Source organism: Ranitomeya imitator, chromosome 10 (genome assembly GCF_032444005.1).
Source record: "Ranitomeya imitator isolate aRanImi1 chromosome 10, aRanImi1.pri, whole genome shotgun sequence".
Classification (NCBI taxonomy): domain Eukaryota; kingdom Metazoa; phylum Chordata; class Amphibia; order Anura; family Dendrobatidae; genus Ranitomeya; species Ranitomeya imitator.
In genome coordinates this window covers 113,492,707-114,020,206 of record NC_091291.1, presented here as the reverse complement: position 1 = coordinate 114,020,206, position 527,500 = coordinate 113,492,707, and the positions used below count along the sequence as shown (strand labels likewise).

The 527,500-nt window shown below is 43.9% G+C and overlaps 3 protein-coding genes, 1 long non-coding RNA gene and 1 pseudogene across 6 annotated transcripts; 2 read left to right on the top strand and 3 right to left on the bottom strand.

Annotated features, from left to right (window-relative positions):
* Positions 1–82,641: 82,641 nt before the first annotated feature.
* Positions 82,642–163,232, top strand: LOC138651399 (uncharacterized). Its single transcript, XR_011315477.1, has 3 exons — positions 82,642–82,745; positions 84,211–84,331; positions 162,595–163,232. It is a non-coding gene; the product is annotated as an uncharacterized lncRNA (long non-coding RNA).
* On the bottom strand, positions 104,047–450,194 carry MORN1 (MORN repeat containing 1). Its single transcript, XM_069741579.1, has 14 exons — positions 450,107–450,194; positions 435,844–435,915; positions 434,641–434,739; positions 432,882–432,992; positions 431,132–431,222; positions 423,150–423,237; positions 370,453–370,549; positions 347,603–347,713; positions 324,738–324,861; positions 323,973–324,142; positions 272,894–273,039; positions 264,166–264,248; positions 125,498–125,568; positions 104,047–104,277 (listed from the first exon to the last, which is right to left on the bottom strand). Exons 1-14 carry the CDS (start codon positions 450,177–450,179, stop codon positions 104,123–104,125), a joined length of 1,491 nt encoding a protein of 496 aa, XP_069597680.1. The 5' UTR covers positions 450,180–450,194; the 3' UTR covers positions 104,047–104,122.
* A 126-nt stretch (positions 450,195–450,320) lies between these two features.
* On the top strand, positions 450,321–474,289 carry RER1 (retention in endoplasmic reticulum sorting receptor 1). Of its 3 annotated transcripts, none has more exons than XM_069741582.1 (7): positions 450,321–450,345; positions 460,591–460,678; positions 470,148–470,252; positions 470,418–470,517; positions 471,011–471,089; positions 473,125–473,260; positions 473,735–474,289. In XM_069741582.1, the coding sequence occupies exons 2-7, from the start codon at positions 460,598–460,600 to the stop codon at positions 473,822–473,824; spliced, it is 591 nt and encodes a 196-aa protein (XP_069597683.1). In that variant the 5' UTR covers positions 450,321–450,345; positions 460,591–460,597; the 3' UTR covers positions 473,825–474,289. The 3 variants fall into 3 exon arrangements, with proteins under 3 accessions (XP_069597683.1, XP_069597681.1, XP_069597682.1); XM_069741580.1 differs by lacking the exon at positions 450,321–450,345 and adding an exon at positions 454,121–454,256; XM_069741581.1 differs by lacking the exon at positions 450,321–450,345 and adding an exon at positions 454,499–454,588.
* Positions 474,290–482,557: 8,268 nt separating this feature from the next.
* Positions 482,558–500,542, bottom strand: PEX10 (peroxisomal biogenesis factor 10). Its single transcript, XM_069741770.1, has 6 exons — positions 500,336–500,542; positions 495,446–495,526; positions 494,205–494,611; positions 492,487–492,662; positions 491,942–492,077; positions 482,558–485,365 (listed from the first exon to the last, which is right to left on the bottom strand). The coding sequence occupies exons 1-6, from the start codon at positions 500,445–500,447 to the stop codon at positions 485,297–485,299; spliced, it is 981 nt and encodes a 326-aa protein (XP_069597871.1). The 5' UTR covers positions 500,448–500,542; the 3' UTR covers positions 482,558–485,296.
* On the bottom strand, positions 496,071–497,181 carry LOC138650850 (actin-1-like; annotated as a pseudogene).
* Positions 500,543–527,500: the final 26,958 nt, after the last annotated feature.

Below are 527,500 nucleotides of genomic sequence, written 5' to 3'. Positions count from 1 at the left end.
CTCTACACCGCAGGGCAAAACCACTCTAACACCAAGAGGTTCTTGTCAACGATCATCATTTTCAAGAACCTCCTGCTGTTAGAGTGGAAGAGACTGCTCCCGTTACTTTGAGACCACTAAACTCTGTGCCTGCTAGTAGCAATTCCCCAAGCTGTGTACCACAATATTAAAGTGCAACTAGCAAGCTAATAGACTATTTCTGTTGTAACGTAACCACCAAGCTCAAAGCCTCTGTTGTGACACGTAACCATTACAAATTGTACATACCTATTTGTGAGCTCTGCTTCTAGCTGCATCTCTAGGAACTGTCAATATCTTTGTATTTATTTTATCATTTTCTTTGCTCGTGAAAGTCAATAATTTCTTCTTTTAACATTTTGGACCGCTTTCTTGACAACCCAAGAATATTAGTGAACTGGAGGCCGTTGTCCATGAGGAACGGGCCAAGATTCCTCAGTGGTGTCTGGCTATACATCATGGTTGTAGCAGGTCATAACAGCCAGAGGGGTTCTACTAAGTATTAAAAATGTTTGTCATGAAGGGGATAATGACTCTGAACCTGTAGTCAAGTACGGACTGGGGCTGAAATTCAGCCCTGGCATTTGAAATCACACAGGCCCATGTTGTACCCGTCCCCATGAACCAGATGGAATATATCACTAATATTACCCTGGATGGAGGACAGGAAGATTTTCTACAAGAAAAATATGTCTAATGATACCCGTGGCCTGCTAGGTAAGGGATGGAGTCAGCGACTTTGTGCTCCATCACAGCTCTTAAAGGGAACCTGTCACCCCTAAAATGGAAGTTGAGCTAAGCCCACCAGCATCAGGGGCTTATCTACAGCATTCTGTAATGCTGTAGATAAGCCCCCGATGTATCCTGAAAGATGAGAAAAAGAGGTTAGATTATACTCACCCAGGGGCAGTCCCACTGCGGTCCGGTCCGATGGGTGTCGCAGTCCGGTCTGGGGCCTCCCATCTTCTTACGATGGTGTCCTCTTCTTGTCTTCACGCTGCGGCTCCGGCGCAGGCGTACTTTGTCTGCCCTTTTGAGGGCAGAGCAAAGTACTGCAGTGCGCAGGCGCCGGGAAAGGTCAGAGAGGCCCAGCGCCTGCGCACTGCAGTACCTTGCTCTGCCCTCAACAGGGCAGACAAAGTACGCCAGAGCCGCAGCGTGAAGACAAGAAGAGGACGTCATCGTAAGAAGATGGGAGGCCCCAGACCGGACCGCGATGCCCATCGTACCGGGACCGCCCCAGGGTGAGTATAATCTAACCTCTTTTTCTCATCTTTCAGGATACATTGGGGGCTTATCTACAGCATTACAGAATGCTGTAGATAAGCCTCTGATGGCGGTGGGCTTAGCTCATCTTCCATTTTGGGGGTGACTGGTTCCCTTTAACAGTATGGATGTCTTGAGAACACCGTTTCTGTTAACAACGTAGCAGAGAAGGCGGCCCACAACCAGACAGGCCCTTCTGGCAGTTGCCAGAATTGCCAGATGGCCAGTCTGGCCCTGCCTGTAGTGCTCTGTAAAACTGGCATTTTGTGCTAAATTTGGAAAAAAACACTTGTTATATTAGTTCAGTAGGAAACAGTTTTTGTTTTATTGATTTATGACAAACTTTTGCTAACAAACCAAATTTGCAATGGAGGTGAATAATTTTGATTGCAACTGAAGCTAATGAACTATTTGGGCATGTTAGATGTACGTTGAGTGAATATTCTAGAAAATGGGTCAAACGTATGAACTTGGGAATGTTCTTTTTGTTTATCTTATTTCTTTTTATGCTAACTTTTTATTGACTCCTGAGTTGCAGAAATTCCCCATGCAAGCTCGATCTCTTACTCTGAAGTTATTCTCTACTCCCCCTCCTTATTAGATCCTTACAAGACGTATCTGCTGCTCCTATAAACCCTAGCTTTATTTGGCTTAACAGTGAGGAATTGCGGGGGCTGTGTTGACCAAATGGGGATAATAGACCTATAAAGCCACAAAACTGTTTTTCCAAAGGCAATTATCCCTATTTAATTTCATAACCACTTTTCAGAAAATTCCGATGGCTTTGCGGAGCATTTGACTGCCTTTCTCGCTTCCCTAGATTCAATTAGGATTTGTATTGTTGACATGAAGAGAACAAACGTAGTACAGAGTGATTACAAAGCAATACATTAAATAATATGCAAATATGTCATTTACAGGGTAGACGGACTCTATTCATCTAGATTTTCCCAGGAGGCCACATTCTCAGTCCATTACTGATTGAAAAGACTTGACAAATTAGGTGTCTTGATTAACATCTTTATGTCTCTCTCCTCTATTCTTCTTGCTATGCATCCTAATTTCTTAAATCAGTTTCTGGGTGGTAGTAGTGGCATAAAATAGGAATTATAAGCTGAAGAGGAATGCCGGTAGAGAAAGACGGTTTATTGTAACAAGTCATTATGTTCCAGAAATTAATAATCAGTGGTTGCGGATGTGGATAGACCCTTGTTAGACTGAATTACTATGGGCTAAATAGAGCAGCAATCAAATGAAGATTTTTTTTTTTAATTATTATTTGGTAAAATTGCAAAATTTCCTTCCCTTAATCTAGCCATTGTTTGCACCATAATTTGCTTATATAAAATTATTTGAACTAGTCCCAGGCTTTCAAAGTCGTATCGTTTAAAAAGGGTACTCTAGTTTGAAGAAATTACGCAGAGAATGTGATATCTTCTAGATTGGTGAGACCACGCCAAACGCCAGAATTTGGGCACTTTTATCTGATTTTATTATGGTGCAACAGTTCACATTCCCGACTCTTGCTTCATTCTTTCTCTATGGGACTGCTGGAGCACCATACTCAGCTTTCTGCAGGAGTCCCATAGAGAATGAATGGGGCACCAGTTGAACATGCCCACTGATAAAAATGACTTATTCTAGTGATTAGGATTTGGGTTGATGGATTAACAGGACTCCAGTCTATCTGGCAGGTCAGTAGTCTTAGTCAATGGACAGGAGGATCATGACTCTTTCCTTTTGGGGTCCCCAGCTCATTTTTTAAATATCCAGCCTGGAATGATGTCTGTCTTGCGGTGTGATGCACAGATGTCATTGCATCAACCCGGCTAATTAAAAGCTGCGCTGAGCATCCCAAAAAGGTTACAGAGTCACAGAGCTCCCGTCCAGCAGTCACAGAGCTAACGTCCAGCAATCACAGAGCTCCCGTCCAGCAGTCACACAGCTCCCATCAAGCAGTCACGTAGCCCCCGCCCAGCAGTCACACAGCTCCCGTCCAGCAGTCACAGAGCTCCCATCCAACGATCACAGATCACCGACTTGGCCGATGGACCAGAATCCCACAAATTGATCCACTACAACTGAACTAGTGACAAATGGGAGTGCCAATCTAGAAGTTGCCACCTATCCTGTGAATAAATCAATAAGTGATTACTACTTTGGAATACCCCTTCAACCTTTATTCAGTCAAGTGGGGTCCGTTGGGCCAAAGCAAGTTTGTTTTCATCATATTTCCACAAGTATGGAAGGTAGGTAATCATCTGTTTTGGTAGCCTCCTAGCTAGGGCGTCCCTCCCTCTTCAGTGTATTGTGAAATGCGGCGTTAACCACACGAGCCACAGCAAAGGGTTTGCGACTAATAGTGTATGTATTTTTAAAGTTAAAGGGTATACCCTTCTATGACATTTACTTAAAAAATGTGTGATAGATGCTGGTCCCACCTCTGCCACCTGTTCATTGAGAACGGGGCACTGTCAGGAATGGGGGAGGTGAACGTGTCTCTCCCCATTTTGCTTCCATGAGATTTCTGAAACTTGCCACACACATGGCCCATTAGAGGTTAAAATTTCTGGGGGTGAGGAGGCCTCCAATTTGGGGAAAAAAATTTGTCAGGCCAAATAATTTGTTATATAAAAAATAAGTTTAGAACCCCGTCAAATATTTGTACAGAATTATGTTCACAAGGGAAAAAAAAATTAGTTGGATATTTTCTTCTTGGCATCGGCTACGAGATTCTTGCTCCAAATATCACGGCTAAAAATGTAAAAATCCACACTGTTTAAGTAAATATTAAATTGATGGCTGGACAATGATGGATGATGTGGGCACAATTTCTGAATAATTTTTCCAAACATTCCCATTAAAACAATTGAATTCTCTAATTTCCCAATTCTCCTGCCAAGTTTGATGGGGACATCTGCATAACATGAGCTGAAATTGAGGATGTTTGGATAGATGAACAAGTGACCTGGAGGTAAAGAAAACATTTTGGGCTTTTGCTTTCTCGGAAATATTTTCGACACATTACATTACGAAAAGAAACTTTTGGTTGGACTCGCTTTGAAGCAGTCAAGGGAAAGATAACATTCACAATGTATTAGTTACATTTACAGCCAGTTAAAAATATGGTAAGTCCTACGAGATCTTCCCCCGGGAGGAGGAGAAATCGCTAGCACATGTCCATGTTCCGCCATACACTTGGCATGCCATTGGCTTGATGTGCGCATTGTCAAATGCTTTTGTACAACTGCTGTGATAAAAAAAAAGAATTGTGAGAACCCACAAGTCAAATTTATTTTTAATCGCCACTTAGAGACCCAAGGGTCACCTCTCCATAGAGAACTTAGCCTGATGCAATTAGGTGATTGTGTTACTTTCAAAGGTAAATCATTCGTTGGAACATGGAAAAGTATCACAGAGAGAGATTATTAAGTTAGGGAAGTGAATTTGCAATACTACAGAGAGCAGTCGAAGGCTTTTCTCATGGGTCAGAGTTACGCCGTCCTTTTCACTACCCCGTCTGCGTAATTTAACGTTTTAATGTAAATATGTCCAGGCAAAACGCAGAGGGATTTTTGCTACAACAACAATATTTTTCATGTCAGCTTTTCACATCTGCTCTTACTTTGGGTACAGGAATTCCCAATCCTGCACTTAATATGATACTTTCCACATTTTACCCCATTGCATTCGTATTTTAGTGCAGGCGGTGAAAGTATTCACACAACCTGTACCTGGGAACTTTGAATATTAAGGTTTTCAAGACATCTGTTTGGTTCATTTGCATTGTTAAAGGGGTTGTCCGGTGAAAAAAAGTGATCACCTATCCATGAGACCCGTAGAAGCGCCCACCAGGTGCGAAACGGCCGTCGTCAGGCTAGCCGCTCTCATTGTATAGCACCCCCGGCCGTGAAGATGTTTTACTGCATGTGAATAAATTTACTTGTCTCGGATGATCGGTGAGTGCTGCCTCTTTCTTCTTCGCAATCTATCCATGAGATAACTGATCGATGGCGGTCCGACAGCTGGAACCCAAACCGATTGGCTTACCGGGACATTTTGTATCCAAGACAGGGCACTTTGATCCCCATTAGAATATGGAACAGGGCCACCTCTTTATTCATTCTTTATGGGGCTGTCGGAATACAGCAGAACATAGTTTCGACAACCACCACATTGATAAAAAATGGAATATCGTTCAAGAATGTGCACTGCAGCTCCATTCTAACAAGTATAAAAGTTCCCATTCTGTCAATCAGTATGAGTCCCAGTGGTCGGACCCCCGAATCATCAACAAATTACCACCAATGCCGTGGATAGCTGATAACTTTTTTTCACCAGACAACCCCTTTTAAATAAAGTCATCCTAACCTCTGGATTTCGATGGGACAGTCAAATGACATTGAAGGCATTCTCCACTACTAGACAACCCCTTCTTAGATACTTGAGGTGCCCCAAATAAAATGTAAAAAAAATGTATACCACCTTTTGGACTAGCGCCACTCCTCCAATGCTGATACTGTGACTCCCACCAGTCATGTGATATTGTCACATTAAATGACTGCCTCAGTCTTTCACGATTTAGTCAGAGAGGATCAACAATATTGCAGGAGTGGTCTAGTCCAGGAGGTAGGTATATGCTTTTTTAATTTTACGTAGGCTTTTAAGGCCTTGTCCAGTAGAGGATAACACTTTCACTTAGACCTTCCAACTCTTCTGATAAATGATGTTGGTAAAAAAGAGGATCAAGCATGATCAATTTCTGCACCACATCCTTTGGCTCTCAGAGGAGATTATTAGCCGCCAAAAGGATCTAGCAAGGATCTCTTCTCCTTATACAGAATACATGCATATTTTATGGAACAAGCAGAATATGTGAATAGAGGGTCAGCGAAAGTAGCAGTAGAACAAATAAGCATTTGATGATTTTTATTGATGGTGTTTGTGTGTAATCACAGCATGAAACTGAAAAATTAGGGAAAAATTAAATTCCACTTTGTGGAAGTGGAGGTCAACTCCTTAAGATCTTACAGATCTGGTGATTGCCGATCAATAGATCTGGATGGATCTCCAAAACGGTTTCCTGCTTAGATGAGGGTGGGTGGGTGGACTTGAATCTTGGTGGTCATACTGGTCATATTTCTCTATATCACCCTATGATTTTCTAATGAAGTGTAATAATCATGCTGAAAAGTTGTTAAATGATGTTTTATGAATTAGTATTCAACGTGAAACTTTCTTGAAGCATACCTTACAATGTAGAGCGCATTCTGTGCCAAGGACTATCCAGATGAACCACAAAGGTTTCTACATTATTGACTTTACCGACTTCAATAATTTTTGAAAAAAATTGTCATTAATCAATGTATTTCATGAGCCAGGCCAATATCTTTTGAATTCCATTGTTTTGTGTGTGTTTCTGCTGAGCTTATATTAACATGCAAAGTGCCATAATATTTCTTGGGGTCTCAATGGGTTTCCTGACTACTGATGATATGTGACACCGACATTGTGCGAAAGTGAGCTGAGTGACTGGTGAATGGGTGGTGCATGTCATGAATGAAGGTTTGCTGATAGTTAAGGCCGAAGACAGAAAAATGAAGTGGGTGGTTGTTTGTGGAATAAGTGCACAGAAAACGATATTCACCTTCCTCAGGTAAAAAGCCAAAGACCCCGCTGAGATATTGGAGTTGATGGTTGTAACTAGTGATGAGCGAGTATACTCGTTGCTCGAGTTTTCCCGAGCACGCTTGGGTGACCTCCGAGTATTTGTTAGTGTTCGGAGATTAAGTTTTCATCGTCTCAGCTGAATGATTTGCAGCTATTAGCCAGGATAAGTACATGTGGGGGTTGCCTGGTTGCTAGGGAATCCTCACATGTAATCAAGCTGGCTAATAGCTGTAAATCATTCAGCTGCCATGATGAAAACTTAATCTCCGAACACTAACAAATACTCGGGAGGTCACCCAAGCGTGCTCAGGAAAACTCGAGCAACGAGTACACCGGCTCATCACTAGTTGTAACCCATCAAACAGCCATTATGTACTAAGTGTTATCAACTTTGTGACATGGAAGGGCACCTGACTTATGAAGAGGAGCTGAGATAGAGTAAAAGTCCAGCACCTGATGGACAGGCACTAAGGTAGGGATCCAGGGACAAAGAGAGGTAGGCAGTTGACCTGTCGGCACTGTCCCGATTTCAGGAAGAAATGGGTCTGTGAACCGACTGTTTAGAGTGTGGAAAACCATGAAGTGAGTGGAGTGGGTCATGATGTGAGTGTTGACTGTGATAGAGAAGATTACAGGTGATGGCACAAGTCAGCACACTGCCCATCACTGGGGAAGAGCCGGGTTTGTCTTCCAATAGTGGAGCGTTCCAGAAGTTGCCTGTTCCATCGTAACGTTACAAGTTACTCACTTCAATATTGGAAGACTTTGTAACTAAACCAATAGCTGTTTTTAAGAAGTTTCTGTTTATGTGTTTTGTTGAGGAGTCAGTTTCCCCTTGAGACTTTGGTGTGCTAGGAATTTGACTTCATCTCTTGCATCCTTAAGTGCATATATTTTGATGTGTTTAAACTTCTGCCGATAATTATAGCTGGCGCACAAGACCCTGATTTATCGCCACATCGGTAATCGGTAGTCACTGGATGGGAGCCCTGAGAAGCACCTCTTATGTGACGGCATTTTTGGCTCTTCTTTCAATTATTTTTTTTTTTTTTGCGGTGTGACGTGTTGTTGACTTTGCGCCAGACTGGTTAATGAATAGATGAGCCATCAGGTAAGAGGCAGTGTTCTAGGCTCCTATCCATTGACCACAGATTACCGACATTGCCAGTGGACTATGTTGTGTGAATCGATTTGCAACCAACAATGCAGATAATCTATGTAATTACCTTTTTAAACAATAGCGTTAATTGAAAGAAATCTAATGAGTGCAGCATTGTCATAAAAGAAAGGGTTAAGTGAGCTCATGATCTACAATCCGGAATGTAATTGACATGGAAGGGCAGCATATTTCAATTGGCTCTCAGCAAGGATGAAAAGTTGCAATGGAATTTGCCTTGTCAGAACTGATTAACATGCGTGTCCTAGAAAGCACATATGATTATGTCTACACCCAAACATATTCTGTTCAGGGCAGACCTCCACCAGGCGGATTTCATAATCTTGATCCCATTTCTCCGCCGGTGGAGAATGAACTGATGCTGCATTTTTTAGTCGCCAAAACCTTATATATGTTCCAAAATGAATGGACTATTACAGCAGGACTCAGGGATATGTTTGTTTAAAACCAGACATTTTCTTTGTAGGTTTCACATTGGCTCATTCTTAATTAAAATGCTGTTAAAATTCTGCCTAATTAGGGCTGCCTACTAGCATAGAGCCAGATGTTTGGCGTCTCGTATAAGCCAGTCCGCGTAAAGGATTAATTTATAACAGAAAATCAGTCAATAAAATAAGGGGGAATGAGTTTTTAAATAGCCTTTTATATCACTTTCCTTTACCAAATAAGTTGCAAGCAAGTTCACGGCCAGGAGCCCAAAGGATTTGTTCCAAGTGAGGCCTAGTGAACCATTAATAAAGCACAAGGGGGAAGTCAGCCATAGAAATTTGCCCATTAGACGGTTAGCCAAGTAGAAGGCTTGGTATTCAGCTTTGGATCCTTTTGTGGGTGTGAAGATGCAATTACATGGATGAGGATTAGGGAACAGCTACGATAAGTAAAACATAATGAGATACTTCAAAATGCAACCTTAAAAATAGACAAGTAAAGAATCTCGAAGAAAGGCGGCCTTTTTAAATATGAATGTTAGGCCCATAAATCAAATTTCTTTTCAAGTTAAAACCCTTTTAGGAAGAAGGACCTAAAACAAAATATAAAATGTGTGGAAAATATACAAAAGGGCTATGGTAAATACAAATCTCTTGTGTTCTCTCCTAAAGAGCAGAAAATAAAACAATATTTCTTTTTAATGTGGCTTATATCTGTTAGACCAAACAGGATTGTAGACAGCAACTAAATGATGCTCCAAAATATGTTAAAATTGTGACAGTATAAATACATTTTTAAATTAGAATTTTAAAGGGTTGTCCATTTTTGTTTCTCCTTTCTGTATGCCCTAATAATGCAAAATGGGGGCTGGTAAGGAAATCTGGGAAGTATCAAAAGATGCAGAGGTATGCATTCGCAGTTCTGGATATGTGGCCTATGACCCTTAACCGATGCCCCATTCAAGGATGACATAGTGACTGCCATGGATATTGCTGGAAAAGAATAAGATGAAATGAAGAGCAAGAAGAGAAACGAAAAGAGAAGAACAAGAGGAAGATAGGAGGAATGGGAGAAAGAAAAGATCAATGGAGGACGGGAACAAGATGTTGAGCAGAAGGACAGGAAGAGAAAAGAAGCATGAGGAAGAGAAGGTGATGAGGGGAAGAGAAAACAAGTGGGAAGAGGATACGAGGAATAGGAGAAAGAAAAGTGTAACCAGAGACAGGAACATGATGAAGAGCAGTAGGACATCAAGAGAAGAAGAGCATGAGGAAGAGACAAGAAATGGAAGGAAAAAAATAAACAAAAGAAGAATCGGGGACACAAACAAGATGAGGAGCAAAAGGACAGGAAGAGAAGAGCATGAAGAGAAAAAGAACAAGAACATAAATGGGGAAGAGGAATAGGAGAAAGAAAGAAAAGAGGAACTAGAGTTGGAACAAGATGTCGAATGGAAGGACAGGAAGAGAATAGCATTAAGAAAAAAGGAAAAGAAACACGAAGAAGAGAAAATGAACAATAGTAAGGGGAGAGGAAGAAGAGGACGTGGAGATGATCAAATGAAATGGAAATGAGAATAATAGGAATATAAGACAATAGGAAGGAGGGAACAAGAAAAGGAGAAGGAAAAATAATCACATAAGATGACATGCCATACTTAGTGACTGCTGTCACTTCTTCAGCATGCATTCTTTGCTTTGTCGCTTCTCATTCACATGCAATCCGTATGTCTGCTTTATAAGATCCAGATGTGGAATATGCATTTTGGATTGTTACAATAAACATCTTTTTCAGCATTACTATTTGGAGTGCTTAGTTCCTCTTATATTAGACTAGCGGTAGGTACTTTACTTAAGCACCCCGATTCTTGGTGAGTACTGTGCACAGATGTATCAAGAGGAGTTCCATGTTATATTACCTTCTGATATGTCTTGCTGTAATGAGAGACATTCATGACTCCCAAAAATGATGGGCCTGAGCTGTTCTGCAACGTGCCTGAACGTTTTGTTTTTTCACTCATAACTTTTACACAGTCATTTTAAATGAACACACAAATAAGCATTAATGAATAGAACTAAGCTAATCAATCTATTGAAAATTGGGTTTGAGTCGAATTTCCTTAAATTCGTGGTTTCTCTTTGAGATTCGATTTACTATTGGGCAAAAAAAAAAAAAAACTTGTCCGGCACCATTTCCCTCACTGCTAAAGCATCAGAGAATAGAGCAGAGTCATTTCCCATCTCCAGAGTCACTGAGCAAGTCTCTCATTACTGTTGAGTGTAGGTTCTCATGGTCAACAGGGTCCTCTACTTCTCTCCCATGTAGAGTGTAAGCTCTTATAGTCAGTAGTGTCCTCTCTTGTAGAGTGTAAGCTCTTATGGCCCAAGAGGGCCTCTCTCTCTCCTGTAGAGTGAAATCTTTTATGGTCAGTAGGGTCCTCAGTCGTAGAGTGTAAGCTCTTATTGTTCATGGGGGCCTCTCTTTCTCCTGTAGATTGTAAGCTTTTATTTTCAGTAGGGTCCTCTCTCATAGAGCGTAAGATTTTATGGTTCAAGGGGCCTCTCTCTATCCTGTAGATTGTAAGCTTTTATGGTCAGTAGGGTTCTCTCTCCTAGAGTGTAAGCCTTTATGGTTCACGGGGCCTCTCTCTATCCCGTTGATTGTAAGCTTTTATGGTCAGTAGGGTCCTCTCTCTCCTAGAGTGTAAGCTTTTATAGTCAGTGGTGTCTTCTCTCTCCTGTAGATTGTAATCTTTTATGGTTAGTAGAGTCCTCTTTCGTAGAGTGTAAGCACTTACTGTTAGCGGGGTATTCTCAGGTAGAGTTTAAGCTTTTATGGTCAGCAGGGTCCTTTTTCTCCTGTAGAGTGTAAGCTGATATGGTCAACAGAGTCCTTTCTCTCCCATATAGAGTGAAAGCTCTTGTAGGCAGTAGGGTCCTCTCTCGTAGAGTGTAAGCTCTTATGGTCAGCTGGGTTCTTTCTCTTTTAGAGTAAGGGTACCGTCACACTATACGATTTACCTACGATCACGACCAGCGATATGACCTGGCCGTGATCGTAGGTAAATCGTAGTGTGGTCACTGGGGAGCTGTCACACAGACAGCTCTCCAGCGACCAACGATGCCGAGGTACCCGGGTAACCAGGGTAAACATCGGGTTACTAAGCGCAGGACCGCGCTTAGTAACCCGATGTTTACCCTGGTTACCAGCGTAAAAAAACAAACAAACAGCACATACTTACATTCCGGTGTCCGTCAGGTCCCTTGCCGTCTGCTTCCCGCACTCACTGACTGCCGGCCGTAAAATGAAAGTGAAAGCACAGCACAGCGGTGACGTCACCGCTGTGCTCTGCTTTCACTTTACGGCCGGCAGTCACTGAGTGCGGGAAGCAGACGGCAAGGGACCTGACGGACACCGGAATGTAAGTATGTGCTGTTTGTTTTTTTTTAGTTTTACGCTTGTAACCAGGGTAAACATCGGGTTTCTAAGCGCGGCCCTGCGCTTAGGAACCCGATGTTTACCCTGGTTACAAGCGAACGCATCGCTAGATCGCATCGCTAGATCGGTGTCACACACACCGATCTAGCGATGCCAGCGGGAGATCCAGCGACGAAAGAAAGTTCTAAACGATCTGCTACGACGTACGATTCTCAGCAGGATCCCTGATCGCTGCTGCATGTCAGACACAGCGATATCGTAACGATATCGCTGGAACGTCACGAATCGTACAGTCGTAGCGATCGAAATGGCAGTGTGTGACGGTACCCTAAGCTTTTATGGTCAGTGGCATCCTCTCTCTCCCTCTCCCCTTCGTGCATTTTCTAAGCAATTACAAGCTTACCAGTAGTGAGATTCATGCAAATGATTCCACCACAAGTCAAATTTTGGGGAAAACTTGTAGAAGCTGTCAAATTTGAAAATTTCAAATGTATTTAATTTATCAAAGACTATTGGATAATAGAAAAAATTAACTATCTACTGGGTAATATTGGTAAGAAAAGATTCACTCTTTGACATACAATTGACATTCTGCTTTAATATTTCTAGTTACTGATCTCTACGAGATTGAACCGGAATGTTAGTCTTTAATGTCTCGTTGCATTTAGCCCTGGGGTCTTGCTAGCGTTTTCCAGTAACCTTTGCTCACTTATAAGTATATGGTCCGTAAATCACATACTGATAGTCATATCTGTCCAGGGGAAAGAGATCAATGAGCAATCTCTCAGTAAAGACCTAACAGAGAATCCCCGCTGTTTCAAATATATATATATTTATACTCCAACAGATATGCTGCAAATACACTTTGTGCAATCACAGAAAGAACGCTGAGCTGAAAATGTCTTAAAGAAAAAAAACACAGGAAAAATCCACACCCTGCAAAGCCATTAATTTCCATGGCAACCCGTTGTAGGTGCATATATTGCCAATCATTCTGAATTAGTTACAATAACCAACATAGTGTAGGAAGCGAGATCTAAATTCTCTTTAACGAGGAACGCGAAAATTGCCAAATTGCAGACTGAATGGAAAAAGTCTGCTTTCACGATGTTTTGGAAAACAATTTTTATAACATAAGTAAATTGACATTTTCCTCAACGTAGCACTATGCCCACATTACCTCATGTTCCTTGAGATGCAAACTGATTTTATGGGACTAAAATCATTTCAGATGTCAGATAACGTCTGCTTCTTGGCACTTCTCGAGATCTTTCAAAAGTTACAGCCAGTTTTAATTTATATACAAGTGGATTATTGCATGTCACTGGTGATATGTTGAATAATACATGTGCAGCTGGATCTTGAGGATTCTTCTTTTTCGTAGACTTCACACAGTTTGTATACACTCCAGTAATTCATTATGTGAGGGCCTGAAGAAGGCTCCACGACTATCCTCACAATAGGCGTTCATTGAGTGTTTGGTGAGAAAGTGTCCACTAAGGCACAGCGCCGTGCACATAGTTGTGGTCTTGCTTGTTCCATTTTTTTTTGGATCCCCGCAGATCAAATATTTCCGGTTTCTCCTAAGAAGGCTGTCCTAAAACAATAAAATTATAATTAGTCCATCTAAAATTAATCTTGAGGATTTGATGGACACATTCCACGAATAAACTAATGGCATGTTTTTAGAGCTCATTCATACGTCCAATTTTTCCATGTATGAGAAAAATGGACCCAGAGTACGTTCTTAACATCATCAGCTTTTCTCACGCGTGGTGAGAAAAAAAGTTTCTCCACTTCTGACAGTCCATAAAAATTGGTGTCATTCGAGTGACGTCCAATTTTTTCCCAGAACGATAGACTTTCATTGCCGATTTTGGTCCAACCCTCAGTTCAAAATAGGATGTCTGTGATATTTTCCACACATCTCTATCCAAGGAAAAAATTGGACATGTGAATGGCCTTATAGAATATCATAGGTACGAGTGCTCTCCGTGAAAACCACAGATCAAAGTCGTACAAGAAAATTGGACTTGTGGATGAACCCTTAATCAATTAAATGAATGCTATTTACAGTAAGCATCATGCATGTTATCATATAAAAGAGGACCTGCCATCAGATCAAGTCTCCGGATTTTGCCCTTATATATGGAGTATTCCATTATTTTCTTTTTTTAATTCGCCTTATTATACCAGAGATATGAGCTTTATATTTATTGTTTTTTTTGTCTTTTATCAAGGAGGTGTGTCTCATAGCGTGATTATGCAAAGCAGCTTTAAGACACTCCCCAGAGGAACCTGTAACATTTTGTAGTGCGGAAATCTTGTTGATTGAAAATCTTACATTTATCTTATATTCGGAGCAATCTTTTTATTTGAGCTTTAGACCATTCAATACAGCCCAACCTAATCCACTGAGAGTCAACTTGCATCTAAACTTTTGGCTTTTGCCTGTGTTGCATTGTCGCTACGGTCTCTGAGAGTTTAGCCTCTTCCTTAGCCATGCTCACCTAGATGTTTCTTGTTGGGTGGCAGTAGTCGCTTTGAATAGAAGTTCTGTACTGGGTTATTTTGGCTGCTTGGCCACCACTTTTCATAAAATTCTCTGTTAAACACCAGCAGCTTCAGGCATACAATGAATTCAAGTACATATCTGGCTACTCCTATCTGTCTGAGTCCCACCAGCCTACTTACTTGACATAGTTAGAAAAATAAGACAAATCCTGGGCCAAAGGGGCAGCCAATCTCGTGCCATCCACAGATCACTCTCTCACAATCTCCCAGGGCTGAAGTTTTACAAAGTCTACACTGTCTCAGATATGGCAAAACTTTACTAGTCTTGAAGACCTTCACGCTCGGTCAGCTCACCGCCTTTCCTCTGTGACAACATTCCACCCTTGCAGCCGCGAACCGTACTGCTCTGGCACTTGAGTTTCTGTCTCTAGCCTTGACATGGCATCTACTTTAGGGACACCATCCACAGCCCCCACTCGAGTTCATTGTCACCTGTTCCGGTAGACTTATGCTTTCACAACACTGTTGTACCTTCCGACAGACTAGTTTCATACTTTCAGTCCCAGTGCAGGTTCCTTTGGCCCCCATGCCGTCTTATTGCACATACCATCTGGCACCAAACATAGCCTTTTCATAGTCTCTCCTCCACCCTCTCCTCCTAACGACTCCTACTGGTGTTGGCATATCCTCCTGCTAGTTGACAAGCAGGAGACTATTATTCCCGAAGCCTTTCTACTCTTACCGGATAAGGTGGTGCCGACACAACAGCTGGGCATCAAGCAACAACACTATGATCTAACGAGTGTAAAAACACTCGGAGAAACCACATCACACAGCATCCAACATGAGGATATCAACATAAACTTGATATGCCAACAGTTTTGTATTTGTGGAAATGTAAAGATTCTACCTCTTCCAAGGGACCTTCCATATTCATTTTTTGGAAAATTTTATAATTCCTTTTGGCTGTTTTCTGCCCACTCTAACAAGTCAACAAATGTGTTGATGCAAAAAAAAAAAAATGTATGTGCTAACCTAAAGCTACATACCAGCTTGGTGAACCCAAGACGGTATATCTCCAAGGCACCGCCAGTAGAACATGTCGAGAATGGTGTATTGGCTGGAGGTGCGGACATCGCCTGCTCTGACTTTCACAAGATACCAGGGACCTCATAAGTCTATTAAACGGCCCGTTTGGAAATTGTTCTCAGCTATGTCAGACGTAGCACATATTAGCACCATGCTGTTGCTTTCACTTATAAATACTGTAAAAAATGCTCCTATAAACCACGAAACAAATGGGTTCTGTGCGCGATGATGAACGTGAAATATTCCCCATGCTATATTCGCTGCACGGTAGTTATGGTCTAGTAAAGAAAAGCATTTTAGCTGAAGTGTGTGGGGGGCTGGGGGGTTGAAGAAGTTATTATGGCCACCTTGCTCAATGCAGCCCGTTAAATTCATTAGGAAAAAGTTACACTTCGCTTCCAGCGTGGCTGAAGGCAAAAATCCCAAGGCACATATGTCCACCTATAAATCCCGAGCTTGGAAGGACTGCCAGAGGTGGAAATAACTCTGGAAGATTTTATTAACCTTGAAGAGTGAATAGAATTGAGATCGTGACTTTTCGCTTGAGCGTTGGTCATCCTGCCATGGAGGACTTCGTGGCTGCTTCTACCTGTAATGTTGCCTTTCTTCAACGATTCCAAATTTGCTCCTCGGCCCGGATTGTTGTTTATATCTCAATGGAGAAAAAAATGAATCAAGAATTATAGAGAAAGAATATATGTTAAAAAAAAAAAAAAAAAAATACCGCCTGTTTCAGTAGATCCAATGCTAAATATACCCCATGAGCTTTTCGCCTGATGTATAAGAGGCGCTGAGACAATTCGTCGCGGATTTGTGTGTAGAATCCCAACGTCAAATATTGAAGAAAGATAAGTGACAAATGTATGATCCCTACTGAACCCAAGAAAGGGGGTCCCACGTCCCCATGGGAATGGAGGGGGAGTGTGACCAATGTTCTTTTCAATGACCCCCATGGATGTACACTACCGAGAAGCGACTAGAGCGATGGCCGCACATGCGACCTACAGCTTTATTGACTCTGAGACCCCTTTCTTGTGATCAGCGTTGATCACAATGGTTGAACCACCAGCAAATGTTCATTAGATGATAAATTGTAGTGGGAGAACCACTTTAAAGGGAATCTGGGGGCAGTTTTTGTTTTTTTTTGCATGATGTAGGGACAGAGACACTGATTCCAGCGATGTTTCACTTACGAGACTGTGTTTCTGTTTCAATAAATCCAGTGTTTTATCAGCAGGAGATTAGCCTCCTAGTCCACACTGATTGGCCGCTTTCTGCGCACACAGCCAATCAGTGTTGTGGGTGGGGTTATACACAGCTCAGCATTCCGAGCTCTCCTAGATCTGCAGCAGAAACGAAATATGATTTTATCACAACTGCTGCACCAAATAAGCTAAGTAACATATCGCTGAAATCAGGGTCTCTGCCCCTACATCACGCTGCTGTCACATTACACAGCAAAAACCTGCATACAGATTGCCTTTACTACTCATACTGTAGATGGATTATTTGCATAGCATGCATATTCAAGTTTACTTATATTTACAGGGCTCTTGGTCAAAATAATTTAAAATTACTTCTAATATGAATTATGTTTTATTATCAGCTTCTTTTCTTAAAGGGGACATGTCACCAGAAATTACCTACTGTATGAATCAGATTTTTATATTGATTTTATTTTTTTAATTACTATGTATATATTTTTTTCCTATCACAATCTTTATATATTTTTTAAATGGAAATCTTAGTTTTCACACTGGCCCTTTTGAGCTCGTCTAGACTCATTATACCTGTCTTTTTAGGAAATTCACACGTACATTAGCAGCAATAGACTGTCTCCTATCCTATCTTTTGTATTAAAGCCTCTAATGAGCATGTGCAAATGTCATTATGAAGGGAGGGAGAGCAGGATCACCTGTGAAATTGCCTATTGTGATTGGTGGATACTGTGTTATCAGCTAGAGGTGTTACTTTTTTGAGTTTTTTTGGGGGTTTTTTAAAATGCAACCCTGTAATTAGTCGCTATTGTCTGGGTATGAACAGCAGCAGGATTTTTTGCACTTTATGCAGTGAATGTGAGTCAATGGGCAAAAAAGTGTCCATAGAATGAATCAGGAAGAACTTTCTACATAGACTTTCTATAGGAAAATAGTATTTTTTTTCTAGAAAGCTGTTTTTCTAGACCTCCGGCAATATGATTGTTCTGTCTAAACGGCCATTAAATCCACTGCCCTCTTATAATGATGAAATGACTCTGCTCATTATGTCTCAGTCAACACAAAGCTTCACTCTTTTGTAAAAACTGAAATATTTTTGCATTTTTTTATATGACTAATCACAGAAAAATAATAAAGACCGGAGCAAAAATATTAAAAATATGCTTACAGTACAACCCATGTGAAATAGTGATATTTTCTGAATATACAGGCAAAGAGAAAGATTTACATAGACGCTTTTGGCTTTAGTATCTTTTACCATCACCTTTTGGATTTTTCTTTGGGAGGTGCAGGTAAAAAGATGAATATATTTTCATACATTTTGAGTTTTTCTTGGAACAATTTTAATTTGCCTAAATTAAGCTGTACACACAGTGTTAGGATTTTTAGAGCAGAAACTGATTGGAAATTCTCCAAATCTAAAAACTCTTCAAAAACTTTGAGTTTCTGCTCAGAAAACTCAGCAAAAAGATTCCATATACAGTGGGGGAAATAGTATTTGACCCCTTGCTGATTTTGTTAGTTTGCCCACTGACAAAGACATGAACAGTCTATAATTTTAAGGGTATGTTAATTTTAACATTGAGAGATAGAATATCAAAAATAAAATCCAGAAAATCAAATTTTATAAATCTATTTGCATTTTGCAGTGAGAAATAAGTATTTGATCCCTCTGGCAAACAAGACTTAATACATGGTGGCTCAACCCTTGTTGGCAAGCATAGCAGTCAGATGTTTCTTGTGGTTGATGATGAGGTTTGCGCACATGTCAGGAGGGATTTTGGTCCACTCCTCTTTGCAGATCATCTCAAAATCATTCAGATTTTGAGGTTGTCGCTTGGCATCTCGGATCTTCAACTCTCTCCATAAGTTTTCTATTGGATTAAGGTCTGGAGACTGGCTAGGCCACTCCATGACCTTAATGTGCTTCTTTTTGAGCCACTTCCTTTGTTGCCTTGGCTGTATGTTTTTGGTCATTGTCTTGCTGGAAAACCCAGCCATGACCCATTTTTAATGTCCTGGCGGAGGCATGGAGGTTGTCACTCAGGATTTTGCAGTACATGCCACTATCAATTCTCCCATTGATGCAGTGAAGTAGTCCTGTGCCCTTAGCAGATAAACACGCCCAAAACTTAATGTTTCCACCTCCATGCTTGACAGTGGGGATGGTGTTCATTGGGTCATACAAAATGACCGTATGCACTACTGGTGAGGTGGTGCTAAGGTTAGGTTCCCACACCTTGAATAGTATAATAAAAAGAACCTAGCACTCAACTGGATGCTTTTAGTGCGAATTTTATTGTAGTAGTACCCAAACGTTTCGGTCCTGAATAACGGACCTTCATCAGTAGACTACATGTGACAAAAAATAAATATATAAAAATCAACCAAATATGAAAAAAAGAAGTGATAATACAAAACAAAGTATATACATGAAATGTCTGATAAGGAAACAGCATCTACATAAATAATAGGTCAATAGTATAAATAGGGCATGCGCCGAGGAGAGGCACACCGAATATCAAGGCACATTTAAATTCCACTCCGACATTTATAAGAGATAGCCCGAGAACACGAAAAGGGGGAAAGAACCGTACACACCGTACTAGTGTGTAGAATGTGAGACCATACGGTCACAGGGCACTAAAGAAGCAGCGTCTAAGAGAGTCAAGGGAAACCCATAAGAATATTACCAGGGTCTCAAGAGATAGATAAGGGAATGTAGGACATACCTTAGGTTAATGCCGGATATGTGTAACAAGTACTGTGAAAAAATAATATAATATACTATAATGTAATCGGCCGGTAGTATACCAGTGTTTGGGAGAAAGGTCCCAGGTGGCGGTGAGGTTATAATTACCCAGATAGTTACCCAAGTAGGCGGAAGGAGATATATGAAGCTGCCAGCAGACGCGGTGTCCACCGCTCGTCTGTTCTAGGAAGCGGAGAAGCCGCTGTTATGTGGGCGGGGGGCGGGACTAGGCACCGCTAAACGGCCAATCAGCGGCCGCGGGGCTAACCGGAAGTGATGTAGCGTGAAGTAGAGAGTGCGCCGGACGCCCGACCTAGACGCAATATCGTCATGGAAACACAGCGGTATACACAAGGGGGCCCGGAGAGAGCACATAACAAAGTACAAATCCGAAAAAACACATGCGTAGGGGGACAAAAGGGGAAGGTCCTAGAGAAGAGGGCTCCAGATAGTCACAGAGGGTAGTCAGGTACAGGAGTATCGTGGAACTGAAGTGCCTAAACGGAGATTCTGTGACCGGTGAGAAGTCTCCATGGTGATGGTGCTCCTATATAGCCAGGTGATAGACTTAGTCAAGGTGCGTATAGCAGACAATATCCAGTGTATACGGGTGGTAAGACAAGACCTCAATATAGACGACTCTAGGGGAGAAAGAGAAAGAGTCAATCAACAGGATACAGTATATATATATATACATATACTAGCGCATGGTACAATGTTATGAAATTAATAGTAATAATGCAGTCTGTAAAATCCTGTGGAAAAAACAGCAACAACCCGATAGAGCGTTATATAGACATACTATTGATCAGGGACAGGCTTAAAATGATGTGCTTATATCTGTATCAGAGAAAAGAGGCCAAGTCATAATCCCTGTTGAGTCCCAAGGGATGGAGAGTTTCTAACGTATGAATCCAGTACGCCTCCCTCCGTTTGAGACGGGCAACCCGATCACCACCACGACGAATGGGGGGAACGTGTTCAATGACTTGAAATTGTAACTGGGAGATATTATGGCCGCAATTATTGAAATGGAAAGGAATGGGTAGCAATAAATTCTTGCAACGGATCGTGGACTTGTGTTTAGACACACGGTCCCGTACAGCCTGCGTGGTCTCACCGATGTATAAGAGGCCACAAGGACATTTTATCAGGTATATAACCCAGGAAGAGGTACAGGTGAAATAACCTGGAATATTGTATTTTTTACCTGAGCGAGGGTGATGAAAGGAGGAGCCTTTCAGGACATTGTGGCATTGAGAGCAATTGAGGCAGGGAAATGTCCCTGTGCATGGGCCCTGTAGATAACTTTGGCGTAGAGATGGTGTACTGGGTCCCAAATCTGCCCGTACCAATGAGTCCTTCAGATTAGGTGGGCGCTTGAAGCACGGGAGGAATGGATTTTGGAACTCAACTACATTGGGGTATGCTCTGGACAGAAGATGCCAGTTCTGGCGTATAGATCTATGGAGAATGTATGCGAAGGGGTGATAAGAATGAACAAAAGGAATACGGTTAAGAGCTCTATTGTGACGCGGAGGTGACGGAGCAGCGGCTTTTTCTAAGATGGATGGCGGATAGCCCCGTTGGGCAAATTTCGAGGCCATTTCCTGCAGGCGGACTGGTCTGAGCTCTGTGTTAGATACAATCTTTTTAACCCGTTGAAATTGGGATTTGGGCACCGAGTTTTTAGTGGCTGGAGGGTGGAAGCTTGTGTAGTGTAACAAGCTGTTACGGTCGGTGCTTTTAGTGTATAAGTCGGTGGTGATAGAGCCATCAGATTGGAGTATGACCATGGTATCCAAAAAGTTAATTTGGGAGGTGTTATGCGACATGGTGAAAGAGATACCTGGCCAGGCCGTGTTGAGCCAGTCGAAGAAAGACGCGAGGGCTTCCAACGAGCCCCCCATATGCAGAAAATATCGTCAATATAACGTTTCCAGACGATAACGTTGTCACAGAAAAGAGGATGAGAATAGATCAAGCTTTCCTCGAAGTCGGCCATGTAGCAGTTAGCATATGGGGGTGCTACGTTGGAGCCCATCGCGGTGCCGCGGATTTGTAGATAGAAGTCATCCTGAAATAAAAAGTAGTTACGGGTAAGAATAATAGTAAGTAGATCAATACACAGATTAATTTGGTCTGGTGAAAAATCAGAACAGACGAGCGGTGGACACCGCGTCTGCTGGCAGCTTCATATATCTCCTTCCGCCTACTTGGGTAACTATCTGGGTAATTATAACCTCACCGCCACCTGGGACCTTTCTCCCAAACACTGGTATACTTCCGGCCGATTACATTATAGTATATTATATTGTTTTTTCACAGTACTTGTTACACATATCCGGCATTAACCTAAGGTATGTCCTACATTCCCTTATCTATCTCTTGAGACCCTGGTAATATTCTTATGGGTTTCCCTTGGCTCTCTTAGACGCTGCTTCTTTAGTGCCCTGTGACCGTATGGTCTCACATTCTACACACTAGTACGGTATGTACGGTTCTTTCCCCCTTTTCGTGTTCTCGGGCTATCTCTTATAAATGTCGGAGTGGAATTTAAATGTGCCTTGATATTCGGTGTGCCTCTCCTCGGCGCATGCCCTATTTATACTATTGACCTATTATTTATGTAGATGCTGTTTCCTTATCAGACATTTCATGTATATACTTTGTTTTGTATTATCACTTCTTTTTTTCATATTTGGTTGATTTTTATATATTTATTTTTTGTCACATGTAGTCTACTGATGAAGGTCCGTTATTCAGGACCGAAACGTTTGGGTACTACTACAATAAAATTCGCACTAAAAGCATCCAGTTGAGTGCTAGGTTCTTCATTGGGTCATAGGCAGCATCTCTCTTACTCCAAACACGGCGAGTTGAGTTAATGCCAAAGACCTCAATATTTGTCTCATCTGACCACAGCACCTTCTCCCAATCACTCACAGAATCATCCAGGTGTTCATTGGCAAACTTCAGACAGGCCTGCACATGTGCCTTCGTGAGGAGGTGGACCTTGCGGGCACTGCAGGATATTAAACCTTTACAGTGTAATGTTAGCAATGGTTTTCTTGGTGACTGTGGTCCCAGCTGTCTTGAGATCATTAACAAGTTCCCCCATGTAGTTTTAGGCTGATCTCTCACCTTCCTCATGATCAAGGACACCTCACGAGGTGAGATTTTGCTTGGTGCCCCAGATCGATGTCAATTGACAGTTATTTTATTTTTCTTCCATTTTCTTACTATTGCACCAACAGTTGTCTCTTTCTCACCCAACGTCTTACTTATGGTTTTGTAGCCCATTCCATGCTTTCTGCAGATCTATGATCTTGTCCCTGACATCCTTATAAAGCTCTTTGGTCTTGCCCATGTTGTAGAGGTTAGAGTCTGACTGATTGAGTCTGTGGACAGGAGTCTTTTATAAAGGTGACTATGTAAGACAGATGTCTTTAATGCAGGTAATGGGTTGATTAGGAGCGTCTAACTGGTCTCTAGGAGCCAGAACTCTTAATGGTTAGTAGGGGATCAAATACTTTGTTCTCAGTGCAAAATGCAAATAAATTAATCTAATTTATACAATGTGATTTTCTGGATTTTATTTTTGATATTCTATCTCTCAATGTTAAAATTAAGCTACTCTTAAAATTATAGACTGTTCATGTCTTTGTCAGTGGGCAAACTAACAAAACCAGCAAGGGATCAGATAATTATTTCCCTCACTGTACATATAGCCTTAAAGGGATCTGTTTGGGTCACAAAGTCTTCGAAATGGCTATGTACACATGGAGTCTTTTTGCTGAGTTTTTGGAGTAGCAACTCAAAGTTTTGAGGGGGTTTTACGTTTTTGAGATGGATTCGTAGTTTCCATTCAATTTCCGATCAGTTTCTGCTCCAAAAACTCCTTGAAAAACTCTTTGCGCACATAATCAGTGACTGCAAAATCTGATCAAGGAGGTGTAGACTCCTTCAACCTGTGGGTCTTTGGATACTGACCAAATCGTAAGGTTACTCTTATTGAAGCCTGTTTACCCCAAAGCAAAAGAAAATGTCAATTTTGGCCAAAAAGTATGTGTTCGTTTTTTTTTACTCACCCTCACCAGGTCCAGCACTTGAGTCTTCGACACGGCTACCTGCTATTGTTTGCAGCATTGACGGAACATCAACAGCCCTGCAGCCAATCAGTGATTTCCGCAGCTCTGCCGAGTTGATGGCACAAGCCGCTGAGCTCCGTAGTTGGCTGTAGCGCTCCCTACGTGATGTCAGCACTGCAGAGGCCGGAAGCAGCGGTGGAGACTCGGCACTGGATCCGGGGAGGGTGAGTGAAGACCAGGTTTGGAGAGGGGTTTTCCGAAACCGACAAACCTCTTCCATTTTCTTTCACCTTTTTTTTTTTTAATTAAAAGCAAATGTAAAATCATATTCTCATTTTCGGGTCCAATTTTATGGTTTATCAATTAAAGGCTTTTAAGGCGCTTAAGAATGAGCAGTAAAAATGTAACGGAAAGCATCAAACAGGGTCAGATGTCAAGTTCAATGCGACAATTCGCGAATCAAACAGAAACATAATGAAGGTAAGAAAATAGAGCAGAGAGAAAGACAGACACGGAAATCATATAACACATAATGAGCAGGGATTTAAGTGGGAGGAACAGCAAAACACCTGAATATTTAGCCTTGATCACAACGCACAATGCAATGTTCTATAGAAATAACTGAAGAGCATCATACAGCCGCTATTTCTATAGAACGAAAACAGTGTGTGAGATTTATTAATCCTACTGAATATTTAGACAGCGTAATCATAGATTAGGCAGTATGGAAATGGCCACATTTATCATAGTGGCTCATGGAGGATAAATTTGGTGCAACACTATCTAATTTACACCCTCTATTGGTTGGCTTCCACTAAGCCCTTTTGTGTGCCATTTTTTTCCAGCAATAAGATTTGCATTTTCTCATTTTAAGCCTCTATTGTTGCTCACCTATCCTGGGCTCCGCTTCCTTCCCCTGTGTCCACTGCCCTCTGTTGTGCTCCACATAAATTTTTTTTTCAAGTTATCCTATGTGGATCAATGATATAATCTCCCTAAGGCCACCTTCAGTATTTGGTCAGTATTTTACATCAGTATTTGTAAGCCAAAACCAGGTGAGGAAAAGTATACTAGAAACACGTCACCACTTCTGTATTTATCACCCACTGCTGGTTTTGACTTACAAATACTGATGTGAAATACTGACCAAATACTGAAGGTGGGAACCTGGCCCAATCCTGTTTACGGCCACAGTGACACACAAAGTCAGCCATACCTAAGGTCTTCCAATGCCTGCACATGAGGGAAGAGACAGCGAATCAGAAGAACTATACTACATTTATAATTGGGCGTATTTGCTAATATTATTATTACACCTACTACTTATTAGGATAGGATCTCGAAGATGGGATAACCCCTTCATCGGGGTCTAAAAATCTTTTTGACATTTGGGATTTTGGTGATTTTTGCAATCTTTGCCTTTTACAGGCTCTTTGTTTCTTTATGCCTTCTACTTTGATGTGGTCTGCGGTCCTAAATCAACTGAACGGGATCCAAAAAAAAAAGATAGTGAAAAGACTTGAAAACTCTCGGGACAAGCTCACTGACAAAGTCTCAGTGAACTCGTTCTACAGCCGGCAATAGACAGTGCTGCAAAATGGAAGTAATCAAAGGCAAACAGTGCAAAACGTTTAAGGAAACCAAAAAAAAATCTAAAATAATTTTTACACGTGTACGTGCCTTTTAAATGCAACTAAAAGTAAACGTTTTCTTCTTAAATTCTCCGAAATAGTTCAATTTACTCGATGATAAACAGCTAACGGAGGAACGGGAAGGACAAATCTAACGTTTAATGGTAAAAGCTGAAGTACTAATTAAGTGACTCAGAATGCAAATTAGCTCCAGTTTTGCGACGTTGCACTCAGTAAACAAGTCTCTAAAGATGATGCTTTAAGTACGGCAAAAATTAACCCCGTAATGCCATACGTACAGGAAAAAATATATATTTTTTTAATTTTTATTTATTTTTTTTTTTTTACATAAGCCAGTTACATGGCCTGCAGAACTCATTTTCTTGGATTTTTTTTTTTTTTTTTACAAGTTTAGTTGCCTGGAAACTGTGTGTTGTCTGGGTTCTACGCGTATGACTGACAATCCAAAGTAACAATCACACTGCAAATGACATTCCTCTGGGATCGCGAATGTGCCAAATCCCCGATTTCCTGCCTCATTCCCAGCCATTAAAATAATGAGATGACGTCTTCAAATACTCGGGCAGATATTAGCATTTCAGCTTTCCCATAGGCACACATACTGTGTGGAGCAAGTGACGAGTTAATGAAATTTCAGGTACTTGCCCATATGGAGTCTTTTTTTTCTTTTCTTTTCCCTAAAAGCATTAAACTTCTCCTAAATCATGAGAAAAATATATTTCTTTATTAAACCCATCTGTCTCCAAACTATGACACACAATACAATTTTTTTTACCCATTTTCTTCCCAATTATCCCAGTATATCTATGTGATGTAAGCCATACAGTTTTGGGTAATTATGAATCCTCATATTTCATTGCAAACTGTTCCTTGACATTCTTCGAAAACAAGCCTGTAACCACCTCCCGGGGAAGGAATGAGGTTCTTGACTATTTATGGATGAGATAAACACAATTTTGCAAGAAACTTTATATTGGGTTTTGGAAGTAAACAGTGATTTATATGAATGATAGGAAATTATGTTTCTTTGTATGAAAAATTTAGCTGCAAAGTATTAAACAGATTGCACTTTATCGAGAATGTTGAGGGTTCTGAACAACTTTTTAGGGATTTCACATTTTAGGGCTTAAAGGGGTCATTCACTACTCAGACAACCCCCTCCTGTATACGTATGTTTCCCCCCATAAAATAATAATGTTGAGGGAGGATCTAAAGTGATCCTTCATGGTTGACTCGGTGATTTTCAAATTGATCCAACTGAAAATGACCAGACGGAGACGTGTGTCTCTGTTTGGGGGTATCGAGCAGGTCTCTGGCCCCCGTTTATTGTGTATCACTTTTCATAATCATAGAAGTTATACTTCAACCAATCAGCATAAGAACACGCTCACAGTTCTTAACCTAGAAGATTGCAGGAACAGTCTGTACGTCAAAGTCTCGTAGAACAATACACCCTCAGTCTCATGTCCTGTCCAGGTTGAAACAATCAAGGTCTCATAAAAGCTGTGAACTTTACCTAGTAACCAAATTTATCTCAAAAGAGCAAGATGGAGTGGAAAAGCACAAAATGAAGCCTGCTTTAATTTTTCTTAGTTTAACACTTCACAATAACACTTATACTTACCTCCAGTGTCAGCACCATTCCAGCACTGGCTCTCCTAGTGATGGCGTGACATTATTATGTCACAAAATCCCTGTGGCCAATCAGCGATGACTTCACTTTGCTCTTCTAAGGGTGTAATTGACATCCTGGAGAAGTGGGAGCTGCAGCTGCTCACTGACTTCTTCCAGATGTCTGCATGTTGGGCGAGTGAACCCTACACTGATTGGCCACAGAGATAACATAATGATATCATCCAAGCCCTGGAGGAGCCAATGCCGGCCCCAGAGGTAAGTATGTGTTATTATTTTACTGGAGGGAAACCTAGAAATTGAGAAAGGGTTGTTTGAGTCATGGACAACCCCTCTAAAAGCTGTACTAGCAATATTACCTACTAGTACTAGATCCTTGGCTCCATTCATCCTTAATCCTTTGTCCATCAGCACAAAATTTAACCCATCATTCCTGCATTTGTTGTCCTTCCTTTGGTGGGTCTGCAAGTATACACAACCTTAAAAAGGTGAACAGTTTTTTCCTAATCCCATTCCAAATTAATCGTATAAAACCCTATTTGCACTATTGGTCTTCCATCCTTCTCACAAGGACGGATATATCACGTACGTGAAAAATGGACGTCTGAATAAGACCTTGTTGGGAGGTATGATGGTCAGTGTTATCTGAAGTATCTGAGATGGAGATACAATTCTGTGTCTCGGGGCAGGTTTGTGCACATATTTCTTCTACAGATCCTGTTCCCATGTTGAGTGTGGTGCAGGACAGAAAGAAAAAAAAGGCAAACAGCTAGAATTGATCCAAGGTCATGAGGAGAGGTTTTGTGGCGGCTCACCCAACCTACTTGGGTATCCTCTAGAACAGTGTTCCTTAAAGCCATTCCTCAAGAGCCACCAACAGGTCAAGTTTTTCAGGATTTCCTTAGCATTGCCCAGGTGATAATTCCATCACCTGCTCAAGCATTAATTCCATCACCTGTGCAACACCAAGGAAATCCTGAAAACATGATCTGTTGGTGGCTCTTGAGGAATGGAGTTGAGGAACACTGTCCTAGAAGGAAATAGATTAGATGTTTCGCTAAGTACCACAAGTTTTCATGGGAGCAGAGAATAAGCGAACACAAGTGACCTCTGGATATTTTGAGACAAGGAAATTTAAGGTTATGAAAAAGGGTGGCTTGGTTTGAGGTGCTCTGTCTGGCCACTGATGACGAGATATAAGCTGTGTGAATTGTTATCCTAGGTGGTGGTTAGCTTTGAAAGATCTGCTGAAAGAGTGGCTTTTATACATGGATACTACATTTCAACTGCCTAGTTTTTTGTTTTGGGTTTTTTTTTTGCATCTCGGGGTTGACACCTGTTGGCTGAACTCTAGTTTGGTAGATAGCTATTTCTCGTCAAAAGATTGCACTGTCGAGACGACATGTAACTGTCATATCGGTGGAGAGATGGGAGTATTCCATTCACAGTAGATGGTTGACTGACCCTGTGAAAATCTTCAGGTTCAGCCGACTTCCATCTAGGGTTTATAACCTGCTTAAAAATTTTCTCTTAAGGCTCCTTCAGGCATCCATATTTTGAGTACAAGTTCCATCCATGATTTTCATGGATAGCACTTGTAACCATGATATTCTATGGTGCCAGTGTGATGTAGGATTGTTTTCCTCAGAGCAAGTGATCATCGGAAAATATCAGGGACATATCCAAATTTTATACGAGGGTTGGATGAAAATCAGCAATGCAAGTCAATGGGTCTGTGAAAAATTCGCACTGCACTGCCACTCGGATTACAACCGAGTGCTATCTGCTTTCCATGGGCTATCGGGGTGGAGAAATTGTTTGTTTGTTACATAATTTCTCCACATACAAGAAAATCGGACCACACTCTGATCATAATAATCCGTTTTTGTCGTGGTAGGTCTGCATGATGACTTAACTGCACAAAACCAAAGCAAAATCTATAACAGGTCCTCTGCCACATACAATGGATTCCAACCCCATCCCTTTCTCCAAAAAAGAGAGCCTCTAGTTAATTTCTTCCTACATAATGGATAATCAATTGATTTAAATCGATAGGAATAATGATAAGCGATGTTTTTGATGGAGAAATGTAGCCAAAGCTTTGTACTTTCTACAGTTAGCTTGCGCGGTCATAATGTACAGAACAACGTACAAGGTCTACGTGCAATCGTTGTATTCCTGAAGTAATTGTAACAGTGCTATTTACTGACGATAAAAGATCAGATAGAAATATTCATTACATCATAGTTCTTATATCAGCTCAGTACCTTTGACAGCAGTGCGGTATTATATTTGCATCTCCACACTTTTCAGATGTTGATCAACTCTGACTTCAGACACAAATATTACAAATATTATGGTTCAGATGAGCTGATCATTGATGTGGCCAGAGCTCCTTTGTTGTTCATAAATTAAAATATATTGATTTATTAAACCTAAGTTTATATCTTGAAACCTGGTGCCCAAATATAAAGCAAGCTATAATATATATATATATATATATATATATATATATATATATATATTTATATATATATATATTTTTTTTTTTTTTTGAAGCTATGAATACCTTCATGAATAATTTCTGTTATTGTTCAATTGCTTCCTATATGCAAAATAAAATTACTTTCTAAAGAATCGTCGTTAAACCTTTTCTTCTGTTTTTGCTGCTGGAAAGTGTTAGTTCTTTATGTAGCTGAATACATTTTTTTAAAATGTTAGAAAATCTTTCAGAACTTTTGTTCTTGATGGCTCTGTTCCGTCGCTTCATTCTCTGTGTTAGAGATTGCAGGAGGGAGGAGATGGGGTATTTTTCAGAGATCAGCAGCAGAGAGGGGATAATGGCACATTGGAGGGCGTAAAAATGGTATAAACAAGCAGGAAAGCAAAAAGGAGAGAAATACAGTAATAGAGCTGTGCTGATTAGTGATAAGTGAACGTGCTCGGGTGCTAACCGATTGACATCGGCGTGCTCGAAAAATATGTTTGAGTCCCCGCGGCTGCATGTCTCATGGTTGTTAGACAGTAGCAACACATGCTGGGATTTCCTAAAATGCAGACAATCCCTGCACGTGTTGCTTCTGTCTAACAGCCACGAGACATGGAGCCGCGGGGACTTCAACATATTTTTCGAGCACGTCGAAGATATTCAGTTAGCGCCCGCACATGGGACACGAAACACCTAGTGCTGATATATGGAAGCAAGTAAATACAATGTAAACATACACAAAAACCTCGCATCCAGCCTGTATTACTTAGAAAGGCACTCCAACAAATGAAAAATTTGGAACTTGAAGCAGGCTGCAAAAAATTTGAAACTTAACTTGAAGCAGGCTGCAAATTGCGTATGAATAAAAAAGGAGTGGAGATTGCAGACTGAAATGTTTGCAATTTTCTTATAGAAAGGTCATTACGAACACATCCATGTCAAAGGTGATCGTAGCCTTTAAGGGCTAGATCCAGTCTAAATAATTTGTGATTTCTTCTAAACTCAATTCCATAGAATCACCTACGCGTGCACAGCCAAAATAATCATGTAAAATGTAATATATCCAGGATAGTACAAACTTTCAGTAAATTAGCACGTTGTACGATCTCACAATATCAAAGCTAATATCATTGGCGAGTGCTACTGTAGACTTCTTATGTATCTACCTAAACTTTTAATCCTAGACTTTAACCCTGCTGTTGTCTTCGATCAAAAATGACCGACCTTGAACTTCAATATTCTTTAAAATACTCAAGATGCGGCTCTGAAACCGGTGGCTGACCGACCCATCCTCATTTAAGTCAATCAATCACATGTTTCAGAACCGCATTTTGATCACCCCAAAAAATACCAAAGTTCAAAATCGGTCTCCCCAGACCGAGGACAACAGCAGGGTTTAATGGGTTTTCTGGTCTAGTCAACACCTCATGTGCCTTGTTGAAGTCATGGAGGAAGTTCTCCAGTCAATGGATGGGAGGTCCGGCTTAGAACTCGGCTTACTGAGATATATCAGATCTACAGCAAAATTAAGCCACAACTCCAGTAACTCAATGTGATGGTGTACTACAAGGTCATCTATTCATATGAATAGGCCTTATGTAATATTAGAAAGAAATGATCATCTGCTTCCGTGGCTTTTGCCAGCTGATTGCCGAAGATTAAAGCTCTTGCAGAAGACCGTAATGAATCGGACGGGTACTATCCATTGTTTTGACGTTCCCATGTTAGGCTAGTCCAAGGAAAAAAAATCCCTGCATGCCCGAGCTTTATCGGATTCAGATAGCACTCAGCCCTGCAAGTCAATGAGTCTGTGAAAAACAACCGACTGCATATTGGATAACACGAGTGCGGTCCAATTTCCAATGGAGAAGATGGAGACATTTTGTTTTTCCAACTTCTCCTTATCCGAGAAAATCGAAGCGCATAATTGATCCGATTTACTCGGATGGCCAAAAAGTCCGCTAAATCCACAGCGATCATATTTGGGATGACTAATAAGACGATGACCATAACTAATAATAACACCAAACTAGATTAATAGATCCATCAACAGCAGCTTGTTGGAGGTTTCCAGGTACCAATATTTCTGTTATGCACTATGGGGGGAAAAAATGCAGTAAGAAGTGGATGAATTACAATGGTTTTGTTGTTTGCTGATTTTTTTTTAAAAGGTGTTTTCGGCTACTTAGTTAGGTAGTTGTAGAATATATTGCAGAATATTTGTTCTATGGACTATTTACTATCCTGGAAGAAAAAAAACGCCGCAAAGCGATACAGATCTTACTTAGAGAATTGTTTAGCTAAAGACGGGACTTTCTGCATAAGACGGACTCGGCACATCTGTTGCAGCGCTTTCACGCCCGCTCATTGTAAACTGTTTAACTAAGTTTAATATTTAAGTACACTCCTGTCCTTACGACCAGATATTGCAGTTCTGAACATACAAACAAGGGCATATGGACAGTTTATCAAACTACATAAATTACTCATTTCCCCAGCCAAAAGAAATTAATTCAAGCCATTTTTCACTGTTTGGTTGAAGTATAAACACTTTATCTGCAGGAGACGTTTTCTGGGCATTCTTACCTTTTGGAACACATTATGTGGGAGTAGAGATATGAAACATTTGGCTGGGATAATAATAAAATAAAATAGGCACATTTTTCTTACTAGAAAAGAACTTTCCCCGCACCTTCACCAGAAATGCATTACAGGCCCCTCTGGTGGGATGGTATTTGCACATATATTTGATCTACTTGGTGAAAGCATACATAACTGTCACATTGTGACGGTCTTCGGGAAGGAAGGGGGGCCTCAAACTGTCCCTGGAACTGGAACCCTAACTAGCCCTGTCCTGGGGGTACTCTTAAAGGTGGAGAGGCCTGAGTCTCTGACCTTACTATGCTCCTGTTAAACCCTGATCTGTCCCCTACCCCGCCTTATGAGGCATGTGACAGAAATGTAGCATAAAAAGGACACACAAGACAAAAACGGGATAACCGAGAACCTGTATCACACAAAAGCACTAACCAACAATAGGGATGAGGATAGGGACAGGGAGGAATAAACTAAACAGCAAACCTCATAACATTTCTACAACCACTCTACTCCAAACACTTAGCTTTAGCACACAGCGCAGGAAGAGAAATCTTTCACCGGCAGGGACAAGAAGGTCTGATCAATTTATATATGAAGATCTAATGACTAGATCAGAAGTAGCTGAGATGGAGCTGCTTGTTTCTGACCAGCATACACAGGTTGTTAACCAAAAGAAACTAAATTAATATTCAACAGAAATCACACCATCTCTAAAGAAGACCTGCGATTCATTACCCAACATGACCGTCTAATTCCGGGTCTTCCAGGGGGACGTCACACCCTCGTGACAATAACACGCTTTATTTTTTTTAATATAAATTGACTAAAGAATCATCACGTATCATGATCAAAAGGATGTTCCACAGAAATATATATGTCAATATGTTTTTTATTTTTACTACAGAATAGTACTTCTAGACCACCCATATACTATAGGAATCCAGACAGTCCACGTTCTATTCTGCGGTGATGTTCTAAAATGTCACTGCATAGTAGAGCAGCTGTACAACATTGTGTATCTGCATGACTGGGAATGCCCCAAAGAGAAGACACAGATGGTTCTTTACTGTCAGTCTCTGCCTGTCACTGGTGTGTGAGAGGCTGCAGACAATCACACTGCCTCTGGCTGCATAAGGTCTCAGTGGTGGTTGGCCTTGCAGACTAGTGGCCACTTCCCCCGGCCTTAATGTTGTCACTTGGATTTGGACTCGTTTCCCTATGAGTTCCGTACAGTGATTGTACATATTATTGTAGCAACAAGACTCAAAATTGCTAGAAACTGGAAAAACTCCAAATGCCCCTCACTGCCCGAGGTCGTATCACTGATCAACGAAAATTGCCTATCAGAAAAAATAATCGCTACATCTAATAATAATATAGCTCAATTTCAGAAAAAATGGAACAATTGGTTATCTTTCCGTTTAAATACCGTTCTTAAATGACTTTGCAGATTTGCATATAGAGAATGTGATTGGATAGTTATTGTAATGTCACCATTTCCCCTATCCTCTTCCCTTCCCTAATCCCCATAACGTTGTGTTAATTATTAAGAATTTAATGTCAATAAGATGTAATGCTTGACACAATATGTAAATAAAAATTTATGTTTAAAAAAAAAATGTTGTCACTTGGATCTGGGTGCTTATAACTGCCAACTTTCTGTTGGGAGTTGTGGGTGTTTATTTGTATTTGCACTTCCCTGTTGAAGCTTGGAGCTGCAACAGTCGGCTAGCATCCTCTTTGAAGTTTGAAGGACAATGGCGTTTTTCTCTGAGTCGTCTCAAGCTACGTGTTCCCCTTGTTTTGTGTATCCTAGCTGTCTTTAGTGTTAGTGGGGTTCGACTAGCGTTCACCCCTTCCTTCCCTAAGCAGGGCTTACCACTAGGGTCTGACAGGAACTAGGTATCCTGCGCAGTGATAGGTGCGGAACCTATTTAGGGTCTCTTAGGGAAGACAGGGTGACGTTAGATCTGCCTAGGGGTCTCTATTTCCCACTTCCCTAGTGTTGGGCCCTCCTTCCCCTTATCCCTTTGTGTTGCGCTTAGGCTGTCCTACACTGTGCATGGCACTGCCTTCTTGATCACTGAATACACAGCACTGAATAAGTGCTGTGTATACAGAATAGGAAGCACTGGCAGCTTTTCTTCCTCCGGAACTCAGTGATCATACAGTGGGGCAAAAAAGTATTTAGTCAGTCAGCAATAGTGCAAGTTCCACCACTTAAAAAGATGAGAGGCGTCTGTAATTTACATCATAGGTAGACCTCAACTATGGGAGACAAACTGAGAAAAAAAAATCCAGAAAATCACATTGTCTGTTTTTTTAACATTTTATTTGCATATTATGGTGGAAAATAAGTATTTGGTCAGAAACAAAATTTCATCAATACTTTGTAATATATCCTTTGTTGGCAATGACAGAGGTCAAACGTTTTCTGTAAGTCTTCACAAGGTTGCCGCACACTGTTGTTGGTATGTTGGCCCATTCCTCCATGCAGATCTCCTCTAGAGCAGTGATGTTTTTGGCTTTTCGCTTGGCAACATGGACTTTCAACTCCCTCCAAAGGTTTTCTATAGGGTTGAGATCTGGAGACTGGCTAGGCCACTCCAGGACCTTGAAATGCTTCTTACGAAGCCACTCCTTCGTTGCCCTGGCGGTGTGCTTTCGATCATTGTCATGTTGAAAGACCCAGCCACGTTTCATCTTCAATGCCCTTGCTGATGGAAGGAGGTTTGGACTCAAAATCTCACGATACATGGCCCCATTCATTCTTTCATGTACCCGGATCAGTCGTCCTGGCCCCTTTGCAGAGAAACAGCCCCAAAGCATGATGTTTCCACCACCATGCTTTACAGCAGGTATGGTGTTTGATGGATGCAACTCAGTATTCTTTTTCCTCCAAACACGACAAGTTGTGTTTCTACCAAACAGTTCCAGTTTGGTTTCATCAGACCATAGGACATTCTCCCAAAACTCCTCTGGATCATCCAAATGCTCTCTAGCAAACTTCAGACGGGCCCGGACATGTACTGGCTTAAGCATTGGGACATGTCTGGCACTGCAGGATCTGAGTCCATGGTGGCGTAGTGTGTTACTTATGGTAGGCCTTGTTACATTGGTCCCAGCTCTCTGCAGTTCATTCACTAGGTCCCCCCGCGTGGTTCTGGGATTTTTGCTCACCGTTCTTGTGATAATTCTGACCCCACGGGGTGGGATTTTGCATGGAGCCCCAGATCGAGGGAGATTATCAGTGGTCTTGTATGTCTTCCATTTTCTAATTATTGCTCCCACTGTTGATTTCTTCACTCCAAGCTGGTTGGCTATTGCAGATTCAGTCTTCCCAGCCTGGTGCAGGGCTACAATTTTGTTTCTGGTGTCCTTTGACAGCTCTTTGGTCTTCACCATAGTGGAGTTTGGAGTCAGACTGTTTGAGGGTGTGCACAGGTGTCTTTTTATACTGATAACAAGTTTAAACAGGTGCCATTACTACAGGTAATGAGTGGAGGAAAGATGAGACTCTTAAAGAAGAAGTTACAGGTCTGTGAGAGCCAGAAATCTTGATTGTTTGTTTCTGACCAAATACTTATTTTCCACCATAATATGCAAATAAATTGTTAAAAAAACAGACAATGTGATTTTCTGGATTTTTTTTTCTCAGTTTGTCTCCCATAGTTGAGGTCTACCTATGATGTAAGTTACAGACGCCTCTCATCTTTTTAAGTGGTGGAACTTGCACTATTGCTGACTGACTAAATACTTTTTTGCCCCACTGTATAATCGTGCTGTTACGGAGCGGGAGCTGCTGGGATCCAGTCAGCTCTGCTACGCAGGAAGCTGAATTTCCCCTGTAACTGCGGCTAATATATCCACTCCAGTTACAGGGGAAATAAGATGTAAAAAAAGTATTTAAATGTTGAAATGTCTCTCAAAGGTCTTTATGACCTTTATGAGGGACTTTATGATCAGCTTATTGTCAAGGGATTCTTCTGAAGTCCCTGTGCACATTAGATGGCCGCTTTCTCTCCCAACGTTTCCATACACATGAACGCTCGCTCTTGTGTTCTCTATGAGAGCTGATGCCAGACATCTCTGATGGTGTCTTATCTCCGAGAGAACAAAAGGGTCAGCAGTCCGAAATAAGACGTCCGGGGTCCTTCTCTCCCCTGACAGCCATCTGTCTAGGGGTGCCATACACATTAATCAGTAGGGCGAACCCATTGATATTGGTAGACACAGCCAACTTTAGTCTAATGTATATGGATCCCCTATATAAAACCTCACTCAGAAATCCATTCTTCACTTACATGATCTGGAAAGAACAGATACTCGTTATAGGCCAGATTGCCAATTACATATCCATGATTTTCTGAGGACAGGCGACTGCAAAAAAAGATGATGTCCGTTTTTTGATCCAACAGATTGGTAAATGGGAATTTTTCAAAGTGGATTCTTCAGCCTGGTTAGTAGAGGACTCCCCATTTTGTAATGTTCCTATGTGACCATTGTAGGGGAAGAGTGATACTAATCCGGATCATTCCAAAGATCCACTCCTCGACTAATGGGGGGCCAATTCTGACTATTGGAGGGCAAACTTCTTCTCTCTTCAGAGTACCATTTTAAAATTTTAACGACCTTTTCCTCCGAGGTCTATACATGCTGATTTGTAACCATGCCCCTATAGCGGTTTTTTTTTTTACGATCCTTTAAACCCCATGTTCTGCCCTTAAAAACAAATCTATCCATTTCACCTTCCATGACATCTGCAAGTTTACGTACCAAGATATTAATAAAAGACGTTCTGCGGCATGAAAAAAACATTGTGTCCTTTTCTCCCATCCAATGTCGTGTCTATCCAACCATTCTAAAGCCAGATCCGTTTTACGACGTCTTACACAAAGGAGCCATTGTTTTTACCCAGAATCTCTCGCGGCAGAAAGTCACGGTGGTTTAGCACATTAAAAAATGGTGTCTATTATATATATTGGACTAATAAAACATATTACAATGTGTAGAGAACATGGCAGAACTTAAGAGGGAACGTAACGGGCGGTGTTATTTTTTTTTCTATTGAAGTGGATTTAGTTGAGGTTGTGTTTTTTTATGTTTTTTTTTTTTTGCCTTTTAATAATGCCATAACCTCGTGTCACTTCTCCAATACAAATGTGTTATGATTTCTGGGATATAAGTTGAACAATCCAAGCTTTTAAAAGAATCTGGAAATACAATTACCAAAAGCTCGGATCTGAATCTCACACCTCGGCCCTGGGAAAGAAACCGAAAAAAGCAGAACTGCGGTGCAAGAACTTGTTAAGCTCGGATAACCTTTTTTTTTTTTTTCCTCCAGAGAAAGACAAATCTCAGAAAATTTTTGGCTCAGTTTCTATAAGGAGGAGGAAAAATAAAAAAGGTGAACTGAAAAATCTGTTTACTTTTTTGGCTGTTCTCATAGTTGGAGAATTCCCCAACTGTGGAAAAGTTACACTCCAGCGGAGGAAATTATGGAGATTTTTTTTTTTTCGCACTTTTTTTTTCCTTAAGTCCAGATGTTTGCAAAATGGTGTTGAAAAGAGGAGGCCTCAACCCAAGCAGGATGAACAGATACAGATATATAACCCCCCATATGGTGGCATCTCGCCAAAAACCCCTCTCTCACATACGTGATACACCCACAGCAATGTAAACTCCTTTTCCTTAGCTGGACGGCGATATAAAGTTCATGACTGCTTTTGATTACCAGTTTCGCGTTATCTCATCTATGCCGTATCCCGCAGACCTCTTTCCTCTTCGACTTTTAGTCCTCAATGATCAACGTACAGGTCAGAGGACGGGTCATCACTCAGTCCAAATTCTCATCTCCATCTAGAAAAGAAAGCTGCGAAAAGTCAATTTCCCACTGTAGATGACCCAGCATATCATATATGGAAAGCCCACTTTGAGAACGTTGCAATGGAGCGCCCCCAAGGGATAGGGGTACTCGGTACCGGGGTCCTTCGGTTCTCAGAGGGATGTCAGGGTGGCTGACCCGGTCTGTGGCCCTCGGGACGTCCGTGTAAAAGAGGGGAAGGGTCTTTTAAGGGATAAGTTCGTGAAGCCACCTGTGATATTCGGTCACGGTGACCGACGCTGCTTAGGGGTCCGCTGGGGTGATGTTATGGCAGCTAGATGGTATACCTTCCCACAGGTGAAGTGAGTCCCCAGGGCTCCCCAGAGTGTAGATGGTGGATGGTGTGAGGCGCAGTGAAGAACGAGGACACAGGGTTGCAGTCTCTCTACCTTTTACTGAAGGCTTCAGCATACACAGTCCGGATCACCAGATCACAGGGCAGGCAGAGTCCGGCCGGTTTGGAGGCAAATCCAGAGTACCCTTATCCAGTTGGAAATCAGTAGCCTTCCTCTAGCACCTGGATGTTGTAGTCCCTTACTGCTGAGCCTCTCATAAGGTCCTCACAGATGTTGTAGATGTTATCTCTCTCTCTCTGTCCCCCAGATGGATAGGACAAACCTGTATGACCGGTGGCGTGAGGCTTTTTCCAGGGACTCTATCATGCCCCGACCTCTCGTGGGTGCCACCTTGCCTCCTGGGTGTAGGGGCGGATCAGTAACTTGCAATTAGCTGTCCTGCCGGTCTCTGGAGCAAGGCAAAAAGGACTGTTGCTCCCTCGGTGTTCTGGCTACCGGGATCCTGCGCCTTACATGGAGGCAGCCTGTGCAGTTCAGAACTCCTTCTGGTATCCACTCCTTTGCTATGACTTCTTCACCCTCTCTACAATACAGTTCTCTTTTTGCATCCTTTCTTAGGAACTGCCGCACTTAGGGCAGGCGGAGCTCCGTATCCTTCTGTCTAGGCCTCTGACAGGCTCCCACCCCTGTCAGGGACCAACTACCTGAGCGAAGCTCAGCCAGCAACTCCCTAACTTCCTCTCCAGGCAACCAGTTTTACCTAATTGTGAAGAGTGCCCTAATAAATAGGAGCATAGCTCCCCCTGGTGGACAGGAGTATGAAATGTGTTGTATGTTTGTGGTACCTGAATTCGGTTGTTCTTCTTTGCCTCCAAACGTAACATCGCTCTCCCCTAGAGGGAAATGACATTACTGCAACGACCAGGACCCTGGGGCGCTGCAGCAATGCCTGACTTCACCTGTAGAGGCACTGCAGGGAAATCGCCCACAGATTGCAGCTAGCATCATGGGTCCGTAACTTGTTGCAAATTTGAACTTTCAGCAGAATTGTTCATCACAGATTGTTGGTGCATTAAAAGGGTTGTCATGTCCAGGGCTATTTTTAATATGGGCCTGAAAACTAATGGACAGGTAGTTATTGTCTGCAGTGCTGACATCACATTGACAGAACTGCAGCCAATTAGAGAGCTCAGTGCTTGTAACACCCGCATTGATCTCAAAATCAGCACCTATCCTGTGAACTTGTAATGCTGTGAATATCCCTGTAAAGGAAATCCAACAGCAGTTCTTTTTTGCTATGCAATTCGAGAGCATCATGATGTAGGGGATGAGACCCTGATTCCAGCGATGTGTCATTTACTGGATTGTGTTGATGTTCCCATAAAATCAGTGTTTTATTAGCAGATTATCACTACAGGACTAGGTGTCTCGTGCCTCCTGGTCCAACCACGCTCCCACCACTGATTTGCAGCTTTCTGCCTATGCACAGTGTACACCGAAAGCTGCCAATCAGTGGTGTGGGTGGGGATATACAGGAATCAGGATTCAAAGCTCATGCTAGACCTACAGCAGAGAAAACTATGATTGTATCAAAATGACAGCATGCAAAGCAATAAGTGACACATGGCTGGAATCAGGGTCTCTGCCCCTACATCACGCTGCTGTCAGGTTACATGGCAAAAGAAACCCTTTAAAATCCAACAGAGATCTGTAGAAAACTTCTAAGCAATTTTCGAGTCAACAGACACTTTTTTTTTTTTCCATTCCATGTCTCCATCTGACCTTGTGCTTTCCAATTCCCTGTGTTTCATGTGAATATTCTCACCCGTTACTTTCCCAACCAGCTGTGAATATTCTACGGTTCTAACCCATGTCAGCCTAATAAACGTTAATTATCAAAGAAGAAGGCGTCTACGCTCAGTTGACTTTTTATTTGTCTATTAAATCGAAAATTCCAAATAAACACAATTTCTATATAGGATACATTAATTGGGTCTGGTTTAAAAAAAAAAAAAAAGTCTGTAATTGTTATTAGAAAGCCGGTTGGTAATGCTGAGCGCCAGAGGGTCATTTTGACACTTTTTTTTTTATTTTGCCTCTGCAATAAAACGTTCCCACGATGACGAGCTCCTTCGCCAGCGAAATCCTCCCATATGTGAAGTGGTTTCTACAGCTCTGGGCGTTTCCATTGTTCACTCTTGCGGTCAGCGAGGACTTTACATGGTCTGCAATTAATAGACCTGGAAAAAAAAACAAAAAACAACCTGATAAATAAAAACGAGAAGCTCGGCGCCCCCCACGGTACAAGCTTTTGTTCCTACATTGCTCGCGTTCATGATCCATTACATCTCTCCGAGTTCCAAATATTAATTAAAAGATGCTGTTTGCGATAATGAATTAATTTTTGTCAACCCGTTTCCAGCTTCTTTTTTTTTTTTTTTCAAAAATTTTTTTTAAAAAAAATTAATATTTAAAAGCACTTGCTACTGTTTATATTCAAGATCTCAGCCAAACTGATGTCTCACTGCAAAATGCTTGTAAACAATTCTGTTCTACATTAGTGAAATGAAAGCTTCTGGAGGGAAAATAATCCGGAGAAAACAGAGCTGGTTATGTAATGGGGCTTCCAAAAAAGGTTACTGACTCATTATAGATGGACAGAGCTGGAAGATTTACTATCATTGTATATATAGAAAAAAAAAGTGTAATAATGAGTCATTTATACGGACGGGCAATCGTGGATATTATCATCTAACTCATTATTAGAACACAACATACCCGCACTTCTTCACTTCCCAATTATGGGGTCAAACCTTATAATTAAAAGGGTATTCTCAAGTTTGGAAGTTATGCCCTATGTGGGCCATAGGGGATAACTTTCTAATTGTTGAGGAACCCCACCAGTCCCATGAATCGTGGCTTTGAAGATCACCGAGTAAACTAAGCGGTAGTCAATCATGTGCACGACTGTTTTTTATTTTTAATGGGACTTCCGGAGATGGTGAGCGCTGCACTCGCATTCCCATGAGAATGAATGGAGTGATGTGTGAATGATCAACCAGCATCAGCCTCATTCACACATGGGATCTGCAGATCCCTGTGTCTCGGGATCGGTGGAGGTCCCAGTGATGGATACCTCAGTGATCGGGATGATATCCCCTATTCTATGATTAGGGGACAACTTCACTTAATTGATAATATCCCTTTAAGGGACTGCTTCACTGTGTTCAGTCTTTAGAGCTCGTACGCACGACCAATTATGTTGGATGAGTACTATCCATAGTTTTCACCATGTGTCTATGATCGTCTCATGGGCTGTGCCAAACATTGGGTCAAAATCCGCAAAACAAGTCCATGAAAAACATCAGACCACACTCTGATGACTTCTGAGTGCGGTCCGATTATCACAGACCGACAGAATGGAGAGGGTGGAGAAACTTTTTTCTTTTCTCTCCACCTCCAAAAAATGCTTATGGCACCCTGAGCAAACTCTGATCAAACTCTGATGAGCGTCTGATCAAACTCTGACGAGCGTCTGATCAAACTTTTACGAGCGTCTCATCAAACTCTGACGAGCGTCTCATCAAACTCTGACGAGCGTCTCATCAAACTCTGATGAGCGTTTGATCAAACTCTGATCAGCGTCTGATCAAACTCTGAAGAGGGTCTGGTCAAACTCTGATCAGCGTCTGATCAAACTCTGATGAGCGTCTGATCAAACTCTGATGAGCGTCTGATCAAACTCTGATGAGCTTCTGATCAAACTCTGATCAGTGTCTGATCAAACTCTGATCAGCGTCTGATCAAACTCTGATGAACGTCTGATCAAACTCTGATGAGCATCTGATCAAACTCTGATGAGCATCTGATCAAACTCTGATGAGCATCTGATCAAACTCTGATGAGCATCTGATCAAACTCTGATCAGCGTCTGATCAAACTCTGATCAGCGTCTGATCAAACTCTGATGAGCGTTTGATCAAACTCTGATCAGCGTCTGATCAAACTCTGAAGAGGGTCTGATCAAACTCTGAAGAGGGTCTGATCAAACTCTGATCAGCGTCTGATCAAACTCTGATCAGCGTCTGATCAAACTCTGATGAGCGTCTGATCAAACTGATGAGCGTCTGATCAAACTCTGATGAGCGTTTGATCAAACTCTGATCAGCGTCTGATCAAACTCTGATCAGCGTCTGATCAAACTCTGATCAGCGTCTGATCAAACTCTGATCAGCGTCTGATCAAACTCTGATCAGCGTCTGATCAAACTCTGATCAGCGTCTGATCAAACTCTGAAGAGCGTCTGATCAAACTCTGAGCGTCTGATCAAACTCTGATGAGCGTCTGATCAAACTCTGATGAGCGTCTGATCAAACTCTGATGAGCGTCTGATCAAACTCTGATGAGCGTCTGATCAAACTCTGATCAGCGTCTGATCAGAGTGGGAGTGTTTTTCTCGAATGGAGAGAAAACAGTCGTCTGCGCCATACTTAGAGCTTGTGCCCAAGACCATATAAGTCAGACGAGTGATATCTATGGTTTCAATGGCTAGTACTCGTACCCATGTTATTCTATGGGGCTGTGCACATGTCCGATAATTTCCTTGGATATTTTAATTCATGCCCAAGATGACTCCTAGAATTGGATGGCACTCGCCCATTCAAGTCTAATGGTCCATAAAAAAAAAATCATGGAGGGACAGCATGGAGAAGGTGGAGAAACTTTTTTTCTTCTCTCCACCTTTGAGAAAGTCAGATCCCACTCTGATCAGAGTCTGATTAGCATAATTGGACCATTTTTCTCTGATGGAGCTAGGGTTGCGTGACCCTAGCTTTAAAGTTAGGCCCCAAAGTATTACAGGAGGTAGAAAGAGTGGTTGGACAGAAACATGAAATACTGTAAATCTGTCAATAGGCAAGTATGCCAGGGATTGGATCAATAATTTAAAGTCTATGTATACGTAATACCTTTGCACCGACTTTTTGGTTATTGTTGATTTGCTTCCCAATTGAAAAGGTAAGCAACTTTCTAAATCATCCTAATTTAAAAAAAATGTTCCACCACTTTTCTGCTATGGAGAAACTATAATTCCTTTATCTAGATGAGTACTCTGCCAAAATATTGCAAATCCATCAGAGTTCCTTCTCCTAACACCTCTCCAGCCTTTTTCTCAGTATTAGAGATGTGGATTTTTACACATAGGATTTTCACACAGTGGAAAGGGGAGTACGTATTTACAGTTTCAGGGAGGGGAGAGAAAGTAAGCTATAGGAAAGGAGGAAAACACATGAAGGAGAAATAAGTGTGGGTGTATGGTGTGCTGATATATGAGCTAGTGACATAGCAGCATCCGGGAAATACACAGTCCTCACATCCAGCCTATATTACTGAGAGAGCCACTCCCACAACAGAAAAATCTGAAACTTGGTTCAGATTGCAAACTGCATATCAGGGGATCTGAAAATGAATAAAGGAATGAAGATTTCTGACAAATGCATTTTTTCCATGTAAAAGGGGCTGATGGCTATGGTAAGAAGAATATTAGGGTCTCTATGCACATTATAGTCAGGCAAACCCTCAAATTCCTGCACGACTATAAGACCACCTGATGCATATGGGGGCTCTCATGGTGACGAGCAACAATAGGTCACAGGTTTGGGGCAGGTTGGGAGAGATTGCTCTTCAACTGCTGCTATTTGTTGTGTTTGACCATCCTTGGAGATTCTTGGGAAACGGAGTCACAGGGGCAATAAAATAAAGGATGCGGGGTGCGCATTGTGAAACTACCAGCTTTGGCCCCAACATTGGGTTGGTTGGCTTCGGGCTCCACCAGTCTGACTATTGCAGCTTGCGCTAGTGATGTCTTGCTTCTATACAGCTATTCTCTCAGAATTCTCTGCTTTTTTTGTGTTGACAGCTGTAACTTCAAAACTATACGAATCATTTACTGAAGTCCCCCAGATTCAGAAATGTAGAAAAATGCAGCCCTGGATTTATCAAAAGAAAGGAATCCTGCTGAAAGCTGTGGAGTCTGCCCTACATAAATCTCATGAGGTTTTTGATTTGCAAGGAGGGGGGAGTCTGAAGGGCAGACGTACCTGGTACTGTGCTTTACAGCTACAATGCACGGCAAAAAAAAGCTTCACCTTGCTGGGCCTATAATGCACAGACTTAGGGTCCATGCAAGATTATTGTGTTTGATCGTTCCCAGGATTGCTCGCTGTTGATAATCTTGCAGTGTAGACAAAGAAAAATGCTTGTTCGTCGGGTGAAATGATTTTTTTTATTTGCCCATAAGATCATCGTTCTTGACATCATATTGACCTTTGTGCTGCCGAGAACAATGGCAGCCTATGTGCCCTGAGCAATCTATTATGCATTGTTCAGTTTCAGTCCTTACAAGCTGTTTTCCTGTGTAAGCAGGCTATGAAAGAGAGCCAATGAGCAAACATGTGCAAGAGGGTGTGCCGCAAAATGAGATTCCCCACAGAATGCCAACTACTGCCCAAATGGAACTCTGCGGAACTAATAAGAGAGGAGAGTGTTTGAAGAAGAGCAAGTCTAGACGGAGTACCAGGTCACGTGACATTAGGCTACGTTCACATTTGCGTCGTTGGGCGCAGCGTCGGCGACGCGAAGCAACGCAACCAACAACGCAAATACACAATGCAGCGTTTTGCGACGCATGCGTTGTCATAGGATCGCAAAGAGCAGGAATTTCAGCGCAGGGAAACGCTACAAGTAGCATCCTCTGCGCCCTGTCTGTGCGTCAATATGACGCATGCGTCGTAAAACGCAATACAACGCATACCGGCGCATGTCCATGCGCCCCCCATGTTAAAGATAGGGGCGCATGACGCATGCGTCGGTATGCGTCGACGACGCTGCACCCAAAGACGCTAATGTGAACGTAGCCTTAGTGACACAGTTCCCCAATTTAAAAGACTGGAGTGACAAGGCAAGAAGAGAGTTGGCATGAACGATGAAAAGTAGCAGGATTTGACCTTGGAGGGATGCACTCAGGGGCCCAGATCAGCAGGCTGCTGTGTGCCCGTGAGTGAGATCCAGGCTGCTCCAGGCAAGATTCAAGGACCAGACCATGACTGGAGATGGTGCTACCATCCCCAAGAGATCAGACTGTCCTAGGGGTTTTCCACCTCCTATGTGGGAGCAGGCGATGGTGCAGGTGACAGAGGGGGCTGTCACCAATTTCTACATGTAGGGAGCTCCAGCACTACCCAAAGCCATGTCAATTACAGCCCAAGCACCTGGGAATCGGGCTCCAGGAAGCAGGTGGAGGCAGTCTCTCCAACCTCCCAAGATAGGAGAAGACGACGCAGACACCTGAAGAGGATTACTGTATTACACTCCTTATAATTTTTTCCTGGCTTTGCACTTTGTGCAAAGCCTTTATGAATGTAGGAGTACATCAACTACACTTTCAAAATATTTCCGTTCAAAATTTTTCTGGATTTTATTATTCATCCAAAAAGTACTATGTGCTTTGTGTTACATTACGGTAGCATCTAAAACAAACAAAAAAAATGAATGTTTTATTTTCAGTCCTTACTTAAAGTGGAGTAAAAGTGTGACACCATTGTTCTCATCAGCGATCTGGGAGTCAGAGATGCTTCCAGGGGTCTTCCACATTCAGTTCTCCTTCTATTCTGCACTTTTTCCATCCAACGCAACATTTTCACTGCCCCCCAGATCTCCTTGGATGTCTGCTGGAAAAATGCTCGGATTTCCCATTGACTCCCATTATACTTGTTACTCGAAACGAGCACCTGAGCACTAAGAATTGCTCGGTTCGAGTAACGAGTGCTCACTCATCCCTACCGGAGACCCCCGATGGGTCTTGGAATATAAAGGGGATTATTGTAGTGGCACCTTTATTTACCATATAATGTACTGGAAAACGGGGAAAAAATTCCAAGTGTGGCAAAATTGCAAAAAAGTGCAATTCTACAATTGTTTTTTTCAATAACCTGCCATTATTATTCTCCAGGTCATTACGAATTTGTAGCCACCAAACATGTCTAGGTTCTTTTTTATTTAAGTGGTGACAAAAGATCTAAACGTTGTTAAAAAAAATAAATAAATAAATTGCTTTGTTTTCAGACACCCCTAGCATCTTCATTCTTTGGGATCTGGGGTTGGGTGAGGGCTTATTTTTTACGTACAGAGATGATGTTTTTATTGATCCTATTCTGCAGTAGATACGATGTTTTAATCACCCGTTATTGCATTTGAATGCAATGTTGCGGCCACCAAAAAAACGTAATTCTGGGGTTTTGACCTTTTTTTTCACTACGCCGTTTAGTGATCAGATTAATTCTTTGTATATATTGATAGATCGGGCGATTCTGAACGTGGTGATACCAAATATGTGTATTTTCTTTTTTTATTTTTGTTTTACTTTTTTATTTTAAATGGAGGGAGATTTACATTTTTATTTTTTTTACTTTTTTTATATTTTTTAAAACTTTTTTTTTACTCTACACTTGCTACAATGGTGTCCATGGGAGACTAGAAGCTGCGATCATCCGATCACCTGTGCTTCAGCCCTGCTCTATGTAGCAGATATTCTCACTTGCTATGTGCGCCGACCACTCGGAGGCATTCATAGCGATCCAGCAAATACAACCACGGGGGTCTGCTGCAGACCCTGGGTTGTCATGCCATTGGCGACCCACAGTCATGTGACACGGTCGCCGATGGGGGGGATTAGTGATGCAATCATGTTATATGGGGCTGTGAGAGATTGACAGTGGCATTTAACAGGTTAAAAGCCGCGGGTGGATCTCGGCGCATGTCAGGAAGGGTCAGCAGGTTTTTGCTGTTTGATCTGAGAGAAGCATAATGTAGGGTCTGAGAGCCTGATTCTAGTGATATGTCACTTGCTCAACAGCTTGCTGTAGTATCAATACTTTTATCAGCAGGAGATTATCACTGCTGGACTAGGTATCACATGCCAGGTAGTCCAGCTAATCGGTGTAACCCCACCACTGATTAGAAGCTTTCTGCCTATGCACAGTGTACACAGGAAGCTGCCAATCAGTGTTGCGGGTGGGGTTATATACAGCTCAGCATTCTGAGCACTACTAGACCTGCAGCAGAGAAAGCAGGGATTCTATCAAAACATCCTTTTAGCCCTAAAAAGAAGACCAATACTATATTATTAGCCAAAAGAGCCCAAACATGTTGTGTTGTTTGGTTAAAGGAAAGCATCCAGAGTCAGGTATTTGCTATCTAATCTGAGAGCACCATCATGCAGAGGCTGAGACCCTGATTCCAGTGATGTGTCACTTGCTGGTCTGCATGCTGTCATGTGTTTTCTCTGCTTTAGATCTAGCAGAGCTCAGAATGCTGATCTGTATATAAAATGAGATTATCGCTACAGGACTAGGTGTCTCGTGCCTCTTGGTCCAACTATGCCCTAACTACTGATTGGCAGTTTTCCGCCTATGCACAGTGTACACAGAAAGTCACCAATCAGTGGTGTGGGCGGGGTTATACAGAGCTCAGCGTTCAGAGCACTGCTAGATCTACTGCAGAGAAAACTGTGATTATATCAAACTTACAACATGCAGCGTAGTATAGTAATACATCATTGGAATCAGTGTCTCAGCCCCTACATCATGCTGCTCTCGGATTACATAGCAAACGCCAGGTGATAGATTCAGGTGACTGTATCTATGGCAGGAAACTGTTACATCTGCCAATTCCAACACCCAATGTCCCAAATCAAACCAGATTTAAAAAGGATCCTGGAAGCTGTTACTTAACTGCAGCTGTAATGCCAAAGGTTGTCAGCGTCTGCCGTGCTCGCTGAGCGTTAGTTACAAGCAGACGAGGTGCATCTGGGATATATTATACTTATTTACTGGGAAAATTGCTTTCTCCCGTCTACATATACTGCTAATGTCTGCATTAACAATCTAAACATTGACCGTGCCAAAAAAGCCTGATTCCTCCTATAAGTCCCCTCCTGTAGATAATGCCTGAGGATACCCAAATTCAGGAATGGGTTTCCTATAAACATTGTAGTTTTGACCTTTTACGTCTGGATAATTTACACAATGGGTTTGATTTATATGATTTAGCTTGATTGCTTGCGCTAATCAGTCAGCAGGAAAATGATGCAGCGAACGTCGAAAGTTTGTGGAAATTACTGAACACGGTTGATTCCTTGGCTCTACAGTTTCTACTAAGCATATCCACAATCCTCGGACACTTTGTGGCTAAACACTTTCTTCGTCAATTATTTTCCTGAAAGTTCCTTAAAGGGAACCTCTCTTCCATAAAGACCAGATTTGTGGAGTATAAGACTAATAGTTGTCCTGCGGACAGATTCTCCCACCTGAGCTGTGGATCTATGCAGCTGCTCCAGAGTGACCATGGGCTTCTTGGCTTCTTCTCTAATTAGTGCTCTCCTTGCTTGGGATGCCCATTTAGGTGGACGGCCATGTCTTTGTAGGTTTGTGGATGTGCCATAGTCCTTCCACTTTTTGATCAGTGCTTCATATGATGTTCAGAACTTGGGGTATTTTTTATAACCTAACCCTGCTTTACTCTTTTCCACAACCTTATCCTTGACCTGTCTGATGTGTTCCTGACTTGTTCCTTTATCCCTGACCTGTCTGGTGTGTTCCTTTGTTTTCATGATGCTGTTTTGAGCCCTAATGTTCTCAATCAAACCTCTGAGGCCTTCACAGAACAGTTGTGGTTATACTGAGAATAAATTACACACCGGTGGACTCAATTTACTATGTGACTCCTGGAAACAATTGGTCACTCAGGATTTTTTTTAGGGGTATCAGACTACCGGGGGACTGACTAGAAATGTACGTCACAATTTTCAGCATTCTGTTTTTAATATAGTTGGAAAAACATGTATAATTTCCTTTACACAAATACCGTATTTTGCGGATTATAAGACGCACCGGTTTATAAGACGCAAACCAAATTTTGGGGAGGAAAATAGGAAAAAAGTTGTTGTTTTTTAATAAAGTGATGTGTTATAATCGGCTTTTGCAGTAGCTTACCTGGGAAACAGTGGTGGTGGAGCGGGGTCCCAGGGGGCAGGGTTGCTACTGGCTTCAGGCTGATAGCTCGGGGTGTTCAGCAGCAGCAGGAGTCAGGCCATGGCTGCAGGCCCCAGGCTGGTATGATATGGTGTGCAGTGGTGCCGGAGCTCCAATGACATTTTGTGAAAGCCCAGAACCCCACACCTTCCATACTTTCTAATGCGGTGGACTCCAGGAAAATGGCAGACGGAGGTGACTAATGCGCATTTGAGATGTTCTCGGGAGCTGAGATCTAAGCATCGAGATCTTAATTTGCTCATGTGCCACCTCTGGCGGCCAGTTTCCCGAAATCCACCACATAGAAGAGTATGGGAAGTGCGAGGCTCCAGGCTGTCCCAAAATGTCAGAGGAGCCCCACCACCACAGAACACCTCATCGTATCAGCCTGGGGCTACCAGCCATCGCCCGACTCCTGCCTCTGCCACCGCCAGAAGCTTCCAGCAACGACCCTAGGACCCGGCCCCACCGCAGCTATAATTTGGATTATAAGATGCATCCCCATTTTCGACTCAAATTTTTTTGGGGAAAAAAGTGCATCTTAAAATCCAAAAAATACGGGTAAATCCCTCGACACCTTTATATTTTCTATCTGTTGCTGCATTTTTAAGTAATTAGTGTGTTCATTTATATGCAAACGAGGCATTATGCGCTGTGGACGTGACCATTCCGAGGTGGTGACGCGACATTGTCCGATTGTCAGTTGCAGGTGTTACTATTTCAGCAGAGTGGATGGAATATTGATGAGCTGCAGCCAAAGAACAGCCTACACGTGACTCAACAATGTCATGTTACCTTTGGAAACAGCGACACCAACATCATGGGAACAGTGCCGTAGGTGGAGGTCAGTATACACTGTTATTATTTTTATTCAAGTCCTGAATTGATTAAGCTTTGGTTGTCAAATAGTGGACAACCCCTTTAAATCTAAAGGGGTTCCTAGGCTGATTAAACAGAATTCCGTAAGAAGATAGGAATGGTTTGGAAAGTGTCTTTTTCCTTAGACTGTGCGTTAGGACACTGATGATTGCCTTGACCACGAACACCCTCATCATTGGCTAACATTTCTAGGTCAAGGTCATCTTCTGTTATACTAAGAATAGAGGATTCTCTTTCTTCGCTCCTCACTACTTTCCGTTGTACATGAAAGGCGAGAAAAGAGCATCATGTCAGTTACAAGTGTTCAGCCTTATACCGTAAAAATCAGAATGACGGCTCAATCCCATACGTAAAGCTTTAAAATTAAAGGTCCATTACAGCAATGGTCTACCGAAAATACAACATCTCTAATTCCTGTATTGGTCCTCCAAAAGGAAATAGGTAGACCACCGTCCAAGAAAGATTATAGTTTAGCATTACTTACCTTAGAGAGTAACAAATTAGGGGACCTTTTTACTATGTACAGATGTTTATTTAATGGTCCTTTATCTTATGGTCCTTTCTGGCTACTACGGAAAGAGGCTTTATCATCACCATAGACCGTGATTCTTTACTGTAAAAGTAGTAAGACTATAAAATTGCTGTCTTAGCTGTAAATGTTTAAGATGAGTAATAACTCCAGGGATTTAGCGATTATGAATATGGAAGCAGGTAGACTGAGTGTGCATGACGGACGACGTGACGGCGCAGCTCATCTGTTTTAGGATGACCCTTGGTGTGCCCTACGCCAGAAATCTTACTCCTTTGAGGTTTTTATGTCATGGCGCCCACCACTTATCAGACACGGCTGAAATATTAAGAGGTGTGTGTTTGACTCCAAGACGTCCATCCACCAAGACCAGCGAGAAAATCACCGATCTTGATGAATTGGGGCCTTGGAAAACATTGTTTCCAACCAAAGCCTTGAGACCATCTGATGACCCAGTGATACAAGCTAACAGTGCTTACCACCGAGCCACCAAGCTATCCCATATCTGAATACTCCAGGGAAAGCTAAATTGGCAATCTGATAAATCGGAGCCTTGGAGAACATTGTTTCCAACCAAAGCCTTGAGACCATCTGATGACCCAGAGATATAAGCCAACAGTGCTAACTACTATGCCACCAAGCTAACCCATAGCTGTATACTCCAGGGATAGCTAAATTGTCAATCGTGATGAATCGGGACCTTGGAAAACATTGTTTATGACCAAAGCCTTGAGACCATCTGATGACCGAGAGATACAAGCCAACAGTGCTAACTACCATGCCACCAAGCTAACCCATAGCTGTATACTCCAGGGAAAACTAAATTGTCAATCGTGATGAATCGGAGCCTTGGAGAACATTGTTTCCAACCAAAGCCTTGATACCATCTGATGACCAAGAGATACAAGCCAACAGTGCTAACTATCATGCCACCATGCTAACCCATAGCTGTATACTCCAGGGAAAACTAAATTGACAATCTTGATGAATCGGGACCTTGGAAAACATTGTTTATGACCAAAGCCTTGAGACTATCTGATGATCGAGAGATACAAGCCAACAGTGCTAACCACCATGCCACCAAGCTAACCCATAGCTGTATACTCCAGGGAAAGCTAAATTGTCAATCGTGATGAATCGGAGCCTTGGAGAACATTGTTTCCAACCAAAGCCTTGAGACCATCTGATGACCGAGAGATACAAGCCAACAGTGCTAACTATCATGCCACCATGCTAACCCATAGCTGTATACTCCAGGGAAAGCTAAATTGTCAATCGTGATAAATCGGAGCCTTGGAGAACATTGTTTCCAACCAAAGCCTTGATACCATCTGATGACCGAGAGATACAAGCCAACAGTGCTAACTATCATGCCACCAAGCTAACCCATAGCTGTATACTCCAGGGAAAGCTAAATTGTACTTATACTCTACAACAAGTCTTTTCTTTGGGGGGTGGAGAAAATGATTTTGATGTTGGATAAAACCGATAGAATATGCACATACTTTGTGTTGTCAGGCACAATAACGAAAAGGGGCAAAATTTGTCCTTTTGGTTGTTCATTCCAACCAAGATACAATCTTCTGAAATAGAATACTGCCCCTAGTTGCAAATAAAAAAAATTATGATCACAGTATTTTATTTATTTATTTATTTTAATTTGCAAAAATTGACTAAGCAACAAAGCGAAAATATCATGACGTGTATTTCTTAGTTTATGAAAATAGATTTCAACACAAGGCACAGATTTTTTACATTATGTGGTTACCAGAGTTTATTTTTTTCCTAGGACTGTAATTTTATTGTGCCACCGAAAAGGTTAACAGAGACATTATATAACGGATATATTTTCATTTCTCCATTAGGACACAGTAACGTGTCACACAGTGAATTCTGGGTCGAGTTATGGGAAGGATTCTTTAATTCCTGGACTCTCCACTTCATTAGGAGCAAACATTTTCCATCTCCATCTGGACAATAAATTCTATTCAGAATAATGCAACCTGTATAAAATCCAGTTCTTCAACAATTTTATTTCCGAAGAGTCAAACATACCTTCCCAGCAAAAATACACTGTTACTTGCAAGAAATCTGCTGAGATTATCAAATACCAGATATTAAAAGAATAGAAAGAATTCTCTGTAAGAAACCAGATAATTCTTTTTGGACATTTCTGGTCTATCTACAGGATAGCTGTAAATCCACCACCAGAAGATCTACCTGTCTTGAGAGCGGAGCATTGTTGCATGATGTCGTTCGTGGATTCATGGCTTCGCATGCGCAATTCCCTCCATTCACGTTCCGTGGGCAATTTTCATTGCTGCCCTGAGCATACGCGGCCATCTCTGTTATGACCTGGTGGTTAGGAGCACCCGGAATGACCTGATAGTTAAACCTCATACAGGACGAGCTCTGGGATGTGGGAGCTCTGCTGACCGCAAGCCCTAATCCTATCACACACACTAAAAATAGCCATGGAGCGCTCCTGACCAGACCTAGGCGCCTCGTCACAGCCTAAGAGCTATCTAGCCCTAGAGATAGAAAATAAAGCCTACCTTGCCTCAGAGAAATTCCCCAAAGGTAAAGGAAGCCCCCCACATATATTGACTGTGAGTAAAGATGGAAGTCACAAACGCAGAGATGAAACAGGTTTCAGCAAAGGGAGGCCAGACTTACTAAATAGACAGAGGATAGGAAAGGTAACTTTGCGATCAGCACAAAAACCTACAAAAGACCACGCAGAGTGTGCAAAAAAGACCTCCGCACCGACTCACGATGCGGAGGGGCCACTCTGCATCCCAGAGCTTCCAGCTAGCAAGACAAAATCATGATAACCAGCTGGACAAGAAAACAGTGAACAAATAATGACTATCAGGAACTTAGCTTCTGCAGGAGAAGGCAGGTCACCAGAGAGATCCAGGAGCGAACTGAACCAATGCAAAAACATTGACAGCTGGCATGGAGTAACGATCTGAGAGGAGTTAAATAGAGCAGCCAACCAAAGGATAAACCACGTCACCTGTGTAAGGAACCTCATAAGCAGCAGCTTCACTCATAGCCACCAGAGGGAGCCCATAGACAGAACTCGCCGAAGTACCACTCACGACCACAGGAGGGAGTTCGACAACAGAATTCACAACACATCTCTCTGTTATGGAGAGCACCTGGCGGAACTCTATTATGGTAAATGGACGCACATCTGTCACAAATTTATGGAATATCTAGTGGATATACCCTTTAGAAGAGTTATTATCATCATGATAAATGGTTAAAATTGAAGAATGCTTGTAAAAACTTGTGCAGCACCCCAGGTGACCGGTTGCTGCAGTGATGTTGCTTTTCCTTCGGGGAAGGTAATGATGTCATGCTCAGAGGCAATGGAGTTCTCTTCACCAGGTCAAAAAGACAAAAACCTGACTGGCACATCCAGACTAGTGTGAATAGGTGCATACCAGGAGGAGGTACCTCCATATACAATATACAAAAAAGGTTGCACTCTCTCATGCTGTGGATGTGCCAATCATGTTTTTGTCTTTTGTATGTTTGCTTACTGACCAAGCACTCCGCCCTCCACCAGGTGGTGATTTTAATTGCAGCAGATCCCTAGCTTACCCATAAATGCAGGCATTGCTGACAGAGGTGTCCACATTCACCCAGGAATTCAGTCATCAGCCTTAGAGAGGCATTGACACAGGCCAGGGACCCATCAGACTGAGACCAGCTTGACGTTGGTTGATGGGCACATAATATTTGGCCAAATTTTATGCCAAGCATATCATATTTTTTCCTAATTCTCCAAAGCCATATTGCTATTCAAATTTCACATATTCCAAATTGTCATGCTTTAGCATGATAGAGTGCAACCTTTTTTGTATATTATACTCTTCACCTGGTAAGGCACACACATGCAACACATTCTGAATCCAGGCCAGGAGGGGGAGCTCAAGATCCGGATTCAGGGGAGCTTCTCTAGGCTTTATGTATCCTGACCTGGAGGAGGAGCTAGGGAGTTGGTCCTGGGAGACCAAGCAGAGCAGATGTCTAGGAGAGACGCAGTGCAGACAGAGAGGCCTGGCAGCCACGAGGGAGCGGCAGCTTCTGGAAGGAGGAAGACCTGACTGGTTGGATGTGGAGTAGCCGGAAGGGAAGGAGCACAGGAGAGGAACAGAGCTCAGAGGGGAACTGTGGTAGGGCACCCTCAGAGCTGAAGCGCAGAATCTGGGAACTGGGAGCCCGAGGCTATTGTGGGACTCTAGGACACAAAGCAGAACCAGAGGGCACAACACTACATGTTACCTGCCCGCACCACGCCTGAGACGCAGCAGCACCTGAGGAGCCCAGGGCATGTTAGAGTCCCTGTAAAAAGGCTCAAGCTGCCCGTTGTGCAGGTACCTCACCTTTAACAGCTCTAGTTGGAAAGGTTCATGGACCTCTACTAGAGAAGGGAACCCTCTATTGCCTCTGAGCCGGCCGGACTACCTTCACCCGTGCCTGGTACCCTGGACTGTGGCCATCAACCTACAGTAAACCAGGTAAAGACTTACAACTTGTCTCGTCTATTTATTTCCGGCTATACCATCTACGCCCTACACCATAGGACCCCTGGGGACCCAACTTCACCTGTGGGAAGTGAAACATCTGTGCTTCCGCAACATTCCCCAGGGGACCCCTTTAATGCATTGGTCCTACTACTGACCAAACTCCACAGGTGGTGTCACAACAAATTTTGAACATTTTCCCCTTTAACGTTGAGGCCCAGGACCACGGACCAGGTCGCAGCCACCGTGACATCCCCCTTGCGACCGGACCCGTTACCGAGTACCCCACTGCCCTGGAAGTGACTAACTTGCTGCCTAGTTTACCAGAGGTGGCTGGTCACCTAGGTGAGGAGAGCAGCGCTGACAAGCTCTTTGCTATAGAACTTGTGATCAGTGTTCTGAAACTGGCCGGATTACTAGATGCCGCCAGCTTCAATGCTCCTCCGATGTTCTGGAGGCAAAGTTACCTCTGCTGGAAGCAATGAAGGGCGCACAGTTTGGGCCAGCGATGCAACCATACTGCTGATATGCACTATCAATCTTCCCCCCGGTAAGTTGGGAGGCAGAGGAGCAGTGTGCTCCTGAGCGTCAATGTTGAAAACAAACATTAAAGGAAGAGTCAGACGGCCATTTATCTTGGATGAGGATTTGAAATGCAGTGTTGGGACTGGCCATCGGCTCTTCTAACCCAAACATGGCAGCATGTATTTCTATGCAGCTGATGCATTCGGGCCGGGAGAGCCGACGGCCAGTCCAAGATTTATGTTACGATCCTTGTCAAAGTTTTACGACCGTCTGACTCTTCCCTAAGGTCAATTCCTTTATTCCTTGTTTAACGATCTTGTAACGGTGTAGACCCTTCTGTACTGGGTGGTAAATTCTTGCACCAAAATAGTGGGTCTATTTTGACCTCTGCAATAGGACCCTCTCTTCTATGCATTGGATTCCACCAATGACTGCATCTGGAATTTGCCCAAACAAATTAATAGATATTCATGGCCTCCATTGATTTTAATAGTACAGAGCTGACATGAACCTTGAACACAACGCCCAAAGGAAACACATCAATGGTGTCCAATAGTTGAAGTGAAATTCCTTTTTGTACAAGTTGATCACATGTTAAGGGCACAGGAGGGCGTTAAACTAGAAGAAGAGGGGACGGGAAGAAAAACATTAGACTTGAACAAAGAAGACACAGGAAAACATACTCAGATGGGAGGTAAGAACATTTCTAAAACAATCCACAGCGAGAAGATTGGAACAAAACAAAATCCTCTAAACTGCATGCTCGCAAACGCCAGAAGCCTGACAAACAAGATGGAAGAACTGGAAGCAGAAATATCTTATCTTATCAGGTAACTTTGACATAGTGGGAATAACCGAGACATGGTTAGATGAAAGCTATGACTGGGCAGTTAACTTACAGGGTTACGGTCTGTTTAGAAAGGATCGTAAAAATCGGAGAGGAGGAGGGGTTTTTCTCTATGTAAAGTCTTGTCTAAAGTCCACTTTAAGGGAGGATATTAGCGAAGGAAATGAGGATGTCGAGTCCATATGGGTCGAAATTCATGGAGGGAAAAATGGTAACAAAATTCTCATTGGGGTCTGTTACAAACCCCCAAATATAACAGAAACCATGGAAAGTCTACTTCTAAAGCAGATAGATGAAGCTGCAACCCATAATGAGATCCTGGTTATGGGGGACTTTAACTACCCGGATATTAACTGGGAAACAGAAACCCGTGGAACCCATAAAGGCAACAGGTTTCTGCTAATAACCAAGAAAAATTATCTTTCACAATTGGTGCAGAATCCAACCAGAGGAGCAGCACTTTTAGACCTAATACTATCTAATAGACCTGACAGAATAACAAATCTGCAGGTGGTGGGGCATTTAGGAAATAGCGACCACAATATTGTGCAGTTTCACCTGTCTTTCACTAGGGGCACTTGTCAGGGAGTCACAAAAACATTGAACTTTAGGAAGGCAAAGTTTGACCAGCTTAGAGATGCCCTTAATCTGGTAGACTGGGACAATATCCTCAGAAATGAGAATACAGATAATAAATGGGAAATGTTTAAGAACATCCTAAATAGGCAGTGTAAGCGGTTTATACCTTGTGGGAATAAAAGGACTAGAAATAGGAAAAACCCAATGTGGCTAAACAAAGAAGTAAGACAGGCAATTAACAGTAAAAAGAAAGCATTTGCACTACTAAAGCAGGATGGCACCATTGAAGCTCTAAAAAACTATAGGGAGAAAAATACTTTATCTAAAAAACTAATTAAAGCTGCCAAAAAGGAAACAGAGAAGCACATTGCTAAGGAGAGTAAAACTAATCCCAAACTGTTCTTCAACTATATCAATAGTAAAAGAATAAAAACTGAAAATGTAGGCCCCTTAAAAAATAGTGAGGAAAGAATGGTTGTAGATGACGAGGAAAAAGCTAACATATTAAACACCTTCTTCTCCACGGTATTCACGGTGGAAAATGAAATGCTAGGTGAAATCCCAAGAAACAATGAAAACCCTATATTAAGGGTCACCAATCTAACCCAAGAAGAGGTGCGAAACCGGCTAAATAAGATTAAAATAGATAAATCTCCGGGTCCGGATGGCATACACCCACGAGTACTAAGAGAACTAAGTAATGTAATAGATAAACCATTATTTCTTATTTTTAGGGACTCTATAGCGACAGGGTCTGTTCTGCAGGACTGGCGCATAGCAAATGTGGTGCCAATATTCAAAAAGGGCTCTAAAAGTGAACCTGGAAATTATAGGCCAGTAAGTCTAACCTCTATTGTTGGTAAAATATTTGAAGGGTTTCTGAGGGATGTTATTCTGGATTATCTCAATGAGAATAACAGTTTAACTCCATATCAGCATGGGTTTATGAGAAATCGCTCCTGTCAAACCAATCTAATCAGTTTTTATGAAGAGGTAAGCTATAGGCTGGACCACGGTGAGTCATTGGACGTGGTATATCTCGATTTTTTTCCAAAGCGTTTGATACCGTGCCGCACAAGAGGTTGGTACACAAAATGAGAATGCTTGGTCTGGGGGAAAATGTGTGTAAATGGGTTAGTAACTGGCTTAGTGATAGAAAGCAGAGGGTGGTTATAAATGGTATAGTCTCTAACTGGGTCGCTGTGACCAGTGGGGTACCGCAGGGGTCAGTATTGGGACCTGTTCTCTTCAACATATTCATTAATGATCTGGTAGAAGGTTTACACAGTAAAATATCGATATTTGCAGATGATACAAAACTATGTAAAGCAGTTAATACAAGAGAAGATAGTATTCTGCTACAGATGGATCTGGATAAGTTGGAAACTTGGGCTGAAAGGTGGCAGATGAGGTTTAACAATGATAAATGTAAGGTTATACACATGGGAAGAAGGAATCAATATCACCATTACACACTGAATGGGAAACCACTGGGTAAATCTGACAGGGAGAAGGACTTGGGGATCCTAGTTAATGATAAACTTACCTGGAGCAGCCAGTGCCAGGCAGCAGCTGCCAAGGCAAACAGGATCATGGGGTGCATTAAAAGAGGTCTGGATACACATGATGAGAGCATTATACTGCCTCTGTACAAATCCCTAGTTAGACCGCACATGGAGTACTGTGTCCAGTTTTGGGCACCGGTGCTCAGGAAGGATATAATGGAACTAGAGAGAGTACAAAGGAGGGCAACAAAATTAATAAAGGGGATGGGAGAACTACAATACCCAGATAGATTAGCGAAATTAGGATTATTTAGTCTAGAAAAAAGACAACTGAGGGGCGATCTAATAACCATGTATAAGTATATAAGGGGACAATACAAATATCTCGCTGAGGATCTGTTTATACCAAGGAAGGTGACGGGCACAAGGGGGCATTCTTTGCGTCTGGAGGAGAGAAGGTTTTTCCACCAACATAGAAGAGGATTCTTTACTGTTAGGGCGGTGAGAATCTGGAATTGCTTGCCTGAGGAGGTGGTGATGGCGAACTCAGTCGAGGGGTTCAAGAGAGGCCTGGATGTCTTCCTGGAGCAGAACAATATTGTATCATACAATTATTAGGTTCTGTAGAAGGACGTAGTTCTGGGGATTTATTATGATGGAATATAGGCTGAACTGGATGGACAAATGTCTTTTTTCGGCCTTACTAACTATGTTACTATGTTACTATGTTGAATCACTGTTGACCCCTAGGATCCCACACTCCGAGGATCAGCTGTAATCCACAGAGGAAGCCAGCAGCAAGTGTTCACTTTCCCCTGCAGCGCCACCACAGGAATAATGAAGCATTGCTCAGTAACCATTGAAATCAATGAATTGCCCGTGCAACGCAAGTGCATGCCACGTCATTCCGAGCAGGAGACCCTTTATGTAGTTTATAAAGGTGACATATGCTGTAGTATTATGGACCACTGCTTAATTTTAAAAAAACTGATCATGACAAGAGTTGAACAAAAAGCTTCACAGGATCCTGGTCCAGGGGCCATGTTGATAGTCTATGTCCACCGGACCAGAGCCCTGGAAAATCTCCTCCTGCCTCATTTCTGATTAGTAGGTATGGCCGGAGATAATGTGTATGTTACTCGTTGCCCAACCCTACAAATCACAACAGGCATCGGTGATGCCTGCAGGTAGGAGGAGGTTCATAGGGCTCTGGTCCGGCAACCATAGACTACTGATGTGGCCATTGGACCAAAAGGAGTGAATCGTTTTGCTAATTTCTATCCTTGACTGATTTCTGATTTCTTGTATATTTGAAGGTTAGTTTTAGTCTGGCTATAAAGATATATGGAGGCATGTGTGCACATACCATAGTGCCAGGTCCACTGGGAATATGATGGAGTCAATGACGGGAGCACCTCAGTAGGAGATAAGAACCAATAAGGGCTTCCATCACCGTCCACAAGAATGGGGGAAGCATCATTTCCTGGCAAACTTCTTCTCTACCCTGGATAACAAGAGGGGGCTAAATAAGAGTCAAATTCTTCAGTCTTGAAATTAGGGCAATGGTGGCACCATGAACAGTAAAAACAGGGTTTATTCTCATAACCCAGTCAGAGGCCTCTCATACAGCCAAATCAGACCTCATTCTTTTCACTGAGGAGGGGCAAAACCCAGAAACGTGTCTGCAAATTGAGATTCTGGATTTCTTTTATGTTAAGTCATGTGACTCGTTAAAGGGTCGATAATGACTACGATTACCGTACTACTTCCAATAGGCGGCACAAGGGTTCAAATCCTCTTTCTCTCTGAAGAGACATTTGCATATTTTCATACCAGTGTATATCACTGTAAGTGACTGCCATGCATCTATATTGCAAAAACATCCACAGAATACTAATCATTTATAACAGAAGGTAATACCTATGGGAATTTTTTTTAATACAAAACATAATAAGGGCTTGTTCACACATTGCGCTTTTCCACCTCTTTTTCAAGGGTAAAAAAATGCTGCATTGTACAGTTGTACAGTACCAGTAAAATAATTTAGGCTTCTGAAATCTTCTGCACAGACAACTTATTTTTTTACTTGCAAATTTTAACCATCAAAGCATTTTTTTTCAAGTCTGCGGAGAGTCAATTCATTCTGGGTTTATGTGGCATTTTTCATGCAATAAAAAAAATTGTGAAAATGCATCAAAACATGAACACTAGTCACTATTCATGGACAGGTCATGAGGCAGAGAAGTCAGACGTTTCAGGATCAGTACCAAGAGAAAAGACAAAGGCGTAAGTCAGGTCACAGTCCGGGGTCAGAACACCAGAGATATAGCGGATCTAAGCAAGGGGGCAAAAACAAACAGGTGGTCAGAACATGGTCCAAAGGTCAGGCAGCAGTAGATCAGAACTCACAGTGCAGGAATCAGGCAAGCACGCACCAGAGAGTAGAAACTTTGACTGGCAGTGATCTAGGCCAGGCAGCTCACCTAAATATCAGAGCAATTACTAAGAACAGGGAACACCTGGAGAAATCTCTGCACCTCCCAGTCTCAGATAGGTCAGCTCAGCGTGCCCCAGCAAAGGACAGGATGACAGAGCTGTCCATCACTGAGTCCCAGACACACTGAGCGGAGGAATCGTGACATGCATTGGGATTTTTGGTACAGAAAATCTGCTGCAAACACTCAACGTGTGTGTAATGTGCTGCTGCAGTGCAGTATAGAGCAACCTCCACGAGGCGGTGCTGGTTAAGGAAAAGAGGTTGTACACACAGCGCAGCAACACTGAAAAACAACACAGGTGTCACAGGTAATGAAAGGGACGTCAGACAAGCCAAGGTCATGCACGGAGATAGCAGTGCGGTACAGAAGAGGCAAGCAGAGAATAGTCGGGGACAAGCAAGTAGTCAGAGCCTACCGGGAACGTGGTAACCAAAACGTGAGACATAAGACGGAGTCGGGGTACAAGCCAGAGGTCAGAATAAGTCATAAACGGGTGCAAGCAGACAGAGGCAAAAGGAAAACTAGTACAAGTTTACAGGTCAGGTGCTCAAACCGTGCAGCATGAACTATAGCTGACACTGGCCCACAGACTGCAGCGGACTTAAATAGCTCTGCCAGCTTCAAAGTGAGGCAGAGGGGATTAACTCCCACATGACCAGTCCAGAGATAAGACAGCTGAACATAAACTCAGAACTGGATAATGACAGTGTGTACATAGACCAAAGGTTTTGTGAATACAAGGTGCATTGTAGCCACAAGATATGAAAATAATGAACGGGAGCCGTTGTGTGATCTATCTTCAGTGAGCATTGTTTGATGATCTAAAGTGTTCAGCTATATTTCCAGCAGCTATTTAATATGTCACGCTGGGTGATCACATATCAAGGACGTGTGAGATTCTAAAGATCCCGTCTTAAATAATATCAGAAATGTTATATTTGATTGATTGGAGCATTAAAAGAAAAAAATAGAAAAATAACAGTAAAAAAAATTCATAAAATACGAACTTTGTAAACTTTTTAATGCCTTAAGTAATTTCTTGCTTCTGGAGACGTCTTGGTGGAATGATTAATGACTTGTGTCTCGGCTGTACAGAATCCCATCTGGAGAACAATGTTATCAGTCTAACAAGTTGTTACAATTAGCTGATTATTAATTTTACACCTCTAGGTTTTCTTAACTTTGAACTATGCTGTAGCTTAATTGGCACTATCCCTCTCTATACCTGCTGTGAGGGTAATGAAGGTGATAGAGGACACTTCAAGGACTGTGCTCGGAGGAAAGATTAAGGCGGTGTGATCTGCACAAGCTGTGGGGACTGGAGCGAAATATAAAGGTTAAGCATAGGCCCTGGTGGTCTAGGGAGGTCTAGATTTGTAAAAGGGAGACGTTGACAGCACTGCAGCCAATCAGCAAGCTGATTACCGTAAGTCACTCAGCTCCATTTTGGGTTGCAGCGCTATCAATGTGGCATCAGCTCTGCATAATATAATAACCCCCGTGAGAAGTAGCAGAGATTCAGTGTTGGACCCGGGGAGAGTGAGTAAGGATCAGTTTATTTTTTATAAACAATGGATTCTTTAGAACATTCAAGGTTCAACTTGTTAAAGTTTTATACTTTAATAGCAAAAAGTTCCATGCTTACAATAAGAAAAAGGTATAAAAATATGATAATAAAAAGACATACAACTTATGCAAAACAGTGTAAAAATAAACAGGAGAAAAACTTACAGAAATCACCTAACTGGTAGTTGCTTTCTGCTCCCTGAGGGAAGGAAGAATGTAGATTGGATCACATCAGCTTCTCAGGCTGCCCCCATCATGTGAACATAATTCTCTGTCTGCAGCCTAAATTTATAACTTTGGTCTGAGGTCAGGTTTCTAGACCGGCCTCCCAGGTTAATATCATAATTGCTGGCTTGTTGATTGGCCACGGCCGCTCTACTACTGAATATACATTATTTCCTCTTGAGACACTTGTGACCAGGTTCTCAGGGATAGATTACCTCAGGCCGCAATTTAGCATCTCCCCTCCAAGACCTCAGAGGTGTCAAGTGTTCTTTTGTTCTTGGCCTTAGCCAGACCTCCTGGTGGGATATGGAGACAGAATTTCTACTAGTCCCAAGGAAGTACCTATTAACACCTAGGTGCGACTTGCCTTCAGGACAGGTTTTTCCACCAACATAGAAAAGGATTCTTTACTGTTAGGGCAGTGAGAATCTGGAATTGCTTGCCTGAGGAGGTGGTGATGGCGAACTCAGTCGAGGGGTTCAAGAGAGGCCTGGATGTCTTCCTGGAGCAGAACAATATTCTATCATACAATTATTAGGTTCTGTAGAAGGACGTAGATCTGGGGATTTATTATGATGGAATATAGGCTGAACTGGATGGACAAATGTCTTTTTTCGGCCTTACTATGTTACTATGTTACATTATCACTAGTCACACATATAACCCTAGACATATGTCCCTACACACATATAGATATATATATATATACACACATATTTCACCACAGGGAGTATAAGTGTTTTTACGTTAATGGGGCCTAACATAAGGAATGAGAAGGGATTTTCCAAGTAGTGGACAACCCCTTTAAAGCTGACCATACACCTGAGAAAACGGATGGCCAATGGCTACGTCTCCTGACTGCCTGATACACTTAAGAACTCAGCATGTCCAAGCACTCGTGTGTTTTCAATGGGGGGAGAGGAGAAAAGTGCTGCAGGTACCTCTGGCAGGGGCTTCCCTTCTCTGGAAACAAAAGGATTGGCCGTTGAAATTCCATCTGCATGATCCTTCTTGACGGATGATGTTGGGAAATATTTAGGAGACCTCTACAGAGCATCCATCAGATGGATGACCACTTTTCCCAAAACCAGAAGGTTCTGCTAATTTTCAGTTGACGTCTATGGGTGTATGACGGCTTATTTGAATAGCAAGACACGCCCCTGAGGATCCAGGGATGTGAAAAAGTTAACTGAGACATCGCCGGTGGTCTAGAATGAATGGTGGCATCTACAGTAGTCATCGCACTAGTAGATGAATGAATGGTATTGATCCTGGTGGTGTAGGGTTTATAGATTTGGTGTCCAATGGGTTATTCACCTCTTCTCTCAGTTCCTTTACTGTCTCAAACAGTCAGATTCTGTAGTCATGTGTAAGAAATCCAGTTTTACTCCCGAGCGGTGTGTTTTTTTTTTTTTATATATATATATATTTCCTGTCTGCAAATTTCCCAGTCAATTAATGCAATTCCTGAGGGGTATAGAGTTTGTGGGAAACATTCTTTTTTTTTTTTAAATAATAGTAAAAAGTTAGTAAGCCGTCATCGAATCACAGAACAATTTTATTGCTTTGCTCCGGAAAACTGAGGAAGCATTGTATTTAGCGAACAATGGACAAAGTATAGCACCACTTTGGGGGATCAAATATCACCACTTTACACCCAAACTAAGCGTATAAACTAATAGTAATCCATTCTATTGCACCAAACAAGGTTGGATCGGACCATGAAAGCACCAGGCGAGGTTTTACAAAACCACAGGGGGGCTGCTATGCGGTCTATTCAAGAGGGTGCCCAGGTCTGGTCGGTCTCCTGGGTATCAAGACATAAGAACTCTCTCTACAGTAAAACTGCAAGTAGGTAAGGATTTGACCACCCATGGGAACAAATTAACTTCTTTAGCTTAAATGCAAGTATCAAGGGCTAAAGGTCATTTTTGCAGTCTTGCTTTATTGAAAATGTTGCCTTCTACAGCCTTTTGCCTATTGATGGCTGCAGAACGAGTTCACTGAGGATCCATCAGTGAGCTCATTCTGACGTCAGACCGGAAAGTTTCTAATTCCACTATCTCTCTTTGTTTATAAGCTCCTTTCGTCTGATTTATGACCACAGACTATAAAAAAAGTTGAATGGAAAAAAAGCCAGTTAAAAGCCAAACGGTGCAAAATAATGACACCCATTTGCAAAAATCTTTTTTTTTTAGAACAAAAGACATGCATTTATGTAGAAAAAAAAAATGACCCCAGTGGTGTACAATCCCTTTAAGAGAAAAAGAGCCTAATTCATTATTGAAGGTGGATGATGAACATGAATGTATGTGTTATAGGTAACGAAGCATACATAAAAAATGATAAATATATACATTAGTTTTAGGATGTAACTAAGTAGATGTTAAACATAAAGTGTAGTTGGATCAGTTTTGAGATGTCAGACCCTTTTTCGGCACCATCGATTGATAGAGATCCAATACTAAGACCCCCAATGATTGATCACAACAATAGGCAGAAACACCTGATCGCAAGCCGAGCACTATATGGACCTAGAGAAAGTCTATAGGTTCACAGATAGTTGCATCCATGCCCTGCTGAAGCCTATGGGGGGCACAAAAGATCCCTTTGTCCCATATGAGAAGACCAATAGTCTATAGTAAACTCTTTAAAGAGGTTGTCGACTATTTGGACAACCCCATCTCAATCCCAATATTTCCCCATTTAAATAATAACTTCCAATGCATGCCCGCTGTCATGCAATATCGGCGTCTCCTCTCCCGGGGGTTGTGTAACACAATAACTTAAGTGCTATTTCCTGCTCAGAGCACTTAACCCCTTATTTCAATATGAATTAAAACGCCGATTTCTCGGGAATGCAGCAACAGATAAAAGATATAAAGGCGTCAATGGATTTACCTTTTAAAGATCGACAGGCCCATATACGCGATTTGGGAGGGTTGATATTGCTAACAGATTCACTTTAAGTGACATGTATCCAAGTATGGCAGCATGCGGCATATCAACGGGCATGGCAATCGGAGGGTGACTACTCTGGACTGAATTACTCCTGTGGAGACCAGGATAGTCACCCAATATTCTAGGGATACTTGGGTGGAACATGCTAGTGACATATTATCCTGACTTCTCTCACCAACAAGCATTTATTCTGGGAAGATGACTCTTTGTCTTAGGGTCATCTGAGAGAATCGAGACGATTATGCTAACCACATCACCAATCAGAGTTTGATCAGAGTGTGATCCGATTTTCTTGGATGAGGAAAAGATGGAATAAAAGGTCTTTCATCTTCTCTCTGTCAGTCCATAAAAATAAGACTGCACTCTGATGTCATCGGAGTGCAGTCTGATTTTTTTTTTCCACAGACTTATTGACTTACATGGCCGAGTGTGATCTGATTTATGGATGAAAATTGTGCATGCTGCGATTTTTTTTCCTAAATGCAGTCCGAGGAAAACGTCAGACATGTGCCCGGCCCTATAAAATAACATTGGTCCGAGTGCAATACGTTTTTTTTTTCTTTTGGATTTCACTCCGTAAATACAATCGTCTGCACCTGCCCTTAAGAGAAGGTGTGAGCACGGGCTGTAAAGATGGCATCGCTCTAATAAAAGTGAGAAGGATTTTTGTGAAACACAGGTTAGTTGATGTAACGTGTAACGTGGATAATAATAACATTTCCAATATTATTCTATACATAACTGATTTTGGCATGAAAATCAGATTTCCCAGCACCGTGAAATTTGTTCTTCATGCTTATATCATTCATTTCTTCTTCATGGAGCAATAATGTTCTTTAAGACTCCGTGATCCTTTATAGAAAAAAGGAAAGACGAGGACGGGTTCTATGATTGTTCCTGGTGGTTACCATGAAAACAGGAAAACTATTGTATTCTAGTGATGAAATAGATCAGCCATGTGAAATCTTTGCTGTTAGACTGATACAAAATATTTATTGGGATAGGTTTCAATAGACATGGACCAGCTATGGAACATTTTCTAACAATGCCAACCATGGTTAGACTTAGAGTATGCAAAATAGCTAATAATTTGTGCAATGAAAAATGTACAATCCATTGGTCCAGGAAATTCTACTTATGCATGTGCTGTCTCCTTCTACATTAGGGGTGGGGAACCCTGGGCCCATGGGCCGTTTACAGTCTCTGATGTCCTTTTCTCTGGCATCGAACGGATTCCCGGGATCCACAGTGCTTGGACTGGCAGCCACATTTTGGTGTCCCCTATGTGATTTATGTAAGGCAGTCTCAGTGTCTCCAATGTGATGTAAATAGAGAAGTCTCAGTGTCTCCTATGTGATTTATGTACAGCAGTCTCAGTGTCTCCTATGTGATGTATATAGAGCAGTCTCAGTGTCTCCTATGTGATGTATATAGAGCAGTCTCAGTGTCTCCAATGTGATGTAAATAGAGAAGTCTCAGTGTCTCCTATGTGATTTATGTACAGCAGTCTCAGTGTCTCTTATGTGATATATAGAGCAGTCTCAGTGTCTCCTATGTGATGTATATAGAGCAGTCTCAGTGTCTCCAATGTGATGTAAATAGAGAAGTCTCAGTGTCTCCTATGTGATGTATATAGAGCAGTCTCAGTGTCTCCAATGTGATGTAAATAGAGAAGTCTCAGTGTCTCCTATGTGATGTATATAGAGCAGTCTCAGTGTCTCCTATGTGATGTATATAGAGCAGTCTCAGTGTCTCCAATGTGATGTAAATAGAGAAGTCTCAGTGTCTCCTATGTGATGTATATAGAGCAGTCTCAGTGTCTCCTATGTGATGTATATAGAGCAGTCTCAGTGTCTCCAATGTCATGTAAATAGAGAAGTCTCAATGTCTCCTATGTGATTTATGTATAGCAGTCTCAGTGTCTCCTATGTGATGTATATAGAGCAGTCTCAGAGTCTCCTATGTGATGTATATGGAGCAGTCTCAGTGTCTCCAATGTGATGTAAATAGAGAAGTCTCAGTGTCTCTTATGTGATTTATGTACAGCAGTCTCAGTGTCTCCTATGTGATGTATATAGAGCAGTCTCAGTGTCTCCTATGTGATGTATATAGAGCAGTCTCAGTGTCTCCAATGTGATGTAAATAGAGAAGTCTCAGTGTCTCCTATGTGATTTATGTACAGCAGTCTGTGTCTCCTATGTGATGTATATAGAGCAGTCTCAGTGTCTCCTATGTGATGTATATAGAGCAGTCTCAGTGTCTCCAATGTGATGTAAATAGAGAAGTCTCAGTGTCTCCTATGTGATGTATATAGAGCAGTCTCAGTGTCTCCTATGTGATGTATATAGAGCAGTCTCAGTGTCTCCAATGTGATGTAAATAGAGAAGTCTCAGTGTCTCCTATGTGATTTATGTACAGCAGTCTGTGTCTCCTATGTGATGTATATAGAGCAGTCTCAGTGTCTCCTATGTGATGTATATAGAGCAGTCTCAGTGTCTCCAATGTGATGTAAATAGAGAAGTCTCAGTGTCTCCTATGTGATTTATGTACAGCAGTCTCAGTGTCTCCTACGTGATGTATATAGAGCAGTCTCAGTGTCTCCAATGTGATGTAAATAGAGAAGTCTCAGTGTCTCCTATGTGATGTATATAGAGCAGTCTCAGTGTCTCCTATGTGATGTATATAGAGCAGTCTCAGTGTCTCCTATGTGATGTATATAGAGCAGTCTCAGTGTTTCCTATGTGATGTATATAGAGCAGTCTCAGTTTCTCCAATGTGATGTAAATAGAGCAGTCTCGGTGTGTCATATGTGATTTATGTACAGCAGTTTCAATGTCTCCTATGTGATGTATATAGAGCAGTCTCAATATCTCCTATGTGATGTATATAGAGCAGTCTCAATATCTCCTATGTAATGTATATAGAGCAGTCTGTGTCTCCAATGTGATGTAAATAGAGCAGTCTCAGTGTGTCCCACGTGATTTATGTACAGCAGTCTCAATGTCTCCTATGTGATGTATATAGAGCTGTCTCAATGTCTCGTATGTGATGTATATAGAGCAGTCTCAGTGTCTCCTATGTGATGTATATAGAGCAGTCTCAGTGTCTCCTATGTGATGTGTATACAGCAGTCTTAGCATCTCCTAGGTGATTTATATACAGCAGTCTCAGTGTCTCCTACGTGATGTATATAGAGCTGTCTCAGTGTCTTCTATGTGATGTGTATATGGCAGTCTCGGTGTACATGGAGTACTGCCCAGATCAAGAGATCTGTTTGACCATGAAGTACAAAGATGTTGGCCATCCTTTTGACCTTTATAAGCTAATGGAGCCAAATGAAAGCCTTTATTTTTTTTCTTTACCTTCACATGCTAATTAAGCAGAAGAAAGTCCTATCAAAGAACAGCATTGTGGACCCACTGCGCTGATGTCTTGGGTTCAAATCCCACCAAGGGCAACATCTGCAAGGAGTTTGTATGTTTGCATTGATTTCTCCTGGGTACTCTGGGTTTCTTCAATACTCCAAAGACTTACTGATAGTGATTTTAGGCTTTGAGGCCCAATGGGGTGGAGTGATGATGAAATCTGTAACTGTAAAACATTGTCGCATATGATGATCCTATATTGTATCATTGACGTAGAACTGCTATCCCCTAATTCACACCACAGATTCTCAGTGTGTCCTATGTGATGCGTCTTCATACTGCACAGCCCTAGGGTATTTGAGGCATCTGCTACCTGCTTGTAATAGTTTTTTGCCTGTCAGCGCTAACAAGCAGGAGGCAGAGGAAATAAACTGAAGATGCATCTCATAGGATACAGTGGTGATTATGCAGATGGCAATTATAACTATAGACAGCCAGTGTGATCTAGGACAGTTTATTAGACTGGAGCTAATCATTGTATAGACACTGCTAGTTCATAGAACTGCTAGGCTTTCTTTTTCCTAGGGCAAAGGTTAATTTTGCTGCTCTAGTATCCTGTTTCTAAATATGCTGGCCAAGCAAAACAAATTGCTCTCCATCTAATAATCATTTAGCACCCAGGTCATATGCAGGGGTCCTACAGAGAAACAAGGAAAGTGCTGCTTACAGGGGAGGGAATAACCTTCTATATACATAGGTTGAGTTTGTATTGAGCTCATAGTCAGACTAGAGATCAAATGATACATCTGTCAATGATGAACGGTTAAAAATTTTATGAAAGTTCCAAAAATATTTCCAGGGATGGTTTATTATGTGTGCAAAAAATTTCCTTTAAGATGTTTCTAAGATGGTCATGAGCCCAATTGGAATACTGATCTCCAAGCATTTGTCCGTTTCACCTTAGTTATCTGATCTTTCCTCCTTCAGGGCAAAAACTGCTGCGTTTTTGTCCAGTATTATGAAAAATGGTTCTAAGTTTCATCGCTTCTGGACTCCTCTGTCTAATACAACATTTCTGTTCTGTTTCTTCTATTATGTTTTGTTACAGAGTTTCACGTTTTCTTCCACAATCGACCCCTTCAGTAAAAACAGGTCTCTCTTTTTTTGCCTTTTTAAAATTGAAACTGGCTATTCCTCAAAAGCCGTCCAAGTTTTGGAACCCAACACTGAAAGCAATACTGCTTGGCACCGTTCACACATGGTCGACAAATTCCAATAATATCAGTCGCGAGGCTGTGGGAAAAGTCAAACGTTGCTCCGTTAAACTTCAAGGATCATTTTATGAGATCTCTGACGTTCCAATGAAATTCTATGGCTCTTACAGTAAATCTGGTAAAGTCACATAAGGAAAGTATTCAATGCGAGCTGTGCAAGGTCTGTCTTTGGAGAAAGATGTTTAAGATTGAATATTGCTATTACTATTTATAGGATTTTTTTTTTTTTTTCGAAAGACATGCTTTTTCCATGGCAACCCAATATCCATCTGGTGTATACTACACAATACAATGACACACGCGAAAGAATAACAGTGGTTTTCATTAAGTTTGCTCATTTATTGTGCAGGAAACGTCTCCTCGGAGTCTTATTTCTTCCGTCCACTTTTAATATGCATCTCGATATCCTAACCAATCAAAACCAAATGACCTCATCGTACTAAAGGCGGAAAATGTTATTTTTTTTTAAAGAATGGCTAAAATCGATGGAAAATTTTGGAAAGATTCGGCAAATTACATAACTGTAAAAAACGAACCTCCAGTGATATATGAAGGTCGGGGGAGAGGGGTTATAATTTTTCTCAAATAAACAACCACTGTAACATTATTATAGTAGGTGACTGTTGTAGGAGAAATTAATATGAAAAAAAAAAATAGTGGACATAAATTAGTGTCGAACTCATTTGCCCAAGTGGCCAATCCAAGTTAAAATTTTCCTGTAGGCTAAAAAATGAAATTGACAGATGGATTCGTCATTGAACTGGCATGTTTAAAGGGAACCTGTCACCCCGGTTTTTCAGTACGAGATAAAAATACTGTTAAATAGGGCCTGAGCTGTGCGTTACTAAAGTGTATTTTGTGTACCCCGATTCCACCCCTAAGCTGCCGAAATAACTTACCAAAGTCGCCGTTTTCGCCTGTCAATCAGGCTGGTCAGGTCAGATGGGCGTGGTGACATCCCTGGTTCTTCCCCCAGATCTTGCATATATTTCCGTTGGTGGCATAGTGGTTTGCGCATGCCCATCTTCTGAATCCACTGGGCAGGAGAAGAAAAAACGCGCGATCGGCGCTATTTCCCTGGTGATCTGTGGGGGCGGCCATCTTCCTGAGGCCACGCGTGCGCATATGGACTCCTCTGCTGCCCGGGGCTTCAGGAAAATGGCCGCCGTGATCTCCATCTGCGCACGCGCGGCATCCCGCGGCCATTTTCCTGAAGCCCCGGGCAGCAGAGGAGTCCATATGCGCACGCGCGGCCTCAGGAAGATGGCCGCCCCCACAGATCACCAGGGAAATAGCGCCAATCGCGCGTTTTTTCTTCTCCTGCCCAGTGGATTCAGAAGATGGGCATGCGCAAACCACTACGCCACCAATGGAAACATATGCAAGATCTGAGGGAAGAACCAGCGTTGTCACCACGCCCATCTGACCTGACCAGACTGATTGACAGGCGAAAACGGCGACTTTGGTAAGTTATTTCGGCAGCTTAGGGGTGGAATCGGGGTACACAAAATACACTATAGTAACGCACAGCTCAGGCCCTATTTAACAGTATTTTTATCTCGTACTGAAAAACCAGGGTGACAGGTTCCCTTTAAGGGATAAAAAAAATTGAAGACTGGCCAAACACACTAGACTTATGTCAGCCGAATCCACTAATATCGACGAGTTCGGCCAACGGTCTAATGTATATGGAGGCGCCAGCCAAATGATGGTTGGGGGAGATGTCCATTAGGCGAGTTCGATTTCGGACTGCCGTTCGCATTGTCTTCCGTAGATAACCGATGAACGAGTTAACTTGGTGGCTTTTTCATAGAGAACAGAAGAGTGCACGGACAAACGAACGTTCCTGTGTATGGAAGAGTCAGCCAAACGATCTTCCGGTTGATAGCCATCTAATGTCTATGGCCAGTCTTAGTCCTCGGGGTGGGTGAATTGTGGATAATCTGGCAACGCTCACTCATACAGAACCTACTCTTGAGCTTTGCCTTTCTGACTTTGACCCTGCTTTTTTCAAGAACAATGGTTTTTGGCCTAGACCATGTTCTCTCCATACATTTGTTCACTCCGATATTCTATCCAGAAGGCTATTTCACGATGGGACAACTAGGCCACACTTCGGGCCCATCCACATTTATTCTTGCACACAATAGAGGCAGCTTTGCCACCTTGGCTCTGACTCTCAAGGGCTCCGACTATGTCATCCCTCCCATGGGCTACGCCATCCAGTCTAGTCTAGGCCAGAACTGGATCACCAGGCCCTATCCAGGACCTAGAACTAAATCACATCCAGACCTCTTAGCAACCTGCACAAAAGGATATTCTTGACCCTAAAAGGACATTCCCCTATGTTTGTGTATAAAACCCTAAACCACTATTAGTTCCCATAATGGATCCCAGCAGATTCACAAAAGATAACAAGTCAGACACATACTGTGTGTGTGTATATATATATATATATATATCTATATATATATATATAGATATATATATATATCTATATATATCTATATATATATATATATATATATATATCTATATATATCTATATATATATATATATATACTGCTCAAAAAAATAAAGGGAACTCTTAAACAACAGAATATAACTCAAGTAAATCAAACTTGTGTGAAATCAAACTGTCCACTTAGGAAGCAACACGGTTTGACAATCAATTTCACATGCTGTGGTTCAAATGGAATAGACAACAGATGGAAATTATTGGCAATTATCAAGACACACTCAATAAAGGAATGGTTCTGCAGGTGGGGACCACAGACCACATCTCAGTACCAATGCTTGCTGGCTGATGTTTGGTCACTTTTGATTGTTGGTTGTGCTTTCACACTCGTGGTAGCCTGAGACAGACTCTAGAACCAACACAAGTGGCTCAGGTAGTGCAGCTCATCCAAGATGGCACATCAATGCAAGCTGTGGCAAGGCTTGCTGTGTCTGTCAGCGTAGTGTCCAGAGGCTGGAGGTGGTACCAGGAGACAGGCCAGTACACCAGGAGATGTGGAGGGGGCCGTAGGAGGGCAACAACCCATCAGCAGGACCGCTACCTCAGCCTTTGTGCAAGGAGGAACAGGAGGAGCACTGCTAGAGCCCTGCAAAATGACCTTCAGCAGGCTACAAATATGCATGTGTCTGCACAAATGGTTAGAAACCAACTCCATGAGGATGGTCTGAGTGCCCGGGGTTCAAAGATGGGGGTTGTGCTCCCAGCCCAACACTGTGCAGGACGCTTGGCATTTGTCACAGAACACCAGGATTGGCAAATTCGCCACTGGCGCCCTGTGCTCTTCACAGATGAAAGCAGGTTCACACTGAGCACCTGACAGATGTGACAGAGTCTTCAGACACCGTGGAGAGCGATCTGCTGCCTGCACCATCCTTCAGCATGACCAGTTTGGCAGTGGGTCAGTAATGGTGTGGGGTGGCATTTCTTTGGAAGGCCGCACAGTCCTCCATGTGCTCACCAGAGGTAGCCTGACTGCCATTAGGTACCGAGATGAGATCCTCAGACCCCTTGTGAGACCATATGCTGGTGCAGTTGGCCCTGGGTTACTCCTATGCAGGACAATGCCAGACCTCATGTGGCTGGAGTGTCAGCAGTTTCTGCAAGATGAAGGCATTGAAGCTATGGACTGGCCCGCCTGTTCCCCAGACCTGAATCTGATTGAACACATCTGGGACATCATGTCTCGCACCATCCACCAACGTCACGTTGCACCACAGACTGTCCAGGAGTTGGCAGATGCTTTAGTCCAGGTCTGGGAGGAGATCCCTCAGGAAGACCATCCACCGCCTCATCAGGAAAATGCCTAGGCGTTGTATAGTAGGGAGGTCATACAGGCACGTGGAGGCCACACACACTAGTTAGCATCATTTCTGTTGTGAATTCTGTTATCGAACTCTCTCCTGTGGTCATGAATGGTACTTCGGCGAGTTCTGTCCATGGACTCCCTCTGGTGGCTGTGAGTGGAGCTGCTGCTTCTGAGGTTCCTTCCACAGGTGACGTGGTTTATCCTTTGGTTGGCTGCTCTATTTAACTCCACTCAGATGTTACTCCATGCCAGCTGTCAATGTTCCTGCATTGGTTCAGTTCGCTCTTGGATCTTTCTGGTGACCTGTCTACTCCAGCAGAAGCTAAGTTCCTGCTAGTTATTATTTGTTCATTGTTTCCTTGTCCAGCTGGATATCATGATTTTGCCTTGCTAGCTGGAAGCTCTGGGATGCAGAGTGGCATCTCCGCACCGTTAGTCGGTGCGGAGGTCTTTTTGCACACTCTGCGTGGTCTTTTGTAGTTTTTTGTGCTGACCGCAAAGATACCTTTCCTATCCTCTGTCTGTTTAGTAAGTCTGGCCTCCCTTTGCTGAAACCTGTTTCATCTCTGCGTTTGTGACTTTCATCTTTACTCACAGTCAATATATGTGGGGGGCTGCCTTTTCCTTTGGGGAATTTCTCTGAGGCAAGGTAGGCTTTATTTTCTATCTCTAGGGCTAGCTAGCTCTTAGGCTGTGAAGAGGCGTCTAGGGAGTGTCAGGAACGCTCCACGGCTATTTCTAGTTGTTGTGATAGGATTAGGGGTTGCGGTCAGCAGAGCTCCCACATCCCAGAGCTTGTCCTGTGTGAGTTTAACTAGCAGGTCGTGCCGGGTGCTCTTAACCACCAGGTCCATAACACATTTCCTTGTCTTGAGGCATTTCCACTGAAGTTGGATCAGCCTGTAACTTCATTTTCCACTTTGATTTTGAGCATCAATCCAACTCCAGACCTCCATGGGATATTAGTTGTAATTTACATTGATCATTTTTAGGTTATATTGTTCTCAAAACATTCCACTATGCAATGAATAAAGATTTACAACTGGAATATTTCATTCAGTGATATATAAGATGTAGGATTTTAGTGTTCTCTTTATTTTTTTGAGCAGTATATATATATATATATATATATATATATATACAGTGGGGTAAAAAAGTATTTAGTCAGTCAGCAATAGTGCAAGTTCCACCACTTAAAAAGATGAGAGGCGTCTGTAATTTACATCATAGGTAGACCTCAACTATGGGAGACAAACTGAGAAAAAAAAATCCAGAAAATCACATTGTCTGTTTTTTTAACAATTTATTTGCATATTATGGTGGAAAATAAGTATTTGGTCAGAAACAAAATTTCATCTCAATACTTTGTAATATATCCTTTGTTGGCAATGACAGAGGTCAAACGTTTTCTGTAAGTCTTCACAAGGTTGCCACACACTGTTGTTGGTATGTTGGCCCATTCCTCCATGCAGATCTCCTCTAGAGCAGTGATGTTTTTGGCTTTTCACTTGGCAACACGGACTTTCAACTCCCTTCAAAGGTTTTCTATAGGGTTGAGATCTGGAGACTGGCTAGGCCACTCCAGGACCTTGAAATGCTTCTTACGAAGCCACTCCTTCGTTCCCCTGGCGGTGTGCTTTGGATCATTGTCATGTTGAAAGACCCAGCCACGTTTCATCTTCAATGCCCTTGCTGATGGAAGGAGGTTTTCACTCAAAATCTCACGATACATGGCCCCATTCATTCTTTCATGTACCCGGATCAGTCGTCCTGGCCCCTTTGCAGAGAAACAGCCCCAAAGCATGATGTTTCCACCACCATGCTTTACAGTAGGTATGGTGTTTGATGGTTGCAACTCAGTATTCTTTTTCCTCCAAACACGACAAGTTGTGCTTCTACCAAACAGTTCCAGTTTGGTTTCATCAGACCATAGGACATTCTCCCAAAACTCCTCTGGATCATCCAAATGCTCTCTAGCAAACTTCAGACGGGCCTGGACATGTACTGGCTTAAGCAGTGGGACACGTCTGGCACTGCAGGATCTGAGTCCATGGTGGCGTAGTGTGTTACTTATGGTAGGCCTTGTTACATTGGTCCCAGCTCTCTGCAGTTCATTCACTAGGTCCCCCCGCGTGGTTCTGGGATTTTTGCTCACCGTTCTTGTGATCATTCTGACCCCACGGGGTGGGATTTTGCGTGGAGCCCCAGATCGAGGGAGATTATCAGTGGTCTTGTATGTCTTCCATTTTCTAATTATTGCTCCCACTGTTGATTTCTTCACTCCAAGCTGGTTGGCTATTGCAGATTCAGTCTTCCCAGCCTGGTGCAGGGCTACAATTTTGTTTCTGGTGTCCTTTGACAGCTCTTTGGTCTTCACCATAGTGGAGTTTGGAGTCAGACTGTTTGAGGGTGTGCACAGGTGTCTTTTTATACTGATAACAAGTTTAAACAGGTGCCATTACTACAGGTAATGAGTGGAGGAAAGAGGAGACTCTCAAAGAAGAAGTTACAGGTCTGTGAGAGCCAGAAATCTTGATTGTTTGTTTCTGACCAAATACTTATTTTCCACCATAATATGCAAATAAATTGTTAAAAAAAACAGACAATGTGATTTTCTGGATTTTTTTTTCTCAGTTTGTCTCCCATAGTTGAGGTCTACCTATGATGTAAATTACAGACGCCTCTCATCTTTTTAAGTGGTGGAACTTGCACTATTGCTGACTGACTAAATACTTTTTTGCCCCACTGTATATATATATATATATATATATTTATACAGTTAGGGCCAGAAATATTTGGACAGTGACACAAGTTTTGTTATTTTAGCTGTTTACAAAAACATGTTCAGAAATACAATTATATATATAATATGGGCTGAAAGTGCACACTCCCAGCTGCAATATGATAGTTTCCACATCCAAATCGGAGAAAGGGTTTAGGAATCATAGCTCTGTAATGCATAGCGTCCTCTTTTTCAAGGGACCAAAAGTAATTGGACAATGGACTCTAAGGGCTGCAATTAACTCTGAAGGCGTCTCCCTCGTTAACCTGTAATCAATGAAGTAGTTAAAAGGTCAGGGGTGGATTCCAGGTGTGTGGTTTTGCATTTGGAAGCTGTTGCTGTGAGCAGACAACATGCGGTCAAAGGAACTCTCAATTGAGGTGAAGCAGAACATCCTGAGGCTGAAAAAAAAGAAAAAATCCATCAGAGAGATAGCAGACATGCTTGGAGTAGCAAAATCAACAGTTGTGTACATTCTGAGAAAAAAGGAATTGACTGGTGAGCTTGGGAACTCAAAAAGGCCTGGGCGTCCACGGATGACAACAGTGGTGGATGATCGCCGCATACTTAATTTGGTGAAGAAGAACCCGTTCACAACATCAACTGAAGTCCAGAACACTCTCAGTGAAGTAGGTGTATCTGTCTCTAAGTCAACAGTAAAGAGAAGACTCCATGACAGTAAATACAAAGGGTTCACATCTAGATGCAAACCATTCATCAATACCAAAAATAGACAGGCCAGAGTTAAATTTGCAGAAAAACACCTCAAGAAGCCAGCTCAGTTCTGGAAAAGTATTCTATGGACAGATGAGACAAAGATCAACCTGTACCAGAATGATGGGAAGAAAAAAGTTTGGAGAAGAAAGGGAACGGCACATGATCCAAGGCACACCACATCCTCTGTAAAACATGGTGGAGGCAACGTGATGGCATGGGCATGCATGGCTTTCAATGGCACTGGGTCACTTGTGTTTATTGATGACATAAGAGCAGACAAGAGTAGCCGGATGAATTCTGAAGTGTACCGGGATATACTTTCAGCCCAGATTCAGCCAAATGCTGCAAAGTTGATTGGACGGCGCTTCATAGTACAGATGGACAATGACCCCAAGCATACAGCCAAAGCTACCCAGGAGTTCATGAGTGCCAAAAAGTGGAACATTCTGCAATGGCCAAGTCAATCTCCAGATCTAAACCCAATTGAGCATGTATTTCACTTGCTCAAATCCAGACTTAAGACGGAAAGACCCACAAACAAGCAAGACCTGAAGGCTGCGGCTGTAAAGGCCTGGCAAAGCATTAAGAAGGAGGAAACCCAGCGTTTGGTGATGTCCATGGGTTCCAGACTTAAGGCAGTGATTGCCTCCAAAGGATTTGCAACAAAATATTGAAAATAAAAATATTTTGTTTGGGTTATGTTTATTTGTCCAATTACTTTTGACCTCCTAAAATGTGGAGTGTTTGTAAAGAAATGTGTACAATTCCTACATTTTCTATCAGATATTTTTGTTCAACCCTTCAAATTAAACGTTACAATCTGCACTTGAATTCTGTTGTAGAGGTTTCATTTCAAATCCAATGTGGTGGCATGCAGAGCCCAACTCGCGAAAATTGTGTCACTGTCCAAATATTTCTGGCCCTAACTGTATATAAGTGGGTGCAATAAGTATTGAACATGTGACCAATTTTTGAAGAAAATATATTTCTATAGGTGCTATTGACATGAATTTCTCGCCAGATGTCGGTAACAACCCATCCAATCCATCCAAGCAAATAAATCAAACCACAGATATCTATAAATTATGTATTACTTGCACCTGTTTTAACTCGTTCCCTGTATAAAAGACACCTGTCCACACACTCAATCACTCTCCAACCTCTCCACCATGGCCAAGACTAAAAGCTGTTTAAGGGCACCAAGGACAAAATTGTAGACCTGCACAAGGCTGGGATGGGCTACAGGACAATAGGCAAGCAGCTTGGTGAGAAGGCAACAACTGTTGTTGGCCCAATTATAAGAAAAAGGAAGAAACACAAGATGACTGTCAATCTTCCCCGGTCTAGGGCTCCATGCAAGATGTCATGGGGATACTGAGAAAGGTCAGGAATCAGCCAAGAACTACATGGGAGGACCTGGTCAATGACCTGAAGAGAGGTAGGATCACAGTTGCAGACATTACCGTTAGTAACACACTATGTTGTCATGGATTAAAATCCTGCACGGCACATAAGGTCCCCCGGCTCACACCAGCACATGTCCAGGCCCATTTGAAGTTCACCACTGACCATCCGGATGATCCAGAGGAGGCATGGCAGAAGGTCATGTGGTCCGATGAGACCAAAATTTTTTGGTGTCGACTCCACTCACCGTGTTTGGAGGAAGAAGAAGGATGAGTACAACCGCAAGAACACTGTCCCAACCGTGAAGCATCATACTGTGGGGGTGCTTTTCTATAAAGGGGACAGGACAACTGCACCATATTGACGGGAGGTTGGATGTGGTCATGTATTGCGCAATTTTGGCCAACAAACTCCATTGAAGATGGCTCATGGCTGGATCTTCCAGCATGACACTGACCAGAAACACACAGCCAGGGCAACTAAAGAGTCTAACCAGTCTCCAGACCTGAACCCAGTAGAAAATCTTTGGAGGGAGCTGAAACTCAATGTTGGTCAAGGACTACAGGAAACATCTGACCTCTGTAATTGCAAACAAAGGTTTCTGTACCAAATATTAAGATTTTAAGTTCTGTTTTTCTGTTGTATCAAATATTTATTTCATGCAATAAAATGCAAATGAATTTTGTAAGAATCATACAATGTGATTTTCTGGATTATTTTTTAAGATTCTGTCTCACAGGTGAAGTGCACCTACGATAAAAATACAGATCTCTCCATTCTTTGTAGGTGGTGAAACTCAGCAGTGTATCAAATATATCATTTCCCCACTGTATATAAAAATTGAAACTTTAAGAAGAAAAAAGTTGCGGAATGATGGAAATCACAGGTTACAGATCCGATGAAGTGATGACAAATTGGAAACAAAATGTTCAAAACATCTCGATTTATTCAGTCTGAAGTATGAGCAGAAATCCCCGCACTTACTGAGGAATATTCTGCTGCACTGAATGCACTTGGGCAAACCATCAAGATCCGCCGCTGGCAGCTCCTGTGTAATCACCAAGCAATGACATCCCAGATGTGCTCGATGGGAGGCAAGTTCGGAGACTCTGCAGGCCATGGTAGCACGTTTACGCCATGGAGTCTGCTCACTGGCGCATGGGCAACATGTGGCCTGGCATTGTTTAACACGCAACATTTTTATTCTGCAGGAGATAAGACACTGCCAGAGCCAACTGGCAGCAGCTTTCTCCTTTTCCCCCACTATTAAAACAGTTTTGAAAATGGTGAAGCAAATGGTGAAGCAAAAATGGAAATACTAGTAGTTTTCCAAACCTCATGTTAAAATGTGAAACTGTTTTAATCCCCCTCCATACTTGCAGCTCGGATGATACCTGGGTAAGAACCTACAACATTAGTTTTAGAAGAAATAACATCACACAGTTTAATCTCCATTAAAGCCATTCTAGCGCACTGGTATAGTATAATTATTTCCCATTTTCTCTGTTATTAGCAAGGACTAAATGATGGCAATTTTCATATATTTAAGTAAAGTGCATGTTTTTATTTCCAACTAACTCTTCACCTTGCTTTTGACACTTTTTATAACATATGTGATTCATGCAATGGTTCATTCACTTTGACAAACCCTTAAGATCTAATATAATCCATGGATATGGACGAGGGAAATAACTTCAGATCCATTATTAGGTTAAAGGCTACGTGCACCTTCACACAGGAATTTTCCTTTTGTTATTGTTTTTTATTTAATTGCTTTCTGGCTTCCGAAATTTAAAGTTATAAATATTCTACATTTAAAGAATCTTCAACTGTTTTCCTAATGCTCTTTTATCTAGCTGAGTGATCTAAAAAAATGTTATGAATTCATATTGAGGTTTCTGCTCCCGCTCCCTCCCTTCAGTGTTAGTGATAGCAGAATGGATGTACACAGATTTGTAGTGGAGAGGGGAGAAAGTATCTGGGAGGGCACAGAGAAAATCAGAAGGAGAGGGAAAGTACAGTATTGTACAGCTGTACTGATACATGGAAGCAAGTGAAGACAGCAGCACCCTGAATAGAAAAACAGACCTCACATCCAGCCTGTATTCCTGAGAGGGACGCTCTCTCAAGAGAAAAATCTGAAACCTACAAATCACATATGAAGGGTCTGAACGTGAATGATAAGATGATAATTGCAAATTGAAACATTGAGCATAGGAACATGATAAGGAGCACTGTTTATGACGAAGGATGCATCACCATACGAAGCAAGGCAGGAGGATGGCAATTGTGATGAGAGGATAGGTACCAGATCAAGACCAGCGACGCCCGTAGGACCGCACCGCACCATATGCGGGTATAATGAAGGTTTTTTTTGTGCTATGTATAGGGGATTGGCAAGATATATACAGCGTACTAGTATGCAAAAAAAAAAGGCCTTAAAGGTGATGACTGTACTTTATATTAGGAAAACTCGGTAACAGGTTCCCTTTAAATAATGGCATGTATAAAATTTATGAAGCACTAAGATCAAAATGTGCCCATCATATTGCCAAGTTTTGTCACCCAAGGGCCTATTATTTGCTCCCTATGTCAATAATCCAATGCCCTTTTGTCCAATTTCCCACTTGATTCCTGATGTGCAGTTCCTCAGGGGAGGAGCGTCCTGCAGGACCAGTCGCAGCGCCGGCGTAAACTGAACTGCAAGCTGTAAAATATAGAGCCGGTAGTGGCCAAAGCAACTTCTATAGGAATCCGGACACTCTGAGGCTGCAGGGGTGGCCACAAACCTAGTCAACAAGAAGTGTACAATGTAGAATTAAAAAAATCCCATTATTCTTGAGCGCAATTTTAATACGAGGTTCAAGCATTTTGCGATTTTAAACGAAGAACTAGATCCAACTCATTTCATTTTTTTTCCATCTCCACACAGGTATAGGATTTCTTCTATTTCTGCATTTTTTTTTTTTTATCTAAAATTTTATTGTCCAAAGCTGAATAGCAGAGGCGGGTCTGTGTGCTGTGCGCTCTCGCATAGTTTACTCGAACATTAGGTCAAAGTGGGTTAAACGTAATGTTGTGTGTTAGAAACAGCTGTGGTGGCTATGGCATCCGCAAAACATGTTTGCAGGCTCCATGCTGACAGGGGCCGGGATTGTCTTGCAGATAAGGCTATAATAAACGCCCATGTTGAAGAATGCATGATGGAATACTATCTGGCGGAAGATCTCTGTATCTCCTGCATGGACCAGGTGACGTCTTCCGCAGTTCTAGGTTTCCAATGTGCCGAGAGAACTTTTCAGACTTCTTTACTATACTTAGCAAGGAGCAGAAGGTTGATTGCATCTAAGAATGTTTGAGCGACCTTGAGAATGACCTCCTGACCCCCACGCTCTTCCCATCAGCCCACCTGTAGGTGGTTGGAGAAGGTGAGCTTCCATATCACTTTCCCGGCACTCTATGCACTGACCCCTTCTGTATTGTGCTTCATCTTGTAGAATTAGCTACAAATTTTGCTGACAGTGACCTTTCCTGATGACCTGACTGCTTCCTACTAAGCAATTCCCATTCATTGCACACAAGCAGATGGAAGTCATGTCTAGCTGCCGCTTCGTTGCCGCTTCCCTGTGTCTGGCTGATCCATATGAGAGATAGTGATGAGATGAGGATTAGGCAGTTCTATTAACGGGGATGGTATTTTAATTTTAGGTAAGGATTGACAGACGCATAAAGCTAATACGCACAAGAGCTAGAAGATGTCTTCCGTCTGCGGGCAACCTATGTCCTGGCTGCATTCGGACAGTAGCCACATGGGTGCCAAGATAATCTTTAAACCCAGGACTTGGTGTAACCCATCTCATGTACATAGATAAGCTGTGTTTCATGATCACCACTCACTTCCCATGTGGCACGGAGCGACTGTAAAGGGTTAATCAAATCCCAAATCCAGTCGAGGTTTCCACTCCGCACTTCTTGCTGCCGCTTCGCAGCATTTTCTTAGGCCAACAAGACGCCACCACTCAGTAACACACCGGCACTAGAGTTGGTCCCAATCGATTCACCCACCCGAGTCCGTCAGTTGTGTCAGCAATCTGTGGCCGCTGGATGGGAGCCCAGAGAACCTCCTCCTATCTGTGCCACCCGTGGCTCCATTTCTCATTAGCCAGCCTGGTAACATGTCATCGTCTTGTAGCGGGAGGCTAGGACAATGAAGATGTTGTGGCAAAAAAGGGGTTGTTAGGATATTATGTGAAGTTTTATAGTTTTATATACTAATATTATGTGTGTGATAAAATTCATGTTATGTGTTAGCCTTATGGCCGGTGATGTAAGTTCGATTCTCCTGTAGGCTATGCCTAAGGCCGTCCCTGGGAATGCGGCAGGTTTGTCCACTAGGGGAACTATACAGTAGATAGGGATACAGTTTGCACTACACTTGGGATTAGACACTTAATAGAGTTGGGATTAGCCCACAGTTTGGGAGGGGTTAGATGAGGTTTAATAGAAATTGTTTTCCGGGTTACAGCGAGTTAGTCAGAGTCCAGGACTCAGTCAAGCGCAAGTTCTGGGAAGAGTAAAGAACAAGGCCAAACACAGCAGAGTTAGCAAGTTCTAGTGCAGTGAAGGTGCAGCAGAGAAGAGCGGGTTCAGCCAGTGCAAGTTTCCTAGAAGAATGAGGGTACATCTCCAGCCACATCTGGATGCCGGGACAGACTTGGGCCTAAGGTCCAAAAGAGGTATACCTATGTCTCCCTGATGAGGAAGATGTCAGCCGGGTCGCAGAGTGAGGTGAAGATGGTGGGTCTCAGGACAGGACAGGGACAAGGACTGATGGAGAACAAAGCCAAGGGAACATCACTAAAAAGAGACTTTGTCTTAATCTGTATGTTGCAGACATGTAAATGAATTGCACAGTAAAGTTGGACCCTTTAACCTGGACCCAAGGTCTTCAGTCTTGTGTGTAGCCGGAACCGGTCCATGAACGAGGATGGTAACGAAAGCTCCCGATGAAAAAGTGAGTAAGGAACATACTCCACCACACCACACACTCCAACGAGACTCCTGTTTAGAAGAGGGGTTTCAGGACAACCACAGCTCAGTTCTGACCCAAAGAAAACTGGCCCTGTACCCCCTTTCAGTCACAGCATGACACGCGTGATGCCACACCAGGCAGGCTGATCCCTGTGTTGGTAATTGCCTACAGCGCCGATGTCAGGTCAACAGAGTTGCACCCAATAACTAAGCTCAGCGGCTCTGCCCGAGTTGACGGCCGAGGAACTCAGAGCTGCTCAGCCAACTAATTGAAATCAGGAGGACTGCTGATCTTTGAAGACATCAAATTCAAAAGATTAAGTAAATATATGGTTTTATCTCATGCATTTCAAAGTACAATACCCTTTTTCCTTAGGATAAACCATATAGGAACACATGGACAGGAAGGACAGCTTTTACATGTGTACATTTCAAATAAAAAGAGCAACTGATGGCACACGACAGGTCAAAGTTCACTGAAACGGCTGTTAGTAAGACATAGGTTAAAAATGGGGATAATTCAAGAACTTGTGCCTGTGATGGGGATCATCAAAGAACTTGTGCATGTGAAGGGGGTCATCCAAGAACTTGTGCATGTGATGGGGATCATCCAAGAACTTGTGCATGTGATGGGGATAATTCAAGAACTTGTGCATGTGATGGGAATCATCCAAGAACTTGTGCATGTGATGGGGATCATCCAAGAACTTGTGCATGTGATGGGGATCATCCAAGAACTTGTGCATGTGATGGGGATAATTCAAGAACTCGTACATGTGATGGGGATCATCCAAGAACTTGTAGATGTGACGGACATCATCCAAGAACTTGTACATGTGATGGGGATCATCCAAGAACTTGTAGATAAGATGGGGATCATCCAAGAACTTGTACATGTGATGGGGATAATTCAAGAACTTGTGCATGTAATGGGGATCATCCAAGAACTTGCGCATGTGATGGGGATAATTCAAGAACTTGTGCATGTGATGGGAATCATCCAAGAACTTGTGCATGTGATGGGGATCATCCAAGAACTTGTGCATGTGATGGGGATCATCCAACAAATTGTGCATGTGATGGGGATAATTCAAGAACTCGTACATGTGATGGGGATCATCCAAGAACTTGTAGATGTGACGGACATCATCCAAGAACTTGTACATGTGATGGGGATCATCCAAGAACTTGTAGATAAGATGGGGATCATCCAAGAACTTGTACATGTGATGGGGATCATCCAAGAACTTGTATATGTGATGGACATCATCCAAGAACTTGTACATGTGATGGGGATAATTCAAGAACTTGTGCATGTGATGGAGATCATCCAAGAACTTGTACATGTGATGGGGATAATTCAAGAACTTGTGCATGTGATGAGATCATTCAAGAACTTGTATATGTGATGGGCATCATTCAAGAACTTGTACATGTGATGGGGATCATCCAAGAACTTGTACATGTGATGGGGATCATCCACGAACTTGTACATGCGATGGGCATCATTCAAGAACTTGTACATGTGATGGGGATCATTCAAGAACTTGTACATGTGATGGGGATCATCCAAGAACTTGAACATGTGATGGGGATAATTCAAGAACTTGTGCATTTGATTAGATCATCCAAGCACTTGTATATGTGATGGGTATCCTCCACGAACTTGTGCACATAACAGGCATCATTCAAGAACTTGTACATGTAATGGGGATCATCCAAGAACTTGTACATGTGATGGCCATCATCCAAGAACTTGTACATGTGATGGGGATAATTCAAGAACTTGTGCATGAGATGAGATCATCAAGAACTTGTACATGTGATGGGGATCATCCAAGAACTTGTACATGTGATGGGGATGATCCAAGAACTTGTACATGTGATGGGTATCATCCAAGAACTTGTACATGTGATGAGATCATCCAAGAACTTGTATATGTGATGGGTATCATCCAAGAACTTGTACATGTGATGGGGATCATCCAAGAACTTGTGCATGTGATGGGGATCATCCAATAACTTGTACATGTGATGGGGATCATCCAAGAACTTGTATATGTGATGGGGATCATCCAAGAACTTGTAGATAAGATGGGGATAATTCAAGAACTTGTGCATGTGATGGGGATCATCCACAAACTTGTACATGTGATGGACATCATCCAAGAAATTGTACATGTGATGAGATCATTCAAGAACTTGTATATGTTATGGGCATCATCCAAGAATTTGTACATGTAATGGGGATCATCCAAGAACTTGTGCATGTGATGGGGATCATCCAATAACTTGTACATGTGATGGGGATCATCCAAGAACTTGTATATGTGATGGGGATCATCCAAGAACTTGTAGATAAGATGGGGATAATTCAAGAACTTGTGCATGTGATGGGGATCATCCACAAACTTGTACATGTGATTGACATCATCCAAGAACTTGTGCATGTGATGGGGATCATCCAAGAACTAGTGCATGTGATGGGGATAATTCAAGAACTTGTACATGTGATGGAGATCATCCAAGAACTTGTACATGTAATGGGGATCATCAAAGAACTTGTACATGTGATGGGGATCATCCAAGAACTTGTATATGTGATGGGGATCATCCAAGAACTTGTACATGTGATGGGGATCATCCAAGAACTTGTATATGTGATGGACATCATCCAAGAACTTGTACATGTGATGGGGATAATTCAAGAACTTGTGCATGTGATGGAGATCATCCAAGAACTTGTACATGTGATGGGGATAATTCAAGAACTTGTGCATGTGATGAGATCATTCAAGAACTTGTATATGTGATGGGCATCATTCAAGAACTTGTACATGTGATGGGGATCATCCAAGAACTTGTACATGTGATGGGGATCATCCACGAACTTGTACATGCGATGGGCATCATTCAAGAACTTGTACATGTGATGGGGATCATTCAAGAACTTGTACATGTGATGGGGATCATCCAAGAACTTGAACATGTGATGGGGATAATTCAAGAACTTGTGCATTTGATTAGATCATCCAAGCACTTGTATATGTGATGGGTATCCTCCACGAACTTGTGCACATAACAGGCATCATTCAAGAACTTGTACATGTAATGGGGATCATCCAAGAACTTGTACATGTGATGGCCATCATCCAAGAACTTGTACATGTGATGGGGATAATTCAAGAACTTGTGCATGAGATGAGATCATCAAGAACTTGTACATGTGATGGGGATCATCCAAGAACTTGTACATGTGATGGGGATGATCCAAGAACTTGTACATGTGATGGGTATCATCCAAGAACTTGTACATGTGATGAGATCATCCAAGAACTTGTATATGTGATGGGTATCATCCAAGAACTTGTACATGTGATGGGGATCATCCAAGAACTTGTGCATGTGATGGGGATCATCCAATAACTTGTACATGTGATGGGGATCATCCAAGAACTTGTATATGTGATGGGGATCATCCAAGAACTTGTAGATAAGATGGGGATAATTCAAGAACTTGTGCATGTGATGGGGATCATCCACAAACTTGTACATGTGATGGACATCATCCAAGAAATTGTACATGTGATGAGATCATTCAAGAACTTGTATATGTTATGGGCATCATCCAAGAACTTGTACATGTAATGGGGATCATCCAAGAACTTGTGCATGTGATGGGGATCATCCAATAACTTGTACATGTGATGGGGATCATCCAAGAACTTGTATATGTGATGGGGATCATCCAAGAACTTGTAGATAAGATGGGGATAATTCAAGAACTTGTGCATGTGATGGGGATCATCCACAAACTTGTACATGTGATTGACATCATCCAAGAACTTGTGCATGTGATGGGGATCATCCAAGAACTAGTGCATGTGATGGGGATAATTCAAGAACTTGTACACGTGATGGAGATCATCCAAGAACTTGTACATGTAATGGGGATCATCAAAGAACTTGTACATGTGATGGGGATCATCCAAGAACTTGTATATGTGATGGGGATCATCCAAGAACTTGTACATGTGATGGGGATCATCCAAGAACTTGTATATGTGATGGACATCATCCAAGAACTTGTACATGTGATGGGGATAATTCAAGAACTTGTGCATGTGATGGAGATCATCCAAGAACTTGTACATGTGATGGGGATAATTCAAGAACTTGTGCATGTGATGAGATCATTCAAGAACTTGTATATGTGATGGGCATCATTCAAGAACTTGTACATGTGATGGGGATCATCCAAGAACTTGTACATGTGATGGGGATCATCCACGAACTTGTACATGCGATGGGCATCATTCAAGAACTTGTACATGTGATGGGGATCATTCAAGAACTTGTACATGTGATGGGGATCATCCAAGAACTTGAACATGTGATGGGGATAATTCAAGAACTTGTGCATTTGATTAGATCATCCAAGCACTTGTATATGTGATGGGTATCCTCCACGAACTTGTGCACATAACAGGCATCATTCAAGAACTTGTACATGTAATGGGGATCATCCAAGAACTTGTACATGTGATGGCCATCATCCAAGAACTTGTACATGTGATGGGGATAATTCAAGAACTTGTGCATGAGATGAGATCATCAAGAACTTGTACATGTGATGGGGATCATCCAAGAACTTGTACATGTGATGGGGATGATCCAAGAACTTGTACATGTGATGGGTATCATCCAAGAACTTGTACATGTGATGAGATCATCCAAGAACTTGTATATGTGATGGGTATCATCCAAGAACTTGTACATGTGATGGAGATCATCCAAGAACTTGTGCATGTGATGGGGATCATCCAATAACTTGTACATGTGATGGTGATCATCCAAGAACTTGTATATGTGATGGGGATCATCCAAGAACTTGTAGATAAGATGGGGATAATTCAAGAACTTGTGCATGTGATGGGGATCATCCACAAACTTGTACATGTGATGGACATCATCCAAGAAATTGTACATGTGATGAGATCATTCAAGAACTTGTATATGTTATGGGCATCATCCAAGAACTTGTACATGTAATGGGGATCATCCAAGAACTTGTGCATGTGATGGGGATCATCCAATAACTTGTACATGTGATGGGGATCATCCAAGAACTTGTATATGTGATGTGGATCATCCAAGAACTTGTAGATAAGATGGGGATAATTCAAGAACTTGTGCATGTGATGGGGATCATCCACAAACTTGTACATGTGATTGACATCATCCAAGAACTTGTGCATGTGATGGGGATCATCCAAGAACTAGTGCATGTGATGGGGATAATTCAAGAACTTGTACATGTGATGGAGATCATCCAAGAACTTGTACATGTAATGGGGATCATCAAAGAACTTGTACATGTGATGGGGATCATCCAAGAACTTGTATATGTGATGGGGATCATCCAAGAACTTGTACATGTGATGGGGATCATCCAAGAACTTGTATATGTGATGGACATCATCCAAGAACTTGTACATGTGATGGGGATAATTCAAGAACTTGTGCATGTGATGGAGATCATCCAAGAACTTGTACATGTGATGGGGATAATTCAAGAACTTGTGCATGTGATGAGATCATTCAAGAACTTGTATATGTGATGGGCATCATTCAAGAACTTGTACATGTGATGGGGATCATCCAAGAACTTGTACATGTGATGGGGATCATCCACGAACTTGTACATGCGATGGGCATCATTCAAGAACTTGTACATGTGATGGGGATCATTCAAGAACTTGTACATGTGATGGGGATCATCCAAGAACTTGAACATGTGATGGGGATAATTCAAGAACTTGTGCATTTGATTAGATCATCCAAGCACTTGTATATGTGATGGGTATCCTCCACGAACTTGTGCACATAACAGGCATCATTCAAGAACTTGTACATGTAATGGGGATCATCCAAGAACTTGTACATGTGATGGCCATCATCCAAGAACTTGTACATGTGATGGGGATAATTCAAGAACTTGTGCATGAGATGAGATCATCAAGAACTTGTACATGTGATGGGGATCATCCAAGAACTTGTACATGTGATGGGGATGATCCAAGAACTTGTACATGTGATGGGTATCATCCAAGAACTTGTACATGTGATGAGATCATCCAAGAACTTGTATATGTGATGGGTATCATCCAAGAACTTGTACATGTGATGGAGATCATCCAAGAACTTGTGCATGTGATGGGGATCATCCAATAACTTGTACATGTGATGGGGATCATCCAAGAACTTGTATATGTGATGGGGATCATCCAAGAACTTGTAGATAAGATGGGGATAATTCAAGAACTTGTGCATGTGATGGGGATCATCCACAAACTTGTACATGTGATGGACATCATCCAAGAAATTGTACATGTGATGAGATCATTCAAGAACTTGTATATGTTATGGGCATCATCCAAGAACTTGTACATGTAATGGGGATCATCCAAGAACTTGTGCATGTGATGGGGATCATCCAATAACTTGTACATGTGATGGGGATCATCCAAGAACTTGTATATGTGATGTGGATCATCCAAGAACTTGTAGATAAGATGGGGATAATTCAAGAACTTGTGCATGTGATGGGGATCATCCACAAACTTGTACATGTGATTGACATCATCCAAGAACTTGTGCATGTGATGGGGATCATCCAAGAACTAGTGCATGTGATGGGGATAATTCAAGAACTTGTACATGTGATGGAGATCATCCAAGAACTTGTACATGTAATGGGGATCATCAAAGAACTTGTACATGTGATGGGGATCATCCAAGAACTTGTATATGTGATGGGGATCATCCAAGAACTTGTATATGTGATGGGTATCATCCAAGAACTTGTACATGTAATGGGGATCATCCAAGAACTTGTACATGTAATGGGGATCATCCAAGAACTTGTGCATGTGATGGCCATCATCCAAGAACTTGTACATGTGATGGGGATAATTCAAGAACTTGTGCATGAGATGAGATCATCCAAGAACTTGTACATGTGATGGCCATCATCCAAGAACTTGTACATGTGATGGGGATAATTCAAGAACTTGTGAATGAGATGAGATCATCCAAGAACTTGTACATGTGATGGGGATCATCCATGAACTTGTACATGTGATGGGGATCATCCAAGAACTTGTACATGTGATGGGTATCATTCAAGAACTTGTACATGTCATGGGGATCATCCAAGAACTTGTGCATGTGATCGGGATCATCCAAGAACTTGTGCATGTGATGGGGATCATCCAAGAAATTGTGCACATAACAGGCATCATTCAAGAACTTATACATGTGATGGGGATCATCCAAGAACTTGTACATGTGATGGGGATCATCCAAGAACTTGTACATGTGATGGACATCATCCAAGAACTTGTACATGTGATGGACATCATCCAAGAACTTGTACATGTGATGGACATCATCCAAGAACTTGTATATGTGATGAGATCATCCAAGAACTTGTATATGTGATGGGTATCATCCAAGAACTTGTACATGTGATGGGGATCATCCAAGAAATTGTGCACATAACAGGCATCATTCAAGAACTTGTACATGTGATGGGGATCATCCAAAAACTTGTACATGTGATGGGTATCATCCAAGAACTTGTACATGTGATGAGATCATCCAAGAACTTGTATATGTGATGGGTATCATCCAAGAACTTGTGCACATAACAGGCATCATTCAAGAACTTGTACATGTGATGGGGATCATCCAAGAACTTGTACATGTGATGGGGATCATCCAAGAACTTGTACATGTGATGGACATCATCCAAGAACTTGTATATGTGATGGGGATCATCCAAGAACTTGTAGATAAGATGGGGAAAATTCAAGAACTTGTGCATGTGATGGGGATCATCCACGAACTTGTACATGTGATGGACATCATCCAAGAACTTGTGCATGTGATGGGGATCATCCAAGAACTTGTGCATGTGATGGGGATAATTCAAGAACTTGTACATGTGATGGAGATCATCCAAGAACTTGTACATGTGATGGGGATCATCAAAGAACTTGTACATGTGATGGGGATCATCCAAGAACTTGTATATGTGATGGGTATCATCCAAGAACTTGTGCACATAACAGGCATCATCCAAGAACTTGTACATGTAATGGGGATCATCCAAGAACTTGTACATGTGATGGAGATCATCCAAGAACTTGTACATGTGATGGGGATCATCCAAGAACTTGTACATGTGATGGACATCATCCAAGAACTTGTATATGTGATGGGTATCATCCAAGAACTTGTGCATGTGATGAGATCATCCAAGAACTTGTATATGTGATGGGGATCATCCAAGAACTTGTAGATAAGATGGGGATAATCCAAGAACTTGTGCATGTGATGGGGATCATCCAAGAACTTGTACATGTGATGGACATCATCCAAAAACTTGTGCATGTGATGGGGATAATTCAAGAACTTGTACATGTGATGGGGATCATCAAAGAACTTGTACATGTGATGGGGATCATCCAAGAACTTGTACATGTGATGGACATCATCCAAGAACTTGTGCATGTGATGGGGATAATTCAAGAACTTGTACATGTGATGGAGATCATCCAAGAACTTGTACATGTGACGGGGATCATCAAAGAACTTGTACATGTGATGGGGATCATCCAAGAACTTGTATATGTGATGGGGATCATCCAAGAACTTGTATATGTGATGGGGATCACCCAAGATCTTGTGCATGTAACGGGCACAAGTTCTTGGATGATGAAAAGTACATTTTAGAGTTCAGTGGTTTTTACTGATACTGAGGAATAATATTTGAGTAGTCCATGCAAAAAAAATAATCTGCATATACCACAGAGGAAGCCAGGAACCTCACCAGACTCAATCCAGAACAGATGTTTTAATCAGAGTTCTCCTAATGGAATATCACTTAAAACCATTGTACGCATTTCCTTAGTCTAATGTTCTGGTGTTACATATGGTTACTCGGGTATTTAACGCTTTCAGTGGTCATCAATGACATCATCAGCTTGGTCTTAGCTTAGAGAACACTCGCGGTTCACATATTAGAAGGAACGTCGTACAGTCCAGCTGATTATTGGAAGGTATCTGATGAGCTGCAATGTTCCATGTAGTCTATAATAGGCATGGCCAGGTGATTTGTAATAAAACTCGCTGACTTCTACCGACGAGCATCTAGGCTCAATAATGTTCTTTTGATGCTATGATGAATGAAACAAGCAAAGAATTGGAACACTGGGGTTATTATTCCTCATGTATTTTTTATTTTTTTGTATTTCATCTGGGTCCAATCTGAAGATTTCAGCCAAACATCTGAAGCTTGCCATTAATGTAAGACTTTTTTTTTTTATACAAGATAAGTTTGATTGTCTTCCAAAAATCCTCATCTTGTTCTGTAATTTCCAACTCGTTGGATTGTTCAGTGCTTGACACAATTATGTGTTAATGCTAAATCACGATGATTAGGCATTTATAATTGTGTGATCGTTGGACTTCACACAAATCCGATATTAATTAATCCTGCAGCCAGTGTGTTTAGGAAAACTCTCTAAGACGTAAGGAAACTTTTGGGTGTTTCATGTTTTATCGCGGCCCCTTCTTCTGAAGCTAAAGGCTTCTTTGTTTCCTGCTTGCCCAAAAGTTTGACAGTTTGGGCCGGTGGCATGATCGCGCTGTGGGCCTTTACCTCTGCAGCACAGGGGGACTAAATCTGGCCAGATCCAATGATCCAGCCACGTTCAGGGCAGCGCTTGCAATCTGTATCGCAAACAGCACACTAAATGCCTAGAAAATTGGTCACCTTTGTAGGCAGCAGAGGTGGCCGGTAACCTAGACAATGAGCAGTATGCTATAGAATTCACACTTCCTCCGTCCTTGCGAATGAAGGGGATTTTTAAAGGGAATCCGTTAGCAGGTTTTGCTATGTAATCTGAGAGCAGCGCAATGTGTCATTTGGTGGTCTGCATTCTGTCATTTTGATACAATCATTGCTTTCTCCGCTATAGACCTAGCAGAGCTCTGAATGCTTAGCTCTGTATAACCCCGCCCACACCTCTGATTGGCAGCTTTCTGAGTATACTGTATATTGACAGAAATCTACCAATGAATGGTGGGGGGGGGGGGGGGGGGGGGTTGGTGTCTGGACCAGGAGGCACAAGACCCCTAATCCTGTAGTGATAATCTTCTGCTGATAAAACACTGATTTTATTGAAACAGCAACACCCAGCCTAGTAAGTGACACATTACTGGAATCAGGGTCTCAGCCCCTACATCAGATTCCCTTTAATAAGATGTACATTGCAAAATTGCTTGTTTTTGTAAGCACTTTGTGATTGTAACTATTTAAGAAGTTGAGGCAATCCTTTTAAAAGTATTGAATATCAAGAGTGAGCCAGATCCTCTGGACAGAAGCATTCAGCTCATGTGTGAGCAAGCGCAAAGTGATGCACGGACCAATATACTTTCTATTGAAGGGGTTATCGAAATGTATTTATTTTTTTTTTACTATGGGCCTAACAGCTAACAGGCAGGTAGTCGCCAACTACCTGCCTTACGTGCCCATCGTCGATCTCTGCCAGCACAAAGCTGTCACAGACCGTTCCCGCCAGCGAATCAGCGGCTTCTGTTAACGTCACATTGACAGAGCAGCTGCTTCTCTTCCACGCTGTTCTGTTGACGGGGCGTGACTGCTGATGTCACACTGATTGACAGCTGGCTCCCCACTTCCTAACTGCGGGGAGCAGGCTGTCTATCAGTAAGACATAGGCAATCATGTCATGTTGACAGCAGCCTGGAGGAAGAAGAGTATTGGTGACCAATCTGAGCTATTGCCAGGTAGAATAGGCAGGTAGTTGCCGCTGTTAGTGACTACCTGCCTGTTCTTTTTTTTTTTTTACCATGGGCCTAAAAACTAAGAAAAAAATAGTCCAATACAACCCCTTTGCAAGAGCTGAAAACTTCTGGTATGTGATTGAGCCATCGGTGAGCGTTTCAGGACCCAGAAAAAATCTGTATATAACAAATTTGACGCAAAGGAAAAATGTATCTTTGTACCATGTTAGTCAAAAATAGAAAAATATGAAAATCTCAGAGTCCTCGGTGGTCGATACCATCTTTTCAGTTAGCTATTAAAAGGTATCAACCACTAAGGACAGATGAAGTAAAGAAATGGATTTAAACATTTCCTTTTCCCCTGCTTGCAGTTATAAAATGTATCATTAGCATGTTTTCATTTTCTGGATCACCTTAAAGAAGCATTAGGATGAAAATTGTTATCCTCTTAATATATTGCAGCCATCATATTATACAGCACTTACAATTGCTCATTTTGCCTTTCTACCCAGTTAATTCTTCTCTTCTCCATTCGGTCTATGACATCATGTGATTAAAAACAGACTAGCTGCATCCTTCTAAGCTCTATGTAGAAACAGGAGGTCAATTTTATTTGCACAAGTCAAGAGTCACTGCAAAAGTCCCTGGCAGGGGGAAGCGGGAGCAGCTGGGTCAGGAGTTAAAGAGGGGACAGATTTATGCAGGCACAAGAGACTTCCTGTTTCTACATAGAGAGGAACTAACTGGGTAGAAAGGGAAAATGAGCAATTGTAAGTACACAGTGCTAGATATTATGACGACTGTAATATATTAAGAGGATAAGCAGTTTGATGGAAGGAGGAGGAGAATGAGGAGGAAGAGGACGAGAGCTTCTTTAAAAAAAACTAACACCTTAAATGGGCTGTCTGGTTGTTAGCGGGTCCTCTCCATTATAGGCCTGAGCAAATAGTGACATCTACAAATAGTTTGTAGCATATCCTAAATGCATCGGAATCTCCGTCAGCCGAGATTTTTCAAGAAAGAAAGATTTTGATTGGTCCAACTACTAAGGACCAATCAAAATCATTTTAGGATTATTTGCGCCTAACCTTGTCTGATATATTGTAACATTTTTGGACCATTATTAACCCTGCTGTTGTCTTCGGTCTGGGGACACCGATTTTGAACTTTGGTATTTTTTGGGGTGTTCAAGATGCGGTTCTGAAACTTGTGGTTGATTGACTTAAATGAGGATGGGTCGGTCGGCCACGGGTTTCAGAGCCGCATCTTGAATATTTTAAAGAATATTGAAGTTCAAGGTCGGTCATTTTTGACCGAAGACAACAGCAGGGTTAAGCATGTTGCATGGAATTGGTTCCTGCAGCAGCTTCCATAACTGGTCTGGATTAGCCTGGCCACCATCCAAGGCCTTGCTACATAAAATGGATCTGTATGCCCGCTCGCTGATTAACAGTGTTCCTTTGTGCTAAGACCACTAACTCCTGCCAACTTCAGCTCCACAGCAGAGGTGAGAAAGCGAATATAAATGGAGGTGGATGGATTCCTTGGGTTAAGATGAAGGATGGCCGTGTGCGCCCTTCACAAAAAAACAAAAGTGCCTTATGAACATCTGTTCCTTTTTTCCAGCGCTACTTCGTGGGTCTTTGTTGCAGCGGCCCTTTTTAGACCTTTGAACATTAGATGAGACTACGGTTTTAATGCCGCGCACACTCGGTAAACGCTCGCACTAAAATGTCCTTTTTTTTATGTGGATGCTTATTACGTTACTGGAATTTTGGAGTTTGCAATACACAATTCATTAGAAACACAGGCACAGGAAACTAGTAAATTGTGCAAAAAAAAATAAAAATGGTTATAGCCAAAGGGAAAATGCAAATAAAATATTACTTTTCGAACTAATGAAATGCACTTTTTTTCTACAGTTCAAAACCAGATTTTCACAGGGTCAGTTACTTAAAAGGAGGAAAGGATCAGCACATTTAGGATGGGCAGAATGTCTAATGTATTTGTTTGTATTCCACGAAAAGTATACATCGGCCCGTCCTTACCATGAACCCAGATGGGGCGACTGAGAGATTTAAAGAAACACCTGAATGAGATACTCTGTCACAATGTGTTTACGCCACAGGGTGAATGTGCGGACAATCAGTCGTTTTTGGTAGTGTGTTGCAATATTGGATTAAATTTGGCTCTTTGAATAATTAACCAAATGCTGGTGAAAGTAAGGGATCGTCCAGACTAGCGTATAATCAGTCTGTATTCAAAACGGGTAGAATAAGGACCGTACACTGACCAATGAAAGTCCATGTGGTAGTTTTTACATACGGACCAAGGGTCTTTGGGTAAAAAAAAAAAAAATCGCACTACTCCAATGTATATTGTGGACTAGACTCGCCCATTATAAGTCAATGGGTGTGCAAAAAATGGATCACAAGCGAGTATCCAGCCTTATGGCATCTGTTTGATGGATCCATTACATTTGTTAACATAGAAAACTGTATTTGGGCCACTTATTATTTATCAAATTGTTGATGTAAAAAAACAGATTCAATACAAGCTTGTCTAAACCCAGCCTTAAAGGAGGACACTAGAGTTGAGCGGCTTTTCCTTTTTTAGGATCGAGTCGGGTTTCGCTCAACCCTAGAGGACACTGTACAAGCTGCTTTTGAGCGATTGTATGCCAAAATAGTGTTCGTCTTGTAAATATTTCACAAGTTTAACAAACCAATATGCGTATGCTGTAGACTAATTTGGGTTGGACTCGCCTACCTCCAGTTGGGTTCCTCCAGATGACCCACGCTCTGACACAAAAATGGCTGACCGATAGCCATCAAAAGATAAAGGCCCCAATTAATCAAGGCTGGTGTTCTGCACACATGTGTACGCTTCATTAAGCCCCCAAAATGTCACGCAGGTGTGAAGGAGCTCTGATACATTTTGCATCTCGGCGTGGTTAACACGTGAAGATCTCCATTATGGAAACTCAGATCATACCTCCTGCGTGGATTGCCATAGACCGAGGGTGAATATGGTGAAAGAATCTGATATAAAGGTGTTCAGGTGCAATGTTTTTGGATATATACATTGGAACACAGAATACACCAAACAAGTTTATATGCGCAACTAGAGCATTGTGTGACATGTTTCTTTTTTTTAATATAGTTCTATACAGGGACTGAAAAATCCTGAATTTACACGCATTACATGGATGGTGTCTAAAGTTGTACATTTTTAAAGAAGTTCACCCTAACATGCTTGCGATGCAAATCTGCAAATATCCTTTTCAAAAGGAAGAGGACTTGATCTCCGGCGCCATCTTTTGGATTTAGCAATCCTGAAAGTCAATATCGACCCTTTAATGCAGGGGTCCCCAACTCCAGTCCTCAAGACCCACCAACATGTCATGTTTTCAGGATTTCCTTAGTCTTGCCCAGGTAATAATTGCATCACCTGTGCAATGCAAAGGAAATCCTGAAAACATGACCTGTTGGTGGGCCTTGAGGAATGGAGTTGGGGACCCCTGCTTTAATGAGCCTTGCCACATGACTTTGGATAAGAAGTAGTGATGAGCGAATATATGAATATATGAGCATGCTCGGGAAATCTCGAGTAACGAGTATATTCGCTCATCACTAATAAGAAGCCAAACCAGAAACTCCATTTGCAGACACGTGTTTCGATGTGTTGCCCCTCCTCAGTGCAAAGCAAGAGATCTCATTTGGCTGCATGAGAGGCTTCTGACTGGTGGTCTAAGGGGAAACATTTCTCCATGAGGAAACTACCACATCGTGATGAGACTTATGGGCCATGCAATGCTCCTCCGGAAATTTAAATTAGCAAATAGCCTCTTTAGAAGGAAGTGGACTTGATCTCTTTCAAGCCGAACCAGAAACTCAATTTGCAGATACGCATTTCGAAGTGTTTCTCCTATTCAGTACAAGGCTTGAGATCTGATTTGGAGAGATTTGCAGAAAGCTGCAGCGGTTGGCACCTGTGTTTCATCAGCAGAGATGTGTTGTGGTGGTCTGCTCACCGTTTGCACTCATTCTCTTCCTCTCCTGGAGCAGGGGCAGGTTTATGGGCCACGGAACCACAGCCAGCAGAGTTATTAAAAAGCACAAGTGACTGCTGCATGACTTGGGGCTCAGACTGCTCGCCTGATTTGCAAGGTGGTAAGATGGAAGACGGACGCCCATTAGCCGCAGGTGCCAAATCTGTGCTTTTGGCAGGGGACCAAGTGGAAGACAAAGCAAAGGGACTGAAGGCACTGTCAGCCAACCAATCTAAACCCACCTCTACTTGCACTGGCCTCACCATTCATCCATCGGTACTCGGGCCTCCGAAATTACACAGAACATCCCGTTGCCTGCTTGCACCAGGGGAAGGTGTTTCGTTTGGGGGCATAGCAAACACAGATCAGCCATGCCCCCTCTCTCCCTACAGCAGCTACATCACCACCACCAGCAACACGGCCACATCTCCTATTTGATGCTCTCCTCATTGATTTCAACCCAAACAATTGCATTACATGGCCTGCACACAGAGAGTGGCCAGCAGACCATTACACTGCCTGTTTTTGGAGTACCCCCCAAAAAAATAAATAATTTATAAAAACAACATTGGTTACCTCCTCCTACTCAGCCTCTTACACTTACACCACCACCTCCTACTCAACCTCCTCTTGGACCACCACCTCCTTCTCAACCTCCTGCTCCTCTTGGACCACCACCTCCTACTCAACCTCCTCTTGAACCACCACCTCCTACTCAACCTCCTGCTCCACTTGGACCTCCACCTCCTAGTTCAAGATTATAATTTTTTTTTATTTTTTTCATTCTATGTTATTTTAAGTCATTTTGCTATCCACACTTACCCCCATTTGGCTTCCTTATGCTGCCACCTAGCCCTTAACATGACTATTTACAGTCATTTTAAAGCACCGAAGTTCGGGATCCCATTGAATTCTATTGTGTTCAGGGTCAAGGTAATTCTCAAACCGAACTTTTCACTGCAGTTTCCTCGAGCCCAAACATCCACGGGTCCGCTCATCACTCCTACCAGGTTAAAATAGTAAAAAGAAAATCTAGACCAATGGGTGTTTGTCCGATGTACAGTCAGATCCCATAATCGTATTTTGCTTTTCAGTAGCAACAAAGTGGTTATAAGTGCTATAAACTCTTGTATGAGTGGAAGCAAAATACAAAATGTATAACGACACCAGACAAAAGAACAAGATGCTACATAGTATTTATATGTGCACATGTGCGTATGTGCACGTATGTATGTGGAAGTGTGTGTGTACATGTGTGTATTTTCACGTGCTGTGACTTATTTTCCTAGGTAGACACTAATTGTGCCTCACCCATTCTGTACCTATTCCTGTCACAGGCAGCTGCCAGCCAGTAAGGCTTATGACGCCACCATTCTGAAAAACGACAGCAACAACTGGTGGACACTTGTCACAGGCTACCATGAGAAGTAAACCCTACTGCATTCCCAGGAATGATCTGAGCTATGAAAAGCTCCATGTAAAGGCCATACCAGGTCAGGATCAGATGGAGCTTTCCTTCCCTGTATCTTTACGACAGTGGAAAACATGGAAAAGTTAGAAAACATACCCTGGAATATCCTGGAACTAGAAATAACCTGTATGAAATGAGTTTTCTCATCATCATAAATGGGCAAAACTGCAAAAAAAAGAAACGTTGCAATTTATTTCTTATCAAAAATCCTTGTTTTTAAGACTGGAAGGATTTTATTGCTTACTGCTTATTGACAAGGTTACCTGCCATGGCTGTAGTATATAAACATTGGCCTGTCTGCTAAGCAAGGAGAACAGTGCTTACAAGCTCTTTCCAAAAGAGCTTGTAAGGGCTGCTCCGACACTGGCTGGATCGGGCCAGCTTCATTGCTCTTGCGCTCATCCAATGCTGTAGAAGCAAAGTTGCCTCTGTTTGGCTTCGGAGGATGAAGAGTTTGGACCAGTGGTGTGGCGATGTCACTGCACCCCGCACCCCCCAACTATGGCAAGTCAGAAGCTGGAGGCCAGAGGAATGGCTAGCTTCTGAAACATGATCTGCAGACAACCCCTTTAAACATTCAGTATATTAAAAAGATGTGAAGGCATCAATAATTCTTTATGAAATGTAACATACATGTCCGATTAATATCAGGAGATGCAGCATGTTTTTACATAGGGGTGGAAATGTGTTGCTATAGAGAAAACACGGTTGCAAAATAATGAGGACAGAGGGAATAATCTACTTGTGAATATATTGCACGGAATCTCTGATTGATGATGTCTGCATATCTCGCCTTATCAGATCGATTCGTTCTGCTTTGTTAAATTCATGAGTTGTTTTGTTACAAGTAACAAAGTCTCTGCAAGTGTAAAAGATAATTCCTAGAGTAGATTGTGTGAAGATAATACAGGTTGGGATCTATGAGCGGGAACCCATAATGCCCGGCTTGAAGATGTGGTGGTACGTAATACACATAAATCCTATAAAAGAGTCATCCAACTAAAAAAAAAAAAAATTAAACCAGCTGCAAATATTCATTAAAAACCCAAGAAAATAAACTATCCTCGCCTCTTCCTTCCACTGCAGATCCAGGACTGAAGCTCCAGCTGTAAAAAAAAGAAACTATCCTCCCCCCTTCCTTCCCCTGCAGATTCAGAGCTGAAGCTCCAGCTGTAAAAAAAAGAAACTATCCTCGCCTCTTCCCTCCCTTGCAGATCCAGCGCTGAAGCTCCAGCTGTAAAAAAAAGAAACTATCCTTGTCTCTTCCTTCCACTGCAGATCCAGGGCTGAAGCTCCAGCTGTAAAAAAAAATAAACTATCCTCGCCCCTTCCTTCCCCTGCAGATCCTGGGCTGAAGCTCCAGCTGTAAAAAAAGAAACTATCCTCGCCTCTTCCTTCCCCTGCAGATCCTGGGCTGAAGCTCCAGCTGTAAAAAAAGAAACTATCCTCGCCTCTTCCTTCCCTTGCAGATCCAGGGCTGAAGCTCCAGCTGTAAAAAAAAAACTATCCTCACCTCTTCCTTCCCCTGCAGATCCAGAGCTGAAGCTCCAGCCGTAAAAAAAAAAAAAAAACTATCCTCGCCTCTTCTTTCCCCTGCAGATCCAGTGCTGAAGCTCCAGCTGTAAAAAAAAGAAACTATTCCTGCCTCTTCCTTCCCCTGCAGATCCAGTGCTAAGGCCATGTTCACACAGTGCGTTTTTTACCGCGGAACCGCGGCGGTTTTGCCGCTGCGGTTCCGCAGCTGTTTTCCATGCAGGGTACAGTACACTGTACCCTATGGAAAACAGGACACACTGTGCACATGGTCCGGAAATTGTAAAAAAAAAGCCGCGCTGAATAGCTCCCGGAAAAAAGAAGGAGCATGTCAATTCTTCTTCCTGAACCGCAGCGGTTCTGCACCCATAGACCTCCATTGTGAGGTCAAAATCGCAGTAAAACCCGCAGATCAAAAATATATCTGCGGGTTTTACTGCGATTTGATGTGCAGAACCGCTGCAGCAGGAAGTGCGGGGGAGCGGGCGGAAGTGCGTGGGCGGAGTGTGGCTGCCCCCCCGTGCTCCGATCCCGCCCCCCGTGCTCCGATGCCCCCCCCGTGCTCCGATGCCCCCCCCAGTGCTCCGATGCCCCCCCCGTGCCCTAATCTCCCCCCCTTATACTTACCCGGCGTCCCGGTGTCCGTCCGGCCGTCTTCTCCCTGGGCGCCGCCATCTTGCAAAATGGCGGGCGCATGCGCAGTGCGCCCGCCGAATCTGCCGGCCGGCAGATTCGCTCCAAAGTGCATTTTGATCACTGAGATAGGTTATATCTCAGTGATCAAAATAAAAAAATAGTAAATGACACCCCCCCCACTTTGTCACCCCCATTGGTAGGGACAATAAAAAAATTAAGAATTTTTTTTTTTTTTTTTCACTAAGGTTAGAATAGGGGTAGGGTTAGGGTTAGGGGTAGGGTTAGGGGTAGGGTTAGGGGTAGGGTTAGGGTATTTTCAGCCATTTTAGCCCTAAAAAGCTTCCTAGGAAACACACAGTAAAAAAAGGATAAAAAAACGCATCAAAAAACGCATCAAAAACGCATCAAAAAAGGACAAAAAAAGGACCTGCGTTTTCTGCCAAGAGCTGCAGTTTTTTAAAAAAAACTGTCCTGAAAAAAAAAGGATGGAAATCCTGAACGTGTGAACATACCCTAAAGCTCCAGCTATAAAAAAAGAAACTATCCTCGCCTTTTCCTTCCCCTGCAGATCCAGGGCTGAAGCTCCCTGGTCTTACCTAGCCTTTCTTCACCCACGATAAAGAATCGGTTTTGTGACCTTACTTTAAGTCCAGTAGAAATAGATGACTGAGCATGACACTTACCAACTTGATCTTTAATCATCTAGATCACTTTATTCAGTTCATAGATAAATAGTTGAGAAAAGATGTAGAGCAGAAAACCTACAGCCGTTTCGCTCGCCTGAGGCTTTATCAAGGTACTTATGGTATATTTAAAGATCCAGGGCAAAGCAAAGTGCTGACTTTCCTTTTCCAGCAAAAACCAGTGTCCACATCACAAGTTACTATACCCCCAAGATACACCGTTGCAAGTGAAAAGTGGCGGACCCTTCCCTAAGGGTCCACCCAACTCTGACAGCATGTAATAGGTGACCATAATCACGGCCCAGGGTCAACCTTTCATACTTACCTTGTTGTTTTGGGGTCATCTACATGTTATCTCAGTCTATAATTGGCATTTTGTCTAATATGGTAACTTTGCAACTTTCAAATTAGGTTTTATTAACTATAAAGTCAAAATAAATTCACAAAAAAATGTGTAAAATGTATTTATTAACAGATAATAAACTAATACATATGGAGAAAAAAAAAACACCTTAAAACACAACAGATTCAGTTCATAGTGGGAAGAAGTAATGTTTCGGATTTCCGGTTCATTTTTCCCTTGGACTTCTCAGGAACAATTCTTACCAGTTTAAAAGCGGTTGGGAGAGTTTGTCCCAGGAATGGTGGACTGGTAATGTCTTCTACCATCACAACATACTCCCCTAGAAAAAGAAGAACACAGAGTTGAGACTCGACTTATGGACGCCTCCTTACTGTATAATTAGACAATACTCATTGTTTCTATATAGTTTGTGGTCATTGTGTTTTCTCAAAGATCTCAGAATCCAGAAAAAATACTTGTCAGCTACTCAAGTATATGAAATCTGTTGAAGAATATATGGACATATTCTGAATGGAGCGTCTAAATCAGGTGTGATGTGGTAATCATGAAACATTATATGACACTATTGAATCAGAATTTGTAGTTCATGATCTAGATTTTGAGCTATGGTAAAGCCAAGTTTTGGACTGTTCTTTCAACAAGTCACTTTCTGTACCCAAGAAATGATAAGTCAGTGTTTTCCTCTAAAAATGAGGTGAAATATTATTTCTTAAAAACATGATAGAGCAACAGAAGTCCTGTTTTTTTAGTTCACTCTTATTCCCAAGTTCCTTGGACAAAAAGTGTTCACAGCACAGACCTTCTCAACGAGAAGTCCTCATAGGTGAAGATGCTACTTGAAAGTTTTTATCTCGCCTCGACTGCATGGTTAATTTTGGACACTGTTATATGAGTGACATTTTGTAATGGCGGAAGGTGAATATCAGTAGAACCTTCATGGCTGTTGCCCTCTGCGAGATAATGTCTTAATGACTCTTGATTCAGCCGTCGGTCCTCATGGTCACCGCTTTATCTTACACATCTCCAGTACTGTGAACCTTCATATAAGATCTACATACATCCCATGTAAATTATCTCAGCACTTTTAATACCCAAAATGTTGCCATCGAGAAACTACTGTTTCTCCTGTCCAATAAAAAGAACATGTTCCTTAACCTGCATTATTTGGTCATTTTGGACAGCGTTAGAATTGATTACTAGTATTACAATTCGGTCAGCCCCTTTATTACAGTTGGTGTGAATCAATTTACAAGACCTAGTCCATTGGCCATGGCAGTAATCCAAGGTCACTGGACTGTAGCCCCGAGAACTGACTCGTACCTGATGACATCCACGGTTCTTCTTTTGAATAGCCGGCCTGGCACAATGTCATTGGACAGGTGAACTGAGAATCGCCTTGTACCTGACGACATCCATGACTCTTCTTCTGATTAGCTGGCCTGTCGCAATGTCATTGGACTGTAGCCCTGAGAGCTGCCTCGCACCTGACGACATCCATTGATCTTCTTTTAATTAGCTGGCCTGGTGCAATGTCATTGGACAGGTGCCTTAAGAACGGCCTCTCACCTGATGACATCTCGGACTCTTCTTTTGATTAGCCTGCCAGATGTAATGTCATTGGAAGGCAAGCCCCAAGAACCGGCTCCTACCTTATGACATCCATGGCTCTTCTTTGGATTAGCCTGCCTGATGTAATGTCATTGGATGGCAAGTCCTAAGAACCGCCTCCTACCTGACGACATCCATAGCTCTTCTTTTGATTAGCTGGCCTGGCGCAATGTCATTGGACTGTAGCCCTGAGAGCTGCCTCGCACCTGATGACATCCATTGATCTTCTTTTAATTAGCTGGCCTGGTGCAATGTCATTGGACAGGTGCCTTAAGAACGGCCTCTCACCTGATGACATCTCGGACTCTTCTTTTGATTAGCCTGCCAGATGTAATGTCATTGGAAGGCAAGCCCCAAGAACCGGCTCCTACCTTATGACATCCATGGCTCTTCTTTGGATTAGCCTGTCTGATGTAATGTCATTGGATGGCAAGTCCTAAGAACCGCCTCCTACCTGACGACATCCATAGCTCTTCTTTTGATTAGCTGGCCTGGCGCAATGTCATTGGACTGTAGCCCTGAGAGCTGCCTCGCACCTGACGACATCCATGGCTCTTCTTTTGATTAGCCGGCCTGGCGAAATGTCATTGGACAGGTGCCTTAAGAACGGCTTCTTACCTGACGACATCTCTGACTCTTATTTTGATTAGCCTGTCTGATGTAATGACATTAGACGGCAAGCCCTAAGGACTGCCTCATACCTGATGACATCCATGGTTCTTCTTTTGATTAGCCTACCTGATGTAATGTCATTGGAAGGCAAGCCCTAAGAACCGCCTCCTACCTGACGACATCCATGGCTCTTCTTTTGATTAGTCTGCCTGATGTAATGTCATTGGAAGGCAAGCCCTAAGAACCGCCTCATACCTGATGACATCCATGGCTCTTCTTTTGATTAGCCTGCCTGATGTAATGTCATTGGAAGGCAAGCCCTAAGAACCGCCTCCTACCTGATGACATCCATGGCTCTTCTTTTGATTAGCCTGCCTGATGTAATGTCATTGGAAGGCAAGCCCTAAGAACCGCCTCCTACCTGACGACATCCATGGCTCTTCTTTTGATTAGTCTGCCTGATGTAATGTCATTGGAAGGCAAGCCCTAAGAACCGCCTCCTACCTGACATCCATGGCTCTTCTTTTGATTAGCTGGTCTAGCGCAATGTTACTGGACGGAAGCCCTGAGGACCTCCTCTTTCCTAACAGCATCTGTGGCTCTTCTGTTGATTTTCTTGCCTAGCACAATGTCATCGCAGCGGCATGACGCACATGTGACATCACACCAGGCTGACAAATCAAAAAAAGATCTGTGGATGCCAGGAAATTCTCAAGGCTCCCACAAATTACTGACGTAGCCGCTGAACCAACTGATTTGCACCAACTCTACCGTTAACGCTAATTAAAATTCCTATGTAGTATTCTATCCACATTGTTTACAACTTGTCGCCGACCTTTATCGATGGTGGCGGTTACCCACGTCAACTTTCTGTTCTCTTTAGTAAAATCGTACAGTCTTTCCAACATATTCGGGGGGAAATGACAGGCATTCTGCAGTGTAAAAGCATTTTGGCATTCAATGTACCATTCTTTTCATGTGGCAGATTTCATAAGCACTAAATTAGAATAAACAGCGAGGAAGGGGTGCGGCAGATCCAAACTCTATAATTGCCCCACTCTACAAGAGGAATACGTAATGAGAAGACAGATGTGCCTGATCTGCACGCCTAGTGCTAATCAAACACCTGTGATTAAAGACGCGGAAGAAGCCTCTCTATTAATGCTAATCAGCGGTAATCATACTATATCAAGAGCGGAGCAAACAGGGTCCGTTATTAGCATGGCGGAATCTCATGTGCACCCGGAATCTCTAGTGTTTATATTTTCCTTATTACCAAACAAAATGTTTTCAATTACCTAAATCAATTCACTCCGGCACGATGGGCGCCATCCTTACAGCGTCTTATGCGAATGCGAGCGCGTCTCCAAGGGAGGGGATCGCGGTTCACAACAGGAACTGGCACGTATTTATAGTCTGAATGCGTCTTTGCAAATAATTACGTGGGGATGAAGCATTAGGCTCTTAGTGGCGATTACGAGAACTGCGGCACGTATATAGAAAGGGTCTAAAAGTAGAGTTTATATATTAGGATTACGACCCGACTTCCTAATAATTTATTAACGGGGTGACCTCAGCAGCAGTTTCTTTTATACACAGTGATAATTTGCTGGGATGGGAGAGACATAATTCCCATTGCAGTAAATAAAGCCCAGTTGCCTCTAATATTACAGTTTTTCTTCTATACGTGTTTTATTTGCTATGAGACTGGGAGTAGTGTAGCGGAGTCTCCTCTGGCCCATAAGTCAACCGGTTAAGCGGCAAAAGTTATCGGCAAAGCAGAAAGTCACCATCTAACGTCTTAAAGGGGTTGTCCGCTGTACTAAACCCATTTTTAACCCGTTATGGAATTTATCCGCTAGAGAGGGCAACCTCGAAGCGTATCTCTAGCTCTACAATACAAATGCATTACATGGACAACCCCCCATTGGTTTAAGCAGGCACAATACAATTTAATAATTTTCCCATGGTGGAGCTGCAGGGGAATGCGATCAGAAAATTACCTACTGATGAAATCAGTTTTTTATGTTAAATTTATTTTCACAGAATTATTGGTAATTTTTTTTTATATAACATCATAATTAAAAAAGAAAAAAACAGTAAGGCTAGTTCAGACTCTTCCTGATTTTTTTTTTCAGGAATTTCACATGCACATTAGCAGCAATAGAGTTCTTCAGATCATATCTTTTGTATCCAAAGCATCTAATGAGTGTGTGCAAAGGTCATTATGAAGAGGGAAGCCTATTGTGATTGTTGGATCCTGTATTATCAGCTGTCATTTTAACCCTGTCTTTGATGATAAGGAGACTGCTGAAAATTCTTCTGTAGTGAACTGGAAGTATGAATCTAAAAGAGCCCGAGTGGTCAGTATAAAAATCTCTTTTATTTTTAGATACAGATTATTAAAAAAAAAAAAAAACATTAAAAGGGTTTTCCGGGACTTTAACATTGACTGTCTATCCTTAGGATAGGTAAACAATGTCTGATCGGTGGGGATGTGCCCTGGTGTCGATGGTGGCTGGAACTGCTCAGTTGTGGAGCTGAATAGCACAGCTCCGTCGACGAAATATTAGCCAAGGCCAGGTACTGCACACGCGCCCCCTATAGATTTGAATAGGTGCTGCAGCCACTATACAGTCGACGGAGCTTTGCAAGATCTGAGCATTTCCGGACAACAACGACGACACTGGGAACAGATGATCAAAGGGGGTATCGCACCCCCACTGGTCAGACATTGTTGACCTAGTCGAAGGGTAGGACATCAGTGTTAAAGTCCCAGAAGATCCCTTTAAAAAAAGATAACAAAAATTATTTTAAAAAACACATTTAGCTTGATTTAAACAATAGGCCATTTTCTGATTATATATTCCCTTTAATGTACAGTTTCCTTGCTGCACAAAGTTGACTACTAGGGTTTCCAGAAAAGGGAAAATGTGTCTCATCTTATTGTTTTGGGAAACCTAACAAATAAGAACTATGAAAAATGGACAACCCCTTTAAGCTGAGAACTATATATATATATATATATATATATATATATATATACACATTGATTGTCGACTTCCCGAACTTCTTAATATGCATTATACATTTCTATATAAAGAGAGCAAACTGCAGAAAGTCACGCGTATGTGTCACAGCCATCAACGTTGGGGTTTTTTTCGTGCCTTTTCGATTTTAAGATGTGTTCCAATGTGAAATCGTGCGCTGTAGGTCTAATATATATATATATTCACCAACAGTATGGAAATACGTGGCGGAGCCAAAGGTCATAAATAAACATATGTATTACATTTTCAATAAAACTGCTAACATATGATGTTCAATATGCTCTCTTAAATCACATTAGCCCTACATTACTAATAAGGCTAATAAGGTCCTCTGAGCCGTATGTATACATTTATTTGTGCCTCATTATTCGTCTTATGTAAACTTTTAATCCTAAGTGGCAAAAAAGTTGAACATTTTCTAGTTTATTGCTCTAAAATATAAAAAGGGGAAGCCCTGGCGCCTCTAGTGGGTATATCGGCCATGATGAATGGAGGGAGGCTTGACGCTGATTGAAGCCCGACTCTTTTCAGGGCACTGAATTACTTTTCTTTGTTAGTTTCCAGCTCACCTTTCATCTTTGTCGTCTATTGGGGGTCCGCCTGAGTTCTCGTATGCCTACCAGGAGACGGAAATGTTGGGAGTGTGGATGATACTAAAAAATTCCTTTAAAAAGGGAGTCTGTCATCTTCCCCCTCCCAAAAAAAAATATCTTTTAAACCAAGATATAGGGGACTTATCTCTTATAAAAATTATACCAGCATTGTACCTATTACTAGTATAGGACCTGAGAAGACACCCTTGGTATGGCTGAGAATTTGGTGCACCATTACACCCCTCATTTTTCAAGTCGGGGGCTTCTTATTCCCAGAGTGAGAGCTGCCTAAAGTTAGCTAGTATGGGTGTCCGTAAGCACTGACACTGCCTGTGCTCAGCTGCTGACATACACGGTGACCGAGGTGCTGAGCTTCTTTCAGGTTTTCCCTGTTCCAGGTGACTACCCTGCTTCTTAGCTGAGCTGTCAGTCCCAGACATAGCATCTGCTCAGCGGTTTGCCTTGTATTTCTTTGCTCTGTTTGTTGATCTAATACTGTCTGACCTTATTCTGACCATCCGTTTGCCTAGCCCCTTTGCTCCGATCCACTATCTTCCTGGTATTCTGACCTTGGACTGTGACCTAACTTTTCCCTTGAGTTTACTACTTGATCTGTTTGTATCTGACTTCGGAAAATCTGACAACCCTGCCTCATGGCTTGTCCATGAATATACAGCTCTGGCAAAAATTAAGAGACCACCACATCAACACCCTGTCATGAGCAACCCAATCTCCAGACCTGAACCCCATTGAAAACCTCTGGAATGTAACCAAGAGGATGATGGATAGTCACAAGCCATCAAACAAAGAAGAACTGCTTACATTTTTGCACCAAAAGCAGTGTGAAAGACTGGTGGAAAGCATGCCAAGACGCATGAAAGCTGTGATTAACAATCATGGTTATTCCACAAAATATTGATTTCTGAACTCTTCCTGAGTTAAAACATTAGTATTGTTGCTTCTAAATGATTATGAACTTGTTTTATTTGCATTATTTGAGGTCTGAAAGCACTGTTATGTTTTGTTCTTATTTTGACTATTTCTCATTTTTAGAAAAAAAAAATACAAAACTTATTGCTTGGAAATTCGGAGACGTTGTCAGAAGTTTATAGAATAAATTAACAATTTACAGTTTACTCAAAAATATAGCTATAAAGAGAAAAATCAGAGAAACTGAACATTTTGCAGTGGTCTCTTAATTTTTGCCAGAGCTGTATATATATATTGTGACAAATATACTGTGACAAAGTGACTGTAAAGTGCTGGCGGGGAGATACATTTCACTGAGGCTATTCGCTTCAGTGATTTAAAACCAAGAAGTTTCCTCCAGAACACTATATGTTGAGAGGGGTAAATGGCGATTTTAAGGGCTGGGCTTTTTGTAGAGAACCATAGACTGGGTGGGAGGCTGTCCACCTTATCTCCACCCCAGGGTGTGGTCTGGGGCTTAAATAGTCGGCCCCCAGAGGTATTCAGTGTTCAGTAGGGTTGGAGAGAGGAACTCCAGTGTTTTGTGTTTTGAGAAGGAAAAACCGAACCACTGATTATTATTCTGAGCGGGCGGATCACCGCAGATGCAGAGACTGCATTCCATTTTGTTTTGTTATTTCCTGTTTTGCCCGAAGGGCTGTGTATATCATAATAAACCGACGGAAGATTTAAAGAGATATCATCTCCTGAAGAAGTCTCATGTTGACTTTGAAACGCGTTGAGATTGTGAATAAACTACCAATTTTTATCTTCAACCTGCCTGGATTTCTAATTGCACAGCAGCGCAGAGGATATCCACGATTTTACCAGTTTTTATACTACGATTAGGTCACTATTTTGACCTGTGGATCTGCAGCAGCAAGAAGAAAGTTCGGGCCTTTCTGGGAATTGTAGGATACTATTGGCGATTTATCTCAAATTTCACCACGATAGCTGCCCCCTCTGACTGATCTTCTTAAGGGCTCAAAGACGTCAATGGCCAAGTGGTCCTCTGAAGCAGAGATGGCATTCCAGGAGTTGAAGCTCGCCTTATGCAAACCGTCGGTTTTGGTTAAACCTGACTTCGCAAAGGAGTTTGTGGTCCAGATGGACACCCCCGAGGTCGGCTTGGAAGCTATCTTGTCCCAGGTACTAGATGGGGATGAACATCCAGTCCTATACTGTAGTAGGAAACTCTCCTCCTGTGAAAAGAAGTATGCCATCGTAGAGAAAGATTGCTTGGCCATATAAGTAAGCATAATAAATAGAGATGGGTGAACCCGAACAGTAAAGTTCGGCGTCCGTACTGAACACCTACTTCTCGGGCACAGAAACTGAACACGGACTTCATCAGGAAGTCCATGTTACTGTTCGGGTTCAGCTGCTTGAACACCGATGCTAGCGGGAATCTCACCGAGGTCACAGCAGTTCAGCCCGGCTGGGAACACAGCCTCAGTGACCGGAGGTAACCTCGATAACGTCCTGCTTGCAGCAGCTCAGTCACCAGTAGTTTTCAGCCTGGATGGTTGCATTTTGGTACTGTCCAGGTTGAAATTAATTATCCCCCAGATATGGATTACTGTGTGGGACAGATAGGTGAGGGATATTGTTGTTTTTTATTTGTGCTTTCTTACAGAATACGGGGGCTTCGGTGGAATAGGCATTTGGTGAGTATAACTGTGTTTGTTATTTTTAAATAAAAAAGTAAAAGTGTGTTTTGTTTTATTTCTAATAAAGACTTTATTCTTGCTGTGTCTTTATTTACCATATAACTATAGGATTAGTAATGGATAGACGTCTTATAGATGCCTCTCCATTATTAAGCCGTGGGCTTGATGTCACTGGATAATTCAAAGGTGAAATGAACCCCACAAATATTAACCCCATTTGCCACCGCTACAGGGCAAGTGGGAAGAGTCAGGCGAAAGTGCCAGAATTGGCGCAACTAATTGATGTGCCTTTACTGGCAGCTGCGGGCTGCTATTTTTAGGCTGGGGGTGGCCAATATCCATGGCCCCTTACAAGCCTGAGAATACCAGCCCACAGCTGTCTGCTTTAATAAGGCTGGTTGTCAAAAATGGGGGGGGACTCTATGCTGTTTTTTTAAATTATTTATTTAAAACGGCATGGGGACCGCTCTATTGTTGATAACCAACCTTATTGAACTTGAGACCTGAGTGTTGCAGCCCCCAGCTGTGAGTTTTGCCTGGCTGGTGATCAAAAATACAGGGGAACCCTGCGCTGTAAATAATTATTTATTTACAGCGCAGGAGCCGGCTAATGAATACACCCATCAGCCGCTCCTGCTCTCGCTGTTATTAGTGGCAGCAGGTGTCGGATGATGGAAGGTGTAGTTCCATCCGCTGACACCAGTGATCGGAGGTAAATGTTATACCTCTGATCACAGTTGAGCACTCACGCTGTCTTTTGACTGTGTGGGAACCGTGGCTCTCTGACCAGCGGGGATGATTCCACCGCCGGTCAGAAGCGGTGTTTGCTGCGCTGTCATGCACATGACAGCGCAGCAAACAGTGGATGTTTGGGCCCCTATTCAAGTGAATGGGGCACGGGTTCGGGTACTGTTCTGGTACCCAAACCCGAACTTTGTGTAACTGTTTGGCTGAACCTGCCGGACCCTAACATCCAGGTGCCCGCCCATCTCTAATATTAAATAATTAATAAGTAACCTATCTATCAAAAAAATAAGGGAACAACACACTGTAAAAGAAATTGCAGGTGCAAAGCCTCCCAAACAGGAATTAGCCCAAGTGGCAACGTTTCGATTCATCTATTTATCCCTCTATCTATCTATCTATCTATCTATCTATCTATCTATCTATCTATCTATCTATCTGTCTTTCCCATAGACCTTCTATTGGGCATCTGTCCCTACTTTTGACCCTCTGCCCCTCTTTCTTTCTTAAAGTAACACTACAGCATTGTATTTTATTGGAAAACTGAAGTGGTGCTGCTAATGTAAAGTCCCTGCATCTAATATGATACTCACTATCCACCATGTTCAGCTCTTTCCGATGCCACTCTGGTCCCACGGCACCATCTTGTGTCTGCAACGTCGGGTCGAACGGAGGTCAAATGTAAGGGGCACAAGCTTACAATGCAAGTCTGCAAAAGCCAAAACAAGGCTCTCATAGACTTAAATTGAGTTGTGACCGCCAGCTCGCTCAGCAAACACTGGAGCGGTCCCGCAGGTCACAAACTGCTGGAATTCAAAGGTAACGGCGCCAATAAAAGATGAAGATAGCGGCAGGTGAGTATAAGGCTGGTTTCACACTTGCGTTTCAAAACGCATGCGTTTTAAAAAAAAAACGCATGGTGAAAAAACGCATGTAAACGCGTGCAAACGCTGCGTTTTTTGGCGCATGCGTTTTTGCATGTGGTGAAAAAAACGCTGCGTTTTGACGCGTTTACATGCCTTTTTTCCTGCGTTTGCGTTTTTTAAACGCATGCAGATAAATGTGTGACAGCTGCCAATCATCAAAATAAAGTAAAAACCCACTATAAACAGAAAGAGCTAGGGTTAGGGGTAGGGTTAGGGATCCTAATCCTAACCCTAATTCTAAAGGGATCCTAACCCTAACCCTAACTCTAACCCTAAAGGGATCCTAACCCTAACCCTACCCCTAACCCTAACCCTACCCTTAAAGGGATTAGGGTTAGGGGTAGGGTTAGGGTTAGGGGTAGGATCCCTTTATCAATTTTATGGTGTGGGGTGGTTTATCAGTGTGTTTTTTTTAAAACGCATGCGTTTTTAATGCATGCAAACGCATGCACAAAAAAACGCATGCGTTCCCATTGACTCCAATGTGTTTTTTGACCCAAAAAAACCGCATGAAAACGCATGCGTTTTTTTGTGTCCAAAAAACGCCTCTCAAAAATACTACAAGTTGCATTTTTGGAAATGAACACATGCAGTAAAAAAACGCATGCAATTGAAAACACGACCAAACGCGTACACAAAAAAACGCATGCGTTTTCAATGTTAAATATAGGGAAAAAAACGCATGCGTTTTTTTGTGCAAAAAACGCTGCAGACAAAAATGCAAGTGTGAAACCACCCTAAGACATTGGGCAGGGACCTTAGATTATTTGCACCACTCCAGTGCTGCAATTAAAAAAAAACTGGAGTGGGGCTTTAAATGATCTTCTTTTTAACCAGGGACATAGATTTCAGAAAGTGTCCGTATAGTTGGCGTCCATATATATTAGAACAGACCTTGAGTATGATTTCATGATGTGATGCAATGTACCCACCACATTACCCTTCCCCCAAACTATTTCACTATATTTCAGCATAATCCCCTCATTTATCACTTGCATGTATAGACGCCTTTGACATGGGATTTAGAAGAAAGCATCAATAAACCTTGTTTTGGGGGAAGCTGGTAGACAATGCAGCCTGGCACTGGTTGCTGCCATGCTGTTGCATACCCCACTTAGTATAAACATCTCCTGGCAAAGGGTGGAAGCTTTTCCCATGGATGGAATCCTGCGATACTCAATTTGGAATAATCAAGCATTCTTCATGAATGGTTCCACAGTGGGCACCAGCGGGGATCACAACAATGGGCATCCCACGGCAGTGGTCCCCACCCAGCTAGTAGGCACAGGCGGGAGAGAGGGTAGATAGAAAGATCGATTCACTATGTGATCTTCTATAGAAGATTCTAAAATGAGAAGAATTTCAGTCTTCGGTTGTCTCTACCGCAGCCCACACTTGTGACTTCTCAATAAACAGTGTCATATCTCCTTCTGAAGTTACGTCTTGAGTGGTTTTTTGAAAAGTGAACAAAAGGAGCCTGAAGTTATGGAAAAGAGGTTAAAAGAAAAGAACAATTCCAATTTAAAGGTTGACAATAGAAATGCAAATGAAGAAAGTTGCTTCAAAGTACTGGAACTAATTTAAGCATGTCATACATTAATTTTATATTAAAAAGACGCCAGCTTCACAATCCGCGGTCTGCTAATTTATCGAGAATCTGCTTCTGATAGATTAGGTTTATAGGTCAGCTGTGAGAATGGACGCTGAGGACCATTGGACCAAGATACACAGCAACACGTAATTGGAACATACCAGTCCTAAAAATATTTACAAACCATACAAATGAAAGTTATCCGACATCCTTTTTTTTTCACGATACTTTCTGTGTGAACAGTGGGAAAAACAAGTATTTGATACACTGCCAATTTTGCATGTTTTTCCCACCCACAAAAAATGGAGAGGTCTGTAATTTTATCGTAAGCACACTTCAACTGTGAGAGACGGAATCTAAAAATAAAAACCAGAGAATCACATTGTATGATTTTTACATAATTAAATTGCATTTTATTGTATGAAATACCGTATTTTTCGTATTATAAGATGCACTTTTCCCCCCCAAATTTTGAGATCTCATCTCACGAGATCTTGGTGCTGAGATCTCCATCTGCGCATGCGCCGCCCCTGGCACCCATTTTCCCGGAGTCCATCACATAGTAAACCATGTAAGTGCGGTGGCTCTGGGCTTTCACAAAATAACGGTGGAGCCCCCGCACCACCGAACACCCGCAGCGGTGCACATCCGAACACCCCCTCATCCCAGCCTGCAGCACCACTCCACTCTTGCCTCCTCCAGCAGCGACCCTGAGAAAAAGAGAACTTAATACTTGGTACAGAAACCTTTGTTTGCAATTACAGTGGTCAGAAGTTTCCTGTAGTTCTTGGCCAAGTTTGCACGCACTGCAGCAGGGATTTTGTCCCACTCCTCCATATAGATCTTCAGATATTTCAGGTTTCGGGGCTGTCACTGGGCAACATTTAGAGTTTCAGCTCCCTCCAAAGATTTTCTATTGGTTCAGGTCTGGAGACTGGCTAGGCCACTACAGGACCTTGAAATGCTTCTTATGGAGCCAGTACTTAGTTGCCCTGGCTGTGTATTTCAGTTCATTGTTGTGCTGGAAGACTCAGCCACGACCCATCTTCAATGTTCTTACTGAAAAGGAGTTTGTTAGCCAAAATCTTGCAACACATGACCCCATCAATACAGTTTGTCATCCTGTCAGCCAAAATCTTGCAACACATGACCCCATCAATACAGTTTGTCATCCTGTCTCCTTTTCAGAAAAGCACCCCCAAAGTATGAGGTTTCCCCCACCATGATTCATGGTTGGGACGGTATTATTTGGGTTGTACTCATCCTTCTTCCTCCAAACACAGCAAGTGAAGTTAATACTATAAAGTCCTATTTTGGTCGACTCTGACCACATGACCTTCTCCCATGCCCCCATTGACAAACTTCAAACGGGCCTGGTCATGTGCTGACGTGAGCAGGGGGATCTTGCGTGCCTTGCTGGATTTTAATCCATGACAGCATAGTATGATACTAACGGTGATGTTTGAGATTGCGGTCATAGCTCTCTTCAGGTCATTTACTAGGTCCTCCTGTGCAGTTCTGGGCAGATTCTTGGCCTTTCTCAGAATCATCCTTATCCCACGATGCGAGATCTTGCATGAGGTTCCAGGCTGAGAAAGATTGACAGTCATCTGGTATTTCTTCCATTTTCTAATTGTGCCAGCGGTTGTTGCCTTCTCACCAAGCTGCTTGCCTATTGTCCTGTAGCCCATCCCAGCATTTTGCAGGTCTACAATTTTGTCCCTAGTGTCCTTAGACAGATCTTTGGTCTATGCAAGTATTCCCCAACTCGGCCCTCAAGAGCCACCAACAGGTCATGTTTTCAGAATTTCCTTAGTATTACACAGGTGATACGACCCATAATTCCATCACCTGTGTAATACTAAGGAAACGCTGAAAACATGATCTGTTGGTGGCTCTTGATTGCTGGAGTTGGGGAACACTGGTCTAGACCATGGTGGAGAGGCTGGAGTGTGAGTATGTGGACAGGTGTCTTTTATACAGGTAACAAGGTCAAACAGGTGCAATTAATACAGGTAATAAGTGCAAAGTAGGAGGGCGTCGTAAAAAAAAAAATAATAGGTCTGAGAGACCCAGAATTCTTGCTGGTTGGTAGGTGATCAAATACTTATTTTGTGCAATGAAATGCAATTTAATTATTTAAAACTCAAACAATTTGATTTTCTGTGTTTGTTTTATTTTTAGATTCTGTCTCTCACAGTTGAAGTGTACCTACCATAAATATTACAGACCTCTCCATTCTTTGTAGGTGGGAAAACTTGCCAAATAGGCAGTGTTTCAGATACCTATTTTATCCCCTGTAGATCCCTTAGTTCCAATGAAGAGAAATGTTATAAGAGTTAACACAGTGCTACACACTTGTCCTGGATATCCTGGGTTCTGCTTCCTTCATCTCAGTCTGCTGCGCACTGTTGCGCTCCACAATGGGTTTTGCAGTTAGCCTGGCATAGCTCAATGACGTCATCCTTCTAATCCTATTTAAGGTCCATTAGGACACACACCTATGTTTTAGGATTGAGTCTCAAGATATGGTGTACCCCACCCTCTATGCCCACTGTGCTTTATTTGCTTCCATTCCTGCTCGGTTCCACTGCATGCATTCTGCTGCTCCCAGGATTCTTGAGTGTGTCAAGTCCTTGCTTCCTACATGCTTTCCTCCTTGCTGTACCAACACCCATATGCACACCCATACCTGAGGCTGAGAGGAACCAGCTCACTGAGTTAGCCCCGAAACACACAAGTACCTATATTCAGGAGTGCTCCACTCCACTGGCTCCAAGCTTAACCACTTGCGGGAGGGCCTGTGTGTACCTGAAGATTGAAAGATCACTGCTCCAAACTGCCTGCTTTCTGGGGCTGCTTGCAGAGGCGCTAGGGTTCTGAAGCTGGCTAGATCCAGCATCACAGGCCGCTTCGGAAAAGCAACTTGCAAGTTTGCGTTCCTTGCCTAGGAAACCGGCAACACTGGCAAAGAGAATGAGCAGTATACCACTGAAATAAAAATCCCTCTGTTCTTGAGAATGGAAAAGAATTTTAATAAGAGGGAAATTGCATACTTGTTGGTATTTACAAAAACTTTGCAATTTTACACAATTTAATGGTTCAGCAAATCAAGATATTTTGGAAAACTGTTACTTCCAGCACTGTGGGAACAGTTTGGAGAAGGCCCTTTTCTGTTCCCCATGAATGTGTCCAGTGCACAAGGTCCATACGGATATGGTTGGAGGAGTCTAGTGTCAAAGAACATGATCGGTCACACAGAGCCTGGACCTCCCTCAACCTCATCAACAACTGTCAGAGGAGCTAGAACGGAGACTGTGAGCGCGGCTTCTCCCCAACATCAGGGTCTGACCCTACAAATGCGCGCTTTTGGATGAAGGGGCAAAAATTCCCACAGACACCTCTATAATCTTGTAGATAGCCTTCCAGAATAGCTGCAAAAGGAACGACTCTGTATGAAAGCTTATGGACGTAGAATGGGAAACTATTCAAGGTGTAATGTGTACGTGTCCCAATACTTTTCTCCATATAGTGTGTCGCACGCATTCAGCAAAGCATTGCATTAGCTAAGCATCAAGTTATAGAAGTTATTCCATGGCAGTTAGTCAGAGCAGGAGTCAGGTACACTCTGCTCTCCCTTCTATCCATGTGCTTTATTCCTATCCTCCTATGTTCCCTTGCAATCCACATCTACCGCCCAATCCCCCCTCCATCACAAATCATATACATCAGCCCCTCTATACTTCCCTCTCACATGTACAGCTCCCATGCACATCTCACCTTCCTGAAAAACCTCAGTCCATCTTGCCAAAACACACTGCACAAAAAAACTCCAATTCCAAAAACTTCTTGCTTTTTATCTTCCTACTCCTACTGATTTCAGGGGACATCTCCCCCAACCCCGGTCCACCATCCCACAACCTCAACCCCTACCCTACCTCACATCAAAACCATTCTAACCTTACTAATACTACTTGCACTCCCTCATCTCCTTCTTTTAATTGTGCCCTTTGGAATCCACAGTCTGCATGTAACAAGCTTCCTTTCCTGCACAACTACTTTCTGAACAACTCTCTAAATCTATTGGCCCTCACTGGAACCTGGATCCAGGATTCTGACACGGTCTCCCCTGCTGCCATTTCCCATGGTGGCCTACAATTCTCCCATTCCCCGAGCCCCACAAACAGACCTGGTGGTGGAGTCGGCATACTCCTCTCCCCACAATGCACTTTCCAGGTCATCCCACCAACTCCATCACTCTCATTCCCTTCTTTTGAGGTCCACACCATCAGGCTCTTTCGTCCCCTCTCCCTCAGAGTAGCGGTCATATACCGGCCCCCAGGCTCAACCACCCACTTCCTGGACCATTTCGCTGCCTGGCTGCCGCACTTCATGTCCTCAGAACTCCCAACCCTTATCCTGGGAGATTTCAACATCCCCACAAACAGCCGCACTTCTACATCTGCATCCCAGCTTCTATCACCAAGCACTTCGCTCGGCCTCTCACAGCTCTCAAGCTCTGAGACACACAAGGACAGTAACACCCTTGACCTGGTCTTTGTCCGGCTGTGTTCAATCTCCTACCTAAATAACTCACCGCTTCCCCTCTCTGACCCCAACATTCTCTCCTTCATGCTCACAAATCCTCGTTCACCCCAGCACCCTCCTACCTACCATTCAGTCAGAAATCTACAAGCCATTAACCCTCATACACTTTCAGACTCCTTACACTCATCACTGTCCCCAATCTCCTCTTTTTCCTGTCCTGATGTGGCGGTACATCACTACAATGACACTCTTAGAAGCACCCTAGACCAAGTAGCTCCCTTCACCCTCAGAACCTCCAAACACAGAGTAAAACAGCCCTGGCTCAAATCACAAACCCGATTTCTCCAGCGATGCTCTAGGAGTGCTGAACGTTTATGGAGGAAAACTCGCACACCAGAAGACTTCATACACTTCAAAATTATGTTAAAAACCTATAACTCTGCCCTCCACCTCACCAAACAGACCTACTTCCCCACTCTTATCTCCTCAATATCCAACAACCCCAAGAAACTTTTTGACACTTTTCACTCCCTCCTTAGGCCAAAAGCTCAAGCCTCTATCACAGACATTTGTGCTGATGACCTGGCCTCCCACTTTATGGAGAAAATAGACCATATCCGTCAGGAAATCCGCTCCCAATCACCAAGTTCAGTGACTCCCATCCCTCCCTGCATCTCCCCTGGCTCACTCTCCGCATTTGATCCCATCACAGAAGAAGTCTCCAAGCTCCTCTCTTCTTCTCGTCCGACTACATGCTCTACCGACCCCATTCCCTCTGATCTCCAGTCTCTCTCTCCAGTCGTCACTACTCACATAACTACAATCTTTAATCTCTCACTCTCCTCAGGCAATTTCCCGTCCTCCTTCAAACACTATCATTACTCCGTTACTAAAGAAACCCACCCTTGACCCATCCTGCACAAACAACTACAGACCGGTCTCCAATCTCCCCTTCATCTCTAAACTCTTGAAGCGCCTAGTCTACTTCCGCCTTACCCGTTACCTGTCCACTCACTCCCTCCTAGACCGTTCACAGTCCGGTTTCCGCACCCTACACTCGACAGAAACTGCACTCATCAAAGTGACCAACGACCTTCTGACAGCAAAATGTAACGGTGACCACTCTCTGCTCACTCTTCTCGATCTTTCTGCAGCTTTCGACACTGTTGACCACCCTCTCTTACTCTCTAGGCTCCAGTCACTTGGCATTAAGGACACTGCTCTCTCCTGGTTCTCCTCCTATCTTTCTGACCGCTCCTTCAGTGTTCTGTTCTCTGGCTCCACTTCATCTCCTCTTCCTCTCACTGTTGGGGTACCTCAGGGCTCAGTCCTTGGCCCCCTTCTTTTCTCCCTCTACACGGCCCCAATTGGACAGACCATCAGCAGATTTGGCTTTCAGTACCATCTTTATGCCGACGACACACAGCTATACACGTCATCCCCTGACCTTACTCCTGCTGTACTACAGAACGCCACTGACTGTCTGTCCGCAGTCTCCGACATCATGTCTGCTCTCTATCTGAAACTCAACCTCTCCAAAACTGAACTTCTTCTGCTCCCACCATCTACTAACCTCCCTAAACCTGACGTTTCCCTCTCCGTGCGTGGCACCATAATAACACCCCGGCAGCAGGCGCGCTGTCTGGGTGTTATGTTTGACTCCGATCTCTCCTTCACCTCCCATATACAATCTCTTTCCCGCTCGTGCCGCTTACACCTAAAGAACATCTCTAGAATCCGCCCTTTTCTCACTATAGAAACAACAAAAACCCTCAATGTCGCCCTGATCCACTCCCGCCTGGACTACTGCAACGCTCTATTAATTGGCCTCCCCCTCACGCGACTTTCCCCTCTCCAGTCCATCCTTAATGCAGCAGCCAGGGTTGTCCATCTGGCTAATCATTACTCGGACGCGTCCGCTCTTCGCCAGTCGTTACACTGGCTGCCCATTCATTACAGGATACAATTCAAAGTACTTGTTCTCACCCACAAAGCTCTTCACAGTGCAGCACCCCCTTACATCTCCTCCCTCATTTCTGTCTATCGGCCTAACCGACCTCTGCACTCTGCAAATGACTTTCGACTAACCTCTGCGCTAATCCGTACCTCCCACTCCCGACTCCAAGACTTCTGCCGTGCTGCGCCAATCCTCTGGAATGCAAGATATTAGGACCATCCACAATTTGCATAGTTTTAGTCGCTCGCTCAAAACACATTTGTTCAGAGCGGCCTATCACGTTCACTAATCAAAGTCATTTTATGTTTGTGTGTAGCCCATTCACTATCCCCATCTATCCCCCACCCCCTGAAGATGGCTGGACCATCATTGTAAATACATCATTGTAAATACACACCTGTACTTTGCATCTCCCCCACCTCATTGTAGATTGTAAGCTCTCACGAGCAGGGTCGTCTTGTGTTGCTTTAATTATTGTATTGTTAACGTTGTTACTTATGACTGTTGTGTTTGAAGCTGTTAAACTGTAAAGCGCTGCGGAATATGTTGGCGCTATACAAATAAAGATTATTATTATCTAGGAGACATGTTATATATTACTGACAGCTACTTCATTATATAAAGACATAGACGGTTCTGTTAGTTACAACCAGGTGGGCAGTGGGTTTCCCCCTTGAAGAGCCTTTAATGCCAGATAGTAAATGAACTGTCGGTGGTGTGTAATGAGTGGTGGATGTGGGGAGAGCCGTGCCGGTGTTATCCTGGTAGTAATAAATATGGGAGATGCAGAACAAGAGACCTTTTGTGAAAAAGTGGGTATAATATGGGCCCCAAATTCATTTCTTCAATCGAAAACATGTTCTTCTCTTTACACATCTCATGTAAGGGGGGCGATCAACAATTCCATATTCATCATGTCAAGAAAGTTTTCTGCAATGCATGTTATTCATTTAGGGGAAGAGCGGATAGATGGCGGCATTCTTTATACGCAGCGATCGGACCCCCACCTCAGCTCTGTAACATGAGCGGAACTAGTATAAAGGTTATTGGTGGAGATGTGTTCTTTATTATGTATAACGCTGACTTATCCTTATGCTTATTCCTCCGTCCCATGTCACTGGGAATAGGAACAGGGCTGACGATCTACGTGATGGGACTTGATTTTTACAATCAATGGGAAATGCTATATAATGTGACTTCTATTGTGCTGGAGCAGACAGCTGCACGGATAACACACAATCCAATTTTATTTCCCAGGGAAATGATCTGCAGTCAGACTTTACACCGGCTTTACAGAACATAGGACGTGGTACTAAAACGCAGGTGGGGTACGCTGAAACTTTGGGATGCAGATTATTTCCCACTGAAATTAATTAGGTTACCTGAGATGACGCAGCCCCTAGAAGGAGCAAAAAGTATTTTACTTTTACCATATTGGAAGAAATGGATATGCTTTGCCTGACAATACACTGAAAAGATTGCGACAGTTAAGGCCCCCATACACGTTGGACAATAGGCCCCAATGCATTACACTAAAGACCCCCATACACATTAGACTAAAGACCCCCATACACATTAGACTAAACACCCCCATACACATTAGACTAAAGACCCCATACACATTAGACTAAAGACCCCCATACACATTAGACTAAAGACCCCCATACACATTAGACTAAAGACCCCCATACACATTACACTAAAGACCCCCATACACATTAGACTAAAGGCCCCTATACACATTAGACTAAAGACCCCCATACATATTAGACTAAAGACCCCCATACACATTAGACTAAAGACCCCCATACACATTAGACTAAAGACCCCCATACACATTACACTAAAGACCCCCATACACATTAGACTAAAGGCCCCTATACACATTAGACTAAAGACCCCCATACATATTAGACTAAAGACTCCCGTACACATTAGACTAAAGACCCCCATATACATTAGACTAAAGACCCCCGTACACATTAGACTAAAGACCCCCATATACATTAGACTAAAGACCCCCATACACATTACACTAAAGACCCCCATACACATTAGACTAAAGGCCCCCATACACATTAGACTAAAGACCACCATACACATTACACTAAAAACCCCTACACATTAGACTAAAGACCCCCATACACATTAGACTAAAGACCCCTATACACATTACACTAAAGACCACCATACACATTACACTAAAAACCCCTACACATTAGACTAAAGACCCTCATACACATTAGACTAAAGACCCCCATACAGATTAAACTAAAGACCCCCATACATATTAGACTAAAGACCCCCATACACATTAGACTAAAGACCCCCATACACATTAGACTAAAGACCCCCATACACATTACACTAACGGCCCCTATACACATTAGACTAAAGACCCCCATACACATTACACTAAAGACCCCCATACACATTAGACTGAAGACCCCCATACACATTAGACTGAAGACCCCCATACACATTAGACTAAAGACCCCCATACACATTACACTAAAAAACCCCATACACATTAGACTGAAGACCCCCATACACATTACACTAAAGACCCCCATACACATTACACTAAAGACCCCCATACACATTACACTAAAGACCCCCATACACATTAGACTGAAGACCCCCATACACATTAGACTAAATACCCCCATACACATTAGACTAAAGACCCCCATACACATTACACTAAAGACCCCCATACAAATTAGACTAAAGACCCCCATACACATTACACTAAAGACCCCCATACAGATTAGAATAAAGACCCCCATACACATTAGACTAAAGACCCCCATACACATTAGAATAAAGACCCCATACAGATTAGACTAAAGACCCCCATACACATTAGACTAAAGACCCCCATACACATTAGACTAAAGACCCCCATACACATTAGAATAAAGACCCCCATACACATTAGAATAAAGACCCCCATATACATTAGACTAAAGACCCCGACGGGGGTCTTCAGCATGCCCCCCGAGTGCCATTGTAACGCGTTGGCTGCCATTGCAATCAAACTCTATAAATTGTCTTCTTTGATCAACTAAGACATTCCACAATTTTGTGTAATTTTTTTTTTTACAATTTTGAACTCGCCCTTTCCCCTCCCACTTTCAGATAGACCACTGCCTTTTGCATAAAACAAATAATAATCATGGTGCATGACATGAACGACAGTTTTTCTGGCACATGTAGCTTAGTACTTCTCAGACAACGCCTTTGCCTCCAATGCTCCATATTTAAGTACCTGTTCTGGTGGTATTATCGCCGTCCACCGTCTCCCGTTTCGCCCTTCGCTCCTTACTCAGGGTCTCAGATCTGAAACATAGAGACACATTGTAGCACCTGAAGTTACCACGAAACATTTCTTAATATTTTTTTGATATTTTTTTTGCCCTAAATACCATTTCCATTCAATAAACACATTATATACAGGAGATTATTAATAATGAAACCTATTTATTGGAGGACGCTAAATGTCAATCAAGTAAGAGAAAAATACACACGAATTACTGGCGAGATCTAATTATAGACAATGGTTTGACATTAATTAACTTCCTTTTCCCCTGTGCACATCTTTGGCTACGTTCACATTAGCGTCATGCGACACAGCGTCGCCGACGCAACGCACGACGCATCGGAAACGCACGCAAAAACACACCTTTTTTGACACAAGCGTCGGACGGATGCGTCGTAAAACGCAGCGTTTTTGGTGCGTTTTTGTTGCGTTTTTACAAAAAACGCAGCGTTTTACGACGCATGCGTTGTCAAACACTGATTAGATCTTTACACACAATTTAGTGTCTAGACACTAGATAACACCACCAATGAATAGAAGAGGGTGGGTCTAGTGTCTAGACAATCGATAATGCCACCAATGGGTAAATGGGGGTGGGTATTAATGTAATAGTGGTGTATATACCCCGGCATAGATTATTTCCAACCATAGAGCATCAAGATGGATCGTTCCATGGAGAGTATCTACCTCAATTTTCAGCTGGAATTAGCCCTTGCTATTGCTTATGCTATTGCCTGTCATGAACAGAGGAAAAGAGACAAACTACGGAGAAGGAGTCGTCGGCGTTTTTGGCTACACCCTATAGTGGAAGTCCGAGAGAGTCGTGGAGCCTACCATTGTCTGTTTGGCGAATTAAATGAGAACCAGGACAAATACTTTGAATACACCAGGATGTCAAAAGACAGCTTCCGATATCTGCTGCGTCTGGTGGAAGGAACCATTTCCAGGCAGGACACGCAGCTCCGTAAATCGATTTCCCCTGAGGAACGTCTGCTGGTGACTCTACGGTACGTAATGGAATGTGAAGGATTTATATGTTCTTGCCATTTTTTTAAAGTAACGTGTTTTTATTTTGTGGGGTGGGGGGATTGTTATTAAAAATGCAAAATTCTTTCATAACAATTTTATTAATTATATTTATTTATTTTTCTTCTTGTCAGTTTCCTGGCTACCGGAGAGACCTTGAGATCACTGCATTTCCAGTTTCGTATTGGAGTCTCCACACTGTCTGGTATTATTGCCGACACTTGCCGCGCATTGTGGGACAACCTCCGGGAGGAATTTTTACCCATCCCTACAAGAGAAATATGGCTTGCCAACGCCCAAAAATTTGAACAAGTGTGTTCTTTCCCTAACTGTATTGGAGCCGTGGATGGGAAGCACGTTAGGATTACCAAGCCTTCAAGAAGTGGATCTCTTTTTTTTAATTATAAAAAATACTTTTCCACCGTGCTGATGGCAATTGCAGGTGCGGACTGCAGGTTTCTCGCTGTGGACATTGGAGCGTTTGGTCGTGCAAATGATTCACGGACATTTAAGGAGTCTGATATGGGCCGAAGATTGTACAATAACAATTTTAATTTCCCCCATCCACGACCTCTTCCCAACACCGACGGCCCGGCCCTGCCATTTGTTGTGGTTGTGGATGAGGCTTTTCAAATGAGTGGCAACCTACTTAAACCTTACTCAAGTCGGGGGTTGGACCGCACCAAAACTATATTTAATTATAGACTGTCCAGGGCCAGAAGAACTGTGGAGTGCGCCTTTGGCATCCTGGTCTCCAAATGGCGTATCTTAGGATCCGCTATAAATTTGAAAATTGAGACAGTGGATGAGGTGGTGAAGGCGTGTGTGGTTCTCCACAATTTTATTATTGATAAAGAGAGAGTCAACGTGGAACTCGATGAACCCATACAAAATCCATTGCCTGATTATCAAGCTCATCCTCTGCGGACAACTGTGGAGATTGCTCATATGAGGGACCAATTTGCTGCATACTTTGTTTCTGATGTTGGCCGTGTTTCATGGCAAGATCAAATGGTTTAATTCTTCGTGTTATTATGATGTCATGTAAACACTGTGGAGTCCATGTCATTTAACCATACTATGTATGGTGATTCTATGGTTATTGTTAAAATGTCCCCTGATTGTATAATGCATTGTGTTTTGAAATAAAGTTCTTGTGCCTTTCCGTTTTCACCAAACAAATCTCCCATACGTTTTTCCATAGTAATAGAATTGTAAAATCCAATTTTATTGAAAGTAATGTGTGTCACACAAAATTTGTGTGTTCCATAGTTTTGACGTATAATTACATAATCGGCTCCCACCTTGTCAACCATTTTTAATCCTGCAGACTATTTGCATATGGAACCAGGCTAGACAAGGAGGGAGACGATCATGTTTGCAAAACTCTACAGAGTTAACACTATTGTACTCAGGATGCTAGAATTCGTCCAGAGTCAAATAGTGGCGACACTGTGAACATTGCTTCCACCTCACCTGACCAATATTCTTAAGGTACATTAATAAAACTATTACCCAACGATACCGACCAGTGATACGACTGGACCGAGATCGTTGTTTAGTTGTCGCGTGGTTGCTGGAGAGCTGTCACACAGACAGCTCTCCAGCGACCAAAAAAGAGCAAGTCCCGTGTAATCTGGGTAATGTTTTGCCACACTCACGATGTTTACCATTGTAAATGTAATTTAAAAAAATACAAAAAACCCTTACACTCCGGTGTGTGAAACGTCCATCGCCGTCAACTTCCCGTACTGTGGCAGCCCTAAAGCACAGCACAGCGTTTATTATTAAGTCAACGGTGTGCTCAGCTTTACGGGCGGGAATCACAGTGTCAGTGCGGAAAGATGACGGCGAGGGACGTGGTAGACACCTTTTTATATTTGTGGGGTATTGTTCACTTTTTATTTGAGTGTTTAAAACAGTGCGCTATTAACCCAATATTCCCTTGTTTAAAACAAAGACATCGCTGGATCGGTCTAAAACTCGCCGATCCAACAATGACAGCGTCTGATCAGTTACCCAAAAAAAATTCCAAATCATTCGCTGACACCAAAAAACTCACAGCAGGGGCTCAATCGTTTTACGATTTCAGAAAAGATAACGTTGGTTACACACAAAAACCAACTTTATCTATACTGAAATTGTGGTGTGATGGTACATTGTAAACTTGACATATTGAGCAATGCTGTTTGTGTTTGTAACATCTGAGTACAATGAGCGACAGCCCTATAAAACAATGAAAACAAAAATAGATAAAATATTGTCAGACATTGCACATCAGGTGTTACAAAGACAAGATTTGTGTGTACGGCGCAAGGTGTGATTTGGTGCAAACTTTATTTGAGACAATAAAAACTAATTTTTTTTAAAAAAAATAACATTTATTTAGGGTACAAAAAAAAAGAAATTGGGAAATGTTATTAGGGGGTACCAACATCCGCAATTAAAGGGGATTGATATCCCACACTTTTTGGTGTTGAGGAGACCGAGGAGGAGGACGAGGGGGAGGAAGCAGCGTACTCGATCACACTAGACGGGATGCCGACATCAATCCAGGCAGTGGATGGTGGCGAGATTAGCAAAGCAGGAGGTGAGGGAGGAGGAGGGACGACCAGTGTCCTTGGCTGGCTACTCCGGCTCCGGGTAGACCCAGGCTGTGTAGATGGTGTACTCCTTGTAGACCCAGGCTGGGTACTGGGTGTACTCCGTGTAGACCCAGCCTGGGTACTTGGTGTGCTCCGGGTCGACCCAGGCTGTGTTCTGGTGGTACTTTTGGGAGCAGCCATAGCCAAGGTCGTAGTACTTGTCGTCGTCTTCTTCTTCTTTTTCCTCCTCTCTCCCTCTGGGTGTGGGTCGGCATCCCGTCTGTGTCCCCTTGAAGGCCTGTCAGGCTCTGAACTTTGGGGCTCTGTTCTGTGGTGGCGGTGGCGGTGGCCCTCGGCACGCGGAGCTCTGTGGTGGTGCTCTGCAGCAGGAGTCGGAGTCATGGCAGCCAGCGATGGTACTGCGGGCACATTTGTCGCCGACTGCATGACCCGAGCCTGCTGCAGAGCAGTGACATATACATTGTTGCAGCCCTGCATAACCGAAATCTGGAGTTCCGGCGTAAGATGTTCAACCATGCCGTTGTGAATGGCAGTAAAAAAATGTTTGGCCGGCCTCGAGAGATCCGTTTCGATGTTTTCAAGACGCCGTTCGATATTGGACATTTTATCGCACAGCGCCTTGAAACCATTCTGAAATACGGTGCTCAGATGTAAAAATTCGGGCATGACCGCCCTGTCCGAGGCCCGCTGACGCTGTCGGGAAGACCCGAAGGAAGGAGCGACAGAGGCCTCGGCCAGGGGAACATCTGATGGACCGGCTGCCGGTTCGCCAGATTGTGGTGGTGCAGACCTGCTCTCGCTGTGGGATGGCTGCGACTGTTCAGATGGCGCTTCACGAAGGACCGCTCCAGAGGGTCGGACAGTCTCGCGGGTGCTGCTGTGTGTTCTGTGAAAACATAAGGAAACCATTAGTATACTAAATATCACATTTCACATGCGTCATTAATTAACTTTACCACCAGGTATCCATTGCCGCCATTAATATTAACCTATTTTTAATATTGACACTGCATATGCACCATCAATATTAAAAAAAAAGGTATTTATTTAATTCACAATAGTCACCCATGGTTGTGGTTTGCAACGCCAGACAATTATGCTTACGTTGGAACTGCCATGACGTCACGGTCATGTGACCGAGACGTCATCACAGGTCCTGCGAGCTGAGCAACCATGGGAACATAACCTGCTTTGCAGTGGAATGTATGCCGTATCTATTATATTTTACTTTTTTGTGTATAAAAAATCGGGGATACACCTGGATAGCCACTAAACTACTACACTATTAACCCCTTAGCGACCGCCGATACGCCTTTTAACGGCGGCCGCTAAGGGTACTTAAACCACAGCGCCGTTAATTAATGGCGCTGTGGAAAAAGTCCATAGCGCCCCCCAGAGGCCGATTTTCTCCGGGGTCTCGGCTGCCGAGGGTAGCCGAGACCCCAGAGAACATGATTCGGGGGTTTTTTAACCCACCCCGCATTTGCGATCGCCGGTAATTAACCGTTTACCGGCGATCGCAAAAAAAAGAAAAGCGATCTCTTTTTAATTTCTCTGTCCTCCGATGTGATCGCACATCGGAGGACAGAGAAAAGGGGTCCCAGGTGGCCCCCCAATACTCACCTAGCTCCCCCGATGCTCCTCGTGTCTCCCGGTGGGCGCCGCCATCTTCAAAATGGCGGGCGCATGGGCAGTGCGCCCGCCGGCCGGCACCGGGAGAATCTTTGGGGTCTCGGCTGCCGGGGGTAGCCGAGACCCCAAAGAGCATGATCGGGGTCGGTATTACCGACCCCTATTTTGCGATCGCCGGTAATTAACTGTTTACCGGCGACCGCAAAAAAAAAAAAAAAGTAAAGTGTAATTCTCTGTCCTCTGATGTGATCGCACATCAGAGGACAGAGAAATAGGGGGATTCGGGGACCCTAGCATACTCACCTAGGTCCTGGATCCTCTTGCTGCTCCTCCTGGCCGCCGGCAGAAGAACATGGCGGACGCATGCCCAGTGCGCCCGCCATCTGTCTCCATCTGCCGGCCGGCAGGAGAACAGCAGTTGGGGCTAAAATTAGGGGTAGGGTTAGGGGTAGGGTTAGGGTTAGGGGTAGGGTTAGGGGTAGGGTTAGGGGTAGGGTTAGGGGTAGGGTTAGGGTTGGGGCTAAATTTAGGGTTAGGGTTGGGGCTAAACTTAGGGTTAGGCTTCTTTCACACTTACGTCGGTACGGGGCCGTCGCAATGCGTTGGCCCGACATACCGACGCACGTTGTGAAAATTGTGGACAACGTGGGCAGCATCTGTAGTTTTTCAACACATCCGCTGCCCAATCTATGTCCTGGGGAGGAGGGGGCGGAGTTACGGCCACGCATGCGCGGTCAGAAATGGCGGATGCGACGTACAAAAAAACGTTTCATTGAACGTTTTTTTGTGCCGACGCTCCGCCAAAACACAACTGATCCAGTGCACGACGGACGCGACGTGTGGCCATCCGTTACGATCCGTCGGCAATACAAGTCTATGGGCAAAAAACGCATCCTGCGGGCACATTTGCAGGATCCGTTTCTTGTCCAAAACGACGGATTGCGACGGAATGCCAAACGACGCAAGTGTGAAAGTAGCCCTAGGGCTAGGGTTAGGGTTGGGGCTAAAGTTAGGGCTAGGGTTGGGGCTAAAGTTAGGGTTAGAGCTGGGATTAGGGTTAGGGTTTGGATTAGGGTTGGTATTAGGGTTAGGGTTGGCATTAGGGTTACGCTTGGGATTAGGGTTAGGTTTGGGATTAGGGTTAAGGTTAGGGTTGTGATTAGGGGTGTATTGGGATTAGGGTTAGGTTTGAGGTTAGGGTTGAGATTAGGATTAGGGGTGTGTTGGATTTAGGGTTTTGATTAGGGTTATGGTTAGGGTTGACATTAGGGTTGTTTTGGGGTAAGGGTTGTGATTATGGTTAGGGTTAGTGATTAGGATTATGGATGAGGTTGGGATTAGGGTTAGGGGTGTGTTGGGGTTAGGGTTGGAGCTAGAATTGGGGGGTTTCCACTGTTTAGGTACATCAGGGGGTCTCCAAACACGACAGCCAATTTTGCGCTCAAAAAGTCAAATGGTACTCCCTCCCTTCTGAGCTCTGCCGTGCGCCCAAACAGTGGGTTACCCCCACATATGGGGCATCAGCGTACTCGGGATAAATTGGACAACAACTTCTGGGGTCCAATTTCTCTTGTTACCCTTGTGAAAATAAAAACTTGGGGGCTACAAAATCTTTTTTGTGAAAAAAAAAATATTTTTTATTTTCACGACTCTGCATTCTAAACTTCTGTGAAGCACTTGGGCATTCAAAGTTCTCACCACACATCTAGATAAGTTCCTTGGGGGGTCTAGTTTCCAAAATGGGGTCACTTGTGGGGGGTTACTACAGTTTAGGTACATCAGGGGCTCTGCAATCGCAACATAATGCCCACAGACCATTCTATCAAAGTCTGCATTCCAAAAAGGCGCTCCTTCCCTTCCGAGCTCTGCCGTGCGCCCAAACAGTGGTTTACCCCCACATATGGCGCATCAGCGTACTCGGGATAAATTGGACAACAACTATTGCAGTCCAATTTCTCCTGTTACCCTTGTGAAAATAAAAACTTGGGGGCTACAATATCTTTTTTGTGGAAAAAAAAATATTTTTTATTTTCACGACTCTGCATTCTAAACTTCTGTGAAGCACTTGGGCATTCAAAGTTCTCACCACACATCTAGATAAGTTCCTTGGGGGGTCTAGTTTCCAAAATGGGGTCACTTGTGGAGGGTTTCTACTGGTTAGGTACATCAGGGGCTCTGCAAACGCAACATAATACCCGCAGACCATTCTATCAAAGTCTGCATTCCAAAATGGCGCTCCTTCCTTCCGAGCTCTGCCGTGCGCTCAAACAGTGGTTTACCCCCACATATGGGGTACCAGCATACTCAGGACAAATTGGACAACAACTTTTGGGGTCCAATTTCTCTTGTTACCCTTGTGAAAATAAAAATTTGGTGGCTAAAAAATCTTTTTTGTGGAAAAAAAAAATATTTTTTATTTTCACGGCTCTGCATTATAAACTTCTGTGAAGCACTTGGGCATTCAAGGTTCTCACCACATATCTAGATAAGTTCCATGGGGGGTCTAGTTTCCAAAATGGTGTCACTTGTGGGGGGTTTCCACTGTTTAGGCACATCAGGGGCTCTCCAAACGCGACATGGCGTCCAATCTCAATTCCAGCCAATTCTACATTGAAAAAGTAAAACGGCACTCCTTCTCTTCCAAGCTCTGCGGTGCGCCCTAACAGTTGTTTACCCCCACATATTGGGTATCGACGTACTCAGGAGAAATTGCACAACAACTTTTGTGGTCTAATTTCTCCTGTTACCCTTGTGAAAATAAAAATTTGTGGGCAAAAAGATCATTTTTGTAGAAAAAATGCGATTTTTTTTTTTCACGGCTCTACGTTATAAACTTCTGTGAAGCACATGGGGGTTCAAAGTGCTCACCACACATCTAGATAAGTTCCATAAGGGGTCTAGTTTCCAAAATGGTGTCACTTGTGGGGGGTTTCCACTGTTTAGGCACATCAGGGGCTCTGCAAACGCGACATGGCGTCCAATCTCAATTCCAGCCAATTCAACATTGAAAAAGTAAAACGGCGCTCCTTCACTTCCAAGCTCTGCGGTGCGCCCAAACAGTGGTTTAGCCCCACATATGGGGTATCGACGTATTCAGGAGAAATCGCACAACAACTTTTGTGGTCTAATTTCTCCTGTTACCCTTGTGAAAATAAGAATTTGTGGGCGAAAAGATCATTTTTGTGTAAACAAAAGCAATTTTTTATTTTCACGGCTCTACGTTATAAACTTCTGTGAAGCACTTGGGGGTTCAAAGTGCTCACCACACATCTAGATAAGTTCCTTAAGGGGTCTAGTTTCCAAAATGGTGTCACTTGTGGGGGGTTTCCACTGTTTAGGCACATCAGGGGCTCTCTAAATGTGACATGGTGTCCGATCTCAATTCCAGCCAATTCTGCATTGAAAAAGTCAAACGGCGCTCCTTCACTTCTAAGTTCTGCGGTGCGCCCTAACAGTGGTTTACCCCCACATATGGGGTATTGGCGTATTCAGGAGAAATTGCATAACAAAATTTATGGTTACATTTCTGTTTTTACACTTGTGAAAATAAAAAAAATGGTTCTGAATTAAGATGTTTGCAAAAAAAAGTTAAATGTTCATTTTTTCCTTCCACATTGTTTCAGTTCCTGTGAAGCACGTAAAGGGTTAATAAACTTCTTGAATGTGGTTTTGAGAACCTTGAGGGGTGTAGTTTTTAGAATGGTGTCACACTTCATTATTTTCTATCATATAGACCCCACAAAATGACTTCAAATGTGATGTGGTCCCTAAAAAAAAATGGTGTTGTAAAAATGAGAAATTGCTGGTCAACTTTTAACCCTTATAACTCCCTAACAAAAAAAAATTTTGTTTCCAAAATTGTGCTGATGTAAAGTAGACATGTGGGAAATGTTATTTATTAACTATTTTTCGTGACATATCTCTCTGATTTAAGGGCATAAAAATACAAAGTTTGAAAATTGCAAAATTTTAAAAATTTTCGCCATATTTCCGTTTTTTTCATAAATAATCGCAAGTAATATCGAAGAAATGTTACCACTAACATGAAGTACAATATGTCACGAAAAAACAATCTCAGAATCAGCGGGATCCGTTGAAGCGTTCCAGAGTTATAACCTCATAAAGTGACAGTGGTCAGAATTGCAAAAATTGGCCTGGTCATTAAGTACCAAATTGGCTCTGTCACTAAGGGGTTAAATATTGGCTGGGCTTGGCCAATCTACTATTTTTCTGTGTTCTGTATACTTCAGATTTCAGGGAAATTGCTAGTAAGTCCAGCTCACCATTGTAGTAATCCCAGAAGGGAGCCGCTGTGTCAAGTGTGAGAAGACCAGAAATGAATAAAAAATTCGAGGTCAACGAGGCGTGAAAAGTAAAAACAAAATACTTTATTCACTTCAATCAGAAGCAGAGGATGAAACATCTGCACAATACAATAAAAACACTATCTACGCGTTTCAGGTCTGATGTTCCCTGTCACCTGAAACGCGTAGATAGTGTCTATGGTATTGTGCTGATGTTTCATCCTCTGCTTATGATTGAAGTGGATAAAAATATGTATTTTTTACTTTTCACACCTCGGTGAACTTGCCTTTTTTTCTTCATTTGTATACTTGGGACTTGCCAAAATAAATGGCTGGGCAATAAGCTACGTGGCTGGAATGTAGTATGTGAATATGCATGTTGTAAAAACTAGGTGTGTGCATAGGTACTATACTTACTCTCTGCTGTCAAGGACCGGTCGCAAAAACTGCAGTATACGGTTGTATTTGTACACAGAGGTCCTTGAAGCGGCAGCACCACTACGGGTCTGTCCCTCCTTTTTCAGGCCCCTCCGGAAGCGGTCCTTCATGGAGCGCCATCTGGTCTTCAATTGTTTAACTGTGTATAAATTGAAAAAATAAAAAAGGTTTTAGGTAATATATTGAAAACGATTACGCAACCGTGTGCAATACCAATAGAAGACATCACTGACGGTTGTGTAATCCTGGCATGATGGGTCACAGCAGCATTTTGGAAATACTTACGAAAACTAGTTTTGGCCTTTGGTGAAGCGCTGTCGAAGCCATCCCACAGCGATTGTGCCACCTCTATCCACAGACGCCGCAATATGCCCTGGTCCGCGTGCCGGGGGTCACGGCTGTCCCACAACGGGCCCCGTGCTTCAATGGATGCCACCATCATGTCAATATTGAGTGGTTCATCCAGGGCCCGTTGTGAAACCTAGAAAAATGGAAAATATTAATGTTTGAAAGATAAAAACAATGGTCCCTACCTCCTCCACCGCCACCTACCACACACAACACCACAACCTCCCACCACCCCCCATAACCGCAAAAACAAAAAAATTAAACAAAAAAAAAAAAAAAAAGGTTTGAAATAAATACTTACTCTCCGTCCTGCAGCCACAGCTTGGCCCCGTGGTCCCTGCTGCTGCTCCCTCTCTTCCTCCTGGTTCTCCTCCTCACTTGAAGAAGCCTGCAAAATAGTTTACCAAAAAGTTGAGTGACCCATCTACTAATGACAGCGAATATAAGCAATAGTAGATCATGTACTCACCGGACTCCTCAGCGGTGGGGTGTGACTCGAGTCGCTGCCGCTGGCCATAATGCAATTCTGAAATAAAGAACAAAATAACATTGATCCTATGCTCCTATGCACAATCCAGCAATATATATAAAAAAAAAAAACATTTAAACCACAAAGAACATTGCACTCCAACTGAACTAACGCTGAGCAAACAACACTGCCACATTGATTAAATTAAAGAAACAATGGCAGAGACAACCCAATGCCAGAGTACAAAAGCCTAAAGATAAGAAAACTAATCTACAACAGACCCTATGTAGTAATCCCAAAAGAGTGTTTTTTTTTTTTTAAAGTACAGTATGCATGGAGCAACACAAAAAACACAATAGATTTTTGAAAGTAAAAAATTAACAACCCCCAAAAATTAAGGGCAGTAACATTAATAACACACCATACTTTACAATCAAACCGACAGGGACGGAGACAATAAAAGGGCATACAACGCCATACATCGCAACCAGAAAACATACAACAATGTCTTTACACAACCACAGTGCTGAACATAATACACAACTTGCAATATAAATTATTACATTTAATAACAGGGCGCAGAATCATTCTATACCATAATTTACAATAAAACCGACAGGGACGGAGACAATAAAAGGGCCATACAACGCCATACATCGCAACCAGAAAACATACAACAATGTCTTTACACAACCACAGTGCTGAACATAATACACAACTTGCAATATAAATTATTACATTTAATAACAGGGCGCAGAATCATTCTATACCATAATTTACAATAAAACCGACAGGGACGGAGACAATAAAAGGGCCATACAACGCCATACATCGCAACCAGAAAACATACAACAATGTCTTTACACAACCACAGTGCTGAACATAATACACAACTTGCAATAAAAAATTAATAAATGTAATAAAAGGGCGCAGAATCATTCTATACACTACCATACTTTACAATAAATCCGACAGGGCCGGAGACTATTAAACGCCATCATATAACGCAAGAATAAAACATCACAACTGAATACAAAAAACACCACCAAACCAAAAAATGGAAACGAAAAATCTATCCTGTAACAATAATCTAGGCCGCAGACAATGAAACGCCATCCTATACCACGCCAGACATCACAACCAGACTAAAAATACCACAATATCTTTAACCACAGTGCAGAATATAATACACAACTTGCAAAAATAATTTAAAAAAACATGTAGAAAATGCACAGAATCATTCTATACTTACATCTCTGGACAGCGGATGAATAGTAGAATTCGTCTGGGGTTCTGGTGTGATGCCTCTAGATGTTCTGGAGATGTGCCTCTGGTGTCTTGCCTCAAGATGCTGCAGCAGAAGTGACAAACAATCCAACATTTTCTTTATATATGGGGGATGTTTTTCTCACTGTTTGCACTGTCTAGACACTGTCTAGACACTTTTTTGTTTTATTTTATCTAACGACGCATGCATCGCACAACGCACGCACGACGCACACCCGCGACGCAAGTGCGTTGTCAATAGGTTTCAATGGGAAATTGAACGCATTGACGACGCACGAGCGACGCAAGTGCGACGCGTGCGTTTTTTGGATGCTAGAAAAATGCAACAAGGTAGCGTCTCCGACGCCACCCAGGTGCGGTGAAACGACGCATGCGTCGTGCGTTTTACCGAAAACGCACGACAACGCAACGCATGCGTCCCCAATGATAAAGATAGGGGCGCATGAAGCATGCGTTGTTGTGCGTCGGCGACGCTAATGTGAACGTAGCCTTAGCATACCAAACTAAATCAGCGGCGACCTTGTAGCGCCTCGGGGCAGCGCACTCCTCCTCCACGGTAACTCAGTGCGCTAATCCCAGTCTCTGCTCCCTGCAGACCTTCAAGTATCGTATTAATAAAAAAGTGTCAATAATAACCTGGAAATGAACCCACATTTGTGCATCTGGGAACTGCCGTATTAGTAATTCTATGACGTCCCCCCATTACGTTAAGTCTGGGTCTGCCCTGTAAATGTATCAGTAGAGCGCAGACTTTTGCATCGGATCTCTGCACTATGTCTATGGGGCAGTAGGCATGGGCTGCAGCATGGCGGCTCGTGTCTGCTGACCGGGGTGGTCCGAATTCTAAAAAAACCTGTTAGTAATGTTATAAAATAATAAAATGATGCAACTTCATAGGTTCTAACCCAAATACAGGTAGGACTGCATCGGGAAAGGAAGCGGTGACGTCCCATTCTGCTGTCACTTGACCGCTCAGACCTTTGGTTGGCTGCAATAGTAAGGAGACTGGAATGGGATATCATTGTAGGTTCATTAGGTGATGTCTTGTGCCAATCATTACCGCTGCAGTCAATCACAGGCTTGAGCAGTCAACTGACCAAAGAACGGGAAGTTATCGCTTCCTTATCAGGGGAAGACCACCGGAGAATTAAGAGAATAGCACGATGTAGGGGTTGAGACCCTGATTCTAGTGATGTGTCACTTGCTTGGCTGTCTTTTTCGGTTTCAATCAAATCAGTGTTTTATCAGCAGGAGATTATCACTACAGGACCAGCTGTCTTATATTTCCCGGTCCGACCACACCCCCACCACTGATTAGGTATCTTTCTGTCAATATACAGTGTACACAGAAAGCTCAGCATTCTAAGCTCTGCTAGATCTGCAGCAGCGAAAACTGTGATTGTATCACAACTGCTGCACCCAGTAAACTAAGCGACACATCTCTGGAATTAGGTTCTCTGCCCCTGAATCATGCTGCTGTCAGATTCCCTTTGAAGCAGATGAGTAGGGTTAGTTTTATTATGTTATCAGGCTTTGTTTGCAACATCTTTATTGTGTACAACGACCGAGGAATGCTGATGGTTTTCTTTCTTTTAACTAATAAATCTAGTGGATAATGAGGGTGGAGATACTAGGTGACGGGCACTACAAAGATGGCAGATGTAATTAAAAGGAAAAATTGCCAAAAAAGTACCAGAAGAATAAAAAAAAAGAAAAATTAAATACACAACGCGTTTTGGCTGTATCCAGCCTTCTTCACGGTTCATAGTCAAATATAATGGACAAATTTATTTAAAAACACAATGCATTTCGGCTGTATCCAGCCTTCATCAGACATCACAGTCAAATCTAGTGGACACATTTATTTAAAAACACAATGCGTTTCGGCTATATTCAGCCTTCTTCAGGGTCACAGTCAAATATAGTGGACAAATTTATTTAAAAATACAATGCATTTCGGTTGTATCCAGCTTTCTCAGGATCACAGTCAAATCTAGTGGACACATTTATTTAAAAACACAACGCATTTCCGCTGTATCCAGCCTTCTCAGGATCACAGTCAAGTCTAGTGGACACATTTATTTAAAAACACAACGCGTTTCGGCTGTATCCAGCCTTCTTCAGGGATCTCAGTCAAATCTAGTGGACACATTTATTTAAAAACACAACGCATTTCCGCTGTATCCAGCCTTCTTCAGGGTCACAGTCAAATCTAGTGGACTAATTTATTTAAAAACATAACACGTTTCGGCTGTATCCAGCCTTCTCAGGATCACAGTCAAGTCTAGTGGACACAGTTATTTAAAAACACAACGCATTTCAGCTGTATCCAGCCTTCTTCAGGGATCACAGTCAAATCTAGTGGACAAATTTATTTAAAAACACAACGCATTTCAGCTGTATCCAGCCTTCTTCAGGGTCACAGTCAAATCTAGTGGACAAATTTATTTAAAAACACAACGCGTTTCGGCTGTATCCAGCCTTCTTCAGGGATCTCAGTCAAATCTAGTGGACAAATTTATTTAAAAACACAACGCGTTTCGGCTATATCCAGCCTTCTCAGGATCACAGTCAAATCTAGTGGACACTTATTTAAAAACACAACGCGTTTCGGCTGTATCCAGCCTTCTTCAGGGATCACAGTCAAATCTAGTGGACAAATTTATTTAAAAACACAACGCATTTCAGCTGTATCCAGCCTTCTTCAGGGATCACAGTCAAATCTAGTGGACAAATTTATTTAAAAGCACAACGCGTTTCGGCTGTATCCAGCCTTCTTCAGGGTCACAGTCAAATCTAGTGGACACATTTATTTAAAAGCACAACGCGTTTCGGCTGTATCCAGCCTTCTTCAGGGTCACAGTCAAATCTAGTGGACACATTTATTTAAAAACACAACGCGTTTCGCCTGTATCCAGCCTTCTTCAGGGTCACAGTCAAATCTAGTGGACAAATTTATTTAAAAACACAACGCGTTTCGGCTGTATCCAGCCTTCTTCAGGGATCACAGTCAAATCTAGTGGACAAACCCTTTCAAGACTAGAATTGTAAGGTAGATCTTGCTATTTCTTAAAGAAACAGCTCTCTCCAATGATATCTAATCTCACGGTAAGAAAATCGCTATTTATAAAGCGTAAACCCTTAAAAGAACAGTTTTTTTTTTTTTTGTGGATTCCTTTGTTTTGTTTTTATTTCTGTACTTTACCTTTTAATAGCCCGTGGCAACTTCAAACACAGGAATCCGCTGTATGTTCAACTGGTTCATTGGCATTTCAGACAGATTGTCAGTAGGAACGGTTTATCCCACCTCTACCTGACAAGGCTCATAGGGGTGCAGAATCCGAGTCATCGCATTGAAGTGTGTGAATTGTTTCGTTTTTCACATTCCTTCATTCACGAGCTGGAACATATGGCGCACAATTACAGCGTGCAATTCCGATCCACGGACACAAACCATGATTACACAATGCTGCCCATCACTGATCGGTGAACTCTCCTTATTCTCCGGGAGCCTCATTAATTTGGAGCCCGTCTCAGACAGATGTCAGTTTCAACAGCGGCGGTTTCACATATTTTTATAATGTCTCGCTGAAAGATCTTAGAACTTTTTCCATAGTAAATAACATTTTTGACCCAGATTCTGCAGCCCTTGCTCTTTGAGTGTTGATGTAACACAGTACGTGGAGTTCAGGGGACAGTTTTAGTTTCACCTCTGGATAACCCACGTGTCTATAGCAGGGAATCACTGAGATAACAATTCCTTAAATGCGATCTTGACTTTCTGATTCTAATCCGTCACAATATAGAAGAGAGGAACCTTTTATTCTGTAACTGGGGATTGTTATTTCAGCACACTTTGCGGAACTAAATAGTACAAGCAACTATGAGACATGTATTAATATTGCTGATTAGTAAAATGTATTGCTTTCTCCACTCATGAGCCACTTCTCTCCCCCACGACTCAGCATTCACTCTTTAAAAAAAAAAAAAAAAATCACTGAGGGATCAGATTACAGCTCCATATTGAATCCTATGAATAAGGGAAAAGGGAGGAGCAGAGTAAGGGTGTATAAATCGGACTGCAATGCTCGGACTGGCCAAGGCTCTCCTGACCCAATCATGACAACTTCACGTATTTTGATGCCTCTGTTATGCTCGGATGGGGAGCACTGTGGCCAGTCTGAGCACTGCAGTCTGACTGTGCCCTTCCAGAGACAAATAGATCATGCTGCTATTTTACAGCTGGATTCACAGTTACACTGCTCAGTACGGTGATCTAATATCCTTCATCCTGCTGCGTCTGAATATGTACCAGGTAGAAACCAAGAAGCAGAATTCTCTCATGTCTCTGTGGGTTGTGTATGGGGGACATCATAGCAGCTAGATTCCAGGCACTAGCTTGGCGACATCCCCTTGTGTCTAACTAGTCACATCCCTCATCAGTTTCTTTCTCTGGGTTCTCTCACAAGACTACCATACCCCAAGAATTCTATCAGACATCTCTTTTTTTCACGTACTAGTTTAATCAATTATTTTATTTAGATCATCAGATTTTCATCAAAGTGTCATTCAAGTTTCACCCGACTTTGGCACAAGTTTTATCAGTCTTACTTGGGTGAGAAAAAAAGCTTCTGCACCTTGTCCTATCTAACAGTCCGTGAAAATGGGACAGCACTCGGATGGCATCCGAGTGTTGTCAGATTTTTTACCAAATCCTGTAGACTTGCTTTGCCCATTTTGATACTACACGGATAGAGCTCGTACGGGAAAAACAGACGTATGAACCCTAAGGCTAAGTTTACATGAGAGTTGTCTGATTTTCACCTGTACAGTCCTCTATTTTTATACATCAGTAGTGAATATAATTTACAAGACCAATATTAATAACTTCCTATGTTATTAATTGCAATATATGAAGCCGTCACACTCTGGTCAGGAGACCCCCGGCGGCCCGCGCATCCGGGGTCTGATCTCGGCGTCTGAAATTAAGTCCTTTTTATACTATAATATGGAAGGGATCAGATGATCACATTTTTGTGACTACAAGAAATAGACTGAGATAAAGTGGTTTAATGACTCCCTTTAAGCACTGACCTATAACGTGAGAAAATTGCTGCATTTGAGCCCAAAAAGTAAATACTGACCAGAATCTGGTACTAGGGAGGCCCCAGCTTCTGGCAGCACAGTGAATCAATTCCAAGTCAATAACACTGTCTGGGTCATACATCATCCCTAAAATCCGGATCCGCACTAATCGATTCATAGGCAGAAAGAAATACAGATTATTCCCAGTGCTGGGCTGTTCTGTGACTAAAATACAGCTTCATCGCGCCGTAATGGAGCACAGATAAATCACGTCAGATATAGCACCAGGGTTGTTACTAATGACCACGAGCCACGAGACGGCACAGGGGAATGCACAAATCGAATCATTAAAGGGGCACTCATCCTAAAAGTATAAGCTGCTTATAAAGAAAATACAATGTAATGAATAAGCTGCTAATATCAGCAGCAGACATACAACAATTCGAGAGGTAGTGAGGCAGCATTTTGCCTTCCAACATCTCAAGTCGCAAGATGTTTTAAAGGGGTTATCTCATTTTTTTACAAACAGGATAAAATTGTAAAACCAAAGAACTTTGCAACTTATCTCCTGTGTGTTTTCAAGAATTTTTAATCTTATAGATTAATGCTCATTGCTTAGGTCTATCAGAGGTGGCTGGTTTTCTAGGCAAGAATCACGCACCTGCAAACTGTTTGTTATATAACTTTTCAAAAGCTGGATCTGATCTACTTCAGATGCAGCACAGGAAGCTGTCTCTGCTTTCAGCACGGGAGAGCACACAGTTTGGGCCAGCGGTTCAGCCATGTCGCTAGTCTGAACCATCAATCTTCTGAAGCCATGGACATACATATCATTGGTTCAACCTGTGCACCCGCACAGGCGGCTGAGGGGTAAGGGAGCGTATTTTGTTCTGTTCTCCAAAGCAGGTGGATTTGTGCATTATAATTAGCTATTGGTGTCACAGCTCTGATTCGAGGCTCGATCAGGTGACCTCGTGCTGCGTGGTTGGCTTCCATCTCTGCTGAGCCACAGCCTGTGTGGTCTCTGTCCAACTGCTGATAGTTCTCTAGGCTTTACCTTCCTTTCCTTGGTTTGCTTCTATTCAGGTGTTTCTCTGGTTTCTCAGGAGGTTCGAGAAAGCCATTAATCGATGGCCTTTTAGGGAGTCAGGTCAGAGGAGGTATTTTTTTAGTCGTACAGCTAGGGACTTTTATAGTCTGTACAGGGATCAGTTGGGTGTAGGTGCTGCATCTTCCTTTATTAGTCATTTCCTTCCTCCATTATTTAGTGAGAGTGTGCGAACATGTTCTTAACAATTGGGCTACAAAGGGCCCATATACCGTTATTGCACAGGGGTCCTTCTTCTGTCTGTGTCCACAAGTGTCAGGAGCACAACACTTTCTGGCAAGTAGGAAGTCTTTAATCTTTTTTCAGGAGAACACCGTTTCTCTGCTTAAACAACCCCTTTAAGCATTTCCCTGTTATGTCCCAAAAAATGGCGCCCTTTTATGTGAATTCATATAAGTCCACCTCTTTTGTGGGTTTAGGGGCGTGAAGGTCTCAATGCTTTTGCATGATTAACAAGACCGTACGATGGCCTATCAGTCTACATATAATTGTGTGACTATCACCTCAGATACATTTTTAACCATTCACATGTAAGGAGGTGGAAGTGTTGCCCATTTGTTCCCCTGGAAGACACGTGTATTTTTACAATATGTTTAGTGGTGTGCGTTATTAGTAATAGAGTTGTATTCTGCCCAGCCACAGGTAGTTACTAGGGACAGTTATGGTTAATGGTTGGGACTAGCCCAGAGTAGGAGGGGCTGAAGTTAAGGGATAAAGAGAGTTTCCTGTCAGAAGGGCAGATAGGGCCTAGACTGCAAAAGAAGTAGACCTACGGTTTTATTATTCAGCAGAGCTGCATGAAGTGGGTGTCCCTGAAGTGAAAGGAGACCGAGGCAACAGATAGTGTGATCCAGATTAGAGACAAGGAAAAGTGATAGAAGGAGTTTGTAATTCTCCAGAGACCAAATTTAGGGCAGAAAGCCTAGCAGAACAGTTCCTAGTTCGCAAGTGAAAGATACAGGAACAGATCTTAACAGGGAGTATGAGATGAAGAGAGAACCAAGAGTTGTAGTACCGAGGCGTGGGCAAGTAGAGGAACTAAATGATGGCTATAGGTAGCTCCCCTAAGAGGAACTACAGGTTGAAGTACAGGATTCTCACTGACTAGACAGTAGTGCTATTATTGGGGACAAAGAAAGCTTCCGAAGTACTGGGGACCGTTGTGGTGAAGGCAGAGGGATGAAATGAGGTAGGATTGAGTGAGTCCAGGAAGGAAAGAGAGAATGTGTATGAAGGTGTTCTATGACTTAAGAGAATCGTCCATGAAGTTATACGCCCGCTATCCTCTGTACGTACTTCTCACTTTATTGCTCAGTTAAAGTCAGTTTATGTTTGAGTGGTGGTCTCCCTCATTGAACTCTACAACATCTGGTCCTGGCCAGACGAATTCAATGGCATCATGTGGTCTGAAAGGGCATAGCACCACCACAGCTAAAGTCCAGACTCCGAGCCAGGACCTCCACTTTCATGTAGCGTGCCAGGGCGCGAAGCACGAGTACCTCACCCACGCCTACCACCCTGCGCCACGGTACACACACACCCTCTGTCCTGACTGTCACACGAGAATAGCCATATAATCCTTCTATGCCTGTCAAAATAATTCACTGTAAATGTGGGTGGAGAACTAATCAGCTATAACTATGTAAGCAAAAAATATCAACAAATTCATATTTCTAAGAAAGTCATAGATGAAAGACAAGCCACTGACAGGTAAACAGATTACGACTTAATCGTCCTGTGACAACGGCGCCCGATGAGTCTTTGAAACTCTTAGGCAACAAAGGGGAGCAGATAGATCTCGAAGTTGATGTTTTGGAAGCAGGAGACAAGGGGCAAGTGTAAAAATCGGAGCAGTAAACCAACCAAATGGTAGGTCTTGTGAGATGTTCCTAGTATTCAGCAATTAGCACCCACCAAACGTGGTCCCAAGAAGGAGGACAAATGAACAAGTGACAAGATCATGGGCGCCCAAGACTTAGTGATGGGCATGGGAAGTAAAGCTTAGTCTGTCTAGTCCAATCGCACAAAGAAGCTGCTGTAGCATAATTTATTGAAAAAAGTTAGTTTCTCTGTTAGAAAGGTGTAAGATCACACTTGTAGCTTACCGTGCATAGAGCTTCATGGCCAAACATCAGTCAGAGTGGCCACAACGCCCAGGTGACCTTCAAAACTAGACTATGGAGCAAAAGGAAGAAAAGGTCCTAATCTGTGGAATAGATTACCTGGTGTGTGTGGATCACTTACCTAGAGAATACATGGCACCGGGATGCAACATGGGAAAACTGATTATTGATTTATTAAATAAAACGATGGATCCAGTTTAAGTAAAACAAAAAATGTCCCCAGAGATGGATAAATGTTTAAGGTCATATAATAATTAGTGATGAGCGAACGTGCTGGGATAAGGTGTTATCTGAGCATGCTCCAGTGCTAGCTGAGTGTCGTTCGCGTGCTCGAATAATACACTGATCAAAAAAATAAATAAAAATAAAGGTAATACTAAAATCCCACATCCTAGATATCAATGCCTTCATCTTGCAGGAACTGCTGACACACTCCAGGCACATGAGGTCTGGCATTGTCCTGCATTAGGAGGAACCCAGGGCCAACCGCACCAGAATATGGTCTCACTAGGGGTCTGAGGATCTCATCTCGGTACCTCATGGCAGTCAGGCTACCTCTGACGAGCACATGGAGGGCTGTGCAGCGCTCCAAAGAAATGCCACCCCACACCATTACTGACCCACTGCCAAACCGATCATGCTGAAGGATGTTGCAGGCAGCAGATCGCTCTCCATGGCGTCTCCAAACTCTGTCATATCTGTCACATGTGGTCAGTGTGAACCTGCTTTCATCTGTGAAGAGCACAGGGCGCCAGTGGTGAATTTGCCAATCCTGGTGTTCTGTGGCAAATGCCAAGCGTCCTGCACGGTGTTGGGCTGTGAGCACAATCCCATCTGAGGATGTCAGGCACTGAGACCATCCACATGGAGTCGGTTTCTAACAGTTTGTGCAGACACATGCACATTTGTGGCCTGCTGGAGGTCATTTTGCAGGGCTCTGGCAGTGCTCCTCCTGTTCCTCCTTGCACAAAGGCTGATGTAGCGGTACTGCTGATGGGTTGTTACCCTCCTACGGCCCCCTCCACATCTCCTGGTGTACTGGCCTGTCTCCTGGTAGCGCCTTCAGCCTCTGGACACTACGCTGACAGACACAGCAAACCTTCTTGCCACAGCTCGCATTGATGTGCCATCCTGGATGAACTGCACTACCTGTGTGGGTTGTAGAGTCTGCCTCATGCTACCATGAGTGTGAAAGCACAACCAACATTCAAAAGTGACCAAAACATCAGCCAGAAAGCATTGGTACTGAGATGTGGTCTGTGGTCCCCACCTGCAGAACCACTCATTTATTGAGGGTGTCTTGATAATTGCCAATAATTTCCATCTGTTGTCTATTCCATTTGCACAACAGCATGAGAAATTGATTGTCAAACAGTGTTGCTTCCTAAGTGGGCAGTTTGATTTCACAGGAGTTTGATTTACATGGAGTTATATTCTGTTGTTTAAGTGCTCCCTTTTTTGGAGCAGTGTATGTTCGAGTCCCCACAGCTGTTCGACAGCAGTAACACAAGCGGTGATTGTCTAGCAAACAGGCAATCCCTGCATGTGTTCAGCTGTCAAACAGCCACGAGACATGCAGCCACGGGGACTCGAACATATTATTCGAGCACGCTGAAGACACTCAGTTAGGACCCGAGCATGGTCGGATAGCACCTTATCCGAACTCGTTAGTTCGCTCATCACTAATAATAATCTATGAAGCAAAGTTTTTAGCATCCTGTACAAAATTAATTTTGGACTGGAACACATATCTGCTTGTCTGGCAGATTAAGGATCGACAACCCCCTTCCTCCTCTAACGAGCAACGATGTATAATTTACATAAGATACTGTATAGTAGTTGCAGTAAAGAAATCTTTGCCGTTAAAAAGTCTCCAAGTCTTGATGTATCTTTTAATATAGAACATAAACATCCTGCGCCGCATTTGTTTTTCCGTTGTAAATGAAGAAAGTTTTCTTTCTATGTAAAAAAATGCCAGGTTTTAAATACGAGGGCCTGTAATAATAATAATAAGTTCCGCAGGGCGCGCAGTAAAAGGATATTAGAATTTACAAGCACCTCTCCTTCTAAATGAGTGAAATGAAAGAAAAGAGAGCGGGTTACGAAAAGGTCAACAAAATATCATATTTAATGTAGTCTACTGGATGAACACACTGAGTGCATTTACACCGGGGTTTTACCACTCTCCTTAAAAGCAAACCCATTTTCCAGCCTTCTGGAAATAATAGCAGTGGCCTTGAAAATCTATTGATTTTTTTCTTCTTAAAAATGGCTTTAAAAAAAAATAAATAAAATGCATCAATATTAAAATGAACAAATATGGAACAAAAGATTTACTGCCCGGCACAGATCGGGATCGGTGTCGTGTTTATTGGTATTAATGTATAGGGTTATAGATTAGAGGGGAAAAAAAAACGGTATATAAAAAAAAAAAAGTCACCAGCTGGAGGACGGCCATAGAATCGTCTCTGAAGATGCCATTAGGTAATATCAGTCCAGACGTGGCGAGAGCCATTGTTATAAATGATGGAGAGGTCCACCGACGCAGAGGATTCCTGCCGCTGCTCGATGGCAACCGACCACAAAGTGACCGCTGATTAACGAAAACTCTTATTAATTAGCACAAGGAGGCCATAGACAAAGATGATGAAGGCCTTTATGGCCAGTTGCCGAGGACCAGGCACGAGAATTTGAAGCAATTTTCTACATTTGCACAAAGTAGAGCTGAGTACACACAGCCTGCACTCCGTATGGAGTCTTATATGAAGTTCTATTTTTGGGGGGAGGATTTCTACAAAATCTAATAAAAACAAAAAAAAACTTTGGTGTATAACATCCAGCTCCTCACCCCTAGTGTATAACATCTGGCCCTTGTCCTCTGATGTATAACATCCAGACCCATATGGCCCCTGGTGCATAGCCCCTCGGCTCCAGTGTATAACATCCAGCCTCTCGCCCCCAGTGTACAATACCCGGCCCTCTCGCCCCTTGTGTATAACATTCTGCCCCTTGCTAGCCTACCCCCCCGTGAATAACATCCAGACCCATATGCCCCCAGATGTATAGCCCCTCGGCTCCGGTGTATAACATCTGGCCTCTCGCCCCCAGTGTATAATATCCGGCCCTCTCGCCCCCTGTGTATAACATCCAGCCCCTCACTAGCCTACCCCCCTGTGTATAATATCCGGCCCTCTCGCCCCCTGTGTATAACATCCTGCCCCTCGCTAGCCTACCCCCCCGTGTATAACATCCAGACCAATATGCCCCCAGATGTATAGCCCCTCGACCCCTGTGTATAACATCCGGCCTCTCGCCCCCTGTGTATAACATCCAGCCCCTCGCCAGCCTACCCCCCCTGTGTATAACATCCAGACCCATATGCCCCAGATGTATAGCCCCTCTGCCCCTGTGTATAACATCCGGCCTCTTGCCCCCAGTGTATAGTATCCAGCTCCATATCCCCCGATATATAACATCAGGCCCCCGCCATGGCATCTGTCTTTGCTAACATGTGACAGAATGGCTAGTGATGCAGAGTTCACTGATACCAGTGCGGTCCTGTAATAGGAGCCAACGGTGTCCGTTCAGGGAATTTATTCCCTCCTAAATATTCCTCCATCACCTGTGAGTGACATTACTGAGAAGTGGAGGCAACCGCTGCAACTCAGCCACGAAGTGGATACCCGGTAACATTATTGTGCAGGGGGCTGAGTGATGAGGAGCAGAGGGCAGAAAAGTCACTGACTCTGCTGACTCCATAACTGTAGAGTCCATACTTCCCCTTACATCACCAAGCACCATTGCCGAGCGTCGGATGGAGTGGTGTAAAGCCGCCACCACTGGGCTCTGGAGGAAATGTGTTCTGTACAGTGACGGATCACACTTCTCTATCAGACGTCTGGTGGATGAATCTGGATTTAGCAAATGCCAGGAGAAAGTTACTGGTCTGACTGCACTGTACCAGACGTAAAGTGTGGTGGAGTAGAATAATGCTATGGAGTTGTTTTCAGGGGTCGGCCTTGGGCCCTTTTTTCCAGTGAAGAAAAATCTTAATACTTCAGTATAGAAGATATTTTGGACAATTGTAGAATCCAACTTTGTGGGAATAGTTTGGAGAATGCTGTTCCCCATGACTGTGCCCGATGCACAAGGTCCGTACAGACATGGTTGGCAAGTTTGGTGTGGAAGAACGTAACGGACTGCACAGAGCTCTGAACTCAACTGAACACCTTTGGGATTAACTAGAATGAAGATTGTGAGAATGGTTTCAACCCAACCTCAGTATCCGACCCCACAATTGCTCTACTGTAGGAAGTCTTCCCTATTATAGGTGCACAGTGAGGACCAACTCGATATTAATGCCTACGGATGTACAGTAGCATGGAGTGCGATAAACGCTCCTTTAGGTGTCATATGTAGGCTTCCCAATACTTCGGTCAAAATAGTGTTTTTAAATTTTACATGTTGACATCCTTCCCAAAACACTAATGTACCCTCTGCAAGCTTAAAAAAAATCCCAAATTGCCATCGCAATATGTGTAAAGTGTATAAAGAATTCTGGGGCTTGATGGTAACATTAGATGCTCAGCTCCTCGCTGAAGTTTGCTTCTGTCACCTTTAATGTGAGTTCTGGCAGATTGCAGCCTTTTGAAGTTTAACACATTCCCAACACCTTATGTAAACGAGGTGAACACACACGTTCTCGCCCTCTTGGCACATTAACATGTATATGTTGCACACATACAGGTCCAAGAACAGTATTAACGCTCCCAGCGAGAACCATCAGCGCAGTATACTTCTGTATAGAATACTATTTCAGTGACGTATAGCAGTACATAGAATGCTTTCCTGTGCAGTATGGCGGTATATGAGATATTTTTTTCAGTATAGTATTTTGAATATTTTTTCAGTACAGTATAGCACTATATAAAGTACTTTTTCTAAAGCACTATAGTAGTATTTAGAGTACATGGTGGGCCCTGTATATGGATACACCTAAATAAAATGGGATTGGATGTTGATATCAACTTCCTGTTTGTGGCACATTAGTATATGGGAGGGGGAAACTTTTCAAGATGTGTGGTGACCATGGCGGCCATTTTGAAGTCAGCCATTTTGGATCCAACTTTATTTTTTCCAATGGGAAGAGGGTCATGTGACACATCAAACTTATTGATAATTTCACAAGAAAAACAATGGTGTGCTTGGTTTTAACGTAACTTTATTATTTCATGAGTTATTTACAGGTTTCTCTGTTTACAGCCATTGACATATCGCAGAGGTTAAAACGTGAGGAGCAGAGAGAATTTGTGTTGATGTCTGGTGAACGCAGCGCCCGGGTCATTGCAGCAGATTTCAATGCAAGACACCATTCCCATGTTATTTAGGTGTATCCATATAAATGGGCCCACCCAAAAAAGTTTGCCTCATCACTGAACATAATGTTCTGTGTAAACTGAGGGTCCTGTTCCAATTTTTGTTTTGCTCATTATGCAAATTCAGCGTGCCGATCTGGCAACAGTCAAACATCCCTTCGGCAGATATTAGCTACTCACAAATGGCACCCATACAAAATCCAGCTGCTGCAGCATCTCAACGAGGATGACCCAGATCGGCGCGCTGAATTTGCAGAATGGGCAAAACAAAAATTGGAACAGGACCCTCAGTTTACACAGAACATTATGTTCAGTGATGAGGCAAACTTTTTTGGGTGGGCGCATTTATATGGATACACCTAAATAACATGGGAATGGTGACAGTTTTCTTGCGTAGGGTGTCTTGCGCAGCAGCAAATTTTAGGCCATGCTCCTGACCACACCCATTTCACAACTAGTCACACCCATATCCACGCCCCAACGACATCCATTTAGCACTGCTGATCACACTGTTTCATAAACAATAATTATAAACATAAAAATATGGCCACACAGTGCTCCATACTGTATAATGGCCACACAGTGCTCCATACTGTATAATGGCCACACATGATGCTCCATACTGTATAATGACCACACAGTGCTCCATACTGTATAATGGCCCCACATGATGCTCAATACTGTATAAGGGCCACACAGTGCTCTATACTGTATAATGGACACACATGATGCGCTATACTGTATAATGGCCACACATGATGCTCAATACTGTATAAGGGCCACACAGTGCTCGATACTGTATAATGGCCTCACATGATGCTCCATACTGTATAAAGGCCACACATGATGCTGCATACAGTATAATGGCCCCACATGATGCTCCATACAGTATAATGGCCCCACATGATGCTGCGTACTTTATAATGGCCTCACATGATGCTCCATACTGTATAATGGCCACACACGATGCTGCGTACAGTATAATGGCTCCACATTATGCTCTATTCTGTATAATGGCCACACATGATGCTCCATACAGTATAATGGCCCCACATGATGCTGCATACTGTATAATGGCTTCACATGATGCTCCATACAGTATAATGGCCATACAGTTCTCCATATTGTATAATGGCCCCACATGATGCTGCATACTATATATTGGCCACACAGTGCTCCATAGTGTATAATGGCCCCACATGATGCTGTGTACTGTATAATGGCCACACATTTACCCCACCCAATCACTGCCCTAACATCCCCATCATTGCCTTCTCCTCCACCCCCATCATTGCCTTCATCATCACACACACACATACACACACCTATAGACACAAACACCTTTCACTGCGCTCCCTTGCAGCAGCCGGTAGCTTCCTCTCCTGCGGCGCTGAATGATGTCATCCAGCCTCGCCGCTGACTGCTCACATCGCTGCAGCTCCGGTATGCCACTGATAAAGATGCCTCTCCGCGTCTCCTGTGCCAGTCAGTGTCGGAGCAAGGAGCAATATCTGCTCCGATCCGACACAGCAAGCGATCGCGCTAGCAGTTTAAAGAAGCGGCGGTACATTTGGTCTGAGGCCATGCGGGAAAAGGAGGATCCCGGCCGGGACAGTGGGAAAGAGTCTCAAAATCGGGACTGTCCCGCTGGATCCGGGATGGTTGGGAGTTATGTAATAGTAGAGCACTTCTTCAGGCAGTATAGTAGTATTTAGGGTACTTTTCAGTGCAGTATAATAGAGTAATTTTACAGGACCGTATAGTAGTATAGAGTATGTTTTCACTACCGTATAGTAGTATAGAGTACGGTTTCAAGACAGTATAGTAGTATTTAGAGCACTTTTCAGTGTTGTATAGTAGTATAGAGTACAATCAATATTTCACAAGGTTTTTTTTTTATTTATTAACCAGCTAACGGTGCATTTATTTCTAGTCACCGACCTCTGCTTAGCAATTAACCCTTAAATTACCTTTTATGGTAAACTTTCCGTAATAACGGCATTAACCTATGCACTGCACCATGGTGTATACTCCACCGCATGCCCTTGGGTTATTAGTGTTAATCTCTGTCCACTGCAAATTAAGATGCATTTGCTTATCCAGCAAATTCATAATGACAGCTGAAAGAAAATACTAATTGGGCTTTGCAATATGTCTTATAATATTGGACAGATAATTGCAGGCTGATGCCTTTGAGCTGGGCAGACGGACTAAACTAAGAAGGAAATGGCTGTAAACCCAGTTGTCTTCCATGTTTCCATGCCAAGATCACATATAAATACAAGTGCATAGCTAGATGGATCGGGCAGAGCATGCCCCCCAGGGAGCATACCAACCTGCCACTCTGCCTTGGCCAATGTGTTAAAATACAGTGCTAGCTAGGGTAGCAAACTAAATACTTGTCCCAAGTGAAAAAGAGCCTAGATACCATTCATTTACATAGGTAGCAAATTAATAGAGCAGACCAGACTCCGCACAGCAGATTAGAAGCCATGAGCCATAATCCAGGCCACTAGAGTGTATTGTAAATGCAATATACAGTATCCCCTCGCTCTTAGACAAGACTCAAGTGGCTACTTTAATTACTTGGACTGGGAGCAATGGGACACACAATGGTTACATGAATAAGCATGACCTGATGTCTGAGCAGGATGCATAGTCCACGCTGCTAGAATACAAAGATGGTAAATGGGAGCATGTATATTTCATGCAGGGTCCATTAGTTAGATACAATATTCCATTTTTTAATGGAAGTGCCTAAATACAGTAGTATGTCAAAGTTTGGGCAACCCTGGTCAAAATAACTGTTATTATTAACAGTTATAAACAAGTTGAAGATGAAATGATCTCTAAAAGGGATAACGTTAAAGATGACACATTTACTTTGTATGTTAGGCCAAAAAATATATACGGTATATTGTCATTTTTTACAAAAGGGAAACAGGCCAATGCAAAAGTTTGGGTACTCTTGGAGATTTGGGTGCTCAGATAACTTTGACGAAGGTTTCAGACCTTAATTAGCCTATTAGGGTTATGGTTTGTTCACGATCATCGTTAGGAAAGGCCATATTTTCAAGCTTTATAAAAACCCAGCCTCCTCTAACCTTGTGACAAAAAACGAGCAGCCATGGGTTCTTCTAAGCAGCTGCCTAGCACTCTGAAAATGGTGGAGGCCCACAAAGCTGGAGAAGGCTATAAGAAGATAGCAAAGCGTTTTCAAGTTGCTCTTTCCTTCGTTCGAAATGTATTTAATAAAGGGCAGTTAACAGGAACAGTGGAGGTCAAGATAAGGTCTGGAAGACCAAGCGAAAATTCAGTGAGAGCTGCTTGTAGAGTTGCTAGAGAGGAAAATCAGAACCCCCACTTGACTGAAAAAGATCTTCAGTAAGATTTAGCAGACTCTGGAGTCATGGTACATTGTTCTACTATTCAGAGACAGCTCCACAAATATGGCCTTCATGGAAGAGCCATGAGAAGAAAACCTCTCCTACCATCCTCACCATAAAATTCAGAATGAGAAGTATACAAAAGAACATCTAAAAAAGCCTGATGTATTGTTGAAGAAAAAAAAAGTCCTGTGCACTGAGGAGGTTAAAATATAAATCTTTGACCACAATGATCAAAGATATGTGTGGCAAACAGAAGTGTGGCTTCAAAAAAAAGTTCATGAAATGTTCACAATGTGGCACACTAGCCATAAACATCAGATGGCTGTAGGCCGAATGCTCATTTAGCCAATATCTATCATTTCCTCCCCCTCCATAAACATGCATGCTCGGCCAAGAATTTATGTGTTCCGAATACAGAGAAGGAAATGTACCACTGACAGACACTTTTGACAAAAGCTTATCTTCCATGGGAACAAAAGGATGAGGCATTGAAAATCAATACGTCCAATCATTCTCCTCCTCGACATCGTGTTCCGAGAAAGAGACAAGGGACTCCAATATATTAGATGGTAGACCAGTCTTATCAAAATCAACTTCTTCAGCCAACCTTATTCTCATATGTATGGTCAGCTTTAGTTTGTGTGGTTGGAGGATGGCAGCACAAATATGACTAATAGGATCATCTTAAGAGTTCTATTAGTTCTTGAAGTGGAAAAGTACTATCAGGATCATAATATTGATCTAACGTATTCCATTGAAAAGAAGTTTGCAAATGGCCTCTTCATAAAGGAAGAGGACTGGATCTCTAGTGCACACCTATTGAAAGTAGTGATCCTAAAAATCAATATTGACCCTTGCAATATGAATAATGATAAAAACCAAACCAGAATAACAATTTGCAGACATGATGTTTCGGGCTGTTGCCAATCATCAGTGCAAAGCATGAGATCTGATTAGGCTAGGTGAGAGGCCTCTGATTAGGGTCTAAGGGGTAACGTTTCTCCTTGTGGAGAGTGACATGCTTGATATTCCAGTGTGAGGTGGTTTATAAGCCATGCAATGCTCCTCTGGGAAATTAAATATATAAGGGTCTGATAGAGAGAAAATGTGAGGGAATTTTTAGAACTTTCATTCGAAAAAAAAATATTTTCTTCATTTAGATTTCTATAAATATAGGTGGATCCATATGATAGACTTAAAAATCTGATGAGTTTCTGGCACGACAAGTGTCCTTAATCATAGGATTATTTGATCATGATGATCATTTGATCCTATGATGAAACGTGTCAGCTTTTTAAGTCTATCGTATGGATCCACCTATTTTATGGAAAGCTAAATGAAAAAAATAGTTTTTATTCAAATGGATGTGCTACAAATTCCCTTCCACTACCTCTCTACGTGATGGCTGTGCTCTGTCAGCTGGATTCGGCACCCTTCAAAGGATTCTTACAGTGCATCTATTCCATAGCAGGCGTGGTGGCCTTCAAACATTTTTTTCTTCTCCCAAATAAGGGTTGATGTTGACTTTTAGAGTTGCTACTTTCAATAGGTGACACTAGAGTTCTAGTCCTATTCCTTTCTGGAGAGGCAATTTGCATATTTAATTTCCCAGACAGGAATATATGCATAGGTGTTCAATGAGTGGAAAAGGCGGCCACGAGAGGTGGTGAGTTCTCCTTCAATGGGGGTTGGACCAGATGACCCAGGAGGTCCCTTCCAATTCTACCATTCTATGCTTATAAGTCTCCTTGCACTGGCATGCCAGGCATGTCACTCTCTACAAAGAGACACCTTGCCCCTTAGTTCCCAGTCAGAGTCCTTTCATACAGCCAAATCAGATCTCATACTTTGCATTGAGGAGGAGCAATACGCCAAAACATTGAGTCTGCAAATGTATATTCTGGTTTGGCTTTTATCCTAAGTCATGTGACAATGCTATTTAACGTGTCGATATTAAATTTTAGGAATGCTACTTCCAATAAGTGGCACTAGAGTTCTCATAGCATGTTAGAGCTGGAAGGGACCTCCAGGGTCATCTTCTCCAACCCCCAATCCAGGATTCACTAAACCATCTCAGACAGATGTCTGTCCAGCCTCTGTTTGAAGACTTCCATTGAATGAGAACTCACCACCTCTCGTGGCAGCCTGTTCCACTCATTGATCAACCTGTCTGTCAAAATGTTTTGTCTAATATCTAATCTGTATCTTCTTCCTTTCGGTTTCATTCCATTGCTTCTCGTGTTTCCATGTGCAAATGAGAATAAGGATGATCCCTCTACACTGTGACAGCCCTTCAGATTTGTAGACAGTCCTCTTTCTAGTCCTCTTACTCTCTAAAGAGGCAATTTGAATATTTCATCTCCCAGAGGAGCCTTGTGTGGCCTATAAGTCTCCTCACACTGCCAGAATGAGATATTTTACAGTCAATTACAGGATCATTCCATTTTCCAGACCGTCCAGTTGCGAGAGAATAGTAGACTTGACTCAAGTTTGTCTAAGCAGACGGTATTCAGGCTAAGTTCTAGAATATCTTTCAATGGTCTAGTAGCGTTGACCATATACGAGGGTCAACCAGGGCAATCCCTCGGTGACCTTCCATGGCTGGTCTGATAATTGGATGGCAGATTTGGCTTCAGATTTGAACCCTGTCTTCACCTCTATAACTTGTCGGCACATTATACGGCCTGATCGGCATGACAAAGGGTAACAAGAAATCAGGTTACGACACTGTGGACCAAGTGATAGTGACTTCATCTTCAATGAAACCAAACTGTCGTTAATCATAGTACTGTCACGTCAATTACATGGCCAAACTTTAAAAAAGAATTCCATCACTACAAGTCACTTCTGCTATGCTAAATCTCAGGGAAAAAACATCCATCAAAAATTCTACTACATGCAGTCACTATGTACAAAGCGTCCCGCGATGTTTATCCAATTAGCATATCACTAGACGCAGCTATTTAAAGGCATATTACCATCAAAACGGCAAATGCCCTTGTGCTTGGCCTTGAATGTGTGAGTTGCATCTCTTCTGAATATATAGTGTATATAGGGAGGGTATGTATGTCCTGAATGGAGGAGCAGATCATGTGGAAAATATATGCAAGAATCGAGTGATTTCACAGTTCCCTGTACAAAAAAGCCATTTACAACTAAATTAATGCTCTGAAAAAGATGCAAAACTGAGACAAAGGGAGACTGATTCAACAAAATACAATTCCCCGGAGACGGATGAAAAAAAGTAAAAAAAAAGAAAAAAGATAATATTTTGTATAAGAAACTCAAGTCACAATAAAGCAATTCAATAAAAATCCGTCCGTTAATGATCATGGGCTATCACACGTTGGATTTGGAATTTGATAATTTCATGAAAAAAAAATTGAAAGCAAAAAAAATTAAAAAAAATACATATAAAAAAAAAAAAACAACAACATACAAATGTTTCCATTTTAAATTAAAAAAAAAAAAAGGAAAAAGCCTGAGATATATCCCGAGAGTAACGTTAAAGATTCAGAAGTCAGAGCTGGGAGGAGAATGTAGATAAATAATTTAGCATTGAGAATAACTAAAAAAAAAAAATCTGTCAGTCTGCCAGCTTTAAGGGAAATAAAAGGGTTTACAAGGATCCTAAGAGTTTCGACAGAACCCCCCAGGGCTTTAGAAAATAAATCTAGAACAAGAAAAGAGTTCAAAAGTATTGTGCTCGAGTAGACTCCAAAGGCGCTGATTAAAACGCCAGAACAATGGCACCTACATTAGCGGCATACGATGGCGCTCCATCAGGGCTTCTTTTTAAATATGTATTGCTAATTTTGCTGGCATCTATATAAAAGAGCATTTGGTGATCTGAGATTTTCTTCTTTCATAGACAAATAATACTTTTACACTTGCACTCCGCTTTGTATTCTTCCGCCAAAGTACACTTTAAGGCAAATTATATATTTATGCATAGGGGCTGCGTGTAGCTATAGCTATAGCGCTTAGGTTTCATTGTGCGTATGGATTTAGATTATATTATTATAATTTTATGTTCCACCCAATAGAATACAGCAAAAAAAAAAAAGCTCTCGGCTAAGTGGGAACACTTAGGATTTCCAACAATCTTTGGAAAGAACAAGGTGACAATTACATGAATAGTCTCTCGAAGACGAGCGCTTTTCAGATGGAAGCCGCTGTGGTTCCTTATACCCTGATATTGCCAGAAGACGTCGCTGCCGCCTATAGAGCGACCACTACATGGAGAATGTAGCATTACATGCAGGTCATTCAGATTAATGGCTGATAGAGATTCACGCTGTCCTTTCCAGTTCTCTGTGGCAGCCAGACGGTCTTTGCCAAGTGGCATCCTTGGCACCTCAGGTGCTTACAGGGTACTGAAAAACGTATGACATGGCAAAATATTAGCCATAGTGGCTCAGGATGCTAGGCAAAGTGTACAAGTTATTATATATAAACTGTACTATAAATAAGTGGTTCCATGCAATGGACCGTAATACTGAAAATAAAGAGCACTTTACCTAAGCGCAATAAACCACTGGACCAGAGAGTTAGGATAGATTAGGTGTCCCCCCTCACCCCGACGTACGTTTTTGGAAGAAGCTAAGGGCGAAACGTACGTTGGGGTCAAGGCGGACGCCTAATCTATACTAACTCTCTGGTCTAGTGGTTTACTGCGCTCAGGCAAAGTTCTCTATATTTTCAGTAAAGTGTACAAGTTGCAGAAGTGAAGACCAGCTCTTAAAGAGGAGCGGATGCCAGAACAAGGCCATGCAAAGCAAATTAAAATTGCTTGTCTCCAATGGACTACATGGAAAGCCTAAGTATGCCAAAACGACAACCAAAGTTTGTAAGTGTCTCTCCATTCTGGCTCATACAGGGGGTCTCAATGAATAATTGTCAAAAGTCCTGATTTTGCCAGGATAGTGCCTCAAACGAGAGCACAAAAAGAATTTAGGCAAACCCAGTCCTTGAAAGGCTGTTCCAAGTTGTGGAACTTTAACAACTAAATTTATGACAACACAGAAGACCGCCACTTATGACACCTATGTTTCCTCACAGGGTATATGATTGGGGATTATTTTTGAGAGATACCCTCTTTATAGCTTAGATTCCACCATTCTCCACTAAAATGGAACTAGAGCATCTAGGATTACCCATCTGTAGAGAACTGCCCAAATTCCTTACTACACTGCGTGCCCCAACGCTGAGTCATCCACACGTCTTCTACTCAATGTAGGAAAGCCAGGTAGGACATGGTTAAATTCTAGCACTGGAGGTTCTGATTATGTTCACCTATATCTAGAGCCAGGCCCTGTGTTCATTTGGTGTTCGGTCAGCTAGGGAAGCTAAGCAGTCTGTGTGTTGGAGCAGGTGAGTGACTTCTCTGCGATATTGGAACTGGAGAGAAGCCAGTGTTGATTTACAGTTTGTGCCTGAGACAACTAATGCCCGTGGTGTGGTGTGAGTAGAACCGTGTTATTGTACTGTCCCTACCCTGACAAAAGGACTGTGTGGTTTATTATACGTTTTAGGCCGAAGAAAAGCTGTTATGTTTTATTTTCTTAAACTGGAGAACGCAATTTCATTTGTAGCGCGGAGAAACGCAATGAACCTTACCTTGATTTGCACCAAGACCTCAGCCTGTGCTAATTGCGTGCCTACTCCTGAGCGTGAATGCCTACATTGTATATATTCTTCTGTCTGCTTGACTAGCAAGGGATAAAAACTATCATCTCCTATTTATAAGCATCTAAAAAGATACCCCCCAGGTTAAACAAACCCGACCAACGGATGAATTCAGAAGCTATTCTAACTATTCGCACTGTATCATAAACACTAATTATATAATTATATCAATCTGGTGTCAACGATCAAAGATTTTAGAACACGGACAAGACACCGGCACATAGGAAGTCTCCGTCCTGTCTATGAGGTCCTCATGCCGAGAGTCTATAGTTCTCAAGAACTGAAGTCTGAAGAATTGACAAAGAACTGGAGGCCACAATGGACGTCCAATGGAGCGTTTCCATGTTTAAGTCAGTCCAAAGCTATGCGAAATATCCAGCCTGGAATGTCTACTCAAGGCATTGTCAGTCATTGGATGGATGTCTGGAGAAGGGGGTGGTATAGACACAGGATCATCTTGTATGTAACACTCACTTTTCTATAAAGCTTCTGCTGTGGTTTCACTATAAAGGTTTAGAGGAAACATGAAAAACGTCCCTTTGTGCAACAATGTAAAAAATTGTGTCTGAACGGTAATGGTTCTCATCCATGTCTCGTAAAAAAAATCACTAAATCTGTTTCTTCTATTATGCTCAATATAAAATGTGTGAAATGAAGATTTACTAGGGGCTGCTCAAAAGGCAGAGCACAATTACATCCTTCGCGGGAGGATAGATCACATTTAATAAGGTCTCGCTTTATTGCCAGGATACCCGGCTGCAACTGAATATATAAAAAATATATTTAGTGCACAAGTAGTTGTGTTACACTGTCTCTAAATAAATGTAGACCAAAATTAGTTTAATAGCTGTTTACTGTGTTTAAAAATACCTAAAAAAAACAATTTTCAAGAATTTTTGACTTTATGTATTGCCCTTAGGTGCAGTTGCTAATCTATGCTTTTGGGGAAGTCTTCCCCCTCTGGCAGCTGAAACTATACTCCTTTTTACTCTTCCTTCAGCCTGGTAACATGGAATCTAGAGTAGCGAAGATGGAGAGGGCATATGCACGGTTCAAACCTGGCTGTAAGGCTGGTTTCACATTTGCGTTTTTTGCCGCTGTGTTTTAGCGCAAAAAAAGCATGCGTTTTTTTTTCTATACTTATCATTAAAAACACATGCTTTTTTTGCATGCATTTTGCAGCGTTTTGACGACGCATGCGTAGTTTCTATGCTTGCGTTTTGTTGCGGAAATGCAACATGTAGTAATTTCTAGAGGCATTTTTTTGCGGCAAAAAAACATATTGCTGTCTATGTAAACGCATGCGTTTTTAAGCACATGCGTTTGCTTGCGTTTTTAAACGCATGCGTTTCAATAGAAAAAAACAAGAATACACACTGATAAGCCACCCCCCACCATAAAGGTGATAAAGGGATCCAAACCCTCACCCTAACCCTAGAGATCCTAACCCTAACCCTAGGGATCCTAACCCTAAGGATCCTAACCCTAACCCTAGGGATCCTAACCCTAACCCTAGGGATCCTAACCCTAACCCTAGGAATCCTAACCCTAACCCTAGGGATCCTAACCCTAACCCTAGGGATCCTAACCCTAACCCTAGCTATTTCTATTTATAGTGGGTTTTCTAGTTGATTTTGATGATTGTCAGCTGTCACACACTTCTCATCATGCGTTTCAAAAACGCAAACGCAGGAAAAAACGCATGTAAATGTGTCAAAACGCCGCGTTATTTTACCACATGCAAAAACGCATGCGTCTAAAAAACGCAGTTTGCACGCGTTTACATTCGTTTTTTTTCACCACCTGCATTTGCGTTTAAAACGCTGCGTTTTTAAACGCAAATGTGAAACTAGCCTAAGGCTTATTCTTTTTTATTTATACCAACATACATTTTGATTGCTTTTATTGCATCTTTTCGGGATGTGTATTGAATGATAAACCACAATTTTGAAGTTTTATTTTTTTTCACTTTACGTCGTTCACTAAAAAGGCTAAATAATTTTATATTTTGATAGACTCGACTTTTATGGACGCGGCGATACCAAACATGCTTGTTTTTTATTTTACAATTTCTTTATTTTTTAATGGAGATAAAAAGCGGGGATTTTAATTTTTGTATTTTATTTGTTTTTTTTTAATGTTTTCATATTTTTTATTTGATTTTTTAGTCTCCTGGCATTATAACCCATCGTCTCTCTGCGATCCGGTGAAAGGCAGCAGCATTTATACGGATAAATGGCAGAGATCGGAGAAAGCTCAGGTCCTTGCTGCTTTATAAGAAGATGATGAGTGTGGGACACAGCCGGCATCTGCTGGATATGGTGCGGGCTCGGGTCCTGAGCCTGCTTCAAACATGGAGACCCAACGGAGGACGTATTATTACACGCTATGTCAGGATGAGGTTAAAGATCTTTCCAGGACTGTGTTATTGAGGACCTATTAACGGTCATCAATATTATAGCAATGGGTCTGACACCTGGCACCCTCGATGATCCGCTGTTGTCAGCACCAGCAGTGGCCAGAAGTGAGAGTGTATGGAGCAGCTCTCTACACAGTCTAGTGGCCGTTCTAAGGTACTGCAGCTCAATTTCAATAAAAGTGAATGTCAACTGGGCTGCAGTACCCGAAAACGGCCACTAATAATAATAATCTTTATTTTTATATAGCGCTAACATATTCCGCAGCGCTTTACAGTTTGCACACATTATCATCGCTGTACCCGATGGGGCTCACAATCTACATTCCCTATCAGTATGTATTTGGAACGTGGGAGGAAACCGGAGAACCTGGAGGAAACCCACGCAAACACTGGGAGAACATACAAACTCCTTGCAGATGTTGTCCTTGGTGGGATTTGAACCCAGGACCCCAGTGCTGCAAGGCTGCCGTGCTATCCACTGAGCCACCCTGCTGTCCTTATTATTATTTTATTATTATTACTCAAGCTTCAGAAAGATCTACACCTAGGACCAAAACGTCACCACATGGGCTAATAAAGAGAACCTTTCAACTGCATTATGGAGTGCTGCTTCAACTTTTTTTGACGTTATTTATAAGGTTTGGTATGTGCCTATGAGGCATGTGCTATGATCTTGTTTTTAGATAATAGATAGATGATAGATAATATAGATGATAGGTAGATAATAAATAGATAGATGATAGATAATAGATAGATGATCAATAGATGATAGATAGATAATAGATAGATAAATAGATAAATATATATAGATAACAGATAGATAGATAGATAGATTAATAGATAGATAGATAATAGATAGATGATAGATAGATAGATATAGATAATAGATAGATAAATAGATAGATAATAGATAGATAGATAGATGATAGATAGAGATGGATAGATAGATAATAGATAGATAGATAATAGATAGATAGATAATAGATAGATAGATCGAGATGGATAGTTAATAGTGATGAGCAAATATACTCGTTACTCGAGATTTCCCAAGCACGCTCGGGGGTCCTCCGAGTATTTTTTAGTGCTCGGAGATTTAGTTTTCATCGCCGCAGCTGAATGATTTACATCTGTTAGCCAGCATAAGTACATGTGGGGGTTGCTTGGTTGCTAGGGAATCCCCACATGTACTTATGCTGGCTAACAGATGTAAATCATTCAGCTGCGGCGATGAAAACTAAATCTCCGAGCACTAAAAAATACTCGGAGGACCCTTGAGCGTGCTCGAGAAATCTCGAGTAACGAGTATATTCGCTCATCACTAATAGTTACTAGACATGAGAGATGGATGGATGGATTAGATAGATCGATAAAGAGATACACTATAGATAGATATGAGATAAATACTTTGCTATAGATATGAACTCATAGACAGACAGACATCCGACGGATGGACACACTGATGCACTGAGATCTCCAGCACCTCTGTCCTTGCGGAGCAGTAATCCTGTTCTTCCTGCCCTTGAAGACACCAGTGATATTGCCTGTGCTTCGCCTTTGTCAGTGCGGCCAATAACCTGTGCGCTGCTCACGCAGAGGAAGCGGCCTCTCGAGGTTTCGTCGTTCGGTTTATGCTTTGCATCAGTGACGGTTCCTTTGGGGGCTTTAATTGAAGTTATCACCTTAATTGCCAGTTTTCTGAAGGACGCGGCACACGCTGTGCGCCACATATGCACCTGACATTTATCTCCTGTGCAGGCATTCAGCATTCCATAAAATGTATTCTACAGTAATGAAGCTGGATACGGCTGCAGAAATCAAATATCAAACAACAGCTTGTGGTAGGGGGGTTTACAGCGTAAGGAACAAATGCACAAATTTCCATCTGCATCAAAACAGGACAACATGTTTCATTGGGTATAATGGCCATCAATGCGAGGTCAATGACACAGACAAGCACTTATTATTAAGGGGCGAAAGGAATATATAACAGCTGCCACTAGAGGGAGCTGACCGAAGACAGGCGTATACAGCGTTCATTAAAGTCAGATGTAAACTTTACAGAAGACCAATCATCAGGTCAAAAGTGGCCATTTTTTTTTTCTTATATTATTCTCGCTGCCTTTTAATCTGGCATATGGCTCCTGAGATATGGGCCTTTTAATTTATTGCTAATGTTTATAGTCTTGTTCAAAGGGGCATAGCTCAAAGAAAAATAATACAAAACAGGTTAAAGACACGCCCAAGAGGATCCTGTTAGCCGCACCCCCTATAAAGACCAAGAAATGAGCACAAAATAAAAAGTCCTGTATCTCTGGAACAACGTGGCCGATTTAAAAAAAAAAACAAAAAAAACAAAACACAAATGTATGCTCCCTTTGTCCCCTGACAGCATCTGTGTTGATTTGTTTGTGGGTCTCTGAAATACCACCTATGATCAGCTGGGTTCACCAAAATTGGAGGGTTCACCCAACTTGCAACTAATATGTATGGGGAGTGATAGTCATCCATCAATAGAAACCTTTTTATACTTGTCCACTACTTTGTCATTGATGACCTATCCTCAGGATAGGTTACCAATGACTGATTGGTCAGGGTCCGACATCTGGCACCCTCGTTGATCAGCTGTTCCCGGGGGCGGCAACGGCGGCCGCATGCTGGAAATGCTCAATTGTGGAGATGCACTATCTTCTGATAGGAGGTGGATGTGCCGTACCCTGCGGCCGCCATTACCAGAAGACGGAGCAGTTCCACCTGGTGGCAGGCGGCGAGTACAGCTGATTGGTTGGAGGTACCGGGTGTAGAACCCTGACTGATCAGACACTGATCACCCATCCTAAGGATAGGACATCAGTGATCGAGGTTGTCCACTACTTTATCGAAACCAAGAGAAACAGCAGCTCAGCATTACACCTAAAGGTTGAATGCATAGTTAAAAAAAATTGCTGGATTCCATAAATAAAAATCTCCAAAAGTTATCAGAAAAAATATAATACATATTTGGGAAAACAAGGTATAAGTATCTACGCTATTCAATTCAGTCCAAATATACAAATACAAAATATATCATTTAAAAACACCAACTGGTTCCAACTCGTACTAAGAGTAAAAAAAATGAAAAAATAAATAAAAGATAAGAGAAAAATGTCTATTTTTTTTAATTTTATAAAACCGTCTAAACTGAACAATAAACAAAGGGTACATAGATTATTCAGAAGCATTAGAAAAGATTTGACAAATAGTTTTACAGGACTTTGAACATTTGACAGTGTGTTATAACTCTACCCAACTTCCCCTCTCCCCCGGGGACACATCCACACCCTCATAGCACAAGATCAATCAAGCCCAACAGGAATTTTGCCGTCCAAGGAAAAACTGTTCAGTGTAATCCTCTTTATTCAGTATGGACTCGATCCAGTCCATCTTGAAGAGGTAGGCTACCTTCGTAGGAATTAAGCTCAAAGACGGAATATTATTTGGTGGCCATAAATGAAGAATACTTTTGTGGGTGGCTGCTGCCCAAATAAATAAAAGGCGACTCTGCTGAACAGGAAGCCTCCCCAACTGATCTTGTGGGAGAATATTAAATATGGCCGCCTCCAGAGAAAGAGAAATAGATATATCAAAGGTATTAGTGAGATCTTGGAAGAGTGTATCCCAAACGTCCGGTATTTTTGGACAGTCATCGAGACAATGAAAAATACCAGCTGGAGAACTTAAGCATTTAGGGCAGGGAACGTCACCTTAGGTGGACATTTTAGATTTAACCTCTGGGGAGATATATGCTCTATGGAATATGATGAGATTCATGGTTGTGTAGCTATCATACGGTAACACAGAGTTATACGTAAATGTGGTTTCAAGAGGTCTTTTACCAGTTGAGATACCCACCTCCCTGGGCCAGGTGAAGAGTCTGACCAGTGTACGGAAGGTTTCAGTGACTTGTATATAAAACTCAAAGAATAATTTCCCGCGTGGGCTTTAATGGAGAATAAGTTTAGAGGGTACACCCTAGCGCCGCCGGTATATCCCGCAGTACTGAGCCTACATAATGCCTAACTTGAGTAATAGTAAAGTTATCTCTCGCCAGGATTTGGTATTTAAAGACAGTGTCTTCCAAAGTAAGAGGGCATTGATTGTCCGCCAACATGTCACAAACCAGTCTACATCCATTATTCGCAAGCACACGATAGATGGGAGGTGGCCTGCCCTGTAGAAAGAGGGGATTGCCTCGGAAAGGAAGAAAGACCGAAATGTGGGGGTCAAGTTCACTAATTCGTCTAGAATGGCCCCATCCCAAGATTACTGACCACAGTAAGGGGTTATCCCTAACCTCCACTGGGACCTCAGAGCAGGGATACTAATCTCATCTATTGGAGTATTAGTGAAGCTGGTGAAGGCCTAGATCCAGTCCAGGGAGTGGGGGAAGACAGCCGCTATACTGTATACATGTAAATTAGGGAGGTTAAGGCCACGTAGGGATTCAGTTTGTTGCAGCTTAAAAATACTAATTCTAGAGCCCCAATTTGAGCCCCAAATAAATTGACGGAAGACTTTTATTAAAAGCATGTCATCAGTTTTAGATAATAGAATCGGCAGCGTCTGTAAGGGAAAAAGTATTTTAGGGAAATAGATCATTTTAATCAGATGGTCCTTGCCCGCAAAGGACAGTTTATGGGATTTCCCGGATTGTACTTCCTGTACAACCGCCGAAATGAGGGGTCGAACATTAAGTTTATAAATATCATGGAAGTTTGAGGGTAGGTAGGCCCCAAGATAACGCAGGGAGCCCCTCCTCCACTGAAAGGGAGCGGCCACCGTTTCTGAGCAACTTTGAAGATAGCCAAAGCATGAGATTTGTTGTAATTTATGCAAAACCCCGAAACTGCTCCAATCTCGTTAACCCCTTCATGACCTTGGGATTTTCCGTTTTTCCGTGTTCGTTTTTTGCTCCCCTTCTTCCCAGAGCCATAATTTTTTTATTTTTCCGTCAATATGGCCATGAGGGTTAATTTTTTGCGAAACAAGTACTTTTGAACGACATCATTGGTTTTAGCATGTCGTGTACTAGAAAACAGAAAAAAAAATTCCAAGTGCGGTGAAATTGCAAAAAAGTGCAATCCCACACTTGTTTTTTTGATTGGCTTTTTTACTAGGTTCACTAAATGCTAAAACTGACCTGCCATTATGATTCTCCAGGTCATTACGAGTTTATAGACACCTAACATGTCTAGGTTCTCTTTTATCTAAGTGGTAAAAAAAATTCCAAACTTTGCTAAAAAAAAAATTGCGCCATTTTCCGATTCCTGTAGCGTCTCCATTTTTCATGATCTGGGATCAGTTGAGGGCTTATTTTTTGCATTCCAAGCTGACGTTTTTAATTACAGCATTTTGGTGCAGATACGTTCTTTTGATCGCCCGTTATTGCATTTTAATGCAATGTCGCGGCGACCAAAAAAATGTAATTCTGGCATTTCGAATTTTTTTCTCACTACGCCATTTAGCAATCAGGTTAATGCTTTTTTTATTGATAGATCTGGCGATTCTGAACGCGGCGATACCAAATATGTGTAGGTTTGATTTTTTTCTTTATTGATTTATTTTGAATGGGGCGAAAGGGGGGTGATTTAAACTTTTATATCCTTTTTATTTTTTTCACATTTTTTTTCCTTTTCTTTTTTTTTTTTTTTTACTTTTGCCATGCTTCAGTAGGCATGGGAGGCTAGAAGCTGGCACAACTCGATCGGCTCTGCTACATAGCAGCGATCATCAGATAGCTGCTATGCAGCAGAAATGCAGATGTGCTATGAGCGCCGACCACAGGGGGGCGCTCACAGCAGGCCGGCATCAGTAATCATAGAGATCTCAAGGACCTCTATGGTTACCATTCTGATGCATTGTTGACCCCCGATCATGTGACGGGGGTCGGTGATGCGCTCATTTCCGGCCGCCCAGCTGGAAGCGCCGGTTAAATGCCACTGTCAGCATTTGACAGCGGCATTTAACTAGATAATAGCGGCGGGTGAATCCCGTCCGAGGTCAGAAAGAGGTTTAAGGCATCCATTATAGAAGGAATGGACTCCTTAGAGTTGGCTATCATGAGTAAAATATCATCGGCAAATGCCAATGTTTTAAGCGTATAGTGACTGATCCCAATACCCCCAAAGGAAGGGATCATCTCCAGGTATCTCAGCAAAGGGTCCAGGGCAATCTATATATATAATTGCCTAAGGGTTTTTCCGTCTGTCTTTCTGTCTGTCTGTCTTTCTGTTTGTCTGTCTGTCCAGGAAATCCTGCGTCTCTGATTGGTCGAGGCCACGACCAATCAGCGACGGGCACAGCGACGATGATGTCATAAAGGACGTAGACATCCCGCGTCTGATTGGTCGAGGCCGCCAGGCCTCGACCAATCAGCGACGGGCACAGTATCGACGTAGATGTCATAATGGTTGCCATGGCAACTATGATGTCATAAAGGTTGCGTCGACCAATCAGCGACGGGCACAGTCTGCCGCGAATTCTGGAATCATCATTGTCCATATACTACGTGGACATGCATATTCTAGAATACCCGATTCGTTAGAATCGGGTCACAATCTAGTATTAAATAACAGAGGTGACAGGGGACATCCATGCCTCATATACCCAAATACGAAAAAAGAGGTTGATTGAATACCATTAAGCCAAATCGAAGATTGGGTGTTGGTATAAATTGTCCTTACAAAGTTGAAAAGGTAAAGCCAAACAATCTATACTTAAGGATTCGAATGAGGTGAGACCAAGACACTCAATCGAAGGCTTTACCATCATCAAGGCTGACCAGTATATGCTGCTTGGCTTTAGCTTTGTAACTATGTGTAATGGCAGCCAATGCCGTCCTGATATTATAAGTGATAGACCGACCATGGACAAAACCCGCTTGAGATGAGGTGAGAATATCAGGAAGTATAAACTGAAGTCTCACAAGTTCATAAACTGTAAAATAAAATATGTCTCGGTTCAGAGGATATCGTTATTAGGCCGGGGTCACACTTGCGAGTGCAATGCGAGAAACTCGAGCATCAATACCTGGCACTACCGCCGACACGCGGGACCGGATCGTGTGGCTGCATAGAAATACATGCAGCCACACGCTCCGGCTCCGAGTGCTGGCGGCAGTGCCGGGTACTGATGCGAGTTTCTCACATTGCACTCGCAAGTGTGACCCCGGCCTTAGTCTCATGCTGCAGGGACCTTGTGGTATAAAGATGAGTTTAATGATATTTGTATCCATTATAGCACAAATATAGTAATATAAACAAATCAATCTTGTTAATCACGTCCTCCTGTTCTGAATATCTCAGGACTTAGAATTTTATAAGTATGAGTAGGTACATAATGTATGAAAGAAGCCAGATACAAGGTGGCACGGTGGGTAGCTGTCACAACTCTGTTGTTGGATGTCACCAAGACCAGAGGCTCCTTCCCTATCCCGAACGCTAGGGGCGCCCTAGCTTGCCCTGTTCCCCGAATTACTTCTGATGGTGAAGACACCGAGGCCGCATACCTTGCCTTAGCTCCTGAATCCGCCCTCAGTCTGTTCCCTTCCCCCACCCATAGAAGAGGGGAGCAGTAATGTACCATAATACACAAACCAGACTAACAAGGTAATACGAACAGGGGTAATGAAAAATACTAAAATACAAATATACTCACACAGACAACAGAGGAATGCATCGGAGAGTAGAGGATGGGGTTAAACCAAAGTTGGAGAAGAAAGGGAATTATCACACATCCAAAACCTAGTAACAGTCACAGATAATTCCACAAAACGCCTTCTCCTATAATAACCAACAACAACCTCCAGCCATGCAGCATAAGCTAACTCTGACAACGAGAGCCAGTCAGGTCCCAGTTTATATAGGGGATTGGAGTGGCTAACAGTGCACAGGTGAGACTGGAAAATGATTGTCCTTGGTAAGATTTGAACAAATAACCTGAGCAATGGAAACCTACAATGCTAACCTGTCGGAATAATGTTTATTATTGCATATATTACAACTACTATGTACTACTTGTTCATTGGTGCATGAGTCTCTGTCTCCAACAATAGTGTTATATTGTTAATAATACATTGTCTTATAAAAAAAAAAAAAAAAGAGTACTAGGACGTTCCCGCTCACTGTTCACACTGTGTGTAGCTGGAGCACATTCTGCTTTCACTTTACAAGGTGGTAGATGAGATGCTAAGATCCCGAGCTGTAAGAAATTCCAGTTGTAAGCTGCGTTATCTTTGTTCATGACTACATATATCTTCACTATTGAACAGTTGGACTGTACACAGATTAATACACTGCCAACATAACCACCCAGCCACCGTGCTGTCCAAGAGCTGTTTACTGGCTAAGTCCTGGCGTCATCGCTGCTCACTGTGCTGCTCAGAAGACAACCTTTGGCAAAATCATTGATATGACTCGCAGCACCTATGGGAAGATCATGAAAAACTAGAGCAGGTCCATTTGTAATATCTAAAGTACAACTGAGAGGTAGAATTACTCCGACCTCAATCAGAATAGAACTAAGGACCAAAGCATTGAAAGGTAAGGGCACTAACCACTAACCACTGAGCTACCACAGCATTTCCTGATGGCTAGGTCATCAATATGCCTATCAGTACCCACCGACAGGTCATGAAAAGGAAGAGCAGGTTTCATTTGAGGTCTCTGATTTCATTTTCTAAGATGTGTTTGAGAGGGGAAATCTCACTGACCTCAGTCAGAATTGAACTAAGGACCCAAGTGAAGTTGGCAATGGCGGTAACCACTGAGCTGCCTGAGAGTTTATTTCTGGCCAGATCATCAATAGGACTCTCAGCACCTATGGGACGGTCAGAAAAAACTAGAACAGATCCCATTACAATCAAAAATACACCTGAGTGGAGGAATTTCATTGTCCTCAGCGTTGAACCCAGGACACCAGCAGTGCTAACCACTGGGCCATCATGCTGCCTGAGCACTAAACTCTGGGTAAGTCATCAATATGACTCCGGCACCTATGGGAAGGTCAGGAAAAACAGACATAGCTGCCCAACACATCTAACCAATCTGTTCATTGATTTCAATTTCTAAAGTAAGGTGGAAATGAGAGCCTTAACACAGGAAGGCTCCCAGGAGCGCTCGACAGAGCAGATTAACTGCTGCACTACCCAAAAAAATTTACACACTTTAATTTGAAGGCGAAATGCTACTAATCAGTGCAGGAATAGGAGAAATCAGACGCTGCAGTCTACTGGCTCCTCTCTGTCGCGGTAAACCCGTGACACTAGCACTATAGCATTACAGCACTGAGGTCCTGGGTTTAAATCCCACCAAGGACAACATCTGCAAGGAGTTTGTATGTTCTCCCCGTGTTTGCGTGGGTTTTCATTGGATTCTCCAGTTTCATCTCTACATTCCCTATCAGGATGTCTTTGGAGTATGAGTGTGAGCCCCAATGGGGACAGTTCCGATAATGACTATAAAACACTGTAGAATTAATTCTAAGTGAGTAATGTAAATAAAATCAAATACTTCTCACCAGTCCCATGATACGGACTCTCAGGGGTGTGACTGTAGAGGATGAACGGGCCATAGTTGCACCCAGGCCCTGGAGTCTAGGTCCCTTTGAAGACCAATAGTATGAGAGGCCCTGTTGGAGATTTGCTAAGGGGCCGACGTGTCTTATTTTACTCCTCTTCTTGCAGTTATATGCAGGTATCCACAGGACGCAGATCCGCTCCAGAGTGTTGAAGACATTTAATTGCACGGCAAATGGACAAAAAACAATAATCTTTATGTTGTTTCTTTTTAAATATTTACATGCAAGTTATTGATTTCTGCTTCCGTTGTAAAATCCCAGTACAAGGAAAACGCTAGACTTGTGAAAAATCCTATTTTCTTAGGATGATAGGTTGCAAACGCTGTGCTTTATGGCCGAGCGGAAGCCAGGGCCCCAACATTTGTGGGGGGCCCATGTTCCACTTGAGTAAAGATACTTAGCCCCCCACTGGTGAAGTGACCATGTATACTGAATAGACCACAATAAAAAATGAGAACATTGCACTCACCTCTGAGCGCTCACCGCTCCTGCCGGATCCTATAGTTGGTTTAGAAGACTGCTAGTTGGGTGCACGGAAAGATGAAAGTCCTGGCCGATTCCCAGTGAAATGCAATAATTAAGGGCTTCTAATGGGCTCGAAGTGCACAAGCGATGCTATCATTCAGGGTTTTTCATAGATTGGAATCCATTTTTGAATCTTTGACCTAGTTTTCTGTGGTGCTGTTATAATACAAACTATTTTCTGTGAATACACTAAACAGAATTGGATTTTTAACATCTGGCCACTGAGAAAACTCATCATCAAAGGAGACAGTGCAGAGTTCAACCTCATCAAGTCACATACCACTCTCTTTGAGGAGAACTAATTTGCATAGTTTTTTTTTCCCCCCAGAGTGCTTGACTATTTACACCAAGAAAAATATAGTAACTGGTTGAACCACATCGGAGGTTTCTCATCCAGCCAACATGTCGCCTGGTCTGCACTGAGAAGGGTTAAGTACTGAAAACCAAAATCCACAGTAATTTTGCAAGGCCTGGGAAAAGCTCAGACATAGATTTAATGGGGTTATCCATGACTATTTAATTCGTTTATTAGAGACCTATGTACTAACAGACAGGTAGTTGCCAACAACCTGCCCGTTGTGCTCAGCGCCAATCTCAGAGCAGTCACAGACTGCTCCTGACGGAGATTCTGCGGATGCTGCTGACATCACGTCGACAGAGCCGTGGCTTCTCCTCCAATGTCATGCTGATTGACTGCCAGCTCCCGGCTGCCAAACTGCGGGGAGCCGGCTGTCAATGAGCATGACCTCAGCAGTCACGTGCCATCAACAGAGCAGCCCAGAAGAAGAGCTGCTCTGCTGACACTGAGCAGCTGAATCACTGTCAGGGGCGGTCCATGACAGCTCTGAGCTGGCACAGGGTAGAACAGACAGGTAGTTGCCTATTTTAGCAACTACCTACATGATAGTTTTTAGGCCCATAGTAAAAGAAAAAAATAGTCCTGGATAACCCCTTTGAGGTACTTAGCTTTAATAGGTGGCACTAGAGAGCCAACTTTAATTCTTTATGGGAGAGCTAATTTGCATACATTTTTCCCAGGTTGCATTGCCTCACCTATAAGACTTCCTAGACTCCATGAGAGTCTCCACAAGGTGAAACTGTACCCCCAGAGTCATGTACTTCTGGCAAAACTAAGGAAAGAAGAAAGGAGGTGTATCCTGTGTGATATCGCTACCTGTAGATGAGGATGGACTGGACATTTACTCGCTCACCTGGGCGGAATGTGTGCGGCACAACTCCGTGGAAAAGTAAACTTCATTCCAATTAACTCATACCTGATGGGTGGAGAACACAGTAAATGGAGAAGAAGACAGGGGTGCTGGAGCCATTGACGCTGCCCCTGCCAAATGTGATTCCAAGCTGTGAGAATAAAATCTTGTTTATTGGAGTAAAATTTACTCCTTCTTCAGGCGTGAAGAGTACATTTTACTCCGAAACGTGTTGCAAGAATAAACCAGTTTTTTATCCTCGCGACTTGGAATCACTTTCGACAGCGGCAGCGCCCGGGATCCACCGTGACCTCTCTTTCCCTTCATACCGCCGACAAAGTCGCACAAGTCTTATCCAAAGCAGGTTGCAGAGTGCAAAGGGGCTACAGAGCTCAGACCGCAATATTTAAAGGGTAGACCATACACAAGTAAGTGGGAAGTGTAAAGAGGAGGTCCGATATGGCTGACCCGTACACACCAGAAGTCAGAGACATGCTTGGGGCAAGAACAATTCCGCTGGTAAGAGTAGGTTTAGCTGAAGACATGAAGACATATTTCTATAATATAAGCTTAGATAATTTATGGCTTCATACTTTACCCCAAAAATAAACTCCAACCAAAATTACGACATTACTGAGTTATTTTCATCAGTTGGGAACTGGTTATTTATATAATCTATCCAACAAAGGAGATCCATCAGGCTGGAAAATTACCTGGCGTTCCATATAGTATTGTTTATGTCGGCCATATATCTGAAGCAATTGTAAATACACAGTAGTTCACTGACTGTGATGTCATATGGGAGCCTGGGAAAAAACCTATACATTCTTGTCTCGCCTAACGAAGGATGTTTATGAAAAACAGATTTACTGGTGTCAATAAGATTAAGGATTTTTTACCATTTACGAGATTAAATGAGCAGTTACGTGCCTGACAGCCTAATCCCAAATGTCAACTGCACCTACAACTTCAATTCCTCTTTTTGTTGTCAAAATTTAGAATTAAAGATTTTTAAAAAAAAATTGGCGTCAGTGATACTTAAAGGCATTGTATGGGTTCAAGAGTTCTTATCTATTAGTAAGAGTGGAAAGCGTCAAAATTCAAATTCAAAGTCCTCAAAATTCACAATAGAAATAGCAGATCGAATCCTTTTGATTGCAGCCGGGCATCAAAACAGACCTAATCCAAGACGGGTTGCCGTGGATGACTGGACCATCGTGTCACGCTGAGGCGTGCCAGGCCTTTTTGGGTTACCGTGACATGGTGGGATGGCTTTTACGTTTTTTAAATCAAAATTATGTTAACTAAGCATTAGTGATGAGCGAGTATACTCGTTACTCGAGATTTCCCGAGCATGCTCAGGTGGTCTCCAAGTATTTTGGCATGCTCGAAAATTTAGTATGTCGCCGCAGCTGCATGACAAACAGGCAATCCCCACATGTATTCAAGCTGTCCAACAGCCGCAAATCATGCAGATGTGATGCCATAAACTAATTCTCCGAGCACATCGAAATACTGGGAGACCACCAGAGCATGCTCAGAGAAACCCGAGTAACGAGTACACTCGCTCATCACTACTAAGCATTGTATGTTATATTCATGCACTATTGCTATTTATTTACTGCAGAGTATTTGCTAATTTTGTAATAACAGAATTGGTATTCTAATCTCCACGGCCACTACATAACCACACTGTCCAAGAAAATCACATTAGTCATCCATATTAGTTCAACACACGTCCTTGTATGTGGACCGACTGGTCTGCACCAAAGACAGAGACATGTTTGATTTTGAACCGAGTCATGCATCAATATTACCAATGCAAGTCTATGGGTCTGTGGAAAAATCAGATTGCACTCGGATGCCATCTTTATGGCCTCCAATATTCACATTTTTGTGTTAGGAGAAGCTTGAGAAACTTTTCATATGCAAAATAAAAATCAACTGATGAAACTCTGATGTTATGAATTGTCAGATGAACCAAATATTGATGAAAATCTGATCTGGAACACTAATAAAAATCTGTCTGCTTTTGTGCACAAGAAAAATCACTGACATCTGTATGAGCCCGTGTAGGTTAGATGAAAGCAGAGACATACTGTAATGACGGTGGGTGTGGATCCACTGCGCCACTGGCTAGGCTTACCCTGGATGGGTGGAAAAAAGTGACTACTTGGTCTTCACTAGAGCCTCTGATGGTGAGATTAGGCTTGGGCCACTAGGGTAGTCACCAGGTGCCATTCCAGGGCAGCTGACCAGCGGGTCAAAGGTAGAATATGACGCACCAAGGATTAAGACTGAGACATGGTCAGGCAATCCGAGATCAGGGCAGGAAGAACATGTTCAAAACATAAAGCCAGTTCAGGAGCAGAGAGATTAGCCAAAATGAGTAAACAGGCCATATCAGTAACACAAGAGTCAAAAGAGGAATGCACCTAGATAGGCAACTAGAGACAAACTGCAGCTAGAACCTAATCTCAGACAAGGTGTGGATGGAGGAGCTGCCTAACATATCCACTGCTGGCAGGACATAGGCCAAGGAAGCAAAACTCTGCAGGACACAGTGGCTTTAAATTATTGCAGAGTCTGGCCGCGCCTCCCTACAGCCGGGTACAGACTCTCAAGCAGCAGGAGAATGTAGCAATACTAAGGGTATTGCACAAGGCAGCTCAGCAAGGTGGTTTGACACTGGGGGGAACAGAGCAGTGCACGCAATGAGTAATAATAATAATAATAATTTTATTTATATAGCGCCAACATATTCCGCAGCGCTTTACAAATTATAGAGGGGACTTGTACAGACAATAAACATTACAGCATAACAGAAATACAGTTCAAAACAGATACCAGGAGGAGTGAGGGCCCTGCTCGCAAGCTTACAAACTATGGGGAAAAGGGGAGACACGAGAGGTGGATGGTAACAATTGCTTTAGTTATTCGGACCAGCTATAGTGTAAGGCTCAGGTGTTCATGTAAAGCTGCATGAACCAGTTACCTGCCTAAGTATGTAGCAGTACAGACACAGAGGGCTAATACTGCATAAAGTGTATGAGAACATGATGCGAGGAACCTTTTTTTTTTTTTTTTTATTATAAATAGGCCACACAGGGATCGTTAGGTTAATGCATTGAGGCGGTAGGCCAGTCTGAACAAATGAGTTTTTAGGGCACGCTTAAAACTGTGGGGATTGGGGATTAATCGTATTAACCTAGGTAGTGCATTCCAAAGAATCGGCGCAGCACGTGTAAAGTCTTGGAGACGGGAGTGGGAGGTTCTGATTATTGAGGATGCTAACCTGAGGTCATTAGCGGAGCGGAGGGCACGGGTAGGGTGGTAGACTGATACCAGGGAGGAGATGTAGGGTGGTGCTGAGCCATGGAGTGCTTACAAACCATGCGAGTGACAGAGCTGACACATGCAAAGTTTTCATTCTATCCTAGTCCATGTAAAACTAACCCCCCAAACATAAAGCATTCGGCGTTGGATGTTGTATTGCAGAGTTATTTTGGTCAAGAGTACAGAAATAATAACTGTAGCCCGATTCAAGGACTGGTTCTGGTATAAGGAATTGTAAAAATGCAAATTATACCATGATTTATTGACCAGACGGTAGAAAGTAGAAGGGGAAATAACAAGCACTTAAGCAACGCGCCGGCTGATTTATTTGTCTTGGAGGCTTAATTAAAAAAAGAGACAACAAGCAAGTTACATGGAAGTTTGGAATTGAGTAATAAAATTAGAGAAAATTTACATTTAGGTTAGAGTGTACGGCTGACTTGGCAGGAAATAAACAAGGTTTGGCAGGAACTATGAGGGTCCCAAGACAACACATTATATGTCCCCCTCATTTTTTCACTATGATGTGGCCCCATAATTCCAGAATCAAAGGTGGGTTGCAATGCTTCAACAGTGACAAGAAAACTCACTATAGCTGGATGTAGAAATATTCAGACCCAGGATTACATACAATCTCAATCACTTTTAGCCTCGTAATGCCGTCATGTGAAAGTCTCTTCTGTGACCTTTATTAGAAGCTTTCTTACCACACTGAAGATCTATACATATGCATCTACTATAGACAGGATTGTCAAGGAAGGCCAAGTGTATGCAAACAAATACTCAAAAAGGCACTTGCACAATCATCACTTTCTCGACAAATAAAGAAATAAAACAACTATTTCACCAGACGTCTCCGTAAACATGAAGGTTTGACTTGGCCAAGCATGCGTGTTTACAGTAATTCAATGAAAGAAGGAGACAAATTGCTTCTCGACACTTCTGCATCGGCTGTATTTCCACTCTCTTCACTATCTTAGGGTCTCCTCTACTACTGATCAGCACAAGTGACAGCAGAGTTCATTGGTTCAAGCAGAACCCCCGGTGTATAACATCTGGTCCCATTGCCCCCGGTATATAATATCCGACTCCTTGCCTTGGTATATAACATCTGGCCCCATAGCCCCCAGTATATACAGTTGTGCTCAAAAGTTTACATACCCCAGCAGAACTTTTGCTTTCTTGGCCTTCTCAGTCTCCTGACCTCAATATCATTGAGCCACTCTGGGGAGATCTCAAGCGCGCAGCTCATGCTAGACAGCCCAGGAATTTACAGGAACAGTGGGCTTTTTGCCAAGAAGAGTGGGCAGCTTTTACCATCTGAGAAAATAAAGAACCTCATCCACAACTACCACAAAAGACTTCAAGGTGTCAATGATGTAAGAGGGGGCAATACACGGTATTAAAAAATGGGGTATGTGAACTTTTGATCAGGGTTATTTGGATGTTTTGGGTTGTCATTATGGTTTAAAAAGAGAAAACACAGTAGTTTGTCAATAAATGGCTTCACCCAGCCACTAACCATGAGTGGAGAAAAAGTTTTTGTGTTATCATTCATATTCTCTGAAAAAAGGCCAAGAAAGCAAAAATTCTGCAGGGGTATGTAAACTTTTGAGCACAACTGTAACATCCGACCCCTTGCCCTGGAGTATTACATCCAGTTCTTGCCCCCCCGTGTATACGACCCGGCCCCTCGCCCCCATGTATAACCTCCGACATGCTGTCTGCCTTTACTAACTTGACAAATGGATGGTGATAAAAAGTAACAAGTCTATGCATGAAATTTTTTCCCCCCTTAAATATTTCCCCATCACCTGTGAGTGATATAATTGAGAAGTGGAAGGAGCCACAGCAACTCAGCCACGAAGTGGAGACCCTATAACGTTACAGAGTGGGGTTACCAAGTGCTGAGGACTAACGCTCTGCCGACTCCATAACTGCATAGTCCAGACTTCCTCTGGTAATAACATCAGCACAAACACTGTGCCTCTATCAGGAGATTCACGACATGGATGGGATTGGGATTGGTGAAGGTAGCAGATCATTTCCTACCTGACTGCATTTTGCCGATGTACAGTTTGGTGGTGGGGGGATAATGCAACGTGTTTATTTCAGGGGTCGGCCTCAGCCCCTTAGTTCCAGTGATGTGAAATTCTAATGCTTCAACAAAACACATTTTGGACAATTGTAGCTTCCAGCTTTCTGGGAACAGTTTGGGGAAGACCGTTTTCTGTTTCCCATGATCCATAAATACATGAAGGGGGAGTTTGATGGGAAGAACATGACCGGCCATACAATGCCTGGACCTCAACCCTATCCAACATCTTTAGGATGAATTAAAATGGAGATTATGAGCTCAGCGTCTCCACAATATCAGGGTCTAACCTCACAAATGATCTTCCGGATGAAAGAGCAAAAATTCCCACAGGTACCTCCAAAATTTTGTACGAAGCATTCCCGGAAGAGTGGAAGCAGAGGGGGGACCTCTTAGATAGATATCTGTTATATACAATCTGTTACTTATAAACTGTATACTGCAGTGTATTTTTCAGGGTTTGGCAACCTACATTTCCCCCCTGAGAAGCAGGGGAGAAATAAAGGACCTCGCTTCCTGCTTTATTTTTATACCATTTTTATTGTTCAATAATTTAACCAACTTTCAAATTCATGATGTGTCCAAAATGAATCACAGGAATATTAAAAGTGTGTAGATGCAGAACATAAAAGAGCAGTAAATTTATAAGAGCCGTTAAATGAAGGCAACAGTAAACAACGGGCTTTATATTGGAAGGCGAGGAAATGCTGTAACATCCTGCTTCCATCAAGGTTTTAATATATTATATGAGCCCGCTCATAATATTCCGGAGAACCGAGCAAGTTCAATATTTCCTGATATCAGAATGTAATTACTGTAATTTTACATCCTCCAAGCATGAATAAAAAAAATGTTAATAATTCCGCAGCCGCACATTAAAAAATACTCATCGGCCTTTTCTTAATCTGATTTTTGGTTTTCCCACCTCAGCACTATTATAGTCTAGGGTCTAAAAGATGATGTGCGTATCTGGAGATACAGATGGCACCAGCAAAAATAAGCGTTCGGATCGCCCGCTTCTATCAAGCTTTAGAAAATTATTCTTCAGCTATTTATTAATTACATTCTAGGAAAGTTGGGCGACGGCCAAGAAGGGCTGTGTTACTGCCGGGGCTGAGTTATAGAAAATAGGGCCACCCTATTTGACTGGTAAAGTGAATTACAATGATTATCTCATGACAAAGCAATGGGATCATATCAGACTAGAAGTGTTTGGTCCATTCTTAAAATTGATGTGTTGGAAGAAGATAAAATGGGCAAGGGTAAGGGTCTGAGAGGCAAGGACCAAATTGTAAAGGCCAGACGACTGGATCAGAGCTTCGCAAAAATGGCAGGTCTTTTGAAATGTTCCTATGGCCCTCTTCACACGTCCTTGTTTCCGGTATGTGTGGCATTAGTTTTTTTTCACGGATATCACATGTACCCATTATAAGCTACGGTGTAAACCATACGAAGAGATGTCCATTTTTTTCTGGCAAGGTGCTGAGTCTATGGGTCCATCAAAAATACATAAAGCACATGGATGGCATCCGTGTACCATTCATGTGCCGTACATGTTTAACACTGAAAAGTATAGGAGAAGTTTTATCATTTCATTCTTTCTTTATCCATACCAGAAAAACATGGATGGCACACTGATGTAAAACACTGATGACACCGTTACCGGTTTCTTACGAACGTGCGAAGGGGAATTGTATGCAATGGTAACAATCTACATACGGTGGTCCAAGAAAGGACAACCGGTGGAATCACCAACAGGGTCAGGGGCACTCAAGGCTCACTGATCCAAGTGTGGAGTGAAGGCAAATCTATATGGTCACAAAAAAAAAAAAAAAAAAAGTGCTGAAAAAATTCATTGTTGACTATGGTGGCAAATCCAAGTAAAAGAAGGTGGCTTCAGCAACCGATGATGAGCAACTTGCTTTATTATGGTATCATAAATACAGAAACAGAAGCAACATTTTTGACCACAAGTATAAGTCAAGATTGACAAAGACCCAGACGGGATACCGAAGCCACCTTCTTTTACTTGGGTTTTGTTTGGAAAAACGGGATTACCCCACATTTGGCCTTTGTGCATCTACATTGTGTTGAAGTTTGATGCTGTCTCAACAGCACTATTGTTATGATGGAAAAGCATCAGACGACACGGTGCGTTGCAGTTTGGTTTGCAGTGTCTAGTTAATCAGTCATGTGCAACCTAAAGGGATTCTCTGGTGAAAACAAGTTATTACCCCTCCATACGAGAAGTGGTAACTTATTCATCTGTGGGGGTCCGATCACTGGAACTTGCAGTGATCAGTAGAACAATCAATTTTTATCCCAGAGATGGCACTTCTCTCCATCCTGCGAAATAGAGAAGAAGCTTGGAAGATCCCATTAGGAGCCTCAAGAGAAGTCATAATTGTTGCCAACCAGTTTTGGTTGGAGCTACACAATGCAGACGACAATATATAAGATTCAGGAAGCTGTAATTGTCACTTTTGAGCATTGCTGATCATAAACATTTCTATGTGACCGGTCCGTATATTTGTAACAAGTCCAATCTCTCCAAGTTCTTGAGAATGGTACCAGAGATGCTACACAAGGTAATCTTACAGGTAGATGGGTTCTGAACCATGTGAACCCAATGACATTCGGATAACAGAATCTAATACTTGCTACATGTAAATACTGGTTGTGCGGCTTCTTGACATAATGATCTTGTCACATAATTATAAATTTAATTTGTAGTTCATTTCTTTTCTTAATTTAAGAGGAAACACTAAAAATGTGTTGAATGGAATGTGAAATAGTGTTTGTGTGTGTCAGTCAGCGCAACGTGAAATATCAAGTAGAGTAGGAAATCTATGTGCTGAGTGGAGACAGTCAGTGCTGTAAATTACAGTGGGGCAAAAAAGTATTTAGTCAGTCAGCAATAGTGCAAGTTCCACCACTTAAAAAGATGAGAGGCGTCTGTAATTTACATCATAGGTAGACCTCAACTATGGGAGACAAACTGAGAAAAAAAAATCCAGAAAATCACATTGTCTGTTTTTTTAACAATTTATTTGCATATTATGGTGGAAAATAAGTATTAAGTATGGTGGAAACAAAATTGTAGCCCTTCACCAGGCTGGGAAGACTAAATCTGCAATAGCCAACCAGCTTGGAGTGAAGAAATCAACAGTGGGAGCAATAATTAGAAAATGGAAGACATACAAGACCACTGATAATCTCCCTCGATCTGGGGCTCCACGCAAAATCCCACCCCGTGGGGTCAGAATGATCACAAGAACGGTGAGCAAAAATCCCAGAACCACGCGGGGGGACCTAGTGAATGAACTGCAGAGAGCTGGGACCAATGTAACAAGGCCTACCATAAGTAACACACTACGCCACCATGGACTCAGATCCTGCAGTGCCAGACGTGTCCCACTGCTTAAGCCAGTACATGTCCGGGCCCGTCTGAAGTTTGCTAGAGAGCATTTGGATGATCCAGAGGAGTTTTGGGAGAATGTCCTATGGTCTGATGAAACCAAACTGGAACTGTTTGGTAGAAACACAACTTGTCGTGTTTGGAGAAAAAAGAATACTGAGTTGCATCCATCAAACACCATACCTACTGTAAAGCATGGTGCTGGAAACATCATGCTTTGGGGCTGTTTCTCTGCAAAGGGGCCAGGACGACTGATCCGAGTACATGAAAGAATGAATGGGGCCATGTATCGTGAGATTTTGAGTGCAAACCTCCTTCCATCAGCAAGGGCATTGAAGATGAAACGTGGCTGGGTCTTTCAACATGACAATGATCCAAAGCACACCGCCAGGGCAACGAAGGAGTGGCTTCGTAAGAAGCATTTCAAGGTCCTGGAGTGGCCTAGCCAGTCTCCAGATCTCAACCCTATAGAAAACCTTTGGAGGGAGTTGAAAGTCCGTGTTGCCAAGCGAAAAGCCAAAAACATCACTGCTCTAGAGGAGATCTGCATGGAGGAATGGGCCAACATACCAACAACAGTGTGTGGCAACCTTGTGAAGACTTACAGAAAACGTTTGACCTCTGTCATTGCCAACAAAGGATATATTACAAAGTTTTGAGATGAAATTTTGTTTCTGACCAAATACTTATTTTCCACCATAATATGCAAATAAAATGTTAAAAAAACAGACAATGTGATTTTCTGGATTTTTTTTCCTCAGTTTGTCTCCCATAGTTGAGGTCTACCTATGATGTAAATTACAGACGCCTCTCATCTTTTTAAGTGGTGGAACTTGAACTATTGCTGACTGACTAAATACTTTTTTGCTCCACTGTATATCGTAATGTGATGTTACCTGAGTCAGAAGATCCTTGTCGAAAATTCATCTAGACGGGAATGTAAAACTGTCAGCAAAACAGAACTCAGCTGTAGGGGCCAAAGATGTCATTTGCTTATAAAGGGAACCAAGTTTGATTGAACGTGATGCTTTATGGGTGCAGCTGCTTCAGGTATATCAGAGAAGTGCGTAAATAGCAATTACCTTAGTATCAGAAATGCTCCCTCACTCTAGGACGGTTCCTGAAACACCAGCAGACTACAGGTTGTCATATACTTTACGTAGGACAACTATAGTATTGCCAGTGGACGTTACTTAAATTAAATGCGCTTCATATGTAATGCAGCTGTAATACAACTAGAGTCCATGATATGGCTCCATTGAAAATCCTATGCCCAGTTCCAGCAGAGAACCTATGTCCAGCTCCAGCAGAGATCCCATGTCCAGCTCCAGCAGGGAACCTATGTCCAGCTCCAGCAGGGAACCTATGTCCAGCTCCAGCAGAGAACCTATGTCCAGCTCCAGCAGAGATCCCATGTCCAGCTCCAGCAAAGATCCCATGTCCAGCTCCAGCAAAGATCCCATGTCCAGCTCCAGCAAAGATCCCATGTCCAGCTACAGCAAAGATCCCATGACCAGTTCCAGCAAAGATCCCATGTCCAGCTACAGCAAAGATCCCATGTCCAGCTCAGAGATCCCATGACCAGTTCCAGCAAAGATCCCATGTCCAGCTCTAGCAAAGATCCCATGTCCAGCTCCAGCAGAGATCCCATGTCCAGCTCAAGTAGAGATCCCATGTCCAGCTCCAGCAAACATCCCATGTCCAGCTCCAGCAAAGATCACATGTCCAGCTCAAACAGAGATCCCATGACCAGCTCCAGCAGAGAACTTATGTCCAGCTCCAGCAAAGATCCCATGTCCAGCTCTGAGATCCCATGTCCAGCTCCAGCAAAGGTCACATGTCCAGCTCAAACAGAGATCCCATGACCAGCTCCAGCAGAGAACATGTCCAGCTCCAGCAAAGATCCCATGTCCAGCTCTGAGATCCCATGACCAGCTCCAGCAAAGATCTCATGTCCAGCTCCAGCAAAAGATCCTATGTCCAGCTCCAGCAGAGATCCCATGTCCAGCTCAAGTAGAGATCCCATGTCCAGCTCCAGCAAACATCCCATGTCCAGCTCCAGCAAAGATCACATTTCCAGCTCAAACAGAGATCCCATGACCAGCTCCAGCAGAGAACTTATGTCCAGCTCCAGCAAAGATCCCATGTCCAGCTCTGAGATCCCATGTCCAGCTCCAGCAAAGATCCCATGTCCAGCTCCAGCAAAGATCCCATGTCCAGCTCCAGCAGAGATTCCATGTCCAGCTCAAGTAGAGATCCCATGTCCAGCTGCAGCAAAGATGCCATGTCCAGTTCCAGCAAAGATCCCATGTCCTGCTCCAGCAAAGATCCCATGTGCAGCTCAAGCAGATCCTATGTCCAGCTCCAGCAAAGTTCCAATGCCCAGCCTCAGCAGAGATTCCATGCTCAGCTGTAGCAAAGATCCCATACCCAGCTTCAGCACACATCACATACCCAGCTCCAGCAGAGATCCAGTGCCTAGATCTAGCAGAGATCACATGCCCAGCTGCAGTGCAAATCCAGTGCCAAGCTGCAGCAGAGTCCCATGTCTAGTTCTATGAGATCCCATGCCTAGCTGCTATCCTGTGTCCAGTTGAAACACATATCCTGTCCCCAGATCCAGCAGAGATCCCATGGGCAGCTTCAGTGCAAGTTCTACGTACAGCTCCAGCACAGATCTCATGCACAGCTCCAGCAGAGATACCATGTCTAGCTCCTGTACAGATCCTTGCCCTGTTCCAGCAAAGATACCACATCTAGCTAAAGTAAAGATCCCATGCCAACCCAAGCACAGAACTAATGTCCAGCTTTAGCTCAGATCCCATGAGGAGCTATAGCATAAAACCCATGATCAACTATAGCAATGCCTAGTTATAGGTCACAAATCTTATGCCCTACTATAGTTCACAAATGTTATGCACAGCTATAGCACAGATCCCATGTCCAGCATTAGCACTGACTTTGGGTCCAGCTATAGATCTCATGCCCAGCATTAGCACAGACCCTGAGGCCAGTTATAGATCCCATGCCCAGAATTAGCACAGACCCTGAACCCAGCTTTAGATGCCATGACCAGCATTAGCACAGGTCCTGAGCCCAGCTATAGATCCCATGGCCAGCATTAGCACACATCCTGAGCCCAGCTATAGATCTCGTGGACAGCATTAGCACACACCCTGAGCCCAGCTATAGATCCCATGCCCTGCATTAGCACAGACCCTGAGGCAAGTTACAGATCCCATGCCCAGCATTAGCACAGACCCTGAGGCCAGTTATTGATCCCATGCCCAGCATTAGCACAGACCCTGAACCCAGCTATAGATGCCATGACCAGCATTAGCACAGATCCTAAGCCCAGCTATAGATCCCATGGCAAGCATTAGCACAGACCCTGAGCCCAGCTTTAGATTTCATACCCAGCACTAGCACAGACCTTGAGCCCAGATATAGATCTCATAGCCAGCATTAGCACAGACCTTGAACCCAGGTATAGATCTTGTGGCCAGCATTAGCACACACGCTGAGCCCAGCTATAGATCCCATGCCCAGCATTAGCACAGACCCTGAGGCAAGTTACAGATCCCATGCCCAGCATTAGCACAGACCCTGAGGCCAGTTATTGATCCCATGCCCAGCATTAGCACAGACCCTGAACCCAGCTATAGATGCCATGACCAGCATTAGCACAGATCCTAAGCCCAGCTATAGATCCCATGGCAAGCATTAGCACAGACCCTAAGCCCAGCTTTATATCTCATACCCAGCACTAGCACAGACCTTGAGCCCAGCTATAGATCTCATAGCCAGCATTAGCACAGACCTTGAACCCAGCTATAGATCTCATGGCCAGCATTAGCACAGATCCTGAGCCCAGCTTTAGATCTCATACCCAGCATTAGCACAGACCCTGAACCCAGCTTTAGATCTCATAGAAAGCATTAGCACAGACCCTGAACCCAGCTATAGATCTCATGGACAGCATTGGCACAGACCTTGAACCCAGCTATAGATCTCATACCCAGCATTAGCACAGACCCTAAGCCCAGCTTTAGATCTCATACCCAGCATTAGCACAGACCCTGAACCCAGCTATAGATCTCATGGCCAGCATTAGCACACACCCTGAGCCCAGCTATAGATCTCAAGGCCAGTATTAGCACACACCCTGAGGCCAGCTATAGATCTCATGGCCAGCATTGGTACAGATCCTGATCCCAGCTATAGATCTCATGGCCAGCATTGGTACAGATCCTGAGCCCAGCTATAGATCTCATGGCCAGCATTGGTACAGATCCTGAGCCCAGCTATAGATCTCATGGCCAGCATTAGTACAGATCCTGAGCACAGCTATAGATCTCATGGCCAGCATTAGCACAGACCTTGAGCCCAGCTATAGATCTCATGGACGACGTTAGAACACACCCTGAGCTCAACTATAGATCTCATGGCAAGTATTATCATTATTTCTCAGCCCAGCTATAGCCCAGATCTCTGTGTCTTGCTTAGCTCTAGATTCCTGGCTCCTGTCTACTTCTAGCCCAGTAACTTGATGAAGATATAATTGGAGCAGTGTGAGCCACTGATGATATATAAAAGTATAAAGGGGTGTATTTGTGTCCAGTTTGCTGTAAATCCAACAGTAAGAAGATTGGTGCATGCTCCTCCGAACGTCATATGTACTGGGGCACTAATATCGTACAGACCTCACCAGATGGCGCTTCGTGAAGTCTCCACGCACACAGTTCTTCCCAATGGAGGCCTAGCTATGACTTGTAGACTGTGGATCACAGCTTGTGTGGATTACTATCTGACCTGGTGGATATCAGTCTGTGCATCTGTGGAGCGCTGTGGATCCCATATGGAAAAACCCTGCGGATTACAAATTGTCTAGACTATGGATTAGAACTAACCTCATTTGGTAGATTACAATTTGTATAACGCTGTGGATTACATCTTAATTACTATGACCTGACCCACTCCCCGGGGTACCGGATGTGAAATCGAAGTGTACGGCACAGTTAACCCCTTATAACACAACCGTTATATTCTAATATGTGGACAGATCCCACCGTCGCCTTCCAGCACCTTCTCCATCACTGTCGTGGAGGTGAAAGAAAAACAAAATGGTCTTATGAATTAGTAATCGGAGCTTTCGCCGGGTCCGCTTTTTCTTCCATTTGAATTTATCTAGTTTCCCACTGACGCCGATTTCTCGTCTATCACGTGGTGCACTTATAGACTCCCCTGCCAGTGAGAACATTACTTTTCTATACATGAGTGGAAAAATAAGTTGTTAAAAATACGAGGGAACAACAGTCATCTATCAGCTCTAATCCCGCTTAATGGAGGGAGGCTCAACTACTATTTTCTGATGAGGGGTTAACCCTCCTACTTCACTTAGAGGCAGCAGCGAGCATTATGGAGTCAAAGGAGCACATGGCAGCCAATCGGTTAATCACCGGCTTTGCTAAGACAGTCCTTGTGCCTTAGAAACTCCTCCATATGCTTCGCTCCATTTTATGACTTCTGCATTGCGTCAGAAGGGAAATATTCACACTGAACCACAGGGATTAAAGACTGAAGCTCCGGAGAAGTCAGCTCACATCCGTCGCATCCAGCTGTTTTCTATTCTAACCCTTCGCACCTGCTTTTATTTATTATATCTCCGGCAGACAAGTCACGGCTCATTCTTCTAATGGAAATCTTTAGATTCAGTGACCAGAGCTCGTCATTGTCGTCATCTCATTGGTCAACGTCAACTTCTAAAAGTGCCCGACTATTAGGAATATATTGCGGCACCGTTTGGAGTGTCTCGAAGAGACAAGTTCAGGCCATGGGAGTCCACGGGCCATCAGACAAAACCAGATGGTAAAGAGACGCAGAGTCAAAACAAGACACATGCTCTACATCCTTAACCACTTTACCCCCAAGGGTGGTTTGCACGTTAATGACCGGGCCAATTTTTACAATTCTGACCACTGTCCCTTTATGAGGTTATAACTCTGGAACGCTTCAACGGATCCCAGTGATTCTGACATAGTTTTCTCGTGACATACTGTACTTCATGACAATGGTAAAAATTCTTTGATAGTACCTGCGTTTATTTGTGAAAAAAACAGAAATTTGGCGAAAATTATAAAAATTTCGCAATTTTCCAACTTTGAATTTTTATGCAATTAAATCACAGAGATATGTCACAGAAAAAACTTAATAAGTAACATTTCCCACATGTCTACTTTACATCAGCACAATTTTGGAACCAAAATTTTTTTTTGTTAGGGAGTTATAAGGGTGAAATGTTGACCAGCAATTTCTCATTTCTACAACACCATTTTTTTTTAGGGACCACATCTCATTTGAAGTCATTTTGAGGGGTCTATATGATAGAAAATACCCAAGTGTGACACCATTCTAAAAACTACACCCCTCAAGGTGCTCAAAACCATATTCAAGAAGTTTATTAACCCTTCTGGTGCTTCACAGGAATTTTTTGAATGTTTAAATAAAAATGAACATTTAACTTTTTTTCACAAAAAATTTAATTCAGCTCCAATTTGTTTTATTTTACCAAGGGTAACAGGAGAAAATGGACCTCAAACATTGTTGTACAATTTGTCCTGAGTACGCCAATACCCCACATGTGGGGGTAAACCACTGTTTGGGCGCATGGCACAGCTCGGAAGCGAAGGAGCGCCATTTGACTTTTCAATGCAAAATTGACTGGAATTGAGATGGGACACCATGTTTCGTTTGGAGAGCCCCTGATGTGCCTAAACATTGAAACCCCCCACAAGTGACACCATTTTGGAAAGTAGACCCCCTAAGGAACTTATCTAGAGGTGTGGTGAGCACTTTGACCCACCAAGTGCTTCACAGAAGTTTATAATGTAGAACCATAAAAATAAAAAATCATATTTTTTCACAAAAATTATCTTTTCACCCCCAATTTTTTATTTTCCCAAGGGTAAGAGAAGAAATTGGACCCCAAAAGTTGTTGTACAATTTGTCCTGAGTACGCTGATACCCCATATGTGGGGGTTAACCACTGTTTGGGCGGATGGGAGAGCTCGGAAGGGAAGGAGCGCCGTTTGACTTTTCAATGCAAAATTGACAGGAATTGAGATGGGACGCCATGTTGCGTTTGGAGAGCCACTGATGTGCCTAAACATTGAAACCCCCCACAAGTGACACCATTTTGGAAAGTAGACCCCCTAAGGAACTTATCTAGAGGTGTGGTGAGCACTTTGACCCACCAAGTGCTTCACAGAAGTTTATAATGCAGAACCGTAAAAATAAAAAATCATATTTTTTCACAAAAATTATCTTTTCGCCCCCAATTTATTATTTTCCCAAGGGTAAGAGAAGAAATTGGACCCCAAAAGTTGTTGTACAATTTGTCCTGAGTACGCTGATACCCCATATGTGGGGGTAAACCACTGTTTGGGCAGATGGGAGAGCTCGGAAAGGAAGGAGCGCCGTTTGACTTTTCAATGCAAAATTGACAGGAATTGAGATGGGACGCCATGTTGCGTTTGGAGAGCCACTGGTGTGCCTAAACATTGAAACCCCCCACAAGTGACACCATTTTGGAAAGTAGACCCCCTAAGGAACTTATCTAGAGGTGTGGTGAGCACTTTGACCCACCAAGTGCTTCACAGAAGTTTATAATGCAGAGCCGTAAAAATAAAACAAACATTTTTTCACACAAAAATTATTATTTTTTAGCCCCCAGTTTTGTATTTTCCCGAGGGTAACAGGAGAAATCGGACCCCAAAAGTTGTTGTCATATTTGTCCTGAGTACGCTGATACCCCATATGTTGGGGTAAACCCCTGTTTGGGCACACGGGAGAGCTCGGAAGGGAAGAAGCACTGTTTTACCTTTTCAACGCAGAATTGGCTGGAATTGAGATCGGACGCCATGTCGTGTTTGGAGAGCCCCTGATGTGCCTAAACAGTGGAAACCCCCCAATTATAACTGAAACCCTAATCCAAACACACCCCTAACCCTGATCCCAACAGTAACCCTAACCACACCTCTAACCCTGACACACACCCTAACCCTAATCCCAACCCTATTCCCAACTGTAAATGTAATCTAAACAAAAACTGTAACTTTAGCCCCAACCCTAACCCTAACTTTAGCCCCTACCCAAACTGTAGCCCTAACCTTAGCCCTAACCCTAACCCTAGCCCTAACCCTAACCCTAGCCCTAACCCTAGCCCTAGCCCTAATGGGAAAATGGAAATAAATACATTTTTTTAATTTTTCCCTAACTAAGGGGGTGATGAAGGGGGGTTTGATTTACTTTTATAGTGTGTTTTTTAACGGATTTTCATGATTGGAGACAGATTTTCTCATTATTGAGATAGGAGGTGACAATTGGTGACTTTACAATTCTATGAAGGAGTGAGGAGCTAGAGGTTGAGGCAGATGTTCTGCTGAAACTTCCCCGTAGAACTTTGTAAGCTATCTCAGTAACGGTAAAATATGTATTCACTGAAGACGGATTTTACCTGGGATATGAGAATTTTGAGAATAAATGATCAGTCCAGGGGCAGAAAAAAAGCAGATTAATCTGATATGATATATTACAGAGCGTCTTAATGTCATGTCTGCTATTAATATATGGTCAAGAAATTAAACAACGGCTACTCTTTAAGGTTGGAAGGAGACACAAAAGTCCATGAAGGTCAACCTGTAACCTAACATGTTGATCCAGAGGAAGGCAAAAACCCCATGATACAGATACTAATAACCCCATATTAGGGGAAAACTTCACATCTCTGTACCAGAACCTCATCACTGCACCAGGAGAACAGAGACCGGTGTGGGCTAGCGTTGGAATGGCCACCAGAGAAAGGTGATGATGCAGTATTGCTTCTTTTCTTTTTAAACCCATGTTGAACCTTTTGTAAAAAATTTTAATTTACACCATTGAAGAAGACATGTTTTTAGAATATGATTGGTGGGAATCTGACCACTGAGACTCTTGCAAATCGCTTAGTGCTATGCTCCATCAATATTTAAAATTATGGGTCCAAAAGGACAATGTGGCTGTAAAATGAAGGCATATACTAGTGATATGACATCACTTTATAAGATTAAAATACTCCATTGGCAATAACCATTTGATAAAAGTGGGGTCTCCAGACAGACCCTTGACAAAGGGAAAAAAAGGATGAGGCACGTTGGACCAGAACATGCCCGATCCTTTGTTTTTGTGGAAAATAAGCCACTACCAGGAACTTCAGCCACCTTCAGATACTTGAGACTCATTTCCTATACCACTGAAATGCACATGTATGTAGAGTTGGTGCGAATTGATTGGCAGGACCTGGTCCAGTGGCCATGTCTGTAATCTGTGGACATTTGATGGGAGCCATGAAGACCACCTCCTACGTCCCAGAAACTGCAGCTCTTCTTTTAATTAGTCAGCCTGGAGATAAGGCAAGGTTGAAGCTAGGCTTTCTTTCATTGTTGTGTGGTTCAAGGTTGCAAGATAGCTGGTGACTGCCACTACTAGAAAAAAATCAAGCACTGATCCCGAAAGTTCCCAGAATTCGCAATGCTGCACCTATATCATACCATCTAAAGAACCAGAACCACATGACATCAACAGAAAAGTTCTCCGACACCTACAGAGAGTAAACCTTTATCGCACCTATGTCATACCATCTAAAGAACCAGAACCACATGACATCAACAGAAAAGTTCTCCGACACCTACAGAGAGTAAACCTTTATCGTACCTATGTTATACCATCTAAAGAGCCAGAATCACATGACATCAACAGAAAAGTTCTCCGACACCTACAGAGAGTAAACCTTTATCGTACCTATATATCATACCATCTAAAGAACCAAAACCACATCACATCAACAGAAAAGTTCTCCGACACCTACAGAGAGTAAACCTTTATCACACCTATGTCATACCATCTAAAGAGCCAGAATCACATGACATCAACAGAAAAGTTCTCCGACACCTACAGAGAGTAAACCTTTATCGTACCTATATATCATACCATCTAAAGAGCCAGAATCACATGACATCAACAGAAAAGTTCTCCGACACCTACAGAGAGTAAACCTTTATCGTACCTATGTCATACCATCTAAAGAACCAGAACTACATGACATCAATAGAAAAGTTCTCCGACACCTACAGAGAGTAAACCTTTATCACATCTATGTCATACCATCTAAAGAACCAGAACCACATGACATCAATAGAAAAGTTCTCCGACACCTACAGAGAGTAAACCTTTATCACATCTATGTCATACCATCTAAAGAACCAGAACCACATGACATCAACAGAAAAGTTCTCCGACATCTACAGAAAGTAAACCTTTATCACACCTATGTCATACCATCTAAAGAACCAGAACTACATGACATCAATAGAAAAGTTCTCCGACACCTACAGAGAGTAAACCTTTATCACATCTATGTCATACCATCTAAAGAACCAGAACCACATGACATCAACAGAAAAGTTCTCCGACATCTACAGAAAGTAAACCTTTATCACACCTATGTCATACCATCTAAAGAACCAGAACCTCATAACATCAACAGAAAAGTTCTCCGACCCCTACAGAGAGTAAACCTTTATCGCACCTATGTCATACCATCTAAAGAACCAGAACCACATGACATCAACAGAAAAGTTCTCCGACACCTACAGAAAGTAAACCTTTATCATTAGTTTATTGGCCATTGGTATTCATTAACTTTTTGAGCACCAGTATGATATACTATTGGCAATGCATGTCAGGGTAAAGCTCCGTTATGTCCGGGGTGCCATAGCTCATATGAAACATCAAACATTGTTTTTGCATTTTGTGTTGGGGGACCCCTGGAGCGATTGCACACATTTTTAACATTGTAGAGTTTGAAAGGCTGGTATCCTGTCCGTGAGAGAATTCCAATACTGAATTCCTCGTTATATGTTCTTTCTGAAGCCATTTATATTGTTCTTATGGGGCTGTGGTAACACACATTAATGCGTTTTGATATATTCCTCGTCAGAGCGGTGTATGAAGTAAACCAGCACAATGTGTTCTACGTCCAACTGTTTCACTCCAGTAGAGCACAACTGTGCTAGTGCTGACTACGTTTACTGTGAAACGTGTTTACTTTACGATATCATTCCCAATTTTTCTTTTTTTTTCAAAAATGTTGGTGACCTTTCAACAATTACACGTCATGATTCATTTTTGCTTGTGAAGGTTAGAAAATTACAGGACACTTCACCGATTTAATGAAGAGCTATCACCTGGTCAGAAGTAGCCAGTAGGGTTGAGCAACCTTTACTTTTTTAGGGTCGAGTCGGGCTTCGCGAAACCCGACTATCTCAAACGTCGAGTGAAATCGGCCGATTATGGCGAAAAGTCGGGGATCGACCGAAACACGAAACCCAATGCAATCCAATTCTCTCTCTCTCTGTCTCTCTCTCCGTCCCTGAACAGAAAAGCTGGTGTTACACATTGCAAATAGCTACAGCGCACAAGCGACAAGATGGCGATAGGCGTCCACGCCCCTAAGACCTATGTCATCACTCTGCCCACGCTCCTTCATTGGCTGAAAAAATGGCGCCAAACGTGTCATACGAAACGCGACTTTGGCGCGAAGATCGCCGACCACATGGCCGATCCCACACTAGGATCGGGTCGGGTTTCATGAAACCCGACTTTGCCAAAAGTCGGTGACTTTTGAATTTGTCCGATCCATTTCGCTCAAGCCTAGTAGCCAGGTTTTGTTCTTATTTAATTCCCACTTCTCCCCTGAGTATTCCATATTTTGTTTTTAGTAAATCCTTTAGGCGGACCTTTTTATTTAGTACTGACTTTTCTGGTCTCTACTAAGGGGGGCAAGACTCCCAATGCAATAATGCAGAGCAGCCTAAAGACACGCCCCAGAGGATCCTGTGAGTTGTACTTCCCTTGATAGAGACCTTTCTCCTCCATATTTAGCAAAACTGGAATTTTTACACATAGCAAAAACTCAGAGTTCAACTTTTATTTTATAAATTGGAAAATTAAAAGCGGCATTTAGATTGATTATTATGGACAAGAGCTTCCAGCACACAACAGGCCTACGTTTGCTCAATTGTAGTGTTTGTCAAATCCAACAAAATTATAATCAAGGCTCAAAAAGCCAGAGCCTCTGAAATAAGTGTGAATATAGCTTTAGTCAGATTAATAAATGAGGTCCTAATGCCCTGACCCCTAAATTTCATCCATAGCTCAGATATGGTCTGCTAATCGCTTCTCCAAGAGGAAGAAAGCAGTCTCCCTATAGCCAGTTATTAAAGTCAAAGTCCAATACTTCCATAAACCTTTGCTACAATTTCCCAGAGGAGCATGCACTGCAAATAAGTTTCCTCATTATGACATGCCAGGCCTGGCTTGTCACTCCCCATAAGGAGAAATGTTACCCCTTAGACTCCAGTCCAAAGCCTCTCACCTAGCCAAATCAGATCTCATACTTTACGCTGAGGAGGGGCAACTGCATGAAACACGTGTCTGCAAATAAAGATTCTGGTTTGGCTTGTTAAAGGGTCAACATAGACTTTTAGGTGGCACTAGAGTTTAAAGGTACCGTCACATTAAGCGACGCTGCAGCGATATAGGCAACGATGCCGATCGCTGCGTCGCTGTTTCGTCGTTGTGTGACAGCTCTCCAGCGACTAACGATGCCGAAGTCCCCTGGTAACCAGGGTAAACATCGGGTTACTAAGCGCAGGGCTGCGCTTAGTAACCCGATGTTTACCCTGGTTACCATTGTAAAAGTTAAAAAAACAAACACTACATACTTACATTCCGCTGTCTGTCCCTCGCCGTCAGCTTCCCTGCACTGTGTCAGCAATAGCCGGCCGTAAAGCAGAGCGGTGACGTCACCGCTGTGCTTTACGGCCGGCGCTCACAGTCAGTGCGGGAAGCTGAAGGCGGGGGACAGACACCGGAATGTAAGTATGTACTGTTTGTTTTTTTTAACTTTCACAATGGTAACCAGGGTAAACATCGGGTTACTAAGCGCGGCCCTGCGCTTAGTAACCCGATGTTTACCCTGGTTACCAGTGAAGACATCGCTGGATCGGCGTCACACACGCCGATTCAGCAATGTCAGCGGGTGATCAGCGACCAAATAAAGGTCCTGATCATTCCCCAGCGACCAACGATCTCCCAGCAGGGGCCTGATCGTTGGTCGCTGTCACACAACGATTTCGGTAATGATATCATTGCTATGTCACAAAAAGCAACGATATCGTTAACGAAATCGTTATGTGTGAAGGTACCTTTAGTCTGAAGAGGCAATTTGCATATGTAATTTTCCAGAGGAGCATGCATTGCATTTAAGTCTCCTCACTCTAATGTGCCAGGCCTGGCTTGTCACTCTTCATAAGGAGAAACATTACCCCTTATATCCCCTTAATGAACCTTGCCACATGACTTAGGATACTTTACATTGACTTATAGGGAAGCTACCTATAGTAGGCACTACTAGAGAACCAACTTTCTTCCTTTTGGGGGAGAGCTTATTTGCATACCTTTTTCCCAGGGTTCATTGGCCTACAATACACCCTGTGCCAGTGGATGGTCTCCACAAGAAGAAACTACGTCACCACCACCACGACCTAGGATATTGATTGAAATGCATAATGTGAAGCCGCTCCGTATCATAAAAAACAGCAATTTTCAGTAATACAGTATAAGTCATAATTTGATCATACAAAGCCTTTCTTCATAGTACAAAGTGTTATTGATCACTTGCCAGAAAGCTTCTTATGCTGCACTTCATTATAAAGCTGTTAAGGTTATACATTTGCCTCCTCGTTCACCTGCCACCAAATACTGTACGCTTTCAGCAAAAATAAAGAACACAAAAACCTAAAGAAAAGTGTAAATGAGGGAGCTGATAACATATTCCACAATTCAGCTCGTATTTTTTTTAACCAGCCATTGTTTAACTGAGTTTAATGTGACAGCCTTAAAAAAAAAAAACATACAATCAACTATGGAAAAAAAGTCTTCTGGAGAGACACCCACATCACTCCCGGTTCCATTAATCACCATCCCTGTATCCAAATCATTATACATCACTTTATTTTCTATCTATCAATTCCGCCATTGTTTTAATGCCTTCTATCCGGTTACTGAATTGTAATCTTACTCTTTCTATTATGGCTTTTTTTCCAATTTAAACTTTTCTTTTTTTTGAGGAGAGGCGGAGTGACCTGAAAGATGTTTTGTAAGCAACTTTTCAGGGCGGGGGAGTTTAGCGTAGATACCGACTCTGAGGACAAGAACCTCTTTTCAAGGGTTCCCAAATGTGTTTTCTTATCTGGAAGTAATTCCTGTTTTACGAGTCGTCTCGTGATTAGGACATTTTTTAGGGGGGTTCATTTATCTGAATCTAATTGGTCTCCGACACCCTAACAACACTCTAAACTTTGTGGCTGCCGTTATATAATGTGTCTTTAAACGCGTACGCCCGTCAGCCCCCTAATCAGGGAGGTAATTATTAAGCTATTTAAGCCCAGCTGCTTCTGATTGTGAAACTTGACTAGATGACATGAAAGGATCCTGCTTTGTTTAGCACTTTGTACTGGATGCTACTGCTCCGGGCGGGTTAAAAAAAAAAACCCTCAATGCCATGCCAATGAATATACGCACTTTGCAGGTGCAGTTTAGGATGGGGTGATATCACGTGCAGTGAGAAAAAAAACGGCTGATGGGGTCCCACCTTGGAAAATAATTTTCTCCGATCGCCAACAATTTTATCATACGTGAATGATCTTGAGGACAGCACAGGATAAGGCTATAGCTTTGAGTCGACAGTGTATCCCCCTATATCATAGAATTATAGTGATGCTTGATAAGGGTTGAGATTTGAATGTTTTCTTCGCTGCGCGGAATATTAGAGTATTACGATAAAATATTGAGCTCAATGTGGTTGGTATGCAATAAAAGTAGAGATCTGGCAATAGCTGAAAGAACTGTAAATGTGACATATGAGTGACAAGCTAAGAAGCGATTCCGGCAATCTCGCCAAGAAGTCAAGAATTGGGTCAAGAAGAGCTGTAAGTTGCATGTGTTCTGAAAGTGATTTAGGCGCCTGTGGTAGATCGGCTCACTCGGCTGTACATGGAGGTAGACACGGGAACACTACAGCTTTAGGAATGTCCTTGGTAATTTAAATGCAATATAAACCAAGGTGAAACACAAAGTAAACATGGCCCTCTGGGCAAAACAGCTAAACAAAATGGTAGCACTAGGCACAGTTCTTGTATTAGCGGTGATCAGCCCGCTCAGAGTTAGCAAAACCCATGGTTCAGGTATCAGCAAACCACAAACACTTCTCTGGAGTGTTCCTCTCCAGACACTGAACAAATACTTCCTCTAAAGGCCAGCTATTTAAGCCCCAGAACACATCCTGGGGTGGAGATAAGGTGGATATCCTCCCACCCAATCTATGGATGTCCATATAAAACTCAGCCCACTATACAAATTAGCTATAACCCCTCACCGCACTTAGTGTGCTGGAGGAACATTTCTGGGTTTTATATCACTGATGCCATTAAGCGCAGTGAAACATATCTTCTCTTCAGCACTTTACCAGTGACTGTCATAGCGCCCCATAAATACGCTGATCATTCGATTGGCAGCTATGTCTTCTGACTCCTCCATATACAGGAACGATCCAGTGTTTAGAAGAGCTGCTGCCAAACTCCTCAGGCAGCGGCTTATATCACAGCTGCATGATTTGCGGCTGCTAGACAGCTTGAATACATGTGGGGGTTGCCTGTTTGTTGCTGTACTGCCCCCCCTTCTGCATTGCCTATCTGGAGATGAGAGCTCAAAGGTGCCATAATCACACTTATGTCTGTTGTGCTCACAGCAACTTGTACTCTTTCTGTGAGCGCAGAGCAGGCTACTCCTGTGTGAGACATATAATGACCTTATCTGAAAGGTATTATTTAGTTATCAGTGACCTACTCCCAGCCCTTTCTAATTAGGAGGAGTTTAGACCAGAAGATAAGGACTGTCTGGCATTCTAAAAAAAAAAAACTTAAAAGGGGATATCCAGGACTTTGTAAAAAAAAAAAAAAAGAATGTGCCTAAACACTAACAGGCAGAGTACCTACCTGCCTGCTATGCCTGGCACAATTCTGCGCCAGCACAGAGCAGTCACAGACAATTTCTGCCGGCCATTCCGCTGCCTCTGCTGACACCACGTCGAAGGAGCAGCGACTTCTTTTCTGCCCTGCTCTGTCAACGGGGCATGACTTGCCGACGTCATGCTAATTTACAGCAAGCTCCACAAGTTAGGCAGCAAGGATCCATTTTTCAATAAGAATGACGTCAGCAGTTCCGCCCTGTCAACAGAGCAGAGCAAAAAAGAAGCCGCCTCTCTGTCGATGTGACATCAGCAGAGACAGATGATTCACTGTGAGGAGTAGTCTGTGTTTAGGAATAGTGGTGAGCGAATATACTCGTTACTCGAGATTTCTCGAGCACGCTTGGGGGTCCTCCGAGTATTTTTTAGTGCTTGGAGTTTTAGTTTTTAGCGAAGCAGATGAATGATTTACATCTGTTAGCCAGCATAAGTACATGTGGGGATTCCCTAGCAACCAGGCAACCCTCACATGTACTTATGCTGGCTAATAGATCTAAATCATTCAGCTGCGGCGCTAAAAACTAAAAATTCGCTCATTATTTTTTTCATTATTCTATTGGGATAATAGGGTTGCTAATACGCTTTCTTAGCATGTAGCACAAGAAAGGGAAGTGGAGCACTCTTCTGAAGATAAAAGATTTATAGCTTTACTGTCCATAAATGAAAAACCAGCTCACGCCAGCAAAAGATTCATCTGACATGTTTTGAACAAACAAAAACACATCAAATTAATCTTTTGCTGGTGTGAGCTGGATTTTAATTTGTGGACAATAAAGTTGGAAATCTTTTATCTTCAGAAGAGTGCTGAAGTCTCACACACTGAGAAACCTGCACTAAGCTATCGTGGGGGCGTGTTCTTCTTTCTCCAGTGTGCTGCTGCCTGCTTATGATTGGTCAGTACTATACAGGAAGAAGAAGTACACGCCCCCAGTGAAAACTCTCTGGTATCACGCACTTGGACTTTACAATTGTTAACTCGCTGATACCAAACACTTTAATTGCTAATATCTCAGCAATGGACAATACAAAAAAACAAATATTTTATTCCAATCTGCAGCCACTTTTACATCACGTGTCCAGTTCAACATGAACAATTTGGTGAAGGTTCCTCTTTAAGCTATCTGTGTCCATAGATGTAAGTCTATTAATGCCCAGTGCCCTATGTACAACCTGTACTGTAGGTATTTTCTAAGTTGGACTCATATTGGAATAAAAGGCAATTATTTTGAGTGGAAGCAAACTGTGACATTTATTTGCAACCAAGTACCACTAACCCCTCCATATAATGTTTGAGATACTAGGTATTATTAAATGTAAAATACCCCCCAAGTGTTCCTATATAAATACAGAGTGAGCAATGAAATGCGTGGTATAGAAATAATAGAATATAAAATAGTGTAAAATCAATGCATAATGGAAAGCAACAAACTTCCAAAGTGACCCAACAATAGCCAGACACACACAGTGCCCCCTGACCAAAGGCAGTGATTAGATTTTTATACAAAGCTGTGCAAAGCTGTGAGTAAAATGTCACAATGTAAAACTATACATCCCTTAGCAGCTATAAAAAGGTGTGGAAATCTTTAAGCAGGCTCAACATGACCTGCTAATAAGGAGCTGTAGTTTTACAGAACCAAAAACATTACATTTTATAAGAAGGTCAGCCGGCTTATGGCTCCCCGTAGGGAAAGTCATTCCATTGACTCCTTGCTAATGAGTACCCCACAAAAAGATTTTATGTCGACTCATTTTGCTTTTGGAAGGGCTTTGGGTGTGTCAATTGACATCTTATGTACAAGCCCTGTTATGGCAACTACATAATACACAGCATTCCTAACACAATGTGTAAGCAACAAAACTCTGCAAACTCCGGCAACAAGTGTCCCAGTAGATGATGCATCATGGCATGTGGTCTACCACGAGACAAAGAGGAGAACTACAATCTGCGGCACGCTTATCTCACATCGCGGTCATTTAGGACGTATTCCTGACATGCTTTTATCATCATAACACATTGATCCAAGATCTGTCCAGTTTCCATTACGCAAAACAGAATACAACTATTTGGACCAAAAAAAAAGGGAAAGGTCATTATTACGATTTATCACATGAGCAATTTTTGGACTGGACTTTCTTCATCCTAAGGGTCTGCAAAAAAGTTACGGACCGAGTCAGAATGTAAATAAAGTTTCTGCAAGAGTCGAATAGTGACGCTGACGTCCAGACTCACTTTTGGCTTGTCTACCGGAATATTTCACGCCATGGTTGAATGGAAAATACAACAGATGACAGATTGTATAGGGTGAAAACAAGGAATACTATAACCACGCAAAACGTGTGTGGTTACAGGTCCACTGCTAGTAAACAAAATCAGATAATAAAGATGTTTTTATTAATTTGGTACCTAAAATGGTTGTCTTACCACATCAGTTCTTTGCCCTACTAGAGAATATGGACGTCACAGACGGGTGGTTTCCACTTAAGTCCTGTTCTATGAGGCACCAAGGACAGCTGGTAATAGGATTTAAAACTGGAACATACAACACTAATGTTACACACCCTTCCTGGTTATCCCGGGATCGGCTTCCTTCACCTTGCTCTGTTGCCCTCTGTTGTGTTCCACGTCGGGTTTCTCGGTATGGTTAAAGTATGTATCCTCCCTGATCCTTTTAAAGGCCATTAGGAATCACACATGTGTCTCTGACATTTGATTATAGACTCTAGTTCTGGGTACTACACCTTTTGTGCACATTGTGCCAACCTTCTTCTATTTCTGCTGACTTCACTTCATCCATCCAGCTGCTCCAACGTCCTCACTTCTCACAAGCCATCTACACCAACGCCCGGGGTCCGTGTACCCACCTGGACCTGGGGCTTAGCGGGTCCACTACACAAGGTGAGCTGAACAAGTAACTTCTTGTGTAGCAAGCTCAGGCAACGTTTTATGCTTGATGGTTAGAACTCAAGGTTACACTGGGCACTTGAACGTTAGGGCACTTCTACACAAAAACATGTCATGCTCTGTAGACGCCAGTAAAGTTCTGGGTCAGGTTTTGACCAATATGGTCTTAGTACAAAAAAAAGGATACCATCCATTTAAGATCATGTTCACATTATGTTTTTGTGAAAGCTTAGCATATACACTGAAAAATTATTTCCTTTCCTTTTGGCTAACAGCCATGAGACATACAGCCGCAGGGACTCAAACATATTTTTCGAGCACGCTGAAGACACTTGGTTAGCCCCCGAGCATGGTCAGATATCACCAAATACGAGCAAGTTCACTCATCACTACTGGGCATGTTCAAACTCAATGCTCGATACTTCTTTCCTCCAATAAAGACTGAACGAACACTGGCAGAACTTGCAATGCACTTTAGATGTTTAGCCGATCCCTCAAATCGGTGGATTTACGTCTAGTCTGTATGGCAAGCAGCAGGATCGAGGAACTCGGTAAATATTTGATGTCTACAAACAATGCAGAAGTGGAAACATGAGAATCAGATGTTGGTTTGGGTTGTCCTGCTTACAAGAACAATGATATTCTTATTATTTAATACAAGCAAAGTAATTATAATAAATAATACGAGACTGTATAATAAGGATACTAGCAGAAAAGCTTGGCGGAAGGCAGGATATTTGGGGCAGATCACACAAGAACAACACGATCAAACAGATTGCTCGGTCAGATCGAAGCACAATGAGTAATGAGAATATGTGTAAAATTGTTTAGTCTCAGTGTGGAAGGCATGATTTATCTGCAGCAGGCACATCTATATGGTATAAATAAGGTTTTTTTTAGAATCTCCCTGAGGTCTTCCTATAAAAGAAAATTAAATATTAATTCCATGCAAGTGGAAAATGCCCCATGTATACTTAAATTTGGCTTTTTAACACTTAAGACCATATTCTATAGAGATGAAAGGTTTTCTCTTCAGACTGATTTGCAAAAATCAAACCATACCATTTTTATACATTGGCGCTCTAGAAAATTCTCATATTAACCCCAAAACAGCAATTCTGTGCCGTTAAAGCGGTGGTCCGGAATACAAATTAATTTTCATTCTAAATTCCGATCTATTTAATGCCATAATCTAAACTATTTTCGAATATATTTTAGCTAAAAATAAATGAAAAATTCCCTATCCTTCCCTAACTACAGTATCTAATTGTTTTTATTTTTGTACTTTTTTTTATGACACTTTGTGCGAGAATCCCAGTGCATGCTGGGATACTCAAATGAAGCATCATCAGGGGGCAGAAGCTGCGATCACTGCAGCAGCTCCCGCCCCCTCCCTGAAATGAAGCGTCATCAGTGACACTCATTTTAGAGGCCAGGCTAGACCCTCCATGAGCTAGTAACAGATGTTTGTTGGGAGGGCACTTGTCTCTGCATGCTGGGTATTCTTACAACGCACACTGACAGTGCGCTCTGATGCCGGCTTGTTAGTACAGATCTAGCTGGCGATAGAGTGCACTGTCATTGTGCATATTACACAGGGACTCGCCCAGCCCCTGAAACAAAGGTTTACTGATGATACTTCATTTCGGAGAGAGGGAAAGTTGGGTGTCAGTGAGAGCAGTCTATGCCCCCTGATGAGGCTTCGTTTGAGTATTCCGGCATGCACGGGGATTCTCAAAGCCTCAAGTTGGTGGGAAAAAAGAAAGCAGTTAGGGAAGAATAGGGAATTTTTAATTAAAGTATTTTGGAAAGTAGATTAGATTATGGAATTAAATAGACAGGGAATTAGGATAAAAAGGAATTTGTATTTCTGACCATCCTTGTTCTAACATATCCTTACTTTTTTCGGAGCTATGAATTTTTTGATGGAGAAAAAAAAAAAGAGGCAATAGACTCCCTTTCTGCCGGTCACTACTTTTCGAAATCCAGACGATTGACCTCTGCAAACAGTCACTGGATGTACAGGGCCACCGCAGTTGTGGACACCTTCATAGGAGTATGGTAAGTGGTAAGACATGTATGTTACACTGAGTGCCGGTAGAGTTGTAGAAAGTTGCAGTCAAATAAGGTAAATGATAACGGCAACACTCTGAGAATCTAAGGAAGGGATGTAATATACCTAATGAGCAATGAAAGTCCCTTATCGGGGAGTGTAATTTAAAGGGTATTCTCTTCATGATCTGGTTTCAACATGTCCTAAGAGGCGATAGGAGGACCCAACTGAGTTTCTTAATTTCCTTTGCTCTTTGTTGCCCCTGATTATTAATGAGGTTGGGGGCCAATTTTCACAACCAGGAGAATATTAATCAACATTGATTAATTAGAACATAATGAATGATCAGAATTAATAATGAGGAATGAGCTGAGACACAGAGGGAGGGGGTGTTATGTACAAATTGGCCTCCATGTAGTTGTAGGAACGTGCATGTTGCATGACACATAATACATCATTTACCCCAAAGTTCCACAAATTTCCTATTGAACTTATTTCGACAGGTTTGGAAGTACTGTGCCGCATTCTGAAAAACAGTTGTGCTTGGATGAACCTGTGTTGCAGTTTCCTGGAGTGAGTGGATTGGAGCAGTCAGCGTGCTGAGAAAAAGGCTAAAATCTCCTCTGTTCAGGCGATCAGGGGGATCTCTGAGTTTGAAGCCCAACCGTTTATACAACCCCTGGCAAAAAATTATGGAATCACCGGCCTCAGAGGATGTTCATTCAGCTGTTTAATTTTGTAGCAAAAAAGCAGATCACAGACATGGCACAAAACTAAAGTCATTTCAAATGGCAACTTTCTGGCTTTAAGAAACACTAAAACAAATCAAGAACAAACAATGTGGTAGTCAGTAATGGTTACTTTTTTAACCAAGCATAGGGGGGAAATTATGGAATCACTCAATTCTGAGGAAAAAACTATGGAATCATGAAAAACAAACAAAAAAACCTCCAACACATCACTAGTATTTTGTTGCACCATCTCTGGCTTTTATTACAGCTTGCAGTCTCTGAGGCCTGGACTTACTGAGGGTCACACAGGACTCGTCATCAATCTGGCTCCAACTTTCTCTGCTGTTGCCAGGTCAGCTTTGCAGGTTGGATTCTTGTCATGGACCATTTTCTTCAACTTCCACCAAAGATTATCAATTGGATTGAGATCCGGACTATTTGCAGGCCATAACACTGACCTTATGTGTCTTTTTTCAAGGAATGTTTGCATAATTTTTGCTCAATGGCAGGATGCATTATCATCTTGAAAAATGATTTCATCATCCCTAAACATCCTTTGAATTGATGGGACAAGAACATTGTCCAAAATATCAACATAAACTTGTGCATTTATTGAAGATGTAATGACAGCCATCTCCCCAGTGCCTTTACCTGACATGCAGGCCCATATCATCAATGACTGTGGAAATTTGCATGTTCTCTTCAGGCAGTCATCTTTATAAATCTCATTGGAACGGCACCAAACAAAAGTTCCAGCATCATATCCTTGCCCAATGCAGATTCGTGATTCATCACTGAATATGACTTTCATCCAGTCATCCACAGTCCACGATTGCTTTTCCTTAGCCCATTTTAACCTTGTTTTTTTCTGTTTAGGTGTTAGTGATGGCTTTCGTTTAGCTTTTCTGTATGCAAATCCCATTTCCTTTAGGCGGTTTCTTACAGTTCGGTCACAGACGTTGACTCCAGTTTCCACCCATTCGTTCCTCATTTGTTTTGTTATGCATTTCCTGTTTTGGAGACATATTGCTTTAAGCTTCCGGTCTTGACGCTTTGATGTCTTCCTTGGTCTACCAGTATGTTTGCCTTTAACAACCTTCCCATGTTGTTTGTATTTGGTCCAGATTTTAGACACAGCTGACTGTGAACAACCTACATCTTTAGCAACATTGTGTGATGATTTACCCTCTTTTAAGAGTTTGATAATCCTCTCCTTTGTTTCAATTGACATCTCTCTTGTTGGAGCCATGATTCATGTCAGTCCACTTGGTGCAACAGCTCTCCAAGGTGTGATCACTCCTTTTTAGATGCAGACTAACAAACAGATCTAATTTGATGCAGGTGTTATTTTTGGGTATGAAAATTTACAGGATGATTCCATAATTTTGTCCTCAGAATTGAGTGATTCCATAATTTTTCCCCTATGCTTAGTTAAAAAAGTAACCATTACTGACTACCACATTTTTTGTTCTTAATTTCTTTTAGTGTTTCTTAAAGCCAGAAAGTTGCCATTTGAAATTATTTTAGTTTTGTGCCATGTCTGTGATCTACCTTTTTTCTACAAAATAAAACAACTGAATGAACATCCTCCAAGGCCGGTGATTCCATAATTTTTGCCAGGAGTTGTAAAGCGGTAGCCTATTCTGACAAATTCTCATTTGAGGCAAGCTGCTCTAAAACAATATTTTATAATATTTCTTGACCTCCCCAAATATGTACATGTTGGGTTCAGCCAAGTGTTTATGCCATCAAGGGAGGAGTAAGCCACTACCAGACAAGCCATGAGAGAGTCCTGCCAGTCATGGTGAGCTGGGTGAGGAGAAGACACCGAGGACCTGCCTTGGACAATTCTTCCAAGAAACATAGTGTCTGGCCGGCTCATAAGATTTGTTTTCTCTGCTATGCTGTAACATTTCAGAGTAAAACATTCAAGGCTGCAATAATGCGGCAAAGGCCTAAGAAACTGCCTGTGGTTGGGACAGCATGAAACAGCATACACATTCCCTTTAAGAACACTTGCATGCTCAGACTATCAGAGCATGCATGCGTAGGAAGAGATTTTTTCGAAATAGCTGTTGGACAACAACTATCAAAAGTGTATGCAATTTAAGTCTTTGATCATACATGTGTAACAAGGTGGCACAGGGTGGTAGTCATGACCGAGTCCATTAAAGCAACAGTCCATCAGCACCCCGGCTCCTTGCACATGAAAAAAACAGAAAGACCCATCCCTGGAGCACAGTCAATTACCTCCAGCACACGGTTGTTCTCCACACAGGAACGGTGTCCTCTGGGTGCACCACACTTCGGTTCCAACAGTGGCAGAACTTTAATAACAATGAAAAAGAAGGAAAAAGAGATAATGGTTCCTGCGCTGTCCCTATCCAGAGATTCTGTCTCAACAGCTCCCATCCGGTTCCAGGGAGCAAAAAGTCCTTAACTGGGCACTCGCAGAGTCCGAGTGCCCGTTCCAGCTGCCCTGCAGTCCTTTAGCAGTCCTTTAGCAGCACATGTATTATGCTCCCATCAGAAGAGCACGACCTGCCATAGGCAAACCTACCCGCGCTCTGCTCAGGAGACAGGAACTTCCTGCCCCTTCGAGGCTGCAAGTCCAGCCCACCCAATTAACTCTTGCTATCCCTGACTCTAGCATACAGTTTACACAATATAAAAACAAAAGAACAATACACATAGCATTAATAACACAGCAATATATTACAGGACAATATAAGAACATACAGATAGACTATCCGGACACCACATGAGACAAGGGAGAGGGGGCAGATGAGGGTCCCCGCCACCTCCTTACACATGCACCAAAGTTTCTGCCTTTAATCCATGAAGAATATGGTAGATCTAATATTCAAAAGATCCTAATGGTTTTATGGACTTTGATTATTAATTGATAATATGATCTGTAAAATAGCAGCAGAATATGATATTCTGTTGGTCAGAGGCATCAGAAAATGTATTATTTTTTCTTTATCTCAGACGTTTCTGGTAGGTGAAAGAACCTCCTCTTAAACCTGTACCTATTAGAAGAATGGTGGTCAGCAAGGCAAGGAGGTTTGCAGCATTTACGTCCTAGCATGCTTAACAGACTGCAATTAGACTTTGCTTTCAACAGCCACCATGCCTATTAGAATACAGCCCAGGAACCCCCTATTGTCCCAATCTCCATTTGGCCCAATGGCAGGACATTCACCATTCAGACATTAATGCCATAACTTGTGGACTTAACAAAAATGTTTTTGATGATAAACTGTTTTAAAGAGGATTTGTGATCAGTGCACAATTATTGGTCTTATTTTATTCCCATTGCTCCACTGAGCTTTCCACTTTTAGTTTTTTTCAAATCCACCATACGGTTCCAGCGGTATGTGTTATGAAAGGCAATTCAGAATCACAATGGACATGGAGGTCAGAGCACATACAGTGAACTGACAATAACCCAAAATAATAGAACGAGCTATGAGACGTGGGAACTCTGCAGACCGCAATCCCTAAGCCTATCAAACCACACTAAAGGTAGCCGTGGAGCGCTCCTGACCAGAACCTAGGCGCCTCGTCACAGCCTGAGAAACTAGCTAATCCTGAAGATAGAAAAATAAGCCTACCTTGCCTCAGAGAAATTCCCCAAAGGAAAAGGCAGCCCCCCACATATAATGACTGTGAGTAAGATGAAAACACAAACATAGAGATGAAACAGATTAAGCAAAGTGAGGCCCGACTAGCTGAACAGAACGAGGATAGGGAAGATAACTTTGCGGTCAGCACAAAAACCTATAAAAAACCATGCAGAGGGGACCAAAAAGACCCTCCGCACCGACTAACGGTACGGAGGTGGTCCCTCTGCGTCTCAGAGCTTCCAGCAGGCGAGAAAAACCAATAAAGCAAGCTGGACAGAAAAATAGCAACAAAATAACATAAGCAAAACTTAGCTTTGCAGAGCAGCAGGCCACAGGAATGATCCAGGGAAAAAACAAGTCCCACACTGAAACATTGACAGGAAGCATAGATCAAAGCATCAGGTGGAGTTAAGTAGAGAAGAAGCTAATGAGCTCACCAGATCACCTGAGGGAGGAAACTCAGAAGCTGCAGTACCACTTTCCTCCACAAACGGAAGATCCCAGAGAGAATCAGCCGAAGTACCACTTGTGACCACAGGAGTGAACTCTGCCACAGAATTCACAACAGTACCCCCCCCTTGAGGAGGGGTCACCGAACCCTCACCAGAGCCCCCAGGCCGACCAGGATGAGCCACATGAAAGGCACGAAAAAAGATCGGGAGCATGGACATCAGAGGCAAAAACCCAGGAATTATCCTCCTGAGCATAACCCTTCCATTTAACCAGATACTGGAGTTTCCGTCTTGAAACACGAGAATCCAAAATCTTCTCCACAATATACTCCAATTCCCCCTCCACCAAAACCGGGGCAGGAGGCTCAACAGATGGAACCATAGGTGCCACGTATCTCCGCAACAATGACCTATGGAATACGTTATGTATGGAAAAAGAATCTGGAAGGGTCAGACGAAAAGACACAGGATTAAGAACCTCAGAAATCCTATACGGACCAATAAAACAAGGTTTAAACTTAGGAGAGGAAACCTTCATAGGAATATGACGAGAAGATAACCAAACCAGATCCCCAACACGAAGTCGGGGACCCACACGGCGTCTGCGATTAGCAAAAAGTTGAGCCTTCTCCTGGGACAAGGTCAAATTGTCCACTACCTGAGTCCAAATCTGCTGCAACCTGTCCACCACAGTATCCACACCAGGACAGTCCGAAGACTCAACCTGTCCAGAAGAGAAACGAGGATGGAACCCAGAATTGCAGAAAAACGGTGAAACCAAGGTAGCCGAGCTGACCCGATTATTAAGGGCGAACTCAGCCAAAGGCAAAAAGGACACCCAGTCATCCTGATCAGCAGAAACAAAGCACCTCAGATATGTTTCCAAGGTCTGATTGGTTCGCTCGGTCTGGCCATTAGTCTGAGGATGGAAAGCCAAGGAAAAAGACAAGTCAATGCCCATCCTACCACAAAAGGCTCGCCAAAACCTCGAAACAAACTGGGAACCTCTGTCAGAAACAATATTCTCTGGAATGCCATGCAAACGAACCACATGCTGGAAGAACAAAGGCACCAAATCAGAGGAGGAAGGCAATTTAGACAAGGGTACCAGATGGACCATCTTAGAAAAGCGATCACAGACCACCCAAATGACTGACATCTTTTGAGAAACGGGAAGGTCAGAAATAAAATCCATAGAGATATGTGTCCAAGGCCTCTTCGGGACCGGCAAGGGCAAAAGCAACCCACTGGCACGAGAACAGCAGGGCTTAGCCCGAGCACAAATCCCACAGGACTGCATAAAAGCACGCACATCCCGCGACAGAGAGGGCCACCAAAAGGATCTAGCCACTAACTCTCTGGTACCAAAGATTCCAGGATGACCAGCCAACACCGAACAATGAAGTTCAGAGATAACTCTATTCGTCCACCTATCAGGGACAAACAGTTTCTCCGCTGGGCAACAATCAGGTTTATTAGCCTGAAATTTTTGCAGCACCCGCCGCAAATCAGGGGAGATGGCAGACACAATTACTCCTTCCTTGAGGATACCCGCCGGCTCAGATAAACCCGGAGAGTCGGGTACAAAACTCCTAGACAGAGCATCCGCCTTCACATTTTTAGAGCCCGGAAGGTACGAAATCACAAAGTCAAATCTGGCAAAAAACAACGACCAACAAGCTTGTCTAGGATTCAAGCGCTTGGCAGACTCGAGATAAGTCAAGTTCTTATGATCAGTCAATACCACCACGCGATGCTTAGCTCCTTCAAGCCAATGACGCCACTCCTCGAATGCCCACTTCATGGCCAGCAACTCTCGGTTGCCCACATCATAATTACGCTCAGCAGGCGAAAACTTCCTGGAAAAGAAAGCGCATGGTTTCATCACTGAGCAACCAGAACCTCTCTGCGACAAAACAGCCCCTGCTCCAATCTCAGAAGCATCAACCTCGACCTGGAACGGAAGAGAAACATCTGGTTGACACAACACAGGGGCAGAAGAAAAACGACGCTTCAACTCTTGAAAAGCTTCCACAGCAGCAGAAGACCAATTGACCACATCAGCACCCTTCTTGGTCAAATCGGTCAATGGTTTAGCAATACTAGAAAAATTGCAGATGAAGCGACGATAAAAATTAGCAAAGCCCAGGAACTTTTGCAGACTTTTCTGAGATGTCGGCTGAGTCCAATCATGGATGGCTTGGACCTTAACAGGATCCATCTCGATAGTAGAAGGGGAAAAGATGAACCCCAAAAATGAAACCTTCTGCACACCAAAGAGACACTTTGATCCCTTCTCAAACAAAGAATTAGCACGCAGGACCTGAAAAACCGTTCTGACCTGCTTCACATGAGACTCCCAATCATCCGAGAAGATCAAAATGTCATCCAAGTACACAATCAGGAATTTATCCAGGTACTCTCGGAAGATGTCATGCATAAAGGACTGAAACACTGATGGAGCATTGGCAAGTCCGAACGGCATCACGAGATACTCAAAATGACCCTCGGGCGTATTAAATGCAGTTTTCCATTCATCACCTTGCTTAATTCGCACCAGATTATACGCACCACGAAGATCTATCTTTGTGAACCAACTAGCCCCCTTAATCCGAGCAAACAGATCAGATAACAATGGCAAGGGGTACTGAAATTTAACCGTGATCTTATTAAGAAGGCGGTAATCTATACAAGGTCTCAGCGAACCATCCTTCTTGGCTACAAAAAAGAACCCTGCTCCTAATGGCGACGATGACGGGCGAATATGCCCCTTCTCCAGGGATTCCTTCACATAACTGCGCATAGCGGTGTGCTCAGGCACGGACAAATTAAACAATCGACCTTTTGGGAATTTACTACCAGGAATGAAATTGATAGCACAATCACAATCCCTATGCGGAGGTAGGGTATTGGACTTGGGCTCATCAAATACATCCCGGTAATCAGACAAGAACTCTGGGACCTCAGAAGGAGTGGATGACGAAATTGACAGAAATGGAACATCACCATGTACCCCCTGACAACCCCAGCTGGACACCGACATGGATTTCCAATCTAATACTGGATTATGGGCTTGTAGCCATGGCAACCCCAACACGACCACATCATGCAGATTATGCAACACCAGAAAGCGAATACCCTCCTGATGTGCAGGAGCCATGCACATGGTCAGCTGGGTCCAGTATTGAGGCTTATTCTTGGCCAAAGGCGTAGCATCAATTCCTCTCAATGGAATAGGACACTGCAAGGGCTCCAAGAAAAACCCACAACGCTTAGCATATTCCAAGTCCATCAAATTCAGGGCAGCGCCTGAATCCACAAATGCCATGACAGAATATGATGACAAAGAGCAGATCAAGGTAACGGACAGAAGAAATTTTGACTGTACAGTACCAATGGTGGCAGACCTAGCGAACCGCTTAGTGCGCTTAGGACAATCAGAGATAGCATGAGTGGAATCACCACAGTAGAAACACAGACCATTCAGACGTCTATGTTCTTGCCGTTCAACTCTGGTCAAGGTCCTATCACACTGCATAGGCTCAGGTTTAAGCTCAGGTAATACCGCCAAATGGTGCACAGGTTTACGCTCACGCAAGCGTCGACCGATCTGAATGGCCAAAGACATAGACTCATTCAAACCAGCAGGCATAGGAAATCCCACCATGACATCCTTAAGGGCTTCAGAGAGACCCTTTCTGAATATTGCTGCCAGCGCAGATTCATTCCATTGAGTGAGAACGGACCACTTTCTAAATTTCTGACAATATATCTCTATCTCATCCTGAGCCTGACAAAGAGCCAGCAAATTTTTTTCTGCCTGATCCACTGAATTAGGCTCATCGTACAGCAACCCAAGCGCCAGGAAAAACGCATCGATATTACTCAATGCAGGATCTCCTGACGCAAGAGAAAACGCCCAGTCCTGAGGGTCGCCGCGCAAAAAAGAAATGACGATCCTAACCTGTTGAATTGGGTCACCAGAAGAGCGAGGTTTCAAAGCCAGAAATAGTTTACAATTATTTTTGAAACTCAGAAATTTAGTTCTATCTCCAAAAAACAAATCTGGAATAGGAATTCTCGGTTCAAGCAAAGAATTCTGGACCACAAAATCTTGAATATTTTGAACTCTTGCCGTGAGCTGATCCACACATGAAGAAAGACCTTTAATGTCCATTGCTACACCTGTGTCCTGAACCACCCAAATGTCTAGGGGAAAAAAAAGACAAAACACAGTGCAAAGAAAAAAAAAATGGTCTCAGAACTTCTTTTTTCCCTCTATTGAGAATCATTAGCACTTCTGGCTTCCTGTACTGTTATGAAAGGCAATTCAGAATCACAATGGACATGGAGGTCAGAGCACATACAGTGAACTGACAATAACCCAAAATAATAGAACGAGCTCTGAGACGTGGGAACTCTGCAGACCGCAATCCCTAAGCCTATCAAACCACACTAAAGGTAGCCGTGGAGCGCTCCTGACCAGAACCTAGGCGCCTCGTCACAGCCTGAGAAACTAGCTAATCCTGAAGATAGAAAAATAAGCCTACCTTGCCTCAGAGAAATTCCCCAAAGGAAAAGGCAGCCCCCCACATATAATGACTGTGAGTAAGATGAAAACACAAACATAGAGATGAAACAGATTAAGCAAAGTGAGGCCCGACTAGCTGAACAGAACGAGGATAGGGAAGATAACTTTGCGGTCAGCACAAAAACCTATAAAAAATCACGCAGAGGGGACCAAAAAGACCCTCCGCACCGACTAACGGTACGGAGGTGGTCCCTCTGCGTCTCAGAGCTTCCAGCAGGCGAGAAAAACCAATAAAGCAAGCTGGACAGAAAAATAGCAACAAAATAACATAAGCAAAACTTAGCTTTGCAGAGCAGCAGGCCACAGGAATGATCCAGGGAAAAAACAAGTCCCACACTGAAACATTGACAGGAAGCATAGATCAAAGCATCAGGTGGAGTTAAGTAGAGAAGAAGCTAATGAGCTCACCAGATCACCTGAGGGAGGAAACTCAGAAGCTGCAGTACCACTTTCCTCCACAAACGGAAGATCCCAGAGAGAATCAGCCGAAGTACCACTTGTGAGTCGTGACCACAGGAGTGAACTCTGCCACAGAATTCACAACAGGTATGTGCTTTTTATTTATTGATTATTTTTATGGCCTTTACTAAGGAGGTGTGGCTCACGGGATCCTATGGGGCGTGTCTTTAGGATCCTCTACATAATTACCGTATGAGCAACGCCCACTTTGTAAAAAATCAGAACTAAATAGAAAGGCTCACATCTCTGGAACCGTATGGCGGATTTGAAAAAATCAAAAAGTGAAATACTCAGGGGAGTAGAGGGAATAAATTAACATTAAAATCTGCACAATTTTGACCTAGACCTCTTTAAGTTCGGGACTTTATTGAGAACTTTCAATATGATCTAAATGATTACATAAAGATCAAGTTTCATCCATCCTGCAATATAGCAATTGACTCCAACTCCCATATGGCCATAGAGCTCAGTACATTTCCTCCATTGGAATAAACAATGTCTAGATGAGTCTGAAGGTCTGCTTGGGATTTTCCCCCATTGGATTTGATTACAGCTTGTCACATATTCTCGCTGCCTATAAATCCTCATAGTGATGAACAAACAAAGCAGTGCATTAAACGTGCAACCGACTGGCATTTGTCATGCATTACCAACCTTGCAATGAGTAATTACTAAGAAAGCTGTTTCTGTAGACAATGTGAATCCATTACTAGACATGCACCTTTATTTCCTACTGACGTTTGCCACTGAGCATCTTTTTTCATCATACCTTGCCAACCATAATTATTGAAATCCACTAAAAATCTAAAGAGACTAAAGCTATACGCACTCAGAGTTTTTGAGGAGGTGAAAAACAACTATTTTTCAAGCAGAAACCTCGGGAGACACTTGTTCTTTGATAAGTTTTGAAGAAGATTTCACTCTTCTGAAGCCCCTTTGAAGAGTTTTGGAAAAAAAAATTCCTGAAGGATTTTTTTGCAGCCTTTTGACAGGACAGCGCTTAGTTTGGAGCAGATTCTATCCGGAGCCGCTTTCAAAAGGTTTGTCCGGTTCAGACTGATTCGTCTGCAGTCACTCTGTGTTCTGCGGAGATTCTTTGGTTTCTGAGACAAGACCGTCTAGTTGCCTCAGCTGCTATCAGTGAAGCTATTAATGGTCGTCTGAAGAATGTTCTGCTGCGCTGAATGCACTTGGGCAAATCATTAAGATCTACTACTGGCAGCCCTGTGTAATTGCCGACCAACGATGTCCCAGATGTACTCGATGGGAGACAAGTCTGTAGAAGCTGCAGGCTATGGTAGCACATTTAGATCAAGCAGGCTGCTCACAGGAGCACAAGCAACATGTGGCCTGACATATTCATGTTGATAAATGGCTCCGGGTACACTTTGTAGAAATGGCCGTAACAATGTTCCACCACCTAATCAATGTATTGCTGAGCTGTTAGCATACCTGAATGAAGACTAGAAGGGTCTGGCTACGTTATGCTATGCCACCCTACACCAAAATCCTAAGAGTAGAATCAGTGTCACATTCCCTCGAGAATGCCTCCTTCATGACTTTGCCCACATGGTCTCCAGACCAATATCTGGCTATCATTGTGTCAAGACAAAAGTGAGACTCATCACTGAAGAGTATAGCCCTCCATTCCAGCTTCCATTACCTTCTTGTTCTACACCATGATAGCCTTTGAAAACCGTGATGTAGGGCAAGAGGAACACATTCTCGAGGGGATATCACACCAGTGCTACACCTGGAATTATGGTGTGGGATGGCATAATGTACAGTAGCCGGGACCCTCTAGTCTTCATTCCATCTACAGCTCACCAAAACATTGATTTGGTGGTGGAACCAGTGGATTAGCCATTTCTCCATATTGTCCAAGGATCCATTTGTCAACATGATAATGCCAAGCCTCATGTTGCTCGTGCTACTGTGAGCAGCCTGCGTGGCCTAAATGTGATACCATGGCCTACAGCGTCTCCAGACTTGTCTCCATTTGAGCACAACTGGGGCTTTATTGGTTGGCAATTGAACAAGGAGCTGTCATTAGCAGATATTGATGATTTGCCCAAGTGCATTCCGTGCGGCAAAACATTCCTCATAGACCATTAATAACCTCATTGGTAGCAGCCAAGGCTGTAAGTGTCAGAATTTCTGCTCTTGACACTCATCGAGAATAATTGAGAAATCGAGATGTTTTCAAAATGTTGTTTCCATTATTACCACCATTTGTTTATCAGTAACATATCTATACATCCTGTTATGTGCGTAATTCCTCGACTATTCCTTCTTGATGTTGCAATTTCAATGTTTAGAGGTGTATGAACGGGAAAGCTGTTTTACAATAGGAAGAGTGTCTTAAATGGTTTTTTTTGGGTGATGATTAAGGGCATTTTTTTTTAATGGACTGGCTCCAAACCCTTTGTCAAGAAAAACTCCATGTGCACACAGCCAAAGGATTGTAGTTTTAGCGCCATGCCGTGGAGCACCCAGGGCGAGGTTGAGGAAATCTCGTCTACCTCACACAGATGACTGCATTTAGACCTGACATCCGTCTCTGGCACATTGTAAAATCCAGCAATATGCAAGGAATTTTCATCTCCTCTAACCCGCTGACCTGGAAAGGCAGCAATGAATGTGCTCTTCTTGGATACATTATTTATTTACTAGAAATCGCAGTCTCGTCCTGTGATGTAGAGATCTCTGTTATTGCTGTCTTTAATCAAGGACCTGAGACAGAACCAGTTATAGGTACGACATCCTCGCGGCTGTATTTCGGAGGTTGGCCGGGTGTTACTTGGAAGTAAACAGGCCGGCGATTGTTACGTCTTCTGGAATTTAAGACTTAGTGACCCTTGGAACCCATTCACGGTTTTAGTTTGTAAACACAGTGCCCTTCTGTTGTCTTCATACGCATTGAAGGCATATCACAGGGGTGACCACATTCATGCATTGAAGAAACGAGAAAGTGAGGGGGCAAGTCAAGGGCGTAACTAATGCTATAGCAACCCATGTGACAGCTATTGGGCCTGGCAGCAAAGGGCCCCCTTCAACCGGGCTGCAAACTGATTTAATCAGGCAACAATTAGGCTTGGCAGCTACTGAAGATAAAATGAAAGAATGAATAGTGCAGGCAGCTATGTCAGGCCGGTGAAGGTTTCACCGGAGTGTTGCAATCCTCGGCATTGTTCTGCAGAAGGCATATCTGCGGTGGGTATGCTGAACTTTGCCAACGGAGTGGAGATGAGAAGCAGCATGGAAAAGTGATGGCCCCCTCACGAGCGCGCTCCGGGGCAATGTATTGTCTGCTTATACCGATTAAACCAGCTTTTTAAGCCTTTTTCTACACAAAGCTTTGCATTCCTAACCTCATTGTACATGTAGGATTCTGGATAGAATGCTAATGAAGAGAAGTGCCGAGCCGGCAACAGACGAAGAAGTCATCGTAATGGGAATTGTTATGTCTGTAGCGTTAGTAATAGTGATGAGCGAACGTGCTAGGATAAGGTGTTATCCGAACATACTCGTGTGAGAACTGAGTGTCTTCGGCGTGCTCAAATAATATGTTTGAATCCCTGTGACTGCATGTCTCACGGCTGTTAGACTGTCACAACACATGCTAGGAATGGCCTGACAAACAGGTAATCTCTGCATGTGTGGCTACTGTCGAACAGCCACAAGACGTACAGGCGTGAGGACTCGTACATAGTATTCGAGCACAACGAGCATGGGATAACACCTTTTCTGAGCTCATCACTAGTTAGCAACAATCGGTTATGAATTATGGAAATCTCCTCCATTAGTTCGACATGTTATCGACGCATAACAGTGATGAGCGAGCATGCTCCCCATTCGATTGTGCATCGGCGTGCTCAGGTAGGCATCGAGTATCACAGGTGCTCGAGTCCCCGCTCCACATGTTTTGTGGTTGTTAGATAGCCAATAACCATGCATAGATTGCCTGACATACATGGCAATGATGTAGCCATGTTTACTGGCTAACACCCGCAAAAAACATGCGGGGGTGGGTACTCGAGCATGGCACTCGAGCACCCGCGATACTCGATTTGTACCCGAGCATCCGATGCATGATCGAGTGATGAGCACATTCGCTCATCATCACTAGTACCTAATAAGTCTCTAACATGGTTGTACTCACCTTCCCCAGGACCTCCAGTGAGTGTACGCCGCTGCTCCCAGTGTCTGCCATTGGCTGCGGCTCTGATAGTGCAGCAGCCAATCACTGAACTCAGCAGCTTTGCCAGTGAAATCAGAATGTCCCCCTTCAGAGCCGTGGAGCTCACTGACTGGCTATTGCTACTTGTCACATAGGCAGAGATCTGACTGCTATGGCTATGTTCACACAGAAAAAAACCAAGGGATAAAAGCTGTAAGTTTATTGAATCAAGTTAAAAGTCCATAAAAGTTAAAAACCTCAACACCTACACCTAGTATTTGGCTTACAAATACAGATTTGAAATACTGACCAAATATTGAACGTGTGAACGTGGCCAAAACCTCATCATCTTTGAATGTTTCAAACTAAGGGCTCATTGAGAAGTCTAGATTTTCTCATACGAGTGCCATCCGTAGTTGGCGGAAAATATTGGCGATATGTCCAATTTTGATCATAGGATTGGATCAAAATCAGCAATGCAAATCAATGGGTCTGTGAAAATATCGGACCACTCTTGGATGACATCTGAGTGCGGTCTGATTTTCACGGACTGTCTGAATGGAGAAGATGGAGAAACTTTTTTTTAAATTTCTCTAAGTACAAAAAAAACGGATGACACTTGGACCACACTCTGATCAAACTCTGATTAAAGTCTGATCAGAATAAACGTTCTGTTTTTCTCGTACGTGGAAATGAGTCCAAACTCTGTGTGAACATACCCTTGGGCTATGTGCTTAAAGAGGTTTTTGCAGATTTTTCAGAGCAGAAATTCCAAGTTTTGGAAGAGTTTTGCGTTTTTCAGGAGCTTTTGGACTGTTTCCATCTTGAAACTTGAGCAAAAAGACTCAATGTGCACAAAGCCATTGATCAAAACCTTTACGTTTTGGAGGAGTTTTGATGAGATTTTGGAGCGTTTCCGCTCAGTTTCGGCTCCAAAACCTCCTAAATAACACGCGGTGTGCACATGGCAGAAGACATTAATCGGCACAAACTCTAGACCCAAAAACTTAAAGGGTAGACATTTAAGCCATTTGGTTAATGAGAATTTCCATGCTGTTCTTTCTTCTGGGGAATAAATAAAGCATGGGACAGTCCTTTCTTCATAGTAACAATACGCTTAAGCCAACATCACTCTTCTTCAGCGCTTCCTTGAAATGTAACATCGAACTATTAAATAGCAGACAAGTTGGCGTCAGATGATAAAGTATAGTTCCGACATACCAAATTAAAGAAAATCACACCAGGCCTTTTTTTTCTTCCATTTTATTTAATGGCTACTAATGACAGCATAATTTTTCATGGTTTCTATTCCTGAAAATGTAATTTTAATGCGGGAAAAGCCTTTTCTCCGCAGTTGTTTGAGCTCCTAAAGACGGCATACTGCTATTTATAAATTGCAATTTCTATCCTGTCCAGAAACATAAGATATTGTTTACTGTGGCAATTAACATTTCTAAAAGTAAGCAAATTGGCGTTACAGAGATGAATTGCCTGGAGTGCTCGGCGAAATTATCTCTGCAATATGTTGACTGTGTATGGGAAGGGTTCCTGTAATCAAGGCGAGGAAAAGAACAATTTGTCACCCAAGAAACAATACTTTCATTAAGAAGATAAATTCCTTAAAGAAAGGAAAAAGTGATGCATGATAGTTATGGTAAGGCATCATGCATTGCACCTGTATTGACACACAGAGTTCCTAAGGTTACGTCCTACAGAAGTGAAGTCACTCCATAAGTTACCGTATGGTGCCTCAAGGCCATGTTACAGAAATATTTCTCTGAAGTAATGCTTTTATGGTTTATTAGCAGCTAGAGAATGATTAGCTAATGGAGTTAGTGCTCAAAGAAGTCTACGAGTCCACCTACAGCTAACCACCCCTCCGGGAGGAGGGCTAAGCAGAGACGATTATAGCCAAAGGGCACAAGTGCTTAGCTGACCAATCAATTGAGGTCTTAGCACTCAAAGTTTTACCGACCAAAACCTCACGATGATACGTCCAAAGTTTTAGTAAAACATAGTCAATTTTTGAAGGGCTTGTTGAAGGGGGATGATGGAATCCCTCTAAGCAGATAAATTTGTACATTGGGGGTGACGGATTTCCTCTAGGCAGACTAATTTGTACTGTGGGGGTGACGGACTTCCTCTAAGCAGATTAATTTGCACTTTGGGGGTGACAGACTTCCTCTTGGCATATTAATTTATACTTAGGGGGTGACGGACTTCCTCTAAGCAGATTAATTTGCACTTTGGGGGTGAAGGACCTCCTCTTAGCATATTTTTTTATACTTAGGGGGTGACGGACTTCCTCTAAGCAGATTAATTTATACTTAGGGGGTGACGGACTGTCTAAGGAGTTTAATTTGAACTTTGAGGAGTGATGATTTACTTTAAGGAGTTGAATTTGCACTTTGGGGGTGACAGACTTCCTCTTAGCATATTAATTTATACTTAGGGGGTGACAGACTCTCTTTAAGGAGTTGAATTTGCACTTTGGGGGTGACAGACTTCCTCTTAGCATATTAATTTATACTTAGGGGGTGACAGACTCTCTTTAAGGAGTTTAATTTGAACTTTGAGGGTTGACGGACTTCCTTTAAGGAGTTGAATTTGCACTTTGGGGGTGACAGACTCCCTCTTAGCAGATTAATTTGCTCTTAGGGGGGGACATACTCCCTTTAAAGGGTTTAAGTTGGACTTTGGGGGGTGACGAACCCCCTTTACGTTACTGTAAACAGACTTTATGAGCTTAGTATTAGGAGCTCCCCACTAAGCCAGAAATTAATGAGAACGTGCAAGCTTCCATTTTATTGTCAAGACCAAAGTTCAAGCAATGCTATCATTATCATCTAAAGACCCAAGTAGATACGGAAAAAAAACAACCTTCCACAGCAGTTTAGAGAGCAATTTATGACTCTGCTGGAATAGCGATGCTGTATTCTGCCCAGGGAAAAAAAAAAAAGAAATTAAAAAAAGCAGAAAAATCCCCAGCTGAATCTAATTTCATGTAAAACAATATTTCTTTAACAAAAAGTATTGGATTCAGATAGGGACATCTTGAGTGGTAAATAGGCCAATTTTTCATCTGCATGCGAGCCGTTCCCTATGATCTCGCCTTGTTAATCAAGCGTACTGAACATAAAATGTCTGCAGCCGTGCCAAGGGATAGGAGGTTCCGTTGTATAAATTCTCACATGCAGCTAGAAATACAAAGCTTTCAGACAAGCAGGCTGCAATTTTAGCATCACTAATAGGCCATTTATATGAGCACATTACAATGTAGGACCCGCATGAGCACAGGGGCTGTGGAGTAACATTCTTTACCCCCTAAAAGGCTTGTTTTTGCCCTTTAACGAATTTCCATCAGAAATGTTTATTTTAAGAGAATGATGTATTCTGATATTGTGTGAACGGTATTTATACAAAGAATCGAGGAACACCACTTTACAGCTTTACAAATCATGTACATACAAAATACCGTAATAATGATAATATTTGTATGCCGGGATTCTAAAAACAGTACAATAACACAGCAGTCACTGTTATAGTAACAGAATAATAGAAAAGAGTGTCCTGGTGCTAAGTGAGGTGTTACAGATCCTTGTGCTAAAATATTATACTATATGCGAAGACGTAATGGGATGTATATATGTATATGGCCAGTTTATTAGAGACACCTGTCCTTCCTTGATTGGAGCTTCTTCCTTCTATCGAAATTGACTTTGGAGTGCACCATAAAATCAAGTGACAATGTTTTCCATGAATCAGTTCAACGTGAACATTGGGCCGGTTTCAAACATAGTATAGACTGTAATGTCAGGACCGGCCTCCGAAATAATTTATTTTATTTAACGATCTCGAGCCATGGCGACTTGATAGATGAACGCTCTGTAGGAACATCGATCTTGTTCAAGCCTAGATAGGTCCACCAGGGTCTTCTCCACTGATATCTTGCTAGTATGAAGCCATCAAGTTTTTGGTCTTGCTCTTCGCCTTGTTCCTTCTACTCTTCCGACCATGATGTCTGTCATGATCCAGACCGGGTTTTGAGTCCTGTCTCCCCTTTTCCCGGTCTGATCATGTCAGGGGTTAATTTTCCTCAGGCTCAGTCTGGTTTCAGGTTTCGCTATTTAGCTCTGCTGCATCCTTCAGGTGGTGTCAGTCATAGTTCTACCTACAGCGTGTGTAGCGGACTCTAGTATATCCTGATTTGTCCTGCTGCGTTAGCTGCCTGAAACCGTGTCTCTGTTTTCCCCTATTACCGTCTTGACTCAGTGTTTCCTTTTTATGTGTTTACTCCCTGGTTTTGACTTGACTTGGATCCTGACCTGCTTCTGTCTTCCGTTTTTGCCTTATCCACTCCTGGCTGTTACTGACCTTTTGGCTTGTCTCTGACTCTGTGTTTTGTCTATTCTGTTGGTACTACGCTACTGACTGTAATCGACCAGGCTTGTTTGACCTTCCTACTGCCACCTAGTGGTAGCTTCGCTGCTGCATGACAGGCCAGCTTTGTCTAGGTGCAGCCCTACGTCCACTCTATAGTCATCTAGTGGAGCTTGCACCTACCTGCATTGCAGCAGCATGACAATATCCTTCACCAGAGATTGCTCTCTTCATATGCAGTTTCCAAGACTATGGCCAACTAGTGGATGTACGGCCGAGGGAGACCACATCAATAATACTCAGCTCAATACAAAGGCAGGCCACACCTTACATACTTATATATGTGCACATGGTGCAATCAGACAGGAAAAAAACTAAAGGTATACCCTGGGTATTTAATTATTATGCTTCTGTCTTTGCTTTTACATGTTTAGTGGCCAGTGTGAACGTGCACTTACATGCTGCATGCCCACCAGTTTATATCCCAGTTCATACCTTTGGGTTTTTTTTCTGTCTGTTTGCATCATGTGCCTATAAAGGTGATTCCTGCCTTTCTTTTGAGTTGGGCATTATTGATGTGGTCTCCCTCGGCTGTGTGTCCACAAGATGGGCCCAATCCCTCTCGGGCCTTATCCACATTCACAGGTAAGGTTTTTAATATTAGAGTTAGGTCTGTCCCAATTATAGTCACCGTTGATGAGACGGGATGGCTTTCACATTTTTTTTTTTTAATCAAAAAACATTAACTAAGTACTGTATATAATTTGCTGTTTATTTATTTACTGCAGAGCATTCAATCATTATGTTCCTGTCTTTGTTTTTTTCCTGTTTCGTTGCCAGTGTGAACGTGCGCTTACACGCCTCTTACACACCAGTTAATATCTCGGTTCATACCTTTGGGTTTTACTCTAAACAGACCAGCAAACATCCACCGAATAAGAAAAACGCACATTCATCAGACGAGATGATTTTTAGGCGGGATTAAAAATCACCATCCTTGACAGCACATCGCCCTCTGTAAACAGGACATGTGCTTCCGAGAAAACGTCATTCTCTGTGCACAGAACAATTGTTGTAACGATTGCTCTGTGCGCATTGAATTGTGGACGGTCTGTATAAAGGGACGCCGACCAACATTCATGCAGCCAATTAGAGATCATTTAATGGCCGTGGTCGATTTTAGCCTATATCCCAGATTTTGCGGTCACTCTCCACTTTGTCGATGACTCCATTGAAGTATTTAAAAGTAGTTTTGCTCTAATCTAATCCTCTAAATTTTTTGTAAAGGTTTTCGCTCGTCGATCTTTGTACAGTGAGTTTTTATGTGGCAGCCGGGTAGTGAGCGGCATCCATTATGTAGTGTGTGAAGGTATGGAAATATCCAGCGTATGACTGTATCCCACACACACGTCCCCCCATATAACAGCGAGCTCTCAGAACTTGCCTGTGTATTTAATAGAGATGGAGCTGTGGCTGCTGATGGCGGAGGATGCATACATTTCATCTGAGGATCTCTGGAGTGTTTTCACGACTGTCAACTGGAAAACTCCATTGTACGGTAGAATCTGCTCCCACGTTTCCATATATTGGATGGCAGCAATTATCGGCAGGGAGTGACAGGCGCTGCAGACCGGCAAAGGGAGCCCCCCTGCCCACCATTGTGAACGTCCACCTCTATCATTCTACTCAAACTCCCATCATGATGAGGGAGGACTCATAGCCGGATTCTGACAATAACCAGGTAGCATCAGTAATCATCCCCATTGTCTTATTTATTATAGCGCCCGCATATACTATAGCAATGTCTTACTACATAAATAGTGATGTACCGGGACCCAGCTCCATACGTCGTGCCTCACATTCACCAAATCTTAAATGGAATATATCTATTATATTATTTTTCCTAAATTAAACCTGATAGTGATACATAGCCTTTGTTTTCCCATTTGTTTTCATTTTCTTATTGTAGATTTATAACTTTTGATGTAAATAATTCTGCGGGCAGCCATCATTTAGAGGTATACATGACAGCGGTCACACGGTGGGTGTACCCTCCATAGACGTAGCCCAAGAGGCTTCGGGGGGGGGGGGGGGGCCTGTCAGTCGGGGGCCCCGATGCACTGCAGGGTCATTATACTCTGTGAGGGACTGTGGGGGGCCATTATATTGAGTGGGTGGCTGTGAGTGGCCCTCATTCTCTGTGAGGGCCTCATACTGTTTAAAGGGCTGTGTGGGCCCTTATTCTGGGACGCGGGCTGTGGGGGCCCATGATACTGTGTGTGCGTGAGACGGTGACTATAGGGATATCATACTATGGAGGGGACATTAGGGGCATCATGCTGTGGGGGTATTATGCTGTGTGGGTGGCACTGTGTGGACAACATACTTTGCCGGATGCACTGTGGGGACATCATAATTTGCTGGAGGCACTGTGTAGTCATCGCTTTCTATACTGTATGTGTGGGATAAAGCTGTGTGGGGGGATTCACTGGGGGGGTATCATACTCATGAGTGGGGGCAACGGGCGTGAAGTTTGCATCTCGGCTTTGGGAAAATGGCCGCCGCGATCTCTAATGCGCACGCGCGGCATCCCGCGGCCATTTTCCTGAAGCCCCGTGCAGCAGAGCACTCGATCTGCGCACGCGCGGCCCCAGGAAGATGGCCGCCCCCACCGACGAAAGGGATGACAGCGCAGATCGCGCGCTGTGTCTTCACCACTACGCCACTACGCCACCAACGTAAAGCTGAGGAAGAACCAGCGATGTCACCACGCCCTCCCGACCTGACCAGCCTGATTGACAGGCGAAAACGGCGACTTTGGTAAGTTATTTCTCAGCATACATGGGGAATCGGGGTACACTACATACACTATAGGAACACACAGCGCAGGCCCTATTTAACAGTATTTATAGCTCAATCTCAAAAAACGGGGTGACAGGTTCCCTTTAATTCTCCTGACAGAGACCCACCTGGTGTGGAGTCTTTAGAGCAATATTCAATGGAATAAAGTATGAAAATAGGTTTCTCCAGAAGGGGAAAAAATGAACAAAATTCTGTATTGAGATATTTTCCTTAAACGTGATCTGTCAACAGCATGAATAGTGAAATCCTGCATCGTAACGCAAATGTAAATAGTAAAATGACAAGATACCCACGGCCTGCTGACTCTAAAACATGGAGAGAAGAGAGATCATAAACACTCTTCAATCAATGAGGAGCCCACCGGAGAGAGTGTAACGTGCGGCACGGCTCGCTAGGGGCTCGGCAATGCTTATGTGGCCGATAGCGGCATCCAGTGATTTACATCTTCTATAGCGGCACTAGTTTATCCTGATATCTTTTCAATAACAATTGTTCTTATTTCAGCATCGCAAGCAGCGTGCCGAGCGCACAAATAAACAGCACAAGATTTTCCTATAAATATATGTGACATTGTGCAATTTGCTTCTGCTTGGCTTTCTGTCTCCAGGGAAGGATCCCTTTACATAAAACCATTGTTTTACTATATTCTATTGATGGACTAGTGAAAACAGATGCAACTACTAAACATTTCCTTTTGCAGTTGATTGTGCAGCTTAAAGGGAGTTATCAGCACAAATGACTGTTCCAACTAAGTGCAGGTGTTCGGTGCACCCTTGTCGAGGATGAGCAGTTCAGTGCACCTTCCCACCCGTTTGGTTTTCATCTATCTCTACTTTCCTCTGTCTTGTGTAAAACCAGAGCTGTCAATCAAGGAAGAAGAGAGGGAAGATAGATGTAAAATAAATAGGAGGAAAAAGTGAACTGAACTGCTCAGCTACAAGGGTGTTGTGAATTCTGCTTTTGGGCTCCCTCCGGTGGTTGTAGGTGGTAATGTAGTTGTCCCTGAAGGGCAGTCTTGGTCAGGTGTTTCTGCTGATTGCAGTTCTGACTGGGGTATTTAGGTGTGCAGGATTCATTTGTCCTTGCCAGTTGTCCATGGTTCTGGGAGGAGTAGGTTCTCTGTCTGGTTCCTCCTGCCTTGCTGCTAAATCAGCTAAGATAAGTGTTTGGTTTTTGTTTCTGTGGTACACATGCTGTGTGCTATTAATTTTGTGCTATTCATTGTTTTCTCTTGTCCAGCTTAGATTGTGTCAGTGTTTTCTCAATCTAGTTGGATTCTCAGGAGTTGCAGATATACGCTCCACATCTTTAGTTAGATGGTGGAATTTTTTGTATCATCTGCTGTGGATATTTTTTGGAAGGGTTTTAATACTGACCGCTCAGTATTCTGTCCTATCCTTCCCTATTTAGCTAGAAGTGGCCTCTTTTGCTAAATCCTGTTTCCTGCCTGCGTGTGTCTTTCCTCTACTACTCACAGTCAATATTTGTGGGGGCTGCCTATCCTTTGGGGTTCTGCTCTGAGGCAAGGTAGAATTCCTACTTCCATCTATAGGGGTATTTAGTCCTCCGGCTGTGTCAAGGTGTCTAGGATTTGTTAGGCACACCCCACGGCTACTTCTAGTTGCGGTGTTAAGTTCAGGATTTGCGGTCAGTATAGTTTCCACCAACTCCAGAGAAAGTTCCATGCGGCTCCAAGGCCACCAGATCATAACAGTACAACTGGCCAATAATGAGTTAAATGCATCTCAGAAGAAGGGAATTAAGGTGTTGAGCCATTTTTTTTCTGCAGTCTGCTTTTTTTTCTCTTCCCTCTTTATCTCTGGGTGGCTGAGGAGTCTGGTGCTAGCATGGATGTTCAGCAATTAGCTTCTCGTGTAGACCAGCTTGCTGCTAGGGTACAGGGTATTTCTGATTATATTGTTCAGACTTCTGCTTTAGAGCCGAAGATTCCTACTCCTGATTTGTTTTTCGGTGACCGGTCCAAATTTTTGAGTTTTAAAAACAACTGTAAACTGTTTTTTGCCCTGAGACCTCGATCCTCTGGTGATTCCATTCAGCAGGTTAAAATCGTCATCTCCCTGCTGCGTGGCGATCCACAGGATTGGGCATTTTCCCTGGAATCTGGGAATCCAGCTTTGCATAATGTAGACTCATTTTTTCAGGCTTTAGGATTATTATATGATGAACCTAATTCTGTGGATCAAGCTGAGAAAACCTTGTTGGCCCTGTCTCAGGGTCAGGAGGCGGCAGAATTGTATTGTCAGAAATTTAGAAAATGGTCTGTGTTGACTAAATGGAATGATGATGCTTTGGCGACAATTTTCAGAAAGGGTCTTTCTGAATCCGTTAAAGATGTAATGGTGGGGTTTCCCACACCTTACGGTCTGAGTGATTCTATGTCTCTGGCCATTCAGATTGACCGGCGCTTGCGGGAGTGCAGAACTGTGCGCGCTGTGGCGTTGTCCTCAGAGCAAATTCCTGAGCCTATGCAGTGTGATAGGATTCTGTCTAGAACGGAACGACAAGGATTCAGACATCAGAATAGGTTGTGTTATTATTGTGGCGACACTTCTCATGTCATTTCAGTCTGCCCTAAGCGTACAAAGAGGATCGCTAGTTCATTTACCATCAGTACTGTACAACCTAAATTTCTGTTATCTGTGTCCTTGATCTGCTCATTGTCATCATTTTCTGTCATGGCGTTTGTGGATTCAGGTGCCGCCTTGAACTTAGTGGACTTTGAGTTTTCCAGGCGTTGTGGTTTTCCCTTGCAGCCTTTGCAGAACCCTATTCCTTTAAGAGGCACTTATGCTACACCTTTGGCTAAAAATAAGCCCCAGTTTTGGACACAGGTGACCATGCGCATGATGGCGCCAGCCCAACAGGAAGATTGTCGGTTTCTGGTGTTGCATAATTTGCATGATGCTATCGTGCTTGGTTTTCCATGGTTGCAGGTACATAATCCTGTGTTGGATTGGAAGTCTATGTCTGTGACTAGTTGGGGTTGTCAGGGGGTTCATAATGATGTTCCCTTGATGTCAATCTCCTCTTCTTCCTCTTCTGAAATTCCCGAGTTTTTGTCTGATTTTCAGGATGTATTTGATGAGCCCAAGTCCAGTTCCCTTCCACCGCACAGGGACTGTGATTGTGCTATTGACTTGATTCCAGGCTGTAAGTTTCCTAAAGGCCGACTTTTCAATCTGTCTGTGCCTGAACATACCGCCAAGCGGAGTTATATTAAGGAGTCTTTGGAGAAAGGGCATATTCGGCCATCTTCTTCACCGCTGGGAGCGGTTTTTTTTTTGTTGCTAAGAAGGATGGCTCCTTGAGACCCTGTATTGATTATCGCCTCTTGAATAAGATCACTGTCAAGTTTCAATACCCTTTACCTTTGCTTTCTGATTTGTTTGCTAGGATTAAGGGGGCTAGTTGGTTTACGAAGATTGACCTTCGGGAGGCATATAATCTTGTTCGTATTAAGCAGGGTGATGAATGGAAAACTGCGTTTAATACGCCCGAAGGCCATTTTGAATACCTTGTGATGCCATTCGGGCTCTCTAATGCTCCATCTGTTTTTCAGTCCTTCATGCATGATATCTTCCGGACTTATCTTGATAAATTCTTGATTGTATATTTGGGCGAGATTTTGATTTTTTCCGATGATTGGGAGTCTCATGTGTAACAGGTCAGGATGGTATTTCAGATCCTTCGTGACAATGCTTTGTTTGTGAAGGGGTCTAAGTGTCTCTTTGGGGTGCAGAAAGTCTCTTTTTTGGGCTTCATTTTTTCTCCCTCATCTATGGAGATGGATCCGGTTAAGGTTCAGGCTATTCATGATTGGATTCAACCCACATCCGTGAAGAGCCTTCAGAAATTTTTGAGTTTTGCAAATTTTTATCGCCGTTTCATTGCTAATTTCTCTAGCGTTTGTTAAACCCTTGACCGATTTGACTAAGAAAGGCGCTGATGTGGCGAATTGGTCCTCTGCGGCTGTCTCTGCCTTTCAGGAGCTTAAACGCCGATTTACTTCTGCTCCGGTGTTGCGCCAATCGAATGTTTCGCTTCCGTTTCAGGTTGAGATTGACGCTTCTGAGATTGGGGCAGGGGCCGTTTTGTCTCAGAGGGATTCTGTTGGTTCCGTGTTAAAACCGTGTGCCTTCTTTTCCAGTAAGTTTTCGCCTGCTGAACCCAATTATGATGTCGGCAATCAGGAGTTTGCCCTTAATAATCGGGCTAGTTCGGCTACTTTGGTTTCGCCTTTCTTTTGTAATTTTGGTTTTCATCCTCGTTTTTCTTCTGGGCAGGTTGAGCCTTCTGACTGTCCTGGTGTGGATTCTGTGGTTCACAGGTTGCAGCAGATTTGGGCTCATGTGGTGGACAATTTGGTGTTGTCTCAGGAGGAGGCTCAACGTTTTGCTAACCGTCGTCGGTGTGTTGGTTCCCGGCTTCGGGTTGGTGATCTGGTCTGGTTGTCTTTCCGTCATGTTCCTATGAAGGTTTCTTCCCCTAAGTTTAAGCCTCGGTTTATTGGTCCTTATAGGATTTCTGAGATTATTAATCCGGTGTCTTTTCGATTGGCGCTTCCGGCCTCTTTTGCTATCCATAATGTCTTCCATAGATCTTTATTGCGGAAATATTTGGTGCCCGTTGTTCCCTCTGTTGATCCTCCGGCCCCTGTGTTGCTTGATGGAGAGTTGGAGTATGTGGTTGAGAAGATTTTGGATTCTCGTTTTTCGAGGCGGAGGCTTCAGTACCTTGTCAAATGGAAGGGTTATGGCCAGGAGGATAATTCTTGGGTTTTTGCCTCTGATGTCCATGCTGCCGATTTGGTCCGTGCCTTTCATCTGGCTCGTCCTGATCGTCCTGGGGGCTCTGGTGACGGTTTGGTGACCCCTCCTCAAGGGGGGGTACTGTTGTGAATTCTGCTTTTGGGCTCCCTCCGGTGGTTGTAGGTGGTAATGCAGTTGTCCCTGAAGGGCAGTCTTGGTCAGGTGTTTCTGCTGATTGTAGTTCTGACTGGGGTATTTAGGTGTGCAGGATTCATTTGTCCTTGCCAGTTGTCCATGGTTCTGGGAGGAGTAGGTTCTCTGTCTGGTTCCTCCTGCCTTGCTGCTAAATCAGCTAAGATAAGTGTTTGGTTTCTTTTTCTGTGGCACACATGCTGTGTGCTAATAATTTTGTGCTATTCATTGTTTTCTCTTGTCCAGCTTAGATTGTGTCAGTGTTTTCTCAGTCTAGTTGGATTCTCAGGAGTTGCAGATATACGCTCCACATCTTTAGTTAGATGGTGGAATTTTTTGTATCATCTGCTGTGGATATTTTTTGGAAGGGTTTTAATACTGACCGCTCAGTATTCTGTCCTATCCTTTCCTATTTAGCTAGAAGTGGCCTCTTTTGCTAAATCCTGTTTCCTGCCTGCGTGTGTCTTTCCTCTACTACTCACAATCAATATTTGTGGGGGGCTGCCTATCCTTTGGGGTTCTGCTCTGAGGCAAGGTAGAATTCCTACTTCCATCTATAGGGGTATTTAGTCCACCGGCTGTGTCGAGGTGTCTAGGATTTGTTAGGCACACCCCACGGCTACTTCTAGTTGCGGTGTTAAGTTCAGGATTTGCGGTCAGTATAGTTTCCACCAACTCCAGAGAAAGTTCCATGCAGCTCCAAGGCCACCAGATCATAACACAAGGGTGCATCAAGCGCCTGTGCTTGGTTTAAACAGTCATTTCTGTACTGATAGACTCCCACCATGGATGGCAATGAACATGGCAGCTCATCATCTCCATAAGTCTATTGTGGCATTGCTTTTTTATAGAAAATAGTACTAGTAATGAGCAACCGTGCTGGGATAAGGTGTTCTCCCACCATGCTTGTGTTTAACCAAGTGTCTTTGGCTTGCTCGAATAATATGTTCGAGTCCCCGTGACTGCAACACATGCAGGGATTGTCTGTTTGTTAGGCTGTCGAACAGCCGTGAGACATTCAGCTGCGGGGACTCGAACATATTATTTGAGCATGACGAAGTCACTCGGTTACCACCCGACCATGCTCAGATAACACATTGTCCAAGCACATTCGCTTATCACTAAATAGTACCCTTTACTCACAAGAGCTGGGGAGACTTTTTTTCGGCACTTTGACATTTTTGGAGGCAATTTAGAGGGATAACTGTTAATCGATACTTAAAAAGCTATACCATGAACACAATTTTTTGATAGAGCATTATTAAAATGACATTCCCAAAATAACAAGTTACTTCCTATTCATTAGATAGGGTTAATTTGGTGATCACTGGGGATCTGACTGCTGGAACTCCCAGCAATCATAAGAATATGGCTCTAGAACCCCTAAAACAGGCTTGCAGAGACCCGTTATGGGAAAAAGCCAAGAGCAACACTAGGATATTTCCAGTAATTCCACTGACAAAGAAAGGAAAGAAAATCAATCAAGAAGGGGCTGCAGAGCCCGGCTCTTGGTGTTCCAGAGCCCTATTCGCAGGATCGATGGGTGATCTCCAAGTCATCCCCTGGCCAATTGATGGGGAAAACTTTTTATTTTGGGAATAATCCTTTAATAAAAGATGATCTGGCTTGGGGAAAAAAAGCCTACAGTCACTTTATCAGACTGTGGACGGCCTAATTGTAACATGGGCATACGCTGTCTCGATTCCTGATACAAGCGGGCGGTCAAGCACCAACTTACGTTGACGAGCCGAATAGACACGTTCGGCTTCTCTCAATAGAAGTGAATTAGGAAAACCCAGATAAGACAAGTAGTTATGTGTCCTGCTTGGAGATAAGCCGCCACCAGAGTGGTCTCACAGCATCTCTTTCATAGGGAATACGGGACCGCTTGGTAGAGCGGAGTGCTCCTCTTTATGGGGGAGTCGGGAGAAATAGCTGTCAGCCGAACGATTATTTGTCTGACAGTTATGTAATGGGTATGGCGGCTTATAGGCTTTTATCACACAGACAGTTTCCTCTAAGGATTTATCAGATTTTACATAACAGCTTGCAGTGACTGAGAAGAACCATGTCGGCAGCAGCAAGAAGAAAGACCGGACAGAGGAGGCAATATAACGAAGAGTGGAGAGAGCCAAGAAGTTGGAAGTAATTGCCTAAAGCCCGCCATACACAGTAGACTAATGTTGGCTGAAACCACCGACATTGATGGGTTTGGCCGATGGTGGGAGAGATGTTGATCGGGAATGTCTGATTTAGGACTGCTGATCGCTTTGTTCTCCTTGAGATAAACTGCCATCAGACATGTCTGTTGGTGGCTCTCTTAGAGAGGACAGATGAGTTTTTGGACGAACGAACACTCCTGCGTATGGAAGAGAAGGCCAAGATGGGTGTCAGCCAAACGATTGGCCGAAGAAATGTTCGCCGGGCAGAAATCTAATGTGCACGGCCGGCAAAAGCGTAGGGAGGGTTGGAGATGGAAAGTGTATAGGAGGAATCACAATGTAGTTTTGCGGTGAACACAAAGCAGGAGGAGGAATGTTTGCGGCATGTAAGCCTTGGCTCTTATATTAAAAGACCCATCTAAAAAAAATGGAGATGACCAAAACCAAAAAAAAAAATTAAATATCTAATACTATTTTGAAAAAATAATAAATATCAAATCATGTTTTGAAAGAAGCAGAATGAACCCAAAAAATTGCAAAAAAACCCAATATCAAAACGCTGACGTCCAATATACTGCCACTATGTAAATAAATGAAAAATAATAAATCTTTTCTGGATATCGGTCATTCCCATCCGGTAAGACAATGCTGGTGAATAAATCTGTAAAAAATAAAAATAATGCAGGACACAAAATAAGCCATCTATACGTCATAAATTGGGAGTGTTCACAGCTATACAGAAAATAAAGCTATCCGGCAGGATTCCCGGGCTGTATGTGAGCTGCCCAGCGTAGACATTCCCCAGGTCTGTGTAATACGCCTGGTAAATAATGTATGTAGAGTGGCCACGAGCCGTACGCCGGCTTTGTGCACGTACCAATGGCTTTCTAATCAGCCAATAATAAAGAAAAGATAGCTGACATGACCGGCACGGCAGGGGACTGCTTTTCTAAGAAGCTAATGAATGAGAACATGCTGCAGGTTATGAGGATGTCCCGCTCCAGACAGCGCAGAAGATCAATGCATCAGACAGCTGCAAGTGCATTAGGTGACCTAATTGTCTGGAACTCCAGCAGATCCGGCGTGTTCACACAGAGCATCAATTATATATAGTGTGTGTTCCCTGGGCTAAAGTAAAGGCTGCGGCCAAGGTAAACAATGCCACGTTCAATCCATGGCGAGGCCAGCCGTAATCTATAACGGGGCTCCAAGGAAGAAGGCTTTAGAAAAGATAGGTTCCATTGTCTCGATCCTCAGACCAGGTTGCTGGCCACTGTCGCACTTATTTTTTTATCATCATTTTCCATCATATTTGTGAATAAGATCGTTAAACGGATTGAGTTTATGATCACTTTTTGAAGGCGTCTACCCCAATGTCTTCCCAGGGATCTATGATTGAAGAATAGAGGTCACCGGTAGACACGTAAGACATCAAGGTTTCATGTAATGTCAAAAGGCACAAGACGTAATGTCTACTTTAATGGGAACCTGTCAAGTCCCCAAACGCTATTAACCTGCAGATTTAACCCTACATATAATCTTACACTACAGAAAGGGCGGCTTCTGGGAGAAAATAATCTTTTTTCTTCCCAGGAGCTGCCGGCTTTCAGTCACTCAGGGGTAACGTCATGGCTAAGGTCACCGATCACAGCACTGTAAGCACGCCTGGTACTTTGATTGACAGCTGGCAGGGAAGGCAATAAAATAGCTTGGGGAGGGCTTACACCCACTGCTCACAGTGCCGTCAATGGTGACTCAACCCACTCCGTGCACGCCACTAAATAAAGCCATTCTGACACGGAGTTTCAAAGTACACCGGCCTCCTCAGGTCTAAGAGAGCTATGTAATAGTGTATGCGGTTTGTATTGTGACAGATCACCTTTAAAGTGGTTTTCTCATCATCATAGATTGTTAAAATTGCAAAAGTGCTTATAAAAACAAGCAACTTTGCAATTTCAAAAATAATCTTTATTGTTAAAAAAACTAAGGGGGTTTTAAATCTACAGTTTACTGCTTGTTTTCTAAGTTCCAGGTCACCTTTGTAGTCTATAAGCAGTGGCCGTTTTTCTAGACAAGGAGCTCAGCGCTTACAAGCTTTTTGATATGCAGCACTCAAAGCGCTGCTCTGATGCTGGCAAGATATCTGTATAAGCCAGCATCAGTGCCCCTGCGCTCCTCCATTTCCCACCGCAGTGCTACCATGCCATTGGTCTCAACTGACGACCTTCAGGGGTGCAGTGCTTACAAGCTCTTTGATATAGTCCACACAAAAATCTGATCTGATGCTGGCAGGATCTCTGAATCTGACCCCTGCCCTCCTCCCGTACTGTTTCCCACCTGCAGTGCTACCATGCCATTGGTCCAACAGTCAATCTTCAGGAGCACAGCACTTACAGTACAAGCTCTTTGATATAATGCACACAAGTGCTGCTCTGATGCTGGTTGCATCGCTACTACACTCCTCCGATGCGGTTTCCCACCAACAGTACTACCATACCATCGGTCTGAACTGTTGATGTTCAGGAGAACAGTGCTTACAAGCTCTTTGATATAGCACACGCAAAGTGCTGCTCTGAGACTGGAAGGATCTCTGGATCCGGCCAGCTTTAGTGCCCCTGCACTCCTTGGATGCTGTTTCCCATCGCAGTGCTCCAAGCTCTTTGATATAGTGCACACATGAGCTGCTCTGGTGCTGGTTGGATCACTGGTTCCAGCAGCTTCAATGCTCCTGCGCTCCTCCCATGCCGTTTTCCACCCACATTACTATCATACCATCGGTCTGAACTGTCGATCTTCAGGAGCGCAGCGCTTACAAGCGCTTTGATATAGAGCACAAAATTGCTGCTCTGGTGCTGGTTGGATCGCTGGTTCTAGCCAGCTTCAGTGCTCCTGCACTCCTCCCATGCTGTTTTCCATTTGCAGTACTACCACACCATCGATCCGAACTGACGATCTTCAGGAGCGCAGCGCTTACAAGCGCTTTGATATAGAGCACAAAATGCTGCTCTGGTGCTGGTTGGATCGCTGGTTCTAGCCAGCTTCAGTGCCCCTGTGCTCCTCCCATGCTGTTTTGTTATGATAAGGTAATTCAGTACCACAATGGACATAGAGGTCAGAGCACATACAGTGACCTGACAATAACCCAAAAACATAGAACGAGCTCTGAGACGTGGGAACTCTGCTGACCGCAATCCCTAATCCTCTCCAACCACACTAGAGGCAGCCGTGGATTGCGCCTAACGCTCCCTATGCAACTCGGCACAGCCTGAGAAACTAGCTAGCCTGAAGATAGAAAATAAGCCTACCTTGCCTCAGAGAAATACCCCAAAGGAAAAGGCAGCCTGTTGTGAATTCTGTGGCTGAGTTCACTTCTGTGGTCACAAGTGGTATTGCAGTCTCTGGGCTTCCTCCCTCAGGTGTTTTGGTGAGCTCGTTGGCTGCCTTGCTATTTAGCTCCACCTGAGTCTGTCTTCCTTGCTCCTTGTCAATGTTCCAGTGTTGGATCTGAGCTACTGCATCTTTCCTTGGGCCTGCTGCTCTGCTAGATAAGTGCTTCTAGTTTGTTTTCTGTTTTTTCTGTCCAGCTTGCTATTAACTTTTGCTGGAAGCTCTGAGTAGCAAAGGGGTGCACCGCCGTGCTGTTAGTTCGGCACGGTGGGTCTTTTTGCCCCTTTGCGTGGTTTTCGTTTTAGGGTTTTTTGTAGACTGCATAGTTCTCTTTGCTATCCTCGCTCTGTCTAGAATATCGGGCCTCACTTTGCTGAATCTATTTCATTCCTACGTTTGTCTTTTCATCTTGCTAACAGTCATTATATGTGGGGGGCTGCCTATTCCTTTGGGGTATTTCTCTGAGGTAAGTCAGGCTTGTATTTCTATCTTCAGGCTAGTCAGCTCCTCAGGCAGTGCCGAGTTGCATAGGTAGTGATAGGCGCAATCCACTGCTGCTTATAGTTGTGTGAGGATAGATCAGGTACTGCAGTCTACAGAGATTCCACGTCTCAGAGCTCGTCCTATTGTTTTTGGTTATTGCCAGATCTCTGTATGTGCGCTGATTACTGCACGCTGTGTTGCCTGATTGCCAGCCATAACAGTACAAGGAGCCACACCAATGATTCCCAATAGAGGGAAAAAAGAAATCCTGACATCATTTTTTTTTCTTAGCTCTGTCTTCAGTCTTTTTTTTCCCCCAGACATTAGAGTGCTTCAGGACACAGCTGTGGACATGGATATTCAGGCTCTGTGCTCCTCAATGGATAATCTCGTTGTAAATGTACAAAAGATTCAAGATACTATTGATCAGAAATCGATGCTAGAACCAAGAATTCCGATTCCTGATTTGTTTTTTGGTGACAGAACTAAGTTCCTGAGCTTCAGAAATAATTGTAAGCTATTTTTGGCCTTGAAACCTCATTCTTCTGGTAATCCTATTCAACAGGTTTTGATTATTATTTCTTTTTTGCGCGGCGACCCACAGGACTGGGCGTTTTCTCTTGCACCAGGAGATTCTGCATTGAGTAATGTTGATGCATTTTTCCAGGCGCTGGGATTGCTTTACGATGAGCCTAATTCAGTGGATCAGGCTGAGAAAAATCTGCTGGCTTTATGCCAGGGTCAGGATGATGTAGAAGTATATTATCAGAAATTTAGGAAGTGGTCAGTACTCACTCTGTGGAATGAATCTGCACTAGCGGCTTTGTTCAGAAAGGGTCTCTCTGAAGCTCTTAAGGATGTAATGGTGGGATTTCCTATGCCTGCTGGTTTGAATGAGTCTATGTCCTTGGCCATTCAGATCGGTCGTCGCTTGCGCGAGCGTAAATCTGTGCACCATCTGGCGGTATTGTCTGAGAGTAAACCTGAGCCTATGCAGTGCGACAGGACTATGACTAAAGTAGAACGGCAAGAACACAGACGTCTGAACAGACTGTGTTTCTATTGTGGTGATTCTACTCATGCTATTTCTAATTGTCCTAAACGCACTAGGCGGTTCGATAGCTCTGCCGTTATTGGTACTGTACAGTCCAAATTCCTTTTGTCCATTACCTTAATGTGCTCTTTGTCATCGTATTCTGTCATGGCGTTTGTGGATTCAGGCGCTGCCCTGAATCTGATGGATTTGGATTATGCTAAACGTTGTGGATTTTTCTTGGAGCCTTTGCGGTGTCCTATTCCGTTGAGAGGAATTGATGCTACACCTTTGGCCAAGAATAAGCCTCAGTACTGGGCCCAGCTGACCATGTGCATGGCTCCTGCACATCAGGAAGTTATTCGCTTTCTGGTACTGCATAATTTGCATGATGTGGTCGTGTTGGGGTTGCCATGGCTACAAACCCATAATCCAGTATTGGATTGGAACTCTATGTCGGTAACCAGCTGGGGTTGTCAGGGAGTACATGGTGATGTTCCATTTTTGTCTATTTCGTCATCCATTCCTTCTGACATCCCATAGTTCTTGTCGGACTTTCAGGATGTATTTGAAGAGTCCAAGTCTGATGCCCTACCTCCGCATAGGAATTGTGATTGTGCTATCGATTTGATTCCTGGTAGTAAATTCCCTAAGGGTCGTTTATTTAATTTGTCCGTACCTGAACACACCGCTATGCGCAGTTATGTGAAGGAGTCCCCGGAGAAGGGACATATTCGCCCATCGTCGTCACCATTGGGAGCAGGGTTCTTTTTTGTAGCCAAGAAGGATGGTTCGCTAAGACCGTGTATTGATTACCGCCTTCTTAATAAGATCACTGTTAAGTTTCAGTATCCCTTGCCATTGATTTCTGACTTGTTTGCTCGGATTAAGGGGGCTAGTTGGTTTACTAAGATTGATCTTCGTGGTGCGTATAATCTGGTGAGAATCAGGCAGGGAGATGAATGGAAAACGGCATTTAATACGCCCGAGGGTCATTTTGAGTATCTGGTGATGCCGTTCGGACTTGCCAATGCTCCATCTGTTTTTCAGTCTTTTATGCATGACATTTTCCGTGAGTATCTGGATAAATTCTTGATTGTTTACTTGGATGACATTTTGATCTTCTCAGATGAAGCAAGTCAGAATGGTTTTCCAGGTACTGCGTGCTAATTCCTTGTTCGTGAAGGGATCAAAGTGTCTCTTCGGTGTGCAGAAAGTTTCATTTTTGGGGTTCATCTTTTCCCCTTCTACTATCGAGATGGATCCGGTTAAGGTTCAGGCCATCCAGGATTGGACTCAGCCGACATCTCTAAAAAGTCTGCAGAAATTCCTGGGCTTTGCTAATTTTTATCGTCGCTTCATCTGTAATTTTTCTAGCATTGCCAGACCATTGACCGATTTGACCAAGAAGGGTGCTGATTTGGTTAATTGGTCTTCTGCTGCCGTGGAAGCTTTTCAGGAGTTGAAGCGTCGTTTTTGCTGTGCCCCTGTGTTGTGTCAACCTGATGTTTCTCTTCCGTTTCAGGTCGAGGTTGATGCTTCTGAGATTGGTGCAGGGGCGGTTTTGTCACAGAGAGGTTCTGGTTGCTCAGTGTTCAAACCATGTGCTTTCTTTTCCAGGAAATTTTCTGCTGCTGAGCGTAATTATGATGTGGGCAACCGAGAGTTGCTGGCCATGAAGTGGGCATTCGAGGAGTGGCGTCATTGGCTTGAGGGTGCTAAGCATCGCGTGGTGGTTTTGACTGATCATAAGAACCTTACTTATCTTGAGTCTGCCAAGCGCTTGAATCCTAGACAGGCCCGTTGGTCGTTATTTTTTGCTCGTTTTGATTTTGTGATTTCATACCTTCCGGGCTCTAAAAATGTGAAGGCGGATGCTCTGTCTAGGAGTTTTGTGCCCGACTCTCCGGGGTTATCTGAGCCGGCGAGTATCCTCAAGGAAGGAGTCATTGTGTCTGCCATCTCCCCTGATTTGCGGAGAGTGTTGCAGAAATTTCAGGCTAATAAACCTGATCGTTGTCCGGCCGAGAAACTGTTCGTCCCTGATAGGTGGACTAGTAAAGTTATCTCTGAACTTCATTGTTCGGTGCTGGCCGGTCATCCAGGAATCTTTGGTACCAGGGAGTTGGTTGCTAGATCCTTCTGGTGGCCGTCTCTGTCACGGGATGTGCGTGCTTTTGTGCAGTCCTGTGGAATTTGTGCTAGGGCTAAGCCCTGCTGTTCACGTGCCAGTGGGTTGCTTTTGCCCTTGCCGGTCCCGAAGAGGCCTTGGACACATATTTCGATGGATTTCATTTCTGACCTTCCCGTTTCTCAAAAAATGTCGGTCATTTGGGTGGTCTGTGATCGCTTTTCTAAAATGGTCCATCTGGTGCCCTTGGTTAAATTGCCTTGCTCCTCTGATTTGGTGCCTTTGTTCTTCCAGCATGTGGTTCGTTTACATGGCATTCCTGAGAATATTGTTTCTGACAGAGGTTCCCAGTTTGTCTCGAGGTTCTGGCGAGCCTTTTGTGGTAGGATGGGCATTGACCTATCTTTCTCCTCGGCCTTCCATCCTCAGACTAATGGCCAGACCGAACGAACCAATCAGACCTTGGAAACATATCTGAGATGTTTTGTTTCCGCTGACCAGGATGATTGGGTGTCATTTTTGCCGTTGGCTGAGTTCGCCCTTAATAATCGGGCCAGCTCGGCTACCTTGGTCTCTCCATTTTTCTGCAATTCTGGGTTCCATCCTCGTTTCTCTTCAGGACAGGTTGAGTCTTCGGACTGTCCTGGTGTGGATTCTGTGGTGGACAGGTTGCAGCAGATCTGGACTCAGGTAGTGGACAATTTGACCTTGTCCCAGGAGAAGGCTCAGCTTTTCGCTAATCGCAGACGCCGTGTGGGACCCCGACTTCGTGTTGGGGATCTGGTTTGGTTATCTTCTCGTCATATTCCTATGAAGGTTTCCTCTCCTAAATTTAAACCTCGTTTTATTGGTCCGTATAGGATTTCTGAGATTCTCAATCCGGTGTCTTTTCGTCTGACCCTCCCAGACTCCTTTTCCATACATAATGTATTCCATAGGTCGTTGTTGAGGAGATACGTGGCACCTATGGTTCCATCTGTGGAGCCTCCTGCCCCTGTTTTGGTGGAGGGGGAATTGGAGTATATTGTGGAGAAGATTTTGGATTCTCGTGTCTCTAGACGGAAACTCCAGTATCTGGTCAAATGGAAGGGTTATGCTCAGGAAGATAATTCATGGGTTTTTGCCTCTGATGTCCATGCCCCAGATCTTGTTCGTGCCTTTCATGTGGCTCATCCTGGTCGGCCTGGGGGTTCTGGTGAGGGTTCGGTGACCCCTCCTCAAGGGGGGGGTACTGTTGTGAATTCTGTGGCTGAGTTCACTTCTGTGGTCACAAGTGGTATTGCAGTCTCTGGGCTTCCTCCCTCAGGTGTTTTGGTGAGCTCGTTGGCTGCCTTGCTATTTAGCTCCACCTGAGTCTGTCTTCCTTGCTCCTTGTCAATGTTCCAGTGCTGGATCTGAGCTACTGCATCTTTCCTTGGGCCTGCTGCTCTGCTAGATAAGTGCTTCTAGTTTGTTTTCTGTTTTTTCTGTCCAGCTTGCTATTAACTTTTGCTGGAAGCTCTGAGTAGCAAAGGGGTGCACCGCCGTGCTGTTAGTTCGGCACGGTGGGTCTTTTTGCCCCTTTGCGTGGTTTTCGTTTTAGGGTTTTTTGTAGACTGCATAGTTCTCTTTGCTATCCTCGCTCTGTCTAGAATATCGGGCCTCACTTTGCTGAATCTATTTCATTCCTACGTTTGTCTTTTCATCTTGCTAACAGTCATTATATGTGGGGGGCTGCCTATTCCTTTGGGGTATTTCTCTGAGGTAAGTCAGGCTTGTATTTCTATCTTCAGGCTAGTCAGCTCCTCAGGCAGTGCCGAGTTGCATAGGTAGTGATAGGCGCAATCCACTGCTGCTTATAGTTGTGTGAGGATAGATCAGGTACTGCAGTCTACAGAGATTCCACGTCTCAGAGCTCGTCCTATTGTTTTTGGTTATTGCCAGATCTCTGTATGTGCGCTGATTACTGCACGCTGTGTTGCCTGATTGCCAGCCATAACAGCAGCCCCCACATATAATGACTGTGAGTTAAGATGAAAAGACAAACGTAGAGATGAAATAGATTTAGCAAAGTGAGGCCCGACTTTCTGAACAGAGCGAGGATAGGAAAGGTAACTTTGCGGTCAACACAAAACCCTACAAAAACCACGCAAAGGGGGCAAAAAGACCCTCCGTACCGAACTAACGGCACGGAGGTACACCCTCTGCGTCCCAGAGCTTCCAGCAAGCAGAAAAAAAACAAATAGAGAAGCTGGACAGAAAAAAACAGCAAACAAAATAGCAAAGCAGAACTTAGCTATGAAGAGCAGCAGGCCACAGGAACGATCCAGGAGGAAACAGGTCCAATACTAGAACATTGACTGGAGGCCAGGATCAAAGCACTAGGTGGAGTTAAATAGAGCAGTACCTAACGACTTCACCACATTACCTGAGGAAGGAAACTCAGAAGCCGCAGTACCACTTTCCTCCACCAACGGAAGCTCACAGAGAGAATCAGCCGAAGTACTACTTGTGACCACAGGAGGGAGCTCTGCCACAGAATTCACAACACTGTTTTCCACGTGCAGTATTACCATACCATCGGTCCAAACTGTTGATCTTCAGGAGTGCAGCGCTTACAAGCTCCTTGATAAAGAGCACACAGGTGCTGCTCTGATGCCGAGGTTGGATCGCTCCTGTGCTCCTCTGATGCTGTTTGCAGCATGGGAGAGCGCACTGTTCCCATCCGCAGTGCTACCACGACATTGGTCCGAACAGTCAATCTTCAGGAGCGCACTGTTCTGCAGCAAACAGGAAGACAGGAGGCAGAGGAGCAGTGCGCTCCTGAAGATAGAAGATAACAAAAATTTCTTTAAGGGAAAGGGAAACATGATGTTAGACTTTTGATTTACTTATGGCATGTACCACCCAACAGTATGCAAAGTATAGAAAAAAGAATTACCATAGCAGATAATGGCTGCTATTTTCCATCTACTTTTGTTTACGGCCACCTATGATAATGAATGCGACTATGCAAATTATTAGAAACCATAGAAAATAAAATTATCCTTCAATTTCTGTAATATTATGTTACTATTCCATCCCCCGTTCCCAGAAAGGTTTCTTTCCTCCTGTCTCGCTCAGGTCTCCTAGACAGGATGACATGCTCACCGGGAAGTTGTCATGCTGAGCTCCTTAGAACAAGACACAATGGGCGCTGGCCTGCTATAATACAGAGGCAGATTAGAGGATGAATGACTGAAGCAGAGGTCATCGTGACATTTCCCAGAGCTCTTGAGTCATAGACCTGAAAGTCTCGCTGATAATGGATCCAGGGACGGACGGTGTGATTATTCCCCAGCGTAGCATCTCATTTTGCATGACTGACACCGTGTGAGCCCCGAGCAGGTGATATTTTATGATTAGGGGGAAAAAATAAAAAGTCACGGATATCAGACACCGAGGAGGAATGGGATTACAGTGAGGATAATCGGATATGTTAATTACCATGCTCGCGACTTGAAGTTTTCTATATAGACACTTATGCTGTATGGCGGAGATGTCAAATATACTAATTCTTCTGCCGGTCTGTGACCCGCATCCACAAATACGTCCAACGTTAAAGGAAATCTCTCAGGAGATTCACACTTACCTAGCCATGAAAAAAGCTTCCGCTGGGCAGCTCCTGTCTGGCATGGCTTGATTGACAAATATCTCCTTATATGCAAAAAGAGAAAGACCTGTCAATCAAGCCAAGGAACGGAAGCCGTCCAGTGGACAACAATTTTCCTGTCTAGTTGGACCTGTTGGATGTCAGACCCCAACCGATCTAATATTGTTAGCCTATCTTAAGGGTAGGTCATAACTATAATAAATTTCAAATAAAACCCTTTAAAACTGGATTGTTGTCATCTGCCTTATTCCAAAAGGCTCTACCAATCAATAATCATGCAGGGGTGCATTCGTGCACTTGTATTCGTGTATTTTTATTCAAAGTACTTTTTTTTCTAAGTACTCGGCAGTTATAACATGGCAGAATATAATCAAGCATCTCTTCTCTCTTCATACAGGTAAACAGATCATTCATTCTCTGAGCTGAAATATCCTGCATGTCTATTGCTCCAGTCCCTGACAGCAAGCAGCTTGAATGGTAAACAGATCATTCATTCTCTGAGCTGAAATATCCTGCATGTCTATTGCTCCAGTCCCTGACAGCAAGCAGCTTGAATGGTAAACAGATCATTCATTCTCTGAGCTGAAATATCCTGCATGTCTATTGCTCCAGTCCCTGACAGCAAGCAGCTTGAATGGTAAACAGATCATTCATTCTCTGAGCTGAAATATCCTGCATGTCTATTGCTCCAGTCCCTGACAGCAAGCAGCTTGAATGGTAAACAGATCATTCATTCTCTGAGCTGAAATATCCTGCATGTCTATTGCTCCAGTCCCTGACAGCAAGCAGCTTGAATGGTATCTGAGTCATTCCATCTTCGGCATTGAATCCTGCATATATCTATATATATTAGTCATCCTATTATGCATTTTTTGTGTTTATAGATATTTAATCTGACTTTGCATGTCCTTACTCAGCGAGATCACATAACTGTTTCAAAGTGGTCTATGATCCATGTAGACCTGGACATTTGTTTATCTGATCACTACATTTATTGTGTCCTGTTGTCTCAACTGAGTTTGATTGATTGCTAACGAGCTTTAACACAAAAAAAAAAAAAAAAAATAGGAAGATCTAAGGGCTAGCCTTCTATAAATGTAGACTTAGCTTGGGGAAGCATTCATGCAGGGGTGCATTCGTGCACTTGTATTCGTGTATTTTTATTCAAAGTACTTTTTTTTCTAAGTACTCGGCAGTTATAACATGGCAGAATATAATCAAGCATCTCTTCTCTCTTCATACAGGTAAACAGATCATTCATTCTCTGAGCTGAAATATCCTGCATGTCTATTGCTCCAGTCCCTGACAGCAAGCAGCTTGAATGGTAAACAGATCATTCATTCTCTGAGCTGAAATATCCTGCATGTCTATTGCTCCAGTCCCTGACAGCAAGCAGCTTGAATGGTAAACAGATCATTCATTCTCTGAGCTGAAATATCCTGCATGTCTATTGCTCCAGTCCCTGACAGCAAGCAGCTTGAATGGTAAACAGATCATTCATTCTCTGAGCTGAAATATCCTGCATGTCTATTGCTCCAGTCCCTGACAGCAAGCAGCTTGAATGGTATCTGAGTCATTCCATCTTCGGCATTGAATCCTGCATATATCTATATATATTAGTCATCCTATTATGCATTTTTTGTGTTTATAGATATTTAATCTGACTTTGCATGTCCTTACTCAGCGAGATCACATAACTGTTTCAAAGTGGTCTATGATCCATGTAGACCTGGACATTTGTTTATCTGATCACTACATTTATTGTGTCCTGTTGTCTCAACTGAGTTTGATTGATTGCTAACGAGCTTTAACACAAAAAAAAAAAAAAAAAATAGGAAGATCTAAGGGCTAGCCTTCTATAAATGTAGACTTAGCTTGGGGAAGCATTCATGCAGGGGTGCATTCGTGCACTTGTATTCGTGTATTTTTATTCAAAGTACTTTTTTTTCTAAGTACTCGGCAGTTATAACATGGCAGAATATAATCAAGCATCTCTTCTCTCTTCATACAGGTAAACAGATCATTCATTCTCTGAGCTGAAATATCCTGCATGTCTATTGCTCCAGTCCCTGACAGCAAGCAGCTTGAATGGTAAACAGATCATTCATTCTCTGAGCTGAAATATCCTGCATGTCTATTGCTCCAGTCCCTGACAGCAAGCAGCTTGAATGGTATCTGAGTCATTCCATCTTCGGCATTGAATCCTGCATATATCTATATATATTAGTCATCCTATTATGCATTTTTTGTGTTTATAGATATTTAATCTGACTTTGCATGTCCTTACTCAGCGAGATCACATAACTGTTTCAAAGTGGTCTATGATCCATGTAGACCTGGACATTTGTTTATCTGATCACTACATTTATTGTGTCCTGTTGTCTCAACTGAGTTTGATTGATTGCTAACGAGCTTTAACACAAAAAAAAAAAAAAAAAATAGGAAGATCTAAGGGCTAGCCTTCTATAAATGTAGACTTAGCTTGGGGAAGCATTCATGCAGGGGTGCATTCGTGCACTTGTATTCGTGTATTTTTATTCAAAGTACTTTTTTTTCTAAGTACTCGGCAGTTATAACATGGCAGAATATAATCAAGCATCTCTTCTCTCTTCATACAGGTAAACAGATCATTCATTCTCTGAGCTGAAATATCCTGCATGTCTATTGCTCCAGTCCCTGACAGCAAGCAGCTTGAATGGTAAACAGATCATTCATTCTCTGAGCTGAAATATCCTGCATGTCTATTGCTCCAGTCCCTGACAGCAAGCAGCTTGAATGGTATCTGAGTCATTCCATCTTCGGCATTGAATCCTGCATATATCTATATATATTAGTCATCCTATTATGCATTTTTTGTGTTTATAGATATTTAATCTGACTTTGCATGTCCTTACTCAGCGAGATCACATAACTGTTTCAAAGTGGTCTATGATCCATGTAGACCTGGACATTTGTTTATCTGATCACTACATTTATTGTGTCCTGTTGTCTCAACTGAGTTTGATTGATTGCTAACGAGCTTTAACACAAAAAAAAAAAAAAAAAATAGGAAGATCTAAGGGCTAGCCTTCTATAAATGTAGACTTAGCTTGGGGAAGCATTCATGCAGGGGTGCATTCGTGCACTTGTATTCGTGTATTTTTATTCAAAGTACTTTTTTTTCTAAGTACTCGGCAGTTATAACATGGCAGAATATAATCAAGCATCTCTTCTCTCTTCATACAGGTAAACAGATCATTCATTCTCTGAGCTGAAATATCCTGCATGTCTATTGCTCCAGTCCCTGACAGCAAGCAGCTTGAATGGTAAACAGATCATTCATTCTCTGAGCTGAAATATCCTGCATGTCTATTGCTCCAGTCCCTGACAGCAAGCAGCTTGAATGGTATCTGAGTCATTCCATCTTCGGCATTGAATCCTGCATATATCTATATATATTAGTCATCCTATTATGCATTTTTTGTGTTTATAGATATTTAATCTGACTTTGCATGTCCTTACTCAGCGAGATCACATAACTGTTTCAAAGTGGTCTATGATCCATGTAGACCTGGACATTTGTTTATCTGATCACTACATTTATTGTGTCCTGTTGTCTCAACTGAGTTTGATTGATTGCTAACGAGCTTTAACACAAAAAAAAAAAAAAAAAATAGGAAGATCTAAGGGCTAGCCTTCTATAAATGTAGACTTAGCTTGGGGAAGCATTCATGCAGGGGTGCATTCGTGCACTTGTATTCGTGTATTTTTATTCAAAGTACTTTTTTTTCTAAGTACTCGGCAGTTATAACATGGCAGAATATAATCAAGCATCTCTTCTCTCTTCATACAGGTAAACAGATCATTCATTCTCTGAGCTGAAATATCCTGCATGTCTATTGCTCCAGTCCCTGACAGCAAGCAGCTTGAATGGTAAACAGATCATTCATTCTCTGAGCTGAAATATCCTGCATGTCTATTGCTCCAGTCCCTGACAGCAAGCAGCTTGAATGGTATCTGAGTCATTCCATCTTCGGCATTGAATCCTGCATATATCTATATATATTAGTCATCCTATTATGCATTTTTTGTGTTTATAGATATTTAATCTGACTTTGCATGTCCTTACTCAGCGAGATCACATAACTGTTTCAAAGTGGTCTATGATCCATGTAGACCTGGACATTTGTTTATCTGATCACTACATTTATTGTGTCCTGTTGTCTCAACTGAGTTTGATTGATTGCTAACGAGCTTTAACACAAAAAAAAAAAAAAAAAATAGGAAGATCTAAGGGCTAGCCTTCTATAAATGTAGACTTAGCTTGGGGAAGCATTCATGCAGGGGTGCATTCGTGCACTTGTATTCGTGTATTTTTATTCAAAGTACTTTTTTTTCTAAGTACTCGGCAGTTATAACATGGCAGAATATAATCAAGCATCTCTTCTCTCTTCATACAGGTAAACAGATCATTCATTCTCTGAGCTGAAATATCCTGCATGTCTATTGCTCCAGTCCCTGACAGCAAGCAGCTTGAATGGTAAACAGATCATTCATTCTCTGAGCTGAAATATCCTGCATGTCTATTGCTCCAGTCCCTGACAGCAAGCAGCTTGAATGGTAAACAGATCATTCATTCTCTGAGCTGAAATATCCTGCATGTCTATTGCTCCAGTCCCTGACAGCAAGCAGCTTGAATGGTAAACAGATCATTCATTCTCTGAGCTGAAATATCCTGCATGTCTATTGCTCCAGTCCCTGACAGCAAGCAGCTTGAATGGTATCTGAGTCATTCCATCTTCGGCATTGAATCCTGCATATATCTATATATATTAGTCATCCTATTATGCATTTTTTGTGTTTATAGATATTTAATCTGACTTTGCATGTCCTTACTCAGCGAGATCACATAACTGTTTCAAAGTGGTCTATGATCCATGTAGACCTGGACATTTGTTTATCTGATCACTACATTTATTGTGTCCTGTTGTCTCAACTGAGTTTGATTGATTGCTAACGAGCTTTAACACAAAAAAAAAAAAAAAAAATAGGAAGATCTAAGGGCTAGCCTTCTATAAATGTAGACTTAGCTTGGGGAAGCATTCATGCAGGGGTGCATTCGTGCACTTGTATTCGTGTATTTTTATTCAAAGTACTTTTTTTTCTAAGTACTCGGCAGTTATAACATGGCAGAATATAATCAAGCATCTCTTCTCTCTTCATACAGGTAAACAGATCATTCATTCTCTGAGCTGAAATATCCTGCATGTCTATTGCTCCAGTCCCTGACAGCAAGCAGCATGGATGGTAAACAGATCATTCATTCTCTGAGCTGAAATATCCTGCATGTCTATTGCTCCAGTCCCTGACAGCAAGCAGCTTGAATGGTATCTGAGTCATTCCATCTTCGGCATTGAATCCTGCATATATCTATATATATTAGTCATCCTATTATGCATTTTTTGTGTTTATAGATATTTAATCTGACTTTGCATGTCCTTACTCAGCGAGATCACATAACTGTTTCAAAGTGGTCTATGATCCATGTAGACCTGGACATTTGTTTATCTGATCACTACATTTATTGTGTCCTGTTGTCTCAACTGAGTTTGATTGATTGCTAACGAGCTTTAACACAAAAAAAAAAAAAAAAAAATAGGAAGATCTAAGGGCTAGCCTTCTATAAATGTAGACTTAGCTTGGGGAAGCATTCATGCAGGGGTGCATTCGTGCACTTGTATTCGTGTATTTTTATTCAAAGTACTTTTTTTTCTAAGTACTCGGCAGTTATAACATGGCAGAATATAATCAAGCATCTCTTCTCTCTTCATACAGGTAAACAGATCATTCATTCTCTGAGCTGAAATATCCTGCATGTCTATTGCTCCAGTCCCTGACAGCAAGCAGCTTGAATGGTAAACAGATCATTCATTCTCTGAGCTGAAATATCCTGCATGTCTATTGCTCCAGTCCCTGACAGCAAGCAGCTTGAATGGTATCTGAGTCATTCCATCTTCGGCATTGAATCCTGCATATATCTATATATATTAGTCATCCTATTATGCATTTTTTGTGTTTATAGATATTTAATCTGACTTTGCATGTCCTTACTCAGCGAGATCACATAACTGTTTCAAAGTGGTCTATGATCCATGTAGACCTGGACATTTGTTTATCTGATCACTACATTTATTGTGTCCTGTTGTCTCAACTGAGTTTGATTGATTGCTAACGAGCTTTAACACAAAAAAAAAAAAAAAAAATAGGAAGATCTAAGGGCTAGCCTTCTATAAATGTAGACTTAGCTTGGGGAAGCATTCATGCAGGGGTGCATTCGTGCACTTGTATTCGTGTATTTTTATTCAAAGTACTTTTTTTTCTAAGTACTCGGCAGTTATAACATGGCAGTTAGACAGGGCAGGACACAGGTAAGACAATCTAAATCTATTCCCTATTCACTTGAAACAACACAAATACTCACCATATTTATTTGCATATTCTATATCCTGGCTGCTGCATTCACTCACATTCACCGCCCTTGCATTAACTCTCTACACTCCATCCATATCGGCCCCTCTGTCCTTGCCTCTCCTATGTATAGCACTCATGCTCTGTTCACATTGCTTAGCAGCGCAGATCCATTCAGTCCCACCATCCAACACAAGAGACGCTCTCACAAATCACTTAACCATCTGCTCACTCTTTCGATCCTCCTCCTCCTAGTTGCTGGAGACATCTCTCCAAACCCCGGCCCCCCATGTTATAGCCAGTCAAACCTCCCAATTGCTACACCCAGAAACCCCTCTAACCTTATTAATATTCCCTGCATGCCTTCTGTCTCTTTGAATTGTGCCCTTTGGAATTCTCGCTCTGTGTGTAATAAACTCTCCTTCATCCATGACTTCTTCCTTTCTAATTCTCTTAATCTCCTGGCTCTTACTGAAACCTGGATCCAGCAGTCAGACACCACCGCTGCTGCTGCTCTTTCATATGGTGCACTACACTTTTCTCATACCCCAAGATCGGACAACAGAGCAGGTGGAGGCGTTGGTCTGCTCCTTTCACCAAAATGTACTTTCCAAGTTATCCCCCAAGTACCCTCACTTGTCTTCCCTTCCTTTGAGGTCCATGTGGTCAGACTCTACGTCCCCTTCTCCATGCGAGTGGTGGTGGTGTATCGTCCTCCCGGCCCCTCTCATCAGTTCCTGGATCACTTTGCCACCTGGCTTCCACACTTTCTTTCCTGTGACACCCCCACCCTTATCATGGGTGATTTCAACATCCCTATTGCCTCTCCCCTCTCCCCATCTGCTTCTCACCTTTTGGCTCTAACCTCCTCTTTCGGCCTCTCGCAGCATACTAACTCGCCAACACATGAAGATGGAAACTCCCTTGACTTGGTCTTCTCCCGGCTTTGCTCAGTGGATGATTTCACAAACTCCCCTCTCCCACTCTCTGACCACCACCTTCTTTCATTCTCTATCAAGAACTGCCATCCCGCTCAGGTCACCCCCACTTTCCACACTTATAGAAACATACAGGCCATTAACACCCAGGAACTTGTGAAGAACTTGCAGTCCTCATTGGCCCCAATCTCCTCCATCTCATGTCCTGATTCTGCTCTGAAGCATTACAATGAAACCCTGCAAAGTGCCCTGGATGAAGCTGCTCCTCCTATACATAAAACAACTCGGCACAGACGGCAACAACCGTGGCACACGCTGCAAACACGTTTCCTGCAGCGGTGCTCCAGGTGCGCAGAACGTCTGTGGAGAAAATCTAATCTACCCGAAGATTTCATCCATTATAAGTTCATGCTAAAGACATACAATTCTGCCCTTCACCTCTCCAAACAAACCTACTTCAACACCCTCATCACCTCCCTGTCCAATAACCCTAAACGTCTCTTTGACACGTTCCAGTCCCTACTCAACCCAAGAGCGCAGGCCCCAACCACGGATCTCCGTGCTGACAATCTGGCCAATTACTTCAAAGAAAAAATTGACCATATTCGACAGGAAATCATCTCCCAATCTCTTCATACCATGCACTGTCCTCCCTCCCCCACTGCATCTAGTTCACTCTCTGACTTTGAACCAGTTACAGAAGAAGAAGTAAGCAGGCTCCTTGCATCTTCTCGCCCGACCACTTGCACCAGTGACCCCATTCCGTCACATTTCCTCCAGTCCCTTTCCCCGGCTGTCACCTCTCACCTAACAAAAATATTCAACCTTTCCCTCACTTCCGGTATTTTTCCCTCCTCATTTAAGCATGCCATCATACATCCATTACTTAAAAAACCATCCCTCGACCAAAACTGTGCCGCTAATTATAGACCTGTCTCTAATCTTCCCTTCATCTCTAAACTCCTCGAACGCCTGGTCCACTCCCGTCTTACCCGCTATCTCTCAGATAACTCTCTTCTCGACCCTCTTCAATCTGGTTTCCGCTCTTTACACTCTACTGAAACTGCCCTCACTAAAGTCTCTAATGACCTACTAACAGCTAAATCTAATGGTCACTACTCCATGCTAATTCTCTTGGATCTCTCTGCAGCATTTGATACTGTGGATCATCAGCTCCTCCTCACTATGCTCCGCTCCATCGGCCTCAAGGACACCGTTCTCTCCTGGTTCTCCTCCTATCTCTCTGACCGATCCTTCACTGTATGTTTCGCTGGTTCCTCCCCCTCTCACCTTCCCCTTACTGTTGGGGTTCCTCAAGGATCAGTCCTAGGCCCCCTCCTCTTCTCTTTGTATACTGCCCCTATTGGACAAACAATCAGTAGATTTGGCTTCCAGTACCATCTCTATGCTGACGACACCCAACTATACACTTCTTCTCCTGATCTCACGCCTGCCTTATTAGAAAACACCAGTGATTGTCTTACCGCTGTCTCTAGCATCATGTCCTCCCTCTATCTGAAACTAAACCTGTCAAAAACTGAACTCCTCGTGTTTTCTCCCTCTACTAACCTACCTTTGCCTGACATTGCCATCTCCGTTTGCGGTTCCACCATTACTCCAAAGCAACATGCCCGCTGCCTTGGGGTCATCCTTGATTCTGACCTTTCATTCACCCCCCACATCCGATCACTGGCTCGCTCTTCTTACCTGCATCTCAAAAACATTTCTAGAATTCGCCCTTTTCTTACTTTCGACTCTGCAAAAACTCTTACTGTTTCACTTATTCATTCTCGTCTGGACTATTGTAACTCTCTACTAATCGGCCTCCCTCTTACCAAACTCTCCCCGCTCCAATCTGTCCTGAATGCTGCTGCCAGGATCATATTCCTCACCAACCGTTACACCGATGCCTCTACCTTGTGCCAGTCATTACACTGGTTACCCATCCACTCAAGAATCCAGTACAAAACTACTACCCTCATCCACAAAGCACTCCATGGCTCAGCACCACCCTACATCTCCTCTCTGGTCTCAGTCTACCACCCTACCCGTGCCCTCCGCTCCGCTGATGACCTCAGGTTAGCATCCTCAATAATCAGAACCTCCCACTCCCGTCTCCAAGACTTTACACGTGCTGCGCCGATTCTTTGGAATGCACTACCTAGGATAATACGATTAATCCCCAATCCCCACAGTTTTAAGCGTGCCCTAAAAACTCATTTGTTCAGACTGGCCTACCGCCTCAATGCATTAACCTAACGATCCCTGTGTGGCCTATATTAAAAAAAAAAAAAAAAATTAATTAACTGGTTCATGCAGCTTTACATGAACACCCAAGCCTTACACTATGGCTGGTCCGAATAACTATAGCAATTGTTACCATCCACCTCTCGTGTCTCCCCTTTTCCTCATAGTATGTAAGCTTACGAGCAGGGCCCTCACTCCTCTTGGTATCTGTTTTGAACTGTATTTCTGTTATGCTGTAATGTCTATTGTATGTACAAGTCCCCTCTATAATTTGTAAAGCGCTGCGGAATATGTTGGCGCTATATAAATAAAAATTATTATTATTATTATTATATAATAATCGTCACCAAAAGTTGTGGAAAGATGAAAGATGGGGTGCAAGGAAAAAGTGTCAAAAAGCTTCAGCTAGTCTTAACCCCACAAAGTAGGACCTTCATGTGAAGCTAGACACACACTGAAATACTGGCTGCAGAGTGAAATGTATCTTCTTTTTTTTTATTTTGCCTCTCAGTTGCAGGGATTTTAGCAGTAAAACAAATTGGCACCCAAAGAGTTAACTTTAGTTAAGTCCAAGTGGGTATTATCAGATAGTTTTCACTGGGGGGCGTGCACTTCTGCTTCCTGTAATACACTGACCAATCATAATCAGGCAGCAACATAGAAGTGCAGAAGTACATGTGATGATGTCATCAGGATCACATGACCTGCCAGCCAGAGCGTGCAGCATAAATAAGCACTGGAGATACGTTAGACTGCACAGAAGTGTGGAGCTATTAACTCCAGAAGAGAGTAAAATAAGTGACATGCTCATTGTTCAGGGGACCTGTTCTAAAACGGTTCAGCCCAGGAAAAATTGGCGGTTGAAAGATGCCATGTGCACATAGCCATAGGGTATAATTTTCAGCAAAAAAAATTTAGGTCAGAGGGTTTTTTAAGTGAATTTTGAAGGGGTCCCGCTTCAAAATCCACATGAAAAACTACTTGAAATGCTCTTTGAATGCTTTTCCTTTTTCATTTCAAAGGCTTCCCCTTTTGAGAGTTTTTTTTTTGTCTGATGAGGTTTGGGGGATGGAAAAAAAAGAAGTGACATCGAAACTCTTTGAGGCGGATTCATTGCACTGTCAAGTGCATTGAACAGTAAGGTGGATTGCTGCCGAGGGGAAAGAGAAAAAAAAAATCTCTTTAAATCTTCAGCTTAGCGAGTGTGAGCGAGCTGAGTGTGACCTGAGTGTAAGTGTGGACGGCGGTAAGTGTGACTTGTGATTCAGGGACTTTGGATTCAGGGAGTTTCCAAGGGAGGAATTACTGAATCTATGTCTGTATTTTATTATTACTTTGTATTTATTTTTATTTAATGGTTCTGTCTGGTGCAATCCCCATTAGGAAATGTGCTCCACTATTGTTAATGCCATCCAGTGCACATCTTGCCACATGTATGCAGTCCTTGATCAGCTGGTCGAGGGTGCATACTGCTGTGTGAGATGTGAGCACGTTGTGCATTTGGAAGCCCAGATTCTGGATCTAAATGTGCAGCTGGCAACACTGAGATCCATTGACAACATGGAAAGGAGTCTTCTGCTCACTGAGCAGACGCTCAATGGGATAGATGAGGTGGGGGATGGTAGGACGGAGCTGCAGGACGGTGAAGCAGCAGCTGGGTGCAAGTTAGAAGGCCAGGTAGAGCGAAGAGTGCCAGGGAGGCTAGCCCTGATCTGGCACTCCCCAATAAGTTTGCTAAGTTGGCAGATGAGGAGGTGCCAGTACAGGGGTAGCACTGCTGCAGCCAGGCATGTCCTCTGAAAGCCGGAGGAGTGACTGCTCCAGTAAGGAGGGAAATAGGAGAGCAGGGCAGGCCAGACAGGTGCTGGTAGTGGGCGACTCAATTATTAGGGGAACAGATAGGGCAATCTGTCACAAAGACAGGGATCGTCGAACGGTGTGCTGCCTACCTGGCGCTCGAGTCCGACACATCGCTGATCGGGTGGACAGATTACTGGGAGGGGCTGGTGAGGACCCAGCGGTCATGGTGCACATTGGCACAAATGACAAAGTTAGAGGTAGGTGGAAGGTCCTTAAAGACCATTTCAGGGAATTAGGCTGCAAGCTGAAAGCAAGGATCTCCAACGTGGTATTTTACGAAATACTGCCTGTACCACGTGCCACGCCAGAGAGGCAACGGGAGATTAGGGAGGTTAATAAGTGGCTCAAGAATTGGTGTAGGAAGGAGGGGTTTGGGTTCCTGCAGAACTGGGCCGACTTCTCAGTTGGCTACAGGTTCTACGCTAGGGACGGGCTGCACCTCAATGGGGAAGGTGCAGCTGTGCTGGGGGAGAAAATGGCTAGAAGGTTGGAGGAGTGTTTAAACTATGGATTAGGGGGGAGGGTATTCAATTTATAGGAGGGGAAGATAGTGTAGATAGAGACCTGGGCACAAATAAGGAAGATGGGGGTGGCGGTGGCATGGAGGGTGGGGTTAGAACAGTTAATAATTTAAGAAAGAACAGAAAGAACAGAGGTGCAGAGAGATATATAAAAAGTGCATGTATACTAATGCCAGAAGTCTCACCAACAAAATGGAGTAATTAGAATTAATATTTTTGGAGCATAATTATGACATGGTGGGGAAAACTGAAACGTGGCTGGATGAGAGCCATGACTGGGCTGTTAACTTGCAGGGCTATAGTCTGGTCAGAAATGACCGAATGGATAAGCGAGGGGGAGGGGTGTGTCTGTATGTAAAATCGTCCTTAAAACCCATCCTGCGGGATAATATAGGTGAATCTAATGAAAATGTAGAATCCCTGTGGGTGGAGATAAGGGGAGGGAGGAAAAAATAATAAATTACTGATAGGGGTTAGTCATAAGTCTACAAAAATAAAGGAAGCAATGGAGAATATCCTCATAAAGCAAATAGATGAAGCTGCGACTCAAGGGGAAGTAATTATTATGGGGGACTTCAACTACCCTGAAATAGATTGGGGAACGGAAATCTGCAATTCCAGCAAAGGTAATCGGTTTTTGACAACTATGAGAGACAATTACCTTTCACAACAGGTTCAGGACCCAACAAGAATGGGGGCACTGCTAGACCTAATATTAACCAACAGGCCAGACCGCATATCAAATATAAGGGTTGGGGGTTACTTGGGGAATAGTGATCACAAAATAATAAGTTTTCATGTATCCTTTAATAAGATGTATAGTAGAGGGGTTACAAGGACACTAAACTTCAGGAGGGCAAATTTACAACGGATGAGAGAGGATCTTGGTGCAATTAACTGGGACGATATCCTGAGACACAAAAATACACAAAGAAAATGGGAGACGTTTATTAGCATCCTGGATAGGACCTGTGCACAGTATATACCGTATGGGAATAAACATACTAGAAACAGGAGGAAACCAATATGGCTAAATAGAGCTGTAAGGGGCGCAATAAGTGACAAAAAGAAAGCATGTAGAGAATTAGAGGAAGTAGGTAGTGATGAGGCATTAAATAAATACAAAAAATTAAATAAATTCTGTAAAAAGCAAATCAAGGCAGCAAAGATTGAGACCGAGAGACTCATTGCCATAGAGAGTAAAAATAATCCCAAAATATTGTTTAACTACATAAATAGTAAGAAACTAAAAAATGATAGTGTTGGCCCCCTTAAAAATAGTCTGGGTGAGATGGTGGATGAGGATGAGGAAAAAGTCAATATGCTAAATGAGTTTTTTTCATCAGTATTTACACAAGAAAATCCCATGGCAGACAAAATGACTAGTGATAAAAATTCCCCATTAAATGTCACCTGCTTAACCCAGCAGGAAGTGCGGCGGCGTCTAAAAATCACTAAAATTGACAAATCTCCGGGCCCGGATGGGATACACCCTCGAGTACTGCAGGAATTAAGTACAGTCATTGATAGACCATTATTTTTAATCTTTAAAGACTCCATAATAACAGGGTCTGTACCACAGGACTGGCGTATAGCAAATGTGGTGCCAATATTCAAAAAGGGAACAAAAACTGAACTCGGTAATTATAGGCCAGTAAGCTTAACCTCTACTGTGGGTTAAATCCTGGAGGGCATTCTAAGGGATGTTATACTGGAGTATCTGAAGAGGAATAACCTCATGACCCAGTATCAGCACGGGTTTACTAGGGACCGTTCATGTCAGACTAATCTGATCAGTTTCTATGAAGAGGTAAGTTCCGGACTGGACCAAAGGAACCCAGTGGATGTAGTGTATATGTATATGTATATGTGTATAAGCTTTTGATACGGTGCCACACAAAAGGTTGATACATAAAATGAGAATAATGGGGAGGGGGAAAAATATGTGTAAGTGGGTTGAAAGCTGGCTCAGGGATAGGAAACAAAGGGTGGTTATTAATGGAGCACACTCGGACTGGGTAGCGGTTAGCAGTGGGGTACCACAGGGGTCAGTATTGGGCCCTCTTCTTTTTAACATATTTATTAACCCCTTTACCCCCAAGGGTGGTTTGCACGTTAATGACCAGGCCAATTTTTACAATTCTGACCACTGTCCCTTTATGAGGTTATAACTCCGAAACGCTTCAATGGATCCTGGTGATTCTGACATTGTTTTCTCGTGACATATTGTACTTCATGATAGTGGTAAAATTTCTTTGATAGTACCTGCGTTTATTTGTGAAAAAAACGGAAATTTGGCGAAAATTTTGAAAATTTCGCAATTTTCAAACTTTGAATTTTTATGCAATTAAATCACAGAGATATGTCACACAAAATACTTAATAAGTAACATTTCCCACATGTCTCCTTTACATCAGCATAATTTTGGAACCAATTTTTTTTTTTGTTAGGGAGTTATAAGGGTTAAAAGTTGACCAGCAATTTCTCATTTTTACAACACCATTTTTTTTTAGGGACCACGTCTCATTTGAAGTCATTTTGAGGGGTCTATATGATAGAAAATGCCCAAGTGTGACACCATTCTAAAAACTGCACCCCTCAAGGTGCTCAAAACCACATTCAAGAAGTTTATTAACCCTTCAGGTGTTTAATAGGAATTTTTGGAATGTTTAAATAAAAATGAACATTTAACTTTTTTACACAAAAAATTTACTTCAGCTCCAATTTGTTTTATTTTACCAAGGGTAACAGGAGAAATTGGACCCAAAAAGTTGTTGTCCAATTTGTCCTGAGTACGCCGATACCCCATATGTGGCAGTAAACCACTGTTTGGGCGCATGGGAGAGCTCGGAAGGGAAGGAGCGCTATTTGACTTTTCAATGCAAAATTGACAGGAATTGAGATGGGACGCCATGTTGCGTTTGGAGAGCCACTGATGTGCCTAAACATTGAAACCCCCCACAAGTGACACCATTTTGGAAAGTAGACCCCCTAAGGAACTTATCTGGATGTGTGGTGAGCACTTTGACCCACCAAGTGCTTCACAGAAGTTTATAATGCAGAACCGTAAAAATAAAAAATCATATTTTTTCACAAAAATTATATTTTTGCCCCCAATTTTTTATTTTTCCAAGGGTAAGAGAAGAAATTGGACCTCAAAAGTTGTTGTCCAATTTGTCCTGAGTACGCTGATACCCCATATGTGGCAGTAAACCACTGTTTGGGCGCATGGGAGAGCTCGGAAGGGAAGGAGCGCAGTTTGACTTTTCAATGCAAAATTGACAGAAATTGAGATGGGACGCCATGTTGCGTTTGGAGAGCCACTGATGTGCCTAAACATTGAAACCCCCCACAAGTGACACCATTTTGGAAAGTAGACCCCCTAAGGAACTTATCTAGAGGTGTGGTGAGCACTTTGACCCACCAAGTGCTTCACAGAAGTTTATAATGCAGAACCGTAAAAATAAAAAATCATATTTTTTCACAAAAATTATATTTTTGCCCCCAATTTTTTATTTTTCCAAGGGTAAGAGAAGAAATTGGACCTCAAAAGTTGTTGTCCAATTTGTCCCGAGTACGCTGATACCCCATATGTGGCAGTAAACCACTGTTTGGGCGCATGGGAGAGCTCGGAAGGGAAGGAGCGCCGTTTGACTTTTCAATGCAAAATTGACAGGAATTGAGATGGGACGCCATGTTGCGTTTGGAGAGCCACTGATGTGCCTAAACATTGAAACCCCCCACAAGTGACACCATTTTGGAAAGTAGACCCCCTAAGGAACTTATCTGGATGTGTGGTGAGCATTTTGACCCACCAAGAGCTTCACAGAAATTTATAATGCAGAGCCATAAAAATAAAACAAAATTTTTTTCCCACAAAAATTATTTTTTAGCCCCCAGTTTTGTATTTTCCCTAGGGTAACAGGAGAAATTGGACCACAAAGGTTGTTGTCCAATTTGTCCTGAGTACGCTGATACCCCATATGTGGGGGGGAACCACCGTTTGGGCGCATGGGAGGGTTCGGAAGGGAAGGAGCGCCATTTGGAATGCAGACTTAGATGGAATGGTCTGCAGGCGTCACATTGCGTTTGCAGAGCCCCTAATGTACCTAAACAGTAGAAACCCCCCACAAGTGACACCATTTTGGAAAGTAGACCCCCTAAGGAACTCATCTTGATGTGTTGTGAGAGCTTTGAACCCCCAAGTATTTCACTACAGTTTATAACGCAGAGCCATGCAAATAAAAAATATTTTTTTTTCCACAAAAATTATATTTTAGCCCCCAGTTTTGTATTTTTCCAAGGTTAGCAGGAGAAATTGGACCCTAAATGTTGTTGTCCAATTTGTCCTGAGTACGCTGATACCCGATATGTGGGGGGGAACCACCGTTTGGGCGCATGGGAGGGCTCGGAAGGGAAGGAGCATCATTTGGAATGCAGACTTAGATGGATTGGTCTGCAGGCGTCACATTGCGTTTGCAGAGCCCCTAATGTACCTAAACAGTAGAAACCCCCCACAAGTGACCCCATATTGGAAACTAGACCCCTCAATGAACTTATCTAGATGTGTTGTGAGAACTTTGAACCCCCAAGTGTTTCACTACAGTTTATAACGCAGAGCCGTGAAAATAAAAAATCTTTTTGTTTTCCCACAAAAATTATTTTTTAGCCCCCAGTTTTGTATTTTCCCAAGGGTAACAGGAGAAATTGGTCCACAAAACTTGTTGTCCAATTTGTCCTGAGTACGCTGATACCCCATATGTTGGGGTAAACCCCTGTTTGGGCACACAGGAGAGCTCGGAAGGGAAGGAGCACTGTTTTACTTTTTCAACGCAGAATTGGCTGGAATTGAGATCGGACGCCATGTCGTGTTTGGAGAGCCCCTGATGTGCCGAAACAGTGGAAACCCCCCAATTATAACTGAAACCCTAATCTAAACACACCCCTAACCCTAATTCCAACGGTAACCCTAACCACACCTCTAACCCTGACACACCCCTAACCCTAATCCCAACCCTATTCCCAACTGTAAATGTAATCTAAACCCTAACCCTAACTTTAGCCCCAACCCTAACTGTAGCCCCAACCCTAACCCTAGCCCTAACCCTAGCCCTAACCCTAGCCCTAACCCTAGCCCTAACCCTAGCCCTAGCCCTAACCCTAGCCCTAACCCTAGCCCTAACCCTAGCCCTAACCCTAACCCTAACCCTAGCCCTAACCCTAACCCTAGCCCTAGCCCTAACCCTAGCCCTAACCCTAGCCCTAACCCTAACCCTAACCCTAGCCCTAACCCTAGCCCTAACCCTAGCCCTAACCCTAGCCCTAACCCTAACCCTAACCCTAGCCCTAACCCTAGCCCTAATGGGAAAATGGAAATAAATACATTTTTTTTTATTTTTCCCTAACTAAGGGGGTGATGAAGGGGGGTTTGATTTACTTTTATAGCGAGTTTTTTAGCGGATTTTTATGATTGGCAGCCGTCACACACTGAAAGACCCTTTTTATTGCAAAAAATATTTTTTGCAATACCACATTTTGAGAGCTATAATTTTTCCATATTTTGGTCCACAGAGTCATGTGAGGTCTTGTTTTTTGCGGGACGAGTTGACGTTTTTATTGAAAACATTTTTGGGCACGTGACATTTTTTTATCGCTTTTTATTCCGATTTTTGTGAGGAAGAATGACCAAAAGCCAGCTATTCATGAATTTCTATTGGGGGAGGCGTTTATACCGTTCCGCGTTTGGTAAAATTGATAAATCAGTTTTATTCTTCGGGTCAGTACGATTACAGCGATACCTCATTTATATCATTTTTTTATGGTTTGGTGCTTTTATACGATAAAAACTATTTTACAGAAAAAATAATTATTTTTGCATCGCTTTATTCTCAGGACTATAACTTTTTTATTTTTTTGCTGATGATGCTGTATGGCGGCTCTTTTTTTGCGGGACAATATGACGCTTTTAGCGGTACCATGGTTATTTATATCTGTCCTTTTGATCGCGTGTTATTCCACTTTTTGTTCGGCGGTATGATAATAAAGCGTTGTTTTTTGCCTCGTTTTTTTTTTTTTTTTCTTACGGTGTTTACTGAAGGGGTTAACTAGTGGGACAGTTTTATAGGTCGGGTCGTTACGGACGCGGCGATACTAAATATGTGTACTTTTATTGGTTTTTTTTTTTTATTTAGATGAAGAAATGTATTTATGGGAATAATATTTTTTTTTTTTTTTCATTATTTTGAAATATTTTTTTTTTTTTTTTACACATTTGGAAAAATTTTTTTTTACTTTTTTACTTTGTCCCAGGGGGGGACATCACAGATCAGTGATCTGACAGTTTGCACAGCACTCTGTCAGATCACTGATCTGATATGAGTGCAGGCTGCTTCACAGTGCCTGCTCTGAGCAGGCTCTGTGAAGCCACCTCCCTCCCTGCAGGACCCGGATCCGCGGCCATCTTGGATCCGGTGCTCGAGCAGGGAGGGAGGTGAGGAGACCCTCGCAGCAACGCGATCACATCGCGTTGCTGCGGGGGGCTCAGGGAAGCCCGCAGGGAGCCCCCTCCCTGCGCGGTGCTTCCCTGCACCGCCGGCACATCGCGATCATCTTTGATCGCGGTGTGCCAGGGGTTAATGTGCCGGGGGCGGTCCGTGACCGCTCCTGGCACATAGTGCCGGATGTCAGCTGCGATAAGCAGCTGACACCCGGCCGCGATCGGCCGCGCTCCCCCCGTGAGCGCGGCCGATCGGCTATGACGTACTATCCCGTCCAGGGTCAGATAAGCCCAGGGCACCTCGACGGGATAGTACGTCTAAGGTCACAGAGGGGTTAATGACCTTGTAGGGGGCATACAGAGTAGAATTTCAATACTTGCAGATGACACTAAACTCTGCAGGGTAATCAATACAGAGGAGGACAATTTTATATTACAGGATGATTTATGTAAACTAAAAGCTTGGGCTGATAAATGGCAAATGAGCTTTAATGGGGATAAATGTAAGGTCATGCACTTGGGTAGAAGTAATAAGATGTATAACTATGCGCTTAATTCTAAAACTCTGGGCAAAACTGTCAATGAAAAAGACCTGGGAGTATGGGTGGATGACAAACTCATATTCAGTGGCCAGTGAAAGGCAATAGCCGAAACGCGCATCGGGGGGGACAGGGGTGAGGTGCCAGTCCACGCCGGGATTCTTTCTACACTGATTGGTATGTATATTAGTTTTACTCATTGTGTATGTGCTCTTTTATACAATCCTCTGGACCTGTGTGTTTAATGCAGGTGTTTGAACTTTATTTACTTGCACAGTCACTTTGATTTTTCTGTGATACCGGTCTCGGTTACAATGTGGATATATTTATACTGTAGGTACCTGTCCCCTGTTCATGTAGGTGCGTGCTGAGTACAGCACGTGGATTATTTCCCCCTGTCGTTTTTAAACCTGGAATTATCATTAATAAAGTTTGTTCTACATATTTATCTGGACTTTATGCTGCTTCCTTTCTACTGGTTTTTTTAGCTGCTACAAAGGCAAATAAAATAATGGGATGCATTAAAAGAGGCATAGATGCTCATGAGGAGAACATAATTTTACCTCTATACAAGTCACTAGTTCGACCACACTTAGAATACTGTGCACAGTTCTGGTCTCCGGTGTATAAGAAAGACATAGCTGAACTAGAGCGGGTGCAGAGAAGAGCGACCAAGGTTATTAGAGGTCTGGGGGGTCTGCAATACCAAGATAGGTTATTACACTTGGGGCTATTTAGTTTGGAAAAACGAAGACTAAGGGGTGATCTTATGTTAATGTATAAATATATGAGGGGACAGTACAAAGACCTTTCTGATTATCTTTTTAATCATAGACCTGAGACAGGGACAAGGGGGCATCCTCTACGTCTGGAGGAAAGAAGGTTTAGGCATAATAACAGACGCGGATTCTTTACTGTAAGAGCAGTGAGACTATGGAACTCTCTGCCGTATGATGTTGTAATGAGTGATTCGCTACTTAAATTTAAGAGGGGACTGGATACCTTTCTTGAAAAGTATAATGTTACAGGGTATATACACTAGATTCCTTGATCCAGGGAACTAGTCTGATTGCCGTATGTGGAGTCGGGAAGGAATTTTTTTCCCCAGTGTGGAGCTTACTCTTTGCAACATGGTTTTTTTTTACCTTCCTCTGGATCAACATGTTAGGGCATGTGAGGTTAGGCTATGGGTTGAACTAGATGGACTTAAAGTCTTCCTTCAACCTTAATAACTATGTTACTATGTTACTAAAAAAAAATCCAAAACCATTACAAAAAAAGATTTTAGGGGGAAAAAAATCTCCAAAACCCCCCAAATATTTCCTGGAGGGCATTCTTCTTGAAAAATACCCTCACTCTGGGAATGAGTACATTTGCTAAGTCTGGGGAGGCTGGATGACAACTCTTGTTCTTGTTCCATAGCTGCCACCTCGGCAGGGGAGAAAATAAATTAGAGGAGGACTCTAGGGATTATATTTACCGCTAGTTTTTGGTATTTTGTAAACGTTCTAAATCTTTACCTTATAATTGATATTTTATTTATATATTGACAACGTTTCTACTAAAAATGATTTTACGTTCCAGGCACAAATGATACAAAATACATTATATAATATCAGCAGCCATAATAATAAGGACATAATTAGAGGCGCAGGCAGCTCTGCCTAGGAATTCACCCTTTGCATGCCAGAAGGATTCCTACCGCGATTTGCAGGGGAGAACGGATTGGTTTGGGGGAAGGACATGCCGTGATTTCCCAGAATAGAAGACTCTGCTAGAAGTCTGTCTTGCTTCAGGGAAAGCATGCACAACATAAGAGGGGAAGCGGATCCAGCTGAGCGACAGAAATACTGATTCACACCTACCTGCTGTCTTCAATCTTCTCCTGTGAGACTGTCATTTTCTCAGTTTTTTCACCAGTCATTTTTCCACTTGTTTTTTTTCTAGGCTGAAATGTAAAGAAATCCAGATGTAAATCACAGAGATCGACAGATGAAAGGTCATACGACATTTTTATATATTTTCGCACGCATTTATCACCATATTTGCGCAAATAAAACTCGGCCCCCAAAAATTGTTGCAAAACATCGGGTCTGCCAAAACTGCGCATAAAGAAAGTATATTGCCCAGCCACGTAGTATATTGCCCAGTCACGTAGTATATTGCACAGTCACGTAGTATATTGCACAGTCACGTAGTATATTGCCCAGTCACGTAGTATATTGCACAGTCACGTAGTATATTGCCCAGTCACGTAGTATATTGCCCAGCCACGAAGTATATTGCACAGCCCATGTAGTATATTTCCCAGCCACATAGTACATTGCCCAGCCACATAGTACATTGCCCAGCCACATAGTACATTGCCCAGCCACATAGTATATTGCCCAGCCACGTAGTATATTACCCAGTCACGTAGTATATTGCCCAGCCACGTAGCATATTGCCCAGTCACATAGTATATTGCCCAGCCACATAGTACATTGCCCAGTCACATAGTATATTGCCCAGCCACATAGTATATTGCCCAGTCACATAGTATATTGCCCAGCCACATAGTATATTGCCCAGCCACGTAGTATATTACCCAGTCACGTAGTATATTGCCCAGCCACGTAGCATATTGCCCAGTCACATAGTATATTGCCCAGCCACGTAGTATATTGCCCAGCCACATAGTATATTGCCCAGTCACATAGTATATTGCCCAGCCACATAGTATATTGCCCAGTCACGTAGTATATTGCCCAGTCACGTAGTATATTGCCCAGTCACGTAGTATATTGCCCAGCCACGTAGTATATTGCCCAGTCACGTAGTATATTGCCCAGCCACATAGTATATTGCCCAGCCACGTAGTATATTGCCCAGCCACGTAGTATATTGCCCAGTCACGTAGTATATTGCCCAGTCACATAGTATATTGCCCAGTCACGTAGTATATTGCCCAGCCACGTAGTATATTGCCCAGTCACATAGTATATTGCCCAGCCACATAGTATATTGCCCAGCCACGTAGTATATTGCCCAGCCACATAGTACATTGCCCAACCACGTAGTATATTGCCCAGTCACGTAGTATATTGCCCAGCCACATAGTATATTGCCCAGTCACGTAGTATATTGCCCAGTCACGTAGTATATTGCACAGTCACATAGTATATTGCCCAGTCACGCAGTATATTGCCCAGCCACATAGTATATTGCCCAGTCACGTAGTATATTGCCCAGTCACGTAGTATATTGCCCAGTCACATAGTATATTGCCCAGTCACGCAGTATATTGCCCAGCCACATAGTATATTGCCCAGTCACATAGTATATTGCCCAGTCACGTAGTATATTGCACAGTCACGTAGTATATTGCCCAGTCACGTAGTATATTGCCCAGTCACGTAGTATATTGCCCAGCCACGTAGTATATTGCCCAGTCACATAGTATATTGCCCAGTCACGTAGTATATTGCCCAGCCACGTAGTATATTGCCCAGTCACGTAGTATATTGCCCAGCCACATAGTATATTGCCCAGTCACGTAGTATATTGCCCAGCCACGTAGTATATTGCCCAGTCACGTAGTATACAGCACAGACAAGTAGTATATTGCCCAGCTACGTAGTATATTGCCCAGCTACGTAGTATATTGCCCAGCCACATAGTATATTGCCCAGCCACATAGTATATTGCCCAGCGCATAGTATATTGCCCAGCCACGTAGTATATTGCCCAGCCACATAGTATATAGCACAGAGCCATGTAGTATACAGCACAGACACATAGTATACTGCCCAGTCACTTAGTATATTGGCCTGTCACGTAGTATGCACCATATCCCTGTTAAAAAAAAGAATTAAAATAAAAAATAGTTACATACTTACCTTCCAGAGCCCCCGGATCGAAGCGAAGCGGTTACCGATGCTCCTCGTGCGCTCCGGTCTGAAGAGTGCATTGCGAGACCGCACGTCATCATCTCGCGAGACCGCAATGCATGGAGTGGTCACGGGGGTGTCGCGAGGAGCATCGGTAACCGGCCGCTTCGATCCGGGAGCTCAGGATGGTGAGTATGTAACTATTTTTTATTTTTTTTATTATTTTTAACATTAGATATTAGTAAAAAGGTGGTCACACAGGGTTAATAGCAGCGTTAACTGAGTGCATTACACCGCGGTCAACGCTGCCATTAACCCTGTGTGAGCGCTGACCGGAGGGGAGTACGCGGACGCCAGGCAGTGACTGCGGGGAGTAAGGAGCGGCCATTTTCTTCCGGACGGTGCCCATCGCTGATTGGTCTTGGCTGTTTTGCCGCGATCAATCAGTGACTTGGATTTCCATGACAGACAGAGGCCGCGACCAATGAATATCCGTGACAGAAAGAAGGACAGACAGAAGGACAGACAGAAGAACAGACAGACGGAAGTGACCCTTAGACAATTATATAGTAGAAGGTGGAGGACTGAGTCTCCGGGTTTAAGGAAATTTATTAAAATGAAAGTCAGAAGATACCGCATTTTTTTAGTGTAATTTTACACTTGATCATAACAGGGGTAGATTTTATTTTCTGACTTTTAGGCAGTCCAAAATGATTACAATCCCTGGCAAAAATTATGGAATCACCAGCCTTGGAGGATGTCCATTCAGTATAATTTTGTAGAAAAAAAGCCGATCACAGACATGGCACAAAACTAAAGTCATTTCAAATGGCAACTTTCTGGCTTTAAGAAACACTAAAGAAATCAAGAACAAAAAATGTGGTAGTCAGTAATGGTTACTTTTTTTAACCAAGCATAGGGGAAAAATTATGGAATAAGAGTGCCTGCTTGAATGGCACGATGGCTGTGCAAGAGCTAGATGGTTCTATTAATTGTCTATGGAATTGCTAGAAACAGCGGAGTAAAGTGATCGACATTGTCCAATGGTCCCATAGACAATGAATAGAGCGGAGATGCGCATGTGCAGTCATTGCACCATTCAAACCATTCATTTCAGTCCCCAATCTATGCGTAAGTTATCACCTCTAGCCCTTTATCAAGCCTTTCACTGTGTCAATAGAATAAGATCAGGGTGCGCTTTAAAGGGAATGTGTCACCCCAAAATTTGCCTATAAGCTAAGGCCACTGGCATCAGGGGCATTCTGTAATGCCGTACATAAGCCCCCGATGTCACCTGAAAGATAAGAAAAACAGGTTAGATTATAATCACCTGGGGGCGGCCCCCCTGCGGTCCGTTCCGATGGGTGTCGCGGTCCGGCACCTCCCATCTTCATACAATGATGTCCTCTTCTTTTCTTCCTGCCGCGGCTCCGGCGCAGGCGTACTTTGTCTGCCCTGTTGAGGTCAGAGCAAAGTACTGCAGTGCGCAGGCGCCGGGAAAGGTCAGAGAGGCCCGGCGCCTGCGCACTGCAGTACTTTGCTCTGCCCTCAACAGGACAGATAACGTACGCCTGAGCAGGAGCCGCGGCAGGAAGAAAAGAAGAGGACGTCATTGTATGAAGACGGAAGGCACCGGACCAGGACCGTGACGCCCATCAGACGGGACCGCAGCAGGACCACCCCTGGGTGAGTATAATATAACCTGTTTTTCTTATCTTTCAGGATACATCGGGGGGCTTATCTACAGAATGCTGTAGATAAGCCCCTAATGGCAGTGGCCTTAGCTTATAGGCAAATTTTGGGATGACAGATTCCCTTTAAGTCTCTGAATATAAACAAGAATACTTCCGTTCATTGACATCAAGTGGAGATCTGGAAAAAGATTAGTGACTGAAATCCATAGGAGCTGATTAATCAAACAGTTGAGCTAGAAATCTGATATAAAACTGTTTAAAATTTTGCATAAACTTTGCAACATTTGCCAATTTTTAACGCCAGCTATGACACTTTATGAAAAGAGGACGGAGCTTATTAGCAGGAGGTGGGGTATGGCCAAGCGGGACCAGAAAAGTGGGTTGAATTAAGACAGGAATGTACTCCAGCCCATGAGTGGGGTACATGATCGACACTGGCACATGGAGAAGGAAAGATGCTCCAAATTCATTCGGAGGTGCACGTCTCTTAATTAATGTCTTCAGCGGACCTTGGATCGCAAGTCTTGTTGAATTGGAGCATTGGTAAATTAGAAAAATGACTACTTTCTCTTGCAATAAGTCAACCTGGTGTACACTTTTATCTCAGTGGAGTAGGCATGGGTGGAAAAGAAAGCAGGGGGCACTATGGTCCCATATTACAGACCCGCCGGCAGTCTAGGTACTGCTAAATTGTGTGCTCAGGTTGGACTATATTCTTCTCTAGAAGCAATGTGGAATATCCCTGTATTAGGGTTAAATCAGATGTACAATTTTCTCGAATGAGTGCTATCTGTGATTTTGAAGGATAAGCATTATTACCTGTGATAGTGTATGGGCCATTCGTCTGTCTGTGATTTTTCGCGGACCGAGAAGTCAGTGGAAAATAGTGGAGACATGACCAATTTTGATCCAAGGTTTGGATCAAAATCGGCCATGCAAGTCAATGGGTCTGTGAAAAAAATCAGACCGCTAATGGATGACATTGGAATGCGGGACAATTTTCGCGGTCTGTCAGAAAGGAGAAGGCGGAGAAAATTTGGTTAAAGATTTCTTCTCGTACGCGAAAAACTGATAACCATTGGATCAAACTGTAATCAAAGTCTGATCAGAATAATCGGTCCGCTTTACTCTTCCGAGGAAAAATCAGACGTGTGAATGATTCCTTATACGGCACCAGAAGGAGCGCGGATTCGGTAAGAATCATTGAGAAGAAGCCTCCATATGAAATCGGGAGCACAGAGAGGTACAGAATGGGGTTCTATGGGGGGCGAATCTGCACTCCATGGATCCATAATCTAGCAGCTAACGTGAGGTTACACACATCTGATCATTACTGCATCCAAACAATTTATACAGGGAGGACGGGGGGTCAAGGTCCTTATGACATGTAAAAAATCGTCAAAGTTGTTTGGTTAGTATGGAAAAACCTCCGCCAATGTATGAAATGAAAGCCAATGTAATATATAAAAATTATAAAAATCTCCAGGTCTGCAGTCACCTTTACACTTTGAAGCCGCTGAATACTCCATGATATTCGGTTCCAATTTTCTGGAGCGTTTCTGTGCGATCACCTATGAACCTGTCCACGTCTTCTAAGCTACCTGTGATGTTCTTAGTTGTGGCTGACAGATCAGGAGGACTGGGAAGCGTTACTTAAGATTCATGAGAGCGCAAATCTGTATCCGACTGAGATAACACGGTTATGATTGAAAGCGACGTACAGTGTTCAAGGATGATCGCTGAAATTCAACGAGCGCATCAAGTGTATCACTGACGACTCTGTCACGTCTAGTAACGCTTGGTTTAGCTCAGCGCCATCTCTCATGTAATCTCCTAATCTTGCGAAACTTTGAAAGAAAGGTGACGATGTCACAAGTGTGCTATGGATTAGTCACCGGCATATATAGAATGTATACTAGTAGTTTACATACACTGTATACAAAGACACATATGCATGTTTTTTTTCAATATCTGACATGAAATCAGAATTCAGGTTGCACAGGTGAACGATGCACCTTCAGGTATCTTGAAATTGTACCCAAGGATGAGCCAGACTTGTGCAAGTCCACAATTCTCTTCCTGATATCTTCGCTGATTTTTTGAGACTTTCCCATGATGCTACACAAAGAAGCTGTCATGATCCAGACCGGGTTTTGGGTCCTGTCTTCCCTTTTCCCCGTCTGATCATATCAGGGGTTAACTTTTCTCAGCTCAGTCTAGTCTCAGGTTTGCTATTTATCTCCGCTGCATCCTGCAGGCGGTGTCAGTTATAGCTTCTGCCTACGGCATGAGTAGCTGACTCTGGTTATATCCTAATTTGTCCCCATGCGATTCCTGACTGTTTCCGTGTCTGTTCATTCCCCTCCAGCCGTTCTGACTCAGTGTTTACCCTCCGTGTTTGGACTCTCTGGAACTCAACTCGGCTTTTAACTCTGTCTTTTGCTCCTGGTACTTCTGCTTCTGTCTGGTATTGACCCTCTGGAGCATCTCTGACTCTGAGTTGATTTTCCCCTTGGTACTACGTTCCTTTTCAGGTTTTAATGCGGCTTGTTTGACTACCCTGCTGCCACCTAGTGGTGTCCTCACTTCAGCGCTGCAGGTCTGCTCTCCACACTACTGCCATCTAGTGGAGCGTGCATCTACCTGCATAGCTGCGGCGTGACAGACGCAGTGTGTTTCATGCGTGCATTAAAATACATACACAGGTGTGTCTCTAATTAACTCAGATGTTGTCAAAAGGAAAACCTATCAGAAGCTTCCAAACACATGACATCATCATATAGGCAGTCCAAAATTGTTTAAAGGCATAGTAGCCTTAGTGTATGCAAACTTTTGACTTTGCAGTAAGTAATAAACAAGTAACAAAGGAAAAGGACATACACCTGCTGCACCTAAAGTAGCCCTTAACGCCAGAGTTTAATTCGGATATTTGTCTTGGTTCTGAAAAATGGCTAAGTACTAGCCTATTTTTCAATGATTTACCGCTCCTGTATGTGACGTGTGGGTAATGACCCAGTTTGTCGCTGATATTACTATCCATCATTAGAATAGGCCATTTTTTTCCAGAATGGATCTTAGTGTTGATACTTCATTCAAGTACTTTGTAATAAATTTGGTGATGCTTTCCATATCAGGTTTTGGGGTAGGAACAAGCAACTCCATACTTTTCCTAGATTTAGTTTCCTGGTATGCTTGATGGAGAAACTTATTTTGGTAGACCTTCTGTAGAAACCTCCGCCTCAGTTCCCTAGCCTGCCTAACAAATGTTGCATCATATGAACACTTCCAACATAGCGTTAAAAACTGAACCTTGGGTATGCCACTCCTTAAAGGTTCCAGGTGGTTACGGTACCAGCTGAACAGGAAATTGCTGGCTGCTGGTTTCCTGTAGGTGCGTGTTTCGAGGCTCCCTCCTTCCCCCTTTATGATCTCAACATCTAGTAACAGCACACAAACAGAGCCATACTCCGATGTGAACCTCAGACCAATGGGGCTACGGTTCAGTCCACTATTCCCTTCTAAACCAGACAATCCTCATCTCTGTAGCGAACCTATGTCAATTTTCTCAACATATGGGTCAGTTTGGCCAGTATATGTTTTCTCTCATGGACCACCACTGTTTTTTCCTCCCTTTGTTAAAGCTCCCTGAACTATCAACTCTAACAGGTATGGCACTTGGAGGCCTGTCTGATCCGAGTCATTTGAGACTGGAGACATGTTGATCCGAGTCATTGGAGACTGGAGACATGTTGATCCGAGTCATTGGAGACTGGAGACATGTTGATCCGAGTCATTGGAGACTGGAGACATGTTGATCCGAGTCATTGGAGACTGGAGGCATGTTGATCCGAGTCATTGGAGACTGGAGACATGTTGATCCGAGTCATTGGAGACTGGAGACATGTTGATCCGAGTCATTGGAGACTGGAGACATGTTGATCCGAGTCATTGGAGACTGGAGACATGTTGATCCGAGTCATTGGAGACTGGAGACATGTTGATCCGAGTCATTGGAGACTGGAGACATGTTGATCCGAGTCATTGGAGACTGGAGACATGTTGATCCGAGTCATTGGAGACTGGATACATGTTGATCCGAGTCATTGGAGACTGGAGACATGTTGATCCGAGTCATTGGAGACTGGAGACATGTTGATCCGAGTCATTGGAGACTGGAGACATGTTGATCCGAGTCATTGGAGACTGGAGACATGTTGATCCGAGTCATTGGAGACTGGAGACATGTTGATCCGAGTCATTGGAGACTGGATACATGTTGATCCGAGTCATTGGAGACTGGAGACATGTTGATCCGAGTCATTGGAGACTGGACACATGTTGATCCGAGTCAATGCAAGTCTACGAGTCTGTGTTAAACCCTGAGAGCATGTGGTGGCTTTCCAGTCCAAACTTGAAAAACTTCCATCACTGTTTTTTTGCCACATTGAAAAAATGATGAAGATTTGACGGTAAAACCGAACTGTGATCTGGCACACTGATGGAAATCGATCTATTTTTTTCTTCATTTCCGAGATATAAACGGACTTCTGAATGAGGCATGACATTGTAGATCACTGTAAATTATCTTCTCTTCTACCAAACAGATTATTTTCCTTCCGTTCCTCCTTTTCTCCTCCGACTCTCTGTGGTTGTGAAATGCGCCTTTTTGCTGTGATAAAAAGCTGCAGAAATAGTGACTTTTTCTTTTGTACTCGTTCTGTCAATTATCTCTTTTCTTGACACCTGCCAACCGCTGCGGTGATGTGTCTCCTGTTTATTATCTGAATAATCCTTTGTAGGTAACAGGACAAAAAAACAACAACCATGTTGTTTCACACAGACCTCCTTCAAAGCAGAATTTCTTTTCCTCCAGCGAAGACATACGCTTTCTGGTACATGGTCGGGGAGGGGGGCTATAAATAATTGTGAGCGCTATACATTGGCTACACAAGGGCTGAGATCTAATTCAGAAGAATTTTGCTTTCTCAGAATATCATAAAAGAGGCAGATTATTTACCAATATTCCTTACCTTGTCATTACTTTCCAGTAGATGCAATAATCGGGCAGGCGGTGGGCCAAACATGACACCTTCAAAGGACACTTGACCCATTTCCACTCTTTTGCTCGGAGGAGGAACAGAAGTGTCTTCATCACTTATTGAGATTTGGGGATTTTCTAGCAAAACATAAATTCCAAAAAGGAAGACATCAGTCCTAATCTTCACAGGGTGGAGGAACGACGTGTCAAGTGCAAGTCAGAACATCAGCGATCAATATGGAAGAAATTGGAATTTAGATACTCTATACAAAAATTAGAAACAAATTAGAAAAAAACTAAATAAAAAAAATATATACCGTATATATATAATGTATTAGAGCTGTAGCTAAATGGACAACAGAGTAATAAGTGCCAAATATACCAGCTTTGACGAGTATACCATATAATGTAGATATAGAAGATAAGGTAATAAGAATTTTATGAAGATTTAGGCCTCTGCAAATGAAAAATATGTATGATAGTAATTCAAGATATGGATGTCACGGTTGTGTCAGAGGCTGCAGACAGTCAAACAGCATCTGGCTGCAGAAGGTCTCTGTGGTTGGCTTTGCAGATACCTTCTTAGTCCTTCTGACTCTTGACCCAGTGGCAATATACCCCTGGCTCTAATTGACACACCTGAACTTGGTGTTTATAGACTTCCTGCCTTCTTCTGGGAATCGCCAGTGATATTTCCATTTTACCCTGTTTAGGCTTGGAGGTATAGAAGTCGGCTATCTTCCTCTTTGGTGTTGCTGGAGGACATTTGTGTTACCTCTCTGAGTCTTCTCGAGATAAGTGTTCCCCTTGTTTGTCTGTCCTAGCTGTCTTTAGTTGTAGTGGGGATTGACTAGTGCCAGCCCCGTCCTTCCTTAAACAGAGCTTGTTGCCAGGGTCAGGGAGGGATTAGGTTCCTGCTCAGCGATAGGTGCAGAACCTATATACGTTTAGGGCAGAAGGATGACTTTTCATCTGCCTAGGGGTCCCACTTCCCCCCTTTCCTAGTGTTGGGCTCCCTTCCCCTCATCCCTTCGCGTTGCACTTAGTCTTTCCTACACTGTGTGTGACAATGGATGGATGAATAGATGGATGGATGAGGAGATGGACAGATATGTGGAATATTAGATACTATAGATGGATAGACAAATAGGATATTAGAAAGATGATAGTATATATAAAATATCAGACTGATAGAAAGGATATTAGCAAGATAGATAAAAGCTGGGATAGTAGATGGATAGATAGGATATTGGAAAAATAGATAATGAATGGGGTATTAGAAAGATGAAAGATCTTATAGATGAAATGATAAATAACAGGTGAAATATCAGATAGATGGATAGACAAGATGGAAAAGAAAATTGTATATAGAATATAGAATTTGCACAAATATCCATAAAAAAGTTGTTACACTGCAGAGTGAACTATAGCAACGTTTCTGGTAATGTACCCTTCATCAGGCTAAGAGCAGGGTATGTGATTAATATTCTTCTTGGTTAAAAACAAAAAAAAGCAAAATTCCACTTGTACCAGTATATGAAGGGATGGGTTCATTGGGCGGTCTAGGGATCCAGAAACAGAGTGGAAATTATATTATGTAGGTGCGTCAGACAATACACGGTTAAAATTTAGAAGAAACGTGCTGGAATGTTCTGGATCATGCAAGATAATAATTTCCATTTTCTCTTCATTTTTGGATGTTGGGAAAAGACTTTGCCGTTTGTAACACGTAATAATCTTATCAATGTAATAACAATTCCCCGGGGCAGTTAGCAGATTTACTACATGGGGGTAAGAGCTATGTGAAAAATGTAAAGATCTGTAATTATTTGATAAAGATATGGAATTTCTAGGGGAATTACTTCATGACGGCTGCTCCAAAGAATGTAAAAAATTAGCCTTATCGGAGGACTTTCACCACCAAGTACCAGAGTCCTATAGATCCGGGAATAGAAAAAAAACTGGAGATTCCCAAATATCAGGAGGTCTGTAATGGGGACGTTTAGGTTTGGACGCTTCATGCTACATTTAATTGTTATTAGTGTAGGGCTTTGTAGTAATTGATAGCACAGTCTTGGTTGTTACACCCAACTATGGCAATAAAGTCATCCAAATATGTTGATAAAATCATCAATCATGGGAATCCAAGGCCCCATGGATCAACACTGGCCGGGAGTGTGCCTCTACCCAAAACCACACCATTCAAGATCTCATGAAGCCCTCTGCCCAATCGGCTGATGACCATGTAGTTGTCCTATACCAGTCACAGAGCCCTCTCCATCTCCTACATGGACAGTCATGACCGGACCTGGAAGGGCGGGTGGCAAAGCACCGGCCACATTTGGTTTCTTGTAACAGCAAATCAGCACTAACGTCTGGATCATTTGGACCACCAAAGACTTGGTTATAAGACCAATGATGGGACTAGTAACTTTTTCATTACGCACCAATAACGATTTTACTAATGGCATTATTGATAGTAGACTGGAGTGGTGAGTGGTTTCAAGAGAATGTATGATCAGAAATTACGTTGAGGTTTAAAGGTTTTATATTATATATTTAAGACTTTTTATGTTTTTTTTTAACTTTGCATGTCATTATTTCAAAAAAAAAGTGCTGAAATCTTGCAATTTTCATAACAGACTGACCCTTCTTGTAGAGGTAGTATTTCAAGGATGGATAAAACCTATACCCAGATAACAGAAAATCCATCGTTCACTTAAGACGAGGTCACCTCCTCCCCCTCTCTGCGCAAGGACTTCTGTGCAGACTGATACCAAGGTACATGGTGGTCTATGGCGCCGAAAACGTTGGTAAAGTCAGTAGTAATATATGTTGTTAGAGACGTTAACACCAACGTCTTTGGTGGTCTAGAGTAGTAAACAACTTATCCTCTTCACCACCCTGGATCACTGGAAATAAAATGTGTTAACCTCTAGTAGTAATAGTATTACAGTAACATAATTCACAGTGCTTCGTAGACATCGTCATCCCTGTCCCCATTGGGGTTCACAATCTAAATTTCCTATCAGTGTGTCTTTGGAGTGTGGAAGGAAACTGGAGAACTTGGAGGAAACCCACGCAAACACGGGGAGAACATACAAACTCCATGCAAAGGTCGGTTTTAGTGATATTTTAACCAAGCATCCCAAAGTTGTAAATTAACCACTGAGCCACCCTTCAGTATGTTCCCTTGAAGTGCACTTAAGTTTAAGAAAAAATGAGAAAAAAAAGACTTAGGTTTCTTTGGGTAAAGGCTCAGTTTCAGGAGAACATGTTTTTAGCGCTGGCATATGCTCCTCTTTTCTGCTGTGAGCACCATTCCTGCGGCTCCACAATGCGCCATTCTCTGCAATGAATGTGTACGCAGGCTGTGCAGTATGCCAGCGCTATACCTGTTGGGACCTCATTGCCTTTACAACTTTAGACCACCTATTTAATCAGCTGCAATCCCCGTTGTTTTTAATGCCCGGCTAACTATTCTGCTAGTCAATGCTTCCATGGAGAAAACTTAATGGGCAATCAAAAGCACTTCTTATTGAAGGCTGGACCCAACAGCCTTCAGAACTTCCATCTTGATGTCTCAGAACACTGCGCACCCCACCCAAAAAAAAAAGATCTTTCCTACATATAAGTCACCAATATAACCTCTGTACTGTACAACTGTATATTGCTTCCAGATGGGTCAATTCTCCTTCATGGATCGGGTGGAGTGCCACAGCTCCTTAGTGAAGCTAGTATGCATCAGTTGGTCAAAATGCTGAGACAAGTACATTTTCTACATTTGGCCATCACCGGGAAAAAAAAAACTAGAGAACTGTAATTTCACAGTGTGGAAGCATCTCTTCAAAGTGTATGATCGTGAACTTTACAGCGTTTATAGCCAGGAAGAACCTTAAATTATACTATGGTGTTTCATTAGGTTAAAAATCCATCTTTCTCCATGAAAGGTCTTTATTTTCTAATTGCGATACATTAGATGAGAGTTAAGCATTTTACAGCTACAAGGACATTCCATCTCACCATTAGCTTTAGCTGAGGTAGCACTATTAATGCTCTGGGCAATGACTAGGAACCAAATTGCCTGCGGCATAATTGTAATTTCTTAATGCACTCAAAAGTCCAAGGAGATGTTACAATTTCCTTCTAGTTTGCGATAAAAGGACGAGAACATTATGGTCTGAGAGTTTTTTTTAATAATAGGGAATTTTTTAGCCAATTGAGGAAATAATCTGTTAATCTTGTCATTTGTCACCGCCTAGGTTACTTGATGACTCTACAGGTTTTGGATTAGGTAGAGCCATGTACATGAAGCCTGTAAGGTGGCACACGGAGTGACTACATCTGCACCGTATGGTGGCACCTTCCGTATGGCAGAGTATTTCTTTCTAAGGGCTTGTAATAAGAAGCCGTGATATTTCTGAAGAACTCTTGCAGGATGTGCCATTAATGAGGAAAGAGTGCCATCTGCTTGTCAGACAAAATCAAGTTGAACCAAATTGTGCTGGAAGATTTGAAAGGGAGCCACCTCGTGTGCTGGGCTGGATCAGGTGACCCACAGGAAGGCCTTCCCTGTTATAGAAGCCCTGTGCGTCAAACCACGAGGAGATTTGGCGTCACGGAAGAGAGCAGAGCAGATGTGCTCCAGAGACACCGCTGAGACCAGCGTGACAATCCTCAGCGGAAAGTCTGCACCACCCTGGTGCTGACCGCCACCTGGCAAGATCTGGATTCCTGCAGCAGACCTTAAAGTACCACCTATGCTGGTAAGCGCCAGGATCTGTGGCCTATGCTGGTCAAGCCTCTGAGGCCTGATGTTGCCTGTCAAGAACCAATGTCCAGTTCTCTCTGCCCTGAGCATAAGAGACTTCCACCGATGGTCAAGCCGAGAAAAGCTGTGATTGCGGAGGAACAGCGCGAGTGAACAGGGCAGTCACTTCTAGCCATCATCTACTTTACTGGGGACAGCTAGGACTAGGATTACAGGTTGGGAGAGGGCCAGTTGGTGCATGGGAGGCTCAATGGGCTTTTATAGACTACATCAAAAAGAGACTTGCGGCCTAGCAGGAAACCTGGGTGACCCCTGCTAGGACCAGAGCTTCAGGACGAACTTACGTGATCACTCCCGTAACTGGACTCACCACCTTTTGTGAAAAGAACATTAATGCTAAATAGTGAAAGACTTTCTTGGTTATTCTAAACTTATTGTTATTTGCATAGTTACTCACACTAATTGTTCAAAGGTACTGCAGTATATAAATAGAATTATATCAATCCCTGACGGTTTCCGCCTCGTGATCTCCGTTTGTTGCATCCAGACACCTGCATTACAGGCTCATGCACATGATCATTTAAATTGGATGAGTGCGATCCGTGGTTTTGACAGATAGCACTCGTACCCATGTAATTCTATGGGGCTGTGGACATGTCCGATATTTTCCTCGAACCGTGTTTTTAGGTAGTTAAAAAGTTTTTTGGGGGGGAATAAACCCTAATTAAACCAATAGAGTCCACCAACTATACTATGTAAAGGCACTTCATAGATGCAATTTAACACAATCTTTCTAATCCCATAAGGACAGAAATATCAAAGAGATCCTTTTTAAAAAAAATTCCAAAATTTATTGATATCAAGTTAAAAACATTTCACATATAGCTAGAGTGTGTCACAGAAAGGGACTTCACCAGAGTCCAACGGATATATTACAGCACTAATAGCCAGGTACATATAGTTGCTAGACAGTAGAATGGCATATATATCAATCCGTCAAAAAGAAACCCCACATAATGATGGTTTTGACAAAATCAGTGTTATCTAATAATGCTCTACTTCTCAAAACATAAATGCAAAAAAATCAATATTCCTGACTATATTTTCCCAATACATGGATAGGCATAATTTCCAGGTATTATCATATATTAAGACCCTTTATTGCACTATTAAATATCCGCGGCCAATTATAAAGCATATGGTAATGCTATTATACTAGAGGATTTTAAAATGTTAATTCTCTTAAACCTGCCGCGTTAGTTGCAAAGGAATGTTGCCAAGGTGGAGAGCATAGAGAACCCTAGGCGATAAATAGATGTGTATACGAACAAATAGAAGGAAAATTCCCCATGGCCGCCTATTCCTCCATTATAATCTCTCACATACCAGGCGACATTCCCCTGATTGCTAATGCCGTGATGCTATCAAGCTAAATCCTATAGCAATCCGAGATCTAACAAAGTGCAAAATGCAGACAAAGTGCAAATAATGCCAATAGTGCCAATACCTGTGGGGCCAATGTGCTGTGCTGCCCTGGATCCACACCGGTGTAAGTCTGGCTATTAGTGCTGTAATATAATGTTGGACTCTGGTGAAGTCCCTTTCTGTGACACACTCTAGCTATATGTGAAATGTTTTTAACTTGATATCAATAAATTTTGGAATTTTTTTAAAAAGGATCTCTTTGATATTTCTGTCCTTATGGGATTAGAAAGATTGTGTTAAGGGGAATAAACCCTGTTTAAAGGACTCTGATTCAGAAAATGAAACAAAAAAGACTCGCCCTGATCCCCCACAGGTCCTATTGCATTGCTTTTTCTAGTCCCTGCTGGTCTCTATTCCCCAGTGCTTGGCTGAGCTGGTGTTGAGACAGCATCAGGAATCGGAGAGATCAGCAGAAACCAGATAAGTATTGGAATGGGAGCGAAGAGGATCATTGAGGATATTATTTATTTCACTTTTTATAAAGCAGTGTTTTTTGAAAAACCCCCCATAAAAGAACATTCTCCAGTGTCATGCTTCAAGATTCCAACCCTTCATTCTGTGTTCTGTGGTTGGCGTCTCTTTCCACTGAGCCACAACTGATACCTTTCCTTTGGGTGCTTTATTTCTGATATCTTTGCTTCTGTTGGTTTTGGGTTTTTCATTTACTCTGTTTGTCTGTCCGATCAGCTTTCGGGTGCAGCTTTAAATAACTTCCCCTACTGGTGTCTCACACAGCCTTGTAAGGTGAGCACATCTTACTTGTTCTTCTTTCGTTAATATTAGGATAGCATCCTATTACGCTCTTGTATTTTATCTACTCTAGCAATCCTGGGATCAACTAAGGACATTCAGGGGAATCCGCCGTTGAGTGGGGGGCTTCATTGTGTTACTTTACGGTGCCAACCTTCGCGGTCAGGTAGGTACAGACTAGGGTCAGAGAAGGACTTTTCCCAGTCTGAGCAGGGACCTGTCAGTTGAGGTATTTATTTTCTTGCAGCAGAAAAAAGAAAAAAATATATACCAGCTCACCTGTCGGCATGTGTTGTGGGGAAGCACGGATAAAGTGTAGTCATCACGTGAGCAAGCAATCCAAAAAAAGAGAAAAAAATCCAGCTTCCAAAAACTTACAAATTTATTCAGGATAAAAGGCAAAGTCCAGTCCAATCCAATAAATTACATAGTGAAGAGTAGCAAGCTACGCGTTTCGAACAATGGTAGTAATTTATTGGATTGGACTGGACTTTGCCTTTTATCCTGAATAAATTTGTAAGTTTTTGGAAGCTGGATTTTTTTCTCTTTTTTTGGATTTATTTTCTTGGTTTGTAAGTTACCCATGTGAATGTGCTTTGGCAGTCATAACATCCTGTTTTGCATATGCTGCTCTTGTGAAGGGATACGTGTTGACAGGGTTGTTCACCCTTGGGTACATTTTTTTTTTTACTTTAATGAATGTATTTTGGGCGAAACATAATTTCTGCTATTTTGTTTTATTAAACATTTTGCACGGTTTTGTCTTTATTTTGCGCTCTTTGTTACTTGGTTGTTCAATGATTTTTGAAACCCAATTGCAAAAATAATGTTTATCCCCAAATATACGCATTTAAATAAAAATAATAATTGTCTCCAAATGTGAACATCTCCTTTAGGCTACTTTCACACATCAGTTTTTTTGCTGTCAGGCACAATCCGGCGAAATTTGGAAAAAAAAACGGATCTGGCAAAAGTTGCCGCCGGATCCGTTTTTTCTCATAGACTTGTATTAGCGTCGGATTGCAACGGATAGCCTCACGTTTCATCCATTTTTTGCCGGATCCGTCTAAAATTAGTTTTCCGGTGGCCGGAGAAAATGTACATGGGAACGTTTTTTTTGTCCGGCAAAAAAACGGCCAGCGATGGGTCCGGCGAAAAACATATGAAACGTGAGTTGAAATGATGGAATCTGGCAACAGAATCTGGTTCTTAACACAAATCCAGCATTTTCCATTCTGGGGTCTCTCTCTTATCCGTCGCAACAGTTTTTCACATTTTGCGCCGGATCTGTTTTTTCCAAAATTTGACAGATTGTGCCTGACGGCAAAAAACTGATGTGTGAAAGTAGCCTTAAAGACTGCAAACCACACATGGTCTGATTCTGCAGTTACGTGTTACTTCACTCCCTCTTGTTTGCATGCAGCCAAGAAGTCGTGTTCCTAGTGGAACAAAAGGGAGTGTCAAAGGGGCATTCGGGCACTGCTCACTTCTGCCTTGGTGGCGACAGATGGCAATGATGCTATGATCCCAAACACCTGAACCGCGGCAGGTATCATGCACATGTCCCATTTTAATGAACAGGATACTTGCCGATTGTGCACACATCTCAGGGTCGTAACTTCATTGCCAACTCTTGCCTCCAATGTGGAAGTGAGTGGTGTCCAGGGTTGCTAACTTGATTTTTTTTATTTTTTCTGGACAGCTCATCCAAAAATCACGGACAGACAATATTTTTTACTTATTAGAGAAGGAAAGAAAAACCAGGTCTCCTCCTGCGGCTTCAATCGATCCTGGAGTCCATGATCCGTGCTACTGCAGGCACTCAGTAACGTTCGAAACGCATTTGGTAATTATATCCATCCTCTTCCCCGTGTTCCCCAATGTTCCTGGCATGGACTACAGCTTCATATGCTACTAAATATGTACATGGATACTTAGATTTTTGTTAGCGATTTTGGAATAACTACCGTATAATTTTTTTTTGCGCCTTGGTGTCCTGTTAGCTGGATCTTTATCCTCTTTCTCCAACATTTTTTACTGACACATTAGAAAAGTGTACATCAAGATTTTAAGTGATCCATGTCTGCAGCTTATAATTCTGAAACAAAGACTTTACTTGCATTCACTATGAACTGGAAAATGATAATTACAAATAGATCTACATAGATCCATACATCTGTGACCTCGTCTCCCGGTACTTACCTACGCGCAACCTCCGATCCTCACAAGATCTCCTTCTCTACTCCCCTCTTATCTCCTCTTCCCACAATCGCATACAAGATTTCTCTCGCGCATCACCCCTACTCTGGAACTCTCTACCACAACACATCAGACTCTTGCCTACCATCGAAACCTTCAAAAAGACCCTGAAGACCCACCTCTTCCGGCAAGCATACAACCTGCAGTCACTTACGTGACTGCAGACTTGTGAATCCTTACAGCATGCGGCACAGGATTCTCCGATGCTGGCATCAGGAACAGGCGGTCATGTAAGACTTGTATACTTATAGCCACATTCCAACTAGACATGTCTGGCCTCGCTCAATTCACTTACATTGAGCGAGGCCGCACACATCTAGTCGTCATGTGTCCTCATGTAACCAAATCACACACTTGAGGTCAAGCACCCACCGCTCTTGGCACTGGAGAATTCTGACAGCGCAAACACTGCACACTGTGAGGATTCACAGGTCTGCAGTTGTATAGAGTGACTGAAGACTTGTGCCCCAAACCTGGACAACCCCTTCTTTAAAAAAAAATATGGACACATCATTATGGATAGGGGGGGAAAATGCCTTATTTTTTGAGAATGCTCAGGAATTTCTTGACGGTTGGCAAGCCATATAGCACCATAACACTTTATTAATGAGATCAAGAGAAAACAACTGCCTTCATCATCTGCTTGTGCAAGGAATCGTCTAAAAGCGAGTAGATGTCAGTATTGATAAGACGTCATTTTTAATGGTAAACCCAAAAAACAGATCTCTCACAGGTCAAATACTCAGCCTTACCCAAGTGAAGACACATTACCCAGTTCGACCAGAGAAATACTCTGATACTTTTGATGTCATTTCATTTGAATGGAAATTAGCGCATCATTAACTGTGTTATGCCAGAGAAGACAATGTCACAAAAGTACCCTAATTGGCCTATTATTTTTTAATGACTAAGTAATTTGGTGGCTCTTGATATCTATGTGGAGCTCTTTATTCAATTAGATGAAATTACATAGTATTTTATTGTCATTTTCTATGTAACCTATCCTAGAAGTCAAAAAAAGATCATCTAATGTGACATTGTAAACTGTCGTGAAAGTGTCTACTGAGAAGGTTTAAACTTCGTCTTCGGAAAAGGTGAAGAAAATCTCACTACAAATTAAAGATCTTTTGAATTAATTGCTTGGTAATCAAATATCTGTAAGTTGTGATTGTTCAAGTTTTTACTCATTTGAAATGAGAATGAATGCTAGTGACAAATCATATGAAGATATACTGAGCACTCGGACTTCTCTCAGATTTGTAAGAACGAAATAATCGCTGCTACCATTCAAGCAGTGGTTGCCCCCTGTTTCCCAGTAGGACCCCTACTGACAGATCCTGTGGTTTTGGAGACTTTTTTTCCAACAGCTGCCACAGAGAGAAAGAAGGAATGAACATGTTGGACTTCACATGGGAAATTAAGCAGCCTTAGTTCTTCTCTGAAACTTGGTCAGATTAAAACTTAAATTATGTAATTTTTTAAAAACTATTGTAAATGTCGCTGTTCTCCTGAATCCAGCGCTGCTTTTCTTTTTCTCCTGCGCCTCTCCATTACGGAGATATTGTCCTTTTTTCTCTGCATGTAAATCGTTTATTTTTAATCAATAGAGTGTGGTCTCCCAAAGAGAAGAGTTGAGCACCACGCCCACTTTATTAAAAAAAATCTAAATTATCGTATCATATCTCAGGAATGGAGAGGCGCAGGAACAAAAGAAAAACATTGCTGGATTCAGGAGAACAGCGGCGTTTACAACACATAAAAATGTCCATATTTATGGAAAGTGATTTTAAAACCTAACCTATGCTAAAACCCAGAAATGATATAATGCTGAAGACATAATCCTATTCTTCACCATCAGATTGTCACGTTAGGTACGGGTGGACATAAAAGACTTTATTTTGAACTGTCTTACTGATTACCAGGTTCCAACATGGCTTGGTTCATTAAATGTTTACATGCGTTTTCCAGAGAGGGAATAATTTTTTGGTTTTCCCCTTACTCGATAGTTTGAGAAATTTCAATACACTTGCGAAAGAAGAAAATAACAAGTATCTCTTGATCTTCCAGCATAGGCCGTGGGCGATCTCTGCACTCTTTTTATAATTTAGGAGACAAGCAAAGGCTAACTAGACCATAAGATGTGAAAACAAAGAACATATGTGGAACATGAAGAAACAAATGCACATAGGTGCCAATTACATTTTTTAGCACTTTTGTTGCCAAAAAAAGTAAGATAAAATTGAAAAATAAATAACAATAAAAAAGATACAGGTAATATATGTGTGTAGCTGAGATATACGGTAATATGATTATATTAAAGGAGTTGTCTGGCTTTACGGTACAGGTCTGCAGTTACTTTATGTGACGGCAGACTTGTCAATACTCACAGTGCTCACTGTCAGGATTCTCCAGTGCCGGCTCCAGGAGCAGCGGGTGCGTGACCGCAAGTATGTGATTTGTATACATGCGGTCACGTGCCGACTAGATGTTTGCAGCCTTGCTCAATGCAAGTGTATCACAATGTGATCGGAAGTATGCAAATCACATACTTGATGACCGCCCGCTTCCGGCACCAACACTTTGGGATCCTGACACTGTGAAGATTCCAAGTCTGCAGTCCTGTCAGTAGTGACTCTATGTGACTGCAGACTTCTAAATCCTCACATCATGCGCACTGCACGCTGTGGGGATTCTCTGGTGTCGGCCGCGAAAGTGGGCACACTTCCGGCCACATGACAACTAGACGTGCATGGCCTCGCCGAGCTAGTTCTGAAGCCGTTAGCAGCACAGCTCAGAAGACGGAGTATACCAATCCGAACATGGTGCGTGCTTCATTGATGTGCGAGACTGGTCTAAAGCTGATATACTGCATGAAAAATATAAATAATGGTACGGAAGAGTAAAAACTATTAATTTTGTTTATGTGGTTCTGTCATCTCGGCTCAGTCGGACTCAGTATGTGGCAACTGGAAGATTATTACTTTTACATTTCATGATGTAAAGAAGAGCAGATACTCTGTGAACAAAGTATAATTGACAGCTCTGGCCGAGAAGTTTCATCGGAGTGTCACCATTTTAATGAGGTCGCTGAGTAATAAGGTTGAACTAGTAAAGCAAAGTCTCCATATGAAAATAAAGGAAAAGAAGAGTGAGAGGGCTGTACATGTATGACATGCAAATAAGTTTCTGTATCAGATAGTCTGTAGCTGTAGGAAGTCTTAATCTAAATCAATAGTAGAAGACACGTAGAGGTTGTGCACTTGGTAGGCTAGGAAGACTTTCGGGAGATCAATTTGCACAAATATTGCCCGCGACGTGAATAGTGCTGATGCAAACTTTCCTACAGGAGGCAGAAACAAACACCAGAGCATGGGAGGACATGTTATTGGTGCAACCTGTGTGGTCAAGATGTAAAGGGGGCTACTAAAACCTCCAAAGCAAGTGCAGTTGTGCATTACAATTAGCTATTTGGCTGCAAAGGGCCCTATACTGTTCCTGCACAGGGGCCCTCTTCTGTCTGTGTCCGCCAGTGCACCAGAGGCAAGTGCAAGGGCTGGGGCAGGAGCTGAAGACCCTACTCACAGTGCCGCCCCTATGCACCTAAAGCTTGTAACACCAAAACTTCAAATGCTCATCAAAGAACAACCACCTTGTGGATTTCTTCACCAAAGGTATCCTTTTAATCTGTATAACAGCGCCATTATTTCCATGTCTTAACTTCAACTTGAAAAATTGAACAATCCTATCCTATCATGTTTGAGCATGCTCCAATATTTATTAATCCTTCTTTTAAAACCGTTTTAGGATGTCACTCATATGTGGATATGGACATCGTCCGATTATTTGTACTATTCGGTTTTTGGCCAGAGTTTTATAGAGCGAACGCTCCTGTATATGGAAAACTTGGGCGAGATGGCTGCCAGCCAAATGATTGGCCAAACCGTATGGCAGACAGCTATCTAAAGTGTACAGGGGGGCATTATTTCACAGACTAAGTGTCCATATGAACTGGGCAGTAGGGGGAAAATATATGTCAATTATTTGTAATGTTTGGTTTTTGGCCAAAGTTCTGTAGAGCGAATGCTCCTGTGTACAGGAAAGTTGGATGAGATGGCTGCCGGACAAATGTTGGCCAAGCCTTAGGCCACACAGCTATCTAAAGTGTACAGGCGGTCTTTAATTCACCAACCAAGTGCCCATATGAGCGGGGCAGTAGGGGGAAAGTAGATGTCAATTATTTGTACTATTTGGTTTTTGGCAAAAGTTCTGTAGAGCGAACGCTCCTGTGTATGAGAAAGTTGGTCGAGATGGCTGCCGGCCAAATGATTTTCCAATTCGTATGGCAGACAGCTATCTAAAGTGTACAGGGGGGCTTCACTTCATAGACCAAGTGTCCATATGTACGGGGACGTAGGAGGAAAATAGATGTCAATTAATAGAACATTTGGCCAACGGTTCTTGAAAGTTTATTGGCACCTTTTGCTTTCATGGACCAGTCACTGTAAATTCCAACAGCGAGATGTACCTATCTGTTAGTTATCAGTTTCCCAGAATTACCTGGAAATCCGTTGAGTAGGAATGAGTTTATCCACCATTGGGACATAAGTATGGGATTTTGTTTTTGACTGCAAGCCTCTCTTACAATCCCTACTGAGAAAGTTTACAAACTAAACCAGCAGCCATCTGTAGATCGTTCTGCCTACTGTACAATAGCTTGTTCTAGTTCTTTCAAGAAAAAAAGAACCTTTTTAGCGTGCACAAATGGACACTAATTTGAACACGCAAGTATGAAAACCCCTGGCATTACGGCTGATAACAATATCTAGCCATTCATACAGACGGCAGCGGGAGAAAGACATCATTGATAAGTAGCACTCGTGAATTAGAATTATACTACAAGAGAGAAGATTGGGTTATATTATTCGGAACAATGAATCAGCGGCTCAATTGTTTCCTTGTGCCGCTCAAACAAAGCAGCCGCCAATAATTACAATCTACAATGTCCAGACGCATCAGTAACAACACTTCAACAGGAAAGCATATGTTGGATGCCATAGTCCTCTTGAAATTGAGTCCCATAGGGTGAAACAACGGATTCCAATTAAAACAATGTACAGCAATTACCCATGTCCATTTCAGTCACAGTCTGTAATTTGAATGCTAGACACAAGGCTTTGTGCTTTCTCCATCAGTCGCATAAATATATATATATATATATATATATATATATATATACATATACACACATGTATATATATATAAATATATATATATATCTGTGGTTTGACTTGTCAATTGCTTAGATGCAATATGAAGAAAAGTTTTCAAGGTTGATATTCGCACACTTCTGCTAAGATTTCATAGTCATTTATTTAACAATTATTTATCCTGTTCTACGATCTTATAGGTCCAGGTCCAAGGTACAATAGATCAGGTATTCAGATATTCCAAGATGTGATTTGCATGCAGAAAAATATAGATTATAATTGTAAAAAAATAGATAAAATACAAAATAATAATATAAAAAATCAAAATAATATAAAAATATTCTAAAAAGTAATTTATAGAAATAACATTAGAAATCAATACAATGAAATCAAAGAATCAATCAATGCAAAAAAGGCCTCCATTTTGTTCTCTAGATCATATATAAATATATATTACATACATAAAGGTTCGTGTGTGTGTGTATATATATATATATATATATATATATATACACACAAGTGCTTCTCACTAAGTTAGAATATCAAAAGTTAATTTATGTCAGTTCTTCAATACAAAAAGTGAAACTCATATATTATATGGAGTCATTACAAACAGAGTGATCTATTTCACATGTTTATTTCTGTTAATGTTGATGATTATGGCTTACAGCCGATGAAAACATAAAAGTCATCTCAGTAAATTAGAATACTTTGCCTGTTTGAAAAATGAATTTAAAATCCAAAATGTTGGCCTACTGAAATGTATGTTCAGTAAATGCACTCAATACTTGGTCAGGGCTCCTTTTGCATCATTTACTGCATCAATACGGCGTGGCATGGAGGCGATCAGCCTGTGGCATTGCTGAGGGGTTATGGAAGCCTAGGTTGCTTTGATAGGAGCCTTCAGCTCATCTGCCTTGTCGGGTCTGGTGAAATGAAAAGAGGTGGCACTCACCAGAAGAAAGTCCAAACTTTACTGGTCCAAAAAATGTTTAAAACATCTCAGGCAGGTGGGGGGCTAGGGAGTGCAAAGACGACGGTTGTTTTGCGCTGTGTTGCGCTTCTTCGGGTCTCATGTTGTTGGGTCTGGTGTCTCTCATCTTCTTCTTAACAATACCCCATAGATTCTTTATGAGGTTAAGGTTAGGCAAGTTTTCTGGCCCATTAAGCACAGTAATACTGATGTTTATAAACAAGGTATTGGTACTTTTGGCAGTGTGGACAGGTGCCAAGTCCTGCTGGAGAATGAAATTTCCATCTCCAAAAAGTATGTCGGCAGAAGGAAGTGTGAAGTGCTCTCTAATTTCCTGGTAGACGGCTGCACTGACTTTGTTCTTGATAAAACACAGTGGACCTACACCAGCAGATGACAAGGCTCCCCAAACCATCACTGACTGTGGAGACTTCACACTAGACCTCCAGCAGCTTGGATTGTGGCCTCTCCACTTTTCCTCGACTCTGGGACCTTGATTTCCAAAGGAAAAGCAAAATTTACTTTCATCTGAAAACAACACCTTGGACCACTGAGCAACCATCCAGTTCTTTTCCTCCTTAGCCCAGGTAAGACACTTCTGGCATTGTCCGTTGGTCATGAGTGGCTTAACACAAGGAATGCGACACTTGTAGCCCATGTCCTGGATACGTCTGTGTGTGGTGGCTTTTGAAGCAATGACTGGCTTCTGGACATCTGTCAAGTCAGCAGTCTTCCCCATGATTGTGGAACCTACTGAAACAGACACTTAGGAAGCCTTTGCATGTATTTTTTATTAATTATTCTAATTTAATGAGATAATGCCTTTTGGGTTTTCATTGGCTATAAGCCATAATCATCAACATTAACAGAAATAAACACTTAAAATAGATCAATCTATTTGTAATGACTCTATATAATAAATGAGAGTCACTTTTTGTATTGAAGAACTGAAATAAATTAATATACAGTGGGGCAAAAAAGTATTTAGTCAGTCAGCAATAGTGCAAGTTCCACCACTTAAAAAGATGAGAGGCGTCTGTAATTTACATCATAGGTAGACCTCAACTATGGGAGACAAACTGAGAAAAAAAAATCCAGAAAATCACATTGTCTGTTTTTTTAACATTTTATTTGCATATTATGGTGGAAAATAAGTATTTGGTCAGAAACAATCAATCAAGATTTCTGGCTCTCACAGACCTGTAACTTCTTCTTTAAGAGTCTCCTCTTTTCTCCACTCATTACCTGTAGTAATGGCACCTGTTTAAACTTGTTATCAGTATAAAAAGACACCTGTGCACACCCTCAAACAGTCTGACTCCAAACTCCACTATGGTGAAGACCAAAGAGCTGTCAAAGGACACCAGAAACAAAATTGTAGCCCTGCACCAGGCTGGGAAGACTGAATCTGCAATAGCCAACCAGCTTGGAGTGAAGAAATCAACAGTGGGAGCAATAATTAGAAAATGGAAGACATACAAGACCACTGATAATCTCCCTCGATCTGGGGCTCCACGCAAAATCCCACCCCGTGGGGTCAGAATGATCACAAGAACGGTGAGCAAAAATCCCAGAACCACGCGGGGGGACCTAGTGAATGAACTGCAGAGAGCTGGGACCAATGTAACAAGGCCTACCATAAGTAACACACTACGCCACCATGGACTCAGATCCTGCAGTGCCAGACGTGTCCCACTGCTAAAGCCAGTACATGTCCGGGCCCGTCTGAAGTTTGCTAGAGAGCATTTGGATGATCCAGATGAGTTTTGGGAGAATGTCCTATGGTCTGATGAAACCAAACTGGAACTGTTTGGTAGAAACACAACTTGTCGTGTTTGGAGGAAAAAGAATACTGAGTTGCATCCATCAAACACCATACCTACTGTAAAGCATGGTGGTGGAAACATCATGCTTTGGGGCTGTTTCTCTGCAAAGGGGCCAGGACAACTGATCCGGGTACATGAAAGAATGAATGGGGCCATGTATCGTGAGATTTTGAGTGCAAACCTCCTTCCATCAGCAAGGGCATTGAAGATGAAACGTGGCTGGGTCTTTCAACATGACAATGATCCAAAGCACACCGCCAGGGCAACGAAGGAGTGGCTTAGTAAGAAGCATTTCAAGGTCCTGGAGTGGCCTAGCCAGTCTCCAGATCTCAACCCTATAGAAAACCTTTGGAGGGAGTTGAAAGTCCGTGTTGCCAAGCGAAAAGCCAAAAACATCACTGCTCTAGAGGAGATCTGCATGGAGGAATGGGCCAACATACCAACAACAGTGTGTGGCAACCTTGTGAAGACTTACAGAAAACGTTTGACCTCTGTCATTGTCAACAAAGGATATATTACAAAGTATTGAGATGAAATTTTGTTTCTGACCAAATACTTATTTTCCACCATAATATGCAAATAAAATGTTAAAAAAACAGACAATGTGATTTTCTGGATTTTTTTTTCTCAGTTTGTCTCCCATAGTTGAGGTCTACCTATGATGTAAATTACAGACGCCTCTCATCTTTTTAAGTGGTGGAACTTGCACTATTGCTGACTGACTAAATACTTTTTTGCCCCACTGTATATATATATATATACACACACACAGTGCCTTGCGAAAGTATTCGGCCCCCTGGAACTTTTCAACCTTTTCCCATATATCATGCTTCAAACATAAAGATACTAAATGTAAATTTTTGGTGAAGAATCAGCAACAAGTGGAACACAATAGTGAAGTTGAACGAACTGTATTGCTTATTTTACATTTTTGTGGAAATTCAAAAACTGAAAAGTGGCGCATGCAATATTATTCGGCCTCTTTACTTTCAGTGCAGCAAACTCACTCCAGAAGTTTGTCCTAAATGCCTAATGATGATAAATATAATCCACCTGTGTGTAATCAAGTCTCCATATAAATGCACCTGCTTTGTGATAGTCTCAGGGTTCTGTTTGAAGCACAGAGAGCATCACGAAGACCAAGGAACACAACAGGCAGGGCCGTATTTAGAGTTTCTGCTGCCCTAGGCACTTTTAGCGCTGACTCCCCCATTGGTGAGTATGACACTATCGGCAGTGACTTTGGCAAGAATCGCTGTTGTGAAAATAGCCTTTTGCAGCAGATCGGGCAGTTTTTTCGCATCTGCCGCGTAACGGATCACTTACAACAACACTGCGTTTGGCTTCATTCATTCCCTATGGGATTTGCGGCACTTGCTGTGATCTGGCAAATGCAGTACCATACCTCCCAACTCTTGAAGGGAAAGAGGCATAAAGGTTGCGGCGCACGTAGTGCGCATGGCAATTTTTAGGCCACGCCTCTGACCACACCCATTTCACAACTAGTCACACCCATATCCAAGTCCCAACAACACCCATTTAGCACTGCTGATCACACTGTTTCATATACAATAATTATAACCAAAAAAAATATGGCCACACAATGCTCCATACTGTATAATAGCCACACATGATGCTCCATACTGTATAATGGCCACACATGATGTTCAATACTGTATAATGGCCACACATGATGCTCCATACTGTATAATGGCCACACATGATGCTCCATCCTGTATAATTGCCACACATGATGCTCAATACTGTATAATGGCCACACATGATGCTCCATCCTGTATAATGGCCACACATGATGCTCCATACTGTATAATGGCCACACAGTGCTCCATACTGTATAATTGCCACACATGATGCTCAATACTGTATAATTGCCACACATGATGCTCAATACTGTATAATGGTCCCATCCTGTATCATGGCTCCCCGTCCACCGCAGACCTCCTACATCCTCCCCGGCTTCCCCCGTCCTCCCTGGCTGTCATCATACTCACCTGAGTCACCTCACACACCGCGCAGCAGAAGAACGGAATCCTCGGAAATTCCTCCACCTCGCTCTGTCCCTGCGCAGCACCGTCCTTCTCGTCCTGTGTGAGCGCCGCGGTCAGGTCAGGTGGTAACACTCATTTAAGGTGATGAATATGCATGCATATTCATCACCTTAATGAGGCGGCACCATGTGACCGCTCACACAGAGCAGACCAGCTGGCACCGCTGGAGCAGGTGAGGTGAGTATGAGACAGACAGACAGTCACGTCTTCGATAGGGGCTGTGCCAGCACGGAGGCATAAGCGGCAACTGGGGGGGGGGGGTTGTGCTGTCTTAAGGTGACCACGCCAGACCGGACTGTATAATAATAATAAAAAAAGTACATAGTACACGCCTGCGCAAGGCAAGATTGCTTTGTGCAGTCATGTACTACGGAGGACAGAGAATGAACTTCAATCCAATATTGCAGCCAGCATGCAGCCAGCGGGTAAGGAAAGGGTGAATCAAACACCCGAAAACCCCGCCTCCATGGCTGAAGATTGTTCCCTCCAAATTCAGGCAACAGAGTTTCTTTAAACATAAGCTATGGACAAAGATAGCAGATGACTCCGTACCTGTCCCGATCACTACCATACTTCATGCTCCCAAAGATTTTATCCACAAATTGCAAATACCTAACACTATGTCTAGGAATGTGGTACACACTTGGGCTAGAAACTCCAACCTATTAATGCCATTTCCACCACCTTTGGCCAGGGTGATGGATTTACCAGAGCTGTACTTGTATCAAACTATGATTAAATCCACAGACATCTTACACTCGATTAAGGAGGGCATAGATAGTGTACTCACAGAAGGTACACTTTTCCCGTTACCAGAATTACAAAATAAATTCCCAAAACAACATATTAACTTTCTCCACTATAATAGACTTAAGAAAGCTATTAGATGGTTAATATCCCATTTAGGGAATTAACGACTTTCGAAACCTTATTAACACAACATAAACAACCCAAAGGAGTATTAGCAAAATTATACCAGACCCTTCTGTCGGACTCAGTATCTATTAAACGTGCCTATATATTAGCATGGGGGAAAGAACTCGGAATTAAACTGCAGGACTGGGAGGTTGAGGGCATTTATAAAAATTCATTTGGGCCATCTAGCTGTGTAAGAGTTCAAGAAAACTCATATAAGATCGTCACAAGATGGTATACCACCCCAGTGGTAACTCATACCTGGTACCCCAACATACCCCCAACCTGTTGGAGATGTAATAAAGATAAAGGGGAGTTCCTGCACATTTGGTGGTCATGTGATAACATTAGACCGTTTTGGAATAGTTTTTTGAAAATTATTACCAAGTTGTGCAAACTTTCAACCCCCCTCCACGGCCGAACCTCATCTTTCTGAACTGGTCTAGCGATATTTCACAGACCAAGAACAAACCACTACTCTTATTTTTATTAGCAGCGGCCAAACTAATTATTCCCACAAAATGGCGCTCTCAGAGTAGCCCGAGCGTTGTTGATTGGCTCCAAAAAGTTGATCAGCTTTATTATGTAGAGGAAATTGGGGCTTTCACAAACTTCTCAAGAGACAGGTTTGGGGTAACATGGGAGCCATGGGTTCTGTATAGAGAATCGGATGAATACTTAAGGATGATGAGTCGGCAGTCTCACACAGCGACTGAATGAAGATCTGGCATCCACCCTGAAAACTAACAAGCTTTCATGAGAGATTAATGCTTGTTACATAGGTCTCATGATGCTGTAAGGCACTAACCGCCGATACCACTATCCATTCTTACATGGAGGACTCCCCTGCCTCTCCCCTACCTCCTCTCCTTCATCTGATTTTCCCCACCCTACTTTTTCTATCTGTCCCTCTACATCAATGTTATAATTTAAGATCTATAGGTGTGTACACATTGGGTTAGACTCCTTCCTTATAAAAAAAAAAGTAGGAAAATGAAGACAAACTTGTGGAATGAAAGATTGTAACTTCTGCTATGATTAATCTTAACATGTACTATGTGACGACCTAATGAAAGAACTTTTGATAACATTCTATTGAAAAAACACACACACCCTGTTATGTAGTTTTACATTATTGCTTATTTGTGTTATAGAACCCAATAAAAAAATGTTTAAAAGGAAGAATGGGCAAGAATTTAAGTCTCTTGATGTACAAAACGGATAGAGACATACCCCAAGTGACTTGCAGCTGTAATCGCAGCAAAAGGTGGCGCAACAAAGTATTAAGTTAAAAGGGGCCGAATAATATTGCACGCCCCACTTTTCAGTCTTTGAATTTCCACAAAATTTAAAATAACCAATAAATTTCATTCAACTTCACAACTGTGTTCCTCTTGTTGTCGATTCTTCACCAAAAATTTACATTTGGTATTTTGGTAGTTATATTGGTTTATCTGGTGAAAATAAACAAGTGAGATGGGAATATATTTGTTTTTTATTAAGTTGCCTAATAATTCTGCACAGTAATAGTTACCTGCACAAACAGATATCCCCCTAAGATAGCCAAATCTAAAAAACCCGACTCTAACTTCCATAAATATTAAGCCTTGATATTTATGAGTCTTTTGAGTTGATTGAGAACATAGTTGTTGATCAGTAATAAAAATAATCCTCTAAAATACAACTTGCCTACAAATTCTGCACACAGTGTATACATATATATACACACACATATATATATATATATATATATATATATACACATATATATATATATATACACACACACACTGCTCAAAAAAATATGGGGGACAGTAGAATCTCACATCCTAGATATCACTGAATGAAATATTCCAGTTTTAAATCTTTATTCATTACATAGTGGAATTAGTGGAACGTGTTGAGAACAATGAAACCTAAAAGTCATCAACGTAAATCACAACTAATATCCCACGGAGGTCTGGAGTTGGAGTGATGCTCAAAATTTAAGTGGAAAATGAAGTTACAGGCTCATCCAACTTCAGTGGAAATGCCTCAAGACAAGGAAAGGATGCTCAGTAGTGTGTGTGGCCTCCACGTGCCTGCATGACCTCCCTACAATGCCTGGGCATGCTGCTGATGAGGCAGCGGATGGTCTCCTGAGGGATCTCCTCCCAGACCTGGACTAAAGCATCCACCAACTCCTGGACAGTCTGTGGTGCAACGTGACATTGGTGGATGGTGCGAGACATGATGTCCCAGATGTGTTCAATCGGATTCAGGTCTGGGGAACAGGTAGGCCAGTTCACAGCTTCAATGCCTTCATCTTGCAGGAACTGCTGACACACTCCAGACACATGAGGTCTGGCATTGTTCTGCATTAGTAGGAACCCAGGGCCAACCGCACCAGCATATTGTCTCACAAGGAGTCTGAGGATCTCATCTTGGTACCTAATGGCAGTCAGGCTACCTCTGGTGAGCACATGGAGGGCTGTGCGGCCCTCCAAAGAAATGCCACCCCACACCATTACTGAGCCACTGCCAAACCGGTCAAGCTGAAGGATGTTGCAGGCAGCAGATCGCTCTCCACGGCGTCTCCAGACTCTGTCACGTCTGTCACATGTGCTCAGTGTGAACCTGCTTTCATCTGTGAAGAGAACGGGGCGCCCATGGCAAATTTGTCAATGCTGGTGTTCTGTGGCAAATCCCAAGCATCCTGCACGGTGTTGGGCTGTGATCCCAACCCCCATCTGTGGACGTCGGACACTCAGACCATCCTCATGGAATTGGTTTCTAACAGTTTGTGCAGACACATGCACATTTGTGGCCTGTTGGAGGTTATTTTGCAGGGCTCTGGCAGTGCTCCTGTTCCTCCTTGCACAAAGGCTGAGGTAGTGGTCCTGCTGCTGGGTTGTTGCCCTCCTACGACCCCCTCCACGTCTCCTGGTGTACTGGCCTGTTTCCTGGTAGCTCCTCCAGCCTCTGGACACTACGCTGACAGACACAGCAAACCTTCTTGCCACAGCTCACATTGATGTGCCATCCTGGATGAGCTGCACTACCTGAGCCACTTGTGTGGGTTGAAGAGTCCGTCTCACACTACCATGAGTGTGAAAGCACAACCAATATTCAAAAGTGACCAAAACATCAGCCAGAAAGCATTGGTACTGAGATGTGGTCTATGGTCCCCACCTGCAGAACCACTCCTTTATTGAGTGGTCTTGATAATTGCCAATAACTTCCATCTGTTGTCTATTCCATTTGCACAACAGCATGTGAAATTGATTGTCAGTGTTGCTTCCTAAGTGGACAGTTTGATTTCACAGAAGTTTGATTGACTTGGAGTTATATTCTGTTGTTTATGTGTTCCCTTTATTTTTTTTGAGCAGTGTATATATATATATATATATATATATATATATATATATATATATATGTATATATATATATAAAACAAATATAGAATATATATCACATATATATATATATATATATATATATATATATATATATATATATATATATATAACAAATGTGGAGAATTTCAAGGGGTATACTTTTTCAATTCACTTCATGTATAATTTTTTTTATCTATGCTTCTATATCTGTTGCTAGCCCCAAACCAGTTGGATACAGATGGAAAAGTTCATGGGGTATGAATAATTTTTTAAGGCACTGTTCTTTTTTAATGTAAAGTCAATGGGAGAAGCGATCTGAAAGTTTCTTGTCTCTTTCATTTTCGAAAAGGGTCTTAGTACCTTGAAAAATATTATGGTTTGAGACTTGCTCTGGTTCAGTAAATGATCATCTCTCCATCCTCCGCTGACATTTGTATTACTTTTCTATGGTACTTTGCACCCACATCGCTGCCCGTCTGCCTCTGGTGATACCCCGGGAAGTTTACGCCACTTATCTCCTATGTATCACTGGAATAGGTATTTCTTCCTTTCTGAGTTATGTCTTTAAAATGAATATATTAAATTGTGATTGATCAGAAGATATTCTTGAACAGCACAGGGTGGACGAGCTGGCCTAAGTTATCACCGTTTGATTCATATATGGATATAGATATTTTTTTTTTTCGACTGAAAATCCCAAATAGTAAGGACTTTATAATGTGTCATAAGATCTGCTGGAGGCTGATGAGAAATTAGCCAGGTATAAAGCAACACAAATTGCAAAATCTCCAAACTCATATCGCAAATTGTTGCCAGAAGGCTTCGATGTAATTGTCTGAAAATATCATTTCTATTTTTTATACCCTGTTCGCAGTAAAACATGTAAATTCTACACGGCAAACAGCCATTTTCCCAGATGAGTTCCAGGAAAATATGGAGTGGTGGCATATATTACTGAATACAAGGAGAATAATATACCGTATATCATAATTTCTGTTTGTGCTGGAAAGATGAACATATGAATATCACACATTAGGATGGTTAGTAAGGCCGAGGTCACACATGTCTTGGTTCCTGTTCGGTCCCAGTTCGGGTTTACATCTGCTTGGTTACATCTGCTTGGTTTGTCAACGTGAAGACCCTGACACAATATCTGGGCACAATACCAAGCTCAGATAAAAAGATAGACATTGACAGAATGAAGGTCAGAGACCAAAGTTTCATATTTTGAACTCTGCTTCACTTATGTCAATGGCTCCATCGGGGCATATCTGAACACCATTTTTCGGATGTTTCTATGAAAACCCACCATCAAGATGTTAAACAAGGACTAAGACGTGGTATCAACTCATGGTTGGAATAGATACATCAATAAGGCAGAAATGCTCTGTCTACACTTGTGCTTTTGGGTTTTATCTTGAGTGCCCAGTATATATAAACCAAGCCAAAATATACTTTACTTATTTTTTGGTGGTTTTTATTTATTTATGATGTCACTATGTACATTGATAACTACTGAAACCTGATTACGACCATTGGGTCTCGTAAAAAGTTGACACTTTCTTTTTGTAGCAATCATTTTTCCATCTCATTACCACCACCGGCAGAATTACAATAACAACGCCAATAAATATGTAACACAAGATCCAACATTTATAAAAGGAGATGGTCACAGCTCTCCTCTTCCACCTCGCTGTACAATGGCCTCTGCACAGGTCACGGAGCGTGACCCTTGTAAGTCAATGAACATCTCCAGACTGCAGAATCTTATAGCAAAGCATATTTCTAAATGATATTCCCATAATCTTGTACAAAAAACTATAATTCAAAAAACTTTACAAACAGAAAAAAAATACTCATTTAAAAAATGCATTTGCCTTTATTTTGTAAATCCAAGAACAAGGTGCTTGTTGGTGTACGACAAGAAATAGGAAGCCATTTTCCATCTGTACGGAGTCTGTGCACATCCAGTTTTGAATGTAATGTATTGTACCACTGCAAACAATCAGTAATGCTAAATATATTACTTGTTAATTGGCAGTAAACCCTAGTATCAAGTGTTTAGCGCCAAACTTCATTCCAAAGTTGTCTGTCTTCTGCTGAACTTTAGAGCCCATTGTTGTGTAATTTTGTGGTCCTATGGAAAATACTTATGTTCTTCTATAGTTTAGTCAAACAATAAAAAGTAATTGCACTTTAAAAAAACTTTTTACATGTAAAACTGATGTGTCTGAAGTTTTAATTGGTGTGAGTCCCGATGTTGAGACCACCCACCCTCTGAAATTAAGAGGCAAGCCACTCCGTCACTCGCAGACATAGTCCATCTTCATTTAACTGAAGACCGTAAAGAAGACTTGTACTCAACTGATCGCTTTTTCCAAAAGATTTTAGAAAATCCTTCACTCTTTAAACAGCTACAGATCTTTTATGATGCCCACAACCAACAATGGCCATCTATGTTCTACACTGATAACTAATTTCTCAATTTAATGTCACGTCCTTGTGATAGCATAAACAGTAAAGGTATGAAAAGAAGCAATGTGGCAGCACGGTGGCTCAGTGGTTAGCACTGGAACCTTCAACGCTGTGGTCCTGGGTTCAAATCCCACCAAGGACATCTACAGGAGTTTATATGTTTTCCCCGTGTTTGTGTGGGTTTCCTCCGGGTTCTCCGCTTTCCTCCCACACTCCAAAGGCATACTGAGAATCTAGAATGTGAGCCTCAATGGGAACAGTGATGATAATGTTTGTAAAGCGCTGTGGAATTAATGGCGCTATATAAGTGAGTGAAATAAATAAATAAAATGTCCTATTCAGTCTCAAACCCAATATTCAAGTGCCAAGATTATAATGAATCTTTACTGAACTGGAATTAGTCCCATCAGTTTGAATAATCTCTTCAAATTCTTGTTTGCTTCTGCAATCTGTATTTGCTTCCTTCGGATCTGATAATTTACCCATCGTTTGCTGTAAGCATTACGAACTTCTCTTTTAAGATTGTTCACATCTAGAGAGTGTATCTTCTCCATAAACAAATTTGCTTTTTCATCTCTGCTGCCAGCAGCTTCAATAGTTTCTTTATTAACCCTTTATCTGGTGAAAGCATTACGAACGTCTCTCTAGAAACTATTCACATTACTATTGCAAATGAACAAAGTGTATCTTCTCAATAGCAAATTTTTCCCATCGATCTCTGCTGCCAGAGGCTTCCATTGTTTGCTTGTTAACCTATCATCTGATGAAAGCATTTAGGGTTTAGCTCTGGACTAGTTCGCATCACAAATGTTGTTGCTATTCTAGGACTGTTTATACATCTTTAATTCTTGTGTTGTCTACATCTATGGCTCTGTATCTTCTAGTGTGTCCTGCTCCGCTTGTCTGCCTGCTGTCTAGGTCCTCCCTGTTTAACGGGTCATCTGTCAATCACAGCCGGCCATGCCCTCACCTTTGGCCTGTTAATTCATTCTGATCTATAGCTTACTGACTCCACCTCACCAGGTGAACCCTACCAATTCCTCTGAAAATGAAACTATCTGCAAGTTGAGGCTCCTAAAATTAAGCCACTCAATAGCTTTCTCAATCCTCAATTGGCAGATTGTTCATAAAACACTGCCTCCCTCACCTCCCATACATCTTGCATCCATACATAGCTTGCATCCTTACGTCTTCTTGCTCCTCAGGGGCAGGGCCTGATGCTACTACTTTAATTTAAAAAAGACTTTGCTTCTAATAAAATGTAACTGCAGATACATATTCTGTATTTTTCTAGCGATCTGAAAATGACCATTGCAGATTTGGGCAAAAAAAATAAATCAAATCACTGTCACATATAATATATATTAATTCATATGACCGTTACCCTGCAACCAAAAAAAAAAAATGAATAAAAAAAAAAATCTGCAAAGCTTCGGGAGAATCACAGCCATCGAATTACTTGTTAAATCCTGTCATGTCTGTTTTAATGAGAACAATTATGACATGATCAGCAAGATAAAGGTCGTACTGTTACCATAGGGAGCGAAAGGCAGCGGGATGACAGGGCTTAAAACTAAGAAAGGCCAGACAGATTTCTCAGCAAGCAAAATGTCAATTAATTATCTTTTTACAACCATCTCAATTACACCGCACTAATCAGCTGTGTAGGACATAGAGGTGTAAGTCAGGGGGGGAAGGGAAACCCTAGGAAAAAGTAAATCTCACCAAGAGATGGAATTAGTTCTATCATAAAATTGCAAATGTGATCCTTAATAATAGGGTGTAAATAAGAGATTCTGTTTATAACCTAGTTCATGCGCCGTAATAATTTTTCTCATCCGGGAAGCCATTTTTCTCTTCTCGATAACGTCTTATGGGTCCTGTGGGTAATACATCGAGTATAATAGATTTCTCTTCTTAAAAGGTGACCAGACACACGGCATTAGTCTTTAAAGCCAGACTCAATTAACCACAAAGCCACTTATATAAAAGAAAAGATAAAAAGATTACAATTTAATACATGTATTGCGGAGAATTTCGCGTGGTGCAGGCAGTACCTATAATTATGTAATGATCTCAATTAATGAAGTACATTGGAATTTAGAGGTTAGACAATGGAAAGTTAAACATAATTGCTGAATATTTGCAATTTACAAGATAAGTGGAGAGCGGAAAGGCTCGGGATGAAGCAAAGTCAAATGAGAAGCTTGTCTTAATTTAAACTTCATCTCGCTATAAAATGAAAGACGTGCGGAAAGAAATTAGCATAATGAGGAGATTAGGTGCCGTGATGTGCTACACAAAAGTGGGAAAAAGTTGCAGATTCAAATGAAGTTCATCTCTAGTACATCAGATTGAAATCATTACTTTTTACAGCAGGACGGTGGATTCCATCTGTTCATCTGAAGGTCAACCCAGGTTGTCCTACCGGCTCCATTAAAGGAGTATTTCCAAGTTATAATGTGATGGCAAATCGATAGGATAAGTAATCGCTTTATGATCGGTGGGGAGAATGACCTTTAGGACATTACGATCACTGTGGGTCACACCTCTGCAACATTATCATTGGTGGGGGTAAGACCTCTAGGACATGCCATAACATGATGATTGATGGGGGTCTGACATCTGAGACATGCCATCACATTATCATTGGTGGGGGTAAGACCTCTAGGACATGCCATAACATGATGATTGATGGGGGTCTGACATCTGAGACATGCCATCACATTATCATTGGTGGGGGTAAGACCTCTAGGACATGCCATAACATGATGATTGATCGGGGTCTGACATCTGAGACATGCCATCACACTATCATTCATGGAAAAGACCTCTGGGACATGCCATAGCATTATGATTGGTGGGGGTCTGATATCTGAGACATGCCATCACATTATCATCGGTAGGGGTAAGCACTCTCGGATATGTCATAACATTATCATTAGTGGGGGTCTGACATCTGGGACATGCTATCACATTATGATTGAAGGGGATCAGACCTGTGGTGCATCATCATTGGTGGGGATCTGACCTCTGGGACATGCCATCACATTATGGATGGTGTCAATCAAAACTCTTGGAGATGCCATCACATTATGTTCACTGTGAGTCAGACCTATGGGACATGCCATCATAATATGATTGGTGGCGTCTGACCTCTGGGAAAAGCCATCATACTATATAGGTAGGGACCAGACCTCCGGGACATGCCATCACATCATGATTGGTGGGGACCAGACCTCCAAGACAAGCCATCACACCTTGATTGGAGTTGACCAGACCTACAGGACATGCCATCACACTATGATTGGTGGGTTTAGACCTCTGGAAGATGTCATCACAATGTGACAAGTGATTTTGACCTCAAAACCATATATATTAAGATGAAGAAAGGAAAAGGGAATATCCAGCACGTCCATCCAGTGTAAGTAAAATATCCAAAATTTATTGAAGCATTTTAAAAAACAATATTAAAAAAGAGAGAGGGAGACTATCTCTGCCTGACGCGTTTCTGGCGCACCACGGCGCCCTTAGTCATAGGAACTATGACTAAGGGCGCCGTGGTGCGCCAGAAACGCGTCAGGCAGAGAGTCTCCCTCTCTCTTTTTGTAATATTGTTTTTTAAAATGCTTCAATAAATTTTGGATATTTTACTTACACTGGATAGACGTGCTGGATATTCCCTTTTCCTTTCTTCTACTTCAGCTGAAATCACCAGCAGGTACTGCACCCACCAGTTACATTCATTTGCAACGGCTTACAGATGCATATCTCGGCGTGTCAAGCTCCTAACTTTTCCTCTCCCCCCCTCCTCTTTTCTTGAATATATATTAAGATGCTTCACAAAGTTGAATGATCTAGTAATTCAGAACCTCAATACGGGCACACGATAATAAATTAGGTAAAGTCTGCATTGTCCAGCCAGACTCTTGAGAATTAGATTACGGGATTTAGAATAATCTTGGTAGTCAAAAAGGTCAGCAAAAAAGATTCACAGTGGCTGCCGGAGCAAAGAGCCTCTTCTGATTAGTTAACCAATGGGACGTTGGGTGTTTTGACCCGTAATGTACTGAGATCACAAGCTCTACTAATCAGAAGAGGTACCAGGAATGACGCAGCTTGCAGGTTCCCAGTGCTCTGCCCCGACAGCCATGGGCTAACAACAAAAATATTTGCTCAGCTTTACTAGTCTTCTTAAAAAGACTGGTTGACAATATTACAGTCAGTGAAGTGAACCTAGAAGACAATGGACAGAAAACATTACCTAGAGCAATGTTCCATTTTACGAGAACATCTAAGCCAATCTGTTCCTGCTTCCCAATGGTGATGAACGATTTAGGTTCTATCCATGCGGCATCCACCTTGCGGGACTCTCATGGTGTGACAAAGTCATCAATGCACCTGAGGGGTGTGCTATGTCAGCGACATAAGACCCTACTGAATACTGTCTGGAAGGCATTAGCAGGTAGGGATGTAAGCAGATGCTATCAGGCTGGTTCCCTTGTGTGATTCCATGATTAAAAAACAAACATGTTATGGCGCTCCACCGTACATCTGCTACTCGACTGTTAATTGAGAAATGAGATGTTCTTCCAAAATGATGATACACAGATCAGATGCAAACCTGGCTCTCCTTATCTGTTCACACAACCCCATATAACATGATAATCCGAGGGACTAACACAATCACTAGTATTATGCCAAAGAAAGAAAATGGCAAGGTTCAAGTACGGTACTTCCATTTGTAACTCTTCTCACATAAATAGATCAGAATGTACGGAGCTATCCTCCTGCAGAAGCAACGCATAAGGAGATCAAGCCTGATACACTAAATAGTATATTCTATGTAACAATGGCGGAGTCCCTAAGATACAATATAATAGATAGTGGGAAGCCAAATTTAAAGGTAACCTGTCAGGACAATTTTACTAATGAAACTATTGATGCCTCTATACAAATCCTAGTACATTAATAAAAAAAGATACGGTACCTTATTTGTTGGAATCCGATGTGCCACCACTGAGAAATCAAGCTTTGAAGCCATATGCAAATTAGGCTGGAAGTGCAATGGAGGCGTGTCCGTGTATTCAGAGTGCATTGAATCCCTCCTACACACTTCATCATATTTAAATGTGCATTGAAAGCTTGATTCCTCAACGATGGCACATCAGATTACTACAGTACAAGATTTTTATTGCTGTACTAGGACCTATAAAGCCATGCCACTGGTATCGGTAGTAAAATCATCCAGAAAGATTTAGTTTAAAGGAAAGATGGGCCCCTGTATTTATTGGACCCTCTTTTGGTTAAGGCTAATTCCAGTGACGGGAAATCTTAATGTTTCAGCACAAGACATTTTGGACAATTGTCGTCTTCAACTTTGTGGGAACAGTTTGGGGAAGACCCTTTTCTGTGTGTGTTCAGGGTACAAGGTCCATAAAGACGTGGTTGGGGATTCTGGTAGAAGAACCTAACTGGTCACACAGAACCCAGACCTCAGCCCCATCCAACACCTTTCGGATGAACAAGAATGGAGATTGAGCCCAGCCTTTTCTGTTCCCCTGACTGTGCCCACTGTACAAAGTCCACAAAGACCTGGTTGGGGATTCTGGTAGAAGAACATGACCGGCCACACAGAACCCAGACCTCAGCGCCATCCAAAACCTTTGGGATGAACAAGAATGGAGATTGAGCCCAGCCTTTTCTGTCCCCCCTGACTGTGCCCACTGTACAAAGTCCATCTAGACCTGGTTGGGGATTCTGGTAGAAGAACATGACCCGCTTCACAGAACCCAGACCTCAGCCCCATCCAAAACCTTTGGGATGAACAAGAATGGAGATTGAACCCAGCCGCCTTTTCTGTTCCCCCTGACTGTGCCCACTGTACAAAGTCCATAAAGACCTGGTTGGGGATTGTGGTAGAAGAACATGACCGGCCACACAGAACCCAGACCTCAACTGCATCCAAAACCTTTGGGATGAACAAGAATGGAGATTGAGCCCAGCCTTTTCTGTTCCCCCTGACTGTGCCCACTGTACAAAGTCCATCTAGACCTGGTTGGGGATTGTGGTAGAAGAACATGACTGGCCACACAGAACCCAGACCTCAGCCCCATCCGAAACCTTTAGGATGAACAAGAATAGAGATTGAGCCCAGCCTTTTCTGTTCCCCCTGACCGTGCACACTGTAAAGAGTCCATAGAGACAAGATTGAGGATTTTGGTAGAAGAACATGACCGGCTTCACAGAGTCCGGACCTCAACCCCATCCAACAACTTTGGGATGAAAAAAATGGAGATTAAGCTCAGACTTTCCCCAACATCAGTGTCTGACCTCACAAAGGCTCTTCTGGATGAAGGGAAAAAAAATCCCACGGACACTTCCAAAATTTTGTAGAAAGCCTTCCCCCAAGTGAGAGATGTTATAGCTGCAAATGGGGAAACAACTACATACTGATATCCATGGATGTAGAATGGGACGTCATAAAATCTCCTGTAGGTGCATCTCCTGTGGAGAATAACGAAGTGTGCCTCTATATACATATCTGTTTGACATGCCAAAAAAATCTTAACTGGTTTTCCATTTTAAAAAAAATCATAAAAAATAAAATAATTGATTGTTTTTACAAATATTTGGCAAAATTAATAAAATTTAAATAATTACTCACTACTCTATTTTAACTATTTAGCCATCTCATTTTGCCACTGAGCAACACTGAAATCCGTGAAGTCCTTGTTTTTCTATTCTCCCGAGCGCAATTCTTATCTTTTTTTTTTTTTGTATATTTTGTCTATTCCAACACATATTTGTAAGCGCGATCTAAAAATAAATAGGATAAAGCAGAAGTATAAAAACGCAGCCAATCCGTCAATAATAAAGCCGTTCTGCAATTATCGGCACCTGCGATATGATGCAATGGGCTTAAATTACGGAGGGGCCATGGCAGAAACCCCACTGACAACAATTAGCATAAAAAACGTCCTACAATTTAAAGCCGTGGGAGGGAATTATCAAAGGTTAACAGACTAAATATAACCATCGCTCTGTCCATAAAATCTATGCGCTTCGTAGCTAAATGCGAGTACTGTAATTTACCCGATAATGGTATTATCAAATCTGGAACGGTTCCACCTGGTAAGAGGGACTTGTTTGCATCCTGTATTAGGAATTATTTGGAATTAACTGAAAATTACGCGTGATTTAAGTGTCGCATGTCAACAAAACAGTTTATCTCATTGAACGAAAAGTACGTTTGCAATTAATCCCTTAGGGGGAGGTGCGGGGAGCATCACTATAACATGAGGCAATAAGCAAATTCTTCATGTCGCCAGAGACAGGACTAAAGCATAATGTTTTCATAGAAAATCTGGATACAATGTTGATATGTTGTTTTAAACAAGATAATGCTTTGCAAAAAAGAAAAAAAAAAAAAGAGCATGAACCGCACATCCCAAAATCATACATTGATCTAAAGCCGCTAGGCAAAAATTAATATAACTGAATATGAGGTTTTCAGTTTAACATTCTGATCAGACTGTATGAAGTCCACTGCCCCTTCACGGCAAACCTCGTAGTGGGTCCTATCGCCCTAACGGAGCGGAGCCGTGCGGCGCCCACCGCCACAGCGGCCATGCACCAGCAGGGCGGACGGCCTGTTGCCCCACAGCACCCATGCTGCAAGACTGAGTCCCCAAGACTCCAGACCGCGCCGCCCCACCAGCACAAAGCCACAGCAACAATGGCCGCCACACAGCAAAAACGAAGGTGTGAACATAGCCTTAGTCTGACTGCTCAGCGTCCCTCTTTCCTGCGGAGATTTCTCACTGCTCAGTATAAGCTGCAGCTATCAAACAGGCTGGGGAGGTGGAGATAGAATATAATAATACCAGGATTATACAGCTATTTTGATGTGGATTTTGTAAAGTAAGTACACCAGCCTCATTAGGCCCTAGAGATCTCTTTGAGAATGTTCGGAGTTGTGTGTCAGCAAACAATAAATATATAGTAAGGGTGGTTTCACATTTGCTGTTTTTTTTTGGCGTTTTTGCGGTAAAAAAACGCAAAAAAACGCATGCGTTTTTTTCCCTATATTTAACATTAAAAACGCATGCTTTTTTTGTATGCGTTTTGACGCGTTTTTGCAACGCATGCGTTTTTTTCTGCATGCGTTGTGTTGCAGAAATGCAACATGAAGTATTTTTAGCGGCGTTTTTTTTGCCGGAAAAAAAACGCATGCGTTTTCTTCCGGCAAAAAAATGCATTGCTGTCTATGTAAACGCATGCATTTTTAACCACATGCATTTGCATGCGTTTAAAAAAAAACACACTGATAAACCACCCCACACCATAAAATTGATAAAGGGATCCTACCCCTAATGCTAACCCTACCCCTAATCCCTTTAAGGGTAGGGTTAGGGGTAGGGTTAGGATCCCTTTAGGGTTAGGGTTAGGATCCCTTTAGGGTTAGGGGTAGGGTTAGGATCCCTTTAGGGTTAGGGTTAGGATCCCTACCCCTAACCCTAGCTCTTTCTGTTTATAGTGGGTTTTTTACTTTACTTTGATGATTGGCAGCTGTCACACATTTCTCAGCATGCGTGTAAAAAACGCAAACGCATGAAAAAACGCATGTAAACGAGTCAAAACGCCGCGTTTTTTCACCACATGCAAAAACGCATGCGTAAAAAAAACGCAGTGTTTGCACGCATTTACATGCGTTTTTTCACCATGCGTTTTTTTTTTTTAAACGCATGCGTTTTGAAACGCAACTGTGAAACCAGCCTAAGAAATTAATCAGAACCGAATATTGGAAATGAAAATAACATGATGATACAAGTTGGACATTCACTTTAAACAAAGTCCGCCAGCCAAAACTAATAACTGATAGTATAAACTAAGCCCACAGCTTTGTCGGGGACATAACCTTTATTAAAACCGTGCCTTTAGTTTCTAATCGCTAACTGCAGTGTACACAAGCCGAACTTTAATCAAATATGCTAATTTGGATTTTCGGTGCACACTGGGTGTGGCCAAGAGGCCCTGTGCACTGGTTTTGCATATCCCCGCCTCCCCAACTGGTGATTGACAGCTCTGGAGCATGCACTGTCTGCCGAGAAACCTTAGGCAAAAAAAAAGCAGCAGGTGGGCGATGGGGCCATGCAGTGATCTGAGCCGCTTAGTCACTCCCAGGGTGCATGGAGCACCCTAATTAGCATGTTTGATTAACCTTTAGTTCCTGCAGAACAGAGGAGGCGATTAGAGCAGTAAAGGCGAGATTTTTATGGGGGCCTCTACCCCCTACAAGGCTACGTGCTTAACATATACTGTTAGTTGGGACTGACATATTTCCTTTCACTTGAATTATTGTAAAGTTGTCAGAATTAGAGTTTTCTATCTATCGATCTTTTCCATGATTAATGATACTTTGTGTATTTTTTGGGTGGGTGTCTGCAGATTATGCCACCCACATACCATTATAATAGGTGTATGGCTGACCCCTCTTGTCTACCACGCTTACCATCATTAATCATCCAACCCCCAAGTGAATTACGCAGTTACAGGAGCGGGATGCCAACTATCTAAGAACATAGTACAAACGCGATGCATCATTCTAACAAATCTCTGAAACAGAAACAGACTCCAAAATAAATATCGGGCAACTGATTAGAGGAAGAAGCATTTATACTGTCTGTTGTTGGAGGCATTATACTAATGGCGCTGGGCAGATAAAAAGTATAAAGTAATTCATCTTCATTTTGCAATAGCAGGCGTCCATGTCTATAGAAGGCCCCCCCTTGGCAATGCTTCCGATGGAGCTGCCACTGCAATTCGCACACTTCCTACAACCTGCATACAGCTTTCCTGCAGTCCTGAATGGCAGAAGTACTTATTGATATATCTCCATTTTGGGAAAAAAAAAGCTAATTCATTTTATGGTGAAAAGACATTGTGATGCCAGAAATCTCCAAAAATCCAAACCAGCGGGATTCTTCATTGGAAGCAACACGCGACTTTCCCACCACGGATCTCAGTGCAGGTAACAAGTGGCTGCAACATACTTGTGTTCTAACTGCGATTTGGTTAGAGAAAATGAAATAAAGCGAGTCCTAGACAAATCGCACCAAGTTTTCAGTTGTCTTAGACTTGAAATCTTGCAATCAAAGTCGTCGAGTAATTGTTCTGCAGTAACCGGTTGGGGCAGCAACACCTTGAACGGAGTTGCACAAAGCTACTTGGAACTAATTATAGTTGGAATCAGGACTGCCGGATGTCGGACCCCCATTGATCTGATCTTGACTACCTATTCTAAGGGCAGGTGCAGACGGCCATTTATTATCTCATCCGAGAGAATTGGGCCATTTATGCAAATCACACTCTGATCAGAGTGTCAGCATAGTGTGATCCGATTTTCTCGGATGAGAAGAAGATTGAGAAAAAAAGGCTCCATCTTTTTGATTCCGTAGCCCGAGAAAATGAGACTGCACTTAGTTGTCGTCCGAATGCAGTCCTAAATTTTCCACGCACTCATTGACTTGCATGACTGAGTACGATCCAGATATCGGATGCAAATCATGCATGCAATTTTTTTCCTTGCTTCCTCTGTCTAAGCAAAGAAATCAGACATGTGCATGACCCTACAGAATAACATATAGTTTTTTCTTGCCCAGATGTAGAATTTTGCATTTATCCCTGTTAAATACAATTGTATTAGTCGCTGCCCATTGTTCAAGCTTACCTAGATCCTTCTGAATCCTTTCTCCGCTTTCTCTAGTGTTAGCTATCCCTCCTAGCTTCGCATCCTCTGCAAATTTGATTAGTTTACCTTCAGTTCCCTTATCTAGATCATTTATAAAAATGTTGACCAATACTGGTTCCAGGACAGAGCCTTGTAGTACTCCACTTGAAACACTCTTCCAATTGGATGTGCAACCATTTATTACAACTCTTTTGAGTACGATCACTGAGCCAGTTATGAATTCACCTAACCGCAGCCTTGTCATTCCCATACTTTGTCATTTTCTCAATAAGGATAGTATGAGATACTTAATCTAATGCTTTGCTGAAGTCGAGATATACTATATCTACCGCATTTCCGTTGTTCACCCAGTCAGTGATTCCATCATAGAAGGAAATTAAATTAGTCTGGCATGACTTGTTTGTTACAAATCCATGCCGACTCTGGTTAATTAGCGTATTCTTATCCAAGTACTTATATACATGCTGTTTAATAACTTGTTCAAAGATCTTAACTGGTATAGAAGTAAGGCTCACTGGCCTGTAATTTCCTGGCTCCATCTTCTTTCCTTTTTTTTTTTGAAGTTCGGAACAATATTTGCCCTTCCCTAATCTTCTGGGACTTTTCCTGTTCTCCAGGATTTTTCAAAGATTCTGGCTATTGGTTCTGCATTTTTCTCTGCTAGCTCTTTCAGTACCCTAGGATGTAATTCATCTGGACCAGGAAGTTTAAATTCATGTAAATTAGCTAAGTGTTCCTTCACCATATCTCCGTTTATAGATAGTGTAGATTCTTTTATTCCTTCGATAGAACTGCGAAGATCAGTTGATGATACAATTGCTTTCTTAGAGAACACAGATGTAAAATAGGAATTTAAAAGTTTGGCCTTCTCAACATCCTGTTTGACCACTGTGCCCTTTTCATCCTGTAAAAATCCTATAGCATCCTTGACTTTCCTTGTGCTTTTGACATACCCCCAAAATCCTTTGTTATTGTTTTTGGTCTCCCTTGCAAGCCTCACTTCGTTACCGGCTTTAGCTCTTCTTACTCTTCCTCTGCATTCCCTGCAGACAGCACTATATTTTTCTTTAGATATGCCCCCTCTTTCCATTTAATATACATTTATTTTTAACAAGTGACTAAGTCCTGTGTTCTCCCACCCTTGTCTTTTTAAATGCTCCCAATTCTTTCATCTTTTCGGGATTGTTACTTATTGTGCAGTCGGAATTTCATTTAGCAAAATCTCCCATCCTTCTTGGACATTTTTGTCCGTTAGAACATCCGGACATTGGATCTTTCCTACCCTCTTTCTGAGTTCATTAAAATCTGCCTTTCTGAAATCCAACTTTAAAATCTGAGTCTTCTCTGGTCTTCCTCCTCTTGTAATCCAAAATTTGAGGATAGCATGATCGCTGCCTCCTAAATTACCAGCCACCTTTACTTCCTCAACCATTTCCTCCCTGTTGGTAAAAATTAGGTCAAAGATTGCAGATCTTCTTGTTTTCTCTTCTACCTTTTGAAAAATAAAGTTGTCAGCAAGAGAAGATAAGAATATTCCGGACTCATTACTTTTATTTGAGAGAGATTCCCTACAAATATATGGATTGTTAAAATCTCCCATGAACGCTATGTCGTACGTTTTCAAGAACAGAGACATCTGATATAAAAAGAGTTCATCCACATCTACAGTTTGTCCAAGTGGCCTATTGTAAACACCTATAATACTGTCCTTTCTGTTCTTCTTTCCTTGTATTCTTACACAAATAGTTTCTTAAGAGCTACCATTCTCTGATGCTTGGATCTCTATGGAAATATGAGTTTTACATACAAAACAAACAATGCAACACCTCCTCCCCTCTTATTAATCCTGCTTCTAATAATTAAGTTGCAGCCATCAAGGTTTATATCCCAATCATGTATACCATCCAATCGAGTTTCAGTGATGCCTATGACATCCTATCTCGTTTCCTGTGTTAGCAGCTCTAATTCTCCTTGTTTGTTTCCCATGCTCTGTGAATTTGTATAGACACATTTTAGTTTGTAGTCGGTTTCACTTGTTCCTCTATTTTCATTCAGAATTTGTTTTCGTTCTGCATTTCCACTTACATTGTATGGCTACAGCAGAGGGGTCCTCCTGTGTGCGATATCAGTGACATCAGTTGCGGCCTGTCCGCTCTCTGTTCTGAAGTTGCTGACGCGCCCCGAGCCCTTGCGGCATATTATATGCAGGAGTTGAGGGCCTGAAAGTGATGAGGTGTGCACACCCGCCAAACCACTTGCCCATCCTACCTCCCATTCCCCCATCCGGCCTCCCATTTGCCCACACGTTGGCCCACCCACCTGATACCCTTCTTGTGCCCTATCCCTTCCTGTGCAGTTGTAGGCTCTCTGTCTACTGACTGCCTGCAAACTACTAAGTACTATTAAGTTCAACCCTACTGACTGCTCTCTGCCTGCCTGCAATAAGCTATAGTTGTCTGTCTTAAAGGGGATATTCTAGTATCTGAATACTTATCCCCTACTCTATTCATAACATATGGGATAATTATTAGGGCATGTTCACATATCTTGAGGGGTGGAGGAAGAGCCAGGGTGGAGTCTCAAGTGGGCTGGAAAATGTTGCCAGTATGGGGCCTAAAATTCCTGGTGGCAGCCCTGTATATACATATATACTGAAGCTTTGGGCTGACAGTCTATTGACATGTCTAATTTAGCAAATACTGGGATTCCGCATTGAGTTCTGCATTGCATCATCCCTTTGTTATTCCTCCTGTAAATATATTAAGCACTGAACAATATTTTTCCCTTTGTCTAGAGCTTGTGTCCATGTACGGTTTGACACATAACACTGTCTGACTTTGCAGAAATATACCTCACTTAAAAAGGGAGCACTAATATCTGTTATTCATTCGTTTCCAGGAGGAATTACAAAGCAACAGCACAATATATATGGACAGTACAAGTATTTAAAACAGACATGGCAAGAGGGCCAGCTATAAGGGCAAGTGTATGTAAGAAGAGTGACCCCTCTCACTACTTGAGGCCTGAATAAAGTTCGGAGATACTCTTTGCTCCCCAACATGTGCGTTATTCAATCCTACAGTCTGTACAAACATAAGATGCAAATGATCCTTCACGATAATACATAAGGGTCACTCTCCATGTCAGGAGATGTTCCATACGTTCCTCGTTCATACCCGAGCCTCCACAATCACGGGCTCCATATTGCGGAGAATTAGTGGCTCATTAAACAAAGCTAATAGGCAAACAGTTCAGACACACAAGACCCTTTTATCACAATTAATGCCATGTCTCAAGTATTCCTATTAGACCAATATAAACAGCAGGCGCAGGACGTGCCCAAGGTGCATTTTAATTGCAAAATCTGCAAACACATAAATCACTATTTTATGGCCAGACGCAACATTACATAAAGTTATTAGAAAGCGCTACACGCCTCCAGCTGTTAAGCACACTGTTCGCACCACAGACATCCATGAATTATACCAGTGCCACCTACATATGCCATTGATATAACTGGCGACATCTTATGTGACAGAGGGGGTCATGAGGCTCCCTCCGCCCCCAGGTCATGGGTATTCAAGCTTCCTCTAAACTCCAATAGAGCATTTAGACCGGATGTCCATGTCCAAAATTCAAAGTCCGAGTATGGACTCCGATGTGCAGAATGGATGTCGGTCTCCTGACCCGAATTCAAAAGACTTTTAGATGTGTGTGAGGCTTTGGAGTTTGGGTCAGATAACCCAAGGCTGGTCCATGAATGTCAGACATTTGAAACCGAACTTATACCTGTCAACGCGCCTGGAACATCCAGTAGTGAAAAAAGAGGGAAAGCTCCTGGACAGGTTGACAAGTCTACTGGGCACCACCAAAACCTCCAGTAAAATTTCAAAACAGTAATTTCTGCAGAATGCCACAATCTGAACCCTGTTTAATGTCCATTCATGTAAGTTTTCAATTTAATATAAAGCAAAAAAAAAGTGCCCCAGTTGGCTGGTGCTACCTCACACAATGGTCTACAAGAACAAGACGATGAAGCTAGACACCATAAGAGTTGGAGATCCAGTCTGGCAATACTTGATGGCAGGTCCTTCTGTTAGGCTGCTACCTAAAATGTTCTGGAAGTTACTTACTAAGAATCTGATCTAATTATGCACAGGTCTAAGGTCCTTCAAAAAAGGGGACAGCTATTGGGGCAAGCATACCTGTGACTATGCACCTTTCTGCAGATACTTACAAACCTTGGCATGTAGGGATGTAGTCTTGCCGTAACCATGCCAGGGAGCATTCTCAAGAGAATGCCCACTTATGGATGGCGTTGGAGTAGACACTGGCCCTTCTAACCTGAGACCATTCTGAATTTGCTGGGATTGTTTTATGGAAATCAGGATGGTGCCAACAAATTGTGGACTATTGGCTGCTATTGTTGCTACATACGAGGATACCAGTATTATTAATGGCAGGTGAAGGATCAGTTACAGGTCTTGTATTGGAGCCTGGAACTTTACGCCTCTCCTCCACCTCTGTTTCCTATGTAACTATGATAGGAAACACAGATTTTTGCTTTTATACATTGGGCGACAGCCAATATTCTCCTCAAATCTCTTGCAGCCGGAGTGAATTTCTGACAAATGTCCTGCACAGAAGACTCATACACAAAAGTTTATCTTTACACCAATTACAATATGGGAAGAAAACAAACCACGGATGACAACTGTAGAAGTGATAATCTGGAATGCAAATCTCGGCTTCTTTCTGAAATCACAGATGGCAAAAGCAAGAAAATTTAGTGATATTCATCTCAGTATGGAAATGACTGACTCAAAACTACCATCTGCATTTAGTCTGCGGGAGGGATATTTATGCAGAGCCTGAATGAATTCAGGACTTGAGTTGTCATAGTTGGCTTGGAGGTGTTGGTCATTAAGACATTCCCTATAAGTGGGGCATCAATAAGATGCATATGGACCCAATATATGGCCCTCTGAAGTGCCGAGTGGACAGTTATGTACTAGGCCTCAAACTATGCAAATACCAGGTAGCAGTCAGAAGCCCAAGGGGAGCACACAAAGAAAGTCTGTCCCACCTTGTATGATGTGGTATCATATATCTAAAGCTGGCCATACACATTAGATTTATGTCAGCCTAACCTGCCGATTTCGACATATTCGGCCGACGGTCTAAAGTGTAATAGGACGCCATCCAAATAATGGTTGGGAGAGATTTTGATTGCATTGTTCTCCAAGAGATAAGTCACAGGCTAACGTGTAAGTTGGCGGCTTACTCATAGAGAACCAGGTAGCGCTCGGCCGAACAAGCGTTCATGTGTTTGGGAGAGTCAGCCGAGATGGCTGTTGGCAGAAGTATGTTCGACTGAAAACATCTAATGTGTATGGCCGGCCTAAGAGTGTTTGGGAACCAGCAGCATGTTCATACAGCACACTGAGCCATCTAGGGGGCATAATTCTTCATATTCCAAAGTCCCGACCATTCTCTCCCTTAACATCTGTCAAGAAAGAATTTGGAGGCCCCCATGCAAATCAGATGGTCAGCCAGGCCTGCTAAAGTCAGTAGGTTTGGACAACTTTCATCTAATGTGCTACTCTTAAACACCCTCATCCATACACTTTAGATGGCTGTTGGCCAAATGATGGTTTGGCTGATCGTTCAACCTGGAAGCTATGTTGCCCATCTCCTCTGACAGCTGCTTATCTCTCGGAGATCTAAAGGATCTGCAATCCAAAACTGGACATGCCAGATCCTTATCTTCCCTGCCAATCATCGGTCGCGGGCCCCCATACCCATTAGACTGTCAGCTGAATCCATCGATATTGGTGGGTTCGGCTGACGTTAGTCTAATGTGCATGGGGGCCTTTACAGACTGGTGTCGGCAAACACATACCCTGCTTATATTGTGTAGGCTCCTGTCACGGCACCAAAACAGCTTTTATCCATTGAGGCATGGACTCCCTATGAAGGTGTTTTATGTCTTGTAAAATGTGATGTGAGGCTCTACGGATTGGACTTGTTTTTTGGGGTCCATGTCATATATGTCTGATTGGACAAAATCTGGCTAATTTGAAGGTTTAAGCCCCCGATATAAATTAGACTAAAGTCAGCTGCACATGCCGATATCAACGGGTCAACACTCTAATGTGTGGACAATGGATTGTTGGGGGAGATATCAATCGCGCATGTCTGATTTTGGATTGCCGATCACTTTGTTTTCTTGGAGACAAGCCACCTGCAGTGATTTCTCTTGGCGGCTTTCACATGAAGACCTGACATTCTCATAGAGGCTTGTGGCCGGTCAGGACAACCATTGTCCATACTTGAAGTGTGAATGTTGGCTTTACTGTCTCCAATATCCCACGCCGTTACCGGAGTCAATATCACAAAATAATAAATGTTACTGACTTAACGTAAAGCTGATCAGCGTATGTTTGATCCTGGCCAGCTGCCTACATGCCTGCCCAGAGGAGGGTAATATCCACAAGGCACACTGCCGCCACCTCCTGACCAGCATCTTAGTGCGCTTCGTATACAATAAGGATTTAGATGATTAGTCCCTTTAAACCTCAGTGTGGAATCTGTAATAGCATTTTCTGAGCGTTCTTCTCTTCTCTCCAATCTGCCAGGGCTCGGGCTCCGGTTTTCCGCGTGCGACACAGGGTGACCGTGAATCACTGTCAAACACAAAGTGCTCGAGCTGCTACGTATAACAGCGAAAGCCTGCGTGGTCCTGACAATAGAGCCAGCGCTGTGACTCAGTTTATGAGTAGGTAGGCCTCCCTGTGACTCAGACAAAATGTCTGGCGTGGAGGAGGCATACAAATGAGCTAGCTGTTTAAAGCAACAAAAGTCATGAATTTCTAGCAGCGAGTGCCCCGCAACGAGAAGCCGGTGCAATTTACATTGTTTCATTGGCAATCCTTAAAGAAAATGGAATATATCTTGGTGGAATATTGTAATAAGATCACAGGGAGATTCTACCTAAATCCAATAAGAAGGGGCAGCACTCCAAACTCAGATGGTGAGAAAACGGATTTTATTCAGCTCAGGCAAAATCCGTTTTCTCACTATCTGACCTTGGAGTGTTGCCCCCATTTTTTAGATTAGTATACGTGAGGTTTTGGTGATAACCTTGGGAGGAATTGCACCCATTTTTGCATGAAAAGTGCTGCTTTTATTTTTTCTATCTGTATCCATCAATCTGAGATCTACTTATCTAATTCACATTCTTAAAGGCTCATTCCCCAAAAATACCAAGTTACCCCCTGTCCATAGTAGGGGTACCCTTACCCTCCCAATTCCGTGATGGTGGCTCTTCCCTGGATAGGGGATAACTTGCTATTTTGAGAGTAACCCTTTAAATATTAAAGGTGCTTTCTTGTCCCTGGGAGACATGCCATAACTTTCTAACTGGTGGGAGTCAGACTACCTGGACCCCCAGGAAATTGTTGGACTTCAGGGGTTGCATCGCCTCTGCAGTGTCTCCCTGTACAGCGGTGCGGCGGTCACCTGTTGTTCAGTAAACAACAATAAGGATTGCCCCAGCGGTCAGACCTCATCCAATCAGAAGTAGAGGGCATATCCTCGCCATATTGCACTTTCTATAATGAGACAATCACTGTAACCCCAACTTGAATAGTACTACTCTACTAATTGTGTGCCATATTACTTTGTCATTATATTACATGTCGATAATCTGGTATCCTCGGACTGGAGTGTATGGTACTATTAATAAATAACTTTATAAATAGAGTCTACATGCCAATGCCTACATAAAAGTGTTCTGGTCGACAAAAACCTGTAGAAAACCAAGGTCTTGTTGCTATGAAGATAAATCTGCTCTTTGTGCAGTCTAATATATCTATATTACATTTTCTATAACTTGACATCTACTATTTCTGATTGTTCTTCTTTAAAATTATTCTGCCAGCACTCTAAGTGCTGGAACTTCTAATTTCTCACTTCCCTTCATGCATTGCGCCTACCACTGTCCAATAGCTCGCCTGCCCTGGACTGAAAACCCACCTCTCTGGTATCCCTGTGACAGACAGAAAAGCAGGAGCAGAAACAGAGCCTAGTCCTCGCTTTCGGTAATCTGTCTCAACGTTTCTGCTGGTAGAGAAGGATTGCACTTTACAACAGGCAGGGCACAAGAAAGTAATGCATAAGGGAAACCCCTAGCGGCCAGTACCTTGGAGTGACTTTTTGGGGCTTGACAACGTATTCTTTAAATATTAGCAGATTACTTATCACATTCGATAGTCTGGTAAAGGAGTAATCAGGGCATTTTCTTATTTCCAATTTTGGACAAAATACCCTTAAAATGTTCCTGTCCTCTCCAAAAAACTTGCAGAACATATCATCTTCCTACCCTCATCATTAGAACAACTGCTTTTAGCACATATACCAGTCTGATATGCCAAGAAACTGTCTTGATTCACATGATCTGTGACTTACCGTTTACTTTTTCCAGTTGTCATTTCGTCATTTCCACATCTACATCATTCTATCAGGACTATAAGTGCTGGAACTTGTGTTCACTCACTTACCAGCATGCAATGCTCCAGCCAATGTCCAACAGCTTGTCTGCCATTAACTGAAAGTCACTCTGTCTGTTATGGCTCCATGCAATTTAACAGACAGGAAACCAGGAGCAGAGAGAGACCGGGCCTCTCAATGTAATGTGTCTCTACTTCTCGAGACAGATGACACTTGACAACAGGCAGTGGATAGTAAGTTATACATCTAGTAGGTGCCACTTTGGATTGTCCAGGAATAAGATAACATAATCATTAAAGAAAGTGATTTGCAGTTGTCGATCACATTATCAAATGAGATCAGGTTGTCAGTAAGTACAATGAGCATTTAAGGAAAGCAACACAAGATCGATTCTCAAGGCTCCGGTCCATCGGCAAGGTCAGTAATCTGTGACTGTTGGCCAGGTGGTCTGTGAATATCCTTACCTCGAGATGTCATCATTGCGTTATGACATAGACACAATGTGGCGCCAGTCCGGCTAACCAAAAAAGAGGCAGGAAATACCGGGAGGTGAGGAGACTTGTAGGGCTCCCGTCCAGTGGTCACAGATTACTGACCTGACTGATGGACCGGACACCTGCGAATCGATTCTCCCATCTCTAAAAGAAAGGACATAAAATCACATAACATTCCTATGTTCAGCACAATTAAGATATTTCCGTTGTCTCCGTACAAACAGATATATTTGTTTTCAATTTCTGCAGGTGATCTATTATTCATGCCCTACCTCTGCTCCATGTTACTAGCAGTGTACCCTGGGGTGGCAAACTATTATTCATTCTACCAGAAGTTCAAGCGCTAATATACTGGGGGATAACGTATTTGGAATCATAATATTGAGATTTACCTTTCCATGCAATCTGCTAGATAAATAATAGATAAAAGACAATAGATCACTGGGAAGAGTCTACAACGTATCTGGAATCTCAATAACAATTAAACATCCTCTTCCAATGGTATTGATGAGCATTTCCAAGTTTCGAAAGAAGTGATGGGGAATCCTTTACTTCTGGATAGATCTGCACATAAGACAGTGAAACGAGATACTTGGAGTGTGAGCGTAAAAATGGCCTTCCATGGATCCAACGCTGCCCCTCGTGGGACCTGCTGATGGGTCAACTTTCTTCCACCTTGGGTACAGACTCCTCATGCCACCCTAGTCTTACATCACAGTATGGTGGGCCCCAAGCCACCAAAAGGAATATGCTGAATTTCAGGCCAGAGTTTGTGAATGTTTCCTCTCTGCCGCACTGCTAACTTGGGTTGAGTTAAAGGGACCCTGTCATGAGATTCATGCTGCACGAATCGGCTGCGTTATTGACGCCATACTTTGAAAAGTAGGTCAAGGTGTCACGATTCCTCCTATCAGTGTGTCTTTATGCAGTGAATGACAGCTCTGGCGTCCAATCTAGGACAGCTCAGCAGTACAATTGGATGCTGGGACGTGCTAAGCTGTCAGTGTTTGAGTGACAGTTTAGCCTTTCGCCATCTAATCAGGACCAGCGTGTGCCAGAGCTTCATCGATCTGTCTCCACTTCACAATAATTACCTGGCTTTTTAGCCAGTTCTCTGCCTTACATTTTGGCCAACTGTAGCTTTTATCATGAGGTGTGTGCTTGCTCTGTGCTACTAGTCTTGTATTCTGATCTTTGCTACTTGACCTTGGGTTTTCCTTGACCATCAGTTTGCCTAGCCCTTTTGTCATGATCCTCTACCTTCTTGGAATTCTGACCTCGGACTGTTACCTGACTCCACCTTTGTCGCACCCTCTGTCTATGGTGTAGCCCTTCTGGGGGGTTAGACCTCAGACCTCTTGATTACCCAGCCTCATGGCTTGTCCGTGAGTAGTGACTAGCATCATACAGGGGCTATGAGTCTCTGCTGACTAGTCCAAGAGGCAGGTTACTTGGCAGCTTCTCTTTGTCCCACTCCATTGGGGACTTGCCTCTTGGACTAATCAGCTGAGTCTGTTTTCTCTGAAATGCCACAGCGTCTCATAGTAAAATATACAGGGCTCGAATAATGCAGCAATTGCCTGATTCATGCTGTGCTGCCCATGTCACGTTTTCTTTAAGACCTCAAGATTAGTTATTATTCACATTTTATCCTATGCGATTTGAAAGTTGCATTAATGGGGTGGTTTAATCAAAGAGGGTTAAAAGATTTGACCAATATGTGCTAAAAGTCTGTATTCGCTTTTTGTGACTGCAGGCTTCTGAATCCTCACAACGTGCGATGTAAATATTCTCCAGTATTGCCGACGAGAATGTGTAGTCACAAGTATGCAATTTGCATAATTCCACCATCATTGAAACTAGACGTGCCTAGTAATAATCACAAAAAACTTGGCACTCGTTGTTTGAAAAAAAGGTTGAGTATTCTTTTTATTGTGCATCCAGCTCAAAGATTAGTAATATTGAACGTTTTCGGTCCGTTCTGGGACCTTCAACAGAATAATCTTTAACAAGAACTGGGTTTGGGAGCACACTATATATGGGGCAAAAAGAAGCCTTCGTATTGGTGCAATCCGGGATGAGTATGCTGGAGGGTCCTGGGTACTGTGACTGAGTAAAGTTGCATCAGAGGAAGCAAATAATTGCAAAATGAAGTGCGCTGTAGATCCAGGTCTGGGGTGTAGGGGTACCGTCTAGCACGACAAACGCCTGATGGGCTGGAAACCTGACTTGAGCACCATTCACAACAGGATCTATGAGTGCCGTGTGTTTCTAAAATATAGACGTGCCTAGTCTCACACAATGCTGAGTGAAGTCAAGCAAGTCTAGCCGGACTGTGGCCGGAAGTAACAATATTGCATATTTGCGGTCACATGACTGCCCGGTCTCACTGCAGACATCGGAGAATCCTGACAATGTGCAGTGTGCACGCTGTGATCAGTCTGTAGTCACAGAGTTAATGCAGACTTTTTAGCAAAAGACCAGAAAACCCATTTAACAACCTATCCATAGGACAGTTCATCAATATATCGTTAGTGATCTCAAACCCGGGACTTCCACCAATCAGCTATTAGTTGCTATTAATTTGATATCAATGTCCTGCATATCTATGGTAACAATCTAGTATGTTAATCTAGCAGGTACCATACTAGTTTTCGATAATGTGAGCATGATCAAAACTCCAAAAATAGACAATCATATAAGGGACAATAACCGAGCATCTCAGCAAGCTCAATCCTAGAGAAACACTGTGTCTGTGGCCAATAAAGCAGCCTGCAGGGCAGCCAGAGATCAAACCGATCTGCCTGAGGGATTGACTGCAGTGACCTCATTTCATTCTGCCTCATATTCTAAATGGGAATCGCCCTCGGAATTTTACTATTACTTTTATTAACACTCTCTACCTATCTAGCACCAGGGGAGGAAAGTTGCTGTAACGCAAAATCAATTTTCCTAAAGCACAAAAAAATTAAGAAAATCTCTAACTCAAAGTCTCAGCCATTTAATGTGCCATTTACAATAATGCGGGGTCTTCTTATGTAGCGGTGGGTTTGGGCCCCCTTTTATTTGTGGTGCTTGTAGCGACTCATCTGCCCACTTTGTAGCTGTGCCCCTGTCTACTGTAGACACGTTGTCCTTCTTTGTGGAAGGGTTACAAGGTGACTTTGGCCATAAATCGCTATGTGTCGCTGAGGAAGCCAATGGGGTCAGAAATAATCAGGCCCTGATGGATTTTTTGTGACATGCTTGACGCGGTACCCTAGAGGTCTCAATGTGACTCCATTCATTTGTTTTGCGATGCAGCAGAGACACATGGAGATCATTGGCCACAGCCAAAGTCACCATGTAGCCCCAGCCTTATCTGGCTCTATTGACTCTGAAAACCCTTACGGTCATGCACAATAATTAGCAGATGCCAAACGCATCTAGAAGCACTAGGTTGGCCAGAACAGATCTGCACGTCACAGTCCATCAACCACGACATTGGTCTGTGGCCACTGGTTGGGAGAGGAAGAATCGCCTCTGACCAGTTGGCACCCGCGACTCTTCTTTTGATTAGCCATCGTGGCGCAGTTACATTGTTGCAGGGCGTCAGGCTGACTAATCAAAAGAAGGATGCCATCACATAGAAGGCGGTTCTCCCGCTGCCATCTAGCGGTTACTGAACATTGTCGTGACCAATGGATTGAAATGTGCGAATCTATTCACGTCAACTCTAAGAATCACTGATCTAGGAGGAAAACAAAGCAGTAAGATGTGTGAGGGCCAAGAACAAAGTACAAAGTCAACCATCTCCCGTAGATTGGCTGTGGACAACTTCAGCGTAGCAAGTAAAAAAGTTTACAAAGTGAAGGTATCCAGCCGCTCGGATATAAAACTTCACCATTTTACTACTACAACTTAAAAGGTTCCAGGTGCATTAAAAAAATAGTGCATCAAGCAAAAAAAGATGCGTTTGACACACAGAACTGTCCTTAGTCATGGTTAATGCTAGAGCTGAACCAAATGGATCCTTTTCGGTAGGTGTCAAATACGGTATCAATAGGAAAAAGTGATGGAGTATGTTGCATAGCGCTAAATAATGGTTACTGTTTGTCGCAAGTAAATCAGTTCATTCTACTTATAATATCTAAGCATTGATGTTGATGCTCAAAGTGGAAATCTGCAACAAATATATGTCATTGGCAGGTAACCTACCATAGTAATAAAATAATTTCTATATGAAAGGTGGTGAAATGTGCTCCACCACCATCTTGTTTCACCAATGTTCATTCGAATTTGAAGGACTAGATCCAAAAACACTCAGTCCTATATTGTGTCTACTCAAGCCCAATAAAAGGTCCCCAAAATATAATGGATCATTGTCCATAGTTTTCCATGTCAGAAGTCCTAAAAGAGGTCTCTATCTCGAGAATCCTTTTTTGGAGCCATGGTTGAGATCCAATGCATACAGTGGATCTCCTAAAGGACTCAACACAACCATGTGGTCGGCCATTAACATGGAACACTACATTGCACAAGCATGGAGCTTCCTACACGGATAAAAACAAACCTTCAGGGATTAGAGAAGGTGGTCATGAGTTGATCACCAAACCATCATTTTTTTGTTTTTATGTAAAAGCTCTTTGACTTTTTAAGGCTACACAGCAAGGGTAAAGATAAGGTGAAAAATGGCGCCCCATTCATCTGTCTAACTGCTTAGATCCCAGGGTCACTATTGATAGTGGCATCTAAGGGTTTAAGTTGAGATCAAAACTTGCTCTGATCTCCACCATAAAAGTTGACTATCAGCTGTTTGTGATAACACCGGTTATTCATGATGTGAGCAAAGATCTTGAAGATATGTTTTACAAATAGAGTGCTGGGTGTTAAGTATCAGCCACTGGACTGAGCAGTTTAACGATTTTTTAATATATCCAAATTATTTTTGAGCTGTAGGCCAAGCACAATATGGAAGAAGAACAAGCAAACTATTGGGTCCATGGGGAGATGGGCCACATGGGCAAAAGGCCCAGCCCTGGTTGCTACTGGGTTGTGAGAATCCAAACAAGTATTGTATGTTGAGAAGAGGCACAAGGGTGGATGTAAAAAAAACAAATTATGTCCTTCTGTCCTCTAAGCAAAACTCATACTTGGGAGGTTCATTTTGACCGTTGCTCTGAGATTGAGGTATATACGGTAATTGACCTGTTTTTGGATGACTCACCATCTTGCCTCTCGGATGCACCTCCTCCAGTCTCGTGGTGTGACGACAGGGACTTCTGGGCGCTAGATGACTCCCCTCCAGTTTGGCTCCATAATGATGGATCGCTGCTGTCCTGCGGTTGCTTTTCTTCCATTATATATGACAGCGGATAATTTATACATTCATAACCACTGCGGATAAACAACGCTTACATTAACCGTAGGAGAAATGAATTCACATGTATCGCCTACACGTTGACAAAATCTCCACTCAGGTAGCATTTTACATCAAAGCTCCTTCCCACAATCTACACATCATAGTTATTTTCATCCTCTTAGAAATGACAAATAACAGTGAACGTCAGTGCAAACAAACCTCCTGTTAAAAGCCTGAACGCTTCGGTGAAAAATGCTTCAACATTTTAGGCTTCTAAGCACTTGTTTCATTTCCAGGACTCACAATTGATAAACTGCACTTAGGTTTCTACAGAGAGCACTTGTTTTAAGAGTGCGCCTGGAGTTACGAGGGCCGGAGATTGGTGGAGGCCCATAGAAGAGCGTATGCAGGGAACCAACCTGACTCCGTGACCTCCTGGATCTCCATGTAGGCTAACCTCCTGGCAAGACTGACACACTAAGTGACGGTAAGAGCAGGGTCACAGGGGATGCATGAGATGATCCGCGTTTCATGCTTCGCCCCATTTTTGCACATTTTTAACAAACAGCATCATCGATCAACATTTATAGACATTAAATCAATTGTGATCAGAACGGTAAATGCACATACAATGGCGTCTGGATCGGCTTTTCTTCAAAATCTTCAATTAATTCCAAGAGGCTGGTAGCTTGAGATTTAGCAGATGGTGTGTGTTTAATTCCAGCACTGATTCTCAAGACTCGCCCGTTTTCATCTGTTCGATAAAAAGGAAAAAAAAAAAACTATGACGGGTACGATAATGATAGAAATACACTGCTCAAAAAAATAAAGGCAACACTTAAACAACAGAATATAACTCCAAGTAAATCAAACTTCTGTGAAATCAAACTGTCCACTTAGGAAGCAACACTGGTTGACAATCAATTTCACATGTTGTTGTGCAAATGAAATAGACAACAGAAGGAAATCATTGGCAATTATCTGGTCTGCAGGTGGGGACCACAGACCACATCTCAGTACCAATGCTTTCTGGCTGATGTTTTGGTCACTTTTGAATGTTGGTTGTGCTTTCCCACTCGTGGTAGCATGAGACGGACTCTACAACCCACGCCAGTGGCTCAAGTAGTGCAGCTCATCTAGGATGGCACATCAATGAAAGCTGTGGCAAGAAGGTTTGCTGTGTGTCAGCGTAGTGTTCAGAGGCTGGAGGCGCTACCAGGAGACAGGCCAGTACACCAGGAGACGTGGAGGGAGCCGTAGGAGTGCAACAACCCAGCAGCAGGAACGCTACCTCAGCCTTTGTGCAAGGAGGAACAATAGGAGCACTGCCGGAGCCCTGCAAACTGACCTCCAGCAGACCACAAATGTGCATGTGTCTGCACAAACGGTTAGAAACCGACTTCATGAGGATGGTCTGAGTGCCCGGCGTTCATAGATGGGGGTTGTGCTCACAACCCAAGACCTTGCAGGATGCTTGGCATTTGCCACAGAACACCAGGATTGGCAAATTCGCCACTGGCGCCCTGTGCTCTTCACAGATGAAAGCAGGTTCACACTGAGCACATGTGACAGACGTGACAGAGTCTGGAGACGCCGTGGAGAGCGATCTGCTGCCTGCAACATCCTTCAGCATGACCGGTTTGGCAGTAGGTCAGTAATATTGTGGGGTGGCATTTGTTTGGAGGGCTGCACAGCCCTCCATGTGTTTGCCAGAGGTAGCCTGACTGCCATTAGGTACCGAGATGAAATCCTCAGACCCTTGTGAGACCATATGCTGGTGCGGTTGGCCCTGGGTTCCTCCTAATGCAGGACAATGCCAGACCTCATATGGCTCGAGTGTGTCAGCAGTTCTTGTATGATGAAGGCATTGAAGCTATAGACTGACCCACCTGTTCCCCAGACCTGAATCCGATTGAACACATCTGGGACATCATGTCTCGCACCAACCCCCAACGTCACGTTGCACCACAGACTGTCCAGGAGTTGGCGGATGCTTTAGTCCAGGTCTGGGAGGAGATCCCTCAGGAAACCATCTGACACCTCATAAGGAACATGCCCAGGCATTGTAGGGAGGTCATACAGACACGTGGAGGCCACACACACTACTGAGCATCATTTTCTTGTCTTGAGACATTTCCACTGAAGTTGGATCAGCCTGTATCTTAATTTTCCACTTTGATTTTGAGCATCATTCCAACTCCAGACTTCCGTGGGATATTAGATGTGATTTACGTTGCTCATTTTTAGGTTTTATTGTTCTCAACACATTCCACTATGTAATGAATAAAGATTTACAACTGTGATATTTCATTCAGTGATATCTAGGATGTAGGATTTTAGTGTTCCCTTTATTTTTTTGAGCAGTGTATAACCGAGGAACCCTTTATATACATAATGCGTCCGATGGAAAATGTCTGAAGGTTCTGAAAACAAATGTAATAAAATGAGAGTGATGTAACAATTTGTCTTGGTCACTACCTCATCAAGAAGACCCAAGAGTTTTCATTAAAGGTCCCAGGAAATTATCCCAAAGACACAACATAAGACAATTTATTTTCAGGGATTCCCAAAGGGTATACATTAGAAACCATATCTGACCACATCCGCTCCAAAACCGGAGAACATAATCAACAGATTCCCTGCCATTTATCATTTTGCCATAAACTACGTGCGAATTAATATTCTTTGTCAGACATAACAATTGTCGGATTCCTTATCAGGATGGAAGAGAAGAATTAGATTAATGATGTTTTGCCGTCACATGTCTCCCAAATCCAGGGAGAGTTTCTCCATCTCCTCTCTATAACGAGCAATACTTCAATTTATAACCTGGTGTTTAATTATTTTGGGGACTTTACAATCACCGTCTAGATGCTTCTTCTAAGTGGGATACCCTGTGTCACATTTAGTAGGGCAGGTTTGCCGAGAATGTAGAAAAATGGCATAAATCTCCATCAAGAGGTTGTCTGATGAAAGACGTTGGTGGTAAATCGCGAGGACGTCCAACCAATCTGACCCCATTCGTATTCTGCTTTTCATCTTGATGTCTCTGCTTGGCTATTTCTGGGAGGTTGCAAAGTCAGCCATGATAGTCATTGACCATCCTTATGGTCATCTACAAAACAGCAGAGTGTAGCTGTCAGCAGCCCGGTGTTTTCCTAGAGTCGTTGTCCCATTGTTTAAGCGAGATTCACGTCGGCCATTCCCCCACCATTGGGATTCCATGCCACCATTATGGTTCATGAGACAACCCTCTTATTGAGGCGATATATTTTTAAGATGTTGCCCCAGCAATCATAATTAATTCCCCTATACAAACCCTAATCCTAATGGTGTGTAATGTACACGCTCGCGTACCAGTTCCAGAGGTCGTCACTAGACCGTAAATATGCGATTTGCCAACTAAATTCTCTGCCACGTTGATCAATAGATTTTACTCAGAAGCCGATATGATGCTAATCGGCACATGGCGACAATTATACTTGCTGAAATTGGCAAGCGGAGTCAAATCCGGGTGGGTGTGTACATTACACACTATTAGGATTTGGCAAGCTGCATGCAGGGCTTCCCAAAAGCATCATCATTGATGGAAAACCCCTTTAAATGGATTTGAAAAAAATCATCATTTTTTTTTTTTAATTTCGACATCAGTATCTTCTACGCATAAAAAAATGCAATGTTCCTATTGGCCACTAGGCATTACATTAGACTCATACTTTCACTTCTTTCCAGCAGCCACATGGACACAAGAGGCAACTGACTGTCTCTGACTCACTGCTATAGGAGTATTTGTTGGATATGGTCTGATTTGGGCGAGGGTCATTGTGTAGAGAAGCGGAAGAGGTGAGCTGTGACATCAGCTATTGTGAATGCTGGATCCTGTATTATCTACTGTATAAAGAGGTGTTATCAGTCATTGTACAGGAGGAGGAGGTGAGCTGTGACATCACCTATTGTGAATGGTGGATCCTGTGTTATCTACTGTATATTGAAGTGTTATCAGTCATTGTACAGGAGGAGGAGGTGAGCTGTGACATCAGCTATTGTGAATGGTGGATCCTGTGTTATCTACTGTATAAAGAGGTGTTATCAGTCATTGTACAGGAGGAGGAGGTGAGCTGTGACATCACCTATTGTGAATGGTGGATCCTGTGTTATCTACTGTATATAGAGGTGTTATCAGTCATTGTACAGGAGGAGGTGAGCTGTGACATCACCTATTGTGAATGGTGGATCCTGTTATCTACTGTATATAGAGGTGTTATCAGTCATTGTACAGGAGGAGGAGGTGAGCTGTGACATCACCTATTGTGAATGGAGGATCCTGTGTTATCTACTGTATATAGAGGTGTTATCAGTCTTTGTATAGGAGGAGGTGAGCTGTGACATCACCTATTGTGGATGGTAGATCCTGTGTTATCTACTGTATATAGAGATGTTATCAGTCATTGTACAGGAGGAGGTGAGCTGTGACATCACCTATTGTGAATGGTGGATCCTGTGTTATCTACTGTATATAGAGGTGTTATCAGTCATTGTACAGGAGGAGGTGAGCTGTGACATCACCTATTGTGAATGGTGGATCCTGTTATCTACTGTATATAGAGGTGTTATGTCATTGTACAGGAGGAGGAGGTGAGCTGTGACATCACCTATTGTGGATGGTAGATCCTGTGTTATCTACAGTATATAGAGATGTTATCAGTCATTGTACAGGAGGAGGTGAGCTGTGACATCACCTATTGTGGATGGTGGATCCTGTGTTATCTACTGTATATAGAGGTGTTATCAGTCATTGTACAGGAGGAGGAGGTGAGCTGTGACATCACCTATTGTGAATGGTGGATCCTGTGTTATCTACTGTATATAGAGGTGTTATCAGTCATTGTACAGGAGGAGGTGAGCTGTGACATCACCTATTGTGGATAGTGGATCCTGTGTTATCTACTGTATATAGAGGTGTTATCAGTCATTGTAGAGGAGGAGGAGGTGAGCTGTGACATCACCTGTTGTGAATGGTGGATCCTGTGTTATGTACTGTATATAGAGGTGTTATCAGTCATTGTACAGGAGGAGGAGGAGGTGAGCTGTGACATCACCTATTGTGAATAGTGGATCCTGCAGACCTGTGTTATTAGCTATATAGAGGTGTTACTTGACATTGTAATACTTTCTGTAATGATAATGAGACTGCTGAAAAGTCATCTGTACGGAACAGTAAACATGAGTCAAATATTAAGCTTAGCAGACAGTTTGAACATTACGTTTTATGTTTGCTTGTTTTTCATAAGAAAATTTGTAAAAAAAATAAAATAAAAAAGAACATTAGCAAAACTTGTAAAAAATTAAATAACTTTACTAGGAAAATCTAATTTAAATAAACAGGTCATATTCTAATGACACTTTTCTTAAAGCTGTCCTAGGCTGGAAAAAAGTGGGGTCTAAGTAATGCCAAACCAAAGTGGGTGATCCACCTGGTTTCGGGGGTGTTCACTGGTGGGACAGGGAGCTTCCTTTAAGGGATCGGGCAGGACTTAAACATTTCTATTCTAACAGCCATGTTGGTAAGTATGCAGAGAAGGTGGTCCCCAACTGTGAACTAGAGGGGGAAATCGACCTATTCGCACAAGACATCGATGGCCGTATATTAACGTGGCTGCCTGTAATTTCCAATTCTCGGGAGTCAATCATATATTTGGTAGGACAGATGGAAGAGAGTATTCCTGAAAGATCAGACTACATCGGTCTTGTTTGTAGTCTGTTCCCATGGAAACACATAGAACTTTATTCAAAGCTATTCACAGAGATACTTCATTCTTTTTTAAAAAATATCAGATAAATTAAAGCTTAAAAAATGAGCTTGATAGGGTTGAGCACAGCGTTTTCTTATCAGTTTTTCCTTTTTCATTAGCACCGCACCACACTTCGTACTGGTGATTTAGAAACAGCTTGAGCACCAGAAAAAAAAAGGATCTCCCAGGGAATATAGTGATGTGAATGAACAGCATGTGTCTCACAGCCACATAATAAATGCAAAATCCATGCATGACATGTCTGACAATGTAGGCAGAGGTCTGGTTGCCATGGTGTTAATACAGATCTGCACCTTTCAGCGATGTTGTTTAACGACCCGTAAACGATTCCCTATATCAGACATTATAGTTTAGGAAGCTAAGGTGAGCGACTGAAGCACTGGTAGATATCAAGTCTGAAAAAATATAATCATTTATTTTAAAGGGAATTTTCACCACGATTTTGCCTCGTAATCTGAGAGCAGTAAAATGTAGAGGCAGAGACCCTGATTCCGGCGATGTTTCACTTACTGGGCTGATGGCTGTAGTTTTGGTAAAATCATCACTAGAGGTCTAGTAAACCAGCTTCTGTGCAGTCGTCCATATTCATGAGCTCTGTGTAACCCTGCACCCATCACTGATTGGCCGTTTTCTGCCTATGTACACAGGAAGCTGCCAATCAGTGTTGTGGGCGGGGTTATACACAACTCAGCATTCAGAGAACTGCTAGATCTGCAGCTGATGCAAACTACAGCAAGCAGCCCAGTAAATGACACATGGCTAAATTCAGGGTCCATTCCCCATCATCATGCTGTTTTCGGATGGAGTAGCTAAAACCTGGTGACAGATTCCCTTTAAGAAAGTATAACTTGTGCACACTGACATAGTAGGACAGGAAGGAAAACTAAAAAAAAGTTTGGAGTTTTTGGAAGACAGCAGAATTCATGACTCCATTTACCAAAGAAAGTCTTCCAGGTCCTGAAGCAGCAAAACAGCCCCAGACTATCACACTACCACCACCATAGTTTACTGTTGGTATGATGTTCCTTTTCTGAAATGTGGTGTTACTTCTACACCAGATGTAAATGGGACATACAACTTCCAAAAAGTTCATCTTATGTCTCGTCAGTCCACAGAGTATTCTTCCAAAAGAAGTAGGACATAATACTGCTGAGGCTGGTGGCCGGTTGCAGCAGTCACCGGCTGGTATAATAAGTCATCACTGGCATCATGTAATCTTATAAAAAGAATAAAATAAAAAAGCAGAAGAGAGAGATGCTACAGGGTCGGAGGGACATATTTTTACAGTTATTGTTCCATACTTTTTGCTCTAAAGACAACACACAGGTAAAAGTTTACACTGGCCCTGAACTCTACTATTGCATAGTCTGTAACATTAAAAGGATCTGCGCTTTAGGAAGTGCACATAAAGGTAACAATAAAAGCTCTTTTCTCCGTAGTATTAAAGCACCAATGTCATTTTTCACAAACCTATAGAAAAGCCTTGTCTTGCTCTTCTCATACCCTGCAATAAGTTAAACTGTTTTGCCAGTGTAATAGGTCCAGGAACTGTCCTGATTCTCATTCTTTATAACTTGACATCTACTTCTTTTGAGTAGAGTTTCTCTTCATTGGCATTCTGCCAGAACTATAAGAGCTGTAACGTCCTTTCTCTCACTTTCCAGCATGCTCATGTTCCAATGCCCTGCCCCGAACTGAAATCTGCCTCTCTGCTATGTCTATATGCAGTGTGATAGACAGAAGAGCAGGAAAAAAGGAACAATGATCAGCCCCCCACTCCCTGTAATCCATCTATATGTCTCTATCTAAAGATGGATTGTACTTTACAACAGGCAGAGGACAGTAAGCTAGAGAGAAATTAAACAGCTAGTGATTTTTTTTTAGGGTTAAAACCAGAATTTTTGCCTACAATGATTTGCAGATTTTCTATTTGTCACATCATCTATCTAATGGGATCAAGATGTCAAAAAATACAGCGACAATTTGAAGCTTTTACTTATAAACAATGACAAAGATACGGTAAGTCCTGTGTACTTTAACCATATAGAAAAAATGCAGGGGCACGGGCACTGCTGATAAACACACCAGATGAGTGTTTCACTAAGGGTACGTCTGGGGCCCCAGATGAAGCCTTAGCGAAACGCGCATTGGGTGTGCTTCCTTGTTTCCTTACTTGGGTATAAGTATTTGATGTTGAATTACTTAACTTTTGCTATTTATCTTTCCTGGCTGTGTTTTCTTACTTCCGGCTGCGGAGCCATCTGCATCTCATCCTATTTATGAACAGATTCAGACTACACCTTCCAGGTATCACTCATCTAATGTTATAGCCATTTTTCATGTGTATACGCATCATATATTTTCCCCATGTCAGTTTTGTCTGTGATTCTTTTCCTCATTTATAATTTTTCTGGTTCTATCAATTTCATTAATAAAAGATATACAGGGAGGGCCATGTATATGGATACACCTAAATAAAATGGGAATGGTTGGTGATGATATCAACTTCCTGTTTGTGGCACATTAGTATATGGAGGGGGAAATTTTTCAAGATGGGCGGTGGCCATGGCGGCCATTTTGAAGTCGGCCATTTTATAAATGGCCCACTCAGGTGTATCTATGTAAATGGCCCACCCTGTATATATATACATTTATATTTGTGCCTGGCATGTGTTTCCCCTTCCATGTTCTATCTATTTAATCTATGCCTTGAGACACACTACCAGGCTGATTACTGCCCTGCAGGGTTATGATAATGAAGATGTAGCCAAGGTTCTTGTATTGGTAAGCCATTCAAGCTACGCGTTTCGATACCAAATCTATATCGAAACGCATAGCTTGCATGCCTTACCAATAAAGGAACCTTGGCTACTTCTTTTATTCTTTGGACGGTCATTATCAACAGCATCACCGTCCTGCAATTTTTGTATGTAGTTGTATATACAGCAGTGTTGTGAGTCCTTCATTGCTCAGGAAACAATGAGCAACTGACAGACCAAATTCTACAAGCCCTTAAAGGGGTTGTCCGGCCTTAGGCTACAAGACTGCAGTCATTCTATGTGACTGCAGAGTTGTGAATAATCAGAGTTGTGAGGTCTCTCCGGTGGCAGCGCCAGGAGCAGACAATTATAAGACCGCAAATATGCGATTTTCATACTTCCAGCCACATTGCGACTAGACTTGTCCGGCCTCGCATTGAGCGACGCTGTGCCCATCTAGTCGGCATGTGACAGCATGTATGCAAACTGCGTATTTGCTGTCACGAGCCCGCCGCTCCTAGCGCTGGTACCAGAGAATCCTCACAGCACACAGGGCATTTGATGTGAAGATTAAAGGGACACTGTCACCTGAATTTGGAGGGAACAATCTTCAGCCATGGAGGCGGGGTTTTTGGGTGTTTGATTCACCCTTTCCTTACCCGCTGGCTGCATGCTGGCTGCAATATTGGATTGAAGTTCATTCTCTGTCCTCCATAGTACACACCTGCGCAAGGCAAGATTGCCTCCGTGCAGGCATAAACTACAGAGGACAGAGAATGAACTTCAATCCAATATTGCAGCCAGCGGGTAAGGAAAGGGTGAATCAAACACCCAAAAACCCCGCCTCCATGGCTGTCACCTGAATTTGGAGGGAACAATCTTCAGTGTCCCTTTAACAAGTCTGCAGTCACAAAAAGTGACTGCAGACTTGTAGCCAGAAGCTGAACAACCCCTTTAACAGGGTTATGCGGGTTATGCAGATAATTGCACAACCTCAGAAGGTAAGTGCATCCCCCCACTAATATACCTATATCTCCAGCACACATGGGGTTTATTGTGATAATGTGTGCAAACTGTAAAGCGCTGCGTAATATGTTAGCGCTATATTAAAAGAAAGATTATTATTATTATTATTATTATTATTATTGTGATAGTAGACGCCATGTCTGCTTTTGATCTTTTGCAGCAACTATCACTATCTAATTTACATGAGAACCAACCTAGTTAATATTATTTCACTGGGATCCAGTAACATTTCTCCTTGAGGAGAGAGACAAGCTAAGCCTTGCATGCCAATGTGAGGAGACTTTTAAGCCTTGCAATGCTCTTCTGGGAAATTAAACATGCAAATTGTCTCTTCAGAGAAGAACAAGACTAGAACTCTAGTGCCACCTATTGGAAATAGCAATCCCAAAAGACAATATCGACTCTTTAACGAGCCTTGTCACATGACTTAGGATAAAAGCCAAACCAGAATTTCAATTTGCAGACACTGTGTTTCGTGGTACTGCCCCTCATCAGTGAAAAGTATGAGATCTGTTCTGTCTGGGTAAGAGGCGTCTGACCAAGATCCAAAGGGTAACGTTTCTCCTTCTAGGAAGTGACAAGCCAAGCCTGGCATGCCAATGCCAAATCAGACCTCATATTTTGCACTGATGAGGGGCAGCAAACCGTAACAAAGTGTCTGAAAATTGAGATTCTGGTTTGGATTTTATCCTAAGCCATGGGGCAAGGGTCAATATTGACATTCTAGGATTGCTATTTCCAACAAGTAGCACTAGAGTTTAGAGTTTTAATCTTCTTCCACTCTGAAAAGACAATTTGCATATTCAATATTTTACTGTAAGGCACAAAATTGCATTTTTACCCCCTCCCCAAATGTCTTAAGAAGAAGAAATTCCTGAGAAGCCGTAAACTGGTGACAGCAGCGTGACAAATTCCACTGACCTTGTTTTCTACCAATTTTACCGGGCACAAAATATAAGAATGTGTGCGCGGCCCCTGGAAATTCAGTTTATTAAGAAGCCATTTACAGTTTGAGCACTTGCATTGTACGGTTCATGCATCCTTCCATCCATAGAATTGTAAATCTCTGGGTTATTTATGTGTGAGCTGCTGGTGCTGGCTGCTTTCTTCCAGCACGAAGGATGATTTAGCTTCTGAAGGCTCAAAATAGCGCCAGAGCACAAATTTTGGTACCAAGTCCGAGAAGCATATTTCAAAGGGGGGATATTTATAGCTGGGTGCTACACGGCTAGAGGAAGCAGTAGTAAAAATATATGTATGCAGTAGAAGGATCACGCAGGAGACCTGATGTCATTTTCATGCCAGTTGCCATTGAGGAACAGGTGCGGATAGAAGCCATGCAGAACAGCTTCGAGATGATATTGTATTTTCGGTTATTGCATTGATTCTAGTTCTAGACACTTGGAATACAATCATTTACTAAAAACAAATAATATTGAATGTAAAAACTATTAACATGTAAAAGGGAAAAAATTTGCAAGACGTGTGCTAACGGGTTTCAGACTTAGCAGCTCTTACTCATAGGGATAAAGGTGCTAAGTCTGAAAAGCGTCAGCACAGACACTAAATATTACGCTTGCGTGTGTTGTTTCTTTTCTTTTTTTTCCTTTATTTTACGGTTACATTCACTTTTTTCATTCATATGAGATTTTTATGAATATTGTTACCGAATAATTACTAAATAACTCCACCATACACATTAAAACCAAAAGAATGAGCCACAGCTTAAAAAGGTATTCCCATCTCCAAGATCATATCTCAATAAGTAGTAGGTGTACTAATAATAATATTAGCAAATACCTCCAATTAGAAATGTGGTATAGTTCTTCTGATTCGCTATGTCTCTTTCCCCATGTGCAGGCATTGCAGGACATTATGCATCCATAGTTACAATACAACATAGTTACTATATCGGTGTTCGTAAAAATGGATACCTAAACTACTGCAGTGCCTGTAGATGGGGAAAGAGACCCAGCGAATTAGAAGAACTATACTACATTTCCAATTGGAGGTATTTGTTAATATTATTATTATTATTATTATTATTATTATTATAATACCTACTACATATTGTGATAGGATCTTGGAAATGGGAATACCCTTTTAAGTTGGTATAACTGCACTGCAAATAGTCAAAATGTCAACATGCTCAACCTATTCCAAAATATACTCTGGCATATTTATTTTGATTCGCTATACTTTTTTGTACTTTTTCTTGTACAAACAGGAGCATGGCCCCCTTCCTGAGCTCGACATTTATCTATAAAGCTTCCCATGGACAGGTGTCTGAGCAGTCGGGCCTGTGTCCCGCTCTGTCCTTATTCACACTGAGGTCGGGTGACAAGGTAAGGATTTAGTACTAGGCTAGGACCGTCCTGATTGAGTATACCTTGTCGCGGTGGAATGGCTTTTATGCTTTCTTTATCAACATAGCATTAACTAAGTGCCCTACATTATTTACATCTACTATTACTGTTCACTTATTTACTTACCATAAGGTATATGTTCATTTTATTTTTTCTTGGGATGTTCCCACATACACAGACTATTGTCAACCGATATCGATGGATCTCCAGCCGACGGTCTAACATGTATGGGGGCACCAGACGACTTATGGTCAGGACTCAGGGGGAAATGTCTATTGCACAAGTCCGATTTCAGACTGACGATTGCATTAAAAGCTGACGACTAACGTATCAGTTGGCAGATTTTCCATAGAAAAGAAAGGAACAAGGTGCTCCTATGTACGGGACAGTTGACTGTTGACCAAACCTCATTCAGCCGACAGCCATCTAATGGTTATGGCCAGCCTTACACATATTAATAAGCACATAGGTAGTTATTATGACATGTCCCGACAAGAAGTATTATCCTTCTTTTTACTTTTCAACTTGTCTGCAGCAGACTTGAAATTTGGCAAACACTTATAATTGCAATAGATGGATCCCGTGCACTCCTCCGTAGTCTGTGCAGTCTTACTGCAACCCTCCAAAACGTTGTAGTGGTACAAAAATTCACCAACCAATGCCCAAGATGGTCTCCTTCAGATTACATTATTAGTACACAAAACAATTCCACGTGCAACCTTTTGGCCACACAAGACCTTTATCAAGCCATGAAAATATGAGCAAGCATGCCTGTTACTTTCATGGTCTGATAAAGGCCCTGCGTGGCCGAAACGTTGCACCTGGAACTACTTTGTGTACTAACAAAAGAATCTGAAGTAGGATGTCTGTTGGCTTGGTTCCTGGACTTTTTGGATTTTGGCAAAGTTCTTGACCATGACTATGATGAGTTTCCATTCATTGATGACTATTTCTTTACTCACCCAGCCACCAATATATTAGTATTAGCAGCACCATTTCTAAATACTTTTGCATTGCTATGACCACACATGGATTCTTAATAGCGTTTTGTCCACAAAAAACAATGGACAGAACATAGCTCTTAATTGGGGATGAGCGGTCCCATGGAAGTTTGGGTTCTGGTACCCGACCCCAACTTAAGTCCAAAGTTTGGCTCAGGTACCCGAACTTGAACCGGAACCCGAACCCCATTGAAAACAATGGGGACCTGAACTTAGGAGCAGGAAAATTTAGCACCGGGTGTCCGGTACGAACCATGAAGTTTTAAGTTGAGGTTCACTCATCTCTACTCTTCATTCAATCCCTCAAACAGCATGGCTTCCAAGATATCAACAACGCAAGGCTTGAGCACTAAAGGAATCATCCACAACTTTTTTTTTATAGGCATACAGTGAGTGATCTAAAAAAGACAAAATTGAAAAAAAACATACAAATAGTCCCCTACCAGAATCGAGCACCTTGGCACCAGTGATGAGGTGTGGAGAGGAGTTCCAAGACACAAGTCTACAAGAATATTTCTAAAAAGTGACAAATTTTTGCATCTCGACAACAAACTACCGTAAGACAAGCCAAGACATCTCACAAAACCGCCACTAACACTCTTCGGGGGACGCATAATAGAAATGCATTCTTACTTCATTCCTTAATCTCTATTTATAAATAACCTTGTGAAATTCAAAGAAAAAAGATATTTTTTCTTTTTTTTTTGCATGATTTTCTTTTCGGCGCTCCTCGTTTTAAATCTCCGCTCGCTGTTCGAAGAAACCTTGACTGAATGAGAATGCTTTTAAAAAGGTGAGAAGGATAAAATTCTTGCTGTGCAGAGAAAAATGTCAATTTTCCATATGTGAAATGTTAACATTTTCACTACCGGATTCCGAAGCCTCTTCTGTTTCAGTAAGAAAAAAAAAAAAAAAGCCCTACAGACGCCGGGCAGAAGCCGATTTTTAAATACTATTAGATCTCTATCGAGAGACCGGCATTAGATTTTTGCCGCGCATCCAGTATTGATAACCAATTCCTCAATTTGACAGTCTGACTTTAGGAATTTGAACGGCTGTTTTTCACGGAATATACAACATAAATTATTAATAAAAAGAAAAGCTCTGGGCAATATGGAGAAGTCAATGAGGAGGCAAATGTTGCATTACAACAGTGCAGATTTAAGATGACATTAATATATTCCAGCCGTACAGGAAGGAGAAAAAGTTTGTGGGGCGGTTAGAATTATCTGTATTTCCACATTAAAATGACCTAAGTAAAATTTGATTACCATGTATGTCCCGATAATTGATAATAAGAATACATGAATAATTTAGGAACTCTTCTCATTTGTGTTTTTATCGAAGGCTGATGGAATCGGTTTTGTATTTTTGGAGTTTTTATTCTTGAGTTCTCATTCATTCTTGGCTTGAGTGTAATTTTTTTAATTCTAGTTTTCTTCTATTATTATCTTTGCCATCATTACTAGAAACCAACGAAAACACATCCGAACGCCCTGGAGGGACCTGCAGCTACCCACGCGGTTAAACTTATTTTCTGATCATTTTTATAACCGTTGCCTTTCATGCTGTGAAATCTGGAATAAGTCATTGACATTTTGGGGTGGTGCACATGGATTCCCTACAAGCGATGAGCGCAAGTGCTCGTTACTCGAGTTTGCCGAGTATTGCAGGTGCTCGAGTGACATGTCCAAGTCCCTGCTGTCGCATGATGCACAAAGTACCGCGGGTGCTCGAGTAACATGTCTGAGCCCAGGCGGTCACATGATGCACCAAGTATTGCGGTAGCTCGAGTGACATGTCCAAGTCCTCGCGGTTGTATGATTTACCAGGTATAGCTGGTGCTCAAGTGACATGTCCGAGTCCCCGTGGTCACATGATGCACCAAGTATCGCGGGTGCTCGAGTGACATGTCCGAGTCCCCACGGTCACATGATGCACCAAATATCGTGGGTGCTCAAGTGACATGTCCGAGTCCCCACGGTCACATGATGCACCAAATATCGTGGGTGCTCGAGTGACATGTCCGAGTCCCCACGGTCACATGATGCACCAAATATCGTGGGTGCTCGAGTGACATGTCCGAGTCCCCACGGTCACATGATGCACCAAATATCGTGGGTGCTCGAGTGACATGTCCGAGTCCCCACGGTCACATGATGCACCAAATATCATGGGTGCTCGAGTGACATGTAAAAATCCCCACGGTCACATGATGCACCAAGTACCGTGGGTGCTCGAGTGACATGTCCGAGTCCCCACGGTCACATGATGCATCAAGTACCGTGGGTGCTCGAGTGACATGTCCGAGTCCCCGCGGTCGCATGATGCACCAAATATCGCGGGTGCTCGAGTAACATGTCCGAGTCCCTGGGGTCACATGATGCACCAATTATTGCGGGTGCTCGAGTAACATGTCCGAGTCCCTGGGGTCACATGATGCACCAATTATTGCGGGTGCTCGAGGGACATGTCCGAGTCCCCGCAGTCACATGATGCACCAAGTATCGCGGGTGCTCAAGTGACATGTCCGAGAACCCACAGTCACATGATGCACCAAGTATCACGGATGCTAGAGTGACATGCCCGAGTCCCTGCGGTCACATGATGCACCAAGTACCGCGGGTGCTCGAGTGACATGTCCGAGTCCCCGGGGTCACATGATGCACCAAATATCGCGGGTGCTCGAGTGACATGTCCGAGAACCCGCGGTCACATGATGCACCAAATATCGCGGGTGCTCGAGTGACATGTCCGAGTCCCCGTGGTCACATGATGCACCAAGTATCATGGGTGCTCGAGTGACATGTCCGAGTCCCCGTGGTCACATGATGCACCAAGTATCATGGGTGCTCGAGTGACATGTCCGAGTCCCCGCGGCCACATGTTAGACAGCCAATAAACATGGGGGATTAGCTGACAAACAAGGGTAACTAGAGTAAGGAGGACTTGCGCTCATCACTATTCCCTGCCATCTGTGCTATGAACTTTAAGGCCACCATTTTTTTGTATAGCGCAGCTCCATTCAATGTGTTGCGTCCGATCCCGGATCCCGCAGGACAGCTTCTAGTCTTTTAACTAGGAGCTCTTCGGCAGTACTCAGCCGTGGAAAACCCTTTCATTAATATCCCCCAAACATTAGTAATGTCCTCCTCCACATTGTGGGCCTATATGTTAACAATGCTGCCCTATGTGGTCCTACATATTAACAATGTACATAACCATTACCAACCCGGAAAATTTGCGGATTCCCTTGCCATAAGGGTATGTAAGGGCATTTTCATCCCAAATTACGCCCCGAGTTATACAGTGGAATTTGCCAGATGGAGTGGCTACAGCCAAGTCTGTCTGAGGCAACCTACGACCTCTGACAGTCGAGACAATAAAGCCCACTTTTGAGAAAAGATGCAAAAATTTAGTGAAATTAAAGCATAGTGACACATTTTTGTGCGCCAAAATTTACCTTTTTTTTTTTTACCGAAAACCGACTCAATTGGATTGATACATTTCTCCCTGGTACCTTCACCTTAAACTTTTGCATCGTTGTACTGTTCTCTAAATATAATATTTGCAATTTTCCAATTTTCATATTCTAACGCTACAAAATACGGGAGGGTGATATTCAGGACACGGCTGCAGCTATTATTTCTAAAGTAGATGAAATAATTCTTTACAAGTATCGAACACAAACTCCAGTTTAGAGTTAACCAAGGACAAGTCGGCTAAGGTTTCCCATCACCGAGCATTTCAAGGCCATGCATTGTCTACAAGAGACACTGTTCATCTTTCACGGATAATTCTAGATATGTTTCCAGGAGGTCAATAATATCATGTCTTAGGAACGTAGATGATTGCGCCATAAGCTGGAGAGCCCTGGCCGGCGATCTATTGTCTTCTGCTTGTGCCTATTCTCTGTGTACGGCTTTGTTCCCACATGCGTAACTCTGTTCTCAGTCTTTAGACGAGAGGGACCAGATGAGTTCATGGAGATAAATGAGAGAAAACTTCACAGAAAAAGAAAACAACATAAGCCCCCTTATATTAATGCCAGTTAAACTCTTAACGAACGGACCTAAAAAGGGCCTTAAAGGGTCATCAGGTTTGGCCGATATGAGATACGGTCACCACCTTTAAGGGCTGATATACAGCTTTCTATAAAGATATATATCTGCCCCAATCCCGACCTAAAAGAGTAGAAAAAAGAGCTTTTATTATACTCACCTGCAGGGCGGTCCGGTCCGAGCGGTGTCGCTGGTCTTGATCCACCCTCATGAATATGGAGGATTACATGGCAGCAGGTTAACTAGTCCCCTAGTGATAATCCCGTGATGATAAAACAGGGATTTTATCAAAATTACAGCAAGCAATGCTGCTCTCAAATTAGGTGATATAATCTGTTGATGGATTTCCCTTAAGCAAACAGCTGATGAATGAAAGAGCAAAGAGTCAGACTCCTACCAGTGTGATGTTTATAGACTATATTAAAGATAGACCATCAATATTTTAGAACTGCAGCCCCACCAATCAGACAATCCTAAGGACAGGCCATCAATGTTACGTCCCGGACAACCCTTTTATGGCTAAAACAAATGTATTCCCAATCAGTCACTTTAAAAGGGAACTGTACTTTGAGCAAACTTTGCATAAATGACTAGTACAAGCGAATAAAAGAAACTTTGGAATATATCTTATCAGAAAATTCTTCTTCTTTCTCCACTTAAAAGGGAACCTGTCACCCCCAAAATCGAAGGTGAGCTAAGCTCACCGCCATCAGGGGCTTATCTACAGCATTCTGGAATGCTGTAGATAAGCCCCCGATGTAACCTGAAAGATGAGAAAAAGAGGTTAGATTATACTCACCCGGGGGTGAACCTAGGTCAACAATGAAAATTTTTCTTTTGTATGCAATATAATTTCTTTTAAAAAATAAAAAGAAAAGGAAAATCCAGTCCTGTTGAGCTGGACTCCAATTTTTTCTATTTTCTTTGATGTGAGGCCGGTGTCTGAGCCCCAGGTGGATGAGCATAGAGCAACTGGGTGAGCTGGAATCAAGTTTCTATATCAGAACTGTACCCAAACTCGAACCCCATATAAATGAATGAGGACCCAAACTTTGGATCTGAAAAATCTCTCCCTCGAACACCCAAACTTCCAGGAGAAGTCCATGTTCGGAGTTCAGCATTGGAAAATAGGTGTCCAGTACGAACCCCAAACTTTACAGCTTGGGTTAGCTCATCTCTAGTAAAGTTTCCTAAAACTACGCCTAAACAAATAGCATCACAGACAAAAACAGCCTTGCCAACACCAGGTCAGATTCTGACCTGTTGTTGGGAAGGCGGTGTTTTTCTGTGATGTTTTTTTAAACCTATGTCCTTCCGTGAGCCATTTTTGAAAGTAATGCTAAAACTATTTTCGGGTTGAGCTGCACTTCCAGTGCCAAACATTGGGTTTCATCACCAAGCTGTACAGCTGTCATATTCCATATGAATAAAGCATATTCAGTCACCTATGTGTCACCCGTCATTTCGGCTGCAGCGTACGGTATCTGGATTACACAAATTCCTTTGCAGTGAGGACAATCTGCAGGTGGATAATGTACATTTATCAACTGTATCTGAAACCTCTCAAGGGCCTAATAGTGAGGGTCTGGCGTATCCTCCGTGGTAATCTACAATTACATGAAATGTATACTACTACATGAGCCATTCAATATGTGGAAAATTAAACGACTAAGTGCACGTCGCGAAAATTAAGACTTTGCCTCCTTTTAATTTCCCTACATTTAATAAACTCAATGTGAAGATTATTAATGGTGTGTGAAGACAAAAGCGAAGAATGGCAAATGTTGATGTCAATTTGCGGATTTGAAAGACAATTGAGCATGCCGGCATTTATGACTATAGAGTTACAGTGTAGGTTTTACATTTTACAGCTCCCTATTATGGAAAATAAAGGAAGTCATAAATGAAAGTAATGTAAGGCTTTAAATCGCTATTACCTTGCGAGTTTTCGGGGAAAAAAAAAAAAAGCGCCAAGTGAGACGGTGCACAGATAGTAGCTTTCCTTCCCATTGCCGACAGGAAAATGGTGATTTTAAAATATTTATTTTGTATGGTTAATAAATCAGCACTTAGAAATCACTTACCGGAGTTTACAGTAGGATCATTTAGGGAGGTAGCAGGATTTGTGCAATGAGGGGCAGGTCAAACCCGATGGATACAATTACTACTTCTACTACCTGTTTTTTATATATTAGTCCATTTCTAGCAGTGATGTCCATTTTGGGGTTTGACATTACATATTTTCAGGAACTACAGAATTTAGAGAATAAGCTTTCACACTGATCGTGGAGATAAGAGGGGATGAGGAAGCCTGTTCTCAAAAGAGCAGCACACGCATCTGCTAAGATACCCAGCCAATAGATGGAAGATATCTTCTCTAAAAGGCACCCTGCTAGTGAGTGGTTAGGTCTCCTGGTGCTGGTGTGGCCAGGGTGCTGAACCCGTAGTTCCTGGTCCATGAATGGCTAGTACGCTGAACTCGTAGTCCTTGGCCCTTGTGTGGCCAGTACTGAACCTGTAATCCCTGGTCCATGTGTGGCCAGTACTGAACCTGTAATCCCTGGTCGATGTGTGGCCAGTCCTGAACTTGTAGTCCCTGGTCCTTGTGTGGCTAGTACTGAACCTGTAATCCCTGATCCGTGTGTGGCCAGTCAGTCCTGAAACTCTAATCCCTGGCCCATGTGTGGCCAGTCCTGAACTCGTAGTCCTTGGTCCTTGTGAGGCTAGTACTGAACCTCTAATCCCTGGTCCTTGTGAGGCCAGTCCTGAACTCGTAGTCCCTGGTCCTTGTGTGGCCAGTACTGAACCTGTAATCCCTGGTCCATGTGTGGCCAGTACTGAACCTCGAATCCCTGGTCCAGGTGTGGACAATCCTGAACTTGTAGTCCTTGGTCTTGTGAGGCCAGTACTGAACCTGTATTCCCTGGTCCATGTGTGGCCAGTCCTGAACTTGTAGTCCTTGGTCTTGTGAGGCCAGTACTGAACCTGTAATCCCTGGTCCATGTGTGGCCAGTCCTGAACTTGTAGTCCTTGGTCTTGTGAGGCCAGTACTGAACCTGTAATCCCTGGTCCATGTGTGGCCAGTCCTGAACTTGTAGTCCTTGTGAGGCCAGTACTGATCCTATAATCCCTGGTCCATGTGTGGCCGTTCCTGAACTTGTAGTCCCTGGTCCTTGTGTGGCCAGTACTGAACCTGTAATCCCTGGTCCATATGTAGCCAGTCCTGAACTTGTAGTCCTTGGTCCTTGTGAGGCCAGTAACGAACCTGTAATCCATGGTCCATGTGTGGCTAGTCATGAACTCGTAGTCCTTGGTCTTGTGAGGCCAGTACTGAACCTGTAATCCCTGGTCCATGTGTGGCCGTTCCTGAACTTGTAGTCCCTGGTCCTTGTGTGGCCAGTACTGAACCTGTAATCCCTGGTCCATATGTAGCCAGTCCTGAACTTGTAGTCCTTGGTCCTTGTGAGGCCAGTGCTGAACCTATAATCCCTGGTCCATGTGTGGCAGTTCCTAAAACTTGTAGTCTCTGGTATTTGTGTGGCCAGTACTGAACCTGTAATCCTTGGTCCATGTGTGACCAGTCCTGAACTTGTAGTCCTTGGTCCTTGTGAGGTCAGTGCTGAACCTATAATCTCTGGTCCATGTGTGTCTGTTCCTGAACTTGTAGTCCCTGGTCCTTGTGTGGCCAGTACTGAACCTGTAAAATCCTTGGTCCATGTATGGCCAATACTGAACCGGTAATCCTTGGTCCATGTGTGGCCAGTCCTGAACTCGTAGTCCTTGGTCCTTGCGTGGCCAGTCCTGAACCCTGAGGCCACTGAATCTATATCCAAGACCTGTGTGTCTGAACGTGTTCCTATTCGTGTATTCCATAAACCAGTATCCAAATCATCTCTGTCAGTATCCGTTCTGCCAGAGGATCCAGAACCTAGTAGTCTGAACGGAACCCAAATCCGTATCCGTGTCAGTGAACCTGACCTTTGGGGCCAGCAGCTGCGGTACCGGGGACTGCCTAAGAGTGGTACCTGGTGGCTACCCACAGCTCAAGCCTTACTTCACCATCAGGAGCTCCAGTGAACACTAGGTAGCCGCTTAGCTATGCACCTTCCTAGGTAAGCCTGGCCCTGTGGCGCCACGAACCACGTGTGCCACCGGTTGGGGTGACAGCCGTTAGGGAGGCCATGCACTAGGAGATTGGATGAAGTAAGCTATTAAAGTGGCCATACACTAGGATTTGCATGAAGTAATTGACGTGGTCACACACTTGGATTTGGATGAAGTAATTGATGTGGTCATACACTTGGATTTTGGAAGGAAAAAGCCATTAATGTAGCCATGAACAATAATTTTTGTTGGCAAAAAAGGCCAATATAGACCAATTTCTTGTGCACCACCATTGCCACCTTTTCGTGATTGTGACTGATGTCAAACAATGATATATAATATTTGTTAAAAAGTTGATGGATTTTTCCAGTTGTCAGGGGCTGTAGTTGAAAAGTCGATCACGGAAGCCTCCATCTTACAATATATTTATGGGCGTTCCATTTTGTGGCTTTAGACAATAGAGTAAGAAGGTAAATTCTGGTGAAAAGTTAGGCGAGTGGCTGAGAATAAGGAAGAGATAAGTCTCACCGGGTGAGGCGGATTCTTGAAGTCTTCAGTCCGGTTAAGCAAAGAAAACCATGCAATGTGGTTGGGAGGAGTATGTCACCGCGTCCCGAGAACCACTGAACAGCGATGTAGACAGCTAAGTAGGTCAGGAGGCTCACAGTAGACGTAGCAGAGCTTAGTGATGATGCACAGTTGGATATTTCAGAAGATTCACAGAAGATGTAGCAGAGACCAGAAAAGATAAACACTTCATATGTCAGGAGACTCACTGAAGATGTAGCAGAGATGCAGAGCTGGATATGTGAAGACTCGCTGAAGATGTTTTCAGAACCAGCAGCAGAAATCCTAGTAGTGGCTACATGCAAACTACCTGAATACTCAGGACGCATTCCGCCACCTGAGCCGCCTAATAGTGAGAATTAATTTTCTACTTGCACAGCATGCAGGGGGTTCGGCAGGAGTTTTGCTTTTTTCTTAGCCACGTTTGTTACCATTAACAGGTCCACTACAGATCGCACCCTCTGCACTGATATAATTACGTTAGTACACCGAGCTGTATACGCCTTTAACAATCATACCCCAGAATATTATGCATTTTTTTAAGATCCGCTTTGCACTTCCTTGTCATTAAAATGAATTAATCGCGAAAAAGAAAATAAGAAATGTATTCTAATGATTTCTGGGAGACTAACGGGAAAATGTGATACATTAATTAGCTAAATGATGTAAATTAGGACAGATAATCTCAAAAAGAAAGAAGAGTGTATTCTCTTCTGTAACGCTAGCTAATTTGCATGCGCAAAGTAATTAACTGCGATGTGTAGTTATGAAAAATTACAGAATCATACTCGTTTATTTCACAGCTGACCTCCAAATGTTTTCGGCATGTAACTCCTTCCCCCTCCCAACATTTATCATAACGTCCAAAATATACATCATAAAAGAAAATAGAAGGGGTTTTTTTTTGGCAGGGAAAGGAGACTTTATTAAGACGGACGTCTCATCAGCGAGACGTAATCTAAAGTGCGTTGGAGTAAGATGTATCTAATTCAATAACTCCTCGAGGACGCAGCCAACTTTTGTTTTTGCCTTTTCGTTTTTTTTTCCCATCTCTTCTTCCAAGTTCCAAAACATTTCTTTTTTTGTCGATTTCGTCGTATAATGGCTAGTTTTTTTGTATGTCAAGTTGGAGTTGTTGATTGACACTGTTCATTTCACCATACACTGTGCTAAAAAATTGGGGGGGGGGGGGGGGGGGGAAATTCCTATCGATGTGTAATTATGTAAAAAATGTAATCCATTCACGGTTTTATTTCGGATTTTGGAGAAGAAAGTGGTGAGGAGCACACAAAGTTTTTCTGAGTGTTTTTGGAGCAGAAACTCTCCAAAACCTCCTCCAAGTCTTAAAACTCCTCCAAAACTTGAAGTTTCCGCTCAGCGGATATGTGCACGTCATTTCTTTACGCTAGATTTTGGTTTAGAGGAAACTGAGCAAAACCTCCAAGTTCTGGATTGTTAAGAGTTTCCTCTCCAAAACTTCCTAAAAAATAATTCTGTGTGCTAATTTCTCCTATGAAAACTCAGCAAAAAGACTCCGTGCGCCCATACCCATTGTACAAGTTTTTGGAGGAGTTTTGAGCTTTTTTGGGGCAGCCGGAAAATTTTCTGCTAAGTTTCTGCTGAAAAACTTCCTTAAAAAAAACCCCTCTGTGCGCGCATAGCCATTGATAGTTAATTATTTTACTATTTTAATGGCTTAAAAAAAAAAAATTCTGTAAAATTCTGATACTAAGAACTTTTTTTTTTACTTTTCTGTTGATTGATATTAGCTATAGGACCAGATAATCAGACTCCTTACTTCCGGCGATTTCCCCATCTTCCTTCTTCAGCTGTACATGGAACGCGGCAGGAGATCCCAGGACAACGTCTAAGGTGTCTTCTCCCAAGATCGTTATCTTCGTAGCAACATCTAAAGTAAAATGTATGGCACAAATAAAACATCAGCGAAAAGGTATAAAGAAACGATCCCGACATTTTTCAGAACTTCACCAAGCGTTATTTCGGTAGCCAGGTTACAATAAAACCCTGCCGATAGGTGCAGAACGCGACGGTTCATACATACGAGCGGTAAAGTAGAATTTTAGCTGGGAAATGATAGAAAATGACAAAGCAGAAGGACATCTGTAATAAAAATTCCTTTTCCAGCAGAATATAATGTAATAATGGATTCGGCCCCAGATTGTTATTTTATACTCCGGCCCCGCCGGGTGTCTCGGCTGCGGTACATTGTACGCTCTGGGGAGCACAGGAGTTTAGTTCATTTGTTCTATAAGCCGATATTTGTAAATAAATGACAAAGGAAAATAAAGTATAATACAGTCACCTAAATCCTGTTCTAGAAGTGAGATACAAGGGGGGATTCACACCGAAAAGTGGCACAAATACAGGGGTAAATTAAAGGGATGGCCCGATACTTTGATATGATATTGATGGTTTATCTTTAGAGCTCGTGCACATGGTAATATTTTTGGTCAGGCAAAACTTTGGATCGCACTTGGACCCGTATGTTAGTCTAGAGGGAAGTGCAAATGTCAGATTTGTTTTGTGGACCGTGCTGGTCCGACGAAAAAAAAAAAAAAACCTGGATCCAATATTCGGATCACACTCGGCCATGCAAGTCAATGAGTGGGAAAACATCGGACTGCACTCGGATGACATCTGAGTGCAGTCCGATTAAGATGGAGAGAATCGGATCACAACTCTGATCAAGCAAGGATCAGAGTTTGATCAGAGTGCGATTTGCATAATCGGCCTGATTCTCTTGGATGAGAGAATACACAATCGTCTGCACCCCGCCTTAGGATAGGTCATCATTACCAGATCAGTGTGGGTGCGACATCCGGTACCCTTCCAATCAGCTGTCTCCGATGATGGCAGCGGCCAGAGGTGATCAGTTGCGGGGCGGCTGCGTAAGGGGACTGCAAATCCAACCCGACTTGAATGAATTGATTTGAATCCGCAGTACCCCACTGTGGCCACAATGCAATAGACGGAGCTGTGCTGTTCGGCTCCACAACCAAGCACAACCAACTAGAGGGGGTGCCGTACCCCCACCAATCTGGTATTGATGGCCTACCCTCCTAAGGCTAGGCCATCAATATAAAAGTACTTGGTAACCCATTTAACCCCCAGGCAAACAATTAGAGTGTCCGTGCAACAGTCGGCCGCACGCTCCGCTCTGGAGTGCCGGCCGCAGAGCCGGGTTTTAGCTGCGAGATTCGGCCGTATTTTACCCAAGTGAGAAGGAGCCCTTAACAAAACAAACTGAATACATTTGTTAAATAGATCTGTACTTGTTTTAATAATCCATGTCAGAATGGCCGTATTGAAACTTTACATTTAATATCTGCCCACCTAACCTGATTGCCAGCTCCTCAGTGTCCCTCCTCCCTGCTGCGATCTCACACTGCTCAGTACAAGCTGCAGCTGTCGCACTGATGCTTGCAGACTGAATACACTTGGGACTCGCGAGCTCGCTCACTCTTTAGCAGGAGCCATATGATGTTAATTTCACTAACAGGACTGTAGAGCCATTCTGACATGAATTTACAAAGTAAGTACACCAGCCTCAGCAGATCTAAGCGATCCATTTATCTGTGTATGCAATCAGTATTGTAAATTCTCGTGACAGACTCGCCTTAAATTACATTTTGACATCGATAACAAATTAAAGCAGGTCTGACACCAGATTTCGCAATGCAAACGGCGTATATTAGTAAATGGATCTCTAAGACCTGATGGGGCTGTTGCACTTATTTTGAAAGTCCATGTCAGTATGGCTGAATAATCCTGATAATAATAATAAAAAAAGCATTTCAATACTACGAGGGGAAACTTTCAAAAAACATCATACAGCCACATGAATTTGCAAAGCAAGTACACCAGGTTCATCAGGCCTAGATCTACCGTATTTATTAATGCATGCAGTTTATATTGTGAAATCTGCCAGGATCACTGAAGCACAAATTAATAGATATAAATAAATTAGGTTCAAACATTATCTTATCCTGGTAAGGGCCTATAGCTTTGTTCATGCTGAGCCTCCTGGTTCATGAAAAAGAGAAAGGGGGGATGACACTGCATGACTATGTACAATTGTGTGAAGAAATGTTTGCCACCTTCCTGATTTCCTATACTTTTCCATGTTTGTTACACGTAAATGTTTCAGATCATCAAGCGCATTTAAATATTAGACAATGATAACATAAGTAACACAAAATGCAATTGCCCCTTATATAAAAGTTCATCATAATGCAAATGGTACCCTCTGACCTCTGGGGCCCACAGGTTGCACCAATGATATGCCCGCCCCAGGGTAGAGGACATCTGTTTATGAAGGTGAGTGTTCTCCAGCTGTGGGTGGTAACAGGACCCCCATAAACCAGCAGGTGGGACTGACAGTAATAAGCCAGAGATGGTGAGCGGCCTATTGACCTTGTCATGATGGGAAGCATGCACACTGTCATATTCCGCATGCTTCCCGGACAGCTCCGCAGACAGATCGCTGACATTCTTCTAGTGCCCCATTGTGTTCTCTCCCAGTGGGTCATACATGGCTCCCACATTGGTGCATTGCAGAAAGTGAGCACAAGGCATAGAATAATTCCAGTCTCTGGAGGGTCGGACTGTCTGGCACTGGGAAATATTCCACATCTGCTGATAGTCCCATTTACAAGATGAATGACTGAAGTGTTACCTGTACAACTGGAACCCCCTGTAGAGGCCGAGCGTTACGGGTCCCGATGAGGTCAACAAGGAGGAGGGATGATTCATGTTCTGCCAGAATACTGTGTGTGGAACAGGCAGGAACTGATACATTTTCTCAAGTTTTTCGTTCAGGCCATTTCCTCCGGGCGGCTGTGAAGTGTCGCCCCGAAACTTTTTATAGTCCCAGGAAACTTGTAGACGTTTATGTGAAACTAGATGGTGGCCCGATTCTAAAGCATCGGGTATTCTAGGTTATGTATAGTAGTATATAGCACAGCCCACGCAGTATATAACACAGCCCACGTAGTATATAGCACAGCCCACGCAGTATATAACACAGCCCATGCAGTATATAACACAGCCCATGCAGTATATAACACAGCCCACGTAGTATATAACACAGCCCACGTAGTATATAGCACAGCCCACGCAGTATATAACACAGCCCATGCAGTATATAACACAGCCCACGCAGTATATAACACAGCCCACGTAGTATATAGCACAGCCCACGCAGTATATAACACAGCCCATGCAGTATATAACACAGCCCATGCAGTATACAGCACAGCCCACGTAGTATATAACACAGCCCATGCAGTATATAATACAGCCCATGTAGTATATAACGCAGCCCATGCAGTATATAACAGCCCACGTAGTATATAACACAGCCATGTAGGATATAACACAGCCACGTAGTATATAACACAGCTACATAGTATATAACACAGCCCACGTAGTATATAACACAGCCCACGTAGTATATAACACAGCCCACGTAGTATATAACACAGCCCACATAGTATATAGCACAGACAACGCAGTATATAGCACAGCCCATGCAGTATATAGCACAGCCCACACAGTATATAACACAGCCCATGCAGTATATAACACAGCTAAACCTATCAACAACAAGAGCGTACTGCCCCAAAAACAGACATGTCGTCATAAGTAATGCTGCAGAGGCACTGATCCGTGTTAAAGACGGAACCGACCCTCAATAGGATTCTGCCGGATCGACCGTTGCTCACAGCTAGGAGGGCACGCAGCCTCAAGGACCAATTGGTCAGGAGTCATTATGTTGCGGCCCCCCCGAATATTTTCGGGTCTGGTCGTCAGAGGTGGGGCTGTTTTCCTTGTGGGTCCTGTAAGACGTGCAGGAACATCGTGCGTGCCTCAGTCTTTTCGGCGGTGGGTGGAGGGAGGGAGTACCGGATCACCAGTTACATCTCGTGTAGCACTACGTATGTAGTTTACTACGCGATATGTACGTGCAAATTGATTTACATAGGTCTCACCTCTCGGGAACTCCGTGTCAGGGCCCGGGAACACGTAAGGGACATCATTGCTGCAAAAGATGTTACCAATGTCTCGGAATTAAAAACTATTCCGAGGCATTTTAGACTCCACCATGATTGTAACCCTGACGCCTTAAAAATATGGGGGGATTGATCGAGTTCATTCTGGTATTAGGGGGGTAACCTGAAACGTACATTAGCCCAATTAGAATGCCGCTGGATAGTTACATTGGGGACTATGACCCCACACGGCCTCAATGAGAAACTGTCCTTTGTTCCTTTTTTGTAATGGCGCACCATTAATAGGGGTTTTTCCTCTATTAACCCTCTGTTTCCCCTGATTTTAATTTATGTTCGTGGTTTTATTTTTACTTAATTATGTATTTTTTAGTTCTCGTTTTCATATTCCACATTTCACATGGTCCATTGAGGTTCTGACTGGCTTAACTGTGCTTGAGAAGAATGAGGACTATTATAGACTGAAACAACTACAGAACTCTGCAGGAACCATAGCACTCCTAGAGCGCTACAGAGGCTGGATCCATTGGGACTCATTGATTATTATTATTGTCATTTATGAAATCAGAGATGATTGTTATTTATATTCTTACTATGTGTCTGTAAGGGCGTTCTGTTTTTCATATATTTGTTCATATAGTTGCGTTCATGTTCGCCTGTCCTTTCTCCTGCGCTTGCCAGTAGATCTTGCCCTGTTCCAAAATGGCTGCCGTAGGAGCGCGCATGCGCGGTGGACCTCCGGTTCGGTCGCGCCCCCAAAGGCATCTTTGAATGGCGACGCACAGAGTAATGACGTCACGGGAATATTTTCCCTTTCTGTGCGCCGCCAAGATGCCTGGAGGGAGCGTGTTACCGGCGGTTGTGCCCGCCCCCATGCGCCGCATAAACCGCAGTCATAATGACACACAGCTGGGACAGGGGGATATAAAACCAGATCCGCCTCACTTCCCACACGGCCCCCCGAGGAAGCTCATTACGCGAAACGCGCGTCGGGGCTCTCTTATGGACACACTCAGCACCAGACCTCCCATGGGTAAGCGGACCATATGGCGATTTGTATGATTTATATTTCATGTAGGCATAGTGCTATATGGGGGATATATAGTTAGGCTCCAGGGGGCTCCATTGTTTGGAGTGCAGTATCATGATTAGTGTTTTATACCTCTAGTCATCCCCCCTCTCTTCTACTCCTCTTAAATGAATGGTAACATATTTATGTACTTTTGTATTATGCCTGAAGATTTACTTGTATGCCGCTCTTTGGTCTGCACCCTCACAATGTTGTTGTGAGGTCTGACTGTCTGTGTCTGTCCATTTGGTCATTCACCATTATCTTGTCCTTTACAGTTTGTTTACTAATGTTTTTATATTTTATATGTTGTCATTAATAAAAATTTTCACCTTTTTGCATTACTTATGACGACATGTCTGTTTTTGGGGCAGTACGCTCTTGTTGTTGATAGGTTTATCTATTAGTCTGGGAGCTTTTGCCCCTCCTGCTCTCGTGACGAGTGCTATGGGCACTTCTGACATTTGGGAGCAACATATGTATGTATGTATCCGCAAGGTTGGTTTTTGTTCTGCATTAATATAACACAGCCCATGCAGTATATAACACAGCCACGTAATATATAACACAGCCCACGTAGTATAACACAGGCCACGCAGTATATAGCACAGCCCACGCAGTATATAACACAGCCCACGTAGTATATAACAGGCCACGCAGTATATAACACAGAGACATAGTATATAGCACCGCCCATGTAGTATATAACACAGCCCACGTAGTATATAACACAGCCCACGTAGTATATAACACAGCCGCGTAGTATATAACACAAAGACATAGTATATAGCACCGCCCATGTAGTATATAACACAGCCCACGTAGTATATAACACAGCCACGAAGTATATAGCACCGCCCATGTAGTATATAACACAGGCCACGTAGTATATAACACAGGCCATGTAGTATATAACACAGCCCATGTAGTATATAACACAGCCACGTAGTATATAGCACAGCCCATGCAGCCGGCTGCGACCAATCAGCGACGCAGGACTTCCGTGACAGACAAACAGACGGAAGTGACCCTTAGATGATTATATAGATACTGAGGAATTGGGCAGAGGGTAATGGGAGAAACCAGTGAGCAGACAACTCCCTAATTGGCAGCTGGAGGGCCAAGAATTCAACAACTATTCATCGCCCCAAGGGATCGTCAGGTCCGAAGAAACCAAGGATTCCAGCTGGGAACGCTGCAGAGAAGATCTCCTAATGTGTACTTGTCCTTCAAACATGAAACCTCTACAGGTGAATATACCAGCCTAATATGTGCAGGAATTATCCAAAAACCTCTACAGGTGAATATACTCTTCATCTATCTATATAATCGTCTAAGGGGCACTTCCGTCTGTTTGTCTGTCACGGAAATCCCGCGTCGCTGATTGATCGCGGCCGGCTGGCCGCGACCAATCAGCGACGGGCACAGTCCGGCCGCGAATTCCCCTTCCCTACTCCCCTCCAGTCACTGCCCCCTCCCTACTGCCCTCCAGTCAGTTCCCCCATAGCGGCTTAGCAGTCCATTAACGCTGCTATTAACCCTGTGTGACCAACTTTTTACTATTGATGCTGCCTATGCAGCATCAATAGTAAAAAGATCTAATGATACAAATAATTAAAAAAAATAAAAAAATCATTATATTCTCACCTTCCGGCACCTTTCCCGCTCCGCGCGACGCTCTGGTCCCAAGAATCCATTGCGGCAATGACCGGAAATGACGTAGCGGTCTCGCGAGACCACTACATCATCACGTGTTATTGCCGCAATGCATTACTGGGAACGGAGTGTCACGAGGAGCGGGAAAGGTGCTGGAAGGTGAGAATATAATGATTTTTTATTTTACCGTAATTTTTTTTTTTTTTTTTAACAGGAATATGGTGCCCACATTGCTATATACTACGTTGGCTGTGTTATATACTGCGTGGCTTGTGTTATATACTGCATGGGCTGCGTTATATACTACCTCTCTGTGCTATATACTACGTGGTCTGTGCTATATACTACATGGGATGTGCTATATACTACGTGGCTGTGCAATATACTACGTGGCTGTGCAATATACTACGTAGCTGTGCAATATACTACGTGGCTGTGCAATATACTACGTGGGCTGTGTTATATACTACGTGGGCTGTGTTATATACTGTGGGCTGTGTTATATACTGCGTGGGCTGTGTTATATACTGCGTGGGCTGTGTTATATACTGCGTGGGCTGTGTGATATACTGCGTGGGCTGTGTGATATACTGCGTGGGCTGTGTGATATACTGCGTGGGCTGTGTGATATACTGCGTGGGCTGTGTTATATACTGCGTGGGCTGTGTTATATACTGCATAGCCTGTGCTATATACTACTATACATATTCTAGAATACCCGATGCATTAGAATCGGGCCACCATCTAGTTGTATATACTAGCCTAATATGTGCAGGAACTATCACAAAACCTCTATAGGTGAATATACCAAACAAATATGTGCAGGAACTATCCCAAAACCTCTTCAGGTGTATATACCAGCCTAATATGTGCAGGGCTTATCACAAAACCTCTAGAGGTGTATATATCAGCCTTATATGTGCAGAAACTATCACAAAACATATTTAAGTGTATATACCAGCCTAATATGTGCAGGGACTATCCCAAAACCTCTTCAAGTGTATATATCAGCCTAATATGTGCAGGAACTATGCCAAAACCTCTTCAAGTGTATATATCAGCCTTATATGTGCAGGAACTATCACAAAACATCTTCAGGTGTATATATCAGCCTCATATGTACAGGAACTATCACAAACCATCTTCAGGTCTATATATAAGCCTAATATGTGCAGGAACTATCACAAAACTTCTTTAGGTGTATATATCAGCCTAATATGTCCAGGCACTATCACAAAACTTCTTCAGGTGTATACACCAGCCTAATATGTGCAGGAACTATGCCAAAACCTCTTCAGGTGTATATGTCAGCCTTATATGTGCAGGAACTATCCCAAAACCTCTTCAGATGTATATACCAGCCTAATATGTGCAGGAACGACCACAAAACCTCTACAGGTGAATATACCAGCCTAATATGTACAGGAATTATCATAAAACCTCTTCAAATGTGTATATACCAACCTAATATGTGCAGGAATTATTCCAAAACCTCTTCAGGTGTATATGTCAGCCTTATATGTGCAAGAACTATCCCCAAATCTTTTTGTGCATATATACCAGTCTAATATGTGCAGGAATAATGCCAAAACATATTCAAGTGTATATACCAGCCTAATATGTGTAGGAATTACCGGTAACTTTTCTTTATTTCCATAGCCGTATGAGGAATTGTTTTTTTTTTTTTTTTTTTTTAAGGAAAAATGTATGCATTTTGCAGTAAGCAAAGCCTCTGCCTCATCCATGAAAAAAAGCATCTTCTGTGACCTTCATCTCAGGGGCTGGGCTTGTCCCTGCATATTGTGTGATGTGCACAGTGACAGTGCGCTCTGTCACTGGTTTAGATCCCTAGTAACTAGCCAGCAACAAAGCGCACTGTAAGATGAATACCTGGCTTGCAGAGACCACTGCCACGCCTGGATATGATGTTACATGCAAGCCGGATATTTGTCTTACAACGCATTCTGTTGCCGGATCATTACTAGTGATCTGAGCAAGCGAGAGAGTGCACTGTCATTGTGCACATCGCACGGTGACAGAGCAAGGACTAGCTCAGACTGAAACTAAAGTCAGTGATGACGCTTCGTTTCAGGGAGGGGGCAGAGGCTGTAGTTACCGCAGCCTCTGCCCCCTGATGACACTTTGAATATCCCAGCATGCAGTGGGCCTCGCAAACTAAGCGTCATCAAAAACAAAGCAGGAAAAAATAGTTGGGGAAGGATAGTGAATTTTTTAATCAAATTATATTAGAAAATCGTTTAGATTAAATACATTGCCCCTATGTGACGCATTCGCATCATAAATGTTACTAGCGCTGTAGATTTTCGTAAGGGACGACACCGCTCATCCGGCCCCCAATGGCCCACTAATGACAGTCAAGAATTAAAGAGTGAAAGGAAAGATCTACTTTCTGCCAACATATTATAAGGTTCTGCTGCCAAATTACAGCAAAACTTTCCTTCCATTTATGATAAGCTCCCCAAAGCTCGGGCATTAATCTTTGCATTGTTTTCCATTTTCCCATGTTCCTTGTCCGCTGTTTATTCAATGTGTCTGTGTTTGGCATGTTTTATGTAACCGCTCCTCGTAAACCGCGCTGCTGTGCCCACATAACATTCAGTTATTTACAGTGACGTGCCAGGATTATTTCAGAGCTGGGTTATTCCACATTGTGTACCGAGACCTCCCGTCCCAGTGACTAATGGAGAGCTTCCATCTGCCGGCGGCTCTCTAGGTATTCCACACCAGGGTTCCATTGTGTGCTGCGGACGATGAACTCCGGGAAACGGGGAAACTCGCTCGTCACAAAGAGATCTCGCACAAGTCGGATCATTTAGCGCTGGCTTCCCATAATCTTTGAAGAAGTTTTATCGCTATGGCAAATATTTTATATCAATTCTATTTGGGCATACAAACATCAGGGGGGCCGCGGTGCAGGACCCCCGCTAAAAACCAGAGCTGAGAATGTCCAAATATCTATCTTTGGGCAGAGAAAGGAGGGTTTAATATCAACTTGTATTATTGAGGACTTTACAGATCAATGCTACAGTGCCCATATTACTAATACCAAACACAGTGCCCCTATTACTAATGCCGAGTACAGTGCTCCTATTACTAATGCCAAGCACAGTGCCCCAATTACTAATGCCAAGCACAGTGCCCCTATTACTAATGCCAAACACAGTGCCCCTATTACTAATGCCAAACACAGTGCCCCTATTACTAATGCCAAGCACAGTGCCCCTATTACTAATGCCAAACACAGTGCCCCTATTACTAATACCAAACACAGTGCCCCTATTACTAATGCCGAGTACAGTGCTCCTATTACTAATGCCAAGCACAGTGCCCCAATTACTAATGCCAAGCACAGTGCCCCTATTACTAATGCCAAACACAGTGCCCCTATTACTAATGCCAAACACAGTGCCCCTATTACTAATGCCAAGCACAGTGCCCCTATTACTAATGCCAAACACAGTGCCCCTATTACTAATACCAAACACAGTGCCCCTATTACTAATGCCGAGCACAGTGCCCCTATTAATAATGCCAAGCACAGTGCCCCTATTACTAATCCCAAACACAGTGCCCCTATTACTAATGCCAAGCACAGTGCCCCTAATACTAATGCCAAACACAGTGCCCCTATTACTAATACCAAACACAGTGCCCCTATTACTAATACCAAACACAGTGCCCCTATTACTAATGCCGAGCACAGTGCCCCTATTACTAATGCCAAGCACAGTGCCCCTATTACTAATGCCAAACACAGTGCCCCTATTACTAATGCCAAACACAGTGCCCCTATTACTAATACCAAATACAGTGCCCCTATTACTAATACCAAACACAGTGCCCCAATTACTAATGCCAAGCACAGTGCCCCTATTACTAATGCCAAGCACAGTGCCCCTATTACTAATGCCAAACACAGTGCCCCAATTACTAATGCCAAACACAGTGCCCCTATTACTAATGCCAAGCACAGTGCCCCTATTACTAATGCCAAACACAGTGCCCCTATTACTAATGCCAAGCACAGTGCCCCTATTACTAATACCAAACACAGTGCCCCTATTACTAATGCCGAGCACAGTGCCCCTATTACTAATGCCAAGCACAGTGCCCCTATTACTAATGCCAAGCACAGTGACCCTATTACTAATGCCAAACACAGTGCCCCTATTACTAATACCAAACACAGTGCCCCTATTACTAATGCCAAACACAGTGCCCCTATTACTAATGCCAAACAGTGCCCCTATTACTAATGCCAAACACAGTGCCCCTATTACTAATGCCAAGCACAGTGCCCCTATTACTAATGCCGAGCATAGTGCCCCTATTACTAATGCCAAACACAGTGCCCCTATTACTAATGCCGAGCATAGTGCCCCTATTACTAATGCCGAGCACAGTGCCCCTATTACTAATACCAATCACAGTGCCCCTATTACTAATGCCGAGCACAGTGCCCCTATTTCTAATGCCAAACACAGTGCCCCTATTACTAATGCCAAGCACAGTGCCCCTATTACTAATGCCGAGCACAGTGCCCCTATTACTAATGCCAAGCACAGTGCCCCTATTACTAATGCCAAGCACAGTGCCCCTATTACTAATACCAAACACAGTGTCCCTATTACTAATGCCGAGTACAGTGCCCCTATTACTAATGCCAAGCACAGTGCCCCTATTACTAATGCCGAGCAGTGTCCCTATTACTAATGCCGAGCACAGTGCCCCTATTACTAATGCCGAGCACAGTGCCCCTATTACTAATGCCGAGCAGTGTCCCTATTACTAATGCCAAGCACAGTGCCCCTATTAATAATGCCAAGCACAGTGCCCCTATTAATAATGCCAAGCACAGTGCCCCTATTACTAATGCCAAGCACAGTGCCCATATTACTAATACCAAACACAGTGTCCCTATTACTAATGCCGAGTACAGTGCCCCTATTACTAATGCCGAGCACAGTGCCCCTATTACTAATGCCGAGCAGTGTCCCTATTACTAATGCCAAGCACAGTGCCCCTATTAATAATGCCAAGCACAGTGCCCCTATTAATAATGCCAAGCACAGTGCCCCTATTACTTATGCCAAGCACAGTGCCCCTATTACTAATGCCAAGCACAGTGCCCCTATTACTAATGCCAAGCACAGTGCCCCTATTACTAATGCCAAGCACAGTGCCCCTATTACTAATGCCAAGCACAGTGCCCCTATTACTAATGCCAAGCACAGTGCCCCTATTACTAATGCCAAGCACAGCACAGTGCCCCTATTACTAATACCAAACACAGTGCCCCTATTACTAATGCCGAGCACAGTGCCCCTATTACTAATGCCAAACACAGTGCCCCTATTACTAATGCCAAGCACAGTGCCCCTATTACTAATGCCGAGCACAGTGCCCCTATTACTTATGCCGAGCACAGTGCCCCTATTACTAATGCCAAGCACAGTGCCCATATTACTAATACCAAACACAGTGTCCCTATTACTAATGCCGAGTACAGTGCCCCTATTACTAATGCCGAGCACAGTGCCCCTATTACTAATGCCGAGCACAGTGCCCCTATTACTAATGCCGAGCAGTGTCCCTATTACTAATGCCAAGCACAGTGCCCCTATTAATAATGCCAAGCACAGTGCCCCTATTAATAATGCCAAGCACAGTGCCCCTATTACCAATGCCAAATACAGAGGTCTCTATTTCCTGGGCCATACACTGACCACAATGCACGGACCATGGGGTACTGAAAAAACTGTGGCCTGCATTCACCCATGTATGTGCGAGATGGGAGAATAAAGACCATGTACAATGGCTTGCAAATGTATTCACTCCATTGGCTTTTTACCTATTTTGTTACATTACAACCTGTATTTGCATATTTTGTAATCCGATTTGTGTGTGATGCATCAGCACTAAATAGTCTAAGTTGGTGAAGTGAGAAAAATATAGGCAAATTTATGAGATCATATAACTAAAAATTGGCATGTGCAAATGTATCCACCCCTTTTGCTATGATGCCTCTAAAAATTTCTGGTGCCAGCAATTCCCTTCATAAGTCACATGCTTAGTGACAAGACATTCCCCTGTGTGCAATCTAAGTGTCACACGTCTGTCACTATATACACTTTTCCTTTTCTGAAAGTCCACAGAGGTTGCAACACCATTAACAAGAGGTACCACTAACCAAACACCGTGAACACCAAGGAGACCTTCAAACACCACCATGAAGACCAAGGAGATCTCCAAACAAACACCATGAAGACCAAGGAGATCTCCAAACAACACCATGAAGACCAAGGAGATCTCCAAACAGCACCATGAAGACCAAGGGGATCTCCAAACAGCACAATGAAGACCAAGGAGATCTCCACACAACACCATGAAGACCAAGGAGATCTCCAAACAACACCATGAAGACCAAGGGGATCTCCAAACAGCACAATGAAGACCAAGGAGATCTCCACACACCACCATGAAGACCAAGGAGATCTCCACACAGCACCATGAAGACCAAGGAGATCTCCAAACAACACCATGAAGACCAAGGGGATCTCCAAACAGCACATTGAAGACCAAGGAGATCTCCACACACCACCATGAAGACCAAGGAGATCTCCACACACCACCATGAAGACCAAGGAGATCTCCACACAGCACCATGAAGACCAAGAGAGATCTCCACACAACACCATGAAGACCAAGCAGATCTCCAAACAGCACCATGAAGATCAAGGAGATCTCCAAACAGCACTATGAAAACCAAGGAAATCTCCAAAGAACACCATGAAGACCAAGGAAATCTCCAAATGATACCATGAAGACCAAGGCGATCTCCAAACAAGTCAGGGACAAACTGTGGAGAAGTACAAGTCAGGGTTTGGTTATAAAACAATATCCCAATCTCTAGTTACCATCAAATCCATTATCATCAAATGCAAAAAACACGGTACCACAACAAACCTGCCAAGAGAGGGCCACCCACCAAAACTCTCAGCCCAGACAAGGAGGGCATTAATCAGAGAGTAGCACAGAGACCAAAGGTAACCGTGAAGGAGCTGCAGAGTTCCCAAGCAGAGACTGGAATATCTGTCCATTCGACCACAATAATCCATGCACTCCATAGAGGCGGCCTTTATGGAAGAGTGCGCAGAAATAAGCATTCACTTACACACAAAAATTGTAAGACCCGTTTTGAGTTTGCCAAAAGACCTGTAGGAGACTCCCCAAATGTATGGAGGAAGGTGCTGTGGTCAGATGAGACCAAAACTGATCTTTTGGCCTCCAAGGTAAACGCTAAGTTTGGTGTCAGAGCCCATGCATGGAGAGCCCAACACACAGGCTCTCCATGTATGTGCTGTGAGAGTGACACAGCCGCGACACATGCAGCTGCGGCGACGATCAGCTAACCAGCCGGCGCGCTCCATGTATCCAGGTTCCCTCTGCAGCTTATTCGGCCAGCGCTACAGCTTGCCGAATAAGCATGGATCCGATCAAATTCGCTCAACTCTACTCACCACCTCTCCTTGCAGCCTGTTCCACTTATTGATCACCCTCACTGTCAAAAAGTTTTGATCTAATATCTAATTATACTTTTCCTATGATTGTTCCACTCCTGGTTTTGGCTAACAAATACTGAGCGTGTGATCGTGGCCATAGGTTGTATCTGGGACTGCAGCTTCATAATCAAGTCAAGGAGATTGTTCTGTCTCCGCCATCTAATATTGTTGCCCTGATTATTTGCTTGCATAATTGCAGTTTCCTCAGTATACAGTATTGATATTCATTAATGATCTGGTAGAAGGTTTACACAGTAAAATATCGATATTTGCAGATGATACAAAACTATGTAAAGCAGTTAATACAAGAGAAGATAGTATTCTGCTACAGATGGATCTGGATAAGTTGGAAACTTGGGCTGAAAGGTGGCAGATGAGGTTTAACAATGATAAATGTAAGGTTATACACATGGGAAGAAGGAATCAATATCACCATTACACACTGAATGGGAAACCACTGGGTAAATCTGACAGGGAGAAGGACTTGGGGATCCTAGTTAATGATAAACTTACCTGGAGCAGCCAGTGCCAGGCAGCAGCTGCCAAGGCAAACAGGATCATGGGGTGCATTAAAAGAGGTCTGGATACACATGATGAGAGCATTATACTGCCTCTGTACAAATCCCTAGTTAGACCGCACATGGAGTACTGTGTCCAGTTTTGGTCACCGGTGCTCAGGAAGGATATAATGGAACTAGAGAGAGTACAAAGGAGGGCAACAAAATTAATAAAGGGGATGGGAGAACTACAATACCCAGATAGATTAGCGAAATTAGGATTATTTAGTCTAGAAAAAAGACGACTGAGGGGCGATCTAATAACCATGTATAAGTATATAAGGGGACAATACAAATATCTCGCTGAGGATCTGTTTATACCAAGGAAGGTGACGGGCACAAGGGGGCATTCTTTGCGTCTGGAGGAGAGAAGGTTTTTCCACCAACATAGAAGAGGATTCTTTACTGTTAGGGCCGTGAGAATCTGGAATTGCTTGCCTGAGGAGGTGGTGATGGCGAACTCAGTCGAGGGGTTCAAGAGAGGCCTGGATGTCTTCCTGGAGCAGAACAATATTGTATCATACAATTATTAGGTTCTGTAGAAGGACGTAGATCTGGAGATTTATTAATTGATGGAATATAGGCTGAACTGGATGGACAAATGTCTTTTTTCGGCCTTACTAACTATGTTACTATGTTACTATGATATATTCATGCCTTTATTCATCTGTGATGCTTTGGCTCCCTCTAGCGGCCAGAGTTATGTTGGCAGTTCAATCTTGTTTTTGTATTATCCATGTCTGATTCTCCTCCTCCTTTGCAATGCATTATGGTAGCTCAGCCTCCATTTCCCTCCATTTTTCCTTTCACTTTCCTCAGTCTGCCTTCAAGGAAAGACGCTTCACTTCATCCCCCTTGCGATTGCATTGCCGGTATGTCTTTATGCTTCCTATAGATATTTCTGCTCCATATTAGCCTAGCCTAGCCAGTTGTACTCCCAGTTCAGTTACTAGCTTCCTAAATGTTATGCATAATGTACCTCATGTGTAGTATGTATCTGTTCTATACCATGCACTGATTCTATTTATATCATTGTTCACAGTTTCACCGCATCAATATACCACTACGTTTAATAAGGCACAGACTCAACCACAGTCTCCTTATTGGACCCCGGTATAGCGGTTTAGCTGACTGTATAGCTACGTATGAGCCTGCCTCAACTAGTGAGGACAGAACAGTGAAACGGCAGCCATCCAACTAGTGGGATTCAAGTCACCGGCTACACAGAGACTGAATACAGCTGCAGCAATCTCTGCACAGCCAAGCACTTTCCCAAGACACCATGTCTCACAAATCACATAGGACAAGATCTGTTACTTCCGTTTCCTCAAAGACAACATCCATCAGCAGCGCGGTCGCCATTGCCCGCGCAAATGCTGAAGCCGCCAAAATACGAGCGAGCTTTGCTGACCAAGAGATGCAACTTAAATTAGAAAAAGCACGCCTAGATGAGCAAGAGAGAAGGTCGCGCTTAGAGAGAGACGAGCAAGAGAGAAGAATGCAGTTAGAGAGAGCCGACCAAGAGAGAAGAACGCAGTTAGAGAAGGCACGTGTGGATGCCGCCTTAGAAAGCCTAGCAGCAAAAAGGGAAGCTGCCGCAGCCCTCGCCGAAGCAGAATCGCTAGAAGCCGCGCAAAATCCCAAGCTGCATAGCCAAAGCAGTACGTCGAGCCTGGAGTTTCCACTGCAAGACTCACCACAACGCACATCTCAGTATGTTAATGACCTTCCTGATCCAAACTATAACCCTGAACCAGTACCAAAACCAGAATACGACACCTCCAGCGAAGTGAGCGAGAGTCGTCACGAGGCTCAGGACAGAAACAAACTTGAAAATGTGAGGCAAAACAACTCTGCTAATGACTACCTTACCCCTCACCAGGTAACCAACATGGATCACCCTGCTGACACACCGTACATCAGGCCGAAGCAATACGATACCGGCTGGCGCCACCATGAGGACACTAACAGGTACGAAGGCACCTCACATCACTATCAGGGCGACCCATCACCAGTATACTCTGCTGACAACCGGTTCACGACAGAATTTGCCAAGTTCTTCACACGACGTGAACTGGTTGCCAAGGGACTCATGAAATTCACTGACCGAGCTGAAGGTTACAGAGCTTGGAAAGCTTCCTTCCAAAATGTCATTAGAGACTTGGGGCTACAACACAGGGAAGAGATAGACCTGTTAGTCAAATACCTGGGAGAAGAGTCAGTCAAACACGCAGTAAGGATCAGAGACATTAATATAAACCGCCCTGAGACTGGCCTCAAAGAGATCTGGAAAAGGCTGGATGAGTGTTACGGCTCAGCAGAAGTAATAGAAAGAGCCTTGTTCAAAAGAATCGATGACTTTCCTAAAATATCTAACAAAGGTCTCCAGAAACTTAGAGAGCTAAGCGACTTGCTAAAGGAAGTCCAAGTTGCCAAATACGAGGACGACCTACAGGGACTTGCATTTCTCGACACAGCCAGAGGTGTTAACCCTATAGTCCAGAAGTTGCCCTACAATCTACAGGAGAGGTGGCTCACACATGGTTCCACGTACAAATACAAACACAGCGTTCCATTCCCTCCCTTCTCCGTTTTTGTTGACTTCATACACCAACAAGCAAGAATTAGAAACGATCCCAGCTTTGACTTTGCAATACCATATGCCACACCATCACCACCTGCAAATCCACGCAGAACATTTGTGGCAGTACACAAGACTTATGTTTCTTCTTCAGGTTCTAATTACAGGTCTGCTGGCTGCTCCCAATCAGAAACAAAGGTGCAGGACCCTGACAAGCAGTGCCCACTTCATCAGAAGCCTCATCCTCTCCTGAAATGCAGAGCCTTCAGAGGAAAATCTATGCCAGATCGCAGAAGCTTCCTGAAAGAAAACGGTATCTGCTACAAGTGCTGCTCGTCCACAGCTCATCTCGCCAAGGACTGCAAGGTCAGTGTAAAATGCACAGAATGTGGCACCACAGATCATAACACCGCTCTACACCCTGGCCCAGCTCCATGGAGTACACAAAACACGCCAGCTGACAGTGAGCATGGCGGGGAGGAAAGGAACACTGATACAGCTACGCCAGAGATCACTTCACAATGTACCGAGGTCTGCAAAGGGACAATAGACAGTAGGTCCTGTTCAAAAATATGCCTCGTCAAAGTATACCCGAAGGGCCATAGAGACCAAGCTGTAAGACTGTATGCTATCTTGGATGATCAAAGTAATCGATCCTTGGCTAGATCAACGTTCTTTGACCTGTTCAACATCAAAGGGCCAAGCACTCCCTACTCCTTAAAGACGTGTGCAGGTACTGTGACAACAGCAGGCAGGAAAGCTACTGACTACCAGATCGAGTCTTTAGACGGACAATTCTGCCTACCGCTACCTACGATCATCGAATGTAACCAGATCCCAGACAACAGATCTGAAATCCCTACGCCAGATGTAGCAATCCATCACGCTCACTTAAAACAAATAGCACACCTCATACCGGAACTCGACCATCAGGCCCAGATAATTCTGCTGTTGGGGAGAGATATCCTACAGGTTCATAAAGTGAGACGTCATATCAATGGACTTCACAATGCTCCCTATGCCCAAAGGCTAGACCTAGGATGGGTCATAATTGGCAACGTATGCTTGGGACGCATGCACGCCCCATCTTCTGTGACAAGCATGCTGACAAATACATTGGAGAAAGGACGCCCATCTCTGTTTCAACCTTGTAACAATGAGTTCCATGTCAGGGAACTGCCACACAGCATCCAACTGCCCAACCATCTAATAGACTTTACTCACGACAGCAATATAGTGTCGGGAAGCTATGAGGATCAGTTAGGGTGCACAGTCTTCCAGAGAACTAAGCAGGACAACCAAGTGGCAATGGCGGTAGAGGACAAGTTGTTCTTAGAGGTAATGGACAAGGGACTCGTTAAAGATGAGACCAACAGCTGGGTCGCACCTCTTCCCTTCAAAACCCACAGACCACGTCTACCGAACAACAGAAATCAGGCATTACAACGTTTCTCCTCTCTCATTCGTAATCTGCAAAAGAAACCAGAGATGAAAGATCACTTTTTCTCCTTCATGTCAAAGATTTTTGAAAACCGTCACGCAGAACTAGCTCCCACTCTCAAAGACTCTGAAGAATGCTGGTTCCTACCCATGTTCGGAGTATACCACCCTAAGAAACCAGGCCAGATCAAAGTCGTGTTTGATTCCAGTGCTAAATTTAATGATGTCTCCCTGAATGACGTTCTGCTGTCAGGACCAGACCTCAATAACAAACTACTGGGTGTACTTATGCGCTTCCGTAAGGATTCCATTGCCTTCATCGCTGACATCCAGCAAATGTTCCATTGTTTCCTTGTGAGAGAGAGAGACAGGAACTTCCTAAGATTCTTCTGGTACAGAGACAATGATCCTGCTAAAGAAGTCACAGAGTATCGCATGAGAGTGCACATCTTTGGCAACAGTCCTTCACCTGCAGTCGCCATTTACGGACTCAAAAGGTCAGCTCAGGAAGGAGAACCAGAATACGGAGCAGATGTCAGACAATTCATAGAAAAGGACTTTTATGTCGACGACTGTCTAAAAGCCATGCCTTCAAATGAGACTGCCATCAGTCTTCTCAGGAGAGCTCAGGACATGCTTGCCTGCTCGAACCTTAGGCTTCATAAAATAGCCTCAAACAGCCAAGAACTCATGGAAGCGTTCCCTTCTCAAGAACTATGTAATGGTCTCAGAGACCTGGACCTGGGGTCAGACCCCGCACCAATGCAACGCAGCCTCGGGCTTCTCTGGAATCTACAATCAGACACTTTCACCTTTCAGGTCAGCCAGGAAGAAAGGCCTTTCACACGTAGAGGCGTCCTGTCTACCATCAACAGTCTGTACGACCCCTTGGGTTTCGCAGCTCCTGTTACTATACAAGGCAAGGCCCTACTAAGAGACTTAACTAGGGAAACATCTGACTGGGATGCACCTCTGCCACCTGATAAGAGGATCCAGTGGGAAGAGTGGAAGAACTCGTTAGCGGCACTCTCCAACTTGCATATGCCAAGACCATACACCCCTGTGCCATCTACTGAGATACAGAGCCAAAGACTGTACGTATTTGCAGATGCTTCTGTCAAAGCAATTGCCGCTGTTGCCTACCTCAAAACTGTAGACTCCAAATGTCAGTGCCACATTGGTTTCGTCATGGGAAAGGCCAAACTCGCACCACAACCAGAGCACACTATACCCAGGTTAGAGCTTTGTGCCGCAGTCTTAGCCATTGAGTTAGCGGAGTTCATCGCATCCGAAATGGATATCGACCTGACACAGGCCAAGTTCTACTCAGACAGCAAAGTAGTCCTGGGATATATCCACAACGAAATCAGGCGATTCTACGTTTATGTCAATAACAGAGTGCTACGAATCAGGAGATCAGTTCACCCACAGCAGTGGCATTACATACCCACAGACCAGAATCCCGCAGATCATGCAACTAGAGCAGTTGACGCAAGTCGACTAGGAAGCACAACGTGGCTCTCTGGACCAAAACTATTGTACATTGAGGAATGTTTTCCAGACACCTTTGAACTAGTAGGAGAGGACTCAAATGCTGAAATCCGCCCTCAGGTGTCTACCCTTCATACAGTGACCTCTGTTATCCAGCTTGGATCTTGCAGGTTCGACAGATTCTCAAGTTGGAAGTCACTTACTCGAGCCATTACCTGCCTGACTCATATAGCTCGCTCATTCAGGACCACCAGAACTCGTGACATGGAAAAATGTAAAGGAGCAGCGAGGCTTACCCACGAAAGCCTAATCACCTTCATGGCTGAAGCTGCAGCTATAATCAACGCAAGACCCCTGGTTCCAGTTCCTAACGACCCTGAGGAGCCCTTGTTATTGACTCCAGCTACTCTACTTACCCAGAAAACGGGACTGTTCAGTGCCCCTCCAGGAGGATTCGACGCTAAGGACCTCTACAAGCGCCAATGGAGACAGGTACAAAGTCTTGCAATTACTTTCTGGGACGGATGGCGCAAGCAATATTTGTCTACCCTGCAGCCACGTACGAAGTGGCAATCTACTAAACCTAATCTGAACATAGGTGACCTTGTTCTTGTGAAAGACTGTCAGATTCACCGGAACCAGTGGCCACTTGGTCTAGTTACCGCAACGTTCCCGAGCAAGGACGGCAACGTCCGCAAAGTTGAGCTAAGGATGACCAAAGGGAATGAACCTAAGACATTTTCCAGACCGGTATCTGAACTGGTCCTATTGTTGCCTTCGGAAGAAAGGAGTAGTGACATCCGTTGATGCCAGACGGGGAGTGTTCTGTCTCCGCCATCTAATATTGTTGCCCTGATTATTTGCTTGCATAATTGCAGTTTCCTCAGTATACAGTATTGATATATTCATGCTTTTATTCATCTGTGATGCTTTGGCTCCCTCTAGCGGCCAGAGTTATGTTGGCAGTTCAATCTTGTTTTTGTATTATCCATGTCTGATTCTCCTCCTCCTTTGCAATGCATTATGGTAGCTCAGCCTCCATTTCCCTCCATTTTTCCTTTCACTTTCCTCAGTCTGCCTTCAAGGAAAGACGCTTCACTTCATCCCCCTTGCGATTGCATTGCCAGTATGTCTTTATGCTTCCTATAGATATTTCTGCTCCATATTAGCCTAGCCTAGCCAGTTGTACTCCCAGTTCAGTTACTAGCTTCCTAAATGTTATGCATAATGTACCTCATGTGTAGTATGTATCTGTTCTATACCATGCACTGATTCTATTTATATCATTGTTCACAGTTTCACCGCATCAATATACCACTACATTTAATAAAGCACAGACTCAACCACAGTCTCCTTATTGGACCCCGGTATAGCGGTTTAGCTGACTGTATAGCTACGTATGAGCCTGCCTCAACTAGTGAGGACAGAACAGAGATCAAACAGAAATGGGCAGAGCTGCCGTACCAGTCCCAACCGTAGTCAAGAGCGGAGCCATGTTTTTGCAATCTCCTACAATCTTTTCTCTTTATTTTTATTTTTTTGAATTCTACCCAAAAAAAGCTAAAAAAAAGAAAAAACATAATAAGCATCATTGAAATCCCCCGACTGTAATGTTAATAATTGCCTTTCAAACAAATCACCGCTGCTGCTTTCTAAGCTGCGAACAACGAATAGAAATCTGACATGAAAAGAAATGTATCTGTTTGTGCAGTTCGGCTTTCAGTAGATGTATTTTTTTTCTCGCTAATATCTGTAAAGTAACTCTAAGGTATTATAATTTATTTATATATATTTTTTTTTATTTTATTTTTTTTTACTTTTACACACCTGCCATTTATACACAAATCACAGGAGAAAAAAAAAAATCTATATCATTAGCGAACAATCAATTTCCTTTAGATGCCTCTAATCCCGCACACCCACAACAGATGGTTAGGATTTGTAACCGATTGCAACAAAAGCGAGAGTTCCATTGAAATAAAACCAAAAAGCTTTTTTTTCCTCTTGTCACATTCGCCTCATATTAAGATGCCGTCTAATTTTACTCAAATTTTACTTGGGATCTTATTTCTTTTTTTCTTAACACCCCATTTTTGCTGGAGCTAAGAGGATCCTCACATAGATCCAAAAAGATAATTATTGCGCAGACCTGTCAATGTAAAAGTGCATTAAGTTTATGGTGGGTTTATTTTAATGTATCTTTTTTTTAATTCATAATCGGATAGCGTAAAAAAGTGCATACCAGCAGGACGGCCATTGATCCACGGACCATCATAAATGACCCCAGAGCAATGAATTATGGTCCCTTGTCCACTGAAGACGTCATTCCGCCACTGGCCCTGGAAATTAGAGAAAAAACAAAACACGTTGGATCTACATTAGGACTGCGATGCCTGCTGTTTCATAAAGAGGGGATTACTCCTTTTACTTCTCAATAGCAAACTGGGTGGGCCTAGAAAATGAACAATTCCACGGCAATACCCTGCTAACTATTCCTCCGAGAGCTGAAAGGCAAGACCACACAATATCCAAAGATTATGCAACGCGCGTCCCTTGAAAAAAAAAAAAGAAGTAGAGAACGTTTTTCAGGGAAGACAAATGTTTCACCTTATAAGCAAATATCTTAGCTCAAAGAAATTGCTGTAATTGGGCGTCTCTTTTTTTTTTTTAGGCTTTTGCCTCTTTATTGAGCAGCTGCTGTAGAATTTTACACCCAGATCTAGTTTGAGGGGAAACAATGAGTATTCATGCGTCTGTCAAGTGCGGAGCATATTCTTCAAAATAAAAAAAAGAGAAAAAAAAAAACAACAAAACACCTTCAAAATTTGGGTACGCGGCAATCTTATCCTGCTGCCAAGATGTCTGTGGCACATGCTAAGTCTAGGCTTTCTTTATGTTCAATACAAAAGGAAAGGAAACCCAAACTCGGGAAGTCTTACACTAATTAAATGGAGAAGCAGGTGGAATTCGGGCTCATTTCCATCATGTTTTATTACGTTAATTCTTTCATTTTTCAGGGACAGCTATTGAGAGGTTGAAACTTCATTAGATATATACATATATATTGGAAAGGAGTAGACAAGGAAAAATCAAGTTGAAGGATGCCGGTCCGTCAGCCAAGTCAGGACTCTGACCACTTGACGAGAGGTCCGCGAATCTCCTCACCACCTCATATTTCCGGCTCTTCTTTTGAATAGCCAGGGTGGTGCAAGGTTGAGTGTGTGTCGTGCCCCAATGATAACGTTATGCTATCAAAGAAGAGCCAGAAATACTGGGAGGTGAGGATATTCGCAAGCCTCTTGTCCACCATTCACAGATTCCTGATCGGGCTGGAATCAAGTTGCACGAAAATCAAGTCGCGGGTCCATCAGCCAGGCCAGGAACCTGTGACTGCTGGACGAGAGGCTTGCAGATCTCCTCATCTCCCAGTATTACTCACTATTTTTTGATGGCACAACGTCATCGTTGGGGAATGGCGCACACACAACGTTGGACTATCCCGCATACACAACGTTGCGCCACCCCTGTTATTCAAAAGAAGAGTTGGGAATATCAAGAGGTGAGGAAATTCGTAAGCCCCCTGTCTAGAAGTCACAGATTACTGACGTAGCCGATGGACCGTAGTCCTACAAATCGATTGTTCGATCTCTAGAAGTGATCACATGCATTGGTAGCAACCACATCAGTAGTCCATAGCCACCAGATGGGAGCAATGTAAACTGCCTCCTACCTGCCGGCATCACCGGCGCTTCTTCTATTTAGCAGTCTTGGCCCAATGTCATGCATGGGTTGTGCCACAATGATGATGTCGCGCCAACTTGGTTGATGAAAAGAAGATCCATGAATGCTGGGAGATGAGGAGATGCACAGGCCTCACGCCCAGCGGTCACAGATGACTGACTTGGCCGAATTGATTATCCAATTTCTAGAAATGAGCAAATCAATTTGTAGCATCCTGATGCAGCGACACACATCAGTAGTCCATAGCTGCCGGATGGGAGAACAGTATACAGCCTCCTACCTGCTGGCATCCCCGGCGCCTCTCCTATTTAGTAGACCCGGCCTATGTCATGCGTGCGTCATGCCACAATGATGACGTTGCGCTGATCCTACAAATCAGAAGAGGGATGCCGGCAGGTAGGACGCGGTTCTCAGTAATCTGTGGTCACTGGACCAGGGATCTGCTAATCGATTCGCTCTTCTCTAATATTTATGCTAGGAGAACAGTGTGAAGGGTGTTCAGTAAATTTGTGCGATATCTTCATTCTCATTTTAGTCCTGAATTACCTGATCAGTGGCTTCAGTTTTTAATTAAAAGAGGTCTGGATACACATGATGAGAGCATTATACTGCCTCTGTACAAATCCCTAGTTAGACCGCACATGGAGTACTGTGTCCAGTTTTGGGCACCGGTGCTCAGGAAGGATATAATGGAACTAGAGAGAGTACAAAGGAGGGCAACAAAATTAATAAAGGGGATGGGAGAACTACAATACCCAGATAGATTAGCGAAATTAGGATTATTTAGTCTAGAAAAAAGACGACTGAGGGGCGATCTAATAACCATGTATAAGTATATAAGGGGACAATACAAATATCTCGCTGAGGATCTGTTTATACCAAGGAAGGTGACGGGCACAAGGGGGCATTCTTTGCGTCTGGAGGAGAGAAGGTTTTTCCACCAACATAGAAGAGGATTCTTTACTGTTAGGGCAGTGAGAATCTGGAATTGCTTGCCTGAGGAGGTGGTGATGGCGAACTCAGTCGAGGGGTTCAAGAGAGGCCTGGATGTCTTCCTGGAGCAGAACAATATTGTATCATACAATTATTAGGTTCTGTAGAAGGACGTAGATCTGGGGATTTATTATGATGGAATATAGGCTGAACTGGATGGACAAATGTCTTTTTTCGGCCTTACTAACTATGTTACTATGTTACTATGTAATTATCTAATATATAAAGCTAAATGTGTGTGTGTATGTGTGTATGTGTGTATGTATGTATGTATGTATGTCCGGGATTGGCATCTGCACCGTCGCAGCTACAGCCACAAAATTTTGCACAGTCACACGTCTGGACCCCGAGAGCATCATAGGCTATGTTGTGAGGCGAAATTTTAACCCCACGCATTCCAATTCACCAAACAATTTTGCCCCTACCTACATAATGGGGAAAAAGTGAAAGGAAAAGTGTTGGAGGCAAATTGACAGCTGCCAGATGTGAACAAGAGTATATACCGTACAGTTGCTAAGGTGGGGCCCCGACATGGGATACTCACCACACACGGGGATATGAACACACACACAAAATGCGCCACAAACTACCACGTGCTTGAACACATATACCACCCTCAGAACACATTTCACCACACATACACCAACCTCGCCGCATAAAAGTCGAAACACAAAAGTCGCCGCGCAAAACTCGCCACATGCAAAACTAGACTCACGCAAAACTCGCCACACGTGCAAAACTCACCTCATGGAAAACTCGCCACACGCAAAACTTGCACACGTGGAAAAATTGCCACATGCACAAAAGTTGCAACACATGCAAAAGTTGCCTCACACAAAACTTGCACATACTCAAAACGCACCACACATAAAACTCGACACGTGCAAAACTCGCCATGCGCAAAACTTGCTGCACACAACTTGCTACACTAACCTGTCACATGCAACTCGACACACAAAAAGTTGCTACACGCATGTCGCCACACAAAACTCATCTCACAAAAGTCGCTACATGCATGTCACCACACGCAACTCAACACACACAACTTGACACATGAAACTCGCCCTAAAACACACACAAGTCTGGTATTATCCTTCAAAAATTAAAATCTGATTAATAAGCAGACAAACTACAAGAGATACAAATGTACCATATAGGAAATACGGCAGCTGTCAGTCACATGACCTGTCTATTATGTGTATATGCGAGCTAATATATACTGCCAGGGGGAGGGCTTCCTGTTGGCTGGGGATTTATCAGGCTGCCAATTTAGCTTACAAATACTGAGGTAAAAATACTGACCAAATAACGTGTGAACGTGGTCTAATACAGGAGGAGATGACACACAGATATATACTATATACAGGAGGAGAGGACACACAGGTATATACTATATACAGGAGAGATGACACAGGTATATACTATATACAGGAGGAGATGACACACAGGTATATACTATATACAGGAGGAGATGACACACAGGTATATACTATATACAGGAGCAGATGACACACAGGTATATACTATATACAGGAGCAGATGACACAGGTATATACTATATACAGGAGGAGATGACAGACAGGTATATACTATATACAGGAGGAGAGGACTTACAGGTATATACTATATACAGGAGATGACACACAGGTATATACTATATACAGGAGGAGATGACACACAGGTATATACTATATACAGGAGGAGATGACACACACATATATACTATATACAGGGGAGAGGACACACAGGTATATACTATATACAGGAGATGATGACATACAGGTATATGCTATATACAGGAGGAGATGACAACCTGGTATATACTATATACAGGGGAGATGATATACAGGTACATACTATATACAGGGGCGATGACACACAGGTATATACTATATACAGTGGAGATTGTTATGACCTGGTGGTTAGGAGCACCCGGAATGACCTGATAATTAAACCTCATACAGGACGAGCTCTGGGATGTGGGAGCTCTGCTGACCGCAAGCCCTAATCCTATCACACACACTAGAAATGGCCGTGGAGCGCTCCTGACCAGACCTAGGCGCCTCGTCACAGCCTAAGAACTATCTAGCCCTAGAGATAGAAAATAAAGCCTACCTTGCCTCAGAGAAATTCCCCAAAGGTAAAGGAAGCCCCCCACATATATTGACTGTGAGTAAAGATGAAAGTCACAAACGCAGAAATGAAACAGGTTTCAGCAAAGGGAGGCCAGACTTACTAAATAGACAGAGGATAGGAAAGGTAACTTTGCGATCAGCACAAAAACCTACAAAAGACCACGCAGAGTGTGCAAAAAAGACCTCCGCACCGACTCACGGTGCGGAGGGGCCACTCTGCATCCCAGAGCTTCCAGCTAGCAAGACAAAATCATGAAAACCAGCTGGACAAGAAAACAGAGAACAAAATAAGACTATAAGGAACTTAGCTTCTGCAGGAGAAGGCAGGTCACCAGAGAGATCCAGGAGCGAACTGAACGAATGCAAAAACATTGACAGCTGGCATGGAGTAACGATCTGAGAGGAGTTAAATAGAGCAGCCAACCAAAGGATAAACCACATCACCTGTGTAAGGAACCTCAGAAGCAGCAGCTTCACTCATAGCCACCAGAGGGAGCCCATATACAGAACTCGCCGAAGTACCATTCACGACCACAGGAGGGAGTTCGACAACAGAATTCACAACAGGAGATGACACACAGGTATATACTATATACAGGAGGAGATTACATATAGGTATGTACTATATACTGGAGGAGATGACACAGGTATATACTATATACAGGAGCAGATGATACACAGAGCAAAAAAGGGGAGAAGCCAGCGCAGCCTAAGGTTAAGACGCAATACATAAAGTATAAATGCACATATTAATTTCTAACTGTATTATCAAAATGAGACATTTAGCAAACAATTGATCAATTCTTTGAGCCACCCCGCCTCTTCACGGCAATCTCATATTGGGGCAGTCCTACACTACGTTTTTTATATTCGCTGTGCCATAAAGGCCTCCTAAATGAACTAAAAGCAAGAACACATTAAAAGCATGCTGTACCTGGAGCATTACTGAGTCACCCCCATGGGTATTTTGCACCTGTGCCTCAGCCTGTCTCACTCTTCATCTGTGGCTCTGGATGGGCAGTGTGGAGGTTGGATCCGAAATGTCTGTCTGGACCTGGTCAACCTTTATCCTCGCTTGCCTACTCTGGCGCCATGGGGGTGACTCAGTATATGCTACAGGTACAGCATGCTTTTAATGTGGTCTTGCTTTTAGTTCATTTAGGAGGCCTTTATGGCACAGCAAATATAAAAAAATGTAGTGTAGGACTGCCCCAATATGAGATTGCCGTGAAGAGGGGGGGTGGCTCAAAGAATTGATCAATTGTTTGCTAAATGTCTCATTTTGATAATACAGTTAGAAATTAATATGTGCATTTTCACTTTATGTATTGCGTCTTAACCTTAGGCTGCGCTCGCTTCTCCCTTTTTTTGCTCAGATGATACACAGGTATGTACTATGTACAGGAGGAGATGACTTAAAGGTACATACTATATACAGGAGGAGATGACACACGTATATACTATATACAGGGGAGATGACATACAGGTATATACTATATAAAGGAGGAGATGACATACAGGTATTTAGTATATACAGAAGAGATGACATACATGTATATAATATATACAGGAGGAGACGACACATGGGTATATACAATATACAGGAGGAGATGACATACAGCAGGTATATACTATTTACAGGGGAGATGACATACAGGTATATACTATATACAAGAGAAGACATACAGGTGTATACTATATGTAAGGGAGATGACAAACATGTATATACTGAGGTGAAAATGAGGGGTGTGAGGTGAAAATGAAAAGGTGTGAGTGCAAAATGAGAGGAGTGAGGAAAAATAGTGGAGTGATCGGAAAATGACAGATGTGAGGTCGAAATGACAAATGTTAGGGGGGGAATGAGAGGAGTGAGGGGGAAAATGAGAGGTGTAAGGGAGAAAATGAGAGGTGTAAGGGAGAAAATGAGAGGCATGATGGGAAAATAAGAGACGTGAGGTGCTATAACTAACCACAGATATTTAATATGCCCAGGCAACGCTGGGCTCTTCAGCTAGTTCAAAATAAATCTTGTACTTTGGTGATAAATCTTATATTCCAGTAATAAAAACTTGTGGCATGCCAGAGCCGGTATGTCACTCTCCACAAGGAGAAACGTTACCCCCTAGACCTCAGTCTGGAGCCTCTCACCTAGCCAAATAAGTTCTCATACTTCGCACTGATGAGGGCCAACAGCCTGAAACACCTTGTCTATAAACTGAGATTCTAAATTGGCTTTTATTCTAAGTCCTATTGCAAGGCTCGTTAAAGGGTCCATTGTGACTTGTAGGATCGCTACTTCCAAAAGCTGGCGCTATAGAGATCAACTCTCTCTCTGAAGAGGCAATTTACATAGGAAAATCAGGGATTTCGGCTGCCCCCATCACCTAATACAGCCAGGCAAAAATAAATAAAAATATAATGGACATGATTTAGAGAGCCCCCCCTTGGTTACTGAGAAGAGGAGGAAGGGGTATGGTAATTTCCTCCACTGCCGTTTCGAGAAATTGCCACTGTTTTTTTTTTTTTTTAATTCTTGGGCCATTTCTAAAGAAGGTGGATGACTTACAAAAGGCAGTCCCATTCGTCATGCACTATGTGGTAGATTATTATTATTATTATTATTATCTGCTGTATGCCTTCAGTTTTAAGCCTAAAATTTCACTGGTTCCTCATGGAGGTTCAACAGCAGGTATCCTCACCAATCTCCCCAACACGGAGACGAAGCAATGTCATCTGATTATTAAGTCGTTTTGAAACATTAGTGAAGGTCGTCCGAATATCAAGACAATTAAATGCGATTCTCTCTGTATTATAACAACGACATAATACAAAATACAAAGAGAGAAAATAAATAAATGATCGTCAGCCGCCTCCGATTAACGGAAGCAGTATTGTAAGCAATCAGCGTGCGACCTTGTGCCCGGTGGCTCATGATATCAATACATGCCACAGCGGAGTCTATCTGAACGTTTCATGGTGAGACCTGCAGGCTGGAGACAAATCATGTTTTACCTCTTGAGCTCAATAAGAAAACTGGGAGTCCTAGGCAGCGGTCAGTAGCTTAATGGCCGCCATTCAGATCCAGCTACTACCATGGCAAGAAAGGGAAAAAGGAACCCTCACTACAATGCAGTCTGTCCTTTATAGAATCCGTATTAATATTACAATTAATTGCCGCAGCCCAAGATATTGAAGTTTCTCCGGTATAGCTAGCTAAATATTGTGAATCAATAGGCTTCTCATATCACAGTTTACCATAGATTTCACTGCTACATTATAAAGACGCCAATTAGTTCTCTTGATGAGCAAAAGACACTCTCGCAAGTATCACCTAAAGGAGGCGGCTTTTCTACATGTCAATATCCTACCCTGTATGACAAAATCAGCTCTACAATAATGCTATTGACTCTGTGACAAACCAAGCTCTACTATATCGATGACCAGATTTACTATACTTGACTCTGTGACAAATCCAACTCTAATATATCTCTGACCAGCTATGGACTCTGACAAAACAAGCTCTACTATATCGATGACTAGATGCACTATACTTGACTCTGTGACAAACCAAGCCCTACTATATCACCGACCAGCTGTACTAGATTTGACTCTGTGACAAACCCAACTCTACTATACTGCCGACCATCTCTACTATACTTGATTCTGTGACAAACCTAGCTCTACTATATCTCTGACCAGCTATTGACTCTGTGACAAACCAAGCCCTACTATATCACCGACCAGCTGTACTAGATTTGACTCTGTGACAAACCAAACTCTACTATACTGCCGACCATCTCTACTATACTTGATTCTGTGACAAACCCAGCTCTACTATATCTCTGACCAGCTATTAACTCTGTGACAAACCCAGCACTAATATATCGCTGAATCAACTTTGATGTACCGCTGTCAGCTCTGCTTTGGACTCTGTGACAAACCTAGCTCTACTACATAATTGACTTACATCTGCAATACTTCTGGTCCAGACCTGCCATACCACCTCTTGTGCAGCCGATCTCTGCTGATCATTGCTGTCTCCACTGTTTTCCTCATGGTCTACAATTCTGTTTTGCCTGTTACCACTTTCTCAACTCTACCTCATCTGATCCCATGGTTCTAGTTTGCTCCTCCTGTTGCCGTTCTGCCATCACAGCTTCCGTTGTTCCATCCGGACCTTCCTGCTGCACCGTCATCTGTCTGTATAACGGCTGCTCACGTGGATCTCCCATCATCTGTCGGTGCTGCATAACAGCTGCCCATCCGGATCACCGGATCAAGGGCTCTGAGGGTCCACGGAGTAAGACACCATTGAGGTGGACGGTGACTCAATCTTATAGTGTGAGATGGAATCATCATCGGACCTTACCACTGTAGAGCACAGACTTGATTGTGTCAGTATGCTGCAAGAACTTTGGCCTCTGCTTCCTCAAGACTGGCTTTTTCAAACTTTCGCGACATTTCAACACTCTTATTGAGTAAAAGCTTGAATGAATCGGGTGGATAAAGGCGGCCTTTACTTCCTTGTATTTATGTCGATATTTACAAATATGGTCCTCTATTCATCACAGCTTTTACGCCAGAAAATTGGTGTTAAAAGCTCAAAAAAGTTGTGAAATTTTTGTGCAACAATTTTGCGACCTTTGGCATTTTTACGCCCGGCAGGACCCGGATCGAAACGGGAGTATGGTGACCCATGTCCATCAAATTCATGATGAGGGGCGGCCTTCCTTATGCCACAAATCTTACTCCGGACATTGGCGAGGCCGAGGCGGTTAAACAATCAGGCGCATCACACTCCCAAAACCGCCAGTCTTGATGAATCGAGGCTATTGGATTTGCTCTAGGCCAGTGTAACTCAGGCTCACCTTTGCCGGGGCTAGCACCATATTTTAGGGCATAGATTTAATTCCTGGCAACCCTGCACGTGTATTATCAGAGTGCACCAGCTGCAAAAGGGAGCGATTCCCATAAATACATTGTATTAGGCCGTAGCTATTTTTAAGTAATTTCCTAATATTTTCTGGTAAATTGAGTAAACGTTTCCTGTTTTGCCAGAATAAGACACAATTAATAGCAAACGTGTCCTTATATTTATCCTCCTATTTTACCCTGATAGCAGGAGGGTCGGTGCCTGCCAATACAGGACTTGCACAGACTTGTAGTTCCGCAGCTGCACAATGTCGAGCGTCGTACCCCTTGTATGGATACAGCTATTCGGACCAGAGCGTAACTTGGGTGTCGCACTATTTCGGGAATATCTGACAATGAGAAAGACGCGATTGTAATAGTTTTCACATGCCACTCGGCGTCACACCTGTTTGGCGTGATCTGCGGTTAGGATAAGCAGCAGCGCATCCTCCTTAAACGCACAGGAAGGAAATACGGGAACAGGGATGGGAATGAGCCGAACTTGTACAAAAGCCAGAAGCTGATCACAACTGGGGGATTCATTTCACATAGGATTACATGGTAAGAAAATGAAATTGCAAACCATAAAGCGAAGGATTACGTGGAAAACATTCTTAGCAAAGATATTATTGTACAGGATATCAAATGTAAGGCGTCTGATTCTCACTAGTGATGAGCGAGCGTGCTCGGAAAAGGTGTTATATGGGCATGCTTGGGTGCTAACAGAGGGGCTTCGCCTCACTCTTTCCCCCTAGCAGACACATTGGAATACATGTCACTCGAGAAACAAGCACTGACCTTCAGGAGCAATTCTCCACTGGTGACCATAATTACTATAATCCGAACTGTTTCCAATACACAAGGAATTAAAAGGAAATATATATCTATATATATATAATTGTCTAAGAGTTTTTCCGTCTCTCTGTCTGTCTGTCTGTCTGTCCTGGAAATCCCGCATCTCTGATTGGTCGAGGCCGCCAGGCCTCGACCAATCAGCGACGGGCACAGCGACGATGATGTCATAAAGGACATAGAAATCCCACGTTTCTGATTCAGCGACGGGCACAGGATCGACGTAGATGTCATAATGGTTGCCATGGCGACGAAGATGTCATAAAGGTTGCCTCGACCAATCAGTCCATATTGTCCATATACTACGGGGACATGCATATTCTAGAATACCCGATGCGTTAGAATCGGGCCACAATCTAGTATCTATATATATAATTGTCTAAGGGTTTTTCCGTCTGTCTGTCTTTCTGTCTGTCTGTCCTGGAAATCCCGGCTCTCTGATAGGTCGAGGCCGCCAGGCCTCGACCAATCAGAGACCGGCACAGCATCGACATAGAAATCCCGCGTCTCTGATTGGTCAAGGCCGCCAGGCCTCGACCAATCAGCAACGGGCACAGCGACGATGATGTCATAAAGGACGTAGACATCTCACGTTTCTGATTCAGCGACGGGCACAGTATCGACGTAGATGTCATAATGGTTGCCATGGCGACGATGATGTCATAAAGGTTGCCTCGACCAATCAGCGACGGGCACAGTGTACCGCGAATTCTGGAATCATCATTGTCCATATACTACGGGGACATGCATATTCTAGAATACCCGATGCGTTAGAATCGGGCCACAATCTAGTATATATATATACTGTGCCCGTCGCTGATTGGTTGAGGCAACCTTTATGACATCATCGACGCATGCTGTGCCCGTCGCTGATTGGTCGAGGCCTAGCGGCCTCGACCAATCAGAGACGCGGGATTTCCAGGACAGACAGACAGAAAAACCCTTAGACAATTATATATATACTAGATTGTGGCCCGATTCTAACGCATCGGGTATTCTAGAATATGCATGTCCCCGAAGTATATGGACAATGATGATTTCAGAATTCGCGGCAGACTGTGCCCGTCGCTGATTGGTCGAGGCAACCTTTATGACATCATCGTCGCCATGGCAACCATTATGGCATCATCGTCGCTGTGCCCGTTGCTGATTGGTCGAGGCCTGGCGGCCTCGACCAATCAGATTCGCGGGATGTCTACGTCCTTTATGACATCATCGTCGCTGTGCCCGTCGGTGATTGGTCGAGGCCGCCAAGCCTCGACCAATCAGAGACGCGGGATTTCTACGTCGATACTGTGCCGGTCGCTGATTGGTCGAGGCCGCCTAACGCATCGGGTATTCTAGAATATGCATGTCCCCGTAGTATATGGACAATGATGATTCCAGAATTCGCGGCAGACTGTGCCCGTCACTGATTGGTCGACGCAACATTTATGACATCATCGTCGCCATGGCAACCCAACCATTATGACATCATCGTCGCTATGCCCATTGCTGATTGGTCGAGGCTTGGCGGCCTCGACCAATCAGATTCGCGGGATGTCTACGTCCTTTATGACATCATCGTCGCTGTGCCCGTCTGTTATGAAAGGCAATTCAGAATCACAATGGACATGGAGGTCAGAGCACATACAGTGAACTGACAATAACCCAAAATAATAGAACGAGCTCTGAGACGTGGGAACTCTGCAGACCGCAATCCCTAAGCCTATCAAACCACACTAAAGGTAGCCGTGGAGCGCTCCTGACCAGAACCTAGGCGCCTCGTCACAGCCTGAGAAACTAGCTAATCCTGAAGATAGAAAAATAAGCCTACCTTGCCTCAGAGAAAATCCCCAAAGGAAAAGGCAGCCCCCCACATATAATGACTGTGAGTAAGATGAAAACACAAACATAGAGATGAAACAGATTTAGCAAAGTGAGGCCCGACTAGCTGAACAGAACGAGGATAGGGAAGATAACTTTGCGGTCAGCACAAAAACCTATAAAAAACCACGCAGAGGGGACCAAAAAGACCCTCCGCACCGACTAACGGTACGGAGGTGGTCCCTCTGCGTCTCAGAGCTTCCAGCAGACGAGAAAAACCAATAAAGCAAGCTGGACAGAAAAATAGCAACAAAATAACATAAGCAAAACTTAGCTTTGCAGAGCAGCAGGCCACAGGAATGATCCAGGGAAAAAACAAGTCCCACACTGAAACATTGACAGGAAGCATAGATCAAAGCATCAGGTGGAGTTAAGTAGAGAAGAAGCTAATGAGCTCACCAGATCACCTGAGGAAGGAAACTCAGAAGCTGCAGTACCACTTTCCTCCACAAACGGGAGATCCCAGAGAGAATCAGCCGAAGTACCACTTGTGACCACAGGAGTGAACTCTGCCACAGAATTCACAACACCCGTCCCTGATTGGTCGAGGCCAATCAGAGACGCGGGATTTCTACGTCGATGCTGTGCCCGTCTCTGATTGGTCGAGGCCGCCAGGACAGACAGACAGACAGACGGAAAAACCCTTAGACAATTATCTATATATATAATTGTCTAAGGGTTTTTCCGTCTGTCTGTCTGTCTGTCCTGGAAATCCCGGCTCTCTGATTGGTCGAGGCCGCCAGGCGGGCACAGCATCGATGTAGAAATCCTGTGCAACGAGCACAGCGACGATGATGTCATAAAGGATGTAGATATCCCGCGTCTCTGATTGGTCGAGGCCGCCAGGCCTCGACCAATCAGCGACGGGCACAGTCTGCCGCGAATTCTGGAATCATCATTGTCCATATACTACAGGGACATGCATATTCTAGAATACCCGATGCGTTAGAATCGGGCCACAATCTAGTATATCTATATATATAATTGCCTAAGGGATTTTCCGTCTGTCTGTCTGTCCTGGAAATCCCGGCTCTCTGATTGGTCGAGGCCGCCAGGCCTCGACCAATCAGCAACGGGCACAGCGACGATGATGTCATAAAGGACGTAGACATCTCACGTTTCTGATTCAGCGACGGGCACAGTATCGACGTAGATGTCATAATGGTTGCCATGGCGGCGATGATGTCCTAAAGGTTGCCTCGACCAATCAGCGACGGGCACAGTCTGCCGCGAATTCTGGAATCATCATTGTCCATATACTACGGGGACATGCATATTCTAAAATACCCGATGCGTTAGAATCGGGCCACAATCTAGTCTATATATATAATTGCCTAAGGGTTTTTCCGTCTGTCTGTCCTGGAAATACCGCGTCTCTGATTGGTCGAGGCCGCCAGGCCTCGAACAATCAGCGACGGGCACAGTGACGATGATGTCATAAAGGACGTAGACATTCCGCGTCTGATTGGTCGAGGCCGCCAGGCCTCGACCAATCAGCGACGGGCACAGTATCGACGTAGATGTCGTAATGGTTGCCATGGCGACGATGATGTCATAAAGGTTGCCTCGACCAATCAGCGACGGGCACAGTCTGCCGCGAATTCTGGAATCATCATTGTCCATATACTACGGGGACATGCATATTCTAGAATACCCGATGCGTTAGAATCGGGCCACAATCTAGTATATATATACACACACACACACACACACACACACACACACACACACACACACACAGGTACTTCACCCAAAATTAGAGTATCATCAAATTACTTAAGTTCTTCAATACAAAAAGTGAAACTTGTATGTTATATAGAGTCATTACAAACAGAGTGATCTATTTCAAGGGTTTGTTTCTGTTAATGTTGATGATTATACCTTACAGCCAATGAAAGCCCAAAAGTCATTATCTCAGTTAATTAGAATACTTTATAACACCAGCTTGAAGAATGATTCTAAAATCTGAAATGTTGGCCTACTGAAATGTATGTTCAGTAAATGCACTCAATACTTGGTCGGGGCTCCTTTTGCATTAATTACTGCATTAATGCAGCGTGGCATGGAGGTGATCAGCCTGTGGCACTGCTGAGGGGTTATGGAAGCCCAGGTTGCTTTGATAGCAGCCTTCAGCTCGTCTGCATTGTTGGGTCTGGTGTCTCATCTTCCTCTTGACAATATCCCATAGATTCTCTATAGGGTTAAGGTCTGGCGAGTTTGCTGCCAATCAAGCACAGGGATACTGTTGTTTATAAACCAGGTATTGGTACTTTTGGCAGTGTGGACAGGGGCCAAGTCCTGCTGGAGAATGAAATTTCCATCTCCAAAAAGCTTGTCGGCAGAGGGAAGCATGAAGTGCTCTAAAATATCCTGGTAGACGGCTGCGCTGACTTTGGTCTTGATGAAACACAGTGGACCTACACCGGCAGATGACATGGCTCCCCAAACCATCACTGATTGTGGAGACTTCACACTAGACCTCCAGCAGCTTGGATTGTGACCTCTCCACTCTTCCTCCAGACTCTGGGACCTTGATTTCCAAATGAAATGCAAAATGTACTTTTATCTGAAAACAACAACTTGGACTATTGAGCAAGAGTCCGGTTCTTTTTCTCCTTGGCCCAGGTGAGACGCTTCTGGCGTTGTCTATTGGTCATGAGTGGCTGACACAAGGAATGTGACACTTGTAGCCCATGTCCTGGATACGTCTGTGTGTGGTGGCTCTTGAAGCAATGACTCCAGCAGCAGTCCTGTTATGGCTGGCAATCAGGCAACACAGCGTGCAGTAATCAGCGCACATACAGAGATCTGGCAATAACCAAAAACAATAGGACGAGCTCTGAGACGTGGAATCTCTGTAGACTGCAGTACCTGATCTATCCTCACACAACTATAAGCAGCAGTGGATTGCGCCTAACAACTACCTATGCAACTCGGCACTGCCTGAGGAGCTGACTAGCCTGAAGATAGAAATACAAGCCTGACTTACCTCAGAGAAATACCCCAAAGGAATAGGCAGCCCCCCACATATAATGACTGTTAGCAAGATGAAAAGACAAACGTAGGAATGAAATAGATTCAGCAAAGTGAGGCCCGATATTCTAGACAGAGCGAGGATAGCAAAGAGAACTATGCAGTCTACCAAAAACCCTAAAACGAAAACCACGCAAAGGGGCAAAAAGACCCACCGTGCCGAACTAACAGCACGGCGGTGCACCCCTTTGCTTCTCAGAGCTTCCAGCAAAAGTTAATAGCAAGCTGGACAGAAAAAACAGAAAACAAACTAGAAGCACTTATCTAGCAGAGCAGCAGGCCCAAGGAAAGATGCAGTAGCTCAGATCCAACACTGGAACATTGACAAGGAGCAAGGAAGACAGACTCAGGTGGAGCTAAATAGCAAGGCAGCCAACGAGCTCACCAAAACACCTGAGGGAGGAAGCCCAGAGACTGCAATACCACTTGTGACCACAGAAGTGAACTCAGCCACAGAATTCACAACAGTACCCCCCCCTTGAGGAGGGGTCACCGAACCCTCACCAGAACCCCCAGGCCGACCAGGATGAGCCACATGAAAGGCACGAACAAGATCTGGGGCATGGACATCAGAGGCAAAAACCCAGGAATTATCTTCCTGAGCATAACCCTTCCATTTGACCAGATACTGGAGTTTCCGTCTAGAGACACGAGAATCCAAAATCTTCTCCACAATATACTCCAATTCCCCCTCCACCAAAACAGGGGCAGGAGGCTCCACAGATGGAACCATAGGTGCCACGTATCTCCTCAACAACGACCTATGGAATACATTATGTATGGAAAAGGAGTCTGGGAGGGTCAGACGAAAAGACACCGGATTGAGAATCTCAGAAATCCTATACGGACCAATAAAACGAGGTTTAAATTTAGGAGAGGAAACCTTCATAGGAATATGACGAGAAGATAACCAAACCAGATCCCCAACACGAAGTCGGGGTCCCACACGGCGTCTGCGATTAGCGAAAAGCTGAGCCTTCTCCTGGGACAAGGTCAAATTGTCCACTACCTGAGTCCAGATCTGCTGCAACCTGTCCACCACAGAATCCACACCAGGACAGTCCGAAGACTCAACCTGTCCTGAAGAGAAACGAGGATGGAACCCAGAATTGCAGAAAAATGGAGAGACCAAGGTAGCCGAGCTGGCCCGATTATTAAGGGCGAACTCAGCCAACGGCAAAAATGACACCCAATCATCCTGGTCAGCGGAAACAAAACATCTCAGATATGTTTCCAAGGTCTGATTGGTTCGTTCGGTCTGGCCATTAGTCTGAGGATGGAAGGCCGAGGAGAAAGATAGGTCAATGCCCATCCTACCACAAAAGGCTCGCCAGAACCTCGAGACAAACTGGGAACCTCTGTCAGAAACAATATTCTCAGGAATGCCATGTAAACGAACCACATGCTGGAAGAACAAAGGCACCAAATCAGAGGAGGAAGGCAATTTAACCAAGGGCACCAGATGGACCATTTTAAAAAAGCGATCACAGACCACCCAAATGACCGACATTTTTTGAGAAACGGGAAGGTCAGAAATGAAATCCATCGAAATATGTGTCCAAGGCCTCTTCGGAACCGGCAAGGGCAAAAGCAACCCACTGGCACGTGAACAGCAGGGCTTAGCCCTAGCACAAATTCCACAGGACTGCACAAAAGCACGCACATCCCGTGACAGAGATGGCCACCAGAAGGATCTAGCAACCAACTCCCTGGTACCAAAGATTCCTGGATGACCGGCCAGCACCGAACAATGAAGTTCAGAGATAACTTTACTAGTCCACCTATCAGGGACGAACAGTTTCTCGGCCGGACAACGATCAGGTTTATTAGCCTGAAATTTCTGCAACACTCTCCGCAAATCAGGGGAGATGGCAGACACAATGACTCCTTCCTTGAGGATACTCGCCGGCTCAGATAACCCCGGAGAGTCGGGCACAAAACTCCTAGACAGAGCATCCGCCTTCACATTTTTAGAGCCCGGAAGGTATGAAATCACAAAATCAAAACGAGCAAAAAATAACGACCAACGGGCCTGTCTAGGATTCAAGCGCTTGGCAGACTCAAGATAAGTAAGGTTCTTATGATCAGTCAAAACCACCATGCGATGCTTAGCACCCTCAAGCCAATGACGCCACTCCTCGAATGCCCACTTCATGGCCAGCAACTCTCGGTTGCCCACATCATAATTACGCTCAGCAGCAGAAAATTTCCTGGAAAAGAAAGCACATGGTTTGAACACTGAGCAACCAGAACCTCTCTGTGACAAAACCGCCCCTGCACCAATCTCAGAAGCATCAACCTCGACCTGGAACGGAAGAGAAACATCAGGTTGACACAACACAGGGGCACAGCAAAAACGACGCTTCAACTCCTGAAAAGCTTCCACAGCAGCAGAAGACCAATTAACCAAATCAGCACCCTTCTTGGTCAAATCGGTCAATGGTCTGGCAATGCTAGAAAAATTACAGATGAAGCGACGATAAAAATTAGCAAAGCCCAGGAATTTCTGCAGACTTTTTAGAGATGTCGGCTGAGTCCAATCCTGGATGGCCTGAACCTTAACCGGATCCATCTCGATAGTAGAAGGGGAAAAGATGAACCCCAAAAATGAAACTTTCTGCACACCGAAGAGACACTTTGATCCCTTCACGAACAAGGAATTAGCACGCAGTACCTGGAAAACCATTCTGACTTGCTTCACATGAGACTCCCAATCATCTGAGAAGATCAAAATGTCATCCAAGTAAACAATCAAGAATTTATCCAGATACTCACGGAAAATGTCATGCATAAAAGACTGAAAAACAGATGGAGCATTGGCAAGTCCGAACGGCATCACCAGATACTCAAAATGACCCTCGGGCGTATTAAATGCCGTTTTCCATTCATCTCCCTGCCTGATTCTCACCAGATTATACGCACCACGAAGATCAATCTTAGTAAACCAACTAGCCCCCTTAATCCGAGCAAACAAGTCAGAAATCAATGGCAAGGGATACTGAAACTTAACAGTGATCTTATTAAGAAGGCGGTAATCAATACACGGTCTTAGCGAACCATCCTTCTTGGCTACAAAAAAGAACCCTGCTCCCAATGGTGACGACGATGGACGAATATGTCCCTTCTCCAGGGACTCCTTCACATAACTGCGCATAGCGGTGTGTTCAGGTACGGACAAATTAAATAAACGACCCTTAGGGAATTTACTACCAGGAATCAAATCGATAGCACAATCACAATTCCTATGCGGAGGTAGGGCATCAGACTTGGACTCTTCAAATACATCCTGAAAGTCCGACAAGAACTCTGGGATGTCAGAAGGAATAGATGACGAAATAGACAAAAATGGAACATCACCATGTACTCCCTGACAACCCCAGCTGGTTACCGACATAGAGTTCCAATCCAATACTGGATTATGGGTTTGTAGCCATGGCAACCCCAACACGACCACATCATGCAAATTATGCAGTACCAGAAAGCGAATAACTTCCTGATGTGCAGGAGCCATGCACATGGTCAGCTGGGCCCAGTACTGAGGCTTATTCTTGGCCAAAGGTGTAGCATCAATTCCTCTCAACGGAATAGGACACCGCAAAGGCTCCAAGAAAAATCCACAACGTTTAGCATAATCCAAATCTATCAGATTCAAGGCAGCGCCTGAATCCACAAACGCCATGACAGAATACGATGACAAAGAGCACATTAAGGTAATGGACAAAAGGAATTTGGACTGTACAGTACCAATAACGGCAGAGCTATCGAACCGCCTAGTGCGTTTAGGACAATTAGAAATAGCATGAGTAGAATCACCACAATAGAAACACAGTCTGTTCAGACGTCTGTGTTCTTGCCGTTCTACTTTAGTCATAGTCCTGTCGCACTGCATAGGCTCAGGTTTACCCTCAGACAATACCGCCAGATGGTGCACAGATTTACGCTCGCGCAAGCGACGACCGATCTGAATGGCCAAGGACATAGACTCATTCAAACCAGCAGGCATAGGAAATCCCACCATTACATCCTTAAGAGCTTCAGAGAGACCCTTTCTGAACCAAGCCGCTAGTGCAGATTCATTCCACAGAGTGAGTACTGACCACTTCCTAAATTTCTGACAATATACTTCTACATCATCCTGACCCTGGCATAAAGCCAGCAGATTTTTCTCAGCCTGATCCACTGAATTAGGCTCATCGTAAAGCAATCCCAGCGCCTGGAAAAATGCATCAACATTACTCAATGCAGAATCTCCTGGTGCAAGAGAAAACGCCCAGTCCTGTGGGTCGCCGCGCAAAAAAGAAATAATAATCAAAACCTGTTGAATAGCATTACCAGAAGAATGAGGTTTCAAGGCCAAAAATAGCTTACAATTATTTCTGAAGCTCAGGAACTTAGTTCTGTCACCAAAAAACAAATCAGGAATCGGAATTCTTGGTTCTAGCATCGATTTCTGATCAATAGTATCTTGAATCTTTTGTACATTTACAACGAGATTATCCATTGAGGAGCACAGAGCCTGAATATCCATGTCCACAGCTGTGTCCTGAAGCACTCTAATGTCTAGGGGAAAAAAAAGACTGAAGACAGAGCTAAGAAAAAAAAATGATGTCAGGATTTCTTTTTTCCCTCTATTGGGAATCATTGGAGGGCTCCTTGTACTGTTATGGCTGGCAATCAGGCAACACAGCGTGCAGTAATCAGCGCACATACAGAGATCTGGCAATAACCAAAAACAATAGGACGAGCTCTGAGACGTGGAATCTCTGTAGACTGCAGTACCTGATCTATCCTCACACAACTATAAGCAGCAGTGGATTGCGCCTATCACTACCTATGCAACTCGGCACTGCCTGAGGAGCTGACTAGCCTGAAGATAGAAATACAAGCCTGACTTACCTCAGAGAAATACCCCAAAGGAATAGGCAGCCCCCCACATATAATGACTGTTAGCAAGATGAAAAGACAAACGTAGGAATGAAATAGATTCAGCAAAGTGAGGCCCGATATTCTAGACAGAGCGAGGATAGCAAAGAGAACTATGCAGTCTACCAAAAACCCTAAAACGAAAACCACGCAAAGGGGCAAAAAGACCCACCGTGCCGAACTAACAGCACGGCGGTGCACCCCTTTGCTTCTCAGAGCTTCCAGCAAAAGTTAATAGCAAGCTGGACAGAAAAAACAGAAAACAAACTAGAAGCACTTATCTAGCAGAGCAGCAGGCCCAAGGAAAGATGCAGTAGCTCAGATCCAACACTGGAACATTGACAAGGAGCAAGGAAGACAGACTCAGGTGGAGCTAAATAGCAAGGCAGCCAACGAGCTCACCAAAACACCTGAGGGAGGAAGCCCAGAGACTGCAATACCACTTGTGACCACAGAAGTGAACTCAGCCACAGAATTCACAACACAGTCCACTCCTTGTGAATCTCTCCCAGATTTTTGAATGGCCTTTTCTTAGCAATCCTTACAAGTCTGCGGTTATCCCGGTTGCTTGTGCACCTTTTTTTCTACCACACTTTTTCCTTCCACTCAACTTTCCATTAATATGCTTGGATACAGCACTCTGTGAACAGCCAGCTTCTTTAGCAGTGACCTTTTGTGGCTTACCCTCCTTGTGGAGTGTGTCAGTGACGCCTTCTCTGTCACATCTGTCAGGTCAGCAGTCCTCCCCATGATTGTGGAGCCTACTGATACAGACTAAGGGACCTTTATAAACGCTTGGGAAGCCTTTGCAGGTGTTTTTTTGTTAATTATTCTAATTTACTGAGATAATGACTTTTGGGTTTTCATTGGCTGTAAGCCATAATCATCAACATTAACAGAAATAAACATGTGAAACAGATCACTCTGTCTGTAATGACTTTATATATGAGTTTCACTTTTTGTATTGAAGAACTGAAATAAATTAACTTTTTGATGATATTCTAATTTTGCGAGAAGCACCTGTATGTATAGATTTGAGATATATATATATATATATATATATATATATATATATATATATATATATATATATATGTATATATATATATATATATATATATTCTACCTGCCTCGCTCATATTTCTTGTTTCCTTCAAAACAAATCTATAAAAAATACAATTCCAGCTCTGATATATCATTTCGTGATCTAATACATAAATTGGATTGGAAATTCAGCTGCTTTTACAGCTTTCTATAGTTTATAGCTATAGGCAGTCCTGTGATCTCCATAAATCCTGTATATACAAGGAGAAAGTACAAGGTGGGATTTTCTGCTCCCATATATATCCTAATGTGCTCCTGTGAGACGGATGGAATAAAATCTGTGAGGCGTATACCACAATTGGATGGTTTTTTTAATCACGTATCACATTTTATATATTTATTTTCATATTATATTTTATATCATGTTTACAAATATATTTGTTCATAATTAAATATATACATTTTTATTAATTACATAAAGCACCTATTTGGTCAAGACCAGTTTTCTTTGTAGAGGCCTTTAAGGTAATGTGTAATCAGAAAGTGACCTACTGTTTAAAATCAAGTTTTTATGTTTTTTTTTAAATGTTTGATAATATCTATCTACCTATCTATATATATGTGTGTGTGTGTGTGTGTGTGTGTGTGTGTGTGTGTGTGTGTGTTTATAAATAAAACCATCTTGCAATTTTCACACTGGTGACCTGGGCTATTCTAGTATCTTATTTTCCATTCTTGCAGAAAATTCACATGTATATTAACAGCAATACACCTGACCCCGCCCCAATCTTATGTAATGAAGCATCTAATGAGCGTGTGCAAAGTACAATATGGGGAGGAGGAACAGGGTCAGCTGTGACATCCTCTATTGTGAATGGTGAATCCTGTGTTATCAGCTGGGTATAGAGGTGTTACCTGTTGTGGTAATCCTGCCTCTGATGATAATGGGACTTCTGAAAAGTCTTGTGCACAGAATAGCAAATAGGAATCTAGAAGAGCCGCAGTGGTCAGTATGAAAATTGCAAGATTACTATTTTATTAATTCAGATTGTGATATAAAAAAAACAAAAAAAACCCATTGGTCTCTGTTAATGGAGACGAGGCCACGCATGCACGGATGTCTCCATAGGAATTCAAAAAACATTGGAACATGCTTGGCTCAGCTCTTTTTGGATACTCCCATAAAAGTGAATGGAGAGCAGCTAATATTCACAATGGCCACTAGAAGAGGCGCTCTGGGACCTGCTACTTTCAACACAATAATATCTGAGATCAGAATACTACTTTAAAGGTGGTAGTTTCTTAAAGATACTACTCTTCATAAAGCTACTTAGGCTAGTAGTCGGACCACATTTAAAGGGTCCTTCCACCAAAAAAACAAGTTATCCCCTATCCGTAGGGGGTGTCAGGAGTCGCACCCCCACTGCTCAGACATTGATACTCTATCATAAGGTTAGGCCATCAATATTAAAAGTCCCAGACAACCCCTTTCATTTTAATCCTCAAAAGAATCGCAGCACTATAAAAAACTAATACAACAAAAGAGTGCAAACCTCAGTGCACCGACCCAATATCCTCCATATACGTATGGCAAAAAATGGTACCACTCCAGACATGGGGTACTGAAAAAACTGTGGCCTGCATTCACCCGGGACCAGCTGCTTCGAAAGCATCACCAAACCAGGGATTCAAGCTTCAGGAGGCTAATTTGCATATTCCAGGTGCCTTCTGGGAGAAGCGAAGTCTCCCTAAGCTAGAAGATCGTTGGGTACAGCCGGGACCAGCTGCTTCGAAAGCATCACCAAACCGCGCGCCGTAAGGCGCGCGAATTTTTGCCTGTAGGACATTATTGCAAGAGAGCTTGGCTGAGTAGATTACACAAGAAGGAAAACACACAGCAAGTCAGCAGGATCTAGGAGCAACATGGCAGATGTGACAACCTACATGGTGAGCTGCAGCATGTGCTACATGTTCACAGATCGACCAGAAGAAGAATCCAATTTCACCTGTCAGAAGTGTAGACTAGTGGCCCTTTTAGAAGAAAAGGTGCGGGGTCTGGAAGAAAGAATAGCAACTTTGAAACTCATCAAAGAGAATGAAGACTTTCTAGACAGAACAGAAGCATCTCTACTGGTCACAGAAGGTGAAAAAAGTGTCAGAGAACCTCCAAAAGCAGATGAGTGGAAGCATGTGACCAAAAGAAGCAAGAAGACCATGGAGAAATCACCAACCACACAACTGAAGAACCGATATCAAATCTTTGTAGAGGATGAAGATGGCACACCTAAGAATGAAGCAATACCAGCAAGCAAAAAAGAAAAGGGCACACAGCAACAAGTGACAGCAAAAAGTACAGCCAAGAAGCAACGAAGAGTGGTGGTGGTGGGAGACTCACTACTGAGAGGCACAGAAGCAGCCATCTGCAGACCGGACATAACTGCAAGAGAAGTATGCTGCCTTCCAGGTGCGATGATCAAGGATGTGACCGATAGGATACCAAAGCTCTTCAGCTCCAAGGATGTCCACCCATTTCTTCTGATACATGTTGGCACCAATGACACGGCAAGGAAGGACCTACCGACAATCTGCAAGGACTTTGAAGAGTTGGGGAAGAAAGTAAAGGAACTGGATGCACAGGTAGTTTTTTCTTCTATCCTTCCAGTAGACGGGCATGGCACCAGGAGATGGAACAGGATCCTTGATGCAAACAACTGGCTAAGACGATGGTGCAGACAACAAGGATTTGGATTCCTGGACCACGGTGTGAATTATTGGTATGATGGACTCCTCGCCAGAGACGGACTACACCTCAACAAACCTGGGAAACACACATTCGCCAGAAGACTCGCTACACTCATCAGGAGGGCGTTAAACTAGAAGAAGAGGGGACGGGAAGAAAAACATTAGACTCGAACAAAGACGACCCAGGAAAACATACTCTGAAGGGAGGTAAGAACATTTCTAAAACAATCCACAGTGAGGAGATTGGAACAAAACAAAATCCTCTAAACTGCATGCTCGCAAACGCCAGAAGCCTGACAAACAAGATGGAAGAACTAGAAGCAGAAATATCTACAGGTAACTTTGACATAGTGGGAATAACCGAGACATGGTTAGATGAAAGCTATGACTGGGCAGTTAACTTACAGGGTTACAGTCTGTTTAGAAAGGATCGTAAAAATCGGAGAGGAGGAGGGGTTTGTCTCTATGTAAAGTCTTGTCTAAAGTCCACTGTAAGGGAGGATATTAGCGAAGGGAATGAGGATGTCGAGTCCATATGGGTTGAAATTCATGGAGGGAAAAATGGTAACAAAATTCTCATTGGGGTCTGTTACAAACCCCCAAATATAACAGAAAGCATGGAAAGTCTACTTCTAAAGCAGATAGATGAAGCTGCAACCCATAATGAGGTCCTGGTTATGGGGGACTTTAACTACCCGGATATTAACTGGGAAACAGAAACCTGTGAAACCCAAAAAGGCAACAGGTTTCTGCTAATAACCAAGAAAAATTATCTTTCACAATTGGTGCAGAATCCAACCAGAGGAGCAGCACTTTTAGACCTAATACTATCTAATAGACCTGACAGAATAACAAATCTGCAGGTGGTCGGGCATCTAGGAAATAGCGACCACAATATTGTACAGTTTCACCTGTCTTTCACTAGGGGGACTTGTCAGGGAGTCACAAAAACATTGAACTTTAGGAAGGCAAAGTTTGAACAGCTTAGAGATGCCCTTAATCTGGTAGACTGGGACAATATCCTCAGAAATAAGAATACAGATAATAAATGGGAAATGTTTAAGAACATCCTAAATAGGCAGTTTAAGCGGTTTATACCTTGTGGGAATAAAAGGACTATAAATAGGAAAAACCCAATGTGGCTAAACAAAGAAGTAAGACAGGCAATTAACAGTAAAAAGAAAGCATTTGCACTACTAAAGCAGGATGGCACCATTGAAGCTCTAAAAAACTATAGGGAGAAAAATACTTTATCTAAAAAACTAATTAAAGCTGCCAAAAAGGAAACAGAGAAGCACATTGCTAAGGAGAGTAAAACTAATCCCAAACTGTTCTTCAACTATATCAATAGTAAAAGAATAAAAACTGAAAATGTAGGCCCCTTAAAAAATAGTGAGGAAAGAATAGTTGTAGATGACGAGGAAAAAGCTAACATATTAAACACCTTCTTCTCCACGGTATTCACGGTGGAAAATGAAATGCTAGGTGAAATCCCAAGAAACAATGAAAACCCTATATTAAGGGTCACCAATCTAACCCAAGAAGAGGTGCGAAACCGGCTAAATAAGATTAAAATAGATAAATCTCCGGGTCCGGATGGCATACACCCACGAGTACTAAGAGAACTAAGTAATGTAATAGATAAACCATTATTTCTTATTTTTAGTGACTCTATAGCGACAGGGTCTGTTCCGCAGGACTGGCGCATAGCAAATGTGGTGCCAATATTCAAAAAGGGCTCTAAAAGTGAACCTGGAAATTATAGGCCAGTAAGTCTAACCTCTATTGTTGGTAAAATATTTGAAGGGTTTCTGAGGGATGTTATTCTGGATTATCTCAATGAGAATAACTGTTTAACTCCATATCAGCATGGGTTTATGAGAAATCGCTCCTGTCAAACCAATCTAATCAGTTTTTATGAAGAGGTAAGCTATAGGCTGGACCACGGTGAGTCATTGGACGTGGTATATCTCGATTTTTCCAAAGCGTTTGATACCGTGCCGCACAAGAGGTTGGTACACAAAATGAGAATGCTTGGTCTGGGGGAAAATGTGTGTAAATGGGTTAGTAACTGGCTTAGTGATAGAAAGCAGAGGGTGGTTATAAATGGTATAGTCTCTAACTGGGTCGCTGTGACCAGTGGGGTACCGCAGGGGTCAGTATTGGGACCTGTTCTCTTCAACATATTCATTAATGATCTGGTAGAAGGTTTACACAGTAAAATATCGATATTTGCAGATGATACAAAACTATGTAAAGCAGTTAATACAAGAGAAGATAGTATTCTGCTACAGATGGATCTGGATAAGTTGGAAACTTGGGCTGAAAGGTGGCAGATGAGGTTTAACAATGATAAATGTAAGGTTATACACATGGGAAGAGGGAATCAATATCACCATTACACACTGAACGGGAAACCACTGGGTAAATCTGACAGGGAGAAGGACTTGGGGATCCTAGTTAATGATAAACTTACCTGGAGCAGGCAGTGCCAGGCAGCAGCTGCCAAGGCAAACAGGATCATGGGGTGCATTAAAAGAGGTCTGGATACACATGATGAGAGCATTATACTGCCTCTGTACAAATCCCTAGTTAGACCGCACATGGAGTACTGTGTCCAGTTTTGGGCACCGGTGCTCAGGAAGGATATAATGGAACTAGAGAGAGTACAAAGGAGGGCAACAAAATTAATAAAGGGGATGGGAGAACTACAATACCCAGATAGATTAGCGAAATTAGGATTATTTAGTCTAGAAAAAAGACGACTGAGGGGCGATCTAATAACCATGTATAAGTATATAAGGGGACAATACAAATATCTCGCTGAGGATCTGTTTATACCAAGGAAGGTGACGGGCACAAGGGGGCATTCTTTGCGTCTGGAGGAGAGAAGGTTTTTCCACCAACATAGAAGAGGATTCTTTACTGTTAGGGCAGTGAGAATCTGGAATTGCTTGCCTGAGGAGGTGGTGATGGCGAACTCAGTCGAGGGGTTCAAGAGAGGCCTGGATGTCTTCCTGGAGCAGAACAATATTGTATCATACAATTATTAGGTTCTGTAGAAGGACGTAGATCTGGGGATTTATTATGATGGAATATAGGCTGAACTGGATGGACAAATGTCTTTTTTCGGCCTTACTAACTATGTTACTATGTTACTATGTGCGAGATGGGAGAATAAAGATCATATACAGTGATTTGAAAAATTATTCATCCCCTTAGTTTTTTACCTATTTTGTTACATTACAACCTGTGTTTAAATATTTTTGTAATCTGGTTTGTGTGTGATGCATCAGCACTAGATAGTCTAAGTAGATGAAGTGAAGTGAGAAAAATATAGACATAAATTTAATTTATGAGATCTAATAGCTAAAAATTGGCACGCGCATATGTATTCATCCCTTTTGCTACTAAGCCTCTAAAAATTTCAGGTGCAAGCAATTCCCTTCATAAGTCGCATGCTTACTGACAGGGTGTCCACCTGTGTGCAATCTAAGTGTCACACATCTGTCAGTATATAAACCTTATCTTCTCTGAAAGGCCACAAAGGCTGCAACACCATTAAGAAGAAGCACCACTAACCAAACAACACCATGAGGACCAAGGAGATCTCCAGACAAGACTATGAAAACCAAGAAGATCTCTAAACAACACCTTGAAGACCAAGGAGATCTCCAAACAACACCATGAGGACCAAAGAGATCTTTAAACAACACCTTTAAGACCAAGGAGATCTCCAAACAACACCATGAAGACCAAGGAGATCTCCAAACAACACCATGAAGACCAAGGAGATCTCCAAACAACACCATGAAGACCAAGAAGATTGCCAAACAAGTCAGGGACAAAGTTGTTGAGAAGTACAAGCCAGGTTTGGGTCATAAAAAATATACCAATCTCTGACAATCCCCGAAGCACCATCAAATCCATTATCATCAAATGGAAAGAACATGGTACAACAACAAACCTGCTAAGAGAGGGCTACTCACCAAAACTCTCAGCACGGGCAAGAAGGGCATTAATCAGAGAGGCAGCTAAGAAACCAAAGGTAACCCTGAAGGAGCTGCAGAGTTCTAAAGCAGACACTGGAGTATCTGTCCATACAACCACAATAAGCCATACACTCCATAGAGGTGGCCTTTATGGAAGAGTGGCAGAAAAAGCCTTCACTTACACACAAAAACTGTAAGGGGCATTTTGAGTTTGCCAAAAGACCTGTAGGAGACTCCCCAAATGTATGGAGGAAGGTGCTGTGGTCAGATGAGACCAAAATTGAACTTCTTGGCCACCAAAGTAAAGTATGTCTGGAACCAAACCACCGCAGCTCATTATCCCCAAAACACCATCTCCACAGTGAAACATGGTGGTGGCAGCATCATGCTGTGGGGATGTTTTTTGGTAGTAGGGACAGGTAAAATGGTCAGAGTCGAGGGGAAGATTGATGGTGCAAAATACAGGGATATTCTTGATCAAAACCGGTTTCAGTCTGTCAGTGATTTGAGACTTGGACAGAGGTTCACTTTCCAACAAGACAATGTCCCAAAGTATAATGCTAAATCAAGTGTCACGCAGTGCTTTAGGACTCTGGGTGCTAACCAGGTCACTAGAACTGGGGGCACCTTAGTCTATCCCTGTCCCCCGGATTACTCCTGAAGGTGGAGATGCCGGGTTCACGTGCCTTGCTATACTCCTATATCAACCCTGATCTGTCCCCTCCCCCACCCAGGGAGGTGGGAACCTGAAGTGTATAAGATTACACTAAGCAGATGGAGAGGGATAAATGAAAATAATAATCATACACAATACACTCACCAAACAAGAGTTGAACACAGGGGACTTAAAGGAAGGCGAAAACAAATAGGGTGAGAGGAGAGGATGAGGGTGTGCACACAAACAAAACCAAGCAATGGTCTCCTGAATAAATCTGCAAATGCAAGCTTCTGTAGATGGAGAATAAAGGCCGCATACATGGCAGAATAAAGACCACATAGATGGGAAAATACAGCCAACATAGATGGGAGATTAAAGACTACAAAGAAGGGAGAATGAAGATCACATGGATGAGAGCACAGGGGACCAATGTCAAATCAGTCCAATCTTGGTGTACTCTGGCAAATGCCAATTGCCCTGTACGGTGCTGGGCTGTAAGCACAACACCCACTTGTGGACAGTTTGAGTAGACACATGGATGTTACTGGCCTGCTGGAGGTCATTTTTCAGGGTTCTGGCACTGCTCCTCCTGTTCCTCCTTGCATAAAGGAGGAGGTAGTGGTCCTGCTGCTGGGTTGTACCCTCCTATGGCCCCCCCTCTATATCTCCTGATGTACTGCCCTCTCTCCTATTATCTGCTCCATGCTCTGGACACTGTGCTGATAGACACAGCTACCTTTCTTGCCACAGCTTGCATTGATGTGCCATCCTGTATGAGCTGCACTACCTGAGCAACTTCTATGGGTTGCAGACACTGCCTCATGCTACTGCACAGTACCTCTAGGAGTGAGAACAATGACAAAATGCAAAGGTGACGAAAACAGCCAAAAAGTATGAGAACAGAAAATGGTCTGTGGTCAATATAGGGGTTGTCTTGCTAATTTCCTATAATTTCTACCTGTTGTCTGTTCCATTTGTACAACAGCAGGATAAATTAATTCACAATCAGCGCTGCTTCTTAACTGGACAGGTTGATTTCACAGAAGTGTGACTGACTTGGAGTTACATTGTGTTGTTTAAGTGTTTCCTTTATTTTTTTGAGCAGTGTATAGGTTTTGTCTTGTGGGGCTTTCAGATTTCAGCCTGGGGTTTATGGCACAGTCAGTGAACTCTCGGGCTAACCTTGCTGTGTCCTTTCGATGGAATCAGAGACTTGTATGTTGGTGCGGATGCATTATTGCTTATCTTCTGTATGGGCACTGTATGTTTTCTGCTATTTTCAGAAACCATCTTTATTAGCTTTTACTGGTAATGCACCCTGGCTGTGGAATCCTTTTACAGTACTTTTCTTAATACAGGCACTCAAGCCCTTACAATAAAAGTCTCAGACTATTGACTGGGTCTAATCCATTCACGTCTTCACTGGTCCCTGTAAGAGCACCCTAGAGTGTCCTTTACGAATGTCTGGTTTTGCCCGTAATGCTTTATTGTTTTCGAATATAGAAAAAATCTTAAACAAAATAAAAAACTGGAAATGCACAGAATACACTGAAAATAAAACACTATAGTGGCTCTAAACATATACAATGTCTAAAACACACACACACACACACGTGTTTTAGACTATATATATATATATATATATATATATATATATATATATATATATATATATACACACACATACATACATACATACACACACACACACGTTGTCCTACTCCAAGCTGTTCAGGCTTGAGAGCCAACTACCAATTAAGTAAATCAGGTGATGTGCATCTCTGTAATGAGGAGGGGTGTTGTCTACTGACATCAAAACCCTATATAGGGTGTGCTTAATTATTAGGCAACTTCCTTCCCCTTGGCAAAATGGGTCAGAAGAGAGATTTGATGGGCTCTGAAAAGTCCAAAATTGTGAGATGTCTTGCAGAGGGATGCAGCAGTCTTGAAATTGCCAAACTTTTGAAGCGTGATCACCGAACAATCAAGCGTTTCATGGCAAATAGCCAACAGGGTCGCAAGAAGCGTGTTGGGCAAAAAAGGCGCAAAATAACTGCCCATGAATTGAGGAAAATCAAGTGTGAAGCTGCCAAGATGCCATTTGCCACCAGTTGTGCCATATTTCAGAGCTGCAACGTTACTGGAGCAACAAAAAGCACAAGGTGTGCGATACTCAGGGACATGGTCAAGGTAAGGAAGGATGAAAAATTACCACCTCTGAACAAGAAGCATAAGATAAAACGTCAAGACTGGGCCAAGAAATATCTTAAGATTGACTTTTCAAAGGTTTTATGGACTGATGAATGAAAGTGCCTCTTGATGGGCCAGAGGCTGGATCAGTAAAGGGCAGAGAGCTCCACTCTGACTCAGATGCCAGCAAGGTGGAGGTGGGGGACTGGTGTGGGCTGGTATCGGCAAAGATGAACTTGTGGGACCTTTTTGGGTTGAGGATGGAGTGAAGCTCAACTCCCAGACCTACTGCCAGTTTCTGGAAGACAACTTCTTTAAGCAGTGGTACAGGAAGAAGTTGGTATCATTCAATAAAAACATGATTTTCATGCAGGACAATGCTCCATCACATGCCTCCAAATACTCCACAGCGTGGCCGGCCAGTAAAGGTCTCAAAGAAGAAAAAATAATGACATGGCCCCTTGTTCACCTGATCTGAACCCCATAGAGAACCTGTGGTCCCTCATAAAATGTGAGATCTACAGGGAGGGAAAACAGTCCACCTCTCGGAACAGTGTCTGGAGGCTGTGGTGGCTGCTGCACGCAATGTTGATCATAAACAGATCAAGCAACTGACAGAATCTATGGATGGAGGCTGCTGAGTGTCATCATAAAGAAAGGTGGCTATATTGGGCACACATTTTTGGGGTTTTGTTTTTGCATGTCAGAAATGTTTATTTCTATATTTTGTGCAATGATATTGGTTTACCTGGTGAAAATAAATAAGTGAGATGGGAATATATTTGGTTTTTATTAAGTTGCCTAATAATTCTGCACAGTAATAGTTACCTTCACAAACAGATATCCTCCTAAGATAGCCAAATCTAAAAAAACCTCTCCAAGTTCCAAAAATATTAAGCTTTGATATTTATGAGTCTTTTGGGTAACATTGATAGACAGAATATCAAAAATAAAATCCAGAAAATCACATTGTATAAATTTATAAATTCTATAATTTTATTTGCATTTTGCAGTGAGAAATATTTGATCCCCTACCAACCATTAAGAGTTCTGGCTCTTACAGACCAGTTAGACGCTCCTACTCAACTTATTACCTGCATTAAAGACATCTGTCTTACATAGTCACCTTATAAAAGACTCCTGTCCACAGACTCAATTAATCAGTCAGACTCTAACCTCTACAACATGGGCAAGACCAAAGAGCTTTATAAGGATGTCAGGGACAAGATCATAGATCTGCAGAAAGCATGGAATGGGCTACAAAACCATAAGTAAGACGCTGGGTGAGAAAGAGACAACTGTTGGTGCAATAGTAAGAAAATGGAAGAAATACAAAATGACTGTCAATCGACATCGATCTGGGTCACCATGAAAAATCTCACCTCGTGGGGTGTCCTTGATCATGAGGAAGGTGAGAAATCAGCCAAAAACTAAACAGGGGGAACTTCTTAATGATCTCAAAGCAGCTGGTACCCCAGTCACCCAGAATACCAATGGTAACACATTACGCCGCAAAGGTTTAAAATCCTGCAGTGCCCGTAAGGTCCCCCTGCTCATGAAGGGACATGTGCAGGCCCGTCTGAAGTTTGCCAATGAACACCTGGATGATTCTGTGAGTGATTGGGAGAAGGTGCTATGATCAGATGAGACAAAAATTGAGGTCTGTGGCATTAACTCAACTCGCCGTGTTTGGAGGAAGAGAAATGCTGCCTATGACCCAAAGAACACCATCCCCACTGTCAAGCATGGAGGTGGAAACATTATGTTTTGGGGTTTTTTCTCTGCTAAGGGCACAGGATTACTTCACTGCATCAGTGGGAGAATGGATGGAGCCATATACCGTTAAATCCTGAGTGACAACCTCCTTCCCTCCGCCTGGACATTAAAATTGGGTCGTGGCTGGGTCTTCCAACAAGACAATGACCCAAAACATACAGCCAAGGCAACAAAGGAGTGGCCAAAAAGAAGCACATTAAGGTCATGGAGTGGACGAGCCATTCTCCAGACCTTAATCCCCTAGAAAACTTATGGAGGGAGTTGAAGCTCCAAGTTGCCAAGCGACAATCTCAAAATCTTAATGATTTAGAGATGATCTGCAAAGAGGAGTGGACCAAAATCCCTCTTGACATGTGCGCAAATCTCATCATCAGCTACAAAAAACATCTGATTGCTGTGCTTGCCAACAAGGGTTGTGCCACCAAGTATTAAGTCTTGTTTGCCAGAGGGATCAAATACTTATTTCTCACTGCAAAATGCAAATAAATTTATAGAATTTATACAATGTGATTTTCTGGATTTTATTTTTGATATTCTATATGTCAATGTTAAAATGAACCTACCCTTAAAATTATAGACTGTTCATGTCTCTATCAGTGGGCAAAATTACAAAACCAGCAACCACATGATCCTTATGTCACCTGCCATAGTCTGCCAAGGAACAGTTGGGAGGTCCCCAAAAACGTTAGAAAGTCGGCTGATCCCATTGAAATCTGCGAGATTTCCAACTTCATCTAATGTGTATTGGGGCCTTTAAGCTTCGATTGACCGATACGGCTGAAGAGGAAGGTTTCTACTGGAGCGAGCTGCCCAGGGACAATGCAAACATCATCCCAAACCCGTTATCACATCTGTATTTGAGGAAACCTTACAGACTCTGGCTAGTTGGAAGAAAGTCCATACACATTAGAAAAGCCAATGGCGTGAGCCCATAAAAAGGGACAAGACGTGCCCCGCTATCTTATGGACATGAGGGCCTCCCTACAAGTATTGGACTTGTGGAATCCAGGCTTAAATGCCCAATTCTATTTTTCTCAGAGGAGATAAGCCTCTGTCAGAGATGTCTGTCAGCTGCTTATTCTACAAAAAAATACATGCATGCTCAGTCAATCCAGTGTGCATATGAATGTGGTGATCAGAGCCAGGAGTGGAAATACAGCTGTAATACCTGCTATAGCGGCCATGGCCGCATGGGGGGCTAGGACAGGGGAAAAACAAACAATGTTCTGCTCTGGCGGCCAGCATAATGGAAAAGGGCCCATTACTGACAAGCAGGTTGGGGGAGGGTTTCTGTAAAAGTGGGTGGAAGTGACAATGGAGTCTTTATCTGGTGACGAAGATTGCTATCTAATAGTGTGGGCCCCTGGCACAATGGAGAAGGGTCTAGTGTTGATCTGCATGGGAGGAGGATTCTGTCATAGCTGGCGGCAGACACAATGGAAGAGGCTCTAGTGATGAGGACTGGTTTCTGACAAAGTGAGACCCTGGTACAATGGAGAAGGGTCTAGTGTTGATCTGCAGGGGAGGACGATTCTGTCATAGCTGGCGGCAGACACAATGGAAGAGGCTCTAGTGATGAGGACTGGTTTCTGACAAAGTGAGCACCTGGCACAATGGAGAAGGGTCTAGTGTTGATCTGCATGGGAGGACAATTCTGTCATAGCTGGCGGCAGACACAATGGAAGAGGCTCTAGTGATGAGGACTGGTTTCTGACAAAGTGAGACCCTGGTACAATGGAGAAGGGTCTAGTGTTGATCTGCATGGGAGGAGGATTCTGTCATAGCTGGCGGCAGACACAATGGAAGAGGCTCTAATGATGAGGACTGGTTTCTGACAAAGTGGCCCCTGGCACAATGGAGAAGGGTCTAGTGTTGATCTGCAGGGGAGGACGATTCTGTCATAGCTGGCGGCAGACACAATGGAAGAGGCTCTAGTGATGAGGACTGGTTTCTGACAAAGTGGCCCCTGGCACAATGGAGAAGGGTCTAGTGTTGATCTGCATGGGAGGAGGATTCTGTCATAGCTGGCGGCAGACACAATGGAAGAGGCTCTAGTGATGAGGACTGGTTTCTGACAAAGTGAGACCCTGGTACAATGGAAAAGTGCTTGGTGACGATCTGCGGGGGAGGAAGGTCCTGCTGTCAGTTCGGAGCCCCAGGATTGACAAGGTGGGTAAAGGGTGTTTAATGGGAAAGCCCCATTCAAAAATGCTCTATTATAGATACGCCCCTGCTGTGAGCCACTTGCCCAGCAGCTACCGGAATCATGTAGGACCTTTTAGAACATGGACGCTTAGGTAGATAGGTGAAGTTATATTTTAAAGTGGCATTGACAAAACATGCCTATACGATGTCCATAAGGCAGGGGCGCACATATCATTGATGGAACCTGTGCAGCTGCACTGGGCCCCAGAGGTAAGGGGGCCACTACCACCTCCACATCTAATACAAGTGGACTTTTGCATTATGATGAGCTATCGGACTGCAAAGGGCCCATATATTGTTCTTGTCTTGAAAATGGGCCCTTTTCTGTCTGGGTCCACCAGTGTGGTAGGGGACAGGATGTATTAGCCTACCCTCCTAAATCAGAATAACACAAGTCTTCTCTACTCTCTACTTTTTATTAGAGCTGGATTTGCCTGTGAATCTTTATTTCAAGTTTCTATGCTTGAACCCTTCTTAAAAGCGTCTGGTGCTACGATGCCCTGTAGAAACCTGCATCCCTATAGGTGTCGTAGTCCCGCAGCTCCCAGCTGGAGGGCTGCAGGCTGAATACCACAATCAGTCTGCAGGACTGACGACAGCAGCGGATGAGGAGTGTGATGATCCTAGCGGAGACAGTGACCTGTCCTGTCTAATTACTCAGCTGGGGAAGACCGGATGGCAAAGGAGGAAAACAACAAGGACGACCAGGAAATGCCAAAGGAAGAGACAGAGTAATTAGCAGGTTAACACAGACTTAACCGCCTAATTCGCAGATCGCATTAATGCAAAAATCAATATTTATTTCATTCAAGCAGCCTCCCGATCCCCAGAATGGACCTCACTTCCCCAGATTTCCTTATTTCAGGCATCCGGGGGCAGCATTATTTCTCCCTACAGAGAATCACCGACATCAATACAATGAGCCAGAAACCATAATCTTTCCACTTTATTGTTCACCCTTGCACCCTCCACAGTTTATCCAATGCACCTGGACGTCATCCCGAGACCGACAAAAACTTCTCCGTAGATGCGAATAAATAGACTTTCTTTTTTAACAAAGAGTAAAAGGCACAGGAGTGTCTGCAGGGTACGCGGAGGCAACGAGCCGCCATAAAAGACGCACTAATCATGAAACGTACACTGTTATTCCCGCTGAATACTGTTCTTTCTTTTGAACACTGTTATTTTTGCATTTATATTTGGATTTTAAAAAAAAAAAAAAAAAGAAAAAAAAAAAAAAAAGACGTCCGTGCACGCTCTACCGTTGCCTTGTATCTGCTTGAGTACTTAGCATTGTTGCTTGGCGGTGTTGTTGGATATTGTTCCCAGCGAGAAATTGTTCCACCTTTAAGCACATTTCTATTGAAAATGTAACTGTAGTGGTAAACATTTATAGCCCAGCGGGGAGGAAAGCGAGGAGCGAGCGGGAAGGAAATCCTACACTGCCACCTAGTGGTGCTAGAAGAAAATGCTGCAAGAAAAGAAATTTGGGACACCAGGAGAGTCCTATGGATCTGCACAGAGTGAATATATGTGTGCATACAGTGGGTACGGAAAGTATTCACACCCCTTTACATTTTTCACTCTGTTTCATTACAGCCATTTGGTAAATTCAAAAAAGTTCATTTTTTTCATATGAATGTACACTCTATACACCATCTTGACTAAAAAAACAGAAATGTAGAAATTGTTGCAAATTTAATGAAAAAGAAAAACTGAAATATCACATGGTCATAAGTATTCAGGCCCTGTGCTCAGACACTCATATTTAAGTCACATTTCCTTGTAATCCTCCTTGAGATGTTCTACTCCTTCATTGGAGTCCAACTCTGTTTAATTAAACTGATAGGACTTGATTTGGAAAGGCGCACACCTGTCTATATAAGACCTCACAGCTCACAGTGCATGTCAGACCAAATGAGAATCATGAGGCCAAAGGAACTGGCCAAGGAGCTCAGAGACAGAATTGTGGCAAGGCACAGATCTGGCCAAGGTTACAACAGAATTTCTGCAGTACTCAAGGTTCCCAAGAGCACAGTGGCCTCCATAATCCTTAAATGGAAGAAGTTTGGGACCACCAGAAGTCTTCCTAGACCTGGCCGTCCAGCCAAACTGAGCAATCGTGGGAGAAGAGCCTTGATGAGAGAGGTAAAGAAGAACCCCAAGATCACTGTGGCCGAGCTCCAGAGATGCAGTAGGGAGATGGGAGAAAGTTCCACAAAGTCAACTATCAGTGCAGCCGTCCACCAATTGGGCCTTTATGGCAGAGTGGCCCAACGGAAGCCTCTCGCCTCTCCTCAGTGCCAGACATATGAAAGCCCGCATAGAGATTGCTAAAAAAAACACATGAAGGACTCACAGACTATGAGAAATAAGATTCTCTGGTCTGATGAGAGAAAGATAGAATTATCACCAAAAAGGTGTAAGCGGTATGTGTGGAGAGAACCAGGCACTGCTCATCACCTGCCCAATACAATCAAAACGGTAAAGCATGGTGGTGGCATCATGCTATGGGGGTGTTTTGCAGCTGCAGGGACATGATGACTGGTTGTCATTGAAGGAAACATGAATGCGGCCAAGCACAGAGATATCCTGGATGAAAACTTCTTCCAGAGAGCTCTGGACCTCAGACTTGGCCGAAGGTTCACCTTCCAACAAGACAATGACCCTAAGCACACAGCTAAAATAACAAAGGAGTGGCTTCAGGACAACTCTGTGACCATTCTTTACTGGTCCAGCCAGAGCTCTGACCTAAACCCAACTGATCATCTCTGGAGAGGCCTTAAAATGGCTGTCCACCAACGTTCACCATCCAACCTGACGGAACTGGAGAGGATCTGCAAGGAAAAATGGCCGAGGATCCCCAAATCCAGGTGTGAAAAACTTGCTGCATCATTCCCAAGAAGACTCTTGACTGCACTAGCTCAAAAGGTGCTTCACCTCAATACTGAGCAAAGGGTCTGAAGACTTATGACCATGTGATATTTCAGTTTCTCTTTTTTATTACATTTTCAACAATTTCTACATTTCTGTTTTCAGTCACGATGGGGTGCAGAGTGTACATTAACCCCTTCATGACCCAGCCTATTTTGACCTTAAAGACCTTGCCGTTTTTTGCAATTCTGACCAGTGTCCCTTTATGAGGTAATAACTCAGGAACGCTTCAATGGATCCTAGCGGTTCTGAGATTGTTTTTTCGTGACATATTGGGCTTCATGTTAGTGGTAAATTTAGGTCAATAAATTCTGTGTTTATTTGTGATAAAAACGGAAATTTGGCGAAGATTTTGAAAATTTCACAATTTTCACATTTTGAATTTGTATTCTCTTAAACCAGAGAGCTATGTGTCACAAAATAGTTAATAAATAACATTTCCCACACGTCTACTTTACATCAGCACAATTTTGGAAACAAAATTTTTTTTTGCTAGGAAGTTATAAGGGTTAAAATTTGACCAGCGATTTCTCATTTTTACAACAAAATTTACAAAACCATTTTTTTTAGGGACCACCTCACATTTGAAGTCAGTTTGAGGGGTCAATATGGCTGAAAATACCCAAAAGTGACACCATTTTAAAAACTGCACTCCTCAAGGTGCACAAAACCACATTCCAGAAGTTTATTAACCCTTCAGGTGCTTCACAGCAGCAGAAGCAACATGGAAGGAAAAAATGAACATTTAACTTTTTAGTCACAAAAATGATTTTCCAGCAACAATTTTTGTATTTTCCCAATGGTAAAAGGAGAAACTGAACCACGAAAGTTGTTGTCCCATTTCTCCTGAGTACGCTGATACCTCATATGTGGGGGTAAACCACTGTTTGGGCGCACGGCAGGGCTTGGAAGGGAAGGAGCGCCATTTGACTTTTTGAATGAAAAATTGGCTGCACTCTTTAGCGGACACCATGTCAAGTTTGGAGAGCCCCCGTGTGCTAGACGCCCAAAGGAACTTGTCTAGATGCATAGTGAGCCCTTTAAACCCCCAGGTGCTTCACAAATTGATCCGTAAAAATGAAAAAGTACTATTTTTTCACAAAAAAAATTCTTTTAGCCTCAATTTTTTCATTTTCACATGGACAACAGGATAAAATGGATCCTAAAATTTGTTGGGCAATTTCTCCTGAGTACACCGATACCTCACATGTGGGGGTAAACCACTGTTTGGGCACATGGTAAGGCTCGGAAGGGAAGGAGCGCCATTTGACTTTTTGAATGAAAAATTATCTCCATCGTTAGCGGACACCATGTCACGTTTGGAGAGACCCTGTGTGCTTAAACATTGGAGCTCCCCCACAAGTGACCCCATTTTGGAAACTGGACCCCCCAAGGAACCTATCTAGATGCCTAGTGAGCACTTTAAACCCTCAGGTGCTTCACAAATTGATCCGTAAAAATGAAAAAGTCCTTTTTTTTCACAAAAAATTTCTTTTCGCCTCAATTTTTTCATTTTCACATGGGAAATAGGATAAAATGGATCCTAAAATTTGTTGAGCAATTTCTCCCGAGTACGCCGATACCTCATATGTGGGGGTAAACCACTGTTTGGGCACACGGCATGGCTCGGAAGGGAAGGCGCTCCTTTTGACTTTTTGAATGGAAAATTAGCTCCAATTGTTAGCAGACACCATGTCGAATTTGGAGAGCCCCTGTGTGCCTATGCAATGGAACTCCCCCACAAGTGACCCCATTTTGGAAACTAGACCCCCCAAGGAACTTATCTAGATGCATACTGAGCACTTTAAACCCCCAGGTGCTTCACAGAAGTTTATAATGCAGGGCCATGAAAATAAAAAATAATTTTTCTTTTCTCAAAAATGATTTTTTAGCCTGGAATTTCCTATTTTGCCAATGGTAATAGGAGAAATTGGACCAGAAATGTTGTTGTCCAGTTTGTCCTGAGTACGCAGATACCCCATATGTGGGGGTAAACCACTGTTTGGGCGCACGGCAGGGCTCAGAAGGGAAGGCACGCCATTTGGCTTTTTAAATGGAGAATTAGCTCCAATCATTAGCGGACACCATGTCGCGTTTGGAGAGCCCCTGTGTGCCTAAACATTGGAGATCCCCCACAAATGACCCCATTTTGGAAACTAGACCCCCAAAGGAACTAATCTAGATGTGTGGTGAGCACTTTGAACCCTCAAGTGCTTCACAGAAGTTTATAACGCAGAGCCATGAAAATAAAAAAAAAAATTCTTTTCTCAAAAATGATTTTTAGCCCGCAATTTTTTATTTTCCCAAGGGTAACAGGAGAAATTTGACCCCAAAAGTTGTTGTCCAGTTTCTCCTGAGTACGCTGATACCCAATATGTGGGGGTAAACCACTGTTTAGGCACATGCTGGGGCTCGGAAGTGAAGTAGTGACGTTTTGAAATGCAGACTTTGATGGAATGCTCTGCGGGCGTCACGTTGCGTTTGCAGAGCCCCTGATGTGGCTAAACAGTAGAAACCCCCCACAAGTGACCCCATTTTGGAAACTAGACCCCGAAAGGAACTTATCTAGATGTGAGGTGAGCACTTTGAACCCCCAAGTGCTTCACAGAAGTTCATAACACAGAGCAGTGAAAATAATAAATACGTTTTCTTTCCTCAAAAATAATTTTTTAGCCCATAATTTTTTATTTTCCCAAGGGTTACAGGAGAAATTGGACCACAAAAGTTGTCCAGTTTCTCCTGAGTAAGCTGATACCCCATGTGTGGGGGTAAACCACTGTTTGGGCACACGTGGGGGCTCAGAAGGGAAGTAGTGACTTTTGAAATGCAGACTTTGATGGAATGGTCTGCGGGCGTCACGTTGCGTTTGCAGAGCCCCTGGTGTGCCTAAACAGTAGAAACCCCCCACAAGTGACCCCATTTTGGAAACTAGACCCCCAAAGGAACTTATCTAGATATGTGGTGAGCACTTTCAAACCCCAAGTGCTTTACAGAAGTTTATAACGCAGAGCCGTGAAAATAATAAATACGTTTTCTTTCCTCAAAAATAATTTTTTAGCCAAGAATTTTTTATTTTCCCAAGGGTTACAGGAGAAATTGGACCCCAATAGTTGTTGTCCAGTTTCTCCTGAGTACGCTGATACCCCATGTGTGGGGGTAAACCACTGTTTGGGCACACGTGGGGGCTCAGAAGGGAAGTAGTGACTTTTGAAATGCAGACTTTGATGGAATGGTCTGCGGACGTCATGTTGCGTTTGCAGAGCCCCTCGTGTGCCTAAACAGTAGAAACCCCCCACAAGTGACCCCATTTTGGAAACTAGACCCCCCAAGGAACTTATCTAGATATGTGGCGAGCACTTTGAACCCCCAAGTGCTTCACAGACGTTTACAACGCAGAGCCGTGAAAATAAAAAATCATTTTTCTTTCCTCAAAAATGATGTTTTAGCAAGCAATTTTTTATTTTCTCAAGGGTAACAGGAGAAATTGGACCCCAGTAATTGTTGCGCAGTTTGTCCTGAGTATGCTGGTACCCCATATGTGGGGGTAAACCACTGTTTGGGCACACGTCGGGGCTCGGAAGTGAGGGAGCACCATTTGACTTTTTGAATACAAGATTGGCTGGAATCAATGGTGGCGCCATGTTGCGTTTGGAGACTCCCTGATGTGCCTAAACAGTGGTAACCCCTCAATTCTAACGCCAACACACCCCTAAACCTTATCCCAACTGTAGCCGTAACCCTAATCACAACCCTAACCCCAACACACCCGTAACCCCAACACACCCCTAACCCTAACCACAACCCTAATTCCAACCCAACACTCACCCTAAGGATATGTGCCAACGTTGCGGATTCGTATGAGATTTTTCAGCACCATTTTTGAAAAATCCGCGGGTAAAAGGCACTGCGTTTTACCTGCGGATTTACCGCGGATTGCCAGTGTTTTTTGTGCGGATTTCACCTGCGGATTCCTATTGAGGAACAGGTGTAAAACGCTGCGGAATCCGCACAAAGAATTGACATGCTGCGGAAAATACAACGCAGCGTTCCCGCGCGGTATTTTCCGTACCATGGGCACAGCGGATTTGGCTTTCCATATGTTTACATGGTACTGTAAACCTGATGGAACACTGCTGCGAATCCGCAGCGGCCAATCCGCTGCGGATCCGCAGCCAAATCCGCACCGTGTGCACATAGCCTAATTCTAAAGGTATGTGCACACGCTGCGGAAAACGCTGCGGATCCGCAGCAGTTTCCCATGAGCTTACAGTTCAATGTAAACCTATGGGAAACAAAAATCGCTGTACACATGCTGCGGAAAAACTGCACGGAAACGCAGCGGTTTACATTCCGCAGCATGTCACTTCTTTGTGCGGATTCCGCAGCGGTTTTACAACTGCTCCAATAGAAAATCGCAGTTGTAAAACCGCAGTGAAATGCACAGAAAAACCGCGGTAAATCCACAGCGGTTTAGCACTGCAGATTTATAAAATCCTCTGTGGAAAAATCCGCATAGGACCAGAATACGTGTGCACATCCCGAACCCTAACCCTACCCCTAACCCTAACCCTACCCCTAACCCTACCCCTACCCCTAACCCTACCCCCACCCCTAACCCTAGTTCTTACCCCAACCTTAGTGGAGAAAAAAAAATTAAATTTTTTTTATTTGTCCCTACCTATGGGGGTGACAAAGGGGGGGGGGGGGGGGTCATTTACTTTTTTTTTTATTTTGATCACTGAGATAGGTTATATCTCAGTGATCAAAATTCACTCTGGAACGAATCTGCCGGCCGGCAGATTCGGCGGGCGCACTGGACATGCGCCCGCCATTTTGGAAGATGGCGACGCCCAGGAAAGAAGATGGACGGACCCCGGGAGGCCAGGTAAGTATAAGGGGGGGAGATCAGGGCACGGGGGGGATGTCGGAGCACGGGGGGGTGGATCGGAGCATGGGGGGGTGGATCGGAACACGGGGGGGGTGGATTGGAGCACGGAGTGGGGGATCGCTGTGCCGGCGGGTGGATCGGAGCACGGGGGGGATCGCTGTGCGGGGGGGGGGGATCGCTGTGCGGGGGGGGATCGGAGTGTGGGGGGGTTTGATTGGAGCACGAAGGGTGTGATTGGAGCACGGGGGGAGCGGACAGGAGGACGGGGGAGCGGAGCACAGGACGGAGGGGAGCGGACCACAGATCGGGGGGCTGGGGGGGCGATCGGTGGGGTGGGGTGGGTGCACATTAGTGTTTCCAGCCATGGCCGATGATATTGCAGCATCGGCCATGGCTGGATTGTAATATTTCACCATTTTTTTAGGTGAAATATTACAAATCGCTCTGATTGGCAGTTTCACTTTCAACAGCCAATCAGAGCGATCGTAGCCACGGGGGGGGTGAAGCCACCCCCCCTGGGCTAAACTACCACTCCCCCTGTCCCTGCAGATCGGGCGAAATGGGAGTTAACCCTTTCACCCGATCTGCAGGGACGCGATCTTTCCATGACGCATATGCTGCGTCATGGGTCGGAATGGCACCGACTTTCATGACGCAGCGTATGCGTCAAAGGTCGGGAAGGGGTTAATGAGAAAAAAATGAACTGAATTTACCAAATGTCTGCAATGAAACAAAGAGTGAAAAATGTAAAGGGGTCTGAATACGCTCAGTACCCACTGTGTGTATATATGTATATATATATATATATATATCTATAATATAAGGCTGGGAGCGTCACTCTGTCCGAAGCCTTTATAGACTGTGCAAGCGCCGGCGCAGTCTGGACCCCACAGAGTGACGCTCCCAGGAGATCACGGTATGCGTAAGCACTGAACGCACACCGCGATCTCCAACGGAGAAGCAGGGACGTGGCAGGAGGGGTGAGTATCAGCTATAGTCACCTGGCCCGTTCCAGCGCTGCGCGCCGCTCCATCTTCCGGGTCCTCTGCCTGTGACGTTCACAGTTCAGAGGGCGCAATGACGGGCTTAATGCGCGCCGCCCTCTGACTGAACAGTCACAGCCAGAGGACCCGGAACACGGAGCGGCGCGCAGCGCTGGATCAGGGCCAGGTGACTATAGCAAGTGTCGGGGGCCTGAGCTAGCGGTGATTCCGGCACCTGACCCCCACAGCGCGCCGGTGTCCCCGCCTGCTCAGGCCCCCCAGCACTCGGCGTCCAGGGACGATAGGTGAGTATGGTATTTTTTTTATATATATCGCAGCAGCATACGGGGCATATATTATGGAGCATCTTATGGGGCCATCAACCATAATGGTGCAGCATATGGGGCATATACTATGGAGCATCTTATGGGGGCCATCAACCATAATGGAGCAGCATATGGGGCATATACTATGGAGCATCTTATGGGGGCCATCAACCATAATGGAGCTGCATATGGGGCATATACTATGGAGCATCTTATGGGGGGCATCAACCATAATGGAGCAGCATATGGGGCATATACTATGGAGCATCTTATGGGGGCCATCAACCATAATGGAGCAGCATACGGGGCATATACTATGGAGCATTTTATGGGGGCCATCAACCTTTATGGAGCAGCGTATGGGGCATATGGATGGGAGCAGCAAATTACAGAACGGTGGTGCAGGATGGGAGCATCACATGACAGGATGGAGACCATATACCAATATAAATGGGTTCAATAGCGAATTATATAGATTTCTTCACTCCAAGCTGGTTGGCTATTGCAGATTCAGTCTTCCCAGCCTGGTGCAGGGCTACAATTTTGTTTCTGGTGTCCTTTGACAGCTCTTTGGTCTTCACCATAGTGGAGTTTGGAGTCAGACTGTTTGAGGGTGTGCACAGGTGTCTTTTTATACTGATAACAAGTTTAAACAGGTGCCATTACTACAGGTAATGAGTGGAGGAAAGAGGAGACTCTTAAAGAAGAAGTTACAGGTCTGTGAGAGCCAGAAATCTTGATTGTTTGTTTCTGACCAAATACTTATTTTCCACCATAATATGCAAAAAAAATGATAAAAAAAACAGACAATGTGATTTTCTGGATTTTTTTTTCTCAGTTTGTCTCCCATAGTTGAGGTCTACCTATGATGTAAATTACAGACGCCTCTCATCTTTTTAAGTGGTGGAACTTGCACTATTGCTGACTGACTAAATACTTTTTTGCCCCACTGTATGTATATATATATATATATATATATATATATACACACAAGAAAAAAAGAAAGGATTGAGAAAGGCTTGAGAAAGGATTTGATATCCGAAACGTTGCCACGCCGTTCAGGCAATAAAGTCCACATCATTTTTTTATTATTTGGTGCTGCTTTTCTTTTTTTCTTGTATTGTTTGAGGCCATTTGGATAGCTGGCTGGATGAGCTTTGCACCGTGACTGAAGGTATTCTCTGGATGCTGTTCCAATTTTTTTCACTATATATATATGTGTGTATATATATATACAAACACACATACAGACCAACAGTCCATATAGCCGCCGATAGTCCTAAATTTGGGACTGTGCAAATTTTTATTAACACAGACCCAGCAAACTTTGTTCATCCCTGACTGCAAAGTCCTAAAAGGGCGAGGTTTGTACAATCCTTGCTGAAAACTGGGCGATCAAGGCATTTTAAGGAGGTTCGATAGTGGGAGATCCTTGAAGGTCCCTATTTCCTCAATAGTAATCTTGGTCAGTATGTATCGATACCACACAGAAGCTGAAGAGGTTGTTTGCATTTCAAAACACATGACAGTTTAAGATTTCCATCAATAATCTCGGTTAGATAGCGTCTCTCCCTTTGGAGAACCCAATTTACTGACAGACCATTGTTTTAAAGGGAATCTGTCAGTAGGATCAACCCTCGTATGCCGTCTATATGGCAATGTAGGTCATAGGAAGCTGAATAAAGTGATACCTTGATTTGTGCGATCCGATGCCTTAATCCAGAGAAATCCATGTTTTTTTTAATTTGTAAATGAGCTGTTAAGATCTATGGGCCAGGCATAGATCTCCCCAAGAATCTGCCTCCAGAGCTTATTATAAATGATAGGGGGAGTTACTAGTGTGAGACATGTAATTACTGGCAGTCCACTCTCCTGATCTACATGTCTCACACTAGTAACGACCTCCGGTATCATTTTATTCAGCTTCCTATGACCTGCATGGCAATGTAGATCGCTTAGAAGGGTTTGTCCTACTGACAGGTTCCCTTTAATGGGATATCAACCCATTATATAGGCGTTCTGAAGCGACTCCGTTTTTTTATGACATAGAGTACAATTGAGTGATGCACTCATGAGCATTTGGGGTTAAAGGGAAATTTTGGCTTGGCAGCCTGCCCCGTTTACGGAGTGGTTGTCACACAATGGGCGTGATCAACCCGATGAAGCCCATTCACCTATATCTGACGCTCTGCAACCCGAAAATGTACTTAGTAGACGGCACTGACATCTTACCTCAAACTAACTCTGAGTGCTCATTAACTTTCCGGAGAATGTCAATGAAGAACGAAAGCTGGGGGAGAGGAGACGGCAGAAATGGTGGGAAAAGAAGGGGGAAGCCAAGAGAGCAGATACATACACAATATTTAGCCCCCGACATGACCCATCAGACTGGAGTGATGGCCGTGCATGCCCATCACGCTCCAATCTTTGTCCATGGGCCTGCTGTGAGAGCCAAGTACAGCGCTCAGATTATTCCACCAGTTCCATTAATTTAAACAACTCATTATATGTCTACAAACAGGTGTAACTGTAAGGGGGTCTTTACTTTTTCCCCTACAATAAGCAGGAGGTGTCATGCAGGGGAAAAAGAACATGTCTCCAAAGAAGGTCAGAACAGGTTTCCTCCTGTGAGATACGTAATGACACAGCCCTGCTGTCCTCACTGATCTCACCGCCGGCACCTACTTGGTAGAGTTGAGCAGAGCTGTGGGTCATTACAAAAGCCTCTTGCAGCTCTCAATTCACAGCAGTCAGAATAGAGGGAGGAGGGGAAGAGCAGAGTTGACAGTGCCATGGGATGAGAGGTGTTTGTAATGACACAGCCCTGCTCTCCTCACCGCCGGAAACTAATGGCTAGAGTAGAGCAGAGTTGTGTGTCATTACAAACACCTCTGCATCTGCCCCTCTCATCCCATGGCACTGTCAACTCTGCTCTTCTCCTCCTCCCTCTACACTGACTGCTCTGAAATGAGAGCTGCAAGAGGCGTTTCTAATGACACACAGCCCTTCTCTTCTCACTGCTAGCACCTACTGTACAAAGTAAAGCAGAGCTGTGTGTTGCTACAAACACCTCTGCATCTGCAGCTCTCATCCCAATGCACTGTCAACTCTGCTCTTCTCCCCCTCTCTCTACACTGACTACTATGAAATGAGAGCTGCAAGAGGCGTTTGCAATGACACACAGCTCTGCTCTACCCACACACAGTAGATGATGACAATCAGATCATGGAGGTGGAGGAGATCAGAGCTGTGTGTCATTACAAACACCTCTTGCAGCTCTTATTTCACAGCAGTCAATGTAGAGGGAGGTAATGACACTCCGCTCTACTCTACTTTACACAGTAGATGTCGACGGTCAGATCACAAAGGAGAGTAAGGCTGTGTATCATTGCATGTCTCACAGGAGACTGCAGACTCTAAGGTAGCCTAGGGCGAATATTTTTTTTTACCGTTGTGACTAGAGATGAGCGAATTTGCTCGGGTCCCTCCTTATTCGGCAAGCTATAGCGGTAAATGCCACAAGAATGGACATGTCACTTCTTTTAAATGGTTTTTTGAAAGCACAAAATGGTTAAAAGAAGATGAAAAGAATTAACCCATATGAAAACCAAGTCATTTTCCCATACAAATTAACAGGAATAATCTTTTGATCCTTTTGTTAGCACTTTTTCTGCCATTTTTTATGCGGCTCTACTCCTAAAAACACTTGAAAGGATATTTCTGTTCATTTCTATGTTAAAAAACGCTTTGATGTTATTTGGCTCAGGCACTGAGTCTCTTTTAAGGCTATGTGCACACGTTCAGGAATTCATGCAGAAAATTCCTGTGGAAATCCGGACATTTCAACCAGATTTCCGCATGAAATCCGCATGCGTTTTTTTCGCGGTTTTTGCGCGGTTTTTTCCCCGGACATTTCACAATGCATTAGACAGTGGGGAATCCGCGAAAAAAAACGCAAAATTAATGAACAGGTTCATTATTTTTCCGCAATGCGTTTTTCATGTGGAAAAACGCACATCATGTGCACAGAAATTGCGGATTCCATTATAAATGATGGGATGCTTAATGTATGCAAATTATTTGCGGTTTTATAGCGTTTTTATAGCACAAAAACGCTAAAAAACCGCAAATAATCTGCAACGTGTGCACATAGCCTAAATGTTTCATGTTTTCAGAAACGCCTGGTTGGAGGAAAATGATCAAAATTATGCACTGTCCAATCAACAGGTTGCAAAATACGCATCAGGAAAAAAACTCTGCAAAAAGGCTTAAAAAACCTCTTTAAAAACGTTGCAGAAAACAAAAACTCTGCAAATAAGGAGAGTTTCCTGAAGCAATTTCTAGTAGGAAACTTTTTTGATGATAAAAAGCTTCATGTGAACATGGCCATAGGGTCCCCATACACATTAGACTAATGTCGCCGATATTGAAGGATTCATCCAATAACCTAATGTGTATGGGGACAGCGTCCAACTGATTGCTGGGAGAGAGGTCTATCAGGGATGTCCGATTCTGGATAGCCGTTTGCTTTGCCAGTAGATCTGTCAGTCGGTGGCTCTCATAGACAGCACAGGAGCGCTTGGCTGATTGAGAGGTCCTGTGTATGAGTCAGTCAAGATGGCTGTCGCCTAAGCATCGTTTGGCCGACAGCTACTTAACGTGTATTGCCAGCTTTACGAAGGACAGGACAGAAAGGCAGATCCAGGCAGAAGATCTTTTAGGTGTATACAGGAGGGGTATAAGCACCAGTGTGGATGGATGCCTAGTAGAGATGGGCGAACCCGAACGGTAAAGTTCGGGGCCCATACCGAACACCTACTGTTTGAGCACAGACCCCGAACACGGACTTCACCAGGACGTCCCTGTTACTGTTCGGGTTTGGCGCCCCGAACACCGAGTGTTTCTCCTGCTGTCATGTGCAGGACAGCATGGCAAAATCATTACCGCCGGTCACACAGCTGCGGTTCCCATGCTGTCAAATGACAACATGAGGTCACAGCTGGTAGAAAGTTTACCTCTGGTCACTGGCGTCGGCTGATGGGACTACTACTCCGATCAGCCTACCCCTCGTGCCACTAATAATAACAGCAACAGCAGACGCCGCTGATGAGAGTATTCATCAGTCAGCGCCTCAACTCTAAATAAATAATTTAAAAAAAAAAACAACAAAAAACGGCGTGAATTCCCCTGTATTTTTGATAACCAGCCATGCAAAACTGACAGCTGAAGGCTGCGACACTCAGAGTTAGTAAGGCTAGCTATCAAGCTGATGACTACTCCCATCAGCGGCGCCTGCTCTCGCTGTTATTAGCAGCAGCAGGGGTAGGCTGATGCAGTAGTCCCATTTGCAGATGCCAGTGACAGGAGGTAAACTTTTTACCTCCGGTCGCAGCTGTGGGCTCATGCTGTCAGCATGGAAACTGCGGCTGTCTGATTGGACGTAATAATTTTACCACCGATCAGGGCAGTGTTTGGTGCGCTGTCATGCACATGACAGTGTGGAAAACACTAGATGTTCAGGCACCCCATTCAAGTGAACGGGGTCTGGCTTTGGGTATTGTTCTGATACCCGAACTCGAACTTTTTTTTAAACTGTTTGGCCGAACTCGAACCTCCAGGAGTCCACCCACCTCTAATGCCTAGGTATCAGTCCACCATAGCGTCACACCAAGCGTGTATCACATGGCCTGTAGACGGTATGGAGACACAGACATGGATCAGACGGAGGACACAACAGCACACAATGTGAGCCTCTGTTGAGTTTACGGAGGCCTATGGTGACATTAAAGTGAAGGCTGATGACTTTTCCCAGAGTTAAACTTTAGGCTCAGTGTGTACAAAGTCTACGACTATGCTACGAGGTGGCGCGTTCAGTCAATTAGTGCGGCTACAATGTGCCAATTATCTATATGCTACTTACATTTGTGGCACAATCATGTATAAAAACAATATTAGTGATGTCACAGTAATATTTCATTTCTACAATCATCGTCTAAGGCCAATAATTTAGAATATTTTACCACCGCATCTACTCTATGTCCCATAGGACCAAAGAATATTCCACGGCCGGGTCTGGCTCATTGACGGAGAAGGAAGAAGCCCTTTATTATCATCTCTGAGTGTTCTGCAGACATTGTAGTCCACTAAAGACGTTTCTTCTCCTTGACGAGACTCCAATCAGACAAAGGAAAACCAATGATCTCCATTCACGCCTGCCTGGGAAATCGTGGATTCACAATACACCGTTGTGTCTATCAACAGCGGCGGCGCAGCTCTGCTAATTGAGTTATAATGGGGGATAATTACAACCAATATTAGTACATTACACATTAACAGAGATTGGTGATAGATTCCCAGTTTCGGAAATAATGCATGTTTTATTCATAAGGAGCAAGGATACAATTAGCATAAACCTGGATTAGGGAGAGAGACATTTAATGGACAGGGAGGGGGGTGCCAGGATAAACTGTGCGCCGCCAGGAATATACGGGAAACAGGATACTGACTTATAGACGGCATTACTGCTCACTGGGAACAATGGCGATGGGCCATAATTAAGCCACATCTAGACGACCATGCTACCCTTCTATCCAAGAGATGTAATGGGAGGTAACAATATTAGAAGAGATGTCCAAAAATATTATATATATTACTTATATGTTGTCCGACTCCTACTGATCTTCAGAACAGGTGTCCGAAAGTTCCTTATTTGAAAGGAGCAAGTGCGACCACTGCCCCATCAACTGCCTACAAGAATGGTGGTCGCACATGATAACTAAGGCTCCACAGAGGCCAATGGTTGGGGGTCACATCAATTATACCCCCAGCCCTCAGACGTTTATCATCTATCCTGTGTAGGGGAGATACCGATTGCTTACGGTGGAAGCTTTTTAGGTTTTGATGGTCCAGAAACTAATTTTTTTTCTATGTTGCCTATACTGCCATGCTCTTGCCAACTCTCCTAGAAAATCCAGGAGGCTTCCATGAAAAAGGGAGATATTCCGAAGCCTAGGAAGAGTTAGAAAATCTCCCAGGGGTGGCAGAGGCTTCTTGTGAGGTCATTGTGGTGTTGGGATGTCCAGTCATCAGAAGGGGCACCAGAATCCAAAAGTCCTTTCAGGTAAGGAGAGTAGAGTGGGCGTGGAATGGGAGTAAGGTGACGTCTGAAAAACATGAGGACCAGGAAAACAAATGGAAGATTATTGCTAAAAGCTAGAAAGTATGTGCATCTTCCTGTTCAGCCAACACTTATCTAATGTGAATGGAGGCCTTCAGCCCTACAGATGTTCTAATGAAGCACTCTACTTAATGTTGTCCCATGTTGGTGAGAAAAAGCTGCTCATATTTATTCTTAAGCCCCCGTACACATTAAACTACCGTCAGCCGAATTCAACAGGTTCGGCCAACAGTCTACCATGTATAGGAACCCCATTGTAGGCGATTGTCGGGAAGTTAAGGATCTGGCAAGTCTGATTTTGGACTACCTATCCTTTTTTCCTGTGGGAGATAAGCCACCAGCAGAGGTGTCTGGCTTTCTCATGGAGAACAAAGGAGCGCTCGGCACGAAAGAGAAAGCTGCCAGCAGGACCATCCATCCAGCTATCTAAAGTGTATGGAAAGGTTTATTGTATGACCTTCACAATAACGGGAATCACTCCACCACCCATGTACAAGAGGATCCAGATGGTGGCACTGAGCTACTGAGCTCCAACACCTGAGATGGACGTTCTGGATCGATGGTCTGAGAGGGAATAAATAAAATAGAATCATAGAATCATAGAATGTTAGAGTTGGAAGGGACCTCCTGGGTCGTCTGGTCCAACCCCCTGCTCAAAGCAGGATTCACTAAACCATTCCAGACAGGTGTCTGTCCAGCCTCTGTTTGTAGACCTCCATTGAAGGAGAACTCACCACCTCTCGTGGCAGCCTGTTCCTCTCATTGATCACCCTCACTGTCAAAAAGTTTCTTCTAATATCTAATCTGTGTCTCCTCCCATTCAGTTTCATTCCATTGCTTCTAATCTTTCCTTGTGCAAATGAGAATAAAGATGATCCTTCTATAATGTGACAGCCCTTGAGATATTTGTAGACAGCTATTAAGTCTCCTCTCAGTCTTCTTTTTTGCAAGCTAAACATTCCCAAATCCTGCAACCGTTCCTCATAGGACACGGTTTGCTGACCGGTCACCATCCTGGTAGCTCCTTCTCTGAACTTGCTCCAGTTTGTTGATGTCTTTTTTAAAATGTGGTGCACAAAACTGGACACAGTATTCCAGATGAGGTCTGACCAAAGAGGAGTAGAGGGCAATAATGACTTCACGTGATCTAGACAGTATGTTTCTGTTAATACATCCCAGAATTGCATTTGCCCTTTTTGCTGCTGCATCACACTGTTGACTCATGTGCAGTCTGTGATCTATTAGTATACCCAAGACTTTTTCACATGTGCTGTTGCTTAGTTCTATTCCTCCCATTCTGTATATACTGTTTCATTTGTATTGCCCAGATGTAGGACTTTGCTTTCTCCCTGTTAAAAACCATTCTGTTAGTTGCTGCCCACAGTTCCAGTTTGTTTAGATCTTTTTGAATCCTCTCTCTCTCTTCTCTAGTATTAGCCATTGTTCCTAAGGACAATAAATAGCAAATATACAAGGTGTGGCATGGATGTCCAATAATAGAAGAGGGAACACAACAAAGAACGGAAATAAATATGAGAAGGGTGCAGGATGTAACATTGGGTCATTGTACCTCATAAATGGTTCCATCTGCGCAGTGCAGAATTCCATGTCCTTGACGTTGGTTGAGGATCCAGTTCCCTTCATAATGATCGCCATTCCTGTAATGGTAGAAAAGATCTCATAGTTATTACTGGAGCTGATCATTAAATTCAGTGGCTGTGTCACATAGTGTGGTAAAACGAATGTCTATGCTAGGACTAACCATAAATGTGTAGAGGACGCGGCAAGGTCCACCAGATGGTACGACGTCTAATGCTTCGAGCTCCATTGTGGACCTCAAAATCAGCACGAGTGCAGTCAGTTCCTTATTCTATGAGAAGACACTAGAACCTCACTATGTGCGATAGTCCGTGACCCTGGTGGGCAGTGGAAGATGGACATTGCTGAGGAGAAGGAGGGAGCCCAGTATGATGTAAGACAAGGGAGTTAATCTTTTTTTTTTTTGTTAACGTGTTCTCTTGAAGGCCCCATTAAGAACAACCCTATACATGGGGATTACATTTTGGAGCAAGTTAGTAATGTGATTTATAATATTTTACCTGGAATTATTAGGGTTGTTGACGCTGTCACGATCAGCGTTTGTGTAGTTTTCACAGATAGCACTCCTACTTATGAAATTCTAGGAGGCTTCAGATTTCTTCATCAGATCGGAAAAAAATGGAGACGTCAAATTTTGAGCCGAGTGTCGGATCAAAATTGGCAATGCAAGTCTATGGGTCCGTGAAAAAGAGCGGACCGCACTCGGATGACATCCGAGTGCAGTCTGATTTTCATGGACTGAAAGAATGGAGAAGTGGAGATAGAAGCTCTTTGTTTTTTTTCATCTATGTCTGAGAAAAACTAATGCCACTCTGAACAGAGTAACCAAACCCTTTCTGGCATGTGTGACCCGATCCCTTACAAGCAGCCTGAGGCTAGCACTCAGTAACTGGCATTATTGTATCAGTGATAGCACTACTGTACTGTAGTTCTAATATATCACTGGTTATGTTATATGGGTGCTGTATGGCACTAATATGTGCGTAGTATTTAGGTCTATCTTTGTGGGGGACGCATGGCTGCATTATTCGACAAACTGTATAACAAATTGACACTTTATTTCAGCACACATGGTATGACGTGTTTATTTGGATATGGTAAAAGGCCATACCCACATTAGATTAATGTAAGCAAAACTGCCAAAGTTTCATCTTGTGCGAGTGTCTCTCCCAGTAATACAGGCTGGATGTGAGTTCTATGTGCAATTGTTTTTACTAGGTCATCTATTAGCGCAACTTCTATCCTGCACTTATTTCCTCTTCTCGTCCTTTCCTCCTAATCTGTAGCCTGTCATCTCTGCCCATCCTGACACAGTGCGTGCTTTCTCCCCTCTCCATAGCGTGGATATCTGTGTACAACTCTCTACGTGCTGCTACTATCTCTAACCTTGGGAAATGGGAAAGCAGAGAGCCATCAGAACCAGGAGCTCTGACAGATTTGTATCTTTTTTTTTTGGCCGATCACTCAGCTAGATAAAGGACTGATAGACACTTTGCATTAGCAAAATGGTAAAATAAATGTTTGATGGAGACTATTAAATGGGTTCTCCACTAATCCCTTCTGAATCCCTATGTTTCCCCCCCCCCCCGTAAAATAATAACACCTATACTCACAGCTGGTGCTGGCGCTGGCGCTGTTCCCTCGGTGTTGACACTGGTTCTCCCGGGGCTCGCATGACACTGTTATGTCATGCAATCTCTGGGGCCAATCAGTCCTGGCTTCACTCTCCCCATCTTCCCACAAATCAAGACATCCGGAGGAATTGAGAGAGCTTCCTCCAAATGTCAACTACATCCGTAGGAGAGAAGAGTGAAGCCGCCACTGTCACGAGAGACCCAGGAGAGACAGTGCCGACTCCGATGGAATGAGATGAGTATAGGTGTTATTATTTTACTGGGGGGGGGGACATAAGGATTCAGAAGGGGTCGTCTGAGTGGTGGACACCCCCTCTAAGTTGGCATCTAGGAAGGAAATGACTAATAATAAAAACAATCTGTGCGAAGCTGTACAAAGGCTTTATGGCCCCATTATGTGGGCACAGAATAGCGGTATTATTTTAGCACTATGTTGCAGTGTTATTATTGAGCAGAGGATGGTAGGATTATTTGCACAGACACACTTTCTAGAATTCATTAATTCATTCTAATTTGATAGACCGATCCTATTCTCAGATAGTCGAATAATAAAAACCAAAAGAGCACAACTGAATCAAAAAAAAATGTGAGCCGCCGGCGAGATCAGACACTCAGAGCTGCAGATAAGACGTCAACTGCACCAAATTATTACATCTCGGACCTATTTACTCGAATGACGCGAAGCTGCAATACCAGAATCAAGCTAGGTGGAAAGGGTGGCGCTGTTTCTGGAACATGTGTTAAAAGCATCAGTGATTATTGCGATGATGTGCTTACACAGCACAGTCTATGGCCCGTGTATGGTCGGGGGCTTTCCTGCTATTTATGTTCTTCACTCTTGGCTGTTTTAATGATTTTCCGCTCGGCTTCATTAGGACTTCATTAGTGAGTCCAGCTCAGCGGATCTGCTCACTCAAACAAATGAGCCCATATCTGAAGGAGATTCAGCAAGCTGTAGTGAAGCTGACACGTCCCTCCGACATCATTTTATCAAAGACTAATTACTTCTAGAGGAAAAATGCTTCTATTAGTGACGTTTTATTTGCACCTTATTTAGTATTTAAAGGGAATCAGACAGCAGGATATTGTTATGTAATCCGAAAGCAGCAAGATGTGGAAACAGAGACCATGAATCTGGCGATGTGTCACCTACTAGACTGTGTGTTATTGTTTTAATAAAATCAGTGTTTTATCAGCTGGAGATTATCACTACAGGACTAGGTGTCTCGTACCATGTAGTCCTCCTGACTTTCCTCCTCCTGTAACCCCGCCACCACCACTTATTAACATCTTTCTGCCTATGCACAGTGTACACAGAAAGCTATCAATCAATGGTTTGGGTGGGGTTGTACAGAGCTGAGCATTCACAGATCTGCTAGATCTCCAGAAGAGAAAACCAGGATTGTGTCAAAATGATAGAAGGCAGCCGAGTAAGTGATACATCCTTTCATTTTAAGTTAACTTTGTTAACTTAAAAGAAAGACAAGAGAAAGAAGTACATAAAAAACAGTGAGATCTGCGACATACACATACAGCTCACTGATACATACACACAGCTCTGCTATATAAACACATAATACTCCTATACATACACACAGCTCAGCTCTGCTATATACACATACAGCTCCCCTATATATACACACAGTGAGATCTTCTGCATACACATACAGCTCTCTGATATACACACGCAGCTCTACTATTTATTCCCAAGTCTCTGCTAAATATACATACAGCTCTCCTACATGCACACACAGCTCTGCTACATACACACACAGCTCTCCTACCTATATACACATGCAGTTCACATACATGCGCACACCACTCTGCTACATATACACACAGCTCTCCTACCTATATACATACAGTTCTTATACATGCGCACACCACTCTGCTACATACACACAGCTCTCCTACCTATATACACATACAGTTCTTATACATGCGCACACCGCTCTGCTACATACACACAGCTCTCCTACCTATATACACATGCAGTTCTTATACATGCGTATACCTCTCTGCTACATATACACAGCTCTCCTACCTATATACATACAGTTCTTATACATGCGCACACCGCTCTGCTACATACACACAGCTCTCCTACCTATATACACATACAGTTCTTATACATGCGCACACCGCTCTGCTACATACACACAGCTCTCCTACCTATATACACATACAGTTCTTATACATGCGTATACCTCTCTGCTACATATACACACAGCTCTCCTACCTATATACACATACAGTTCTAATACATGCGCACACCGCTCTGCTACATACACACAGCTCTCCTACCTATATACACATAGAGTTCTTATACATGCGCACACCGCTCTGCTACATACACACAGCTCTCCTACCTATATACACATACAGTTCTTATACATGTGCACACCACTCTGCTACATATACACAGCTCTCCTACCTATATACACATACAGTTCTTATACATGTGCACACCACTCTGCTACATATACACAGCTCTCCTACCTATATACATACAGTTCTTATACATGCGCACACCACTCTGCTACATATACACACAGCTCTCCTACCTATATACATACAGTTCTTATACATGCGCACACCGCTCTGCTACATACACACAGCTCTCCTACCTATATACACATACAGTTCTTATACATGTGCACACCACTCTGCTACATATACACAGCTCTCCTACCTATATACATACAGTTCTTATACATGCGCACACCGCTCTGCTACATATACACAGCTCTCCTACCTATATACATACAGTTCTTATACATGCGCACAGTTCTTATACATGCACACACCACTCTGCTACATATACACACAGCTCTCCTACCTATATACATACAGTTCTTATACATGCGCACACCGCTCTGCTACATACACACAGCTCTCCTACCTATATACACATACAGTTCTTATACATGTGCACACCACTCTGCTACATATACACACAGCTCTCCTACCTATATACACATACAGTTCTTATACATGTGCACACCACTCTGCTACATATACACACAGCTCTCCTACCTATATACACATACAGTTCTTATGCATGCGCACACCGCTCTGCTACATATACACATACACACAATCACACACACTTTGTGTATATAACATTTTGAAGTTGCTTCCAGGCATATTACTGATCATATGATCTGAAGGGGGCCTTCAGCTACTTGGGACTTGCAGTATCACAACTCAGTTGTCGGATATCCCAGGACCAGAGGCTCCTTCCCTGCCCTAACACTAGGGGCGCCCTAGCTTGCGCTGTTCCCTGAATTACTTCTGATGGTGAAGATGCCGAGGTCAAGTACCTTGTCTGAGCTCTTGAATCCACCCTCAGTCTGTACCCTTCCATCACCCAGGAAAGAGGGGAGCAGTAGTGTAACCTAATACACCAACCAGACTAACAAGGTAATACGAACAGGTATAAAGAAAAATACCAATCATACAAATATACTCACACAAACAACAGAGGTATACACCGGGGAATGGAAGATGGGGAAAAAAACAAAGTAGGAGAAGAAGGGGATTAGCATACAACTAAAACGTTGCAACAGTCTCAGATAAATCCACCAAACGCCTTCTCAAACAACAACAAACCACCATCTAGCAAACCAAATGAGTGTTAGCCAGGGCACAGATTATATAGGAGATGGGAGTGGCTAACAGTGAACAGCTGAGAGCCTTAATGCAGGCAAGCTTCCAGGAGCTCTCAAGTGAGCGGATTAACCTCTGAACTGCTAAAAGAAACCTGCACCGTTTAATATAGAGGTGAAGAGCTTCTAATCAGTGCAGGAGTAGGAGAAATCAGATGCTGTGGTCTTCTGGCTTCTCTCTCGCGCAGTGACATGCAGCATCTGCACAGCTTTAGTGATGTGTAGGTCCTGGGAGTTTCTTCCCTGCCCTGCATCAATCAGACTGATCAGTGTCGGGCTGGAGGACAGTTGCGCTGCAGAATGGTTCTGACAGTGATCAGGAATGAGGCACCATTCTCCTCAACCAGAGGAAGCTGCCTCCAGAAGATGGAATGCACACACTTTTTAGCAAGATTATTTCTTGCTATAAAGTGCTTCTCATAGTTAAAGAAAAAAAACACGGAAATTACTCAAAAAAAAAAATGTCAGCTAATGAGAATCCAATGTAAAAGCTTTTAGGGACTTTTAATGCCAAGTCCATATATTATGTCTGCACTCACTTTTAGGATAATACAGAAAGAAGGCATCAGCTCCAAAACATGTTTGGATACAGAATTAAAAAACAAAAATGAAAAAGTAAAAAAAGACACACACCCAGTGTATCTAATGCAGCCAAGCACAGCAAGTATATACTGGTCTCATGGAATCCTTTGTGATTTCTTTGGAGTGGATCCTAGGAAAGTCATGCAGAAACCAGCCCATGTGTTCCCTCCGGCGTGTTTGAGAACCTCAGCCCTCTCTTCGGTGGGATATCCCTTTTCTCAGATAACAATGTCACTGGAGTGCCACTTGCCTCTGCTGGAGCTGATCACACCTGCTACTAGATCTGTGCCAACTCAACAGTTGAGTAGCCGGGCAGAGTAAATATGCGTAGAGCGGACGGTGCCAGGAAAACGGCTAACGTTACCCTGGGAGCCATAGAGACACATGTGGAATGCATGACGCCCAAACACGTGTTCCTCCAGATTACGGGCCGTGCACTGCTGAGGGTGACGGTAGACCGCTGGCAGACACACGTAGGGTTAGATGACGCACAGCACCGGACGACTGTTTACAGACAAAGCCTTCACTTGCAGGACACAGGTGCAAATCAGTTGTGTTCTACCCTCCGGGCGTCCCGAATGTTCGGCTTTTATTAAGCCGCGTCTTCACATGGTCCAGGACCTATACTTTAGTGTGCGCAGGAGCCGCCGGGGCATGTGGTGCAGTGACAAACTCCCCAAGAGCCGGAATTGCAGACTTAAAGGGGTTGTCCACCTCCGGGAACATTTTTTTTTTTTTTACTTGTGGCTAAAAGTCGTTTTTGCAATTCAGTTTCATAAAACAATTTTTTTTGCAAAATTGTAGTTTTCCAGGCTCCTATGTTTCCTTGCTCAATGATCTGTGATGTGATCTGTGGCCATAAATCAGCTGAGAGGAGCCCAGACAAAAAGGAGATAAGAGCATTGGGTGGTAAGAATGAGCTCACTGACAGGGTCTCAGTTAACTCATTCTGCAGCCACTAATAAACAGTGCAACGAAGAGGCTTCAAAAGGCAAACGATGCATGATTTTTAACAAAACTCATTTGCAAAAATGATTTTTAGTAACAAAATACTTGGTGCAAAGACCCATAGACTTTCTATTGAGCCCATACATCGCTATAGGGGCGCATTTCTGCCTTTTTTGAGCGCTGATTGGGAGTCTCAGGATCCGTAAACCTACAAATTTGGCAGCAAGCCAATAGGGGGGGGGGGGGGGGTCTCGGGATCCGGACAACTACTGATTAGCGACACATTACTCATTTATCTCGGATATTTGGCATTTCAGCTGGTGTGTTACTATTCCCACTCTGCTACATGTACGTCTCCACTACACCAGTACCAGTCACTCTTTTATTTTACTCCCAGTATACAGGTATACACAGATGTGCTGGTGAACAGAGATGTATCTTTTTGTATCAGTATTTGGGTGTAAAAAAAAAAAAAGAAGAATACTATTTGGAAATTTAGGCAGAGAAAATTCTCATATAATTAGCAGCGCAGCTCGTGGCTTAATGCTAAAGTTTTGACCTGGTTGTGAGTTTGAATCCTGGAAAACATCGGTCTGGTTGTGAGTTTGAATCCTGGAAAACATCGGTCTTCAAGAAAAAAAAATAATTAACTATATGAATGCATCCACAGAGCAGAGAGAGATGCAGGAGCCCCCTCCATGACGGTTCGGAGCCAGAGGAGGACTAACAAGTGGTCACAGCAGCATTCTGACTTGACAAACGCATGAAGACTGGGACGCCCATGCCCCTCCAAAGTGGTTGCATTCACATAACCCGGTCTACTTTTACATCCATGAAAATGTACCATTTTTATCAGTTTTGCCTCTAGGTTGCAACTGTGGCTGTGGGCAACCGGAGCGCACCGCACCGCACCGCACCGCACCCTACTTCACCTCCCAGCTTGCAGTACCACTCATGGCCACTACATAATATTGGGCGCTGCACCCTGCAGCTCCATCAATCAGCGGATCAGTGAGGGCGCTGGGAGTCGGACCCCCATCATCTGTCAGATATTGAGGAATTATCCTAAGGATTTTATCTATAAATTCTGAACCAATGATTACACATAATAAAAGACTTACTGGAATGTAATTTGTCCGTCCCCGTGCTTTCTGTTGTTGTGGAATGCTCCAGAGTAGGTCTGTCCTTCTTTGTCTACCAGTAAGCCATGTCCTGCGTGCGGGGTGGGGGGGATAGAAAAAAGGATGATGATACATAGACAGTCATACGAATATACGTCCTGGCGGCCTCGACCAATCAGAGACGCGGGATTTCCAGGACAGAGACAGACAGACAGACAGAAAAACCCTTAGACAATTATATATACACAAGATTGTGGCCCGATTCTAAAGCATCGGGTATTCTAGAATATGCATGTCCCTGTAGTATATGGACAATGATGATTCCAGAATTCGCGGCAGACTGTGCCCGTCGCTGATTGGTCGAGGCAACCTTTATGACATCATCGTCGCCATGGCAACCATTATGACATCTACGTCGATACTGTGCCCGTCGCTGAATCAGAAACGTGAGATGTCTACGTCCTTTATGACATCATCGTCGCTGTGCCCGTTGCTGATTGGTCGAGGCCGCCAGGCCTCGACCAATCAGAGACGCGTGATTTCCAGGACAGACAGACAGACAGACAGACAGACAGACAGACGGAAAAACCCTTAGGCAATTATATATATAGACTAGATTGTGGCCTGATTCTAACGCATCGGGTATTCTAGAATATGCATGTCCCCGTAGTATATGGACAATGATGATTCCAGAATTCGCGGCAGACTGTGCCCGTCGCTGATTGGTCGAGGCGACCTTTATGACATCATCGTCGCCATGGCAACCATTATGACATCTACGTCGATACTGTGCCCATCGCTGAATCAGAAACGTGGGATTTCTACGTCCTTTATGACATCATCGTCGCTGATTGGTCGAGGCCTGGCGGCCTCGACCAATCAGAGGCGCGGGATTTCTACGTCGATGCTGTGCCCGTCGCCGATTGGTCGAGGCAACCTTTATGACATCATCGTCGCCATGCTGTGCCCGTCGCTGATTGGTCGAGGCCTGGCGGCCTCGACCAATCAGAGACGCGGGATTTCCAGGACAGACAGACAGACAGACGGAAAAACCCTTAGACAATTATATATATAGACTAGATTGTGGCCCGATTCTAACGCATCGGGTATTCTAGAATATGCATGTCCCCGTAGTATATGGACAATGATAATTCCAGACTGTGCCCGTCGCTGATTGGTCGAGGCAACCTTTATGACATCATCGTCGCCATGGCAACCATTATGACATCTACGTCGATACTGTGCCCGTTGCCGATTGGTCGAGGCCTGGCGGCCTCGACCAATCAGAGACGCGGGATTTCCAGGACAGACGGAAAAACCCTTAGACAATTATATATATAGATACATACATTTGTTTATTTCAGATTTGAAAGGGTGTCATTAAAACCTTTATGTTTTATTATTCTATTTATTTTATTTCATTTTTTTTTTACATTTGTACCTGCTTGTTACATCTTTGCTTAGTTTGTATTATAATACTACCGCTCTTGTGTGTCTGGCTGTATATCATCGCTGCTTTGTGCTACCTACAGGCACAGGACAGTGGGAATTTCTGGATCACCAAATGCCAAATTAGAAGAAGAAAAAAATTGCAATCTATAAAAAAAAAAAAATCACTATGCCCAAGGCTCTCTTCTATACTTCCTAATATAAAAACAAGTATTGTTACGCTTCTATTTCTACTCATATGAATATAATAAGAACAATAATAATAAATAATACCGAAATATAAATGTTATTCATCACTCACCTTCTCTTCTCCCGAGCACGAATTCGCCTTCATATCTTCCGCCATCTTTGTATTTCATTACTCCGTGCCCATGGAGTTCGCCGTCCTGAAATTCCCCAGAATAGATGTTTCCTGTAGATACAAAGTACAATGTGCCACGATCAGAGCATTGCGCCATTATTTCCAATCTGCAGAGTCGGTGAAATTCTGCTGCAAATCATAACTGGAAAATCCGCTGCAACCTCAGACTTCGTGCTCCTGTGAGCAACCTGTGCGGCCTAAAGGTGCTACCATGGCCTGCAGCGTCTCCAGACTTGTCTCCCATCGAGCACATCTGGGAGGTCATTGGTCGGCAATTGTCCCCGCACCCAGACACTGTCCAATCAGTGCTGCTCCTGTTAGATTGTAGCAGCTGACACCATTTCCACATGACGCCTCCGTCCTCCATGTATAGCCGCTGGATTGACGCAGCCTGTAATGTGCATGAGCACCTACCATGTAAGCTCCAGATTAATAGCGTTCTGAAGCCGTGCGGCACCGAGAGCCCCACTGCCGGGAGGAAATGAGCTCCATTCCTCCTGGCAGCCTCCAGCTTTCAGTCATATAGGCGTGGCCAGTGCAGCTTTCAGTCATATAGGCATGGCCAGTGCAGCTTTCAGTCATATAGGCATGGCCAGTGCAGCTTTCAGTCATATAGGCGTGGCCAGTGCAGCTTTCAGTCATATAGTCCTCCCTCCTTATGTACCCGTGTGCATGTTATCTGCTCATGTTTAATGTATTGGTCTATATTTGCCTCGTATTCACATGTAAAGCGCCATGGAATAAATGGCGCTATAAAAATGTATAATAATAATAATAATAATATAGGCGTGGCCAGTGCAGCTTTCAGTCATATAGGCGTGGCCAGTGCAGCTTTCAGTCACCGCTCGGTGCATAGTGAGCAGCGGTGAGTTTGAAATTTGCCCACCCGCGTGCGACTAAAGCACAACCCACCAGCGGAGGCTTAATGGGGGTATGATTGTGCAGAAATTGGGAGGAGTTTTAGTAGCATGCAGCCCACCACACAGTCTGCTCGGATCCCACCCTAGCCGTGTATGTGTAGGCTTTGGCCAAAGCAGAGTGACTTGCTGCCGTCTCCCTTGGGGTCCACCACCGAGTGCACATCCCGCCATCACCCTAGTTCCCCACTTGGTCACACATTTCCCCGCACAATCTCCAGCCATTGATATCAGGACAAATATTCACAACTAATAATAAATTGGGGTAATGTCACATTTTTGTGTGTGTGCAGCAAAAATCTTCCTGTGCCCCTGAATTACTGGACACGCCGCTCGTCGGTATGACATCCTCAATGCAATCCATAAGCTGATCCCACCCTGATTATTATTATATTATTAATAATAATATAATAAAAATATAATAATATTAATATTATATTAATATTACAATAATGCCCACTGGCACTGGTAAAGAGCAGGTTGCACATGGAGGAAAACTTCCAGCCAAAAGGTAGGAAACTTCTTTTTTTTTTTTGAAAACCAAACACACAGACGTCGGAATTAAGGATTAAGTGCTGCCAAAAATGTCGATCAAAATTAAGCCGCATGGTACGAAAGCCACCAGAGCCTTTCTCTCTGTACTCCTTCCTAAAATATTCTGCATGCCGAAAATTCAGCTCCCGGCGGGGGGGGGCGTCAAATGCCTCAGATATGGAAGCCATGAAAATTCATGTCTGTAATGGAGACGCTGACGGCCGTCCATGCCTGCCGCAGGAACTCACCCTGTGCTGCCCAGTAACGCAGACCGCTGCCGACAATCTCTCCGCGCACAAACTCCCCTTCGTAGTAACTGCCGTCTCTGAATAAAAGCTTCCCGTGACCTGCGGTAAAAGGAAGAAGTGCGAGACATTAGCGCCTCTAATGAGCGGCTCTGATCTCCGCGATAGAAACTATTTATTACACAATCACTGGGGGATTCCCGCTAATGCCGAGGACTCAAGCGCTTAGAGCGGTTTTTTCCACCTTCTTTTGGGGGGATCCTTTGAGTCCTCTGGATTCTCCATTTACTTGACAGCTGAATTATTTATGTTTTCCTCCCCTTCAGTCCTGCGCGACCATTTCTCCAAGCCAACGATGCCCTCCGCGAGAAGCGATGGACGGACGCCCGGACGCCCTCCTACTCTAGTCTGCACCAATGGTCTCCAGATAAGGTTGAGCTAATAGATTTGATGGAACCTGGTCCAGTGGCCACATCGGTAGTCCGAGGCTTCCGGACCAGAGACCTACAAACCTTCTACCTGGCGATTAGTAGGCCCCACAGAGCACGTCACGCGGACCTACTATTCCGAAGCGGTGGAGGGTCTGGTCCGGCGATCACCGGCTACCAACATGGCTGGTGGACCAGGGTCCGGTGAATCATTCTGCTCAACACTTTGAGAAACTACAACTCCCAGCATCTCATCTCGGAGCTTATCTTGGGGTAGTCCAATCTCAACAGCTGGAGAGTCCCCGATGGAGGCTAAAATTAACCACCATACCTAGTTTACAGGGGATTTCCAGATTCAGCAAACTACTGACCAGGAGAGCCGCTCAGTGTAAAAACAGTGCCTTACTTACCCTCCCTGGGTCCAGCTGCCCCAGTGTGCTGTTCTCTACAGCACTGACGTCATGTTGACAGCGCTGCATCCGATTGCGGAGCTCGGTGACTCTGCAGATGCACACAGCACGAGTCGCTAAGCGCAGTGATCGGCCGCAGCGCTGTCATCAGGAAATCAGCGCTGCAGACAAACAACACAGGGCAGCGGTGGAGATTCAGTGCTGGCCCTGGAAGGGTGAGTATAGCAGTGACAGTAGTTTTCTGAAAAAAAAAACCGTGACGTACATTATGTTGCTATACTGTGTAATAACGTACGGTTCCCAGACAGTCAGCGATGGAAACAGATTCGCACAATGACACACTGGGGGAATAGGTCGTTTCACCTTACCGTGTTTTTTGCCTCCTTTCCATTCACCCTCGTAGCGGAAAAATGAATTATCATAAACGTAAATTCCATAACCTAAAAGAAAAAAGAATGAGGGTTAAAAAATATATAAATATAATACCGTATATTATATGCATGGTGTTTATGTGACCGACCTTCCTATCCGGGGGTTTCTCCTGGCCAGTGACGGCTCTGCAGCCAGGATTTCTCTTGTGCTGCACCTCTTCTCTGGATTCTGCCCCACACTTCCTCACCACACTTTCCCTGTACAGTTAAATTAACTTTTGGATGACCCCGTTAATGACTTAGCGTATGACCACAGATGAAGGGGTTCGCGCAGACAGTAAATGAACGGTACGGTGCCGGTAGAGTTCCTATTGTTACCTATAGACTCCTAAGCACAACCTGTGCTGCCGTATCCGGAAACAAAACCAAAAAGTATGTAGCACATGTCCGGAAGTAGCAGCAGCGTGGAGGACATTATACAGCAGAACAGAGCAGTGTAGCTGTGAATCCAGCACTGGGGAGGGATAAAGCAGCGGCCTCTCTCATTTACTTTGCTTTTCATTTTACCCATCTGTCCCCTCTTCATAGGCTTCAATAGGCAACCGTAATCTGATACCTCAGTGAACTGGCAGTCTGTCTTATTTTGACCAAGATGGATTTTAGCCATTTTTACCAGTAGATGATGCGTTTAGGAGGTGGGAGGGGGGGAGAAGCGGCTCATAAGTGAAGAGAAGCAAATTTTGCTAAGAAGATATATTACAAAGATTCTTGTATTTCCTTTTCCTGTTGATTCATGCAAAGTGTGTTGATATGAAAGTGATCGTTTAAAGGGACTCCGCTGCCTCTAATGGGTGGCACATGAGAAGCAGCTTTCTTCCTTTCTGGAAGAGAAGTAATTTGGGTAAGATCGTTCATCCTCATGAGAAGGATCAAAGACCCAGAAGGAGCAGGCTAACAGTCAGGGACATGGCGATCGCAGAGGGTGTGACCGTCACCAGGCCCGTGGGGCTCCCTGCGCTGCAATACACGCTGCCGGCCAATCAGGGGCCAGCACCAGACATCGACCTGCCAGTGACACGCGGCACACGGCGGTGAAGTCACGAGCTGCCCATAACGACGGCTACAGAAGAGGACGGCGCACTGCAGGGGAGAGGAGGACGGTGAGAAGAAGAACACAAGGGGCTCAGACCCATATCCAGGATGGGGGACATTATAACAAGATGGGGGACATTATACCAGGATGGGGACATTATATCAGGATGAGGGACATTAAGCCAGGATGGGGACATTATACCAGGATGGGGGACATTATGCCAGGATGGGGACATTATACCAGGATGGGGGACATTATGCCAGGATGGGGGACATTATGCCAGGATGGGGGACATTATGCCAGGATGGGGGACATTATACCAGGATGGGGGACATTATACCAGGATGGGGGGATTATACCAGGATGGGGGACATTATACCAAAATGGGGGACATTATACTAGAATGGGGGACATTATGTCAGGATGAGGGACATTATGTCAGGATGAGGGACATTATACCAAAATGGGGGGATTATACCAAAATGAGACATTATACCAGGATGGGGGACATATCAGGATGAGGGACATTAAGCCAGGATGGGGACATAATACCAGGATTGGGGACATTATATCAGGATGAGGGACATTAAGCCGGGGTGGGGGACATTATGTCAAGATATATGACATTATACCAGGATGAGGGACATTATGCCAGGATGAGGGACATTATACCTGGAAGAGGGACATTATATCTGGAAGAGGGACATTATGCCAGGATGGGGACATTATGTCAGGATATATGGCATTATACCAGGATGAGGGACATTAAGCCAGGATGGGGGACATTATATCAGGATGAGGGACATTAAGCCAGGATGGGGACATTATGTCAGGAAATATTATTATTATTATTATTATTTATTGTTATAGCGCCATTTGTTCCATGGCGCTTTACATGTAAGGAGGGGTATACATAATAAATACAAGTACAATAATCTTAAACAATACAAGTCATAACTGGTACAGGAGGAGAGAGGACCCTGCCCGCGAGGGCTCACAATCTACAAGGGATGGGTGAGAATACAGTAGGTGAGGGTAGAGCTGGCCGTGCAGCGGTTTGGTCGATCGGTGGTAGCTGCAGGTTGTAGGCTTGTCTGAAGAGGTGGGTCTTCAGGTTCTTTTTGAAGGTTTCGATGGTAGGTGAGAGTCTGATATGTTGGGGTAGAGGGTTCCAGAGTAGGGGTGATACGCGAGAGAAATCTTGTATACGATTGTGGGAAGAGGAGATAATAGGGGAGTAGAGTAGGAGATCTTGTGAGGATCGGAGGTTGCGGGTAGGTAAGTACTGGGAGACGAGGTCACAGATGTATGGAGGAGACAGGTTGTGGATGGCTTTGTACGTCATGGTTAGGGTTTTGTAGTGGAGTCTCTGGGCAATGGGGAGCCAGTGAAGGGATTGACAGAGGGGAGAGGCCGGGGAATAGCGGGGGGACAGGTGGATTAGTCGGGCAGCAGAGTTTAGAATAGATTGGAGGGGTGCGAGAGTGTTAGAGGGGAGGCCACAGAGCAGGAGGTTGCAGTAGTCAAGGCGAGAGATGATGAGGGCATGGACTAGGGTTTTTGCAGATTCTTGGTTGAGGAATGAACGGATTCGTGAAATATTTTTGAGTTGAAGTCGGCAGGAAGTGGAAAGGGCTTGGATATGTGGTTTGAAGGAGAGATCAGCGTCAAGGATTACCCCGAGGCAGCGAGCTTGTGGGACTGGGGAGAGTGGGCAGCCATTTACTGAAATGGATAGGTTCGTTGGGGGGGTCGCGTGAGATGGGGGAAAGATGATGAATTCTGTTTTGTCCATGTTAAGTTTCAGAAATCTAGCGGAGAAGAAGGATGAAATAGTGGACAGACATTGAGGGATTCTAGTTAGTAGGGTGGTGATATCTGGTCCAGAGATGTAGATCTGTGTGTCGTCAGCATAGAGGTGATACTGAAAACCGTGAGATTCTATGAGCTGTCCCAGGCCAAAAGTGTAAATGGAGAAGAGCAAGGGCCCAAGGACTGAACCTTGTGGGACTCCGACAGAGGGGGGCGAGGTGAGGAGGTTGTGTGTGAGTGGGAGACGCTGAATGTACGGTCTGTTAAATATGTTAAATATGGCATTATACCAGGATGAGGGACATTATACCAGGATGAGGGACATTATGCCAGGATGGGGGACATTATACCAGGATGAGGGACATTATACCAGGATGGGGGACATTATACCAGGATGGGGACATTATACCTGGAAGAGGGACATTATGCCAGGATGGGGACATATATACCAGAATGGGGACATATATACCAAGATGGGGACATATATATCAGGATGGAGACATGTATACCAGGATAAGGAACATTATACCAGGATGAGGGACATTATGCTAGGATGGGGACATTATACTAGGATGGGGAACATTATGCCAGAATGAAGGACATTTTGCCAGGATGGGGACATATATATACCAGGATGTGGGGCATTATGCCAGAATGAAGGACATTTTGCCAGGATGGGGACATATATATATACCAGGATGTGGGGCATTATGCCAGAATGAAGGACATTTTGACAGGATGGGGACATATATATACCAGGATGGAGGACATTATGCCAGGATGGGGGACATTATGCCAGAATGAAGGACATTTTGCAAGGATGAGGACATATATACCAGGATGGGGGACATTATACCAGGATGGGGGCCATTATACAAGGATGGGGGCATTATGCCAGGATGAGGACATATATACCAGGATCAGGGACATTGTACCAGGATGAGGGACATTATGCCAGGATGGGGGACATTACACCAAAATGGGGGATATTACACCAGGATAGGGGACAATACACCAGGATGGGGGACATTATCTGAGGATGAAGGACATTATACCAGAATGAGGGACATTATGCCAGGATGGGAGACATTATGCCAAGATGGGGGACATTATGCCAGAATGAAGGACATTTTGCCAGGATGAGGACATATATACCAGGATGAGGGACATTACACCAGGATGGGGGACATTATGTCAGGATGAAGGACATTATACCAGAATGAGGGACATTATGCCAGGATGGGAGACATTATGCCAGGATGGGAGACATTATGCCAAGATGGGGGACATTATGCCAGAATGAAGGACATTTTGCCAGGATGAGGACGTATATACCAGGAGGAGGGACATTATACCAGGATGGGGGACATTATACCAGAATGAAGGACATTATACCAGGAAGGGGGACATTATGCCAGGATGGGGGACATTATGCCAGGATAGATGGCATTATACCAGGATAGAGGGCATTATGCCAGGACGCGGACATTATATCAGGATGGGGACATTATACCTGGAAGGGGCCCAGGATTGGGGAGATTATTACAAGAAGAAAAGCAAAAAAGGACATTATTATACGGGGGGAGGGGAGCAAACACGAATGTCTTTTTAGGATCTAGAACGCTACAAGGGCACATAAATCTGACCAACATACTGGTGGGGGCCCGGTTACAAATTTGACACAGGGGCCTATCAGACTCTAGCTACGCCACTGTTCACAGCACTCATGGGATAGTGGTACTAGGACGGATTTCCTTGCCTTACATCCTTCGGTGGCATCCTGGGGATGTCCCATAGCTGGCACAGGTAACAATCATGAGATCACTGGTATTGGTTTCTTGCCTCCCAGTAGGTCTTAATGTCATATATTATTATTATTATTATTATTATATAGCTGACTGAAGTAACCCAATGTAATATAAATAATGAAATGATCACATCCACTCCATTAAAACACTGTCCTGACACTTATCTCTTAAGACATTGCCAAGAACCTACAAAGTGGCAGCTTGCACCGTTCCCATACGTGACATTACTGCCATATTAATCAGTGGGTATTTTTTTTTCAAACCAAATGTCAATTTAGACGTCTGCCAAGACAAAGACGGAGCGTTTACATCACGCTGTCATAAAAGGTTCTTTTTTGTTTTCGGTCGCCGTATCGGATGGCGATATGTTAGGCCGGGGTATGAAGTCAGCCTCTGTAAGCAGGACGGCGGCCGCTGGACTCTGCGGAGGCGAAGGGACGACCTGCTCTCTGAGTCATCACTGTTTCTTTTGGACGGAGCTGAAACGCCGCAGCAGCTGCAGTCGAAAGTTTAGTTTGGCCCAATCCTCTTGATGTTCTAATCATTTCTTTCTACATCTCTCACTTGGGGCAGAGCTGCGCGGTCACCACGATACTTTCTATAACAAAGAACGGAATGGATCGCTTTGTTAAATGCTTCATACATAAAAGAGCCACCATGTACGGTAACTCATCGTCTCCTTATAGTATCCTTATAGTGGCAGGGGCAGACATGAAAGGGGGTTTCTGGGTTTCAGAAAAGCCTTGTCTTCAGGCACAGGTTATAAAAAAAATACATAAAAAAAATAAAATAAAATAAAAATTTTTAAAAAGGGCATTACTCATCCTCCCCAGGTCCAGAGCTGCTCCCAATGTCTTTTATTGTATGCAACGCTGACATCACATTGACAGCGCTCGGCGAGTAGAAGGCACTAGTCGTTCAGCTCACTTTTTAACTGCAGGGCTGTCGACATAACATTATGGCTGAAGACAATAAGCTCTTGTTCACACATATAAAAAAAATAAAAGACAAAACCCAAGAAGAAAGAAAACTAGAATGGGCATATATCCTGTAGTAAGCAAGTAAGTAAGTAGTAACAGTACAAGTAAATAACATAAGGTACTTGGTAACACTATTGTGATCCAAAAGAGTAAAAGTAATCCAACCGCGACAAGGTGACCCAATCGGGATGGTCCTATCTTGTCTCTTGTATTAAAACCTGACCATGAGTCAGTCGACCTCAGTGTGAATAAGGGCCAAGCAGGAACCAGGCCCGACTGTTCAAACACCCGTCTGTGGGAAACTGAAAATGCCTAGATCGGGAAGGGTGATAAACGCCCCTGTTTGTACAAAGAGCAAGAAACTACAGCAAACCCAAATAAATGAGCCGGATCATAAATTGGTATAAATGCAATGCGTAGGAGCACGGTCACTTTGTGGCCATTTCCCAAGATAAAAAAACAAAATGAGCAAACACCCTGTGGTAAGGCTGACACAAGGTAAGGTTTTAATACTAGAGGCAGGATAGAACCTGGAGGTACACCTTGTTGGGGTGGGATGGCTTTTAGGTTTTTTGATCCAAATAATGTTATTAACTAAGCCCCCTATGTTATTTACATGTACTATTACTGTCATGATCCAGACCGGGTTTTGGGCCCTGTCTTTCGATGTTCTTGGTCTGGCCATTTCAGGGGTTAACTCAGCCTCAGTATGGTCTCAGGTTTGCTATTTAGCTCCGCCGCATCCTGCGGGCGGTGTCAGCTATAGTTCTGCCTTTGGCATATGTATCTGACTCTGGTATATCCTGATTAGTCCTGCTGTGGTCCCTGACTTGCCCCGTGTCTGTTTATTACCTCTGACTCAGTGTTTCCCTGTACGTTTGTTGACTCCCTGGTTTTAACTTCGCTTGTATTCAGACCTGCTTCTGTCTTTTTCTTATCCACTTCCGATCGTTGCTGACCCCCTGGCTTGTTTCTGACCACGTGTACTGATGTGACCTCTGGTACCTCTGCTCCTGACTGTTGCTGACTCTGCTTGTCTGACCACTCTTTCGCCACCTGGTGGCGCTTGTGCTGCAGCTCAGTGTTGCTACGCTGTATGTGCAACCTCTCTTTCCTCACCAGCACCCCCTGGTGGAGGTTGCGCTATACTGCACTGCAGCAGCATTACAATTACTATTTACTTATTTACTACAGGGTGTTTGTTCATTTTGGTTTTTTTCTTAGCTTTCGTCTGTTAAATGGTCACAGTGTGAACGCTCTCTTACACTTTGCACGTGTACCAACTTAGGCTCGGGCTCGATTCTTTGGTTTTGCTGTAGAAAAAAAACAAAGCAGAGTTTTACAATATTAGCAAAGTGAATGAGATTTCTGAAATCTTACGCACACGCTTTTTTCTTTATAGATTTTTTCTGCGGGATGTCAGTTCTTTCAGCATTTTCCCCCATTCAAATAAATGGGGAAAAAAACCTTGTATCAAAAACACAATAAAAAACATAAATAAATAAAAATTTCCTGCCCACACTAAACGGAGGACGGCAGTAGGACATTTAGGGGTACCATAGGGATTTTTCATTTCCTTTGGCAAAGACATGGACTGAAAATCCCTCCTGCAGCAAAAACATAAAAAAAAAAACATGTGAACCTAGTATGCCAATGAATACCAAACAGCAGCCCGGTCTCCGGTGGGCACAAAGCTGACGCTTACAAGAATACAAATCAGCTGATTAGCAAGTCACAGCCTGATTAGCATGCTAAATGCCCGAGCATCAGAGTCTTCCGGGGCCAAGGACTTACAATGCCGCAGTCCTGCACCGGCCCATTCCTCCCAGCAGAACCATCGACGGGACAGGGACAGCTTCTCTCTGCACCGTCTCCCATCCGCACATTGTTGGTGGCAGCTGCCCGGTGATTTGGGCCGGTACCGATAATATCCAGCTCTAGATGGGAATATTAGTCTCATGAGCAGCATCATATATGCACATACCAGATACACTGTACATTCAATGTATTCCGGCCCGAAGAGTCCCTACACTGCCAGGACCCCCAGAGATGGAGAAATAAACCCCCCCGACACATATCTTTCCGTAGCTGCTTACCAAACATTCACGTGTTACTGAAATGCTTGGAAGGGGAATTTGGGCAGTGACGTGTCCCCACTCAGGGAAGGCAGCAGGAATGCAGAGGACACACAGGAGGCAGTTCAAGATCATTGTACTCATGGAGGCGAAGAGCTCGGCGGTTACTGACCATCTTAATGGGTAACATGCTTGTCAGCTACAAATGTTCTTACGTAAGGCAACATCGACAAAGGTAGAGGATTGACATAAATCTCAACAGTGGGCTAACACTGGTGACACTTAGCAAACCCTGCAGGCAGACTCCTCAACAGCTACTTGCACAGTCCCTGGGTCACTCTAGGTTACTTTTCCCTTTCCAAAGTCCATGGATCACTCTGGTAACTTTTCCTTTGCATGGTCCATGTATCATTCTAATTACTTTTCTCTTGCACAGTCCCTGGGTCACCCTGGTAACTTTTCTCTTGCACGGTCCCTGGGTCACTCTGGTAACTTTTCTCTTGCACAGTCCCTGGATCACCCCTGTAACTTTTCTCTTGCACAGTCCCTGGGTCACTCTAGGTTACTTTTCCCTTTCCAAAGTCCATGGATCACTCTGGTAACTTTTCCTTTGCATGGTCCATGTATCATTCTAATTACTTTTCTCTTGCACAGTCCCTGGGTCACCCTGGTAACTTTTCTCTTGCACGGTCCCTGGGTCACCCTTGTAACTTTTCTCTTGCACAGTCCCTGGATCACCCCTGTAACTTTTCTCTTGCACAGTCTCTGGGTCACCCTTGTAACTTTTCCTTTGCACAGTCCCTTGGTCACTTTGGTAACTTTTCTCTTGCACAGTCCCTGTGTCACTCTGGTAACTTTTCTTCTTGCACAGTCCCTGGGTCACTCTGGTAACTTTTCTCTTGCACAATTCCTGGGTCACTTTAGTAACTTTTCCTTTGCACAGTCCCTTGGTCACTCTGGTAACTTTTCTCTTGCACAGTCCCTGGGTCACCCTTGTAACTTTTCCTTTGCACAGTCCCTTGGTCACTCTGGTAACTTTTCTCTTGCACAGTCCCTGGGTCACCCTTGTAACTTTTCCTTTGCACAGTCCCTTGGTCACTCTGGTAACTTTTCTCTTGCACAGTCCCTGGGTCACTCTAGTAACTTTTCTCTTGCACAGTCCCAAGGTCACTCTGGTAGCCATTATGCTGTTTGGAGGGATGTGGGGGGCTTACCTCTATGGGGTAGTGCACACAAGCAACTTCCCCCACTGACACTAAGTCTATGTGGGGTCACAGCACACACGACCAGACTAGTGCACATAGCAGCGGGCAGCTCGAGTACTCGCCTGATATACGGATGAGCGCACGGAGCGGCACACAGCGCCGGTCATGTTTGTAATTTACGGATCTGGAGCATCCTATAACATCAGCGCTTGTCTGAGCTTAGCCTTAGAGCTACCCTAGTCAGATTTTCCTGACCCATTGCTCACACTGCCGTGCTTCTCCTCCACAGAAGTCAGATGCAGGGCACATGTAAGCCATCTAGCGGGTTGTAATTGCAAATGGTTGTTGTTGGAAGCTAATTGCATCCTTGGGGACCGTTAGCGTGATCATTTCTCCATCGATTTCATACCTGCTATTCTGTATGCAGAAAATCGTAGCAACAGATTTTCCTGTAATGGCTGTGACCTAGCTAGGACCATTAGAGCCATTAGCAGTCATACAAAAATACTAGGTTTTGTGTTTTTTTTTCATAAACTCAGGTGAAGTTCAATGCATACGGCTCATGATAAATGATTGTAATGCCTGCTGCAGGAGCCACTAGGTGGCGAAGAGTAGTCAGAAAAAGCCGGGTCAGCAACGGAGAGGGAATGAAGTACCAGGGGTTACAGTAATACACTTGGTCAGAAAAAAAACAAAGAAGTCAGAGCCGATCGGGAGCAGGAAAGGCAGAGACGCAAGACAGTCAAACAGGTCAGAGGACAAGCCGAGTCAAATACCAAGGGATCAGAACATGGAGAGCAAGTACTACAATGGGAGAAGTCACAGGAGAACACAGGAACGGGACCTAGGTAAACGGCCAGAGGACAAATCAGGGTATAACAGGGTGAACTGATCAAGCCAGAGACATTACTGACACTGCTTGCAGGTAACAGCAGACTGAAATAGCCAGACAGATCCCAAAACGAGGCAAGTAAGATTAACCCCTGAATGACCATGCCGGAGAGAGAATAATCAGAAACAAACCCCGGACTGGATCATGACAGATTGATTATTTTACATACTGGAATTTTAGGGAGAAAAAAAAGTTTGAAGGCAAGGTCTGCGTTGGGTGGGATTTTCAAATGATGGTGCTCCATGTAGATATGAAGGCGCCTATAGTTGCAGATGTAAAGATTTCCAATACTTGTTTCTCTCCTGCCTTTCTTGCAGAGCATTGCCTGTTGTCAAGGCAGGTGAATTACAGAACGCTGGGGCTGATCTTTGACTTTCTACTGGAAGTGGTAGTGGGGTCTTTGTCTTTCTGCTCCTGCTCTCCCCTCTATCATATTGCATACTGTCATAAGGGTGAGGCGGGCTTTCAGTTCACATCAAGCAAAATCAATGGAAAATGGCAGTAGTAATGCATGCTCGGAACGAGATGAAAAGCTAATTCAAGAACCTATAGTGCTGGCAGAATACAGCTAAAGAGTGAATGGCAAGATACAATGAATGAGATTTGTAACAGTTCCTGGACTGTTATATGCACAAAGAGCAGATAGTTGTGAGGAAAGAAAGCAGCAAGTCCTCACTTTTCTACAGGTTTTATGTGAAAGGACAGACAAAATTCAAGGTTCTCTCACCCTGTGTGTTCAGTGAGCATGCAAACCATCCTTACAGACACAAGATGAAATTGCAAATGGAGTCACAATTATTCTTTGAAATCATAGATACATATGAGAGCACCACAGCGAGGAAGTCTGTGGTCTCAAACCAATAGTTTTACCAGGTGAAACGTCTCGACAGAGCCCTTTAACAAGGACCATACAGTTCTACTGTTGTGTCAGATTAATAGCAAAAAGTCTTAGCTGGGGTTATACTAAATCACTCATTGACACCCCCACAAATAGAAAAGCGAATCACTTATTGATCGTTGGCATCTGATCTCTGGGACCACCACTGATCCTGAGATATGAAGGACCCCACTGATTTGAGATCTGAAGGACCCCACTGATCCTGAGATACAAAGGACCCCACTGATCCTGAGAAATGAAGGACCCCACTGATCCTGAGATATGAAGGACCCCACTGATTTTAGATATGAAAGACCCCACTGATCCTGAGATATGAAGGACCCCACTGATCCTGAGATATGAAGGACCCCACTGATCCTGAGATACAAAGGACCCCACTGATCCTGAGAAATGAAGGACCCCACTGATCCTGAGATATGAAGGACCCCACTGATTTTAGATATGAAAGACCCCACTGATCCTGAGATATGAAGGACCCCACTGATCCTGAGATATGAAGGACCCCACTGATCCTGAGATATGAAGGATCCCACTGATCCTGAGATATGAAGGAATGAAGGACCCCACTGATCCTGAGATATGAAGGACCCCACTGATTTTAGATATGAAAGACCCCACTGATCCTGAGATATGAAGGACCCCACTGATCCTGAGATATGAAGGACCCCACTGATCCTGAGATGTGAAGGACCCCACTGATCCTGAGATGTGAAGGCCCTTACTGATCTGAGATATGAAAGACCCCACTGATCCTGAGGTATGAAGGACCCCACTGATTCTGAGATATGAAGGACCCCACTGATCCTGAGATATGAAGGAATGAAGGACCACACTGATCCTGAGATATGAAGGACCCCACTGATCCTGAGATATGAAGGAATGAAGGACCACACTGATCCTGAGATATGAAGGAATGAAGGACCACACTGATCCTGAGATATGAAGGACCCCACTGATCCGGAGGTATGAAGGACCCCACTGATCCTGAGATATGAAGGACCCCACTGATCCTGAGGTATGAAGGACCCCACTGATCCTGAGATATGAAGGACCCCACTGATCCTGAGATATGAAGGACCCCACTGATCCTGAGGTATGAAGGACCCCACTGATCCTGAGGTATGAAGGACCCCACTGATCCTGAGATATGAAGGACCCACTGATCCTGAGATATGAAGGACCTCATTGATCCTGAGAAATGAAGGACCCCAATAAGGACCCCACTGATCTTGAGACATGAAGGACCCTACTGATCCTGAGAAATGAAGGACCCCACTGATCCCGAGATATGAAGGACCCCACTGATCCCGAGATATGAAGGACCCCACTGATCCCGAGATATGAAGGACCCCACTCCTCCTAAAATACGAAGGACCCCACTGATCCTGAGATATGAAGGATCCCACTGATCCTGAGGTATGAAGGTCCCCACTGATCCTGAGATATGAAGGACCCCACTGATCCTGAGATATGAAGGACCCCACTGATCCTGAGATATAAAGGACCCCACTGATCCTGAGATATGAAGGACCCCACTGATCCTGAGATATGAAGGACCCCACTGATCCTGAGATATGAAGGAATGAAGGTCCCCACTGATCCTGAGATATGAAGGAATGAAGGTCCCCACTGATCCTGAGATATGAAGGTCCCCACTGATCCTGAGATATGAAGGAATGAAGGACCCCACTGATCCCGAGATATGAAGGACCCCACTGATCCTGAGATATGAAGGACCACACTGATCCTGAGATATGAAGGACCCCACTGATCCTGAGATATGAAGGAATGAAGGACCCCACTGATCCTGAGATATGAAGGAATGAAGGTCCCCACTGATCCTGAGATATGAAGAAATGAAGGACCCCACTGATCCCGAGATATGAAGGACCCCACTGATCCCGAGATATGAAGGACCCCACTGATCCTGAGATATGAAGGACCCCACTGATCCTGAGATATGAAGGACCCCACTGATCCTGAGATATGAAGGACCCCACTGATCTGAGATATGAAGGATCCCACTGATCTGAGATATGAAGGATCCCACTGATCCTGAGATATGAAGGACCCCACTGATCCTGAGATATGAAGGACCCCTTCTGTATGATACAAAGGTAGAGGTAGCTGAGCACAATACACAGCTGTCCCTGATTGTCCCATAGAGACGATGAATGGAGTGGTGGTGCGAGCTCAACCTCCACTCTGTCCAGAGAGAAAGATTCCCCTTCTTGGGATCACTGGGGTCCCAGCGGTCGGATCTCTAATAACCAATAGGTTAGGAACTTGGTACAATTCCTTTAAGATCTCTATAGAGCCACAAGATGAATGATATCACTAATATGATCAGATCACGTGAAGCACAGGCGCCCAGACATAGTACAAAGCCAGATGAAGCAGCTGCCAATCTTATGTGTGGAGTGAATGAGAGCTGATCTGCAGCACACGGCAGATGGCACTACACAGTGTATGGAGCTGTACTGCTCTGCTTCTTACACCATTTCCACGTGACAGCTGCATAAAACGACATGGATCTGTGGAGAGAGCCGCCGGACAGTCCATGCACTGCGTTCTGATCTCGCTCTGATTTATGCTGCCGTCTGACTGCTCCCTATCAGTAGTGGAAACCCCCTTTAAACGCATGCACCTATCCATCAGTGGTCAGTGAGCGAGTCCTTTGAGGGAAGGCTCCTCCATTTTCCCCACACTCTTCCATTGCCCAGTCAGTGCCATCCGTGTCAGATACATCCTAATAACAAGTAGAATGGTAACCGCCAGTCGTCAGGTCAGGACTGGCGCAGACGTCCGTGCACAGACTGGCCGAGGGTCCCCTGATCTGAGCCTCATAGAATGATATGCAGCTGTCAGGTTGTGAGACCCCCCGCCAGTCCGTGCTTGGTGGTCCGTGTTGCATGGACGTCCACATGAGCCCTTATTCATCCGTTTCCAGGAGGAATACCAGAGGAGCGCACAGTGCCGAGCTCTGACAAAAGATGCTACTTAATTGTTATTTTATTAAAGGCTTAGACGGATATTGTCGGATCTTTCTTGCCTAAGGAAACACTTTTTGCAATTTACTGCTCATTAAAATATTAACACTTTTTTTCTGTTGCCTAGGAGACCGACCACCACTGCTGCCAGCCAGCCTGTAAGCCCTGCGCTGACGCTGGCAGTGATTAGGAGGTAACGGCACGCTCCAGCTTCAAAACAATGCTTATGAGCGCGGCAGAGGCGGTGGTCGGTCTCCACGGCAACGAACCGTAAACAAACAAAAAAGTGTTAATATCTCAAGAACGGCAGAAAGGGTTAATAAGCAGTGAGTTATGATATTGCTGGAATGCCAGTGCTTTGTATTGGCGCCATTTCCCACATTCACCACCTGGTGACGCTGAGAATGAATCTCCTGCAGAGATCACCTGTATACAGCCGGCAGGACGCTTCACTGTACCCTAATGTAAAGTCAGCCCCACGGGGTCCCACACTGATCCACACAGTACCGTGACGAAGCTGATTCCTCACGTCACCCACGTAGTGCTGAGAAGCTCTCGGAACTCTCCTGGGCGCCGCCATCTTGCACTGAATGTTTACATAGCAACCAATCGCAACGGCATGAGACTTGTTACCAAGGGGCGTGGCTTTCACGGAAGCGACTGTCCAATGAGCGTCGTGCACCTGTCACGTTCGCTGGAGCAGCAGGAGAGTAGTGCGCATGAGCGGTATTCAGGACGGAAAGCAGGTCAGGGATTTTAACTCTTACACAGCTGGAGAGTATTATTATCGGTGCTGGTGGAGCAGATAGTGAGTGTGAACGGAGGCAGACGGGTCCTGGCGGTTATATTGGGATTCCAGGTCCTCTGTGTAGCTGGAAGGAAAGTGCTTGAGGCCAGTTGTCATTTTATAGATGGCCAAAGTGAGGATGTCACCTTGTAAACAGTCTGCAGACTTCACACAGCTACTTACAGAATGATTTATTAGTAGTCGTGAGTGAGAAAAACTAATCAGACCTCTAAAATTCCTTCAGACCCCAAGCCGCACCCCTGATTAAGACTCCAGACCCCTAAATTTAAGTCACACCCTGATCTAGATCCCTGACAATGAATTACACACATGACCAGACCCTTATGATTAATTGCTCCTCAGATCAGAATGGAAATATCGATCAGCCTCCCGACCAGACCCCCTAAAATGATTAAGACCCCGGACCAGAATGGAAAATTACAATCCGGACCCTAAAATTATTCAGATCCCAAAACAAAGACTGGACCTCTAAAATTAATCAGACCCCAGACCAGTGTCCATAAAATGAATGAGACCCCAGACCAGGGCCTTAAAGTCATTTAGATCCCAGACCAGAACCCAAACCAGAAAATCAGTCGGAACCAAGACCCTAAAATGAATTAAACCCCAGACCTAGCAGCTACAATTAATCAGGCCCCTAAAATTAATCAGACCCCAGACCAGTTTCCATAAAATGAATGAGACCCCAGACCAGGCCCCTAAAATGAATTAGACCTCACACCAGCTCCTAAAAGTAACCAGACCCCAGACCAGAACAGAAAATTAAATCAGGCCCCTAAAATTATTCAGATCCTAGACCCCAGAATAAATCAGTCCCTAGACTAGACCCCTAAAATTATTCAGACCCCAGACCCAAAACAAATCAGAGTACAGACTAGGGCCCTAAAATTATTCAGACCCCAGACCAGGCCCCTCAAGTTATGTAGATCCCAGATTAGACTAAAAAAAAAAGCAGACCCCAAACCAAACTGGAATTAATCACTCGAAAATCAGTCGGAACCTAGACCAAGCCCCTAAAAAGAATTAGACCCCAAACCAAGCAGCTACAATTAAACAGTCCCCTAAAATGAATTAGGCTTCATACCAAGCCCCTAAATGTAATCAATCCCTAGACCAGGCCCCTAAAATGAATCAAACCCCAGACTCCTAAAATGAATCAGACCCAAGACCAGACTCCTAAAATTTATTAGACCCCACACCAGGCCCCTAAAATGAATTAGACATCACTCCAGTTCCTAAAAGTAACCAGACCTCAGATCAGAATGGAAAATTAAACCAGGCCCCTAAAATAAATCAGACCCCAGACCAGACCCCTAAAAGGAATCTTCATTTAGTTCCTCGTGCCATCACGTGTGGTGTGTAATCCAATGTGACATTTATACTTTTGCATACTCTATTTGGCACTTCTACATGAGAATTAACCAGCCTGTGACATTTGGTAGCTAAATATATATTTTTTTTACAAAAATAACTTTCTTTTTGGGTTACTACATATATATACTTCTCTGTGACATTTTGTGATGCAGCTGCAGTGCAGTTTAGCGCAATCTCCACCAGGGGGTGCTGGTGAGGGAAGTGAGGTTGCACACTCACAGCGTAACAACACTGAGCAGCAGCACAGGTAACGACAGAGTGATCAGACGAGCAGAGTCAGAAACTGTCAGGAGACAAAGTACCAGAGGTCACAGCAATGCACGTAGTCAGAGACAAGCCAGAAGTCAGAGCCAAACAGGAGCGCGGTATCCAAATCGTGAGACGTAAGACAAAGTCAGGGTTCAAGCCAGAAGTCAAAGCCGGTCAGGGAACGAGGTATCAGAGACGGAAAGCAAGAGGCGGGGTTCAGAGATCAGACCGATTCATACACTCTAAGGAAAACCACCAGACGAACACTATGTCAGGGATAGGGAACGGGTCTCACACAAATACGGGAAGTCAGAGGGAGAAGGATCACCAGGGTATACGGGTCAGCTGCTCTAGCCTGGAAGCATGAACTATCACTGACGCTGGCTAGCAGACTGCAGAGGACTGAAAAAGCGCAACCAGGTCCAAAACAAGGCAGAGGGGGTTAACCCCCACATGACCAGTCCAGAGAGAGAATAGTAGAAAACAAACTCCAGGACTGGATCATGACAATTGTTACCTTCATTCCACCCTTTGCACATATGCATTAGCACTTTAGCCTTCTACTTGATGAATATGGCCACCAGTAGTTATCTGCTTGAGTAACTTGTCCTACCAGCCATCATTATGGTCATGAAACTATTCTGCCCAGCTGTCACACACGCACGCACGCACACACACACACACACACACACAATGTTCTTGATTCTATTCGGTTTTGGACTTCCCTTTCTTTGGATTAGTATATGATTTTGGATGTCTCCTTATTTATAATCGTGGTCATTTTTTGGGTATAGACTTTGTGCAAAAATGCTGCAACTTCTTAAAACGCTGTAATTGATATATTAGCTGCAAACATCTGGAAAACCCAAAACGCAACGATAAACAGTAAAAAACAAATCAAACAAGCACATAAAATCTGTCAGTAGGATGAACAATCCTAAGCCTTCTGTATGGCCATGCAGGACATAGAAAGCTGAATAAAATGAGACCTTGATATCTGCGATCCGATGTTTTATTGCAGAGAAATCCACGTTTTTCTTAATATGTAAATGAGCTGTTAAGATCTATGGGCCGGACGTAGATCTCCACGAGAATCTGCCCCCCAGAGCTTATAAATGAAAGGGGGTATTACCAGTGTGAGACATGTAGATCAGGAGAGCGGGCTGTCAGTCGTTTCATGTCTCACATTGGTAACGTTCTCTTATAAGCAGCTCTGGAGGCAGATTCTCGGGGAGATCTATGTCCGGCCCATAGATCTTAACAGCTCATTTACATATTAAGAAAAACGTGGATTTCTCCACAATAAGACATCGGATCGCAGATATCAAGGCATCATTTTATTCGGCTTCCTATGACCTACAGGCTCAGGTGGGTTGATCTTGCTGACAGATTTCTTTAAAAAAGGCACCAATTAAAAGAAAAATTTGGTGTAAATAAAAAAAAAAAGCTTAAAACTTCCCAAAAATTAATGAATCAGGCTCAGAGGCTTTCGCGCATACTGATTACTTCCAAAACTCCATTTTTCTGACTATGGTTCAACGGTTCTGTTGATATTACGGCCTGTGGGTTCTAAAGTGGGGGAGAGAGTCTGATCCCCCGCCATGTGACGTCCCCCGGCCAATCAGGCAGGGGCGCAGTAATTAGCACTTTTTAATCCCTTTCATCATAAAAGACATTTTTTTAATTCTTACATAATTGGGGCTAGATATAACAGTAATTCTGTGTCTTTACAAGTCTCGCCCCTTTTTCCTTCCTCTGCATTACTTTGTCTATCGCTGAGTAAACTGAGAATCGGTCAGCGAGCTCGCACCGGCAGAGAGTCTGTGACGCTTTTATAGATTTTTCTGAGTTTCCGGTTATACTTCTGACCACAGATCACATCCAAACTGAATGTGCCGGGGGGAAATAGACCCGTAAAAGCCAAACGGTGCAATTTTTTTTTTTTTAATAAAACCCAAAGCAAAAAATTTAGCCCCAAATCCATGCATTTAAGAAATATAAAGGTATAAAAAAAATATAATGTCCCCACACGTGAACTGCCCCTTTATTTGTGCAGTCGCCTTTAAGACCAGAAACCTGCGCAGCCTCGTAGGACACGAGGAGCCCGGAGAAATCGATGATCAGGGTGCGTCCGGCGCTCGGCTGCTCTGGTCTGCCGGTGGGCGGGGCTAGTGACGTGTAGCTTCGGGAGCTCTCGGCAGTTCCGATTCGGACAGGAGACGACAGGTACGAGCGGTGCAGGCCTCTGCCGTTACACAGGCCGGTGTCCGCGCACGTATCGCCCCCGCACATAGCGCTGCGCCGCCGTACATCCGTATCACACGCCGTCGCGCTTTAATTTCACGGGTAACCAACCCTCGCCCTGCCTCGTCGGCATTTACCTCACGACAGGCGGAAGTGAGTTGGTCGGCGCTGAGGCATGCCGGGAAACGTAGTCCTGTGTTGTAACTTCGAACATTGTAAGAATGTACCGGAAAACTACATTTCCCAGATGCCATTGCGCGTTTTCGGAAGAAAAAAAATCTTTCAGCGCACCGTGTTCTGTGTGAATTTTCCGGGTAAGGCTGGTGCGATGTCGGGGAGATGTCGTCCTGTTGATGGGGGGGTTTAGTTGTAGAAGAAGGGGGTCGTTGTTTCTGACGTCTGGTTATGTGGCCCAGCTCCACTAGCCACCCTACTAGCCCCTGGTGACTGTGCTGTGCTCCTGTGGGTGATGGAGGCTTTTTTTAACACCTTATTGACCTTCAAGCTGACACTTCCTATTATTTTGCTTGTCACATGTGAGGTCGTCCATGTTTCTTGGATACCGGTCAATGTCGTCGCCCTCGGAGTCCGTGGTAACGATTCACAAGTTGGTGCTTTTTTTTTGGGGGGGGGGGGGGGTCGCTTCTAAATATTGTTGGTATAAAAGGGGGGAAATTAACTCTTAAAGGGGCCATCCAGGCTTGGAGGGATGCAGCTGTATTCTGGGAGGTCCGGTTACCGAGGCAACCGCCCAATGTCCGGAGAGGGTCCTACAAGTTGGTGCTTTTTTTAGGGGGGGGGGGGGGTCACTTCTAAATATAGGTGGTATAAGAGTGGGGGAAATTAACTCTTAAAGGGGCCATCCAGGCTTGGAGGGATGCAGCTGTAGTCTGGGAGGTCCGGTTACCGAGGCAACCGCCCAATGTCCGGAGAGGGTCCTGCCCCGGGTACAGGACTAATTAATAAGGGCCTATGCACAGTACTTCCTGTTCCGGTGTTTTCCTTGGCAACGTTGTGAATATTCCTCGACGATCCCTTTTTATAAAGGGGGTTTACAGTTTATGTAAATTAAACTTAAAGGGGTTGTCCACTATCTTTGCGAACATTACAACCAGTAGGAGTCTTTCCGAAAGAATGTATTCCGGTGGTCCCAGCTAAGTCACCTGACCTTGCAGCCAATCAGTGGCCTCAGTAGTCAGGTGACTGGGGCCCTCATCGCTTCTGAAGCAAGGGAACCTTCGGGTAAGTCGCCGGCTCTCCTTTTTTATAGATCCCTACTCTTCCTAACAGTTTCACAAGTAACGGACGATCCCTTTAAATATTCTGAGCGCCATCAAATATTTTGTTTTTAATTTCTCATCCTTTTTGAGATCTGTTCTTCATTTTGGACGAATAAAAGCATTTCAGAACCTGAAAAAATGCTACAGAGCCAGTCTTCTCACAGCTGAGGATCTGCTACAGTTGTATCCTGTTATACAGTCATGTTCTAACCTGGACGTTATTTTTTTTTTTTTTTACATATTTGGATTTTGCTGCGCATTCAGCATCCAGAATACAATGCAAGCAAACTGGGTTGTACAACAGTGGAAAATGCTCCCCCCAGATTTGGGGGCCGGGTGCGAGATTCACCTGAGAAGTCGCTATGTGGCTTGTAAATACCAACTGATAAGTGCCCACGAGCCATGGATCCCATAAGCTCCCGCACCCCATGCAAATTACTATTTAAGGGCCCGATGGGCATTTGCGCAGAACGGGTCCATGTGCAGCATTTGAACTGTTCTTGCAGAGGAATACGTTTTATTTTGTGCATGAACTTCTCCTTCTCTTGTTACATTGGTGGCCAAATAACCGAGGAAGTTGACTTGTATCCATTGCTGTGGCCATAACAGGACAACCGCACCATCCACCCCGCGGATCTGGGCTGCAATGAACAAGATTGCGCTACCCACGGCGAGATTTAAAGGAAGAGGAGCCGTGTCTGCACCTAGGACATGTAACAGGTCTGGACCTGTCCAGTGGACACTTGAGGACTGATTTACATAATATAATAATTACGTAATTTTCAGGAGTCTGTCATTGTGTTGTGAAAGCGTTCTTCTAAGAGCTTGAAGCAGGTTCCCTTTAAATTACCCACTGTCACCGATTTCTTCTTTTTTATTGCTGCGGATTGCCATTGCAATATCCGTGCTGGTTTGCTTATAACGTACCCTAATTACACTGGACTCCAGGCGGACACCTCTCCCTACACTTGTGCATTGTAGAGGATAGTCCGTGTGATGTGCATCACTGGGGATAGCCCTGTCTGCATACCCTGTTGGCAAACTGTGCTGTGAGGCTGTCAGTACAGGCAGTTTGTCCCTGGATGGGACCGTGGATTGTCTTTGTTGCAGTTGGATGGGAAAAGTGTGGGAATAGATTCATACAATAAGAGGTTCTGCAGATTTTTTTTAAAGGGGGCTGTTGCCACTGTCTGACAGGAGGTGAGCGGTACTAATGACATTGTGGCCACCCATACCTGCCAACATGTGGGCACGACTGTCAGTTATTGTATATTTATCCCATTCTGTAGCGGCACAAGTGTACAATACCGGCCGGTATCGGATGTCATGTGCGCCGCCTCTCGTCCACCAATGAGGAAGCGAGTGGTGCTGGACAGCGCCTCTTTAAGGTTTTCTTGGGACTTTAACATTCGTAGAATATACCATTAATATCTGATTGCCAAACTTTAGAGCCATGTGATTGCAAACAGGAAGATAACCACTCATTGGTCAGGATGACACCGAAGAGGCCAGAGAGCAGCACAGCATCGTCGATTCGACCCCACTAATGACATGTCTGCACTCCTAAGGGCACAGTCAGACGGCCGTAGAAATCAGACAGCAATGCTCAGACTGACCGGCGGCTCTGCCCACCTGAGCATGGCAGCTGCACAGAAACATATGAAGGCGGGAGAGCCGCTGTCCAGTCTGTGTACTTCGGTCCGACCTCTGTCCCATTTATACGGCCGCCTGACTGCGCCCAAAGGGTGGCCGGGTTATCGGTGTTATTGTTATAGAGACCCTCTTTAAGAAGCTGCAGAATTCTCATTATTCATTGATTTCTCACATTTCCTTAGCAGCTGCATTGACCATGTAGGACCTGGTTGTGCAGAGTCCTCGCTGTCTGCGGTGGCCATGTTCCCATTGATTTTTATGGCATCCTTAATTGAAGAGGAAGCAACTTGGGCAGGATGTGGAGGATCCACTATGGCCCCAGTGATCCTGAGACCATTCACAATCTTGTGGCTGGGGCAGGTCACACAAACCGCTTCAGGTCTGGAGGGGCAAGAGCTACATGCCTTGTCTCACTAGTGTCAATGGCTTATCCATAACCACCTTCCAACCATAATTAGTCAGCAAACTTATCTTCCTGGTAAAGAAAACACCGCATCCTGACGCGTTTCTCCCCCTACTCAGACGCACACAAGACCTGATGCCATGCAGTCTAAATAACAGGAGCTGATCGAAGCCCCATATCTCTACTCCCCTGATGAACTCCTGACTTCACCTGTAGTGGGGAAATGCGTTGGGATGCTGTGTTTTCTTCACCAGAAAGATAAGTTTACTGACTAATTATGGTTGGGAGATGGTTATTTATCATCAAGATTTAGAGAGAAAAAAATTTCGGTGAGGCGTTTATTAGAATGCCTATTATGATCATGTCGGCTCGATATGCATAGTGAGCCTTTTCTGACAGTGCTCTTGAAGTGCCTCTAGTTAGTATGGTGACATTTTCTACATATATTTTGGCTTGTAATACTCCCAACGGTGATAGAAAAACCTATATAACAGGTTGGGTCTCAGTAGGTGGCAGGTACACGGCAATCGCTGATTCATGGCCATTTATCAGCTCATCAGACTTGTGACCCGATCAGCTGGAGCAATGCCATCTCAGATCCTGATAACGTTCCTTGCCTGCACTATTACCTACATCCGGCCACAGATTGGCAGAATACGGCCCGTCAACAGCGGAGTAACTTGTGAAATGATAGTATGGAACCGAATCTATTAACGTACTTTTTTTATCCTGTTCGGTGAGAGACGTCGCCCTGACAGAGGCCAAGAGGACACATTTATGGTCTCTATGGGGTGATTGTAAGTGTAACTCCTGGTCGGTAAATGAGGCCTACCTCTCCTTAGGGTATGTTTCCAGTCAGTATTTGCTGCGGATTGATCGCTGTGTACAGCCGCAGCGTCCAATCCGTAGCGGCCAGATGTTACAGCATAGTGGAGGGGATTTTATGAAATCCCATCTCCACTATGCGTGCAGGGATGCCTCCGGTTTCCCGGCATAACCGGACATGCCGCGCGTCTTTCCAAACTGCTGCATGTCAATTGTACTTGCGGAGACGCTCAGTTTCCGCAAGATAAAAATCACCGTCCTATGTATAGGATGCGGTGATTCCGCATGGTTCAATGAACACATGTGGAATCACCGCGCGTACAAAAGCCGGCAGCGCTCTGGACAGAGCTGGGTCCAGAGCGCTGCCAATCCGGACCTTGGCAACATTGCCTTAGGATCGGATTGGAGGGGGATACCACCCGGCACCCGCACTGATTAGCTAGTCCCATGGTGGCCGGAAGTAAATCTGCTATACGGTGATCGGGGCTGTGGTGATTTGGCCCCGTACACTGCTTACTTCTGGATTAGCATGTTGGCCTAAATTCTATGTTACTGTGTAAAGCAGGACCTGCAAACAGTTGAGATGTGAGGGTGTCTGTTGCCAGACAACCCCAATGATCTGATGTTGACGATCTCTCCTTGACAGCCCCTTTTAAGGCAAAAACGACAAATGAGACCCTGAAGAAGTCACCCTGATGAGTTAACACATTTAAAGGGTTTAATAAAGGTCGATGCCCTACCGAGCAATAATTGCAGTCCTTACGTGTGATACTATAAAATCCTGGCACAGAGCAGTGACGTGTCTCCTGTCACACCGGGCTGTCTTCACATGCTGTCATATCAACTACTTCCATCCAGTTTCACTTGTAAACCTCACGTGGTCTCTCTCCAGTGCTGACCTCAGCGTGGTGCCAACCTCAGCATGGCACTGACCTCAGCATGGCACCGACCCCTAGGGTCAAGAGACACTGGCTTGTCTTGTAATTGATAAGCAAGGTAAAGTAGTAACATTCAGCACCTATGGAACGAATTAGTAGTTTAAAGAATCGGGGTCTGTGATGGACTTAATGCTGCCTGTGGTTTGGGCAGCATGAAATTGACCGCTGCCATTTAGAGGGGTAATTTAGCCAACTACTACAATGATGGAGGTGTGCTTGTTACAATGGAGAGGGAGCAGCGCTCACTAGTAATATGGCTGCTGCAGAGCCAGGAATCTCGCCACACAAATCGATAATCCACAACCTAAGGATAGGCTATCACTTTTGTAGAGCTGGAGATCCCTTTTTTTTTTTCTTTGCAAAGATGCACCTATGGTTGGCCTCACACATCCGTGTTTTTACAATCTTGAGTACCCCCAGCAGTGCACGGAACGGCTTTGGGTTTCCTGACCTGAACTAGTCTGGGTTGGCTCTGATCTCGTACAGACTCCAATACATGGACAAACCGGCCCAACAAGAAGTCTGTCGACTATTCCTGAACGCCATCAGAACTCTGATTACAGCTCCGGGATAAAATATCAGCCCTAAATCTGGGTCAGTGCAAGATTTGCAATATCTTATTCTCAGCTGCTAAATGATTTATGCAGATTAATGCTTCATATAAACTGTAAACGGGGCCCGACACATGGACCTGCCCTCTAATATATGGAGATTGCTCTCTGCCGGTACATTAGCCGACTCGCATTGTGACTTTCCAAAATGAGCTGCAGTTTCTAGCGCCGGCGATTCTTGTCGGTCTGGTTCTCGGAGATCACGCCCAGATTTCATTCCTAACTTTCGGTGACAATTTGCCAGCTCTTTGTTTGCATGATATCTTTTTTGCATCCATATTATTTGAGAAACATTTCAAGAAATGTCACAACTGTTTGATAACACTGTGCAACGTATGATGGCGGCAGATCATTACACAGCGGATGTAGGACCCTGTACAAGGATTGACATCTCCCATCACCATGTAAATGAAATATCCTTTTTCCTTATTGTGCGTCGCTGTGGAATAAGCGGGCGCCATATCCATATATCGTGTCCGTCGGGCTGTAGATACGTTTCTAGTGATATGTAGATAAGTGTCGTCTACATAAATCCTGCACTGATGATTTCTCAGATTTCCGACCTGAATTATATTTAGCTGATATCATCCAATTGTGTTTTTCCAGGAACAGAATGTCAGAAGGCGACAGCATCGGAGAATCCGTACATGGCAAGTCCTCGCTGGTGTACCGCTTCTTCTCCCGGCTAGGGCAGGTATGGTGCTGATCCCCTGTTTTGTAGTTTTCTCTGTCACTTTCTGATGTACGTTCCATTTTTAGTAAAGTGAGACGAGTTTCCACCATGATTAATCTGCCTGTAAACAAGAAATGTTTTTTGCAGATTATCTCGCAGTATCTGTTGAATGTCAACGTCCTCTATGAATGATGTCACAAAGAATTAAGACCCAATGGGTCACACATTATGTTTTTGATGGCTATTACGGTCCTGCACTCAGCGCTATGTTTCCCACCTGGTACCAGTCAGTGGAGTCGTCGGATGCTGCCGCTGCCGGCCGTGCAATGGATCCAGCACATCTTTGTCTCGTGTAATAAACCGGATCCCAAATGCTGATATGGACTGTCTTACCGCTCGGGACGGGTGAGAGAGGTGCAGTTCCCAGACGAGGGGTACATTCACACATGGGTGTGTGGTCTGTAAGGCCACGTTCAGTATTTGGTCAGTGTCTGACATCAGTATTTGTAAGGCAATAACAGGAGTGGGTGATAAATGCAGAAGTGGCGACGTGCTTCTATTAGGGTATGTGCACACGTTGCGGATTCCATTGCGGATTTTTCCACGTGGATTCTGCAGAATCCACAGGTAAAACGCCCTACATTTTACCTGCGGAATTCGCCTGCTTTTTTTACACCTGCTGATTCCTATTATGAAATAGGTGTAAAACGCTGCGGAATCCACACAAAGAATTGACATGCTGCGGAAAATAAATTAACAGCGTTTCTGCGTGGAATTTTCCGCAGCATGTGCACTGCGGATTTTGTTTTCCATAGGTTTACATGGTACAGTACAACGCATGGAAATCCGCTGCGGCTCCGCAGGGCCGAATCCGCTGCGGCTCCGCAGGGCCGAATCCGCTGCGGCTCCGCAGGGCCGAATCCGCTGCGGCTCCGCAGGGCCGAATCCGCTGCGGCTCCGCAGGGCCGAATGCGCTGCGGCTCCGCAGGGCCGAATGCGCTGCGGCTCCGCAGGGCCGAATGCGCTGCGGCTCCGCAGGGCCGAATGCGCTGCGGCTCCGCAGGGCCGAATGCGCTGCGGCTCCGCAGGGCCGAATGCGCTGCGGCTCCGCAGGGCCGAATGCGCTGCGGCTCCGCAGGGCCGAATGCGCTGCGGCTCCGCAGGGCCGAATGCGCTGCGGCTCCGCAGGGCCGAATGCGCTGCGGCTCCGCAGGGCCGAATGCGCTGCGGCTCCGCAGGGCCGAATGCGCTGCGGCTCCGCAGGGCCGAATGCGCTGCGGCTCCGCAGGGCCGAATGCGCTGCGGCTCCGCAGGGCCGAATGCGCTGCGGCTCCGCAGGGCCGAATGCGCTGCGGCTCCGCAGGGCCGAATGCGCTGCGGCTCCGCAGGGCCGAATGCGCTGCGGCTCCGCAGGGCCGAATGCGCTGCGGCTCCGCAGGGCCGAATGCGCTGCGGCTCCGCAGGGCCGAATGCGCTGCGGCTCCGCAGGGCCGAATGCGCTGCGGCTCTTTATACTTTTCCTGATTGTTCCACTCCTGGTTTTAGCTTTCAAATACTGATGTTAAATACTGACCAAATACTGAGTGTGTGAACATGACCTAAGACTTACACTAATCCCATTCATGCATCCGTGGTTTTTGTTATTTCGTTTATGAATCCCCATGCCTTTCAGTTTTTGCAAATCTTGTGTATGGGGACCTGTCAAAACCAGTTTTTTAACCCCCTTTTTTATTTTTTTTTGTATTATAATTTATTGCTTAATGACAATGGGACAAAAATGGTCACTTTATTGCTTTACTCTTTTTTTTTTTTTTTTTTTTTTTTTTTTTTTTGATAAACAGATGAGGAAAATAAAAATTGGATGCAAATTAGACATATGGGAGGAAAAAATGGTCGAATTTTGATGCACATAAAAAAAAAAAACAAACACAGAAAAAGATGTGTGAATGCAGCCTAAGGCTATGTCAGACAAGCGTTGCAGTTCTCACCAGTCACGCCTGCAGCTCCATGCTATGCACCACGTTGTGCAGCTACGTGACATTAAAATTATAACAGTATCTACTGTAAAACTGACCAAGATTAGTGCGTGCTGTGATTCCCATCACTTGTGCCCAAACACGTGGGGTCCAATTCATCAAGACACTTGATAAATTCAGCGCATCTTCTCCTGTGCCTCACCAGAAATCTTACTCCTGCCACGGACTGGATTAACATTTCAGGTTGCAGAACTGTTGGTGAATGTGACTGGCAGGCGCCACCACTCCCCATCCTGCCAACATTGGTGGAGCTGGCCAGGATTGGTCTGAAAACGCCAAAATTCTCAAAGTTTTTTTTTTTTTTCTACTTTGCGTGGAGCTAACATTTTGCCACTTTTCAAAAGTTTGAATCTGCTTCCTTGACTTTCATTGGTCAGAGTGCTGTCCGTGTGCGTTGTGGTATACGGAGAGCGTGATGGAAAAGACAAGAGTCTGGACAGGTTGCAACCCCGTGACTGTTCACTGATGGTAAACTGGACAGCCACTTTGATAGTGCAGTATCAGTATGGCACAGTAGGGTGCTCCAGGTGTCTATTCCTGGGAGGAGTCAGATGTCACTCTTCCTATAAGGTCTCTTTGGAGATGCAGGGCTGACATATTTTGCCTCATACAGTACAGACCAAAAGTTTGGACACACCTTCTCATTTAAAGATTTTTCTGTATTTTCATGGCTATGAAAATTGTACATTCACACTGAAGGCATCAAAACTATGAATTAACACATGTGGAATTATATACTTAATTTCAGTTGTTTCACTTTTTTGTTATGTCTTATATTCTAGGTTCTTCAAAGTAGCCACCTTTAGCATTGATGACTGTTTTGCACACTCTTGGCATTCTCTTGAAGAGCTTCAAGAGGTAGTCACCGGGAATGGTCTTCCAACAATCTTGAAGGGGTTCCCAAAGATGCTTAGCACATGTTGGCCCTTTTGCCTTCACTCTGCGGTCCAGCTCACCCCAAACCATCTCGATTGGGTTCAGGTCTGGTGACTGTGGAGGCCATTCCTTGTGTTCTTTAGCCCAAACAAGTCTCTTTTGCTTGTTGCCTGTCCTTAGCAGTGGTTTCCTAGCAGCTATTTTACCATGAAGGCCTGCTGCACAAAGTCTCCTCTTAACAGTTGTTGTAGAGATGTGTCTGCTGCTAGAACTCTGTGGCATTGACGTGGTCTCTAATCTGAGCTGCTGTTAACCTGCGATTTCTGAGGCTGGTGACTCGGATAAACTTATCCTCAGAAGCAGAGGTGACTCTTGGTCTTCCTTTCCTGGGGCAGTCCTCATGTGAGCCAGTTTCTTTGTAGCGCTTGATGGTTTTTGCCACTGCACTTGGGGACACTTTCAACGTTTTCCCAATTTTTCGGACTGACTGACCTTCATTTCTTAACCCCTTAGCGACCGCCGATACGCCTTTTAACAGCGGCCGCTAAGGGTACTTAAACCACAGTTAATTAACGGCGCTGTGGAAAAAGTGAATAGCGCCCCCCAGAGGCCGATTTTCTCTGGGGTCTCGGCTGCCGTGGGTAGCCGAGACCCCAGAGAACATGATTCGGGGGGTTTTTAACCCACCCCGCATTTGCGATCGCCGGTAATTAACCGTTTACCGGCGATCGCAAAAAAAAAATAAAATACGCGATCTCTTTTTAATTTCTCTGTGATCGCACATCGGAGGACAGAGAAAAGGGGTCCCAGGTAGCCCCCCAATACTCACCTATCTCCCCCGATGCTCCTCGTGTCTCCCGGTGGGCGCATGCGCAGTGCGCCCGCCGGCCGGCCCCGCGGGAATCTTTGGGGTCTCGGCTGCCGGGGGTAGCCGAGACCCCAAAGAGCATGATCGGGGTCGGTTTTTTTGTGCCGACGGTCCGCCAAAACACAACTGATCCAGTGCACGACGGACGCGACGTGTGGCCATTTGTCACGATCAGTCGGCAATACAAGTCTATGGGCAAAAAACGCATCCTGCGGGCACATTTGCAGGATCCGTTTCTTGTCCAAAACGACGGATTGCGACGGAATGCCAAACGACGCAAGTGTGAAAGTAGCCTTAGGGTTAGGGTTGGGGCTAAAGTTAGGGTTAGAGCTGGGATTAGGGTTAGGGTTTGGATTAGGGTTGGTATTAGGGTTAGGGTTGGCATTAGGGTTACGCTTGGGATTAGGGTTAGGTTTGGGATTAGGGTTAAGGTTAGGGTTGTGATTAGGGGTGTATTGGGATTAGGGTTAGGTTTGAGGTTAGGGTTGAGATTAGGATTAGGGGTGTGTTGGATTTAGGGTTTTGATTAGGGTTGACATTAGGGTTGTTTTGGGGTAAGGGTTGTGATTATGGTTAGGGTTAGTGATTAGGATTATGGATCAGGTTGGGATTAGGGTTAGGGGTGGGTTGGGGTTGGAGCTAGAATTGGGGGGTTTCCACTGTTTAGGTACATCAGGGGGTCTCCAAACACGACAGCCAATTTTGCGCTCAAAAAGTCAAATGGTGCTCCCTCCCTTCTGAGCTCTGCCGTGCGCCCAAACAGTGGGTTACCCCCACATATGGCGCATCAGCGTACTCTAGATAAATTGGACAACAACTATTGCAGTCCAATTTCTCCTGTTACCCTTGTGAAAATAAAAACTTGGGGGCTACAATATCTTTTTTGTGGAAAAAAAAAAATATTTTTTATTTTCACGACTCTGCATTCTAAACTTCTGTGAAGCACTTGGGCATTCAAAGTTCTCACCACACATCTAGATAAGTTCCTTGGGGGGTCTAGTTTCCAAAATGGGGTCACTTGTGGAGGGTTTCTACTGGTTAGGTACATCGGGGGCTCTGCAAACGCAACATAATACCCGCAGACCATTCTATCAAAGTCTGCATTCCAAAACCTCGCTCCTTCCTTCCGAGCTCTGCCGTGCGCCCAAACAGTGGTTTACCCCCACATATGGGGTACCAGCATACTCAGGACAAATTGGACAACAACTTTTGGGGTCCAATTTCTCTTGTTACCCTTGTGAAAATAAAAACTTGGGGGCTAAAAAATCTTTTTTGTGGAAAAAAAAAAATATTTTTTATTTTCACGGCTCTGCATTATAAACTTCTGTGAAGCACTTGGGCATTCAAGGTTCTCACCACACATCTAGATAAGTTCCATGGGGGGTCTAGTTTCCAAAATGGGGTCACTTGTGGGGGATTTCTACTGTTTAGGCACATCAGGGGCTCTCCAAACGCGACATGGCGTCCGATCTCAATTCCAGCCAATTCTACATTGAAAAAGTAAAACGGCACTCTTTCTCTTCCAAGCTCTGCGGTGCGCCCTAACAGTGGTTTACCCCCACATATTAGGTATCGACGTACTCAGGAGAAATTGCACAACAACTTTAGTGGTCTAATTTCTCCTGTTACCCTTGTGAAAATAAAAATTTGTGGGCAAAAAGATCATTTTTGTGTAAACAAAAGCGATTTTTTTTTTTTTTTATTTTCACGGCTCTACGTTATAAACTTCTGTGAAGCACTTGGGGGTTCAAAGTGCTCACCACACATCTAGATAAGTTCCTTAAGGGGTCTAGTTTCCAAAATGGTGTCACTTGTGGGGGGTTTCCACTGTTTAGGCACATCAGGGGCTCTCTAAACGTGACATGGCGTCCGATCTCAATTCCAGCCAATTCTGCATTGAAAAAGTCAAATGGCGCTCCTTCACTTCCAAGTTCTGCGGTGCGCCCAAAAAGTGGTTTACCCCCACATATGGGGTATTGGCGTATTCAGGAGAAATTGCATAACAAAATTTATGGTTACATTTCTGTTTTTACACTTGTGAAAATAAAAAAAAATGGTTCTGAATTAAGATGTTTGCAAAAAAAAGTTAAATGTTCATTTTTTCCTTCCACATTGTTTCAGTTCCTGTGAAGCACGTAAAGGGTTAATAAACTTCTTGAATGTGGTTTTGAGAACCTTGAGGGGTGTAGTTTTTAGAATGGTGTCACACTTCATTATTTTCTATCACATAGACCCCTCAAAATGACTTCAAATGTGATGTGGTCCCTAAAAAAAAAATGGTGTTGTAAAAATGAGAAATTGCTGGTCAACTTTTAACCCTTATAACTCCCTAACAAAAAAAAATTTTGTTTCCAAAATTGTGCTGATGTAAAGTAGACATGTGGGAAAAGTTATTTATTAACTATTTTTTGTGACATATCTCTCTGATTTAAGGGCATAAAAATACAAAGTTTGAAAATTGCAAAATTTTAAAAATTTTCGCCATATTTCCGTTTTTTTCATAAATAATCGCAAGTAATATCGAAGAAATGTTACCACTAACATGAAGTACAATATGTCACGAAAAAACAGTCTCAGAATCACCGGGATCCGTTGAAGCGTTCCAGAGTTATAACCTCATAAAGTGACAGTGGTCAGAATTGCAAAAATTGGCCTGGTCATTAAGTACCAAATTGGCTCTGTCACTAAGGGGTTAAAGTAATGATGGCCACTCGTTTTTCTTTACTTAGCTGCTTTTTTTCTTCCCATAATACAAATTCTAACAGTCTATTCAGTAGGACTATCAGCTGTGTATCCACCAGACTTCTGCACAACACAACTGATGGTCCAAACACCATTTGTAAGGTAAGAAATCCCACTTATTAAACCTGACAGGGCACACCTGTGAAGTGAAAACCATTCCCGGAGACTACCTCTTGAAGCTCATCAAGAGAATGCCAAGAGTGTGCAAAGCAGTCATCAAAGCAAAAGGTGGCTACTTTGAAGAACCTAGAATATAAGACATAATTTCAGTTGGTTCACACTTTTAAGTATATAATTCCACGTGTTAATTCATAGTTTTGATGCCTTTAAATGAGGTGTGTCCAAACTTTTGGTCTGTACTGTAGTTGCACGGCACTAAATCCATTGCATAGGCTAACATCCCTACGAGTGAAGTCAGTGGTGCTGATCACTAAACGCCTCCATACCCATTGGATGGAAGTAGATTTTGGTGTGGCCATCCATCTGATGTGTTTGGAGATCTCTCGATTCTCCCCGACAGATATCAAAAGAGCGAAGGATCGGGCAACTGGAATTTCAACTCCTGAGAGCAGCAAAAGGATCAGGAGACCTCTCTCCCCTTTGAAAGCGTAGGTTCTCAGAATTTAATACCTATGCAAAAATGTAGTGGCCGTGCTCCGGAACCGAGCCGTGATCCGTCACCCATCTTCACCGGTGTGTTAGCCATGTTTATTACTTCCTGTGATGACAATGAGATAACTGCTAACTCTTCTCCCCATGCTGACAGTACAGGCTGAAAACGGGGAGAGTAAATTTCAGGTTGGGGGATGGTGTAAGATGCTGTCATTTTTATTGTGAAGGGAGCCGGCATTCCTGTGTAATCTGACACTGGGCGATTGCTTCTCGGTGAGTCCACCGGGCCACAGCCAGTCCTGGATATTCCTGAGCAGCCGCCCTCTTGTCTGGCTTTAGGCCCCTTACATAATAGACCTGCCGATATCTGCAAGCTCACAGCTGAGTGCGGGGTCTGATTTTCGGACTTTCGTTCCTTTTGGTCACATTGAGATAATCCGCCGCCATCAGAGGAATCTCTCGTGGTAAAGACAGAAGCGCTCTGCAGAGCAAGTACTCCGGGGCAGCGCAGAGACCACCTCCCGTCACTACAGATCAGTCTTATTACAGCAAGTTGTCAGCCAGACGCCTCTGTATATGTCAGATCCTTGCGTCCGTCCGTCTGTCCTTATCTCTGTAGATAACGCTCATCCCGTCCGTCTGATTTTTCATGGCGCTCGCTGCTCCTGATTATCCGCGTCACTGTCCTGCAGCGCTCGGATTATCCACTACTATCGGGAAGGTTCCAGAATGGCTTCAGGCTGGGAATAAAGAGCTGTAAATTGTTCCACAGTTCTTAGTCTATTAGCCAAATACCAGACTTAAAGGGGTTTTCTGGTATCTTAAGAAAATAGGCTGCAAAGAGGCATAGTATAAAATAAAAGCCATACTCGCCCTAATGTCTCCAGCCCCTCCGCCAGCCTGTGTCCGATCATCTACCGGCCATACACATGTGGACTCTTCGACATCATCGGAATTAAAAGGGCGACTGTAGGTTACATCTTTATTTTATTTAACTATTTCTTTTTTTTAACAATTTTCTCCTTTGTGGATTATTTTCTACAAATGTTAGAAATCCATTTAATCGAAGGTAAAAAGTTAAAAGTGCCATGAAGGAAGATAGATTTATTTAGGTGCAGGGGGGACCCCAAGCTTTCTAAACCTGGAGAGTCGCGTACAGCCGAAATATGGTGACGAGTCACATTCTACGCAAAGAAATTGTAGACGCTCCCTGTACGCTGCGTCAAGTGTTAGTTATTTGAGTGCCACCTTATAAGCTGGTAATATCCCCCCCCAAGTACCTCAGATAACAAAATGCCGCCTTAGTTTATGTTAAAGGGGTATTCCCATCTCCAAGATTCGGTCCCAATATGTGGTAGGTGTAATATTAGGCAATATATCCAATTAGAAATGTAGTATAGTTCTTCTGATTCGCTATGTCACTTTCCCCATGTGCAGGGCATTACAGTAGCTTTAGGTATCCATGGTTACGACCATTCATATAATGACAGTTGCTAGTCGTAACCATGGATACCTAAAGCTACTTCAATGACCTGCACATGGGGTGACATGCATGCACGCACGCACCACCATAGGGTGAAAGATTGGCGCTGGCCAGAACGGGCAGCAGTGTGCCCTGCCGGATGCACGAGCCATCACGGCAAGCGGCTGACTACCCGAGAGCCAACTCCTATGAGCTGCTGGGACGTTGAGTATTGCAGGCAGCCATTAATCTGAATTGAACGGATACGTGAGCAGGCGGAGTCCTCCAGAGCGAGGGACTCTGCCGGAATAGGACTTGGAGAAATAGTGCCGAGATGAGACAGCGGCTCCAATGATCTCATGGAGTGAACAGTCAGCATTGTCCTGTCGTGGTGGCGCTACCATACATCTCGCGTCTAGTATAGTCCACATGTACATCTTTACAGGATTGTTTTGGGGGTCCTCTACCCCATCGGGTTAACACTGTTTTGCTTGGGGGGGGGGGTTCACTATTGTGGCTCGTATAGTCCTGACAGTGTCTGTACCCTGATAACGGAGCGGCGCTGGAATGGGACTTCATTACAAGGAACTGTTTCATCCTGTTTGTGATGTTTTCCTTGGCGTGCTGGTGCCGAGGGGACCTGTCTACGATAAGTTATCCATATCTAGCATTTGGCTCTGTAACAAGTCGCCGATTCCTCTCCAGTGTTGTTTAGAAATGCCGCATTACATCCCCCTCGGAATCGCTTCCAGGTCTGCGCTCTACAACTCCACATGGGAAGGAGATCAATAAAATGCGTGACAATGTGCAACTTCTTACACTTCTTGTCTTTTATTTTGCAGTTCTTCACCGTTCCAGATCTGTGTACAGTAAAGCATTGCATTTGTGTTTCAGATTTACCAGTCATGGCTCGACAAGTCCACGCCGTACACAGCCGTGCGATGGTTGATGACCCTCGGTCTAAGCGGTCTCTACATGATAAGGGTTTATATACTACAGGTAATTTCTCCTTCCTTTTTTTTTTTTTCTTTCATTAATATATTTATAACCTGTATAATATAGTCATTTTTTTTTTTTCCTTGTGCGGCAGCAATGGATGACTGTGATGTAATCACTACTAATTAGTGGGTGATATTTCGATCTATTTTTTTTTTTTTTCCCCAGGGTTGGTACATAGTAACGTACGCCTTGGGTATCTACCATCTAAACCTCTTCATAGCATTCTTGTCTCCGAAGGTAGACCCGTCCTTAATGGAAGATTCAGGTACGGTGTAACGCTGCTTCTCCTTCGTGTCCGTTCAATCTCTGCAATAAATGGTTGGCAAGTTTTGTATTTTAAGGCGTTGGGTTTAGAGCCGTGCTAAATGGGTTTCCCAGGCTTAAAGTATTGATCCCTATTTCGTTGATAGGTCATGCATATCAGATTGGTAGGGTGGCAGGTGATGGACCCCCACCAACCTGCTTCTTACAAGCTCCTTCGGCGGCCGTATGTAAACGGGACACTGCTCTGTACCCTGCGTACTGCCACGGCGCTGCAGCTCAGATCCTACTGAAGTGAATAGGGGCTGAGCTGTAGTACCCAGGAATGGCCACTACACGGCGTAGAGAGCTGCGCTGTCCCAACTGTTCACATCTGGCTGAAGGCAGCAGCTTGTTGTTGGCGAGAGGACATCCATATTGTAGCCTGAAAAACCCCTTTAATTGCATTAGATGACTTCTGTTCTGCATAAACGTTTTATATCTGTCTTATTTTGTAGATGAGGGGCCTTCCTTACCAACAAAACAGAACGAAGAGTTTCGTCCGTTCATTCGGCGACTGCCAGAATTTAAATTTTGGTGAGCGCTATTTTTTTTTTTTTGTTTTTTTTTTTTTTTCTCATGAAAACGTCTACGTGTTGTGTTTTTTTTTTTTTTTTGTTTTTTTTTGTTTTATTTTGTTTTGTGCAGTTCAACAAAAGATCACCTTAACATGTCATCTACCGTAAGGTGGTTGGCTAATTTAGAATATTTTTTTTTTTTTTTCTCTTTAAAAGGCACATAATCCTACAAAGGTATTCATCCTTTACCCTAGTTGCTCAGTAGAGAGCCGCCCGCTGCCAGTGTCTAGGCCGTGTGACTGTTGTAGAGCTGAGGTTTGCCATTTCAGTGATGGCGGCCATGTGATTTGTCCACCTGAACATTTTCTCGGCTACGTCCCCTTCTGAGCAGGATGCGGAGTCAGAATCTGCTCTGTCTGCACATACGGTAAATGCACTGAAGCTGGGTCAGGCGGGTAAATCACACGGCCGCCACCATCGTGTACGTTAGACTAGAGTCCCTCTTTTGAGCAGCGGTTGGTTAATACAAGTACCGGTTCAGGGTTATGGTCTTTTGGAAAATATTGAGTCATTACTGCATATATACAACATAAACAGTTGTGTCAAAAAGTGTTTGCCCCCTTCCTAATTTCCTATTTTGCATGTTTGTCACAATTAAACTGTTTCAGATCACCAAACAAATGTAAATATTAGACAAAGATAACACAAGTAATCCCAAAATGCAGTTTTGAAATGAAGGTCTTTATTTTTATGGAGGCTTTTAGAACATTTAAGCTCATGCCACAGCATCTGAATTTTGCTTATGGTCAGGACTTTGACTAGGCCACTCCGAAGTCTTCATTTTGTTTTTCTTAAGCCATTCAGAGGTGAACTTGCTGTTGTGTTTTGTGTCCTTGTCCTGCTGCATAACCAATGTGCGCTTCAGCTTGAGGTCACGAACAGACGGCCGGACATTCTCCTCCAGGATGTTTTGGTAGACAGCAGAATTCATAGTTCCATTTACCACAGCAAGTCTCGCTGGTCCTGAAGTGGCAAAACAACCACAGAACATCACACTACCACCACCATATTTTACTGCTGGTATGATGTTCCTTTTCTGAAATGCTGTGTTACTTCTACACTAGCTGTAATGGTATATACACCTTACAAAAAGTTCAACTTTTGTCTCGTCAGTCCACATACTATTCTTCCAAAGGTCTTGGGGATCATCAAGATGTTTTCTGGCAAAACTGAGACAAGCCTTTATGTTCTTATTGTTCAGCAGCAGTTGTAGTTTTGTACTCTGCCATTCAGGCCATTTTTGCCCAGTCTCTTTATGATGGAGTCATGTCCACCGACAACTGAGGCAATTGAGGCCTGCAGTTCTTTGGATGTTGTGTATTCTTTTGTGACTGCTTGGATGAGTCGTCGCTGCGCTTTTAGGGTAACTATGGCCGGCCGGCCACCCTTGGGAAGGTTCACCACTGTACCATGTTTTTGCCATTTCTGGATAATGTCTCTCACTGTGGTTCGCTGGAGTCCCAAAGCTTTTCCAGACTGATATATCTCAATTACTCTCATTTGTTCCAAAATTTCTTTGAATCGCAGCATGATATCTAGCTTTTCAGGGTCTTTTGGCCCACTTCACTTTATCAGGCAGGTTCTATGTAAGTGATTTCTTGATTGAGAACAGGTGTGGCAGTAACAAGGCCTGGGTGAACCTAGGGAATGTGAACTTCACTTCCCAAAGATGTGATAAATAACGGTGGTTTATGTTTTAAAGGGGGTGCAATCACTTTTTCACACAGAGCCCTGGAGGGTTGGATTTTTTTCCCTTAATAATAGACATTCATTTAAAAACTGCATTTTGTGATTACCTGTGTTATCTTTGTCTAACATTTACCTTTGTTTGTTGATCTGAAACATTAAAGTGTGACAAACTTGCAAAAGAATAGGAAATCAAGAAAGGGGCAAACGCTTTCACACAACTGTATGCAGGGGTCTCCTCCTGGGGTGTATGTGCGTGTCTCTGCAGTCTATATGTATCTGAACTGCATTTCCTTTGTTCTCTCCAGGCATTCGGCTACTAAGGGTGTGGTTGTGGCCATGGTGTGCACCTTCTTTGAGGCATTCAATGTTCCAGTCTTCTGGCCAATCCTGGTCATGTATTTTATTATGCTTTTCTGCATCACTATGAAGAGACAAATAAAGGTAAGGTTTTCGGCTCGCCGTCCTGTTGCTTGCGCGGCTGTCTCCTTCCGTCCTGGAGGCAGTGCGGTAGTGGTGACACGGCTGGGGATATAGTACAGGTTCTGGAAAGTCTTTGGATCCAGCATAAGTGAACAAACCTGTCAGCGCTCGTCCATGAGGACGACTTGCATCCAGTGCGGATGCTTGCATCTCCTGCTCTCCAAGGCTTTGATACAAAGTATGGGCAGCGGACACCCTTCACTAACAAGCCGAGAAGATTTTTCAACACATTATTTCCTTCTTAGGCCAGGTTCACACGAGTGCGTTTCACGGCCTGTATATAGACTGACCGCAGGTTTCCCAACCCGAATTCACACCCCCATAGAAGCATTAATTGGGGTCGGGAGAGTCTCCGCCGCTGCCACACCGGGCATTGTAGTCTATTCACGGACGATTTGCAGCATCGCACTAATTTCTGCACTTTTTGTCTTGCAGCACATGATTAAATACAGATACATCCCATTCACACACGGCAAGCGGAAATACAAAGGAAAGGAAGAAACCGGGAAGCCATTTTCCAGTTAAAGAAACTTGTCACCTTCTTTATGACTTTCTTATGTAAAAATTAAACAGAGGAAAAAAAACAGGAAAAAAATAATCAGTTTTGAGCCATTGTAACAATGCCTTTTTATCCATGTAAGCATAGGTGATTTTAAAGAGACCTAACAGATGTAGGCGACCGAGGACGCTCTTACTTTTCCTCTACACGGTCTCGGTCACCGTCGCGTGTATTGGAACCAGACATCCGGGCCGCTAAAGAAGCAATGCCATCCGCACATTGTGGGGCGGCCATTGTCAGGCTTGCACTAATACTTAGAATATATGTCCCCCGTCATTTGTGTCCAGAACTGACCCACAGTGTTTTGATCAATGCTGCCCGATGTCAGTCATGGCTGCTCCTCCTGTAAGAGGCCGGTCCGCCGCCGGGGATTGCAGGCTGGCGTGGCTCATACTACTTTTATCATTTCTTATTAAATATTCGGCACTGTTTGTTACCATTTATTTATTTTCTTTTTTCTGACCCAATTCTTGCAGCACTTTCATGAGAGAGATTAAATGACCAAATGAGATTTAGGCACGAGTCTGGATTAGGCAGAGCCCATTCTAACGGCACCTAGTGCGCGACGTCACCTTGTTACCCAGGTTGTACCCCCGTCCTGTAAAATCCACCATAATGCATGAGTGGTGAGTGATTTACCTCCTGGGCTCGGCACTCGCATCCATACATTTTCTGGTATTTTACCATCAGCGTTTAATAAAATGGAATTAAATCAGGTTACTATAAAGTGTACTGTCGATGTCTGGCCATGGACTCTTGTGGAGGGAGTGTGGGAGAAATGGGGGGATGTTGGGCATCCGTGACCACTAGAGATGAGTAGATTGATTTGCCTGGGAGCCCTACGGCCTGCCTCCAACCTGTTGACATCTCCGGCCTGGTGTGATGTCGTGTGTGGGCAACACGCCACATCGATGATGTCCCTCCAGGCGAGCTAATCTAAACAGTCTGGAGATGGTTTGCTGGACTCCCTTCCACTACTGCCCTGGCTGTCGGACCACCAGTCCTGCGACTATCCTCGCTCCTCTCTAGTGACCATTGCCTCATTCACTGTCTGACAGCAATGGTCTTACATGTGCACCAGCAATGTCACAGACCCATGGAAGTGATTGGGGGGGTCCCGGAGATGAGACATTACACAGTAGGATAAGACTTACCACCCCACTTAATAAGCAAAATGATGCTGGGCTCGTGATCAATGATGTTGACTCCTGGAAAAATTGCAAATTTGTCACATCTTATACAGAGATCAGGAACGGTGATGCATCTAAATGTGGATGCATCACTGGGAATCTATGATCGATACTTACACATACCGTATATTAAAGAAGTTGTCCATGGTTTGGTAACTTTACTTTCAGTCCTTTTTTTTTTTTTTTTCTTCCCTGAGCTCCAGTAACCACATCAAAGTTGAATGTGCTGGGAATGAAGGAGTCTGTAAAACCTGAACAGAGCAACATTTGTAATGGTAGCCAAATGCAAAATGGTTTATCCTCAAATGTTATGCATGTAAAATAAAGTTCCCAAAAGTGAACAACCCCCTTTAAGTCTGTGGCTGGAGACCACATCAGTCAGCGATCTATGTAGCTGCGGCCGGGTATATTGGGAATGGCCATTTCTTTTTACTGGATAACTGCATGGCCGTTACCAATGAAAGCTCATCTGGATGGCATCTTCTGCATCCTACCGATGTGCCACACGTATTGCGCCAGGTCCTGTATAGAAATAATACCTCACTCTGACACGGGATCATATAAAAGAATTGTGCAATAAAGATAAATAATAGATAAAAAATGAATTGTTATTGAAATAATTATTTAATAAAATAGCTGAATATATGGAGTATGTTTTTAATAATGTAATATATTATTCAATCCATAATAGGAAAATAAGTTATTGCACAAATGCCCAATGATAGGTAAAAAGGAGCCAAAAGAAATCTAATATGCTAAAATATACACTGCTCAAAAAAATAAAGGGAACACTTAAACAACAGAATATAACTCCAGGTAAATCAAACTTCTGTGAAATTAAACTGTCCACTTAGGAAGCAATGCTGTTTGACAATCAATTTCTAATGTTGTTGTGCAAATGGAATAACAACAGATGGAAATTATTGGCAATTATTAAGACACACTCAATAAAGGAGTGGTTCTGCAGGTGGGGACCACAGACCACATCTCAGTACCAATGCTTTCTGGCTGATGTTTTGGTCACTTTGAATGTTGGTTGTGCTTTCACACTCGTAGCATGAGACGGACTCTACAACCCACACAAGTGGCTCAGGTAGTGCAGCTCATCCAGGATGGCACATCAATGCAAGCTGTGGCAAGAAGGTTTGCTGTGTCTGTCAGCGTAGTGTCCAGAAGCTGGAGGCCCTACCAGGAGACAGGCCAGTATACCAGGAGACGTAGAGGGGGCCGTAGGATTGCAACAACCCAGCAGCAGGACAGCTACCTCAGCCTTTGTGCAAGGAGGAACAGGAGGAGCACTGCCAGAGCCCGGCAAAATGACCTCCAGCAGGCCACAAATGTGCATGTGTCTGCACAAATGGTTAGAAACCGACTCCATGAGGATGGTCTGAGTGCCCGACGTCCACAGATGGGGGTTGTGCTCACAGCCCAACACTGTGGAGGACTCTTAACATTTGCCACAGAACACCAGGATTGGCAAATTCGCAACTGGCGCCCTGTGCTCTTCACAGATGAAAGCAGGTTCACACTGAGCACATGTGACAGACATGACAAATTCTGGAGACGCCGTAGAGAGCGATCTGCTGCCTGCAACATCCTTCAGCATGACCAGTTTGGCAGTGGGTCAGTAATGGTCTGGGGTGGCATTTCTTTGGAGGGCCGCACAGCCCTCCATGTGCTCGCCAGAGGTAGCCTGACTGCCATTAGGTACTGAGATGAGATCCTCAGACCCCTTGTGAGACCATATGCTGGTGCGGTTGGCCCTGGGTTCCTCCTAATGCAGGACAATGCCAGACATAATGTGTCTGGAGTGTGTCAGCAGTTCCTGCAAGATGAAGGCATTGAAGCTATGGACTGGCCCGCCCGTTCCCCAGACCTGAATCCGATTGAACACATCTGGGACATCATGTCTCGAAACATCCACCAACGTCAAATTGCACCACAGACTGTCCAGGAGTTGGCAGATGCTTTAGTCCAGGTCTGGGAGGAGATCCCTCAGGAGAATATCCGCCGCCTCATCAGGAGCATGCCCCGGCATTGTAGGGAGGTCATACAGACATGTGGAGGCCACACACACTAGTGAGCATCATTTCCTTGTCTTGAGGCATTTCCACTGAAGTTGGATCAGCCTGTAACTTCATTTTCCACTTTGATTTTGAGCATCATTCCAACTCCAGACCTCCGTGGGATATTAGTTGCGATTTACGTTGATAATTTTTAGGTTTTATTGTTCTCAACACATTCCACTATGTAATGAATAAAGATTTACAACTGGAATATTTCATTGTGATCTCTAGGATGTGAGATTTTAGTGTTTCCTTTATTTTTTTGAGCAGTGTATATGCATATATATGTATAGCTCAAGGAAATACAGATCTCAAAAAATAGCACCTTAGTGAAAAAATCAAACTAGAATATAAACAATATAGCGATGAGTTGAAAAACTCACATAGCAGCAATCTGCAATGAGAGACAAAGTTCAGGGGTGGGGAACCTCCAGCCCCCGGCCGCATGCAGCCCACGGTGACTTTTCATGTGGCCCGCGGGCAGGTCCCCGGACTCAGCAATGTTCGGGCAGCAGCTGTATCCTGCCGGCTCTTTAACGCCCAAGTGCACGGCCCGCAGCATTCATTACAGCACACCTGCACTTGAATAATGATGTCATTGGTGGGGTCGGCACCCAATGCGCTCCTGTCCTGGAAGAGGAGCTGCTGCGCTGCCAGAGACTCCAGAGCAATCTCTGTGTCGGCAGCTCTGTGCCTTCCCAGGGATCTTTGTGTCTGCTGGTGATCTGTGCCCCCCATGATCTCTGTGCCCCAACTATATGCCCTGTTGTGAATTCTGCTTTTGGGCTCCCTCCGGTGGTTGTAGGTGGTAATGCAGTTGTCTCTGGGCTGCAGTCCTGGTCAGGTGTATCTGCTGATTGCAGCTCTGACTAGAGTATTTAGGTTTGCAGGACTCATTAGTCCTTTCCAGTTGTCAATGTTTCTTGGGAAGTATTGGATCTCTGTCTGGCTTCTCCTGCTTAGCTGCCAATTCAGCAAAGATAAGTGTCTGTTTTTTTTCTATGGCACACATGCTGTGTGCTTGTTTTTTGATTGTATTCCTGCTCTGAGTGTAGGAGTCTGGAGTTGCAGATATACGTTCCACGTCTTTAGTTAGATGGTGGAGTTTTTTGCATTTTCTGCTGTGGATATTTTTGGAAGGATTTTAATACTGACCACTTAGTATTCTGTCCTATCCTTTCCTATTTTAGCTAGAGCGGCCTCTTGTGCTAAATCCTGTTTTCTGCCTGTGTGTGTCTTTCCTCTCCTACTCACAGCCAATATTTGTGGGGGGCTGCCTATCCTTTGGGGTTCTGCTCTGAGGCAAGATAGTATTCCTATTTCCATCTATAGGGGTATTTAGTCCTCCGGCTGTGTCGAGGTGTCTAGGGTTTGTTAGGCACACCCCACGGCTACTTCTAGTTGCGGTGTTATGATCAGGATTTGCGGTCAGTATAGTTACCACCTACTCCAGTGAAGTTTTCATGCTGCTCCAAGGTCACTGGATCATAACAATGCCCCCCACTCTGATATCTGTGCCTCCCAGGTATGTGCCCCACTGTGATCTCTGCCTTCCAGCTATGTGCCCTCCTGTGATCTCTGCCCCCCAGCTATATGCCCCCCCCTGTGATTTCTGTGCCCTCCAGCTATGTGCCCCCCCAGCTGTTTCCCCATGTGATCTGTGCCCCCCTCAACTATATGCCCCCCTACGATCCGTACCCCCAGCTACGTTTCCCAATGTGATCTGTACCCCCTAGCTATATGCCCCCCATTTATTTGCACCCCTGTGATCTCTGTGGCTCTCAACTTTGTGCCCCCTTGTTATCCCTGTGCCCTCTGCTACGTACCCCCTGTGATATTTGTGCTCCCTGTGCCACCCAGTTATGAGCCAACCCCTGCCCCCCTCCCCCCCCCCCCCCCCCCAGTGCTGGATGTGCCCCAATTGATGTGTATATTCCCCAGTGCTGCATTTACCCCAAAAGTGCTGTATATTCTCGAGTACTGTATATCCCCCCGCACCTGTGCTTGTATATAGCCCCCCAGTGCTGTATGTGACCCACCAATGATGTATATTTCCCCCCAGGGATATATACCCCCAGTGCTGTCTGTGTTTCCTAGTGATGTATATAGCCCTTCAGTGATGGCTATTCCCCCCGGTGATATGTTCCAGCATCTCCTGTGATGTCTATGCCCCCCCTGCCCCTCGTGTAATTTATATGACCCCAGAGTCTCCTATGATGCATATACAGCAGTCTCAATGTTTCCTATGTGATGTATATACAGGAGTCCCAGCTTCTCCTATGTTATGTATGTACAGCAGTCCCAGCTTCTCCTGTGTGATGTATATACAGCAGTCCCAGCTTCTCCTGTGTGATGTATATACAGCAGTCCCGCATCTCTTGTGTGATGTATATACTACAGTCCTTGTGTCTCCTATGTGATGTCTATGATTTACAAAACTTATGATAAAAAGTTGGCTGCTCTCCTGGCCAAGATAAACCTGGAAAAGCAGCTGTGAGAAGCAACATGATCAGTATCACCTAACATCACGACTGCACCAAAGAGAAGCAGCTCCAGCCGTTACATTAAGGGCGAGTTACCGTAATTAAAATATACCAGGGTTTTTTTTCAGGGTGATCATTTTTGTGTGACCTCTAATGATGGTAGAAATTTCCAAATGGCCCCCGGCTGGAAAAAGTTTCCCCACCTCTGCTGTAGTGCAGCAGATAATTAATAATAAAGTGCTATAGTACAAGTCTTCTAAAAGATGCAAGGCGCTATTGTGAACAAAATAAAAAAGTAAAGCAAATAATCGAAAGGACATTGTTACCTAACAAACATGCTGCCAGGGTCTCATTTTCTGAGATCTGTATTAGATAAATATATATATCTATTTATGGCCAGCCTCACACTCAGCATATAAAAATACGGTCCATAATTTACGGCCGTAATATGCAGAAAAGTCCCCAAAATAGTGGTCCGCATCTCCTCCGTAGGCAGGGTGTGTCAGCGTATTTTGCGCATGGCATCCTCCGTATGGCATCCGTACTGCGAGATTTTCTTGCATGCTTGCAAAACCAACATACGGACATACAATGGATCCATGTGCTCAAAAAAAAAAAAATCGTAAAAACATTTGTACTCTCTATATCTTATATCATACAGCGCTAGATAGCTTAAAACCGGTAATTCAATTGCCAGCTTTTGCCATCTCCTTCTCAAACCAGACATATGAGACATGGTTACATACAGTAAACCATCTCATATCTCCATTTTCTTTTTTGCATGTTCCACATTACTAATGTTAGTAGTGTGTAAGTGCAAATTTTGCACACTCTAGCCATTTTAAAGGGTTAAATCGCGGAAAAAAATTGGCGTGGGCTCCCGCGCAATTTTCTCCGCCAGAATGGTAAAGCCAGTGACTGAGGGCAGATATTAATAGCCTGGAGAGGGTCCACGGTTATTGGCCCCTCCTGGCTAAAAAACCATCTGCCCCCAGCCACCCCAGAAAAGGCACATCTGGAAAATGCGCCTATTCTGGCACTTGACCTCTCTCTTCCCACTCCCCTGTAGTGGTGGGATATGGGGTAATGAAGGGTTTATGTCACCTTGCTATTGTAAGGTGACATTAAGCCAGATTAATAATGGAGAGGTGTCAATTATGACACCTATCCATTATTAATCCAATTGTATGAAATGGTTAAAAAAACAAACACATTATTACAAAGTCTTTTAATGAAATAAAGACACAGGTTGTTGTAATATTTTATTAGACTCTTAATCCACCTGAAGACCCTCGCTCTGTAACAAAGGAAAAATAAAAAAACAACAATATCCCATACCTTCCGATGATGTCACGTCCCACGCTGTAAATCCATCTGAAGGGGTTAAATAATTTTACACCCAGGAGCTCTGCTAATGCAGCTGTGCTTGTGGCTGTAAAACCCCAGCGAATGAATGGAAAGTAGGTTAATGACCTGTAGTTACCTTCAGTCGCGGTGATGCGCCTCTGCTGGATGTCCTTCGAGCGTGGGAAAATATTCAGAAAAGTTCCCAGGCTCGAGTTCATATGCGTAGGACCTGGTATAAGAGATGCCGTAAAGGGGCTACCAGGTACACATAAAATTGGCCATTTTTATGCGCTAAACGCTCTCATTTTTCATATTTCTAGTGCAGTAATGCAGTTCAAATTTCGTATTTCAAGTTTGTATGTTCTAGCGCTGCAGTGTGCTGCCTTATTTACTTAACTATATACGAGTTGGCGACTCTAGGTTCAGCACCTGTTCACACTGAGTCTATGTTTGGATGTGCAGGTCAGGTTTTTGAAATGTATTCTCTAGCCTTCTGATCGTGCACTCCGCCTCCTAGCCTACAGGTGTTTTAATTACAGCAGGTCCAATACCCCTCCACAGAGAGAGAATTCTAGTCTAGGAAGAGGTTTTCACATGTACCCATTCAGATGGAGACGTTTATTCTCAGCGAGGTGAGGCAAGCGTAGGACCTGGTATAAGAGAGATGCCTTAAAGGGGCTACCAGGTACACATAAAATTGGCCATTTTTATGCGCTAAACGCTCTCATTTTTCATATTTCTAGTGCAGTAATGCAGTTCAAATTTCGTATTTCAAGTTTGTATGTTCTAGCACTGCAGTGTGCTGCCTTATTTACTTAACTATATACGAGTTCATATGAGGACATCCAGCAGAGGGCGCATCACCGCAACTGAAGTTAACTACAGGTCATTGACCTACTTTCCATTAATTTGCTGGGGTTTTACAGGCAGGAGCACAGCTGCATTATAGCAGAGCTTCTGCCTGTAAAATAATTTAACCCCTTCAGATGGATTTACATCGTGGGACGTGACAGATCGGAAGGTATAAGATAGTTGTTTTTTTATTTTTCCTTTTTTACAGAGCGAGGGTCTTCAGGTGGTTTAAGAGTCTAATAAAATATTACAACAACCTGTGTCTTTATTTCGTTAAGAGACTTTGTAATAATGTGTGTGTTTAACCATTTCATACAATTGGATTAATAATGGATAGGTGTCATAATTGACACCTCTCCATTATTAACCTGGCTTAATGTCACATTACAATAGCAAGGTGGCATTAACCCTTCATTACCCCATATCCCACAGCTACACAGGAATGGGAAGAGAGTGGCCAAGTGCCAGAATAGGCGCATCTTTACGATTTTTTGAGAACATGGATCCATTATGTCCGTATGTCGGTTTTGCAAGCCTGCGAGAAAATCTCGCAGTACGGATGCCATACGGATGATGCCATGTGCAAAATACGCTGACACACCCTGCCTACGGAGGAGATACGGACCACTATTTTGGGGACTTTTCTGCGTATTACGGCCGTAAATTACGGACCGTAGTTTTATACGCTGAGTGTGACGCCGGCCTAAGGAGGTTTACAGCCTGTAATAGGAGGGGTATAAAATATACACTGGACGCTCAAATCTGCAAATAAGTTTTATTCAAACAGTATTAATACAATTAAATATCGAATCTTTCATTGCAAAATATAATTACGATAAATTAGAATGACGATCAAACTTCAATACCGAGTCTAGGGTCTTTAGGTCGGGTTCACGCAGGACACCAGCACTCAAAACACGGCGAGGACAAGCGGAGACCTTAGGTCTATATCACATGTGCAACATTGGCGGGGCTCCTGCTCCGAACTGATCAGTCTCCCATACAGGGTTCAGGTCAGGAGGCCGCAACCGGCCCAAACCATAGTCAGACTCAGATTGTAAAACTGACCTTTATACACAGCTTTTCATTTTTTAGCATCTCGGCAAAATAAAAATACGGCACTAGAGGTTCCCCAAACAGGTTTTTTTTTTCCCTCCACCAGGAGAAAAAAACCCCCACATCCTAGATGAGTTGGGAAAAGTATGCCGCCATTAATATCCCAGCGGTAAATGCTCTAAAGTTTGAAAGTCTGGACGTTGTCAATCTCCCACTTGTTATGTATGAATTTTCGGGTTGTGCGATAAACCTGTCCTGTGTGAACACGACCCTACTAGACTTTTTTTTTTATATTAAATCACATTATTAAATCACAGTTTATGTAGAAATTGAAACAGAAGTGAATTTGGCAGCGGCCGGCCCAGATCTCGTCGTCAGTGTGCACATTATTAGTGCACGGCGTTACACCTCGGCTCAGTCAGTGCTATACATCCTTGAGACGGCGGACATGGCCGGCCGAGAAGACTACGACTCCTGATCGGACAGCGACGCGCCGTCATTTCCCAATCCTCTTGGTGTATCCCATAAAATAACCGCCTGCACGGTGCGATCACTACTTTCCTACCATCTGCACACGCAAAACTAATCTAAACTCTGTAGATAATCTCAGATTTGGACTACAACTCCCACCATGTCCTGTAAAATGTTTTCTAATCATTGAGTTTAATAGGGTTCATGCTCAAGTGATGGGTTACAGAGCAAAAAAAAAAAATTACCACCAGATTTGACAATACAAACGACATATATACATAGACCTGAGGAGGCTGCTGGAGTTACTTTGAAAATCCATGTCAGGATGTCTGTATAATACGGATCGTAAAGCGAGTCTGGCTAAAGAGTAAGAACTCGTGAATCCAAGTGTATTCTGTCTCTGAGAACACAGTCACTCTGAGATGGATTATAATAAGTACACCAGTCTAATCAGGTCCCAGAGCTACATAGTATCATATGCATTTTTCATTGTGACAAATCCACTTTCAAGGGGAACCTGTCAGAAAAAAGTGACATTTACCTGCAGCCACAATCGTAAATCAGCAGATAAATAGTTTTAGGGTTCATGCAGACCCCCGTGGATCTTGGTCTGAGCATGTTTTTGTCTGAGGGTTTCCTGAACCCCCCCAACTTGACAACCTCACAGGCATTATTACGCTGTCTAGATCAGATTGTTAAGTCCCCTCTGACAGACCGTGATCCACTGGAAGAGCCATTAAACATGTTCTGCTAATTGGAAGTGCGGCTTCAGGGAAGAACACAGTTAATATTCTCCCTGCAGCCGCTCACTTCCAGTCATCAGGGCGGGGCAGTGAACACTACATAGTGAGAACGCGCGCCCCCTGCTCCTTGTCCGTCAGTGAGCAGAGTGAGTGATCACAGCGCCGTCACAGACAGGAGGCAAGCGGGTGCAGGGAGAATATCACATCATTTCCTCCCTGTATCTGCACTTCGTTAGCGCTGCTGCAAGTGGAACATGGTATTGACCTGCAGATCATTACTACGGCTGCAGGTTAATGCATTTTTTTTTTCCCCGGACAGGTTCCCTTTAAATGTTTTTTAAGCCTCAATTTTTTTGGAAGATTTCTGGGTGGAGAAACACTATGTGCATTATGTGTACTTGGAAGACAGCAGACATGGAACCCACCTGGGGGGGGGGAACTTATGGCTGCAGCACGAGGACATCAGGTGCCATCATAAAGACATCTCATGACTCAGGAGGCAAGAAAGATACACGGAACAGTCCGTCACATGCACTACATGAGCAGACGTCATTTATGGCCTCGGGATAAAGTGGATTTTGTCTCATTAATTAAAGCTCAGGCTACATGGTGACTTCACTGCCCATTAATTCCCATGGAAAAAAAAAAAAAAAAAGAGTTTGAATTAAGGAAAGAACTTCCAGCGCAGTTGAAACTATCGGACAACTTTTGGCACGTACTAACCACCATGGTGTACCTCGTCGTAGACGCTCAGATTCTTACAATTTACCTATTTTTCTTCCAACTTTAAAAACGGACCATCCACTTGCAGCACAACAAGCCCTGACTGACACGCGTCATGGTCACGAGATAATCAACATGATTGACAAATCTTATAGTAAGTGAGCTGCCGAACCATACCCTATACGCACCAGCAGGTGGCGACAGAGTCCAGTTCTCTACAATCATCCAGCCGAGGGTGCGGGGACAGATCAGACACTGTCACCTGCGTCTGGGCACACGTCACACACAAGTCTTACACAAAAGGTGCATTTAATTCCTATATGTCCCGTAGTACAGTATTAGGACGGCAGATCCTGTAAACCACAGACTGTTAGTTTGGCCTGGAACTAGTAGTTGTGCTTTTTTTTTAGGTAACGGGTTAGGAAGCATTAACCCTAAATATGGCTGCTTGAGAAGACGACAGGTGGTGAAGCCCTTGATGTTGGCGGAGGAGTCATCAACGACAAGTCATCGGTAGTGCCGCAGGTAGACCAGCTTCTGTGGATGAAACTTCTCCCGGCACAATGGGCATTCTGCCTGAAAATGGAGCTTGGATAAGATAAGAACATACTTATAGGGTCCTCCTCTCCCCCATCATAAGTGGTATACAAGCAATTTTGTAATTTACGGCTTATTAAAATTATCATCTGTTCTTGAGATATTAACACTTTTCTGGTTGCCTGGGAGACCGACCACCGCTACTAGGTGGCAGAACATGGGCAGTTCTTACAAGGCAAAGGTGTCTTCTCATCATAATCATATGATAAATCAACAGGACGTGCCACAAGTCAGATAATCGGCCATTTCAGTAACTTCCAGAGAAATTAATGGAGACAGCCATGTACATCCTCATACACTTGCCACCTAAATGACCACATCACCAGGTGGGATGGGGGTCCGAAGACAGCAGTCCCACTAGCATCACAGATTTAAAATACAATGCCTCTATAGACAGTAGATAACACAGGATCCACCATTCACAATAGGTGATGTCACAGCTCACCTCCTCCTCCTGTACAAGGACTGATATACGTACGCTACTCACCTGGTAGCAGTGTTTTTTCAGGAGCCATGACAGCACAACGAGAGAGGGGATCCGCCCTTCAGGGACAGGAAACCTCAGACATAAAAAGGGCGGCACCTCACTCCCCCGCCAGTTGGTTTACAGAGTATGAAAGGACCTTCTAGGTTAGTAGCACATAGACAATATTAATATATGGTACAATTCACCCAGTGACTAAACTTAGGAATTAACTAAAGGAAGTGTTGAACCCATAAACAAAGAGGGTAGGGAATATAAGGGTGCTGTCATGGCTCCTGAAAAAACACTGCTACCAGGTGAGTAGCGTACGTATTTATTCAGTCGCCATGACAGCACAACGAGAGACTTTCAGAGAAGTGAAAAAAGTGACTAGGGAGGGATAACCGCCTCCAGCACCCTTCTCCCAAACGTGAGGTCGGAGGAGCCACCTAGATCTAACCTATAGTGTCTAAGAAAGGTGGATGGAGAAGACCATGTGGCCGCCTTACAGATGTCTTCAATCGACACTTCTGCCCTCTCAGCCCAAGATGTGGCTACCGCACGAGTGGAGTGTGCCTTTATGCCTTCTGGAATTTCCACGCCACCTGCGGTATAAGCAAGAAATATGGCCTCCCTAATCCATCTGGCTAGCGTATTCTTTGATACCCTAAGCCCCTTCCTAACTCCCTGGTAGGATAAAAATAAGGAATGATCTTTTTTCCAGGCGTCTGTTACTGCAATATATCTGAGAAGGCATCTACGCACGTCCAAACAATGAAATCTCTGTTCTTTATTGTTAGAGGGATTAGGACAAAATGAAGGCAAGATTACCTCCTGGGACCTATGAAATTTTGACGCGACCTTTGGAAGATAAAGAGGGTCAGGCCTCATAACCACTCTATCTTCCGTAATTTGCATATACGGACGCTGCCTGGACAATGCTTGCAGATCACTAACCCTTCTTGCCGATGTGAGGGCAACTAAGAGGGCTGTTTTGACAGACAGGATCTTGATCGGGACAGAGTCAATGGGCTCGAACGGAGCTTGTGTTAGAGCCGAGAGCACAAGATTTAGGTCCCATGGGACTATTCTCTGTTTAATAACCGGCCTGGATCTGGTGACCGCTTTGAAAAACCTTGTTATCCAGTGATTACTAGCTATGTTGGAATTATATAGTGCCCCTAGAGCCGAAACCTGAACTCTAAGGGTGCTGGTGGCTAAGCCTAAATCTAGGCCCTTCTGCAGAAATTCTAGGATCTGAGCAATATTAGGTTTCTGATCGATCTGTGCTCCTGAGCTTGATAGGAACTTCCTCCATATCCTAACATAAATGCTAGTCGTGGAGGCTTTCCTACTCTTAAGCAGCGTATTTACAAGGTTCTGAGAGAATCCCTTTTTTTTCAGAAGTGACCTCTCAAGTTCCAGGCTGTCAGATGTAAGTTGGCTACTCGTGGATGCAAAACTGGACCCTGGGAGAGGAGGTCTGGAATTTCTGGGAGAATCCATGGTTGGGAAATGGACATGCTTCTTAACCATGGGAACCAAGACCTTCTGGGCCAGAATGGAGCTATTAATATAACTCGGGCTTTGTCTTCCCGAATCTTCCTCAGAACCAAAGGAATTAGATTCAGAGGGGGAAACGCATAGGCGAGACTGAAGTTCCAGGAGATCAGAAGAGCGTCGATTGCGTACGGGTTGTCTCTTGGGTCTAGGGAACAGAATTGATGGAGCTTCTTGTTTCCTCGACTGGCAAACAGATCTATTTCTGGACATCCCCACAACCGTACGATCTGATTGAAGACAGCCGGTTTTAGAGACCAATCCCCTTGTTTGAGCTCGTTGCGGCTTAAGTAATCGGCCATGGTATTTAGTTTCCCCTTTATATGAAGGGCCGTAAGGGAGAGTAGGTGATTTTCGGCCATCTGAAAAATACGATTTGTAACGTTCATTAATGACGTAGACCGTGTGCCTCCTTGGCGGTTCACATAAGCAACTGTCACCTGGTTGTCAGAGAGTATTCTAACATGTCTACCCTGTAGAGGTACAAGAAACCTATCCAAGGCGCGTTCCACCGCCATCAATTCTTTCAGATTGGAAGACGAGTCCTGCTCAGATCGGGACCATAGACCCTGAACGTAATTATTTTCCCAATGTGCTCCCCACCCCGTGGGACTAGCATCAGTTGTTATTACTCGTGATATATGATATGTCCAAGGTACCCCTTTACGCAGATTAGGGATGTGCGTCCACCACCTTAGTGAAACCGTGGCCTCTACAGATAGAGAGAATTTCTTATCTAGGTTGGCGCCTAGTCGCCGAAAATTACGTAGAACATCCCACTGAAGAGCCCTGGAGTGAAACTGTGCCCACATCACCGCCGGAAAACAAGAAGTAAGTGACCCCAAAAGAGACATAGCACTTCTTAAGGAGACTACGGGATTTTTAATTGCTCTAGAGGCCAGCCGGTGGATAGCATCAACTTTTGAGTCTGGCAGGCGACATTCCTGCTGAGCTGAATCTACAATAAGACCCAAAAACTGCTGTGCTGTGGAGGGTTGAAGACGCGATTTTTTAAGATTGACAATCCAACCTAAGTTACGAAGTGCTACCATCACTTTCTCTAACTGCCCTTTACAGTGTAACTCTGAATGCCCCACGATCAGTAAGTCATCCAAGTAAGGAATTATCAGTATGTTTTGCTCATGAAGGTGTGCCATAACCTCTACCATAACCTTAGTAAAGACCCGGGGTGCGACTGCAACACCAAAGGGGAGTGCCTGATATTGGAAGTGCTCCACTGTGCCGGCAAGAGAAATCGCCACCCTGAGAAAACGCTGGTGATCTGCATGTATCGGAACATGGTAATAGGCGTCTTTTAGATCTAAGACCACCATGAAGCACTTGTGAAAAAGAAGCTTTATTGCCGTTTTCACAGATTCCATTTTGAAGGATGGGATTTGCAAGAATTCATTCAGGCCTCTCAGATTAATAATGGTACGGTATGACCCATCTGGCTTCTTTACCAAGAATAACGGGGAATAGAACCCCCTACCTCGCTCTTCCGTGGGTACCCGAATAAGAACCCCCTTTTGTCTGAGATCCCGAACTTCTGACTCCAACGCCAACTGTTCTGCAGGAGAAGAACGGATAGGAGTTAGTTTAAATTTGTCCTGAGGGATCTGATGAAACTGGAACTTTAATCCCTCTTTAATGATACTGAGTATCCATGGACTGTTGGTGATCCTCAACCAGGCTGGGTAGAAAGCTAAAAGCCTACCGCCCACCTGGACCGCTAGTCATTGAGTTTTCTTCGAGTCCCGAGGGGTGTTAAACATATACCCCCTACCTCTTCTTCTGCTGCTGCTGTAATATTTGGATGAATCTCTATTTGGTTCTCTATCAGATCTGCGGCGATAAGACCATCCCCTGCTGTAGTCACGCCTATAAAAAGGTTTTCTTAATAGAGGGAACCGCTTCTTAGAGTCGCCCGCCTTCTCAAGCAGCTCATCAAGTACCGGACCGAACAGATGAACTCCTTCACAGGGGATGCCGCATAGCCTTGACCTAGCTTGTAAATCACCTGGCCAACATTTAATCCAAAGTGCTCTGCGGGCTGCGTTGGATAAGGCTGAAGATCTTGCGGCCAGCCTGACCGAATCCGCTGATGCATCCGAAAGGAAGGCTGCAGCATCTTGGATCATGGGCATAGATGATAGGATTTCACTTCTAGGCACTTTATCCTTAAGTTGATCTTCCAGGTGGCCTAGCCACACCATCAAGGACCGAGCTGTGCAAGTAGCCACCACTGCCGGTCTCAGGGATCCCGCAGAAGTCTCCCAAGCTCCTTTAAGGAACACATAAGCCTTTCTATCGAGCGGGTCCTTTAAGTTACCTAAATCTTCAAATGGAAGAGAAGAGTTTTTGCATGCTTTGGCCACTGCTGCGTCTAACTTCGGGACTTTGTCCCAAGAAGCTGAAGCTTCTTCCCCGAACGGGTATCTTCTCTTAAATGCTGGCGGAAGTGACCCCTTTCTTTCGGGCTTCTTCCACTCCTTCATAATCAGAGACTTGATTTTCTCCACCACAGGAAAAACCCTTCGGGATTTACGGTCTATGCCCCTGAACATAATGTCCTGAATGGAGCATTCTGGCTGAGTCTCTTCAATCCCCATGGTGTTGTTGACAGCTTTCACCAGATGATTAATCCTATCTAATGATAGACATGTTCGGCTAGACTCTACGTCCTCTGAAGATGAAGATGATGGATGAGAATCCGAGCTCACACTATCGGAATCCATCTCTGATACAGGGGATGAACCTAGTATTCTCTTCTTGGATTGTTTCTTATGAGAACTGGATTTTAAGGAGTCCCTGATCTCCTGTCTGACCATGTCCCTAAGGGTAGACGTTAGGTCAGGGGCCTCCTCTTCGATTAAGTGCTGTATGCAGGATCTGCACAGCTTCTTTTTATGCCCATCTGGGAGAGGCTCTGTACAAACGGCACACTCCCTATGTTTAGCTTTGGAAGCACATTTTTTCCCCTAAATAAGGAGAGAGGGAATACAAGGAGGGACACCAATCAGAAAGTGTACTTTCACGTAGCTCACTTACCCATCCTTGAAGTAAACGGTACCGTGATCGGGGGGTCCTCTTTGGCCGGAGAATTCCTATGGCCCGAGGATTTGGTGGGCCTCTGAGCAGCTTTAGCTCCACCAGCACGACTACTGCCACTGGAACGCCGCTGGGAGCTTCTCTGAGACTTTCCTGTTTGTGGCTGCTCCAAAGGCTGCTGCTGTTCACCGCACAGCTGCGGAGTTCCCTCCGGTGACTCCATTAGGAAATGGACAGGAACCAGGATGGCCATCTGTGCAGCTCTTAAATACATCCCCCTGGGTACCACCCCCGGATGGGGGTCAGCAGGGCTTCCTCCAGGTGTCAACGATCGGCATTAACTACCGATAGGCTCTGGCCACTGCACGCCGTGCCCCACGCTGAGCGCCGAACTCCCTGCGGCCAGTATCCTCCCCCTGCCCCTGGGCGCCGCCATTAGCCGGCGAAAGAACGCTACCGCGCGTGCGCGGCCGCGCCACCGCTCGCTGCGTCATCCGGACACGCCCCTTCCGGTCACAGCTGCGGCGCCGAGGGCAGACGCGCCGAACAGAGGACGGCAGCGTCCTCCGGCCAAGACGGACCACCAAGGCAGGAGTGGACAGACCCCAGAGGCCACGTAGACACGGCGGCGTATACTCACAAGGTAATGTGACACCTAGAAGCTAACCCCTTGGGGTTGCTTCCTCCTGCTCTCACCGACACTAACAGTCCCCCTGCCGTGTGGTGCTACCGGCCTCCTGACTAGGCCGAGGCAGGGGACCCCCGCTACCTGATCCGGCCTGTCAGGAGTGGGAAGACTTCTTTCTTCAACCTTCTTCAAAAAAGGTCTGCCTGAAGAGGTTCCACTGTCAGGGACAGGAAACCAACTGGCGGGGGAGTGAGGTGCCGCCCTTTTTATGTCTGAGGTTTCCTGTCCCTGAAGGGCGGATCCCCTCTCTCGTTGTGCTGTCATGGCGACTGAATAAAACCTCTATATACAGCAGATAACACAGGATCCACCATTCACAATAGGTGATGTACAGGAGGAGGAGGTGACCTGTGATATCACCTATTGTGAATGGTGGATCCTGTGTTATCTACTGTATATAGAGGTGTTATCAGTCATTGTACAAGAGGAGGTGAGCTGTGACATCACCTATTGTGAATGGTGGATCCTGTGTTATCTGCTGTATATAGAGGTGTTATCAGTCATTGTACAGGAGGAGGAGGTGAGCTGTGACAATGACTGATAACACCTCTATGTACAGTAAATAACACAGGATCCACCATTCACAATAGGTGATATCACAGCTCACCTCCTCCTCCTGTACAATGACCAATAATTAGAGTTGAGTAAAACGATTTTCAGGACCCCAATTCAGTAGCGACATCGGTAGTACATGGTTGTCGGACCAGGGTTCGGGACACATACAGGCCCTCTGTGCTTAGGTAAGAAGTGAGGGACTGTAGGTGGATAAGTCCAGGTATTCGCGATCGCTCACCTTCGTGTTACACCACTCAGTGATGCACTCCCAGCAGAAGAGGTGCCCGCAGGGGGTCGCCGTGCTGCGCCGCCTGTGCTCCAGGCACAACGTGCATTTTGAAGGACGCTGGTACGTCTTCTCATGTGCTGGAGCTCTAGGGGCATAGAGAAAACCATCAACGTGTTATTTGGGCCTTTCCGTTCCCGCTATAGACTGATCCTGAGGGGCATTATGTGCATCTGAAACATCGAAAGAGCACATGGGACCTAAAGCCGGCCAGACTGGGAGTCAATGGTGCGGCTGAGAGCTGCCCGGAGCCTCAGGAACTGGGAAAATGCAGTCATAGAAAATCATCAAATGTGGACCTCTTCATCCAGCTCTATAGCCATGAGAAGACCCCCACCAATCCTGAGAACAGGGGTCCCATAGCCCATTGTCAGGGACAGTAAGATGCAGACCCCCAATGATACAACTATCCATCCTGTGGATGGGCGATAAGTGTTTTTCCACTAATGGATAAAGGAAGGAAGCACACGACAGAGGCAGCGGACGGGGGTCTTTACCTCTGATATGACATCCGTCGGTGCACTTTGAACTTCTGCTGCACCTCCTGCTTCTGCTGAACGCTCTGCAGCTGCACGAAGACCAGAAGCACGAGATGAACCACGGACACTGCCCCAAGCAGGCTGTAACTCTTGCGCACAATTCCGTCGTCCCCCGGTGATCCACGCACTTGGAGCTGCAAGAAAACAGGAATAAATTGCAATTTTATAATCTTGAGTCTGCACCAAAAACCCCATGTGGATCATTGGCCCCCAACAAATTTACCAATGGAAAAAAATATATATATATTCTATGGGTCAAGAAATAAGACTACAAGGCCATTCAATGCCAACACAGAGTGGCACACTGCCATATGGTATCCTAGCACCTTATTAGAGGGGTGGTCTTCTCTGATAAAACCTATTTCAGAACGCATCATTTCCCTTTCTCCCTGGCATAAAAAAAAGCAGAATTTAAGTTGTGGTCAGCCAGGGATTTCCCCAGTGAGTGCCATATTATCTGGGGGTCCTAAGAGGGGAAACCTCCTTTCTATGATGTCCTCATGTTCTAATAGGGTACACCGACGGTGGTGGTCTACACGGGATCAGACCATAATCCAGCTGCTCGATGAGCACGAACACTGACAGTGGTGGTCTACACAAGATCAGACCATAATCCAGCTGCTCGATGAGCACGTACACTGACGGTGGTGGTCTACACGAGATCAGACCATAATCCAGCTGCCCGATGAGCACGTACACTGACGGTGGTGGTCTACACGAGATCAGACCATAATCCAGCTGCCCGATGAGCACGTACACTGACGGTGGTGGTCTACACGAGATCAGACCATAATCCAGCTGCCCGATGAGCACGTACACTGACGGTGGTGGTCTACACGAGATCAGACCATAATCCAGCTGCCCGATGAGCACGTACACTGACGGTGGTGGTCTACACGAGATCAGACCATAATCCAGCTGCTCGATGAGCACGAACACTGACAGTGGTGGTCTACACGAGATCAGACCATAATCCAGCTGCTCGATGAGCACGAACACTGACAGTGGTGGTCTACACGAGATCAGACCATAATCCAGCTGCTCGATGAGCACGTTTCTCGACAACTTAAGCTAAGAATTTAAAGGGTTATTCTCTTCTTCATATACATGGCTATAGTCGGACAGAGCTCGTAAACACAAACAATATTGCAATTTACCGCTTATTAAAACGTTCAGCCGTTCTTCAGATTTTAACACTTCTTTACAGCTTGTTGCCTTGGAGACCGACCACCGCTGCTAGACAGGAGAACATGCACAGTGCTTACACGCCCCTTTTCCATTGAGCTTATAAGCATGAAACTGACCGGGATTGCTGGAGTGCAGTTAGTGCCTAATACCGGCCAGCTTCAGTGGGGGGGGGCTTACAAGGTAGATAGCAGCGTTGGTCGGTCTCCTAAGCGACAAGCAGTAAACCAAAGAAGAATAAAAAAGTTAATATCTCAAGAATGGCTGAAAATTTTAATAAACAGTAAATGGCAAAGACTTGTATTTTTCCAAGTACTATCCCAGCGCATCAATCTTTAAAGAACGGGAATAATCCCTTTAAATTTGTTTCAATGGGCAGTTTCTTATCTCCACTGATCATGCATACTAAAGACCTATGCCAGACCCTCATTCTGCCCCCAATATCTGCAGAAGTGACTATATAGCAGTATGTGCATAAGGGAACGACTTACATAGGTGATGCCAGTTATCCTTTTGGCGATATGGTAGAAGGATCCATTCATGTAGAATACGGCCAGATGAAACCTTCTCAGGAAAGTAACACTCTGCCGGAATATGTACACCGCCTTTACCAGCGTCCTTTTCTGCTGGTCGGAGAGGGCGGCTATCTTTCGGTGGAACCATTTCCACATCCATGAACGGTGATGGGATCCGGAGGAGAGGCTGCCGTGCGGGACCCGAACGCCATCGATTTCTATCTGCAGCTCGTGTTCCAGACGCAGCAGCTCCTTGTCCAGGAGGTAAGGGAACAGGGTGTGACAGCCGATGAGCAGCGTGCGTTGCAGCAAGGACGGCACCTTACGCTTGGAGGAATCCACTTGCACAATATTCACATATTCCTCACCGAGAGTTTGGTAACCTTAAAAAAAAACAAAAAAAAAAAAAACCTCAGTCATAGGGGGAGATTCATCGACGACGTTTCCCCAGAGAACTGTTGTAAAGTTCTTGTGCAAAAACATTGCGTCTTTTAAGCCAGTACTAAGCAGCTCTGCCAAAATGGGAGCCGGAAGGGAGGAATTGTGGTCGTGAATCCCTACATTTCCCCCGAAAAAAAATAAAACTTACACTTGCGATGTCGGAAATGGCTCTCCCAGGGATCACATGACATTATTATGTCACGCTATCCCTGCAGCCAATCAGCATTGGCTTCATTCTCTGCTCTGCAGGGAATTTGGACCGCGGTAAATCGGCCATATCAGACAGTCCCAAGCACAATGAATAGAGCACAGGCCGAGCATGCACAACTAAGCGCCGGCACGCTTAGGGCGGCACGGTGGCTTAGTGGTTAGCACTGCAGACTTGCAGCGCTGGAGTCCTGGGTTCGAATCCCACCAAGGACAACATCTGCAAAGAGTTTGTATGTTCTCTCCGTGTTTGCGTGGGTTTCCTCCGGGCACTCCGGTTTCCTCCCACATTCCAAAGACATACTGATAGGGAATTTAGATTGTGAGCCCCATCGGGGACAGTGATGATAATGTGTGAAAAAATGTAAAGCGCTGCGGAATATGTTAGCGCTATATAAAAAAAATAAAGAAGAAGAAAGAAGAAGCGCCATTCAAGAATCCTAATCTCAGGATCCCAGTAGTCAGACCCCATAGTAATCAGCAAGTTATCCCCTATGCCACAAATCTAATTTTTTTGGAAACCACTTTTAATCTTTAAAAACTAGCACAAATACTTTTCCTACCCTTACCTGAAAATGTGGTCAGTGTGTAATAGGCGAGATCACAAAGGAGTTCTAGTTCTTTTCTCCACTGCAGCCATTTTTTAGCCCCTTCAAGAAAGAAAAAAAAAAAATAATAAAATATGAATTTCATCCTAAATTCCTCATTTTACCTGCAAGATCCTTTCCAGACTGGTTTGTGGTCAGCCGCACTTATCTCTATGAAAGTCAAAATACTCGACAACTGTCCTATTACAGAGAATAGAAACCATGAGGTTGGTACAAGCCTGCACAACTTCACACCCCGACGCGCGTCATCGCCCTTCTCCATGCCAAGTGTCTGATCGAACAAGACAACTTATTGTAGGGGCTCTTTAAATGGCGTTTTCCCCACTAAATACATTTATCTACTGCCCACAGAGTAGAGAAAATTTTATCGCCGGGTGTAGGACCACCATAAAAGTGAAAAAAGTGAATCTAGTAGATCAGGACAAGATACTTCTCACCATAATTATTCTTCTTCATTTACATAAAACCTCGGAAAATTAAAAAAACAAAAAAAAAAAAACAAATCTCATTGTTCTTTTTGGCTTAGTCGTCGTTTATTATCTCTGGTCTGTAGGAGTAAGCTGTGCACGACGACGCTCTGCTGTTCTTAGTAGCATTTTCTCAGTAAAGCAGAAGGACCGATGTCCATATATTCGCATTTGGTCACCCACAGTTCTGGGAAAGTCTGCAAACTTGAAAGGATGGAAGCCCCCGTCCAGACGGCGAATTGCCTATCCTCCTGTAAGACGACATTTACTTTGACCCCGCTTGGCACCATCGGTAGAATCTCTTCGAAGATCCGGTGATTGATTCCAGGAATCATGGTGGTCCCACCAGACAAGACGATATTACTGAAGAGATCTCTGCGGACGTCAATGGGGCATTTCATTATGGTGGTGTAGATCATCTCATGGAGGCCGGGCGCCTCTATGCCGATATTAGATGGCTGGAAGAGGATCTCCGGGGCGCGGTAGAGCTGGCCATCTAGGCTTATGGGGTTTCCATTGGGAAGATGGTAAATCTTACTTCCTCCGGTCGTGCCGCATGGGGGGTTCCCATTTAGCTGTATATAGCAAAGATGCTCCTTGATGTCTCTGGCTATTTCTTGTTCCGCGCTACTTACGAAACTATGGCCGACTTCCAAAAGAAGCTTCACAAGAAAATCAGTGATGTCCCTGCCGGCCAGGTTAAGTCTCACCACAGTATTGGTTATAATGCAGCCTTCATAGATTGGCACCATATGGGTGACGCCATGTCCACTATTTACAAACATCCCGGTGGTAGCACCGGAAGAATAGAGCGGCAAGGCGGCTTGTGATGCCACATGGATCCCCGGGACATTAAACCCTTCGAACATGATTTCTGCCATCTTCTTTCGGTACTCTATAGGACTCAAAGGGGTTTCCGTTAACAAGACCGGCTGGTCACTGGCCGAGAGGCCAAGTTCATGATTGTACACGTAGCTCCAGATTTTTTCCATGTCATCCCATGATGTTATAATGCCTCGTTCTACTGGATAGGTCAAAGCGAGGATTCCTCTTCTGGCCTGGGCGTCCTCTCCAATATAACAAATCTTTCTGGTCTATCCCTGTTAATGGCGACCTTACTCGTGGCCAACCCACGACAGACGTAATTACAGATCTTGGGATATCTTCCCCGGAAATTCCAGCCTTGCATAATCCTGAGCCATTGTCAAAAATTACAGCTGGGAAGTCCATCTTCGTTACGTGTTCAACCGGGGAGCCTCAATGACAACTTTAGGAAAAGCGATGCGGCCGGAGAAGAAGGTGGCCGATGGTTAAGGTTCCACGATGAGGGTTGTCACAGGTTCTGGTTGGGTGTCAGAGCTAGAACTGAAGAAGTGTTGTAAAAATCAGTCTCTAAACCAGTGAGAACCTTGGCTGACGTGGTGACACTGTGACATCACAAATGACCCACCTGCCTGCCGAGAAGCCAAGGCTGGAAGCAGATGATGGAGGTGGGTTTGCTACGTACAAAAAACACCTCCAGCCCAAACCAAACGTCGCTGTGTAGGTCTTCCGATTCTATCAGCCAAGTGGCGTTATTTGGGGATTCCTCCAAATTTGGTTTGGATTTTTCTGCAAATTTGCAAAAGTGGAAATTTGCATAATTGTAATACGTATGGAGGATAGAAAAAAAATCTGCCCGAATGTGATGAAATGGCAGCGGCTTAGCCGGCCCTGTATAAGGTGGACTGCACATTATTCTGCGCGTTACATTCTCTCAATGATGCGCAGTGCTAGAATATCAGTAGGAGAGATCCACTAATCGGAGCACGGGCGATCACCACCAGGGACATTATGCGACTCCTCCGCCATGATGAAATGGCAGCAGTTTAGCTAGCCCTGTATAAGGCGGACTGCACATTATTCTGCGCGTTACATCCTCTCAATGATGCGCAGTGCTAGAATATCAGTAGGAGAGATCCACTAATCGGAGCACGGGCGATCACCACCAGGGACATTATGCGACTCCTCCGCCATGATGAAATGGCAGCAGTTTAGCTAGCCCTGTATAAGGCGGACTGCACATTATTCTGCGCGTTAAATCCTCTCAATGATGCACAGTGCTATAATATCAGTAGGAGAGATCCACTAATCGGAGCACGGGCGATCACCACCAGGGACATTATGCGACTCCTCCGCCCACTCCATGAAGAACATTTCGTGTTGTCCCGCAGCACAGGGGGCTCATCAGACCACTTAAAAGGAAGGTGTGAAAAACCCACAGACTGAATAACGGACGTATACAGTAATGCTGGAATATAATCCGTGCACTTACATGTATACCACGCGCTTTGCTGCAGTGTCCCCACCGGCCCCTGCCACCCCTGGGTGGGAACACTACAGCAGAGCACGTGGTATACATCCAAGTGCACGGATCGGGTTATTGAGGAAAAGATAACCCCACCGAATAACATTGGTTTGAGCGCTGTCCATTTTTTTTCTTTTTGTGTGAACGAGTCCTAATGGGATTTTCTTGGGATTTTTTAGTAGAAATATATAAAAGTTTCACATTCTGGTACCAGACACTGTAAACCATGCGCATCAGCTGAGCTCTGCTGCAGTACCGCACACAGCCTGTGGACAGGGGTGGCGCTGTTCATGGAAGGAAGCCAAGTAAAAGAAAAATGTTCCAGCTTCTTGATAAAATGTAAAACTTTAATCCATCATATAAAATAGTAGAAGACACACTCCTGGGACAATGCCATATCACAAGTGAAGAAAGCTACGCGTTTCCACCATACGGTCTTTGTCACAGCCGCCATGCTTTTCAATTAGGTTATGTGCACACGTTGCGGATTCTCTGCGGATCTGCAGCGTTTTTTGCGGTGCAGAAACGCTGCAGATCCGCAATTCATTTACAGTACAATGTAAATCAATGAGAAAAAAAAACGCTGTGCACACTTTGCGGAAAATCCGCTGCGGAAACGCTGTGGTTTCAGGCTATGTGCACACTTTGCGGATTCCACTGCGGATTTTTCCGCAGTGGAATTCCAAAATCCGCAGTGAAAACCCGTCGCGGTTTTCTACTGCGGATTTATCGCGGTTTTTACTGCGGTTTCTTCTGCAGATTTTCATCTGCAGTTTCCTATTGGAGCAGCTGAAAATCCGCAGAAAAGAAGTGACATGCTGCGGAATGTAATCCGCTGCGTTTCCGCGCGGTTTTTTCTGCGGCATGTGCACAGCGTTTTTTGTTTCCCATAGGTTTACATTGTACTGTAAACTCATGGGAAACTGCTGCGGATCCGCAGCAAAATCCGCAAAGTGTGAATATAGCCTAAAAGAAGTAGCATGTCACTTCTTTTTTGCGAATCTGCAGCGTTTTTGTACCCATTCCATTATAGAAAACCGCAGGGGTAAAAAACGCAGCAAATACGCAAGAAAACCGCAGCAAAAATGCACAAAAAACGCGACAAATCCGCAGGTGCATTTTCTGCCAGGAGAGACAGAATCCGCACCAGAAATTCCTAAGCCTAAACCGCAACGTGTGCACATAGCCTGAGACTAACAAAGTAATCAATAAGGAGGAGGGAGCATCATAAAGGGGACGCCAGGTGATAACCAGAAAGAAAAAGAAAAAAAAATGAACAGGTTTCTTATGTGGGGCCTCGTCCATATTGGGAGGGGGTGCACTAGACCGACACTTCATGCGCCCACCAAAGCCTAAACTGGGCGATCCCGTCACCAAACATCCACATTGTATGCGGGGGGACTACAAGTTACAGAAAGTCCTCTTGAAATTAGTCAAGAGTCCTGTAGTGACATATGACAGAGCACTGCATGCTGGGGCTTGTAGTCCCACACCATGTAATTAGCATGCAGCATGCTGAGACTTGTAGTGCAACATGAATTGAGCGCACAACAGGCTGGGACTTTGTATTCCTACACCACATAGCGAGTGTGCGACATGCTGGGACTGGCATCATGTAAGCCAGGGGTGTCAAACTGCATTCCTCGAGGGCTGCAAACAGGTCATGTTTTCAGGATTTCCTTGTACTGCACAGGTGATAATTTATTCACCTACACAAATAATGAGTTGGGGATTAAATTATCACCTGTGCAGTACGAGGAAATCCTGAAAACATGACCTGTTTGCAGCCCTCGAGGAATGCAGTTTGACACCCCTGATGTAGAGCACACAGCACGCTGGGACATGTAGTCCTACAGTAGCGCGCAGCACGCTGGGACATGTAGTCCTACAGTAGCGCGCAGCACGCTGGGACATGTAGTCCTACAGTAGCGCGCAGCACGCTGGGACACGTAGTCCTCCCACAGTAGCGCGCAGCACGCTGGGACATGTAGTCCTCCTACAGTAGCGCGCAGCATGCCGGGACCGGGCGCTCCTCACCTGTGAACGCCTGGAAGGCCTCATGTGCCCGGACTTTCAGGCCGCCCTGGAACTGCTCGTCCTTCTGGCAGCTGCGGATGAGCTGGGGCTGGTTGGCGGCAGTAAAGGCCATGACAGCAGGCAGAGCTCCGCGCCCCTCATCCCCCGACACCGCCGCCGACCACCGAGGGCTTTACCGACGTCAGCACGTCACGTGGCGAGACCAGTCACGTGGCGGGCAGCAGGTGGGCGTGGTCAGTGGTGACGCGCTGAGTCCGTGGAGGGAGATACAGGCTGCACCTGAGCTCCCTGCTGTCAGCAGCTCATAGATCAGCACAGCTTCTATCCTGCACCCACTTCCCCACAGTAATACAGGCTTCACCTGAGCTCCCTGCTGTCAGCAGCTCATAGATCAGCACAGCTTCTATCCTGCACCCACTTCCCCACAGTAATACAGGCTTCACCTGAGCTCCCTGCTGTCAGCAGCTCATAGATCAGCACAGCTTCTATCCTGCACCCACTTCCCCACAGTAATACAGGCTGCACCTGAGCTCCCTGCTGTCAGTAACTCATAGATCAGCACAGCTTCTATCCTGCACTCACTTCCCCACAGTAATATAGGCTGCACTGAGCTCCCTGCTGTCAGTAGCTCATAGATCAGCACAGCTTCTATCCTGCACTCACTTCCCCACAGTAATATAGGCTGCACCTGAGCTCCCTGCTGTCAGTAGCTCATAGATCAGCACAGCTTCTATCCTGCACCCACTTCCCCACAGTAATACAGGCTGCACCTGAGCTCCCTGCTGTCAGTAACTCATAGATCAGCACAGCTTCTATCCTGCACTCACTTCCCCACAGTAATATAGGCTGCACTGAGCTCCCTGCTGTCAGTAGCTCATAGATCAGCACAGCTTCTATCCTGCACTCACTTCCCCACAGTAATATAGGCTGCACCTGAGCTCCCTGCTGTCAGTAGCTCATAGATCAGCACAGCTTCTATCCTGCACCCACTTCCCCACAGTAATACAGGCTGCACCTGAGCTCCCTGCTGTCAGCAGCTCATAGATCAGCACAGCTTCTATCCTGCACCTATTTCCCCATGTGCTTTCCTCTAGGTCCCCGGTTTCCGTAGCAGTCGCCTCCCCCCATGATGGCGTTGCTGACGATGGGCTGACGTAGGGAGCCCCTCTCTATGGCGGACCACTTAGGTATCTCAGGTCCTGCATTAATTGACCGTGGCATCTAGGTAACAAGGGCGACCTCCGGGTTTACTCACAACGGACCTCTACTTTCGCTGCTAATCAGGATCACTAATCGCTAATTTTACAGCTTGATAATATTGAAACCGTACCTGATATATCAGCAAACACTGCAGTAACGTCACGGTTTTGCTGCTTTCTTCCCCCAAAGGTAAATGTGCTTTTGCACATAGTTTAATACATCCAGGAGCCGTAGATTGCTGTCCACGTACGCAGGTTCCTATTCATCAGCATTCTGCCAGCACTACAGGTGCTGGAGCACCCTTTCCCTCACTTTCCCAATATGCATTGCTCCAAACTGTTTGCCTTTCTGTTCTCGCCTCACACTGTGTGACAGACAGGAGAGGAGAGAGACCACAACTCGCCCACACGTCCTATAATCCGTCACTACAGACGACAGATTACCAGAAAGTTACACAGGAGCGAGAAACTTCCCGTCATTATGGGTAAAAAGCTTTTGGGCTGATTTATTATTCCTTTTTTTCTACTTATTTGATGTTTTTTATTTGTGTTTTTATTCTTCCTTTCATTTCCAATTTTTTTTTTTAAGTTTATTTTTTCACGTTCGGCAATTCTGTGCAAGGTTCGGAGTTTCCAGATGTTTTCGGCTAATTCATCAATGGGGACTTATTAATCGGTTGCGCATTTTTTTCCCCAAACGTACCACGCCTCTGATTCCTGATATAAAACGTCCTCTAAAATGGCTTTATGGGCCCCCCGGACACAATGGCCGTCAGTCAGCATCGAGTGTGAACATACAAGGAAACATCCGTAGAGATCGTTTGTATTCCGACATATTTTCTCCCATTGAAGTGAATGGAGCGCATTCATCTTAATGGCGGCAATGCAGTGTCCTGTGAATAGGCCATAAATGTCGGAGGTGGGTATACCCCTTTACAGGAACTATCACATCTTGACTTCTCGAACAGGAGCCCACCGATCCCCTGCCTTCCAGTTTGCTGCTTGCAAGCGGGTATGCGTTCCTGTTTTTCACCTGTCCCGGCTCCAATGCTTCTCCGGGGTTCAACCACATTTCCCACTTGGTTCTGCTCAAGCAAGGTCTGATTATATGTTCAGCTGCTCATCAGGTCCTATTACCAATCTTTGTCCAGTCCAAGCTCAGTTCTAGGTGTTGTCCACACATTTGTCTTAGCTATCAAAGTACCAGAGTTCTAATTCCTCTCAGCTATTCTAGGAATTGTCCACACCTTTGCCTCTGCTAGCAAGGTACTGTACCTGAAAACCTCCTCCTTTTTGCTATGTTGGTGCTGTCGCGTCCTGAACTCTGGTGTGACAAATTGTCTGGTAATCTGCTGTCCTGGTCCTGTCCACATCTTCAGCTCTGCCGTTCCTGTGTGCTCAGTACTCGTGCTACAAGGTATTATATTGATTTCATAAGTATGCTGTTCCTGTACTGTCCATACATTTGTCTTAGCTATCAAAGTACCAGAGTTCTAATACCTCTCAGCTATTCTTGGAATTGTGCACACCTTCGCCTCTGCTAGCAAGGTACTGTACCTGAAAACCTCCTCCTTTCTGCTATGTTGGTGCTGTCGCGTCCTGAACTCTGGTGTGACAATTTATCTGGTAATCTGCCGTCCTGGTCCTGTCCACATCTTCATCTCTGCCGTTCCTGTGTGTTCGGTACTCGGGCTACAAGGTACTATATTGATTTCACAAGTATGCTGTTCCTGTACTATCCGCACATTTGGCTCTGCTGCATCCTAGTACCTGAGGCTCTGCGGATTCACCTACCATCCTGCATATCCACGCGTCGTCCGGAGCTTGTATGTGTTGTGGTCTTTCTCTAGGAGACCGGCCATAGCTCAGACTACAGAAGTGGCCGGTAACGTAGGTTACAGGAAACAAAAATGAAAAAAAAAAAATTCATTTAGGAGAACAACGAGGATTTTTAGTAACAGTTGTAAAGTTACTTGATTTTATGAGAACTTTATAATTTTATTCCAGATGATAAAATCTTCAAGTAATTATAAACAAGCCCGATTACGTTACAGAGCGGGGGGCCGAGTGCTGAGGAGCGGAGGGCAGAAAAGTCACCGACGCCTTGCTGACTCCATAACTGCAGAGACCAGTATGGTATAACATCAGTACATACACTGCGCCCCCACCAGGAGATTCATGGCAGAGCAGGTGCATGCAGCCTTACATCACCAAGCACAATGCCGAGCGTCGGATGGAGTGGTGTAAAGCCGCCACCACTGGGATCAGGACGAAACGTGTTCTGTGCAGTGATCTGGCATCTGATGGAGGAGTCTGGGGTTGGTGATTCCAGGAGAACGTTACCCCCTGACTGCACTCTGCCCCCCTGTACAGTGTGGTGGAGGATGGATAATACTAGGGGCTTGTTTTTCAAGGGGCACCCTAGATCCTTAGTTCCAGTGAAGAGAAATCTTAATACCTCCGCACAAGACATTGTGGACAATTGTAGATTCAGCCTTGTGGGAACAGTTTGGGAAGACCCCTATCAGCCCCCCATGATTGTGCCCAGTGTACAAGATCCAAAAAGACATGGAGGGGGGGAGTTTGGTGGAAGAACGCGACCGGCGAACAGTCCTCAGCCCCATCCAACATGTTTGAGGTTGACTGCAATGGAGACTGTGAGCCCGGTCTCTCCTCCAATGTCAGTATCTGACTTTACAGATGTTCTTCTGGATTAATGGGTAACAATTCCCACAGATGCCTCCCAAATCTTGTAGAAAACCTTCCCAGAAGAGCCGGAGCTGTTATATCTGCTGCCTGTGGGTACAGCCCTGTGGGTACAGCCCTGGGGTTCATCCTGTGGGTTATGTGGAGGTTTCATGATCCTACTCCAAATATTACATCTAATATATAAAGCTGAATGTGTGTATGTATGTGTGTATGTGTGTATGTATGTCCGGGATTGGCATCTGCACCGTCGCAGCTACAGCCACAAAATTTTGCACAGTCACACGTCTGGAACCCGAGAGCGTCATAGGCTATGTTGTGAGGCGAAATTTTAACCCCGCACTTTCCAATTCACCAAACAATTTTGCCCCTATCTACATAATGGGGAAAAGTGAAAGGAAAAGTGTTGGAGGCAAATTGACAGCTGCCAGATGTGAACAAGGGGGACTTAAAGAGTGAGAGCGAGGTGGGGCCCCGACATGGGATACTCACCACACACGGGGATATGAACACACACACAAAATGCGCCACACACTACCACGTGCTTGAACACATATTACCCTCAGCACACATTTCACCACACATACACCAACCTCGCCACATAAAAGTCGAAACACAAAAGTCACTGCTCAGAACTCGCCACCCGCAAAACTCGCCACATGCAAAAACTAGGCTCACGCAAAACTCGCCACAAGTGCAAAACTCACCTCATGGAAAACTCGCCACACGCAAAACTTGCACACGCGGAAAAATTGCCACATGCACAAAAGTTGCAACACATGCAAAAGTTGCCTCACACAAAACTAGCACATACTCAAAAGGCACCACATATAAAACTCGCCATGCGCAAAACTCGCCATGCGCAAAACTCGCCATGTGCAAAACTTGCTGCACACAACTTGCTACACTAACCTGTCACATGCAACTCGACACACAAAAAGTTGCTACACGCATATCGCCACACAAAACTCATCTCACAAAAGTCGCTACATGCATGTCGCCACACGCAACTCAACACACAACTTGACATATGAAACTCACCCTAAAACACACAAGAGTCTGGTATTATCCTTCAAAAATAAAAATCTGATTAATAAGCAGACAAACTACAAGAGCAGCAAATGTACCATATAGGAAATACGGCAGCTGTCAGTCACATGTCCTGTCTATTATGTGTATGTGTGAGCTAATACAGGTCCTTCTCAAAAAATTAGCATATAGTGTTAAATTTCATTATTTACCATAATGTCATGATTACAATTAAACTTTCATATATTATAGATTCATTATCCACCAACTGAAATTTGTCAGGTCTTTTATTGTTTTAATACTGATGATTTTGGCATACAACTCCTGATAACCCAAAAAACCTGTCTCAATAAATTAGCATATTTCACCCATCCAATCAAATAAAAGTGTTTTTTAATAACAAACAAAAAACCATCAAATAATAATGTTCAGTTATGCACTCAATACTTGGTCGGGAATCCTTTGGCAGAAATGACTGCTTCAATGCGGCGTGGCATGGAGGCAATCAGCCTGTGACACTGCTGAGATGTTATGGAGGCCCAGGATGCTTCAATAGCGGCCTTAAGCTCATCCAGAGTGTTGGGTCTTGCGTCTCTCAACTTTCTCTTCACAATATCCCACAGATTCTCTATGGGGTTCAGGTCAGGAGAGTTGGCAGGCCAATTGAGCACAGTAATACCATGGTCAGTAAACCATTTACCAGTGGTTTTGGCACTGTGAGCAGGTGCCAGGTCGTGCTGAAAAATGAAATCTTCATCTCCATAAAGCATTTCAGCCGATGGAAGCATGAAGTGCTCCAAAATCTCCTGATAGCTAGCTGCATTGACCCTGCCCTTGATGAAACACAGTGGACCAACACCAGCAGCTGACATGGCACCCCACACCATCACTGACTGTGGGTACTTGACACTGGACTTCAGGCATTTTGGCATTTCCTTCTCCCCAGTCTTCCTCCAGACTCTGGCACCTTGATTTCCGAATGACATGCAAAATTTGCTTTCATCAGAAAAAAGTACTTGGGACCACTTAGCAACAGTCCAGTGCTGCTTCTCTGTAGCCCAGGTCAGGCGCCTCTGCCGCTGTTTATGGTTCAAAAGTGGCTTTACCTGGGGAATGCGGCACCTGTAGCCCATTTCCTGCACACGCCTGTGCACGGTGGCTCTGGATGTTTCCACACCAGACTCAGTCCACTGCTTCCTCAGGTTCCCCAAGGTCTGGAATCGGTCCTTCTCCACAATCTTCCTCAGGGTCCGGTCTCCTCTTCTCGTTGTACAGCGTTTTCTGCCACATTGTTTCCTTCCAACAGACTTACCATTGAGGTGCCTTGATACAGCACTCTGGGAACAGCCTATTTGTTGAGAAATTTCTTTCTGGGTCTTACCCTCTTGCTTGAGGGTGTCAATGATGGCCTTCTTGACATCTGTCAGGTCGCTAGTCTTACCCATGATGGGGGTTTTGAGTAATGAACCAGGCAGGGAGTTTATAAAAGCCTCAGGTATATTTTGCATGTGTTTAGAGTTAATTAGTTGATTCAGAAGATTAGGGTAATTGGTCGTTTAGAGAACCTTTTCTTGATATGCTAATTTATTGAGACAGGTTATTATATCTATAATATATGAAAGTTTAATTGTAATCATTACATTATGGTAAATAATGAAATTTAACACTATATGCTAATTTTTTGAGAAAGACCTGTATATACTGCCAGGGGGAGGGCTTCCTGTTGGCTGGGGATTTATCAGGCTGCCAATTTAGCTTACAAATACTGAGGTAAAAATACTGAGCAAATAACGTTTAAACAAGGTCTAATACAGGAGGAGATGACACACAGGTATATACTATATACAGGGGAGATGACACACAGATATATACTATCTACAGGAGAGATGACACACAGGTATATAGTATATAGAGGAGGAGATGACATACAGGTATATACTATATACAGGAGGAGATGACACACAGGTATATACTATATACAGGAGCAGATGACCTACAGGTATATACTATATACAGGAGGAGATGACATACAGGTATATGCTATATATAGAAGATGACATGCAGGTATATACTATATACAGGAGGAGATGACACACAGATATATACTATATACAGGGGAGATGACACACAGGTATATACTATATACAGGAGGAGATGACATACAGGTATATACTATATATAGAAGGAGATGACATTCAGGTATATACTATATATAGGGGAGATGACACACAGCAGGTATATACTATATACAGGGGAGATGACATACAGGTATATACTATATACAGGAGATGACATACAGATGTATACTATATATAAGGGAGATGACAAACATGTATATACTGAGGTGATGAGGTGAAAATGAGAGGTGTGAGGTGAAAATGAAAAGGTGTGAGTGCAAAATGAGAGGAGTGAGGAAAAATAGTGGAGTGATCAGAAAATGACAGATGTGATGTTGAAATGACAAGTGTTAGGGGGGAATGAGAGGAGTGAGGGAGAAAATGAGAGGTGTGAGGGAGAAAATGAGAGATGTGATTGGGAAAATGAGAGGCGTGATGGGAAAATAAGAGATGTGAGGTGCTATAACTAAAAACAGATATTTACTATGCCCAGTGTTGTGAATTCTGTGGCCAAGCTCCCTCCTGTGGTCGTGAGTGGTACTTCGGCTGGTTCTGTCTGTGGGCTTCCTTTGGTGGATGAGAGTGGTACTGCGGCTTCTGAGTTTCCTTCCTCAGGTGATGAGGTTAAGTCGTTAGGTGCTGCTCTATTTAACTCCACCTGGTGCTTTGATCCTGGCCTCCAGTCAATGTTCTAGTCTAATATATAAAGCTGAATGTGTGTTTGTATGTGAGTGTGTGTGTATGTATGTCCAGGATTGGCATCTGCACCGTCGCAGCTACAGCCACAAAATTTTGCACAGTCACACGTCTGGACCCCGAGAGCGTCATAGGCTATGTTGTGAGTAGTGTTGAGCATTCCGATACCGCAAGTATCGGGTATCGGCCGATATTTGCGGTATCGGAATTCCGATACTGAATTCCGATACTTCCCGCGTATCGGATACCGGAATCGGAAGTTCCCAGAATTCAAATTGAACGCAGCAGCCAATGAGGAATGAATGAAAGTGTGGGCACATCCTGTTTAGCATGGTGGGCATGTAAGTACTGGCAAGGCTTGGATTGGCTGCTGAAATGATGTCACTCTGCACTATAAAAAAGCGCTGCCGCCATTTTGCGCTCACTCTGCTGTGATTTCAGTTAGGGACAGGACGCTGTGTTCTAACTGAGGGCCAGTTGAGCTAGCTAATTGCTTTATTTTCCTTTCCAAAGGCTAATTTAGCAAAACGCTGTGTGTTCTTCACTGTTCACCTTGCTCTTGCCTTGCAGCGCTGTTTTAACAGCGTTCTGCAAGGTCTCTGTGTGTGTGTGTGTGCAGCTCACTCTGTAGTCTGTGTGCAGCCATATACCCGGTTGTATTCAGCTCAGGGGGGGTTCACACTGCCTCACACAGTTGTTCTTTTTTGCTCTTAGTGCAGCCTGCTGCACATTTTTTCTCAAATTTCCTATTAGTGTTTTTCCACCAGTCTCCAGCTCTATTGTGGAAAAACACTACATAGGATAACCTAGAGGGGGGTTTTTGGGCCTTGCAGCGCCGTTTACGGCTGTCTGCACGGTCTCCGTGTGAGCCCAGCTCGCCCTGTAGTCTGTGTGCAGCCATAGCCGGTTGGATTCAGCTCAGGGTTCGTTACTGGCTCATACCTTGAGAAAAATTTTCCTTTTTTTCAAATAGTGCAGCCTGTTTAAAATTTGAAAAAAAAAATTCCTATTAGTGTCTTTCCACTCGTATCCAGCTAAATAGTGGAAAAACACTATATAGGATAACCTAGAGGAGGGTTTTTTGGCCTTGCAGCGCCGTTTACGGCTGTCTGCACGGTCTCCGTGTGAGCCCAGCTCGCCCTGTAGTCTGTGTGCAGCCATAGCCGGTTGGATTCAGCTCAGGGTTCGTTACTGGCTCATACCTTGAGAAAAATTTTCCTTTTTTTCAAATAGTGCAGCCTGTTTAAAATTTGAAAAAAAAAATTCCTATTAGTGTCTTTCCACTCGTATCCAGCTAAATAGTGGAAAAACACTATATAGGATAACCTAGAGGAGGGTTTTTTGGCCTTGCAGCGCCGTTTACGGCTGTCTGCACGGTCTCCGTGTGAGCCCAGCTCGCCCTGTAGTCTGTGTGCAGCCATAGCCGGTTGGATTCAGCTCAGGGTTCGTTACTGGCTCATACCTTGAGAAAAATTTTCCTTTTTTTCAAATAGTGCAGCCTGTTTAAAATTTGAAAAAAAAAATTCCTATTAGTGTCTTTCCACTCGTATCCAGCTAAATAGTGGAAAAACACTATATAGGATAACCTAGAGGAGGGTTTTTTGGCCTTGCAGCGCCGTTTACGGCTCTCTGCACGGTCTCCGTGTGAGCCCAGCTCGCCCTGTAGTCTGTGTGCAGCCATAGCCGGTTGGATTCAGCTCAGGGTGCGTTACTGCCTCATACCTTGAAAAACAATTTCCTTTTTTTCAAATAGTGCAGCCAGTTTAAAATTTGAAAAAAAAAATTCCTATTAGTGTCTTTCCACTTGTATCCAGCTAAATAGTGGAAAAACACTATATAGGATAACCTAGAGGAGGGTTTCTTGGCCTTGCAGCGCCGTTTACGGCTGTCTGCACGGTCTCCGTGTGATTTAAACTAGCTCTGTAGCCCGATCTGCACCAAAAAAAAGGTTAAGTTCACCAAACACAACTTACACTTGTGTAGGCCACATTTGAAAAATAATAAAGTTTAGTCCACAATTTACAACATTAGTGTTTCTTACACCTGTTAGGAGGAGCATTACAGGAATAAGCACACTAAGGCCTTAGTACTTTTCTGCTTATCTTTATCTGTCAACCAAGATGAAGAGGGCAGGGAGTAAGGCACGTGGGCGTGGGCGCGGAGCAGGGAGAGGAGCAGGGAGAGGACGTGGTGATTCTGTGCCTGCTGCGGGCGCCGGTGACTCGTCGTCACTCAGTTTCAGCAGGGAACAGTCCTTCATGCGCAGCTTTGTCGGAGAGCGCCGTGCACCGCTGCTGCGTGAAGACCAAATTGAAGCCGTTGTCGGGTGGATGGCAGCTAACGCCTCGGCATCGACTTCAGTTAGTGCCACATCCTCTCAGGCACAGAGCACTGGAGAGCAGCCATCTGTCTCTTCACCACCTGCCAAATTGGCCAGGCAGTCAGAGAGCCCAGGACAGGAGCCGTCTCTACTTCTGTTCTCTGAATCTCTTGGCTTGGAAACAGGGGGCCAGCCAAGCAGCATTGGAGAAATGGAAGAAGAGGCAGTGTGCAGTGATGCCCAAAAGCTTTATCTCTCTGACTCTGAAGAGGCAGGTGGGCCAGTGCCTCCGGTGACCACAGCGCAGTACGCATCTGATGATGAAACTCAGGTGCCGCTTTCTCGTGCGTACTGTGCTGCTGAGACTACCCAGGAGGAGCAGTTGGTGGCAGAGGGTAGTGGAGATGATGAGGTCCTTGACCCATCGTGGCGTGAGGAACAGGAAGGTGGTGGGAGCAGCTCAGAGGAAGAGCTTCCTCTTACGGGCCAAAGAGGGAGAGGGAGGGGGAAGACTGCGGAGCCTGTAGCCTCCACTTTGGCACCCGTTAGGAGCCTGTCTCTTTCCAAAGCCAAAAAGGGCGCTCCCAAGACTTGCAGTGCCTGGTCCTTTTTTGACACAGTTGCAGATGACATTTGTTTTGTCAAATGCAAGCTGTGTCATCATAAAGTAAAAAGAGGGAAAAATGTCAGCAACCTCAATACCACAAATATGTGGAAACATGTGCGGACCAGGCACGCGGTGGAGTTACAGAAACACACTGAAGATGTAGGCCAACCAACAGCGGCAGCTACCACCTCTTCAGCTCGTGTTGCCTCTTCCTCCAGCTCACGCACAGCTGGTTTGGCTTCCTCCCAGAGACCTTGTGTAATTCCACCCACAGCACCACCTTCCCAGTCATCCTCACACTCCCAGTCTACTCTACAGCCATCGGTAGTACAGGCATGGGAGAAAAGGCGGGCATTCTCGGCCAACCACCCCCGAGCACAGGCTCTGAATGCAGGCATTGCCAAACTGTTGTCCCTGGAAATGCTCTCGTTCAGGCTGGTGGAGACTGACAGCTTCCGTGACTTGATGGCATTGGCAGTCCCACAGTACAAGGTGCCCAGCCGCTTTTACTTCAGCAGGCAGGCTGTCCCTGCCCTGCACAGGCATGTTGAGGCAAACATAAAACATGCGCTACTGAACGCCGTCAGTAGCAAGGTCCACCTCACCACCGATGCGTGGACCAGTCAGCATGGACAGGGGCGATATGTTTCCCTCACTGCCCATTGGGTTAATGTTGTTGAGCCAGGTACAGATCGTGCGAGTGGCGCAGGACGTGTCCTGCCCACTCCAAGGATTGCAGGAATCCAGTCTGTACGCATCGACTCCTCCTCTTACACCAGTTCCTCTGATTCCTCTCTGCAGGATCCGTCACAGTCCACCCCCACATGGACCCGTGAACGTTTACCTATGACCGACATGAGCACAGCCGTGGCCAAACGTCAGCAGGCCGTCTTGAAACTAGTTTCATTGGGGCATCGAAGCCACACAGCGCAGGAGCTCTGGAATGCCATAAAGCAGGAGAGCGATGTGTGGTTACTGCCAGCGAATCTCCAGCCAGGCATGGTAGTGTGTGACAATGGCCGAAATCTGGTGGCAGCTTTGGCCCTTGGCAACCTCACTCACATCCCATGTCTGGCACATGTGCTCAATTTGGTTGTGCAGAGTTTTCTGAGGGACTATCCGGATCTTGATGCCCTGCTGCACAAGGTCCGCCTAGAGTGTGCTCACTTGCGGCGTTCCAGCTTGGCCAGATCCCGCATTGCTGCTCTGCAGCGCCGATTCCGCCTTCCGGAACACCGCATCATATGTGACCTACCTACCCGGTGGAATTCCACGTTACATATGTTGGAGCGGTTGTGTGAGCAGCAGCAAGCAGTTATGGAGTACCAGCTGCATCAGGCGCAAAGAAGTCGCAGTCAGCGCCGATCAGACTTCACAACCACAGAGTGGGCCACTATGAAGGACGTCTGCCAGGTTTTGCGTCCTTTTGATTATTCCACGCGGATGGCAAGTGCAGATGATGCACTAGTCAGCATGACTGTCCCCCTTATCTGCCTGCTTCAGCAAACTTTGCAAGGGTTAAGGGATGATGTGGTGGAAGAGGTGGAGGATGAGGAGTCACCTTTTCCATCAGCTTCTGGAGAGTCAGCGCCACGTGGTTCCTCACAAAGGGGTACGCAGGGGCCAATTTGTGAGGAGGATGAGGAGGAGTCAATGGAGGAGGAAGAGCTCCGTCCAGAGGAGGGAGCGACACAATTGTCCAGTGGTCAGTGTGTACAGCGAGGGTGGGGTGATGACGAGCGGGCAGAGATCATGTCTCAAGCAGGGGACAGCGTTTCTGGGCCGGTTGGCACTCTGCAGCACATGGTGGATTTCATGCTGCAGTGCCTGAGAAACGACCGCCGCATCGACCACATTCTCAACATGCCTGATTATTGGGTGTTCACCCTCCTCGATCCTCGCTACCGGGACAACGTCCAAAACCTCATCCCTGCGTTGACCCGGGAGCGTAAATTGCGGGAGTACCACGACACACTGGTGAATTCCATCATCTTCTCCTGTCCAACTGAGAGGAGTGCTGCTAGTGCTTTACAAAGCAGCTCAGTGCGTCGAGGCAGTGGGGGAGGCTCTGCCCAAAGAGGGAGCAGAAGCAGTGCCTCTGCCCAAGGCAAGCCCAGTATGGCACAACTCTGGCACACTTTTGTGTGCCCGCCCCAAATGTCTACACCATCACCGGCGGCTCCAGTCAGCAGGAGGCAACGGTTCCGTCAGATGGTGACAGACTACATGGCTTGCCCTCTTACTGTACTCCCAGACGGCTCTTCCCCGTTCAAGTTTTGGGTCTCTAAGCTGGATACATGGCCAGAGCTAAGCCAGTATGCATTGGAGGTGCTGGCTTGCCCTGCGGCTAGTGTCTTATCGGAACGTGTCTTTAGTGCCGCAGGTGGTGTACTAACAGACCGTCGCATGCGACTATCCTCCGATAACGTTGACCGGCTTACTTTCCTGAAAATGAACCAGGCCTGGATCTCGCAGGAATTTGCCACTCCTCTGCCTGATTAAGTAATTGGGTGTCATCCAGGTCTCCTGCTGTGTTCATCTTTCTACCACCTGAACTGCTATTCCTGGGCTCCAACACCGCCAGTTGCGGCTCAGAAGTGCAGGCTGCACAGTAAAAACATACGACCCAGTGTTATTGGGTTTCAGTAACGTCAGCTGATCCCCAGCTGTGTAGCCGGCAATGTGTCCTGCGACCGCCACGCTGGCACAACAACCTAAATGTAAGGGAACCTGTCCCCCCCCCCCCCGTCGTTTGTTACTGAAAGAGCCATCTTGTGCAGCAGTAATGCTGCACAAGGAAAAGGTAGCTCTTTTTTTTTAGCTCTTTGCACACGCAGAACTTAACACTTATAAAATGTGTTCACTGATACCGTTATACCGTCCCGGAGCTGGGACTTTCCTTCGTAATGTGACGCAGCACAGCCGTCATTCCTACCCCCTTGGTGCCATGCGCTGCCTCCTCAGCGTTGTTTTAAGCTGTCACGGAGCCTGCGCTGTTCTGTTATCCCTTGGGCATGCCCTATTTGCGCTGCCTGTCTTCTGACATAATTTGGTGTCAGGCTGGCTGCGCCTGTGCGGCCGCGCTGCCCGAGATCCCGCCTCGCAGTGTCTTCTGATTGAGTCACACTGCGGGCCTGGGATCCATGGGCATGCGCAGTGCATATCTTCCCCTCGGGCTCTCGCTCATTTCCCTCCGCCTTCTTTAGACTGTGCGCCGTCAGCTGATCCCTAGCATGCCACGGCCGTGACACCGCACAGTCTGAAGAAGAGGGAAGGAGGGGAGTGAGAGTCGAGGTTATGCACTGTGCATGCCCATGGTTCCAAGGCCCGCAGTGGGATTACGTTAGATGAGACTGCGAGGTGGGATCTGGAGCAGCGTGGACGCACAGGCACTGACAGCCTGACACCAAATTATGTCAGAAGACAGGCAGCGCTAATTGGGCATGGCCAAGGGCTAACAGAACAGCGCAGGCTCCGTGGCAGCTTAAAACAACGCTGAGGAGGCAGCGCACGGCATCAAGGGGATAGGAATGACAGCTGTGCTGTGTCCCATTACGAAGGAAATTCGCACCTCCGGAACGGTTTAACGGTATAAAGGGACACATTTTTAGTGTTTACTTCGGTGTTTGCAAGGAGCATAATTAAAAGAGCAACCTTTTCCTTTTGCATCCTTAGTGCTGCACAACATGGCTCTTTCAGCTACAAACGTCTTGGGGGGGGGGGTTAAAGGTTTCCTTTCAACTTGCTCCAATCAGGCTTCGGCCTACACTCTGTTCCTCTGCTCCTCCTGCTGTCCCTGGGCTCTAACACCGCCAGTTGGTGCCTGGAAGTGCTGTGTGCACAGTCAACAGTCGCTCCTCTGTTATTGGGGTTCAGTAACGTCAGCTGATCCCCAGCTGTGTGTGCGGCAATACCTCCAATCTGCTCCTCCTGCTGTCCCTGGGCTCTAACACCGCCAGTTGGTGCCTGGAAGTGCTGTGTGCACAGTCAACAGTCGCTCCTCTGTTATTGGGGTTCAGTAACGTCAGCTGATCCCCAGCTGTGTATCCGGCAACGTGTCATGCGACCGCCACGCTGGCACAACTAAAATGTAAGGGGACCTGTCCCCCCCCCCCCCTAGGCGTTTGTTACTGAAAGAGCCACCATGTGCAGCACTAATACTGCACAAGGGAAAGGTCGCTCTTGAAATTATGCTCCTTGCAAACGCTGAACTACACACTCATGTAATGTGTCCCCTCACACCGTCCAACCGTCCCGGAGGTGGGACTTTCCTTTGTAATGTGACACAGCACAGCCGTCATTGCTACCCCCTTGGCACCGTGCGCTGCCTCCTTAGCGTTGTTTGATTCCGTCATGGACCCTGCGCTGTTATGTTATCCCTTGGCCATGCACAGTTTGCGCTGCCCGTCCTCTGACATCATTTGTTGTCGTCCTGGCTGCGCCTGTGCGTCCACGCTGCCCGAAATCACACCTCGCAGTGTCGTCTAATGTGATCCCACAGTGGGCCTGGTATCCATGGCCATGCGCAGTGCATATACTAGCCTCTCACTCCCCTTCTTCACGCTTCTTCAGACTAGGCGGCGTCAGCTGATCCCTAATAGCATGCCACGGCCGTGACGCCGCACAGTCTGAAGAAGCAGGAAGGAGGTGAGTGAGAGGCGATGATATGCACTGCGCATGCCCATGGATCCCTGGCCCGCAGTGGGACTACATTAGATGACACTGCAAGGTTGGATCTCGGGCAGCTTGGACGCACAGGCACTGCCAGCCTGACACCTACATGATGTCAGAAGACGGGCACCGCTAACTGTGCATGGCCAAGGGATAACATTACAGTGCGGGCTCCGTGACAGAACCAAACAACGTTGAGGAGGTGGTGCCCGGCACCAAGGGGGTTGGAATGACGGCTGTGCTGTGTCACATTACAAAGGAAAGTCCCACTTCCGGGATGGTTTGACGGTGTGAGGGGACACATTATATGAGTGTGTACTTCAGCGTTTGCAAGGAGCATAATTTTCGGAGCCACCATTTTCCATGTGCAGTATTACTGCTGTACAAGATGGCTCTTTCAGCAACAAATGCCTGGGGGGGGGGGTTAAAGGTTCCCTTTCAACTTGCTCCACTGCAGGCTTCGGCCTACACTCTGCTCCTCTTTGATTCCCTGGGTTTCAACACTGTCAGTTGCCACCTGGAAGTGTTGTCTACACAGAAAAAAACACTAGGTGATGTGTCAGTGGGGTTCAGCACCGCCAGCTGTTCCCCTGCTGTGTAGTCGGCAACGTGTCCAGCACAAGCCACGCTGGCACAACAGAACAAAAGCTGCCACCAGTGCAGGCTTCGGCCTACACTCTGCTCCTCTCCTCCTCCTGCTGACCCTGGGCTCAAACACCGCTAGTTTTTGCCCGGAAGTGCTAGCTGCACAGAGAAAAACACCAGCCAATGTGTTAGTGGGGTTCAGCAACGCCAGCTGTTCCCCTGCTGTGTAGCCGGCAACGTGACCTGCAAACGCCATGCAGGCACAGGAACTGAAATTAAAAGGGAACCTGGCCCCACCCCCCCAGGTGTTTCTATGTATAACAGCCACCTAGTACAGCAGTACTGCTGCATTTGTACAAGGTGGCTGACTTTTTCTCCTTGCCCACGTGGAACTCAACACGTACAAAATGTGTCTCATTGAGACCATTCCACTGTCCCTGAGGTGTGACTTTCCTTTGTAATGATACGCAGCACCCCCCTTGGTAGCGTTTCCCGTCTTTTGTCATCATGGTTAGCTGGCTGCGCCTGTGCATCCGCCCTGCTAGAAACAACGCCCCTCGTTGTCATATTTATTTTGTCAGCGAGGGTGTGGTTTATGGGCACGAGCAGTGCATATGTTCGCCTGTCTTAACTCATCTCCTTCCGCCTTCTTCAGACTGTGCGGCCTCCTGGCCGTGGTAGGCGATAAGGGATCAGCTGAGGCCGCCCAGTCTGGAGCAGGTGTAAGGACATGTGTAAGCGGCCAACCTATTTACTGCACAAGGCCACGAATCCCAGCCACGCAGTGTGATTTTTTGAAAACACACTGTGGGTCTGGGATTCATGTCCATCGCTAACCGCAACGGCCGACATGAAATGAGGTCAGAAGACAGGAAGCGCTCACAGCGCATGGCCAAGGGATCACAATAGCGCAGACTCCTGTACAGCAAATAAGAACGCTCAGGAATCTGCGCCCAGTACCTAGGTGCAAATTTTGACACCTGTGCTGCGTCTCGTTAAAAAGACAAGTCACGCCTCCACAACTGTTTGACAGTATAATGGGCTAAATAGTGTACGTGTTTTAGTCAGCGTGTGCAAGGAGCAAAACAAATAGAGCAACCTTTTACTTGTGCAGCATTAATGCTGCACAAGGTGTGGCTCTTGTACCTTGCAACACCTGAGGGGGGGGTTAAAGGTAACCTTTGAAATTGGTTCAACTAGGCTTCGGCCTACACTCTGCTCCTCTACTCCTCCTGCTGACCCTGGGCTCAAACACCGCTAGTTTTTGCCCGGAAATGCTAGCTGCACAGAGAAAAACACCAGCCAATGTGTTAGTGGGGTTCAGCACCGCCAGCTGTTCCCCTGCTGTGTAGTCGGCAACGTGTCCAGCACAAGCCACGCTGGCACAACCGACCAAAAGCTGCCACCAGTGCAGGCTTCGGCCTACACTTTGCTCCTCTCCTCCTCCTGCTGACCCTGGGCTCAAACAACGCCAGTTTCTGCCCGGACATGCTAGCTGCACAGAGAAAAACACCAGCCAATGTGTTAGTGGGGTTCAGCACCGCCTGCTGTTCCCCCGCTGTGTAGCCGGCATCGTGTCCAGCACAAGCCACGCTGGCACAACCGACCAAAAGCTGCCACCAGTGCAGGCTTCGGCCTACACTTTGCTCCTCTCCTCCTCCTCCTGCTGACCCTGGGCTCTAACACCGCTAGTTTTTGCCCGGACATGCAATCTGCACAGAGAAAAACACCAGTCAATGTGTCAGTGGGGTTCAGCAACGCCAGCTGTTCCCCTGCTGTGTAGCTTGCAACGTGACCTGCAAACGCCACGCAGGCACATGAACTGAAATTGAAGGGAGCCTGCCCCCCACCCACAGGTGTTTCTATGTATATCAGCCACCTTGTACAGCAGTACTGCTGCATTTGTACGAGGTGGCTGACTGTTTCTCCTTGCCCACGTGGAACTCAACACGTACAAAATGTGTCTCATTAGAGACCATTACAATGTCCCTGAGGTGTGACTTTCCTTTGTAATGACACGCAGCACCACCCTTGTTAGCGCTGCCCGTCTTTTGACATCATTGGTTAGCTGGCTGCGCCTGTGCATCTCCCCTGCTCGAAACAACGGCCCTCGGTGTCTTATTTTTTTGGACAGCGAGGGTGTGATTGATGGGCATGTGCAGTGCATATGTTTGCCTGTGTTCACTCATCTCCTTCCGCCTTCTTCAGACTGGGTGTCCTCATGGCCGCGGCAGGCGATAAGGGATCAGATGAGGCCGCCCAGTCTGAAGCAGGTGTAAGGACATGTGTGAGCGGCAAACATATTTAGTGCACCAGGGCACGAATCCCAGCACCGCAGTGTGATTTTTTAAAAACACACTGTGGGTCTGGGATTCATGTCCATCGCTAACCGCAACGGCCGACATGAAATGAGGTCAGAAGACAGGAAGCGCTCACAGCGCATGGCCAAGGGATCACAATAGCGCAGACTCCTGTACAGCAAATAACAACGCTCAGGAATCTGCGCCCAGTACCTAGGTGCAAATTTTGACACCTGTGCTGCGTCTCGTTAAAAAGACAAGTCACGCCTCCACAACTGTTTGACAGTATAATGGGCTAAATAGTGTACGTGTTTTAGTCAGCGTGTGCAAGGAGCAAAACAAATAGAGCAACCTTTTACTTGTGCAGCATTAATGCTGCACAAGGTGTGGCTCTTGTACCTTGCAACACCTGAGGGGGGGGTTAAAGGTAACCTTTGAAATTGGTTCAACTAGGCTTCGGCCTACACTCTGCTCCTCTACTCCTCCTGCTGACCCTGGGCTCAAACACCGCTAGTTTTTGCCCGGAAATGCTAGCTGCACAGAGAAAAACACCAGCCAATGTGTTAGTGGGGTTCAGCACCGCCAGCTGTTCCCCTGCTGTGTAGTCGGCAACGTGTCCAGCACAAGCCACGCTGGCACAACCGACCAAAAGCTGCCACCAGTGCAGGCTTCGGCCTACACTTTGCTCCTCTCCTCCTCCTGCTGACCCTGGGCTCAAACAACGCCAGTTTCTGCCCGGACATGCTAGCTGCACAGAGAAAAACACCAGCCAATGTGTTAGTGGGGTTCAGCAACGCCAGCTGTTCCCCTGCTGTGTAGCTTGCAACGTGACCTGCAAACGCCACGCAGGCACATGAACTGAAATTGAAGGGAGCCTGCCCCCCACCCACAGGTGTTTCTATGTATATCAGCCACCTTGTACAGCAGTACTGCTGCATTTGTACGAGGTGGCTGACTTTTTCTCCTTGCCCACGTGGAACTCAACACGTACAAAATGTGTCTCATTAGAGACCATTACAATGTCCCTGAGGTGTGACTTTCCTTTGTAATGACACGCAGCACCCCCATTGTTAGCGCTGCCCGTCTCCTGACATCATTGGTTGGCTGGCTGTGCCTGTGCGTCCCCCCTGCCCGACACAACGCCCCCCGTTGTCTCATATATTTTGACTGCGAGGGTGTGATTGATGGGCACGAGCAGTGCATATGTTCCCCTGTTTTCACTCCCCTCCTTCCGCCTTCTTCTGACTGTGCGGCCTCATGGCCGCGGCATGCGATAAGGGATCAGCTGAGGCCGCCCAGTCTGAAGCAGGTGTAAGGACATGTGTGAGCGGCGATCATATTTACTGCACAAGGCCACGAATCCCAGCACCGCAGTGTGACTTTAGGAAAAGCCACTGTGGGTCTGGGATTTATGGCCATCGTTAACCGCACCGGCCAACATGAAATGAGGTCATGAGACGGCCTGCACTAACAGGGTATTGCCAAGGGATAACACAAGAGCGCAGACTCCTGTACAGCAAATAACAACGCTCAGGAATCTGCGCCCAGTACCTAGGTGCAAATTTTGACACCTGTGCTGCGTCTCGTTAAAAAGACAAGTCACGCCTCCACAACTGTTTGACAGTATAATGGGCTAAATAGTGTACGTGTTTAATTCAGCGTGTGCAAGGAGCAAAATTAAATAGAGCAACCTTTGACTTGTGCATCATTAATGCTGTTCAAGGTGTGGCTCTTGTACCTTGCAACACCTGAGGGGGGGGTTAAAGGTAACCTTTGAAATTGGTTCAACTAGGCTTCGGCCTACACTCTGCTCCTCTACTCCTCCTGCTGACCCTGGGCTCAAACAACGCCAGTTTCTGCCCGGAAATGCTAGCTGCACAGAGAAAAACACCAGCCAATGTGTTAGTGGGGTTCAGCACCGCCAGCTGTTCCCCTGCTGTGTAGTCGGCAACGTGTCCAGCACAAGCCACGCTGGCACAACAGAACAAAAGCTGCCACCAGTGCAGGCTGCGGCCTACACTTTGCTCCTCTCCTCCTCCTCCTGCTGACCCTGGGCTCTAACACCGCTAGTTTTTGCCCGGACATGCAATGTGCACAGAGAAAAACACCAGTCAATGTGTCAGTGGGGTTCAGCAACGCCAGCTGTTCCCCTGCTGTGTAGCTTGCAACGTGACCTGCAAACGCCACGCAGGCACATGAACTGAAATTGAAGGGAGCCTGCCCCCCACCCACAGGTGTTTCTATGTATAACAGCCACCTTGTACAGCAGTACTGCTGCATTTGTACAAGGTGGCTGACTTTTTCTCCTTGCACACGTGGAACTCAACAAGTACAAAATGTGTCTCATTACAGACCATTACAATGTCCCTGAGGTGTGACTTTCCTTTTTAATGACACGCAGCACCCCCATTGTTAGCGCTGCCCGTCTCCTGACATCATTGGTTGGCTGGCTGTGCCTGTGCGTCCCCCCTGTCCGACACAACGCCCCCCGTTGTCTCATATATTTTGACTGCGAGGGTGTGATTGATGGGCACGAGCAGTGCATATGTTCCCCTGTTTTCACTCCCCTCCTTCCGCCTTCTTCTGACTGTGCGGCCTCATGGCCGCGGCATGCGATAAGGGATCAGCTGAGGCCGCCCAGTCTGAAGCAGGTGTAAGGACATGTGTGAGCGGCGAACATATTTACTGCACAAGGCCACGAATCCCAGCACCGCAGTGTGACTTTAGGAAAAGCCACTATGGGTCTGGGATTTATGGCCATCGTTAACCGCACCGGCCAACATGAAATGAGGTCATGAGACGGCCTGCACTAACAGGGTATTGCCAAGGGATAACACAATAGCGCAGACTCCTGTACAGCAAATAACAACGCTCAGGAATCTGCGCCCAGTACCTAGGTGCAAATTTTGACACCTGTGCTGCGTCTCGTTAAAAAGACAAGTCACGCCTCCACAACTGTTTGACAGTATAATGGGCTAAATAGTGTACGTGTTTAATTCAGCGTGTGCAAGGAGCAAAATTAAATAGAGCAACCTTTGACTTGTGCATCATTAATGCTGTTCAAGGTGTGGCTCTTGTACCTTGCAACACCTGAGGGGGGGGGTTAAAGGTAACCTTTGAAATTGGTTCAACTAGGCTTCGGCCTACACTCTGCTCCTCTACTCCTCCTGCTGACCCTGGGCTCAAACACCGCTAGTTTTTGCCCGGAAATGCTAGCTGCACAGAGAAAAACACCAGCCAATGTGTTAGTGGGGTTCAGCACCGCCAGCTGTTCCCCCGCTGTGTAGCCGGCATCGTGTCCAGCACAAGCCACGCTGGCACAACCGACCAAAAGCTGCCACCAGTGCAGGCTTCGGCCTACACTTTGCTCCTCTCCTCCTCCTCCTGCTGACCCTGGGCTCTAACACCGCTAGTTTTTGCCCGGACATGCAATCTGCACAGAGAAAAACACCAGTCAATGTGTCAGTGGGGTTCAGCAACGCCAGCTGTTCCCCTGCTGTGTAGCTTGCAACGTGACCTGCAAACGCCACGCAGGCACATGAACTGAAATTGAAGGGAGCCTGCCCCCCACCCACAGGTGTTTCTATGTATAACAGCCACCTTGTACAGCAGTACTGCTGCATTTGTACGAGGTGGCTGACTTTTTCTCCTTGCCCACGTGGAACTCAACACGTACAAAATGTGTCTCATTAGAGACCATTACAATGTCCCTGAGGTGTGACTTTCCTTTGTAATGACACGCAGCACCACCCTTGTTAGCGCTGCCCGTCTTTTGACATCATTGGTTAGCTGGCTGCGCCTGTGCATCTCCCCTGCTCGAAACAACGGCCCTCGGTGTCTTATTTTTTTGGACAGCGAGGGTGTGATTGATGGGCATGTGCAGTGCATATGTTTGCCTGTGTTCACTCATCTCCTTCCGCCTTCTTCAGACTGGGTGTCCTCATGGCCTCGGCAGGCGATAAGGGATCAGATGAGGCCGTCCAGTCTGAAGCAGGTGTAAGGACATGTGTGAGCGGCAAACATATTTACTGCACCAGGGCACGAATCCCAGCACCGCAGTGTGATTTTTTAAAAACACACTGTGGGTCTGGGATTCATGTCCATCGCTAACCGCAACGGCCAACATGAAATGAGGTCATAAGACAGGAAGCGCTCACAGCGCATGGCCAAAGGATCACAAGAGCGCAGACTCCTGTACAGCAACTAACAACGCTCAGGAAGCTGCGCCCATGCAAAAAGGTGTTGTTTTCGACACCTGTGCTGCTTTTCTTTAAAAAGACAAGTCACGCCTCCACTACTGTTAAACAGTATAATGGGCTAAATAGTCTACGTGTTGCATTCAGCTTGTGCAAGTAGACAAATTAATAGAGCAACCTTTTACTTGTGCAGCATTAATGCTGCAGAAGGAGTGGCTCTTGTTCTTTGTAACACCTGAGGGGGGGTTAAAGGTAACCTTTGAAATTGGTTCAACTAGGCTTCGGCCTACACTCTGCTCCTCTCCTCCTCCTGCTGACCCTGGGCTCTAACAACGCTAGTTTTTGCCCGGAAATGCTAGCTGCACAGAGAAAAACACCAGCCAATGTGTTAGTGGGGTTCAGCAACGCCAGCTGTTCCCCCGCTGTGTAGCCGGCATCGTGTCCAGCACAAGCCACGCTGGCACAACCGACCAAAAGCTGCCACCAGTGCAGGCTTCGGCCTACACTTTGCTCCTCTCCTCCTCCTCCTGCTGACCCTGGGCTCAAACACCGCTAGTTTTTGCCCGGAAATGCTAGCTGCACAGAGAAAAACACCAGCCAATGTGTTAGTGGGGTTCAGCACCGCCAGCTGTTCCCCTGCTGTGCAGCTTGCAACGTGACCTGCAAACGCCACGCAGGCACATGAACTGAAATTGAAGGGAGCCTGGCCCCCACCCCCAGGTGTTTCTATGTATAACAGCCACCTTGTACAGCAGTACTGCTGCATTTGTACAAGGTGGCTGATGTTTTCTCCTTGCCCACGTGGAACTCAACACGTACAAAATGTGTCTCTTTGAGACCATTCCACTGTCCCTGAGGTGTGACTTTCCTTTCTAATGATACGCAGCACCCCCCTTGGTAGCGCTTCCCGTCTTCTGACATCATTGGTTGGCTACTTGCGCCTGTTCGTCCGCCCTGCCTGAATATAATGCTCCTCGTTGTCTTAATTATTTTGACTGCGAGGGTGTGATTGATGGGCACGAGCAGTGCATATCTTCGCCTGTCTTAACTCATCTCCTTCAGCCTTCTTCAGACTGTGCAGCCTCATGGCCGCGGCATGCGAGAAGGGATCAGCAGAGGCCGCCCAGTCTGAAGCAGGTGTAAGGACGTGTGTGAGCGGCCAAAATATTTACTGCTCAAGGCCACGAATCCCAGCACCGCAGTGTGGCTTTATGAAAAGACACTGTGGGTCTGGGATTTATGGCCATCGTTAACCGCACCGGCCAACATGAAATGATGTCATAAGATGGGCAGCGCTAACAGGGCATTGCCAAGGGATAACACAAGAGCGCAGACTCCTGTACAGCAAATAACAACGCTCAGGAAGCTGCTCCAAGCACCAAGGCGTTATTTTGGACACCTGTGCTGCGTCTCATCAAAAAACCAAGTCACGCATCCACTACAGTTTGACTGTAGAATGGGGTAAATTGTGTATGTCTTTCATTCAGCGTGTGCAAGTAGACAAATTAATAGAGCAACCTTTCACTTGTGCAGCATTAATACTGCACAAGGTGTGTCTCTTGTACTTTGTAACACCTGAGGGGGGGGTTAAAGGTTTCCTTTGAAATTGGTTCAACTAAGCTTCGGCCTACACTCTGCTCCTCTCCTCCTCCTCCTGCTTCAACACGGGCTCTAACATCGCTAGTTTTTGCCCGCAAGTGCTAGCTGCACAGAGAAAAACACACGCCATTGTGTTAGTGGGGTTCAGCAACGCCAGCTGTTCCCCCAGTGTGTAGCCGGCAAAGTGTCCTGCAAACGCAACGCAGACACAAAGCTGCCTCCAGTGCAGGCTTCGGCCTACACTCATCTCCCCCTGCTTACCCTTTGCTCCAACACCGCTAGTTGGGGCTCTAGGAAGACAATCTTTAATAGGCAAGGCAACGCATCCGGGTTCCAGCACCGCCAGCTGGTTCTCGGCAGTGTTCTTGTCACAGGTACTCCCTCGTGCCAAGCCTGGTTTCAGCACCGTCAGCTGTTTCCGGGTTGTGTCAAGCTCACTGAGACACCTATGCTTGCCTCGTCGTGGTGCGGTCGGGTTAGCCAACTCCAGGGTGCCTCCAGTTTAGGAGCTTCCTATGTGGGCTGCGTGAACTGGTAGTCAAGGCTGGTTCTGTAGTGCCAGTAGGCCCAGCTCCCCCTGTAGGACTGTTGGGGTTCGGTAACTGCGGCTGCCTCGCGGCCTAGCTGTTCTCTCCTCTCCTGTGGGCCTTCGGGTCCACCACCTGGTTCCAGCACCGTCAGCTGGTTCCGGGCCGAGCCTTTGGCTTAGGTGCCTCCTCCTGGGTATCCGAGTTCCGCCAACGCCAGGCGGTCCTTGGTAGTGCTTTTAAGCGCGGGCACCTACAGCTTAGTAACCGGGTTCCAGCACCGTCAGCTGGTCCTCGGTCGTGCCATTGGCTCTTGCACACTGGGGCAACGCATCCGGGTTCCAGCACCGCCAGCTGGTTCTCGGCAGTGTTTTTGTCACAGGTACTCCCTCGTGCCAAGCCTGGTTTCAGCACCGTCAGCTGTTTCCGGGTTGTGTCAAGCTCACTGAGACACCTATGCTTGCCTCGTCGTGGTGCGGTCGGGTTAGCCAACTCCAGGGTGCCTCCAGTTTAGGAGCTTCCTATGTGGGCTGCGTGAACTGGTAGTCAAGGCTGGTTCTGTAGTGCCAGTAGGCCCAGCTCCCCCTGTAGGACTGTTGGGGTTCGGTAACTGCGGCTGCCTCGCGGCCTAGCTGTTCTCTCCTCTCCTGTGGACCTTGGGGTCCACCACCTGGTTCCAGCACCGTCAGCTGGTTCCGGGCCGAGCCTTTGGCTTAGGTGCCTCCTCCTGGGTATCCGAGTTCCGCCAACGCCAGGCGGTCCTTGGTAGTGCTTTTAAGCGCGGGCACTACAGCTTAGTAACCGGGTTCCAGCACCGTCAGCTGGTCCTCGGTCGTGCCATTGGCTCTTGCACACTGGGGCAACGCATCCGGGTTCCAGCACCGCCAGCTGGTTCTCGGCAGTGTTTTTGTCACAGGTACTCCCTCGTGCCAAGCCTGGTTTCAGCACCGTCAGCTGTTTCCGGGTTGTGTCAAGCTCACTGAGACACCTATGCTTGCCTCGTCGTGGTGCGGTCGGGTTAGCCAACTCCAGGGTGCCTCCAGTTTAGGAGCTTCCTATGTGGGCTGCGTGAACTGGTAGTCAAGGCTGGTTCTGTAGTGCCAGTAGGCCCAGCTCCCCCTGTAGGACTGTTGGGGTTCGGTAACTGCGGCTGCCTCGCGGCCTAGCTGTTCTCTCCTCTCCTGTGGGCCTTGGGGTCCACCACCTGGTTCCAGCACCGTCAGCTGGTTCCGGGCCGAGCCTTTGGCTTAGGTGCCTCCTCCTGGGTATCCGAGTTCCGCCAACGCCAGGCGGTCCTTGGTAGTGCTTTTAAGCGCGGGCACCTACAGCTTAGTAACCGGGTTCCAGCACCGTCAGCTGGTCCTCGGTCGTGCTATTGGCTCTTGCACACTGGGGCAACGCATCCGGGTTCCAGCACCGCCAGCTGGTTCTCGGCAGTGTTTTTGTCACAGGTACTCCCTCGTGCCAAGCCTGGTTTCAGCACCGTCAGCTGTTTCCGGGTTGTGTCAAGCTCACTGAGACACCTATGCTTGCCTCGTCGTGGTGCGGTCGGGTTAGCCAACTCCAGGGTGCCTCCAGTTTAGGAGCTTCCTATGTGGGCTGCGTGAACTGGTAGTCAAGGCTGGTTCTGTAGTGCCAGTAGGCCCAGCTCCCCCTGTAGGACTGTTGGGGTTCGGTAACTGCGGCTGCCTCGCGGCCTAGCTGTTCTCTCCTCTCCTGTGGGCCTTGGGGTCCACCACCTGGTTCCAGCACCGTCAGCTGGTTCCGGGCCGAGCCTTTGGCTTAGGTGCCTCCTCCTGGGTATCCGAGTTCCGCCAACGCCAGGCGGTCCTTGGTAGTGCTTTTAAGCGCGGGCACCTACAGCTTAGTAACCGGGTTCCAGCACCGTCAGCTGGTCCTCGGTCGTGCCATTGGCTCTTGCACACTGGGGCAACGCATCCGGGTTCCAGCACCGCCAGCTGGTTCTCGCAGTGTTTTTTGTCACAGGTACTCCCTCGTGCCAAGCCTGGTTTCAGCACCGTCAGCTGTTTCCGGGTTGTGTCAAGCTCACTGAGACACCTATGCTTGCCTCGTCGTGTGCGGTCGGGTTAGCCAACTCCAGGGTGCCTCCAGTTTAGGAGCTTCCTATGTGGGCTGCGTGAACTGGTAGTCAAGGCTGGTTCTGTAGTGCCAGTAGGCCCAGCTCCCCCTGTAGGACTGTTGGGGTTCGGTAACTGCGGCTTGCCTCGCGGCCTAGCTGTTCTCTCCTCTCCTGTGGCCTTGGGGTCCACCACCTGGTTCCAGCACCGTCAGCTGGTTCCGGGCCGAGCCTTTGGCTTAGGTGCCTCCTCCTGGGTATCCGAGTTCCGCCAACGCCAGGCGTCCTTGGTAGTGCTTTTAAGCGCGGGCACCTACAGCTTAGTAACCGGGTTCCAGCACCGTCAGCTGGTCCTCGGTCGTGCCATTGCTCTTGCACACTGGGGCAACGCATCCGGGTTCCAGCACCGCCAGCTGGTTTCTCGGCAGTGTTTTTGTCACAGGTACTCCCTCGTGCCAAGCCTGGTTTCAGCACCGTCAGCTGTTTCCGGGTTGTGTCAAGCTCACTGAGGACACTATGCTTGCCTCGTCGTGGTG

What these genes read in the sequence shown, in the direction of transcription:
- PEX10 (XM_069741770.1), bottom strand. Translation starts at nt 500,447, where the DNA reads ATGGCCTTTACTGCCGCCAACCAGCCCCAGCTCATCCGCAGCTGCCAG. An exon ending in GGCCTTCCAGGCGTTCACAG is followed by an intron (nt 495,527 to 500,335) that starts GTGAGGAGCGCC and finishes TCTTTCTTGAAG; the next exon opens with GGGCTAAAAAATGGCTGCAG. An exon ending in GGATAACTGGCATCACCTAT is followed by an intron (nt 492,663 to 494,204) that starts GTAAGTCGTTCC and finishes GTTTTCTTGCAG; the next exon opens with CTCCAAGTGCGTGGATCACC.
- RER1 (XM_069741582.1), top strand. Translation starts at nt 460,598, where the DNA reads ATGTCAGAAGGCGACAGCATCGGAGAATCCGTACATGGCAAGTCCTCG. An exon ending in TCTTCTCCCGGCTAGGGCAG is followed by an intron (nt 460,679 to 470,147) that starts GTATGGTGCTGA and finishes TTTGTGTTTCAG; the next exon opens with ATTTACCAGTCATGGCTCGA. An exon ending in CTATGAAGAGACAAATAAAG is followed by an intron (nt 473,261 to 473,734) that starts GTAAGGTTTTCG and finishes TTTGTCTTGCAG; the next exon opens with CACATGATTAAATACAGATA.
- MORN1 (XM_069741579.1), bottom strand. Translation starts at nt 450,179, where the DNA reads ATGGCGGCGCCCAGGAGAGTTCCGAGAGCTTCTCAGCACTACGTGGGT. An exon ending in GCGTTACTGGGCAGCACAGG is followed by an intron (nt 432,993 to 434,640) that starts GTGAGTTCCTGC and finishes TTGTATCTACAG; the next exon opens with GAAACATCTATTCTGGGGAA. An exon ending in GAGAAGATTGAAGACAGCAG is followed by an intron (nt 125,569 to 264,165) that starts GTAGGTGTGAAT and finishes TCTATGTTTCAG; the next exon opens with ATCTGAGACCCTGAGTAAGG.